At 40.8% G+C, this 576,716-nt stretch overlaps 1 pseudogene; it reads right to left on the minus strand.

Moving 5' to 3' along the window:
• Nucleotides 1-164,705: 164,705 nt before the first annotated feature.
• LOC126207812 (5S ribosomal RNA) lies at nt 164,706-164,823 on the minus strand (annotated as a pseudogene).
• Nucleotides 164,824-576,716: the final 411,893 nt, after the last annotated feature.

Consider the following 576,716-nt stretch of genomic DNA (forward strand, 5'->3'; position numbering starts at 1 on the left):
GGATATATGCAGTATTAGGGCATCAAGTGAATTGTACACCTGAATACTGTGAGCGGTACATTTTATCAGCTTGACGGGGAATTACGTCTTGCTACAAAAATAGTGACAATGTAATTGATGAGCAGCTCGCTTGACTAATTGTTGTACGTGCTGCTGATACAGATCGTAGAACAAAGATTAATAGTGCTTGGTAAGGACATTGTTGCCTTCAGTTTTGGCGCTTCAGGAGAAATAACACAGTCCAGACATAGATAAACGGGACACTGTACTGTCCATTGCACATAGGTTCTTCTTTAAAACAATACGAAACATTCGTTACTACATTAGGTCATATTATGTATCATTGAAATTTTTAAATAATTGTACACGGTGAGGATATCATTGGCTGTGAACAATGGTAAGGTACAATTGATGCAAAACAGAGTTACTGCTTGTAAAACAAAGTACAAAATCTATTTTATTCATATTAATTAATAGTTCCACGATAGACAGAGAAATGGCAGCCCTGTTTCTGATTTTAGATTCTCGCTAATGGTAACTTTGGCAGGATATAATCATGTAAACAATAGTAGCTGCCAAAAACAGAAGTGAGAGTAATAGTAATGCATGCGACGTCCATGCCAGGAAAATGCTGTTTGGGAACGATCTGTACGAATCTGAGGACGATGTGGATAAATACGACTCAGATAAGGATCCTGAATACGTTTCTGAACGCAAATGTGCTTCAAAAGTTTTTGCTAATCAGGTAAATGAGAATATTTATTTAAGCAAGTAAACAATGTTAAGTGGTGTCCCTTACCACTGTTTACAAGGTTTATCTCAGTGTGATGATAGCCATATTAAGGGCCATCCTTAACATTATTTATTTGATGTAGTAAGGCGCTTGCCAAAATTAATTTTATTTTGTGCTGAGTCCTAGAGTAATTATTGAGGTTTGTACTATTTATTGTTGCAAAAATTGCTAACGCAGATCTTAGCACCAGAAACTGAAACAATTTGGACTTTTTAAATTGGTACTTTCGTGAAGTTTCGCAGTAACGTTGCGTTAATTCCTCCAGCATGTAATCAGTGACAAGTCAATGCTAACCCATCTAAAGTGCACTCAGTGTGCAAGTAAACAATTTGAAGTACTTAATGACGAATTTTTAAGAATAAAATTGTGGGTAGAATCATCATTTTAAAATACATCGTCACTGTAAATTTGTTTGAAAACAATCGCCTTACTGACTAAAAAACTCGAGATACTTGAAGTATATTATTTATGAGATTTTGTTGAAACTTTACTGGTGCAATTCCTCGAAACAGCAAACTTGTCCTTACTATTGTCTTGATATTTTGATGTTTGTTTTGTTTCAGTTTCCTGTTACGGCTACGTTCGAATTCAAATGGCTCTGAGCACTATGGGACTTAACTTCTGAGGTCATCAGTCCCCTAGAACTTAGAACTACTTAAACCTAACTAACCTAAGGACATCACACACATCCATGCTCGAGGCAGGATTCGAACCTGCGACCGTAGCAGTCGCGCGGTTCCGGACTGCCCGCCTAGAACCGCTAGACCACCGCGGCCAGCTACGTTCGAATTAATGGCCATTGTAACTATCTTCGTTGATAGGCTGTATTGCTTACAAGGCACATAATATTAGGTTATTGCATTACGCAAGTTGCTCGCGCAAAGAAAAGCATTTCAATACTCGTATACTGTGTTATTCCAGTCACATTCGTTGGTAACGGTTTCGCCGGGTCCAACTTCAGTTTATTCGATGTGTTCTTTAGACAAGCATTTCAGGGTTCACTTCCTCTTAATGTCTGTCCTATAGTATGCGTCAGTTTTCTGTCTTAGTACGTTGTTCGACTTCTTCGTGCAACTAGGAATCAGATTCATGTTGCTGGTGTCAGCCATGCTTGCGGGAAGCAGCTTTGTTCCACAGAACAGCATACAAAATCGCTGCAGTTCTGCACCCGGTGGGATTCCGTGGTAACTATGACCATTACCGTAAGAGAATGTCATAAACAGAAATATCCTTCCAGAAACAGAACATCCGACAAAATATGCATGATTCAAAAATCTTTCTTTTTTCTGGAATTGACTTCTGACCTGACGCCTAGTTATCTATAACTGGAATTTATCATGACGATAAAAGTACCATTTGTGATTATGGGACTGAAACACTCGCGTATTTACATTACTCACTTCTAGCGAGAGAATGGGTGGGGGACTCTCACTGAGTGAGAGCTCGTATTATCTATCATTGCAATTTTTAAATAATTGTACACGGTGGAGACATCATCCGCCTACGTTACATTAGCGCGTTAGCACGTCTACGCTCCAAGTCTGCAATGATAGTCCCAGTCTCAGGATTCACATCTGATTGAACATGTTCAAGACAGCGTTGCCGCAGACCACCACTGACAGCCAGTAACCCTTGTCCAGCAATGGATAGCGTTACCGAAAGCCTGATTCACAGAACGGGGATGTATTCCACAACCTCTATTGGCGTACTACGGTCTGACAACCGGTGGCGATGTGCGTCCCACTGGCGGCGAGTGCCACTCTCATAGGGTATTCATTGTATTCGTATCGCGCTGTCGTTTCTGCTGTGCCTCTTTTGGAACGTAGAATACGTTATCGCCTTGCCTCGTATTGTTTCGCGGATGTTCAAGACTATTTAAATTTTGGACATTCGTGTACAGCGTGTTCGGTAAATTCCCGTGCCTCTAGGTCAAAAGCGGTAGACTGTATAGTATACTGGTGTATTTACATATAAAAGTTATGTATCCAGCGGATTTCAATGTGCACCATCATGCTTCTCCTTGTCCTTCTTGACACCTTGCGGTGCATCTTAAGAGTTATCCTTTGAACCGTAAAACTTTTGCGAACTTTTTCTTTAATCTTGTTTATTCCACACAATATGTTGTCTGGCATGGTAAGGTCAGGGCTTCGTGATGGCCATTCCAGTGGAGCTGGAAATGCTGCTGAACCACACATATGAACAGCAGAGCGCTTCAGCCTTGTTCTGTTGTTCACTTATGATCCATTATTTCCTTGTCTTCGAGCTCACGCATTAGCCACGCCTGCTAATTGTCTAAATAATAATTTCCAATTCTTCAAAGTGCCAGGGCTATCCTGAAAGTAACAGACGTTTTGGTCTGTCGTGCCGGTGAATAGAGCTACACCCGCCATCTTAGTGCCTCAACGTTGCTACACTCAGTACGCAACCACGGTAGTAGCGTGTGCTCGGTTGGTTGGTTGGTTGGTTGGTTGGTTTGGGGGAGGGGCCAAACAGCGAGGTTCAAAATGGTTCAAATGGCTCTGAGCACTATGGGACTTAACATCTGAGGTCATCAGTCCCCTAGAACTTAGAACTACTCAAACCTAACTAACCTGTGGACATCACACACATCCATGCCCGAGGCAGAATTCGAACCTGCGACCGTAGCGGTCGCGCGGTTCCAGACCGAAGCGCCTAGAACCGCTCGGGCACAACGGCCGGCAACAGCGAGTCATCGGTTCCATCGGATTAGAGAAGGATGTGGAAGGAAATCGGCCGTGCGCTTTCAAAGGAACCATCCCGGCATTTGTCCGAAGAGATTTATGGAAATGACGGAAAACCTAAATCAGGATGGCCGGACGCGGGTTTGAACCGTCGTCCTCCCGAATGCGAGTCCAGTGCGCTAACCACTGCTCCACCTCACTAGGTATGTGCGCTGTGTTTCTGCTACTTTGCTTTGTGTGACGTGTTAAAATATGCGCTGCAATAGAAAATCTTTTTACTTGAGCTGTGCGTTCAGTGATTAGATTTTTGTTGGCAAAAAAAATGCAAATTATTTGAAATTCATCGCGACCTTATGATGTGTAGGGGAAAACGAATAATGAATGAAAGCCGAGTGAGGCAACGGTGTACTGATTTTAAAAATGGCCGTACCAATGTTCACGATGAGGGCCTTGCCTTGTGACTGACGAACTGTTGATGAAAATCAACGACAAAATTCGTCAAAATCGTCGTTTCACTATTACGGAACTTTTGCAACATTTCCCCAAAATTTTACGTAGTTTGGTGCATGAAATTGTGGCGTAGAAGCTTGGTTACCACAAATTTCGTGCTAGGTGGGACCCCAAAATCCTAACGGAAGACTATTAAAAAAAACTGAAACTGGCTGCAGCACTGACCTTCCTCGAAGATTACGATAAAAAATGGTAACAAAGTTCTCGAACGTATTGTAACTGGGGACGAGACTTATGAAGCATGTCAGTTGCGAAACAAAAATTCAGTCGATGGTATGGAGACAGACTTTGCAAACACTATCAGCAATAAAGAGCATGGCTACCGTATTTTGGGACTCTAAGGAAGTGATTCTATAACAATATTTGTTTACGGTTGATTTGAATTATCTTATATATATATACATATATATATATATACACTCGAGGAAATGGAAAAAAAGAACACATTGACACCGGTGTGTCAGACCCACCATACTTGCTCCGGACACTGCGAGAGGGCTGTACAAGCAATGATCACACGCACGGCACAGCGGACACACCAGGAACCGCGGTGTTGGCCGTCGAATGGCGCTAGCTGCGCAGCATTTGTGCACCGCCGCCGTCAGTGTCAGCCAGTTTGCCGTGGCATACGGAGCTCCATCGCAATCTTTAACACTGGTAGCATGCCGCGACAGCGTGGACGTGGACCGTATGTGCAGTTGACGGACTTTGAGCGAGGGCGTATAGTGGGCATGCGGGAGGCCGGGTGGACGTACCGCCGAATTGCTCAACACGTGGGGCGTGAGGTCTCCACAGTACATCGATGTTGTCGCCAGTGGTCGGCGGAAGGTGCACGTGCCCGTCGACCTGGGACCGGACCGCAGCGACGCACGGATGCACGCCAAGACTGTAGGATCCTACGCAGTGCCGTAGGGGACCGCACCGCCACTTCCCAGCAAATTAGGGACACTGTTGCTCCTGGGGTATCGGCGAGGACCATTCGCAACCGTCTCCATGAAGCTGGGCTACGGTCCCGCACACCGTTAGGCCCTCTTCCGCTCACGCCCCAACATCGTGCAGCCCGCCTTCAGTGGTGTCGCGACAGGCGTGAATGGAGGGACGAATGGAGACGTGTCGTCTTCAGCGATGAGAGTCGCTTCTGCCTTGGTGCCAATGATGGTCGTATGCGTGTTTGGCGCCGTGCAGGTGAGCGCCACAATCAGGACTGCATACGACCGAGGCACACAGGGCCAACACCCGGCATCATGGTGTGGGGAGCGATCTCCTACACTGGCCGTACACCACTGGTGATCGTCGAGGGGACACTGAATAGTGCACGGTACATCCAAACCGTCATCGAACCCATCGTTCTACCATTCCTAGACCGGCAAGGGAACTTGCTGTTCCAACAGGACAATGCACGTCCGCATGTAACCCGTGCCACCCAACGTGCTCTAGAAGGTGTAAGTCAACTACCCTGGCCAGCAAGATCTCCGGATCTGTCCCCCATTGAGCATGTTTGGGACTGGATGAAGCGTCGTCTCACGCGGTCTGCACGTCCAGCACGAACGCTGGTCCAACTGAGGCGCCAGGTGGAAATGGCATGGCAAGCCGTTCCACAGCATCTCTACGATCGTCTCCATGGGAGAATAGCAGCCTGCATTGCTGCGAAAGGTGGATATACACTGTACTAGTGCCGACATTTTGCATGCTCTGTTGCCTGTGTCTATGTGCCTGTGGTTCTGTCAGTGTGATCATGTGATGTATCTGACCCCAGGAATGTGTCAATAAAGTTTCCCCTTCCTGGGACAATGAATTCACGGTGTTCTTATTTCAATTTCCAGGAGTATATAACGGTGTAGTAGTCAAAAAGAAATTCCATTGTCTACATTAACATTGTAGGTGGAGTAATATTAATTTGAATAACCAAATTAAGCAGTAACAAGAAAGTAGGCAAAAACTCATACTTCCGCTTTTCCAAATACTTCACTGTATCATTGCTTGTATTGGCTGGCGACAATTAGAATATGTTTTAAACCACTAAATGAACTTGGAACTGAGTTGCCCTAGCTTCAGTATAATATTATTCATACTGCATTTCTATTTAACCGCAGGGTAAAATCTTAGGATAAGAACTGAATAGTCTGATTCACTTATCCATTAGACACAAAACACGGTAAAATCCTGTAAAAGGGATAACTTTATTGATTAGCTTTTCCTAATAACAAGACTACTCTCCCACAGTGTACTTCACTTGGAAACTAAACTAAATTTTAGTAAGAGGGTTATACGTGGCTTTTCCCGTAACATGACTATTTGTTCTGTTGAGGTATAGCATACGTGACAACATAGAGACAGATTTTTCCTTTTTTTAGGTAAAAGCATAGTAAATTACAATAGTAGTAGTAGAGTTATAATTCTCGTTAATTTCCCTGAAAGTCACGCAATAGTTAACTCAGAGAGGTATTGTCTAACACTGACAAAGTTAAGGCGGGCGATACTAAACGAGTGTCGTGGAGAACTTATAGCAAGTTTTGTTTTTTGACAACAACGCACGTCCACACACTGCCAATCGTACCGAGAGCTCCTACGGGGTTTTGGATGGTAGATGTTTGATCGTCCACCATACAGCCGGGATTTGGAACCGAGCGACTGTCTCATCTTCCCAGCAGTGAAGATATGGATCGCTACACAATGCTTCGAAACTGACGCCGAACTGCATGCCGGTATAAATCAGTGGTTGCAATCACGTGCGGCAGATTTCTACAGAGACGGTGTTGAAAAATTGTGCCATGGTATGATAAGTGCCTCTGTTTGAATGGCGATTATGTAGTAAATAGCTTAAGAGTTAATATTTGAAACGTATTTAATAAAATTTTATTTTTCGTATTGTTGATTTTTTATTTCAGAACGTCTGTTACTCTCTGGATAACCCTCGTGATATGATCTAAACAGATATCGTGTCGGCCCATATCATGAGGTGGGGTCCTTTTCAGGTCTAGCGCAACATCAGCTCTAGCACATAATGAGGACTTTCCTTAGAAGAGGAAACAACATGCTTCCTGTGCAAACTGTGATATTCATCAGAAAATACGGCAAAGTACAACAGATTGCAACTCGTTGCTCCATGTCTTGTCAGCTAATTCATTCACAAACGCCAGCATAAGTCCTTTCATTTCCAAATCTTTTTTTACTTACTTTTACTCTTAAGGGCTTCTCCACCCTTCAGCAGTTGCCCTGTATTCCCATTCGTCAGTTTGCACTATCAATGAAGTCTTCCTCTTCGAGACCTCTCGTCCACATCAGTCCAATTACTCCCACTGTCCGTCCGCTTTCCATGATTGCTTTCGTCGTCGTCTTTGACCCATTCGCCGTATTTGGCCATTCCTTTAGAGAAGTCTACTCTCAATTCTTAGCACGACTGGTTGTTCCATATTCATTACCGTCCTAACTTCCAAATTTCTTCAGCCTCTCTGTTCTGGTTGCCTGGCTGCGCTCCTTACTCCATCCATCTCTACTGCCTGTGGCCGGCCGCGGTGGTCTAGCGGTTCTAGGCGCTCAGTCAGGAACCGCGCGACTGCTACGGTCGCAGGTTCGAATCCTGCCTCGGGCATGGATGTGTGTGATGTCCTTAGGTTAGTTAGGTTTAAGTAGTTCTAAGTTATAGAGGACTTATGACCTAAGATGTTGAGTCCCATAGTGCTCAGAGCCATCTGAACCATCTACTGCCTGTACTATACGTCTCTGTCGCTCCCCCTGCGTCCACCCTACTGCACCGTACGTTACGTTCTTTCCGCTACTGTGCGCAAAATTCTCTTTCTTTTTACATTTCCAGCTCCACAGAATTCCATGTCTCAATACCTCCTCTTGCCTGCTCGGTTCTGTGTTCCACATCTGCTTCACAGCTTCCTGAGGAATGGATTATCGATCCTACGTACTTACACTGCTGTACAACTTTAATAGTTACTTGCGGCAGTACTATATCCCTTCAGTCTAGTCCCGCTGCTACATGTTTCGTTTTGCTCATATTTATTCCAAGCCCGCATCGTTCAAATGATTTCATTATTTCTTTATCATAAGCTTGAGACCCTCTCTACTTTGAGCTATCAGTATTAGTCCTGTCAAGGAGTGTTCGAACAAAGGGTGTAAAGTACATGGGATATGCGAGAATTCTTGATTTCAGGACTTTGTTAGCAATAGTTTGGAGGAAATCGTAAAAAATGTCTCTGCCCCTGGTAGGTGAACTAAAGAAGAGAGGGTTGGGGGTGGAAACGTCCCAATTTTTGGTATTTCATCCATATCTCGGGAACGGTATATATATAATTTTATAGGAAATTTAATTAGCTTTCATTTCTATCTGGAACATTTTTAAGCGCTAAAGAAACTGGTACAGCCGTGCGTATTCAAATACAGAGATATGTAAACAGGCAGAATACGGCGCTGCGGTCGGCAACGCCTATATAAGACAACAAGTATCCAGCGCAGTTCGGTTACTGCTGCTGCAATAGCCCAGGTTATCAAGGTTTTTCTGAGTTTGAACGTGGTGTTATAATCGGCGCGTGAGCTATGGGACACAGCATCTCCGAGGTAGCATTGAAGTGCAGATTTTCCAGTACGACCATTTCACGACTGTACCATGAATATCAGGAATGCGGTAAAACATCTAATCTCCCACATCACTACAGTCAGAAAAGCATCCTGCAAGAACGGGACCAACGACGACTGAACAGCATCGTTCAACATGACAGAAGTGCTACTCTTCCGCAAATTGCTGCAGATTTCAGTGCTGGGCCATCAACAAGTCTCAGCGTCCGAACCATTCAACGAAACATCATCGATACGGGCTTTCAGAGCCGAAGGACCACTCGTGTTCCGTGATGATTGCACGACACAAAGCTTTAAGCCTCGGCTGGGCCCGCCAACAGCGACATTGGACTGTTGATGGAAACATGTTGTCTGGTCCGACGAGTCTAGTTTCAAACCGAGCGGATGAACGTGTACGGGGATGGAGACAACCTCATGAATTCATGGACCCTGCATATCAGCAGGGGACTGTTCAAGCTGGTGGAGGCACTGTAATGGTGTGGGAGGTGTGGAGTTGGAATGACATGGGACCCCTGATACCTGTTTATGTCAAAAATTTCCTTCTAGTGCCTCCAACGATCGTGTCTCAGAAAGTTATAGGGTGTTAAATTTCCTTCACTTTGATCTACACCTTTGCCACTTCATTTTCAACCATCAAAAGCAGTATAATTTCTGAGATGCACGCTCAGTTTCGATCTACTTCTAGAAATGAGAATTTTGAGAACCTATTGCGTTTTAGCTGCTATAGCTTGCTACCATGATGAATAAAAACATTTTAACAACGGAAAGATGGTTACTGCAATCCAAACGCAACACTTTTTTTATTATTATAACTTTTATTTTATTATTACAAATCATATAATAGTAATTAAAAATGGAAACAAGCGCATTCAGGGCAACATCTTGTTTCTTTTTTTAGGTTAAGTGGTCGAGGTTCATTCATTTTCGTTAGCAGTAGAGACGCCTTCAAGGTCGCCGGTACCTGATGTCATGAAAAGAGTTAACAACGGGGAGGCCCCTCGAGGAACACTTAAGGCCGGCCACCTGTATTCTTCCTAAGAACGTAGGTGGAGGGGGGAAGGCGGGTTCTAGCTCACCATCTTTCTTCAGTTCACTTTAAACGTTCGTCGAGCCTTGTAGAAACAGTTTTTGTGTCGTTATATATCGGATTCCCTGATTTCTTTTAATTTACGAGAACGAGGACAGCGTGCTGCGCACAGTGGCTACTCGGTGTTTTGTGTGTGATGAAATAAGCGGTGGACCAGGTGATGGCGTCTTGACAGTGACAGAAGAAAAGGAATATTATCATTCGTGAAAGCAAGCAGAGACTGGGGCAGTGGTAGTAGTAGATCGTCTTTAGAGGGTTTGGATACCCTTCTCATTCATACTGAATGTCGAAGAAATGACACCAGGCCATAGGCTATTGATGCTCTTTTAAAGAGACAGGCACCTTCAACGTCTTCTGAACCACATGAGCCTGCGACTTTGATGTCCAAACAATTTAAATTCGATTTCAAAACAAAATGTTTCTTTTGTGCCGACAATGTTGAGGGAGAGCAAAAGGAGCCCAAGGTGAGATGTAGTAGATATTTTCAGTTACTGACATCACAACGGGAGGTGACAAAACTGTCATATAAGTAACGAATATGGATACTGCTCGAGCCACACATGATCGATGGGGAGATAAAGTGATGAGCCGTCTTTTCTCCTTAAACGATTTAGTTGCGGTCGACCTGTACATCACGATGAATGTTGGTTGAACTTTGTAAGGCTATTATACAAGAAGCGCTCGACATCCAAGAATGAAAACTGTGGTTCTAATGCAGTGGAGCAAATCAGTGACTTGCTGGAGAAGTATCACTAATAAACTGTTGTAGAGGTATGAGCATCACATAATCATGACTGCAGGACCCAACAGACTCTAGGTACCAAAACTAATTTGTTTTAGAGACCCCAGGTACAAGCTGCTAACCAAAACTTGGTATGATAACAAGGAAAATAATGAGAAAGAGGAGAGACTCAGGATCGTCCGAAAAGCTGCTGAGATAATAAGGTGAGATACTCAGATTGAAATGTACGATTACAATACTTATCCGCCAAGAGAAATAACTTCTTGAACGATATAGATTCTCCCAATCCCTCCAAATCTTTCTTGAGAAGATTATATTGAAAAAAAAAACTGAGGGATCAAGTAAGAAGTGTGTTAGTATTGGGCATGTCAACACATTAGTTGTCAGGTCTCGTACCTTCTTGTCGGCAGTAATGGCACGTACCCCCCTCCTGCTCCATAGGAAATACGCCTCAAAGAACTTGATTTACCCTCAAGCAAATCTGATTTTCAAGTCCTCATACTGCGAAGCACAAAAATTGGAATTATCTGTGATTGCCCACGCTCAGATGACCCACAAGCTTGCTGCATTCAACGAACTTGCTTTTTATAACGTGGATTTCAATTTTTGCACCATAGACGGGCTTAATACGGTCCACACTACGGTTAGGATCAACTGTGTCACTCGATGTCGAAAGAGGTTCAGGAATACCAAGACTGAGCACTACGCCTACGTCTGCTGAAACTGGGAAACTCCGAATTTTTTCGCTAGAAACATACATCGCGATGAAAGGAGGTCCATAAAATGTGACTGTGGCACCTGTTGATATACCAGAAAAGCCACCACGCCCTGCACCACGTGATGTCCTGTGGTTTTTTTGCCAAAAAGCAAGGTACCGCAGTCCCAGAATGCAAGTGGTACATGCTTGATATAATAAGAGGAAATCCAGGTGAAAAGACTCGAGCGATTACTGTTCCTTTCATAAATGCCCCCCCCCCCTCACAATCAGAATATAACTTAGTTTATACAGCGCTGCACTATTCACATAAGTTGTGTGAAGAAATAGATCAAAAACGTGTATTCGTAACTTTTGATCGACGGTACCTCACGATGGGAGCTGGTTTGAAAGAAGTTTTATCCACCATATGTGCTCCATTATCAGTGAACAAAATGCTGAATGGGAACGTCTCTGCCAGACCAGTATGGGGACATCTTCTTGTTGAAAATACCTTGTCACTTAATAGACGAAGTCAACTCTCTGAGGACGAGCAGACATGCATCAGCACCCTCACGTCAGATTTCCTCTCTGAGCCTCCATCACTGAATTCTTTGCACCAAAACAAATTATTCGAATCAGTGGTTATCAAATTTGGAGAAGCGATGGATAGGATCATCAACGAAGATCCCACTGCAATGCTGTGGATCCAGTACTTCAAAACGATAGGTTTGATAAAGGAGGACATCCATGCGCAGAGATCTGGCGATTTCCTTGCTCGCCTGAACGGCTGTTAGCCGACTGATGCCCTATTTTCACGCTACTGGACACTTCCCATACGCCAAGATTGCAACTTACATGTACAGGATACAGAAAGCCTCTCTACTATACTGGCCCCAGAGAAGTACGAGAAGTTCGTGAACAAAGGCTACTTCACTATAAGAAGGAATAACCGGTTCTGGCCCGCATGTGGTCAGACATGACCATCCATACAATCTTGATGTGGTCATACTCAACTGAGGTAACATGACCTGTGATAGAGGTATGATAGATAGTGCTCTCAGTAAATGGGTAATTGCGATGACTGCAACCGAAGACATTTGCGCTTCACTCGAAGAATATTGTGGAGTTTTCTGCAGCACAAGGGTTTTGGAGAAGCTCGACAAAGTCAAGACGCAAGTGACATAGGCAAGCTTACACAATAGCTTGATAATCAGCCTCATTTTGTGAGAAACGAAAAAAATCATGTCAATGGCGAAAAGAGTCGTAGGAGATGATACAATTTTATGGAATGATGCAGTTATAATAGACAAACGAGCAACGGAAAAAAGGGAGAAACTGCCATTATAAAATATATCAAACTGTTACAGAAAGATCACACACTTCTCTTTCCTCACTGAATTCGACAGTCAAGGCTGACACAGAAAACGTTGTTCTGGATCCATTCTTGGTTTTGCAGCGAATCTCCATTACCGAGAAATCGGACGAAGATCTGAAGAGCCGGCCGTTGTGGCCGAGCGGTTCCAGGCACCCGTCTGGAACCGCGCTGCTGCTACCGTCGCAGGTTCGAATCCTGCCTCGGGCATGGATGTGTGTGATGTCCTTAGGTTAGTTAGGTTTAAGTAGTTCTAAGTCTAGGGGACTGATGACCTCAGATGTCAAGTCCCATAGTGCTTAGAGCCATTTGAAGATTTGAAGAGTTACATGCAATATGAACTCATTCCCTACCCCTGGAATTCTTCAGTAAAGCTGAGAAAGTGCAGAAAGTCAGCACTACGTACACTGTTTAGGTTAAGTGATGAGGACATTGATTTAACTACCTTTGAAATCGTTGTTTATGGGAGACTGCTGTCTATAAAATTGTTTGGCAAAAAGAGACAACTGTACCAACCATTTGTGATGGTTACGTTAGATTTCTGGAGATCAATTATAGTGGGAGAGGTTGTGCAATGGTTTTTGATGTATAGACTGACACTCAGAGAGCACAAAAGCAACTTAAAAGAGTCGACGATATGGACTCAGGAGGTTTATGGACCTCAGTGTCAGTTTGGAAAATGAAAGTAAAGTCAGATAAGAGGATTTCCTTTCCAGTTTTCACAATAAGAGTCAGCTAATAAACCTGCTGGTGATGCAGCTGCAGAATAATGCGATAAATTTGCTCCAAGCTTTAGGTCATGCAGACGTTGATATTATGAAGACAGTTATCAATCAATCGCAAAACTGCTCAGTCGCTGTTGTTATTGGAGAAGTCATCGCCTTCTCTGTTCTCTGGCTAGCCAAAACCACAAGTGATCGCGGCTTTCTGCTGGAAAAACTTGGAAGAGGAAAGGTAAAAACGAGTATATTTCTCACAACAGATACAGCAGCAGTTAAAAATGAACAACAATGCCCACGGGTTGCGGGTTTTGTCAAAGTGTTCCAGAAGTCAGAAATCATACAGTTGTAACTGGGTAACCTCTTTTGATGCTAGTCAATCGTCTGGATGAGCATTACTGCAAAGTGCATTTGATTCTAAAGCATTATGTCAGAGTGACAAACACTAAATAAACTACTTTTTCTCTCTTAACATGTGGGCAGGGTGGGTTCTTCCTTGGCTCAGGTATGAGGTAGAATGACACAGCATTTTTACATAAGACAACTTTTATTGAAAGATTTGTACAATGGTTTCCTTACTGGATTGCTCTGGCTGGGAGAGCGGCAGCTGTATCGTTTGTGAAGCCTTCTGCTGCCTGAGCAGCGGCGTCTGATTACGCTGGGCAGTGTGTATCTCGTGTCGCTGTTTCGCCCAGTTGACTGGAGACACGCATCATGAGGTGGCCCGTTTAATTATTGAGAATGGAGTCGTGAATCGGATGGTGATACCTTGGATGTGGCGTGCCAGTGTTTCTCTTCTCTATGCTGCCGCGTGTGTCAGTGCTGTGCGTTGGCCAGCGGAGTGGCGCGGTGGGGGAAGGCCAGTGTCCCAAACTCGAACAATGGACTCCAGCTTGCCAGTCTTCGGCTGTCAGATCTTCATCACCAGCTCACAGATGACTGCTGGTGTGAGGCCGTCTCCTTCCCATCCTCACGAGTCACCCGGGTACGTAAAAATCAGTCTTCAAATACCTTCTAACTTCTGTAAAAATCAAATACCTTCTAAATTTTGTCTTCTGGCGGCGAGGCTGCTGCTTGCTATTCCTTACAGCTTCAGACTTGGTGCTTCTGTGTACGATGTAGTCTCTTCCTGCATGACGATCTTCAGCACCGACTGAACTGTACTGGAACTGAACTTGAACCAAAACTGAACTGAAAACTACTGTCGGGCACACTGCGTCTCTCGTATTTATTCACTTCAGTTCACTGGAGGTGAACGACTTCACGGTCATTGCCTCTTCTGTCACGTTGAAAAGCTTCTCAAAGAATCTTCTTAACGTCAGTCATTGGCTCATGAAATGTAGGCGAGGGCCTTTGATCACATATGACAATTGAGAAACACATGAGCCGGTCGGGCGATGCCCTGACAGCTGAATCGACAGCTTCCGCTTATGTGGGGAGGGTGGTGGCTTCTTCTGAACGTGCTGACTAGCAAGCGCCGGCCGTTGCCACGGCTGCTCTGCCCGCCGTTTGCCAGTGTGTAACTCTTCTAAACTAAACTAAGTTTTCATTTATTTTCTAATTTCTACTTCACTTCACATTGATTTCACTAATTTATTTACCTATCTTCAGTACCACTGAACACAATATACAGCTGAGGTACTTGCCAGCGGTTCTTCTTCCCCTGACTTCATTGAAACAGCCGGGATCATTAGTACTCTCTCATGGTACGGGGCTCCAGCTACAATAAAATCGCTCTATGACTTCCGCTATAAATTATTTATCAAAACAGCTGGAAACAGGAAACCTGATCTCTCTACTCTTGCTCCAGGTGAAGGAGCTATTAAGCAGTGTGCATTCCGGATGTACCATCAAGTACACCTATGGTTAGGGGACAAATCTAATGGTAATGTTGAATTGAGGTTGGAAGAGGAAGAATGACAAACTAGTTCAGAAACTCTGAACCGGATGCTGTCCCTGACGAAATGGTTCAAATGGCTCTGAGCACTATGGGACTCAACATCTTAGGTCATAAGTCCCCTAGAACTTAGAACTACTTAAACCTAACTAACCTAAGGACATCACACACACCCATGCCCGAGACAGGATTCGAACCTGCGACCGTAGCAGTCCCGCGGTTCCGGACTGCAGCGCCAGAACCGCTAGACCACCGCGGCCGGCCCTGACGAAATCTTGAAGATGAGTTTTGCTGATACATGAAACGATGTGACAGTGACAGGTGTGGCTGTAGGAGAGCATACATATCTGAACTACTAAGGCAACTGTAGCAGTGAAGTTGCAATACTCATTCAGGAAGAAGGTGACGATGGTAACATGGATGCTCTACCAGTCTCGTTGGGCGACGTATCCACTGCTGACAAAGACGAATGAGCCTCGGCACTTCCACCACATAAAAAAAAAAGAAAAAGATACCCAAGATGTTGCCTTGGATGAAAATTTTTAACTATCAGTCAATGTTTGATTCGTAGTAATATAATAAAGCCTATAATTGTAAACAAGTGTTGTGTTGCTATAGCAATTATCTTATTTCCATTGTTAAAGTGTTGTTATTCATCATGATACCAACTTAAGCAGTTAAAAAGCAACAGGCTCCCGATATACTCATTTCTAGCGGAACATCGGAACTCAGTGTACATCTTACAAATTCTATAACTTCTGATTCGTTGAAGATAAAATGGCAAAAGCGTATATCAAATTGAAGGAAATTTAATGTTCTGCAAATTAATCTGTCACAATTTTCCTGAGAAATGATAGTGGAAGGTACTGGAAGCAAATGTTTGACAAAAATACTGAGGTAAAAATGTTATTTTCTAAAATCATCGATTTTCAATGACGTATATCAAAAAAATGTTGAATATTCAATATATATATATATATATATATATATATATATATATATATATATATATATATATATATGTGTGTGTGTGTGTGTGTGTGTGTGTGTGTGTGTGTGTGGACAAATTTATGGGAAATTTAATTAACTTTCATTTCTATTCAGAACATTTTTTTCTGTAGTGCACGTTTTCCGAGATACAGGGTGACAATTATTGAACTATATGAAACAAAATCGTCATAACTTCTGAACGGTTTACGTTACGACGTTCGAACTGCACATTTAGCTGAGGAGAATGATGTATGATTTGGTTTAGTGATGAAGCCCGCTCTCATTTGGATGGGTTCGTCAATAAACAAAATTGGCGCATTTGGGGGATTGAAAATCCGCACTTCGCGATCGAGAAGTCTCTTCACCCTCAATAGGTGACTGTGTGGTGTGCAGTGTTCAGTCACGAAACAACCTGTGCAATATTTCTTGATGGCACGGTGACTACTAAACGGTACGTGAAGGTTTTGGAAGATGATTTCATCCCAATTAGCCAAAGTGACTCTGATTTCATGCAAGACGGAGCTCGACCATATCGAAGCAGGAGTGTTTGATGTCCTGAAGGAACACTTTGGGGACGGCATTCTGGCTCTGAGGTATCCTGGTATGGGTCTCGATTAGTCGCCACATTCTCCAGAACTGAACACAAGCGACTCCTTTTTGTGGGGCTATATTAAAGACAAGGTGTAAATCAATAGCCCCAAAACCACTGCTGAGCTGGAAACACCCATTCAGGAGATCATCGACAGCACCGATGTTCCAACACTTCAGCGGGTCATGCAGAATTTCGCTGTTCGTCTGCTCCACATCATCGCAGGTATATCGAACATGTAGTGACGTTTACATGTTGAATAAAGTGTGTGCACGCCGTAGTTTGTAGCTAATATCCATTTTTTCCATGTAGTTCAATAACTGTCGTCCTGTATGTACGAAAATCCATAAAATGGAATCTTACCACCCACTTCCGCCCTTAGCTCACCTGCCAGTGGCGGCGAATTTTGGTATGCTTACCTCCAAATTATTCCTAACAAAGTCCTGAAGTCAAAAATTCTCGCATATTCCATGCACTCTACATTCTTCTTTCGAGCACCTACTGACTGGACTATACCTGATCATCGGCAAATAATAATGAGTAGATAGTACCATGACGGGAGGAAATTCCCATAGCAAAAACATCCCTGGGAGGTATGCCAGCGGGGTCGCACAAGCGACTGTATAATACAGTATATTGACTTACTGTTGCGAGCAAAGCAGTAAAGAGAAGACGGCGTTTGCTTTCCTATACCGACTACAGTAGACGCCCGCCTGGAGAAAATGACGAACGATAAACTTATATCTGCTTGCACAGAGGCGTTAAGTGGAAATGGAAATAGCTGTAACCAACACATTCGTGCACCTGAAACATGCAGCTCTTTCCAAGAAGGATGATGCAGAGTTTACGTCCCTGGCCTCGAATTCCGGAATAACGGAATCTGGATGCCCTTCCGGTCATCTTCATTCAGGTTTTCTGTGGTTTTATCAAAACCGAAGAGTTCACGGCTGAAAGCTTTCCCTTCTCCGACAACCTTTCCGTTCACTATGCTCCATCTTTCGCAGTGTTTTGTCACTTCTTGTTTCCTTTCTGTGCTATCTTGCAAACACAGTGAAGGAAAAAAATACAACACCAAAAAAATAAATAATTACTGCAGAGTAATGAAATTACTGGAATATGTTTTTCTAGGAAACATATCTTATTATTAGCGAAAAAAATGGTTCAAATGGCTCTGAGCACTATGGGACTCAACTTCTGAGGTCATAAGTCCCCCAGAACTTAGAACTACTTAAACCTAACCAACCTAGGGACATCACACACATCCATGGCCGAGGCAGGATTCGAACGTGCGCCTGTAGCGGTCTCGCGGTTCCAGACTGTAGCGCCTAGAACCGCACTCTTTTTTTTTTTCTCTCTCTCTTAAATCTCAATTTGTTCGCTTTTGTTCGTTGCATCTGCTCGGGGCGGACGTCGTAAGACATCCGTTTAAGTTCGTTGTTGATCGATTAACTCAGTTTTTTTATTACAGAGGGCAGCTAACCCTCTGGCCGAACACGCTCAGCTATCGTGCCGGCAACCACTCCGGCCGGCCATTATTAGCGTTGCAAGATCACATGTTAATGCAAGCGCGAGATAAGCCAGTGCAAATGTGGTGCGTTAATAAACGGAGTGACCGCCAGAATGTTGAATGCAAGCATGCAAACATGCATGCATTCTGTTGTATCGTTGCCGGATGGCAGTTTTTGGTATGGAGTTCTGCCTGTTGCACTTGGTCGCGCAATACAGGGACAGTCATCCTGTTTGTGGATGAACGCTGAAGTTGTCGTCCGATGATGTTCCATTTGTGCTTGTTCGATATCTGGTGTTGGAGAACACAAAGAGAGTATGTCGACACTCTTAGATCATGTTGGGTTACAACAGCGGTATGAGGGTGAGCGTTATGCTGTTGAAATACACCCCCTGGAATGCTCTTCATGAATGGCAGCACAATAGGCCGAACAACGAGACTGGTGTGCAAATTTGCAGTCAGGTTGTGCGGGATACCAACGAGAGTGCTCCCGCTGTCATAGGAAATCGCACCTCAGACATTGCAGTTCCAGGTAAAGGGCAAGTGCGTCTAGCATGCAGACAGGTTAGTGGCAGGCCCTCAACTGATCTCCTTCTAACCAACACACGGCCATCACTGGCGCCGAGGCAGCACCAGCTTTCATCGGAAAACACAACAGACCTCCACTCTGCTCTCGCTTGACACAACCGAAGTCGCGAATGGCGGTGGTTTGTGGTCATTGGAATGCACGCTGCTAGGCGTCTGGCTCGGAGCTGTCCTTGAAGTAACCGATTTGTAACAGTTCTTCGTATCATTGTGGTGCCAACTGCTGCTCAGATTGCTGCTGCAGGTGCACTACGATGCACCAGGACCATACGCCGAACACGATGGTCTTCCCTCTAGGTAGTGCCACGTGACCGTCCGGAGGTTGATCTTCTTGCGATCGTACTTTCTCGTGACCACTGCCACCAGCTGTCATGTACAGTGGCTACAGTTCCGCCAAGTCTTTATGCAGTACGACCTCGTTCAAACTCAGTGAGATGTTGATAATGTCCTCTTTGTCGTCTTAAAGATCTTCTTGACTATCGTCAGCTCACCATGTCCAGTCTCAAAGGTAACTAACGCCCACGACAGTTAGAGCGTACATTTATTGCATACCTGGTTTGCATCCTCATAGTGACGCTACTACAAGCAATCTGCGACTGGCGCGAAATCTGAGCAGACATCACCTTTCAGATGTAGAAACATGCCTATCAAACAACCCTTTCTTGGTGTTGTGATCTTTTTTTTTCGTCTGTCTTTGTCTGGGAAAAAATGAGTGTGTAACAATCAGATCTGAGGCCTCAGCGACATAAGGGGCCGCATGGGATGACAAGCTGAGAGGAGCACTAAAGGCGCCCAGGTGCGAAATTAGCGTGTCGAGTGTATCATAACTAGCAGCGAAACTGGCACAAGTGGATGTATTACGAGGGAGGCCAAAAGCCACGTTGCTTGTGTGGAAACTTTGTCTCAAACAGGCCCTTATAAAAACTTACTTCGTGGTACTGATTGCTGATAAGCGCATTATTTATCGATCACTGAATTAACCGTCTGGCAAGCGCATCAGTTTAAAAGTTAAGACATTTAAACATCTGCACGCATCGTTTGATTCTTCAGTAAGATGAATAAAGGTTTCTCAGTGGCTCTGTAACTCAGTTCTGTTTAAAGTACCTTCATATGGAGTTGTTTAGGAATACTAAACCAGGGACCAGAAACAACAGTATTTGTCTTGTACTTAACTAGCGATCCGCACCAGCTTCGCATGGCTAATCTAAGTACGTACAGCCAGGCGACTTGTCTGGCATAGCGGTAATAAACACGAAAGCTTTCTCACGAATCAGTCCATCTACTGACGAAAACCGTATCAGAATCCGTACAGTAGTTTCAGAGAACAGCCTTCACACATAGCCTTCACATCTGGCAGTACCTTGTCTCCTACTTCCCAAACTTCACATAAGTTTTCCTGTTAAATTGCAGGACTAGCACTCCTGGAAGCTCCTGAAAGAAATGACATGGTGGAGAAATGGCCTAGCCACAACTTGGGACATGTTTCCAGAACGAGATTTTCACTCTGCAGCGGAGTGGGTGCTGGATATGGAGCCGGATATGAGTCAGCGTGCACTCCACTGCAGAGTGAAAATCTCGTTACGCAAACATCCTCCACGCTGTGGCTAAGGCATTTCTCCACTATATTGTTTCTTCCAGGAGTACTACGCATGGAAGTTTCGCAGCAGAACTTCCGTCAAGTTTGGAAAGTAGGAGACGGGCACTGGCTGAAGCAAATCTGTGAGGACAGATCAAGAGTCGTTCTTGGGTGGTTCAGTTGGTATTTCTCCTTTGACAGCAAACTGGTGCAGAAGTTTACGTCCACGCCGCAGAGAATGCCTCGCGGTTGTTTACTTTCACAGCGGTTTTCGCCCATGTTACGATCAACGACAGAATAGCCAACTCCCACTGTCAAACCTTATTGAAGTTCACATTTTCAAACGAATGTGCGTGACCAAAAGCATGCGCTGTCGTGTAATTACTGTAACACGAAGCGAAGAACCCCCAGGAAGAGATGATCAGTATAAACCTATCCATCTTTAGCAGCGCGGTTTACATCAAACTGACAAACGATGGAACTTCTGACAAGATCTTAGCGTGAACGAAAGATAGCCTGAAATTCCCCCATTCAGATGGCCATATAAGCCCAGTAATTGTTGAACATGCTGTCTGCGACTATGTACAATCCACATCATCGAACTTCCGTTCTAAATGCCGGTAGAAGACGTGATCGGGGCACTGCGCCCTTATGGAACAGTACTGGGGCATGTAGCAGAGGAATTGACACACTTCACAACATACCCAATTTTGAACACAGTTTGGCAAACCCAAATTGAGCTAAGCAAATATGTCCTCTCCTACCTCTTCATCGGTGGTTGCCAGGCCATAGTCACATGTAATGTTTTTGTACTATCAACATTATATATTTCTTACATATTATATACACTCCTGGAAATTGAAATAAGAACACCGTGAATTCATTGTCCCAGGAAGGGGAAACTTTATTGACACATTCCTGGGGTCAGATATATCACATGATCACACTGACAGAACCACAGGCACATAGACACAGGCAACAGAGCATGCACAATGTCGGCACTAGTACAGTGTATATCCACCTTTCGCAGCAATGCAGGCTGCTATTCTCCCATGGAGACGATCGTAGAGATGCTGGATGTAGTCCTGTGGAACGGCTTGCCATGCCATTTCCACCTGGCGCCTCAGTTGGACCAGCGTTCGTGCTGGACGTGCAGACCGCGTGAGACGACGCTTCATCCAGTCCCAAACATGCTCAATGGGGGACAGATCCGGAGATCTTGCTGGCCAGGGTAGTTGACTTACACCTTCTAGAGCACGTTGGGTGGCACGGGATACATGCGGACGTGCATTGTCCTGTTGGAACAGCAACTTCCCTTGCCGGTCTAGGAATGGTAGAACGATGGGTTCGATGACTGTTTGGATGTACCGTGCACTATTCAGTGTCCCCTCGACGATCACCAGTGGTGTACGGCCAGTGTAGGAGGTCGCTCCCCACACCATGATGCCGGGTGTTGGCCCTGTGTGCCTCGGTCGTATGCAGTCCTGATTGTGGCGCTCACCTGCACGGCGCCAAACACGCATACGACCATCATTGGCACCAAGGCAGAAGCGACTCTCATCGCTGAAGACGACACGTCTCCATTCGTCCCTCCATTCACGCCTGTCGCGACACCACTGGAGGCGGGCTGCACGATGTTGGGGCGTGAGCGGAAGAGGGCCTAACGGTGTGCGGGACCGTAGCCCAGCTTCATGGAGACGGTTGCGAATGGTCCTCGCCGATACCCCAGGAGCAACAGTGTCCCTAATTTGCTGGGAAGTGGCGGTGCGGTCCCCTACGGCCCTGGGTAGGATCCTACGGTCTTGGCGTGCATCCGTGCGTCGCTGCGGTCCGGTCCCAGGTCGACGGGCACGTGCACCTTCCGCCGACCACTGGCGACAACATCGATGTACTGTGGAGACCTCACGCCCCACGTGTTGAGCAATTCGGCGGTACGTCCACCCGGCCTCCCGCATGCCCACTATACGCCCTCGCTCAAAGTCCGTCAACTGCACATACGGTTCACGTCCACGCTGTCGCGGCATGCTACCAGTGTTAGAGACTGCGATGGAGCTCCGTATGCCACGGCAAACTGGCTGACACTGACGGCGGCGGTGCACAAATGCTGCGCAGCTAGCGCCATTCGACGGCCAACACCGCGGTTCCTGGTGTGTCCGCTGTGCCGTGCGTGTGATCATTGCTTGTACAGCCCTCTCGCAGTGTCCGGAGCAAGTATGGTGGGTCTGACACACCGGTGTCAATGTGTTCTTTTTTCCATTTCCAGGAGTGTATATGGACAGCCACGATCTGTTTTGGTTGTGGTAAAGACGAACATGTGTGAAACGAATGTCTCCAATGAAGAATTGCACAGCTACCGACCGACTACGCTTCTCCCCTTCTGGCTATGACATCCCTTCCACAAACGTATGTGGTGGCACTAAGACGTGATGCCTCCAGACACTTGCACAGCAACTTCCACAAGATCTTCCACACCCTGCAGAGACCGGACAAGATGAAGTCGAACAGCTACAACAACGACGAGCCCCTCGTCCAGAGATTCTGGCGCCAGATGAAGATGTGGGCAGATGTGAAGGTGATATGGATCTAGACGCCTGGTTTTGCCTAGGGCTACCTTGATTCCTGAACATCGTGACTTCATCCCGTCGGCTTCCAGGATGAATCGGTCACACACTCATCAGATGATTGCAAGGAGGAGGTCTCATGCACGTACACTTTACTGATGGGCAGGTGCCAGACTCTCTTTTAGCAGACATCTCCAGTGAAGACATCGCTGATATGCTCGCTGAGGAGGCTCTCAGCCGATCGCCAGGACCAGACAGCGTGCCGTTAGCATTTTGTAGGACCTTCAAGGACTTAATGTTACCGTGATGGAGGGAAATATACCTGGAACTACTGTCCCCTGCAACGCCACCACCTCTGGAACTTTTGGAAGGTCTAATTATTCCGATACCTAAACCCTCTGCAGGCACGTGACCGGGAAGGTACCAGCCAATCACTTTACTCAACTCTGATTTTAAGACTTTTAACCGCTTCCTCGTGATGTGTCCCAGACAAATCCTCTTCCAAATCCTGTCACCTGAACAGAGGTCTTTGGGTGGAGATACTAGTATATTATTAACGTTGCGTGATTACAGAGACGTCATCGGCATTGCAACGGTCAATTGACTGCCGGGAGCCATGATTTCCGTCGACTTCAATCAGGTATTCGACCGTGTGAACCACGGCTTCCTCGTGAAGGTAATGGAATGGTTGTCTTTCCTACCTGCGTTTGTCCTCGTAATCATGCGCCTACTTCGTGACGCTCGTCAAAGGTGGTGGTCAATGGACATACGACGGCACCAATATCGATCGCATGGTCAGTCTGACAAGTTTTTCCCCTTTCGACAATCATGTATACCATTGCAATAGAACCACTTCTGTGCTGCCTGCAACGTCGTTTATCATGGATCACCCTGCGCGGACATGACATTCACTTGCTATGCCTATGCAGACGATTTCATCTCTATCGTACGTACCACCGAGGAGGTTCAAGAGGCCACATGGTGAATCGTGCAACACGAGAGAGGGGCAGGCTGCCTTATGAATGTCACCTAATCTTGCGGGATAACAACTTGAAGGAGACTCCTGTATGAAATGGAGACTATACATTGTCTAGGAATAGCTTTCACTCGAGACGTAATGTCGCGCCACAGTTTCCAGCGTCTTCTTCGGAATATCTGAACGGGCATTCGAAGTCAGTTATTGCAAGTAATGGACATGTTAAAAAAGGTGCAGTTTATTAACATTAATGTGGCATCTCACGTAACACATATCGCATAAATTTTACCAGCTCTACAATGATGGCACGTCGGATCCTAGCGGCTTCGGTTATTTTGTCAGTACTGGTCACATATTCAAGGTCAAGTATGACACCCTCACACTCTCTAAGCGAAAAGGGGGTGTCGCCATGCTCAATATCCATGGGCACGCTACAGCTCTATAAACCTCAACTGTATTACTGGACTTTCAGTCGACCATCTCGCACCTAATTCACGTCAACCGCCGATCGCGCTGGCCCACATTGCACCAGGGCTATAAAAATACCAAACTTTTTCTTCTGGATTACAGTTATGTCAATAAAGACTTGCCCTCCACTATGATTCCCACTACCCCACCGAGGTATTTATCACCTCTTAATACTGGCCTTTTAACTCCGGGTGCCGCCGGCACGGTGGCCGAGCAGTTCTAGGCGCTTCAGTCCGGAACCGCGCGACTGCTACGGTCGCAGGTTCGAATCCTGCCTCGGGCATGGATGTGTGAGATGTCGTTAGGTTAGTTACGTTTAAGTAGTTCTAAGTTCTAGGGGACTGATGACCTCAGATGTTAAGTCCCATAGTGCTCAGAGCTATTTGAATCATTTGAACTCCGGGTGCCAATGCGCATGATCGTCTCCAATATTCTCCCCTATCTGGACGAGACGTATTTTCCACCATCAAAGATTCATGTGGTCACTGGTTAAAGGGTATGGCCGTCCTTCATCTTTTCAGAAAAGTACAAAATAACATGGTCGATTTTTGGACGTTTTTGCTAACACGACACAACATAATGAGCTGACACGTCAAATGCCAGTCCACTTTTGCTAACTATTTAGGGAGCATCTTTCCAACCCGTCCCGTAGTTGGAACCTCCCTGGGGAGAGGATTTGACACGTGCAGCTCTGGTCTCATGATGATCACAGGCTCGTAGTTGCTTTCTGAAGGCATGTCCCCAATCGACTTCGTCAAACGTGCAACGACCTATTCGTTTTCGCACACCAGGAACACCCTTAAGTTTCTTTTGTTCCCTATTAAAGCAGTGTTCTACTATTCTTTTTACACTGTGCAACAACAAAATGCACGGAATTATTTCCTTAGTTACCAGTATCCTGCAAGTTATAGTTAATGCATAAAAGTAAGTTTTCGAGAACGTGTTGTTTCATGTAATCATGCAAAAACTACGATTACTATGTTCAGGTATAAAAATTGTTCTGTTATCAACATTCCTAACCGACATATTGAATTTTATTGAATAAAAAAAGTGGTTAAGGTGATCGCTCGCGTAAAGAGGGAAATCCCGGTTCGAGTCTTGATTGTTCAAAACATAAAACAAAAATAAAATAAAAAAGTTGGTAGATCACTTGTCCACAAAAGGCAAAGATCCCGAGTACGAGTCACGGTCCGCTACACAGTTTTAGTCTGCTAAGAGGTTTCATAACAGCACACACGCCGCTGCAGAGTAAAAATCTCGCTCTGGAAGTTTAGAAAAACTGAATGAATATAGTCTGGGAAATCTGCGTTACGTTTTAAGCAAAAGCTAGATCTACACATATCTCGGTTTTTATGACGTCATTTCTCCTGAATAGTGTGTCGTACAAAGATGCAATTTGCAGATCAATTCAGTGGTACAAGTGGACACTATCTGGAAAATGATCTGCGAATGGAGTTATTAGTAAAAAAGTAATAAATTGAAAAGTCTTTCTTGATGCTGAAGTTTTACTGCATGAACAGCAAAAATGTAGTAATCGACAAAGATTTTCCTGTTATAATTATTGTGTGGCAGGGGAGGGGGGGGGGGGAGGGGAGGGGAGGCGGGGTGTTGTCAGCAATAAAAAGTTTCGTAGTGATCTGAAATTCCGTTAAAAGCTTGTTGGAAGTCTATAATTGCTCTCTTTCTCAACTACTGGTTGAATAAAGCCTAAAACCTGGGTAATACGCGCATCGTGAGCTACGTTGCCTCTGACACATACACCAGGGCCGTCTAGAAATTCTGCACACGTCTAGAATTTCTGGTCACAGTGTGCCCACCTACCAGACGTGTAAACAGAGAGTGGAACCCTCACCGTTCGTTTAGTGTATGTTCTAAGTACAGATGCCACTGTCTGGGTTACACTGAATCAGGGCTCCTCTCGCTCTCTTTTCACAGTGTACAATGCAATAATGGGAAGATATGGTGTTATTCCGTCGTTCTTTCAACAAACGTGACGGTTCTAAAACAAAATATGAAAAAAAGATGCGTAAATTTGGCAGAATCGTTTCACATCCGCGTTAGGTACCTAAATACCTTTCGCGATGGGGGTATCTCAAAAATGTCTGTCAGTTATTAAAGGGTAATTTTTAAGCATGTAAATATACATTATTATTCAAATAACATTGTTCGCTTATGTAATATGCACCACAATGTGGCACAGTTAGTAAATATCAATTTTAAATTAGAAAAATAAATAAACCCTAAACATGTTTACCATTGGTGATGAGAATCCATAACATCAGGCACAAAAGCACGGTACATTGATAAACGCAAGCAGTTGCGATTTTCGTCTCTAACCCTCGATAGAAAGCTTGATAGTAGTGGAGCAGCCTATGTGTCACCCCACTTTCCATTGTTGCCAAATTTATTCATGATAACAGATCCAAGATGGCGGCGATAGATATAGCATGGCAACGTCACAATGATGTCATGGCGGGAAGTTCAAATTCCTGCAGGACAATGCAACACACCATGACTATCTCCACTAACCTAAGAAAATGACGGGAAAATATGTCACTTGGGCTACCTCCACTAACCTAAGTCATCTGACCGCCCCCTCTTCCTAGGAATTGGTGGCAAATGGACTGAGCCAGTGCTGGGCTGCTGGATAGGATGGACGTAAGTCTTTATTTTGCAGGCAGTATTTATTTAAACAATTACACGCACCAGCTGCATCCAGTGTCTTCGCCATGAGGTCTGGAGTCCAATTGACCTAGTATACAGTACTGCCAACAAAGGGCACTGTTGTGGATTCTGTGACATAATACAAGATGGCGATATGGGGAGGAAAAAAGTCGGGAAAAACACTCATCCTGTGCTGGGCTGGTGGATATGGACGTAAGTCTTTATTTTCAGTCTTTATTTAAACAATTTGAGGCAGTAGATCCATCCAGTGTGCCCACCATGAGGTCCAGAGTCCAACTGACCTAGTTCACAGTACTCCCACTAGAGGGCGCTTTCATCCCATGGTGGTCTGAGGGAAAAATGGTGGGAAGATGACTCAGATTATGCTGGGCTGCTGGAGAAAGGAAAGAATGTACTTAATTTATTTTGGAACAATTTATTTAGGGATGGATGTCACATAGTTTATTTATTATACCGATACAAAACACATGCTCTGACGTCCTTGGAATCACAATTCACAGCCTACAGACCTGCAAACTACTCGTAAATCACCGAAATAATGCACTACAACTCCTAAATTGTCAAAATAATGCATGTATAATGCTTTGCAAATATGCTCACCAATTGTAAACTGTCGAACCGATGCTTTGAACAGCCAACAGAACTGCAAACTACTCGTAAATCACCGAAAGAAAGCAATTCACTGATCTACAAGCACGCTCACTAATTATAAACTATCGAAATAATGCATACAGTTTATTTAGGGACGGATTTCACCTACTTTATTTATTACACTGATACAAAACACTCACCCTGGCGTGCTTGAGGTCGCAGTAAATAGTCTACAGACCTACAAACTGTTCGTAAAACACCAAAATAATGCAGTACACTGATGTACAGAGACCCAAACAACTCCTAAATTGTCAAAATAATGCATGTAAAACACTCTGCAGTTACACTTCGTAATCGTCAACTGTCGAAATCATCCATTGCACAGCCTACAGACCAGATCGCAAAATAATGCAACAGACACACAAACAACTCATAAATTGTCAAAAAATAATGAATGTGTAACGCTATTCAAACACGCTCACAACGCTTAAACACCCAAAAATAATGTAGTGCACAAACACTTAGTGCACATAAAAAACGCAACATATCAGTGAACTGTTTCAACCCGCGCATGCACTTTATTACTGACACAAATTTTTGAAATCTATCATTTTCGTAGACCAAACCAAGGTTAGAGAAATGTGCAGTGTTTTCAGACAATAGTTAGCTCTCCCAAAGAGCAAGCTTCCTTTTAAAAGCATTTACTTTTCCCAGTATGTCAGAAATTAAATTATTTTCATCTTACAAACTGACGTTCACGCTGTTCACTGTGAGGTGTAACGTCCACGGGAAATGCGAGGTCTGATATGCAGCAAGGGTCTTCTAATTTCGAATCACTCGTTCCCTTCTCATGTACGAAATGTACTACAGCCAAACATAAATAAAAAAATCTTTTCAGCTTTTTACATCGACTGAGCCAGCGATCTTCAGCGTAGTACGGTATGTCGCCGTCCTCCTCTCTAAATTCCTCGAAGAACTGCCGAAATTGGCGATCTGTAAGTTCAAAAATGGTTCAAACGGCTCTGAGCATTATGGGACTTAACATCTGAGGTCATCAGTCCGCTAGATAAATGGTTCAAATGGCTCTGAGCACTATGGGACTTAACTTCTGGGGTCATCAGTCCCCTAGACTTAGAACTACTTAAACCCAACTAACCTAAGGACACCACACAAATCCATTCCCGGGGCAAGATTCGAATCTGCGACCGTAGCAGCAGCGCGGTTCCGGACCGAAGCGCCTAGAACCGCTCGGCCACAGCGGCCGGCCGTAAGTCCATCTGTTTTCGAATAGTTTACAGTATGCACAACATTTTGCATGGCGTTCTCTAACCTTACTGATTTTGCGCAAAGCGCCTCTCGGTGCAGAATGCAGCGAATTCCATACAACGTCCCTTCTGGGCGTTCTAACTTTTTGTGCATCAGTGCTACGACTCCTCTCTGATGGCCTCGCATTTCCGGTGCTCCATCCGTGGTCACTGATGTTAACCGATTCCAATCCATACTGACACCATCAATCCTTTGCGTGACACCTTGAAAGAAAACTACTACACCTGTCGTAGTCCCTTTCAAACGTACTTAACCCAAAACGTCCTCTGTTACACGCAGAGCATTAGCGGCACCTCGTACGAACATCAGTAATTGAGCTGCTTCATCCAGCGCAACAGAAAAAGCAACAAAGTCCTTAGCCTTATTTATTAACTGCGTGTGCACATCGTCGGCAGTAACACTTATACGTCGTGTCGCTGTTTGTTTGGAAATGCCGGTTTCTTGAAACCAGCTAACTTTCGTGGGATACAGAAGTTCTGCAGCGTATATTACTCTTTTATAAATTTTCTTTCGGAAAACGGTTTTCCTGATCTTGCTATTCGTAACGCAATTTTGAAACTTTCTCGCAATGTACATGTAATGTGACTGTCATTCTCGAAAATGTACGTTGTACAGCAAAATAGACACGATTGTAACACAACAGACGAAGAGTTCAAGAAGTAGCAATTATTATGACACGTTAAAAACCGATTAATGTGCGTCATCCATTTTCTTAAGCGCATTTCATTTGAAATTTCTTCACTGTTCAGTACCCTATACTTGTATTTGTGAAATGAGCTGTAGTGTCTTTCAATAGTGAAATTGCATTGGCCGCCTATTATTCCGCGGCACAGCAAACCCTGCGAGTTTTCATCTACTGCTGCAAAGAAAAATTGCAGTTCCTAGTCATGTTTAAATGACTGAGAATAAAGATCTCCCGTTTTCTTGCTTTTTTGCAATAGTCACCATTTGTCAGTACGTCTCCCGTAAGGTCACAGTCGACAGAGGGAAGCAAGACTTGGTGTGCTTCGGTCGCCCTAGTGATGCTCAAACAAGGTAGCGGAACCGTCGGCGCTCAGTTGGTATACGTATCTAGTTACAGATGTCGCTGTTCCGCTTTGCCCACTGGCTGAGATGTGCGCACCTGTGCCTCACTTCCGCACTTCTGCACAGTGTGCAGCATTTGGCCAGCTGTGATATACACAGTTTCTGTTATTAATACTTATTGTGTTGAATGCAAGATTATATGTCTTAATGGCCAGATTACAAAAGCATTGTAAATTTTTAAATTCGGTAGCTACTTTTATGGAATACTGAAAATCGAACTTTTGTGGCCCATGGAAGTCATTAGATAGGCAACCTGCAACAGGAATCGTCAACCATGAACCTTAAACCGAGTAAGCTGCTTAATAATATACACCGATCAGCCAGAGCGTTATGACCACCGACCCACTATCGATAAAATCGCGTAGAGGCGAACCAGCGTCACATGACGAGGAGTAACTGCTAGTCCGACACACGCACGGTGCATGCAGTATCAGTGAGCGTGCTGTCCGTGTGTAGAATGGGGAAGCCGCGCGATCTATCTGAATGTGACCGAGGGCAGATTGTGATGGCCCGGATGCTCGGCACGAACCTTTCGGAATTAGTACGACTTGTCAGGTGTTCGAGGAGTGCTGTGGCGAGTGCCTTCAACACGTAGTAAAACCACGGTGAACCCACGTTCAAACGTCGTGGAGTTGGGAGGGGGGAGGGCATCACTCAATACAGGTGTCAAATGTCGTAGCCTGGGCAGACTGGTGAAACAGGAAAGGCGGCAGACTAACATCAAACTTTAAAGCTGGGCAGAGTAAAGGCGTGTCTGAACACACAGTGCACCGTACACTCCTAACGGTGAGTCTCCGCAGCCGGCGACCATGCATGTGCCAAAGTTAACATCACGACATTGGCAACTGCGACTGAATTGGCACATGATTTTCGGCGCTGTACGTTGGTGCAGTGGCGGAGTGTTGCATGGTCTGATAAATGCCTGCACCTTCTTCATCTTGCCGATGTGAGGGCGTGAATCCGTCATCTTCCACTGGAACAGCTCCTTGACAGCTGTACTACAGGACGGAGACAAGCTGGCGGCGGCCCAATTACGCTCTGGGGAACATTCGCGTGGGCATATGTGGATCCCATGCAACTTGTGCAAGGCACCATGACGGCCAAGGAGTATCGTACACTGGTTGCAGACGCCATACACTCCTTCATCACGATCATGTTTTCCGACGGCAGTGGCATTTTTCAGCAAGACAATGCGCCATGTCACACGGCCAGCAGTGTGATGAAGTGGTTCGAGGAACACAATGGCGAGTTCCAGTTGATGTGCTGGCCCCCGAACTCGCTAAATCTGAAACCGATCGAACACATCTGGAACGTGACTGAACGTGGCATCAGAGCTCATCGCCCCCTCCCGGGAATTTACGGAAATTAGGTGACTTGTGTGTATAGATGTAGTGCCAACTCCCTCCAGCGACCTGCCAAGGCCTCATTGCTTTCAGCCACGACGCATCGTCTCTGTTATCCGTGCCAAAATTCCACATACCGGCTATTAGGGAGGTGGTCAGAGTAGGTATGTACAGCGGAAAATTGCTCCTATCGGAGCACAGAAATGGCGAATATGCTACAGTTTAAAAGACTCTGACTGAAAAGTTGGGTAGCAGCTACTTCATTCTAGCTTTCTCAGCACCTCTAAAATTATTCTCACATATTTTGGCACGCGAACATATTCGAGCTGTTTTTAACAGGTAACTCACTTCTCATTCCGATAACCTCCACTAATTGTAGCTCGCTCATACTCCTAATCCATCGCTGTAAGTCGCCCATACCCACCCACTCCCACTTGTCCATTCTCACTCATTCATTCAGCCCAACTCATCTCTTTGTGTCTCTCTACCTACCACTGTCTCCTGTATCACATCTCCTTCGTCCTGCCACACTACTTCGGCCTCCTCTCGCTGTCACTCTCTCCAAAAATGGCTCTGAGCACTATGGGACTTAACTTCTAAGGTCATCAGTCCCCTAGAACTTAGAACTAATTAAACCTAACTAACCTAAGGACATCACACACATCCATGCCCGAGGCAGGAGTCGAACCTGCGACCGTAGCGGTCGCGCGGTTCCAGACTGTAGCGCCTAGAACCGCTCGGCCACCGCATCACTCTCTTCCTCTTGTTCTTTCTTACTGCTACTGTCACGTTCATTCCTTCCCACTGATGCTGCCTCTTCTCACTATCAGTGTCTCTCTCTTCCTCGTTTCCATTGTCATAGTCTCGGTCACTCATTATCACTGACTCTCGCAGACTCACTCTTTCTCCTTCTCTTTATTCTTCTCTCAATGGCACTGCCTCTTTCTTGACTTTCCTACACTTTCTGTCACTGTCAACCATATTCCACTGCCACTGTGTCGCTCTCTTCGTCTCACGCTGCCATTGTCCCCTTCGCTCTTTCTATACCACAATCACTGTCTACTGTCTTCCAGTATTTATTACTTTTCCGTGTCTTTCCCACTTCCACTGTCTTCTTCTTTCTGAGCATAAAAAAGCGCGAATATGTTCGCATGCCAGGAAGGTAGAATGATGCAGCTGGTATCCCACTTTTCACAATCTTTTAAACAGAATCATATTCGCCTTTTTTGTGTGCCGATAGGAGTATTTTTCCGCTTGTTCCTTTCTTTTACTTGAAAGAGCATAGCATGTCAGTCACATCGAAAAAACTTCATCGGTCAGTAAAATTTTGATAGTTTACTTATGATAGTTTACTTATCATTCATCCCCATTTCGGTCGGGGGAAGGCAATGGCAAACCACCTCCGGTAGGACCTTGCCTAGTACGGCGGTGCGGGTCTCCCCCGCATCGTCCCCTACGCTCCTCGGAGTATGGGACCTCATCATCATCATCACTTATGTGAAATTGAAACAACGCGAAACTAATTTTACGCACACAATAATATTACACGTGTTTCAGTACTACAGCTTGGGGTTCCCAGAACCAAAAATGTTCAAATGTGTGTGAAATTTCATGGGTCTTAACTGCTAAGGTCATCAGTCCGTAAGCTTACATACTGCTCAACCTAAATTATCCGAAGGACAAACACACACACTAATGCCCGAGGGAGGACTCGAACCTCCAAAACCCTTTAACGATAACGGAGAGACTTTACCACATATTTTTCGGTGCTATGTCACTTCATAAACTACTTTTTCGCCCCACATAGAATATTAGTGGGTACTTTACGCGTACAAGTACAGTAACTTTCCACATCTGGATCTCGGAAGTGGATAAAGACATTCAGAAAAGATCGGGATCTAAGGAACATATCGTGAGAATGACACCCATGTACTGTGCGTATCCTCTTTGAATCCGCGGCTCGGTTTTGGTACGAAAAAAATAGTAAAAATAACGTTTTTTGTGGGATTCTCGAAGGAACCGCCCAACAGCTAACAATTTTGAACCTTTGTATCTCGGAAGGGGGTGAAGATATCAAGAAAATTTTCAAGCTGGTTAGAGGTCTGTATCTTAGGAAGATTTAGTAAAAATTTCAGCTGTATACAGTGCATAGCCGCATTGGAATCCACGGCTCGATTTTAGTAGGAAAAATTGTAAAAAAACACTTTTAGGGTTTTCTAAGGAACTGCCCATGTACTAGTGATGCCTCCACAAGCCCGATGAGGCCCACCGTAGACCACATCAAATGCAGAAAGAATAAACTGATTTTCCCCATTTGCCTAAGCAGGAGGAAGTGCACAATACTCATACTTAGACGCTGTACTGTGGGATAATGACACTAAGATGATCGTTCTGTTGGGTTTACAAATGGCTCCTTGCCCAAGGGCTATCCAAAGTATTTGACCCCAAATTCCTATTACAAATAGTACCCGAGGTATGAGCCCTGGAACAATCCCGTTTCTTGTGCAGCGTTTTAGAACGTACTTGTTAGCGTATGCTGTCGCATCTGTACCGATAGATAATAGGCATTTATTTATTTATTTTTATTTATTCAAAATGGCTCTGAGCACTATGGGACTCAACTGCTGAGGTCATTAGTCCCCTAGAACTTAGAACTAGTTAAACCTAACTAACCTAAGGACATCACAAACATCCATGCCCGAGGCAGGATTCGAACCCGCGACCGTAGCGGTCTTGCGGTTCCAGACTGCAGCGCCTTTAACCGCACGGCCACTTCGGCCGGCACCTATAATTTAAACACAGAATGTAGTCATTCTTACAAAAATTATTTCTATTTACAACATTTTTTTTCTATACATCAGCCACTAAAGATATGCAGATATTAGAATGATAAATTACTTACTAGTTCCAATATTGTGTTAGCACAGAATGAATTATGCCACCATACTAATCTCTGAGCATATATCCAGTGGTTTGAAACGTCAAAAAATAGTAAAATAAACTTTAATTTGTTCCGGCGCAGAACTTGTTAGCAGGTAATTCTAAATTCGTGTTTTTGCGGGTGCGTTTGCTGAATGAACTGCCGTGATGACTTTCTGTGGTGCTAGTGATTAGAAGTTTTTAAATAACTAATGCGGTAAGAATAACCAAGCCCAATTCACTTTGTAGAAATGAAATTGGATGTGGGACATTGAAGCTTGTTGCGTTGGCACTTCAACGACAGAACACATCACCACATAACGTAGGTAGTTGGTTACGTGTATGAAAAATGCTGTTTACAGCTGCGTATAGTAAATACCGTCTTTTCAGCTGACAGCGTGAGAAAAAGATAAGTATTTGTTTCTGTAACATGCAACGGTATGCTTATGGAATCAGGTTCCTTGAAATCAGTATCTCACTCCACTGAAATGATATTATGGCATTGATGGTCGGAGTCCCCACCTGTGGAAGTTCAGTCACATTGGTGCAAGTTTTCTTCAGGTGACGCCACATTGGCCGACTTGTACGTCGCTGAAATGATGATGAGGGTAACACAATACCCAGTCCCCGAGCGGGGAATCGAACAGCGGCCCACTGCATGGCAGTCAGATGCGCTGATCATTCAGCTAACGGGGCGGACACCACTCCCAAATGTTGTCAAGATTGCCAAGGTGTTTGTAATTGGCAGTGAGAAGCAATCTGTGATGCGTGTGCACTTTTTTTTCATTAAAATTACTTGTCCCAACCATAGAATAAATAAGCGTAACAACAGCCGTATCAGTACTAAGAATATAGCCGTAGAAGCAAGTGAATACTGTATCTGACTTTGTTGCAGAGCACAACGTAAATACGGCCATTACACAAGCAGTAAACTAAATTGTAGCACACACGATGTTCGCTTTAGGCACAACTATAGTTTTCGGGGCGACTATGCCACAGACGATAGATGACGCCCCACGGCGCCGGCCGGTGAGGCCGTGCGGTTCTAGGCGCTTCAGTCTGGAATGGCGCGACCGCTACGGTCGCAGGTTCGAATCCTGCTTCGGGCATGGATGTGTGTGATGTCCACAGTTGTTAAGTACCATAGTGCTCAGAGCCATTTGAACCATTTTTGAACGCCCCACGGCCTAGTGTCTATTGAGTCTTTCATAAACTGTTATTGCAGTCGGCTATAATGAATGCTCACAATAACTTTATTCCAACAAAAAAAAAACACATTTCGATGGAAGGCGGACAACTAGTCGCCAATAAATACGTCTATTGAACGCGTTTTCCGTTACTATTTCGCGTAAATAATCAAATATCGTGTCTCCAAATTCAAGACGTGCTTTTTCCCGAAATTTCGTGCCCAGAATAGGGGATCGTCTAACATTCACGGCATATACAGGGTGTTACAAAAAGGTACGGCCAAACGTTCAGGAAACATTCCTCACACGCAAAGAAAGAAAATATGTTATGTGGACATGTGTCCGGAAACGCTTACTTTCCATGTTAGAGCTCATTTTATTACTTCTCTTCAGATCACATTAATCATGGAATGGAAACATATAGCAACAGAACGTACCAGCGTGACTTCAAATACTTTGTTACAGGAAATGTTCAAAATGTCCTCCGTTAGCGAGGATACATGCATTCACCCTCCGTCGCATGGAATCCCTGATGCGCTGAGCGTAGGTGGAAGAACATGGGGCCCAATCAAGACATCACCAACAATGCCTGCCGAAACGTTCACAGAAAATCTGTGCTGATGACGTGATTGCACAATTGCGTACGGATTCTCGACAGCCCACACATGTTGATTGTGAATATGCACAATTTGATCACGTTGGAATGAAGCCTCATCCGCACTGAAATGAGGATTGACACATTGTTGGATGAACCATTCGCAGAAGTGTACCCGTGGAGGCCAATCAGCTGCTGATAGTGCCTGCACACGCTGTACACGGTACGGAAACAACTGGTTCTCCCGTAGCACTCTCCATACAGTGACGTGGTCAACGTTACATTGTACAGCAGCAACTTCTCTGACGCTGACATTAGGGTTATCGTCAATTGCACGAAGAATTGCCTCGTCGATTGCAGGTGTCCTCGTCGTTCTAGGTCTTCCCCAGTCGCGAGTCATAGGTTGGAATGTTCCGTGCTCCCTAACGCGCCGATCAATTGCTTCGAACGTCTTCCTGTCGGGACACCTTCGTTCTGGAAATCTGTCTCGATACAAACATACCGCGCCACGGCTATTGCCCCGTGCTAATCCATACATGAAATGGGCATCTGCCAACTCCGCATATGCAAACATTTCACTGACTGCAATGAGTCGCATGTCAACACAAGCACCGAAGTCAACATTACCTTCCTTCAATTGGGCCAACTGGCGGTGAATCGAGGAAGTACAGTACATACTAACGAAACTAAAATGAGCTCTAACATGGAAATTAGGCGTTTCCGGACACATGTCCACATAACATCTTTTCTTTATTTGTGTGTGAGGAATGTTTCCTGAAAGTTTGGCCGTACCCTTTTGTAACACCCTGTAATACGTAGTTCTTCTTTACCAAATAGAAGACTGATGACCACAGCAGTTAAGTCCCATAGTACTCAGAGCCATTTGAACCAAATAGAACCTCGAGCTTCCATTAAGCTGTAAATCTACTCCATTGAACATACACATGCGCCTTGAACATTGTTTTACTGTAGCAGTAAGTATTTATTGCGAAATTTTTTTTTATCAGCTGTTGTTGGATTTTGGAGATCCCACCTCTAAGCTGCATAGTAAGGTGCGTAATGGCTCGTGGTCTGGAACAATGGTTCATCATGTTGCAGTTGTTAACGTGATGCAAATTTCGAAATCATGGTTGTTCGGCATGCAGAAGCAACAAACAGTAGTGCCGCTTGAAGAAGTGTGTCACAGAATCCAACGTTCAAAGGTGGCGAAATGACAAATGGAGTCTGAAAAATGCAACGTCGACTAGGAAAGCGGCCCACAGTGGACGTTCCGTTTTCCACGATGTCATACGAAGTAAGGCTCGTAATCTGGGACAGACACACTGTGTCCAGATTAAAGCCAGCTCTAGCTGGTATACAACGATGATGCGACGCAATGGTCTTGTGCTGTGACATCTAACATCCCTTGATTAGCATCTTCCAGCATCGCACGTGAAAAAGTTGGTGGAGTATCACAGACACGCTACACGCTATAAAACTGAGAAAGGAACTTGCTTATTGCGTACCTCTTAGGGAAAATTGGAAACGTGGAGGAAACTCCAGTTTACTTCAACTGCCGTCCAGTACAACAGTTCAAGAGAAAGGCGCCAAAAGTGTACTGTTCCTCACTGCGAGAAAGGAGAAATCGTGAATCACTGTGATGTTGTGCGTGGTTCCGATGGAACAAAGGTGCGACTATACGTCATCCTCAGTAACAAAATTATGCCCAAGGAAAAACTGCCACCTGGTGTCATATTTCCCTGCAACGGAAAACGATGGATGACCAGGGGATTGGTTCTCGATTTTCCCCTTACAGTCTGGAGCATGAGGCCAAGTGTTCATCTAGAGGATTGTGAGATGTTGATCCCTGATGCAGTCAAGGGGTATCTGACACAATTAGTGAAGGCAGAAAGCCTGAAATCAAACTCAGATCTTGTCTTCGATCCAGGAAACATGACTACGCAACTACAAGTGTTAGATGCGGTGGTGAATAATCCATCTGAAGACCATCTGAAGCAGCTGCACGGCAATTGGTTACTTCAAGGTGGTCAAGCCCTGACCCCTACCTGCAAGTTCATGATGTCTTCAGTATCTCTAACTACCGAATTAACCCAGGGTGTTTGGACGCACATATCCAGAGTATCAATTGTGAACCGCTTTAAGAAGTGATGTGTAACAAATCATTAGGTGGGTGTGAAGACGATCTACTATGGGAAGAAATCCAAAGTGACCATGACAGTAGCATTGGCACTGTAGATTCTGTGAACCATGTCAATGGCGAGTACTAAGTGTCACCTGTATCTGATTAAGGGAGAGTTTTACATGATTTTATTTTCTGTGTACAGGTACTCTTGTTGTCTCCTTCAATTGCATATAATAAGGTAATCATCTGAAAGTTTTCCAAATAAACTAAGTATGTGTAGGCTACACATGTTTTTCTGTAATCCTTCGTTGAACAGTGGGGGATCTTCTTCCATATGGAGTTGTCTTTGATTCGGAGATATACAGTACTTTGAACACAGAGCTTAAAAAGATGATTCACGTTCATGAGTTCGGTTAAAAATCTCGCCCTCCCTCCAAGCTCAAGTTTTCCTCGGTTCCCCTAAATAGCTGAAACCAGATCACGAGAAGGTTTATTTGAAACTGATACTTCCGAAACAAAGGAAAAATTCGGAGTAGGTATTAAAATCCATGGAGAAGAGATAAAAACTTTCAGGTTCGTCGATGACATTGTAATTCTATCAGAGGCAGCTTGGAAGAGCAGTTGAACGGAATGGACAGTGTCTTGAAAGGAGGATATAAAATGAACGTCAACAAAAGCAAAACGAGGATAATGGAATGTAGTCGATTTAAGTCGGGTGATGCTGAGGGAATTAGATTAGGAAATGAGATACTTAAAGTAGTAAAGGAGTTTTGCTATTTGGGGAGCAAAATAACTGATGATGGTCGAAGAAGAGAGGATATAAAATGTAGACTGGCAATGGCAAGGAAAGCGTTTCTGAAGAGGAGAAATTTGTTAACATCGAGTATAGATTTAAGTATCAGGAAGTCGTTTCTGAAGGTATTTGTATGGAGTGTAGCCATGTATGGAAGTGAAACATGGACGATAAATAGTTTAGACAACAAGAGAATAGAAGCTTTCGAAATGTGGTGCAACAGAAAAATGCTGAAGATTAGATGGGTAGATCACATAACTAATAAGGAAGTATTTAATAGAATTGGGGAGAAGAGGAGTTTGTGGAACAACTTGACAAGAAGAAGAGACCGGGTGGTAGGACATGTCCTGAGGCATCAAGGGATCACAAATTTAGCATTGTAGGGCAGCGTGGAGGGTAAAAATCGTAGAGGGAGACCAAGAGATGAATACACCTAGCAGATCCAGGAGGATGTAGGTTGCAGTAAGTACTGGGAGATGAAGAAGCTTCCACAGGATAGAGTAGCATGGAGCGCTGCATCAAACCAGTCTCAGGACTGTAGACCACAACACCAACAACTTCCGATTGCTTTCCCCATCCTTGTCCTCTTCGAGTTTTAGCTTCGTCTATTGTGACCTCGTCATCAATAAGACGCCACACATTTTCCTCACTTTCTGCTCCCTTCCTCAGCATACCTACATGTTTCTTTAATTAATCGCCCATGTACTAAGACAATTCTCTCGCGATTTTTAAATTAATAGGCCATGAATTAAGACAAGACTGCCGAGATTTACAACCGCAGTGCGCCGTATTAAGTTCAACTTCAACCGGTGCAGCCGCACCAACGTGTTCTCGGAAGTCGCGGCATCAAGTTTCGCCTCTCCTCGGTGTGGGTTTAATAAGCGTCTTTACAATGTAATTCTCCTGCACACACAGAATATAATTAATAGAAATAGTAGATTCTAAATTAATGATCAGCGTACCCTCTAAATACTAAATATTGCATAACTAATGAACTTTTTGTCAAGGACCATGACGATATTTTGCGTCGGTCACATTTATATTGCACGTGACTTGCAATAGGCCTAATTATGCTAATTATAATTAAACAAGAAAATATTTCTGTCATAGGGCGTTTGGTTCCAAAAGTTCTATGTGTTTACGTTATCGAAAGGCATTTAAATGACATATTCTACAAAATTGCAACAGTCCTTATCATTTTTTGAAATGAGAGATTGTTTTTTCCTTGTTTGCGCATAATATCAGATTTGTGTGTTACGCCCTCTTATGTAGATCTGACAAAGAATTACGGGATAAAAATGCATTGAATAAGGGAATTTTTGTTCTTTCGTTGCAGTCACTTGAAAAAGGCGTCACTCTAAATTTTGCTTCATTTTCCGTCGAGAGAAGCGCAAACAGAAGCAACACCAGCACAAAAATTTCCATATTGAATGTATTTTTACTCTGAAATTTCCTGTTGGATATACAGAAGAGTTATATCACTGAACTATAATAATATAGATCCATTACTCTGCGCAAAGAATATCGTCTTCCCTTGTCAAAATGTACTAGGACCCCCTTGTGATTTTTTGAATATGTCACACGCGCTATTTTCAATAGTGTAAGAAAATATGTCATTTGAAACAGAATAACCATTGTCTAAGCCATTTTGTTGTCACGTATCTGTAGCATTCATCAGATTTCTAAAAAACACTGATTAGCTGGGAGCAGGATTAGCGCATACGACTGTCCTTGATATTCTGAAGGCACGGCCGCATTAATATGATTTGAGAGTGCGGCTGAAAAATTAAAAAACACTTCATCAAATTTTTAACACAATCTCTCTTGTTTTAATGCTTGCAACATAGCTCCTCCGTTCTCATCCGCCGTGGTGTATGGACGTATCTTGTTCTACACTCCTGGAAATTGAAATAAGAACACCGTGAATTCATTGTCCCAGGAAGGGGAAACTTTATTGACACATTCCTGGGGTCAGATACATCACATGATCACACTGACAGAACCACAGGCACATAGACACAGGCAACAGAGCATGCACAATGTCGGCACTAGTACAGTGTATATCCACCTTTCGCAGCAATGCAGGCTGCTATTCTCCCATGGAGACGATCGTAGAGATGCTGGATGTAGTCCTGTGGAACGGCTTGCCATGCCATTTCCACCTGGCGCCTCAGTTGGACCAGCGTTCGTGCTGGACGTGCAGACCGCGTGAGACGACGCTTCATCCAGTCCCAAACATGCTCAATGGGGGACAGATCCGGAGATCTTGTTGGCCAGGGTAGTTGACTTACACCTTCTAGAGCACGTTGGGTGGCACGGGATACATGCGGACGTGCATTGTCCTGTTGGAACAGCAAGTTCCCTTGCCGGTCTAGGAATGGTAGAACGATGGGTTCGATGACGGTTTGGATGTACCGTGCACTATTCAGTGTCCCCTCGACGATCACCAGTGGTGTACGGCCAGTGTACGAGATCGCTCCCCACACCATGATGCCGGGTGTTGGCCCTGTGTGCCTCGGTCGTATGCAGTCCTGATTGTGGCGCTCACCTGCACGGCGCCAAACACGCATACGACCATCATTGGCACCAAGGCAGAAGCGACTCTCATCGCTGAAGACGATACGTCTCCATTCGTCCCTCCATTCACGCCTGTCGCGACACCACTGGAGGCGGGCTGTACGATGTTGGGGCGTGAGCGGAAGACGGCCTAACGGTGTGCGGGACCATAGCCCAGCTTCATGGAGACGGTTGCGAATGGTCCTCGCCGATACCCCAGGAGCAACAGTGTCCCTAATTTGCTGGGAAGTGGCGGTGCGGTCCCCTACGGCACTGCGTAGGATCCTACGGTCTTGGCGTGCATCCGTGCGTCGCTGCGGTCCGGTCCCAGGTCGACGGGCACGTGCACCTTCCGCCGACCACTGGCGACAACATCGATGTACTGTGGAGACCTCACGCCCCACGTGTTGAGCAATTCGGCGGTACGTCCACCCGGCCTCCCGCATGCCCACTATACGCCCTCGCTCAAAGTCCGTCAACTGCACATACGGTTCACGTCCACGCTGTCGCGGCATGCTACCAGTGTTAAAGACTGCGATGGAGCTCCGTATGCCACGGCAAACTGGCTGACACTGACGGCGGCGGTGCACAAATGCTGCGCAGCTAGCGCCATTCGACGGCCAACACCGCGGTTCCTGGTGTGTCCGCTGTGCCGTGCGTGTGATCATTGCTTGTACAGCCCTCTCGCAGTGTCCGGAGCAAGTATGGTGGGTCTGACACACCGGTGTCAATGTGTTCTTTTTTCCATTTCCAGGAGTGTATATGTGCCTAAAACAAAGTGGATAGCTCGTGGAAGAAAAGTATTTTATTTCTACGAGTTTCAAGTAAACCTTTTCCTCTCTAAGTGCATCAGTACCCAATAAGCCAGTCTTCGGATGCACGAAATAATCTTCAAGAAGACGACCGCCGCACTTTCATGGGCACTGGTCGTACTACGAGAGAAAAGAGGAATTTTCATTAATAGGAAAAAAACTTTGAAGTTAATCCTTGTTACTTCATGTTTTAGAAGATTGAAAGCTGTAGCTATCGTCAGGTCCTGCATGGTGCTTGTGTAAAGGAGAAAAAGCTTTTGACAGGCGTTGTTGATTGTTATGTCATCATACCTCTCTCTCTGTTGCCAAATTAATTGTATTTTTATATAATATATTTGAAGAACTTGTCGCACATATCACAGACGCTGTTGCCCACATTAAAGCTCGCCAGGATGGTTTCCGACGTGCAACACAATACACCTTCCAATGCGATGACAATTGCATTTAGATGGATGAGGGTCTTTCTGAACACCTCATTTAGGTTCAAATGGCTCTGAGCACTATGGGACTCAACTGCTGAGGTCATTAGTCCCCTAGAACCTAGAACTAGTTAAACCTAACTAACCTAAGGACATCACAAACATCCATGCCCGAGGCAGGATTCGAACCTGCGACCGTAGTGGTCTTGCGGTTCCAGACTGCAGCGCCTTTAACCGCACGGCCACTTCGGCCGGCCCCCTCATTTAGGATGGATCAGTCATCTGTCCCACCATTATCCTGTCCACCACAGCACCTACACAGCATTTCAGTAAGTTATATTCACACTAGTCGTTGTATTCATTTACGGATGTGTGCAGTCTTCAACTTGCTGCAGTCCCATAGTAACACTTACTTAAGATTTTTTTAGTTTATTTTCACATGTAGATTCAGCTAAAAAATTACGTGACATATTGCCTGAATCAGCCTATATCAGTACATAACTTTGGAACAATATTCAACCATTTAATAAAATAAATTGGTAACAATATTCAAGCATGTTTTCGGAATAAATAACTCAGTATGAGCGTTTTAAAGAAACAGTCATAGAATTTTGAAGTTTATAAAATCTTATTACCCTTAAGGTCAGTAATGTTTGGCACCAGTGCGTTGTAGCACTTCCCCTTGAGTAGTACAGCTCGGCACGTCCTTGACATTGACGAAATGAGCTGGGAGATCTCACCTTAAGGAATGTTCTGCCACTGATGTCTAAGCCGAATGTACAGATGATCCAGAGAGTGCTCGAAAACTGTTCTTTGCAGGTTATCCCAAAGGTGCTCCACAAGGTTTAGGTCATAAGACTGAGCAAGACTCTGTAGCACTTCAGTATTGTGTCTTTCGAATGATTCAGTCATCGCTCTGGCAACATGTGGTCTGTCATTATCATGCATATAGAGGAATTGAGGCTTATGGTCCTCAACCATCGGAAGACCAAAGGTTGCAAAACGTTTTCGAACATAAAGATTTGCGCGCTGTGTTCCTCTTAAACAAAAACGAGGTCAATTTTTCTATTGTCCGTTATTCTTCCGCAGACCATGACAGAAGCCCCTCGAAACCTGTGTATTCCCTGTACGTGACTAAGCCTTTCTGTGTCACTTTGTCGACCACTCTTCTTGAATCCGGGTGAAAACTGAAGTTCGATTCGTCTATAAACAGTATTTGTCCCCATTGATCCACTGTCCAATTTATCTGTTGTTGGCACCACAAAACATAATGCCCACAATTTCCGTAACGAAAACTTGGAAACCTTACAGGTCAATGGGCAAGAAGACCTATTGCATGCATCTATTTCTGGTAGATTGGATACAAACGCTTACGATATTTAAATTTTGTAAGGTACTTCTTCACATTCTGGTAGCTGAAGTTCTTTCTCTAAGAGCTCTAACGTACAGAAATCTGTCTTCTGCTGTGGTAATCCTTGGTTTACCTTGATACCCTTCTTCTGGAGAGCCAAATTCTTTCTAATGACTAGACACCCTTGAAATTACATCTCTTCCCGTATTTACAGCCCTTGGAGTATCACCTTGTGCTCCACCATTTTCAATTTTGTAGTCGCCTTACACGTTTCTAAACAGTTCAGGTTATGGCGTTCTCGCATCATTAAATCTATTCTTAACTGGTTATTGCGATCTTACGTAGTTATTAGCTACATATATCAAATGATAAGAACACATACTTAATTCTTTGTTATGTAACAATGCAAATGGTTCAAATGGCTCTGAGCACTATGGGACTTAACATCTATGGTCATCAGTCCCCTAGAACTTAGAACTACTTAAACCTAACTAACCTAAGGACAGCACACAACACCCAGCCATCACGAGGCATGTAACAATGCAAAATAGCAGCATTGGTTACTACGGTAAACTGGCAGACTGACATATGACTTCGTACTTTGATATTCACTTCCATTCCGTTTCGTGACGCGGTCAATATATTTAATATTTCCATTTATAATTGTTAATTAAAATTTACTGGTTCGTGTAAAAGAAAACTCTCGTATATTTGCCATGTGTCAATTATTCCTGCAAAAAAAGGTCTCAGAGGAAGAGCAATGACAGCACTCACTGCTGGGTGTTCTCCACAAGGTATGTACTTCCCTTTCGTATTCTAACATTTGAATGATCGCTTGGGCTGCCTTTCCTTTCCTTTAGTCGCCGTATGGCCATACCGAGTCGCCTTCATTTATGTTAATTGCCGTATTGTTACTTTAGCGCAGTATGTCATTAGCGAGAGACTGGCAAGTCTTGTGGCATGAAATGCGTAACGCAACAGCGCCATTGTAATGCCAGAGAGATACTGACGAGTCAGAAGTATTAAAAAATTTTAAATCTGCATCATTTCTTTCAACGGTACATAGCGAAAGCACAGCCATTGTCTTTCTCAAAAGCATCATTTATGAAAAAGGGTTCCTCAGTAGTATCCTGGATGAGGCGATTTCGATGTTAGCACTGAGCGTTCTCAAATATATCACGTCATCCAGTAAATTCACTATTCCTTAATTTGTAATATGTGAGTTGATATATTGCCTTGTATGGTGTCTTAAATGATGAGATTCCTCTGGAGAAAAGTAGAAAATTTGTTGCACATAGAAAGCAGTCACCCACAGCATATATCACACGAATGCTATCAGTGGGCCAATCTGAGTATTTGAAGACGATACGACCACATATACACTGACGAAAAAAACTGCAGCACCAAGAAGTAACTGATGTAGAGTAATGCAATTTCAGGAATTCATTTGTCTAGGTAATACATATAAATGATTGTTGTTGTTGTGGTCTTCAGTCCTGAGACTGGTTTGATGCAGCTCTCCATGCTACTCTGTCCTGTGCAAGCTTCTTCATCTCCCAGTACCTACTGCAACCTACATCCTTCTGAATCTGCTTAGTGTATTCATCTCTTGGTCTCCCTCTACGATTTTTACCCTCCACGCTGCCCTCCAATGCTAAATTTGTGATCCCTTGATGCCTCAAAACATGTCCTACCAACCGATCCCATCTTCTAGTCAAGTTGTGCCACAAACTTCTCTTCTCCCCAATCCTATTCAATACCTCCTTATTACGTGATCTACCCACCTTATCTTCAGCATTCTTCTGTAGCACCACATTTCGAAAGCTTCTATTCTCTTCTTGTCCATACTAGTTATCGTCCATGTTTCACTTCCATGCATGGCTACACTCCATACAAATACTTTCAGAAACGACTTCCTGACACTTAAATCTATACTAGATGTTAACAAATTTCTCTTCTTCAGAAACGATTTCCTTGCCATTGCCAATCTACATTTGATATCCTCTCTACTTCGACCATCATCAGTTATTTTACTCCATAAATAGCAAAACTCCTTTACTACTTTAAGTGTCTCATTTCCTAATCTAATTCCCTCAGCATCACCCGATTTAATTTGACTACATTCCATTATCCTCGTTTTGCTTTTGTTGATGTTTATCTTGTATCCTCCTTTCAAGACACTGTCCATTCCGTTCAACAGCTCTTCCAAGTCCTTTGCTGTCTCTGACAGAATTACAATGTCATCGGCGAACCTCAAAGTTTTTACTTCTTCTCCATGAATTTTAATACCTACTCCGAATTTTTCTTTTGTTTCCTTTACTGCTTGCTCAATATACAGATTGAATAACATCGGGGAGAGGCTACAACCCTGTCTCACTCCCTTCCCAACCACTGCTTCCCTTTCATGTCTCTCGACTCATAACTGCCATCTGGTTTCTGTACAAATTGTAAATGGCCTTTCACTCCCTGTATTTTACCCCTGCCACCTTTAGAATGTGAAAGAGAGTATTCCAGTCAACATTGTCAAAAGCTTTCTCTAAGTGTACAAATGATAGAAACGTAGGTTTGCCTTTTCTTAATCTTTCTTCTAAGATAAGTCGTAAGGTTAGTATTGCCTCACGTGTTCCAACATTTCTACGGAATCCAAACTGATCTTCCCCGAGGTCCGCTTCTATAAATGATTAACATTTCAAAATCACAAGTTAATGACCGCGAGATAAGCCAGTGTAAATGCGAAATGCTGGTGCATTACTACCGGGCGTAACCGCTATAATGTTGCACGCCAAGCATGCAAACCTGCATGCATTGCGTTGCACTGGTGCCGGATGTCAGTCTGTGAGATGGAATTCCATGCCCGTTGCACTCGGTCGCTCATACAGTGGCGGCTAATGCTGTTTGAGGATGGCGCTGGAGTTGTGGTCCGATGAAGTCCCATATGTGTTCGAACGGAGACAGACCTGGTGACCGAGCAGATCAAGGAAACATGGCGACAATCTGTAGATTGTGCTGGGTTGCAACAGCGGAATGTGGGCGAGCGTTATCCTGTTACAAAACACCTCGGGAATGTTGTTCATAAATGGCAGTACAACAGGTCGAATTACCAGACTGACGTACAAATTTGCAGTGAGGGTGCGTGTGATAGCCACGAGAGTGCGCCTACTGTCATACTCTATCGCAACGCAGACCAGGCGTACGTACAGTTGGTCCAGCACGCAGACAGGTTGGTGGCAGGCCCTCAACTGGTCTCTTTCTAACCAACACACGGCCATCACTGTCACCGAGGTAGAACCAGCTTTCATCAGAAAACACAACAGACCTGGTAAGCACTTCTAGTCCAGAATCTAGCATGTGTGGTTGGTACTTGAGACCTGTCCCGAGACTGAAATCACCTGCGAGTAGTTTATACTGGGGAGTTCTTACTGTACCGACAGTGTGATTTCAAACGTCTCGGACTTCTCACTTGCGAAAGGCACACTTATTCATTTACAGTTTACCAGTCTTGACGTTTAGTATCCTTGTGCACTCTGTCGCATAAGTGAACCATATTGGTCCTTGGTATGACCAGCAAATGGGTGTGTCACACACTGAAATCTACAATGATTTAAGGGTTCTGGTAGCGAGTAAATTGCGATCGCTCTGCATGATCACTAGACAGTGAGATTTTTGCATTTCTTTCTTTCGTGCCCACGATCGATTCACACGTGCCACCTCCGCGTCTCACCTCCGTCACACACATCTCGCCAAATGCAATTTACATCGCCGCACGAAGCAAAAAGGGTAACATACTACTGCTCCGGCATTGTCAGGGCGTATAGATCTCAATTACCACTTGCTCTCAGCTGCACCTATGTAGAGAAACGTCAGTAGATTTGATCAATCAAAGTCTGCTCAGCGTCAGATCAATTCAGGTTGCGTTATCCACATTTTTAGGGCCAGAGTTAAACCGTCTTTGCCAACCTAGGATCTTTGTCCAGTGTAGTCTTAAGCCAACTCGTCAGTTGTTTACGGTATTCGATCAATAACTTGTTTAGCATAATTTATGTCTGTCTTTTTAGAGAAAAGTAAATGTTATTTGGACACTAAAATTATGCTAACACAATCAATCATTTAAATAGTCCCCACTATGGTTACCTTCCAACGTCGATGGCCCATGGAACAAATACCATTCCCATGGCAGAAGGGATCCTTCACTACAGGGTGAAACTTAAGGAGGAAACTTATCACACTTAAAGGATCATGTTCATTTTTACTCATTTCCAGAAACGCATATTTTCGATTGTAAATGGCAGTACTGATATTTTCTCTTTTATACTGCTGTTTTCCCTCCTGTGGAGAGGGAGAAATATACTTTAGCTACAGGCTGATATATATGTTAGGAGCAAACCGAGGCGGTATTTGTGTAGTCAAACCTACGCAAGTACAGACAGCATGATGAGAACCCTATGGCTTTGAAACCAAGTTCGAATCTCGGTCGGGCACACAGTTTTAATCTGCCAGGAAGTTTCAATCTTTGGATCCTTACAGGCGAAGTGGTTGATTCTATGGCAAAACCATGTGACTAAATAGCCGCTTTAGAAACGATTCAGTATCGACTTTCGTCAGGTGTCATTGGCGACATTCTACTTGGGGTAGTAATTCTTCTAGAATCCTGTACCTGTAATTCCTATTCAACACACAGTTTTGTGCTTGAGGCAGCGTTATTGGTAGTTCGAAACGCTGTATGACTGACAAGCAATGATGGGCTAGCCAGCTCGAGACCCCCAGGAGATATTCAGACACTGGAAAAATGTGCTCATACTTTCTATATTAGTTTTAGCGAAGAGTCTGCTAGGTAATTCGTGATACTACGTGTGAATATTTACTATGTATTGAATGGCGGCCACGTCAGGCCCGTGTTGTAGAGCTTACAAAGCCGATACAGCAATGGCTTTCGGTGTAATGTTGTGTAATAAGTATTCTTTTGTAAATTCATTGTCCATTTATCAACATGAATTGTAGTAAGATTTTTCTTTTCTTTCCTTTGTAGGAAAAAGGAGTATCTTCCGAAGTTTGTTCTCGTAGGTTTTATGTTCTCTACATAAAAAAAGCCTTTCGGATGATATTTATAGTGGGTATGGCCACCGGGATCGATCTCCAGATGTCATTGCCAGAGGCCAGTGAACTCATTCCAAAGAATACTAGCGGGAAATAAACTTTTTAGTGAAAATACGTGGATGAAAGTTGATTTTAATTCTCAAGGCGTCATTCATGTAACTAACAGCTACCAGGATCACGGTTTGGTACCATTATGGTATGAAATCTTCGCAGAAGTATTTCTACTAAGTTGTAACACTAAAGACTGAATTTATTTCCGTTCTCTCACAAGTACGGTAAAGAGATGTTGCAACGTTTTATGGCGGATTTAGCAAGCACGCGTTCGACTGCTTATTCATTCCTGGGCTGTTCGATAGGATTCTCGTCGGATCACGCGGACAGGTGTATTATAGCGCTGAAGTGGCTGTATAATTCCAACGGCCGCAGTGTTGGTGGCGTACTGTTGTTTCAAAGTTTACTTTGCATTTGACCAAAACTAGTGATGTGCGTCAAACCAATAAACGTTTCTCAGTGATCTTGCGAAACCCAGCGTCTTCTGTTGGTCCACTAGACACAGAAGGAAGCAGGTACCTGCGACCATAGTCAGGCCGCTGTGCCTCTTGACTTCCGGAAGGTGTTCGATATACTTCCACGTATCAGTCCATGTTTGTGGTTGGATTGAGGTGGTCCTAGAAAACAGAACACAGCATGTCTCTCTTAACAGAGATAAATATTCAGACGAGAAAGTAACTTCAGGCATATGCAAGGGAAGTTACAGCACCATTACAGTTCACAACATATCCAGCTGATCTAGCGGGCAACGTCGCAAGCTCCAAGAGCCTGTTTGCAGATGATGCTACTGTACAGAAGCAGCGAAATGCGGGAAGACTCCCAGATGATCGGCGCTTGGTGCAGGTATTGGTTACTGAGCCAAAATATAAACAAATGTAAACTATTGCAGATAAACAGATGGATAGACCCTTTGTTCTATGATTACGCTATTTCCGAACAGTCACTGGAAGTAATCACATCTGATAAATATCTGGGAGTATGCATACGGAACGGTTTGAAGTTTGACGACCTCATAAAACTAATTGAATCGATAAGTTGGAAAATGGGGTCATATCCACTTTTTTCAAATTACGTTTACCGTAGATAATTGATCTTTTGCTTGCTTAAATTTAATGTTTTCTTAATAATTGGGTTTAGCTCTGTAATGTAGTAATGTAAAGTGTTGTATTGCACTTATAGTAAATGCGCATCTTTGACTTCTTTCGACTTCCCAGACACCACACGCTGTGGGGTCCACTGAATACGACTACTGTAATGCAGTATAACGTGTAGATGTATACGTGTTGTACAATTATTAGGTTGGTGCATAAATTCGTAGCGTTTTTGTGTTACATGTTGGTATTCTGGTTGCTATGGATTTATTTATCGAGTGTCATTTTATATTTGCCGTTCACTGTTGCTATTTGAGTTTACATATTGTCATTTTGTCATTTGGAGATGGAGCTGTGGACTCTATAAAACGGAGTGCCAAGTGAAGAAATCAAAAAATGGTTCAAATGGCTCGGAGCACTATGGGACTTAACAGCTATGGTCATCAGTCCCCTAGAACTTAGAACTACTTAAACCTAACTAACCTAAGGACATCACACAACACCCAGCCATCACGAGGCAGAGAAAATACCTGACCTCGCCGCGAATCGAACCCGGGAACCCGGGCGTGGAAAGCGAGAACGCTACCGCACGACCACGAGATGCGGGCGTGAAAAAAATCGAAACATTTCCGACATAATGTTCTTTTTGAGTTCAATAGAGGGGTGACAGCAGCGGAGGCCGCCAGAAACATTTGAGCAATGTATGGGGATAATGCCACTGGACACAGCACTGCAAGAAAATCTTTTTCTCGTTTTAAGGAGGATTATCTTGACATTAGCGACTCTTCACGATCGGAAGGACCTCTACTGTTTGATGAACATCGTTTGAACTCATTAATACACAATGAACCACGTGATTGTACACAAGAGCTGACAAATGAGTCGAACTGTGATCATGCCACCATCGTGCGACATTTTCATGCACTCAAAAATCGAGTGTGTGGGTACCGCACGCTCTAAGCCAAAATCACAGAAATCGGTGAATGACCATATGAGCAACTCTGCTTGCTGGTCATTAATTGGCTCGTGAACAACATTGACCATTCCTATGCTGTATTGTTATTAGTGATGAGAAATCGTGTCTTTGTGCTAACATGAGGAAAAGAAAGAAATTATTGAGCCCCAAGACAACAGGAACTATCTATACAAAGACCAGCATGCATCCACAAAAGATAATGTTATGCTTGTGGTAGAACAGGGACAATGTTGTGTACAACGAATTGCTTCCTCGAGGTGTAACCATCATTGCTGACATTTATTGTCAACAGCTGAGACGTCTTGCAGACGCAGTCCAAGAACTACGAACAAGACGACTGTGTGAAGTGGTGCTACTTCACGATAGCGTCCGCCCGCAGTCGCTAGACAGACAAATAACACTGCATTGGAGTTGAGTTGGAAAGTCATTTCGCATCCATCGTATTCACCGGATCTTGTTCCCTCAGATTTTCATCTTTTCCGCTCTCTATCTAACAGCTTTGTAGTAACTACCTTTCTGGATAAAAGTGCGCTCCGAACATGGTTCGACGAGTTTTTCGTCTCAAAACCAGATAATTTCCAAGAATGATTGCCTATCGAAGTGGCGGGGTCCAAACGATACATATCGAGCGTGCTATCGTAAATCGATCATGCGACACTAGTGGTGGGCGTTATGAGGAACTTTACGGTGGTCGCTGCAGCAACAACAAAAGAAGAGCGTTACAAAAATACTTTTAATTGCAAAGGAGACGACTTACATTACTCGTCGTCGGTGTTGTCATGTTAAAGTCCATACGGTGGTCTGGATGGATAATTTGGAAGAGTCGAACCATGTATTCTTCCTGATACTCGTTCGTTTTCCGTACTGTCCACAATGAAATTGTAAACGGTATTTCAGCATCGAAACTGTTCTTACGGATTTTTGCACACTTCGCACCGCCACAGTCTACACAGTCCCTTCTTTCCTCGTCCAGTAGTACTCCATATTTGCGGCAAAAAGTCGAACAATTTTCTATGCTGGATAAACTTGGAATTAAATTTTTACGTGAGAGAATCCGCCGAAGAAACATCAAGAACACCAGACATCCCACTCACTAACCACATAAATCGTCTGGGATTCCCTAGGAATTCATAAATAATTCGCGGAGGTATGTAATTTAGAGTAACTAAGGGAACGACGGGAAACAGATAAAAATGAGGATCACAAATAACTGATCACAACGCCCGCCACCAGTGTCGCATGATCGATTTACAATAGCACGTTCGATATGTATCGTTTGGACTCCGCCACTTGGATAGGCAATCATTCTTGGAAATTACCCAAAACCACGTGATTTCTACAATCGTGGAATCGAAAAGCTACCCCAGAGTTAGCAGACTGTTGTAATAAGTGAAGGAGAATGTATTTTTGATGATCAAAGTCTGTGTTACGTGTTTCTGTTGTGTTTATTAAACGTGTGAAAGACCGCCCCTCCTTCCCCCTCCCGTGTAGTGATACATTTCGGGTGTCAGAGTGAACGTCGCGGGCGAGCGTCAAGTCCTACGAGACTGACTGCGAGCTGCCGGCACGTGATGGTCTGCGGCGGCGGCGACGTCAACGGCCGGCGCTGACCCGCGCCGGCTGCTCCGCCCCCCGTCACACCCGTCACACTCTGCCTCAGCGTCGACGGTTCGGCCGCTGATTTACAGCTCACGGCAAGGCGGAGGCGCGACGCGTCGAGAATTACGATCGCCTTTCATTGTGTCCGCGCCTCCGCTCATACGGCCTCATCTCGCCACGAGTTCACTCACCCGAAATGGCGGCAGTTGACTCTAGGTCCACAACACGGCAAATCTCACACGCTGATCCCGCGACGAAGAAATTGTTCAAAAATGGTTCAAATGGCTCTCAGCACCATGGGACTTAACTGCTGAGGTCATCAGTCCCCTAGAACTTAGAACTACTTAAACCTAACTAACCTAAGGACATCACACACGCGACCGTTACGGTCGCAGGTTCGAATCCTGCCTCGGGCGTGGATGTGTGTGATGTCCTTAGGTTAGTTAGGTTTAAGTAGTTCTAAGTTCTAGGGGTCTGATGACCTTAGAAGTTAAGTCCCATAGTGCTCAGAGCCATTTGAACCATTTGACATGACACACATCCATGCCCGAGGCAGGATTCGAACCTGCGGCCGTAGCGGTCGCGCGATTCCAGACTGTAGCGCCAAGAACCGCTCGGCCACTCCGGCCGGCGAAGAAATTGTTCAAAAATCGTCTTTCATCCTACTGGTTCGATAGCACCCTCTACCTCTTTCCGTCCTCTGCTGTTACGTTTATCTATAAAGCTCCATTCCAATAACAAATACGACAATATGATACAACTACGAAGTCTTTCGCGAGATACTTGTTGAATTAAAAGTTCTAGGTGCTCTTAACTCATTAATTCGCCATAAAGACCCGAGGTTTCTACAATATCCATCGATGTCTTCACCGGGAAAGCAAATAACTGTCGTTGATGTAGCGGAATCACACGGATGTAAACTATGTTGCAGAACAGCATACAGTCACGACGCTCGCTGGCCGTTGTGACCGAGTGGTTCTAGGCGCTTCAGTCTGGAACCGCGCTGCTGCTACAGTCGCAGGTTAGAATCCTGCCTCGGGCATGGCTGTGTGTGATGTCCTTAGGTTAGTTAGGTTTAAGTAGTTCTGAGTCCAGGGGACTGATGACTACTAGGGAAATCACACTGAATAGGAGGGTGTCGAGGTCCATATACATGACACTGATTAGACCTCTAATGACGTACGCAGCTCCCGTCTGGGGATACGCAGCTCCTACACGACTGCGCCGCCTGCAGATCATACAGAACAAGGTGCTACGAATCATTAGCTACACACGAACCGTGGATCTTCACCATGACTACCGCCTTGATACCCTCAAGGAGGTATTCAAAAAACACGCCACACGACTGTACAGGGGCTCGAGACACTCGAACAATCCTTTCATCCTCACTCTGGGAAACTACGATCACAACCACAGGTGGAAGCACAAGCGGCCAAAGACACTGCTAGCTAGGGTATAGCCATCTATGGTAAACTAACATACGCAAACAAGCGACAAACGTCGGCAAGCCCCTTCATATGAGCAACACTGACTGGTAACTACCAGCTGCTATTAGAGTCGACCAACAGGCCACAGCAGGGACACCGACGAGCTCGCCCACAGACGCGCAAACAATCAGCCAACATTCCCTCACACTGTGCTTCCGGTATATGACCTATCGGACACAAGATCGATAACAAACCTAACTGTTGAAGGTTGCTGACGCTAAACGAGGACTCTGCACAAGCACCCAGCGCCAGCCGCCGAGCAGCACAACCGCACAACGTCAAGGTATCGACATGCATGATACCCACTACTAACAAAGGCTGTCCTTGCGCGACCCATCGCAGGCAGCAAGACAACCGCTACTGCTCTTACCGCCTGACCTAACAATCGCAGAGGTTTTTTTCCCTTGGCTCTTGCCTTGGCACTTTTTTTCCTCTGCCCTTCAAACCGCTACCCTTCGTTCGATTTCGACCCAATCTATCTCCAAATGAGCGCGTATAAACGGTTAACCCTAACCAGACGTAAACTTGTGGAAAACACCATCATATGTGTTGCCACCATAAGTAAATTTAAAATTAACAGTATGCCACATAGTCAACTTGGCCATACACATCGACTTAACAGGTGCACGAACAAGTGGCACCAAATGTAGTGTCTTGCGACGAATACATCTTGCACGATTTCTCTTAATCATTTTGCGAAGAAAACGACGCTTCAGGCGTTTCATCTTGAGATTCCTCCGAAAGGTCAACAACCTCAGTCTCAGGTTCCCACGACGGCGTAGGCGGCGGTTCCACCTTAATCGGAGAGTGGACCTTGCAATGAGAAATGTGACAATCAGCTCATACTATATGTACTCGAGGCTGCCGGGCAACACGGGCCCTAGTTCTACTAGGCCCGTGTTGCAGAATAATTGGCTTCCGGTCGCGGCAGTTGGGACTGATACGGCGCGCTGGCGCTCTGCGACCGGAAGTTGTGGTTGCGATAAGCGCTACTGGGGTCCAGCTGCACCGCAGCACGGAGCGTTATTCGCTCTGCGAACGTCGAGGAGTGCGGACGCATAGCTGGGCGTTGGCCTGCTACGTTCACTTGTGTTAACGTGCCACAGCAATGCCTCTGCGACGTGGTTACCGTCGTCGCCGGCGGCGCAGTGTAACTGTGTATCGCAGTTTGAAGGCGATTGATATTGACTTGGCTAGGCAGTTTAATAAACAGCAATTGATTGGAGGTCCAAATGTTTTTCGTGGACTCCATCTGAACTTTACCTGTGATGTACAAGCAGTGTTTGGAGGTAGTACCTGGCTGACACTTGCTGTTGTATGGGGCAATCAAACAGATTATGGTGGCCTTGAAGCATTTCCAGATGCTAACATTTTGGCTTGGAAGTCATGGAGTATTGCTGAGACTACAGGACTGTTGGCTAAACAGCCTAATGGTACTCTTGTTCCAAGCATGCCATTTGTTTTGACTATGAGAAGGAAGAAGTTAAATGCTGATGAGTACCTCTTTTTATGGGCGAAAGTCGGCAATGGCAATTGTAAAATAAAGATCAACGGTGATTGTATGATTTATTATTTATTATATTTTCTGACTCAATGTATATATATATACATATATACCGCTTGAGTTCGTATACAGGGTGTTACAAAAAGGTACGGCCAAACTTTCAGGAAACATTCTTCACATACAAAGAAAGAAAATATGTTATGTGGACATGTGTCCGGAAACGCTTACTTTCCATGTTAGAGCTCATTTTATTACTTCTCTTCAAATCACATTAATCATGGAATGGAAAAACACAGCAACAGAACGTACCAGCGTGACTTCAAACACTTTGTTATAGGAAATGTCCAAAATGTCCTCCGTTAGCGAGGATACATGCATCCACCCTCCGTCGCATGGAATCCCTGATGCGCTGATGCAGCCCTGGAGAATGGCGTATTGTATCACAGCCGTCCACAATACGAGCACGAAGAGTCTCTACATTTGGTACAGGGGGTTGCGAAGACAAGAGCTTTCAAATTCCCCCATAAATGAAAGTCAAGAGGGTTGAGGTCAGGAGAGCGTGGAGGCCATGGAATTGGCCCGCCTCTACCAATCCATCGGTCACCGAATCTGTTGTTGAGAACCGTACGAACACTTCGACTGAAATGTGCAGGAGCTCCATCGTGCATAAACCACATGTTGTGTCGTACTTGTAAAGGCACATGTTCTAGCACCACAGGTAGAGTATCCCGTATGAAATCATGATAACGTGCTCCATTGAGCGTAGGTGGAAGAACATGGGGCCCAATCAAGACATCACCAACAATGCCTGCCCAAACGTTCACAGAAAATCTGTGTTGATGACGTGATTGCACAATTGCGTGCGGATTCTCGTCAGCCCACATATGTTGATTGTGAAAATTTACAATTTGATCACGTTGGAATGAAGCCTCATCCGTAAAGAGAACATTTGCACTGAAATGAGGATTGACACATTGTTGGATGAACCATTCGCAGAAGTGTACCCGTAGAGGCCAGTCAACTGCTGATAGTGCCTGCACACGATGTACATGGTACGGAAACAACTGGTTCTCCCGTAGCACTCTCCATACAGTGACGTGGTCAACGTTACTTTGTACAGCAGCAACTTCTCTGACGATGACGTTAGGGTTATCGTTAACTGCACGAAGAATTGCCTCGTCGATTGCAGGTGTCCTCGTCGTTCTAGGTCTTCCCCAGTAGCGAGTCATAGGCTGGAATGTTCCGTACTCCCTAAGACGCCGATCAATTGCTTCGAACGTCTTCCTGTCGGGACACCTGCGTTCTGGAAATCTGTCTCGATACAAACGTACCGCGCCACGGCTGTTGCCCCGTGCTAATCCATACATGAAATGGGCATCTGCCAACTCCGCATTAGTAAACATTGCACTGACTGCAAAACCACGTTCGTGATGAACACTAACCTGGTGATGCTACGTACTGATGTGCTTGATGCTAGTACTGTAGAGCAATGAATCGCACGTCAACACAAGCACCGAAGTCAGCATTACTTTCCTTCAATTGGGCCAACTGGCAGTGAATCGAGGAAGTACAGTACATACTGACGAAACTAAAATGAGCTCTAACATGGAAACTAAGCGTTCCCGGACACATGTCCACATAACATCTTTTCTTTATTTGTGTGTGAGGAATGTTTCCTGAAAGTTTGGCCGAACCTTTTTGTAGCAACCTGTATAAAAACACGCATGTATCCGAAGGTAACATTGAGTCAGAATTTCAGAACGTTATATGGTGAAGAACTTCCGGAAATTTACGAACATATACATTTGTATAAATGAAAATATCAATGTTCGAAATCTTAAATTTCCGCAAAAGCTCATCGCCGATTGCTTTGAAATTTTGTCGCAATGTTGCATTCCAATACGCGCGTGTTTTTATACACCTATTTTCCTATGTATATAATACCTAAATAAATATGTAATATATAAAGGGGAAAGGTTATTACCAAAAATCTCGATTTACTTTAAATTTCTTCACAACACTCTAAAGAACATTAGGGAGAACAGAAGCTATTATTTTAATACATATAATGCATAAATATATACACACACAATATACAATAGCGAAACACAGGGAACTTTAATTTATGGCTTATCGGCTTACGATAGAGTACTACTATTACTACTAGTAGTACTACAGCATCTGAATATGGAAAAACAATAAACGAAACTCAAGGTCAGAGAGAGGGAGCAAGAAGAGGTGGACAGAGGACATAGACAGTGGAAAGGAGGAGATGAACAGACAGAGTGGTCAGGAGAAGATGGAGAGAGAGGGGAAGAAGAAGGACGTAGAAAGGAGGAGGAGGTGATGAATGGAGGGGGGAGAGTGTGTACAGGAAGAGGAGGAGGTGGAGAAAGAGGTGAAGATTGACAGAGGAAAGGGGGAGGAGGTAATGGACAGAGAGAGGGCAAGAGAGAGGGGCAGGAGGAGATGGAGAGAGATCGGAGAGAAGAAAATGGACTGAAGGAGGGGAGAGGACGTGATGGACAGAGAGAGAGGGAACGAGGAGGAGATGGATAAAGAGAGGGGGAAGAGGAGACGGACAAAGACAGGGGAGAGAAGGAGATTAGGATATATATCCAATTCCCGTACATATTAAAATCGTGTACAGTCTCTTTCTTCCATTTAACTAGACTCAGCCACAACAACGCGTGGTCGGGCACAGCTAGTGAAATAACACTTTTTGAGTATGTGGACAACTGCAGCTAACTCCGCTGAAAGCTAGAAAATATAATCACTTATTTCACGCATGAGATGCATATATTCCTGTTGTCCTTATTGCGGTAGACACTTTCCCTGCGCGTAACAGTTTTGTCTGCAATCAAATGATGTGCACATTTTTACACTTCACTCGACTTTCTAATACACGAGTATTTTCATAAAAGCAAAAGCGAATGTATGGAAGATTCTTGCACTCTGTGACTCAAATGTAGCTACAACAGGTTCCTGTGTTAAAAATATCGTTTGGGTTGTTGTTCTAACAGCCGTGTACCGCAAGTCTCTGGAGGAACGGAAGGTTCCAAATGATTGGAAAAGAGCACAGGTAGTCCCAGTCTTCAAGAAGGGTCGTCCAGCAGATGCGCAAAACTATATACCTATATCTCTGACGTCGATCTGTTGTAGAATTTTAGAACATGTTTTTGCTCGCGTATCATGTCGTTTTTGGAAACCCAGAATCTACTCTGTAGGAATCAACATGGATTCCGGAAACAGCGATCGTGTGAGACCCAACTCACTTTATTTGTTCATGAGACCCAGAAAATATTAGATACAGGCTCCCAGGTAGATGCTATTTTCCTTGACTTCCGGAAGGCGTTCGATACAGTTCCGCACTGTCGCCTGATAAACAAAGTAAGAGCCTACGGAATATCAGACCAGCTGTGTGGCTGGATTGAAGAGTTTTTAGCAAACAGAACACAGCATGTTGTTATCAATGGAGAGACGTCTACAGACGTTAAAGTAACCTCTGGCGTGCCACAGGGGAGTGTTATGGGACCATTGCTTTTCACATTATATATAAATGACCTAGTAGGTAGTGTCGGAAGTTCCATGCGGCTTTTCGCGGATGATGCTGTAGTATACAGAGAAGTTGCAGCATTAGAAAATTGTTGCGAAATGCAGGAAGATCTGCAGCGGATAGGCACTTGGTGCAGGGAGTGGCAACTGACCCTTAACATAGAAAAAAAGTAATGTATTGCGAATACATAGAAAGAAGGATCCTTTATTGTATGATTATATGATAGCGGAACAAACACTGGTAGCAGTTACTTCTGTAAAATATCTGGGAGTATGTGTGCGGAACGATTTGAAGTGGAATGATCATATAAAATTAATTGTTGGTAAGGCGGGTACCAGGTTCAGTTTCATTGGGAGAGTCCTTAGAAAATGTAGTCCATCAACAAAGGAGGTGGCTTACAAAACACTCGTTCGACCTATACTTGAGTATTGCTCATCAGTGTGGGATCCGTACGAGATCGGGTTGACGGAGGAGATAGAGAAGATCCAAAGAAGAGCGGCGCGTTTCGTCACAGGGTTATTTGGTAACCGTGATAGCGTTACGGAGATCTTTAGCAAACTCAAGTGGCAGACTCTGCAAGAGAGGCGCTCTGCGTCGCGGTGTAGTTTGCTCGCCAAGTTTCGAGAGGGTGCGTTTCTGGATGAGGTATCGAATATATTGCTTCCCCCTACTTATACCTCCCGAGGAGATCACGAATGTAAAATTAGAGAGATTCGAGCGCGCACGGAGGCTTACAGACAGTCGTTCTTCCCGCGAACCATACGCGACTGGATCGGAAAAGGGAGGTAATGACAGTGGCACGTAAAGTGCCCTCCGCCACACACCGTTGAGTGGCTTGCGGAGTATAAATGTAGATGTAGATGTAGATTCTCAGTGATTATAGCATTCAAATATTTACGGTCAATATTATCACAAAATATCGGTTCTTTTTGTGTAATTAAAACTTAAAAGTCACTAAATAATAAGAACTGGTTATGTGATCGAAAACGCTGTTACTGGGTGAAGCACTCATGACTTCACAGACTAGGAGTAAGACGAAGCTACACATGTGTTATAGGAGTGATAGCCGAAGTTACGACGTTCTTAAGTACTTCTTTTGAAACCAGTTTGGCTATTTAGTGGTGGAACACACGTTTACATCTTTTAAGTAACAATATAAAGAAATTTTGTGAACGTTGATAGTGGAAACCTTGCGAAAGTTCATGCGTTTACGCTTCACCCATGTCAAGTGGCGATGTGTGTAGACGGACATTCTTTTCCCTGTTCCCTTCAGCATCATTAAACCCGCTCAAAACTATGGAATCGTAGAGCTTTTGCACATGTGTCCGTATGTTACATCTAGATTGTTGACTATCAATCGTGGACTACGATCCAAAGCACAGTAAAATTAATCTTGGCAAATATTAGTGCTGATGTCCTCACAAAAACCCTGAGGAGATATTGCTCTTAGTATGTGTCTTGGGGCGCAATGGATAACGTATCCGACTGCGGATGAAGAAAACACGCGTTCGAGTTCTGAAAGAGATATACACTTTTTAGAAGTTTTACGCGAAATACAAAAATAGCGTTAGCAAGTATTTATTGCAGTTATTGTTTCGATGCTACTATATATAGCTTCACATTAATCTTTGTCAGATAAATGGACAGCTGAGGATAAATGCATTCGCTTTGCTTACAAACTATTCAATTTTTTGGAAAGCGTTGCTTGTAGAAAGCATTGCTTGTGATGATGATACCACCTTAGGCCCACAGTACAACGATGTGTAAGACGACTAGGTTACTTTGGGGAGACATAGAAAGCGTATACAACACGCAGGTAACTCAAACGTAAGGGCTGTGATGCTTGTGAGTGCAAACTAGCGTCAGTGTCTGAAGCAGACTAACTTCTTCTTTATGGAAGGTGATGAAACTTCAAAAGTTAAAGTAATAAGGATCTTAGCTTACTAGTACGAAGGTAAAAATAAACATTATTTCTAATAAAGTAAAAAGTGTGTGGCCACTTTAACTACAATATATCATTTTGTACGTGAGGTTTATGAACATCGACTGGAAAAGTAAGCGCATGTAAACGGCAAGGAAAACAAAATAATACTCTTGTTTCCGATAGGTGTGGTGAAGTTTTGTAATTGTGTTTTGGTTTTCATATGACAGGACTGTCGAGTCGTTTTATAAATAAGTTAAACTGCTTTTTCGGGTGGATCCATATGAGCGACCTGCGGATATCATCCTATAAAATTGGACTGTGTACTGCTCTCCCAACTGAGCTACGAGGAAGTGGGTAAACGATAGTTTTAACGAAGAGTTTAATTTCACTGAATGACGCAATCCTTCCCTTCAACAATGAGAAAGCGTATCTCAGAGGTAAAGTAATGTTAACTTCAGACTGCAAGACATTTTTAATTAAGTATGGGAACTTGTGCATCGACGTGTAGCGCTTTGTAGGTACAGTGCTGCCACATTTAACGCATCTCCTCATTCTTTGGAACATTCAAAAACTATTTTTCAGGGGATTTTATAGCTATATTTATGCATTGTGGTCCTACACATTATTTGTAACCCATTTTCTGAAACGTAAATTCCAGAACAAGACATCACTGTGAATGAGCTTTACGACAGTAAGAGCAGCGAGCTATCCGGTGGCGTCACACGCATATCATGAATCGAAAGGAACGTTTTAGCGGTCTTTCAAATTATTTGAATTCCATTTCTGTTTTCATAAAACAATACTGAAATTTGAGTGAAAAAAGACATGTTATGAGCATAAAATGGCATAATTTTCCATTTAAGACGATTTCCGGAAAACAATCAAATAGCTTATTGTGGAATTCATTACTTCTGTTTTATTGCTTTTGACATTTTATCACGTTTGTGTGGTTTTCAATTCTGTTAAAATTTTCGTGGCTTTTGTGGTACGTTAAATAATGTAAGTATTGCTTTCCATACACGTTTCCAACGTTACACATTCACTGATTTGACTGGATATGTAGTGAAAAATACTTCGCGTTGTTGAGTAAATATACGACGTCTTTCTTCAGTAAATCTACAAGAGAATCTTGAATAAACTGTCCGCTAATCTACTGTTTCATACCTCACACCCGCTGCTTAGGAAACTAAACAGAGAAAAAAGAGGTATAATTTTTTAGTTATTAAGGGTTTTTGTAAAGTGTTACGTGGCAATATAATGACTTTTCCCTTTTTTTCTGGCAGTGTATGTATGTTATCTACGTGCACCATAACGTGATGTTGTTTTGAGAGAGGCGCTTTTATTCCTTCCTTTAATGAATCTCATCATTCCTTGGGTCTAGTGTGAGAACTGTGTACATATGTTTCATAGACAAGTATGATGGATCTGCCCTTTCGACAGTAATCTGTTCAAAATGTTTAGACCCTAACTTTCTATATCTAAACGTTCAGCTAGCTCCTTTCTGTTAACTGGTGACTTCTCCACCTGGTAAACGTTATACAACATGAATTATACGGACATTTTCAAAAATGAAAACTGATGTACTTATAGCATAACTTGTGCAGTGAGGATTGTTATGTTGAGATGCCTCGTTTGAACAACAGATTTTCTCCGAGCAATGGAACTAATGACGTTAATGTTGGGTGTTGTTTAAGTTTCATATGGAAATTATGTATCAGTCTCCTGACAAGCTCTTTATCAAAGTTATGTAAATGTAAACCCTTCTCTCTCCTGCGCTACTGTTTCCACCACCTTCTTATTCTCTCTGCTGCACCACTGTCATCTTCTGGAATTCGCTTTTTAATGGTTATTTTTACTCCCCCAACATAAACTTCATGGCATTGCAAAACACCTCCTATGCCTGTCTCTGAAGCACATTTCCTGTACCTGCGGTGCATGAGGACTGCAGTGGTATGCTGTCTGTTAAAGAGATAACGAACAGAATAGTCGAAGTATGCTGGTCAGCAGGCGGCAGACAGTTGACATCTGACGTGACGAAGCGCAAAACTCAGCAGGTGACGCGCTACAGAGGCGGCCACCCTTTCTAACTAAATAAATGAACTCGCCCAGAGGTTAAGAGGAGAATGCATTTCTGCACCGTGGCTACACTGTTTTGTGCGACATTTACCTACTGTCCAGCACAGGATAACGCTCGCAAATGAAGTAGCTGTCAAGAACGTCTCGAATGTGAAGAGATCACCAAAGCATTAATATCCGAGCAGCTCGATTGCGTTTAATAGTGCCTGTTTTGCTTCGTAGTGTTCTTTTCCATCTAATTACTGTATGAAATGTCATTGATAAGTGTACTGACTCTGTGTTGCGTATCATAAGGTATATACTGAAATTGCGAATCACAATTTCTAAGCGAAAAATGTCAATTTATTCACAAAAGATGATGGTGTAAGAGTTAGCGTTCTTAATATTGTAGAATGTCCCATCAGTCGCAGCAGCTAGTCTTTGTTTCACTAACTCTGAACATTCAATGTCTCATCAGGACAGATGTAATAAACATTTCTTGCTTGATATTTGCTAATTAATTCACTGTTATAAAACTTATTTTACACTGTACCCGAATGATAAGTCACATGAAAGACAATTAACAGAGGTTTCATATTACACTCACAACATAGATAACTACAAATTTCTGCTTGTTTCTCAGTTATCGACTTTTCATTTCGCTCGCAGGTGGGCTTGCATTGCTGTGATACCAGTTTTAAGCCTCATGTTATCCATACCGATGCTTGTGAATTCAGGATGTGAGAATATATTATCGGATGTATTGGCTATCTCCTTTTCAAGGCTCCGGCAAGCATCATATTCGACCTGCAAAAGAAAGGTAGGAGGTTTTCTGTAGAAATCGTTAACATACATATTTAATTAAAAGTGAAATACCTCGGTGAAAATGAACAAATACGTAGGTATATAAAAATATTGTAACACTATACTGATTCCGAAAGAAACATAAATGTCTTAGGCGACTGATCATGAAAGGGACAGACGATTAAAGTTTCTGATGAACTCAGCTACCAGACATTATTGCCGAAAACTGAGTATTTTGTGTCGACACCCACAACTACAATAACACAATGTGTAAGTCATCACATCTGGTCAAAGACCTGTACTAGGTGATTCTGAGCTATCAATGTTCTTTTAATTCCGCAATGTCTGTAGCTCACTGGTATGAGAAACATTCAGGTAAATTGGTAATCAGTATTAGCTGTCACATATCCATTTTACAAACGAGGTCACATAAAAGATTATATCTACTATAAATGAAAAGGTCTTTTATACTGTATGAACAATGTGATGTTGCATTGTCTTGTTGGAATATAGCCACAGGATAGTGCTAAAAAAAGATTATAAATTAACAACCTTCAAGATTCCAAATATAGAAACTCACAATGAAAAAAAAAAGTGGAAACTGGGACTGCTGCTGATATTCAAGACATACTGCTGTTGTGTTCTTCAGTTTGAAGACTGGTCTGATGCAGCCTCTCACGCTGATCTATCCTGGCCAGCCTCTCTGCCTCTGCATACTTACTGCAACCTACATCCATTTGGACCTCCGCACTGTAGTCAAGCTTTTGTCTCCTTCTACTATTTTTACCGCCTATACTTTCTTCCATTACAAAACTGACGGCTCCTTTATGGCTCAGCATGTGTCCTATCAACATATAATCGTCTTCTCTATTAATCACGTTTTCGCATAAATTTCTTTTGCAGTCCAATTCTTCTGTAGTGCTACAGGCAAGGCATACTATAAGATACAAATCTACATAGCAGTCACCTAGTGCTCACGTGGTAGGTAAGCAAGTATTGTCTAAAACCTTGGCCTGTTAATAAATCGCTGTTAACGTTTTGGTTACAAAAGCGAAGAGTTGTTCCATAACATCGCAGTTCTTATAGGAGACAACTGTATCAGTTACATGTTGGGATGCGTTGTTGGGCAGAATTAGATGTTTACTGGCGTACAGCGAAGTTAAGGATTTTCTTGAATTGTTAGAAAACTTATTGCTATTCGTTTATCCACTTAAACTGCATGCCTGTCTGTCTTAGTGGTTCTGCTGTAGATGAGGCTCTGCGCAAAATTTTCTGATAATAGTTTACTTTCCCAAGGAATGACTGAAGTTCTTTCAAGCTCGTAGGTGTCAATCCAGCCCATGCACTTGTGATTTGAATCTTCATTCGCCAGTGTAGAATTGGCTAGTTCGGTACCAATAGGCAACATCACATAACATATATGGACAAAGCACAAGACGCAAACGTTACACTTTGAGCAAAACTAGTCGTGCGTGAATAATCAAGTATATTCTGCATCTGCATCTACACTCTGCAAGCTTTGTGAAGTGCATGACAGGTGGTACATCCTATGGTACCAGTTATTAGTAGTAGTAGCTTTATTCATCCGTAGATCTCTTTTTACAAGGTTATAGGACATGTCAAAGTATTTACAGATTTAGATCAACTTAAAATAAGCTAATTCGTATACACATATATTTGCAGACTTCTAGTGAGAGACTATCTTTAGATTTACTCCTGGTATACAACCCTTTTTTTTACAAATAACTTATTAAATAATGTAATGCCACATTGTTCACTCACATCTCACTATCAGTCACTGCACACGCTATACACACAGTGTTTCATAACACTTCACTCACTACACACACACACACACACACACACACACACACACACACACACACACACTGTACTGCAACTTTCCATTTGCTATCCTGAAAAACTTTGTCAGCATCCCTCCATAATGAGTGAGATGTTGAACTCAGAAAGAGGAAAAGGTGTTAGTATTGTGCTATGTGTATCTTGGGGGTAAGTATTTCTAGAAAGGAAAAAACCAGGAAAAAAACATAAAGTGAGGGTGTTAGTGGAATGTTGAATATTTTATAATAATAATAATTATTATTATTATTTATTTGTATAACATTTTTTTATCAAGCTCCTACTATATTTTAGCTAAGTAATCCTTCAATGTATAAAATGTATTGCATAACAGGTACATTTTAGCTGCCTTATTAAATAACTGTATTTTTGCAATTTCTTTAATCTCTTTTGGTAATTTATTGTGCAGTTTTATTCCTTGGTAGAAAATGTTGTTTTGAGTTTCATGTTTATTTTTTCTTGGTAAATGTGAGTTGAGTCTATCTCTTGTTGCATGGTCATGGACAGAGCTGTTTGTGCAATAATTACCAATGTTATTTTTGATGTGTACAGCTGACTGGTAAATGTATTCACATGGAGCAGTTAAAATCCCCAGTGTTTTGAACAGATCTTTACAATGAGCTTGACTAGTATTTTTGGTTATTATTCTTATGGCTCTTTTCTGGAGTTTGAAAATTGTGTTCATATTTTGTGCATCTGTTTCCCAAAAAAGAATGCCATAGCTAAGAATTGAGTGTACATATGAATAATATGTAACTAAAAGACACCGTGTGTTACACACTGATGATAGGATTCTAAGGGCATAACGTGCTGATGACATTCTGTTTGCAGGTACCTCTGTGTGTTCACACCACTTCAACTGAGAATCAACATTCATTCCTAGAAATATTGCATTTGTTACACAGTCTATAGGGGTGCCATCTACATTTAATGTAACATTGTCATTTTTCATCTCCGAACTGAAATTCATGGCATTAGTTTTCTTTATGTTCAATGTCACTTTATTGCTTATTGACCAATCATAAACTTCCTTGAGAGTTTCATTTGCTTTCTTGGCAAGGAGTTCTCTTGCTTCCTCAGTGACTATAATATTGCTATCATCAGCGAAGAAAATTTTTACACCATGAGTAACACTAGTGGGAAAGTTATTGATGTATATCAGGAACAGTATTGGTCCTAATATGCTATCTTGCGGAACCCCTATAGTAATGTATTTTGGTTCTGATAAGTGTTTTACTAAATGTTTAGATCTATTTGAAGTATGTGTTATCTCTACTCTTTGTAACCTATCTGTTAGGTATGATCTAAAACAGTCATTAGCTACCCCTCTTATTCTTAATGTTTCTAATTAATTTAATAGAATCTTGTGGTCGACTGTATCAAACGCCTTAAAAAGATCCAAAAATATGCCTGTGACACACTCATCTTAATTAAGAGCATCAAGTACAACTTTTGTGAATTCTATTATGGCTGACTCCGTATTTTTGCCACTTCGGAAACCAAACTGTGATTCGCTTAAAAGATTGTATTTATTCTCCTCATGATGATGCCTCTCTTGAACTTCCCACTGACAACGATCACAGGTCGACTGAAGTCGAAGACACCCAATATAACCCCAACTCCCACAAATAAACAGCCACCATCAGCCTCAAAAGCAAGTCAAAGTGTTGTTGGAGTACATGTCCATCCCTTTGGACTTCTCTTCATCAGTCAAGCATCCTGTACTGCCATAGCATACAGCTCATTCGCTGAGAGTCAAAACTTTTGCATGGAACAATGATGCAGAAATCGACCCTGACCCCAGGTATGTGGTGATGCACCAGTGACCTTAACCTAACCATACCTATGCTCCAACTTTGGGGACTTGAGTGGATGGTATATGACCGCCTTGGTTGCCCTTGATTACCTACAATGTAATACCAAACATCCCTTTATTTTACCTCCAATCATACAGGATTTCAACGATCAATAGCAACCACAACAGCTCGCCCTGAAGTTATCTCTGTTATTAGACGTAATTTGGACATCTGATGTTGACATGGCACTCCTATAGGAAGCACGATAGGCTACTCTACCACATTTTTCCGGGTTACACCTTAAATCTGTGCCAGTGAGCCCCTTGGCAGGCTTGCTGCTACATGTGTTCGTGAAGGAACCTCTGCTATGGTTTTCACCATTCTCCCAATGGCATGAGGCGTGGCTTTCATCACTATGGACATGCAAATCATTAACATCTACACTCCATATGGCTACACCCACCGACAGAAGAAAGCGACTTTCTACTCAAACATATTGCCCCATTGTTATTAGGGCCTTAGAATAGTTGTATGTTTGGAGGCGGGTTCAGCTATGTCTTGCAACTTGCTATTGCAAGGCACAACTGAGGTAGCCTCCTCAGGTGCCTCACTTTAATACCTATCAAGATCTCTGCATGATCATCTGCGACTTCCAACTCAGCGGCAAATGGGAAGAGATGTTTGGCAATGCCCACAGCCGTACATATCAAATAATCCATTCATAAAGTCAACTTGATAGGATTTACATCTTACGTCTCCCAGGAGCTAGCGTCTGACGTCAACGACGCTGATTTGTGACCTGTAACTTTCTCTGAGCATAGTGTAACATTTGGATGATTCTCCTCATATTGCAATGAGTCTGGTTTAGTCGTAGGCCATGGAAAATGAACATCACCCATCTCCAGGAGATAGAATGTCAACAGCACATAACAGAGGCTTGGATGACTTGTGAACGATGACTCTCCACCTACAGAACGACTTTAGATTGGTGGTTACGGTTTACTCTTACACCAACCTCTGAGACATAGACCCCTAAGGACCCGATCAGTCCATCGCAGCAAATTTAGGTGCGCCTTGTAATGTTGGCCTGACATGGTCTACAGGACTCACTGGACTATGAGATATCTACTACGCATCATATCGAAACCGACGATCGACGACAGTTCATAACCAAACTCATCATGCCACAGGCACATACTCTCACACAACAATCTGAAATACTCACCACTTTCACCAGTCACTACCAGAACTTCTATGGCGTTGGGATTGCGAAATAGCAGCAGCTTGTCAAGCCCTGTCTTACATTACCTGCACCAACCTTGATGGAGAGGATACCCAATTAATGGAACGGATCACCAGGAACAATGTGGAGGCCGACATCAACAATGGTGTCATTAACAAATTCCCTGGTACAGATGAGTTGCCTACAGAGTTGTAACATGCCTTCCAGACATTAATGGCCCCGAGATAGACCAACAGGTTTCAAGAACTTTTCACTGTGGGCCCTATCGCCCCTCCGGCCTTTGTCATGGACATCATCGTCCCTACACATAAGCCACACTGTGGTGTAGAGATCACCAGTCATCATCTGCTAACCCTCCTTAATGTGGAATACAAAATATCTGACCACATTTTGGCAGTGCGACTTCATCCCATTACTCCCAACATCCTTTCGCCAGAACAGACGACCCCAGATGGTCAGGTGACTATGCAGTCTGCAGTAGGAAGATGTCAGGATGTGACAGAATTGGCCACAATGCACCGGCTCCAGACAGCTATGGTTGACTTCGACTGCTCATGCAATGAAGTATGTCACGATTTCTTATTCTCTATGATGGCTTGGATGAGCTTCCCACCTCCCTTCCTCAACGTCATAGACGGCAATATGATGGCGCTAGCTCCCACATACAAATCAATAGTCTCTTAATGAATCCAGTTCCGATACAGCACTCTATCTGAAAAGTCTCCGCTGTTGACCCTGCCATTTGTCTTCGCACAAGAAGCCCTGACTAGGAACCTGAAATATACACTCTCATGAGAGTCACACAAGAACAACACACTTTCCAATGTCAAGCGTAAATCAACGATCTCGCTCAGGAGCGGAATCGCGACAGACCTTGAAGCATCTACTCCGCTGTCCCAACCCTCTTCAGTGGGTTGTCTACCTCAGTCGCCATGTTGCTTCGAAACTGGCGCTTGTTACACATGTTCTGCCCTTACCACACATGACTGGACATCGTCTGCAAGCGGTCTTCAGCTACTTTCTGATATTGGGACTATCTTTAACGTGCAGTATGAAATTCTTGCCCTTCCCCCACTTGTGGGAGGCCCTGGTCTCTGTGCACATGCAAATGATGTAGAAACAATGCACTGGACTGGGGGTATCCATCATATGCAGTTTGATGGATATCCTCATGCTGGCGTCCATCCTTTCACCGGTGCTAGTTGGTCACATTCATACCTTCTTGTTACATACTGCAGTTTTTATTGTGGCTTACAGTTATGTGCATCCAATGTTACCAACCACGCATCCTCCTGTGACTGAAGACATCTACCTCACCTTGCTACATCGAGTGCATGTAACATCGCCAGACAGAAGAACTCTATGATATACTACTCAAATGTGAATCACATAACATCGCCAAACAGAAGAACCCTACGATCCATTGGTCAAATTTGTGGCGCCATATCCAGCAGGTTTACCCACACCCACATTTGAGCAACATCATGCTTGGTTACCAATGGTAAAGTGGCGACAAAACAGAAGCTGCAGCAGGATTAACTGACACCCAGTTGTGTGCCACCACCTCACATACTCATCAGCCCTTGATGTCTGGGAACTCAGCGACAAGATGTTCGTCAGCTTTCTCTGCATTCCTTAGACCATGGTTGAACCAAAGGCATACATCTTTCCTGAGAGCATACACTTCCTGGCTGCAACGCCATACTCTATATGAAAGGCTGGGCGCTCAACTATCTCTATGGTGACAGTGACAAATGAGGCTTCGGCTTTTCGTGTAGGTTACAGAATGCCCACATCGCTTGGAGTGATGACCTACTTACCGGGCCCTGTTCGCCAACTACCTGCATGCAATATTCATGGCTTCTCCGCCCAGTTGGGGCATAATGGGCTTTATTCTCACTCCCATCCTATGATTTACCTCTCCCACTCTTCTTGCTGCATGTACATATCCCGTCCCCGCCTTCTGAGGACGTCACAAAAGCGAATGCATCTTACCCACTGAACAAGGCAGACCACATAAGGTAGGACCATGACACTTTACCTCTCCCCCTCCCACTTCAACCTAATCGGGATGAAATAAAAGGAAGCCTCCCCCACCCTATCTTAACTACCACTAGCACTCTCCTCCCATTCATATGACTGTGGAGAGATCCAGGGGAACCAGGTCCAGGCCTCAATTACGACCTCTGCCTTGGGCTCCACTGATGGACATCTCCCTCTCCTTCCCTTATTATGTACATTACACATTACACTGTAAATACGTTTCTCTGTTGTTGCTCATTGGTTTTTCCTAATAAAGTTACTAAAAAAAAAGAGAGGGCGGTAACACACACTTCTGCTGTGGGGGGGGGGGGGGGTAAGTCAGTTCGAAATCTGTTGGTGGATGAAATTATCACTGCCAGTATTCGGCCAGCAAAGGGAGGAGAGATGGTGGCGTAACGTTCCTGATCTCCAGTCTTTGCGCCAATGTTCTGAGTTAAATTCCAGACCTCACCGCGGTGACTCATGAAGTGAGGGCATGTGACACAATTGATGATGATCCGTCCGTGGGATGAGGACGTTCAGCTCTTCAGCCCCCTTGGTGTTATTCATGAGAAGTAGGGGGTGTGCCAGCACTGTGTTGCACCCTCTCCCTTCCTCTCATCCATAACTACATAAACACAACACAGCACTGTACAAACACTCACCACAGTCATCCACACGACATAGATACGCAAAGACACTTCATACCAGGTCGGTGGAAGGCCACGGCAAACCACCTCCACTAGGACACTGCCTAAAACGACACAGGAGCCTTGCATCTGCTCCATTACGCTTATTCCCTGGGAGTGGAATTATTTATTATTATTATATTTATTATATACTTTAGATCGCTGCCTTATACTGACTCTCACCCCCTACCAAGTGTAAAATCAGGGAATAAAAGTTCTGGCAACATATTGGATAGGCGGGAAGTAACTAGATATTAAAACTGACGTGTATCTTTTATCTCTGCGGAGTTATTTGTTTGAAATTAATATAGTATGTACATTGTATGGGAATATGAATGCATACTTGAAGGATATGATGGTGAAACGATACTTGACTTTCTGACTGTCACTGCTGCCCTGCAACCCTGATATTAATATTAGGCTGTATCCCACAACAAGATTTTATTACTATTGTAAATAATCTGGAACAATGAAAATGGCAGTCACTTCTGTCCTTTAGCTGTTTGTTTTATTTCATAGTCGGGGACTGATGACCTCAGATGTTAAGTCCCATAGTGCTCAGAGCCATTTGAACCATTTTTTTATTTCATATTCCACAGGAAAGTACCCTGGTTGCGCTATCTCCAATGTCTGTGCCATCAATGGGACCTTAACCGCTAAGATTCCCTTTCTTCTTACCATCACTGTGGCACATACTCACACTGTTTTAGTCCACATCATCAACGACAGTTCTGGGATAAACCGTTATATTTAATTACCGAGTAACACTGTTGTCACTTTGCATCCCATTAATCTGTGCTCACCAAGCGAGCAGAACATAGTGAGGAGTGCTGGCGCGGTACCTGAACTTCCCGCTTCTGCCGTCAAATGTTCGACATGTTGTTAAGGTGAAGGGACGGTACATACGTTTCCGGGCCAACGCATTTCTTAACACTTTCATTATGATTTACTTTTATATTAGAACACGTTATCAAAGCATATATGTTTTGCTTCAGTTTCCAGTACGTCCAGGCTCTACGTACTATCTATACTATCTACTGCGATACCCTTCTCCGATCTGTATCAACTACAGTATGCGTCAACAGCGCTGAAAAATGAAAAACACCAAACGCTTGCCCACACCTTTTAATATGCCGTTGTTTGATGCAGCTGTCCACCATAGTCTATCCTGTGTATCTCTCCTTCAGCTCTTCACAGCTAGTGCTACTTACGTCTACCTGAACCTGTTTACCAAAGTCAAGCTTTCTTCTCCCTTTATGGGTTTTCAGCGCTTCCCATATGACTCCTTGATGTGTTCTTTTAATCAAGTTGCGCCAGGAATTAATTTTCTCCCTATTTCTATTCAGTACCTCTTCAGTAGTTGGTCAATCTAAACATCAAATTTTCAGGTATTTTTTTTAAGCAACATACACTCCTGGAAATTGAAATAAGAACACCGTGAATTCATTGTCCCAGGAAGGGGAAACTTTGACACATTCCTGGGGTCAGATACATCACATGATCACATTGACAGAACCACAGGCACATAGACACAGGCAACAGAGCATGCACAATGTCGGCACTAGTACAGTGTATATCCACCTTTCGCAGCAATGCAGGCTGCTATTCTCCCATGGAGACGATCGTAGAGATGCTGGATGTAGTCCTGTGGAACGGCTTGCCATGCCATTTCCACCTGGCGCCTCAGTTGGACCAGCGTTCGTGCTGGACGTGCAGACCGCGTGAGACGACGCTTCATCCAGTCCCAAACATGCTCAATGGGGGACAGATCCGGAGATCTTGCTGGCCAGGGTAGTTGACTTACACCTTCTAGAGCACGTTGGGTGGCACGGGATACATGCGGACGTGCATTGTCCTGTTGGAACAGCAAGTTCCCTTGCCGGTCTAGGAATGGTAGAACGATGGGTTCGATGACGGTTTGGATGTACCGTGCACTATTCAGTGTCCCCTCGACGATCACCAGTGGTGTACGGCCAGTGTAGGAGATCGCTCCCCACACCATGATGCCGGGTGTTGGCCCTGTGTGCCTCGGTCGTATGCAGTCCTGATTGTGGCGCTCACCTGCACGGCGCCAAACACGCATACGACCATCACTGGCACCAAGGCAGAAGCGACTCTCATCGCTGAAGACGACACGTCTCCATTCGTCCCTCCATTCACGCCTGTCGCGACACCACTGGAGGCGGGCTGTACGATGTTGGGGCGTGAGCGGAAGACAGCCTAACGGTGTGCGGGACCGTAGACCAGCTTCATGGAGACGGTAGCGAATGGTCCTCGCCGATACCCCAGGAGCAACAGTCTCCCTAATTTGCTGGGAAGTGGCGGTGCGGTCCCCTACGGCACTGCGTAGGATCCTACGGTCTTGGCGTGCATCCGTGCGTCGCTGCGGTCCGGTCCCAGGTCGACGGGCACGTGCACCTTCCGCCGACCACTGGCGACAACATCGATGTACTGTGGAGACCTCACGCCCCACGTGTTGAGCAATTCGGCGGTATGTCCACCCGGCCTCCCGCATGCCCACTATACGCCCTCGCTCAAAGTCCGTCAACTGCACATACGGTTCACGTCCACGCTGTCGCGGCATGCTACCAGTGTTAAAGACTGCGATGGAGCTCCGTATGCCACGGCAAACTGGCTGACACTGACGGCGGCGGTGCACAAATGCTGCGCAGCTAGCGCTATTCGACGGCCAACACCGCGGTTCCTGGTGTGTCCGCTGTGCCGTGCGTGTGATCATTGCTTGTACAGCCCTCTCGCAGTGTCCGGAGCAAGTATGGTGGGTCTGACACACCGGTGTCAATGTGTTCTTTTTTCCATTTCCAGGAGTGTATTTCAGAAGCTCCTGTTCTCTGAACTGTTTATCGACCACGTTTTGCTTGTGTACAAAGATACAATCCAACGAAATACCTCCCGGAGAGATCTCTAACACTGAAAAATATATTCTATGCTAATAAATTCCATTCTTACAGAAAAGCTTCCTTTCAAATGCCAGTCTGCAAAGTTTTTATTTTCTCTCTCCGTACCTTACTTCCCGTTCTAAATTTCTCCTTAGTTTCCTTTACTACTTGGTCTATATACGTATTTAACAAAAACAGAGATAGACCTCAACCCTGTCTCATTTCCTTCTCAACTACAGATTCCCTTTCACGTCTTTCGACTCATAACTGTATCCTTGTTTCTCCACTAATTTTATATAACCATTCGCTGTTTCCACTTTTTTTCTTGCTACCATCAGAATTTCAGAGGCTGTGTTTCAGTCATCATTGTATCGTTTTCAAAAGCTTTCTCCACAGCTGGCAGAGCTACATACGTAGGTTTGCCAACCAATAAACGTAAAATCAACCATCAAACAAAGACCCTTAGGTACTTCAGCATAATATGCTCTTCAGCACACGCTCAATGTAGCGTGTTGGTTTAGGTTATGAGGAAATAGTTAGTAGTCAGGTTTTCATCTAATTATCTGACAGTTTCTTTCCAGTCAGGTCTAAAAGCACCCTGAGAGCTTGTTGTATACCTGCGAACATTACAGCTTTAAAACCGATAATATAATTTTGTTTTTCTGTACTGTCCCTTCTCCGTAACAAAGTCGCTAACGCACGTTGAAGCGGTGGCACTTGACCTAGAGGTAGTCTTTTCGAACGTTTGTTGTGGTAGAGCCTCTGGCCTACGGGGGAAGAAGGGCTGGTGGTGTCAAATTCCATCAACAGACTGTGTGCAGACGTCCTTGGTTGAATTCCAAACTTTCTCTCACTGTCTCATGGAGTGAGAGATCATGATTCAATGCTGATGGCGTCCCGTTTATCGTATGAGGAGATTAAAATCGTCATTCCCTTTTGTATTAATCAAGAGGCAGCGGCAGGTGTCTTCCTCTCCCCTGCATTCATTCCCATAAGCCTTCAAAACAATACATGCATAGCGTTAAACTGCGTAAGCTATCGTCACAACTGAAGGTACGAGTACGATGGGCGGGTTGGCAGCACCATCATGCTTACTCCCTACAAAGAGGCACGGCTAACAGTGACAGCTACAATCCAGTGTCTGCGTACCACTTCCCCCATAACACAACAACTTGACGGGCACTATCATTTGGCACTACTCTGTGGTCACTCTGGCAAAATTAATTCACAGCGTAATGTAAATAAAACCACGTTTCGTGCAAATAAACCGCTGGCCGCTTTCATTCTTGTGCTTCATTTTTATGTACAAAAATTTAATGTAGTACCGGTGATCCCGGTGGAGGTTCGAGTCCTCCCTCAGACATGGGTGTGTGTGTTTGTCCTTAGGACAATTTAGGTTAAGTAGTGTGTAAGCTTAGGGACTGATGGCCTTAGCAGTTAAGTCCCACAAGATTTCACACACATTTGAACATCTGTAGTACCGGTATGCTTTACTGAACTACATCGCATTGAGTGAAACTCTGTCGTCTCATTTATTCTGACAGCAAATTCAACAGGCAGAATAATTGTTCTCAACGTGTCCCTGCTAGACTTGAAGTCCAGTTGCGTCCTGTAAAAGCTATGCTTTTTTCGCAAAGTTACCAATAGCATATTTATTACATGCGCTTTGCTTCCACATAATTGAACTACACTCCTTTTAGCGTCGTTATCTCCTGCCGTAATCTGCTCTCAAAATGTTGCTCGTGCTGTCCGTCACTGCCTCCTTCATCTCTGTCATTCCTCTGTCTTTCTCATCGGCGACAAATTTAATTGCGTTAACAAAACCTTCGTGGCTGCCCATGAAGGCATTTCCCGTAATACCTTTCCTTGGTTACACTGTAAGACGACAACGTACAATACTTTGAATTGGAACATAGCTGAACCTAGTCATGGTTGAGGGTTTAGGGACTAAACCGTGACGTCATCAGTTGGTTGGAGACAGCCAACTATAATACAGTATCTGCTGTACCTAAGCTTAACATCTTCAGTGTCAGCAACCAACATCACATCAATGTTTTGAAGATGCCTGAAACCCAGGGGGAATTTTTCCAGAAGACATACGATAACGCACCGACCATCCACCAGGAGGCAACCCAAGCACCGCTAAAGGCCGCAGGCTACACGGACCTATTCTCTTCTGCAAGACTCGTGATTTGTGATCAACAGTAGGCCTAGCTGTATCCTAGCGCTAAGTAATATGTAGGACAGAGCTCAGGCCAGACCAGACTAGTTGGCTCCGAGTGAGTTTATTCAGTGGATTCCATCAATCAGGATTCTCACTCAAGAGCTGCCTCTACGACTTCGGACCCTGGGAGCTGAAAGCTGTGGAGTTACTTTCGATGGCCTCTTCGCCAAGGACGACGTGGACTCTGCCATCGTGGCAGACTTGTGTACTTGTAAATTTATTCCTGTTTTAAGTTTCAAATGGGTACATGCCAGACTTAGACAACTTTGATTCCTACCGGACTCTGACTTTTATGAAGTGTCTGTTTAAGTAACTTAGACTCAGTAACAATCTAACCAGTCTTCAATCGCCAGAAGTATTACCGTTCTACTTCAAGAAGCGACTTATTTCTTGTTTTGTTTCCACCTGAGAGTAGATATGCTATTAATATTTGATAAATAGAATTGTTCAACCATTGCTACCCGAATATTTTTTGTGCCGCCGTCAGCAGACATATCAATATCCACTAGGACCTGCCCAGGACAGCAATACCACTTTCACATAAAGTTCCCAAAGATCAAGTGATTTTGTTTGGGACTAAATACGGCTTTTCTATAGAGCGAAAAGCACGGACACAGAAAATAGGACTCACATTGTACATGTTGGTCAGCTGTTCCACGTCCGACAGTAACCTGTCTGCCAACTCTCTTCTCTGGGCGGAATAAGGGCTCTCTGTTGGCGCAGCAGTCCTCAGTAACTCCGCTTCGTCGATCACACCCTGGATTCGGTTCATAAGGTCTTCCGCTACCTGTTAAGATATACAGCATCAGTTCTGTTTATGACAATATGTTCAGTTATATCTTAAATATAACACTGTTTACCTTAACTTTTGCTTGTAACCTTTCTGTTTGGAGTTTAAAGTCTTCTCTAGCTGCAGCAGCCTGCGCCTTCATATGTTTGCTCCTGTCGTGCACAGCACGTGATTTTAGAAGTGTCATCATGTCGGCCATTCTGAAAGTATGAAGATCACAATTTTCAATGAATACACTACTGGTGGGTGCAGCAACAAAGGAACGTTTCAAAACAGTTGTCTACTCAGCGATGAAATAGAACAAAATGTAAAGTATGAAGCAAAACAAAAAACAACAAATCCATATTCTAGTTCACGCTGGTTGATGGCCTACTTAAAGAGGAGAGGTTTCCGAGATAAGGATGTACTGGAGAGAGCACTTATTCTAGGATGGGGCAGAGCGTGGTTGATCGGTGGTTAAGTGACGTAACCGGTTCAAATCTCCACCTGACCATCCTGATTTAAGTTTTCTCTGGTTTTCCTAAGTCAACACACAGGATTGTCATTATCTCCTCTGTTTTTGTTCTATTAAGCTAATACTGCATCAGTTGACCTCGACATCGACAAAATGTCAAATTCTCATCTTAAATACTTTACTGTCGAAATTTCAGCACACACAATCCGTGCTCTTTTACAATAGAGAAGCTGATAGGGCAACACGTAACATTTTCTAGTGCGCCCTATAATTATTCGGAGTCCTGCTACTCTTCTGGTGGACAGATAAAATTTTTGTCATTTTTATAATCACCGTTCAAACTTTTCAACCCAAGCGACCTGTCACAAATTATTAGCAGCAGTTAATGCAAAGCCAGCTAGAAGTTCCGAGTAGAGTGTATCAGGAATTCCACTGAGTCCTCTTTATTTGTCGACGTCGAAGCGTTACCGCTGCTTTCTCAACACCCTAGCGCCCATGTCTTAGACTGACGTAAAACAGTAGTTGAATGGAGCGAATTACCTTCTAGATTCCCTTGCATAGAAAAATTTGGAAAGCAGAGTTCGTCATTTCAATTCTCATTTTGTTGTTGCCAGTTTCAGTTCAAGTCTCTTTACCAAGCTTCTGGAGATCAATTTCTGTGCCGCTAACTGCCTTAACATGTAAGCGTCATTTGTTAGAATTCTATGACATATTCCTTTTTTTCACAGGCATTTGAACTACATCTAAATGTACTGCGCTTTCCTTTTCACATATTTTATAGCAAACACTCCGTTTTTAGAGGTATTTTCAAATCATTTGGAACCCTAAATCTTCTGAAAAATAAACTCTACTGAGTTTGATAAGCCACTCGCCTCAACAATGTTGACAAATCGATAATGTATTCGTCCCTAGAACTAAATAATCCATAATTATCAGAATATACACTCCAAAACAAAAAACGTTGCACCACGGAGGAATTATCCAAGTGGAACGGAAATCGATAGATGTGATGTCCGTGCACACACAAACAAATGATTACAATTTCAGAAGAAAATTATGATTTGTCCTAGATAAAGAGTTTCACAAATTAGGCAAGTCAATAACGCGTTGGTCCACCTCAGGCCCTTATGCAGGCAGTTACTCGGCTTGGCGTTGATTGATAGTTGTTGGATCTCCTACTGAAGGATACCATGTACCTCAGGCTCTTATGCAAGCATTTACTCAGCTTGACATTGACTGATAAATGTTGGATCTCCTTCAGAAGGATACCATGCAAATTCTGTGCAATTGGAATATTAGATCTTCAAAATCCCAAGCCGGTTGGGGAGAGCGCAATTGGAGAGAGCTCCGGCGACTTTGCTGGCCAAGTTATGGTTTAGCAAGCACGAAAACAAGCAACAGAAACTCTCGCCACATGCAGGCCGGCATTAACCTGCTGAAACGTTATCCCAGGATAGCTTGCCATGATGGACAACAAAATGAGGCATAGAGTATTATCGACGCACTGCTGTGCTGTAAGGGTACCGTGGGCGACAAGCAAAGGAGTCCTGCTATGAATAGAAATGGTTCCTCAGACCTTCACTCCTTGTTGTGCCGCTGTATCGTTGGCGGTAGCTAAGGGCGACTATCGAGGGCGTTTCCGGACACCTCTTCGGCCTGGAATCTCATTGAATGGAGTAGAATTATCTTCAGTGATGTGTCCCGCTTAGAACTGTGCCCCGATGACCAGCAAATACCTGTCTGGAGATACACCGGACAGTGGTGGGATACCAAACAGACTGTCGCCTGCTAAATTGCCCGACTACCTGAACTGATGGTCTGTTTTACCATTTCATAGCAGGACACCTTTGGTTGTCATCCGCGGCACCTTCACGGCACAGCGGTAAGTCAACGATGACCACGCTCTTTCTGTTGCCCTTCGCCAGCCGGTGTAGCCGAGCGGTTCTAGGCGCTTCAGTCTACAAACCGCGCGACCGCTACGGTCGCAGGTTCGAATCCTGCCTCGGGCATGGATGTGTGTAATGTCCTTAGGTCAGTTAGGTTTAAGTAGTTCTAAGTTCTAGGGGGCTGATGACCTCAGATGTTAAGTCCCATAGTGCTCAGAGCCATGTTTTTTTTATTTTTTTTTTTGTTGTTGCCCTTCCAGGAAAGCCGTCCAGAGCTTACATTTCAACAAGATAATGCCCGCCTGCACATATTGGGAGTTTCTATTGCTTGTCTTCGCGCTTGCCAACCCTACTTCGGTCAGCAAGGTCACTGAGAAAGTTTGGAGCATTATGGATGGGGCCTTCCAATTAGACAGAATTTGGCACGATAGGCTTCAGGAGGACATCCAACAACTGTATCAATCAATGCCAAGCCAAACAACTGCTTGCATAAGGGCCAAGGATCGACCAACGCTGATTTACTCGATTTGTGAAGCTCAATTTTTGCACTTACATCTTAGTCGTCGGTACAACCGCAAAACGTTTACTGAAACCAGTATCAGTGTAAATATCCTAACAAAGATTTAGTCTGTCTTTGCCAGAGGAGCCAAATTATTCACATCATAGGTGAACGCAGTTCGACGATGAGTTCCAAACTTTGATAATAGACTTAGTGAAAAGAAAAACTACTTTCACAAAACAAAAATTTATTTGTCAGCATATATCTGCATTGAGATAAATGCATTTAGTCAGCAGAGATTCCAAATATTTTTGTACCAATTTGTTCCACTTCATAACGTCTCTAACCGTTAATCTGCGTCTCGTTTTTATTCCTGTGGCTTCTTGCTGATGGAATGCCTAACTTGTGAGCTTCCATAATAAAATGATGTTAGAAGTCATCTAGTTACCTCCAGTCACCTGTTTTGTCAGAAAACACATTCCTCATCGACACTGCCAAGAATCCGCACAACTACTTCTTTCTCACTAGCAACCACACATAGCGGAGTATGTCCTTTTCGTCTGTTGCAAAACAATATCTCGAAATGTCTTTCGTCATGCTGACAGTGATGTCAGACCCATCTGCGAAAACTCAAAGGCGTGAAGCATGTACAGAAACCTCTCCCAATCGAAACCTCTTGTCACTTACGAAATGAGTGGATGAACATCGTCATAGAGGATAAGCTATCCAGTCGCACTCTTTTTCTGACTCAACAGCGAAGTCTCAGAACAAGGAAAACTCTGGAAAATTTATACTCACGAATGTACTTTTGAAGTCTACTTACACTTTTTTAAACTGAAACTGTGATTTTGTTGTATTTAATGATAGGTTTAACAGAGTTCGCTAGTCTGTAGAGAAAATATATCTATAATTTTCTCTGCTGTACTGTAGTTCAAACATTATCAGCTACTTTAAGGAAATAGGTCTAAAGCCCGCCAAGTTTCACTAGGTTACAAAAACATTATTTAATCATTCACGCGTAAAAGTCTTTAGAACTTACCACGAGGGAGAACAGAGAGGAATGTGAAAACCGCTCAGGGTAGATATCATTGGAGAGATGCAGCTATAATCTACGTATCTTGTGGACTAACGTATTGATTAATCATAGCCTACATATCAACGGCACTATCCACATTTTATTTATATATAAGAAGTTACGAACTATCATATAATAAAATTGGCGAAAAGGGCAGCGATTTGGAAAACGTTGGTGCTTTTTTCCCCTATTCGATAGCTGTTCATTTATTACTACATAAACTCAGTGTTTGATTATGTGCGTATTTGAATATTATTGTTGAGGGTTAATAAGCTCCCCGGACAAAAGTAAAAGAGCTCATTGGTTGCATTGCAGCGATGTTGGTGGTGTAGAACACGCTGACACGGTGAGGGGTGGGGGCGGCAGGGGGGGGGGGGGGACAAAATCCCCTGGGACCAGGCCTCATTGGGGCTCAAGTCTCTCAAGGGTTTGGATCCCCCAGGGTGCTCAGATGGCAAATTTCAGACTGCTATCATAAAATAAATTTTGTATCATATAATAAATAACATAACATTACCCTAGCACCAGCAAAGGCAGTTCAGATCTTGCTTTCCATTTTTATGATTCTTACAAGTCAATTACGCACAATTCTATTTCGTGTTTAATCTTGAGTGCACAACTATTTCTTGGGCATCATGTGCTAAAACCATCTTGTGATGTTGTTGGAAAACCTACCAAAACATTTTCTTCTGTGGAGTTCTCTTGAACAATTCTCTATATGGGTTTATCATCGCCTTATGCGGTGTGCATGCATCTGAGAGTTCTCGCGAAGCAGATACTTTTTTTTTTTGGAGCGATTCAACTTCTTTACAGCCTGTTCAGTTACAATCCACAACGGTAGGAAATTCTAAAACAGTTTGTTAGACGTTCTTTATATTCCATGTCTGATATCCTCTGGAAGGGTGAGGTTGACGCTGTAAGACCAATTGCAGATTATTTGGATAAGGTTATCATTGCTCTTTTTTTTTCATTTTGTTCGCTATTGTTCGTTGCGTTTGGTCTGGGCGGACGTCACAAGACATCCGTTCAAGTTGTTCGTTGATCCTTTACTCAGTTTTGTCTTGAAACTTCCAGTAAGTTAGGTCTGCCAGCTGAAATACATCTACATCTACGTGATTACTCTGCTATTCACAATAAAGTGCCTGACAGAGGGTTCAATGAACCACCTTCATGCTGTCTCTCTACTGTTCCACTCTCGAACGGTACGCAGGAAAAACGAGCTCTTAAATTTTTCCTTGCGAGCCCTGATTTCTCTTATTTTATCGTGATGATCATTTCTCCCTCTGTAGGTGGGTGCCAACAGAATGTTTTCGCAATCGGAGGAGAAAACTGGTGATTGAAATTTCATGAGAAGATCCCATCTTAACGAAAAACGCCTTTGTTTTAAAGATTGCCACTCCAATTCACTTATCATGTCTGTGACACTATCTCCCCTATTTCGCGATAATACAAAACGAGCTGCCCTTCTTTGTACTTTTTCGATGTCATCCGTCAGTCCCACCTGATGCGGATCCCACACCACACAGAAATACTCCAGAATAGGGCGGACAAGCGTAGTGTAAGCAGTGTCTTCGGTAGGCTTGTTGCACCTTCTAAGTGTTCTGCCAATGAATCGCAGTCTTTGGTTTGCTCTACTCACAATATTATCTATGTGATCGTTCCAGTTTAGGTTATTTGTAATTGTAATCCCTAAGTATTTAGTTGAATTTACGGCCCTCAGATTTGTGTGACTTATCGCGTAATCGAAATTTAGTTGATTTCTTTTAGTACTCATATGAATAACTTCACACTTTTCTTTATTCAGGGTCAATCGCCACTTTTCGCACCATACAGATATCTTATCTAAATCATTTTGCAAGTCGTTTTGATCATCTGATGACTTTACAAGACCGGTAAATGACAGGATCATCTGCAAAAAATCTAAGACGGCTACTCATATTGTCTCCTATGTCGTTAATATAGATCAGGAACAACAGAGGGCCTATAACACTTCCTTGGGGAACGCCGGATATTACTTCTGTTTTACTCGATGACTTACCGTCTATTACTACGAACTGTGACCTTTCTGACAGGAAATGCAGCTTTCTTTGGAGTATGGAAGATCTTTCAAGTGTTTGATCATGTCATCAACTGCGCTGAAGTTGTTGCTACTAGTTGACAACAGAATCAAATCACTATACTCTCTTGAAAGAACTGTGACAGAAGCCCGGACAACAGGGACTGACGTACTAGAACAAGCGCTGATACTGTGAAATGGTGCATCGATAATGGCTAGGAACTAGCCGAAATCTAGATTTGCCGAATAAAACCTGGAAGAAAAGGGTACTGATTGTTGTGCTGTATCATTTGAAATTACTAGAAGTTCGAAATACTACCAATGATTTTGAGGTAAGACACCTTGAGAGTTTATTAAATAACTTAAAATATCTTCGCGAAAATTGAGACACCATTCCCCATGAAAGCTAAGATGTAGTCAGTGCAATTAATACTGATCCTAAATTTTCAGAGATGCGGATTAGGAAGAGGAAATCATTTCGAGATGAAACCACATATGAAGTGATACGTGTGAATTCAGAAGATTTATTCAAGATAAATAATTATACTCGTATGTAATAACTGACAATCTAGGGTATAACTTGAAAACCTGATGTGAAACAGTGAAGATTACAGATGAAACATTTGGGTTCTTATGGAAGTACAAAAAGATGACTTGACTGGGTCGTTGAGGCATAATGACGTCATGACAGATTTAGAAGAAGAAATTAAATATTTTAATACTATTGATACTTCCAAATATGTACCCATTGCTTTGAAACGATTAGATTTCTTGAATAACAGTCACGAGCTGAAATTTGAAGCCCATTTCCTAACTTATGTGTAGATATGCGCAATTTTCACTCTTCCACGACTGTTACTGAATCAAAAAGTTCATACAGCACTCTGGCTCGTGTTAAAAAATATGTCAGATCAACTGTGTATCAACACTGTCTCACAGATTTCGGGACCTTGGTACGAAACGCTAACAAAGCGCCATTTACGGTGTTTAGGCAAGTACTTTATAGTATGCTTCCCTTTGAACAACTCGTTGTGGTTACATGCGACTGCGCTGAGTTTGTTTACTGAAATATGTGGGCATGCCAGGGAACGAACGGGGACAGAACACTCCCTATCGCAGCGTTATTGGCACTAGACACTTCGTCAATGTACAAAAACTTTTGTTTCAAAATGACGTTAAAGTAAATTAAACCAATGTAAAAAATAAAATTAAATGGAGCGTACATACATTTTACAATCATTCGTTATTAGTGGCAGCTGGGGTCAAACATATAAGATCATCAGTCATACCAATTTTCTCTCTTGCCATGCAAGTCTGATGCAGTTATCAATCAGTTCGCTAGCTGTGGCGGTCTTGGGTTCCTGATAACTGTCTTCAGCACTACTTTTCAAACCAATACTATTATCGTTTTTTTTCAGTCACATCCTTCGTGAAAGCGTCATGGCGCTGGTATTCTTTATCGATATACTTCTATTTAACTTTCGCACACTCATTCATGATCCGTCTGAATAATGCGTTCTTTCGAAGCGCCAGTGTGGAACTGGAGCACTTCATCGCAAAGTGACAGAGAAATCAGAGCACGATCTTAGCAATGGCACGTCACGCAAGCTTGCTATAAACTGTTTTCTTCCTACGACATTATTGTAATCAAACATAATGAAAACTGCAAGTACATTTAAATGTTATTTAAATTTATAGCTACAACAATCTGTTGTAATTCTGAGTGAAAATGCGCAAGGAAATCAGAAATGTGAACGCAAAAAATGTGCTCGGAGAAAGTTACGTAATGGAGGCAGGAAATTTAACTTACTGTGCCAGTTGTGTAATAGGAAGCCTGTCTTTCAACACTTTCGTAGAAAAACAATGTTATGAATTTTAATAACCGAAACTTTGCAAAAAAAATTTCATAGACGATATTCTGTAATTTATAATAACAAACTAACTTAAGTAGTTCAGTTTCCATGATAAGAATAACAGCTGAAACAAACGCATCAAAAATCTGAGTTATGAGAAATGGCTTTTGTACAGAAAATGAAGCATTTACAAACGTCATACTATTAGTAAATAATGTTTCTGTTCAATTGCTAGCTCATTATTCTGATTAGCCCCATTTAACACCAAGCCCAAGTTTTTTCTGGCCTTCTCGTTTCCTGTTCCTCTGCCCTGTTATTAGTAAACTACTTAATATCCTACTACTGATAATGATTGTAATTTCACTACATTGAGAGCTGCAAGTACTCGGCGCCGACTCAAGAACATCTTTCTATAAGAGCAACTTCATTTGGCGCCTCTCTTATCCCCCCCCCCTCCCCCTTTTTCCCTTGTACACTTCCAATAGCGCCAGTATTCGCTACTAATTATGATATGCATTGGATATAAATCCTATAGTCTGGCGTCCCTCTGAGTCTGACGTCCCAGACGGCCGGTACAACTTGTAAGGCTTGTACAGAGATCCTCCAGTTGCCGCGCCTGTGCCCCCCCCCCCCCCCCCCGCCCCCAACAGACTGGGCCCCCGAAGTGGCGGCTTGCGTTGCTTGGCCCTTAAACCGCCCCTGCTAGAACTTGTTACCATATCACACATTAGTAGAGGGCAGCTACTTTGATTTACATGAAGTGGGGCATTATATTGAAACTGCGTAAATGCGAAACGATAGCTGCTTACTGCTACAACTCGAAACAGAAATTCTTGCAAAACAGAACTAATCGCTCCGACTAAATAAAATCTTTTACAAAAGAAAACGCTAATGAAACAAAGTGTGCCTAATCGTTAGTTAAAAACTTATCACATGAGCTTTTAAATTGATTACTATTCGTTACTGTTTGCTTGAGCAAGCTGTGAACTGCCACTGCTTTTACCATACGATGCCAAAGAAGCTACTTTGTTTTGTAAATATCGATTCTTTCCTTGCAGCAGTTTTATTTTAATCCTTAATTTTTCTTTTCTGGGGCCATGAGCCGATAAATCAACTTCACTTCCAACAGAAACAGGTCTTATTGAACACTCCGCTGGAGTTGCAATGTTTGTGTCTGCTGGAATTTTCATTCTTGTTTTCAACCTGAAAGTTTCGCACAGGTATCACTTTAAATGAAGCCAGTGGGTAATTTAGTCAAACGGGAATTAGACCCAGACCTATAAGGTCACTCCAGCGTGTCAAGTAATGTTTCAAGTATCTTTTAATCAATGACGAGCGATAAGTGTCGTAAAGAAACTTTTATCAAACTTATTCCTAAATATGAGATGTGTTCAGCTTATGCTTAATGTAACCGTTCGTTTGAATGTCTTCTCCATCACTTTTTTCAAGCAATATGTACTACAATAATTCGCGATCACTGGTTTGAGAAATGTGCGTTTACTTCCACAAACTGTTCACGACTGACAACAGGATCACGCCTATCCGTCCATCCCGATTTTCTCCAACTTAATGTTATACGCACGGCTTGGGCGGAAGTGAATGTGAGAGAATGGGGAGCTCCAGATGGCCTAGCATTTAGACAAAATAGCATTTTTGGCGAGAGTCGGGCGACGCCTAAGACATTTATGTCAGCGTAGTTTCTAAGGAGCGATTAGCGCAGCGGAAAGAGTGCGAAACGTTGAGACGCTATGCGAAAATTAGGTTATCTTCTTTATTTTCAATTTTTACGTTATTTATATCGAAAACAAACCGAACTAATGCTCAATATATTGTATTTACAAATTTTCATAAAAGGCACAAAATTAACAGCGAATGAAAAATATAGCAATGTCACCATACTTCATGAAAATCTTGGAAATTTATAACAACCTTAACAAAAAAAATAAACAAAGAAGTAAAAAATAAAAATAAATAGAAACTGACTGATGAGTTATATACCTACGCATAGGAGAACAAATTTCTTCTCTTAACTGACTCGTGGGGAGGACAAACAAATCCACAGTTATATGGCGAGATTTGTCAAGATGAAGAAGGTGAAGAAGGCTTGCCACCTTGCAGTGCTGAAATGATTCCCTCAAATGCACTACGCTAGTGCAAACCTGGTACATTATTTGATTAGAAACCTTCAAAACAACTCATATCTTATCGAGAAAAAAATCGAAATCCCATCCCGAGAAGACTGCATCACATTCTATTGTGCAGCACCGGCTATCTTCCCCAATGTTTGGCGGCATACGTTACGTGCGGTTTGCTGTCAAACTATGCGATGAGAGAGAACCGTTTATGAATGCAAGCCAAGTCTGTTTTTCTATAGAAACTGTAAAACAATCACGTAATTGTAAGAATGTGACGTTTATAACGTGTGCATCAAGCCGAGAAAATGGCTACTTTCCCTGTTTTCACGATAAATATCACCCCAGAGGGCGTAAATCATCAACTGCAATATAATGAAAGTATCTAATTTACATACCATGTTCTCGTGTACAACTTACAGTCACTTCCTGTAAAAATTTTCAGATCCTAAATTTTGCTTTGCCTTTCCTTTTTATGCCTTGCATGAAAGTATTAAATTAATACAATATATTAAACATTATTTCTCTTTATTTTGCAGTGTAAGTAACGTAAATTTGAAAATGTAAAACTTTGTATTTAGTTTCCACAGACAGACTCGAACCCGCAACCCTCGTCTTCTCGTTCTGCAATCTTTCCGCTGTGCTACCCACTTATAACTTATCATTTTTGATGAGGCTCGTGTGACGCTTGACCCATTTATGGAAGCCTGTTTTCTTTTAAACGCTTGGCCACGTGGATCTCTCACTTCTGTCACTTTCATTTCTGACCAAGATCTGCATGTACCATACATTTGGACGAAATCGGTAATGACGATTAGGCGCGATCCCCTAATAAGCTGCGGGCTACTTGTGCGTAGCGTGCTCAAATAAAATACTTTAAGTTCTATATTCTCTATAATGTACTGAGATGCAGCTTTCCTTCCAACTTTAAAAACAATTAGGCTACGATATGTTACCTACATTTAATACTCAGAAACGCATCACCTACATTAAAGCCGGCCGGAGTGGCCATGCGGTTCTAGGAGCTACAGTCTGGAGCCGAGCGACCGCTACGGTCGCAGGTTCGAATCCTGCCTCGGGCATGGATGTGTGTGATGTTTTTAGGTTATTTAGGTTTAATTAGTTCTAAGCTCTAGGCGACTGATGACCTCAGAAGTTAAATCTCATAGTGCTCAGAGCCATTTGAACCTAAAATAAACTAAAGTTAAAGTAGCCAGCGATCACATTTTTCACTACAAACCCTTCAAATTTTATGTTACACAGAGAACTTGGAAGTTAAGTAACTATGACACATATCGAAAAAAATAACCATTTCTTCACCAAGGTGTGATATGAAACTACACTGAAGCGCCAAATAAACTAGTCTAGTCAAGCGAAATCATATACAGAGACATGTAAACGGGCAAAATACGACACTGCGGTCTGCATCCCTATGTAAGACAAGTGTCTGGCACCGATGTTAGATCGGTTACTGCTGCTAAAATGGCAGGTTATCAAGATTTAAGTGAGTTTGAATGTGGTTTTCGGCGCGCGAGTGATGGGACACAGCATCTTTGACATAGCAATGAAGTGGGGATTTTCCCGTATGATCATTTCACGAGTTTAACGTGAATATCAGAAATCCGGTAAAACACCAAATCTCCGATATTGCTACGGCCCGAAAAAGATCCTGTAAGAACGGGACCAACGACGACTGACGATAATCGTTCAATGTGATGGAAGTGCAACCCTTTCGCAAATTGCTCCAGATCTCAATACTGGGCCATCAACAAGTGTCAGCATGCACACCATTCAACGAAAGATCATCGATATGGGCTTTCGGCGCCGCGAAGGCCCACTTGTGTACCCTTGATGACTGCACGATCCAAAGCTATACGCCTCGTCTGGCCTCGTCAACACCGACATTGGACTGTTGATGACTGGAAACAAGTTGCCTGGTCGGACGAGTCTCGTTTAAAATTGTATCGAGCGGATGGACGTGTATGGGTATGCAGACAAACCCATGAATCCATGGACTCTGCATGTCAAGCTGGTGGAGGCTCTGTAACAGTATGGGGTGTGTGCGGTTGGAGTGATATGAGACCCCTGATACGTCCAGATACAACTCTGACAGGTGACACGTACGTAAGCATCCTGTTTGATCACCTGCAGCCATTCATGTCCGTTGTGCATTCTGACGGACTGGACAATTCCAGCAGGACAATGCAACGCCCCACACATCCAGAATTGCTGCAGAGTGGCTCCAAGAACACTCTTCTGAGTTTAAACACTTCCGCTGGCCACTAAACTCCCCAGACATAAAGATTATTGAGCATATCTGAGATGCCTTGCAATGTGCTGTTCAGAAGAGATCTCCATCCCCTCCTGCTCTTACTGATGTATGGTCAGCCCAGCAGGATCCATGGTGCCAGTTCGCTCCAGCACAATTTCCGACATTAGCCGACCCCATGCCACGTCGTGTTGCAACACTTCTGCGTGTTCGCGGGGGCCCTGCACGATATTAGGCAGGTGGGCCATTTTCTTTGCCTCTTCAGAGTATAAGACACGACAGAAATAAACCTTATATGACAATTATTTTCCTCATAATCGAATGAAACATTTTATACACAGTAGTGAAGAAGGCGTTCAAATGCGAAACAAGTCGTTTTTAATTTATTAAAGAAAAAGGACTTCTACCTAACTCCATTAGTTGATGTAGCTTTGTTTCATTTACATACATTATTTTTTACAGTTTAATGGGCTTTAAGTGTTCACAAGAAAAAAATCGGAAAACTCATTTTTCCCAAGTACTGCTATCAACCGCTTCATGGGAATCGCTAGTTCCTTTCCTGTGTGGTCTTTTCTCTTACTACTGCTCATTATATATTTCTAACTTTTATAGTACATCTAACCACTATTTACTTGCAGGTAAGCCCAGCAGCTAAAATGCATAATTAATAAAAGAAACAAAACGTTTCTGTTCGACTATGGCTTCAAAAACAGCCGTTTACTCAGTTTCAATCTGGCAGACTTCTTGCATGCGCACTAAATTTTTGGGCATGCATATCAGCTAAGTTTTCATTCTGTGTACTCTATATTCTGTGGCCATACCGCCGTTGCCATCACCAGCAAGAACTCAGTATAATTTGTTCCAGAACATCGTAGAACCTCACTATAAATAATTGTAGACCATAAAATCAACAACTACGAGATAAATTTAGATAGTCCTATAGGTCCTAACGACACACAATATACACCACTTTTATTACTGTATTTACGCCCAGAGAAGTCACAGCAGCTTCTGGGCATATCATCAGACACAGACGCTACAGTCTGCACTTCCATTATTGGCCCACTTACCACGCTAATAATGAGACAGCTATTGTTTATCGCCAAGACGTCGCTTCCAGTGTTGCGCACGCGCAAAGGGCACCTTCCTCTTACCACCACCCTCTCCCTGTGACAGTGTACTTGTGGTAGATCTCCACTGTGGATAATAACTTGGCCGACATGGTTAGGAGATGACAACACTTCATTGTGTGAAAGAAACACACAACACATCTACTCAGTATAAAGCTCTGAACTGAACTGTCTATAGCTCTCACTCCCACAGATATGACACTCCGGGTCTGCCACTCTTTGGCAGCACTGTCATCCCCATCTAGTCCAATCCCCCATCTCCCCTCCCCCCAATGGCAAGAAACACTAAAGGAACAAGTAGTTGAACCACATTGGCTCTGGTGTGATGTGAGCAAAGGTTCAGATGACAAGATTGTTGTGGCTGGCTGCTGCACAGGACACAGCTGGGCTGTTTCTCGGTGTCAGTGTTGTGGTGGAGATGGCACATTCTTGATACGGAGCCAGGTGTGCCACTGACTGTAGTAGGCAGCCAAACAGCAACTGAAATGGAGCATGTGGAGTCAATGGGAGTGGTGTTGATGTTGCTGCAGCTGAAGGGAGTGGAGTTAGTAGTGGTGTCACATAGGGTGACAGCTAGCCAGAGTGGTCTGAGTCTGCACAGTGATGGCAAGGATGCTATTTGAGGACAAGAGCAATGATACAGCTATGCAATCAACGTGAAGAGCTAGCTGATAGGTGTGAATGAATAGGTGAATGGATGGAGTGGTGGACATGCCCGAAGGTCACTCTGTGCATCGATAAGGTGGTCACCATCCATAATTTTAACACTGAGTTCCTCAAGCTGAAAGTTGTGAATCTCAATAGTGATGACTGCTGGTGTGTGATTTGGGCTCAGATTGTGTCACTATGATGTTGGTCATCATTGCTGAACAGGAGTGAGTCTGCATTCTCTTTGTCTGTATGGGGGGAATCCCCGAGTATCCATGGTGGCTTATGTCTGTGGAGGCATTTCACCATTGAGGATGACATATAAGGCTGCAATATGACCCAAAATGGAAACTGTAATGACGGACGAATGGTGTCATCACAAAGCACCACATGTTCATACTCTGACAGCACTTTGTGAACAAATGTTTGTGGTGTAGTGTGTGCCAACGGAGGTGGAATATGTGAATTGTGTATGTGTCGTTCCATTTGCTGCACTAGAGCCGGTATCCAATTGGAATAGCTGTAGTTTCTAATAGAATGATGTCTCCATATAGTTACTTCCGCCAAAGAGGCCTGTAGGTCTTCCTTAACAGCTGTGCATGTGCTGAGCAAGTCACAGGGTGGTGCCTTCGTCCAGCTGTGTCCCACATAAGTGTGATCTCAAGTGTTCAATGCCGGCATCCACCATTCTGTTACTTCGTGAGCTGTGAGCTGTCATCCCATTCTGTTTCCTGTGACAAAGTGACTGAGGGTGTCAAAGAGGGATGACTCAAATTAGTGTCTTTGATGGGTGGTGGTTGACTCAAGGCAGCTTAATCAGGCTGCCCACACATCAATAAAAGTCGAGCTGTAGATTCTGAACTCATACATTTGATTGGTTCTACCTCAACCCAGCGAGAGACACGAATGATGACTCACAATACAGATTCAAATCTTTCCAATTGGGAAGGGGGCGGACTAGATCCCAATGTACGTGTCAGAATCGCAAATGTGCTGTCTTGGGTGACTGAGGGCTGGTCGTCTGTGATGTCCAACCTTGCTATGGTGGCATGACAGGCAGTTCTGCACCCAGGTGCAAAAGCCCCACTTGATATTAAGCACACATATCGTCTGGTCCTCAACCATACTGTCAATCATACACCTAGGCAGGCCAGGCTATGAACTTGTACAAACAGTGCATGGCACACATATGCTAGGATGAGGAGTCTCACTCTATTTTTTCAGGTGTCACACAGTAAGCGGACGTCGGTGGCTGGAAGAGTACACTACTTGATGTGCAAGTTTGATGTTGCTGATTAACTCTGCAATTAATAAATCGAGTGGTTGGTCATGATCGAATGTGGTATAGTCCGTATGGTACGAGATGGTGTTAATGTGAGAGATAGTCTGCAAAAATATTATCAGCAGCTCACAAATACTGAATATTGGTTCTTTATTGAGAGATTAATTCCAGGTGACAGAAGCATCTGGGGCTGACGTCTTCGGGTGGGTTGCGTATATCAACTGCCTGTAATTTATGGTCTGTGCATTACACGACCTGAGTAGTATAGGGGGCAGCATGGCACAAAACCCCTAACATTTTGGCCAAAAGATGGCGGCTCCCCAAACCCTTAACATTTTGCCCAAAATATGGCGGTCCCTTAAACCGGTAACTTTTTTGCAAAAAAAATGGTGGCTCCCTTGACAGTAACTTTTTTGCAAAATATTGGCGACTTTTTCCGCACCCGCTTTTGAGCGGCGACTTTTCAGAGGCCGTAATTTTTGCGTGAACGTTTTAGCCAAAAGATGGTGGCCCCTAAACCCTAAAGTTTTTGCAAAATGTTGGCCGACTTTTGGCAGCCGCGTTTTTGCGGGCACTTTTTTGTGGGCACTTTTTTGTGAGCACTTTTTTGTGAGCACTTTTTGTCAGCCGCTTTTTAGCGGACACTTTTTGGCAGCTACTTTTTTCAGAACGCAATTCAGCGATTTCCAATCGGTCCTGACCAGCCGCCGGTCAGCAGCAACTGGCGAGCGAGCTGTAATATGCGACGACTTTTTGATAGCCAGGTGTAGGTCAGCACAACTGGCAAGTTGTCTTACATGAAAATGGTTTGCCTAATTGAAAATAATTGATGTATGCGTATAAGTAATCAAATGGCTACGAAAGGAAATGGCTTGAATAATTATACAATGCAAGAACTGAAAAATGAAGCGAAAAAAATGGGCTTGAAAGGTTATTCAAAGCTGAAAAAACAGCAGCTTATTGACCTTATTAATAATGCTCAAGTGAATGAAAAACAAAAACAAGAAGAAGAAGTACCTATTCAGCCACTGACTGAACAACAACAACAACTTATTCAGATGATTAGTCAAATGTGTAATTTTTTAAAATTTGAACAGTTATATACACTGTATTCAACAAATGAAACATACGCTGCAATAACTGCTGATTATATCAGAAAAGAAAATCCCTTTAAACATGCCAAATGGAGAACCATATCAGGATGGCAAAAACTATCTGAAGATTTCGTGAGAGACATTCAAGACAAATTAGATTGGATAGAAATATCATATAATCAAAAAATGTATAAATATTTCATGAGAGAATTTCAAGACAAATGAAACTGGAGTGCAATGCAAATAATCAAACGCTGCCTGAAGATTTCATGGAAGAATTCCAAGACAGATGAGACTGGGTTCCAATACCATGTAATAAAACGCTGTCTGTAGATTTCATTAGAGAACTCAAAGATAGTTTAGACTGGTATGCAATAGCATGGTTGCAGGAACTGTCTGAAGATTTCATTAGGGAGTTTCAAGACCAATTATACTGGAATGAAATATCATCATATCAAAAACTGTCTGAAGATTTCATGAGAGAATCCCTAGACAGATTAAACTGGGTTTTTATGTCATTGCATCAAAAAATGTCTGAAGGTTTGATGAAAGAATTCAAGATAAATTACTATAGAATGGAATATCGCTGTGTCAAAAACTGTCTGAAGATTTAATAATGGAATTTCAGCATAAAGTAAACTGGAAAATAATTTTAAAATTTCAACATCTACCTGAATCGTTCAAAGAAAGGATATTATGCCCATATGAAATACTGACCGAACAACCTGAAAATGACTGTTCTATGTGCTTAACAAAAGGAAATCTCAATTTGCGCTGACAAAATGTAAACAAATGTAAAGAATGCGTTGACCGGTGGTTAGCAATGCAAAATAATTGTCCAATGTGTAGAACAGTTACAAGAGAAATATTGAGATCCATTAAAAAAATATGCTTAAAAATTCTCAGTAATTATCCCGTGCTTAAGATCATTAAGTCAAATTCCTCTTACCATACACAATTATGTACGCCAAAGTGCCATCAAGAATAGGCGTATTAAAAGTCGCTGACAGTTTCATGACTGCTTTTCGAGCGGTGACAACATTCTTTCGCCTTGGATGTGAATTAATGAAAGCGTATGCACTAATTTTAGCGCCATTACTTGATACAGATATTCTCTTGAAATCTGTGAACGCACTGTATGCCCGCAGGATTACTGTTCCACAATCCTTCGGGAAACATCTCGTTTCGGCCGTTCTTAAGATAAATATTTTACAGCTTAACATGATCATACAACGACGAGTCTGCATCTTGGTTTCCTGTCCTGTTGGCCTGAAATACCACAAACACAAAACACGGCATGTCAAACTCCATAGAATTATAGTAATTTGTTATATACAGTTCAAAATTTCTTTTGCCACTGATTCCCGCTGTTTCCTACGTTTGAAGGTCAAAAAATTAAATAGGTGTCTTAGGCTGCTTAAGCATGTTTTCTCTCAACTCCATTTCATAGTTTAGTTCGTACTTTACAATAGGCACTCGAATTTCCATATTCGTAGTTGTCACTTTACCGTGGTATGGTCCAGAATCCGGAATGTCGGTGCCATCATCCTTTTTTGAAAACCATCTATACATCGCGTCGCCGGCATGTGGACTTCCTACAAACGTTATCGTTAAATCTCCTTCCCACATGATTTCTCTATAATCTTTAAAAAACCACCTCACATCTTTAGGGGGTATATCACCTTGTTTTCTTTTCTTTGCAACCTCCCATTGTTAATGAAATTTCCCTCGAATATTGTGTCATCGTCCAGAGAAGACGTTAGGTCATACAAAACTGTTGAAGAAACGCCAGGATGTTCTAACCTGTAGATAATGTGCCATCTTTTCTTGACAATTACTACACTTCATAGTTGACTTGGAAAACTGTCAACTAGTTTCACATTTGGTTCACCTTCATAGGCTGTGTAATCTGATCCATCTTCATGTGTAGCATTAAATGTCATGTACAAGTACACATTATTCTCAAACCAGCCATAGCGAACTTTGACGTCTATTTCTAAATCTTTGTTTGACAAGTTCTAATTATTTTTAGTCTTCTCTTTTACTGGAAAAGACTGCCACTGGTAACTTTCTATTTTATTCATCTTTATTACAGAGGAAAAATTCTTATTGCACCATTTCTGGAAGCACTGTTACATTGGCACTACCGAAATCTATCACAGAATCTTTTTCATCCGTTATAGTGACCTGCAGATTTTGAACTGTATCGTGAACTGGGGAAAATAGCGAATAGCTTGGTTCGTATATGATCGGACTGCCAAACTGAAAATGATCGCTAGTTCCTACAACTTTGGTTTAAATGAAGCTATAATGTTCGTCTCCCTATGAAAATGGTCAGAGTCCTATACAAACATGCGGTCTGCTACATTAAAATGGACTTTGATATTATCGAAAGGAATGATTTTTGGTAGCTGTGCTGAAACAGCGTTTACTGCGGACTCCACAATTTAATTCACCGTAAAACCCAGCAACGGCCCAATATTGTGTTCTCTATCAAAATACAACTTATGGCGTGTGCTCTGAATTCAGAATCGCTTTCCGTGCCATTGCCAATCTACATTTTATATCCTCTCTACTTCGACCACCATCAATTATTTTGCTCCCAAAATAGCAAAACTCCTTTACTACTTTAAGTGTCTCATTTCCTAATCTAATTCCCTCAGCATCACCCGATTTAATTCGACTACATTCCATTTTCGTCGTTTTGTTTTTGTTGATATTCATCTTATACCCTCCTTTCAAGACACTGTCCATTCCGTTCAACTGCTCTTCCAAGTCCTTTGCTGTCTCTGACAGAATTACAATCTCATCAGCGAACCTCAAAATTTTTATTTCTTCTCCATGGATTTTAATACCTACTCCGAATTTTTCTTTTGTTTCTATTACTGATTGCTCAATATACAGATCGAACAACAGTGGGGAGAGGCTACAACCCTGTCTCACTCCCTTCCCAACCACTGATTCCCTTTCGTGCCCCTTGACTCTTATAACTGCCATTGGTTTCTGTACAAATTGTAAATAGCCTTTCGTTCCCTGTATTTTACCCCTGCCAGATTCAGAATTTGGAAGAGAGTATTCCAGTCAACGTTGTTTCTCAAATGCTATAAACGTAGGTTTGCCTTTTCTTAATCTAGCTTCTAAGATAAGTCGTATGGTCAGTATTGCCTCACGTTATCCAATATTTCTACGGAATCCAAACTGATCTTCCTCGAGGTCGGCTTCTACCAGTTTCTCCATTCGTCTGTAAAGAATTCGCGTTAGTATTTTGAACCCGTGACTTATTACACTGATAGTTCGATAATTTTCACATCTGTCAACATCTGCTTTCTTTGGGATTGGAATAATTAAATTTTTCTTGAAGTCTGAGGGTATTTCGCCTGTCTCATACATTTTTCTCGCCAGATGGTAGAGTTTTGTCAGGACTGGCTCTCCCAAGGCCGTCAGTAGTTCTAATGGCATGTTGTCTATTCCCGGGGCCTTGTTTCGACAGTGCTCTGTCAAACTATTCATCTTCGTCTACATCCTCTTCCATTTCCATAATATTGCCCTGAAGTACATTGCCGGGATATCCCTTCAAATCGTGGGGGCGTAGAACCACTGGCTCTACCTCCCAACAGTATCGCTGCCCTAAGTGTATCTTTGCCAGATCAGTTCTTTGTAGTTCGCTATCTATACTAAATGCAAAAATAATGTATTTGTAGCAAGTGACGGGAGTGCGAGTGATTATTTATCATCGTAATTACCGCGCCTGCCCTCCACCACCTACTGTGGTGACCCCGTTATTTTCTTTTCAACTGCATAGCGAAATACCGAGCTATACTCGCCCTGGAACTCTGCTGATACTGTGGGATACGAACTTCACGACGAGAAGAATACGTCCTATGATGGTGCTTGATTGCCTGTCATCACTACAGACGATTTATTTGTGCATCTGTTTGGTGTTCTCGCCGATTCCCAGACGATATAACCAGTGAAAGTGTGGCTCTCGAATGGGCGACAATGTTCCCATTGTTTTAACAACCGCCGAACCAAGGCATTGTTACCTCTCGCCAAACGGACGAACACACTAAATCGCAAATCAAGTAGGGGAGACCGGGGACAAAAGTAACAGGGCATGAAAGTAACATCCCTCCCCTACCTTCTCATGTAGCTCCATAAATCACGTGATTCAAACAATGTATTCCTTTCATATTTTCCAACTGCCTACCAATATTTGGCCAGTATTGGAGAGTCTCTGTTGAGTGTAGCGCAGTAAAACGTTTTCTCAGTGTCTCCTATAAGTTTTATAAATCTTCTTAGTTTTGTGATAACGGTGGCATTATGCTGTAAACGTAAGTCTACTGTAATAATTTAACCATGTGAAACTTTCAGTTTTATGCCACCATTATCAACTTTTTCATTACTTGTATAGATTGTGTCTAAAATATCAATTAAACAGAAAAGTGTGGTCGGGACAAAAGTAACATTACTGCTGGGGACGAAAGTAACTGTTTCTTTCGTCCCCAGTACTGAGAAAGTATTATTAGCTGCAGGTCCCCTGTTTCTTCTTTTTTTTTTTTTTTTCGTTAGCGAACAGTAAATTAGGTATGATACTGGTAGGAGTAGCAGTGTCTTGCTGAACAAACTCGTTATTACTGAACAGACTCGTTATTTACATAGTTATTTCGTTACAGGGAATTATGCGACGAACACAGGTTAGGACGACTACAAGAGGACTAACTCCTACTACTGTATATCAAACTGCGGCAGATGATGTTGCAAATTATAAGTATTAGAGCAGCAGAAAAGAAACACAATATTTGCCATGTGGCATTGCATCAGTATATTAAAAAGAAAGAGAAACGTATGGGTGATAGCAGCACACCAATGCCTCGTGTTGGATATAGAAATGTAAAACGAGTGTTCTCTGATGAACAAGAAAAAGTTGTAACTGAATGTGATTAAAGCGCCGGAGATATTTTACGGACTTTGCCTTAAGGATATCCGTAAATTAGTATATCAATTCCATCAACTCTGGTGGACAATCAAACTGCTGGTCCAGACTGGTTTTCAGCATTCATGAAGAAGAATCTCCAGTTGTCTATTTGGTCGCCCAACAACCCCCAAGTCTTGCTCGAGCAACGAGCTTTAATCCAAAAAATGTGAGTGCCTTTTTCAACAATCTGGCTAGCGTTATGGAGAGATATAAGTTAGAGCCCATGGGCATCTGGAATATGGACGAGACAGGTGTCATGGGGAATAAAGCAGGTAGGAGCTATGACGTCAGCTGAAAGAGGCACTCTTATCACTGTTGCTGTTGCCATCAACGCTCAGGGAAGCAGTACACCACCTCTCTTTGTATTCCCTCGCTTGAGGTATCATGACCATTTTATTCGAGACGGTCCTATTGGTTGCATTGGAGCAGGAAATGCGAGTGGCTGGATGCAAGAGGAATAATTTTTGTTATTCTTGCACCATTTCGTAAAATTTGCTAAAACAACTCTTGAGCATAGATATTTAATGCTTCTCGACAATCACGAATCTCATATATCCGTCACAAGTCTGAATTTTTGCATAAGCAAGGGGATTGTTATGCAGTCATTCCCACCGCACTGTACACACAGAATGCAGTCTCTAGATGGTTCAGTTTACGGTCCATTTAAAGAGATGGTGAATGCTTTTCCTGACAATGGATCAAAAATCATCCGGGAAAGACCATGTCAATTTATGAAATCCCTTCAATTGTAAGGGAAGCACTTCCACTTGCTGTAACTCCCAAAAATATTACAGCAGGGTTTCACTGCACAGGCATAGTACCATTTAATAGGAATGCGTTCAGTGAAATCGATTTTGCAACATCTTCTGTCACTGATCGCCCAGCACAAGCTTCCAATTATGGAAAGCAAACTATGTCCTTAGCAGAATTATTAGCGATTTCTAGTGACCCATCTGAAGCTGGGAGGACATCTAATCCTGATTCTGTAGCAATATGCGAGAAAACACTTTCAAATGTCACAGCCTGTGATGCAGGACCTAGTGGTTTACAATCATCTCTTCAGTTCGCGCAGCCTTTTCACCCGAAGGTGTTCCTCCATGACCAAAAGCAGGTCCAAGGCAAGAAACAAGAAAAACGTGAAAGTCTGCGATTTTGACCGACGGTCCAGAGAAACTAGCTTTAAAAGAAGAGCTAAAGGTCCGTCCCCAAGCGAAAAAAGCGGTAAAAAGCTAAATTTAAAACGCAGCCGGTCAAGACTGCGAGAGTAGAAAAAACCTGAAGAATCATCATCGGAAGACAATGATAACTACGGCCTTGTATGTGTCGAGCCTTTCCGTCACAGTCGTCCCAAAGAGACGTGGATTCAGTGTTGGGAATGTAAGGGTTGGTCTCATGTTGCTTGTACCAAATGGGGGGGGGGGGGGATATTTACGTGTGCCACAATTGTGAATATGAATGTGACTAAGATATGCATTACTTTTCTCTTTTATTGACTCACTGAACATTTTCCATAAAGCCTGAATTCGTTCAATGCTATTAATTGCTATTTCAATTAATATAAGAATTGTAAACGAATGAGAATTGAAGTTTAATTAATGTTCTGTACTGTTAATGTACTTTAAGTTACTGTATGAGTCCTTAAGGTAATAAAATGTGGCTTACCTTATTATGTTACTTTCACAACCTACCTGTGTTACTATCGTCCCTGTTAATGGGGACAAAAGTAACAGGTACACTGATACATTAAAATTAGTTTTACAAGTACCAAATATATGTAATTTTATGGAAACTAAATCCATTTGTGTTAGGAATGCTTCAAAGAACACACATTAGTTCCCTTTGTTTCAAAAGTTTATAGGGAGGTAATAAAAAAATGCAATATGCAAAATGTTACGTCCTTGGTCTCCCCTACGGTGTTACGAGTGAAGATGGTGAGACGAAGCCTGCCACTCCCGCAAATATCGGTACATCAACAGTGACCATGCACGGTAAACAATGACTGCCTGCCGCCGCCTCCACCTCTTACCTAACCAGTCCTACTAATAGGCCAATCAGTGACAGTGTTATTGAACTACACCACACTCATTTTCATTCTAATGACTCAGCGCATATCAACATTGCGTATGCATCGTACCAAGTTATGGACACCCTCCAGAGTACTGCAATTGTTCACAAACAATCGCACCATATAAGACAGCCTCCCACTGCAGAGAACCGATATTTGCGGCTTATTGTGGGCAAATCCGTCCTACAAGTGACATTCCTGTGGCAGACCATGTTTTTCCACGGCCTACGCCTGAGCTTTACATTCCATGCGATACCATACATCACCCGGGTGAAGTCACAGTAGTTAGTGCCGCACTTGACCCATGTCACATCATCATGATGACGTCACACTGACAACAGCCACGCCATGCTCCGGGCCACAACTGACACGTGACGCCACTCAACAAGCAGGCACCGTTCCTAACTGCTACTGCACAGGGTTTTCATAATCTGCGACCACAGCATATTAATACGGCGAACCTGACTGCGACTACGAGATGTGCACCGTGGGAACACAAGCCGCCATGTCGGGTGACCTACACCAATGCACCATCTGCCACGATTGCCACCAACGAGGACATGTCCACCACACCATATTACTTGGTTCCCTAAGACGCTATCCTCTGTGATGCTGACGCATAAGCCATGACACCCACGCCATGTCCCATGACAACCAGTCACGACACCTGCATTACCGACAGCCCCGCCACACTATGGCGCCAACTGCTGCCTCTACCAGCGCCACCAGACAGTGTTCATGAACCTGCATCGTGTGCTTCACACAGTTACATCAGCCTCATGCAGGTCCTGGCCCTTCACCACCAGGCAGGTTACTGCCGGCCACACATCTAATTACAATTGCCACTGCTACAAGTTGATTCTCCGCAAGCATGTTTCACACTCTGCAAGTTCATGATGCAGTTGGCTGGGATCACAGACGACCATGGCAAGTTTTCGGCATTTTTGAACCACCTCCACACCAACACCAATCTTATCAGCGACCTTCTATTGCTCACACCAACCACTGACAGATACGAAACAGCGAAGATGCTCCTACTACGGCGCCTGTCACGTTCACGTGAAACAACAACTCCACCTATCCATTGCTGATACGTCACTGGGCCATGATATCCTCTCAGAGCTCTAGCGGAGCTTACGGCGTACAGACAGCCATGCTAATGCACAAGTGCAAACCACTGGAAATCTGGTTACGGCTTGCCAACTGGATGCTTGCCCTGACGCAACATCATGCCTTGCCATCACATCAGCGAACCCAGGCTAGCCTGCACCCCAGCCTCACTGTAGCCAATTGACATTCATCAAGCTGCTCTGACCTCAGCCGAGCCCTTCCACGCCATGCCAACAGCAGCCTTGCAAGACTCTGCTGTGACGAGGCACCAATAATCAGATACCATGACGCACCCAGGCACCACATTTGTTGCGGAACGTAAACAACCACTCAGTGCATTTGCACCCGGCCATCGACCCCACACCTAACTGTCACAGCAACTCACCTGGCCAGGACACTGCTGCTACTTGGCCGCACCGCCCCAGCTTGTTCCACGCTCGCTTCGGTGCCGACGTGTGCTGTTGTTGTCCATTCTGCAGCTACCCAAACTAGTACAGTGGTGTCACACAGGTACATCAGGTCACTCCCCTGCTTCAAGCCTCCTCGCTACAAAACATGACAAATAGTTATCATATCCCACATCCACATTCTAATGGCTCATGGCTCTTCATCTATGACTAGCATCTTAGAGCATACTTCCTAGTCGAAATGGGCGCCGATGTTAGCACACTGCCATCTAAGCTGACACCTGGAAAACATACAGCATCCACTATAAAACTATGAGCAGCAAACGATTCAGTGATTCCCATGATAGGCACAGCCTCTATCACAGTTCAGTTGGACAACCACACCCCTCGCCCATGGACGTTTCTCGTGGCCAACACTGTAGAGTCAGTGTTGAGCACAGATTTTTTGAGGCATTATAACTTTCTTCTTCACCTGGGTAGGGCCTTCCTACTACATCGTGGCGGCTGCACACCGATCAGTGGAGTAAACAGTGACCACCTACTGGAAGACGAGACTCCACCGCCTCCTGCTCCTACCTCTGAAACAGTACTGGACGTCACGCTAAAGTGCCAGGCATTGTTCGAGGAGCTTAAAACTGTTACTACTGTGTACAATGACCTCTGCTGGACCAATTCCAGCTCACGAGCAGCTAACGAACACCTCTGCAACCACTGCTCCGAGCTCATGGCACAACTGCACATCAAACAGCAACAGCTGCCATCACACCAGCAACAACGAGAGCCACTCACCCGAGACGCCACCAGGGCTTCAGAACAACAGGTCAATCCAGTGCCTCTTATGTCTAGTGACAACGCTCCTGCGAGTAGGCTGTGCGAAAGCAGTGATACTGCTCTCACGAGTGGGTCGAGTGTAAACAATGATGTTGCCTCTGCGAGTAGATTGTATGCATCATGTGCTACTCCACATCAGTCCCATAAAAAGGTTAACATCATACGTGATGGTACTGGCTGAAATGGCTCTGAGCACTATGGGACTTAACATCTAAGGTCATCAGTCCCCTAGAACTTAGAACTACTTAAACCTAACTAACCTAAGGACATCACACAACACCCAGTCATCACGAGGCAGAGAAAATCCCTGACCCCGCCGGGAATTGAACCCGGGGACCCGGGCGTGGGAAGCGAGAATGCTACCGCACGACCACGAGCTCCAGACGTGTGATGGTACTGTACACAGGATTAATACTACCCTTGGTCCGGTCCGACACCAGCCCTACCACCTCACCCCTCACAAATTAAACGTGGCCAAGGCCCTGTTACACAAGTGCACCATCAGACACTGTGGGGGCCTCACCAACGACTGTGAGAATGAAGATAGATGTGGTGCATGTGTGGGTACCACAGACATTTGAACATGCGCACCATCATTGATTGTTACACTATGCCCAATATCTAGGACCTCTCCCAGGAACAGCCTGGTGCAACCATCTTTAGGGTGATCGACTGCAAAAGAGCTTATTCATAGATCCCAATGGCCATGGAGGACATCCCAAAGACGGCAATAACTACACCGTTTGGCTGATTTGAATTCCTCTTCTTGCCATTTTGACTAAAGAATCAGGCCCAATCTTGGCAATCGTTCATTGATGGCTTGTTTTTTACCATGCCCTTTTGCTATTTTACTTGGATGATGTTAATATCTTCTCACAAACAGCTCAAGATCATGAGAAACACCTTCAAGTGGTAATCAACAATCTTGCAGAGCATGGAGTTGTGGTCAACAAGGACCAATACCAACTCTTCGACACTTCAAGCATCCACCCCACCCCGGAAAAGATAGACCAAATCCGTAACCTACCACCCCTGATGTACTATCAAGAATTGCGCCGTTTTTTAGAGGTAATAAATTTTTACCGACACCAGATCCCTCATGGCGCAGAAACACTTCTACTGCTCACAGACTCACCCCATGGCAAGAACACGTTGGGCAAACTTAAGCACACTTGGACTCCTCATATGCAAACAACTTTCAAGAACATCAGAACCGAGCTCACTCATACCACCACCCTGGCACTCCCATCGCTGGATGCCCATATGGTTATAATGGCCAAAGCCAGTGATCGGTCAATTGGGGTGGCACCACAATGGGAAGTTCCCACTGCAACCCAACCCTACAGTTTTTCTCGCTGACTACCAGACTATCAGAAAATGTGGTCAGCCTTCACCATGAGCTTTTGGCGATATACTTCCGCGATGATATTGAGGGCCAGCCACGTACTATCTACACGGACCATCGTCCTCTGGCTGACACTATTAAAAACCGACCATCCATTACCCATTACCTCCCCTCGACGATTTCACAATATACTGTGGATGTCTGCTAGGTACAGGAAGCCGAAAACACAATGGCTGACTACCTCTCACGACTCACTGCCACATCAGTACACCTTGACTTCAAGCAACTAGTGGAGGCACAAGCAACTGACACCAACCTCCAGCTCACACTGTGTATCATTGCAGGCACAACGAAACTAGTGTGGTGTGATGTGTCCCACAATAGGCAATGGACAGTTGTCCCACAGAACTTCAGGAAGACAGTTTTTGACCTCCTCCACAACTTGTCTCATCTGGAGTACACCCAACCCTGAAACTCATAACGGAATGCTTTGTTTGGACTAACATTAAATGGGACTGTGCTATATGGACCAGAGCCTGCATCTAATGCCAACAGGCCAAAACAACACATCACGCCCAACCACCCTTTGGGAAATTCACCATCCCGAAGGGCCATTTCTAACATGTCCTCATGGACTTGGTGGGGCTACTCCCAGATTCAAACAGACGCAAGTACATCTTGTCAGTCAGCTCTGACTGATATCTCGGTCAACACTGTGTTGCGTGCTCCAGCTGCCTAGAGCCCTGACAACTGACCAGGGCCAGCAGTTCGAGTTGGTCCTGTTCTCTGATCTCTGCCGCCTCCGTAGGTGCCACCAGTTCCACATGACGGCCTACCACCTTCAGTCCAATGGCTTGTGGAATGGTGGCATCACACCCTCAAGACAGCACTCGTATGCCACAACCAGGGGTAGACGTAGGTCCACCCCTGAGTGCTGCTGGGCGTACAAGCTGCCTATAAAGAAGATCTGGATGCCTCACTGGCAGAGGTGATCTATGGGGAACCAGTCACCCTCCCAGCAGAGTTTGTTTCACAAACCACTGACCATATGGACGTCAACCTGCTGAACCTAGTAAAAGATGTTAGGGGCCACATCCGCCACATCTGCATCCTACCACCATCCCGCCACACCAAACCCACTATCTTTGTGCACAAGGACCTCCAACTGTGTACACGTGTCATGCTCGGGACTGATGCTGTCAAACCCACTCTCCATACTGCATACAGTGGCCTGTACAAATTGTTGAAACGAGGGCCAAACAGTTTTGATACCGTGCAAGCTGGAAAAACGAGAACAGTGTCACTGAACCGCCTAAAACTGGCATGGACTTCAGCGGACACACCCGGTGTTTACCCTCCACTGGGCCCAGCTCCAGGCCCCTCAACCCAATTTACAGTCACCCTAGACCTGCAAGACTACCTCCCAGAAGACATTTCTGTAACACTGCAGGACTCACTACTCGTGTGTAGGGCCAAATTCGACAATAGACAGTCAGGCTACACTACAGTCTCGAGGTAATTATAGCACTCCACACCCCTTCCACCTACAATTGACACAGCAAGTCTGAAATACAGTCTTTCTTTGGACGGCTACCTGCTCATGTCAGCACCAGAGCATTTCATAACAATGACTGACACCCCAGACATGACTGACACCCCGGACACCGCTGTCGGTGGACCGACAGCCTCACCAGATGACACATCACCAGCCAACACCTCAACAGTCACCACCACTATGAAATCAGCATCACTGCTGACATCACAGGCCCACCACCCTTTACAGCTGGCCAGAAACATGGCAGACTATGGTATGTCGGCCCTCACCACCTCACCATTGCCAGCAGAACAACGCACCATGATGTACATGAGTCACAGTGCTCTGCCCTTGCTGGGGGAGGGGAGGGCTCTATGGGGTGTAGAACCACTGGCTCTACCTCCCAATAATATCGCTGCCCTACCCCACCAAGAACAACTGTATCTTTGCCAGATCAGTTCTCTGTAGTATGCGCACTATGCTAAACACATTGTGTATAAGCTGCAAAAATAAAAGTATTCATAATAAGTGACAGGAGTGTGAGTGGTTATTTATCGTCATAATTACCTGTCCTGCCCTCCACCACCTACAAATTTTATCTCCTTCATGCATGTTATGAATGATTTCTGCTGTGTACTCAGGCCCACTTAGCTCCCATTCTTCCTTCACCTTCTGTTTCAGATCTTCAGTTGAGTTGATTGTAGTTTTCTGAACCTTCTACCAAGCTCACCACTTAAGCTCCTTTTCTGTTATACTTGTTCCATAGATTATCAATGCAACACTGCGTAATGATGTGGAACGTGTCAGTTTAGCCTAAGTTTCCATTACACACACACACACACACACACACACACACACACACACACACACACACACACACACACACACATCACACATTACTACTTCATATCTAAAAAATCATCTATTGAGTAGAAAGAGCTGTCACTGAGAAATTCCTTTAATTTGTTTTTAAATGTTCATTGGCTGCCTGTGAGACTGTTCATAGTGTTTGGCAAATGACCAAAGATTTTTGTGGCGGCATAATTCATACCTTTCTGTGCCAAAGTCAGATTTCACCCACAACAGTGAAGATTATCCTTTCTTCTAGTGTTGTAGTGAAGCACTTTGCTATTATTTTCGAACTGAGATGGGTTATTAATAACAAATTTCATAAGTGAAAATATGTATTGTGAAGATACTGTGCATATCAGGAGTTCCTTAAATAAATGTCTGTAAGGTATTCTTGGGTGGGCAATGAATACTTTTTCTCTTAATAATGAATTACCCCAAAATATGAAGCCATATGAGAGCAGCGAATGAAAATAGGTATAGTAGATGAGATTACTGATATGTTTATCACCAAAATTTGCAATAATACTGATAGCATAAGTAGCAGACATTAATTGTTTCAGCAGATAATCAATGTGTTTCTTCCACTTCAATTTCCCATCAATGCACACACCCAGAAATTTTGAATATTCTGTCTTAACAACAGACCCTTATTCAAAGTCTATATTTATCAATGGTGTTACACCATTTACTGTACAGAATTCTATACACCATTTTTCCTCCAAATTTAGTGAGATTCCATTTGCAGAGAACCACTTAATAATTTTCTGAAAGACATTATTTACAGTTAGAGGACTCTGCTAATTTTTGCAGACTATCTGTAATGTTAATTTCAACCTTGTGCATTCTTCCAGTTAAATATTAATTAAACCATGTTTTTACTGCCCCACTCATACCACAACACTTAAGGTTACCTAGAATAATTTCTTGATTCATAAGTCAAAAGCCTTTGAGAGATCGCAAAATACCCCAATGGGTTATGTTCGACTATTCAGAACATATAATATTTGATCAGTGAATGCATATCCAGCATTTTCTGTTAAAAGACTTTCTGAAAACCAATTTGACATTTTGTTAGTACTTCATTTTTATAAATAATTGAAACTACTCTTGAATACTTTTTTTTTTTTTTTTTTAAGAATTTCGGATGAAGCTGCCAGAAGTGAGAATCGGCATCAGTTGTTAGCATCAGACTTATCTAATTTTCATGCAGTGATTTAACAATAGAATATTTTGTCCATCTGCAAAAATGCCCTGTTTCAGTGAGCTACTACATATGTGGTTGATAATACTACTTATGTGCTGGGAACAAGCTTTTAGTACTCTGTTGGGTATGCCATCAATTCCATGTGAACTTTTACTTTCAAGTGAATTTATTATTTTCCTAATTTCTGTAGGAGAGGTGGACTGAATGTCAATTTTATCAAATTGCATAGGTATACAGCCTCGAATTTTCTATTGAGCAGCTGGATCCTATTTTCTCTACCACACTTAAAAATGATTTTTAAATATTTTCTACTTCAGACTTTTTGTTAACCAACCTTTCATTGAGTTTGATAGAAATACAGTCTTCCGGTGCTCTCAGTTGCCGTTTCCCTTTTAACAATATGCCAAATTGTTTTAATTTTATTAGCAGAAGAGTTAATCTCAGAGATAATGCACGTACTTCTGGAAATTTTAATAACTTTTCTTGATGCAGTGCTGTAATTTTTACAATGTTTGACTGTTTTTGGGTTACTACTCCTTCTATAAGATACATTTTCCTTTTCTGTTTACAAGCTATTTTTATCCCTTTAGTAAGCCATGACATTTTAGATGGCTTCTTGCAATCATGTTTCACTGTTTTCTACGGGAAACTGTTTTCAGATATACTCACAAAGGTATCATGAAATAAGTTAAATTTTAAATTAGCATCAGGTTCCCTGTACATCTCTTTCCAGTCTTAACTGTTGCAAGTTTTCCCTAAATTGAAACACACTTTTTTGGAAGACTGTATTGTATTACTATATGGAGCTATGTCATATACTGTGACTAGCAGTGTACACAATCGGACAGACTGTTTAAGGCCTGAAGACTGAAATGGTGTTGGATAACTGTGGGACAGTTGTAAAGAAGCCATTCTTTTACAATGTATGAACTGTGCTTCAGTCCATTATCTGAGAAAAATTTGAATTGGGATTTAATATCCAAATTTTCCACATGCCTGTGAAAATTATACTTCAGGATGTTAGACTAATACCCCTTGCCTTATGTGTTGACAATAAAAGTGATTTCTCCAACAGCAGATGAATAAATACAGTCCCATTTGAAGACATGTCCTATGACACATCTAACCAGTAGATTGCAAATTTTTAGCCTGTAGTTCATGATGATGATGTCATGTGACGAGGGCCTCCCGTCAGGTAGGCCTCTCGCCTGGTGCAAGTCTTTTGATTTGACGCCACTTCCACGACTTGCGCGTCGATGTGGGTGAAATGATGATGATTAGGACAACACAACACCCAATCCCTGGGCGGATACAATCTCCGACCCAGCCGGGAATCGAACCTGGGCCCTTAGGATTGACAGTCTGTCACACTGACCACTTAATTTTTTTTTTTTTTTAATCGTTGTGTTTGGTCGTTGCGGACGTCACATGATATCCGTTCAAGTTCGTTTGTTGATCTTTCCACTCAGTTTTTTTTATTACAGAGGCCAAGCGGCTCTCTGACCGAACACGCTGAGCTACCGTGCCCCGGCTACCACTCAGCTACCGGGGGCACACAGCCTGTAGTTCGTAATTCGGCTTTCACCATATCATAGTTCAGTGGTATCTTTAAGAAAGTCAAATTTGCTCTTACTCCAGCACTCCTATCCATTTTTAACACTGTCCCTTGTGATATATGGAACAATTTGAATCAAGAAATATTTGTTCAACCTGGGCTTTTTCTGTGCCACTAAACTGTTATACCCTTTCTTCTCTGACAGTCCTTCTAATGGTCTATTCACTTACTTGCTTGACATTTCATTGTAGTAGCTGTATTGCTATTTTATTTATGCTTATTTGGGCATTATGGATAATCTTGCTAATCTGGAGAACATGCTGACCGCAGCAGCAGTCGAACACTCTCAAGGTTAAATCAGAACACCACAGGCAACATTTCATCTTGGAAGAGAATGTCTGAAATACTTCTCTGATAGGACAAGTGCCTTAAGGGGAAAAATAACCAAAAACTTTTAAAAAATTCTTTTTGCTCTATATAAAAAAGCATTTCATACAGATGACAAAAATGTATAGTTTGTGGGGATTTTTATTTTCTGTATTTTCATAAATTTAGCTTGAAAGTGATGTTGCACAAATGCCATTTGAAATGCATCAATATATGTGGTGCATTCAATTCTTCCTCACTTTTTTCAGCCATTAGTTACAGACTGTAAGTACCTAAGTAAAAATGTTTTTAAAAGGCTGTAGTAATCAGCGACCAAGTACCTTAGGATACATTTGTTATTGTCTTGCGTTCTTCCTTCCAGAATCAAAATATGGACCTTGCCGTTGGTGGGGAGGCTTCGTGCCTCAGTGATACAGATGGCCGTTCCGTACGTGCAACCACAATGGAGGGGTATCTGTTGAGAGGCCAGACAAACGTGTGGTTCCTGAAGATAGGCAGCAGCCTTTTCAGTAGTTGCAGGGGCAACAGTCTGGATGATTGACTGATCTGGCCTTGTAACACTAACTAAAATGGCCTTACTGTGCTCGTACTGCGAATGACTGAAAGCAAGGGGAAACTACAGCTGTAATTTTTCCTGAGGGCATGCAGCTTTACTGTATGGTTAAATGATGATGGCATCCTCTTGGGTAAAATATTCCAGAGGTAAAATAGTCTCCCATTCGGATCTCTGGGTGGGGACTACTCAAGAGGACGTCGTTATCAGGAGAAAGAAAACTGGCATTCTATGGATTGGAGGATCGAATGTTAGATCCCTCAATTGTGCAGGTAGATTAGAAAATTTAAAAAGGGAAATGGATGGATTAAAGTTAGATATAGCGGGAATTAGTAAAGTTCAGTGGCAGGAGGAACAAGACTTTTGGTCAGGTGAGTACAGGGTTATGAATACAAAATCAAATAGGGGTAATGCAGGAGTAGGTTTAATAATGAATAGGAAAATAGGAGTGTGAGTAAGCTACTACAAACAGCATAGTGAATGCATTATTATCGCCAAGATAGACACGAAGCTCATGCGTACTACAGTAGTACAAGTTTATATGCCAACTAGCTCTGCATATGATGAAGAAATTGATGAAATGTATGATGAGATAAAAGAAATTATTCGTGTAGTGAAGGGAGATGAAAATTTAATAGTCATGAGTGACTGGAATTCGAGAGTAGGAAAAGGGAGAGAAGGAAACATAGTAGATGAATATGGATTGAGGCTAAGAAATGAAAGAGGAAGCTGTCTGGTAGAATTTTGCACAGAGCATAACTTAATCATAGTTAACACCTGGTTCAAGAATCACAAAAGAAGGTTGTATACATGGAAGAATCCTGGAGATACTAGAAGGTATCAGATAGATTATATAATGGTAAGACAGAGATTTAGGAACCAGGTTTTAAATTATAAGACATTTCCAGGGGCAGATGTGGATTCTGACCTGGCCTTATAACAACATACAGGTGGGCCACCGGTGCTGCAAATCCTACGACAAGTGCCATTAAAATGTAAATGTCGTGTGACTAGAGCCTCCCAAGGGGTAGGCCATTCGCCGGGCGCAAGTCTTTCAACTTGACGCCACTTCGGCAACTTGCATGTCAATGGTGATGAAATGATGATGATTTGGACAACACAACACCCAGTCCCTGAGCAGAGAAAATATCCGACCCAACTGGTAATTGAACCCAGACCCTTAGGATTGACATTCTGTTGTGTGGACCACTCAGCTACTGTGGGCAGACGGTACCATTACTGGTGGCCGATACTTGCGAAGGGGGCTTAGCAAGAGGGGTCAAGAAGGGATCCGCAGGCAATGTCAGTTCACTGACCTTGATGAACCAGGATGGCGTAGGCGGGGCGTCAGCTGTAGTTGACAATGGAAGGTGTGGTGCAGGAGCTGCGTGGTGCCAAGAATAAGGAGGGGAGCATGCAGGTGCGTCTTGGAGATTCATCCATGGCGATGTGGAAACGACAGCAGGGGGTGAAATGCTTGACACAGGAGCAGGTTGGCGAGAAGACATAGTAGGGGCATGTGTTGGGTCACTTCATTGCAGTTCCGCAGATAGGCGACATTTTGTACACTGTGCATTTGACAACTCAGCGGAGGTAGAGGCAATGCTGGTGATAAGGCGGCGTTCTGGATGCGGAGTGTGTTGACTTGTTAGTGCACGTCCGACAGGTCAGAGAGCCATGCAATAATGCGCTCAAGCAGGGAGGCACATGTGGAAACTGTGGTGTCACCGCCGGACACCACACTTGCTAGGTGGTAGCCTTTAAATCGGCCGCGGTCTGTTAGTATACGTCGGACCCGCGTGTTGCCACTATCAGTGATTGCAGACCGAGCGCCGCCACATGGCAGGTCTAGAGAGACTTCCTAGCACTCGCCCCATTTGTTCAACCGACTTTGCTAGCGATGGTTCACTGACAAAATACACTCTCATTTGCCGAGACGATAGTTAGCATAGCCTTCAGCTACGTCATTTGCTACAACCTAGCAAGGCGCCATTACCACTTACTATTGATACTGAATCATGTACCGTCAAGAGCGACGTTCACCATTAATGGATTAAAGTTAAGTATTCCACCAGCTACATCCGTTTTTTCTAAATTCTAATTTCTTTGTCCTGTTCCAGACCTCACACCAGCCTGCGTGAGCTAAAACGCGTGCCTTTCGGCTTCTTCTAGTAACACGGTGTTGGCTCTCCTGCCAACCACAACAGAAACCATAGCCAAAGAGGTGGAAACTGAAGTCGTGCTGAACTCATGTGAGCAAGGAACAGTAGAGCCAGATGTGTGGCAGAGCGCAGCGGCCTGCAGGTCTGGTGAAAGTTCGTAGTGGTGTAGAAAATCCAACCCAATCCCAGGTTCATCCACATCGGTAACGTAGAAGGTCCAAGGGTAGGTGTGAACCAGTGATAGGTGAAGTGACATCTTGTTAGAGCTATGGACTGCAATAGGAGAATGATTGGCAGAAATCAAGATGAGGGTAGAAGATGACAGTGTGTCGGCAGTGTGCTTGGCTGGTATTACGATAATGTCACTGCCAGTGTCAACGAGAAAGCAGTTGCCCGTTGACATGTCCGTAGCATAGAGGTGTCGTGTCACTGAAGCGAATGGTACAGCATTGGACGATAGGGGCCATGAAGGAATGTTGTGGGACGTGGCACCTAAACATGCCCAACGGTCTCAGTTGTGGAACGCACAAGGTGCGCGGCAGTTGCGGGAGGCATCCCCGTAAGTAGTGTGGAACCAGTACAGTGGGTAGGCCAGTTGGCGAGGCGGTGTGGTGGAGGAGGCGGCTGCAGGCGACTGTGTCGGAGTAGGTAGCCGATCGGGATGCTGCTCAGGTGGAGTCCGCAGCCATCAGTAGCCCGCTGGCAGTACCTCCTGTAGGCCACTAGGTGGCAGCTCCTGTCTGGCACTGAGGCACCAGGCAAGTGCCATAGCCTCTACTGGCTGGGCATGAAACCGGACGTGCAGGCGTGCCAACTGAGGTTGATGCAGATGTTGTTCATCACAGGCGGTGTCGGTGACAAATGATAGTGTAAGCCTGATCTGCCATGTGTAAATGAACCTCTAGTGGGTCAGCAACATTAGATAGATGAAGTTTCAGATCCGAAGGCAATTTGAGCATCGATAATGTTCAAAGAGCGGTGTCAGGTAATACTTGATTGTCGATTAAAGCACGTAGGTGCTGCCAAAGTTGCGAAGGGGTGTGGTCGACAAGATGCTCCTCCTGAATAATTTGATGGAAAGCCTCTTCCAGAGAGTGGGAAAGGTGATTAATAAGCAGTGATTTGGCAGAAAAATATTTCTGTGACATGGGTGGTGAGAGGAGCAAGTTGCTGATGAGGTCTGTAAGTGGGTGGAGGTGGCGCTTCAGAAATGTCGTGGATGTCCAGGAGGTGGTCCACTATAGCGAACCAAGTTTTTGGATTGTCTTTTTGCAAAGTAGGTAGCTTAGGGAACCTGCTGGGTAACACTTGTTGAGGCAACACCAGCAGAGATTGGCACGGGAAGAGCCGGACACCTGCGATGACAGAAGAGTAGTCATGAACGGTGCATCGTCTGAGGTCAGAACGGCCGCCACCATTACAAAAGCAGGCAGAAGGCAGTCGTAGTGCAACCATGGTGTGATGGTTTGGGAAACCAGAGTGATCAAGGCAATCAGCGTCATCAAAACGGTGTGCGGGGGGGTTGGAGGGTGCTGCAACACTGTGGAGGAGCCACGGGGCAGCAGACCCAGTAACCAGTAACCAGTGCAGGTGGAATGACCAGTGCTGTAATGAAAGAGGGTGGAAGGTGGTTGCGGTGCAACCACGGTATGACAGTCACATAAACCAGCGGAGTTGTGGTGACTGGCGTCACCTAAATAGCATGCAGGGGAGGGGGGGAGGGAGTGTGTGCTGCAACACTATGTAAATTAGAATGTGTTAACCCGTGCATAGAAATGTTCAATTCATAGTTCTGGATCTGTCCCACAGGTAAGCATTGTACATGTTGTTGTGCTTCCACCTTTGGCATTGGCCATGTTGTGCCAGTTAAGGTTAGGTGGCCACCGGGATGGCCGGGCAGAAATTATTATTCACTCTTAACCAAATTTGAAGTACACTTGTCCATAGTTAATAGGGCCCAGTACACTTGCACCATAAGACACTGGTAGATCAATTGTGGTGGAAGCAATGTGTGTTGGCACAGGAAGTTGGTAACTTACGAAAACAAGCACAAAATAACCCGCGATGAGACGACAATGGTGTTGGGGTCACCACTGTGGTTATAATGTATGGTTGGTCAGTAATAACAGAGACTAAGTATCGGATATGCATTTATTAATCACTACAACAAAACAAACATAGCAGAAGGACAAGTAATGCTCTGAGAAGAAGCTAGAACAGAAGCAGTCAAAAGAAATAGAGTCAAAGAGAGAGTGGTCTGCACCAGGGACGCCACAAGTCATATATTGATACAGTTTCAAAGTGGTGTGAAGACTGTTGACTTTATTTCAGTTTCAGGAACAAATCAGTGAAATCAAACAATGGAAAATACAGGATGCTATAACAATATATGCTGTCTACTGCAAAATATCTCCTCTATGTGGTGAGTAGCAAGTACTGTACTGTTAAGTAAATACTTTGAGAAACATTTTCTTCTGTGCCACTTTAAGTTCAGGATTTGAAAGGACAGAAACTACACTGCAGTTTTTGGGAAATTTTTTATCAAGTGATAACAACCTTTAGAAGTAAAAATATGACACTGCTTGTGACCAAGATAGACACGAGGACCATGCCTACCACAGTAGTACAAGTTTATATGCCAACTAGCCCCATAGATGACGAAGAGATTGATGAAATGTATGATGATATAAAAGAAATTATTCAGGTAGTGAAGAGAGATGAAAATTTAATAGTCATGGGTGACTAGAATTTGATAGCAGGGAAAGGATAGTAGGTGACTATGGAATGGGGATAAGGAATGAAAGAGGAAGCCGCCAGGTAGAACTTTGCACAGAGCATAACTTAATCATAGCTAATCATAACTTTGTTCAAGAATCATGAAAGAAGGTTGTATACATGGAAGTAGCCTTGAGATACTGGAAGGTTTCAGATAGATTATATAATGGTAAGAAGAATGGGTAGCTTTGAGAGATGAAATAGTGAAGCCAGCAGAGGATCAAGTAGGTAAAAAGACAAGGGATACTAGAAATCCTTGGGTAACAGAAGAAATATTGAATTTAATTGATGAAAGGAGAAAATATATAAATGCAGTATATGAAGCAGGCAAAAAGGAACACAAATGTCTCAGAAATGATATCATCAGGAAGTGCAAAATGGCTAAGCAGGGATGGCTAGAGGACAAATGTAAGGATGTAGAAGCATATCTCACTAGGGGTCAGATTGATACTACCTACAGGAAAATTAAGAGGCCTTTGGAGAAAAGAGAAGCACTTGAATGAATATCAAGAGTTCAGATGGAAACCCAGTTCTAAGCAAGGAAGGGAAAGCAGAAAGGTGGAAGGAGTATATAGAGAGTATATAAAAGGGCAATGTACTTGAGGACAATATTATGGAAATGGCAGAGGATATAGATGAAGATGAAATGGGAGATATGATACCGCGTGAAGAGTTTGACAGAGCACTGAAAGACCTAAGTCGAAACAAGGCCCCGGGAGTAGACAACATACCATTAGAACTACTGACAGCCTTAGGAGAGCCAGTCCTGACAAAACTCTACCATCTGGTGAGCAAGCTGTATCAGACAGGTGAAATACCCTCAGACTTCAAGAAGAATATAATAATTCCAATCCCAAAGAAAGTAGGTGTTGACAGATGTGAAAATTACCGAACTATCAGTTAAATAATTTACAGCTGCAAAATACTAACACGAATTATATACTGACAAATTGAAAAAATGGTAGAAGCCGACCTTGGGGAAGATCAGTTTGGATTCCGTAGAAATGTTGGAACACGTGAGGCCATACTGACCCTACGACTTATCTCAGAAGAAAGATTAAGGGAAGGCAAACCTACATTTCCAGCATTTGTAGATATAGAGAAAGCTTTTGACAATGTTGACTGGAATACTCTCTTTCAAATTCTAAAGGTGGCAGGGGTAAAATATAGGAAGCGAAAGGCTATTTACAATTTGTACAGAAACAAGATGGCTGCTATAAGAGTTGAGGGGCATGAAAGGGAAGCAGTGGTTGGGAAGGGGGTGAGACAGGGTTGTAGCCTCTCACCGATGTTATTCAATCTGTATATTGAGCAAGCAGTAAAGGAAACAAAAGAAAATTTGGAGTAGGAATTAAAATCTATAGAGAAGGAATAAAAACTTTGAGGTTCGCCAATGACATTATAATTCAGTCAGAGACAGCAAAGGACCTGGAAGAGCAGCTGAACGGAATGGACAGTGTCTTCAAAGGAGGATATAAGATGAAAATCAACAAAAGCAAAATGAAGATAATGGAATGTAGTCAAATCGGATAATGCTGAGGGAATTAGATTAGGAAATGAGACACTTAAAGTAGTAAATGAGTTTTGCTATTTGGGGGGCAAAATAACTAATGATGGTTGAATTAGAGAGATTATAATATGTAGACTGGTAATGGCAAGGAAAGTGCTTCTGAAGAAGAGAAATTTGCTAACATCGAGTATAAATTTAAGTGTCAGGAAGTTGTTTCTGAAAGTATTTGTATGGAGTGTAGCCATGTATGGAAGTGAAACATGGACAATAAATAGTTTGGACAAGAAGAGAATAGAAGCTTTTGAAATGTGGTGCTACAGAAGAATGTTGAAGATTAGATGGGTAGATCACATAACTAATGTGGAGGTACTGAACAGAATTGGGGAGGTGAGAACTTTGTGCCACTACCTGACTAGAAGAAGCAATTGGTTCGTAGGACATGTTCTGAGGCATCAAGGGATCACAAATTTAGTATTGGAAGGCAGTGTGGAGGGTAAAAATCATAGAGGAAGACTAATAGATGAATACACTAAGCATATTCAGAAGGATGTAGGTTGCAGTAGGTACTGGGAAATGAAGAAGCTTGCACAGGATAGAGTAGCACAGAGAGCTGCTCTCAAACCAGTCTCTGGACTGAAGACCACAGCAACAACAACACAAGTACAGTATTTGGATGCCTTCTCTTTGACATCCTAACAGCAAAGCTAGAATTCTAGGGTCTCTATAAGCAAGTCTTAACAGTAATTGCTTCCTGTTTTAGTTACACATGCTGTCCATCTCACTAAAAAGTAAATGCTCTCCCTTAGCAGAAACTGATAGCAAAATTCCTAAGGACAATCTCCATATACTCTTCTTCTGATTACTTCTATCAATCAGCAAATTCATTATGTTGATCACACTGTAACATGATACACAACACAACTCTGTTTATCTGAAATCAAAAATTTTTAGCTCTGAATAATACTGCAAACAAATAATTTGAATCTGCACTTCACTGGTTCTCACCACATATACTTCTCTAAAATTGAGAGAGATATCAGCAGATTCTTTTAGGAATGCCCTGAGGTACACAGTATTAGTCTGTCAAACTATTTGAAACACATATTGACTCCACGTAACAGACGAACATGTCAGCCATGATTGCAAAACAATTACATGATTCTCCTGTTCTATTCGGAAACTTAGATTAACTGGGAGTGATCACCTCAGACTATCGTGATTTGGACACTTTCAGCCACACATTTCATTTCACTTTTTCATCTGGCGATAGAATCCTTATATTACGAACATTTTAAAAATATAAACAGCAAGTTTATACATATTCAGTAAGGCTGGTCCAAAAGAGCTATGTTACCCTCTCTCTAACACACTTAGGTTACTTAGTTTGTGCATTTATATATCTTTCTCAAAAATAGTAACATGGAGTTTGTTGTCAAGGGAGAAATTAGTAACTACAGTAGTAGCGTGGAGGAAGACTATGGAATTTCAAAACTCATAAATGTGGGAACTCACACACTGTAGATTCTCTTGATATCCCCATAATTGCCATACTCTACTTTATTCATGTCACTAAAAAACCCAAATTGGTACTCCAAAACAATGAAGTTGCATGTGATGTCTACAGACTGAAGCTACCTGACTTTCCTCACTTCTTGTACCTCTTCATTGATTTTGAAGTATGGTCTATAAATCGAGTTCTAGCATTATTGCTGCATATTGTGGTTTGCAGTTATGATAAGTCTTCTAGTATAATTACTATATAAGATTAAACCCCCCCTGAACCATGGACCTTGCCGTTGGTGGGGAGGCTTGCGTGCCTCAGCAATACAGATAGCCGTACCTTAGGTGCAACCACAACGGAGGGGTATCTGTTGAGAGGCCAGACAAATGTGTGGTTCCTGAAGAGGGGCAGCAGCCTTTTCAGTAGTTGCAAGGGCAACAGTCTGGATGACTGACTGATCTGGCCTTGTAACACTAACCAAAACGGCCTTGCTGTGCTGGTACTGAGAACGGCTAAAAGCAAGGGGAAACTACGCCCGTAATTTTTCCCGAGGGCATGCAGTTTTACTGTATGGTTAAATTATAATGGTGTCCTCTTGGGTAAAATATTCTGGAACTAAAATAGTCCCCCATTCGGATCTCCGGGTGGGAACTACTCAAGAGGACGTCGTTATCAGGAGAAAGAAAACTGGCGTTCTACGGATCGGAGTGTGGAATGTCAGATCCCTTAATCAGGCAGGTAGGTTAGAAAATTTTAAAAAGGAAATGGATAGGTTAAAGTTAGATATTGTGGGAATTAGTGAAGTTCGGTGGCAGGAAGAACAAGACTTTTGGTCAGGCAAATACAGGGCTATAAATACAAAATCAAATAGGGGTAATGCAGGAGTAGGTTTAATAATGAATAGGAAAATAGGAATGCGGGTAAGCTACTATAAACAGCATAGTGAACGCATTATTGTGGCCAAGATAGACACAAAGACCACGCCTACTACAGTAGTACAAGTTTATATGCCAACTAGCTCTGCAGATGATGAAGAAATTGATGAAATGTATGACGAGATAAAAGAAATTATTCAGGTAGTGAAGGGAGACGAAAATTTAATAGTCATGGGTGACTGGAATTCGTCAGTAGGAAAAGGGAGAGAAGGAAACATAGTAGGTGAATATGGATGGGGGGGAAGAAATGAAAGAGGAAGCCGCCTGGTAGAATTTTGCACAGAGCATAACTTAATCATAGCTAACACTTGGTTCAAGAATCATAAAAGAAGGTTGTATACATGGAAAAAGCCTGGAGATACTGACAGGTTTCAGATAGATTATGTAATGGTAAGACAGAGATTTAGGAACCAGGTTTTAAATTGTAAGACATTTCCAGGGGCAGATGTGGACTCTGACCACAATCTATCGGTTATGAACTGTAGATTAAAACTGAAGAAACTGCAAAAAGGTTGGAATTTAAGGAGATGGGACCTGGAAAAACTGACTAAACCAGAAGTTGTACAGAGTTTCAGGGAGAGCATAAGGGAACAATTGACAAGAATGGGGGAAAGAAATGCAGTAGAAGAAGAATGGGTAGCTCTGAGGGATGCAGTAGTAAAGGCAGCAGAGGATCAAGTAGGTAAAAAGACGAGGGCTAGTACAAATCCTTGGGTAACAGAAGAAATATTGGATTTAATTGATGAAAGGAGAAAATATAAAAAAGTAAATGAAGCAAGCAAAAAGGAATACAAACGTCTCAAAAATGAGATCATCAGGAAGTGCAAAATGGCTAAGCAGGGATGGCTAGAGGGCAAATATAAGGATGTAGAGGCTTATCTCACTTGGGGTAAGATAGATACTGCCTACAGGAAAATTAAAGAGACCTTTGGAGAAATGAGAACCACTTGTATGAATATCAAGAGCTCAGATGGAAACCCAGTTCTAAGCAAAGAAGGGAAAGCATAAAGGTGGAAGGAGTATATAGAGGGTATATACAAGGGTGATGTACTTGAGGACAATATTATGGAAATGGCAGAGGACATAGATGAAGATGAAATGGGAGATATGATACTGCGTGAAGAGTTTGACAGAGCACTGAAAGACCTAAGTCGAAACAAGGCCCCAGGAGTAGACAACATACCATTAGAACTGCTGACAGGAGAGCCAGTCCTGACAAAACTCTACCATCTGGTGAGCAAGCTGTATGAGACAGGCGAAATACCCTCAGACTTCAAGAAGAATATAATAATTCCAATACCAAAGAAAGCAAGTGTTGACAGATGTGAAAATTGCCGAACTATCAGTTTAATACGTCACATCTGCAAAATACTAATGGAAATTCTTTACAGACGAATGGAAAAACTGGTAGAAGTGGACCTCGGGGAAGATCAGTTTGGATTCCGTAGAAATGTTGGAACACGTGAGGCCATACTGACCCTACGACTTGTCTTAGAAGCTACATTAAGGAAAGGCAAACCTATGTTTCTAGCATTTGTAGATCTAGAGAAAGCTTTTGACAATGTTGACTGGAATACTCTCTTTCAAATTCTAAAGGTGGCAGAGGTAAAATATACGGAGCGAAAGGCTATTTACAATTTGTACAGAAGCAAGATGGCTGCTATAAGAGTTGACGGGGATGAAAGAGAAGCAGTTGATTTGATTTGATTTGATTTATTTCGTGTTCCATAGGTCCAACTGTGTTGGATACACAAGGATGTGGAACGAGTCAGTTTTTTACAAATACAATCTGATAATCTAATAGCATATACAGAAATTTGAGTACATAATTATATAAAAATTTATACAGTAAATTCTTTGGGCAGCAATACAGAAAAAGAAAATACATATTTTCTTAGAATCATTAAAACACTACAGAACACAGATACGGAGAACACACAGTTACAGAGCTCAGGTTAAATAAAATTCATAGTGGCATTATGTCAACTTGTATTATATAATATTAAAATATTACAATTTATTTAGTTAAAAATTCATCTAGACTGTAAAAAGCTTTTTCTAGCAAAAATATTTTTAGTGCTTTCTTAAACTCACTCTTGTTATGAATCTCTGTCTTTATTTTGGGAGGAAGAGCATTGAAGAGTTTTGCTCCAGTGTAGTGGACACCCTTTTGTGCCAAGCTCAAATTTCTGAGTTCACTGTGTATGTCATTCTTCCTCCGTGTATTATGCTCGTGATAATTACTGTTTGGTTGAAATATCTCTATATTTTTACAAACAAAACACATGAGAGAAAAAATATATTGGCATGTAGTTGTGTATATTTTAAGATTACGAAAACTATTTCTACAAGAGTCTCTTGGGCGCAATCCACATATAATTCTTAAAGCTCGCTTCTGTGCAATGAACACTTTCCTTGCTAATGGCTGGTTGCCCCAAAAAATAATTCCGTACTCAATGAGACAATGAAAATAGCCATAATATGCCACTTTTGCAGTGTTAGGTTCAACACATGTAGTGACAACCCGTAAAGCATAGGTAGCAGAGCTAAGCCTCTTACAGAGGTCAATAATATGTGAAGACCAGTTCATTTTCTTGTCAATGTGCACTCCAAGAAATTTTGTTGTTTCCATTCTAACTATTGGTTGATTACCACATGTCACACTTATCTCTCTCTCTTTTTCTGTTTTTGTACAGAATTGAATAAAGCTGGTCTTACTGGAATTTAATGAGAGACCATTCACCTTGAACCAATTAACTATATCTGAGAGTATGTGATTAATGAGTTCCTCAAGATTGTTGTCTGTTCTACTGCTCATAAAAATTGTGGTATCATCAGCAAATAATGTAAATTTACACGGCAGGCTTGTACATGATGGTAGATCATTTATAAAAATCAGGAATAATAGTGGCCCAAGAATTGAGCCCTGGGGCACTCCACATGTAATGGAACTCCATTCAGAATCTGAGGAAGTGTCACATACTCCACCCAAGCTATTCAACACAACTTTTTGTTTCCTGTCTTGGAGGTACGATTGTAGCCAATTGCCTGCAACACCACTTATTCCTACTAATTTTGCTTTTTGCAAGAGAATCTGGTGATCAACACAGTCAAACGCTTTGGATAAATCACAGAAGACACCAAGTGCTAGCATTTTTTCATTAAGAGTTTCTAGGACTTCATTTGCAAGTGCGTAGACTGCATCTTCTGTTGAACGGCCCTTTTGAAAGCCAAACTGGCTCTTACTGAGAACTTCGTTCTTCATGAGATGAACAGTAATTCTTACATGTATTAGCTTTTCTAGAATTTTGGAGAAAGCTGTCAGCAAAGAGATAGGTCGATAGTTAGTTAGTTCAGCTTTATCACCCTTTTTGTACAGGGGCTTCACAATGGCATACTTAAGTCTAATGGGAACAACACCTTTCTGAAGGGAAGCATTGAAAATATGACAGAGAATGTCCCTTATCCACACACAAGAATATTTCAATAAATTACTAGATATATTATCAACCCCTGCAGAATTCGTACTTTTTAGAGACATGATGATTTTTTGAATTTCTTCTACAGTAACAGGATTAAGGTGCATTTCTGAAATTTTGTTTGAATATACGGCTTGACAAAGAGTTACAGCTTCGTCAACATCGGGCTTGCAACCAATCTGTTGAGTTACTGATAGGAAGTGTTTATTAAAAATCTCAGCCACCGTTTTGGGGTTATCTACTAGGATACCTTCATATCTGATATTATTTATATCTTCTTTACTTGTTGTATCTCTTCCTGTCTCTTTTTTTACAATGTTCCAAATTGCTTTTATTTTATTATTAGAATTATCTATTTTCTTCTCATAATAAAGGGCTTTTGATTTCTGTATTAGTTTCTTCAAAATTTTACAGTATATTCTATAGTGTTCCCATTTTTCTACATCTTTACAGAATCTTATTGCAGCATAAGTTTCCCTTTTGGTTTTACATGACTGTTTTATACCTTTTGTAATCCAAGGCTTGCTTACAGAATTGGAGGCCCTGTTTCTGACCCATTTCTTGGGAAATATTTCTTCAAAAAGAGCACAGAATTCATTTATAAAACAGTTAAATTTAGTATCAACATCATCATGGCTATATACTAAAGACCAATCCATTTGCTGCAACCTGTGGTTGAAAGTTTCTTTCGCCTCTTCATTAATTACTCTTATGAATTTCCATCGAGGAAATTCTTTTTTGAACAGATTAACGTCATAAATAGTGAGAATTTGTCCATCATGATCTGAAAGCCCACTTATAACCTGCCTGACAATATAATTCTGATGTCTATTTACATCTAAAAAAATGTTGTCTATCATAGTTTGGCACTCGGATGTAATTCTTGTTGGGAAGTTTATTACTGATGTCAGATTGTGTAAGGTCATCACAATCTCAAAGTCTATTTTATTCTTATTTTCTGTCAAAAAGTTTATATTGAAATCACCTAATACTTGGGAAGGGAGTGAGACAAGGTTGTAGCCTCTCCCCGATGTTATTCAATTTGTATATTGAGCAAGCAGTGAAGGAAACAAAAGAAAAATTCAGAGTAGGTATTAAAATCCATGGAGAAGAAATAAAAACTTTGAGGTTTGCCGATGACATTGTAATTCTGTCAGAGACAGCAAAGGACCTGGAAGAGCAGTTGAACGGAATGGACAGTTTCTTGAAAGGAGGATATAGGATGAACATCAACAAAAGCAAAACAAGGATAATGGAATGTAGTCGAATTAAGTCTGGTGATGCTGAGGGAATTAGATTAGGGAATGAGACACTTAAAAGTCGTAAAGGAGTTTTGCTACTTGGGGAGCAAAATAACTGATGATTGTCGAAGTAGAGAGGATAGAAAATGTAGACTGGCAATGGCAAGGAAAGCATTTCTGAAGAAGAGAAATTTGTTAACATCGAGTATAGATTTAAGTGTCAGGAAGTCGTTTCTGAAAGTTTTTGTATGGAGTGTAGCCATGCACGGAAGTGAAACATGGACAGTAAATAGTTTGGACAAGAAGAGAATAGAAGCTTTCAAAATGTGGTGCTACAGGATAATGCTGAAGATTAGATGGGTAGATCACATAAATAATGAGGAGGTATTGAATTGAATTGGGGAGAAGAGGAGTTTGTGGCACAAGTTGACTAGAAGAAGGGATCAGTTGGTAGGACATGTTCTGAGGCATCAAGGGATCACCAATTTAGTATTGGAGAGCAGCGTGGAGGGTAAAAATCATAGAGGGAGACCAAGAGATGAATACACTAAGCAGATTCAGAAGGATGTAGGTTGCAGTAGGTACTGGGAGATGAAGAAGCTTGCACAGGATAGAGTAGCATGGAGAGCTCCATCAAACCAGTCTCAGGACTGAAGACAACAACAACACATAAGATTAAAGTTTCAAGATTAACTGAGGTTTCCCAATACTTGTATTGTCTAAGGATACTGACAATCACCATACATCCAGAAGTGGCAAGCATTATTCCTCATGTAAGTTGTGACAGATACTGATACCTATACCTTCATGTCCATTACTGATAATTCTCTGGCAGTTAACACACTTCTCTATTTCAACCATAAAATTTTGAATCAAATATTTGATTAAAAGTAATGACTAATAGTATTGTTTTTCACTACTTCATCAGTTACACTCAAACCCAGTTTCCAATATTTCTTCCCTGTCATTAGTTTTACTGATTACTACCAACAATAAGGCTTATCACTTTCCTGTCCATTAGTTGTAAGTTCTCAAGAATCGCAGAATCTGGGTTAGAGTGCCAGACCGGCACAAATTTTGAACTTTCGCTGTTGCATTGCAGCAATTCTCTCTACAGCTGGAAGCAATTGCTTTCTTTCTATCTATTTTCATTCCATTTCTTTCCATACATTTCACCCCAGTTGTTCATGTATACATCCCAGCTGCTTCATCATGAGTGGTGTCTGTTCTCTGACACGTGTCTGGGAGAACAGATACCACTTATATCTATAACATGCCTTGCTAGTCCCATCTGGAGAGGAGCTACTCTAGCAGACAGATAAGTAGTTATGTTTCTTTGAGATAGACAAGTGCTTATCGATGAACACATGAAGACATTATATGAGTAATCTACAGAATTACAGGCCCATATCGTTAATGTCGATATGCAGCAGGATTTTTGAACATATAGTGTGTTCAAACATTATGAATTACCTCGAAGAAAATGGTCAATTGACACACAGACAACATGGGTTTGGAAAACATCATTCCTGTGAAACAAAACTAGCTCTTTATTCACATGAAGTGTTGAGTGCTATTGACAAGGGATTTCAGATCGATTCTGTATTTTTGGATTTCCGGAGGGCTTTTGACACTGTACCACACAAGTGGCTCGTAGTGAAATTGCGTGCTTATGGAACATTGTCTTAGTTATGTGACTGGATTAGTGATTTCCTGTCAGAGAGATCACAGTTCATAGAAACTGACAGAAAGTCACTGAGTAAAACAGAAGTGATTTCTGGCATTCCCCAAGGTAGTGTTATAGGTCCTTTGCTGTTCCTTGTCTATATAAACAATTTGGGAGACAATCTGAGCAGCCGTCATCAGTTGTTTGCAGATGATGCTGTCATTTATCAACTAATAAAGTCATCAGAAGATCAAAACAAACTGCAAAACAATTTAGAAAAGATATTTGAATGGTGCGAAAAGTGGCAGTTGACCCTAAATAATGAAAAGTGTGAGGTCATTCACATGGGTGCTAAAAGGAACCTGTTAAACTTTTGTTAAACGATAAATTAGTCTAACCTAAAAGCCATAAATTCAACTAAATACCTAGGTATTACAATTACGAACAACTTAAATTGGACGGAACACATAGAAAATGTTGTGAAGGAGGTTAACCAAAGACTGTGTTTCATTGGCAGGACACTTAGAAAATAAAACAGACCTCCCAAGGAGACTGCCTACACTACACTTGTCCGTCCTCTTTTAGAATACTGCTGCACGACGTGGGATCCTTACCAGATAGGACTGATGGAGTACATCGAAAAAGTCCAAAGAAAGGCAGCATGTTTTGTATTATCGCAAAATATGGGAGAGAGTATCACAGAAATGGTACAGGATTTGGGCTGGACATCATTAAATGAAAGGCATTTTTCATTGCGATGGAGTCTTCTCACGAAATTCCAATCACCAACTTTCTCCCCCGAATGTGAAAATATTTTGTTGACACCAACCTACATAAGGAGGAATGATCACCATGATAAAATAAGGGAAATCAGATCTCGTACAGAAAGATACAGGTGCTCGTTCTTTCTGTGCGATATATGAGATTGGAATAATAGAGAATTGTGAAGGTGGTTCTATGTACCCTCTGCCAGGCATTTACATGTGATTTGCAGAGTATCCCTGTAGATGTAGATGTAGACTTTGAATTTTGTAAACTTAATACTATTAATGAAACATTCATATAAAAGATTTTTCATATTTCATTCTTTACTCTGGGAAGGGAAGCCTACAGAAGGTTGTTTGAGGTGTGACCCAATACATAGCCCAGTTAATTTTAGTCAATATCATTTGATATCACTGGGGCCAGAGGGAGTTCCAATTTGGAATGTTTAGAACGGGAGTTCCAGTTCCAGAATTTGGTTTACAACAAGGGAAATTTTCCCAAAATCCTTGGTCCAAACTGGAGGTGGTGCTTTTTTAGGGTTTATTTCCTAGGCAATTTATTCCAGGTGAAAATATGAATGCCTAGTGCCTGTTTGAGTACTTAACTATGTGTGCGAGCTATTGCATTAATTTTTTATTTATTTATTTATTTATTTATTTACCGGTTTTAACCGTATGAATGTTGTCAACACATAAATGTAACTATACAGACACATAAATGCATCATTGTACTGAAGTAGAGTCAAATGAATACATACATACATTACTTATTTTGCTATGTTATGTGTATGTACTGAATAATTCATTACTTTTTGAATGTGTTGCAAATTCCTCTTAATAATTACAGTTAATCAATAAGTGCAGTTAATCTAGGGCATAATTTTGGCATAATTTATATATCACTTCATCTAACCTTTGACAGTATAAAAAGACTTTTGCAAAAAATTTTTGGCCTATGGTACACTCCTGGAAATTGAAATAAGAACACCGTGAATTCATTGTCCCAGGAAGGGGAAACTTTATTGACACATTCCTGGGGTCAGATACATCACAAGATCACACTGACAGAACCACAGGCACATAGACACAGGCAACTGAGCATGCACAATGTCGGCACTAGTACAGTGTATATCCACCTTTCGCAGCAATGCAGGCTGCTATTCTCCCATGGAGACGATCGTAGAGATGCTGGATGTAGTCCTGTGGAACGGCTTGCCATGCCATTTCCACCTGGCGCCTCAGTTGGACCAGCGTTCGTGCTGGACGTGCAGACCGCGTGAGACGACGCTTCATCCAGTCCCAAACATGCTCAATGGGGGACAGATCCGGAGATCTTGCTGGCCAGGGTAGTTGACTTACACCTTCTAGAGCACGTTGGGTGGCACGGGATACATGCGGACGTGCATTGTCCTGTTGGAACAGCAAGTTCCCTTGCCGGTCTAGGAATGGTAGAACGATGGGTTCGATGACGGTTTGGATGTACCGTGCACTATTCAGTGTCCCCTCGACGATCACCAGTGGTGTACGGCCAGTGTAGGAGATCGCTCCCCACACCATGATGCCGGGTGTTGGCCCTGTGTGCCTCGGTCGTATGCAGTCCTGATTGTGGCGCTCACCTGCACGGCGCCAAAGACGCATACGACCATAATTGGCACCAAGGCAGAAGCGACTCTCATCACTGAAGACGACACGTCTCCATTCGTCCCTCCATTCACGCCTGTCGCGACACCACTGGAGGCGGGCTGCATGATGTTGGGGCGTGAGCGGAAGACGGCCTAACGGTGTGCGGGACCGTAGCCCAGCTTCATGGAGACGGTTGCGAATGGTCCTCGCCGATACCCCAGGAGCAACAGTGTCCCTAATTTGCTGGGAAGTGGCGGTGCGGTCCCCTACGGCACTGCGTAGGATCCTACGGTCTTGGCGTGCATCCGTGCGTCGCTGCGGTCCGGTCCCAGGTCGACGGGCACGTGCACCTTCCGCCGACCACTGGCAACAACATCGATGTACTGTGGAGACCTCACGCCCCACGTGTTGAGCAATTCGGCGGTACGTCCACCCGGCCTCCCGCATGCCCACTATACGCCCTCGCTCAAAGTCCGTCAACTGCACATACGGTTCACGTCCACGCTGTCGCGGCATGCTACCAGTGTTAAAGACTGCGATGGAGCTCCGTATGCCACGGCAAACTGGCTGACACTGACGGCGGCGGTGCACAAATGCTGCGCAGCTAGCGCCATTCGACGGCCAACACCGCGATTCCTGGTGTGTCCGCTGTGCCATGCGTGTGATCATTGCTTGTACAGCCCTCTCGCAGTGTCCGGAGCAAGTATGGTGGGTCTGACACACCGGTGTCAATGTGTTCTTTTTTCCATTTCCAGGAGTGTATTTCTGAAGGGATGTGTTTCTCTTTTGTTGTTGTATCACTTATGGAATTAGGTTGTATTATTCTATTTTGCTACATAGCTCATAGTGTAGGGTAATTTGTGACAGTAGATGAAAAGCTGCAAGCTTTCTGAGGTCACTGTTCTTTTGTTCAGTACATCCCGAACAAACCAGAGAAGTACAGGAGAAAGATTTTGGTTTTAGCAGATGCTAAAATATTCTTCACCAGTAACATTGAAGTATATTGTGTAAAACAACCTAAAGGACCATACAGTGTTTCTAATTGTCCCTGTGGTATTCTAAGGAAGGCTAGTTACTCAGGAAGAAATGTTACAATGAATAATTGGTTCACTAGCTATTCATCAGCTAAATACCTTTCGAAAAAGTGAGTAACATGCATCAGCATATTGAGAAAAAACAAATGCAAGATTTCACAAGAATTTTTACCTGGGGAATTAGGGCTATCCACTCCCCTTTATTTGGATTTCAGAATGATATGACGCTAGTTTTATATGTGCCAAAACAAAACAAGGTAATTATATTACTTTCAACTACGCATGATTTTGGAAACACTGATGAAGTTACAGGTAAATCAGAGGCAGTTTTGGATTACAATAAAATAAAGGGAGGAGTTGACACAGTCGATCAACTGGGAGGTGCGTATTCTGTTGCACAGGTGACAAAAAGATGGCCATTGCTTGTATCCCATGCTCTAATGGATATAGCAGGAATCAATGCTCAAATAATTTTTCATGCAAATGAGGCAAATCCAAAATAGAAGAGGAGAATTTTTTTGAAAGATTTAGCACTGTCTCTTATGAAGCCTCAACTAGTGGAAAGAGCTAATATTCCTTCATTTCCTGCAGATATTGTAACTTTCCTCGTGAAATACAAAGATCAACATGTTGAAAGAGCCAAAGGGCCTATCACCAAGAACAGAGGTTGAGGTGTGACCTCTTTATCAAAACTAAAATTCATTTTACACCCTACAAAAAACAGATGGACCATCAAGTATAGCATGAGCATCTGGTTTAACAGGTATTTTATTCTTCTTATTGCCAGATGTAGTAATCAGCTCAATATTGGCTATAAAATTATTCACCATATGTCTCTTCTTTTAATAATATTTCTGTTATTCCATACTGCTCCTGCTGAACCCTACCTTTCCTCAGCACATACCTAAAACCTCGTTCCTGGTCACCATGACCAACTATATCCTCACACACAATTGTTTCAACTTTGAAGTCATCACTGACAAACAAATCTGTGGAACAGCAATGGGCAACCCCATGCCACCATCCTATGACAACCTGTTCATGGGCCATCAAGAAGAATCCTTCCTAACCACCCAGAAACCCAAACCCATCAGTTGGTTCAGAGTCAGTGATGATGCCTTCTAGACCTCCAGAATCTCAACATTTCTCCCCAGTTCTCTTCACCTGGTCCTCCTCGGCCCAACAACACACCTTCCTTGACGTTGACCACCACTTTAAAGGTGGCTACATCAATACCTCTGTCCAATCGAATCTACCAACCACCAACAATACTTCCACTTTGACAACTGCCACCCATTCCATACCTAGAGGTCCCTTCCATACAGCCTAGTCACCAGTGCCCATCACATCTGAAGTGATGAGCACTCCCTCTACAAATACACCATGGGTCTCTGTAAGGCCTTCACAGACCAAAATTAATCTCTCAGTCTTGTACAGATACAGATTTTCAGTACATAGTGTCTCCAGACATCTACAACCACCCACATTCCCACCATCTGACCACAAAGGAGCACTCACCTTGTCACTCAGTACCACTCATGAGTGGAGCAACTGAATAAAATTCTCCTGCAGGCTACTGACTACCTCTCATCAAGCCCTGAAATGAGGAACATTATCCTTTTCATGCTTCCCACAATGGTATTTTACCACCAAATGAATCTATGCAAAATGCTTGTCCATCCCTACTCTGACCCTATTCCCAGCCCCTTGCCTAATGGCTTATATCACTGCAATAGACTTAGATGCAATACCTGTCCCATCCTCCCACAACTACCTACTCCAGTCCACTCATAGGCAGCATGTGCTCCATCAGAGGCAGTGCTACATGTGACAGCAGTCAAGTGGTCTAAAAACTAAACTGCAAACCAGTGCTGCTTTCTATATGGGAAAGATAAACAATAAGCTGTCTGAAACTTTCTGGCAGATTAAAACTGTGTGCCCGACTGAGACTCGAACTCGGGACCTTTGCCTTTCGCGGGCAAGTGCTCTACCATCTGAGCTACCGAAGCACGACTCACGACCGGTCCTCACAGCTTCACTTCTGCCAGTACCTCGTCTCCTACCTTCCAAGACGAGGTACTGGCAGAAGTGAAGTTGTGAGGACCGGTCGTGAGTCGTGCTTCGGTAGCTCAGATGGTAGAGCACTTGCCCGCGAAAGGCAAAGGTCCCGAGTCCGAGTCTCGGTCGGGCACACAGTTTTAATCTGCCAGAAAGTTTCATATCAGCGCACACTCCGCTGCAGAGTGAAAATCTCATTCTGAATAAGCTGTCTGTCCATATTAATGGACACTGACAAACTGTGACCAAAAGACAGCTGGACCATGTAGCTTTGAACATGCTGCCCTACAGAATTCACTTCAGTGACTGCTTCACAGCCTGTACCATCTGGATCCATCCTATAAACTCCAGCTTTTCTGAAATGCACAGGTGAGAACAATTCCTGCAATATACCCTACATTCTTGTACTCTGCTGGCGTTGACCTTTGCTAGGCCCTGACCTTCACCCACCTACAACACTTCCCTGCTCCCACTCCAACACTACACAGCCTTCTATCTTGCCTCCTCTTTACCCCCACCACCAACAGGTTGTTTCTCTCACCATGTGCAGTAGCTCACAGTCCAGATTCAGTGGACAGAGACAGTGGTCATATGTGTGAGTGAGTTGCACTTCTGTGAATGTGTGTGTGTGTGTGTGTGTGTGTGTGTGTGTGTGTGTGTGTGTGTGTGTGTGCCGTTTTGGCCAAGAACTCAAATGCATAGCTGTCTTTTTGTTGGGATTTTGTTGGTGTCTTCCTCAAACAATATAAATGTAGCTTATCAGCTTAAATACTTCAGTTGCTGAAAATTACTTAGGAGAAAATGAAAATTATGTACACCAGATTCAATAGCTTTATTTACCTACAAAATAAAAATTATTTGTGAAGGTCAGTGCTCATTTGATTTGCAAGAACAGCTCATTTGACCTATAGAGCTTCCTGAAGAGGGGCAGCAGCCTTTTCAGTAGTTGCAGGGGCAACAGTCTGGATGATTGACTGATCTGGCCTTGTAACATTAACCAAAACGGCCTTGCTGTGCTGGTACTGCGAACGGCTGAAAGCAAGGGGAAACTACAGCCGTAATTTTTCCCGAGGACATGCAGCTTTACTGTATGATTAAATGATGATGGCGTCCTCTTGGGTAAAATATTCCGGAGGTAAAATAGTCCCCCATTCGGATCTCCGGGCGGGGACTACTCAAGAGGACGTCGTTATCAGGAGAAAGAAAACTGGCATTCTACGGATCGGAGCGTGGAATGTCAGATCCCTTAATCGGGCAGGTAGGTTAGAAAATTTAAAAAGGGAAATGGATAGGTTAAAGTTAGATATAGTGGGAATTAGTGAAGTTCAGTGGCAGGAGGAACAAGACTTTTGGTCAGGTGATTACAGGGTTATAAATACAAAATCAAATAGGGGTAATGCAGGAGTAGGTTTAATAATGAATAACAAAATAGGAGTGCGGGTTAGCTACTACAAACAGCATAGTGAACGTATTATTGTGGCCAAGATAGACACAAAGCCCATGCCTACTACAGTAGTACAAGTTTATATGCCAACTAGCTCTGCAGATGATGAAGAAATTGATGAAATGTATGACGAGATAAAAGAAATTATTCAGGTAGTGAAGGGAGACGAAAATTTAATAGTCATGGGTGACTGGAATTCGTCAGTAGGAAAAGGGAGAGAAGGAAACATAGTAGGTGAATATGGATTGGGGGGAAGAAATGAAAGAGGAAGCCACCTTATAGAATTTTGCACAGAGCATAACTTAATCATAGCTAACACTTGGTTCAAGAATCATAAAAGAAGGTTGTATACCTGGAAGAATCCTGGAGATACTAATAGGTATCAGATAGATTATATAATGGTAAGACAGAGATTTAGGAACCAGGTTCTAAATTGTAAGACATTTCCAGGGGCAGATGTGGATTCTGACCACAATCTATTGGTTATGAACTGCAGATTGAAACTGAAGAAACTGCAAAAAGGTGGGAATTTAAGGAGATGGGACCTGGATAAACTGAAAGAACCAGAGGTTGTAGAGAGTTTCAGGGAGAGCATAAGGGAACAATTGACAGGAATGGGGGAAAGAAATACAGTAGAAGAAGAATGGGTAGTTCTGAGGGATGAAGTAGTGAAGGCAGCAGAGGATCAAGTAGGTAAAAAGACGAGAGCTAATAGAAATCCTTGGGTAACAGAAGAAATATTGAATTTAATTGATGAAAGGAGAAAATATAAAAATGCAGTAAATGAAGCAGGCAAAAGGGAATACAAACGTCTCAAAAATGAGATCGACAGAAAGTGCAAAATGGCTAAGCAGGGATGGCTAGAGGACAAATGTAAGGATGTAGAGGCTTGTCTCACTAGGGGTAAGATAGATACTGCCTACAGGAAAATTAAAGAGATCTTTGGAGAGAAGAGAACCACTTGTATGAATATCAAGAGCTCAGATGGCAACCCAGTTCTAAGCAAAGAATGGAAGGCAGAAAGGTGGAAGGAGTATATAGAGGGTTTATACAAGGGCGATGTACTAGAAGACAATATTATGGAAATGGAAGAGGATGTAGATGAAGATGAAATGGGAGATAAGATACTGCGTGAAGAGTTTGACAGAGCACTGAAAGACCTGAGTCGAAACAAGGCCCCGGGAGTAGACAACATTCCATTAGAACTACTGATGGCCTTGGGAGAGCCAGTCATGACAAAACTCTACCATCTGGTGAGCAAGATGTATGAGACAGGCGAAATACCCACAGACTTCAAGAAGAATATAATAATTCCAATACCAAAGAAAGCAGGTGTTGACAGATGTGAAAATTACCGAACTATCAGTTTAATAAGTCACAGCTGCAAAATACTAACGCGAACTCTTTACAGACAAATGGAAAAACTGGTAGAAGCGGACCTCGGGGAAGATCAGTTTGGATTCCGTAGAAATGTTGGAACACGTGAGGCAATACTAACCTTACGACTTATCTTAGAAGAAAGATTAAGAAAAGGCAAACCTACGTTTCTAGCATTTGTAGACTTAGAGAAAGCTTTTGACAACGTTAACTGGAATACTCTCTTTCAAATTCTGAAGGTGGCAGGGGTAAAATACAGGGAGCAAAAGGCTATTTACAATTTGTACAGAAACCAGATGGCAGTTATAAGAGTCGAGGGGCATGAAAGGGAAGCAGTGGTTGGGAAAGGAGTGAGACAGGGTTGTAGCCTCTCCCCGATGTTATTCAATCTGTATATTGAGCAAGCAGTAAAGGAAACAAAAGAAAAATTCGGAGTAGGTATTAAAATTCATGGAGAAGATGTAAAAACTTTGAGGTTCGCTGATGACATTGTAACTCTGTCAGAGACAGCAAAGGACTTGGAAGAGCAGTTGAATGGAATGGACAGTGTCTTGAAAGGAGGATATAAGATGAACATCAACAAAAGCAAAACGAGGATAATGGAATGTAGTCAAATTAAATCGGGTGATGCTGAGGGGATTAGATTAGGAAATGAGACACTTAAAGTAGTAAAGGAGTTTTGCTATTTAGGGAGTAAAATAACTGATGATGGTCGAAGTAGAGAGGATATAAAATGTAGACTGGCAATGGCAAAGAAATCGTTTCTGAAGAAGAGAAATTTGTTAACATCAAGCATAGATTTAAGTGTCAGGAAGTCGTTTCTGAAAGTATTTGTATGGAGTGTAGCCATGTATGGAAGTGAAACATGGACGATAACCAGTTTGGACAAGAAGAGAATAGAAGCTTTCGAAATGTGGTGCTACAGAAGAATGCTGAAGATAAGGTGGGTAGATCACGTAACTAATGAGGAGGTATTGAATAGGATTGGGGAGAAGAGAAGTTTGTGGCACAACTTGACTAGAAGAAGGGATCGGTTGGTAGGACATGTTTTGAGGCATCAAGGGATCACAAATTTAGCATTGGAGGGCAGCGTGGAGGGTAAAAATCATAGAGGGAGACCAAGAGATCAATACACTAAGCAGATTCAGAAGGATGTAGGTTGCAGTAGGTACTGGGAGATGAAGAAGCTTGCACAGGATAGAGTAGCATGGAGAGCTGCATCAAACCAGTCTCAGGACTGAAGACCACAACAACAACAACAGAGCTTTTTAAAGGAGATTATTTGATAGGTGAAAATGTTTACTAGCACAGAATTAGTTTAGTTCATAACTACTAAATAACTGCAAGAAATCATAACTGATTACGTACAATTACTACTTTTCAGGAGACTGAAGTAAAACCTAGAATGACAAAAACATACTAATGTGTCTATAAATTGAACCAGACATTTCTCTTCCTGGCATTCATGTATGTGATTCATTTAATGCAATGTGACATATTTAAATCACTAAAAGATACTGAATGCTGACCTCTCTCTCACCACTGGATTGTACACTTGTTCAAGGAGCTGTAAATTTTTTTTATTATGGCCCTTACAGGCTTCTTTCCAAGCTGTTTCAAACACAGAATCTTCTGAGTCAGTGGTATTAGATAACAGTGCAAATTCTATTTTTTTTATACTGTCAGTGAAACGTGATTCTTCTTCTTTCACCTGAAAAAAAGCAATGCAAAATATTTAAAATTAACTAAGGAAGTGGACAGCATTGGGCATTTTATTACAGCCGTTCAGAGCTAAAAGACAGTAACAAACTTTGCTCCTAAATTAACATGAGACCATATAATTCTAGAAATACTGGCTAGTTCTTTCCATTGATTGTTCTAAAGAAGAATGTAATGCTAGCTAAGTATAAAACCCATTCACAGCATCTCTGAAATATATTTCTCTTATTCATTATTGATATTGTTGAATGCTGTCATAGGTGAAGTGGAAGGTGTTTCTAAATGAGATTCGATTAGATTAGGTACCGTTTCCATTCCATAGACCCAAAAATGAGATTAATACATAGACTGACATATGAGATGGGTGTGGAAAATGTCAGAAAGTATAACATAAAAAATGAAACATTTGAATATAATACTTACTACCACAATCATGTGTCAGGAGACTGTAAAAATAGATGAACATATTACAGTAAACTGAAACTGCTAATATTTACAGAATTAATACACTTTCAGAATGAAACACTGTTATGAATTTTTTAACAAATTCATCCTACACAAGGTAGCTAACCTTGACTGTTGTGACCAAGTACTATCAAAGTTGAAATCCAACAGACATTTTTACTTTAGCTTGTCTAACAGACCCCGTTAAAATACTCATCTATAGAGCAGAAGGAGTTACCTATCATAAAGGTTTGCAAACTCTGCTTAAACTGTGTTTAATCTGAAACCAACTTTTTAATGATTGCTGGAAATTTATTGAAAATGTGTGTTCCTTAATATTGGACATTTCTCTGGATCAAGGTAATTGATTTTAGGTCTTTATTTAGATTGTTCCTGGTTTGATATTATGTATTGAGCTATTGGTTGGAAACAGATATATATTACTTGCAACAAATTTCATTAAGGAATAAATATACTGAGAAGCAGTAGTTACAATACAAAGTTTCTTGAACAGGGCTCTACATGATGTCCCTGAATCTACACCAGAAATGATTCTTATTACATGCTTTTGCACACTAAAAACTTTTGCTCAGTTTGATTAATTACGCCAGAACATGATCCCATATGACATAATAGAAATGAAAGTAAGCAAAGTATGCAAGGTTTTTTATATTTATAACATCATTCTCACTGCAAATACAGACTTGTTTAAGTGCTTCAGCAATTCTGTTGTATGCCCTTCCCTACTGAATTTATCAGAAAGCTGTAATCCCAGATATTTAATGCTGTCAACCTCTTTGATCTGTATGTCTTCATACGTTATACACATGCTGAAAGGAAATCTCTTACAGGTTCTGAACTGCGTATAGTTGGTCTTTTCAAAGTTTAAAGACAGTGAATTAGCTTTAAACCATTTATTAACATTAGTGAAAATTTGATTTGCAGCTACTTCTAAATCTATCTTGACCTGCCACTTACTACAATGTTTGTACCATCTGCAAACAAAACAAGTAACAGACAAGAGTCATTAATTTACACAAGAAAAAGCAATGGACCCAAGATGGAACCTTAAGAAACAACATATATAATTAATTCCATATAAGATAAAAAATGGTTCAAATGGCTCTGAGCACTATGGGACTCAACTGCTGTGTTCATCAGTCCCCTAGAACTTAGAACTACTTAAACCTAACTAACCTAAGGACATCACATACACCCATGCCCGAGGCAGGATTCGAACCTGCGACCGTAGCAACAACGTGGCTCCGGACTGGAGCGCCTAGAACTGCACGGCCACCGCGGTCGGCTCATAAGATAAAGATTGACTGTTTCCTCCACTGGTATTTCACAGTGACGCCCTTTGTTTCCTGTTAGATAAGACTCAAACCATTTTGCAGCATTGCTGGTGACACCATAATATTATAATTCAGTTGAGAGAATGCTGTGATTCACACAGTCAGAGGCTTCTGACAGGGCACAGAAAATGCCAGTAGCCTCTAATTTATTATCTATTGAGTTAAGTACACAGTAAGTGTAAATAGCTTTCTCTATATCAGAACCCTTAAAGAAATCCAAGCAGTGACTTGGACAATATATTATTTGCAGTCAGATGCTTAAGGAGGTGCTTGAACACAACATTTTCAAATACACTCCTGGAAATGGAAAAAAGAACACATTGACACCGGTGTGTCAGACCCACCATACTTGCTCCGGACACTGCGAGAGGGCTGTACAAGCAATGATCACACGCACGGCACAGCGGACACACCAGGAACTGCGGTGTTGGCCATCGAATGGCGCTAGCTGCGCAGCATTTGTGCACCGCCGCTGTCAGTGTCAGCCAGTTTGCCGTGGCATACGGAGCTCCATCGCAGTCTTTAACACTGGTAGTATGCCGCGACAGCGTGGACGTGAACCGTATGTGCAGTTGACTAACTTTGAGCGAGGGCGTATAGTGGGCATGCGGGAGGCCGGGTGGACGTACCGCCGAATTGCTCAACACGTGGGGCGTGAGGTCTCCACAGTACATCGATGTTGTCGCCAGTGGTCGGCGGAAGGTGCACGTGCCCGTCGACCTGGGACCGGACCGCAGCGATGCACGGATGCACGCCAAGACCGTAGGATCCTACGCAGTTCCGTAGGGGACCGCACCGCCACTTCCCAGCAAATTAGGGACACTGTTGCTCCTGGGGTATCGGCGAGGACCATTCGCAACCGTCTCCATGAAGCTGGGCTACGGTCCCGCACACCGTTAGGCCGTCTTCCGCTCACGCCCCAACATCGTGCAGCCCGCCTCCAGTGGTGTCGCGACAGGCGTGAATGGAGGGACGAATGGAGACGTGTCGTCTTCAGCGATGAGAGTCGCTTCTGGCTTGGTGCTAATGATGGTCGTATGCGTGTTTGGCGCCGTGCAGGTGAGCGCCACAATCAGGACTGCATACGACCGAGGCACACAGGGCCAACACCCGGCATCATGGTGTGGGGAGCGATCTCCTACACTGGCCGTACACCACTGGTGATCATCGAGGGGACACTGAATAGTGCACGGTACATCCAAACCATCATTGAACCCATCGTTCTACCATTCCTAGACCGGCAAGGGAACTTGCTGTTCCAACAGGACAATGCACGTCCGCATGTATCCTGTGCCACCCAACGTGCTCTACGATCTCTACGATCGTCTCCATGGGAGAATAGCAGCCTGCATTGCTGCGAAAGGTGGATATACACTGTACTAGTGCCGACATTGTGCATGCTCAGTTGCCTGTGTCTATGTGCCTGTGGTTCTGTCAGTGTGATCATGTGATGTATCTGACCCCAGGAATGTGTCAATAAAGTTTCCCCTTCCTGGGACAATGAATTCACGGTGTTCTTATTTCAATTTCCAGGAGTGTATTCTTTAAAAATCCAGCAAAAGTTAAATTGGTTGATAGTTTGATGGTATCTCTTTATCCCCCTTCTTGTAAAGAGGTTTAACTTCAGCATATTTTAGCCAGACTGGAAATGTTCAGCAGATAAGAGACTGATTACAAAAATAACTTTAGACAACTCAAGTCACATGAGCACTCTTTGCTAACATCAGAGCTGCTCCTAGATAGTAGGTAAGGTCCCTTTTTGTCTCACATGAGATCTTTATTCCTTGTGTAACCCATGTGTTATATTTTGACTTCTGCTTGATTTATCTTTAGGGGAAAACCATTTTCAATAGTAGAGGTAATTTTATTAATAAATGCTTTGTATTTTCCATTTCAGTCAGAAGCATTGTAAACATTATCCAGTCATGTCCTTGAGCTATCTCCTAAAATTCTTCATTTTTTGACTGATTTATTACCCTCCTGTTCTCAGATTTAATAGATTTTTTATCCTGACAAGTTTCAACATTTAACAGAAAATGCTACATGTCATCCTCAGATAGCCCATTTACTATTGGTTTTGTGACATGACTTTTTTCCTAGAATTGTCTACAAAGATACTAGTTGCAAAGTTTCTTTGTTTTTTTTACTGTGAGATGGGACAACAGAGCTCCCAGATTTTTTATGAAGACGTTAAAGTTTCCTGAAGGTGCTCCATATATACTCACTATTATAAAGGACTTATTATGAAATGCTACCTCCATTGCACAACCTTCTAAGTGCTGCTCTGAAAAAAATTTATTTATTTTATTCTCGAGTTAGAAACATACAAATTTACAGTAGCCCTACACATCAATAAACATGTACATATACATATATATATATATATATATATATATATATATATATATATATATATATATATATATATATATATATATATATATTGTATTTATATTACATGTGCCCAGTACTTTGCAGCGTCCAAGGCACTTGGAGTGGCTTGCAGGAGATCAATCTTCGTGCAGGATGAAGGGCACAAAAGACGCTGGAGCATGTGTCTTGTGATTTGCTCTTGTCCATAATCACAGGACATATCTTCTGTTATGAAGCTCCATCTCTTCAGTTTGCCTTTGGATCATCCAACTCCTGATCATAATCTGTTTAAAGATTTCCACACCAGCCAGATCTTGTTGTGCCCAGGTGGTAGTTCTTCAGCTTCTGACTTCTACAGGTGAGGTGTCGACTTCTTCCATAACTCCAGCCTTGCCTTCTCTGGGAAATGGTGAGCTTTTCGGATGTTCTCAGGAAGCTCTTTCGCAATCTCAGCCATTGCTGTGGTGGATTATGTCCGTGCAGCGGATGGGCACTGTCCTGTTCCACTTTCAGTCTCTCCTTGTTGGCAGCCACTGTTTTGCATACCCATGATTAATATCAGTATTCTTGAAACCAAAACAGTTTCTGATAAATGTGGCAACTCCTCCTTTCTCCACATACTCTCTACAAAAGTAAGGAGCTAACTTGAATTCTGTAACATTCAACATATCTATACCAATGGTCACATGATGTTCAGAGAAGCACATTACATCAACTGATTTTCTCAACTCTAATTCTTCAACACAAATAAGCAACTCATTAAGTTTACCCCTTAGTCCTCAGAAATTCTGGTACAATAAGGCTAACAGATTTTGTGCACTGGCTGAGTTACAACTGGATGAACCAAACGTTTCTGTCGTCAATTACTGAATATCCCTAATTTCTATCAGAGCCTATCTGCATGAGCTGTGTACATTAAAATTTGCTTTCTGGCTGCCTGTTTCATCAATCTGAATGCCATTTTCAGCCAGTCTCTGAATATCTTTTGTTTCTGCCCTCCCTGCTCTAAAAAAACTGCTATTCTGTCACTTGTAACCACTGAAACATCAATCAGTTGCAGTTTAGTCTCTTTAAATGTTTATTTTACCATAAACCAGCTCTCAAGGCTAGCAGTAATAATTCTAAAATGGTGGCATTCACAGGACGTATGATAATGATTAATATGCCACTTTTAGCAAAAGTTGTAATGCTGATAAAAATAAATACCTTTTAATGGGCTCTACAATTAAAATGAGTTTGAAGACTTTTAAATCAACCTTTATTTTATTCATGTGCTTTAGATGTGGACTGAATGAGGGATGAGCCAAATTTTGTGATCACCTAAAATAATTTCTGTCAAGTGCAGTGGTGAATTTAAGTATGGACAATACACTAGTATGACTCACATTCCAGTATAAAGAGTTGTTGCAAGAAATCATGCAGATCCCTTCAAGTAAAAAGATAGACTTCACTATTGTTACTTGCTTAGAAAGCTATCTGATTTTATTGTCTTGGTTTAGATTATTCAGACTTATCAGAGACTCTCAAACATAGGCACGCAGAGGTAAAAGAATTAACCCATCGATGCAAGCACTGTCAGAGCCATCTGTTCATATTAGATACTTACTTTAAGCTTTTTCATGTTCATTAATAGAAGTGGTTGCATGCATTGGAGGAAGCTTGCCCCACATCACATAATCTGTCATGTGTTGAGTAGCATTTTAGAAGGAACAGGTCCTAAATTTATGCTTTTTTCTTTGAATAAAACAACTTTGTGTCTGTAGATAGCAACCTTTCTTTACAGTGAAGAGTAACTGGTCATACCTATAAATGATCAGAACTACAATTCCAACTGTTCTCAAACAAACCCTACAAACTCCTACTGTATGAATTATTGCTTAAATGCTAAGATTATTTATGGCTGGACACAAAACACTAATGGCTCAGGTCTCCTGACTGTACAGATACAGAATTAGTGAGTTCAATAAGACTTAGCTTACTACAAAGAACTGGAATGTGATTGTATGTGGAGATATCAAAATAGATTTCACCTCAAATAGTTATAATCATAGGCACCTGGAATTAATAATGTACAGTTTCAGTTTGACCCCCACAAAAACTGTCCCAATATGAATCAAAGAAAATAGTACAACAGCAATTGATAATTTATGTATAAAGCTATCTGTCTTTAATTAATTACATGTAATCCCCATAAGAAATACTTTACTTGGCAATTATGGCAATGATGGCAGCAATAAAATGTCCTCAGTAATCAGGGCTAACTAAGAAACTGAAATGAAAATTTCACAGAATTGGAAATGCTGCCAAGCACACGAAGTAGACGATAAGTTTAATTCTTTCTCAAAAATATTTTTATGATATTATGAATCCAGTTTTGCTCTTCATTGGATCAGTGGCATTTACAGTAGTAGCCAAGTGGTAGTTCACATCTGCAATCAAATCATCTCATGCCTGAAAAAATAATGTCACTAGACAGAATAAAAACCTACACACCAAGCAGAGGCAGGAGAACACATAAATAAAAAAAGGTTCTACTTTTGCAAGCTTTTGGAACCAGTGACTCCCTCTTCTGGCAGAAGGGTTGAAGGGGAAGGAAACTGGAGACCTTTAGGAAAAGGGGTAGCGTTTGGAAAAGTCACCCAGAAACCTGGATCAGGGGATACTTACCAGATGGGATAAGAAGGAAAGACTGATTGTTTGGAACTGCACTGGATGAGATTTGAAAATGTGAGAGCTTAAAGGTGGAATACAGTGTAATATGCAAGACAGAGATTACTCCTAAAACATAATGCATGAGTTAATAAGAGTGAAAAGCTAAGTGCATTGTGTGTAACAGAGGTGGGAGGGGGTTAGTGAAAAAAAGACAGGTCAAAAAATGAAAGATGTAGAAAAAAAAACAGAGTGAAGAGAGGAGTATTTACTGTGAAGAAATGCTGAGACGGAAGAAATTAATGTAAATTAAGGCCAGGTGAGTGATGAGAACCAAGGACATGTTGTAGCACTAGTTCCCGCCTGCAGAGTTCAGAGACTCTGCTGCCTGGGTGAAGAATCTAGATGGCGCATGTGGTGCAACGGGAACCACGCTCTTGACATCATGCTGTAGAGCACGCACTGCAACAGGATATTGTGTGTTACTTGTATGTGCCTATGTCCATTCATCATATCTGAAAACTTAGGGCATGGCTGTTTAACAACATAACATGGAGTCAACACATAGATAAACTAATCATGAAGTTCAGTCCAGCATCTTTCCTCCTGTTACAAGCAGCTCTCACTGCATTGGCTTATTTAGCAATTTTTCCTTGTTGTCTAATGAAATATTCTTCTTGGGCATGCATCTAAAATAAATGAAGTGTTATTCAGCAGAAGTTAAATTTAGCAAGACTTAAGAAAATTGGTATTTGGTTTCTCGGTCAGAAATAAAGAAATGTGTGTAAACAGGTAGGCATAACTGCACATCTTGCAGAACATTTTCAAGCATCCTTAAATTCTTACAATCAGTTACCAATACATTCATTCCTTAATTTTTTACAACAATAAAAGTCAGATGTAGCTGATCTGTTATCTGCAAAAAGACAAAAATAAATTGTGTAGTTTCTGCAATTTTGTGTAAATTATGTAATGGAGTTACATACTACATTGAAAAGTTATTCAAGAAGCTCCTGTCCAACATAAAGCAAGAAATTAGAAATCAGAAGCACTTCAGAATAAAATTAAAAACATACATTATTAGCCACTAAATCCACAAATTATTCAATTCTATAAAAGAAAGATTGAAAAGAAAGTTAGCTCCATTTCATCCTTAGTCTTTAAGTTAAATGTGTTTCATGTAACTAATTAATATGTAAAACTCACAGGAAATAAAGCTCATTAAATGACTTAAATTTATGTTAATCTTAAAATATGAACAGGTATCTGTTCATCAATTTGACTGTGGTACTAACAATATTATATAGTCTACACTGTCATTCATTGTTTACTTACCAGTTGATGATAAATCTCAGGAAATCTGTGGAATGTGTGATGATGTTATATATAAAGGAAGTCAAATGACAAACAAAATTTTTAAAAATTACCTTTCTTTCTTAAGAATATGAGTAAATCTATGATGAAAACTAAAAGTGCTGAAAATTAAACTTTGTAATTTGCCATATTGAATATGTTGTGTGGTATGAAAAGAGCGGTGAAGACAAATGTACTTTCTGAAAGTACTTCCAGAGAGAGATAGAGCCAAACAGTGATCTGTATACAATACATATGTAGTCAATAATTTCTAAATGATGATTCTCAGATATTTTTGTAGTAAAAGCTTAGTGGATAAAAGTGACATAGTTAGGAAAAACTTTAATGTTCCATAAATTTATGAATACCATGATAACATGTCTACCCTCCAAGGTGTAAAAGTAAAATCTGGAAAAGGAAGAAATCAAAAAGGAATTAAAATTGTAAACTAGGGCCTATATTGAGCTAAAATGAGAAATCTGTAGTGGGAAAACATTTTTATAAGGTGTAGGCCTAAAGTAATGGAATTCCAATAAAATACAAACAACTAGTCATGTGAAAATCTACAGTTACAAAAGGCTATGCCCTGACTGACTGACAGATTGACTCATCATTGCCCAGCACAAACTGCTAACGGTTGTTGTTGTTGTGGTCTTCAGTCCTGAGACTGGTTTGATGCAGCTCTCCATGCTACTCTATCCTGTGCAAGCTTCTTCATCTCCCAGTACCTGCTGCAACCTACATCCTTCTGAATCTGCTTAGTGTATGCATCTCTTGGTCTCCCCCTATGATTTTTACCCCCCACGCTGCCCTCCAATACTAAATTGGGGATCCCTTGATGCCTCAGAACATGTCCTACCAACCGGTCCCTTCTTCTGGTCAAGTTGTGCTAACGGTAAAAACTTGAAATTTTAAGAAGGTGTGGATATCATACCGTAAGTATAATTTATGAAGGGATTTTTCAAAATTCCAACCCTAAGGGGATGAAGAGTTTTTTTGTAAAATGTCACTATTAATGCAATATTTAGCGAGACTTAAGAAAACTGATATTTGGTTTCTCGGTCAGAAACAAAGAAATGTGTGTTTCAGGATTTTTGGAAACATAACTGTATGGGGGTGAAATAGTGGGTGAAAGCTTTTCTTTGGAAATATATGATTATTAGAGAACTGGTGAAGTATTTTTAAAGCTACATCTATGGCTGTTGGTATTTGACTTCTCAGTCACCCCTTAGGGGTGAAATACACTCCTGGAAATGGAAAAAAGAACACATTGACACCGGTGTGTCAGACCCACCATACTTGCTCCGGACACTGCGAGAGGGCTGTACAAGCAATGATCACACGCACGGCACAGCGGACACACCAGGAACCGTGGTGTTGGCCGTCGAATGGCGCTAGCTGCGCAGCATTTGTGCACCGCCGCCATCAGTGTCAGCCAGTTTGCCGTGGCATACGGAGCTCCATCGCAGTCTTTAACACTGGTAGCATGCCGCGACAGTGTGGACGTGAACCGTATGTGCAGTTGACGGACTTTGAGCGAGGGCATATAGTGGGCATGCGGGAGGCCGGGTGGACGTACCGCCGAATTGCTCAACACGTGGGGCGTGAGGTCTCCACAGTACATCGATGTTGTCGCCAGTGGTCGGCGGAAGGTGCACGTGCCCGTCGACCTGGGACCGGACCGCAGCGACGCACGGATGCACGCCAAGACCGTAGGATCCTACGCAGTGCCGTAGGGGACCGCACCGCCACTTCCCAGCAAATTAGGGACACTGTTGCTCCTGGGGTATCGGCGAGGACCATTCGCAACCGTCTCCATGAAGCTGGGCTATGGTCCCGCACACCGTTAGGCCGTCTTCCGCTCACGCCCCAACATCGTGCAGCCCGCCTCCAGTGGTGTCGCGACAGGCGTGAATGGAGGGACGAATGGAGACGTGTCGTCTTCAGTGATGAGAGTCGCTTCTGCCTTGGTACCAATGATGGTCGTATGCGTGTTTGGCGCTGTGCAGGTGAGCGCCACAATCAGGACTGCATACGACCGAGGCACACAGGGCCAACACCCGGCATCATGGTGTGGGGAGCGATCTCCTACACTGATCGTCGAGGGGACACTGAATAGTGCACGGTACATCCAAACCGTCATCGAACCCATCGTTCTACCATTCCTAGACTGGCAAGGGAACTTGCTGTTCCAACAGGACAATGCATGTCCGCATGTATCCTGTGCCACCCAACGTGCTCTAGAAGGTGTAAGTCAACTACCCTGGCCAGCAAGATCTCCGGATCTGTCCCCCATTGAGCATGTTTGGGACTGGATGAAGCGTCGTCTCAAGCGGTCTGCACGTCCAGCACGAACGCTGGTCCAACTGAGGTGCCAGGTGGAAATGGCATGGCAAGCCGTTCCACAGGACTACATCCAGCATCTCTACGATCGTCTCCATGGGAGAATAGCAGCCTACATTGCTGCGAAAGGTGGATATACACTGTACTAGTGCCGACATTGTGCATGCTCTGTTGCCTGTGTCTATGTGCCTGTGGTTCTGTCAGTGTGATCATGTGATGTATCTGACCCCAGGAATGTGTCAATAAAGTTTCCCCTTCCTGGGACAATGAATTCACGGTGTTCTTATTTCAATTTCCAGGAGTGTAGTTTATGAGATTTTTTACGAATATATTTTATTATGAAAGTATATTTAAAGCTAAATCTATGAAAATTTAAATTTGGCTTCTCACTTAGAAATAGAAAAAAATGCACTGTTTTCGAGAATGTAACCCCAAGGGGGTGAAAAGTGAGGTGAAAGTTTTTATGGAAATATTTTATTGTGCAAGCATTTTTGAAGCTATATCTATGAAAATTTGTATTTGGCTTCTCTGTTTGGAGATTCACTATTTTAGGAGATTCAGCCCGTAAGGAGGTGATATAGGGGTGAAATGTATTATGAAAATATTTCATTTCAAAATCATTTTAAATGTAAATCTTTGAAAACTGGTGTTTGGCTTCTCACTTAGATATGAAAAAAAATGTGTGTTTCACTGTTTTTGGAAATTCAACATCTACAGGAGTGAAACAGAAACAAAAATGTTTCTTTGACTCATCACTGCCCAGACCAAACTACAAAGGATGGAAACTTGAAGTTTGGAGAGGTTGTTCGATCTCATAATGTACGCATCATGTAGAAAGGGATTGTCCAAAATTCCACTCCCAAGGGGGTGAAATAGGAGACGACAGGCTTTTTGAAAGTATATCGCTATTAAGGGAATTTTGAAGGTAGAACTAAGAAAACTGGTATCTGGTTTCTCAGTCAGGAAACAAAAGATACATTTTCAGCATTTTTGGAAATTCAACCACTTAGAGGGGAAATTATGGGTGAAAGTCTCTTTGAAAATAAATAATTAGTAAAGAGCTACTAAAGGATTTTTAATGCTGCATCTATGACAATTGGTATTTCACTTCTCAGTTATAAATTTAAAAAAATTGTGTTTCATTGTTTCTGGAAGTTCGTTACCTAAGGGAAGGCAATAGGGGATGAAAATTTTTAAGAAAATAGTTTGTTACATTACCAAAATTTTGAAGCTAAATTTATGAAAATAGGTATTTCACTTCTCATTTACAGATCAAGAAATATTTAAAGACAACCTTGTAGATGGGGCAACCACAGCTATGAGTAGTCATCTTGGCTTTATGGCATTAAAAGCCACATCTTCAGGTGAACATCTGTACAACAAGAAATTCAGAAGGAATAGCAACCATGAGACATACACTGGTATGGTAAATTATTTTAAGTTTTTAAAAATAAATGTAAAAATATTTAAAAAATTTATATGAGAACATCAAAATGTAAGTACTCAAATGAGTAGAAAATTAGAGAAAAAACTTCAGAATCTTTTTAACCAACATTCGTTGTCCATCAAAACAAAACATTGCTAAAAGATGGTATGTCATAGAATAAAAACAGCCAGATTCCAATAAAGTGTAGGGGTTCTAAACAAATTGTACCATAATTCTCTATTGGTAAGGAGATAATAAATGAAAACTATTAAGACCCAATTTTGGGCCAGAATGAAAAACCAAGAAATGGTTGCCACTCAATTGAAGGATGCTCTAACTAGACAAAATCATCAACTAATTAGCTATTGGTGGAAATGCAAAACCTGAAAAGGGCACTTACTGCTTATCTGATTTATATAAACTATATACAGGAGACACGGCCATGTGTTCTGTCATAGCGATGCAAGAAAGTAAACAGCTTGCCTGTGGATGGCTCGTGCATTTGCTGATGAGCGGACTGGACCGAACGATTGGTGGTCTTTTGGCGATTACATGAATGGTGAACAAGAACAAGGAATATTGGGATAAAAAGTACAAAAACATTTTTGAAAAATGATCTGTTGAATATTAGTATGATGGTGCCAGCTGACATTTTTGGTTAATATTGCCTGTAAGTTATGCTGAAACTATAGGGTGAAAGAGGAAAACATCATGTGCATAAATATATTAGGGCAAAAGCATATGTGCCAGCAGAACCACTGAATAAACCTTAAAACTTTAAAAAAAAAACTTTATGTACATTCAAATTCTAAAAATTATTCTTTTGTAAAAATGCTTTAAAAAAATTCTTCACTTTGGCAGTTAAAAGAATCCACGACTGCAGTGTATTTTGATACTTATTAACAGTAGATAAAATTTAAGACAATTTACAAAGACACACTAATAAAATGGACGCATATGAGGTAGGGAGGAGAGGTGATGAAAATGGAAATGCTGTAGAGGAACAAAGGAAACTGGGTGAAGAAAGTACAAAGTATTATGTCAGCTAAGGAAGGCCATCAAAATTTGCCAAAATGCTATGGTATCTCAACTCTGTTTGTCCGTTCATGGTTTGGTGTGGAAAACAACAAATGAATCTTATAATTTCTATCTCCTCCAGGATGCTTAAATTTTGGCCCTTGTATTCTCAATGTAGAATTCTTAAGTTACTAGTGAGGTTGGTGACGGAATGTCTCTGCTCATGTAGGTGGGTCTCAAGACAGATTTTGAGCTATAAACCCTAAGGTGTCCTTTAAACCTGGTGCTAAAGCTTCTGCCTGTTTGACTGATATACCACATGTGGCTATAATTACTAGTGATACAATATACCTCAGTTAGATTATATTTGGAATATTTCTGGGAACAAAGAAAGCCAGTTCAATACTTTTAGACAACAACTGTCTGCCGATTATTTCAGAAATAATGCCGAAATAACGAATTTTATGACACGTGATTCAAGTGCCTTCTGACCATCAGCATTAACAAGGGTGCTGTATGTTGCATTAGTTGTCTTTCTGAGGATTCCCTGATTAATACCACTGACAAACTCACTTTCATGTAATTTTTACAGACTATGTAGCATCTGATCTGAAAGTCTCTATCAAAGGCTTCCTTTGACAACAGGATGCTATGGAGTCTTATAGAAATGTCCTGAAGGCTGACATTTTGTACTTGATAGAGTGGTTGGAGGAGCTATGAATCACTATATCAGTAGTAGTAGCTTTTCTATAAATATCTAATATGTCTGTAGTACCACATTAGGTAATCTTAAGGACCAGATATGATAACATCTCCATCTCATTGTACTGAGCAGTAAATCAAATGCTCTCCTTTAAGCCATTTAACTCATCCACAAACTGACAACATTCCTCAAGGGTCCCGTTGGAAAGAAGGAGAATGTCATCTACACATCTATACCAAGCTATGATCTAGCTAGCATATATTGGAAACTGAATCATAGCATCTGCCTCAAAAGCTGTCATGAATATATTGGCAAGACAATATGACAAGGGGGACTTCATTGCAAGACCTCGTTTTTGTAAAAAGACACCATCCCCAAATATGAAGTAACTGAACCTTAGAACCAATTCCAAAAAGTTGAGTACATCATTGATTGCATTGCTGGGTCATCTGCTGTGCGCTCTTAAATACTGAGCCACAATACCCTACACATGAGGGTGCTGGCATACTGGTATAAATGTTTTTGTCATCCAGGGAGACCAGGTGAGTAAGGTAAGATTTTCAATTAATTGTCCCGTATTGTGGGAGGTACTTGGTTGAGGTACTTTGCAATCAACTTCTCAGTATTGTAACCAATTTCACTACATGCATTAACAGTCAGATGAGTTGGCAAGTCATCTTTATGTAGCTTAATCCAAGCTCAGAGTCTTGGTGCTATTTGGTTCATAGGAACATTATTATTCTTTTTGAATGCATGTGCAAAGGTAGTGGTTGTATTAAGTGTCTTTTTTAAACTAGCTAAATATCTATTCATAGGATCTACATTAGACTTGAGAATTATATTTTCTACAATGAAGGATTGCAATTTAATCATATACTGATTTTCACTGAAGATAACAGCTGTTTTTCCCTTGTCTGACTCGACAATTATCACTTTATGTTCACTGAGTTTTTTGTTAATATTGTCCAAAACAGCCTTGTCACTGTAAAGTCATTCCTTGAGCAAACCAGACCCACTGTAGTCTGTATGGCTTCCGTCGATTAGCTTTTCGACACTAATAGCTACTTCATTGCGTTGAGCCATGGTTAGGTTGGCACCATCTAGCTCAGAGATGTTATTGCAGATCAACAGACAAATCTGTTGTTGATTGGTCATATGATTGATGTTGTATGATAATCCTTTCTCTAAAATGATGTTTATATGTAATAAAAAATGTTACCAGAAAGGTTGTGAACATTAGGATGAAAGTAAAACCCACATTCAGGGCCATCCTGATGAACAATATGGTGGCCCTCATCATGTAACTTATTTAGTTTATCTTGATATGTAGCACTAATATGATCTCTAAACTGTTCCATTGCAATGTGTTCACGAGCCCAGTCATATTACTGCCAGCTTACTAACTTGTAAAATGATAATGGGGCTAAATACATTCCCTTATTTACCTCATCCTTTTTTGCATACAAACTGCGTATTTCACATCTGATATAATATGTTGTAACTTCGAAAACATATTGTTCAGGCATAAACATTATTTGTCAGAATAAGTGTTTTAAATAATTTGGGATGCAACCCTCTTAAGACATGTATTATTGAACTGAACATCTGCTTTAACTTTAACTAAGGTTTTACTGTTATTTAAAAATCTAAGAAGCCCCTTTTTGCCTCATTTAGCATGTTTCTGCAGACAGTCTTGTAGATGGGGCAATCACAGCTATGAGCAGTCATCTTGGCTATTAGTAAGTGCTTCACTTGTATTTAGTCCTTTATTATTTGATCATTACTGGTTCCATGGCACTAAAGGCCACATCTTCATGTGAACATCTGTATAACAATAAATCCAGAAAGAATAACAACCCTGAAACATACACTGGTATGATAGTTATTTTTAGATTTTAAAGAAAACTTTGAAAAGATTTACAACTTTACATGAGAATATGGAAATGTAAGTACTCACATGACTAAAACATTACAGTGGGAAAGCTAAGACACTTTTCACCCAACATCCATTATTGGTCAAAACAAAACACCACTAAAAGATGGTTTATCATAGACTCAAAACCACCAGATTCCAATATAGTATTTGGTCCTAACATATCACACCATAGTGAACTGTTGGTAAGGAGAAAATAAATGAAAACTATTAAGATTTAATTTTGGGCCAGTAAAAACAACTAAGAAGTGCCCAGAATGAGATTTTCACTCTGCAGAGGAATGTGCGCTGATATGAAACTTCCTGGCAGATTAAAACTATGTGCCGGACTGAGACTCAAACTCAGGACCTTTACCTTTCGCGGGCAAGTGCTCTACCAACTGAGCTACCCAAGCACGATTCATGCCCCGTACTCACAGCTTTACTTCTGCCGGTACCTCATCTCCTACCTTCCAAAAGCTGTGAGTATGGGGCGTGAGTCGTGCTTGGGTAGCTCAGTTGGTAGAGCACTTGCCCGTGAAAGGCAAAGGTCCCGAGTTCGAGTCTCAGTCTGGCACACAGTTTTAATCTGCCAGGAAGTTTCATATCAGCACACATTCCACTGCAGAGTGAAAATCTCATTCTGGAAATATCCCCCAGGTTGTGGCTAAGCCATGTCTCTGCAATATCCTTTCTTTCAGGGTTGCTAGTTCTGCAAGGTTCACAGGAGACCTTCTGTAAAGTTTGGAAGGTAGTAGACGAGGTACTGGCAGAAGTAAAGCTGTGAGTACCGGGCGTGAGTCATGCTTCGGTAGCTCAGTTGGTAGAGCACTTGCCCGCGAAAGGCAAAGGTCCCGAGTTTGAGTCTTGGTCCGGCACACAGTTTAATCTGCCAGGAAGTTTCAAACCAAGAAGTGGTGGCCACAAAATGGAGAGGGATGCTCTACCTAGAAAAAACTGTATCTATTGGTGGAAATGCAGAACCTGAAAAGTACACTCACCACTTCTCTGATCTAAATGGAACTGTATACAGGGGACACAGCCTCATACTATGTCATACTGACAGCAAGAAAACAAACAGCTTGCCTGTGGATGGCTCACAGGTGTGTTGACGATGCGCGGGCTCTACCAAATGATTGGTAATCTTATGGGGAGTACATGAAAGGTGAATGAGAACAAGTAATAATGGGATAAAAAATACAAAAACTTGTCTGACAAACAATCTGTAAAACATCAATATGATAGTAACAGCTGACAGGAGACAACATTTTTAGTGTTTTCTTTTTTTTTAATTTAAAATCTTAAAATAATTTACAATAACAGTAAATGTCTCAAGGTTATTATTTATTCTGCACATATTGTTATACAGATGTTCACCTGAAGATGTGCCTTGTAGTGCCACGAAACCAGTAATGATCAAAAAATAAAGGATTAAATACAATTACGTGTTTATTAATACCCAAGATGACTACTCACAGCTGTGGTTGCCCCATCTACAAGGTTGTCTGCAGAAGCATGCTATGCAAGGTAAAAAAGGCCTCTCTTTAGATTTTTAAATAACAGTAAAGCCTTAGTTAAAGTTAAAGCACACGTCCAGTTCGAAAAGATTTGTCTCAAGGGTGGTTGCATCACAAATTTTATGAAACACTTGTACCAACAAATAATGGCTATGCCTGAACATGATGTTTGCTAAGTTATGACATATCTTATCAGATGTGAAATACGATATTTGTATGCAAAAAAGGATCAGGTAAGTAAGGGAATGTATTTAGCCCAGTTACCATTTTCCAAGTCAGTAAGCTGACAGCAATATGGTTTCGTCAGCACTTTGAGGATGCAGTGGAAAAGTTTAGGGACCATATGAGTGCTACACATCAATATAAACTAAGAAAGTTACATAATGAGGGCCACCATATTGTTCATCAGGATGACACTGAAGATGGTTTTGACTTTTTTCTTGGGTGTGCAACCTTTCTGATATTACTTTTAATGAGATAGAAACATCATTTCTAGAGAAAGGATTCTCATACAACATCAGTCATGTGACCAATCAACAACAGATTAGTTTGTTGATCTCCCATATCATCTCTGAGCTAGATAGTGCCAACTTAACCATGGCTCAACACGATGAAGTAGCTATTAATGTGAAAAAGCTAATTGAGGGAGGCCATACAATGGGTCTGGTTTGCTCAAGGAACGACTTAACAGTGACAAGGCTGCTTTGGACAATTTTAACAAAAAAATCAATGAACATAAAGTGCTAATTGTCGAGTCAAACAAAGGAAAAACAACTGTTATCTTAAGTGACAATCAATATGTGAATAAAGTGCAGTCCTTCTTTGTAGAAAAAGGAATTCTTAAGTTTAATGTACAACCTATGAATAGATATTTGGCTAGTTTAAAAACATGCTTAATACAACCACTACTTTTCCACATGTGTTCAAAAAGAAAAATAATGCTCCTATGAGTCCAGTAGCACCAAGACTCTGAGCTAGGATTAAGCTACATAAAGACAACTTCCCAGCTCATCTGATTGTTAACGCATGTAGTGGAGTTGGTTAAAATACTGAGAAGTTGATTGCAAAGTACCACAAGCAGGTACCTCCTGCAATATGGGACAATTAATTGAAAATTTACTAGGTTAACCATCCCCACAGGAACTCATCTGGTCTCCCTGGATGTAAAGAACATGCATACTAATATTCTAGTAGATCAGGTGCAGGGTATTGTGGCTCAGAATTTAAGAGTACACAGCGAATGACCTAGCAATGAAATCAATGTCATACTCAAGTTATTAGAATTGATTCCAAGATTCAATTACTTTAGATTTGGGGATGATATCTTTTTACAAAAGAAAGGTCTTCAATGGGGCACCCTTCTCATACTGTCTTGCCAATATATTCATGACAGCTTTTGTTTTGGATGCTATAACTCAGTTCGCAATATTTGCTAGAAAGATCATAGCTTGCATGGGTATGAAGATGACATTCTGTTTCTTTTCAATGGGGCACATGAGAAATGGTGTCAGTTTATGGATGAGTTAAATGGGTTATACTAGAGCATTTGATTTACTGCTCAGCACTATGTTAGCATATCTGGACCTTAAGAATATTTACTGAAAGGTGACTACCACTGATATAATAATTCATAGCTCCTCCAACCATCCCATCACATACAAAATGTTGACTTTCAGGTCATTTTTCTATATAGACTCCATAGTGTCCTACTGTCAAAGGAAGCCTTTGATAGAGAGTTTTACATGAAACACCACACAGATTACAAAAATGGTTATGACTGAGTTTGACAGTGGTATTAATCTTGGCATCATGAGAAGGATAAGAAAAACCAACACAACAGATAGCACTCTTATCAGTGCCGAAAGTCAGAAGGCCACTGGAATCATGTGTCACAAAATTCCATATTTTGGCATTATTTCTGAAATAATTGGGAGGTAGCTGAGGTGTAAAAAAATTGAATCGGCTTTCTTCATTCCCAGAAATGTTGGTATGGAGTATAGGCACAAAGAACATGCCATTTGTTCCAAATATAATGTAACCGAAGTGTATTGTATCATTTGCAATGATTGCTGCATGTGGTATGGTATATCAGTCAAACAGGCAGAAGCTTTAGCACCATGTTTAAAGAACATCTTAGGGTTTCTAGCTCAAAATCCTTCTTGACTACCCACCTTCCTGAGCAGAGGCATTCCATCACCAATCTCACTAGTAACTTAAGAATTCTGCATTGAGAAAACAAGGACTACACTTTAAGCATCCTGGAGGAGATAGAAATTATGAGATTCATTAGTCATTTTCCACAGCAAACCATTAACGGACTAACAGTTGAGATACCATAGCATTTTGGCAAATTTTGATGGCCTAACTTAGTTGACATTATACTCTGTACTTTCTTCACTCAGTCCACTTTATTCCCCTAGAGCATTTCCATTTTCTTCACTTCACCTCTCCAACTCCTACGCATCCATTGAATTATTTTAGCTTCTCCACTTCTTCCTTTCCAGTATGTCTTTAAAGTTTTTGTACATTTACTTAAATTTTATCTACTGTTATTAAGTACCAAAATTTGCTATGGTCTTCAATTCTTTTAACTGCCAAAGTGAAGAATTTTTTAAAGCATTTTTACAAAAGAATAATTTTTAGAATTTGAATGTACATAAAGTTTTTTTCAAGTTTTAAGGTTTATTCAGTAGTTCTGCTGGCACATATGTTTTGTTGCCCTAATATATTTATGCACATGATGTTTTCCTCTTTCACCCTCTAGTTTCAGCATAACTTACAGGCAATATTAACCAAAAATGTCAGCTGGCACTATCATACTAATATTCAACAGTTCGTTTTTCAAAAATGTTTTTGTACTTTTTATTCCAATATTCCTTGTTCTCATTCACCATTCTTGTAATCGCCAAAAGACCACCAATCGTTCGGTCCAGTCCATGCATCATCAGTGAATGCACGAGCCATCCACAGGCAAGCCATTTACCTTCTTGCATCACTATGACAGAATACATGGCCTTGTCTCCTGTATGTAGTTTGTATAGATCAGATAAACAGTAAGTGCCCTTTTCAGGTTCTGCATTTCCACCAATAGCTAATTAGTTGATGATTTTGTCTAGTTAGAGCATCCTTCAATTGAGTGGCAACCACCTCTTGGTTTTTCATTCTGGCCCAAAATTGGGTCTTAATAGTTTTCATTTATTATCTCCTTACCAATAGATCACTATGGTACAACGTGTTTAGAAGCTATACACTTTATTGGAATCTGGCTGTTTTTATTCTATGACATACCGTCTTTTAGCAGTGTTTTGTTTTGATGGACAATGAATGTTGGGTAAAAATATTCTGAAGTATTTCACTCTAATGTTTTAGTCATGTGAGTACTAACATTTTGACATTCTCATGTAAAAGTGTTTAATATATTTAAATTTCTTTTTGAAAACATGTGATGATTTACCATACCAGTGTATGGGATCACGTTGACTCTTGAAGAGGCTTTAATAATTAGGGTTTTGTAAATTAGCGAATGCACTATGAGGACCGCAAATAGTTTGCTGCCTACACTAGAAGCAAACAGGTTGTTACTCCTTCTGAATTTCGTGTTATACAGATGTTCACCTGAAGATGTGGCTTTTAGTGCCATGAAATCAATGATCCAATAATAAAGGACTAAATACAGCTGAAGTGGTTATTAATATCCAAGAAACAAATATTTCTTAGGGGATGAAAGTTGCTTTGGAAATATCTATACAAGAATGCAAAAGGCATGACTTAAGAAAACTTTGGACTCCAGCTACCAGAACTGTTTTGCTCAGAAGTACACTCAGGAAAGACCATGCTTGTATGGCTTTAATTTGTATGAAAAGCTAAGAAGGTGTTGCAATTTCAGGAAAAAAATTATTTATGAAGTCCATATAGTTTATGCAAGTCAAGCAGTGGGTGCTAAGCTAGTGTTTCTGAATAACAAATAACAATAATTAATTTAGTTATTCATTCATTCTTTGCCAAGGTACTCAAGTTGACAATTTATAGGTGAGAGTTCTGGGTGAATCACACAGCTATGGAGGCTGACCAAAGCAGACAAAAAATCCGTGTTCAGAATGCATCTGTATTCTGGACCATTTTACATTATGTCAAGGCTTCATTATAAAGGATATAAAAGAAATTGATAATAAAAAAAATCAAGATCACATTTGACAAGTACATAAAATGTCTTTATATATCTAGTATATAATTTCCATTAATATCTGACAAACAAAATGTAAAAGTTTTTAATCCTCACTTATATGCACATAGATTTCTCTGCAAGAAGTATTTTTAAATTATGTCTTAACATTTGAATTAATTTTATTCCCTAACTGAGCTGGGCATCTTATTATAAGAACTTTTGTTTCCTTAACTTGTAGTAATCATTATGAGTTTAAGGTTTCATTGTCTTGCTAATAATTTTCCTTTCTGTTGATGCGTGATTAGATATGTCTTTGTTGCGAAAGTGAATGTCATTTGATTTTACTTCCAAAATATTCTGATATATGTACAGTGAGTGAACATACTCATCTCCAGAACTGTGTGGGTGATATGTTTACTGTACATATCACTTCCTTTTCCAGAACTGCAAATTTTCATTTTAAGTAGGCAGCGTGTGCATTCCTCCAGATGTGAATTTAGTAAGATACATATTGAAACACAAGTTCATTGTGTACTTGCCATTTTGTGGATAAGGAAGATCTGATTATATTAGATTAGATTCAGTTTTCATTCCATAGACCTAAAAATGAGATGATTCTTGTGGGTGTGTAATATGTCGGGAATAACATAAAAAACAAAGAACATATAAATATAATACTAACTTCCCTGTTCATTTTTCAGGAGAGTGTCAAGAGATGTGGATACATTACAATAAGCTGCAACTGTTAATATTTACAGAACTAATTTACTGATAGAATGAAACATAGTTAGGTACTTTTAATAAATTTATCATACACAAAAGACCTAATCTTGCTGTTGTGACCAAATGCTGTCAAAACCGAAATCTAGTGAACATTTTTACCTAAGACAAACTAACAGTCCCTGTTGAGACATTCATCTATAGAGTAGAAGAAGTTGCCTACCAAAAAGTCTTTCAAACTCTGTTTAAACAGTGCTTCATCTGAAACAATGTTTTTAATGGTTGCTGGCAATTTATTGAAAATGTGTGTTCCTGAATACTTTACCCTTTCCTGGACCATGATAAGTGATTTTAGGTCTTTATGTAGATTATTCTTATTGCTAGTAGTCATACTATGTATTGAGCTATTGGTTGGAAACAGAGACAAATTATTTGCAACAAATTTCACTAAGGAATAAATATACTGAGAAACGGTGGTTAGAATATGCAGTACCTTGAACAAGTTTCTGGATGATGATCTTGAATTTACACAACAATGGAGTGTTATTACATGCTTTCACACTCTAAAAATTTTTGCTTAGTTTGACAGGTTACCCCAAAATATGATCCCATACCACATTGTGGCGTCTTCCGTCATCGTCCAGCACCATGACATGTTCGGATGTTTGAAAGTACAGTGCTGCAAAACTTTCCCGCTGGACGTCAGAGACACTATACACAAGCAACATTTGTTCTATGTTTTATTCTTTGATTGTTGATTTCTGTTCTATCTTCTACTTGTTGGCTAAAGTGTGAATCCAAGTGTGTTAGATATGGAAAAATTTACCGTACTGAACTTTTCTCACGCCTTCGCACAAGTTACCAGTTGCAGTGCATTATTGTCTGTTCCAACCACAGTGTTTTGTTAATAAATTATTCCATCAAGCTGAGACAAGCCTACTTCTCTTATTCAGCCTACAAGCACAGGCAGATGTTAAACCGTCAATCATGGTAATTCAAACAGATACCGACAAGGTGGTGACCCCAACGTGATATCCTGAGTGCACACTGAATTTACGAGAAGTCCTTGCAAGAAATTAAGATGGCGAATCCCCCAGAGCCAACAAATACTTATGTGGCACATCTAGCAGTGCGGCTACCACCCTTCTGGCAGCACAATCCATCCCTGTGGTTTGTGCAAGTCGAAGCAAATTTTTCCTATGTGGGTATCATGCTCGACGCCATGAAATTCACACTGGTGGTCAGCCAACTAGATCACCAGTACACTGCTGAGGTTCAAGACATCATAATTAGTCCACCAGGAATGAACAGCTACGACCGATTGAAAGCAGAACTAATTTGGCGCGTATCCGCTTAGCAAGAAGAATTAATCTGGCAGGTGCTTACCCAAGAGGACATCGGCGATAAGAAAATTTCACAGTACCTCCGTCATCTGTGGAGTAAAGTAGATGCAAGTACAGTCCCGGACAGCTTGCTGCACACGATCTGGAGTGGCCATTACCACCACTAGTGAAGGCAATCGTGGTGTCACAGACTGACGCGTCTTTAGATTCAGTGGCCGAATTAGCCGATAAGATCCAAGAGGCAATGACGCCATCAATAGTTAGCTCCGCCATCGCGGTGTGCACCTGCACGGCGACAGCTGTCTCATGCGTGGATAATGATGTTCTCGCCAACAAAGTGGACTTATTATCATGGAAAATCAGTGAGCTGTTACACTGCCGCGACACGGACAACAGGAACCAACATCAATTCCATAGTCGCTCACGCAGCCGATCATCGACAGCTTCGACTACGACAGGGACAGAACAAACAGTCTGTTGGTACCATCGCAAGTTTGGTGAGCAAGCACGTAAGTGTACGATGCCCTGTGCCTACCCAAATGGCAGCAGCGATCGGAAGTGAGCGCCTCATCCGGTTGCTGTCCGACATCCCGGCGCCTATTTGTAAGTGACCGACGTTCCACCCGGAAGTACTTAGTAGACACTGGTTCCAATTTGTAAATCTTTCCTCGAACCATGCTATGTCAGAAGTGACCATCTACGCCCAGATGCCTCACAGCTGCTAATAACTCTCGGATTACGATGTATGGCACGATGCACTTGGAACTCGGTCGCAGGTTGTGGTGCGCTTTCGTGTGGGACTTTGCCGTTGCGGACGTCGCCGAACCAATCATCGGAGCCGACGTCCTCCTTCCTCGCCCAATACAACCTGCTGCCTGACATAAGGAACGCTCACCTGGTTGACAACACCACCAGCCTAACAACTTCCAGATTCCATAGAGATGCCTTTGTCCACACTGCCAACGTAATTCAGGTAGTGGATGGCGAGTACATGGAGCTGCTGCGAGGATTTCCAGCCCTGATACGACCACCTGGAGCACCTAAGCAGGTAAGACATGATACCGTCCATTATATTGAGACTACTGACGGACCCCCTACCTCTTGGAGGCCGCGACTTTTAGCCCCAGATCGTCTCAAAATAGCAAAGGCAGAATTTGACTGTATGCTGCGTGAAGGTGTAATCTGGCCTTCCAACAGCCCTTGGTCCTCACCATTACATCTAGTGCCAAAGAAGGAGGGTGCGGGGAGGCCGTGCAGCAATTATAGAGCCCTGAGCGCCCGGACAATACCCGATCATTATCCCATACCCTTGTTGCGTGATTACAATTACGCATTGAGTGGTTCAGTAGTGTTCACTATGTTAGACTGTGCAAAGGCCGACACACAGATACCTGTAGCCGAACGTGACATTCCAAAGACAGCCATCATCACTCCTTTTGGTTTATTTGAGAGCATGTTCAAGACTTTTGGACTGAGGAATGTCGCACAGACATGGCAGCACTTCATAGATTCTGTGCTACAGGGTTTACCTTTTGCATTTGCATACCTGGACGACATTTTGGTTTTTTCGTCATCACCTGGGGAACATCACCAGCATCTAACCGAAGTATTCAAGCGATTGGAACACTACAGAATTGTGCTCAATACCTCAAAATGTGTCTTTGGTCAACATGAAGTAGACTTTCTTGGACATAGAATTTCCGCGGCAGGATCGCTACCACTACCAGAGAAGGTGGAAGCCATTTCGTGCATTCTGAGGCCCGCTACAGCCAAGGACACTCTGCCGAACCCTATGGGTGACCAGCTGAAATTTCTCTGCCAACTGCGACAACATGTGGCTCGCCTCCGTCCGCAGCAACCTCACCAACACGGGACTCCTGCCACGTTTGTCCATCATGAATTATCCTCCTGCACACACGTCATGTTACGAATGGAAGGTATTAAAACTTTGCCATCTTGATCAATGGAAACCGACTACAGTCTCCACTGACCACATGAAACCGGCGTATGTCTTTCCAAAAGCAACGATGCCTGACCTACCATGACTTCCACCTCACTCAGCAGTCACTCTGTCAACATCATCGCCGACACAGACGCAGCCGGGGGCCGCAGTTCACCCACCACCACGCACCTCAAGATACGGACGACATGTCAATTTTCCAGCACGCTATTTGGAATGATGCTCCGCTTCCACCATGGAGCCTGCTATGGCGTCTTCTGTTATCGTACAGCACCGTGAGATGCTCGGGTGTTTGAAAGTACAGTGCTGCGAAACTTTCCCACTGGACACCAGAGACGCTATACACAAGCAACATTTGTTCTATGTTTTATTCTTTGATTGTTGATTTCTGTTCCATGTTCTACTCTTTGGCGAAAGCGTGAATCCAAGTGTGTTAGATACGGAATAATTTACCGTACTGAACCTTTCTCACGCCTTCACACGAGTTATCGATTGCAGTGCATTATTGTCTGTTCCGACCGCATGGTTTTGTTAATAAATTATTCCATCAAGCTGAAACAAGCCTACTTCTCCTATTCAGCCTACAAGCACACACAGATGTTAAACTGTCAGTCGTGGTAATTCAAACAGGTACCGACACACATAATAGAATGGAAGTAAGCAAAGTATGCAAGGTTTTTTATATTTATAACTCCTACATCTGACATCATTTGCATTTCATATACAGACTTTTTTAGGTGCTTCAGCAATTCTGTTGTATGCCCTTCCCTACGGAATATATCACAAAGGTGTAATACCAGAAATTTTATGCTGCCTACCTCTTCTATCTGCATATCTTTATGTGTTATACACATGATGGGAGAAAATCTCTTATAGGTTCTGAACTGCCTATAGTGTGTCTTTTCCAAGTTTAATGACAATGAATTAGCTTTAAACCGTTTATTAATGTCAGTGAAAATTTGATTAGCAGCCATTTCTAAACCTCTATTTGACTTGACTTGCCATTTATTTCAATATTTCTGTCATCTGTAAATGAAACAAACTTAGCATCTGTCAGTGTAACTGATGAGAGATCATTGATATACACAAGAAAAAGCAATGGACCAAAGGTGGGACCTTGACAAGCATCACATGTAATCAGATGAAGACTGATTGCTTACTCCAGAGGTATTTCTCAACAACACCCTTTGTTTCTTGTCAGTTATGTAAGATTGGAACCAGTTTACAGCACTGCCAGTGACACCATAATATTCTGATTTACTTAAGAGAAAGCTGTGATTCACTCAGTGAAAGGCTTTTGACAATACAAAAAAATGCCAGTAGCCTCTAATGTATGAGACAGCACATCTACGTTCTCTGTTAATGTCAAATGTTTATCTACAACTATTCCTAAAAATTTTGTGCTACTTACTTCTTGAATTGACTCTGTTTTTCACATTATACATTTCAACGTGGTCTGAAACACTATGAGTGGTACTCATTAAGTTTTTAACTATCACCTCAAAAACTTTTCATAATTACTTTTTGTTTGTTTGCAGGTCTTATCTTAAAATCCTCACACCAACGTGCCATAACGCTCTACTAGGGGAACCCAAAGAAAGGAGGCTGACTCTTTGATAAAGTGGAGCATCATATGGTAATTCTTTTCTGCATTTGAAAAGGAACTATGCTGCAGCAAGCAATCTGTGCTGGTTTGGCAGAAGTGTATGGCAAAAATGCATTATCTTAGGACAGAGTAGCTTGTTGGTTCAGATGCTTCAGTGTTGTCAAACCAATCTTAATGACAAGAAGGATTGGTTTGTGAAACTACAGTTGAGTGGTGCTGACATATGATACTTCTAAGGAGCATACAACTGAAGTTGTCAAATGAGGTTTTTTTGCTCCATGACAACACCCCAGCTCATGTAGCAGAAAACACAGCCACATATGCAGCTTTTGCATTGATCATATTTTTCCCACTAGTATGCCTAATGTAGTGCATTGTTTCCTACTCATCATGCACAAGTTTATTAGAGCATAGCATTTTCTTCAAATCCCATACCATACTGATACAGCATCTCTGTTTGCTTGCGATTGAAGACCACTTGGAAAGAAAGGCTTAACTCCATTTATACAGTTTTCAGGAGAGCAAATTTTAAAGTTTAAAACGTTAGTTTCATTGGTTATTAAAATATCTTTTGTAATTTATGCAGTACATTCAACGACCTTTTCTTTAGGGTTCCTTAAAATATTATTAAAAATTGGACTCTGTAAGTCTTTTTATCAAAACGTCTATTTTTTTTTAATTTTTTGTATAATGCACTAATTAGACTATATAAGTCAGAATGTAATGTGATATTAGGATGATGTTTCACTATAAAACTTCCCTGTAACTTCTTGACAAAAATCTATTCATTGAGTCTAGTCGTTATTGTACAGGATGTTCATGACTAATCATGTTTTAGGTACAATACTGTTTATCAATATTCTGTTTTTATTTTCATTGAACATACGTAAATAATTATGATTAATAAGCCCATGTGTCAACTTTTGTATCTTTAAATCACCTGGCATAATGCTACCAACAATTATTCAATAAATAGTTGCAACACATACGTTAAAAATGTAGTTAATAGGAAGTAATTTCAATTATCTGCATAAATCACAGTTTTTATAACCCGCAGTCTTCATTTCCCACTTTTTACTTATTAGAAAAAAATAACACAAAATGTGTTTGTAAATTCAGTGCTCGAAAGGAATATTTGTATAGTGCTCTTGGGCCCCTGTGTCACAGTAAACCTTCAGTTCTTGCAGATCATGATACTTTTCCTTGGTGAAAGGTAGCAGTCCTGAAACATTGGACATGCGACCTCTTATTAGTATGGTATATCAATAGGTTTGTTATAATAAAGCAGGACCTGCTATTTCATACAATGATATGATCTTACAGACTTTACAGCACACCATCTTCAGGCCACAAGTGGTTCATCAGGACCATCTGACCACCATGTCATCCTCAGCTGAGGATGCGGATAGAAGGGACGTGTGGTCAGCACACCGTACTCCTGGTCGTTATGATGTTTTTCTTTGACCAGAGCAACTACTATCTGGTTGAGTAGCTCCTCAGTTTGCATCACGAGGCTGAGTGCACCCTGAAAAATGGCAACAGCACACGGCAGCCCGGATGGTCACCCATCCAAGTGCCGACCACACCCGACAGTGCTTAACTTCAGTGATCTGACGGGAATCAGTGTATCCACTGCGGCAAGGCCATTGCCATACTGATGTGATCTAATTTTGTTTAATTACTAGGACTAAAGTCTTTACCAGCCTGCCTTTGTAACAGGATGAAGGGAACAAAACTCTTCTTCTGCATGTTCTGATTCCTCTTCCATTCGTCCAGCAGGAGCAGTAACAACTGATGTGATCCAAGATCCATTGTAAGTGTCACAACATATGATAAGCCTTGGATGGTGACATTCTATCTTCATCTCCTTACTAATTCACGATGGGAATGGACAGTTTGGTCAGTATCTTGGTTGCAAGATACCTTACTTTGAACATCTGCTCTTTCCTTTCCATCTGTTGCAAGTGTGAGTTGTGTCTCTAGAACTTTGAAAGTTACAACAAACTTATCACAAGTACTGCCTACATCACTTCGAGAGAAAGAGAAAGAGATATTAAATTTTGTATTAAATATGTGATATTTATGTGATATGGAGTGATATGAAGGCCTTTTGACAAAGAGACAATTCTATCACAGTATTGTCTCTCGCTATTCTGACCTTATAATGAAATGTATAATCATGCAAAGTAGCTACTGTCTCATCTCTGTGAGGCCTTCGGCATTGTATATTGTCAACAGAAACCAGTGCTGTCAGGTGACAACTTTGCTCATTCCAGCCCTTCAGCAAATTGAAATTAGATATTAATGTGGACTTCTCTGCATCTGTTAGAAAATCAGTACACTTCTTCTTGCAGTTACAATGCTCTCCTATTTCATCTGACATTGTTCTTAGCATTTTAGATACTTCAGATTGTCTACCATAGCTCTTTCTTTTTCTAGACTTACCATTGAAGTTTGACTCTGGATAGTCCATCAGCAGTTGAAACATTGATATCAGTAGGATTTTACATGAAATTTAATTCTATCTGCCACAGCACAACATGCTGAAGTGATTGTGAAGGCTGCTCTGTGTTAGCGCAAATCACGGCACGAAATTCAGTTCCACCACACCACAAAGCAAAGAAGCTAATACCAAATCTGCTCAGTGATAGCTTCTAGAATAGATAATAAAGATCAACAGTGACATTACATTTAACAGTGTCAACAATGAGACTTCCATAAAAGGAGACAAAAAAATCAATACTGCTCAGAAATCTGGACCTGCTGGACTTCACTCTTTCTTTCCATGTATTGGATGGGCTTGACCCGTTTTCTCTGTGTGCACCATATTAAAATCTGGCTATAACTCTGTGACTATACCCATCACATTCATTTAAGTTCACCCAACTGAAAGTACATCTGATGAACTTCATAATGATACCACTAACTCATTTTCATGAGATTTGGACTTAAGCTGTTCTTTCTGTATAGTTTTCTATTTTTCATGGAGCCACACACCTTAAACAGGTCCAATAAAGTTTCCATAACTTTTCTGTTACCTGTCAAGGGAACACAAAAACATATTAACCTAAACCTGTTTATGGCATTATCACTGAATTCAGTTCTGTGAAACCAAATTATGGTGAGAGCAGTATTTTAAATTTTATTATAAAACTTGCACTTCCATTCTTTGTTATAATCTCACAGATCTTTGCAAAAGTGTAAATCAGCAATATTGGCCTGTAGTTTCCTAACTATCCTCTGTTAGCCTATTTAAATACTGGTCTTTAGATTCTTTGCTTTTAGTGAATCTAGAGAAACATCTTCCTCTATTTTAGCAGTCAACACCTGTGTTAAAGGTTTTTGTTGATATTCCCTGTATTTCTTTGTGAATTATAACATAACAACATATAAGAAAGGTGAATATTTGACTTTTAGTTGCTTTACTATGTTTGAAACTTCTATTTCAGTTGCTATGATGAATCATATTATACCATTTACCTGTGGAATTTGGGTATTGTGATCACTTTATATGCTTAATTTTTTCATCTCAGTTTATCTGCTACAGTCACAAAATAAATGTTGAAGCTATTTCATATTTCTTGAGGATCTGCATCACTTTCAACATTTCTCAGTGTACTGATGTCTTCTGTCTTTTTTGATACTTTCCTTCTCTTTTCACTTTTGAAGGACCATATATCTTTTGAATAGTTCTGTGAGTTATATGTTTTGTTTTTATTACAAATCTGTAGTGTTCTTTCCTTTTTATTTTCTACTGAGTATTTAATGCCTAAGTCTTTGTCACTTTTTGTATTCACAACAAATGGGTCCCTCTCATCCTGAGGCTTGAGTGACCTATCCTCCATTTTTAACCTTCCTCGATCTACCTCCACTGCTTCTCAAAGAAGGAACTATTAACTCTAAAAGCTGGTATAGTGTATATCCTTTTTTATATGTGTCTGTTGGTAGTAATGACTTTTCTCCTAAAAAGGTAATCCTGGACAGCAATTCTGTATCATAATTTTATTGTTTCCCTACCTATCATGTAGTAATAGATCCAGGGTGTCTCAAAATAAAATTTATATTTGAAGTGTCAAAATAAAATAGAGGTTGAAGTATATCAACTAAAATCTTTATTTATTATTGAAAAATACAGTTAGGAATTTACTTATCAAAAATAATGTCATTTAAATTAATCCATCATACCTACTGTGATGAAGCAAGCTGGGATATTTTTACTTCCCCTCTTGTTTTGCCATCTGCCTCCTTAAAATTCATTTTTTCATATTTGAATTAATCACCATTAACATATGCGAGTATAATTTGCATTTTCATAAAAGAGAAGGTTGGCCCTCAGTTTTAAAGTATATAATATCAGATCTAATTTTGTGCTTAGTTTTAGGTATGGAATTGATCTAATTTATTTCGACTACTCCCAGTTAGTATCTTTCATTATAGGGTGAAATCAGTAATTGTTTCATAACTTAAATTCTATTGAAACTTCCTGGCAGATTAAAACTGTGTGCCCGACTGAGACTCGAACTCAGGACCTTTGCCTTTCGCGGGCAAGTGCTCTACCAACTGAGCTACCGAAGCATGACTCACGCCCGGTACTCACAGCTTTACTTCTGCCAGTACCTCGTCTCCTACCTTCCAAACTTTACAGAAGCTCTCCTGCGAAACTTGCTAAGCCATGTCTCCGCTATATCCTTTCTTTCAGGAGTGCTAGTTCTGCAAGTTTCGCAGGAGAGCTTCTGTAAAGTTTGGAAGGTAGGAGATGAGGTACTGGCAGAAGTAAAGCTGTGAGTACCGGGCGTGAGTCGTGCTTCGGTAGCTCAGTTGGTAGAGCACTTGCCCGCGAAAGGCAAAGGTCCCGAGTTCGAGTCTCGGTCGGGCACACAGTTTTAATCTGCCAGGAAGTTTCATATCAGCGCACACTCTGCTGCAGAGTGAAAATCTCATTCTTAAATTCTATTGTTGACTTATAAACAAATAAAAATTCTGTATTAATTATAAACATTTGGAGGAACAACTAATAGTATTCTTTAAGTATTTATTTGGCTCTATTCGAAAACACGTTAGCAAAGCCAGCCCTTAATTAATTCCAAAGTATTTTCCAGTTTCATCAAAAGTATTGCTTGCATAACTATATACATTAATTTCATCATTGAAAGAACTAATTCGGCTTAACTCTCGTAGCAGAAAAAACTGTTAAAAAGACAGAATTTTTCAATGTATTCAGTTAATTTTATAAGTTAAGTTTTAATTGTAATTTCTGTAAATTTAACTTCAAACAATGTGTAGTTTCAGTAAATAATTGTTACACCAATAGGGCACGTGTTAAAGCAATGACAGTGCCTGTTCCATACATACCTGATTATTCCGAAAGAACTGTGAATTATTTGTTTATGAATTACTGCTTGTAGATGTTTAACAGTAAACTATTGTAGGAGTATGTGGATGTTCACCTGCAACTTATTAATTAGTCTTATGGAAAGTTAAAACAATAGCGCACTGGCCATATAACTGTGTAATACTGGGGGGCTGTGAACAGTGACAGCAAAAGACTGTGAAATGCAAATGTGCACCTGTCAGCTACATCATTTAGACAGTAGACACCTCCTAGTTTTTCAGCCAGTACGTTGACCCTGAGGACAATCAGCAAAGAGATAAAGCAGGGAACATCAGCACATCACATTACTCATTTAAGTGATGAACAAAATCTTGCATGCCATCTCAGCATGTAGACGCTGGGATGGCTGCCACTTTGCTACAGATATTTTCATCAGTTGCTCCAGAGAAGTTGGATTATTGACATATACTTTAGATTTGACATACCATATTTTACAGACCATAAGATACTATGGAACATGAGAAACACCTTAAGTATTTAACAAATTTTAAAAAAAAATAACATTTTTATCACTTTTATTATTAGATTGCAAAGCCAGACTACAAAAAGAATCTTCATTTATAAAACCAAACTGACCTTTAAAATCATGTTAAATTTCTTCTTCTTCTTTCTCTTTGCTGTCATCATTGTTCTCTTCACATATGAGACAGTCTTCACTGTCATCAAGAGTGTTACTTATTCTACACTTCTTGAAAGCTCTAACGATAATGTATTCTTCCACTCTAGACCATGACTGTTTTATCCACTGATAAAACTTTGTTTGACTGTAGGCCATTTTAATGTGCCCTTTCAACATGTATTCATCTTGGGTTTCATCCATCAACCATTAGTTCCATTCCTCTCGCATATACAGTTTAAATGGTTTATTTATCAAGACATCAAGAGGTTGTAATTTTGAAGTAAACCCTCCAGGAATAATAGTGAGCTGTGTATTTCCCTGTCTCAATTTCTCTTTCACAGAATTTTTCAAATCACTACTAAACTGATGTAACACAAGAATAGAACTCTTCTTCAATAAAGCACCTTTCCTTCTCTCCCACACTCTGTTAATCCTACATTCCATACCAGCCTTGTCTATCCAATCCTTGTCACGTATGTGAACAAGAACGCTGGTGGTGTTTCAGGAAGTTTTGGCATTGTTTTGCACTTGAAAATGATCATTGGATTAAGTTTTTAGTACCGTCAGCACAGCATGAAAGGACAACAATGTAATGTATTTTTTCATTTTTTCATGTCCACTTCTTTTTATAGTTACAGTTTTAGCACCTTTCATGACAACAGTTTGGTTACTTGGCACATCACGTGTCAGAGAACTTTTGTCCATATTGGCTACGTGGCTTGGTTCTACACTGGTTTTCTTTTGATGTTGAATAATAAAGTGACACAGAGGTAATATTTTCTCTTCATACTATTGTGGCATTTTCTGAGATATTTTGGTTTTGGTTCACATGCTAAGTCCATGATGCTTCATTAACCTGTAGCAGCAACTAACTACACACTTTAAGTCTGTCAAGTTACACTGTGGTGCTATCTTCTTGAGCATGCATTTGAATCATTTTTGTATTAATATCAGTGCCATTTTATGGTGTCCCTGAATTCATTTCAATATGTCGTCTTCTAGTTTTGGCCATTTTTCATTCAGTCCTCTATTTGCACATTTAGTCTTCCTCATTTTTTTCAGTTCTTCTTTACTATCCTTCCAATCATGAATAGCTTTTTCTGTTGTTGGAGGGCCAGAATCCAGCTCAGCTACTCTGTTTCCATGTTCTTCTTCATATGCTATTACTTTCAATTTATAGCCCACATATTACAAATACCTTTTATTTTTTTTCCATTATGAAACTAGCTGCTAACTAAAATATTGTACTGTTACCAATAACAGAAATCACTTTCAGACCTAGTTCACTGGCAACATAGACTGCGATGATGCATCATAGGCTACACATTGTTCTGGGTTTGTGATGGTGGGGCAAGAGGGAGACAGTGTTAGCGAGCTTGTGAATCCCCGCAACTCATGTTTGTCACATCGATGCAATGCTAGCAGTTGAATCCAATGTTGCCGGATAGAGGTAGGTTTCCTGTGGCATCAAATATATGACCATTTTTTAGAGTGGCTGGAATTTTAAATCAAACACTGGACATTTTTATATTAATTTGAAGTATAAGACATGCATGAATTTTGGAGGCAGTTTCTTAAAGAAAAAATTGTGTCTTATAGTCTGTAAAATATGGGAAAAATCCATGATGTTCAAATCTGGACTGTCTGAGGGCCAATTTATGTCATCCTTCCCGGAGATCAATTTGCTAGGGAACTCGCAGTAATAGATGCACTGGACATGTGTGCTGTGGCTCTGTCTTGCTGAAACCTTATTCTTTGGTTATAATAAGGAAATTTTCACAATTCAGGAACCAAAAGTCAATTAACATCAGCACGTAACATTCTGACTTCACTGTAACTGCACGACTGCTCTTGTCCTCAAAAAAGTACAGACCAACTATTCCTTGATCCAACATCCATACACTAACTTTCTCATGCTTCAGTGTAGGATTCATCATACTCCAATATCAGCAATTTGGCTTATTGACATGACTGTTCATGTTAAAATGAGTCTGAACAGAAAAAAAGATGTTGTTAAATGAAGGGGACTGTCACATCATTATCGGTAACGAATTGCAGCCTATGTCAAGCATTCTGAGGCTTTAACGCTTGCACCAATTGGAGTTTGTTGAAGTTCAGTTTAAAGTCTGTTTGCAGAAATTGGTGCAGTGATGATCCACAATTTAAAGAACTTACATGCTTACAAAAAAAGAAACTTGGTTGAATTTTACATAGAGCATAATTTAATCGTTGTTAACATTTGGTTTAAGAATCATGAAATTAGGCTGTACATAACATGAAATAAGACACAGGAAGACATCAAATTGATTTTATAATGGTAAAACAAAGATTTAGGGACCAAATTTTAAATTGTAAGACTTTCCAGGGATAGGTGTGGACTCTGACCACAATTTATTAGTTATGAATTGTACATTAGAACTGAAGAAATTACAAAAAGGTGGGAAATGAAGGAGATGCGACCTGCATAAGTTGAAATAACCAGAGGTGGTTGTGAGTTTCAGAGGAAGCATTAGGGAATGATTGATAAGAACAAGGGAAAGGACTGTATTAGATGAAGAACAGGTAGCTTTGAGAGATGAAACAGTGAAGTACATAAAAAGATGAGAGTTAATAGAAATCTTTGGCTATCACAAGAGATTGAGTTTAACTGATGAAAGGAGAATATATAAGAACATAGTAATTGAAGCAGGCAAAAAGAAATGCAGACATCTCAAAAATGTGATCAACAGGAAGTGTAAAATGGCTAATGCATGGATGGCTAGAGGACATATGAGGGGGGACCCAAAAGTAACCGGAATCGTAATGCTGCACATCGTGTACTTGTAGTAGCAGGTTGCGCTGCCAGAGGGTTGTAGAAGGAGCTCTGCTGAGTCATTCTGCCACACGGCATCACCCAACAGTGAGAAGTGTGGTTTCTTTGGCAGTTCTTTGAGTGTGCATACAGAGCAGACGTGACACGAGGAAATGGCTAGTTCTTACGAACAACATACAGCAGTGAAGTTTTGTTACTTGCTCGGCAAGAACGCAGCAGAAACTGTTGCGATGATTCAGACAGCCTACAAAGACCATGCTCTTAGTAAAATTCAAGTGTACAAATGGTTTTCTAGGTTTAAAAATGAAGAAATGGTGGTTGAAGATCAGCCCCATTCCGGTCGACCTTCAGCTGCTCGAAGCGAAGACAACATCGACAAAATCCGTGATCTCATCAGTGAAGATTCACGCAGGACAATTGACCAACTCGAGAACTTGTCCGGGTTGTCCTGGAGCTCAATTCAGCACATCTTGACCATTGATTTGGGGATGCGAAGAGTAGCAGCAAAATTTGTGCTGAAGCTTCTTACCGGAGATCAAAGGGATCGTCCTCTACAAGAATGTCTTGAAATGAAGGATGCGTTCAAAGATGATCCACATTTTTTCAACAAAACCATTACAGGTGATGAGTCATGGTGCTATGGGTACGATCCAGAAAGTAAACAGCAGTCATCACAATGGAAGTCACCCGGCTCACCTAGATCAAAAAAAGCTCGACACGTGAAATCGAATGTGAAGACAATGTTGATCTGTTTTTTTGACATCAAAGGGATCCTACACTCTGAATTTGTCCCTGAAAACTAGACAGTAAACCAACAATTCTATTTGGAGGTTATGAAATGGCTTTGCAGAAGTTTGTCACAAAAACGTCCGGCTTTGTGGGATTCTGGCGTGTGATTCCTGCATCACGACAACGCTCCCACGCACACGGCTCTCAGCATTTGCCAGTTTTTGGCCTCAATGAAAATGACTACCTTGACCCAAGTGCCGTATTCACTGGATTTAGCACCCTCAGACTTCTTCCTATTCCCGAGGATGAAAAGAGACTTGAGAGGGAAGCGTTTTGCGGATGTGGAAGACGTAAAACACAATGTCATGAAAGTGCTAGCAGGTATCAAAGAGGACGAACTTAAAAGGTGCTTCGAACATTGGAATGAACGTTTGGAGAAGTGTATTAATTCTAATGGAGAGTACTTCAAAGGAGATTAAGGTTGTATTTGAAAACAATAAAGTATATGCTTTCTAGAAAGAAATTCTGGTTTTTTTTTGGGTCCCCCCTTGTATGTAAGGATGTAGAAGCATATATCACTAGGACAAGATGGATACTGCTTACAGGAAAATTAAAGAATATCAAAGCTCAGGTGGAAAACCAATCCTAAGCAAAGAAAGGAAAGCGGAAAAGTGGAAGGAGTATATAGAGGGTCTATACAAGAGTGATGTACTTGAGGGAAATATTAAGTTAATGGAAGAGGATGTAGATGAAGATGAAATGCAAGATATGATAATGCATGATGAATTTGACAGAGCACTGAAAGACCTAAGCTGAAACAAGACTCCAGGACTAGAGAATATTCCATTAGAACTACTAAAAGCCTTGAGAGAGCCAGCCACGACAATACTCTTCCATCTGGTGACCAAGATGGATGAGACAGATGAAATACCTTCAGACTTCAATAAGAATATAATTGTTCCAATCCCAAAGAAAGCAGGTGTTGACAGGTGTGAAAATTAACAAACTATCATTTTTAATAAGTCATGGTTGCAAAATACTAACACGAACACCTTATGAACGTATGGAAAACTAGTAGAAGCCAACCTAGGGGAAGATCAGTATGGCTTCCATAGAAATGTTGGAAGACGTGAGGCAATACTGACTCTACGACTTACCTTACAAGATAGGTTGAGGAAAGGCAAATCTATGTTTCTAGCATTTGTGGACTTGGGGAAATCTTTTGACAATGTTCACTGGAATACTCTCTTTCAAATTGTGAAGGCAGCAGGTGTAAAATACAGGGAGCAAAAGGCTATTTACAATTTGTACAGAAACCAGATGGCATTTATAAGAGTCAAGGGGCATGAAAGGGAAGCAGTGGTTGAGAAGGGAGTGAAAGAGGGTTGTAGCCTATCCTTGAAATTATTCAGTCTGTATACTGAGCAAGCAGTAAACGAAACAAAAGAAAATTTTTGAGCAGAAATTAAAATCCATGAAGAAGAAATAAAAAATTGAGGTTTGCCAACAACATTGTAATTCTGTCAGAGACGGCAAAGGACTTGGAAGAGCAGTTGATGGGAATGGACAGTGTCTTGAAAGGAGGATACAAAACGAACATCAACAAAAGCAAACCAAGGATAATGGAATGTAGTCAAACTATGTCAGGTGATGCTGAGGAAATTAGGTTAGGAAATGAGACATTTAAAGTAATAAATGAGTTTTGCTATTTGGGGAGCAAAATTACTGATGATGGTCAAAGTAGAGAGGATGTAGACTGGCTATGGTGAGGAAATGATTTCTGAAGAAGAGAAATTTCTTAACATCAAATATACATTTAAGTGCTATGAAATCTTTTCTGAAAGTATTTATATGGAGACTAGGCATGTGTGGAAGTGAAACATAGATAATAGACAGTGTAGACAAGAAGAGAACAGAAACTTATGAAATGTGGTGCTACAGAAGAATGCTGCAGATTAGGTGGGTAGAGCACATAACTAATGAGGTACTGAACAGAACTGGTGAGAAGAAGAATTTGTGAGACAATTTGACACGAAGGGATTGGTTGGTAGGAGACATTCTGAGGTATCAAGGGATCACCAATTTAGTATTGGAGGGAAGCGTGGAGGGTGAAAATTGTAGAGGGAGACCAAGCAATAAATACACTTAGCTGATTCTGAAGGATTTAGGTTGCAGTAGTTATTCGGAGATGAGGAGGCTTGCAGAGGATAGAATAACAAGGAGACTGCATCAAACGAGTCTATGGATTGAAGACCACAACAACAACATTGAAACTTTTTGGGTTCAAAATGGTTCAAATGGCTCTAAGCACTATGGGACTTAACATTTGAGGTCATCAGTCCCCTAGACTTAGAACTAATTAAACCTCACTAACCTGAGGACATCACACACATCCATGCCTGAGGCAGGATTCGAACCTGCGACCATTGGAGCAGCACGGTTCTGGACTGAAGCACCTAGAACCGCTCAACCACAGCGGCTGGCTTTTGGACTAACATGGTATTTTTCCTTCTATACTGCAGGGGCAAAGAATGTAAAATTTTGTAACTACAAGAGTGACCTTTCTCTGGGCTCACACTGCAGTCTTGTGCAATGTTGTACTGATATCACATGGCAAACCCAGTATTGACATGCCTCCACAAAGCTTTGTCTTGGGCATTTTATTTGTTGTCCTTCCTGGTGCTCACATTTGAATGGCCAGCAGTTTTTTGTGTTTATGTAAAGTTCCAGTATCACAGTGAGTTACCTGAAGATAGAATGAACACATTCTGAAACTAGTGAAACTAGTAATTATAATTCAGCCATGGGAGAGGTGGTGTTCTAATGATATTTTTCAGATGAAATATTGTGGAGTTATATGAAGTATCACACACTAAAATATACTTACTCTCATTAACTTTTTCACTAATGCTTCTTTGGTTTTGTTCAAAACCTCAAACGACTGTAATTTGTTATTTGCTCTTGCATGTCTTCGCCTGATTTCATCTGCTTTTTCCTTGTTATAATCATTGAGTTCATCTTTCCCACTTAATGTATTGTTAATATTTGTTATCATTGCTGTATAAAACTCTGATATATCCAGTTGTGTATTTGTTGTCGCCATGTCCTGAAAAGTAAAAACATATAAGAAAACAAATTTACTTTTTACAGAAATAAGAAGTGATTAAACAGTAATAAATGCTTAAAATAAATTGTGATGTATGGGGTACTTTATTGTGACTATAATAATGAATCTAGATTGAATATCCATTCTGCAACAATGAGCATGATAATTTGAAACTTCCTGGCAGAATAAAACAGTGTGCCAGACTGGGATCCAAACATGCATAGTTTAACAAGCAATACAAATCATAAAAACTCAAAGTACAGAGAGTAAGTGTTGCAGTGGCAACTTTGTGCCAGTGAGCACTGTGTGGTGACGTATGGTTTAGAATAATGCATACACAAAAGGGTTGCAAGACTAGCCAACCATGTGTTGGAAAACGTGCACTGCACAGTGGTACAAGCCAAAGCAGGTGGGGTGGTGCAACCACAACAGGACAAAACCCATGTTGTGACTTATGTGAACTGGAGATCACTGTGCCACAAATGCACCTCAAAACCACATAAATCAATGTGAACTTTTAGAAGGATTTATCTGGAGTCCATCTGCACCAACATGACACCACATCCATGCTAGATGACAAGACAACTGGGCACCACCAGCTGCAGCCAAGTGTTTGAGACAGGTTTGGGCAAGCCACCACCAGCACTGAGTCTCTTTGTGGGACTTGGTGCACAGCGCCATTGACCTGACACCCGTGAGTGCAGTTGCTAGACTCAGAGGGCAGCGTGTCATGTCATGTCTGGGGACTACTATCAGACTGCTTGCCATTGCTCAGCCAGATATTAGCGATGCTGGACTCCGAACCAGCCACGTGGGAGCTGACAATGACCAAGGGCACCCCAATGGGGCATGCCTGCCTCACATAGCTAAATATGTGATGTGTATTTAAAGTTGAATAAAACATTTTTCTTGATCAGCAATGCATCAGGGGGCCTCTTAGCCCAGCAGTCCACCACTCACCCAAATGAGTGCTGACTGGACTCTTCAGAGTGATATCAGGAGAGCTGATGCCATCGACAATGGAGTGTGAGCTATGCCCCACAGCATGATGTCTGAACTACAGTCTGTGATATTTTCATTGTGGGGAGAGCGAAACTATTGAAGGCTGAGTAGCTAGAGTTCACGAGTTGTACATAGTTTTATTTACTCTGGTATTCTGCCCTTTGTGCCAAATCTCTGGCAGATGTTTGTTTGAATTGTCATCATTTTGGAGTCTAGCTGGCCCATGATTAGATGTAAGGAATGATTGTGGTAATATGTGAAGGAGTGTTCTGTCCTTGTTATTGTTGAGTCAATATTGCCAAATTCATAGACATAAGCATGAGTGATCAAGTGGCAAAATCACAGAGAAAACCTGTCACTGGTGAAGAAGCCATGCAGTCATTAATTAATCAGATGGTGCAGTTAAGGGCAGAGAATATCTTTGTCACGAACATGATACCAGGAAAGGTTGAGGAGTTGGTGCTGTAGAAATCACAGACTCTAAGGGTAGATCCAGCTGTTGTGAATGTTGTCACTCCTTTTCCTGGTAGGCTATCTGAGGATGTGTTAGCATTTATAGAATATCTCTTGTCATTGGTTGAAATAAATTGTTGGCTGGACAAGCAGCTTTTGCAAATAGCAAGACTGCATCTGACAGGGGAAGTGAAGTCAATTTTACAATGTACATAAGCATTGGACAAGGCAGAAACTTTTGAACCACTGAACAAGGACCGTTGCAGAGATGTACAAAGGAGAATAATATATGGTTTTCCCAGGAACAATATGAGACTGGAATAGAAGGGAGAACCGATAGAGGTACTCAAGGTGCCCTCCACCACACACCGTCAGGTGGCTTGCGGAGTATGGATGTAGATGTAGATGAAGAATTGAGTATAATTCGTGACACACCTACTGAAACCATGGAGGATTTTGCAGACAGGACTAGGATACTTAACATGCATATGTATGAGTTCACACAGAGTGATGAGGCAAGCAAGGTGTTGTCATAGGAAGCCAAATAACACATTCAATGCTCCCCTGAGAGGCTGAACACCAGAAATGTATAGGAGGTTGAGCGCTAATGTTCCAGGGGATCTCCATGTGGCAGTTAGGTTAGCAATGGAATTCAAAGAGATTGGAGATGTGTTTGCAGTAAATATAAGATGTTTTAATTGTGGCCATATGGGGCATATGCAGAGGCAGTGCTGCCAGCCATGGAATAATAGGGATCGTATGAACTATCACAGGTTTTGTGGGAATAACAGTAGGGGTGGTATGGATCAGCAGCAGTATTATAGTACCAACAGTAGGACCTATCAAATTCAAAAGGGAACCCCAGACCCACTGAGAGGCATTCCCTGTAAATGTCAATGCAATGGTCATGAATGCAGAGGTAGAATGAGCCATAGTGGGGGTAATAGGTGGCAATAAGTATAAGTTTTGTTGAACGTAGGAGCACATGTGTTGGTGGCCTCAAGAGATTTGGTGGGTAAGAGGCAATGGAACCCCACATATCATATTTTTTTTTTTTTTTTTTTTTTTGGGGGGGGGGGGGGGGGTAATGCTATATGGTCACTGGTTTCAGTAACAGTGAAAATTCAATTTGAGGCAAACAAGTTTAAGCAGTGTGTGGAAGTGGTGTCTCATGTAGGTGAGTGCTACAGTGTTATTCTAAGGTTAGATTTTCTACATCAACATTAGGCCATAATTCACCTTCTATAACAGGTGGTGGAACTTAGTAAGAGGATATCCCAGCTAAGGGAAGCTGTTGTCAATGTTGATCTGTTGTGAGGAGCATCTATTGTACAAGACAATCCAGTTAAATCATGAAGAATGATATTAAGGCTTAATTCACAAGATAGTGTGTCAAGTGGTGCAGGGAAGCTGCTGTGGATGAATGTTGAACCTGATTTACTGTTTGATATACTGTGTATGTTGGAACTGCTGGTGGCTAGTGAGATAGCAGCATGCTTTTTAGTAAGTTGAAGTATTGTACACATACAGGAAAGGGACAGAAGCAAGGTAACACTAATTATTTTGTGTAATTTTGGCAATGAGGAGGTTAACTGTTGAGAGGATTGTTAGTGGCAATGACCGAATTCTGGAAGAGAAAGACCACAGCATGGAAGGTGTAGGCTATGAAAGAGCATCGGATGCCACTAAGACTGCACTGCATGAGAAGGTGAAACATCTAAGGGGACAGAAAGGGCAGAGATGAAACAACTGTTGCTAGAATTTCACGACTTGTTCTTTCTGTGAGAACTACTGTCTGCAACACCTCTGACACAATACAGGATTCAGATGGGGAATGGAGTGCTGGTATACTGGAGGCCACACAGAGTACCATGGTCTCTGCAGCAGCTGCTTTTGAAGGAGTTTATGAATCAAAAGTTTGCCAATGGCATAATAAAGGAGTGTAATTGCACGTAGGGGGCAGGAATAGTGACTGTACTGAAGAAGTTATAATGTCGAATATATAAGTTATAATGTGTATATCAACGGAATACTACAGCACCACTCATTAGAATACAACCTGATACCAAACTTCTCACAACTCTGTATATTTTATATACACATACTGCCACAAACTATATGGCAGAATGCAATGTTAATGGCACCTGTAAGGTTTTGAGTAGATAATCAAGAAGAAGTTCAAATGCAATTTCTTGAAACAAATTGTAAAAAAACACAGAATATTTTTGTATTTTAACAAAACATGTGTATTTAAAAAAAAACCAATTTAAAGATCATACCAATCAATATAGATGGAACTTAAGGAAATGATACCCACAAAATCAGAACTGCAATTAACAAGAAAATTCTTTTGTGTTATTGGATCCTACATAAAATACTATTTTTGTACAGAAAAATCATGAAATCCAAAATATACATTATTATGTGTTCATTTGCTAACTTATTCCATGTGAAATCACAGTAATAGAAACTAATGTAATTGACCTTTTAATTACAAGCTTTTGAAATGTATTGTAAATAGATACCATATTTTTTTTATTTTGTAAAATACTGTTAACTTCATTAAAAAAAACCACTGAAAGAGGATATCAAGCAGTACATAGGAAATTCATGAAAATGTTGTCCACAAAAACCAATTTGTAATTAAGAAAAAAAAAAATCATAAAATATATATATATATATATTATAAGCCATGGCTTGTGTCTGTGTATGTGCGGATGGATATGTGTGTGCGTGCGAGTGTATACCTGTCCTTTTTTCCCCCTAAGGTAAGTCTTTCCGCTCCAGGGATTGGAATGACTCCTTACCCTCTCCCTTAAAACCCACATCCTTTCGTCTTTCCCTCTCCTTCCCTCTTTCCTGATGAGGCAACAGTTTGTTGCGAAAGCTTGAATTTCGTGTGTACGTTTGTGTTTGTTTTATATATATATATATATATATATATAGAGAGAGAGAGAGAGAGAGAGAGAGAGAGAGAGAGAGAGAGAGAGAGAATATATCTAAAAAGAAAGATGATGAGACTTACCAAACAAAAGCGCTGGCAGGTCGATAGACACACAAAAAAACACAAACACACACACAAAATTCTAGCTTTCGCAACCAACGGTTGCTTCGTCAGGAAAGAGGGAAGGAGAGGGAAAGATGAAAGGATGTGGGTTTTCATCTTTCCCTCTCCTTCCCTCTTTCCTGACAAAGCAACCGTTGGTTGCGAAAGCTAGAATTTTGTGTGTGTGTTTGTGTTTTTTTGTGTGTCTATCGACCTGCCAGCGCTTTTGTTTGGTAAGTCTCATCATCTTTCTTTTTAGATATATTTTTTCCACGTGGAATGTTTCCCTCTGTTATATATATATATATATATATATATATATATATATATATATATATATATATATATATATATATATATATATAGAGAGAGAGAGAGAGAGAGAGAGAGAGAGGGAAACATTCCACGTGGGAAAAATATATCTAAAAACAAAGACGATGTGACTTACCAAACGATAGTGCTGGCAGGTCGATAGACACACAAACAAACACAAACATACACACCAAATTCAAGCTTTCGCAACAAACTGTTGCCTCAGCAGCAAAGAGGGAAGGAGAGGGAAAGACGAAAGGATGTGGGTTTTAAGGGAGAGGGTAAGGAGTTATTACAATCCTGGGAGCAGAGTGTGTGTGTGTTGGGGTTTATGGGCGCTCAACATCGAGGTCATCAGCGCCCTGACACACATGAAAAGGAACGAATGTGGAGAGACCCAATAAAACTGAAAAAACACACTCAAAGAGAGCAGAAAAAGAGGGAAAATACTACATAAGAATGTAAAACCTAAGGAAAGGGAAAACATAGCAACAAGAATGACACAGGAAATTGTCATTGGCTGGCCACTTACGTAAAATATGGGCGAGCTTGTCACACAGTGAGCAAATTAAAATCCTCTCCCTAAAATCTTTGTAAAAACATTTGACATGGCACAGAACTTTAAAACTTTAACCACATTCGTCCGAGTGTTGCCTAAAAGAGTTGGCAGGTCCGCTGGCAAGTCAGCCGTGGCCCGCTGGTCAGAAAATAAAACGCAATCCAGTAAAACGTGGCGCACAGTGACCTGGACGCCGCAAGCACCACACAATGGAGGGTCTTCTCGCCGGAGCAGGGAGCCATGCGTCATAGGGCTGTGGCCTATCCGAAGCCGAGTGAGTAGAACCTCGTCCCGTCGATGGGGCTGAAAGGAAGTACACCACACACGCGTTGTGGGCTTGACTAGACGGAGCTTATTGTCAGTCACTTCCAGCCACTCATCCTCCCACCGACACATGACTCGGGAGCTCAACAGAGAGGTGAGTGCGTGCAAGGGGAGAGCACACTGAGATACGTGTGGATCAAGACACGCCTCCTTGGCTGCGAGATCTGCCCTTTCATTCCCAGCAATGCCGACATGCCCCGGAACCCAGCAGAAAGCTACAACCTTCCCCAGTCGCTGTAGTCGGAGGAGGGCATCCTGGATGGTCTGGACTACTTTATCTGCCGGATACAAATGGTGCAATGATTGAAGGGCACTGAGTGAATCGGAACAGACAAGAAATTTAGGAGAGGAAGAACGTCTCATCTGCTCCAGCGCTCGCAAGATCGCAGACAATTCTGCATCAAAGACAGTAAAAGTCTGAGGCAGTCGGACCTTGAGGACACGATCCAGAAAAACAACTGAGCAACCAACGGAATCCCCTTGTTTCGACCCATCCGTAAAAACAGCTACATAGTCGTGGTGCTCAGATAAAATAGCAGAAAATGCTGCATTAAAAACGGTGGCGGGAGTGCAATCTCTCTTGTACTGCAATAAATCAAAAATCACACGTGGCCTCTTCAGTAACCAGGGTGGCAGGCGGTTAAAACCCAGGATTTGGGGTTGTACAGACTCCACACCGATGGACTCAAGCACACGTTGCACTCGGATCCCAAACGGCAACGTAGCCCGGGGACGGCGGGAAAAAAGGCGGTCCAGAGGTGGATGGGCAACAAGACGGTGAGAAGGCGAGCTGGGAGCTGCAAGAAACTTACAAGCTTGGCGCACCAGCAGGAGTTGCCGCCGGATGGTAAGTGGCGGTTCACCAGCCTCAGCACAGAGGCTGGGTACGGGACTGGTCCGATAAGCACCCGTGGCCAGTCGAATCCCAGCATGGTGAACAGCGTCAAGGATCCGCAAATAAGACGGCCTGGCTGACCCATATACTGTGCACCCATAGTCCAGCCGTGAGCGCACAAAAACCCGATAAAACTGAAGGAGACGCGCCCTGTCCGCTCCCCAAGACCTGTGGCTGAGGCACTTGAGGATGTTCAGTGCCTTCAGCGTTCTGGCTTTCAAGTCACGTAGGTGTGGCAACCATGACAACGTGGAGTCAAAAATTAGGCCCAGAAACTGCACTGTGTCTCCAAAATGTAGGACAGTATCCCCCATATGCAAGGCAGGCAACGTAAAAAGACGACGAGAACGATTAAAATGAACACAAACACACTTATCGGCAGAAAACCTAAAACCCGTCTTTGCAGCCCACTCCTCTAACCGCCGCACTGTTAGTTGCAATTGACGGCTCGTGGATGCAACACTAGAGGAGGAACAGAAAACAGCAAAGTCGTCCACAAACAAGGAGCACTGTACTGGACTCCTCACTGTAGACGTTATACTGTTGATTACTAGGGCAAAGAGAGTAACGCTTAAAACACTGCCCTGGGGGACACCGTTCTCTTGCTCAAAGCGATCAGAAAGTGTGTTACCAACGCGGGTCCAAAAAAACCGCTGAGACAGGAAAGACCGAATGAAAATGGGGAGGCGGCCACGAAAGCCCCATTGATGCAGTTGTGCAAGAATACAGTGTCTCCAAGTAGTATCATAGGCCTTACTGATATCAAAGAAGATACCGATACAGTGATGCCGACGGAGGAAAGCCTGCTGAATAGCCGCCTCGAGGAGGGTCAGGTTGTCGACTGTGGACCGAAATTTGCGGAATCCACACTGAAAGGGGCTAAGGAGCTGCCTGGTCTCTAGCAGCCAGACCAGACGACGGTTAACCATCCGTTCCAGGGTCTTTCCGACACAGCTTGTCAAGGCGATACTACGATAACTACTGGGACATGTGCGCTCCTTTCCTGGTTTGAGGAGAGGGATGAGGATTGCCTCCCTCCACGAGGTGGGGAGCACTCCTGTCTGCCATATGAGATTAAAACAGTCGAGGAGGATTTCCTTTGACGCCGCCGGCAGATGGCGAAGCATGGAGTACCGGATGCGGTCGTAACCTGGTGCAGTGTCAGAAGTCGCAGTAAGTGCCGATTCAAGTTCCCACATGGAGAAAAGGGAGTTGTAGGCCTCAGAACTGTTCGACCGAAAGTCCAACTTCGCTCGTTCGACAGTCGCACGGTAGCGACGAAATGCTGGATCCTGGGTTGCAGTGGCAGTACTTTGTGCAAAATGCTCTGCCAGCGTCTGAGCAATGGCTCTGGGTGTTGTTGGGAGGCATCCCTGGTTCAGGACTGCAGCTATTGGTAGACGGCTGCGTTTACCGGAAATCCTCCGGATGGCTTCCCATACTTTTGTGGAACAAGTGGAACGGTTGATGGAGTCCAGGAACTCCTGCCATGACCTTTTCTTGCTCTCTTTAATGATACGGCATGCCCTGGCTCTCGCAATGCGAAAGGCGGTAAGATTGACTGCTGTTGGGCGGCATTTAAATCGGCGAAGAGCTGCACGCCTGTCCCGGATGGCTGAACGGCACTCATCCGTCCACCAAGGCACAATGCGCCGCTTAGGAGGGCCAGAAGACTGTGGTATGGACAGGTCAGCAGCATGATGGATCACAAGTGTGATGTGATCCACCCATTCCTGTACGCTGTTGTGGCGTTGAAAGACAGCCAATCGAGTGAACAGAGGCCAGTTAGCCCTGCCAATCATCCACGATGGCGGCCTCTGCTCCAGCAATACACCATCCAGGAGATGAAGGCGGATGGGGAAGTGATCGCTGGAATGAAGGTCGTCAATGACCTCCCAGTGAACAGAGTCGGTGAGGGAGGGAGAGCAGAAAGATAGGTCAATGGCTGAGGAGGACCCAGTAGCGGCAGAGAAATGAGTTGGAGTACCTGTGTTGAGGATGCACAACACTTGAGATGTTAGGAGGCTCTCCAAAATTCGACCTCGAGTGCAAAGAGAAGTGGAGCCCCACAGCACATGATGGGCATTGAAGTCTCCCAGGAGGAGAAAGGGGCGGGGGAGTTGGTCGATAAGATCGGTGAGAGCGGCTAAGGTCATTGCATCCAGAGGGGGTAAATAAAGGGAGCAAACAGTAAGCCTTCGACGGGAATGAATTTCAACTGCAACTGCTTGCAGGTCAGTTTCCAGGGGGAGAGCAGAGGAGTGATGGTCATTATTGACAAACACGGCGACTCCGCCTTTGGCTCTGTCTCCAGTCAGGTCATCTTTGCGATACAACGTATAGCCCCTGAGTACAGGAGCATCAGACGGTTTTAGATGTGTTTCCTGTAAACACAAGCACAGGGGGCGTTGCCGTGCTAGGAGGTGCAGTTCCTCCACATGTGCCCGGAATCCATTCATGTTCCACTGTATAATGGGAGCCATCGATCAGGGTGGGAGGACCTTCAGTCTCACTTTCTGTCTGGGAGGAGAGCCCACAACAGGTGGAGGCTCAGTTTTGGGGCGAGATGATTGCCCCAGTCTGACATCAACCTCCATCGCCTCTGAAGAGGAGTCGAGAGAGACGTCAGAAAGAATGACATCAACATCAGCAGACTGTAGAACTTCAGTCTCCTTTAGCGGTCGAGTCTTCACCTTCGGTTTGGGCTTCGATTTTCTGGCCTGAGGTGGCAGTGGAGCCAAAACCTCAGAAGCAGTAGGGGGTGTAGCAGTGCTGGGCATTGCACAAGACTGGACTTGCGAAGGGGCAGGAAGTTCCATGACGTCAGCTACCACGGCCTGGTCAGAAGGCCGGGGAGGAGCAGCAGGCTTCACAGGAACAGCAGCAGCACACGTACATTGACAAACGCAGGTGCTAGTGCTGACAGTAGCAACCTCCGTTTGTGTAGCGGCATCAGTTTTCAAGACTGGCTGTTTCAGAACGGAAGAAAAGGAAGCAGCGAACGTGGGCGGCTGCAGGGACTTGTAAATTTTCTTTGCCTCACCGTACGGGATGCGTTTGGTGGTTTTAAGTTCCTGGATCTTCCGTTCTTCAAGGAATACTCTACATTCCCTACTCCACACAGGGTGATCCCCAGAGCAGTTGACACACTTGGGACGAGAGGAGCAACCAACTCCCTCATGGGCGGCTTTACCACAGTTCCCGCAAGTGGCTTCCCCTTTACAGACGAGAGTAGTGTGTCCAAAGCGTTGGCATTTAAAACACCGCATGGGGTTGGGGTAATAAGGCCGTACACTGAGACGTAGGAAACCTGCCTTCACATGCTCGGGCAATTTGGTGCTGTTAAACGTAAGGATGAACGAGTCAGATTGCAGGAGAGCACCATCCACCCGTTTCATAACGTGTTGCACGTCGACAATTCCTTCCCGGGACCATTCAGCCTTCAGTTCGTCTAGGGGAATATCAACGAGATCTCGGCAAGTCACAACACCCTTGCTGTAGTTCAAGGTGTTGTGAAATTCAGTCTCAATCGCAAACTCCCCAAGAAATTGCGCCTTCTGAAGATTCTGGACTTGCTGGAAGCTAGATGTTTCAACCAACAAGGTGCCATTTCGCAAGCGCTTTACAGATTTTAATGTACCAGCGATACCTTCTAAGCCTTTCTGGATGTAAAATGGCGAAACTTTGTCGAAACTCCCATCTTTTCTTTTAATTATAAGAAACACATTCTGCGAAGCAGCATGCATTCTGTTACTACTACGTGAATCAGGAGGACTGGCTACACGAGCCCTCTTGTGAGATTGGGTGTTAGAACCTACCAGCGGCCCACCCTTTCCGCTGGGAGGAGAAGAAGAAAACTTCGAGGGTTCCATCTCGGTCCCACGAGCAGCTAGGGAACTAGGAGTCCACCTAGACAGAGCCCCGCGTGCCTAGGTAAGCCTTATACAACTGAGGTGCGGCAGGCTCCCCAGAGGTTGCCCGCTAACGACTGTTCCACCTCAACAGCCATGCATCTCATCGGCGCGCAGCACACCTTGAGATTGAGGGGTTTTTTAGAGAGGTGTATTCCGTCCTCGCGATCCGGGCGGTCAAGCCAAGATCCCCATTCCCTGAGACACACAACGTTCCACCGCCGCGCCACACGGTGGTCGCTGAAGTATGCTCAGAGCTTACGGTGACGGGGGACCGGCGGCGCTTACCAGTCCCCAGCTCAGGAACCCCGGGGTCGCCAAGCCCGTACCCAGCAAATGAATGCTGAGCCCCTGGGGGGTCCTGGGAGCGGAAAGACTTACCTTAGAGGGAAAAAAGGACAGGTATACACTCGCACACACACACATATCCATCCGCACATACACAGACACAAGCAGACATTTGTAAAGGCAAAGAGTTTGGGCAGAGATGTCAGTCGAGGTGGAAGTACAGAGGCAAAGATGTTGTTGAAATACAGGTGAGGTATGAGCGGCGGCAACTTGAAATTAGCGGAAGTTGAGGCCTGGCGGATAACAAGAGGAGAGGATATACTGAAGGGCAAGTTCCCATCTGTGGAGTTCTGACAGGTTGGTGTTAGTGGGAAGTATCCAGATAACCCGGACGGTGTAACACTGTGCCAAGATGTGCTGGCCGTGCACCAAGGCATGTTTAGCCACAGGGTGATCCTCATTACCAACAAACACTGTCTGCCTGTGTCCATTCATGCGAATGGACAGTTTGTTCCTGGTCATTCCCTCATAGAAAGCTTCACAGTGTAGGCAGGTCAGTTGGTAAATCACGTGGGCGCTTTCACACGTGGCTCTGCCTTTGATTGTGTACACCTTCCGGGTTACAGGACTCGAGTAGGTGGTGGTGGGAGGGTGCATGGGACAGATTTTACACCAGGGGTGGTTGCAAGGGTAGGAGCCAGAGGGTAGGGAAGGTGGTTTGGAGATTTCATAGGGATGAACTAAGAGGTTACGAAGGTTAGGTGGACGGCGGAAAGACACTCTTGGTGAAGTGGGGAGGATTTCACGAAGGATGGATCTCATTTCAGGGCAGGATTTGAGGAAGTCGTATCCCTGCTGGAGAGACACATTCAGAGTCTGATCCAGTCCCGGGAAGTATCCTGTCACAAGTGGGGCACTTTTGTGGTTCTTCTGTGGGAGGATCTGGATTTGAGGGGATGAGGAAGTGGCTCTGGTTATTTGCTTCTGTACCAGGTCAGGAGGGTAGTTGCGGGATGCGAAAGCTGTTTTCACATTGTTGGTGTAATGGTTCAGGGATTCCAGACTGGAGCAGACTCGTTTGCCACGAAGACCTAGGCTGTAGGGAAGGGACCGTTTGATGTGGAATGGGTGGCAGCTGTCATAATGGAGGTACTGTTGCTTGTTGGTGGGTTTGATGTGGACGGACGTGGGAAGCTGGTCATTGGTCAGATGGCGGTCAACGTCAAGGAAAGTGGCATGGGATTTGGAATAGGACCAGGTGAATCTGATGGAACTAAAGGAGTTGAGGTTGGAGAGGAAATTCTAGAGTTCTTCTTCACTGTGAGTCCAGATCATGAAGATGTCATCAGTAAATCTGTACCAAACTTTGGGTTTGCAGGCCTGGGTAACCAAGAAGGCTTCCTCTAAGCGACCCATGAATAGGTTGGCGTACGAGGGGCCATCCTGGTACCCATGGCTGTTCCCTTTAATTGTTGGTATTTCTGGCCTTCAAAAGTGAAGAAGTTGTGGGTCAAGATGAAGGTAATGAGGAAAGGGGTTTTAGGCAGGGTGGCAGGTGATCGGCATGAAAGGAAGTGCTCCATCGCAGTGAGGCCCTGGACGTGCGGAATATTTGTGTATAAGGAAGTGGCATCAATGGTTACAAGGATGGTTTCCAGGCATAACAGATTGGGTAAGGATTCCAGGCATTCAAGAAAGTGGTTGGTGTCTTTGATGGAGGATTGGAGACTGCATGTAATGGGTTTAAGGTGGTGATCTACGTAGGCAGAGATACGTTCTGTGGGGGCTTGGTAACCAGCTACAATGGGGTGGCCAGGATGATTGGGTTTGTGAATTTTAGGAAGAAGGTAGAAGGTAGGGGTGCGGGGTGTCGATGGGGTCAGGAGGTTGATGGAGTCTGGTGAAAGGTTTTGTAGGGGGTCTAAGGTTCTGAGGATTCCTTGAAGCTCCGCCTGGACATCAGGAATGGGATTACCTCGGCAAACTTTGTATGTGGTGTTGTCTGAAAGCTGACGCAGTCCCTCAGCCACATACTCCCGTCGATCAAGTATCACGGTCGTGGAACCCTTGTCCGCGAGAAGAATGACGACGTTTCGGTCAGCTGTCAGATCATGGATAGCTTGGGCTTCAGCAGTGGTGATGTTGGGAGTAGGATTAAGGTTTTTTAAGAAGGATTGAGATGCAAGGGTAGATGTCAGAAATTCCTGGAAGGTTTGGAGAGGGTGATTTTGAGGAAGAGGAGGTGGGTACCGCTGTGACAGAGAACAGAACTGTTCCAGGCAGGGTTCAATTTGGATAGTGTCTTGGGGAGTTAGATCTTTAGGAGTAGGATTAGAATCATTTTTCTTCGTGGCAAAGTGATATTTCCAGCAGAGACTACGGGTGTAGGACAGTAAATCTGTGACGAGGGCTGTTTGGTTGAATCTGGGAGTGGGGCTGAAGGTGAGGCCTTTGGATAGGACAGAGGTTTCGGATTGGGAGAGAGGTTTGGAAGAAAGGTTAACTACTGAATTAGGGTGTTGTGGTTCCAGATTGTGTTGATCGGAATTTTGAGGTTTTGGAGGGAGTGGAGATGGAAGTGGGAGATTGAGTAGATGGGAGAGACTGGGTTTGTGTGCAATGAGAGGAGGTTGAGGTTTGCTGGAAAGGTTGTGAAGGGTGAGTGAGTTGCCTTTCCGGAGGTGGGAAACCAGGAGATTGAATAGTTTTTTGAGGTGGAGGGTGGCATGCTGTTCTAATTTGCGGTTGGCCTGTAGGAGGATGCTCTGAACAGCAGGTGTAGATGTGGGAGAAGAAAGATTGAGGACTTTTATTAAGGATAGGAGTTGACAGGTGTGTTCGTTGGCTGAGTTGATGCGTAGGTGAAGGATTAAGTGGGTGAGGGCAATGGATTGTTCAGTTTGGAACTGGTATAGGGACTGATGGAAAGAAGGGTTGCAGCCAGGGATGGGAACTTTAAGTGTGAGGCCTTGGGGGGTAAAGCCAAATGTCAGACAAGCCTGAGAAAATAAAATATGGGAGTGTAATCTGGCTAGGGCGAAGGCATGTTTGCGGAGGGAATGTAAATAAAACTTAATGGGGTCATTGTGGGGGTGTTGTGAGGGTGACATGGTATTAGAAGGTGGAAAGTGTAACATGAGGCTGAAATGAAAATAAAAATATATGGGGAGAGATAAAGGTGAACTAGAAAGCAACTGGAGATCTGGTGTGAAAAAAGGCGAAAAAGTGTTAGTTAAATATGGGCTATGTTGTCCTGTGGTGAACTTGCGTTGGTAGACAATGTGCATAAAGGTTAGGTGGTTGTGTTGCCGCCAAAACACGTTAAAGGGTGGAGAAATTCGGGAAAATTTCAAAAAAACTACGTGTAAATGTATTCAAAGGAGTCGTGTTGTGGTGGCAGATAATGAAAAAGGGGCTAACAATTGTCTGACTAAGAAATAATGACGTTAAAACCTGTGGGAAGCGGCTAAAAATGATCAGTGATGTGTGAAAAACGGAAATAGAAATAAAGCGAAAGTTATTAGAACTATCCGAAATGGTCTCCCACATCCACTCCGGCTGTTCAGAGCATCCTCCTACAGGCCAACCGCAAATTAGTACAGCATGCCATCCTCCACCTCAAAAAACTATCCAATCTCCTGGTTTCCCACCTCCAGAAAGGCAACTCACTCACCCTTCACAACCTTTCCAGCAAACCTCAACCTCCTCTCATTGCACACAAAATGGCTCTGAGCACTATGGAACTTAACATCTGTGGTCATCAGTCCCCTAGAACTTAGAACTACTTAAACCTAACTAACCTAAGGACATCACACACATCCATGCTCGAGGCGGGATTCGAACCTTCGACCGTAGCAGTCGCACGGTTCCAGACTGAGTGCCTAGAACCGCAAGACCACCGCAGCCGGCTCATTGCACACAAATCCAGTCTCTCCCAACTACTCAATCTCCCACTTCCAGCTCCACTCCCTCCAAAACCTCAAAATTCCAATCAACACAATCTGGAACCACAACACCCTAATTCGGTAGTTAACCTTTCCTCCAAACCTCTCTCCCAATCCGAAACCTCTGTCCGATCCAAAGGCCTCACCTTCAGCCCCACTCCCAGATTCAACCAAACAGCCCTCGTCAAAGATTTACTGTCCTACACTCGTACTCTCTGCTGGAAATATCACTTTGCCACGAAGAAAAATGATCCTAATCCTACTCCTAATGATCCAACTCCCCAAGACACTATGCGAATTGAACCCTACCTGGAACAGTTCCGTCCTCTGTCACAGCGGGACGCACCTCCTCTTCCTCAAAATCACCCTCTCCAAACCTCCCAGGAATTTCTGACTTCCACCCTTGCCTCTCAATCCTTCTTAAAAAACCTTAATCCTACTCCCAACATCACCACCGCTGAAGCCCAAGCTATCTGTGATCTGAAGGTTGACCGATCCATCGTCATTCTTACAGCAGACAAGGGTTCCACGACCGTGCTAATTGATCGTCAAAAGTATGTGGCTGCGGGACTGTGTCAGCTTTCAGACAACACCACATACAAAGTTTCCCAAGGGATTCCCATTCCTGATGTCCAGGTGGACCTTCAAGGAATCCTCAGAACCTTAGGCCCCCTACAAAACCTTTCACCTGACTCCATCAACCTCCTGACCCCACCGACACCCCGCACCCCTACCTTCTACCTTCTTCCTAAAATTCACAAACCCAATCATCACAGCCGCCCCATTGTAGCTGGTTACCAAGCCCCCACAGAACGTATCTCTGCCTACGTACATCAACACCTTCAACCCATTACATGCAGTCTCCCATCCTTCATCAAAGACACCAACCACTTTCTCGAACGCCTGGAATCCTTACCCAATCTGTTACCCTGGGAAACCATCCTTGTAACCATTGATGCCACTTCCTTATACACAAATATTCCGCACACCCAGGGCCTTGCAGCGATGGAGCACTTCCTTCCACGCCAATCACATGCCACCCTACCTAAAACTTCTTTCATCATTACCTTCATCTTGACCCACAACTTCTTCACTTTTGAAGGCCATACATACCAACAATTAAAGGGAACAGCCTTGGGTACTAGGATGGCCCCCTCATACGCCAACCTATTCATGGGTCGCTTAGAGGAAGCCTTCTTGGTTACCCAGGCCTACAAACCCAAAGTTTGGTACAGATTTATTGATGACATCTTCATGATCTGGACTCACAGTGAAGAAGAACTCTAGAATTTCCTCTCCAACCTCAACTACTTTGGTTCCATCAGATTCACCTGGTCCTATTCCAAATCCCATGCCACTTTCCTTGACGTTGACCTCCATCTGTCCAATGACCAGCTTCACATGTCCGTCCACATCAAACCCACCAACAAGCAACAGTACCTCCATTATGACAGCTGCCACCCATTCCACATCAAACGGTCCCTTCCCTACAGCCTAGGTCTTCTTGGCAAACGAGTCCGGAATCCCTGAACCATTACACCAACAACGTGAAAACAGCTTTCGCATCCCGCAACTACCCTCCTGACCTGGTACAGAAGCAAATAACCAGAGCCACTTCCTCATCCCCTCAAATCCAGATCCTCCCACAGAAGAACCACAAAAGTGCCCCACTTGTGACAGGATACTTCCCGGGACTGGATCAGACTCTGAATGTGTCTCTCCAGCAGGGATACGACTTCCTCAAATCCTGCCCTGAAATGAGATCCATCCTTCATGAAATCCTCCCCACTCCACCAAGAGTGTCTTTCCGCTGTCCACCTAACCTTCGTAACCTCTTAGTTCATCCCTATGAAATCCCCAAACCACCTTCCCTACCCTCTGGCTCCTACCCTTGCAACCACCCCCTGTGTAAAACCTGTCCCATGCTCCCTCCCACCACCACCTACTCGAGTCCTGTAACCCGTAAGGTGTACACAATCAAAGGCAGAACCATGTGTGAAAGCACCCACGTGATTTACCAACTGACCTGCCTACACTGTGAAGCTTTCTATGTGGGAATGACCAGGAACAAACTGTCCATTCGAATGAATGGACACAGGCAGACAGTGTATGTTGGTAATGAGGATCACCCTGTGGCTAAACATGCCTTGGTGCACGGCCAGCACATCATGGCACAGTGTTACACCATCCGGGTTATCTGGATACTTCCCACTAACACCAACCTGTCAGAACTCCGCAGATGGGAACTTGCCCTTCAGTATATCCTCTCCTCTCGTTTTCCGCCAGGCCTCAACTTCCGCTAATTTCAAGTTGCCGCCGCTCATACCTCACCTGTATTTCAACAACATCTTTGCCTCTGTACTTCCGCCTCGACTGACATCTCTGCCCAAACTCTTTGCCTTTACAAATGTCTGCTTGTGCCCGTGTATGTGCGGATGAATATGTGTGTGTGTGCGAGAGTATACCTGTCCTTATTTCCCCCTAAGGTAAGTCTTTCTGCTCCCGGCATTGGAATAACTCCTTACCCTCTCCCTTAAAACCCACATCCTTTCGTCTTTCCCTCTCCTTCCCTCTTTCCTGATGAAGCAACCGTTGGTTGCGAAAGCTAGAATTTCGTGCGTATGTTTCTGTTTGTTTGTGTGTCTATCGACCTGCCAGCACTTTCATTCAGTAAGTCACATCATCTTTGTTTTTTACACACAGACACACACACACACACACACACACACACACACACACACATATATATATATATATATATATGTGTGTGTGTGTACATTTGTAGATTTTAAGAAAGCCTATGACTCAATTGACCGGCAATCTTTGTTTAACATTTTAGAGGAACTTGGACTTGACTCCAAAACACTAAGGCTTATCAAAGAATCACTGACAGACACTGTATCTAAAGTTAAATTCAGGGGAGAAATCTCTGAACCTTTTCTCATAAAAACTGGAGTACGTCAAGGTGACGGGCTATCTCCACTTTTGTTTAATATAGTCCTGGATAAAGTCATTAAGGAATGGGAAAAAGAATTAAAAAATCAATCCTACTGGAAACCAATCCATCTTGGTAGAACCAAAGACAACGTGGAGATATCTTGTTTAGCATTCGCGGACGACTTGGCCATACTTGCAGATGATGAAGAAATCGCCACCAAACAAATAGAGATCCTTAAGGAATGCGCGGATAAAGTAGGTTTACAAATTTCGTTTCAAAAGACAGAATTTTTCTGTACGAAATTCCATATACACAGTTTGAACACAAAATATGGAAAAATAAATAGAGTAAAACATTTTAAATACCTTGGTGAAATTTTGGAGCCAACCGGAGGAGAGAAAGTTGCACAGAAGATCAGACAACAGAAAATGAAGAGAGCATATGGTATGACACATGAAATATACAATAAAAAATGCATCTCCTCGAACACAAAAATCAGACACTACTGCGCAGTAATTAAGCCAGCAGCACTATATGCTAGTGAAACGCTCACACTCCACACAAAATGTGATTTAGAAAAAATAATAAAAGAAGAACGAAAAATTATGAGAAAGATTTTAGGTCCAAAATTAACAGAAGAAGGATACCGGATACAATCAAGAAGAACCACAGAAACTATATCAAACCTGGCAGCAGACATAAGAAGGCGAAGATTAAAATTTTATGGACATGTCACTAGACTTCCCCCCACACGACTCACCAACAGAATTCTCACTTACATAGAAAAAGTCAAATCAACAACACCATGGATTAGCCAAGTAAAATTAGATTTAAAAAAAGCAAATATTGAACTTAAAGATGTCAAAGATAGAAAAACTTTTAGAAATAAGGTGGAAAAGTGGAATGTATTGTCAGAGAAGGAAGCACTAAAGAGACCAGGAACAAAATGGACAGAAGAAAGAAAAAGAAAACATGGAGAACGAATGAAAGAAGTATGGAAGAAACGACGTCAGAAAGCTTTGCGTGATCCTTCTGGGTCCATTCGCGATAAGTAAGTAAGAATATATATATATATATATACCAAACGAAAGCGCTGGCACGTCGATAGACACACAAACAAACACAAACATACACACAAAATTCAAGCTTTCGCAACAAACTGTTGCCTCATCAGGAAAGAGGGAAGGAGAGGGAAAGACGAAAGGATGTGGGTTTTAAGGGAGAGGGTAAGGAGTCATTCCAATCCCGGGAGTGGAAAGACTTACCTTAGGGGGAAAAAGGGACAGGTATACACTCGCACACACACACATATCCATCCACACATTACAGACACAAGCCTTGGCTTGTGTCTGTAATGTGTGGATGGATATGTGTGTGTGTGCGAGTGTATACCTGTCCTTTTTTCCCCCTAAGGTAAGTCTTTCCGCTCCCGGGATTGGAATGACTCCTTACCCTCTCCCTTAAAACCCACATCCTTTCGTCTTTCCCTCTCCTTCCCTCTTTCCTGATGAGGCAACAGTTTGTTGCGAAAGCTTGAATTTTGTGTGTATGTTTGTGTTTGTTTGTGTGTCTATCGACGTGCCAGCGCTTTCGTTTGGTAAGTCACATCATCTTTGTTTTTAGATATATTTTTCCCACGTGGAATGTTTTCCTCTATTAATTTATATATATATATATATATATATATATATATATATATATATATATATATATATATATATTACTACAAAATGACAAATACTTGTTTGAAAGATTGTCACTTGTCATATTTAAAGTATAAACATTGATTCTTGCTTAGCAGACAGTACATAAAATGTGATGGAGTAAAGCTGGGATTCTTTTACATTTGTGAGTATCTGAGTTTTCAGATGACTGTTTCAGGTATTACTAACCAGGCTAATTTTAAGGAATAAGTTCGATTTGGGTGGTGAAAATAAGTAAGTAAAGGCAAACAAGAAATATCAAATGGCCTGAATTCTGTACAGCCTGGCGTGAAATCCAGAAGAATAACTTTGTGAACTGGAAACTGTGGATGCAGCACTTTTTTTTTTCACCAAAGTTTGTGACTGTAGTAAGCTGTTTAGTAGGAACTGTGCATTTGAAGTTTAGCTATCAGTGTGTAATACCAATCTAATCAGCATGAACACACAGGAATCAACCTGTCAGCACAGAATCGTTCAGGTTTTGATCAAAATTTCAGGGGGTGTCATCAAACAAGAATGTTGTTACTAGTACTCCATTGGTAGAGCGAAGTGAGACTATTTTCATACAGTTTAAGAAAATGTTTGCTGAAATGAGAAATCACCTTAGCACCAATATCAAACTGTCATAGTCTCAGCTAGGACAGCAGTTAGTACAGCAAATGAAAAACAAATTAAACTCCACAAAACAAGAGCTAGAGCAGCAGATAATGTTACATATTAAAGGTCAATTAAAAGATACCAAAAGTCAACTCATAAATGAAAGATGTAACCAAATTGACGAAAAAATTACACAGTTTATTCCTGAGTTATGAACACAGATAAAAAACAGTTGCACATAGGTTAATGATACGAGGGAATATGTACTGCCAGCTATTGGTGAATCTGGCCAGAGATAGCTCAGTGTTTGTGTGGAAGTAGTAGAAAGTAAAACTGAAAACATAGAATAAAATTTGTCACAAGAAATTAGAAAGGAAATTTGGAGAATCTGGATAGGTTTGTAAAACAAGTAAACTCAAATTTTAAAGTAGAGACTGTTCTGATTAGGTTCTTTTTTTTTAGAAGGAAAAGTAGATTCCTACAAAATTAACACTGATAAGCAAATTATGGCTAGCAGTAACAAAGTTAATGATAGAAAAAATATGTAGCTGCAACTCTGACACTAGCAAAAATAATGTATCAGATTTAAATATAAAATTTGCAAAATTATAATAAATTGTAACACAGGAAAGTTCTGCCAGCAGGCATGGCAGCGTGATCAAAAGTTTTCCAGGAGACAGGAAATTGCATTTAACAGACCTTCTACACCACTGTCTTGACAATTTCTCATTTAAAATGACCTATGTATTTAAAACAAAATGTGTGAAAAAATTCTTAGCTGGGGTAGTTGCTTTTGTGAGCCAATCAGAACACTGGTCCAGGTATGTCATATTATGATTCTGAGAATAGCTTTTTGAATAAATTTGGGTCATACTCAGAACAGGCTAGCATTAAGAGTTAATTCCTGAATGGACCAATTTACATGGGAGTATGAAAATTTTCTGTGAAAAACAGTCAGGGAAAGTAATTTAGACAAACCTTTTGACGAATTAACACAAACAGACACATTATAAATTAGGTTTCCTAAGAGAGGTTAGTGGGGACTGGTTTATAGATGTGATGGTCCCATGGATCAATTCTCAAAATATATTGATTAGTTAGACAGAGTGTCTAAAAGAAATGAGAGGCAAAGCTTCAATCAACTTTTGAGTGCCCATCACATGGGGAGTGAAATCAAAGCTCTGGCTGTTGAAATCATGGGTACAGAGAAAATGGAAATTATAACAATGAATACCATGGAGGAGGAAATAGAAGAAATTTCAATTGGAATGTTAGGAACAAGAATGAGAATAGGGAATTTGAAAGTATGGGTAAGCCATGGGAGAAAGATAATAGGCAACAGGACAGTCAAAGGTCAAGGAATGAAGGAAACAGGCCTTTAAACTGAATGACATCCCACTGGGAGCTTTTCAGTTTGGGGCAAGAAATTGGAACTAAAACCAGGCTAGTTGCAATGGATTGAGACACAGTGGGAGGAAAAGTTTAGGGTTATTTAACCAGAGAAATTGGAAAAGGACAAATATTCAGAATAATTAGAGTGCACATCAGATAAACAGAATTAACTTTGACAACAAATTATGGGAGCTCCTAATAAGGGTGTTTCAAGCAAAAGAAAAAAATAGGATTCAAGTGTATGTTGAAGTACAATTAAGTTAAGAAACTGTTACAAATTTCTATAATCAGTGTGAAGACATGGGTGGTAAGGGAAAGATTATTTAGGACGGGAACTTTGATTAATTTGGATTAGGTGGATTACTCAGTAATGAAGAGAGTGATCTAGAAAACTATACTGATGGCACTGATGCTATTGCCAGCAGAGCTGATCATCAGGCAGATCAGGACAAAGAACTGCCAATATTGAACAATATTTTCAAAAAGAAAGTTGCTACCCACCATATAGTGGAGATCCTGACTTGCAGATAGGTACAACAAAAAGACTGTCACAGATCAGCTTTCGGCCAGCAAGGCCTTCGTCAAAAATAGATCTCACAGACACACATACACACACACACACACACACACACACACACACACACACACACGACTGCAGTCTCAGGCAACTGAAACCGCACTGCAAGCAGCAACACCAGTGCATGATGGAAGTGTTGAATGGTTGGAGGGTAAGGAAGAGGTTGGGGCTGAGAAGGGGAGGGATAGAAGGGTTGGGGTGGGGGACAGTGAAGTGCTGCTGTGTAGCATGCAAGGATGAGGTGGATATAGGGTAGAGAGACTGTGTGCAGTCAGGAGACTAAACAAAGGGTAGGCGAGAGGTTGCGGGGGGAGAGGTGGGGGGAGAATAGCGGAAAAGGAGAGTAGTAGAAAGACCGGGGGAGATGGTGGAATGAGAGCTGTGTAGTGCTGAAATGGAAACAGGGGAGAGGCTTGATGGGTGAGGACAATGACTAACAAAGGTTAAGGCAAGGAGGGTTATGAGAACGTAGGATATATTGCAGAGAAAGTTCCCACCTGCACAATTCAGAAAAGCTGGTGTTGGTAGGAAGGATCCATATGGCACAGGCTGTGAAGCAGTCACTGAAATGAAGGATGTCATGTTGGGCAACATGCTCAGCAATGTGGTGGTCCACTTGTTTTTTGGCCACAGTTTGTCAGTGGCCATTTATGTAGACAGACAGCTTGTTGGATGTCATGGCCACATGGAATGCAGCACAGTGGTTTTAGCTTAGCTTGTAGATCACACGACTGGTTTCACAGGTAGCTGTGCCTTTGATGGGATAGGTGATGTTTGTGACCAGACTGGAGGAGGTAGTGGTGGGAGGATATATGGGGCAGGTCTTACATCTACATCTATTACAGGGATACAAGCCATGAGGAAAGTGGTTGGGAGCAAGTGTTGTATAGTGATGAAAGAGTATGTAGGTTCGGTGAACAGTGGAATACCATTGTGGGAGGGGTGGGAAGAATAGTGGGCAGGACATTTCTCATTTAAAGACATGACAAGAGGTAGTCGAAACCCTGGCAGAGAATATAATTCAGTTGCTCCAGTCGTGGATGGTACTGAGTTACAAGGGGAATGCCCCTCTATGGCTTTGTACAAGGTTGGGAGGATAATTATGGTCTATGAAGGGTTCAGTGAGACCTTCAGTATATTTCGAGAGGGCTGCTTGTCATTGCAGATGTATAACCACAGGTGGCTAGGCTTTACAGAAGGGACTTCTCAGTGTGGAACAGGTGGCAGCGGTGAAAGTGGAAGTATTGCTGGTGGTTAGTAGGTCTGATGTAGCCATCTTTGAGGCGGAGGTCCACATCTAGGGAGGTAACTTGTTGGGTTGAGTAGGACCAGGTGAAGCAAATAGGAAGAAGCTGTTGAGGTGCTGGATGAATGTGGATAGGGTGTCCTCATCCTCCATCCAGATCACAAAATGTCATCAGTGAATGTGAACAGGTGAGAGGTTTAGGATTGTGGTGTTTAGGAAGGATTCCTCTAGATGGCCTATGAAGAGGTTGGCATAGGATGGTGCCATGTGGGTGCCTGTAGCTGTATCCCAGATTTGTTTGTGGATAATGCCTTCAAAGGAGAAGTAATTGAGGGTGAGTATATAGTTAGTCATGTCTACTAGGAAGGAGTTTGTTGGTTTGGAATATGTCAGGCATTTGGAAAGGTAGTGTTCAATAGCAGTAAGGCCATGGGCATTAGGGATGTTAGTGTAAAGGGAGGTGGCATCAATAGTGACAAACACAGCACTGTATGGTAAAAGGGCAGGGACATTGGGGAGTTGGTGAAGGAAATGGTTGGTACCTTTTATATAGAAGAGTGGGTTCTGGGTAATAGGTTGAAGGTGTTGGTCTATGAGAGCAGAGATTCTTTCAGTGTGGGCACTGTAACCATACACAATGGGGCATCCTGGGCGGTTGGATTTGTGGACTTTAGGAAATATGTAGGAGGTAGGTGTGCAGGGAGTGGTAGGGGTGAGCAAAGAGATGGACTCTGAGGAGAGGTTCTAGGAGGGGCCTAAAGGATTGACTGGAGATCTTGCTGGATTTCTGGAATGGGCTATTGTGGCTAAATTTGTAGGTGGGTGAATCTGACAGCTGGCAGAGACCGTCTGCCAGGTAATCCTTGTGGTTAAAAGCAACATTGGTGGAGCCTTTGTCCACAAGTAGGATTATAAGGTCAGGATCAGCTCTTAGATGGTGGACTGCTGATGTAAGGTTAGTTTGCATGTTGAGGGATTTCGGGAATGATGGTGAGGGAGGGTTCAAAGTCAAGAAATTCTGCAAAGTTGCAGGGGGTGTTTTCGGGGCAGTAAGGGTTGATCAAGATTGGATGGAGGAGTGAACTGAGTCAGGTAGGGTTCAACATTGGTCTTTGGTTGAGTCTGATTGGTAGGGTTGGTGGCAAAAAGTGTTTCCACTGTAGAGACTGGGAGAAGGAGAGAAGGTATTTAACACATCCTGCATGATTAAATTTGGGAGTGGGGTAAAAGGTAAGGCCTTTGGAAAGGACTGTTATTTCTGTGGGGCTAAGGCTTCTGGAGGAAAGGTTCATGACTGTGTTTTGTGTCTGTTTAGGTTATGGATTCTGTGTGGTGAGGGGAGGGAGTTTTGGAGAGGGGAAGGGGGGGGGGGGTAAACGTAATAGGTCTGCGAGACGGGGTTTGTCAGCTATGAGGCTATGTGGGGGAGGTTTGGAGGTTGTTGTAGAGATGGTGGACAGTGGTACTCCAAGGCAGGAGTAGGACATGAGCAGGGTGGAGAGTTTTTTCAGGTGGCAGTGTGCATGTTCTTCTTGTTCCTGGAGAACAAGAATTTCAGTGAATGTTTAGGGTTCCAAGAATTTGGGATTGCATAGCAGGAGAATTTTGCAGATGGAGAGAAGGTACTGTGAGGAGGTTTTGCCGTGGTTGGTATGGTTTTTCAGGACTATGTTGGTGAGAGCTAAGGATTGGCAGAATCTGAACAGATGAAGGTTATTGTGGAAGAAAGTGTGGCAGCCGGAGATGGGTAATCTGATGGTAAGAGTATTTGGAGAGATTCCATGAGCCAAGCAACTACACAGGAACAGTATGTATGTCTGGGTTCAGCCTAGGGACAAGGAAACCTTTCTGTATTGATGCAGATGGAAGAAGCAAGAATCCATGGTAGCGGAAAAAATTCGAAAAATTAAGTAAATAATTTAGAATTATGTCTGAAAGCATCGCAAAAATACACCCAAATACAAGGAAAAAATAACAATAACGATGAAACGGATGCAAAAGGGGGAAACCAAATGAAATATGAAGAAGTGATGATAGTGAAATTCGAAAACACGCTAAAGTTGGAGTGAAGTCACAATGAGATCAAAGAAAAGATATATATTAAAAAAAAGGTGCTGTGACTTACCAAACGAGAAAGTGCTAGTAGATAGACACAATAAAAAACACACAAACACACACACAAATTTCAAGCTTTCGCAATCCACAGTTGCTTCATCAGGAAAGAGAGAAGGAGAGAGAAAGACAAAAGGATGTGGGTTTTAAGGGAGAGGGTAAGGAGTCATTCCAATCCCGGGAGCAGAAGACTTACCTTAGGGGGAAAAAGGGACAGGTATACACACACACACACACACACACAGATATATATATATATATATATATATATATATATATATATATATATATATATATATATATATATATATATATATATATACACACACAAGCAGACATATGTAAAGGCAAAGAATTTGGGCAGAGATGTCAGTCGAGGCAGAAGTACAGAGGCAAAGATTTTGTTGAGTGACAAGTGATGTACGAGGGGTGGCAACTTGAAATTAGCGGAGGTTGAGGCCTGGTGGGTAATGGGAAGAGAGGATATATTGAAGGGCAAGTTCCCATCTTCGGAGTTCTGATAGGTTGGTGTCAGTGGGAAGTATCCAGATAACCTGGATGGTGCAACACTGTGCCAAGATGTGCTGGCCATGCACCAAGTCATGTTTAGCCACAGGGTGATCCTCATTACCAACAAACACTGCCTGCCTGTGTCCGTTCATGCGAATGGACAGTTTGTTGCTGGTCATTCCCACATAGAAGGCTTCACAGTGTAGGCAGGTCAGTTGGTAAATCACGCAGCTGCTTTCACACGTGGCTCTGCCTTTGATCGTGTACACCTTCCGGGTTACAGGACTGGAGTAGGTTGTGGTGGGAGGGGGCAAGGGACAGGTTTTACACCGGGGCGGTTACAAGGGTAGGAGCCAGAGGGTAGGGAAGGTGGTTTGGGGATTTCATAGGGATGAACCAAGAGGTTATGAAGGTTAGGTGGATGGTGGAAAGACACTCTTGGTGGAGTGGGGAGGATTTCATGAAGGATGGATCATTTCAGGGCAGCATTTGAGGAAGTCATATCCCTGCTGGAGAGCCACATTCAGAGTCTGATCCAGTCTCGGAAAGTATCCTGTCAGAAGTGGGGCACTTTTGGGATTCTTCTGTGGGAGGTTCTGGGTTTGAGGGGATGAGGAAGTGTCTCTGGTTATTTGTTACTGTACCAGGCCGGGAGGGTAGTTGTGGGATGCGAAAGCTGTTTTCGGGTTGTTGGTGTAATAGTTCAAGGATTCGGGACTGGAGCAGATTCGTTTGCCATGAAGACCTAGGCTGTAGGGAAGGGACCGTTTGATATGGAATGGGTGGCAGCTGTCATAATTTAGGTACTGTTGCTTGTTGGTGGGTTTGATGTGGACGGATGTGTGAAGCTGGCCATTGGACAGATGGAGGTCAACGTCGAGGAAAGTGGCATGGGATTTGGAGTAAGACCAGGTGAATCTGATGGAACCAAAGCAGTTGTGTTTGCATGAGTGTTTGTGTGTGTGTGTGTGTGTGTGTGTGTGTGTGTGTGTGTGTGTGTGTGTGTGTGTCTGTTGTCTATTTTTGATGAAGGCCTTGCTGGCTGGAATCTTATTTGTGACAGTCTTTTTGTTTTGCCTGTCTGTGACATAGCATCTCCACTATATGCCGAGTTGTAACTTTCCTTTTCATAATGTCGTTACATTCCATACTGGATTTTCCATTGTTCAGTATTAAGCAATGGTGATCGTAATGTTGTAAGGGTTAATAACAGTTTAGGTAATGATGATTGTAGGAGTTGTAGGGGTTCACGCTGCTACTGAATGTTGCAAAACGTCCCATTTCCTTTCTCCTGAACCCCTGAAAGATGGTCATGTAGAAACCTTAATTTGTGGTAGCAGTGCTACTGAAAAGGTTGCATAGTATGAGCACATTTTTTATTTATGCACACTGCACAGATACAAACACAAATTTAAGCACAGTACAGACAGAAGCCATGGTGGATGGCAAGTGTTTTACTGATGGTGAAGGAGCCATTTACACTTTGACACTGTAACTTGAGGGAGCCAACGATGCCAAAAAAGATGTGCTCAGGCTGACAATGACTGTTCTTGTTGAATAGAGAAGATTGTACGGAATTAATTAATTACTTACCAACTTTTTGACCTTGGGATACTAACAATCTGACTGTTGATGAGTTTGGTTACTAAGAGCTTCAATGTGAATGTTTAATTAATATGTTGTAAATGTAATGGGCTCTGTTAGCTAAATAAGGACTTTGGAAAGAAGTGGTTATGTGATTTTGTACCTGGTGGGTAGCAAACATACTCTTCCATTATCACAGTCCTTTCCTGCAGACAGTGAAGAAGTCCAATACAGCTATGAGTGGCACTGCATAGCGGGACCACAGCTTCAAGGAGCAACACAAGTGCAGAAAGAGAAGATTTAAAGGTTAAGGTAATTATGAACATAAGACTGACAGATCAAATTCACAGAACTGGTACCTATGTTAAGTACTGTCTAGCTGCAAATACCCGAAGTAACATTACATGTGGCAGCAATGGAATGGAAAAATAAGATTGTGCTGATATAAAGAAGAATTTCATTACAAAATTGTCAGAAAATACAACATTGCTAAGGACAATAACAGTAAACAGGGATTAAGCCAAGAAATATACCTGAAACGTGTTATCACAATAAGTGGAGAGGATATTATGTAGTGATGAGAACCAAATAAATAGGTAAGAAATAAACAGTGGTAAAAAAATGTTGAATTTCAATTTTAATAATGGTTATCATGTGTGAGTACTATCACAGGATGTAATACGAGATGTATTAAGCCATCTACACAGAAGTGTCTGTGAATTGTTTCAACATCTATGACTCTGACTGCTGTTCCTAATGGGAATGCTCCTCTATTTCATATTTCAGCAGTAGGGCAGTTAACTGTGGCAACAGCAATGCCACACACACACACGAAAGCATCAAGGTGTCAGCTTCATGCTACAGCAAAATGTACATCACACTACATGTGCTGTAATTTGTTATTACTAATTTCAACACAGTACTACATACTGGTTTCAAGGAGATAAAACATATATTCATAATAATTAGTGTTATTGAGACCATTATCTCCAGACTTTAGTATATGCCTATCACTAGGATAATGGATACAAAAATGTTAAGTGGAACTTTAGATGAGCTGCAAACCAGATACAAAATTTTATTGTAAAAAATGACATTATTATAAATAATCAGTTTGGATTCCAACCAGGAAAAAAAACACACTGGATGCAATAAATAACTTTATTGAAAAGATGTGCAAAGCACTGGACCAGTGGAATAAAGCTCCTGGTATTTTCTGTGAACTTACTAAAGCCTTTGACTCTGTAAACCATGCCTTGCTTATCTACACATTAGATAAAAATGGGATTAAGGGCAATACTCTCAAATGGCTTACATTGTACCTGCAGAACTGAAAACAAAGGGTAACTATCACTTCAAATGTGGTGAATTATTTTTCAAAGTGGAGTACTGTATCACAAGGTGTGCCTCAAGGCTCCATTTTGGGGCCAATCTTGTTCCCATTCTATGTAAATGACTTATACACAAATATCAATTCCCCATCAATGCTATTTACAGATGATACTTCTGTTTTAATTGAAGGTGGTGATGCAGAAAAAATTCCAAGCTTCATTGTGAGCACACTGGATACCCTAGAAAACTGGTCCCAGTTAAATGGGTTGAAACTGAACATTGCAAAAACCCATTTGGTACATTTCCAAACCAAACACTCAAAATGCGCAGAGCTTAAAATACAGTGCAATAATCAACTTATGGAAGAAGTTGACGCTGTCAAATGCCTAGGACTAAATGTGGACAAGAACTTGAACTAATCAACTTATGGAAGAAGTTGGCACTGACAAATTCCTAGGACTACATGTGGACAAGAACTTTAACTGGAACACACATATTGGCTCCTTATCAAATAAACTAAGCAGTTTTGCATTTCCACTGCAGATACTTGTAAATTCTACCAACATGAGTACACGAAAGATAGTATACCATAGTTGTTTTGAATCATTCATTAATTATGGTATAATTTTCTGGGGAAGTTCAAGTACAGTATCCCGTACACTGAAACTTCAGAAATAAATTATCAGATATATGTATATTGCACAGAAAACAGAATCTTGTCACCCATTACTTCGACAAGTGCAAATCCTAACTGTACCCTCCATGTACATTTATGAAAGCATTTATGAAAGTATTATCTTCCTACACAGCAGGCAAAAATTATTTGAGGAAAATCACTTCAACCATACATACAACACAAGAAATAAAGATAACTTTATGCTTCCCATACACAAATTGAAATTATATGAATGAGCTCCACAGTATATGGAGATGACAATATATAACAAATTAATGGTCAAAAATATATTTAATGTTAAGCCAGAAATCCTAAAATTAAGGCTGCATCAGATTCCGGGGGAGAAATTCTACTATCTGATAGAAGAATTCTTAGAGGATGACACGATAATTTGAGCTAGGGTAATTTAGTGTTAGATTTTTAGATACTATGTTTATTATTGATATTATAAATATCTCTGCCTTTTGTGTATATAAAACAAAATTGTATTATTACTATGATGCTATATGTAAACACAGGTTTCTATGTTTACAGTAAATTTTAACAAACTTTTGACGTGTCTCCTGTACTTGAATCAAATGATTTTGTTTATGTATGTTTTGAGACTAATAAACCACAATTCAATTTTTAAAAAATTCAAGTAGCTTGATAAATTATATGAACTGTCTCAGATTATAACAATAAAGGCAAATGACATGACAGTAGGTCGAAGCAGATAAGGTGAAACAGCTGGATAGGCTAGAAGGCATGTCTAACGGTATATCAATGCTTAAAACTGCAATAGGTAGCATTTCTCTAATTGAGAGAATCTTAGCAAATATACGTATGGAGTTGAAAACAGAAATGAAAATACAGTGTGATCTGGTTAGGTAGGAAGTAGAGGAAAATTCTAATAATATCAGTGATAAGATCAAACCATTAGACGATGCTAGTTTGATGCACTTAAAAACTGTACCAGCCCAAATCACAGATACAAAAGGTAGGGTCAAGTATTGGAATTAAATAGAAAGCTTACTGTAAGAGCTGCTGATTGAAATACCTTAACTAGTTTGGAGAAGTGTATACAGGCATTAATAAAACAGAATGTACAAGAAAAAGGAAACACTACTAGCAATAATTGTAATTCTATGGATGATACTGTTGATCAACAGAATGAATTTCCAAAATTGTGGCAAGAGTTAAATAACGCTAAATGGAAACTTAAGAATAAAACATCTGCAGTGAGCACTGGGTTATCTACAGAGGTATTAGAGTAATTACAATTAAGAAATGAATTAAATTGAAAAAAATTCCCTGAATTTAAACCTAAAGGTGATTTACGTCTGTCATATTTCTTAAGAGTATTTTCCAATTCCACATTCCATAAATGGGATGGCTCTAAAAATAGATTTTGCACTGGGAAATTTAGTAGCACTGCAGAATCGGAGACAGCCCATTCTGAGCAATTTAAATTGTGGGAGGACTTCCAGGAAGAATTAAGAGAAAACACTGATCAGTGAGTACACAAAAGAAATTAACTTGAGAACTGACACAAAATACTATAACAGATCATGTGTTGCATATAAGAAATATACTGCATATTGATGATGAAAAACATTTCGTACAGATTCTTGTGAGGCGACTACCTTACTGTGTATGAAAGGAGATATTGTAAAGTGGAAGGTCTAATGTGGATAACTTATTAATGTTCATTAAAGGGTTAGATACATTAAGCACAGGAAGAAGAGATTATGATCAGGAAAAAAAACTGGAGAGCTGGAGTTAAATATCTAGAGAATAAAGAGAGCGACTGCTATACATCGAAATATTAAAGGCAAAATGAAAGTAATTTTTGTTATGTAGACAGGAGTCCCAATCAAAGGCAAAATAAACACTAGGGGAAGTAATAATTCATAGCTATTTGTACTGATGAATTCAAACAGCAATGACAGTGGAGAAACAAACAATCTATCTTACTCTAAACATAATACCAAATACTTATCCTACAGTAGTGACAGAAAACACCCCACATCCTGGAACATGGACCAAAATCCAGAATATAAGAGACCAATAACAGGCTCATATACTAAACTATTAATAACTTTTACTCAACCAATACCTGCAATGGAATGGCTATTATAAGAGGATAAAATAAAGGAGGCCCAACAAGTGAAATCATTAATAAGAAGAAAAGTGTAGGGAAAGAGTGTAAACATATACATAGACTCTCAAAGCGAAATTTCATTAGTATCACAGGAATACCTCAAAACAATTAGAAACATAAATGCATGTATTATTCTACCAGTGACAGGAGTGTCCATTAAAGAAATCACTGGCAGTAAAGGAAAACAAATGCGTAAGGGACACAATTACATATAGAAATAAATTATTTTAAATTTATGCAAACTTTGTTAGGGGTACCTAATGTTACCTTACAAATATTATTAAGTATTGATTGATTAGTAAGGCATTAAGTAAAAGTGGACTTTAACAATAGATTATTATACTGTAATCATGATTCTCAGAATTAGGTTGCAGCATCCAAGCAAATCTCATAGGAGATAGCACTGTCTTATTATTAAAAACTATGCAATTAGTTGCCATGGCTCTAATAAGGCTGATAGCTCATGAATCCATCTGTTAATGAAGGAGCAACAAAATGATTTATACAATATTTTATTTAAGTATAGTATTGTGTTTTCTGATAAGCCAGGAGTGATAGGAGACTACATTTGTAGGTTTAAAATAAAAGATCATGAATCACTCTTTTGTAAACCATACCCAGTTGCACCAAGTTTACGACAGCTGTGAATGAAGAATTAAATAAAATAGCTAGAAAATAACCTGACAGAAAGGAATTTAAGCATATACAATAACCATTTACTAGTTGTCAAGACACCCACATGAGGTGTGTGCTTAGTTTTAGATACTCGCACAAACATACAAAAATGCAAATGGACAGACCCATATATATCAATGATTTGTTAGTAATGTGTGAGCAAAGAATGTGCTTCAGTTCAGTGGATCTGATGACCGGGTGTTGGCAGGTAAAATTGCATAATGACTCAAGATAATATACTACTTTACTCTTCAATGGCAGATCTTATCAGTTTACAGTATTACTTTTCAGTTTAAACATATTGCTCTTGGTGTTCACATGAGCACTAGATGATGCTCTGGATAAGGAATTATTAGAGAGATTAATTGCGTATGTAGATGATATCTTACTAGTGATGTAGATGATATATTACTAGTACCCAAGACTTGGGAGAAGTATATTATTAACTAAAACGTAACATAAATTTTATGAAAAAGACATTACAATCAAATCACATTTTGGAAGGGAAGAACTAAAATTTCTAGGACACCTTATACAAACGAGAAGAATCAGACTTGATCCAGAAACAATAATAACTTCAAAGATCATCCAAAACTGAAAAATGTCAAACTTTTTTTATCTTTTCTGGGTTTAACTGGATTCTAACATCGCTACATAAATGACCAACCAATGAATTATCCAAGGTAATTACCACTGTTGAGACAAAGGGCAAATTTGTTATGAGATGAAGAGGTGTCAGAAGCATTTAATAGTATTAAAGAAGTGTTAGTCAATGGACTTACCTTAAAACATCCAGTAATGAATGAAGCTTTTAAGTTAGCAGCCATGTTTCTGAGTTGTTATCACTTGTGTACTAATTCAAGGAGAGTGGAATCCCACATTAGGAGATCATAGGACAGTAGCTTTACTGGGAGTCCCACCAAAAATGAGATTAACAATGTAACAAGTGAGAAGGAATGGTTGGCAATTGTATGGAGCATACAAAAGTTTCAAATGCTCATTTAGCGATCTAACATCATAAGACACATGGACAACCATGATTTAGGCTTTCTTATTTGACACAGACTATTACATATAGTTTAATGCAGTGGGTATTTTTCCGAAGATAATATCAAATACAAATAAATTATATAAAAAGTTCAGAGAATACAGTGCGAGATGCATTGTCATGATTCTCATTATGTATAAATGACATTAGATGTGCTGCCAGACCAGAAATAATTTTTCAATTAACTGTCTGAATATAAGCTACACTAACGGTGAAGTGCAGGGACTAGCACTGAAAATAAAACAAGATGTAAAAACTGATGAATATTTTGCTAACAAGGGAGAAAAATGACAAAGCTAGCTAAGTGGACAATAGGTAAGGATGCACTGTTTTGGAAGTTGTGAGCTGATGAAACAGTGGAGGCAATGCAGTCCACCAACGGTGGAGAGTGACCTCATATTGTTTATACATAAAGGCTTTGGGCACTTTGGGAAGCATAAGGGTATCAAACATTCAAGTAGAAAGAGAAGAAAAATACTAATAACATGTGGGATATGCTACAAAGTCAAAGAAAATAATGTTAATGTCTCATACATCATGTATCCTACAATTCCAAAAACACTACACGATCAAATAATTGCAGATTTTTTGGTTGGTTATCAAAAGGGATTTCAGAAATAACATACTTTTTGTCTTGGTGGAATGTTCATCCAAATATGTAAAGTTATATCCTATAAAGCAGGCTATGAGAGGCACTATAAAAAATTCCTTAAGCAAATATTTTGTGGATGTATGAAAACCATGAAGAATGTTTATGGATAGTGGGTCACAGTTTTCTAGTAACAACTGCATAGAATTCTTAGCATGGGAAAGAGATAGACATGTTTGTATATCAATAATGATTCACTCAGTGTTGGATAAGGTATTATTATTATTATTATTATTATTATTATTATTATTATTCCTGAGTTCCAAGTAATCTCAAATGAGCTATCACATATGTCTGCAGGGCTATCACCTGTAATGAATTGTCTATTGTGTTTTATTCATCTCATGATGTACATTTGCAATCCATTTGGTTTCCATACACGGGACATGTCAAAAATTTATAAAACAGTTACAATGATTTTTACATTAGTAAGTAATAGCACTATAATACATAATAACACTATAAGGATATTTCTTGTAATGTGTAACACGTTGCATCCAGCTCAAATTTCCAGTTTGTCCTGTGTGAAATCATTCACTGAGTAATAACACTTCAGTATCAGTACCTCATATAGCTTTCTTTTAAGTGAACCTAAATTCATCTACATCAACTTGTTCCCTTTTAATTTATTACAAATTTTCATTCCCATGTATTGAGGTATTGGGCATACAGTCTGAGGTGGTGGGTGGGGAGCATAAAATTTTCTTTGTTTCTAGTATCATGTGAATGGACAAAATGGTTTACCTCAAATAATTCATGTCTGGTGTGCAAAAATATAATAATCTCATATAAGTGTAAGGATGGCAGAGTTGATATTTTAAGTTTTCTAAATAACGGTCGACATGGTTCTTTGTGATTTGCAGTGCACATATTCTGACTGATTTTTTTTATTTTTTATTTTTAGTATCCACACTATGATTGTCGAGTTACCCCAAAAAACAATATCATACCTAATAATGGATTTGAAGTAGCTTGTATATGCCACTTTTCATGTGTCCATGTCAGTTGCAGTTGGTAATATTTGCACTGCAAGTGCAAAACTGTTCAGTTTGTTTGCCAGGTATTCAATGTGTGCCTGCCAGCTCAAATTTTTAACTACATTTAAACCTAAGAATTTGACTGAGTCAATTTCTTCTATATCTTGTTGTCTTGTACAATCTTAATCTGCTCACATTTTGACTGGTTTTGAACTGCAGCACATGAGTCTTAGATATGTTTAGATTCAACCCATTTAGCTGAAACCAAGTTTCTAAGGTACTGATCACAGATTTGGGAATTTTTTCCAAATACTCATCTACAGCTAACACAGAAGCATCATCTGCAAACAGAACTCATCAGGAGCTCATATTTAATGGTAAGTCATTAACATAGAAGAGAAATAGGACTGGCCCTAGTATGGAGCCTTGTGGACACCCTGAATTTTTTTTTTTTTTCTGTCAGAAAAATAATATGTGCCATTTGAAGAAATGCTAACTCTTTGCTTTCTGTTGGATAAGTGGGATTTAAGCCATTGTAGGACACTGCCGCTAATGCCATACTTTTCAAGATTGTAAACAAGCCATGCATGGTATACAAAATCAAACGCCTTTGTGGGGTCACAGAAAATTCCTGCCACCTTATTTCTCTTGTCTAATGATGTAGTTATTTTCTCAATGAAACTCAGTACTGCATCTATGGTGATTTTCCCCTGCTGAAAACAAAACTGATTGTTTAGAACAACAGAGTATTTTACAATGAAGTTTTGGATTTGTGCAACAGCACATTTTTCAAATATTTTAGGTAGGACTGGGAGAATCAAAATAGGACGATAATTTCCCATGATCTCTCTTGATCCCCTTCTTGAAGAGTGGTTTGACTCCAGCATATTTCCGTACCTCTGGGAAACAGCCCTCTTCAAAACATTGATTTATTATTTGAGCTAGTGGGTTTGCAATTCTATAACTTTCATGGGTATTCCATCCAAACCTGCAGATTTTTTGTTTCCTAATGTTAGAATAGCATTTTATACATCCTCCACAGAAACTTTTAAGAATTTTGTAAAGTTTTTAGAGTTTTCGACTAGACCAAAGGGGTTTAGTTTGTTGTGATAATCTGTTACATCTGCACCAGACTTAGTTACATTTGTAAAGAATTCATTATAGTACTCTGGTATTTGAGTTGGATTTACAATATATTTCCTTCAATGTTTGAAATTTCTTGGTTACAAGCTTTAACACCTAACTCAGATTTAATGACTGACCACACAGCCTTTGTCTTATTTTTATGATTTAAAATTATCGTGTTATTTGCCAGTTGTTTTGTTGCCCTGACAACTCTTTTAAATATGGTGTTATGAAATGAATTTCTTTATTATATTTTAGTTCATTGTGCAGTTGCCTTTTCCTTACACTGGAAATTTTTATGCCCTGAGTAATCCACTTTACTTTATTTGGTATTTTATTGTTGCGGAGTCTACGTGGAAATGTTTCATTAAAGACACCAAGAAAACTATTTAGGAATTTCTCAAAGTTTTTGTCACTACAGTGGCAATGATCAAAAGTCCATGTTTTCTCATTTAGCTTCTCATCAAATGTCAGCCAATTTTCTTTGCTTAAGTTCCTGCTCATGTGGGTTCTGACACGTGAAATGTTCCTGTCTGTCTGTGGCAGCTCAATGAACAATGCACAATGATATGAAATATTTAGATCTAGACAAAATTTATACACATCTTCATATACATAATTAGTTAGAACATTGTTAATACATGTTGCTGAATGCCCATTGTCTCTGGTAGATTAAAAAAAAATTCAACTTGAAACCATGTTTCTTTACTAAGTCAGTGAATCTTGAAGTGTGGCTATTATCACATGTGATATCAATATTAAAATCAGCAGCTATTACAATTTTTTCTTTTTTCTCTACAAAGGTCTTCTAGCATAATTTGAAGCTTAGATAAGTATAGTTCTGTTGTTGATATCCCTGGAATTCTGTATACTGAGATTATTAAAACATTTGCTAGCGAGTCAACTATTTCTACACAACAGTTCTCAAACACACATTCTTCATTTAAATAATTAAAACAGTTTCTGGTCTCATAATTTATATCATTATGTAGAAGGATAGGCCTACATGAGCTTCCACTTGACTTGTTTCTTCTACAAAAGATACTTGCTACTCTGAAGATCCCTATTTTGTTTAGAATTTTAATTGCGTCCTCAGTAAACCAATGGTCATTCAAACAAACAACTCTAATACTTGCGCCTTCTGACAGAATGATTTCCAATTCATCTATTTTAGAGCTTTTATTGAGTGAAGCATCAGTGTTTAAACCATTTATATTCCAGTGGGTAACATACCTACTTTGACTATTAGTTATGGGCTTCAGCACATTTCTTGCCAGACAATAGTTTGGCTTAGTCTTTCTTAATGCTACACAAGTTTTTCAGCCCCACCACTACTTTCAGTTTATCTTATTTTTTATGACCTGGTAAGCATCTATGAACATCTTACTGAATATTTTTGAGCCCAATCTATTCAGATGTAGACCATCAGATGTATTAACAGAAACGTCCAAAATATATGAAAACACCACGCCACCAATCGCACTAAAAGCACCAGTGCCTAATGAAAGTGTACTACTGGAAGAAAAAGAAACAGCTGCATCAAAAAATTCCCTTCCAATTAATGAAGAAGCAGATCGCAAAACTTCACCTACAAAATCACAAAAAACTAGCGGTGAATTATTACACAGTCAAAATTTGCATACCGCTATTCAAACAACAGGTCAACAAGGAAAGTCTACGAGATCACAACATACTCTCACTGCATCATATTCATCATAGGAGAGTCAAGTTTCTTCTGGGAGTACAGCTTCAAGCAGCAAGATCTCCACATCTCTGAGAAGATCGTCAAGAAAAACAAAAAAAGTGTCAGCTAATAACGAAGATTTTTTATGGTCAAGTCACATCTTTCGCAAGAGGACACAGCAGACATAAATCTTCCTCACATAGAACAACGTGACAACCTTAACATATACTGTCACAATGTACAAGGATTGAGAAATAAAGTAAGTGAACTTGAAATTCTTACAAGTGATACTAATGTTTTGTCAGACATGCACTTACTGTGAATTAGTGAACACTGGCTAAAAGAGTCAGAATTACCTTTTCAGTATATTCAAAACTTCAGATTAGTCCACCACTATTCTAGGAAAAATTACAAAGGTGGTGGAACTTGTATATACATAAGAAATAGCATTAGCTGTGAACCTTTCCATCCCTGTGAAGTGTATTCCTTAGACAAAGATATTGAAATAGCTGGCGTAGTACTTGCCGACCTAAATATGTACATAATGTGTGTATATAGATCACCTAGTGGTAACTTTTCAGTCTTCCTCAGAAACTTTGCACTATTGCTAGAAAAAGCTTGTCACAACAACTCAAAAAACATAATAATATGTGGTGATCTCAACATTGATTTCCTTGAAGAATCTGCTTGAAAGTCCCAATTAGTAAATTTAATGATGTCATTCAACTTAAATATGAAAGTTATATGTCCTACGAGATTAAACAGCCGTCTTGATCAGGTTGCTTCTAACACTGATTGCACTGTAAAAATTATAGATGTTGGTTTTTCAGACCACAGTGCACTAACAATATATTTTAATCTACCACTCAATGTACTCCCAACAGGAGAAACAGTTATCAAATTTAGAAGTTATAGTGATAGCAACATAAACAACTTCATACTTAGCTTAGAGAAAGAAGACTGGCAAAGTGTATATACTTCCTCAACAGCAAATGAGAAATATGACAATTTTCTGCAGATATTTGAATATTACTTTAATTGCCATTTCCCAGAGAAAACAAAGACTATCACTAACAAAAAACAAAATGATTGGGTCACAAAAGGTATTAAAAGTTCATCAGAAAAGTTGAGGCTGCTGCACAGACTTAGCAAACTGGACAGTGGGAATCCAAAGAGTTCAAGGTATACTATAAAAATTACAAAACCACATACAGGAGAGTTATCAAATGTGCTCAAAAAGCTCATAATGATAAAACAATTAGGTGCTCTTCCAACAAATGTAAGACCATCTGGGGTATAGTAAATGAACAGACTGGTAGAAAGTTAAGGATAGAGGATAAAATCACACTAAATATAGAAGGACAAATGACTGAAAATGCACATAAAATTGCCAATAAATTCAACAGCTATTTTTCAGAAATTCCCACAAATCTCCTAACCAACTCTTCAAATACTGTTCACTCTCCTCCCACAAATCTCCTGACTAACTCTCCAAACCTTGCACACTCTTGTCTCAAAAATAATACTCCTCTGAACTCCTTTTGCCTATCTCCTACAACACCGTATGAAATTGAAGATATTATTTTAAAAAGAGTCAAAAAGATTTATTCTGCAGGGCATGATCTGATACCCTGCTTCTTACTTCATAAGTGTTCAAATTACATCAGTGGACCCCTGTCAAATATCATAAATACCTCATTTCTAGAGAGAACATTTCAAAACCAGATAAAACTTGCTAAAATTATACCTCTCTACAAGAAGGGAGAGAAAACGGACATGTCAAACTATAGGCCAATTGCTATACTATCTGCCTTCTCAAAAATATTTGAATACTGTATGTTAACTAGATTAGAAATATGTTTAAATTCTAACAATATAATCACATCTTCCCAATATGGATTTCGGAAAAATAGGTCCACCACACATGCTCTGTATGCATTTCTAGAAAAGTGCTCAAGTTTTGTTGACCATAAACAACCTGCTGTTGGTATATTTCTTGATCAGTCCAAGGCCTTTGACATGGTCGACCACAAGTTGCTGGTTATGAAACTCCATAAGTATGGGATTAGAGGTGTAGCCCACCATTGGTTCCATAGCTACCTTAATCAAAGAAAGCAATATGTATAAATGAGAAAATCAGAGACATTCACGCACTGCAGGTCAGATATACCACATACAACAAATGGTGTCCCTCAGAGATCTGTCCTTGGCCCTGTTCTTTTCATATTGTTCATAAATGATCTCCAGAACACATACAAAATGCCAGCTCCTTTCTGTATGCAGATAACACAAATATCCTGATAACCAATAGAGGTGACACATTGCAAGATGCAGTTAATGAAACTACTTGTCATTTACAATCATGGTTTGAAGCAAATAGACTACTCATAAATACTCAAAAAACTGTAAGCATGAACTTCCATACTAGACAAAATCTAACCCCCTGCAATGCAGTTATAGTTATTGGCAAAGATGACATTACGAACAGGCAGGACACCAAATTACTTGGACTTACCAACAGTAACACACTAAATTGGAAACCACATATTGAGGCATTGTCACAAAAGCTTAGTAAAACCTGCTGTCTATTACGATCATTAAAAGACACAGCCAGTGTAGATATCTTGAAGCTGGTGTACCATGCCCTGTTTGAGTCTGTCTTGAGCTATGGCCTAATCTTCTGGGGAAAGAGCTCTGATTCTCTCACAATTTTCAAGTTACAAAAACAAGTAGTAAGAATAATGAAATGTAAAAAAAGAACTGAACACTGTAAACCACTATTTCAACAGCTAAAATCCTGCCACTGCCATGCCTCTATATATTGGAACTAGCTTGTTTTACAGTACAGCACTTGGACGCCCTCGACAGAAATGCAGACCGCCACACACATGACACCAGAAACAAAACACAGTTACAAATTATAGCCCACAACACAAAATTATATGCGAATGGGGTTAAATGTATGGGCATTAAAATATACAACCACATCCCAACAGACATAATAACAAAAAAAAAACCAAAAATAATGAGAATTAAATTAAAGGAATTGCTACTAAATCACTGTTTCTATTCCGTACATGAATTTCTTGAAACAAAATTTCAATTACTTGCAATAAGCTGTTTATTCAGTTGTAGATGTTTCTACTTAGTAAGATAATTTAATTATTGTATCTTATCTATATTCTGTCTGTATCTCATATATGTATTCTGTTATGTGAACTATGTACCACAATATTTTAATTACTTGTCATAAGCTGTACATTCACTTATACATATTTCTACTTAGTAAGATAATTTAATTATTGTTTGTTACTCATATTCTGTCTGTATCTCTTATATGTATTCTGCTACGTGCACCACTGTCATCTCTCATCACACACCACCTTTTTTATATTTTGTCTATATATCCTATATGTATTCTGCTATGTGAGTTATGTGCCACTACTGTCATCTCTCATCATATACCATCTTAACATAATTTTTCAAATTGCCTTGTCCTATATCATGATGTGCTTTACTGTACAAATTGTATGATCTACAGGACCAATAATAAATCAAATCAATCAAATCAAATCTTCGGCAAGACACTTCACACTCAGAAATTTGTTGGGATCTATGAAAATGACTCCTAGTTTATTTCATTAGTCTTTAATATTGCCGTTTATTCTCTGCACACAGCTTTCACTCAACGATCTCCAGTACACAGTGCCACTTATTACTATTCTGGAATTTGGGTAGAGTCTTCTGGCTGTTCGAATGAGGTTCCTTGTGTGGTTTAAAATTTCTTACTCACTGTTGTTTCGAAGCGAATTTGCTCCCACAACGACAAAAACACCTTTTGGGTTTCTGCTGTGCTTATCTGCTGCATTTTCTCTTGAGTTTAAGACGTTGTTTAGGTGTGTATGCAATTGATGTGCTTTGATTCCCAGTTGAACGTCAATTTCGGAGTTTGGAAAGACTATGTTTTTCAACAATGAGTCACCTATAATAAAGAATTCACTTTCTGTCTTATTATAATGCTTCTTTCTGTCTTTTTTTTTACGTTACGCTGGTCCCCTTATATTTGTTTGGTTCTTCTGTATCTTCAGTTTATTTTTCTTTCATAATGGTGGCTGAATTTTTTTCATTGTTTGTCACTTGTATCACTATTTGCTACAGTAGGTTCATTTAATACTAGGGTTTTTTCAAATACACAACACTTTTCACATTTTAGTGCAATATATTCCTGCTTTAGCAATGTCAGTTCTGCTTTCAGAGCATCAATGTCACTTTGAAGAAGATGAATAATTTGGTCCTTAGAACTTAGTGCAGATGTTAATCGTGCATTTTCGTCACTTGTACAGTGAAGGCATGTCCACTGAATATTGTCATTTATAAATTTCGGACACGTTTGCGCACTTCTCGTGTAACCAAAAGTTGGACTTAATGCACCGAATTCCTTTGACTACACATTTTTTACACTTTCTGCATGAAGAACCATTTAAATTCAACTGATTTAGGAGCATCCTATCACCACACAATCCTACCAGCGCCATCATTTCCTTGCACATGAATAGGAATGTAAATGGTGAGCTGTTATTAAAACTACTTAAATGGCCTACTTTAAGAAAGATGGACTCATAAGATATCAGTTGATAATCTATATGGACAGACATAATTAGAAGCAATGAAATACAGTGAGGAAGCTCAAACGCCCTCATTCCAAATAAATGATTCAGTTCTCATCAAAGAATTCCATCAGAGCTCCAACTTAAAGAAGCAAATGAGCAGTGGCGGCTATTGTGTAAGAGCACAAGAGCACATGGGCACCCTAACTTTTGCACCTTCTGGATTTATTTGAAGTTTTCCTCTGAATGCCGTTAAACTTATGAGATGAGGTAATCCCAAATATAAGGCGCTGAATCTATCACATTACCATATACTACATTGCTACTTCTCTGGACTCTGAAACCTGACATCAGGGTCACAAACACACCTTCAGTTGTGCATGTTTTAAGTAGCTTTTACACATGTGCAACTGACATGACAAAATTGCCTTATGGGCCAAATACAAACGGATTTGATTAACAAAGTCCATGGTTCATGGAATGCACAGCTAGATCTTTCCACTCAACTACAAGTTTGCGTCAGTTCCACCAGGTGGCAGCACACTGCAGCAGACTTTTATCCTAGTTCACTTGGCGTAAATCCCGCCTGATGGTAGCACACTCCTCAGATAGATATGCCAATTCACTCACAATATAGAAAAATTAGATCAGAAATCAGTATATGTTTTATTATACTGGTAGGAAAACCAGTTTTGTGGGTTTCTGAATAAGATAAAATACATTAAGTTTTGGATTTTATTATACAGTAATCCATTTAAGGTACTGAGAATCATAAAGCACATCAATATCAATTGCGTTACTGTAGCATTTATTATGCTTCTGGATCGACACCCCTCCTACTTTCCACAAATCCCTTCAAATCCTGGAACACCATGTGCTCCTCCTCGCCTATAGCATCCGCCTCCCCTACCCCACACAAATTTTCTACAACTTAATTCCGTTCCCACACCTCGTCCTTTTCCTCGAACGGATATGGATCCTTTACACCTCCCGCAAACTTAATCCCCATCACCTGCTTGTCACTCTCATCCTTTCCCACCCCTGTCCACTCCCAATAGCACCTACCCTAGTATAGTCTGTATATTCGTTTAAGGCATTTAATTCAATTTCAGTGATTGTATGACAGTCTGATCTGATGGTAGAATAGGAGGGTGGGGGTTCTGTATCTGTGACAAATGAGAAGCTGCCCAAACTTGCTAGGTCATAGCAAACAGTGAGCATCTCAAAAAACTTAACCATTCTTGGCTGGAATAGGTTTGGCATGCTGATGAGTGCAGGTAGTCCGCTATAACTGTGACTCTTTTCATGCTTCAGCTGCTGTTAGGATGTTGTGTGTCATGAGTAAAGTGGATATTGGCTTAATTGCTTAGATTGTGAATGTTGCACAAATATTTACATAAAAATGTGCAGGTTGTGTGGTGCACTAATAAGGTAGATGGCTGTTGAGATCAAACAAAACTTAGTGTGCAGCTTTTGAAGAACCACCCACATCCCATTTCTATTACTTTTGTCCACATAAGGCAGGACTCCCTCTTGACTGACTTTCAGTTCCCCAGATAATCATGATATGAAAATAGATATTAATTATCCCAAGGAAATATCTTCTAGTGGTTAGGTGGGTCACTGATTCAAACTATCATCCAATCCCAAACAGTCTAGTTCACCAGGACAATCACTTTCTGGTGCTAAAAGTATCAATTTAAATAGGGTGCACATGTATCAAAGTGTTCTAATTCTAATTAAAAGAGGAGATGGTGTGTAAGAGAAGATGCCAGCTCTCTGTACGGAAAAAAAACTACAGAATTTGGTACTAAAAGCCTAAAATCAATGCAACAAATAAGAATGAAGCATCATTTATTGAGGTGTCAACAAATAAATGAGCTGAAAAGATTCTTGAAGGGTGGCTCCATGTCAAGTGGTCTGGGAAACACCAATTGATTATTTCAGATCTTGTTCAGTTTTGGTGTGTATGTTCATTAAATAGTCACAGGAATTTAAAAAGTTTTAGCTCCCAAACTGTGGAGGTTTTTAGGTGAAAGTTGATCAAATGTCAGGGTGACATTTTGAAGATTTTGGCCATATTGAAAGTGTTGTTATTCAGTGGATAGCTGTGCTTAAGTTTCAAAACTTGGCAATATAGTTGAAACATTTGCATTGTGTGATTCTGTAAGTTTTATGTCTTTTAGCTCACTATTTCTGCTCTAAGAAGTATTCAAAACTGCCAATAAATTTTATCATGACAACGTGTCTCCCAAATTGAAGTAGTTTTATCTTTTTACTTTTATGAGGTTAATGTCATTGGTTTAAAATCTTCTACTTTTTTGTCATTATTACTTGATGTCTTGTTTATAAACCCTGTTAAGTCCCATTAATTTTCAGTTTACAGTTTTTAGATAGAGAGTAATGACTTTATCCAAAAACAAATTTGTTGCCAAAGTGAGTGATATTTGGACCCCAGTATCTCAAAACAGTCACCTAATCTGCACTCATGTTAACTGCATATCGAAAGAGTATCTGTTCCTCTAAAAAATATTAAATTTCAAAGAACGCCTTTTTTCTTAAAGGTCTACAGTCATCCAGTAAAATTTCTCATGCAGATGAGTATAGGTTCATGCCAGAGAAATATAGACATAAGGATGAAAAATAATTTTTTACCAACCTTAGTCCTCCCTCACATCATATTGACATTGAAGTTCCACAATTTTTTGAATTTACTATCAATTTCTCCCATAAATGAGAATTTTTTAAAATACAGCCTAGTGAACAGGAACTATAAAATTCACCAAAGAATCATTAATATGCCTGTATGTTGGTAGACACATTCTCTGACCTCCTTTGTTTTTGTGGAGAAGGTGCTGCAATAATAATTAACTACAAGCTGTAGTAACACTATGTGAAGCATTAATTGTCTCTCAGATACATAATTAGAATTATTTTTGGTTATTCTGTTTTGCAGTGTTTAATGTACCACATGAAAATAAAAACTGAATATTTATGAAAAACTGGGATTATTCTGAAAGTTTCTTCCTTTTTAGGGCTGCAGTATACATGAAAAAAATAACTTTAAAAATTTAACCAAACTTTGTTTCTGTATATAACATGATACTGTTGTTCTGAATACCTCATGTATTCAGTAAGCAAAGAAAACCTCCCAGATTGTTTTTTCAGTAAACTGGATGCTTCAAGTTGTGTAGGCCTTATATTTCTGTGAAAGACTGCTCAATGTAGGACATTTTGTTCTCAGCAAAATGGTTTCTGAATCACTGTGGCCAGACGTCGAGTGATGAATGTACAATTTACAATTTGTCTTCATCATAATGCTGTATGGCTAACAAAATTTGAATTTCTGAAAATTTCATGTTGTAATCAAGAGGGAGAGAGAGAGAGAGAGGGAGAGAGAGAGGGGGGGAGGGGGGGAGAGGAGAGAGAGAGAGAGAGAGAGAGAGAAAGAGAGAGAGAGAGAGAGAGAGAGGAGAGAGAGGGAGAGAGGGAGGTGGGAGAGGTAGGAAAGGAGAGAGAGAAAGAAGCAGAAAAGGAAGAAGAGTGTGTGTGTGTGTGTGTGTGTGTGTGTGTGTGTGTGTGTGTTTTTGGTGCTTACGAGAACTCAATGACAAGGTTATCAGCGCCCTTACACATCTTAAAAGAAATGTATGTGGATAGAAAAGCAGAAATGGCAACATATGCACTAAGACAACAAATAAGTAATAAAATGTGCTATGCAGGAGATTAAAACACTATTAAAACGACAGATCAGCTAAAAGGAAAGCACATGGAATTTTACCCACTGACCATTTAAAAAAACATGGCTGAGCCAGTCACACTGTAGACACATTCATACCATTCCCCTTAAATCTTGAGAAAAATACTGAACAATTCACAAAACTTTTAAACTTGAATCTCATTCGTCTGAACATTACTTAAAATAGACAGCAGATATGTTGGCAAATTCACCGTGTCCCCACTGGTCAGAAAATAAAACACAGTCTAGTAAAACGCAGTGCACAGTGATCTACATTCCACAAGCATGACACACTGGGGAGTCCTCTCACCAGAGTAAGAAGCCATGTGCCATGCCTACGCAAAGACGAGTAAGAAGGACCTTGTCCTGTCCAAATGGCTGGAAGGAGGTGCGCCACGGCTCAGTTGTGCGCTTCACTACACGAAGTTTATTGTTGGTCACTTCCAGCGCATCTTGCCTTCAACTTTGTACCTCAACAGCGAGGTGATAGAATGCAGGGTGAAAGCACACTGAAGTAACTGAGAATCATGACACACCTCCTTTGCTGCTAGACCTTCCCTTTCATTTCCATCAATACCCATGTGCCCTGGTACCCAGCAGAATGACACCTACTTCCTCAGTGATTGTAGCTGGAGGAGAGCCTCATGGGCATACTGGACTACTTTACCTGCAGAGTACAAACGTTTCAGAGAGTGAAGGGTACTCAGAAAATCAGAACAGACAAGAAATATAGCACTGGAAGAACATCTCATTGGCGCCAGTGCCCACAGGGTAATATATAATTCTGAGTCGAAGACTAAATTCTTGAGGCAGTAGGACCTTACGGGCATGATCCAGAAAAATGACAGATCAACCAACCGAGCCCCCTGCTTAGCCCCTTCCATAAAGATAGCTACATAGTTGTTGTGCTCATTTTTTTTTATGAGCACCATCCTATAAGCACCTGTGGTCAACTGAATCCCCTCTTGGTGGACACCGTCTGTGATCTTTTTTTTTTTTTTTTAAAAAAAAAAAAAGCTTCAGCATCCACAAATTGTGCTCCTACAGTTCAGCTATGAATACACAACAGGCCAATAAAACTGGAGCAGATGCGCCCATGTCCTCTCTGCTCCCAAAGACCTCTGGCTAAGCCACTTGATGATGTACAGTGCCTCGTGGGTTTTGGTTTTCAGGTCTCTTAGAGGTGGCAACCATGACAATTTGGACAAAAATGAGGCCCAGAAACCTCACTGAGCCTCTAAAATGTAGGATGCTGTCCCTCATATGCAAGTCAGATAAATTAAAAATATGATGTAAATGATTAAAATGAACACACACAAACTTATCTGGAGAAAATTGAAACCCTGTCTTTGCAGCCCACTCCTCTAGCCTCTGCAATGTAAGTTGCAACTGATGGCTCACTGTTGCAACATTGTAGGAAGAATAGAAAACAGCAAAATCAACCACAAATACTGACACTGTACAGGACTCCATACTGCAGACGTAATACTGTTTATGACTATGGCAAAGAGGATAACACTTAAAACACAGCCCTGACCATTCTGCTGCTCAAAATGATCTGACAGTGAGTCATGCACTTAGATCCTACAGAACCCTGAGACAGAAAAGACCACATGAAGAGGGGGAAGTGGCCAAAAAAAAGCTCCAATGATGCAGCTGTGTAAGAATAAGTGTCCCCAAGTAACATTATATGCCTTACTGATATCGAAGAATATGGTCATACAGTGATGTTTAAGTAGGAAAGCCTGCTAACTACTCACCTCTAGCATGGTCAGGTGGTTGACAGTGGACTGAAGTCTCCGGAAGTCACACTGGGAGTGACTAAGGAGTTGCCTGGTATCTAATAACCAGACCATACGATGGTTAACCATTTGCTCCATGGTCTTTCCTATACAGCTCGTTAAGATGATATTCCTGTAACTGCTGGGAGATGTGGGGTCTCTTCCTGGTTTGAGGAGAGGGATGAAAATTGCCTCCCTCCATGAGTTGGGAAAGTTGCCTGTCTGCCATATAACATGGAAGCATTCAAGGAGGATTTCCTTTGATGTCACTGGCATATGTCGAAGCATGCAGTACTAGATTTGGTTGTGACCAATTTCAGTGTCACAAGCCTTGGACAGTGCTGGTTCCAGCTCTCCTTGGAGGAAGGGGTGTTGTAGCACTCAGAACTGCTTGAACTTAAGTCCAACTTGCCCCTCTCTATAGTCACATGGTAGTGATGAAGTGCTGGGTTCTGGCTTGCACTGACAGTAATTTTTGCAAAATGCACTGCCAGCATCTGAGCGATATCTCCAAGTCTTGTTTGCAGACACCCCTGTTTCAGTACTGCTGTTATTGTTGGATGACTATGTTTACCTGAAATCATGTGGATGACTTCCCATATTTTTGTAGAAAAAGTGGAATGACTTATAGAGTCCAGAAATGACTGCCACAACTTTTTCTTGCTCTCTTTAATGACACATTGAACCTTGGCTCTCACAACTTGAAAGGCTATGAGGAGATCTGCTGTTGGGTGGCATCTAAATTGTTGAAGAGCTGTACACCTGTCCCAGATTTCTGAACGGCACTCGTCTGTCCACCAAGCTACAGGTTGCCTCCTAAGATGACCTGAGGTATTTGAAATGAATAAGTTACAAGCATGGATAAGTCAGCAGCATGTGTTGTGGTCCATCCATTGGCAGATGTTGTCGAGATGTTCCAACCGAGCCAGCTAACCGAACAGTGTGCAGTTACTCCTCCTGACCATCAATTTTGTCATGAGGCCCTCCAAAACTTAACCCGAAGGCAAGTGGAAGTTGAGTCACACAAGACGTGGTGAGCATTGCAGTATCCCAAGAGAGGAAATGAGTGGGAGAGTTGATCTGTAAGATATGTGAGACCCTCAGAGTCTACTGCATCAGACGAAGGTAAATACAGTGAGAAAACTGTGATCCTCTAACTCATGTGAATTTCAACTGCAATTGCTTACAGGTCAGTAGCCAGGGAAAGAGCAGAGGAGTAGTATGCATTATTTACAAACAGAACAACACCCTAACTGGCCTTTTCTCCAGACAGGTTATCCTTGTGATAGACTGTATAGTCCCATAATACAGGGAAGAAGACACTTTAAAATGCATTTTCTGCATACAGATGCACCCTGGACCTTCCTGTGCTAAGAATGTCAGTTCCCCCACGTGTCCTGAACCCATTAACATTCCACTGAAGATGGCAGACATTTATCACGAGGGTTCTGCTTTCACTCTGCCTTGCTGCGTAGGAGGGCAGCCAATCATATGAAGATGCTTAGCTTTGGGGCAAGATGACTGCCCCAGTCCGACATCAAGTTCGATTAGCTTTGATGAAGCACTAAGAGATACATTAAAGAGGATGAGTTCGACATTGTTGGACAGCTTACGAGGTGCATTCAAGTTCTAAGGCCTCCGATTTTTTTTCTAATTAACTACTCACCCGGAATCGATGAAACTGGCGTTACTTCTCGACGTAATCACCCTGCAGACGTACACATTTTTCACAACGCTGACGCCATGATTCCATGGCAGCGGCGAAGGCTTCTTTAGGAGTCTGTTTTGACCACTGGAAAATCGCTGAGGCAATAGCAGCACATCTGGTGAATGTGCGGCCACGGAGAGTGTCTTTCATTGTTGGAAAAAGCCAAAAGTCACTAGGAGCCTGGTCAGGTGAGTAGGGAGCATGAGGAATCACTTCAAAGTTGTTATGACGAAGAAACTGTTGCATAACGTTAGCTCGATGTGCGGGTGTGTTTCTTGGTCAAACAGCACACGCACAGCCCTTCCCGGACGTTTTTGTTGCAGTGCAGGAAGGAATTTGTTCTTCAAAACATTTTCATAGGATGCACCTATTACCGTAGTGCCCTTTGGAACGCAATGGGTAAGGATTACGCCCTCGCTGTCCCAGAACATGGACACCATCATTTTTTCAGCACTGGCAGTTACCCGAAATATTTTTGGTGGCGGTGAATCTGTGTGCTTCCATTGAGCTGACTGGCGCTTTGTTTCTGGATTGAAAAATGGCATCCACGTCTCATCCATTGTCACAACCGACGAAAAAAAAGTCCCATCCATGCTGTCGTTGCGCGTCAACATTGCTTGACAACATGCCACACGGGCAGTCATGACGTCATCCGTCAGCATTCGTGGCACCCACCTGGATGACACTTTTCGCATTTTCAGGTCGTCATGCAGGATTGTGTGCACAGAACCCACAGAAATGCCAACTCTGGAGGCGATCTGTTCAACAGTCATTCGGTGATCCCCCAAAACAATTCTCTCCACTTCCTCGATCATGTCGTCAGACCGGCTTGTGTGAGCCTGAGGTTGTTTCGGTTTGTTGTCACACGATGTTCTGCCTTCATTAAACTGTTGCACCCACGAACGCACTTTCGACACATCCATAACTACATCACCACATGTCTCCTTCAACTGTCGATGAATTTCAATTGGTTTCACACCACGCAAATTCAGAAAACGAATGATTGCACACAGTTCAAGTAAGGAAAACGTCGCCATTTTAAGTATTTAAAACAGTTCTCATTCTCGCCGCTGGCGTTAAAATTCCATCTGCCGTACGGTGCTGCCATCTCTGGGATGTATTGACAATGAATGCGGCCTCATTTTAAAACAATGCGCATGTTTCTATCTCTTTCCAGTCCGGAGAAAAAAAAAAATCGGAGGCCTTACAACTAGAATGCACCTCGTACTTCCTGGCTCTGCCAGTGGTTGACACTTTGTCTTGGATTTTTTGTCCTGAGTGGGCTTTGGGGCCACAACTGTGGCTGTGGTAGTAGCAGCACTGGATGGTGGACCAGGGTGGACCCCCAGAGAGGTAGGGAGCTCCGCAACAGCGGCAGTCACAACCTTGTCTGAAGTCTCAGGTGGAGGTAAGGGCTTTGAAATAACTGCGGCAGAACGAGTGCACTGGCAGATGCAGGTGCTAGTGCTAACATTGGCAACCTCCATTGTGTAGCAGCATCAGTTTTAGGGATTGGTTGTTTAAGAATAGACGCAAAGGAGATAGCAAATGTTGGAGGCTGCATGGCCTTATAGATCTTACTGGCCTCTCCATACAAGATACATTTAACTGTTTCTCTTTACTGTATCTTCCTTTCTTCAAGAAAGACACTGCATTCCCTCTTCCAGGCAGGGTGATCCCCAGAGCAGTTGACACACAGCACATGAGATGAACATGCAACTCTTTTGTAGGTTGCCTACCCTCATTTGCCACAAGTGGCTTCTCCCTCACACCCAAGAGTAGTTTGCCAAAAGTGTTGGAATTTTAAACAGTGCATTGAGCTGTGGACATAAGGCCACATGCTGAGATGAAGGAAACCCACCTTAAGGGGTGCTCAGGAAGATTCATGCTACTGAATGTCAGGATAAAGGAGTCGGATTTGATGACATCTCCATCCACTCTCTACATGATGTTTTGCAAACTTCTGGAGCCCACTCCCGTTGCCCACCTTGAGAATGTCAACTAGACCCCTGCAAGCCACAATATCTCCGCTATAATGTGCTGAACAGTTCAGTGTTTATCGCATACTTCCCAAGGCATTTAGCTTTTTGGGGTTAGTATCTTACTGGGAATTTCAAGTTACAACTGGCAGTGTCCTAGTGCACAAATGTTCTACTGATTTTAAGGAGCCAGAGATTCCCTCTAAACCCTTTTGTATATAGAAGGACAAAACCTTTTCAAAACTACCCTCCTTCCATTTCACTACCAAAAACACATTCTGAGGACCAGTATGAATTTGGTTACGAGAGATTGTGCTTTTGGAATGAGCTCCTGAGTCAGGAGGATTCCTACACAAGCCCTCCTGTTAAATTGTGTGTTAGTACCTACCAGTGGCCCACCCTTTCCACTGGAAGGAGGAAAGAAATATTTCAAAATATCTATTTTGGTCCCAAAAGCAGCTAGCGAAATAAGGGTCCACTTAGGCAGCCCCATGTACCTGAGTAAGCCTTATAAGACTGAGGTGCAGCAGGTTCCCCAGAGATTCCAGCTAATATCTGTTCCACCTTAACAGCTATGCATCTCATCAACATGCAGCACATCTTGAGATTGAGGTTTTTTTTTTTTTATTATAGAGGTTTATTCCATCCTCAAGACTGGATGGTCAAGCCAAGATGCCCATTCCCTGTGACACACAACATTCCACTGTCACACAGCACAGTGCTCGCCAAAGCATGTCCAGAGCTTACAGTGACAGAGGCCTGGCAGCACTTACCAGTTCCCAGCTCAGGAATCCTGGGGATCTTCAAGCTCTTGCCCAGCAAATGAATGCTGAGCCCCTGAGGGCAGAAGAAGAAGAAGAAGAAGAAGAAGAGGATGATGATGATGATGATGATGATGATGATGAAGTTACATTTAAAATGTAACATGGAGCTCTGTGGCAATGTGACTACTGTTACATCTGATGAAGATGTGCAGATAGAAGCATGTGATAAGCATAAGAGCAGTTTCAGTTCTCTTAGGACTTTCATTCTTTAAATAAAGAGGATCAGTAAAGATGACTTAAAGGGCTAAGACACAATGCAAATTAACTAGCCAAGGGGAATATCACTTAGTAGGTTGCAACATGCTGAGCTGCAGCAGCCATCACATTCAGATTAAAAAGGAGGGCATGAATTGTTCTGACTGTAGTAAGGTGTGAGACTTGAAGAAAAGGGGCACTTCTGCTCACCTGGTAAAATTCAGATTTTCACACTGACACTAGAGTTTTTCATTAAGAAGATTTTATTAGAATTTACTGCCTCAAAAAACCTGGTTAAAGCTGAAAAATGAAAAACCACCAGGGCAAAGTTCTTAATAATTGAATATAGGCTGAAGTTTCGGAATTTTTGAGAGTAATGAGTTTAGTCAGCTCTGCATTTATGTGAAGAATTGTGTAGTGTCAGAATTGATGCAATAAAAGTTTGGAAATGAAAACAACTGTTTTTCAGCAATTTCAAAGCAATGTGGTCAGGAAACTGACTTTTCTAAATTCTACGAACTCAGGTCAGAATGATGAGTCACTGTCGGTTCCTCAAGTTGTATGCTCGCTCTCCCTCCCACCCCCACCCCCCTTTATCTCCCTCCCACTCTCTCTCTCTCTCTCTCTCTCTCTCTCTCTCTCTCTCTCTCTCTCTCTCTCTCTCTCTCTGTGTGTGTGTGTGTGTGTGTGTGTGTGTGTGTGTGTGTGTGTGTGTGTGTTAAGGACACTGATCCTGAAGAAACTGAGAAGGGTACACAATCTATCTAAACAGATAGTGCATCACTTGAGACAAAGTGAGTGCTCGCAGAAGATTTTGTCACAGAAATGGCATCTAAACTTTCTCACCTCAAAATTCACAACTTTATTTCAAAAACATCAAACTCAGGATCTCAAAACTGTGAAGCAAAAGTTTCAGTCTGATGAAGAAATTGAAATGCTTGATTTTGTAGAGATTTAATCCTTTGTGGTCCAATATGCATAACAGCCACAATTCTCCAGTAATGTTCTTATTTGGTAAAACAGGATAATTGTTTCTCTCAGTGTAAGGATTTTTATTGCTAATTTTAATCTCCTGCTCCTTCTTCTCCTCATACAAAAATTCTGCAATTTTTTAAATATGAGGGGGGACCCAAAAATGACCAGAATCGAACTGTTGTCCACACACGCTTTATAGTTATGCATTGTGCCAATAGGTGTGTGTTAGTTTGGTGTCTCCCAGATCACTGGGTAAGCTGGTGTCAGTCAGAGTTAAGTGGTCTGTTTGTAGTGCTCTGTTGTTTGCGTTCCTGTTTCAATCATTTGGTGATTAATGGCATGACAGACAAGAAGGAGCACAGAGTCTGTGTGAAATTTTGTTTTTTGTTAGGAATAACTGCATCTGAGACTTTTGATGCTTCGACAAATTTATAATGATGAAGCTTTCAGGAAATCACAGGTCTGCGGGTGATTTTCTTATTTCAAACCTGGCAACATGTCAACAAAAGATGTGTCACTTCCCATTCACCCTTTGACAGGAAGAAATGAAGAAAACATTGCCATTATCAAGCCTGCAATTGATACAGGTCATCAAAAGACCACTGAACAAATTTTGTGTAATTAGTGAAGATCATCAAAAGATCATTGAACATATTTCTGATAAAATGAAAGTATCATGGAGCATGATCCAGCAAATTTGAACGGAAGATTTGCACATGTGACAGGGGTCTGCAAAACTTGTTTCTTGCTTGCTCACAGATGACCAAAGAGAAAACCATGTGAATGTTTATCTTGAGTTGAAGAGTGAAGTGCAGAATGATCGAAATTTTCTTAAAGTAATTGCTACTGGAGATGTTAGTTGGTGCTACAAGTAAAAATCCACAGTCAAATCAAGTGTAGAGCCAATGGAAATCTCAGACATCACCATGACCCAAGAAAAGCACATCAAGTGGGACCCAATATGAAAACAATTTGATTTTGTTTTTTATGTCAGTGGCATTGTCCACAAGGAGTTAGTCTGTTCTTCCAGGACAAACAGTGACCAACATTTTTATCTCGGTGTGTTACAAAGATTATGGGCAAGTCTGTGATTAAAATGGCCAGAATCATGGAGAAATGAAAACTGGTTGCTCCACCATGACAGTGCTCCAGCCCCCACAGTTCTGATGATCTGACAGTTCATGGCAAAAACCAGCATAATGCCTCTGATGATCTGCCAGTTCATGGCAAAAAACTACATGGTGCCTATGCCTCATTCACCCTACTGAACCGATCTGCCTCTGTCTGATATCCTTTTTGTTTCCACGGATGAAGCCAACTTTGAAAGAAAGCTATTCAGTGATGTGGATGACAACAGAGAAAACACACTAATGGCTCTGGACAGTATCCTGACTTTAGGGTTCCAGTACTATTTGCAGTAGTGGCAAGAGCATTGGGACAAGTGCATCAGTCCACATGGAGAACACTTCGAAGTGGATGAAAGTACTGTGAGTGTAGAGTTTGATAAAAATACAAAATAACAAAAATTCTGTTGTGAAACTTCCTGGCAGATTAAAACTGTGTGTTGGACCGAGACTCGAACTTGGCCTTTTGTGGGCAAGTGCTCTGCTAACTGGGCTACTCAAGCATAACTCATGACCCATTCTCACAGTTTTAATTCCTTCAGTATCTGGTCTCCTACCTTCCAAACTTCACAGAAGCTCCCTTGCGAACCTTGCAGACTTAGCACTCCTGGAAGAAAGGATATTGCAGACACACCCTGAGGGATGTTCCCAGAATGAAATTTTCACACTGCGGTGGAATGTGCGCTGATCTAAAACTTCCGGGCAGATTAAAACTGTGTGCCAGACCAAGACTCGAACTCGGGACCTTTGCCATATCAGTGCACACTTCGCTGTAGAGTGAAAATTTCATTCTGGAAAAATTCTGTTATTTTTTAGTAGTCTCTCGTATACTATAAGATCACATGGTCAAACGATGGAAATAAATATGTAGAACCACACCACTACTTGAGTTCAACTAATTATGCTTTCTCACAAAACTAAGTATTCTCCTAATTTTAGCATTTAAGGTGATTCCATGTCAAGTCTAGTTTTAGAGATGGTCCCTGCTTGACCATATCAAATTTTGTTCAGATTTTATGTGTAGCTTCTTAAATGACCAGAGGAAGATTTGAAAGTTTCTAAGTCCTAATTTTTTTTACTTTTTTGTAGGAGCATCTTAAGTGAAGGGTACACAGATGTCACGGTAGCTTTTTAAAAATTATAGATACGTTCAAAGTGCTGTAATTAAATGGTGATACATTTGCAAAACTTATCATGGTAGTTGAACAGTTTGCGTTATCCACATTCTTTAAGTTTAACATCATTTGGCTCCGATAGGTTTGCTCCAACTGCCACTTGAATTCATCAATAAATTTTGCCACAGCAAAATTTCCCTCAAGTTATAGGAGTACAGATATCAATCCTGTACCTGACGGATCGAATCTACCCTTTCACTTCTTTGTTACAGTGCAATAACACATTTTTAATAGTCCACTTTTCCTATTCTATTTGGTTTCTGTTTTAGGAGCACGTTCGTTCATTTTAAGTGCATATTAATTTATTTTTGGTGCATGTTTTCCCTGTTTCAGTGTATACATCGGGTATTTCTGTGCATATTCTAATGCATAAGCGCTTAAATTTAACACAGCAAAGCCAACTGGCGATCTAGACGGGGGCAGCAGCACCATCTGTTTACATTAGAAAAAAAGGGTGAACGGAATTATGGGAAATCTACATTATCCAACTTTCATACAACTCGAGATTAACACACTACACTCCATATAAAAATAACTGAATGCGTTTTTACCAACAAGTACTAAAGTGCGCGTCATTTATGTTGGCGGCCAAGTTTAGGTTCGTTCTGCGCATCTGACGTCAAAAAATACAGTCAGCCAATGAACAGAGAACAACGTTGCCAGATCTCGACTGCAGAGCAGAGCACGGACGAGTGTCTTCAGTTTTAGAAACGTTCAGTCATAAATAAAGTAATAGAACAAAAGCAATGTCTTGATAGCAGACTTTGTTTTTTGAAAGTTCGGAAAAACCATTCTTTATACCAATTGCTTCATTTTCTATTGATTAATTAAACCAAACAAGCAATAAGACTCTTAATTCAGGCGATAGCAAGGAAAGGTGTTTGTATCAATTTCACGGACCGCTTTTTCGCAATAAAGAACAGCGGTAATTGTTTATTTCCTATTGTACTTCGACGAAGTGCGAGTAATTCATAGGCATACCAACAGTGTTTGTCAGAATTTTGCGTGAGCTGTTACAATCGTTATGGAGAGACATTGCACTACGAGCTGCGCTAGCGTAACGGTTAAGGCGTTGCGTTAGTGAGCGACAGGTAAAGAATTCAACCCTTGTGCGATGCAAAATATTTTCTTTATTTAAAAACAATATCGAAGAGTCTTACTTCACGAATTTTATTCGTTTGAATGCAATTTTTTGAAATTTCTAGTGCTTTGTCTGTTCATTAACCCTTTCGCTGCTGCAGTCACGTGCTCCCCGCATTCCGCGCTGTGCGCGATTTTGTCATCACTGCACTGCTCGCCTGTGCAGGCACATGGTGTTCCCACTGCTTTGACACATTTATCATTCGATTTCACAAAAACTATTTGGCCAAAAATTAGATTTTTACACATCTTCTTGACTGATACCTTCCCCCCATAAATGACTTAATTTTGTTTCGATGTTCAACCCAGTTATTGTGCAGCATTAAATGTAGTAAACCATTGCACGAAATTTTGAAGAGTTTGCAGAGGTAAAAGTCCATAGCGTATACTTTCCGTATGGTCGATTTTAGTTGCCACAATGTTGAGAATAAAATGTGGACAAGGTACCTAAATTTCATATAAAATTTACTGTATAAAAATATCTCATTTAATTTAAGTACCACATAGGTGTCGTATGTAATATTGAGAAATATTCCGTCTTTCGCGACTGTAATAAAAGTTTTATTTACACCGGGCGCGTTTGGCTTTATTTTAAAGCACTTCAATCAGTCAATGGAAGTGGGGGGCAGGTATCAGTCAAGAAGATGTGTAAAAATCTAATTTTTGGGCCAAATAGTTTTTGTGGAATCGAATGATAAGTGTGTCAAAGCAGTCGGAAACACCATGTGTCAGCACAGGCGAGCAGTGCAGTGACAAAATCGCGCACAGCGCGGAATGCGGGGAGCACGTCTCTGTAGCAGCGAAAGGGTTAACACGGCCGTGGTGGCTTTACTTCATAAACTGCGCGCTCCCCCCTAAACGTAAGCTTGCGAACTATACTATACTATGGCGCTGCTTCTCTTGGCGCGTGCGTCGTGTGCAACTGGCAACGCAGCAATCTCCCGCGTCTGGGCGGTCATGCGCGAGCCGCCAAGATAAAAGAATTCAACTATAGCTTACCCGTGACTTTGCATGGGCTTATTACGTGTACCCATGACTTTTCATGAGCTTATAGCGCGAAGTCGCAGGTAAGCTACTTAATAAACTGCTGGCATGTGTGTACACAGATTCAAAGAATCCTCAGTCTGTGAATATTATGGAAACTGTTTGAGCTGCAAACACACACACACACACACACACACACATTTATAACAATCATATATAATCATGAGAATCATACAAAGTGTAAACAAAATTACATTCCAGAAAAAGAGCTGAGGCACCAAACTCAGACTTTGCTGGGGCTCTAAAATTTCTTAAACTGGCCCTTGAGCTACAACAATGAAAGTTATCAAACATATTTTAGTTTCTCTCATGGTAGAAAACCGTGACAGACATTTTACTAGTTGTGACTCTCCTTTTACACATGGAACAATATTTTTTAGACTTTGATTATTGTTCAATATACGAAAAATCTCGTTCAAAATAGAGGAAAGCAGTTCAGTTGAGATTGCTGGGTATTGCTTCTAGCTGGATATTGCTTCTACACATACCAGATCACCACATTAATATATTTGGTTGTATCGTTACTGTACTATAAAATTGATTACCAACTCGAAATCTTGGTTGTGCAAAAGACAAATTTTGTGAGAATAGACAGTAGAAAATTGTGTTAGTTTAACGGTTACAACTCTGCATAAAGAAGGCTTACCTACTAGTAGGAAAATTAAAACTACTGACAGGTACTACCTCTTTTCAGTGAGTACAAATCAGTCACAAATTACTTTGTTACTCACCCCTTCCTTTGGCAATGGAAACATGATGTCCAGTCCTTCCAACTGTTTCTCTTTCTCTGCCGGAGCGTCCCCGCCGCGTTTCGCTTTCTCAGCAGCGTCATCCTGGTTTCAGATATCGTATATTTAACTGGTAAATAGCTTCCTTTAGCTGATTGTATTTGATTTGCAAGAAAAACCATAAAATGCCTAAATTAGGATTGCACAGCAACAGGCAAGCTACAAAGGGTTCAGAAATACTTACTGATTTTATTGTCCCAGGCGTCACAGATTTCCGTTGTCCATCCTTTTGGGGCGCATCCTATGTGACAATTAACATAAAAGCAGAATGAGAATTTCACAAAGATATTATGCAAGGTTTGTTCACAAAGCAATGGGAATTTCGTAATTTTGTGTATTGTATCAGCTTGATGTTGTCATTGTTGTGTTGGTAAGCAAGGCTGAAAACTATGGTATTTGTGAAGTGTTAACCATACTGAATATTATTTTATTTGTTTATTGTGTATTTAGTCTGACTAGGTTAAGGCTTTAATGTCCTCTTTTATATCGGACCAGGAACAACACATACCAAAATTTACAAAACATTCTCACTTTCCGCAGCTGAGAAATTGTTTTGAAGACAGTTATACTCACCAACGCAAACAATAAAAATTAATAATAACAGTTACTGGAATTAACAGCAACAACATTTATAATGAAGAGCGTTAAGTAGTAAAGGAGTTTTGCTATTTGGGGAGCAAAATAACTGATGATGATGGTCAAAGTAGAGGGGATATAAAATGCAGACTGGCAATGGCAAGGAAAGCGTTTCTGAAGAAGAAAAATTTGTTGACATCGAGTATAGATTTAAATGTCAGGAAGCAGTTTCTGAAAGTATTTGTATGGAGTGTAGCCGTGTATGGAAGTGAAACGTTGACGATAAATAGTTTAGACAAGAAGAGAATAGAAGCTTTCGAAATGTGGTGCTACAGAAGAATGCTGAAGATTAGTTGGGTAGATCACATAACTAATGAGGAGGTATTGAATAGAATTGGGGAGAAGAGGAGCTTGTGGCACAACTTGACTAGAAGAAGGGATCGGTTTGATAGGACATGTTCTGAGACATCGAGGGATCACCAATTTAGTATTGGAGGGCAGCGCGGAGGGTAAAAATCGTAGAGGGAGACCAAGAGATGAAAACACTAAGCAGATTCAGCAGGATGTAGGTTGCAGTAGGTACTGGGAGATGAAGAAGCTTGCACAGGATAGAGTAGCATGGAGAGCTGCATGAAACCAGTCTCTGGACTCAAGACCACAACAACAACGTGTAATAATTGAGAAGATTATAGAATAAAAAAATTGTATGATAGTCTCTACGCTTATCGGCACTTAGCGTCTCCAGACACGTTTTAGTTGGTCGTCGGGGCTCAATTCCAAATGGTACTTGTCAATGTTAAAAGAAAAATGAAATGTATTGTAATATTTGTGTAACGTGAGTTTTTCATATGTTTGTCATAGGGGTACAATTTGAATTTTTGGTCAGTCGAATAGAGGGTGCTCGTCTTTGTCACAAAACTGATCCTTTGTGTGTGTGTGTGTGTGTGTGTGTGTGTGTGTGTAACGGTTATCTGTGAGGAACCACGTTTTTGTAAATCTTATGCATTTCGTAGTCTGTTTTCAATAAATAATTTTAACAGGTTATGGACCCAGGCCGCGTGTGAACAGCCGCAAAGTAGTTGTTTCCGCTCGTGACTAAAATAGCGTGCATTGGCCCCTTGTTTGTGTGTTCAACGAAAATGGCAGCCGGTATTGGTGATTACAAAATGCAAGTGGAAAAACTCGAAGCACCTGAAGACTGGGCGAAGTGGAAGTGGCACATGTCGATGCTGTTGCGAGCATATGCTCTTGAAGACGTGGTAAACGGTAAGTGTCCTGAATTGCCGCACGATGGGACCGCGGAGAAAAAGGCGGTACATCAACAGTGGTTTATAGACAATGCGAAAGCAGCAAGTTTACTACCAAGTGCGTTAGGAGCTCTTGTTAACATGCACCCTTGTAAGTGAAATTTGGGGTAAGTTACATGCACGATTCGGCCGAAGCAGTACACAACGTCTGATCATGTTGATAGAAGCATTTTTTCGTTTTCGAAGTGACGCCAAAAAGAACATTATCCCACACGACGCGAAACTGCAGTTGCTTTTCTTGGATTTGAATGACGAATTGCAGAAGCACAATGAAAATGTTTTGTATGAAATAATTTTAAATGGCCGAACTCTCTCCACACTAGGCAAACAATATGACAATTTCAAGGACCTGTGGGACATGATTCCATCTGAAAATCAAAGTGTGAACCTCTTTATTGAAAAACTGTGCACCATTGAATTGCGTGATCAAAGTATGGTTGAAACAACTGCGTTTGTTAGACGAAGTTGCCCAAAAAAGAAAATTCAGCGAAACAAAAGTGACGACAACGGTAGTAAAAAATCGAGAAATAATATTGAACTAAACGAAGATTTCCTTGACACAAATGTGGGCAGGTAGGCCAACAGAAAAGACAGATAACATTTACATCAATCATTCTGAAAAGGACATGGAAAAGAATGTTGCATTTTTATCACATGTTTTTAGTGCTTCAGTCGAAAACTGTGTTGGAGTCGACAGTTGGTAAGTCCGTCGCAGTTTATTACTGCATGGATTACGTGCGCGTGGTCCACTTCCACGGCAATGGTGTATGGTGTAACGTTTATGCAACAAATTTGCAGCAGCAGCGGCTAACTGTGACAGTGGTGCACAAATCACATCGCTGCAAATAAACAATACTTCGTATCATATACGAGATTCGCCATCCCTGAAGAAAGAGATGTGAGCATGTTGGCTCGTCGACAGGGAACTGTGAAAATTCAGATGCAGTTGAATAATGCCAGAAAAATCGGTGAGCTGAAAGATGAACTTTATCTTCCTAAAGCGAGTGCTCACTTTTTCTCTGTCAAAGCAACTGCACTAAGAGGTTTTTGTACTAGACTTAATGACAAAAGTATCGAAATTGAAGACAAAATGACTGGCCAAACAATGATGATTGGTCAGGTCACCAATGGTCTCTAAGTTCTTGAAATATGTGACGTTAAACCAGTACAGCCAGCTCAAGTGTATTTGGTGATATCGTCAGACATGCTGCAAGTTTACCATGACATCAACGCAAACAACACATGAAATGCATCTTGAAGCAGATGAACATCAACGTGGATGGGTGCAAAGAAGAATTATGTGAAGGACGTGCACTCGGAAAACGCCATTCAGGAACAGAATGAATCGACCAAATGTTAAAGGTGAACAAATCCATGCTGACGTAAATGGACCTATGTCTACAGAGTCTCTCGGAAAAGCTCGCTATTACTTAAGATTCAAAGATGATTTTAGCAAGTTCCGTAAAATTTTCTTTCTTAAGCAGGAATGTGAATTCAGCACAGTTCTGGAACAGTTCTTGAATGAAGCTAATACAAATGGCCATGTTGTCAAACAGTTCAGGTGCGATGGAGGAAGAGAATTTGATAGCAAGAAAGTCTCACAATTGCTGGCAAGTAGAAGCATAGAGCATTGCATCACTCCACCTTAAACACCGCAGCAAAATGGTGTTGCAGAAAGAGAAAACCGCACTATTGTGGAGTGTACACGTTCTATGATGATCCCCAGTAAATTGCCAAAGGAACTGTGGGCAGAAGCAAGCAACTCTGTTGCATATCTTTTAAATCACACTGGTAAGTTCTCTACTGAAAACAAACCTCCATATGAACTGTGGCATGGACGACCAGTACGCAGCCTGGATCATCTGAGAATCTGGAACAGAATGTTATGTACATGTGAATAAGAATTTTCGTTCAAAATTTGATGACAAGGTTGTGCTTAGACATCTGGTGAGGTACATAAATGACAAAGATGGCTTTAGGGTCTGGATTCCATCTCAAAGAAAAGTTGTACTAAGTCATGATGTAAAATTCAAGCCCGAAGTTGTATGTAATCTGCGCACCAGTGCTGCTGAAGTTGAAGTGGCTGGTAAAGACCCTGTTCAACAGAGTCAGCCTAATCAGACTTCTGATAAGAAAAAGGAATCAGAAGCTGTCAGCCATGACGAGAGAACAGAAAGAGTAAGTGAAGTGGAAGAAGACTTGGAGACAACGTTAAGTTCCAGAGGAAGTAATAAGGAGGAAGAAGATTTGGATTTGGTATCAAGTTCTGGAGGAAGCAAAGTTTTGAGTGAGAAATGGAGAAGCAAGCGTGAGAGGAAGAAACCACAATGGATGACCAGTGGAGATTAAGTGTGCATGGCTGAAAGACCTATCATCAGGGACAAGGATCCAAGTTTGTATGCAGAAGTTTTCAGTCAAGCAATAAAAATAAGTGGCTGGAGGCTATTCACGAAGAATTAAAGTCTCTGAAAGAGAGTAATACTTGGACATTAGTTGTGCGTCCAAGTGATGTACAGATTTTGCAAAATCGATGTGTCTTACGAAATAAAACTGCAGAAAATGGGAAAGTTCGTTTCAAGGGTCGACTTGTGGCCAAAGGACATGTACCAAGACAAGGAATTGACTATGAAGAAACGTTCAGCCCTGTCATTTGTTATGATAAAATTCAAATGGTTCAAATGGCTCTGAGCACTATGGGACTTAACATCTGAGGTCATCAGTCCCCTAGAACTTAGAACTACTTAAACCTAACTAACCTAAGGACATCACACACATCCATGCCCGAGGCAGGATTCGAACCTGCGACCATAACAGCAGCGCGGTTCCAGACTGAAGCGCCTTGAACCGCTCTGCCACCACGACCGGCTATGACACAATTCGAACTCTGTTGCCAGTGGCTGCTGCAGAGATATTGAAGTTCAACCAGTTTGATGTCAAAACAGCTTTTCTGAAAGATGTACTCGAAGAAGATGTATGCAAGGAACAACCTGAAGATTCTGAAGATGGTACTGAGCGTGTTTGTTTGCCGAAGAAAAGTCTGTATGGTCTCAAACAGGCACCACATTGTTGGAGCAAATGTTTCCTAGACTTCATGATGAAGGTTGTATTTAAAAACAGTGATGCTGATCCATGTCTCTTCTTCCATAAGAGCAACAAGAGTTGCCTATATGTTGCAATCTGTGTTGATGATGGTTTAGTTGTAGGCAGAAACAGATCAGATATTGAAGAGTTAATGTAGATGTTGAAGCTGGAGTTTCACACAGCTAGAGAGGCTCTAAACAACTTTTTGGGAATGAAGATACTGCAAAATGAAGACGGGTCAATAGCAGTGAACCAAACAGACTACACAAAGAAAATTCTGAAAAGATGTGGAATGGCTGAGTCTAATGGAATTTCTACTCCAATTAGATGTGAAGAAAATAATGTCAAAGGGAAGATCACAGCCACAGTACCATACCGAGAGGCAGCTGGTTGTCTGATGTATTTGACTACAGTCTCACGTCTGGATATTGCTTTTGCAGTGAACAAAACAGCTAGAGCAATGGAAGATCCTACAGTTCAAGACTGAAATCAAGTAAAACGAATTTTTAGATACTTGAAGAATACAGCGAACTACGTAATTAAGTACAACAACAAAGAGAGGTTGAAGGTATACAGTAATGCTGATTATGCTGGTGACAAGGACATGAGACGTTCAACAATAGCTGTCATCACAACTATCAGTCATGAGGCTGTACCATGGACCAGTCAATTACAAAAGACAGTGGCAACACCTACTATAGAAGCAGAAATGATATCAGCCAGTGAAGGAACAAAGAAACTAATCTGGTTTAAAAGGTTGTTGTATGAATTGACTGGAACTTCCAAACAAGTGAAATGTTGTACACTGTATGTTGACAATGCAAGTACAGTAAAACTGTCCAAAAATCCAACATATCATCGAAAATCAAAGCACATAGAAGTCAAACACTTCTACATCAGGGAAAGATTCTTGTACGGGGACCTTGAATTAGAACACATTGACGGAACCAACTAGTTACCTGATCTACAAACCAGGCCACTGAAAGGGTTCGACTCGAGATGCTACGTGAAAGAACTGGAGTGCAGAAGATTAAATCCATGTAAAATTCAGCACTCACCTTCTTTGGAGGAAGCGTCAATATTAAAAGAAAAATGAAATGTATTGTGTTGTTGTTGTTGTGGTCTTCAGTCCTGAGAATGGTTTGATGCAGCTCCCCATGCTACTCTATCCTGTGCAAGCTTCTTCATCTCCCAGTACCTACTGCAACCTACATCCTGCTGAATCTGCTTAGTGTATTCATCTCTTGGTCTCCCTCTACGATTTTTACCCTCCACGCTGCCCTCCCTTGATGCCTCAAAACATGTCCTACCAACCGATCCCTTCTTCTAGTCAAGTTGTGCCACAAACTTCTCTTCTCCCCAATCCTATTCAATACCTCCTCATTAGTTACGTGATCTACCCACCTTATCTTCAGCATTCTTCTGTAGCACCACATTTCAAAAGCTTCTATTCTCTTCTTGTCCAAACTGGTTATCGTCCATGTTTCACTTCCATACATGGCTACACTCCATACAAATACTTTCAGAAACGACTTCCTGACACTTAAATCTATACTCGATGTTAACAAATTTCTCTTCTTCAGAAACGATTTCCTTGCCATTGCCAGTCTACATTTTATATCCTCTCTACTTCGACCATCATCAGTTATTTTGCTCCCTAAATAGCAAAACTCCTTTACTACTTCAAGTGTCTCATTTCCTAATCTAATCCCCTCAGCATCACCCGATTTAATTTGACTAAATTCCATTATCCTCGTTTTGCTTTTGTTGATGTTCATCTTATATCCTCCTTTCAAGACACTGTCCATTCCGTTCAACTGCTCTTCCAAGTCCTTTGCTGTCTCTGACAGAATTACAATGTCATCGGCGAACCTCAAAGTTTTTACTTCTTCTCCATGAATTTTAATACCTACTCCGAATTTTTCTTTTGTTTCCTTTACTGCTTGCTCAATATACAGATTGAATAACATCGGGGAGAGGCTACAACCCTGTCTCACTCCTTTCCCAACCACTGCTTCCCTTTCATGCCCATGGCCTCTTATAACTGCCATCTGCTTTCTGTACAAATTGTAAATAGCCTTTCGCTCCCTGTATTTTACCCCTGCCACCTTCAGAATTTGAAAGAGAGTATTCCAGTTAGCAGTGTCAAAAGCTTTCTCTAAGTCTACAAATGCTAGAAACGTAGGTTTGCCTTTTCTTAATCTTTCTTCTAAGATAAGTCGTAAGGTTAGTATTGCCTCACGTGTTCCAACATTTCTACGGAATCCAAACTGATCTTCCCCGAGGTCAGCTTCTACCAGTTTTTCCATTCGTCTGTAAAGAATTCACGTTAGTATTTTCCAGCTGTGACTTATTAAACTGATAGTTCGGTAATTTTCACATCTGTCAACACCTGATTTCTTTGGGATTGGAATTATTATATTCTTCTTGAAGTCTGTGGGTATTTCGCCTGTCTCATACATCTTGCTCACCAGATGGTAGAGTTTTGTCATGACTGGCTCTCCCAAGGCCATCAGTAGTTCTAATGGAATGTTGTCTACTCCCGGGGCCTTGTTTCGACTCAGGTCTTTCAGTGCTCTGTCAAACTCTTCACGCAGTATCTTATCTCCCATTTCATCTTCATCTACATCCTCTTCCATTTCCATAATATTGTCCTCAAGTACATCGCCCTTGTATAAACCCTCTCCTTCCACCTTTCTGCCTTCCCTTCTTTGCTTAGAACTGGGTTGCCATCTGAGCTCTTGATATTCATACAAGTGGTTCTCTTCTCTCTAAAGGTCTCTTTAATTTTCCTGTAGGCAGTATCTATCTTACCCCTAGTGAGACAAGCCTCTACATCCTTACATTTGTCCTCTAGCCATCCCTGCTTAGCCATTTTGCACTTCCTGTCGATCTCATTTTTGAGACGTTTGTATTCCTTTTTGCCTGCTTCATTTACTGCATTTTTATATTTTCTCCTTTCATCAATTAAATTCAATATTTCTTCTGTTACCCAGGGATTTCTATTAGCCCTCGTCTTTTTACCTACTTGATCCTCTGCTGCCTTCACTATTTCATCCCTCAGAGCTACCCATTCTTATTCTACTGTATTTCTTTCCCCCATTCCTGTCAATTGTTCCCTTATGCTCTCCCTGAAACTCTCTACAACCTCTGGTTCTTTCAGTTTATCCAGGTCCCATCTCCTTAAATTCCCACCTTTTTGCAGTTTCTTCAGTTTCAATCTGCAGTTCATAACCAATAGATTGTGGTCAGAATCCACGTCTGCCCCTGGAAATGTCTTACAATTTAAAACCTGGTTCCTAAATCTCTGTCTTACCATTATATAATCTATCTGATACCTTTTAGTATCTCCAGGATTCTTCCAGGTATACAACCTTCTTTTATGATTCTTGAACCAAGTGTTAGCTATGATTAAGTTATGCTCTGTGCAAAATTCTACAAGGCGGCTTCCTCTTTCATTTCTTCCCCCCAATCCATATTCACCTACTATGTTTCCTTCTCTCCCTTTTCCTGCTGACGAATTCCAGTCACCCATGACTATTAAATTTTCGTCTCCCTTCACTACCTGAATAATTTCTTTTATCTCATCATACATTTCATCAATTTCTTCATCATCTGCAGAGCTAGTTGGCATATAAACTTGTACTACTATGGTAGGCATGGGCTTTGTATTGTAATACCTGTGTAATGCGAGTTTTTCATATCTTTCTCATATGTGTACAATTGAACCTTTGGACAGCAGAACAGAGGGTTCTCGTCTTTGTCACATAACTGAACCTTTGTGTGTGTGTGTGTGTAAACCGGTTATTTGTAACTACGTTTTTGTAACTCTTATGCGCTTCGTAGGCTGTTTTCAATAAATAATCTTAACGGAACTCACTGAGATTTCATGTTGAAGATGTGTCTGGAGACACCCCACATGGCGAGTGGGTTACCAATCTGATTGTCGCCCGACATACGACCCAACAACCAGGAGAGCTGGTCTGGGATGCCATTTCTTTTCAAATCAAAATGATCGCCAACAGAACACTCAGGCGTGGTGCAGCAGTGACACAGACACGAGCTCGCTTTAGGGAGTCCACTCAGAAATAGTTTTCCACTGATTAAGGTAAATTCTGGGAAGATTCCTTTGAAACAGACATACCGATTTTCTTCCCCAACCTAGTCCAATCCGCGCTTGTACTTTGTCTCCAATGACCCCATCGTGGAACTGATATAAACCCTAGCTTTCCTTCTATCAATAGAACTCTGTGTTTAAGTCCGTAACAGGAAACTATCAGTATAATCAGTCAGTTCAGTAGAAACCTACCTGCGATAACTGTCTGTCATTCTAAGTTGTATACACTCAGAAGACATTTGATATATGGTTCCTGAGAGCATGTGGATGCGTAACGGATGAATAATCTTGATATATCTTCACGTGCACTTCATCTAGCAGAAGAAAAACACGTTGGCACAGTAAAGGACGCAAATGAATATACTGGAGAAACTGAAGTATTTATTCAACAAAGCAGTGTCCCACAATCCATTCTGAATGAAGAACGTAAGATGGTGAACAGAGCGAAAGTACGTTACTGAAAAAACAGTAAGAGTGTTCCGGCTTACAAAAAAGGAAGTGATGTGCAAACAGTCAACATTTTAAACAGCTAACATAGTAAGTTGCTTCGTAAGCTACTAAAGAACTTCCAAAAACTATGTCTTATTGCTGCAACCAAACTATTCTTTGGCTACCCTCTTCATTTCTCGATAATTTTAACATTTTATTAGCTGTAATAGAATTACTGTTTTCTGCCCTGACATCCCATCCCATAAAGTCGTATAGCCATAATGACTAAGTCCGACGGCACTTCAAACGGGGCTTTGAAGACTCATACAGAGCGTAATCCTAGTCCCGCGTGGTCAACGATAACCGCCCCGATGCAGAGTGAAAAATTCAATCTGGGAGTTATGATACAGCTTCACTAAATTAAGGGTTCGCTTGATAGGACATATCCTGATACATCAAGGAGTAGTCAGTCTGGCAACTGACGAGAAGGGTTGGTGGTAAATCTGTAGAGGGAGATCAATGTTTGAAAGGAGTGGATGTAGGTTGCAGAAGCAATGCACAGACGAGGCTTACATAGGTTAGACTAGGATGGAGAGCTGCGTCACACCAGTCTTCCGACTGAAGGCAACAATTACAACAACTTGAAGAAATTTGAGACTTGTTATCGTTTTGAATACAATGAAGAGGTTGTGATAGCCATTGATGTGTATTTGTAGACTTTCCAGATTAGCTATTTAGAGGTGATTCCAGACACTGCGAAAACGTTGCATAAAATCCATTTGTTCAAAACGGGAAAAAATACATCACCTTTTCTCCGTATACCTTCCATTTCTTCAGCAGTAAAAAAATGTTACATTTGTTATTTCGGCGGTGAATACATTCATATGTCAACAATGAGGATCTTTACATAGCAGAACTAACAACGATTTCAGGAAGAAATTGTACACTGAATATCGATCATACTTACTGTCAGGCGGAGCGCTTTGTCCACTCCCTCTGCTGTTTGTGGCTGGAAGTCTTTGCCATGAGTCCCCGACATCTAAAAAGTGCATAAAAGTAGTGCTGCAATACTTCGAAACTCATGGTTTTCAGATTTACTTTGCACAAGCTGCATTGTGTCATAGTGCTCACCTGGGCATCTTTGGCTCCAGTCACGTAGTCAGTGAAGATCTTGGTGTCGTCTGGGCTGTCACCGCCACCTCCTTCCTGCTCCATAGCAAAAATAGTACTCGGAGGTCGCGGGCGGGGTTTCGAATACAAAGTTTGCGGCCTCTCAAAGTGTCGCTCGAAACCATAGCATGGGCCGGTCGGAGCGTCTCCACCTACCCAAAGCGGCTCTTTGTCAGCAAGGGATATCCCAATGTAGGTGTAAGCACCGTGATCCTTCCCCAGTGACTTTGTGGCAACGTACGTTCGTCCGTCTTTCGATGTGTACGTAGTGGTGAGATCCTCAGTTTTATCAATTTTCTTGAACTCAGGGGGAACCTAAAACAATGACAGAAAATGTCCAATCACTATCCGTCCTTGATTTACTGATGCAATCGTAGGTTTATAATGAGTGCTAGCAGGATTTCTGGAAAAAAATTCTGTGTTATGGTGTTATATCACTAGTAAAATAAACTAAAATTTTTATGTGACAGACGAAGTAAGAAGGTGAAATGTGACACAAAAAGAGACGTCATATTATTACTCTACGTTTTATTTGGCAGACATATGCGTCAGCATATGAATGACTTTCTTAAGTTTCAGCTAATATTCTGTGATGTGTTAAATGTAGCCATTGAAACTGTGGCTCTGGTTAAGTCGATCACAAGAAACGTCAAGCTGCAAGTAAACAGAATTACGCTAGTTCGTTTCCACTGCGTAGCATCAGAACTGAGACTCAAAAGAAACTATCGGAACACTACATCTACATCTACATTTATACTCCGCAAGACACCCAACGGTGTGTGGCGGAGGCACTTTACGTGCCACTGTCATTACCTCCCTTTCCTGTTCCAGTCGCGTATGGTTCGCGGGAAGAACAACTGCCGGAAAGCCTCCGTGCGCGCTCGAATCTCTCTAATTTTACATTCATGATCTCCTCGGGAGGTATAAGTAGGGGGAAGCAATATATTCGATACCTCATCCAGAAATACACCCTCTCGAAACCTGGACAGCAAGCTACACCGCGATGCAGAGCGCCTCTCTTGCAGAGTCTGCCACTTGAGTTTGCTAAACATCTATCACGCTTTCCAAATAACCCTGTGACGAAACGCGCCGCTCTTCTTTGGATCTTCTCTATCTCCTCCGTCAACCCGATCTCGTACGGATCCCACACTGATGAGCAATATTCAAGTATAGGTCGAACGAGTGTTTTGTAAGCCACCTCCTTTGTTGATGGACTACATTTTCTAAGGACTCTCCCAATGAAACTCAACCTGGTACCCGCCTTACCAACAATTAATTTCATATGATCATTCCACTTCAAATCGTTCCACACCCATACTCCCAGATATTTTACAGAAGTAACTGCTACCAGTGTTTGTTCCGCTATCATATAATCGTACAATAAAGGATCCTTCTTTCTATGTATTCGCAATACATTACATTTGTCTATGTTAAGGGTCAGTTGCCACTCCCTGCACCAAGTGCCTATCCGCTGCAGATCTTCCTGCATTTCGCTGCAATTTTCTAATGCTGCAACTTCTCTGTATACTACAACATCATCCGCGAAAAGCCGCATGGGACTTACGACACTACCTAGTGAGTCATTTATATATATTGTGAAAAGCAATGGTCCCATAACACTCTCCTGTGGCACGCCAGAGGTTACTTTAACGTCTGTAGACGTCTCTCCATTGAGAACAACATGCTGTATTCTGTTTGCTAAAAACTCTTCAATCCAGCCACATAGCTGGTCTGATATTCCTTAGGCTCTTACTTTGTTTATCAGGCGACAGTGTGGAACTGTACCGAACGCCTTCCGGAAGTCAAGGAAAATGGCATCTACCTGGGAGCCTGTATCTAATATTTTCTGGGTCTCATGAACAAATAAAGCGAGTTGGGTCTCACATGATCGCTGTTTGCGGAATCCATGTTGATTCCTACAGAGTAGATTCTGGGTTTCCAGAAACGACATGATACGGGAGCGAAAAACAGGTTCTAAAATTCTACAACAGATCGACGTCAGAGATATAGGTCTATAGTTTTGCGCATCTGCTCGACGACCCTTCTTGAAGACTGGGACTACTTGTGCTCATTGCCAATCATTTGGAACCTTCCGTTCCTGTAGAGACTTGCGGGCTACACGGCTGTTAGAAGGGGGGCAAGTTCTTTCACAGGAAAGAGAAATTCCTTCATAGGCTATACCAGAGACCTTGAGATCTCAAACATCGTCTGATGCAGGACACATCTGTAGCTTAAGGCAGGAAGAATATTGCATACGATTAAATATTAAAATGGAAAAATTACGAAAGTGATGCAGGATATTATATTCGCACACAATACACTGCACAACACAATTAAAGAATCACTTTTTCAAAACCCCGTAACTGTCTCCAGCTGTGATGCGTAACTATGAAATTTGGCTCAAAGTTGCCTACAACATTATTCTGTAATGGTGCAAAAGCGTCATGCCCTGCGACGTCGGCCACGGGCTCGGCGACGTTTCAGACATCAATGTGTCGACACATGCGAAAAAAATGCCACCGTTCAGAAGTTCATGTTCGTTGTGAGGTGCGTTAATGATCTCATATTGGCGCTAAATTTCACCACACTTCTGCCCAACGCCGTCGTGGACGTGTCTCACGATAGGAAGGTTGTCATACGACCTTTTACCCATATTTCATCTTTCTTTTGACACCTCTGCTATGGAGGTCATAAGCGCAACACAAAGGAGTTTTCTGATGGGGTGCCGACTGAAACATTTCAGACACACTGCCGCTAGGAGTCGACACAAGAAGGTCTGAGGAAGTGGCGTAAAGGGCGTCAAGGAAACCACAACTTTTTTCTCGGGGCATTGGTTACCACACCTTTAGCGGTCGACAACGACAATTCGCAGTGCGATGAGCAACAGGACGAATTTCTTGGCAACATATGACACTGCTGACAACCCTCGGACGCTTCAGTCCAACTCTAAGGACATAGCGGGCCTGCAAACACATTGAACGTGATCTGACCCCTTTGGAGGACGACCGCAATTTTTGCTCTGATACAAAGGATGGAGCTACTAGGGGCTGTTGAAACTCACTAGACGAAATTTGAGTGTGATCCGAGGTAGTAAAGGGTGTTTATGCTTTTTCAGTCTTCCTGTTTTGCGCCTTCCTGTGGCGTGATCATGGGGGCGTTGCAACACTTGACACGTGCGTGAACAAAACGCCAAAGGGTCCCTCTTATACCACTCAATTCGGCAAGACCCTCGGTGACACTCACGCATCTTTGTTGACCACATTAAAAATGTACCTGTCAGAGACTGTGACACACATGCAATTGAGTGTTTGCCTCATTGCTGCTCTAGCGCCTGAGAACAGGTAATCCCTTCGACACGCCTTCGGGTGCATTGCCTGCCGTCAGGTTCTACAGCAGCAGCAGAGCATCACTCAGCCACAGCAGGTCGCTGAAAAGCATAACATCTTTTGTTGCAAGGGAAGAGGTGGTTTCGATCCAAAATGCGCCTTCCCCTACGCCTACATGTTAAAGATCGCTGGTGTGGAAATGGCCAAACCCCCAAGCCTATGCACGGTCTCCACTCATCTGTATTTTTCATTTCCACTGTCTCCTCTATCTTCTTCTCCCAGTGTCTCTATCTCCATTCATCTCTCTTTCTCTTTTACTGCCACTGTCTCTCACCTACTATAAATGTCTCTTCTGTCTTTGGCTCCCACTCTATTATCTTCTCCATCTCTCTTTCTCTTTCACTGCCACTTTTTCTCTCCCACCATCATTGTCTCCTCTCTCTCTCTCTCTCTCTCTCTCTCTCTCTCTCTCTCTCTCTCTCTCTCTCTCTCTCCCTCTGGCACTCTCTCCTCCTTCTTCCACCTTCACTGTCTCTCTGCTCCTCTCTTTCAGTAAAAAAAAACACGAAAATGTTCGGATGTCGAAATTTTTGGTGAGGAAGTTGGAATTAAGGTCGACGTAGCTATTTCCTCAATTTTCTGAAAGAGCTTTTTTTTAAAAAGAGAAACATATTCGATATTGCCAGAATGATAGTTTCACTCTGCAGCAGAGTATGTGCTGATATGAAACTTCCTGACAGATTAAAACTGTGTGCCAGACCGAGACACGGACTCGGGACCTTTGCTTTTCGCGGGCAAGTGCTCTACCAACTGAGTTAGCCGAGCATGTATTGTACTGACAGTACGGTCGTTGTCAACTGCATGAGGAATTGGCGCCTCCTGTAACGGTTATCTCGTCCTTCTACGCCTCCCCCGCTGCGAGTATCAGGCTTAAATGCTCCATGTTCCCTAAGACGACGATCAGTGGTTTCAATCGTTTTCCTGTAGGGTTACCTTCGTCCTGGAAATCTGGACCGGTAGAAACGTTGAGTGGGAACGCCACAGCCGTCAGTTAATTCATACATCTGCCATCTCTGCATTTTTGTACACTGCCATTGCACGAGCGAAATCCGTGATTACCCATATGTGGTAATCAGTGTGCTTGCAACAGCGTACTGAGCGCTGGAACAAGTGGTCTTATCTGTAAACAGGCAATGGCGTACGTTGAATAGTAACAAGGACGTGTAAGACAAAACACAACGTAACCGTACGTCACCAAGAGTGCACGTTCCCCATGATTCTAACGTTCTATTCTTGTGTGTTTCCAATGATTGATGAGTTGGAGAAAATGAGTTATAACATGGAATCAAAGCGTTTCCACACCCATGTTCACATAACACAATTTCTTCATCTACATGTGAGGAACGCGTCATTTTTGTGTACATTTTTGTTACACCCTTTACAGCAGTGCATAATTGCGGAAGTGTTGCCGGTGTAGTATTTCGTGCAAGAACTGACCTCTCGGTTACGCCCCATAAATGTTCGAAGGGATTCATGTCGGGCAATTTGGGTGGCCAAACATTACGTTCGAATAATTCAAGTCGTTCTTCAGATCAATCGCGAACAGTTGTGGCCCACTGACATGGCCCACTGTCATCCATAGAAATTCCATCGTTGTTTGGCTACATGAAGTTCATGAATGGCAGCAGATGGTCTCCAAATAGTGGAACATCCACGGAGCCCACTCCATGTACACAGCCCACAGCATTATGGAGCCACTACCAGCTTGCACAGTGCCTTGTTGACACCTTGACTCCATGGCTTCGTGGGGTCTGCGTCACACTCGAACCCGACCATCAGCTCGTACCAACTGAAATCTGGACTCATGGTCACGAGTCTAGGAGAGGCGCTGCAGGTAATGTTATGCTGTTAGGAAATGTACTCACGTAGATCATCAGCTGCCATAGCCCATTAACGTAAAATTTCGCCACACTGTCCTGTTCTTGAGGGTACACATCACTTGTTCTTGTTGTTGTGCTCTTCAGTCCTGAGACTGGTTTGATGCAGCTCTCCATGCTACTCTATCCTGTGCAAGCTTCTTCATCTCCCAGTGCCTACCGCAATCTACATCCTTCTGAATCTGCTTAGTGTTTTCATCTCTTGGTTTCCTTCTACGATTTTTACACTCCACGCTGCCCTCCAATACTAAATTGCTGATCCCTTGATGACTCAGAACATGTCCTACCAACCGATCCCTTCTTCTAGTCAAGTTGTGCCACAAACTCCTCGTCTCCCCAATTCTATTCAATACCTCCTCATTAGTTATGTGATCTACCCATCTAATCTTCAGCATTCTAACAAATTTCTCTTCTTCAGAAACGCTTTCCTTGCCATTGCCAGTCTACATTTTATATCCTCTCTACTTCGACCATTATCAGTTACTTTGCTCCCCAAATAGCAAAACTCCTTTACTACTTTAAGTGTCTCATTTCCTAATCTAATTCCCTCTGCATCACCCGACTTAATTCGACTACATTCCATTATCATCGTTTTGCTTTTGTTGATGTTCATCTTATATCCTCCTTTCAAGACACTGTCCATTCCGTTCAACTGCTCTTCCAGGTCCTTTGCTGTCTCTGACAGAATTACAATGTCATCGGCGAACCTCAAAGTTTTTATTTCTTCTCCATGGATTTTAATACCTACTCCGGACTTTTCTTTTATTTTCTTCACTGCTTGCTCAATATACAGACTGCATAACATCGGGGATAGGCTACAACCCTGTATCACTCCCTTCCCAACCACTGCTTCCCTTTCAGGCCCCACGACTCTTATAACTGCCATCTGCTTTCTGTCAAATTGTAAATAGCCTTTCGCTCCCTGTATTTTACCCCTGCCACCTTCAGTATTTGAAAGAGAGTATTCCAGTCAACATTGTCAAAAGCTTTCTCTAAGTCTGCAAATGCTAGAAACGTAGGTTTGCGTTACCTTAATCTTTCTTCAAAGATAAGTCGTAGGGTCAGTATTGCCTCACTTGTTCCAATGTTTCTACGGAATCCAAACTGATCTTCCCCGAGGTAGGCTTCTACCAGTTTTTCTATTCGTCTGTAAGGAATTCGCGTTAGTATTTTGCAGCTGTGACTTATTAAACTGATAGTTCGGTAATTTTCACATCTGTCAACACCTGTTTTCTTTGGGATTGGAATTATCATATTCTTCTTGAAGTCTGAGGGTATTTCACCTGTCTCATACATCTTGCTCACCAGATGGTAGAGTTTTGTCATGACTGGCTCTCCCAAGGCCATCAGTAGTTCTAATGGAATGTTGTCTACTCCCGGGGCCTTGTTTCGACTCAGGTCTTTCAGTGCTCTGTCAAACTCTTCACGCAGTATCTTATCTCCCATTTCATCTTCATCTACATCCTCTTCCATTTCCATAATATTGTCCTCAAGTACATCGCCTTGTATAAACCCTCTCCTTCCACCTTTCTGCCTTCCCTTCTTTGCTTAGAACTGGGTTGCCATCTGAGCTCTTGATATTCATACAAGTGGTTCTCTTCTCTCTAAAGGTCTCTTTAATTTTCCTGTAGGCAGTATCTATCTTACCCCTAGTGAGACAAGCCTCTACATCCTTACATTTGTCCTCTAGCCATCCCTGCTTAGCCATTTTGCACTTCCTGTCGATCTCATTTTTGAGACGTTTGTATTCCTTTTTGCCTGCTTCATTTACTGCATTTTTATATTTTCTCCTTTCATCAATTAAATTCAATATTTCTTCTGTTACCCAGGGATTTCTATTAGCCCTCGTCTTTTTACCTACTTGATCCTCTGCTGCCTTCACTATTTCATCCCTCAGAGCTACCCATTCTTATTCTACTGTATTTCTTTCCCCCATTCCTGTCAATTGTTCCCTTATGCTCTCCCTGAAACTCTCTACAACCTCTGGTTCTTTCAGTTTATCCAGCTGGTGGAGTTTTGTCGGGACTGGCTCTCCCAACGCTGTCAGTAATTTTAGTGGAATGTTGTCTACTCCCGGTGCCTTGTTTCGACTCAGGTCTTATAATGCTCTGACAAACTCTTCACGCAGTATCATATGCCCCATTTCATCTTCATCTACATCCTCTTCCATTTCCATAATATTGTCCTCAAGTACATCGCTCTTGTATAGGCCCTCTATATGGTTCTTCCACCTTTCTGCTATTCCTTCTTTGCTCAGAACTGGGTTTCCATCTGAGCTCTTGATATTCATACAAGTGTTTCTCTTTCCTCCAAAGGTCTCTTTAATTTTCCTGTATGCAGTATCTATCTTACCCCTAGCAAGATAAGCCTCTACATCCTTACATTTGTCCTCTAGCCATCCCTGCTTAGCCATTTTGCACTTCCTGTCGATCTTATTTTTGAGACGTTTGTATTCCTTTTTGCCTGCTTCATTTACCGCATTTTTCATCCCTTATACACAAGGAAAGGTGCTGAATTAATCTGTCAACCCGTCTTGATCCGTTTAAATCTCAAATAAATTTAATTAAGAGATTGATTATTATTTCTCCTCTAAAATATAAATGCCGGGGAATTGTGCAGTTCAACTGAGAAAATTCTGACCTACAGTTTTACAATGAGATTTATTGACTCAAAGGCAAACGCGAACATGAAGTTCAAATACAAAGAGTATGAGAATCATGATCGCTGTGAGTTATTGACAGGTTTTCGAACAAAAATAGAGGTACTGTCAAAATCTAACAAGGGACGTATATGAGCAAATTGCTGTGAGGCACTTATATGTGACTGGGGCCGCACTGAGTTGCATATCAATTGTAATCGCAGCTAACGTGTCAATGACTGAATACTTTGCCACTCTGTTGCTAATCAAACGAAAGTGTTGCTAAGTGCATTCACTGTGAAGACAAGACTACTGTGTGCAGGTAACGAGTCGATGATTGAGCAGACTGAAGGAAGGTAAATCTTGGTTTATAGCATTTGTACATTTAGAGAAAGCTTTTGACAATCTTGGCTAGAATACATTCTTTGAAGCTCTGGAGGTATCAGGGATAAACACAGCGACACAAGATTATCTGCAGCCCTGTAGAGGCACTAGACTGCAGTTGTAAGACTTCAAGGAATTTAAAGGGAAGCTGTAGTTGAGAATGTAGAAGTAGAGAGGATATAAACTGCAGACCGGCAATAGCAAGAGAAGAGTTTCTGAAAAAAAAAGAAACACAGCTAACACCGAAAGTGGGGAAATATTCCATGAAGATATTTGTGTGGGGTGTAGCCTTGTTTGTAAGTGAAAAGTGGACGATAAACAGTTATGTCAAAACGACAAGAGATGCTTTCGAAACGTGGTGCTAAAGAAGACTGCTGATTTCAAAATATGTAGATTGTATAACTAATGAAGAGGTACTGAATCAAACAGAGGACAAAAAGGAAACTATGGCACAACTTGTCTAAAGGAAGGTATTGGTTGACAGGACATCTTCCGAAGCATTAAGGAATCGTCAGTTTGGTAATGGAGGGAAAATTATAGAGGGAGACCAATGCTTAACAACGGTAAGCAGATTCGAATGGATTTAGGATGCACTAGTTATGTAGGGATGAAGGGGCTTACACTGGATAGGCTAGTGTGAAGCGCTGTGTCAACACGGTCTTCAAGCGGAAGACCGCAACAAACATATAGTGAGACGAATTGTATTTCGTATTCACGCAACCCAGCAGCAACTAGCAACTCCTTTGATTAGCTAGGTCAATTGTGTATTTATTTCCAGAATATTTGTTTAATATAGCCTCTAGTACATATCACTTGTGAAGTGTTTGTGAATAAATCTTTGTTACTCTGTGCAAACTGCCTCATATTTGAAAAACAATTACACCTTGAATGCAGTTTTCTTATGACGACTGTCAGCAAATGATGAGGTTGAATTACTGTCTTGACCACTCAGCACTTTGTGGTATTTTCTGTAAGACATGTATTCCTTCATGAACCAATAACCATTGACCTTTTTTCCATTTGAGGCTTTTCCACTGACTTCAAATGACCATTCTCAAGCCTATTAAAGGCTGCACTGACATCGAATGAAACTATTTTTAATTACTGTCTGTGTCGGGGAAGTAGGCTAATCAAAAAATAAATACGACTTTTTGGCAACCAAATGCTGGCGTATTCTGTTCGTGTGTGTTTTCCATGATTAATGGGTTGGAGCAAGACTTGTAACATGGAAACAAAGCCTTTCCAGATCCATGTTCATGTAGCATAATTTCTTCGTATACGTGCGAGGAATGTGTCTGCAATTTGCGCCGTACATTTTTGTTATACCCTCTAGAGGCAGCATGGCACAGTATTTCTGCAGGGGACTTCCAACGACTTTTTAAAGTCCATGCCCTGTCGAGCTAGCTGCTGCATTACACTAGGCAAAAGAAGATATCCCATGGCTTTTGTCACCTCAGTGTAAACGCAGATGCTAGACAAGCCTGCAGATCGTGCTGTTGTATTTGACCACCAATGGCACCTGCGCAATGTCCTCAATACGTTGTACGTGTCAGTCGAGGTTAGAACAGTGTTCTGTGTTTGGTTTCAGTGTATTATGTCGGAGCTAAATGAATTCGAACGTAGTCTATTGGTGCCTGTACGGTGGACACTCCCGTAAACCGTTTGGTGTATTAACAGGTACTGCATCGAAGATTTATACTACATACAGGGAAAAGGGAAAAACATCATCCGCTACGTCACAACGCGGGCGAATGTGTGTACCGAATGATCGTGACAAACGGACATTGAAGAAGATTGTGACAGCTGCAAAAGTCTTTGCACACCTGAATGACGGAATCGCGAACCTTGTCAGCACAAAAAACAACAGGAGGAGAGCTCCATAAGCAGGAGGAGATCTCCGTAAGCAGGGCATTGCATGGCAAGCTCGATTTACAAAACCACTCTTAATAATGCAAATGCCCGTAACAGGAAAACATGATGCCAAAGCAATATAAGAAAGTCATTTGATCAGCTTAGTACTGTTGCACGGTTTCCAAGAGTGAAATACGGCGAGGGTTTGATGATTTCGGAAACAATATCGTGGTATTCCACGGGCCACAAGATTACTCTGGTCGCATTATTCCAAAGGATTATGTGATAAATTTAGCTGATCATGTCCATCACACAGTTCCCTGTTTTTTCCCCAATGGTGATACTGTGTTCCAAGACAACAGGGTCCCTGTTTACACTGCTCGCATAGTCCAGGACTGGTTTTGAGAACATGAGGATGAGTCGTCGCATCTTCTCTGGCCACCACAATCACTAGATCTCAGCATTATTGAGCCCTTGTGGTCTACTTCGGAGAGAAGGGCACATGATCACTGTCCACCTCTATCATCGTTTCTGAAGATGCCACTATTTTGCAGGAAGGATGGTATAAGTTTTCTTCGAAAACCATATAGGACCCGCATTTAACCATTCTGAGACGACTAGAAACTTACGAAAGCCCACTGTTTTCCTACACTATATTGGGCATGGTTATGTGTTGCGTCTTTGGTGTTGCCATCTTTTTGTCCACTCCCTGTAACTGTCTCGCCTGGTGATGCCAATTGAAGAGCTCCTCGACCGAATAGTAGTGGCTCTGGTCAAAGAAAACCACCATAACGACCGGGAGAGCGGTGTGCTGACCACACACCCCTCCTATCCGCATTCTCATCTGAGGACGACACGGCGGTCGGATGGTCCCAGTGGCCACATGTGGTCTGATGACAGAGTCTCCGTACTTACAGCCCGTCTTCAGCTGTAGCAACCAGCACTGTTTACAACCTAAATGATGCATCTGTAGCTGAGTGGCCAACGCTTCTGACTGCCATACAGAGGATCAGGTTCAGTCTCCAGTACTGCCAGGGACATTCCTTGGTGAGAGGATTGGTATGTGGTAAACTCAGCCTTATGAGGTCAATTGAGGAGTTGATTTAATGAGAAGTTGCGGCTCCACAGTATGGGCAGCTAACAATGGATGGAAGAGCTGGGAGCTAATGTCCTGCCCCTCTTTAACCATCCAGATGACGCTGTAGAACAGAGAATAACACAGCAGTCGTTCAGCATCGTGTGTTCCTCTGGGCCTGAATGTTGATGATGATGATGTTTGGTTTGTGGGGCGCTCAACTGCAGAGCCCATACAAATTCCCAAACTTTGCTCAGCCTAATCTTGCCACTTTCATAAATGATGATGAAATGATGAGGACAACACAAACACCCAGTCGTCTCGATGCAGGTGAAAATCCCTGACCCCGCCGGGAATCGAACCCGGGACCCCGTGCTCGGGAAGGGAGAACGCGACCGCGAGACCACGAGCTGCGGATCGCCTGAATGTGGAGTTAACTCCATAACTATCCGAGAGAGCATCTTATTGCGTGGTACAACAGAGTTCCTCCGACTGCCTTGGCCATTATACTAAAGATGAATGGTGATTGAAACAAGTCGTAAGGAGAGAAGCGTACCTCTATGCGTGGCTGCGGCGGGCCAAAGACATCCGAGGGTGCGGGTAGGTTGCCCTCTGGCGGTCTCTTGAGGAAAGGACCACTGAGTTCACCGTCGCCCATGGCCAGCGCCAGCTGCGACAGGTACACGTTGCGGTCGCGTTTGTCCGCCTTCGTCTGCTGCAAGGCTGTCAGCTTGTACAGCCACTCCTGCGTGACACAAATGCACACTTTATTTACATCTAATCTCCTGAGGTAATTTCGTCAACTAACTGTATCACACGTTGCAAGGCCGTTCCAGTACAGTGGCGTAAGGTCGTTGCACTGAAAGGAGATAAGGTTGAAAAAATAAGGTTTTATAGCCAAAAGAGTGAGGAAAGAGTGAGGAATAATATAGTGTATTGGAATCCTGAATATAACCAACCGCTTTCAGAAAAAGTGTGTTGCATTACTTATTGAACGCCCCACGTACATTTACATCATACGTCGCAAGCCATCTAACAGCATTGGACGGCGGGTGCTTTTGGTGCCACTAACCGATCTCCCCTACGCGGTTCCACTCGCGAATGGCGCGTGGGAACAATGATTATCGGTAAGCGCTGTATTCGCTCTAATTTTTAAAATTTTCTCGTGGTATTCATTACACGAGATGTATGTGGGAGGAAGTAATATGTTCTTCGACTCTTCTCGGAAAGTGCTCTCCCTTAATTTCAACAGTAGACTTCTTTGTGATGCACAACGCTTCTCTTGTAACGTCTGCCATTGGAGTGTGTTGAGCATCTCTGTAACGCTCTCGCGCCGACTAAACAACCCCTGACGAAACGCGCTTCTCTTCGCTGGTTCTTCTCTATATTTTGTATCAGTCCTACCTGGTAAGGATCCAACATTCATGAACAATACTCATACTGATGAACAACACTCAAGAATCGGTCGAACAAGCGCCTTATAAGCCCCTTCCTTCGTGGATGAGTTACATTTCCTTAAGATACTTCCCGTGAATCTCAATCTGGCATCTACTTTTCCTGTTCTTTATATTACTTTATATTATGTGGTCATTCCACTTCTGGATAGTTACTTTCAGAAGTTTTACGATAGATAATCTTTTCCAGCAGTTTGCCATCAATAGCATAATTATACAATACTGGATTTCTATTCCTATGTATGCGCGATATGTTACATTTATTCACATTCAGGGTCAACTGCCAGAGCCTGCAATCCTGTACAGGTGATTCTGCAAATATGTACTGTCGTCTGGCATTGCTACATTTTAAAGACAACTGCATCATCTGCGAATAGTTTTAAAGAGCTTCTGACGATTTCTGGTACACTCACGCTCATAAATTAAGGATAATGCGGATACATGGTGAAACAACGCTCTGGTGGGCAATTTGCGGGTTTAAATCACCTCAAGCTATGACCATGCGGTGCATTTGACCTGCGGTCGTCGCACGGTGGCGCTGGCAGCAGTCCACATATGCAAAGGTGTGTTGGTGCATGTCAGAGTACGGTGCACCGAGTAAGTGTGCAGACGTTTTCAGACGTGCTAATCGTGACTGTGTGTTGAAAATGGCTCAAAGAACAAATATTGATAACGTTATGAGGAGTAGAATACTAGGGCGAGTGGAGGCTGGTCAAACACGGCAGGTCTTAGCACGGGCCCTCTGTGTGCCACGAAGTGTGCTCTCAAGATTATTGCAACGATTCCGGCAGACAGGAAACGTGCTCAGGCGCTACAGTACGGGACGTCCACAGTGTACAATACCACAAGAAGACCGATATCTCACCATCAGTACCCACAGATGGCCACGGTGTACTGCAGGTAGCCCTGCTCGGGACCTTACCGCAGCCAATGGAACAGTTGTCTGCAGACACACAGTCTAGAGACGATTGGAAAGACATGGTTTATTCGCCCGGAGACCTGCAAGGTGCATTCCATTGATCCCTGGTCACAGGAGAGCCCGTAAAGCCTGATGTCAAGAACACAGTACATGGTCATTGGAACAGTGGTCCCAGGTTATGTTCACGGACGAGTCCAGGTAGAGTCTGAACAGTGATTCTCGCCTGCTTTTCGTCTGGCGTGAACCAGCAACCAGATGTCAACCCCTTAATGTCCTTGAAAGAGACCTGTATGAAGGTCGTGGTTTGATGGTGTGGGGTGGCATTATGATTGGTACACGTACACCCCTACATGTCTTTGACAGAGGAACTGTAACAGGTCAGGTGTATCGGGACATCTTTTTGCACCAGTATGTCCGCCTTTTCAGGGGTGCAGTGGGTCCCATCTTCCTCCTGATTGATGATAACGCACGGCCCCACCGAGCTGCCATCGTGGAGGAGTACCTTGAAGCAGAAGATATCAGACGAATGGAGTGGCCTGCCTGTTTTCCAGACGTAAACCCCATCGAGCACGTCTGGGGTGCTCTCGGTCGACGTATCGCTGCACGTCTTCAAACCCCTAGTACACTTCAGGAGCTCCGACAGGCACTGGTGCAAGAATGGGAGGCTATACCCTAGCAGCTGCTCGACCACATAATCCAGCATATGCCAACCCGTTGTGCGGCCTGTGTAGGCGTGCATGATCATATCCCATACTGATGTCGGGGTACATGCGCAGGAAACAGTGGCGTTTAGTAGCACATTTGTTTCGGGACGGTCTTCTCAACTTATTACCAATACCGTGGACTTGCAGATCTGTGTCGTGTGTTTTCCCTATGTGCCTTGATATTAGCGCCAGTTTTATGTAGTTTCACGTTGTGTGGCACCACATTCTGCAATTATCCTTTTTTATGAGCATGAGTGTAGATCACTTACATTCGTTGTGAAAAGTAAACGTTGTAAGCAGTAACGGTCCTGTCATACTTCCGGATATTACCTTCACATCTATCGATTTTGTTCCGTTAAAAGCGACGTGTTGAGATCTTTGTGCAAGGAAATCTTGAATCCAGTCGCAAATCTGGCCCAATCGTCGATAAGCTCTTATTTTTTTCATTAACCGGCGGTGCGGAGCTGTGTCAAATGCCTTCTTGAAGTCAAAGAACAACGTACCAACTTGAGCGTCGTCGTCTACACCGCCATAGCATTCATGGAGGAACAGAGAAAGCTGAGTTTCGCAAGATCTCTATTTGCGAAATCCATGTTGATTTTTATTAAAAGAAATTTCATTGGCCACAAACGGCATAATGTTTGAGCAGAAAACATGTTTCACAATTTTACAACTGATCGATGTCAACGATATAGGACTATAATTATGTGCACCTGTTCTATGGTCATTCGTGAAAATGTAATTGGTATCCTCTTTTTACACTCGCTGGGTACCTTTCGGTGTTCCAGCGATCTACCATAAACTGCTGTTAGAAGCAGAGCTAGTTCTTTGCATAATATTTGTAGGATCTTATAGGTGTTCCATCCGATCTTGATGCCTTTCCACTACTAAGCGATTGTTGTTGCTTTCCTATTCCGCGATCGGTTAACTCAATATCAACCATTTCGACATTCGTACAATGATCGAAAGGAGGGTCCGCCTTACGATTTTCCGCGGTGAAACACTTTCGGATGACCGAACTCAGTATCTCAGCCTTCTATCTGTTGACTTTTATTTCGGTGCCATAATGGTCAGTGAGTGAATGAATAGATAAGTACGAATCGATTATTGATTTTACATAGGGCCAAAACTTCTTATGGTTTTTACTCAGTTCGGTTGACAAAATTTTACTTTCAGAGTCACTGAACGCTTCTCTCATTCATTTCCTTATGCTCAGTTTCGCTTCTTTCATCTTTTGTTTGTCAGCCAGGTTTTGACTTCTTCTGAATCTGTGGTGAAGCTCTCTTTGTTTATGTAGCAGTTTCTAATACTACTATTCAACTACGGTGGGTCTTTCCCATTCAACACCTTGCCTGGAACGTTCTTATCTAAGGAATACTAGTTTTGATTTTTTTTTCCTTTTGTGCTCCACATCCACGTCCTCGTTGCTGAATATTTGATAACGACTACTCAGATACTCTGCAAGTTATATCCTTTCACTCTTGCTAAAGTCCGCCCCCGGTAACTGAGTGGTCAGCACGACAGAATGTCAATCCTAAGGACCCGGGTTCGATTCCCGGCTGAGTTGGAGATTTTCTCCACTCAGGGACTGGGTGTTGTGTTGTCCTAATCATCATTTCATCCCCATCGACGCGCAAGTCGCCGAAGTGGCGTCAAATCGAAAGACTTGCACCCGGCGAACGGTCTACCCGACGGGAGGCATTTACTTTTGCTAAGCAGAAATATCTTCCTACCTTTCTTAATAGTCCTTGTAACACCCATAGTCATAGTTGCTACCACAACATCATGTTCACTGATACATTCCTCTGTGTCTGTTTGTTACTAGGAGGTCTAATATGTTACATACACGGGTTGGTTCTCTATGAGCTCGAAATAATTTTCGGATAAGTCATTCAGAATAATATCACACGAATTCCTGTCTCTGGTACCAGTTTTGATAGCATGACTTTCCCAATTTATACCTCGCAAGTTGAAGGCAGCCGCTACTACAACGGCATGATCGGGAAAATTACTAATGATATTCTGCAAGTTCTATCTGAAGCGTTCTACCACTTCAGTTTCTGGCCCCGGCCGTCTATAAATGCGTCATACTACTATTTTTGACCGACATTTGACGCCTAACTTCAACCAGATTAAATTCACATTCGGAATCCGTGGTAACCTCGTCAAATATTATCGAGTTCTTTATTGCAATAAATACGCATCCATCATCGCTGACTAATCTGCCCTTACAATAAATATTCCTATCGTAACTTAGGGTTTCGCTACTACTCTCTTCTGGTTTCAATCAACTTCCGTTCCTAATATTATCTGGTCATTATAACCTTCAATAAGAGATACTAATTTTGGGACCTTTCCCCAGATGCTCCTACAGTTTACTAATGTCATATTAACCTTTTCAATATCCGATATGTGAAGACGAGCATTCTCCGAAAACATTGTGGTTGCTGGAACTTTGATTTTGGCAAACACCCATGTGAACGCCACATGTACTCCTCTACCGTAGTTGCCGCTTTGGAGGTTCAGAAATTCGCATCCGATGCCGTCGCAGAACTGTCTGAGCCTCTGCTCCAGAGAACCGCTATCGATCCTGAGTGTGATGCTACAAATGATAGGCTTAACCTGCACCCTGGGCGCAGGGAGCGACTGCAAAGGCATTTCCCATTTACAGCCGCTTCCATCAGCCAGCGCGCTGAGTGTCAACTTTGTTTGCACGTTTAACCCTAAAACGCCTAGGGGGGGGGGGGGGGGTTCGTTGAACCCACAAATTTTTAACGTCCCCTGCTTTTTCCCAAGTTTGAGTTATTGTTTGTTGGTTATTTTATGAAAAGTTAGTGTCAGTATATTTTATAGAAAATTCCTGCATTGAAAGAAAAAAGAAATAAACTTATTATGGGTCCAACAACCCCCGCCCCCCTAAGGCTTCCATGCTATAGAAAATTTCCCTTAGTAGAATTTCGTATTTTTCGTTTCTACAACAACGCAATTTAGTTTCTTGTTGGTTGATATTCTTGATATTCACAACAATGGGTATACTTTCAGAGGAAGTGATTGTTGATGTCAGTCAGCTGTTATTTATCTTGTAAACTTGCAGTGAGCTAGTGCAGTTCCCTACTGTTCACACCCAGACTTAGAAATGACTAAAGGAATACGTGACTCGTCTTTCGAAAGAGTTCTGAATGAAATTTTAGATGAAGATTCTGACTCGGGGAGTAAAAGTGAATATGAGGATGGTGTTATGGAGTATGATTCAGATCGGGAAAGTGATGTGGATGTTAGAGAAGATGAAGACAGCGCAGCTTCAGGAAGTGACCATCAGGATGTTATTGTGGCCAAGTCTGCAAGAAGGTACGTAACCACACAGCCTAGAATTCCTCGGAGGTCTGTTGCTAATATAGTAAGAGAGCAGGCAGGAGTAACTCCAGCTGGTGTTTGCCATTCACCTGGAGAAGCCTTGAAGTTACTTCTTACGCCTGACATCATGGATGTTGTAGTAAATTATTCAAATGAAGAGGCAGTTAGGCGAAATGTTACTTTGACTAATGAGAAATAATTGTAAGCCTTTATAGGAATCCTGATACTTACGGGGGCAAATAAGGACAGTTCTGTCAGTGTACACGATCTTTGGTCAGGCCTAATGGGTCGGCCAGTTTACAAGGGTATTATGGCAAGAGAACGTTTCAAGGAACTTATTGCAATCATAAGGTTTGATGACAAAAGTACCCGCCATCTAAGAAGGGAAGCAGACGAGTTCACAGCAATTCGTGATGTTTTCAACAAAGTGAATGATAGGTTTCCACTACTGTATAAACCAGGGGTCCACCTCACCATTGATGAGATGCTCAGCTTGTTTAGAGGGCGCTACCCCTTCAAAGTATTTATGAAGGATAAACCGGACAAGTATGGCATCCTTATACGCATGACGTCCGATGCAGTTGACAGATACGTCTTGAATATGGAACCCTATGTAGGTACTTGATACCACTGATCAAATGGCGAGTATGTACACCTGCAAGAGGGGAACAAACAAATGGCCTCTATCTGTATTTTACTCTCTCATCGACATTTGTGCTATCAATGCAACCACCATATTCATCCAGCAACATCCAAGATGGAATGAAAAGAAACACAACAAACAGAAACTTTATCTTCTGCAAGCTGGGATGGAACTAGTAAAATTGCAGGTAGAAGAAAGAAGTGTCAATGCAAGAGGGTTATCTAACCAAATTGTTCAATCAATGGAGACTATTCTACAAAAGAAAATCAAAGAAATGACAACAGAAGCACGTCAGTCTCCTGCAGGGAAAGGTCAGTACCATATTTGTGTAAGAGAAGCTAAAACAAAGAAGCAGAAGTACAACAATCTAAGTAAACCAAAACAGTATTGTGGACAGTGTCATAAACATGTGTGTAACACACATTCAGTAAAAACTGTGAAGTGTGTCTCTTGCCTTGAAGTTAAGGACTCAGAGTAGTCTATTGTATATGAACACATCTGCATTTTGTATTGTAATATGTCAATTTTTATACACTCAATCCAATATTTATATCAGTTAACAACATTTATAAACCGATGGCTTAGTTAAAATACATAAACCATTTTGAAAATTGTAATTTTTCGTCAGTAAGCTTATTTAATACCTGTGGGCTCGCCGAACCCCCTCCCCTTAGGCATCCAAGTTAGAAAAAAAAGGATTGGGCGTCCTGGGGTTAATACGGGATATAAATTTTATGTCTGTCGTCTTCTCCCGCCTTCGCGTAGTTGAAGTGAGGTAAAGGTTGCCAATGTAACGTACGTCGATTTCCTCGTTTTCGTTAGCAGAAATATCCTATTCTTCAGCTGACCTATAAAGGTCAACTAAAGTATGGGATACAAATACTAAGTATGCAGATCTTCCCGCCTTCGGTACTAATACTATCTACTTAAGAACAGACTATTAGTGGTAGCGGAGGCGAAAGAAACAACACCTGTAAAATTTGTATTCCGTACTACAATTTACCTGTATAGTTCAACTGAGCAATAGGATACTAATGCTAACGAAAACGAAGTAATCGACGAACGTTTAATTTGTATCCCGTACTGCAGTTGACCTATACAGCTCGACTGAAGTTCGAGATACAACGCATATATGTGTCAAGTGAGATATTCTATGCTACCGCTACTTCTATTCCTTTTTTTATTAATTTTTTTACAGAAGTACTAGGACTCAAAACAAGAGATACCCTTAACATTATGGTCGAAATATTACTGGCCGTGATATATGTCTACTATGTGTTTTCTCTCCTGCATTCTTTTGTTTATGAACACCTCTCTCAGCTGTTAAATCTGTGTAACAAATAATCTCTGGCAAATTGTGACGACATTGGTCAAAGCCGACGGGTTGTTTCTCAATCATCAGTCGTCCCCTACATTCTATACAAATATACGTATGTCGTAGAGCCACGGCTAATTTCCAAGAATGTTTGCGTATCGAAGCCGCAGACTGCAAACGACATACGAGTATATAGAACGTGCGACTCTAAATCGATCACGCGACTGTGGTGCCGGGGTTGTGATAAATTATTTGTGAGATGCTAGGAAAACTCAAACGGTAGTGAGTGGGATGTCTGGTATTGTACACGTTTCTTCGGCCTATTGCCTCACGTGGAAGATTCTAATTCCATGCTTATGCAATGTAGAAAATTGTTTGAATTTTTGTCGGAAATGCGACACTCGACCCATGTTTTTGCGTGACACTGGCAGAGGCTGCCCAGGTTACGGCAAAAAGGGAATGGTTCCTGCAGCGTACACATCAAATGGACTTTCTTATGATGACAACGCCGATGACCAGTGAAGTAAGTCGTTTCCTTTCTAATTACAACTATTTAAGTAACGCTCTTTTATCGTTGCTATAGTGACCACTATAAACATGCTCATAATGCCAGCCACCACAGTCGCGTGATCGATTTAGAATCGCACGTTCTGTATCTACCATTTGGAGCTCGCGGCTTCGACAGGCAAACATTCTTGAAAATTACCGAACCACGATTCACCTTAAACATTTTCGAACTGTCGTGCACAATTCAACAGGTCCCTTAAACATGGCAAGCTACAAACAAAACGGCGCTGTTGTTTTTCTCTGTACCATAGGTCGTTGCTACGAATTACAGGGCTTTTTACAAACAACTGGCCTTTGGAAACAGGACGCAACTTATAAAACACACAAGAAATATGTAGCAAAGCAAACTGAAGTAAGCAGGTATCCAGTTCTCAAATCATCCACATTGTAAAAATGACTGCTTCCTTATTTTATTATTATTTTTTAGATCAGCATCTTTAGATGCGCCAGGTGAATTGCTGTTAAGTCGCCTTCAAATAATAATATAAAATTCAGGAAGACACAAAAGTCACACTTGTTAAACCTCTTAATTTTCTACTATTGCATAATGTTTACGTGTCATACCTGGCCCAGCTCCTTGTCCTTCTCATTCTGAAGATTCTTCCAGTTTCGTTCAGAGACCGAAAGGTAAAACATAAAATCCTCGTCCAGCCTGTCTTCTGGATCCATGAAGCCTGTCTTTTGACGTCGAGTAAAACGCGCCTTGTTTCTACAGGTCTCGAGACAGCGTTAAACTTTTGCTGTTTTGTCACTCGATTCTCTTCCAAAATTAACATAGTCGAAGGTCACTCCTAATAATTTTGTCTTTAATATTGAACATTTTTATCCTGAAACACTCATACAATAATTACATGTGTAGATACACAAACGTTTAAAAATACAAAGATATTTACATTTTTGACATGGGAAGAGTGAGGTCAGAGATACTACTAGTTAACCCAATTCCAATTATGTACACTAACATAGATGACATGAAACGTGTGCCAGAACATAAAATTAATCAACTTGAAGTTTACTAGGGTGTAATGAATATTTATTCGCGCCATTGGAGTTGCATTGTCCACTTGAAATTGTTTCATATTCAAATCTCTTACATTTGCGGCAGTATATTCTTAAGTGTAATCAAGAATTTCACTTTTCGTTAAATACAGTTTATTTGTTCGACGCGACGTAAACAATTACTTACAAGTCATACATCTTTGATTAGTAACTGATAAACTCATAGAGTGTGGTTTCTTTGAAGTTATTAAATGGAGGAAAACTTTATATTGGATAATGGATAAACTTCTCTCAGTGTATTTCGGTATTTTCTGTCGGAGGCAGAGCACTTCCTTGTGCGCAACGCGACAATCGAAGAGTGTAAATATCGACTATGCGTAATCTATTTCTTTTGAGTTTGAGTTTCTAGGAAAATTAGCACATAGTGTTAATAGGAGAACTATAAATGAGACTGCGTGGAAGCTCATAGCACATATAGATATAAAGATATCGGAACCTAGACATATCGTTATGTAAGGAAAACGCCGCCCTCTGCCCCCGACATATCGATAAAAAATCGATATATCGAGGGAAGAAATATTGTCGTACCTGCTTATAAAAATATCGGCAGCAGTCTGTATACATACTGCCGGTTTTAGAGCTGTATATATAAGTATTGTTTATTATTAGATATTATGTACGTAAACGCGCTAGCAGCTGCCTATCACTCTTAAGAGCAAGAACTGAAAGGAAGACAGACAATGCACGGTCACGATTGGCGATAACCACTTTGCTAACAATGTCAACTGGCACAATAAAAGGTGCCCGACGGGTCCGTCGTTTGGTTTCGTCGCATAACGGATTTATCCGGAACACTTAATGTCGACTTCCCAGTTTCTTCGTCTGTCAGCGCCAGTGAACTAGCAGTTGTAGTATCAAAATTGTGTTCTGAAGCTAAACGATACTATTTCTGTTGGTAGCCCCGAGCGCCGATAACGTCGGCGTTACCCCTCACACATCTCCATCCACCGCAAAGACAAGTCTTGTCATTTAGACTTGTGTTCATCGTTTTAAGCAACTGTTCTTAAAGAATGTCGATGTAAAGAAACAGTACACTAGTTGCGTTTTCTTCACATCGGAAATCTTGTTATTCCATTCACACCGCCACCCCCAGTGCAATCGAACTTCTTCTTTTGTGCCACATATACTTTCTTCACACAGTCAAAAGAGAAAAATTGGACGTGTTTAAAGTTCAAAAAGTAGTAAGGCTCCTTCACACAATAAAAGTAAAATTAGGTTCTACTACAACTTAAAAAAAATAAAAATAAAATAAAATAAAAAAACTTCTGATATTTACCAAAAATGGTGAAAAAAGTATAAAATCAAATATCGGCTCTCCATAATGCCCTTTTTATATCCATATATCGGCGGGAAAGGAGTCGGAGGTTTATATCAATATTTTTTTGAAAAATACCAAAATAATTACACTACTGCCCATTAAAATTGCTACACCAAGAAGAAACGCATATGATAAACGGGTATTCATTGGACAAATATATTATACTAGAACTGACATTTGATTACATTTTCACGCAATTTGGGTGCATAGATCCTGAGAAATCAGTACCCAGAACAACCCCCTCTGGCCTAGCAACGGCCTTGATACGTCTGGGCATTGAGTCAAACAGAGCGTGGATGGCGCGTACAGGTACAGCTGCCCATGCAGCTTCAACACGATACCACAGTTCATCAAGAGAAGTGACTAGCGTATTGTGACGAGCCAGTTGCTCGGCCATCATTGACCAGATGTTCTCAGTTTGTGAGAGATTTGGAGAATGTGCTAGCCAGGGCAGCAGTTGAACATTTTCTGTATCCAGAAAGGCCCGTACAGGACCTGCAACATGCGGTCGTGCATTATAGTGCTGAAATGTAGGGTTTCGTAGGGATCGAGGGATCGAATGAAGGGTAGAGCCAAGGGTCGTAACACATCTGAAATGTAACATCCACTGTTCAAAGTGCCGTCAATGCGAACAAGAGGTGACCGAGACGTGTAACCAATGACACCCCATACCATCACGCGGGGTGATACGCCACTATGGCGATGACGAATACGCGCTTCCAATGTGCGTTCGCCGCGATGTCGCCAAACACGGATGAGACCATCATGATGCTGTATACATAACCTGGATTCATCCGAAAAAATGACGTTTTGCCATACGTGTACCCAAGTTCGTCGTTGAGTACACCATCGCAGGCGCTCCTGTCTGTGATGCAGCGTCAAGGGTAACCGCAGCCATGGTCTCCAAGCTGATAGCCCATGCTGCTGCAAACGTCGTCGACCTGTTCGTGCAGATGGTTGTTGTCTTGCAAACGTACCCATCTGTTGACTCAGGGATCGAGACGTGGCTGCACGATCCGTTACAGCCATGCGGATAAGATGCGTGTCATCTCGACTGCTAGTGATAAGAGGCCGTTGGGATCCAGCACGGCGTTCCGTATTACCCTCCTGAACCCACCGATTGCATATTGTGCTAACAGTCATTGGATCTCGACCAACGCGAGCAGCGATGTTGCGATAGACTACAATCCGACCTTTATCAAAGTCGGAAACGTGACGGTTTGCATTTCTCCTCCTTAGACGAGACATCACAACAACGTTTCACCAGGCAACGCCGGTCAATTGCTGTTTGTGTATGAGAAATCGGTTGGAAACTTTCCTTGTGTCAGCACGTTGTAGGTGTCGCCACCGGCGCCAACCTTGTGTGAATGCTCTGAAAAGCTAATCATTTGCATATCACATCATCTTCTTGCTGTCGGTTAAATTTCGCGTCTGTAGCACGTCATCTTCGTGGTGTAGCAATTTTAATGGCCAGTGGTGTATATTTATCAACAGCCTAGGCTCAGAGTCAACATGGACATAGACTTATATGAACCACCTGACATCGGTCAGTTGGTAGGGGATGCTGTATGTGCTTTTATCCACTACTAGACCAAGCATCAGTTCGCAAAATGACAGTTACATATCATCAAGATTCCACGCATACGGTGGCATCTGTGGGCAACACCATTACAAAACAATGGCAACGAGCATCGTTCACGTCAATAGCTAATGTCTCAACAACAGTCAAGAAACCGTGGCAAGAATCCCCTGCAATATACCAAGATTTTCATACCATTTAATCTCTTCACTTACAGACTTTAAGTAGCAAGTCAGCATCTCAGCGAACTGTTTTTGACGTCGTTGAAGTTAGCTCTCACCTTCCCACTTCGAGATAAGTGTCCCAAATGAGAACTTGAGTAGGGGGGACAAATATTCAGAGACAGACCAACGACCTTACTGTGTGTGTGTTTGTAGGAAGCTGAAATCCCAACATTGGTAAATTTCATCCTATTGCCTTTGGTAAGCTGCTATAGTGTTAAAGTGTTCTTGTCATGGTAGACGTCATTCTATCGCCCTCAGCAAGCTGCTATACTGTGGAAGTGTTGCTAAGAAGAAGGATATAACCGATGTACCGGTATGTCATGCAGGAAGCAATATAATTGAGGTGGACATGTCGTTTGGGGTCTACTGCATGTACACTCCTGGAAATGGAAAAAAGAACACATTGACACCGGTGTGTCAGACCCACCATACTTGCTCCGGACACTGCGAGAGGGCTGTACAAGCAATGATCATACGCACGGCACAGCGGACACACCAGGAACCGCGGTGTTGGCCGTCGAATGGCGCTAGCTGCGCAGCATTTGTGCACCGCCGCCGTCAGTGTCAGCCAGTTTGCCGTGGCATACGGAGCTCCATCACAGTCTTTAACACTGGTAGCATGCCGCGACAGCGTGGACGTGAACCGTATGTGCAGTTGACGGACTTTGAGCGAGGGCGTATAGTGGGCATGCGGGAGGCCGGGTGGACGTACCGCCGAATTGCTCAACACGTGGGGCGTGAGGTCTCCACAGTACATCGATGTTGTCGCCAGTGGTCGGCGGAAGGTGCACGTGCCCGTCGACCTGGGACCGGACCGCAGCGACGCACGGATGCACGCCAAGACCGTAGGAATCTACGCAGTGCCGTAGGGGACCGCACCGCCACTTCCCAGCAAATTAGGGACACTGTTGCTCCTGGGGTATCGGCGAGGACCATTCACAACCGTCTCCATGAAGCTGGGCTACGGTCCCGCACACCGTTAGGCCGTCTTCCGCTCACGCCCCAACATCGTGCAGCCCGCCTCCAGTGGTGTCGCGACAGGCGTGAATGGAGGGACGAATGGAGACGTGTCGTCTTCAGCGATGAGAGTCGCTTCTGCCTTGGTGCCAATGATGGTCGTATGCGTGTTTGGCGCCGTGCAGGTGAGCGCCACAATCAGGACTGCATACGACTGAGGCACACAGGGCCAACACCCGGCATCAAGGTGTGGGGAGCGATCTCCTACACTGGCCGTACACCACTGGTGATCGTCGAGGGGACACTGAATAGTGCACGGTAGATCCAAACCGTCATCGAACCAATCGTTCTACCATTCCTAGACCGGCAAGGTAACTTGCTGTTCCAACAGGACAATGCACGTCCGCATGTATCCCGTGCCACCCAACGTGCTCTAGAAGGTGTAAGTCAACTACCCTGGCCAGCAAGATCTCCGGATCTGTCCCCCATTGAGCATGTTTGGGACTGGATGAAGCGTCGTCTCACGTGGTCTGCACGTCCAGCACGAACGCTGGTCCAACTGAGGCGCCAGGTGGAAATGGCATGGCAAGCCGTTCCACAGGACTACATCCAGCATCTCTACGATCGTCTCCATTGGAGAATAGCAGCCTGCATTGTTGCGAAAGGTGGATATACACTGTACTAGTGCCGACATTGTGCATGCTCTGTTGCCTGTGTCTATGTGCCTGTGGTTCTGTCAGTGTGATCATGTGATGTATCTGACCCCAGGAATGTGTCAATAAAGTTTCCCCTTCCTGGGACAATGAATTCACGGTGTTCTTATTTCAATTTCCAGGAGTGTAGTTTAGTGGCTCTACAATGTTTCCCAGAAAATCACGTTGAGACTTACATTCCCTGTTTGAAGACTACAAAGCAAGTCCTTGCTTTGTAGTCATGAAACAGATGATGTAAGTCTCTATTTCTTCATCTGTTATTGAAATGTTAACTTTCTTAATGACTCTTGAGTCATTAACAGATGAAAAAATTGGGCAGGAAAGTACCTGTGAAAAAGAAATCTTAAATGTTACACAGTATACTAATAACTTTAACATTACGGGGTCCAGAACAGTTTTCAGACGGCCAGTTTACGCTCTAACCTTTAAATCTTAGAGACTTCCAGAATATGTATATGAAGTCCGATGCTGAGTGGAGCGATACCTTCTCCCTAAGTGTCACATCTTTAATTGTTTACAATTCAGTCATTGTTGTTGTTGTTGTGGTCTTCAGTCCTGAGACTGGTTTGATGCAGCTCTCCATGCTACTCTATCCTGTGCAAGCTGCTTCATCTCCCAGTACCTACTGCAACCTACATCCTTCTGAATCTGCTTCGTGTATTGATCTCTTGGTCTCCCTCTACGATTTTTACCCTCCACGCTGCCCTCCAATGCTAAATTTGTGATCCCTTGATGCCTCAAAACATGTCCTACCAACCGATCCCTTCTTCTAGTCAAGTTGTGCCACAAACTTCTCTTCTCCCCAATCCTATTCAATACCTCCTCATTAGTTACGTGATCTACCCACCTTATCTTCAGCATTCTTCTGTAGCACCACATTTCGAAAGCTTCTATTCTCTTCTTGTCCAAACTAGTTATCGTCCATGTCTCACTTCCATACATGGCTACACTCCATACAAATACTTTCAGAAACGACTTCCTGACACCTAAATCTATACTCGATGTTAACAAATTTCTCTTCTTGAGAAACGCTTTCCTTGCCATTGCCAGTCTACATTTTATATCCTCTCTACTTCGACCATCATCGGTTATTTTACTCCCTAAATAGCAAAACTCCTTTACTACTTTAAGTGTCTCATTTCCTAATCTAATTCCCTCAGCATCACCCGACTTAATTTGACTACATTCCATTATCCTCGTTTTGCGTTTGTTGATGTTCATCTTATATCCTCCTTTCAAGACACTGTCCATTCCGTTCAACTGCTCTTCCAAGTCCTTTGCGGTCTCTGACAGAATTACAATGTCATCGGCGAACCTCAAAGTTTTTACTTCTTCTCCATGAATTTTAATACCTACTCCGAATTTTTCTTTTGTTTCCTTTACTGCTTGCTCAATATACAGATTGAATAACATCGGGGAGAGGCTACAACCCTGTCTCACTCCTTTCCCAACCACTGCTTCCCTTTCATGCCCCTCGACTCTTATAACTGCCATCTGGTTTCTGTACAAATTGTAAATAGCCTTTCGCTCCCTGTATTTTACCCCTGCCACCTTCAGAATTTGAAGTTCACAATGTTATGTTAAGCCAAAATAGTCTGCGATCTGGCCAATACTTACCCAGTCGGTGCACACCACACAGTGAACCACGTTGCCTCTTCTATCAAGGAAAGCACTCGTCAATGGATAGGAAATTTCCCGAACATAAACGTCTCGCTGGACTCAGGCGAAAGCTTGTTTACCAGGGTCTTGAGCACAAGTCGCCTTTTGCATCAGACCATTCCTACGCTCGTATGGTGTCGGTGTTGTCACCAGCCAGAGGAACCGCACTGCAGAATTCTCCTTCACGACGAACGCCTCTTGTTGGTACCAATCAAAGAGAGGATCAAAAGAGCCCCGCTACTGATAAACGCTAAACAATTAGTGTGCCACGGCAAAAATGTACTACAAACGATACACACGACAATTTAATTTTCCTAACCTACAGCAATACCTGTATAGCTGCCAAAGCACAAGTCAGCTGTTTTGTTCCAGCAATCACAACTCCGCGTCCTCTATTTATGGCCAAGCTTCCAACTTGCCTAGTACTACAACAGGCAATCTACAATCATCGACGAGAATATCATGTCCGCAAGCCACAACTAGTATGTAAGAAGGAACTGACATCTCATGTAACAACAATTCATCAAATCCAACCCTGATTTTGGCTTGGTAAGAGGCGTGTGTTGATTATAGGATTCATACCGCAAACATTTTTAGAGCATGTGTTGCCACTGAGTGATATTATTAGGCTGGATTATATGCATCATAAAAACCTTAAAATGTACATGCAAATATGCATGAAAAATGCTTAAAATGCCTGAAAAGTGTCGAAATATGCAAGACCAAATAATTAAAAAGCGTAGTAGTTACTGCGTGTATTATATCTCAAACTCGAACCTGTGCATGTCAGTTACTAGGAAGAGTGCCTGCCAGCGAAAACTCGGTACGTTTAGAACGCTGATATGATTTTCTGAATATTTCTGGTAGAAGTTAGGAAGGGAGTGTTTCTGGGATTATTTTCAAAAAATTTGCAAAATGAGGACGCATACCGTGTTTCAAGAATTGTTCCTTCTTTGCTATTCTCGTCGGTAAAAAGCGGATGCGATTTGGGTGAGTAGCAGCAAAACAATCGATATGTTCGGGACCAACTTCGAGATATATCGCATGCAGAGGGGCATGCTGAAAAACTGCGTAATATTTCATATAAAAATAACATACAATCATGAATGTTTTTGAACAGTATTAGGTTTTAATTAATTCTATTGGTCCAAAGGATCATTTACAATTTATTTTACTTTTTTCTACTATTGTAAACATAAATGACCAAGACTGTTCGAAACGTTCGGTAGTAAGATTGTATCTTCGATCACACAGAACTCTTTTATAAGCAGAAAAGGACCGTTCTGCATCAAATGAGGTAACGGGGCAGTATTGGAATTTTCGTGCTATTGTTTCTGGTAAAAGTTCACCTGTCCTTTTAATTAAACTATCAATTTGACGCAACTGTTCAAAGCCTTGATTATTGTTTCAAATGTTTTCAGACATTTCTTTAAGTTTTCTTGGGAACACCTCCGGCAATGAGGAGTTCACTAGAATAATTTCATTCATTAACTGAATAGATTCATTCAACGCCAAACCTTGAGTTTCAAGTTTTTTAATACTTGCAGGTAAATGGGAAAAATGAGTGCTATTCACAGAAATATCTTTTTTAAAACTGGAATCGTTAAAAGATTCCTTGCATTGCCAAACCGTCAAACTCTCTGCACTGTCGATTTCGTTTACTACCCCTCCAATGGCCTCGAAATCTTCATTGTAAAACAACACAGCTTCGACCTAGTACCCCAATGAATTACCACTGGTTCGAGAGGTAAAGGCACATTTGGTAGTTTTTCGTTGTAGGTCTTGATGCGATCAGGAGCCTTTAGAAACACTTTCTTTGAGGATGAAATCAGTTTATTTACATTCACAAACGTCGAACGTACTTTTTCAGCAAGGCGATGTACTCCATGAGCAAAGCGAGTCACATGAATAAAATTGGGATAAAAAAACTAGGAGGGCTTTCCCTGCTTTGATCATATAGGGAGAAGCAGCATCTGAAATAAACACAAACACCCTTACGTCTGCAGAAGATTCTGGAAATACTTTTCTAATACCTTCATTCACAAATCTGCCGATCGTAGAATGATGTACTTTTTCAAGTTCATTGCAAGCCGCTAAATAAGAAGTAGGCTCCTCTTTTAAAGCACCAACAATTAAATTTGCAATGTAAAGTCCACAAGTGTCTGTAATTACGTCAGCTGAAAGCCAGATGATGCTGTCCTTGAGTTCATTGCATATTTCTTTCACAACATTTATGTAAATTGTCGGCATGTAATTTTTACGCAATGTTCATTCACCTGGTATATTTTGATATAAGCAATATTTGCGAAGGGAGTCTTGTAAATTTGTGAAGAGGAATATTGCTTGTGATGAGTGCTTCACATAGTACATGTTAAACCGACTTTTTTGGTTACCTTTGGCTACATCACTTCTACTGCTACTTGCTGTTGTCAAAAGTTGTTGTGGTGGTCCTTTCTTCTGTATTCTTGCGATATGAAGACTTGTCTTGACATACTGTTCCATTTCAAACTTTTTTGCACTTAACGTTTTTCTCGTAAACGAAACATGGTTGGGTTAAAAAACAAAATTGTGTTTTGCTAAAGGCGGACCCTATCCAAAACATATGTATTGTTAAAGCAAACACGGGAAAAAAGAGCTTCAACCCCAAGATGATTACTACAATACAATTTTTGAAACGTTATTATTCCGAGAATGTTGTCGGCTTCTACTTAACCCTACCATATTTTCCCAATGAAAACACCGGTACCCCTGAAAAGCTGTGATAAACGAATCAGCAGTTTCTTAAATACTGTAACGTGTGGGCCTCAGTATGCAAAACCCGTCTCTACTTAAATTTCTTGTAGAAATTACAGGGAAGTATCAAGCCAACTGCCGGCTGCGGTGGTCTAGCGGTTCTAGGCACTCAGTCCGGAACCGCGCGACTGCTACGGTCGCAGGTTCGAATCCTGCCTCGGGCATGGATGTGTGTGATGTCCTTAGGTTAGTTAGGTTTAAGTAGTTCTAAGTTCTAGGGGACTGATGACCACAGATGTTAAGTTCCATAGTGCTCAGAGCCATCAAGCCAACTCTCCATTATTGTAATTAATGTGAAAACTCTGTGGTCTTCAATATCTGAGCTCTGATTTAATGACACCCATTTAACAAAACATGTTATTGCTAGGAATGTTTTACATTTTGAAACCCACGTTTATATGAAAAGAACATAAGCAGAATATCTAATAATATGTGAAATACAATTCACAGCAGTTTACAAATTTTATTTATTTATTTATTTAGTTACTTTTTTTTGGCGAAAAAAGAAGAAACCAACTTTCGTTTGTCTCATTTATTGTGCTGCAGCCTGCACGATATCGAAGTTCCCACTCGGTGCAATTATATAATATGTGGCATTGCAAATTTTATATTTAATTCCTTACCTTCGCTTTTTTCCTTCGACGAAAGGTTATTTTTATTTTATGTTGGAACAAAAGGTGCATTTCCTTGTAGACATAAGAGCAGTGTCACGCAAATGACAACACGCAACATCAACTGTCAACAAGACTACTTAAACTATTGTCTTCTCTGCCCGCAGAAACCTCAAAAATGTTATAATAGTGAGTGGGACAAGAGTCGATCCACCACACCTTATTGTAAAAAATTGCAAAAATTATTTGCTTTTTATATTAGAAAGACAGTGTCAAGAATATTCAGAACATATTTGCGTCCCAGCTAAAATTCCAGCGACGCGGGAAACAGAAGCCAAAAAAGGGATTGTTCCGTTTTCTTTACGAGACGAATTCCAGCCGACATGTGTGCTTCCGCTGTTCACTGAGAACACAGAAACAGGCGACAATGAAATTCAATTATTCTGCATTGTCGTTCTTTCATAGCACAGTTAGTCGAGTAATCGGAGTTGGCAGTTCATCGCTCCGTGTTTAAAGGAAAAAACTTCGTGCTCGTGTGCGCTGTAGTACGATTGGAACTCGATACAGTCTTTCTTTCTTTTCGTTTACAGTTTTTCTTTTATTTTGAGCGTTGGTTGACAATTTTGTAAGTGCCTTAACATGAATAACAGTGAAAAAAGTAAACGTGCAAAATTAAGTGGTGCGGCATTTTGGAAATTATCGAAGGAAAGGCGAGAACGAGAAACCAATGTTCTAAAAACGTTTGGCAGAGTAGATAAATTTTTCACAAAGAATGTTGCTGATTCGACTTAGAGTTCAAGTAGTACGGATGATATTTCTGGTACCGCAGCTGTTGCAGAAGAAGTAAATACAGACGAAACAAGTTAAAAATGAAGAAAAGCAAATTGTCTGTGATTTCGAGTTTCACGAATAACTTAGTGTCGAGTTAGGCATTAAAAAAATAAAAAAAGAATAACCTCGTTAGTGATGATCCTGCAGTATGGTGTGTCAATGAATCACCAATCAACATTCTCTTACAACGTGGCATTAAACAAAATTGTAACGGTGATTTTTCTAATTCACGAAGATCAATAAGCGATAAAACCAGATATTTGAACAAAAATGTGTTTTACGTAAACTTTTAAACCGTGAATCAACTTTGCGTGATTTCCTGGTATACTCCTGTAGCACCGGTGCTGTTTTTTGTGCACCATGTAAATTGTTCGGAGGTAAGGCCGCGATGGCTAGTAATGGTATTGCAGATTGGAAAAATATTTCTAATATTTTATCTCATCATGAGAATTCACTTGAACACAAAAATTCTTAGTTATAGCTCTTAACAAGAAAAAAGTCGCTTGGAACAATAGGTAGCCATTTCGAGTCATATGTTGAGACAGAAAAAAATTACTGGCGCAGTGTGTTGAAAAGAGTGTTTGCAGTAGTGATTAAGTTAACAAGTCATTGACTTCCCCTACGTGGGCACGTTGAAAGATTCCATTCATTACATTATGGTCAAGTTATGTCTCTTGAACTTAGAGCCGAGTTTGGTTCTTTTCTCGCAGAGCACATGAAACGATACGGAAATCCAGGGCAGGGACATGCAACTCATCTTTCTTCAACAATCTGTGATGAAACAATAGAGCTTCTTTCTGAACGAATGAGCCGGCCGCGGTGGTCTCGCGGTTCTAGGCGCACAGTCCGGAACCGTGCGACTGCTACGGTCGCAGGTTCGAATCCTGCCTCGGGTATGGATGTTTGTGATGTCCTTAGGTTAGTTAGGTTTAAGTAGTTCTAAGTTCTAGGGGACTAATGACCACAGCAGTTGAGTCCCATAGTGCTCAGAGCCATTTGAACCATTTTTTTGAACGAATGAAAAGAATTTCATAAGTGAAATAAGAGGCCAAATATTTCTCTATAATAGTAGATTCTACTGCGGACATTTCACATATTGATTAATTATCTTTCATATTAAGATCTGTGAACGAGAATGGCGAACCTGTTGAACATTTCCTCCTGTTTTATCAAACCCGGGACACAAGTCCGAAAACTTAGCTGAGGCCGTGCTAAAATTCCTGTCTACAAATTCCATTAATACTACTGACTGTAGAGGCCAGTCATATGAAAACGCATGTACTATGTCAGAAACCTACATTAAAGAACGACATCCGAAAGCGCATTATGTGCCTTGTGCAGCACGTTCTTTGAAATTAGTCGGCATTAGTGCTGCAAGCTGTTGTCGGGAAGCGTGTTCATTTTTCAATGTAGTGCAAAACATTTATGATTTTTTCTCTGGTTCCACACAGTGCTGGGATAAACTTCTTTCTTTCATGAAACTAGGAAGCAAAACGGTAAAACGTTTATCAAAAACACTTTGGTCAGCAAGAGAGGAAGCGTGTGTAAGTCTGTATGAACCTGGGAGGGCTTTATCAACGCCCTCACACATATTGCCGATGATGGTTTGAAAAACAACTTGTGTGAAATGAGGCTTCAGCTTTATTGAATCAACTCAGCAGACTAGAAACAGTATTCATGATGACAGTTTGGAAGGACATACTCCAGAGATTTAATAGTGTAAATCTGAAATTGCAAAGCGTAAATATTGATACTAAAATAGTGCATGAATTTGTTGTTGTTGTTGTGGTCTTCAGTCCTGAGACTGGTTTGATGCATCTCTCCATGCTACTCTATCCTGTGCAAGCTTCTTCATCTCCCAGTACCTACTGCAACCTACATCCTTCTGAATCTGCTTAGTGTATTGATCTCTTGGTCTCCCTCTACGATTTTTACCCTCCACGCTGCCCTCCAATGCTAAATTTGTGATCCCTTGATGCCTCAATACATGTCCTACCAACCGATCCCTTCTTCTAGTCAAGTTGTGCCACAAACTTCTCTTCTCCCCAATCCTATTCAATACCTCCTCATTAGTTACGTGATCTACCCACCTTATCTTCAGCATTCTTCTGTAGCACCACATTTCGAAAGCTTCTATTCTCTTCTTGTCCACACTAGTTATCGTCCATGTTTCACTTCCATACATGGCTACACTCCATACAAATACTTTCAGAAACGACTTCCTGACACTTAAATCTATACTCGATGTTAACAAATTTCCCTTCTTCAGAAACGATTTCCTTGCCATTGCCAGTCTACATTTTATATCCTCTCTACTTCGACCATCATCAGTTATTTTACTCCCTAAATAGCAAAACTCCTTTACTACTTTAAGTGTCTCATTTCCTAATCTAATCCCCTCAGCATCACCCGATTTAATTCGACTACATTGAGGTTCGCCGATGACATTGTAATTCTGTCAGAGACAGCAAAAGACTTGCAAGAGCAGTTAAACGGAATGGACAGTGTCTTGAATCTTTTGTTGGATCTATTGCATCTATTGATGGCATGTTCGACTATTATGAAAATAAATCCATGGAGATTTTTTGACTGAGATAGACTATGAATGCACCCATAAAAGATCACGAAAACGCTAACTTCATGATGACGAAGAAGTGGACCCATATGGATACTAAAATAGTGCATGAATTATAGGAATCTCTTGTTGGATCTATTGCATCTATTGATGGCATGTTCGACTATTATGAAAATAAATCCATGGAGATTTTTTGACTGATATAGACTATGAATGCACCCATAAAAGATTACGAAAACGCAAACTTCATGATGACGAAGAAGTGGACCCTGTAGAAGTTTTTCTGACTGGAAGGGAAAAATTTAGTTTCGAAACATTTCTCCCAGTACTCGACAACTTGTACTCTGAATTAGTGAGGAGGAAGGAAAGCTATAGAACACTGTTGGACTCCTTCACAGTGATCAGTAACCTTAGGAACAATTTACTTGACGATATTGCTGAACGAGCAGCAAACCTGCAAGTCATATGACACAGATTTAGAGCCTTCCTTCCCTAGCAAATATGTACATTTCGCGGAACTTTTGAAATCTTCTGAGATTAGTGATATACTAGTCGAAATGAGTAAATTTTTACGAAAAGAGAGGTTACAGTCCGTGTTTCCGAATGTTGGCATTGCTCTTGGAACATTTCTATGTATAGCACTTACATATTGTTCAGCAGAACACTCGTTTTCGGCTCTTAAAAGACTGAAATCGTACCTATGTTGTACGTTGTCTGAGGAGAGACTGAACTCCTTGTCCATTCTTCACATCAAAGCCGACCTACTAACTGATAATGGTCCGAACTACAAAGATTTGATCAACGAGTTTTCTGCCGTCAAAGCCAGACGCAAACTTTGCTGACTGGTGAATTTGTTAATTTATTCGTATTAGTTTTAAAAATTTAATATTATAGTGTGATTTTTATTATAACTTAGAGCACATACATTGGATTTACAAACTACGTATTACCTGTTTATTTTACAATTGCCGATGACGGAACGCGGAACTACTCGTAAACCTCGTTTACGTGCAGACCTGACCGAAGGCGCCCGACAATACTAAACAATACCCGAATGACCCAGGCCGCTCGGCGCTGTACTATCAAGTCATACTGATACTGTAGTACATTACAACTGAGGCATATTCTTGGCGTCTGCTGAAATGTTTAGTTATCGCGGAAATAATATGTTATCGGAGAGTACGCTCAGATGAAAAAGTGTTAATAAATAACATAGTTCAGTTTTGTCGATAGATACGTAAAAGCTTTGCTAATACCGTAAGAAAGAGTTATGGTGAGAGTAGTAGCTGCATCACAAAACTGCTCAGCCCTTACATGGATTAAAGGTACTGTGTACACTTATTATGCAGCATCTAGCTACATAGAACCTAATGCTTTACAAATTAACTATTAGATTATAAAACAAATTTTATTTTTCCAGACTAGTCTGTAAAATTATGTGATAGCAAATCCACTTCTGTGTTCGTTCGTCTGTATTCAGTTATTAGTTCGTGCACCGAAATCTCTATTTTATTATCATTTTTTACGCTTTCCTTTAGATTTACGTAATCATACCGAATGTGTCTGTTTATCTGCTGCACATTCAAGTTGTTAGATCGTAAAACGACTGGTTAATTTTAATTTTGAAAGCATCCCTGTAAAAGTAGGCATTAATTTCTTATGTATGACACGTTCGCTTCAATTTTTAGATCGCAACACTACTTTTTTATTTATATTTTCAACGGTTTCGTGTAAAAGAACATATTAAAAGTAAATGCATAACAAAAATCCGTTGTCAGCCACACGCTCTGCAGAATTTTGGGGCCATAAAAGAAAAGTTATTTTCCTTGTGTTCGTTTCTCTTGTTTTTCGACAGAAGAATTTGTTAACACAATGCAGTTTTAAGTTTGTTTTATCCCATGCCGTACACCAAGTACTGTTCAGGAACCATATTACATGTTGATTGAGTGCGACTAGACCGCTGACGCGTCCTTCAGAACAACGAATAGCAGAGTACGAAAACAGATCACAGCACCCCCACCCAAAACGGCAATTGTGAAGTGATCGGGTAATAATTACCATTCAAAACGTGTTGTTTTCTGGGGCGAGAGGGCGCATATAATATGGTGTTCCTAGGGGCGCAAAATTTTTAAATCCGCCTCTGTGTACAGGTAAACTGAAACAATGGGCGCGAGGCTAAAAGCTTGCGTAGTTGCCGACGAATACGGTATGACAGCTGAGGGGATTAACCGGGGGGGCGAGGGCGCAGGAGCATTGAGTCTTGTCTGCATGTTGCTGTTCCTCTTCTGTAATGATTTCGCTACACAGCGGCCTCTCGGTTAGCGACTGCACGCAGTTCTAGCTCGCTGTCAATCTGTGAGACATCAAAACTAGATCGAGCTAGAGACAGCCCGTCTAAATTTTTAAAATATTGTAAACGAGAGCGAAAATATGCATCGTCACTAGTTTTCAGTTAAAATATGCAATAACCGGTCAAAAGGAGCTAAATATTCAAAAGCATATGAAACATGCAAATGCATATAATCCGCTCGCTACTAGATCAGGCACTGTCAGTGCAGCCTCAGTATGCCAGGCTTGAAAATGAACCTGTAAGTTTCGAAACTAATCGTCTAATAAATACTGCAACTGTTGCCAGAACAATTAATAAACTCTTTAAGAAACTATTTTTCTGTAGAATGTAAAGTGATAAGTTAGTGTTCTGTGACAGTAACAAATACACATGACATATGTGTGGGCGTGGATTGTTTCAAAGTTAAGTTTTCATCTTGTTCAAATTATAATAAAGTGATCTAATATGGGGTGTATGCGTATTATCAACTCTGCCACCTCCATTAAGTTACTCTAAGAACCTACCACAATGCCGACGAGTGTTTCTTCCGTTCGGCCCAACACTGGGAGCAGCCGTAGGCTGTCTGTGATGACCAGCCTACCCAACTGTCTGCTAACCGTAAGATACAAACATTAACAAATTCATACCAAACGCGTTCAGACAAATTCATTGTTGAAACTATGGCGTCTACATAGGGTCTGCATCAGGCCCATTGATATTTTGCTGCCCATGTGACACAATAAAGTGTAACTTACTTCCCATCTGTAAACTTAGAATTGGACATAGCGCATACCATGGCCTAATGAGAGTTTAGATTATGAACAAATCAATGAGGATTTGCAGAAAATAAATGCGTGGTATAGTGACTGGCAGTTATGTTGGCAGTTATGTCTCAATATTAGTAAGTGTAATCTACTGCGTATAACAAGGCGAAAATCCCCATTAATGTACGAGTAAGAAATAAATGCGCAGTCTTTGGAAGCGGTAACACCCGTCAAGTATCAAGTATTCGAAATGATTTCAAATGGAATAATCAGATTACACAAATAATGGGCAAGGCGAACTCTAGATTGCGGTTTATTGTAGAATCCTGAAGCGATGCAGTCCTTCAACAAAGGAAATAGCTTACAATACGTTAGTTCCTCCGGTGTTAGAGTACTGTTCGTCTGTATGGGACCCTTACCAGTTGGGTTTGATTCAAGAGATTGAGAGGGTCCAAAGAAGAGCGACAAGATTCGTGACTGGTACACTTAGCCATCGCGAGACCGTTACAAATGTCATAGAAAGTTTGAAGTGGGACATACTTGCAGATAGACGACGCGCTAAACGGAAGGGGCTGCTCAGTAAATTCCAAAATCCGATCTTCGCAGAGGATGTGGGGGCCTATTTTATTACCACCAACTTTCAAATCGTGCAATGATCACCATTCAAAGGTAAGGGAAATTAGAGCTCATATTGAGGCGTTCAGACAGTCGTTTTTCCGTCGTGTGATCCACGAGTGGAACAGATGGGGGGAAATATGACTTTGGCGCGAACTGAGCCCTCCGCCACACACCGCTTGGTGGCTAGCGGAGTATGTATGTAGATGTAGTAGTAAGACAATTTTTTACACATGTGAGGCAGCGTCTATAAATGGAGACAGGTGTCAGTTTGGTCACTACACTATCGAGAACTGACAAATGAGGGGATATTTCCTATGAACAGTATTAGGCGGCATGCGACGAACTGTTGGCTACTGGTACTCTATTCAGGTGGGTGAAATGAAACCATTATACAAGATGATTCAACTGCCGTTACAGATGTCGTTTTATGCAACCAGCAATGCTATATCTGGTCTCCAAAAACCACTCGCGAGATTTTCGTATTCGCTCGCTCGCTAAGCGGGAATCATATACAAAAAATGAAAAGGACCTTATTGTAGGAAATTTAATGTAGTTAATTTTTGTACTGGGATACGTTTTCGCTGGAGGCCAGTAATCTTCAAACGCACTCCCACACTCAGCCTCCACCGATCTATATTTCTAGTATGTTGTTCATGGCACTCTCTCCAGCGCTGTACAAAAATTTGCGACTGCCCTGCTTATTTCCCGCATTTGACTTATTTGGTCTTACGCCACCAGCTTATTCGAACACTTACAAATAGTAAACTGGACGGCCGGCCGAAGTGGCCGTGCGGTTAAAGGCGCTGCAGTCTGGAACCGCAAGACCGCTACGGTCGCAGGTTCGAATCCTGCCTCGGGCATGGATGTTTGTGATGTCCTTAGGTTAGTTAGGTTTAACTAGTTCTAAGTTCTAGGGGACTAATGACCTCAGCAGTTGAGTCCCATAGTGCTCAGAGCCATTTGAACCAGCCAGTAAACTGGACGTTTGTGTAAATTTTACCCTAACAATTTAGTGAATTTTAACAGCATAAAAGAAACAATTGCATCGATGTATTCGTCAGGCTTTCTGATACGAAACTACGGTATTTTAAGGGTTAAGTTTGGATCGGATTGCAAACGTAATTCTTTGCAATTTTAGCGTAACGTTTAAAAAAAGTGGTTTTCCATTCATTACCCTCAAGGGGACGCTTAAATTAATAATGTTAAAGAAATAGACGACTATACTGGTGAAGTAATAGCCCAATCAACAGAGACCAAGGAAAATCAAATATCGGGAATAATTTGTGTAGGAGGAAATTTTTGTGTGGTAGTAAGAAGGAGCGCTATGAAGAACATAAAAGAAATCGTAATCGGTGAGGTATGAGTGTGGGGGCGGAAGTAGGTTTGAAATTAACTTTTTTACGTTTTTCTTGAATAACTCGAAAAGCGTGGTCTCCAACGAAAATGTATCCCAGTGCAAAATATAAATACTTTAAATTTACCCTATACATTTTTTTTTTTTTTGTAGGCCTGCTGATTAGCGCGTAGCGAGCGAGAGAATATGAAATTCTCGCACGTGGTTTTTGAAGGCCAGATAGAACATTGTGGGCTGCATGAGACAACATGGGTAGCGGCAGCTCAGTCACCCTGTATACAGCATGAGTTGCTGGTAACCCTTGAAGCGCTGCTGGAAAGTATAAACATTTGGTAGATGTGTTAGTAATGATCGGTGCCAGAATCTAGTGAAGGTTCTGGACATGTGGTTCCTGGCTTGACTTCCCTGACGTTGGTCTGCTGTTGTGGCGGTCTGTAGAGCGGAGGCAATGTACTGAATGGCTAGATGGTGGTTTCCAATGGAAGCTTACTTGAAAATCTTTGGAATAGAGTGAGTCTCATGAAGATCATTTCAATCCACCCTCGTCCTTCACATACTGTAGGAGAAATCCACTCTGTCTCTAGTGAGCCTTAACTGTGTCCCACTTTTTCATACAGACAAAATAGAGTGTCATAAGCGAAGCTCGTGTGGCAAGCTAAATATGCCCAACAGATGACTAATAGGATCTGATGTACGTACTTTCACGGACTGACTTTTGATTCGTCATAATTGTCATTGACACTTGTTCATAGTAATTATATACGTTGTGTTTACTGAATGGTACAACTAGCGGAGTAGTAACACGTTCTTACTAACAGTGATATGATTTTAGAGCCATTTTTATTATTCTGGTGAAATTCATGGAATGGTTGTAAAATTTTGTGACTTTATTATGTCTCCTATGAAATTTTTGGTCTCTATGTGGTGAGGATGGAGTTCATTTTTCATTAATTTGAGATGTATTGAATTAGTTTCTCCCTATCTTTGTTTACCGTTTTGCTTTAATTTATATGTGTGAACTGTTATACTGTTGCGCACAGAAAACCTATGGTGAAGTTCCATGAATTCATTGAAAGACTTTTATATGTTACTCAATGATCAATATATTTATTAATCCCTTCCCTTAAAGAATGGTAGCTGACAACGTTTCCTGACAGTTTTGTGATGTTTAATTTTGCACACATTATCTGTTTTATACAGCAAAGTAAAAGACATAAACTGTATTTTCTGATTATCACAACCATTTAGGTACTGATGAAAAATGTAAGCTGGTTTTCTCTTTATTATACACGGTGGTCCATTGATCGTGACCTGGCCAAATATCTCACTAAATAAGCGTCAAACGAAAAAACTACAAAGAACGACACTTGTCGCTATGGTTGGCCCGCTAGATGGCGCTGCCATAGATCAAACGGATATCAACTGCGTTTTTTTAAATAGGAACCCCCATTTTTATTATATATTCTTGTAGTACGTAAAGAAATGCGAATGTTTTAGTTGGACCACTTTCTTCACTTTGTGATAGATGGCGCTTTAATAGTCACAACCATATGGCTCACAATTTTAGACGAACAGTTGGTAACAGGCAGGATTTTTAAATTAAAATACAGAACGTAGGTACGTTTGAACATTTTACTTCGGTTGTTCCAATGTGATGCTGTTACAGCGTGATTACCTGTAAATACCACATTAATGCAATAAATGCTCGAAATGATGTCCGTCAACCTCAATGCATTTGCCAGTACGTGTAACGACATTCCTCTCAACAGCGAGTAGTTCGCCTTCCGCAATGTTAGCACATGCATTGACAAAGTGCTGACACATGTTGTCAGGCGTTGTCGTGGATCACGATAGCAAATATCCTTCAACTTTCCCCACAGAAAGAAATCCGGGGGCGTCAGATCCGGTGAACGTGCGGGCCAATCCACCTGTCATGAAATATGCTATTCAATACCGCTTCAACCGCACGCGAGCCATGTGCCGGACATCCATCACGTTGGAAGTACATCGCCATTCCGTCATGCAGTGAAACATCTTGTAAGATTACCATCGATAAAATGGGGGCCAACTATCCTTCCTCCCATAATGCCGCACCATACATTAACCCGCCAAGGTCACTGATGTTCCACTTGCCGCAGCCAGTAGTGCATGTTATGCCGATTTACGTTACCGATGTTGGTGAATGACGCTTCGTCGCTAAATAGAACGCGCGTAAAAAATCTGTCATCGTCCCGTAATTTCTCTTGTGCTCAATGGCAGAACTGTACACGACGATCAAAGTAGTCGCCAAGCAATTCCTGGTGCATAGAACCCTATGGTACGGGTGCAATCGATGTTGATGTAGCATTTTCAACACCGACGTTTTTGAGATTCCCGATTCTCACGCAATTTGTCTGCTACTGACGTGCGGATTAGCCGCGACAGCGGCTAAAACACCTTCTTGGGCATCATCACTTGTTTCAGGTCGTGGTTGATGTTTCACATGTGGCTGAACACTTCCTGTTTCCTTAAATAACGTAACTATCCGGCGAACGGTCCAGACACTTGGATGATGTCGTCCAGGATACCGAGCAGCATACATAGCACACTCCCGTTGGGCATTTTGATCATAACAGCCATACATCAACACGATATCGACCTTTTCCGCAATTGGTAAACGGTCCATTTTAACACGGGTAATGTATCTCGAAGCAAATACCATCCGCACTGGAGGAATGTTACGTGATACCACGTACATACACGTTTGTGACTATTACAGCGCCATCTATCACAAAGTGAAAAAAGTGGTCCAACTAAAACATTCATATTTCTTTACGTACTAGACGAATATGTAATAAAAAATGGGGGTTCCTATTTTAAAAAAAAATCGCAGTTGATATCCTTTTGACCTATGGCAGCGACATCTAGCCGGCCAACCATAAAGCACCATCTGGTTTCCCCCTTCAAGCTAGACGAGTTTCGTTCTTTGTAGCTTTTTCGTTTGATGCTTATTTCGTGAGATATTTGGCCCAGTCACTCTCAATGGACCACCCTGCATAATTTACCCTGAAAAAAAGTTTCCAAACTTTTTACATCAACATTTGGAATGAGTGGTTGTGATGGCTTTAGGACTGAATGAACATTGTGGTAACAAGAACGAAAATTTTGCCTTTGTAAAGAACACTTTACCTTATCATCAAACCCAGCCTTATTTATCGAAATTAGGAGATCCGAATAATAAAAATTTTCTTGGTGCAGTCACACTATGACGAATGAGTGCAACTACATTTGTGAATTTTTTCCGCAGATGTAGGTGTGGTGACAAGTGTCAGTCCTTTGCTGGACTGACACATCTGTGTGTCATTCATGACTGATTTAAACTCAAAACTATCTGAATTACATTGATGTCAGTTGATTTAATATTTAGACTTGTAAGACAAGTAAATTCAGTGATTGCCGGTATTAAGGCACTACTTTTATACTATTTTTTTCTCTTTACTAGTGGCTGTTTTGTATGTGATATTTTATATAGTTTAGCTTGATACACGAGCCAGGATCGGGAGAGAGACCCAGGGCAGTTTCTTGATGTCCAGTTGCCGCCTCCGCCCCCCTCCGTCCCTACGCCGGGAGTTTCAACTTGGCTTTCGGAGGAGAAAGACGGTGGGATGGGGCGAAGCGTCCTCTAGAGGCAGGTAGACACTGCAACCCAAGCTTTGTTTGCGCCAGGGATCTGGGAGCCTCATTTCGGAAGTTTTTTGCTTAATGCTCCCCGTGCAATATGGTTTCCAGGTGTACATCCATAGAAGTTGTATGACGTAGTGTGATGAACATCTGTGCTCATGCAGAATCTTAGTTTTTACAAGCAGTGCCATACATTTCGAAGAAACTCTCTTTGTACCAACAGGTCGCCTTCTGAGAACGTGGAGAAGGGGAAGTAGGACGCCAGTCTCTGACGTATGTGGACGTGGAGGCGAACGGTGTACATGGGAATCAAATGATTGGTTAATGTTGTAAAACGTTTGCTAGAAAGGGAGATTGTTCTCTTGTCAGTAAAAAAAAAATTATTAGTCAGCGTTTTGCAGAGGCATTTTCATTGGTACATGGAAGCTGCGTGACCAAGTAGAGAGAAGAACGAAATCTGTGCTGGCAGAGCAAACACTTTCGCTGGAGACACAGCACCATGCACTTCATCTGGGCACACACAAGAATGGCGATTACCTGCAGATATAGAAAAGAGCTGCTGTAACAATCGGCAGCTAAAGTGTAGCAGTCTGCAGCAGATCATGGACTCACAACATTCCACTACTGAGTTTAAAACATGGTGAAAAATTGCAGCTTGGGCAAAGAGGGTATGACATATACCGAGCATTTGAAGGCAAGTTGTTTGGGTCGATTTTTTCTGTGAATCTTATGCTCATTCACTGAAAAAACTTATAGCTATGCAAAAAGAACGTAAAGCCGTGGAATAGATGCTCCAGCATGAATAGCCATGACATGGCTGGTAACACTGTAAAGCTATACAATGAATGTCTCAATTTTTAATACTGTTATGGTTCTGACTCTACTTTGTCTAACATCTCTTTCCTTTAGGTGGCAGATCGTCTGACTACTTTAGCTCTAAGTGCATTCAGTGGCAGCAGTCTGGCTTAATGATAGAAAGTAGTATTTATTTTAAGAAGTAGCCATTGAACCATTTGTTTGCACTGAGACAGAGTAAAAATAGAAGTGGAGAATATTGTACACATATGTTAAACCATGGAACCCACAATACAGTGGACCAGATTTGCCTAAGGGCAGAGGCGTGTTGTGCCTTGCTTCGGCCTTGTGGAACACGCAACTCCCGTGTCTATTGAGCAGAATAACGTCCTACAGAGTGTGTCACAAGTCAGCTCGACAACTAAGTAGTAATACATACCCAATGTACAAGAAGACGTATTCAGTATGCTGACATTTCAGAAGACACTGTCCAGCGCTTCTTAACGTCGGATTTGTGACACACTACAGTGCCGACAGGGCTTTTAGAGGAGCTGACAAGACAGGAAAACCAAAGCAAATCATGTCATCATTTACCAACGATTACACCCAACAGGAACAGGGCAACTAGGCTACTTCCAATATTTTGTATTTTTTTTAAATTTCCTGACACCGCTATCTTACAGTTTTAAATTAGCCTTCGCTGCCATCTTCCATTTTTTAAGTTTCCTACCACATCCATGCTGCAGTTTTTAAATTTCTTACCAGCACCATCTTACATTTTTTTTTTAATTTCCCACCAGTACCATCTTGAATTTTTCGACGACAGTAGCATCGACTAGCAACGCATGTATGAACTATGTACGAAAGCCACCATTAATGTAGGGGAGACCGGGGCAAGTTGGCTATGTTAACGATTAAACTTTTTTAATAAATTCATTTTTTTGAAGAAAATATTTTTTCATTGCAAATATTATTAGACTGGACTTTATTGCAATGTTCGTAATTACATATCATTTTATTGTAATGTTACCCGAATTTTTTTGTTAATTTTAGAAAGTAATGCAAAACTGTCATCTTGCCCCAGTACTTTGACCACGGGGCAAGATGACACTTAATAAAACTGCAATACATTTTTATTGTTATAAATATTAATACATTGTTGTACATGCATTGACAAAAGTCACATACAAATTTCCCTCCTTCACAGTTTGAGCAGTCTTCGTGCCACCATCTTAAGCACTTACAGCACTGTATCCAGTCGTCTGATGGAGGGTCTTTATATATCTCATCACATCCAGGACACTAAACTAAACTTTCTTGGGAAGCATTGGTTGATTTGATCGAAACTCTGGGTTTTTCCTTTACATCAGAAGAGGAAAACGCTAGTTTCTTAGTAAAACTTCTACTTCTTGCATCCCGAGCCTGTCGTCTTTGTTACTTTAGAAGTTCCTGTTCCATCTTCTTTGCTTCTTTCTGCTCTAAACGGTCTTTCATAGGCGTGCTTGTTAATACATTTGCACGTTGTTTGTGAGTTCTACGTTTCCTCATGTTTGTTTTTTCTTTTGGCACTGGTTTTAAGTCAAAAATACTCAGGCATAAGTTTGGTTTATCTGGGTGGGCACTACTTGAAGGTCCTGCTTCTCCATTCAGCTTTTTTGAGGACTGGACATTAGGTTCTTCACTCTGAACTGCAGGATTTTCGCGTTCAGTAGGACTGTCTGAAGCAAGAGCATGGTCTGTGACGTCTGCTGCAGCAAAATCGTCCTCATCAAACGCAAAAGGATCATAAGGCTTGATTCCACATTTTATGAATCCCTTAACGGCATTCCCAACGGTGGCTGCTTTGAAATAGGCAGTGCTCAGTAGCCCACCAGCATTTTTGTCAGTAATCGCCTGCCCTGGATGAGTGACCATAAAGTTATCACAAGCTTCGCTATAATAGCTCTTTAATGGTCCAAAACATGAAACGTCCAGTGGTTGCAGGCAATGGGTAGTGTGAGGTGGAAATCCAACCATAATTACATGATGTTCCTTCAAAATTTGATAGCCTCCAGGGTTATGTGAGATTTATGGTTGTCAGCCCCTGTCACCTGTCACTGGTTATTCAGCAGTCGACTTAACATGAGAATTAAAATGCTTCAAAAACATCACAAATGTATCTCCATTGCTCCATCCATTGTCACTACATGTCCAATTGTTCTTGGTGGTCCTCTTTCCAAAAGCTCAGGTCGCATCCGTTTTCTTGCAAAAATCAAAAACGGTGGCAAGTAATATCCAGTAGCACTAATGCTGTAAATTATGGTAACATTTCTTCCTCTCTCTGCTGACACAATTTTGGAAACTCTTTTTGTTCCTGTGGTTGAAACGACGTTTGGTAACTTATTAGGCACAGTGGAGAGTCCAGATTCATCTGCATTGTAAATGGCAGAAGCAGTAATTTTATATTTCTCTCGCACTTCTTTCAATATTGAGAAGAACTTATCAACAGTTGGCTTGTTAAAACCCATTCCTCTAGCAATCGATGTTGCCACTGGTTTCCGTACACTGAGTTTAAATTTTTTCGTGAAATTTGATAACCAGGCATCACCTGCCATCCTGGTAACAGGGCTGAATGGATGGGATATCCCACACTGCTCTGTGTAATCAAATACAAGCCTTCTAAATTTCTGCTTCGTTATTACAGAACACATTTTATCCATTGTTGTCACATAGTCCTTTAGATCTTTTAGTTGCACTTCATTAAAAAGTTCTCGAAATCTTCCACCATGAATAGTTCGTTCCTATGAAAATTAAAAATAAATAAGCAACCTGACCTCAGGTCCTACATAGTCTCTAAATATTATGTTAGGTTGTGGTAGGCCTATTTATTATAGGGTGTAGGCCCTAAATAGGCTAAATATCACACTCGCAGACATGCCCACGCGCAGACATACAGATGCACACACGCACGCGCGTGCGCACACACACATGCATACAAAGTTATAAGAATATCTTTGCGTATGAAACAAACATTCAATTCTTACGTCATCTGTTTTCTTCAAATGACGACGTAGTGCTGCTTCAGGGATATTGTAAACGTTTGCTGCACCCAAGCAGGTCTTTCTTCCTTCTTTGACATCTCTTATGGCAGCAGCCATAGCATTTTGGTTCCGCTAGCCTCTGGAGGACCTTTTCTATAAGTTCTCACCATGTCTGGACCATAATGTGTCATAAATTAGTAAAGTAGCCCACTTTCGGCATGTTAAGAGATACATTGTGAGTTATGAAAGTCAAGACTGTTACAGAAAACACAAAAAAGGCAGTAAAAAACTGAAACAGGCACAGCAAAAATCGTCAACTTGCCCAAGCCAACTTGCCCGAACGACAATGTTACAAACTTTCCATTATTGAGGTAGTTTAAAGAAGAATGAGGTATAAATACACAGTCTCTATGAGAAGCACATTGTTTAAGTTACTCGTGTATGGCAAAGTATAAAACATAGTCTCACATGGTATCTTACCTGTTACTCTGCGAAGTTTTAATTCAGAGATGTAGAAAACTGCAGCACGTCACGGAAAATTCTCGATCGGAGTATAGCAAGGAACGATATGGCATGAGCGGCGTCAGTGCACTATATTTTACTTCCTAGTCGTGTGGAGCGCTAGTAGTATGGCTCAAATGGCTCTGAGCACTATGGGACTCAACATCTTAGGTCATAAGTCCCCTGCTAGTAGTATGCATACGGTGCTATTACCTAGATATGGGAATTTAAACTAAATCATGTTTCATCTTGGCCCGCTCGTCAAATTGCCCCGGTCTTCCTACATCACCTTTCACCAAAATGGTGTCAGTTCTGACTTAATTAAATACCTTCGCGGCATATTAAGAATCTTTGCTATGGCTCGAAGTTCACTGTCTGAAGATACTAGTGAATTAAGAAATATTTCTTAATTCACTATAGAACACAAGCATTTACTTCTCGTTAATTTAAATCAAGAGAACAATTGCTATTACAGTTTATTACTGATGACGAATGATGAACACTATCAATGGAAAGACACTAAAAGAAATAAACAGAAGAGAAAAAACGGTCTTCCAATTATCTTGGTAAACTAAACAAACTTTCAGAACGAAATTTCTATTATGTCTGAAATTAAAAATTTGTGTTCCCTACGTATATTATCAGTTTTTACTTATGATAGTGAGATAGCGAAATTTAACACAACAGCAAGTCAAATAAATGGCGATCAGCGACCAAAGGAAAGACGCATGCTGGTAAAGACGAGAGAAATGCAAAATTGTAGAACATGGTACATAGAGTTGAAGACTTAGACATGACTGTAGTGAAAACGAAACTGGTGTGAAAGGTATTTGCAGCCAGATGGATGGATGACAGACGGTGTAAGGTTTCCAACCCTTATTATATATCCTCACGTCACAAAAATTTATAATAATTCAAATGGTCACAATGAATAGGGTACTGAAATGAAACATTGCTCTTTTCAGACTTAGTTTATTACAAATCCAACACGTGAATTCACAGAATTAGCATACACATCAAATTACAAAAGAACAAACACTAAACAAAATACATGGTGACGGAACATGTTGATGCCTGGCAAAGTTATTAAAGGGGAATGGGGTCAAACTAAAAAGATGCCTCCTTCGGGATAACAGTAACAATGCTTTCTGACAATATGTAAATGGGCAAATTCGTTCATCCCTGGGAACTAGTTCACTGGTGATCGCTCTTTTTTGGGAACCGTTCATTTTTACTCGTTCACCGTTCATTTGTGCTTGGTATATGGTTCTTATGAAAACTTGAATATTAGTAGCATAGGTGACTGAAGATGGAAGGCGCCAAGAGGGGCTACTTGCCTCCGCCCCCCCCCCCCCCCCTTAGTACATAGTTTTTATTTTCGTGATTCTGCAAAATCTCTCGTTTAGCCAACTGTAGCGTTGTGTGGCTGATCGCAGTGAATAATATAAAGTGGCGCACGAAAAACAGGCCCCGAATACAGACTGCTAAATTACGCATGATTTGTTGACCGCTACGAGCAGAATAGATACACAGTGAAGAAATAACAAAAAGCTAATGTAAACAATAACTTTTACACAATAAATGACGATTGGTGGGCAACGATGAGCAGTCTAGTACTAGAGGCCGATTTTTCGTACGCCACCCTGTACCACTGAAATAATACATATTGTAGGAGTCATCATATTCTCTTTACAAAATATGACACCAGACGCTCGATTATGGAACAATCATCATCATAATCTTGGACAGTTTCCAGCCACTGGCTGGGTCTGTCGGGAACACAAGCCTCTCCATCGTGTTCTGTCTTTCCACCATTCCCCCTCTTCCACCTTCGTCCAGTTCTCTCCTCTTCTCGTCACACATTCCTTCACTCCCTTCACCCATCTATCTCTTGGTCTTCCTCTGGGCCTCTTCCCCTCCAGTTGCAGATCAAACATCCTCTTTGGAATTCTTCCCTCATCCATTCTCTTCATGTGTCCATACCACTGCAGTCTTGATTTTTCTATCCTGTCCTGTACTGGTTCCTCCTTTAGTCTTTCCCTCACATACACATTTCGCAATCTGTCTCGTCTTGTTACACTCAGCCTGCTCCTCTGGAACTTCATTTCACTAGCCTGTATTCTACTTTTGTCGCTTTTGTGCATTACCCATGTCTCACTTCCGTATGCCAATATGGGGACAAAGTAGGTTCGGTATATAATTCCCTTGGATTTCTGTGGCACCTCCTTGCTCCAAATAAGCCCCCTAATGCATTTGTAGAACTGCCCTGCTTTTCTGCACCTTTCATTTATTTCCATTGCGTTTCCCCCCTTACTTTCAATCATGCTTCCCAGGTACTTGAAGGTCTCTACCACCTGTAGTTTTTCCCCTCCACAAGTTATATCCACATTTGGCCTATTCTTCTTCCTTGTTGTGACAATTATTTCACTTTTCTTTGCAGAGAAATGCATTCCATATTGTGCTGCCGTAGCCTCCCATGCATCTAACTGCTCTTGCACCTCCTCCTCGCAATTTCCCCATAACATCAGGTCATCGGCAAAAAGCACTGCTTTCATTTTATGATCTCCAATTGCATCTGATACTTGCTGTAGGATTTCATCCATAACAATAATAAACAATAAAGGCGAAAGTGCACTTCCCTGTTGCAGCCCATTTTCCAGCTTGAACCATGCAGTACGTTCCCTTCCCACTTTCACACAACTCTCACTTCCCTCATACATTTTTCTGACTTTTCGTGTTATCTCTTCATCTATCCCTTTTGCGTTCAGCACATCCCAGAGCTTTTCCCTACAGATACTGTCATACGCCTTCTCAATATCTAAAAAGGCCATGATTAAGTCCTTCCCGTACTCATAGTGCCTTTCCTGCAGTTGCCTTACCGCAAATATGAGGTCCGTTGTTGATCTTCCCGGTCTGAAACCGTACTGCTCCTCTTGCAGTCTACTTTCAATACTGCTTCTTATTCTCTTCTCCAGGATCTTTTCATAGATTTTTCCACAGTGGCATAGCAGGGTGATTCCTCTGTAGTTCTCACATCTCCTTTTATCCCCTTTCTTGAAGATCGGGACTATAATTCCTTTCTTCCAATCCTCAGGAATTCTGTTCTCCTTCCACACCACCCTGAGCACTCTGTATAGCCACTGGGTTCCTACTTCTCCTGCTGCTCGTATCATATCCACTGTTACTTCGTCCCAACCTGGTGCCTTGCCCCCTTTCATCCTCTTTATGGCTTCTTCCACTTCATTCCAAGTTAGATCATCAATTTCCCCACTATTATAATCGTCTGCTGCCTTAGGCTCTCCATCGCTGTTAGTTACCCGCTTGGCGGCATTCAACAGATCTCCAAAGTACTCCTTCCAAATCTTTTTGAGCTCATGCATTTCCTCCACAACTCTTCCATTATTATCCATGATCCTCAGGCACTCGCTTCTGTCGTTCCCCTTATTTCTTACCATGGTGTAAAGTACTTTTCTGTTCCCTTCACTGTCCTCTTCTAACATTCTTGTCCATTTTTCCATCCACTTCTTCTTCTCCGCCCTTACTATGGTCTGTGCCGCTTTCTTGCTTTCCTTATATTTTACCCTAGCTTCCTCTGTTCGGGTCTGGAACCATTCTCTGAAGGCTTTGTTCTTTCGAAGTACTGCCTCTTTACATATGTTGTTCCACCATGGGGTTTCCTTACTTCTCCTCTTTGTGCTAGTTCTTCCGCACACAGTCTCAGCTGCCTCAACCAGAGCCCTCTTAAAATCTCCCCATTCTTCTTCCACTGTTCTCTGATCTTCCTTTGGCAGCTTCTTCCTGATCAGTGTCTGGTACTGGGTCCTCCGTTCATCCTCTTTCAGCATCCATGTCTTCAACCTTTTCTCCTGTATATCTGTTGCCCTCCTATCTTTTTTCTCTCTCAGGGTGGCTACCAACAGCCGATGGTCACTGTCTAAGGCCTCAGATGGAATGACCTTAACATCTGTGAGGCTGCTCATCATCTGCCTATCCACAATTATGGAACAATGATAAAGGTTATTTGAAATACATGGCTTCATTCGGTTGTAAGTCGGTCTGCCTTCCATAACAGTAAACATAGCCTTTTCCCTTTGGAACGAGACCGACCGACGTACCGTTGCGGGAACAAGACCTACCGTTTACCGTTCCCGGCAACTATAAGTAGGAAACCGCGACCGAAGTGAACTATGAAAGACTGTTCCTTAGAATTCGTTCCTCCCTCGTTCCGTTCGTCTTGGTGAGTTGTTCCTTTGGACCCATTAGTTCGCGAGCGACCCATCTCTAGTACTGACCAAGATTGCAAACCAATAGCTGAAAGTCAATTTGACAAAGGTTATTTGAAATACAGGGCTGCAGGTCAAATGGACTTGTTATAGTGAAGACGTAAGTCCTTAGACAAAGACTGCTAACAGACCAAGGCTGCCAATATGCTCACCACTGAATTGCCCAATGGGTGATATGCTGACTTGGTGTAGGATCGCAACTGCAAAGGCCACGGCTGGCGTTCCCTAGCACCGAGATATGCAGAGAATCACGGCTGGCGCCCCGTAAAAACCAAGACTGTCTTCTGTGGCGACTCTTAACCAATTTACCAAGCATATAGCACACCTCAGCCGAACTGCCTTGACCGTCATCTGTGGTGGACATCCGCCAAATGCCTCGAAAATCTTTCCGCTCTTCCCTCCTCGACACCAAATCCAAGTGGAGTCATCCAAAAATTGTCCCTTCCAATGGCCAAGCTGCTCGTGAAAACTGTCCTAATGGCATACTTAAAACACTGCACGAGAACTTCATCCCAGACACGGCATAGTGTTACTCTTCCCATGAGAAAGCTTACCCCCAAAATCTGTGCTCCACCCAGCTAAACTTGGTGCCAGAGAAAAGTGCGTGCATTCCACGACAGCAGCAAACAATGGTCTCCTCCCCAGAGCAATCACGAAGCCCAGTGCCCATCTGTCAGTCACACACCCGAGGTAGACAATACGCCTATGGAATGCAGGTCGTTGGTCTCACGAGCAAAAGCGGTCACGCTTTTTTAGAAGCCTAGATGTTTTCCTGGAAGAACCTACAGCTGTTTCTTTGACTTGTGTCGCCCTGGCGGCGAACTCCCTGCCGTCCCCACCGATGCAGAAAAAATCTGGTGCACCTACTATTATTGCTAGCGGCCAAGGAACTCTGTCGTTCCCTATCATACCTACAATTACTCATCCTGAAGGCTCGCTACGTATCTGAGGAAATGGTTACAATGTCTCTGCAGGGATTACATAATTAACAAGAGGTGAAAGATGGCATGGCCAAAGGGTCGTCACCTTTCAGTGGCCAAAGGAAATTTTACCTCCCAGAGAGGTAACTATTCCCTGGTGTAGAGCCACTGTATTAGACAATAAAAATCTATCGATCCTCGTGCAATGGAGAGACAGCCAGTAACTTGATCTGTCGACCATTTTCACGATATTTACCAGACTGATACAGAACATGTCTCTTTACAAACAATGTACTGTACTTACGGTTTGTTTGTATGTATGTCGGCATGCTGACCATATAGTGATTACTAAGTAGCACAGTAGCTTAAATTTAATAAAAGTGAACATGCTGGTCGTTTTCACTTCTGTTGGTACAAGTTAAATACAAATTTAACAAGAAAGTGAACATGTCTGTATACTATACTATACTTAACACCATTATCTGATTACATTTTCGTCTGTGGTACAGAAGGAGTTCTTCAGAAGAATGTACTTAAGTGTTTAGATTCAAAAGTTTCCTTACTACCTGCAATAAATTTCATGTTTTTGAGGAAATGATCAAAAATTTTTTGAGTATATTGAACTACTTTCTGAGCCACTGACATCAGTAGTAATGAGTAGCGAAGGTTCTTTTTTTTGCCTTCTAGTATCGTATCTGTAGACATTACTATTCTTCTCTATATGCAATGGACTACTTAGGACTAATTTCATCGTCATATATATGTATATTGTTAATGTGCAGTATAATACCTAACTCCTTGAAGAGAAACCTAAAATATGACAATAGGAGAACATTCGCTTCGTGGTTTTTGTACAATCAATATTTCTTCAGTAACGAGTCACCCCATTAAATTATACTGTAAAATTCGAAAGTATGCAAAATACAGGGTGATTCAAAAAGAATACCACAACTTTAAAAATGTGTATTTAATGAAAGAAACATAATATAACCTTCTGTTATACATCATTACAAAGAGTATTTAAAAAGGTTTTTTTTCACTCAAAAACAAGTTCAGAGATGTTCAATATGGCCCCCTCCAGACACTCGAGCAATATCAACCCGATACTCCAACTCGTTCCACACTCTCTGTAGCATATCAGGCGTAACAGTTTGGATAGCTGCTGTTATTTCTCGTTTCAAATCATCAATGGTGGCTGGGAGAGGTGGCCGAAACACCATATCTTTAACATACCCCCATAAGAAAAAATCGCAGGGGATAAGATCAGGGCTTCTTGGAGGCCAGTGATGAAGTGCTCTGTCACGGGCTGCCTGGCGGCCGATCCATCGCCTCGGGTAGTTGACGTTCAGGTAGTTACGGACAGATAAGTGCCAATGTGGTGGCGCTCCATCCTGCTGAAATATGAATTGTTGTGCTTCTTGTTCGAGCTGAGGGAACAGCCAATTCTCTAACATCTCCAGATACTGTAGTCCAGTTACAGTAGCACCTTCGAAGAAAAAGGGAACAAAAACTTTATTGGCTGAAATGGGACAGAAAACGTTCACCTTAGGCGAGTCACGTTCATACTGAGTTGTTTCCCGCGGATTCTCAGTGCCCCATATACAGACATTGTGACGGTTGACTTTCCTGTTAGTGTGGAAAGTTACTTCATCACTAAACACAATCTTTGAAATGAAAGATTCATCTGTTTCCATTTGAGCAAGGATAAAATCACAGAAATCGATTCTTTTAATCTTATCAGCTGCAGACAGTGCTTGAACCAATTTCAGACGATAAGGTTTCATAACTAACCTTTTTCGTAGGACTCTCCATACAGTTGATTGTGGAATTTGCAGCTCTCTGCTAGCTCTGCGAGTCGATTTTCCTGAGCTGCGAACAAATGCTTGCTGGATGCGTGCTACATTTTCATCACTCGTTCTCGGCCGTCCAGAACTTTTCCCTTTGCACAAACACCCATTCTCTGTAAACTGTTTATACCAACGTTTAATACACCACCTATCAGGAGGTTTAACACCATACTTCGTTCGAAATGCACGCTGAACAACTGTCGTCGATTCACTTCTGCCGTACTCAATAACACAAAAAGCTTTCTGTTGAGCGGTCGCCATCCAAGCATCAACTGACGCTGACGCCTAGTCAACAGCGCCTCAAGCGAACAAATGTACAACTAAATGAAACTTTATAGCTCCCTTAATTCGCTGACAGATAGTGCTTAGCTCTGCCTTTTGTCGTTGCAGAGTTTTAAATTCCTAAAGTTGTGGTATTCTCTTTGAATCACCCTGTATAACAAGACGCTGACTTTCTTGGTTTCCTTAATGAGCAGAATTACGAACAGAGAGAAAAGTAGTTGAACTGAGATGTCTCAGAAGTTCCGTTCTTTCAGTTCGTTTATTCTTAGCATCTACAACGAAAAATTATACTGTATTAGCTTTCTTTTGCTCATCTACAGTCCACCCAGTTTTTTAGCTGAGTGGTCAGCGCGGCGGAATGCCCTGACAAGGGGCCCGCGTTCGCTTCCCGGCCGGGGCAGGAGATTTTTCTCCGCTTACGGAGTGGGTGTTGTGTTGTCCTCATCATCATTTCATCCCCATCTCCGACACGCAAGTCGCCCAATGTGACGTCGAATGCAATAAGTACTTGCCCTCGGCGGCCGAACTTCCCCGAATGGCGTACTCCCGGCCTACAATGCCGTTGATACTGTCATACTTGTACATAAATAAAGGAACGACTTTTCTTTCGAAACTAAGAGATAGTCCGTTTTTTAGAGACTTAGTTCATAGCGATATACGGAAAGTGTAATGCGATTATCTATATCTATGACGTTATCTTCATGATATGTTACTACACATTCGACAAGAGTACTCTTAACATAGTTTTTTTATTATTCAGGAGAGTAGGCGAGACACTGTGTGGCCATACTACCAAAGCTCATACTGCGTCATTGGCTCAGGTATTGGTATTAGGAGCACTTCATAAGGTACCTGCCTTGGCTCTATGAAACAGCCTACTCACTATAGTATAGTAAAGTTTGTAGAACAATCTGAAACAAATATCAGTATTCATACGAAAACAAATATGAGACTGGCATATTGATACATACTGTGATCACTCTACCACACGTCAAATACTAAACTGAACGAACGGTACCGTTAATTTTTCTTACATTGTATTTCACACCTCTCACTTTGACAGATCTTGAAACTGTATTTTACATTAGAAATCCAAGTTTGGTGTACAAAATTTACGTATGTCTGCGTGTTGTTTCAGATCCATAGTATGAGGTGCAGTCTGAGTTGGCTTCCTCCTCTGACCACTACCAAAATATTTCAGAATTTTACCTGAATGAATTTCGTAAGTGTTCCAGATTTGTGTTGGGAGCGGCTCAACAAAGGGTATGGACCGATGTAATTTAAGGAAACGTAATTGCGTATCGAGATTTGATAACTGTCCTATGCTGTATGCTTCTCTGAATGACTGAATGCACAGATCGTACAATAAGTAAAAATGAACATTGCAAATTAGTAATGAAATCACGCCAACGGCGGATCGGTGACACGTTGAAATGTTGCATCTTCCCTGCGAGAAACGCTGAAAGAAAGAACTTACAATGCAATAAATACTGAGATAAACAGAGATCTTGTGAAGTAACAGTGAAATAACACATTAGTAACTTATAAGTTTGTATATTAGGAATCATTTAAAACTGAAGCCCATGATTCTTGCATTATGATAGCTGCAGTAAGAACGAGAAAAGCGAACAGCCAGACTTCTCCTAGCTGCTCTACAAAAAATTTGAAGGCTGTGCCTTCTTTTATTACACAGATAAAGCAAAAACGAACATCACTCTTTGGTCACAAATCTTTATACGAAATTTTACATAAAAAAATTATTTATTAGAAAGAGGTTCTACAGTGTCCCTGAATGACTACGATACAGTTTGTTGCTACATTGGGAATCGTCATTCAGTCTTATTACATCGGGAAAGAAAAGTTAATACGCATGCATTTCTTTTACTTATTCGATAACAACAGTCCCAATTAGTGCACTATTTGTGCACAGTGAAGTTCTTGGCACAAACTTGCCCGTTTCCTCGTATCAACAGGGTATATGAGCAACATAATGTCCTGAGGGTGAGTGTTGATTCCAGGCACTTGTCTATTTGCGTACGCGACGCAGTGCAGGCTGCGAGTTCATCAGAGGAATTACATCAGATGCAGATTGTGACGTCTCTCGCGGGTTGTGGAGTCAGATGCGGGTTGCCTAACTTCACCCAGGCAGCGTCAGGCTGGCTGGTTTGGCGTCTGCAGTTAACACACACAGTGTTGTCTTGTTGGTTCTTACCCCAGTGTCCACTTGCATACGTGCAGCAGTGCCGAGGTCCCGTGATTCATGAAACATTTTGCTTTTGAAAGCATGGACTACTATGGTACATAAAGAGTTTAAATACACAATAAGTACATATACAATACATAAAAAATTTGAATACGTTAGTTTTACAGCCAACAAGGACTCAGAAAATATCGTTCCTGTGAAACTCGCCTAGCTCCATATGCTCGTGAAGTAATGAGCGCTATCGACAGGGGATACTAAATTGATCCCACATTTTTGGACATTTCCAGAAGCCGTTTGACACCGTTCCTGACAAACGACTTCTAATCCCATTGTGTGCCTACGGAGTATCGTCTCCGTTGTGCGACTGGATTCTTGATTTCCTGTCTGAAATGTCACAGTTCGTAGTAACTGATGGAAAGTCATCGAGTAAAACAGAAGTAATATCTCGAGTTCCCCAAGTAAGTGTTGTAGGCCCTCTGCTGTTCCTGATCTACTCAAACGATTCAGCAGACAATCTGGCCAGCCCTCTTGACTGTTTGCAGATGATGCTGTCACTTATTGTCTTATAAAGTAATCAGATGGTCAAAACGAATTGCAAAACGATTTAGACAAGATGTCTGTAGGGTATGAAAAGTGGCAGTCGACTCAAAATAATGAAAAGTGTGAAGTCATCCACATGAGTACTAAAATGAATCCGTTACACTTTGGTTACAGTATAAGACAGAAAAATATAAAGGCTGTAAATTCAGCTACGGTAAGTACTTAGGGATTACAATTACGAATAAATTAAATTGGAACGATCACATAGATAACGTTGTAGATAAAGCAAGTCAAAGACTGCGATGGTAGAACACTGCAACTGGTCTACTAAAGAGGCTGCTTACACTACGCTTGTCTGGTCTTTTCCGCAGTTTCGCTGTGAGGTGTGCGATCCGCACCAGGCAGATTTAACGGAGGACAGCGAAGAAGTTCAGAGAAGGGCAGCTCGTTTCGTATCATCGCGAAAGAAAAGAGAGAGAGCAGTGAGGGGGGGGGGGCGGAGACGGATATGATACGCGAGTTGGCCTGGTAGTCAGTAAAGAAGAAATGTGAGATTCTTTGAGGAAGGATCTTCTCATGAAACTTCAATCACCATCTTTGTCCTCAGAGTACGAACGTATTTTGCGGCGCCCATCTATATAGGAAGAAATGGTCATCATAATAAAATAAGACAGATCAGAGCTAGCACGGAAAGGTTTAAGTATTCGTTTTCCCCCACGCAGTTCGAGAGTGGAATGGTAGAGAAACTGCTTGAAGGTGGTTCGATGAATCCTCCGCCAGTCACTCAACAGCGAATTGCAAAGTAATCATGTAGATATAGATACACTCCTGGAAATGGAAAAAAGAACACATTGACACCGGTGTGTCAGACCCACCATACTTGCTCCGGACACTGCGAGAGGGCTGTACAAGCAATGATCACACGCACGGCACAGCGGACACACCAGGAACCGCGGTGTTGGCCGTCGAATGGCGCTAGCTGCGCAGCATTTGTGCACCGCCGCCGTCAGTGTCAGCCAGTTTGCCGTGGCATACGGAGCTCCATCGCAGTCTTTAACACTGGTAGCATGCCGCGACAGCGTGGACGTGAACCGTATGTGCAGTTGACGGACTTTGAGCGAGGGCGTATAGTGGGCATGCGGGAGGCCGGGTGGACGTACCGCCGAATTGCTCAACACGTGGGGCGTGAGGTATCCACAGTACATCATTGTTGTCGCCAGTGGTCGGCGGAAGGTGCACGTGCCCGTCGACCTGGGACCGGACCGCAGCGACACACGGATGCACGCCAAGACCGTAGGATCCTACGCAGTGCCGTAGGGGACCGCACCGCCACTTCCCAGCAAATTAGGGACACTGTTACTCCTGGGGTATCGGCGAGGACCATTCGCAACCGTCTCCATGAAGCTGGGCTACGGTCCCGCACACCGTTAGGCCGTCTTCCGCTCACGCCCCAACATCGTGCAGCCCGCCTCCAGTGGTGTCGCGACAGGCGTGAATGGAGGGACGAATGGAGACGTGTCGTCTTCAGCGATGAGAGTCGCTTCTGCCTTGGTGCCAATGATGGTCGTATGCGTGTTTGGCACCGTGCAGGTGAGCGCCACAATCAGGACTGCATACGACCGAGGCACACAGGGCCAACACCCGGCATCATGGTGTGGGGAGCGATCTCCTACACTGGCCGTACACCACTGGTGATCGTCGAGGGGACACTGAATAGTGCACGGTACATCCAAACCGTCATCAAACCCATCGTTCTACCATTCCTAGACCGGCAAGGTAACTTGCTGTTCCAACAGGACAATGCACGTCCGCATGTATCCCGTGCCACCCAACGTGCTCTAGAAGGTGTAAGTCAACTACCCTGGCCAGCAAGATCTCCGGATCTGTCCCCCATTGAGCATGTTTGGGACTGGATGAAGCGTCGTCTCACGCGGTCTGCACGTCCAGCACGAACGCTGGTCCAACTGAGGCGCCAGGTGGAAATGGCATGGCAAGCCGTTCCACAGGACTACATCCAGCATCTCTACGATCGTCTCCATGGGAGAATAGCAGCCTGCATTGCTGCGAAATGTGGATATACACTGTACTAGTGCCGACATTGTGCATGCTCTGTTGCCTGTGTCTATGTGCCTGTGGTTCTGTCAGTGTGATCATGTGATGTATCTGACCCCAGGAATGTGTCAATAAAGTTTCCCCTTCCTGGGACAATGAATTCACGGTGTTCTTATTTCAATTTCCAGGAGTGTATAACAACATAAGGTCAACGCACAATTCTCAGTTTTTTCATCAGATTTTTGTCAGCTGGAAGGACTTGGACATTGTTCTTTGCATAAGGTTAATGTCAATTCAGACAAATCTGGAAGTTCGTTCTTTGTTAGGTTAATATGTTACTCATCTACAAAAGTCAAAAGTTGTTCAGTTCACACGAGTATTAACGTCTTCTAACTTTGATTACTTGTACGCGTATTAGCGCTAACATTTAAATGTCATGTTGCTTAGCCATACTTTGTATAAGTGCACTAGTGATGTTTACTTTTCTGAATAGGCTAGTACACTGCCGGTATGCACATGCTTGTGCTCGTGTTGTGTTTTGGTAGAGCACTTGACACAGTGCTGTATATCTGCATAAATGTTTTCATTACTGTCTGAACGTCATTCTCTGGCATTTCGCTCGGTCTTATCACTGTACGATCGTCTTTTACACTCTTCACAGAATAAATGTAATAGTATTAAAAGGTGTCAGAATAGTAAGTATTCAGCAACGTATAATTCTGAGGTGCACCCTTTGCACACAGAGAAAACAATCTTAGACCTACACAGGCGAAAATATTTGGCATTATAATGAAATATTAGAAAAACCATAGATAAAGTGAGTTGATACTGATGAACGTCACACTGATGCATGTGTACGTATGCAGACAGATAAATACAGCTTCAGCTGGTCTAGATCTTGTGTCACTGACACATACTTATGTTGCAAATTTAATTATCATTCCATAACAAATTCAGGATATGGGGTATTTCATGTATTTTAGTTCATGCGGCGATCAATACGACGAATATTCTCGTTAAGTGGTACTTGCCATTCATAGTGCTTACTTACCTGTTTTGTGTACGTTGAAACTTCTTCTAAATTTTGTGTCAGTACAAACCTCGAATATTACGTATTCGTTATAGGATTTGTGAACAAAAACTAGCCTGGATGTGGAATGCTGTAACGGCTTCACGTGAGCCGCTGCATGGCTTGACACAACACTTCTATACTCAAAACTCACCTCAGTGCCCTTCCGACATTCGGGGAGGATCAGTACAGTATTTATTATTCGGAATTATATTTTGTATAGGTAATTACTTTAATATTATCACTCTTAGTATTATCTGCAAGTGTGAATGCGGGTAGTCTGCTGATGTATGTGTGGGTTCTGTGAATGTGTAGAGAGGCAGTTTAGCCAACCTTTGTATTAAGTAGAGTGCGACAGCACTGGGCCAGAGAGACGTAAGTTCCCCAAAATTTAGCAGGTCCCGTTAGGTTTGCAAATAGCCACTGTGCGAACTCCAGATCCTTCCGGTCACCGTGTGTGGACCCCTGAAGAGGAGAGACGATTAGGCATTCCCTGCTTACACTCTAATAAGTACGGACGCTCTCTACAAAGACTTTCTCTCTGTGCGAAAATTCGAAGTCTTCCGCAATTCGGTGGGCGGGATACAGTTGTTAATGAATATTTTCATGTTTTCTACTAAATAAATGTTGTTGTTATTTAAAATTCTTAACTTGTTTTCCCACAGCAACACCTTATTTCCCTTCTCATTTCAGTTAAGTCATTCAAAATTTAATCTATTTTTCAGTAATGTGCTCAGTGCGATTAATTATGTTTATATGACCCACACATAGGTGTATTTTCATTTCTGATTAATACTCTGTAAGGTGGTATTACAGCTCAATTAAATAATTTACTCTCCTTTCAGCTTAAAGCGAACCATTAAGCAGAAATTTTGTGTACTGATGTTCGCTCATGCAAATGTTCGTAGGGGTCTTTCACAAAAGTCACAGGTGCCATTTTCAAATTGAGGATGCCTGCCAAGGCTCTGCAGAAAGCAAGTATCATGCAGTGCGTGTGATGACATGATTATGGTCCTTCATAAAGTAGCGCCGACTTGCTGTTTTTTCGTATGAGCTGTGAAAATTTGCGTTGAGTTGTGAGTAATACATAACTTTCTGTTTCATAATTTTGGGTGTTTCTGAGACTCTTGTCGAACTGCGGTTTTCTAAGCTGTGCCTTACGTGTGAATGCAGTTAACACGGCTCTTACCTTTTCTTCGTAGGATTCTGCTTGTCTTGAGAATTTCGGAAGAGGGTCTCCCCACTCGTTGCTTTATTTTACACGTCTAGTTCCGTCGGGCCAAATTGACGAGCAAATGTTCATGGCCATGGAACGTGTCAGTACATGAAATTACAACAGAAAAGTAATAACAGATAAAATAAAATTTTTATGAATCCTAGAAAGACAAACTATAAGTTTATATAAATGCAGTCTTCAATATAACATAGGAATTAGCTTACAGTTCAAGGATCTCCTCTACAGAATAGGAGTGAAACATGAGGAAACTCTTCAGTTTAGATTTGAAAGCGCACAGATTACTGCTAAGGTTTTTGAATTCTTGTGGTAGCTTATTGAAAATGGTTGCAGGCGAATACTCCTCGCCCTTCTGCGCAAGAGTCAAGCAGGTGCGATCCAAATGAAGATCGGATTTCTGCCCATAAATGCGTTTAAAATTAGTTGCGACTTTTGACGTTTGGCTCACCAGAAGGGACATGGCGCCGTTTCCCAGGTAACACCAATGGTGAGCCGGCTTTCCCTACCACGACGCCAGCACTTCCGTTGGAAAAGCATCCCTGTTGCCATTCCGTGGATACACAGTACCACGTGATGTGCATTAGATGCACCACGTTCATTAGCTCTCGTTGTAAAGTGGAATTTTCTGGCGTTGAATTGTTCTGCAGTAGTCAGGTATTGTGAACAAGTGTTTAAAATAGTCTGAGAAAGCTATCGGAGCGGCTGGTTTACGCGGTTTGCTAATCACGCCGTGAAGCAAGCCTGAGAGGTTCCGCGTTCAGCGACTACACTACCCACCACTCATTCCGTGCTGAACTGTCAGAAGTCGCGACTAATTTTAAATCCACTATAAAACAGGAGTTAACAAGAGGTTCACGAACTTACACCACTTATTGCTCGGACCGCCCATTTCTGAACCAAAAGTACCCTTTGAGAATGGGAAGAGTCACCCCAAAATGCAATACCATATGTTATAAGCGAATGAAAATATGCAAAGTAGACTACTTCTCATGTCGAACTATCACTTACTTCGGATACTGTTCCAACAGCAAAAATGGCAGCATGAAGTCTTTAGAACTGTTCCGTCTCACTAATCATATACCCACTCTGTGTAATTGCTCTCTCTGTGTGTAAAGTTCGCAGAATTATAAACAGGAAGATGGTCCACTACCTGTTCAAACAATTCAAGATACTGTACCCAACGCGTGTGCTGTATATATATATATATATATATATATATATATATATATATATATATATATATATATATATATATATATATATATATATATCGCAGAACATCCGTTCCCAAGAATTTTCTTGTGTGTTAAAGCGTGATATTAAAATGTTTTGTACATCATTTTCTTGCAAATATTGTCTCAGTTTACACCAGTGAAATAAGATGCATTGTCTGCTGGCAGTGACTTGGATTTTCCTACTGTGGGGTTGTAATCATTTGGAACTGTTTTGTTAATTACTACTACAGTCGCAGTGTACTTAGCAGCACATAGTTTTGCAAACTTGGAGAAAATGTCGTGTAATGAAATAACGTATTTGTTACCTCCATGAGCAGCCAGGTATGAACCAAGAGTATCAGAACCTACGATATCTTGTGGATTATTGGATGAAATAGTGTGCAGTTCAGTCTTTCTAGTTTTGTTGACGGATTTTTGCTTTCTGATAAATGACACAAGTGCTTAGTAATCGATGTACTTTTCTTCGGATATTGGGAAAGTACGTAAATCGGTTAAGTTTCTTTACACAGTTTGTGGTAACGTAATGTCCCCAGGCATGATGTGTATACCAAATAAGTTTATCTACATTTTCAGACGGAATGCGTACGTACCAAGTGATAATTTTGGGAAGTACATCATTATGTAAGGTGTAATATTGTTCGAAGCTTCTTGCATTACTCTGTTTCAGCTGTGTTCTCACTTTGTACAAACGTAGACCTACTTCTTGTAAGTCTGTCATGGCTTTGCACATGTCGATACAGTACTCTCTGTAGTGTTTATCTTTCACGTGCAAATGCTGTAGTCGGTTACTTGTTCTAGTATTTCTGAATTTTCGGTTAGACATTATGGCAATCTAGATAATGATTCAGATAGAACGTTTTGTTTTCCTGTTATGTGAATTTCAACTGAATACTCTAGGAAACACAATGCCCAACACGCTAGGCAAGAAACTCAATGCTTGGTCATCAGTATATATCTTTGTGTTTGTACTACAGATATAGGAACTGAACTTTTTGATTGCCCCCCACGATTGCTAGTTTTTCTACACTGAAGCGCCAAAGAAACTGTTATAGGCACGCGTATTCAAATGCAGAGATATGTAAAAAAGGCAGAATACATCGCTGCTGTCGGCAGCATCTATACAAGACAGCAAGCGTATGGCGCAGTTGTTAGATCGACTACTGCTGCTAAAATTGTAGGTTATCAAGATTTAAGTGAGTTTGAACGTGGTGTTATAGTCGGCGCTCGACCTATGGGACACAGGATCTACGAGATAGCAATGAAGTGGGGAATTTCCTGTACGACCATTTCATGAGTGTACCGTGAATATCAGGAGTCCGGTAAAACATCAAATCTCCGACGTCACTGCGGCCGGAAAAAGATTCTGCAAGAACGGGACCAACGACGACTGAAGAGAATCGTTCAGCTTGATAGAAGTGCAACTCTTCCGAAGATTGCTGCAGATTTCAGTGCTGGGCCATCAAAAAGTGTCAGTGTGAGAACCATTCAACGAAACATCATCGATGTGGGCTTTCGGAGCCGAAGGCCCTCTCGTATACCCCTGATGTCTGCACGACAAAAAGATTTACTTCTCGCCTTGGCCCGACAATACCAGCATTGGACTGTTGACGACTGGAAACATGCTGCCTGGTTGCACGAGTCTCGTTTCAAATTGGATCAAGCGGATGGACGTTACGGGTAATAAGACATCCTCATGAAACCATGGACGCTGCATGTCAACAAGGGACTGTTCAAGCTGGTGGAGGCTCTGTAATGGTGTGGGGCGTTGGTATTTGGAGGGAGTGATATGGGACCCCTGATACGATTCTGACACGTGACACGTACGTAAGCATCCTGTGTGATCACCTCCATCCTTTAATGTCCATTGCACATTCCGACGGACTTGTGCAATTCCAGCAGGACAATGCTACACCCCACACGTCCAAAATTGCTACACTGTGGATCCAGGAACACTCTTTTGAGTTTAAACACTTCCGTTGGCAACCAAACTCCCCAGACAAGAACATTATTGAGCATATCTGGGATGCCTTGCAACCTGCTGTTGAGAACTCTCGTACTCTAATGGATTTATGGTGTCGTTTCCCTCCAGCATTTCTTCAGACACTAGTCGAGTCCATGTCACGTCGTGTTGCGGCACTTCTGTGTGCTCGAGGGGCTCTACCCGATATTAGGCAGGTGTACCAGTTTCTTTGGCTCTTCAGTGTAATTCTGTCGCTAAATAATGCTCGCATTCAGTGAGTGTTCTACTTGCAAAGCTAATTACATTTATTTCATACCTATCCTGTCCTTGAACAACCTGAAACAGACACGAGCCCAAACCAGTGTGTGCAGCATGTGTAGCGACACAAAAGTCTTTGCTCACAAGAAGAAGACGTACAATATCTGAATTAACAAACGTTTCTTTGATTGCATTAAAATCATTGGTGCACTCCTGTGTCCAATGCCATAAATCATTCTTCTTAAGTAATCTTAGTAATGCTGTATTATTTAATAATTGATGTGGAACGAAACGTCGAAAGAAAGAGCAGAGTCTAACGAATGCTTCTAACTGTTCCTTGGTGTTTGGATGTGAGAAATTCTTGGTTACCCTAATTTGATCAGTATCTGGTCGTATTCCATGTGAGGATATTATATGGCCTAAAATGTAATCTAGCAAACCTAGATTTTTGTAAATTTGCTGTTAGTCCTGCTTGTGAAAATTTTTCTAATGTTCTTTCTAGAATGTTTAAATGTTATTCCCAAGTATTTGTAGGTATGAGAATGTCGTCAACATACAGTATTATAATTTTCAGCAGTTCTGGACGTAGTACTGTGTCTAAAGCAGTGGTAAACACTACAGAATTAACGCTACGTCCGAAAGGTAGGACGCAAAACTGAGAACCCCTACCATCAAAATTTAAGGCCGTATACATTCTAGTTTCTGGGGTTACTTTTACCTGCGAAGACGAACTTTTTAAATCAATACGTGTAACATATTTGACACCATGGAATTCTTGTAACTATTTACAAGCGTCTCAGCTCTTGTGCGCACATGTACAATCTATTTATGGCTCGTGCATCTCACATGAGACAAATACCTCCATTAGGCTTGGTTACTGCTAACAATGGACTGCAGTAAGGTGATGTAGACGGTTCAACTATCTTCTGTTCTAGCATTTGTTTGGTATCAACTCTCACTGCTACTCGCTTTGACCAGAGGATCATATATGTGTCGTGGCAAAATACATAATGGTGGTGAACGTCCACATTGTTAATATAGGTTTTAATAATACCTGATTTTCCTGTTGTTGCTGTTGTGGTCTTCACTCCAAAGACTGGTTTAATTCAGCCCTCCATACTACTCTATCCTGGGCAAGTCTCTTCGTCTCTGAATAACTACTGCAACCTACATCGTTCTGAATCTGCTTACTATATTCATCTCTTGGTCTCCCTCTACAATTTTTTTGACCCCACACTTCCCTCCTGTACAAATTGGTGATCTTTTGATTTCTCGGAATAAGTTCTATCAATCGATCACTTCTTTTAGTCAAATTGTGCCACAAATTTCTTGTCTTCCCAATTCTGCTCAGTAAATCCTTATTAGTTACGTGATCTACCCATCTAATCTTCGGCATTCTTCTGTAGAATCTCTTCTTGTCTTAATTTTTGTCGTCCATGTTAACAAATTTCTCTTTGTCATTGCCAATCTACATTTTGTATCCTCTCTCCTTTGGCAATCATCAGTTATTTTTCTGCCAAAGTAACAAAACTAGTCTACTACCCACCTCATCTTCATCTAATTCCCTCTGCATCATTTGATTCAATTCGACTACATTCAGTTATCCTTGTCTTGCTTTTGTTGATGTCGATGTTATATCGTCCTTTCATGACGCAGTCCATTCCGTTCAACTGCTCTTCCAAGTCTTTTGTTGTCTCTGACAGTATTAGAATATCATCGCCAAACCTCAAGGTTTTTATTTCTTCTCCTTGAACTTTCATTCCTATTACAAGTTTTTCTTTGCTTTCCTTTGCTACACACTCAAAGTACAGATGGAATAACGTTGGGGATAAGCTACAGCCTTGTTTCACTCCCTTCTCCACCACTGCTGCCCTTTCATGTACCTCGATTCCTGTAACTGCCGTCTGGTTTCTGCACAAGTTGTAAATAGCCTTTCGCTCACTGTATTTTACCCCTTCTACCTTCAGAATTTCAGAGGGTATTCCAGTCAACATTGTCAAAAGCTTTCTGTAAGTCTACAAATGCTATGAACGTGGGTTTTTCCTTTCCGTAGCATATCTTCTAAGAAAATCTGCAGGGGCAGTATTTCCTCATGTGTTCCTACATTCCTCCAGTATCCAAACTGACGTTTCCCGAGGTCGGCTTGTGCCAGTTTTTTCATTCTTCTGTAAAGAATTCGTGTTAGAATTTTTCAACCGTGGCATATAAAACTGATAGTTCGTTGATTTTTACACCAATCAGTAACTGCTTTCTATGGAACAGGAATTATTGCCTCCTTGAAGCCGGAGTATGTTTCGCCTGTCTCACACATCTTGCGCACCATTTGGGATGGTTTTGTCATGGCTGGCTATCCTGAAGCTATCAGTAGCTTTAACGGAATATTTTCTACTCCGGGGGCCTTTTTTCGACTTAGGTCTTTCACTGCTCTGTCACATTCTTCTCACATAATCATATCTCCCACCTCATCTTCATCTGTGTCCTGTTATATTTCTATAATACTGCCTTCAAGTTCATCTCCCTCGTACAGACACTCTACATACTCCTTCCACCTTTCGGCTTTCCTTTCTTTGCTTAGTACTGGTTTTCTTTCTGATCTCTTGATATGAATACAGCTGTTTCTCTTTTCTCCAAACGTCTCTTTAATTTTCCTGTGCGCAGTATGTTTTTCCTCTAATGAAATATGCTTCTAAATTCGTATATTTGTCCTCAAGTTATTCCTGCTTAGCCATATTGCAATTCCTACCAGTTTCATTTTTTAGAGGTTTGTACTCGCTTTCGCCTGCTTCATTTACTGCATTTTTATATTTTCTCCTCTCATAAATTAAACTGAATTTCTCTTGTGTTGGCCAAGGATTTCTACTAGGCCTCGTCTTTGTACCTATTTGATCCTCTACTGCCTTTACGTTTTCATCCCACAAAGCTATCCATTCTTCTTCTACTGTATTCCTTTCCCCTGTTCTTGTGAATCGTTCCCTGATGCTCCCTCTGAAAATCACAACAGCCTCTGGTTCTTTCAACATTTGAAGGTCCCGTCTCCATTTCCCATCTTTTTGTAATTTCTTCAGTTTTAATCTACAATTCATAACAAAAAGACTGTGGTCAGAGTCCACATCTACCCCTTGGAAAGTCTTACAATTTGAAACCTGGTTCCTAAATCTCTGTCTTACCATTATGAAATCAATATGTCCCCAGGTCTCTTTCGTGTAATGTACAGCCTAATTTCATGATTCTTAAACCAAGTGTTAACGATGATAAAATGATGCTGTATGGAAAATTGTACCAAGCGGCTTCCTCTTTCATTTCTTTCTCTCAGTCCATATTTACCAACTACTTTTCCCTCTCTTCCTTTACCTACTATCGAATTCCAGTCCCCCATCACAATTAAATTTTCGTGTCGTGTAAGTATCTGAATAATTTCTTTTATCTAATCATACATTTCTTTAATCTCTACATTGTATGTGGAGGTAGTTCGCACATTAACTTGTGTTACAGTGATTGGTGTGGGCTTCATGACTCTCTTGGCTACGATAATGCGTTCACTACGCTGTTCATGGTAGCTAGCTTACGTGCAGTCCTGTTCTCTTATTTATAATTAAAGCCACTCCTTTTTAACTCCTATGCGACATTGTAATCGCCTGGCTCCTCGTAAACTTCACTGATTCCCACCTATATCTAACTTCAGCCTCTCCATTTCCTTTTTTACATTTTCTAACCTACCTATCCAGTTAAGGGATCTGACATCCAACTGTCCGATCCGTAGAATACCAGTTTTGTTTCTCCTGATGACAACATGTCCCTGAGTAGTCCACGCCTGCGAGTCCAAATTGGGAACTACTTTACCTCCAGAGTATTGTACCCAAGAGAACACCACCATCATTTAAAAATATGGTAGAGCTGCATACCCTCGGGAAAAATCACAGTTGTAGTTTCCCGCTGCTTTCAGCCATTTGCAGTACCAGCACAGCCAGGCTGTTTTGGTTGGAGTTACAAGGTCAGAGCAGTCAGTCATCCAAACCGCTGCCCTTGCAACTACTGAAAAGGTTGTTGCCTCTTTTCAGGAACTACACATTTGTCTGGTCTCTCAACAGATACTCTCTCATTGTGGTTGCACCTACGGTACACATATCTGCATCGCCAAGGCACGCAAGCACCCCACAGGTGGCCACGTCCATGATTCATGGGGACAGGGGTAAACTGTGTAATAATAAATCGTATATGCTACCTTCTTGTTCCTTTGTAGTTGCTGTAGATTCGATCACTTTATCGCCTGAGTTCCTTTACGTCTGATATTTCATACTTTGTTACAGGGTGGCTAACGTTATGACCGTCATCAGTGCCTAAGAATTGTGTACAACAACTCCGCCAGTACTTGCCATGATTTAACATTTTATGTCCAGAATTACTACAACCTTTTCGGCAAGAGACGTTTTCCTAAGGACAATCCAATTATTGCGTCTTTCTGTCTCAGGAATCCTATGCCTATGAGGCAGTCGGTAACTAAATGATCAATTACTAGGAACAGGCATTCCATCTCTACATTACACAGCGTAATTGTCACAAAAACAATTATTTCTTTCTTTAGTTGTAGCCGCATGGCCCGTTAGTTTCCGTATGACAGCAAGAACATCTAGCAACAACACTCTTCAAGATTTGTAGAGTAACATCGGATTAAATCAAATACCTTGTTCCACAGTTAATATTCGCACCAGCTGAAGGCAACCATGGTAGATGATATTGTTAAATAGAGTAGAAAAAAAGGAGGAGATACTCTGCGCCCAAGTCTGTGTATAGAGGGTGCATGAGCAGTGACAATGAGAGCAAGGGCGAGTTGTCAGGAACTCAGCGCCACTCACTTGTCGCACAAGGATATAGACATTCTGTGACACTCCGAGCTGGCAATGTCATCGACGACTTGGAGTAAGACGGCCACCGACAATGATAACGCAGACCCGAAACAAATTAATCACTTTTTGATGTAGCAAGATGGAACTTTGACGTAGGGGCTACAGGTCACACGTATAATACTGTGATGAAGATTTAGATTATATCGAGTTGTAATGAAGGGCATCTGTCGTTGAGAGAGAGGAAGAATTTAAAATATAGAAAAATGAAACTGAAGAGGCAGAAGTTTATTTCGAAGCTCGAAATTAGTCAGGTGGTCTGTCTACTATGTCCCACCACCTTGTACGAACTTTCTCTTCTGGGCTTTGGTCCTTTGCAAGGTGATGCTGAAATATGAGATCACGACGACGACTAAAAATGCCAACTCCACTGACGACAGATCTTCTGCTGGCTGAAGATTATGACAGATCATAGTTTTGAATCAAAAGACCTGTCTGATATTCGTTGTTCTAACTGTTTTAAGGGATTACATTATAGAAGACACTTTAATAGCGAACAGATTATTTCTTTCTAAGGACTCCGTAGTCACATGAAATAGTTTTAGAGAATTATGAAAAACAACAGATAGCAATGTGTTTTAGATACATCCTCAGCACCATTCTGTACTGTCTGGAAAAAATTCTGTATGACTGCTGGGAAGTTCTCCTCCTGTGGTACAAAATAACATACTAATACTGGAAAGCATTGTAGGAGCCTATCAACAGCTGGTTAAATGCTCAGCCGTATTGTAGGGGCATGTCTGGCAATTGTCATGTATTCAGTATCACAAAATTAAAAAAACTTCTTCTGACTCTCTACACTTTTTGAATGGAAGTAGCAACAGTTATAAATTTTAGTAACAAAACCTTCTAAATCAAAAAACTGAAATCTGTCAGTTGCAAACTTAGATGCATTGTGAATTTTATCAGCAGAGCAACTTGCCGAGATTTAAAAAATATTTTCGTTTCCTAACAGAGTAAATACGGAATTTTAATTCTCAAAGTTGACATGCGCAGTATGAGCAGAGCACGAAGAAATGGAGGCATAGTTAATCTGCCATAAATTTGATCAAAAATAACATTTGCAGACTCATGATTGTCATTATGTCAAACAGCACATGTGCTACTCCTTTATTAAATTTGAAATAACTAATGATAACTGGAAACATTTTGGTGGGCCCACAATTAGAGGCATCACTTGCTACTGAGTAAACCATATTTGCCGGCCGGGGTGGCCGAGCGGTTCTAGGCGCTTCAGTCTCGAACCGCGTGACCGCTACGGTCGCAGGTTCGAATCCTGCCTCGGGCATGGATGTGTGTGATGTCCTTAGGTTAGTTAGGTTTAAGTAGTTCTAAGTTCTAGGGGACTGATGACCATAGATGTTAAGTCACATAGTGCTCAGAGCCATTTGCCAAACCATATTTGTCAAGAATGTCTTTAATATGTTGAGTCACTGAGAAACCTGCAGGCACATTGGTAACTGCTGATGTTGCTTTTGTTCTTGCCAAAGAAATATTCCTAGTGCTTTCTGAATCTGGAAATATCATAGTCCTCAATTTTGTGACACAACCATAATAACGGTAAGGCACACTGTGCAGAACATTGTGATACACTTTGGTCAATTCAGAAGCGATAACTTTATCCTGATGCATACTATTTTCAGAATTTGACCCAAAAAATGAAGTTACGATCTTGTTCTTGACTGAGAGGCTCACATTCTTTTTGTCTTCTTGCCCATTCGCATGTTTCGTTATGTCATTAAAGCCTCCACGATTAACACTAAATGTCTTTTTACACGTTGCACGTTGTACATATGGCTTTGAACTGGAAACCTCCGCGATTAACACTAAATGTCTTTTTACACGTTGTACATATAGCTTTGAACTGGTTACTTGCACGTGATGCCAAGAATGGTGCATTCATTTCCCACTTGTAATTGCGTACACATAAACGATTTTTGGGTCTGGAGATAATTGCCAATTTCGTTCTCTTCTTTTTTCCACGATCTTCTTGTGAATCATATTTTCACGTACCACCACAGACTAGAACGGATTAAATTAACATCTGTAACGTAGCCTACAAATACAACAGCTGAACCAGCAATCGGAAAGCTGAGATGACGAACATAAGACGATCGATTATCTGAAATCTGAATACACGGGCGAAAAAAAATGAAAAAAGTCTAAAACACATTTGCGAGACAAACCTGGTCCCGCTCGGGACAATTTAAGTTGTATCAAAATACGGGACTGTCCCGTGAAATTCGGGACGTGTGGTCACCCTATTGTAGTTTGTCACCTTCAGGGTGCATATTGGTTTCACTCTCAACGGCGTTAATATCTTCCATCTTAAAGTTCACTTTTATCTCGTTACTTTCTGCGTCGAAGATCGGATACTGAAGTTCGTTTCTGCCTTTTTTTGGTTTTTGCTAATTTTAATCATTGAATGACAAAGAAACGTTTTTACAACAAATGAAATTAACTGACAATGAAAAATATTAACACTACTGCTGAATGACCACAATATTTCGATAATGGGATACACCATTACCGAGAGATGCAACACTATCGTCCATCTTGTACCCGCTAAACTGCGTCTTGTTAACTTTATCGCTGTTAATCGTATTGTATCGTATGCTACTATATAACCAGCTAAATTAGAAAAGTAATGTGTTGCAGATATGTTTATTTAATAAAGCATAAGGTCGCAGCCTAGCACTACCGACTTCTAGTAGCAAAGCGCAACATTGAATTTTCTCTTACCTTAATTCCTTTCATTTTGATTCCGAATTGTTATTGGTTTCTTTCTATATTTCCATGTTTATTCTATTTCTTTCAGTTTAAATCCCTATTTAGTTCATGTGTAATTGCAATAATACTCCGAGCGATAGCTCGGCCATGAAAAAGGAGAGACAATTAGTACAATGAAAACAATTACAATCGTATACAGTAGGCGTTATTTAATAATTCTTTGGGCGGGGTCGTCAGTGTAAGTTGGTTTCCATGTCCGCCAATTACTAAAATATTTCAAAATTTTACCAAAATGAAGTTTGTAAGTTTTCCAAATAAGTGTTGGAAGCGGCGAAATAGAGAGGATGTGGACAGATGGAATTTTAGGAAACGTAAACTGCATGTCGCGATTTGATAACCACTCTTCCTGTATGACTGATTTGGAAAAAAACAAGAAAAAGAAAACGCGAACTTGTTCTCTGAATAACTGCAGGCTCGGGTCGTACAGTAAGTAGAAATGAGCATTACAAATGAGTAATGAAATCATGCCAATGCCGGACGGTGCCATATTGAAGTGTTGCGTCTTCCCTGCTAGAAATGCTGAAAAACTGAACTCGTCATACAGTAGATATTGAGATAAACGTGTGATCTGGTGAATTAATAATGATCAACACATTAATAACTCAAAATAAGTTTTTGTATTATGAATCTTTTTACAACTACAATCCACGGTGCCTACATTATGATAGCTGGAGGATCAAAGACAAAAGCGAACAGCCAGCTTTTTCCTAGCTGATCTCTAAAAAATTTGAAGGCTGCGCCTTCTTTTATTACACAGATAGCAAAAATATGAACATCGACTCCTTGGTCACAAAAGTTTACACGAAATTTTACACAAAATATACTCTTTTTTGGAAAGGGGTATTACGACATTCAAATGAAAACCGGACACTCGCTACGGGAGGACCATAGAACGGTTATATTCAAAAGTAATCACATCTGTCAACACATTTATCCCACGGGGGAACGCGACGATCAATTTCTGTTTCATCAAACGCTCTCGGCCGCTGACGGGTCCACAGCCGCATCTACTCTTGCACTTCCTCGCCCGACTGAAACCGATGTCCACACATGTCTTCCTTCAGGTCGCCGAAGATACGAAAATTATCCAGTGATAGATCTAGGCTCTACGGAGGACGTTGCAATGTTTCCCAACCAAATCGTCTTCGTCCGATTGGCAGTGTGGCGGCGGCCGTTATCGTGCACAGGATGCTCCCTCTGCTGGTAGAAATCCTCGATCGTGGGGCCACAATAAATGCTCAGCACTGTGAGGACACTTCAAAGAATCTGTGACGCGCCGTAAAGTCAATATATGCTGTCGCATGGAATCATTCTTAGCACGGTCCGCCTGCTTAGCTGGGTGGTAACGTGCTTGCCTCCCATGCAAGCGTGCCCGGTTTCGATTCCCGGCCGGGTTGGAGATTTTCTCCGCTCGTGGACTGGGTGTGGTGTTGTCCTCATCATTATTTCATCCTCATCACCGGCGCGCAAGTCGCCTCATGTGGCGTCGAATGAAATAAGACTTGCACTTGGCTCCAAACTTCCCCGAATGGGGCCTCCCGGCCAACGATGCCATACAGTCATTTCCATTTCCATTTCTTAACACGGTAACAACATAACAACCCTTCATTACCCCCTCCCCCCCCCCTCGCCATCCGCCCATTGCCAATCGGACGAAGGAAACGCTTTAGCGATTTGTTTGGGAAACACTGCAACAGCATCTGTACAGCCCAGATTTTTCACTGGGTGATTTTCACATCCTTGACGACCTAAAGAAATACTTGTGGGTATCGCTTTCAGTCCGACAAGAAAGTGCATAAGTGGGTACAGTTGTTGATCCGTCAGAGGCCTACCGCATTTTACGAAACAGGAATTGATCGTCCCATCTCCTAGTGAGATAGATATGGCAATGTGCAAGGTGATTACTTTTGAATGCAATCATTCCATGGCCTTGTTGTGGCCAGTGTTCGGTTTTCGTTTGACTGCCCCTTATGTTATTACATACGGACCACATATCATAGAGAATTCTGTCTGCCACTTTGTTTCTAATTATCTAAAAGTCACCAACAGTCTTTCCTTCTTCAGTTTTTTCTGTTGAGACCGCAAGTGTAATGTTTAACTGTAAGTACGGTTTTAAAATATAAGTGGGGGATTTGATAGGACGATTCTGTCTTTTTTTTTTTTTTTGCGAGGAGTACGTGGCGGCAGTGGCCTGTGGCGAGAATAATTCACGTTTCCAGTTAACGGCAGGAGCCGTCCGAATGGCAAGACCGGTTGGCGTATAGGAATGTAGCTGACTTAACTGTGTCGCCCTCTAGACGGCTGCATAGTGAACCTATACTCGCTACGTGTTGGACAGTCTTCGCGATGGCGTTTGTTCCCCCTGTAAATTTGAGAAGATTCAATATGGACGTGTGTTCGCACTGCACCATTATTCGCTCTCATGTAAATTGTCTGGTTGACTGCTTCTGCACATTTCCCGCCTGTATTTGGTTGACAGAACATCGATTGTGTCGAATGCATCTAGCAGGTGAAAGACAGGTGAAAAACACGTTTGCTGGTTCTCTAAACAAGAAAAGCATCTTAGTTGACCTTCTAAATTATGGGGATGATTTGGAATGTGTTATATCACCGACATCGGTATTCGCGAGTGGAAATATCAGTATATTCTATTGTTTTTTCGAGTTTTCACGTAAAGATCTTCGCAGACGCGATAAGTTCCTATTTATTCAGTGGTTTTACAGCACGGTGCATCTCGCAAATGTTTCGGGTTTCCAGAGAAATAGTTTCCAGTCTATATCTTTGGAATTATACTGTGCAAGCGATCAGTAGCATACAGCTATGTGCTTGATATCGGTGAGTGCCGCGTAAATGGTATGACATTCTGTGCTCATGTAATCCCAGAGTCTGGAGATGGGTGTAGAAAGCAAGCAAGCAAGTTGGGACCAGAAACAGTGACACGTTTGTGCCGCGGGGAACTGACCCAGCCTTTCTACAACAGTTCGGAGAGTCACCACGGTCCTGGTGACGCGCTGGCCCAGTGTGTGTGCGGGGGCAGATGACTTGTGAGCGTAGGCTGCAGTGGATGACCTACCGAACTTACGGGAAATATCTAGTGCTGCAACCATATATGATCCATTTGCTTATCCTATCTGTCTTCGCGGTATATGTACGAGGGTCTGGTGGTCACTAGCTAAATGCAGGGCGCAGAAGTGATGAATTTGTATGGCGCAGGATATGAATTGCGTGCTTACCACATCGATATGGTATTGCATGCTTACCCCATAGATATGGTATATGCTGATATATAGCTGGGTTGGAGATTGGTTTCATGCTGAAATATTTAAGCTTCCATTGTGAGTGGCAGAGAAGTGTAAATAATGAAGTGTTTTCCCATATTTCTTGAGCTGTAGGCCACTTTTACAAGGTTTAACTGTCAGTGCAATATGGCGATCTGTACAAAATAGTTTTTCTGCTGAAAGTCTCGTCTGTTGAAAAAAAAATGCTCCATTCATTCACAATATATTATTTGTGCTGGGACATAGGAGCCTATACGGCTGATTCGAACAAGATTGGGGGCAAAGTATCTACAGAAAGTTCTGAGAGGAACGTGAAATCTTCTTCTTTGTTCAAGTGTTCAAAGACAATTTGAAGCAGACCATCCATCTCTGGTGGGACGCTGTCCCTCATCCACCATTGTGGGATTAGGCCATCTTCAGACCAACAGCTGTAGGACAACGAAAATTCCACCCATTTTTCTCTTCTGCAGGACAGTGCTTCAAATTCTGCTTGCGTAATTGTTCTGATTTTCCCGTCTGCGCTTAGACAGAGCTCTATTTCCAAACAAGAAGAATGGTTTTATTATTAAGGATGTTTTTGCAAATGTGCACATACATGATGAAGGCTTTTAGCATAGAGAACATTTACAATTTCTGAGACATATGTTGAAAGCAGGTCATCAGGATTTCCAGGAAGGGTAGCATGGGATCCCTTCTTGAGCACCATCAGGAAGAATGAATTTGGTATTATTCTGGACTATTTTCGAAAACAGGTCGTGTTAGGGCAAGAATTACCATGCATACAAGATCAGACATCACGAAACCTTCTGTAACAACAAAAGTAATCGTTAATTATTTCAGTGACACTTTACGTTTTCCGAGAGCGAGACTTGGCTGTTATTTACATAGACATGAGGCATCAGTATAACTCTGGCAACCATTTAGCTGCGCCTGCGAGAGTGAGACGCTATTCAAACATCTCGTTTGGTGCTGCACCCACAGCTATGAAAGCCATGGCAGCCACGATGGCTAGGTAAACAGGTGCATAGCCAGATGCGTCTAGCATGTGGGACGGGCTTTTCCATTAGCACCGCTAGGAAGAATGTATCTGGTCATCATTCCACCTTGGAACTCTTTAGGGAACAGTTCGTGGATAGATTGTGGTCGAATTTCTTAATGATTGTCCGAAAGCATTTTTATATGCAATGAGTGTTTGTGCACTGCATTATTTCGGCTCTTTGAGTGTTGTGAGCGTGTCTGCAGAGCTTTATATATGCATTATTTTGTCTGTTTTACGCGTAGTCAATTTGTCTGTTGCACTATTTTGTGAACATGTCTTTATTCTCTGCAATGCATTATTTTGACAGTTTACAATTGCTGAGCGTGTTTGCAGAGCGTTACACGTGCATTCTTTTGTCAATTTACGAGTTGTCTTCGTGTCTGTACATCAGTGTACTGCACTATTTCAATGATTTTCGAGTATTTTGCAGGTCTGTAGGCTGTGAAATGCATTATTTTGATTTAGCCTCGTCCAGAGGCTAAGTCCCGTTCAAGATCACCCGCCTAGCGTGCAACCAAGAGCGGCACGGCCACCAAAACAAAAAGTGAATTGATTTTTCTAATAAAAAAAGGAAGGAAGATAAGGAAAAGAGATAAGGAAATGACAGAACACACTTTATTGTCTATAATAAATCATACAATCACCGTTGATTTTTATTTTACAATTGCCATTGCCGACTTTCGCCCATAAAAAGAGATACTCATCAGCATTTAACTTCTTCTTCCTTCTCGTAGTCAAAACAAATGGCATGCTTGGAACAAGAGTAACATAAGGCTGTTTAGCCAACAGTCCTGTAGTCTCAGCAATACTCCATGTCTTCCAAGCCAAAATGTTAGCATCTGGAAATGCTTCAATGCCACCATGATCTGCCTGATTGCCCCACACCACAGCAAGTGTCAACCAGGTACTACCTCCAAACACTGCTTGTACATCACAGGTAAAGTTCAGATGAAGTCCACGAAAAACATTTGGACCTCCAATCACTACCTTAAGTACGTGTTAGATATGTGTTACGCGTCGAGCAGCGCATGACCTTGATTGGGACTTTGAATTTTTCGCTGCCTCTGCTACAGCGTCCTATATATCTACTTTTCTTCCCTAATGACATCATCCTCCTTGGAGCAATGCCTCTGCGACGTGGTTACCGTCGTCGCTAGCGGCGCAGTGTACCAGTGTGTCGCAGTTTGAAGGCGATTGATATTGACTTGGCTGGGCAGTTTAATAAACAGCAATTGATTGGAGGTCCAAATGTTTTTCGTGGACTCCATCTGAAATTTACCTGTGATGTACAAGCAGTGTTTGGAGGTAGTACCTGGTTGACACTTGCTGTGGTGTGGGGCAATCAGGCAGATTATGGTGGCCTAGAAGCATTTCCAGATGCTAACATTTTGGCTTGGAAGACATGGAGTATTGCTGAGACTACAGGACTGTTGGCTAAACAGCCTTATGGTACTCTTGTTCCAAGCATGCCATTGGTTTTGACTACGAGAAGGAAGAAGAAGTTAAATGCTGATGAGTATCTCTTTTTATGGGCGAAAGTCGGCAATGGCAATTGTAAAATAAAGATCAACGGTGATTGTATGATTTATTATAGACAATAAAGTGTGTTCTGTCCTTTCCTTATCTCTTTTCCTTATCTTCCTCCCTTATCTTCCTACACCGGTTATTAACGTGCCAGCATTTAACATTTGCAAAATGCAGTATGTTCAAAACGTGGTTGCTATGAGACTAACAGAATTGGCAGGCGGACTTTGATGAGAGCGGCGATTTAATTTTTACCGGATGTGGTCAGCTGCTATCAACATGGTGGAAGATGCGGGAAAGACGAGTGGGAGCATGACCTGGTAGCAGTGTGGATTTGGTGTGCGAGTCGTGTCTGGCGGCAGCCAGAGCTGCATGTCCTACATTGGCGGTGCAGCAGAAGCTACTCTGAAGCCAAATATAGTCATTCAGCACTCAGAAGGAAGCGCCCCCTTTTCGTCTCCATGATCAGTGTGCCCCTCCAAGGTGATCTCTTTGCGTTCTCCAAAGCTATGTCACCGGGCGTGGCCACACGGTCCATTCGATATCCTATTTTCCTCTTTCGCCCAATCAAACTAACGTTTACCACCTTGGATAAACATTTTGTACTGCCCACAATTCCCAAGGCCAGACGACAACACGCACATTTTATTGTGGGTGGAATTTCTTCACTGGACAAACTCCATGTCACCAATGTTCTGTAAAATTTCGGGAGAACTGTTGAATGTTTGTAACTTGTTGGTACGATATTTCGGCGCCGAGCCTTCTGGCTATGTTCAAGTGGATACTGACAAGCAATACAGTAAGCTCACACATTTAAGATACTGCTGGCACATGGGCGTGGTGTTCCCAGTTGGCATTGTGGGAGCGTTGCTTGAGCGCATGCGCGACTGCTGTAAATCTGTGCGCTGCTCTGGGCACCCTCCGTGGTGAAAGCTCGCTACTTCGATTTCAGAACGATTGTCTTCGCTCGGTAAGATCGCAGGACGATGCCGATTACGCAGAACGCGAAATTTTTCTATAATCGAGTCCTATGCAGAATTTAACTTCAAATCGCCGTTCTGTTCATAAGGGATTCACTGATTCACAGGTGACTGAGTTCCAAAAGTTCCACGTATAGACCACAATTTTTGTTTCACTGTATTTCATCGAATGACCAGTGGAAATGCACTGAGGTGACAAGTCGTGGGATACCGATTTGCACATATACAGATGACGGTAGTCTCGCGTACAGAAGGTATAAAAGGGCAGTGCATTGTCGGAGCTGTCATTTGTACTCAAGTGATTTATGTGAAAAGGTTTCCGACGTGATTTGTACTCAATCAACAGACATTGAAGGCGGAATGCTAGTTTGAGCTAACCGCATGGGACATTCCATTTCTGAACTCGTTAGGGATTCATTATTCCGCGATCCACAGTGTCAAGAGTGAGCCGAGAATGCCACATTTCAGGCATTTCCACTGACCACGGACAATGCAATGGCAGTCTTCACACAACGACCCAGGACAGCTGCGTTTGTGAAGAGCTTTCAGGGCTAACAGGCAACCAACACAGCGTGAAATAACGGCAGAAATCAATGTGGAAGGTACGACGAACGTATCCGTTAGGACTGTGCGGTGAAATTTTTACGTTAATGGGCTACAGCATCAGACGACCGACACGAGTGTTTGTTTAGAGCACGACATCGCCTGCATCGCCTCTCCTGGGTTTGAGACCATATCGGTTGCCCCCTTGACTAGAAAACCGCGGCCTGCTCAGATAAGTCCCAATTTCAGTTGTTAAGAGCTGATGGTACGGCTCGAATGTGGCAAAGCCATGGACCCAAGCTGTCAACAAGCCACCGTGCAAACTGGTAGTGGCTCAATTATGGTGTGGGCAGCGTTTGCATGGAATGGACTAGGTCCTCTCGATGTTCAGCTACTTGGAGACCGTTCATGGATGTCATGTTCCGAAACAATGATGAAATTTTTATGAATGACAATGCGCCATGTCAGCGGCCCAAATTTGTTCGCGATTGGTTTGAAAAACATTCTTAACAATTCGAACGAATGGTTTGCCCATCCAGATCGCCCGATATGACGCACATCGAATATTTATATGACGATAGATAGATCAGGTAATGCACAAAATCCAGCACCGCAACACTCTCGCAATTATAGACGGCTATAGAGGTAGCATGCCTGAGTATTGCTGCAGAGCACTTGCGACGACTTGTTGAGTCAAAGCCACGTCGACTTTCTGCACTACGCCGTCAAGGAGGAAGTCCGACACGATATTAGGAGGTATCCACGACTTTTGTCATATCAGTGTACAGTTTTCACCCAAAACCAGACTTATCTGCTTGGAGAAGGCGAGTACGCGGCCGTCGTTCTGTAATACGATCGTGCAAATTGCGCATCATTTGCTCTACATAAGATTTCCCGCTCACGGAATCCTGTAAACGCCTGCTTCACAGAACTCTAAGTCGTCGTTAACAGATCCCACAAGTGCTGATATTTTGTAAGGAGGTCAAATGATGACTTTAAATTTGTCTTCTTAATACACTGCCAATTTTAGTTGAAACATTTCCAATACATGGTGGGCAAGCAGTCGTTTTGACGGCCACGTCCTCCTCCGTGTTCTGTCATTTGTGCGCATCAAGTGCTCTGTGTATTTGTTGAGACGAATATCTGTTTTTCATTAACACAGTTTCCAGGTGATCCGGTTCCGTTTGGAGGCTATCGGCATCTGAGATGTTATAAGCTCGGTGGGTCAAGGTCCTTAGAACGCACATCTTTTGTGCGCGATGGCAGCAACTACTAGATAGTTTCTTAACGTAAACGGTAAGTGACCATTTTTCTCCATCTCCATCGCAAGTTAATTCTTTCGTACATGGAGTTTAGATGTTGAAGGAACTGTCGGAGACTGTGCAAACCATGAGACCAAACTACAAAAGTATCATCACTGTATCGCCAAAATACTATTGGTTTTAAAATAGCTAAAAAGAGTGCTCGCACCTCAATTTCTTCCATAAATAGATAGGCCAACAGGAGAGACAAAGGGATTTCCATGGCGACAACTTAAATACGGGAACTTAATGCATTGCTCGTCAATTCTCACCAAAAGATGGCCAGAAGACTGCGCCGAAAAATGGTACCAGCAACTTACAGACATCCGGCAGTTCTACCGAAATTTTATAAAGCAATCTGTTCCCCAGGAATGTTTTACATTTCACTCCATGTCACCAGTTAAAAAATAGATAACCTGCATCCTCTTCATTTGCACATACTCCTCCACCTCCTCCTGTGCTAACATTTTCTTTTCACTTCATTGTGATCTTTCCCGTATTTCTCTCAGTATGAGAGCACACACAGACGCTAAACGGCATTTGTAGCAAGCGCATCTTCCCTTCGCAAACTCGATATTGTCCATTTCACATGGGCATCTTACCTCCTGTGCAGGCTTCCAGTAATCCCCTTTGCCCCTTATTCTGATAAATACTTTACAAGCTGTTTGAATCTGCTGCTCTTCCACCCTTCACAACACCACAGAGAATCATTCTGGCGAATGATAACGGCTGTTGGATGCTTCAGGCGACATCCCTCCTCTGTTAGCACATGCCTCCGAGTCCCACAGGGGCGGCCAGGGTCCTGGGGTAGGGGCGCGAGCTGCCAGGTTCTTATCCGCAGGTCCATTGTGACGTCTAATGCCGAATACATTACAGTACTCGTGACAGAGGCAAATTCCGCAAACGTCTATCCTAGTTTTACGTGTTTGGTAACGAACTAAAAAGTCACTCTAATTATTCCTGTATTAAGGCAAGATATGTAGTAAAAAGAAAGGCTTAACCTTCATCTTATTCCTTAGCACTGCCATCGTCTCCCCTAGTAGAAATAATTCTACAATGTACTAGATACAAAAGAATTAAAAACATTAGCTGTCAGTGCTCACTGATTCATATCAATGGGGCAAGCTGAAAATTTGTGCTGGACTGGGATTCAATGCCGGCTCTCCTCACTACGACATCCGGACACAGTGACCATCCCAACCGCACGGACTCTCCTAGTGCGCCTCCCGTCAGACATAAATTATCAACTTATACCACGTACACTACTAATGTAGTGCCCTGCTCAACAGCCTCATTACTCACGGGATCTCGCCGATTCCTGTAAGAGTTTGGGATTGGTGTGCATCTGCACGGAAGGAATCATTGACCGTCATTGCACTGATTATATAGAAAGTGTGATTAAAATGTAAGGCGTGTTTTTGTTTTTTTAAAAGAATCTTTATTTATTCATCAACATCAACTTTGTCTCCTTCAAAGTAAATCTCTCAGATATTTAACACTTGCGCCAGTGCTTTTTCCTATCTTGGAAGCGCTTCTGGAACTTACTTTTCGTTCTAGTCCGGCGAATACGGTGTCAGAGACAAGATAACGATTTTGTTTTTCGCCAATAAATGAGCGTTGAGGGGTGAGCTGGAGCATTATGCGATGGAATTTCTACGATTGGTTTTGCCACAATTCTGGTTGTTTTATTCCGACTGCTTCACGGGAACGGCGTGTAAGTTCCAGATAGTATTCCTTATTAACTGTACGACCATAAGGCAGCAAATCATGATGCACTATACCATTGTAACCGAAGAGAACAGTGAGAAGAACCTTCACATGTGATCGAACTTGTAGAATTGTTTTCGGTCTTGGCTCTTCAGGCAGTTTCTATTGGGACTATCGGGCCTTGGTTTCGACGTCATACCCGTATACCCATGTTTCGTCACCTGTTACAATCTTATTTAGAAGCTCTGAGTCGTTGTCAACTTCATTCAACAACTCCTGAGCGATGTCTATGCAACGTCGTTTTCGACCGAAATTCAACGGTTTTGGAACAAACTTTTCTGCTGCACGTTTCGTGCCCAAAACGTCCGAAAAAATTACTTGGCACGAACCAAAGGATATGTCGACATTATCTGATGGTGACTGCACTCGTAAACTCTTATCTTATTCATAGTACAATCGCCAAAAACCACAGTCAACGCTTTCCTATGCGGTGCTGCACTTTATTCCGTTTTTCAAGCAAAATTTAATGCAGATTCTTTGATCCATCTGTTTCGAAAACAAAAGTTCGGCGAGCATTCGAAAACACGTAGAACCTGTTCGACCGTCAGCGGTAAAGTAAATATTCAAACAGCTGAAAATGCTAACATACGCCAGGAACACGTATAACATCAAGATAAAAAGAATTAAAATCGGGTGTATAAAGCGCGTGAAATTAAAAAAAATTGGTTTCTTTTTGATTACACCTCGTGTGTGGCGTCTGTTCTTTCGGACACCACGGACACCACATGTATCTACGCCATACACTGTAGAGACATTTTACTACAATCGGCTTAATCTGCTGCAATCACAATGCTGCACATGTATCTATTAGATGAATAGGTAGCATCTTAGTCATGAACTTGGTACGCCAAAGTAAGTATGTGGAACCATGTCATCTAGTTGTAGGTGACGAAGGGTAAGTGGGTAGAATTTACACCGTGGACACAACACTTTATGCGGCCCCGCAGTTAGTTAATTTTGGTGGCCAGGCCTGCCCTTTGAAGGCTTGAACGTACACTGCCATTTATTTGCAAACAGTCTTCTGCAGAACAGCGAGATGCATTATCTTCCCTAATGACATCATCCTCCTTGGAGAAGAGAATTATTATGTGTAGCACCCACACCAACAGTGCCTTCTATATAAATTTATGCGCATAGCGAGAAGACACCATCATTTTAAAACCCATTTCACACTGCTTTCTTCGTTGTGTAAGCTAAACACCACGTGTGCAGGAAGCCCAGAAACCGCTCTCTTGTAATAATGTAAAACACACAGAGTTAAAAGAAATTGCTCACTAAACAGTATGCAGAACATGCAGCTGTGCCCTTACCGCAGAAGTAGTGTCATATGCCAAAGGTTTATACCCTATTCTTTCTCTGTATTGGTCGCATATGTCCATCTGAATGACTGGACAGATATCATACAACAGTATGGATGTCAGTTTAACAGAACACATTTGATCTACTCTAGTGGCAGTAACCTTCTTATAGAGCTCACTACAGCTTCCTGTAAAACATTTTATAGCCATTGCACCTAGAGAAATTGCTGAAAAAAACTACAGAGCAGCCGACAGTGTCCCTTACAGTCATCACTGTAAATAATATTGGGGAACTGTGTTCATCTAAGCACACATATAAGGCTAGTATATAAATAAAATCCAGAATGTAAACTTTCTTTTGTTTAATCAAGCACTCTAGCAGAGAACAGGACTCAGGTAGTGAGAAGTGCAGGAGCAATAAAGAGAAGTTCAGGAGCAATAAAAAAGGGAGGACAACGAGGCACTATACGTGCATGTGGGAAACTGGAGTTGGAAAATGATAATCACAATGAAGAACGGGCACGGAATAATTTCGTCGCTACCGGTTCTGACGGCATGGAAGGAGAGGGGCAAAATTTGTATTGGGGATTACATTGTGAATCGGCACTGCACCGTAGAGGTGGTTTAGTCTGACACCTAAAGCCTTTGGACACACATACATATACGATGGTCACTCCAAAAGAAATGCACACCAATTTTTTTTATATCCATCTTTTATTCTACATGTCTGAAAGTTTTACAGTGTGTAGATACATCCTTTATGAACAATATTTTCATTTCTCCACCTAATTTCCATCCCTCTCAACTGCCTTTCGCCATCTTGGAACCTGCTCCTGTATACCCGCATGGTAAAATACTGGACAAACCTGTTGGAGCCACTGTTTGGCAGCGTGCACAAGGGAGTCATCATCTTTAAACCTTGTTCCACGAAGAGAGTCTTTCAGTTCCCAAAGAGATGATAGTCTCATGGAACAAGATCAGGACTGTAAGGCGGGTGTTTCAGTGTTGTCCATCCAAGTTTTGTGATCGCTTCAAAGTTTCTTGACTGACATGGGCCGTGCATTGTCGTGCAACAGCAAAACATCCTGCTTTTGCCGATGTGGTCGAACACGACTCAGTCGAGCTTGAAGTTTCTTCAGTGTCGTCACGTATGCATCAGAATTTATGGTGGTTCCATTTGGCATGATTTCCACAAGCAAGAGTCCTTCGGAATCGAGAAACACCGTAGCCATAACTTTTCCAGCAGAAGGTGTGGGTGAATTATTTTTTTCTTTGGTGAATTTGCATGATGCCACTCTGTTGATTGCCTCTTCGTCTCTGGTGAAAAATGATGGAGCCATGTTTCATCACCTGTCACAATTCTTCCAAGAAATTCATCTCCACCATTCTCATACTGTTCCAAAAGTTCGCTGCATACCGTTTTTCTTGTTTCTTTGTTAGCCACTGTCAACATCCTGGGAATCCACCTGGCACAAACCTTTTTTAACGCCAACACTTTCAGTATTCTGCAAACACTTCCTTCCCCTATCCCAACGTAGCGTGACAATTCGTTCACTGTGATGCGCCTGTCAGCAGTCACCAGTTCGTTAACACTCTGCACATTGTCTGGAGTGTGTGCAGTACGAGGCCTGCCGCTGCGAGGACAATCCTCAATATTGCCGTGCCCGCTTTCATCACCCTAACCTGCTTGCCCATCGACTAACTGTACTGCGATCGACAGCAGCATCTCCATACACCTTTTTCAACCTCTTGTGGATGTTTCCCACTGTCTCGTTTGCACAGGACAGGAATTCTATGACAGCACGTTGCTTCCGACGAACGTCAAGTGTAGCAACCATCTTGGAGACATGCGGTGACGGCGCCACTCACGGGGACAGGTTGAACTAAGTTTGAAAACAAGCGGGAAGGATGTATCTACACACTTGAAAACTTTCACACATGCAGAATGAAAACTGTATTTTTACAAAAATAGTGTGCATTTCGCTATTTTGTCGAAAGACGACATGTTGAGAAACGTGGCTGTTGTACTTAAGGTTTATAATTTGTATAAAAAACAGCTACCAGCCACATGCATACATGTGGCTGGTAGCTGTTTTTTATATAAATTATAAACCTTAAGTACAACAGCCACGTTTCTCAACATGTCGTCTTTCGACAAAATAGCGTTAAGCTTACCTAGCCAGGTAATGAGAATGTTACATATACATGTGGCTGGTAGCTGTTTTTTATATAAATTATAAACCTTAAGTGTGCATTTCTTTTGGAGTGACCCTCGTATGTCACAGAGATGAGTAGATTTATTACATTCTGCACAACTACGGGGTGAGTGAGAAAAATAATGACACTGACAACACTGTTGTGTTGTTCTACTTGTGTAGACTGGCGTGTTCATTCCATCCAGATGCTCAACCCGAATTTCGTCTCTGTACAGCCATCACGTGGTTATTCAGCGTGCCATCAGTGAAAATGGAACAGCGGTATCTAGGGCGACGTTATGCCATCAAGTTTTGTGTTAAACTTAGGGACTATCCGAGTGTGACCTCTGAAAAGTTGAAACAGGTAACAGGAAACATTCCTTGTCAAGAGCACAAGTTTTTCGCTGACACAAGCCATTTTTGGAAGTCCGAGGACACGTTGAAGATGAACCTCTCTCAGGAAGACCTTCAACTTCAAAACATGACGAAAACGTCGAACGTGTGAATGCTCTTGTGAGATCAGACAGACGTTTAACAATAAGGATGATGGGTGACCTATTCAACTTAAATATTTTCACGGTACATCAAATTTTGACTGAAGATGTGGTGCCAAAATGGTGCCGAAAAAATTCACACCTGAGCAGAAGGACAATCGAAGAAATGGGTGCGTTGATCTTCTTGAGAGGATTGCCGACGACCACGAGTGGTTCAGTCGTGTGTTCACAGGTGATGAATCCTCGATTTTTGAGTACGATTCTGAGAAAAAGCGGCAAAACGAGGAGTGGCACACTGAGACATGTCCTCCCCTGGAAAAATGTTGAATGAGCAAATAAAAGGTCAATACAAAGCTGATTTGCTTTTTTGACTGTAGGGGTATCGTGCATAATGAATTTGTTCCTCTGAGACAAACTGTCAGCCGCGCGGGATTAGCCGAGCGGTCTATGTCGCTGCAGTCATGGACTGTGAGGCTGCTCCCGGCGGAGGTTCGAGTACTCCCTCGGCCATGGGTGTGTGTGTTTGTCCTTAGGATAACTTAGGTTGAAGGCGCTTCAGTCTGGAACCGCGCGACCGCTACGGTCGCAGGTTCGAATCCTGCCTCGGGTATGGATGTGTGTGACGTCCTTAGGTTAGTTAGGTTTAAGTAATTCTAAGCCTAGGGGACTGATGACCTCAGACGTTAAGTCCCATAGTGCTCAGAGCCATTTGAGCCATTTGGACACACACACAAACTGTGAACCAACTGTTTTACAAAGTTTTCCTTGAAAGGCTCAGGAAAAGGAAGAATCGAATGAGACCGGGCATTGCAGACAAGAGGATGTTGCATCATGACAACGCCCCATGTCACACGGCCGCTTCCATCACGGAATTCTTCACCTCAATAGGCATTCTTGTTGTTCCGTAGCTCCCCTGTACACCCGAACTGAATCCTTGTGACTTTTTTCTTTTCCCGAATTTGAAAAATTTGTTAAAAATACGTCATTTCGGGAATCTGAAAAACATTTAAATGAATGAGGTCGACATGTTACAGGCCCTACCAGTTGAAGCCATTGAGCGCTGCAGCCAAGACGGAACAACGACTTCGCCGGTGTATAGCTGCCGGAAGGAACTACTTTGAAGGAAACAATATTGTTATTTGAAAAAATAAAAGATTTGGTACATAACACTCAGTCCCATTAATCTTCTCACACACACCACATGTATCGCATAACGTACGTTATCTGAATGTACTACAATGAGATGTTGTCCTCTTGAAAGAGGCGCTCTTATTCTTTTCCTGAGTCAATCTGCCCATTCGTTGGGTCTAATGTGAGAATTATGAATATACAGGGTGTTACAAAAAGGTACGGCCAAACGTTTAGGAAACATTCCTCACACACAAATAAAGAAAAGATGTTATGTGGTCATGTGTCCGGAAACGCTTAATTTCCATGTTAGAGCTCATTTTAGTTTCATTCCAAAGTGATCAAATTGTAAATTTTCACAAACATGTGTGGGCTGACGAGAATCCGCACGCAATTGTGCAATCACGCCATCAACACAGATTTTCTGCGAACGTTTCGGCAGGCATTGTTGGTGATGTCTTGATTGGGCCCCATGTTCTTCCACCTACGCTCAATGGAGCACGTAATCAAGATTTCATACGGGATACTCTACCTGTGCTGCTAGAACATGTGCCTTTACAAGTACGACACAACATGTGGTTCATTCACGATGGAGCTCCTGCACATTTCAGTCGAAGTGTTCGTACGCTTCTCAACAACAGATTCGGTGACCGATGGATTGGTAGAGGCGGACCAATTCCATGGCCTCCACGCTCTCCTGACCTCAACCCTCTTGACTTTCATTTATGGGGGCATTTGAAAGCTCTTGTCTACGCAACCCCGGTACCAAATGTAGAGACTACGTGCTCGTATTGTGGACGGCTGTGATAAAATACGCCATTCTCCAGGGCTGCATCAGCGCATCAGGGATTCCATGCGACGGAGGGTGGATGCATGTATCCTCGCTAACGGAGGACATTTTGAACATTTCCTGTAACAAAGAGTTTGAAGTCACGCTGGTACGTTCTGTTGCTGTGTGTTTCCATTCCATGATTAATGTGATTTGAAGAGAGGTAATAAAGTGAGCTGTAACATGGATAGTAAGCGTTTCCGGACACATGTCCACATAACATATTGTCTTTATGTGTGAGGAATGTTTCCTGAAAGTTTGGCCGTACCTTTTTGTAACACCCTGTATATGTTTCATCAACATATGTGATTGTTCTTCCATGAAGGTGTAAAAAATAAAAACTGATGTACCTGTAACCTACCTTGTACAGTAAGGATTTTTATCGTGAAATGTCTCCTTTATATGACATATTTTCTCAGAGTAATGGAACCAGTATCATTAATACTGGGCATTGTTTGTGTGTCACATGGAAGTTATGTATCAGCCTTCTGACAATTTGCTCACCAATATTAAATAAATGTAACATTTTCTTCTCCTTCTACTGGTTCTTTCCTGGGGCGAGGCCTTCTTGGGAAGTATCTGCAGCTACAATTTCCCCCTCCTTTTCTTCTATTTATTGTGCTGCTGTCACCCTCACCAATACAGTTTTTTATGGCATTTTTACTCCTGTATCTGCCTCCTCAGACATAAACTTTATGACACTGCAATATGTTCCTATATCTACGCCGCCTGAGGACTTCAGTGCCAGAGTTTTAAACAGATAACAAAGAGAACTGTCGAAGTATGCGGGTCAGCAGACGACACGCAACTGTGGCCACCACTCCTTCAAACCAAAGAAATGAAATCACCCAGAGGTCAAGATGATAGTGCGTTTCTGCACTGGAGCCAGTTTATTTGGGGGAGCCCTACCTAGCATCCATCATAGGATAAGGATTGAAAATGCAGTATCTACCAAGAATGTCTTTTGAGTGTCACACAGTTCACAAAAGCATTAGTATCAAAGGAGTTCGGTTCGAGGTCTTCAGCATTTAATAGTATATATTTCGATTAATAATGTTCTTTTCCATCTAGATGCTGTATGAAATGTCACTGATAAATATATCGGCTCTGCATAACGCATCATGAGGTGTATCTGAAATTTTATATCAGGATTCTAAGCGAAAAATGTCAATTTAAGCACAAAATATTACGATTACTGCAAGAGTTAACGTTAATAATATTGCAGAGAACCCTAGAAGTCAATAGTCAGTCTTTGTTTCACTAACTTTGAACATTTAATGCCTCATAAGGGCAGACACAATAAACATTTGCTACTTGATATTTGCTAGTAAATTCACTGCTATCAAACTTGTTTTACACTGCACTGGGAAGATATACCTCACGAAAGACAATCAACAACAGCTTCATGTTACCCTCACAACAGTGGATGACTACTAATTTTTTCTTGTTTCTCACTCATCAATTTTTCATTTGTGTCTCAAATGGGCTTGCTTTTCTGCGATATCATGTTTAAGCCTGTCATTATCTTCAATAAGATGCAAGAGCTCCGGATTTGAGAATACGTTAACGGATGTATTGGCTATCTCGTGCTCAAGACTTCGGCAAGCATCATCTTCGACCTGCAAGATCAAGATAGGAGGATCTATACAGAAACCATCAATATGTATATTTTATTAAAATGCACTTTTCGTAGAAAATGAATAAATAAATATGTAGACAAAATTTGGTAACACTGTAAGCAACATAAATGTATTTTCTCCTGCATACGACTGATCATGAAAAGGATGGACGGTTAATGTCTCAGATGAACTCACCTACCCAACATTAGCGCAAAAAATTTTTAAAAAAATTATATATACAGGGTGAAGCGAAATTTGCGCACTCGGGCTTCGCAGCGCGACTCCTCACATGCCGGCGATGAATAAGCTCTCTCACAAAATTTCGTCCGTCGAGTATATCCGGCAGAAAAAGGATGTTAAAGAATGGCAATCTGGCAACACTGTAACACACGTATGGTAACTACCTTTGTCAGCAGATCTTAGTAGTGCTTTACAGTTGGTGCAATGGATAGAGTTTAGGGTCAGCATAGAATGTTAAAGAATGGCAATCTGCCAACACTGTAACACACGTATGGCAACTACCTCTGTCAGCAGATCTTAGTCGTGCTTTACAGTTGGTGCAATGGATAGAGTTTAGGGTCAGCATGCAAAGGTCGATGGTTCGATCCTGCGTTGACGCATATGTTCTTTATTTGGTGAATGTAGTCCAGGTGGTACGGTATCTGGCATCTTAATCGTCAACAGTGATTGCAGTAGATCCTCTAGAAAACATTTTCACTTACATAATACAATCGTAGAAATGGAAGATTGGTTACCTTTGAAAGAAGCCTTTTCCACATCGTGGTCATGAATTTATTTGCACCACTTCATGTGCTAGATTTGTAGCCTGATTTCTTTGTACCCTCCGCCAATGGTCCCATAGATTAGTACCAACTATTAATCTTACCTCGTTCAGATCCATTACATTTCGTTAGGGCCTTACATTATCAGTAGGACTAGCAAAGTGCTTTGCGAATAATGTCCGAACTAGCTTACTATTTGTATTTGTTATCACCATGCTCCCACTAATTATGCCTTTCAACATTGAATCTTGTAATCGCATGCTGTTTAGTACGCATCTCAATGCATTATTATTATTATCATTATTCTATCGATGGAATTGTGGAAACATCACGTCTATTTACCATTAGGGAAACAATGTAACTCGAAACCGAACATTTCACAATTAGCAGTGTAGGGATGAATCATGCAGAATAATATCTGTCAGAGGGGTAATGAACGTTAGGTGGAACAGCGCGCAGGACTCTCACGGTGTGTTTATACTGTATGCGCTGTCCACCAGAAAGGGACTAGTTGTGAGCGGAGTAACGCGCCTCTGGCATCGCCCGCCGCAGAATTTGAATCCGTGCCAGACGTCATGGACGTAGAAGACCCCTAGAGGTGTCTCCACCATCGAGCCGTAAGCTGTGGCGGCGCGCGCCTCTTGGCCCGCTTTTAGTGTGAGGACGCCACAGTGGAACACGTGGTTCCAGCGGCCAATAGCGGCGCCCCCGGTAGCGTACTTAAGCGCCTGCCTCTCGCTCAACCAGCCCCCCCAAATTCTATAAGTCCCTCCAGATCCTTGAGCGTCATGCACTCCGCCTCGCCTTCCGTATACGCCTCCCGTCCCCCACGCGGATCCTCTATGATCTCATTCCTTTCCCCCATCTGCTCCTATTCCTCGAACATATCCGCATCCTCTACACCTCCCGCCGTCTTGAACCCCCTCACCCCCTGGTTTCTCCTCTCCTCTCCCATCCCCGCCCCCTGCCACGTCTTCACCGTTGTGTCCCCCCTACCCTCCATCTCTACACCCTACATCTCCTTTCCCAAGGTGGCTTCCATCAACTCCCCCTCCCGGATGATGCCCTCTCTCCCTCCATTTATCCCTCCTATCAACTCTGATCCTCACTCCCCCTCCTTTCCTCTGTCCTTTCCCTGGGCTCCCTCTTCCTCCCTTCCGTCCTGATTTCTCCCCACTAAACCTCTCCCTACCTCCCTTCTCCCCCCCCCCCGAGTCCATTTGTATTCCCCTCCTCTGCCTACCCCACTCCCTGTCGCGTCTGCCCAGGGCCCCCCACCCCTCGTATGGGTCCTCATCCTCCATCAGCTCCTTTCCCGGCTCCCCCCTTTTTTATTTTCCCATCATCTGTCCAGTTTCCCCCCACCTGCTCTCGGCTGTGGTATGTCACATTTGCCAACTTTTTAGTGCAGTGTTCCAGTGACTGTTCAGTGTTGTTCGTCTTTCTCGTATTGCGAACAGAAACCATGCTGTTGCTGGGTGTGAATTTTATGTCTTTTGCGAACAGAAACCAGACTGTCGCCGTGTTTTTTTTTAAATTGTCTGTCTATTGTTTTACCTGTCTGCTTTGTATGTATTTTCTTAGCGTCATCATCCCTCTGTCCTTTGTTTTAAGTTCCACGATTTCTTTTCGCCATGTTACTCTTTAAGTCTCCGATTTTATCGCCTGTTTTTATTATTTATTCTCTTCATCTTTCTAACAAAGTTTGTAGGCTGAAGAGCGGCATACTAAACTGCTGCCAGCCCGCCACCTTCGGGGGGAATTGAAATTCAATAAAGGAAAAAAAAAAAAGCTCAACCAGCCAGTCATGTCTGTTGACACATAGCCTCGTGTTAGACCGCTTACTTACTTGTTCTGTGTACGAGTGGACGTGTTTGTTAGGTTTCCTCGTGACTTCGTTGTTCGATCTTGTTGTTCGTTCTGTCCTTCGTTGGTCGTGTCTGTCCTCTCCCGTTGTTTTGTTCGCAGGCCTCTCCGCGGGTCCCGCCGCGCTTTCTGTCTTTTCAACCCCGCGACCGTCCCGGTCGCAGTTACAACAGCGCCCATAACAGACTCCAATGTACATGCGTACATGTATCGAATTTTCTCATTGTAAACCTCTAAACCAGTGTGGCAGACGTATGGCATACACAAACGAGTAATATGTGAATATGCTTCTGGTCCTTGGTGCATCTGATAACTGGGCCGGTGTTGCCACTCGTGAATATGCTGCTAGATATCCTCGTCAACCCCACCCAGATAAAAAATGTGTTTCATCATTTGGAGCTGCACCTTCGGGAGTCAGGTTCTCTCCTTCCACCATCGCGTGACAGAGGTCATCCACGGACTCACCGTACTCCAGCTACTGAGGAAGCTATTCTTGAAATCATACACCAAGAACCTCAGCAAAGTACACGTAGCGTAGCTAGGTAGCTGCGTGTCTCGCAACGCACAGTTGTTAATGTGCTGCGTGAGCATGGGCTACTCCCCTATCATTATGCTTTCATGCAACACCTGCATCCTGCCGATCGCCATCAGCGAATACAATTCTGTGAATGGATCCAACGACAACAGGAAGCCAACGACGACTTCTTCAACACAGTAATATGGTTGGATGAAGCAGCATTCACTCGTGAGGGTGTCTTCAATATGCACAATGCTCACCGTTGGTGTGAGGTTAACGTACATGTCACCAGCGACCGTGGATATCAAGTTCACTTTGATATTACCGTCTGGGCCAGAATATTGGGCAACAGATGTTTGAGGCCCTACATGTTGTCTGACCGGTTGACTACACGAAGGTATCATGCGTTCCTCTCAAACTATCTGCCTGGTGCGCTGGAAGATATTCCACTACATGTTCGGCGGAGGATATGGTTCCAGCATGATGGTACACCTCCACACTCTGGAATTAATGTCGGACAGTATTTGGACAGAACATTTCCAGGGAAATGCCTCAGACGTGGAGGTCCAGTTGTATGGCCAGCACGTTCACCTGAACTAAATCCCCTGGATTTCTTGCTATGGGGACACCTAAAGGAACACGTGTACTCTACTCCGCCGACGAATGTGGAAAAATTGGTAGTGCGTATTCATGCTGCTCTTGTTACTGTGGATGCAACTTTGCTGTGAAGGGACCATAGCTGTATGATCCGGCGGGTTGCGTGATGTTTGGACGTGCAGAGAGGTCGCTTTGAGCATCTATTGATCTGAGGCCAATGCATTCTGTTGTGAAGGTCATGAGGTCATTAATATGAAAATTATTATTGTCACTGGTTGCTAATGTGCGACATCTGAGCGCACATATTACACGCAGTATAAATGACGCGTAGATGTTGTCTTATTGTACTGTGCTATCGTCTTTAGCATCTCGAAACTGATATTGTTTTTGTAGTTATTCTGTACCATGACAGGTCATTTGTTTCAACTGCCTGTTTCTCATTTGTCTAACCACATATTTGTTACGTTCAGCTTTACAAAATGTTGTAAAATTACTATACATGTGACCTAAGAAACGATGTATATTACAGTATGAAATGTCAGAATGAAATTAGCAAATAAGAAAAAATGCACCCTAACGCACGATCGAACGCTCGAGCTCCTGCATGCTAAGCCAAAACTCTCTCTATTGCATCACCTGTACAGCATGCTTAAGATGTGTTGACAGAGGAAGTTACGATACATGTGGTTACAGTTTTGCCAGATTGCCACTCTTTAACGTCTTTTTTCTCTCGGACGTACTCGCCGGATGAAATTTAGTGAGACGGTTTTTTTATCGCTGGCATGTGAGGAGTCGCGCTGCGATTTTGTATCGGTACCCAGAGCTACAACAAGCAACTTATGTCATCATATTGCATGACAGACTTGTGCGATGTGTTTCTAAGCTATCAATGTTCTTTTATTCCCACAAATTCAGCAGCTCACTGGTATGAACTGATATATGACCAAATATTTAGGTGAATTGATAACCAGCATTAGCTCTCACGTTTTCGTTTGCAAAGTAAGTCAAGGAAAAGATTATATCTACTGTAAATGAAGAGGGCTTAAATATTGGAAAAACATTGTTATGTTGTATTATACTGTTGAAGGATATGCAAGGGATTGTAATAGAGAAGACTATGAATTAGAAAACTTCAAGAGTCAAAGTATAGAAACTCGTACTGGAAAGAAATTTGTGGAAACTGGGACTTCCGATGACATTCGAAGCATACAGTTTTTATTGCGGTCTTCAGTCCGAAAACTCGTTTCTTCAGCTTTCCATGCTAATCTATCCTGTGCAGTCCTCTTAATCCCTGCAAACCCACAGTAACTTACGTCTATTGGAACCTGGTTACTGCAGTTGTGTCTTCCTCTCCTTCTATAATGTTTACCAACTAAACTTCCTTCTATTACCAAATTGGCGTTTCCTTGATGCCTCAGAATGTGTCCTATCAACTGATCCATTCTTTTAGTCAAGTTTGCCCGCATCTCGTGGTCGTGCGGTAGCGTTCTCGCTTCCCACGCCCGGGTTCCCGGGTTCGATTCCCGGCGGGGTCAGGGATTTTCTCTGCCTCGTGATGGCTGGGTGTTGTGTGCTGTCCTTAGGTTAGTTAGGTTTAAGTCGTTCTAAGTTCTAGGGGACTGATGACCACAGATGTTGAGTCCCATAGTGCTCAGAGCCATTTTTTTTAGTCAAGTTGTGATAAAAATTTCTATTCTTCCCAATTCTTTTCAGTGCCTCTTCATTAGTTAGTCTACCTACACATTTAATTTTCAGCATTTTTCTGTCGCACCACATTTCAAAAGGTCCTATTTTCTTCTTCTCTGAATTGTTTATCGTCAACGCTTCGCTCCTGTACAAGGGTACTTTCCAAACGAATACCTCCAGAAAAGACGTTGTAACAGTGAAATGTACTATATTCGATCTTAACGATTTTCAGTTATTCAGGAAGGATTTCTTATTATTGTCTGTCGGTAAAGTTTTTATTTCTGCTCCATGAACTTTAATTCCCATTCAAAATTTTTCCTCTGTTTCCTTTACTTCTTTCTCAGTATACGCATTTAACAAAAACGGAGGTAAGTTCGCTTTCATTCCCTTCTTAACTATTGATTCCCTTTCATGTCCTTCTAAACGTAAAAAAAAAACTGCAAAACGAAGACTCTTAAGTACTCCAAGATAAAAATGACGGAAAAAATATGGAAAAGCCAAAAAACACAACACATTACCATGGCAAATTCTGTGCAGGAAAACATTTGGCATTCAAAACAGCTTCTACTTGTCTCAGAATGGATCAACAGAAGTCGTGTATGATTACCAAGGGAGTTTTATACCATTCTGTCTACAAAATAATGGGAGGTTGTGATAAGGATGATGTAGATGGAAAACGATCACGCATTCTGTAACTCCAATGTAGATAATAACAGCTCAATATTATTGAGATCTGTGGTGACCGTGGTGGGCTGGGGAGATGCGACAATTCATTGTCATGCTCACAGAACCAGTCATAGACGATGCGAGCTGTATGAACAGCGGCCCTGTCATCTGAAATACAGCATCACATTGCGCAATAGACATTCCACTCTGGGATGGATTTGCCAAGCCAAAATGGTCACGTAATCCTTCACAGTAATGCGATAAGGCCCATGGAATCCAAGGAACTGGCTGCCCAAATCATCACTGAACCCCCGCCATATTTCACTCTTTGTATGAAAACTCGGCCAGAAGTTGGAAAAAGTCTGTAAGAAGGCTCACCCGACATCCTGAGGTGCCGACTATTCTAGCACATACAGCCTCGTTCATGAATAACAGACAATGTGGCTCGTTACCTTCATCAGGAGCTACCTAAAACTGATCATTAAGTCGCTAGTAGCTATAAATGTCGAGAATTGCGTGCAGGTTAAACATTAAAATATTATTCCTACTGAACCTCTCTGAGTGGTGTTACGTTTTATCTGACTTGTTGTATTGGCCTCAGGTAATGCGGAGATGATTCTCCTCATGCCGCTGCAGAGAAAATTATTCTCGCAACAACACTGCGTTTGGCGATGCGGAGGTGAATTTACCTCTGGCTACTGAGGAGAAAATTATTCTGCAACAGGTCTGTGGTGTGGTTAGTGACCCAATTCCAAGATGAGCCGAATGCGGATCTGAGCCGACTTTTCGTAGAGGGCACGTGCACTCAACCGGATTCTGTCCCGCAAAAGCGGAATTCCAGTGTTTGCGTGCAGCAAAGGAGTTGAATACAGCCTTGAGAGGTGCAGAGAGAGTTTGAGAGCTTTGTTCTGAACCCTCTGCAGAGCGCCGATATATGAGGCAGCGGCCTTCCCCCGCACCACGGCGGTGCACTCCAAAACTGGACAGACCAGAGTTAGATACAGCGTAACGCCGTGGTGCGGCGCAACGACTACTGTGGATTAAGTAGCGGATACTGGGCGCGGAGGTGGCCCACTGCTCTGCTTCTGACGTCACGAATATGTGCGGCCTTTGGTCGAGGATCACGCCGAGGTACTTCATGGTCTCTGTCAATGGGATGTGACCTCTCATGATGTTTACAGGTGGCAGATCTGGTGGCAGTGCGGGTGAAGACTACTCAAATGGTTCAAATGGCTCTGAGCACTATGGGACTCAACTGCTGTGGTCATAAGTCCCCTAGAACTTAGAACTACTTAAACCTAACTAACCTAAGGACAGCACACAACACCCAGCCATCACGAGGCAGAGAAAATCCCTGACCCCGCCGGGAATCGAACCCGGGAACCCGGGCGTGGGAAGCGAGAACGCTACCGCACGACCACGAGATGCGGGCGGTGAAGACTACTGTCTATCTCTTAGCAGCATTGAATTTAAGTTACCACATCGTTGTCCATGCTTCCATTCCATTGCACCCAAGTTGTAGGCGTCGTCTCATGTTTCGACATTCATGCTGTGGGTTAAACAGCACTGTATCATTGGCGTAAAGAGTCAGTTCTACGCACACCACTTTGGTGCATTACCACTGTACAGGAAGTACAGCAAGGGGGCGTGCACCGATCCCTGCGCACCCCTGCACATGTCAGCTGATGACCTGTCGTCTGCTCTCACATGGGAGGTCCTCCCTGCAAGGTAGCTCCAAAAAGGACTATGTATGATATCGGTAGTCCGTGCACAAAGAGTTTGTACACAATATCATCATTTCGGATGGAGTCAAAGGTCCTAGAGACGTCGAGGAATACTGCTCCTAAATACTACCTTGTTCCCAGCTCTCTCACAGCCAGTTCAACTAGTGTCAGCGGTTGGTGAGAGATGGAGTAGCCGCTACAGAACACAAACTGTTCGTCTAGTATGACACTCGCTTGCATGACGTGTAGCATCAGCCTCCTGGCGTGCAGCCTCTTAAAAACTTTCGAGAGGGTTGGGAGTTGGCTGATGGGCTGGTAGCTGCTGCCTGGCGTGAGTCCTTATCGGTTTTCTCATATGGTTGACATGGCATTTTGTGTCTTCCGTTCACGGAACAGCTGGTTCTTCTCAGCAATTGCCATCAGAATGTGGGATGTCAGTTGGTCTGAGAAGCTCTGCGGGCGTTGTGGTTGTCTTGGAATGGCTGTGTGTGCTGCTTTAAGTACTCTGCGGTTGAAGAAGGCCAGTGCTACGTCGCTCCGCACTTCCTTGGGGCCAGGTATGTCGTACAGTAGGTCTATCACCTCCGTCCAGTAGCACTCGTTGTCTACGCTTCAGTTTCTTGGATGACTGGCTGGTAGCATGGCACCGACCACTTTCATTTCGAAGATCACAGGGACATGATCGTACAACAGGACGTTTCTTGTCGTGTTGGTTGTGAATTGGCTGATACCCTTCAGGTGGGCGACGTCGAGCACATTATGCAGGTTTCTGTTGTCGGGGAAGATGGTGGGGTGCAGCGCTGGACAATCGGCACCCACTGGTGTAGGAAAGGAGAGAATACCATCTGTGTTCTTTGCGTTGAAATCGTTTGCAATAAAAACTCGCTCTCCCCACCCCATAGGCAGCAGGGCGTCGGAGTCCACTTCCTGGAGCAGTCTCTTTGGCTGCTGACAGACTGCGACAAAAACAGGCATTCCAACAGCGCTGCTGACAGCCACCCCTGTGGCTTCCAAATTGTCAAGCGCTGGCCGTATTACATGGCGGTGTCACAGCGACATTTTCACATAGATGGCCATGCCACCTCTCGCCATCAGCCTGTTGAGGCGGTAGCACATTGAATGGAACAGGTCCATTATCTGTACCTATGGTCTTCCCTTTGGGTCTGCTCTCATTAGAAGCGCCCCATGACGTTCCATCTTCGCTCCGGGTCGCCTGGTGCTCTGTCTGGGGATCTTTCCCCATGTCTACACTCTCAGTTCTTCTTTCTGTGGAGTTCTGCTGCTGTCCCACTTGCGATTTTAGTAATTACAGTTTAGAATCTCCAGCTCTCCTGAGTTGGTAACCAGTGTCAGAATACATGAGGTTTTCCATCACCATTTGGGTCATTCCATGTAAACGAGGAACCATTATTAAAAAATTAATTATTCTGTGTGAGTATTTTCCCCTATTACATATGTAGGTTGGGCATTGCATTTTGTTGGCAAGATTGATTTTTCCCTCCAAAACCTATCGTTGACTTGCGGGAGCCATTGTTTTGAAGACAATGTTGTTGAGTTTGCTCATGCAGAAGACTTGATCAATTTCAAGGTAAGAAAAAATCGTGAAATTTAAAATAATTCTTTATGGTTTACATATCATTTTAAAGTGCATAACTTCTTCTTTTTGGTATATTTTTAGAAAAACATTTATATAAACTAACCCAAAATGGGTAACATGAGTTACCAAATTCCAATTTTTTTTTTAATTTTCACAAAATACATTAAAGTATAGAAACTTATATGCCATGCTGCCCTTCACATAAGTGTACCTGATAATTTGGTATCTCAAAAAAATTTCCTTCTGGAAGCCTTCTCCTGGTATAGGATATTTAATTCACGTAACGTGAGTTACCTTTATTTATGTAACGTGAGTTACCATAATTTTTGTAGAATTAGTTATAATTGTAAGCAGTCAGATTGGTTCTGAATTACATACAACACAACTAACAATATATTTCAACATATTTAATGTTTATTTATCTCCATATTCCACATAAAATCCCATAGGGAATAGCTATTTCTACTTTAAAACAATTTGCAGTATTTGCAGAATGCCTTTAAGTACAGCTGAAAAGATGAGAAGAAGGCAGAAATTGAAAGATGAAGGCAGATATGAAGAGTATAAAATCAAACACAAGGAAACCATGAAAAAATTCAGGAAAAAGAAGCAGGAACAGAAAAATGTTTGAGTAAAAGAGAACAAGAAAGGATTGCTGCAGACAGGAAACGGAATGTTAGGGAAAGAGTTGCCAAGTACAGGAAGCGGCTAAAGAAAGCATCTTCAGCTACACCAAGTAGTTCTGCCTCTCCACCATATAAAAATAGGTCTTCATTGGGAAAAGCCATATCAAAAGTGAAATGTGTACTTCCTGCATCACCCAGAAAACAAAAATGTGTTATTAGAAGGCTGTATCGTACATTTGTTGAACCTTTAGAAGTAGAAAGAATCTATAAACAAAAAGAAGTGATGAAATAATAAATGCAGTGAGCAAATTCTATGAAAGGGATGACATTAACAGACAGGCCTCTGGATGCAAAGACGTTGTGACTGTAAAAGATGAGAAAGGTAAGAGTAAGTTGCAATTACGACACTTGATGTTTTCATTGAAAGAAGCCCATACAATGTTTTGTGAAGAAAATGATTGGTAAAAGTAAATTCGCAGAATTAAGACACAAATATGTCATGCTTGCCAATAAACTTCCACACAACGTGTGTCTCTGCAGATATCACGAACATTTCATCTGTGCTACTAACTCTCTTCATAGCATAATACCTCAAATACCTAAGTACACCAGTAACTGGCCAGAATTTTTTCTATGTGTAGAGCCTACAGCCGATTGTTGGTTGGGAAAGTGCATGAAATGTAAAGATTTATTGGCAGTTAAAAACGGTGCGAAATGCTATGAGTGGCAGGAGAGTGAGGGCAGAATTTTGAAAGTAGAAGAAGAAGGTACATTACAGAATCTTATTGATCATATTCTTACCATGGGACCTAAATTTTTAGAGCACTGCTACTTTAAGAGAGAACAACAAAAGAACTATCTGAGTGATAAGGAATCACTGCCTTCTGCGATGCTAACTGCCATGATGCAAATCGATTTTTCTGAAAATTTTACATTTGTAATTCAAGACGAAATTCAGAGTGCACATTGGCAGCAGAATCAAATTAGTATTTTTACTACTATGGTTTGGCATTCAGGTACTTCTCATCCCTACGTGTTGGTATATGATAGTCTGGACCACACAAAAAACACTGTCATTCCCTATGTTGATAGACTTCTTGAAGAACTACCAAAAAATATTAGAGAAGTTACAATCTGGTCAGATGGTCCTGCTTCCCAGTTTAAAAACAGATATATTGCAGAAGCTATAAAAGTTCTTAGTAAGAGTCATGCCAAAAGAATTACATGGAAGTACATTGCAACTTCTCATGGGAAGGGGCCAGTGGATGGAATTGGTGGGGCTGTCAAACGCCAAGCCTGATCTCTGTGAAAAGCAGGAAACGTGTTGTAAACAGTGCAACAGGTTTTGTAAAAGCATTGTTGAATTCTTCTTCTAATGTGACAGCAGTTCTTATTGGTGAAGAAGACTTTAGCCAAAGAAGCAAAGAACTACGTCTCTCGGCCTTAATCAAGAACTGCAAGCCATTCTTGAACATTTCTAAAATTTATCACTTGGAACTCTATAATAATGAAGTTGTAGGAGACACCACTTCATCAGCTGTAGAGGAAAACACTAACAGAACAGAAAAATCACTAGACATACAAGTAGATGACTGGGTGGTGGCAAAATATGACAATTCATGTTTTGTGGTAAAATATGACAATTCATATTTTCCAGGTAATGTTACTAAAATTGAAAATGGTGAGTTTAAGGTTGATGTTATGATGAAAGATGGAGTTTTGGAAGTGGCCTGAAAGTAAAGACGAGATATACTACACTAAAGAAAAGCTTGTCAGAAAAGTGAACCGTCCAAGTGCTGTAAATTCCCGTGGCTATTTCAAGTCTGACTGTGATATGTGACAATGTAACGCGAGTTACCTGTTCACAATGTTTTAATATTTATTTTATTGGAAATTAAATGTTTGGGACTTGGTTCAAATACCTATAAGATCTTCTGGTATTGTGTGTAAGACTTGCAAGAAATGTTCACCTAAAACAGAACCAGACTTTTGTATTTATTTTATCGTATGCAAAAGCCATTTCTTGGAAGTGTAACGTGAGTTACTAAGAATAATTGTAAGATTTGGTTTCATAAATATAGTAACGTAACTATTATTGTAATATAGGTTTATAGAGCATTCTGTATAAAGTATGTTTTGAGGTATAAAAAATATTTAATAGAAACATTTCCTTCTGTTAATTGTCCAAAACTTATAATATAAACATCACTTTGTAACGTGAGTTACCATGGAATGACCCATTTGAATCAATAAACTATCTTAAAAAACTATTCCCATATCTGAGAATCGGTGTCAGAAAACTCATTTCATCAAAGTTCGTGGGATGACTGAGTTCCAAACAGTGCTCTATAATGGCTAATTTGGTTGCCTGTATTGTCTGGATGTTCCTCTGATGTTCTTTTCTTCTGATCTTCACTGTCCTAGTTGTCTGGCTAGTGTATTACATGCCTTATGCACAAACTAAATTACAAATTCCTAGTTTTCAAAGTCCAAGCTCATCTTTTGCATTTGCCAATAGTCCTCTTGTTTCGGAAGGTAGGCAGAACACACACTTGATATTATGCTTCCTGAAAACCATGCTGATTTTGGCAGAAATAGATCCTGCATATTGCAGGTATGGCACAGTCTTTGCTTCCTTTTGCTATTCTAGATTATCTTCCAGAATGAGTGGTTCAAGGAGCTTTGAGTCCGTTTCGCTGTGTATCCATTTCTTCAGAGCACTGATTGTACATGCTCTATTTCGGTTGCCAAAATATCCGGTTCTGACAAGGTGTGCGGCCTATGGACCAATGCCTTCAGAACTCCATTCTTCTGCACTGGGTACTGATACTTGCTGGCTACCAGGTAGAAATCGCTGTGTGTAGGTTTGTGATGCACACTATGGCCAAAGTGGACCACTGACAAATGTAAATAACAACCTGGGGCTACGAAAGGTAGAAGATTATAATATATCTTGCCAGTGTGGCTTGTCATACATTGTCCAGGCAACCAGAAACAGTGGACATAAGATGCAAATAACATTAGAGGCACACTCTGTTAAGACAGGCTGCTAAATGAGCCATTGTCGGGCGCTGTCTGGAACTCAATAATTCTGTGAACCATGATGAAACGAGAGTTCTGGCACAGACCACCAGATACTGGGACACAATTATAAGAGAATCTATAGAGATAAAGGTGACAGAAGATCTCTTGAATCGTGGCAGTGGGTGCTAGCTCAGCAGAGCCTGGATTTCTGCAGAAGAGTTGCTGAAAACGCAATACGGACATCGTCAGAACTCCCCTAAAAGAAGAACTGCGAGTTTGGACATGGAGACGAAACTCAGAGCATCAGGTGCACCAGACCTAAGATGGAATGTCGCAAGACGCTTCCAGCGGCAGCAGAATTCAGAGGGAACACATAGAACTGCACCAGACCGTAAATGGAACGGCAGCGCGCAGACAGGGGCATCAGAACAAAAATGGTACGCCAGCGCTTGGGGTGATGTAGTGGACTAAAGATGGAACGCTTAAGGACGCTTCTAGCGGTAGCACACTGTAGATGGAACGCTTAGAACCGACCATGGAGGAGAATGCCTTGGTACCGGACCCATTCCAGTCAATGTGTGGCTTCAGGCAGCATCTGCTGAAGATAAAAAGCCAGTGCACGAACTACAGAGATATCCATCAGAATACCCAGCACCTCAAGACGTCAAGAGACCGCTAAGAAAGCGTGAATAGTTACATTAAGAGATTCTGTTGGGAGGAGATGAATACTGAAATATCAAGAAACTGGACAAGCTTCTTCAGAAGAAAGGAAGGGTACTAAGTTCTCATATTTTTCTATCGAGCTGGAGTCATGGTACTACCACATCAATTCCAGAGTGGTGAACACGAGAAAATGTCGGGTGATCAAGGCGCTTGTGAGAGAGGATTCGAGATATATGCCACAGGCTGTATATATGCCACACCTGTACGTGGCAGCCTCCTTAGCAGAAGGAGAATTGGACTGTGTAGACAGCGCCTCTTGGTCTCTAGCAGAGTGTGCTGGGAAGAATGCCTCAGTATGTCATTCTGCAAAGTTTGCCTGCATGAGTAAGGAAGCACAAGAGAAGGAGGACACTCCCACTGTAGTTAACCTAAGTGGCAAGCAGCTGGATAACACCACTTTCAAGGAGTGCTTCCCATCGGCTCCTAGAATTGCGTCCATTTCTGGAGCAAGTAGCCAACACATTTCTGCTAAATATAGCAGATGAATTTCGCTGGGAGATCAAGACAAAGTCTCGAAAATCTAGCATCTCAAGTGATGAGAGACTTGCAGTCAAAAATCTCCAGAAAGGCAGCAGCATTGTGAAGTAGCCAGCAGACAAAGAGAACTCCACAACCGTTTTACAGCAGGCTGATTAAGATGAGAACGTGCATGAACTTCAGGACAACCCTGGGTACAGACTTTTGTAGTGTGGCCCTGTGGACAAAATGGACAAGAAGACCAGGACCCTCTTGAAGGAAGTGGGTATGCCTGATAAGGTGGTCAGATGACTATGATCAAGAGAATCAGTTTCACCTATACTATATGGGCTGCCAAAGGTACACAGAGGGGGAATGCCACTGCAAACCGTTGCCAACCGCATTGGTGCATCAACGTATTCAACAGTCAAGTACTTGAAGAAACTGCTGTGTCCATATGTGGGGAAGTGTATTCACCACATTACCATCTTGGAGGACTTCTTGCAATGTCTCAAGTAACTACATATCACAGTATCTGGTATAATGATCAGTCTTTATGTGGTAATGCTGTTCTTCAAGGTGTCACTGGAAGACCCACTGGAACTGACTGCAGAGAAATTTGACAATGCTCTGTTGGATCTCTTCAGATATATACCGATCTTAACATATTTTATGCGTGGAGGCCAATATTGCGAGTAGATGGAAGGTGTAGCCATGGGAAGCCCTCTGTCTCCAGTGGTTGTCAAATTGTTCATAAATGGATTTGAGAAGGAAGAATTAGAGATGGCTAGATACAAACCCATTTGATTCTTCAGGTATGCAGGAGATACCTTTATGGTGTAGCCTCATGGAAGGGAGAGGGTCAATGAGCTTATGGATCATCTTAACTCACACCACTCAAAGTTCATCACGGAACTGGAGAAGGATGACCAGCTGCCGTTTCTGGATGTACTTCCCGAAAGGAGTTCGGATGAGTCTTTGGCCACAGTGTGTATTACAAACCCACAGACAGATTTGTACCTCAAAGCCAGCATCTGACTATATCCAGTGTGGAAGAATGCTGTTCTGAAGTGCTTGGTCCACAAGGCACACAACTTGTCAGACTTAGTTGGTTTGACAACCGAAACAGAGCATCTGCTATCAGTGCTATGCAAAAACTGATATACAGCCAAACGGATTCCAAAGGTCCTTAAACCACCCATTCTGCTATGATTTAGAAGAATAGGAAAATGAAGCAAAGACTGTGTCATAACTTCTGTATACAGGATCTATTTCTGTCAAAATCAGCAGGATCCTCAGGAAGGATAATATCAGTTGTGTGGTCTGTTCACCTTCCAAAACAAAAGGACTATTGGGAAATATAAAGATGAGGTGGTACTATGAAAACCATGAATTTATAATATACACTACTGGCCATTAAAATTGTTACACCACGAAGATGACGTGCTACAGAAGCGAAATTTAACAGGAAATTTAACAGGAAGGAGATGCTGTGATATGCAAATGATTAGCTTTTCAGAGCATTCACACAAGGTTGGCGCCGGTGGCGACACCTACAACGTGCTGACATGTGGAAAGTTTCCAACCTATTTCACATAGACAAACAGCAGTTGACCGGCGTTGCCTGGTGAAACGTTGTTGTGATGCCTCATGTAAGCAGGAGAAATGCGTACCATCACGTTTCCAACTTTGATCAAGGTCGGATTGTATCCTATCGCGATTGCGGTTTATCGTATCGCGACACTGCTGCTCGCGTTGGTCGAGATCCAATGACTGTTAGCAGAATATGGAATCGGTGAGTTCAGGAGGGTAATACGGAACGCCGTGCTGCATCCCAACGGCCTCGTATCACTAGCAGTCGAGATGACAGGCATCTTATCCGCATGGCTGTAACGGATCGTGCAGCCACGTCTCCATCACTGAGTCAACACATGGGGACGTTTGCAAGACAACAACCATCTGCACGAAACGTTCGATGACGTTTGCGGCAGCATGGACTAGCAGCTCGGAGACCATGTCTGCGGTTACCCTAGACGCTGCATCACAGACAGGAGCGCCTGCGATGGTGTACTCAACGACGAACCTGGGTGCACGAATGGCAAAACGTCATTTTTTCGGATGAATCCAGATTCTGTTTACAGCATCATGATGGTCGCATCCGTGTTTGGCGACATCGCGGTGAACGCATATTGGAAGCATGTATTCGTCATCGCCATACTGGCATATCACCCAGCGTGATGGTATGGGGTGCCATTGGTTACACGTCTCGGTCACCTCTTGCTCGCACTGGCGGTACTTCGAACAGTGGACATTACATTTCAGATGTGTTACGACCCGTGGCTCTACCCTTTATTCGATCCCTGCGAAACCCTACATTTCAGCAGGATAATGCAGGACTGCATGTTGCAGGTCCTGTACGGGCCTTTCTGCATACAGAAAATGTTCGACTGCTGCCCTGGCCAGCACATTCTCCAGATCTCTCACCAATTGAAACGTTTTGTCAATGGTGGCCCAGCAACTGGCTCGTCACAATACTCCAGTCACTACTCTTGATGAACTGTGCTATCGTGTTGAAGCTGCATGGGCAGCTGTACCTACACACGTCATCCAAGCTCTATTTGACTCAATGCCCAGGTGTAAAAAAATGGTTCAAATGGCTCTGAGCACTATGGGACTAAACATCTGTGGTCATCAGTCCCCTAGAACTTAGAACTACTTAAACATAACTAACCTAAGGACATCACACACATCCATGCCCGAGGCAGGATTCGAACCTGCGACCGTAGCAGTCGCGCGGTTCCGGACTGAGCGCCTAGAACCGCTAGACCACCGTGGCCGGCGCCCAGGTGTATCAAGGCCGTTATTACGGCCAGAGGTGGTTGTTCTGAGTACTGATTTCTCAGGATCTATGCACCCAAACTGCGGTAAAATGTAATCACATGTCGGTTCTAGTTTAATACACTCCTGGAAATGGAAAAAAGAACACATTGACACCGGTGTGTCAGACCCACCATACTTGCTCCGGACACTGCGAGAGGGCTGTACAAGCAATGATCACACGCACGGCACAGCGGACACACCAGGACCCGCGGTGTTGGCCGTCGAATGGCGCTAGCTGCGCAGCATTTGTGCACCGCCGCCGTCAGTGTCAGCCAGTTTGCCGTGGCATACGGAGCTCCATCGCAGTCTTTAACACTGGTAGCATGCCGCGACAGCGTGGACGTGAACCGTATGTGCAGTTGACGGACTTTGAGCGAGGGCGTATAGTGGGCATGCGGGAGGCCGGGTGGACGTACCGCCGAATTGCTCAACACGTGGGGCGTGAGGTATCCACAGTACATCATTGTTGTCGCCAGTGGTCGGCGGAAGGTGCACGTGCCCGTCGACCTGGGACCGGACCGCAGCGACACACGGATGCACGCCAAGACCGTAGGATCCTACGCAGTGCCGTAGGGGACCGCACCGCCACTTCCCAGCAAATTAGGGACACTGTTACTCCTGGGGTATCGGCGAGGACCATTCGCAACCGTCTCCATGAAGCTGGGCTACGGTCCCGCACACCGTTAGGCCGTCTTCCGCTCACGCCCCAACATCGTGCAGCCCGCCTCCAGTGGTGTCGCGACAGGCGTGAATGGAGGGACGAATGGAGACGTGTCGTCTTCAGCGATGAGAGTCGCTTCTGCCTTGGTGCCAATGATGGTCGTATGCGTGTTTGGCGCCGTGCAGGTGAGCGCCACAATCAGGACTGCATACGACCGAGGCACACAGGGCCAACACCCGGCATCATGGTGTGGGGAGCGATCTCCTACACTGGCCGTACACCACTGGTGATCGTCGAGGGGACACTGAATAGTGCACGGTACATCCAAACCGTCATCGAACCCATCGTTCTACCATTCCTAGACCGGCAAGGGAACTTGCTGTTCCAACAGGACAATGTACGTCCTCATGTATCCCGTGCCACCCAACGTGCTCTAGAAGGTGTAAGTCAACTACCCTGGCCAGCAAGATCTCCGGATCTGTCCCCCATTGAGCATGTTTGGGACTGGATGAAGCGTCGTCTCACGCGGTCTGCGCGTCCAGCACGAACGCTGGTCCAACTGAGGCGCCAGGTGGAAATGGCATGGCAAGCCGTTCCACAGGACTACATCCAGCATCTCTACGATCGTCTCCATGGGAGAATAGCAGCCTGCATTGCTGCGAAAGGTGGATATACACTGTACTAGTGCCGACATTGTGCATGCTCTGTTGCCTGTGTCTATGTGCCTGTGGTTCTGTCAGTGTGATCATGTGATGTATCTGACCCCAGGAATGTGTCAATAAAGTTTCCCCTTCCTGGGACAATGAATTCACGGTGTTCTTATTTCAATTTCCAGGAGTGTATATTTGTCCAATGAATACCCGTTTATCATCTGCATTTCTTCTTGGTGTAGCAGTTTTAATGGCCAGTAGTGTACCTTGTGAATGTAGCATGTTGTACATTGGCCAAACAACGACAGTGGACATCAGAGGCAAAGAACAGCAGAGCCGCACCGAAGTAATAGAGGCAACTAAATCAACCATTGCTGAGCCCTGTCTGGAACTCAACCATTCCACGAACTTCGATGAAACAAGTTTTCTGGCACCGATCCTCAGATCCTGGGACAGTGTTATAAGAGAGTCTATAGATACAAAAGGTGATCGAAAATTTTTAAGAATCTTGACACTGGATACAAACTCAATAGAGCCTCATATCCTGCATTGGAGTTACTGAAAACGCAGTGGGGGCGACAGCAGAACTCCACAGAAAGAAGAACTGAGAGTGTGAACACGGGAACGATCCCCAGATAGAGCACCAGACGCCTCAGAGTGATGATGGGACGTCGCAGGGTACTTCTATCCAGAGCGGACTGCAGAAGGAACACCTAGAACTGCACCAGACCGAAAACGAAACGACGCCAGCGTGTGGACAGTAGCACCAAAGACGGTTCGCGAGCGCTCGGCCTGGCGCATTAAACCACATAGGAAAAGCATAAGGATGCTTCTAACAGAAGCACGCTGCAGATGGAACACCTGCAACTTAACGTGGAGGGGGAAAGCCATAGATATAACTAGTGGCCCTGTTCCACTCGATTAAATATTTTGCAACATTGTCGTGTTGATGTTTTAATGGCGAGAATCAAAACTGTCGTGTTGGCACTCTGCGCACCCCCGTGGATAAGAGCAGATGGAGTGTAAAGAGGAGGACATTTTAGACGATGAACTGTCGCTTGGGACTTCGCCTACTGAATCTGCTGAACCACAGAATGGCTGTAAGATCAAAGAGTGAGTACCTGATGATAGACGAAAATCAGAAGAAGATCTAGGAGGCTCTGCTAAGGATGGCATGTCCGACAAGCACAACGCCTCCCACCAACCACAGCCGACAAGTGATCCCTGGATCACAACCCACAACGCCAGCCACCTCCCTATCTCTATCCTACCAGGATGAATACTAGATGGAGCTCCTTGATGCACTTGACGGTACAGCAACTGGTGATATCGGCATGAAGTGTCTAGTAACGACACCCTGCTGAGGGTGCTATTCCTTGCACCAGACAACTTGAGGCAGAAGAAAACTACAGCCTCAACCTATGTACTCCTGAGGAGTTTACCTTACTGTGCAACGAAGAAATGGTCCGCAAAGGATTACTATGAGCCAAGTCGGAGATATGGCATTTCAGTTGCACAATATAGTGAGTAAGAAGAAGCCACCACTATTCGTCCTTGGTGTGGACACAGTGGAGAACCAACGACGGAGGAAATGCGGCAAAACAACTAGCAGCTAGGAAGATGACTGGCGCACTAATGTCAACGCCACCCTAGACATGGTCGAGTCTCGGTATATGACATTGCTCAACGCCGAGATGGAGGCCGCCTGCAGCCTGAAGAATTAAATCAAGATTTACAGCCAGTAATACATCAGCCTTTATTGGTGAAGCACGGGAAAACTACCAAGTATCATATTCAGCCTTTTCTAGCCTGCCGGTGTGGTCGAGCGCTTCTAGGCGCTTCAGTCTGGAACCGCGAGACCACTACGGTGGCAGGTTCGAATCCTGCCTCGGGCATGGATGTGTGTGATGTCCTTAGGTTAGTTAGGTTTCAGAACTTCTAAGTTCTAGGGGACTGATGACCTCAGATGTTAAGTCCCATAATGCTCAGAGCCATTTGAACCTCTTCTGTTTGTTTTCATAGTTTAATTTTTTAGATAGTTCAAAATGGTTCAAATGGCTCTGAGCACTGTGGGATGTAACATCTTAGGTCATCAGTCCCCTATAACTTAGAACTACTTAAACCTAACTAACCTAAGGACGTCACACACATCCATGCCCGAGGCAGGATTCGAACCTGCGACCGTAGCAGTCCCGCGGTTCCGGACTGCAGCGCCTAGAACCGCACGGCTTTTTAGATAGAAGCAGTAGGACTGATAGGGTGTGTGCATGCTTGTGCAGACACGGGAAGAGCTGGCTACAGTTTCAGAACAACTGAAGACGCTAATGGCTGTGGACAATAGTCTGTAGGTCGCTGCCTCAGGGCGTGGCGGCAGCCGAGAAATTTGCACGTCGCTTGTTTCGCTCATGGGCTTCGCTGTTGGGGCACCTTCGAGCGTACCCAATGTGAGGGATCCACTCTCACTGCGGGGTGGGTTATTTCACGGTCGTGTTTTTCGAGGTGGAAAGTCCATGTGGGGGCTGACCATATGGCCCCACCGATTTATTCGGTGGGTGGACAGATGGCCACTCCTACAGCACTATCCGAGAAGGCACGGGGGGAAGAGGTGGGCTACTAGTTATAAGGAGCTCCAACTTTAGGAGCATTATGGAGCCCCTTTATAGGGAAATAGCATCCAGGGTCAGAACGAATTCCAGTGGGCATACAGTATGTCTTCCGCCAGGCCTCATCTGAGATGTGGGGATGAGGCACTGCCACCACCTATCGAGGGTGCTAATTTCTGCAAGGTGTTGCTCATGCCGGCATCAGTGATGACTGTCGCTTGGCTTCTGAGGCCATACTCATCTCCTCCAGGTAGCAGGCAGAAGTGGCGAAGACTGGTGCCCTTGTTCGCTGGTGTAAGCAGAGCTCACAATTTGCAGCATCATACCCATGTCGAGTGTAGAGGTCTCAACCAGAGGCTCCATCGATTCTGTAGCAGTCATGGCTGCAGCTTTCTGGACCTGCGTTTTGGGGACTCGCCTTGTAGGTCATGGGTGCACTACACAAAGGAAGCCACTAGTAGGGTAGCAGAATGCTTGTGGGTGCACACAGCGGCTTTTTAGTCTTGGTGGTAATTTGAGATCCTCTGATGAACGCTTGTCAGTCGATACAAAGCAGACACACTTCGATAGTCAAAATTTAACAGAAGTGTTAAACAGCCCAACTATTCATAACACAGTATCTGAACTTACTGCCCTCCACTGAAGTTGTCGCACTTAAATTATTCTCGAAACTGTGAGCTGGCTGAAGCCGGAAGTAGAAAAGATGGCTCTGAGCACTATGCAACTTAACTTCTGAGGTCCTCAGTCGCCTTGAACTTAGAACTAATTAAACCTAACTAACCTAAGGACATCACACACATCCATGCCCGAAGCAGGATTCGAACCTGCGACCGTAGCGGTCGCTCGGTTCCCGACTGTAGCGCCTAGAACCGCACGGCCACTCCGGCCGGCCCGGAAGTAGAAAACTCCAAGATATTTAACCAGGCATAGAACATATATCTAAAAGACAGATTAGACGGCATAGGATCGGCAGTGTTCACTGCTGTGGAGAAAGATATTGTCTCTATCGAGGTCGAAATTGAGTTTGACCGTGAAGATATCTGGACACAAGTAGCAGGCCTAGGGAAACTCAAGTTAATTATTGGATATTTTTACCATCTGATGCCGCCGTAGCAGTTGTAGAATCGTTCACGGGAAGTCTACGCTCAGCAGAGGTGAAATATCCAGACGGTGCAATACTAGTTGGACGTAATTTTTAATCTACCCAGTGTAGAATGGGATGAATATGGGTTCATTGTAGGTGGTACAGACAAACAATTTTGTGAAGTACTTGTGAACATGTTTTCCGAAAACTACCTTGGGCAACTGGCTGGACAACCGACACGCAAAAGAAATATTTTAGCGGAAATGGGCCTTACGTAATCAACAGTGTCAGTATACCTAGAGACAGGGATTAGTGACTGTGATGTGTTCATAGCGACGATGGATACTGTAGTTAATAAATCCGTCAAGAAGGCTAGGAGAGAATTTATGCTAGAAAAAACAGATAATTAGTTGTTAGCATCTCGCTTAGATAATGACTGGACATAATTTAGCTCCAATATGGCGAACGTAGAGGAACTGCGGGCAAAGTCTAAATTGACTAAATCGTTCTCTGGAAACTGTGCCAAGTAAGTGGATAAGGGGTGCAGAAGACCCTCACTGGTTTAATAACCAGATTCGTAAACTGCTGAGTCAACAGAGATTGTTGCACTCTCACTTCAAAAAAAGTAAGCACAAAATCGACAGACAAAAGTTAGTAGAGATACGTGCGTCCGTAACAAGATCAATGAGCGAAGAGTATATTTTATCACACCCTAGTGAAAGATCCTGCCGAGTAGCCGAGAAAATTCTGATCGTACATAAAATCACTAAGCTGGTCAGAGTCCTCTACCCAGTCTGGGGTGACCACAGAAGACAACAAATGGATAGCTGAAGTTTTAAATTTCACGTTAAAGAATCTAATTATGCAGGAGGACCGTACAAACATACCGTCGTTAGATTGTGGGTGACATAGAAATAAGGATCCGTAGCGTAAAGAAGCAACTGATAGAGTTGAAAACAAAAAAGTCGCCAGATCCAAATGGAATCCCAGTTCGATTCCGTAGAGAGTATTCTGCAGCATCGCCGCCTTGCTTAGCTTGCATTTATCACGATTCTCTCGCCCGGTGCAAAGTCCGAGGCAAATGGAAAAGAGCGCAGTGTCTCTTGTACATAAGAAAGGTAAAAGAACTGATCCTCATAATTAAGAAACAGTATCTGTAAAACATTGGTTTGCTACAGGGTTGCTGAACATATTCTGAGTTAGAATACAATAAGTTTTCTTGAGACGGAAAAGCTTCTGTGAACAAATCATCACGGATTTAGAAAGGATAACTCTCGCGAAACTCGGCTCGCCCTTGTCTCACATGCTATTCTACAAACTATGGATGGAGGACAACAGGCAGAGTCCATATTCCTAAAATTCCGGAAAGCATTTGACCCGGTGCCCCACTGCAGACTGTTGACGAAAGTCCGACAGAAGACTTAGGTTCGCAGACATGTGAGTGGACCGAAAACTTGCAGTCGAAGCCAGTATGTCATCCTCGACGGAGAGTTTTCATCAGAGACAAGGATTTCGCCAGGAATGCCCCAGAGAAGTGTGATAGGATCGCTCTTAACCTATATACAAATTATCTGGCCAACAGGATGAGCAGCAATCTACGTCTTCACTTAAGGAACATATAACAATTTTATTGCTGTGTTTACTGCATGTGTATCTCTTACAGTCCTTACTTCAACGACAACACAAATGACATCTACTTCCTCCATCAGCTTCCTTTGCAGCGAACTGCTGTTTGATATTTCGTCCGAGAATACCTCCCATGGCTGAAACCACACACTCCTGGAGACCTCTAATACTCGTAGCCCTTTCTTCAGTGTATGGTTCCGTAAACTGTAGACCCAATCTTGAAGAAAAAACAGTTGCTTATTAGTTTTTGTCTTATTTCAATCTGGGAAGTTGAGCAGAAACAATGTATAACTATTTAACGCTGCTATGTCCACAATAATATAGAAAATACATAGCGCCCACCTTCTTGCAACCTTCTTAGCTGAAATTTCCTCACCATTTGATCGATTGTATCAACGCCACCTATTGTCTCACTATAATTAAATTTATCTTTTCTACTAGTGTCAGTAGGTGAACCAACTGCAGCGTCATAATGTTGAGTCGACAGCAACAGAAGGTTTTCTTGGGTTTTTTGACGGTGGATATACGAAACCATTGTGACTGGGACATTTCCAGTACTAGAATCACTGAAAGCAATTTTAATGGAGTCTAATTCTCCTCTTGAGGTACCTTTCAGTTCTTGAAGTATATGCATCCTTTTAGATTGTAATGCTCCCACGAGAGTTGTCTTGTGATTCCTCCATAAATTCACCCAAATCATCTGAAGTATAATATGTCTGTGGTGACATTGTGCCTTGAACTATGTACAGGATGAATCAGGCATTTCACTACAGCTGCACATGAATTTGATTATCGTGGACTATCATTTCTCGTCCCTTCATATGGCTCCAGGCTGAGAACATATCTGGTTAAAGTCTGTGTTCTTATCAGTATACCATACTTTCCAAGTTTTTCCTTCATGAAGACATCAAAGGGACATCTGCTAAGGAACGGCGACACATTTTATCAATAACAGTGTGAATCCCAGCAAAATATTATCTTGGCAGTAATTCATAAAGTTTATCGAATACTTCTCGTATTGCAGCGAATTTGACATGTTCCCTGCGCCCATTTCGCGTGCCTCTGCCATAAAATCTAACTATTTTAGTAAGCTGACAAAATAAACATTCCTGAAGTGTTGGACCATAAATTGGGAACAGGTGACTTAATATCGCCCTCCTTCCCCGTAATAATGAGTAACCCTATATACGCCATGAATTCAAGTCTATCTGTTTTGGGTGAATCCTGTCTCAGTGCTTCTTCATTGGTATGCTTTATTATGAGGTTAACAGTTTCTGGAGAAAAAATATTTTTAAATGATTCTCTTATTGTTCCTACTTTACCTTCATTTCTTATGTCTTCTCGCTCTTTCACTATGCTTTCTGCTACTCACCTTGTGATATGAGCAGGTCTGAAAGTAAAAACTTTCCCAGTGGTTGTAAAATGCTTGTCACTGACCTCACCAGCTGTGTCATCATCCGCTGCAGATGCCCAGAGTCCGTCTACAGAGTCTGTTTGCACATTATCACTGTTGACATCCTCGAGCACAGCACATTCCTCTTCAGTTTCACTCACCACTTCATCACAATCACCAAATTTAGTTTCAGAATCTGAGATTCTTCTAAAATGTCTAATACTTCTCTCTTGGTAAGAGAGCGATGACAAATTCTCAATCACAGTTATCTCTAACACTGACAAAACGTCACTAAATAAGAAGGAACAAGAAACAATCCGGAACGAAAGAGAAATGAATCATTGTTACTACTCACACAGAGAAATTCAATGCCCAGGGGGCCTACACTGCCGAAATGTTGTAATTTGTGGAATTAGATATTCGTTGTCAAGTGACACCTACTACTAAGGAGATAGAATTTATGACGATCGCCATTAGACTTAAATTGACGAATTAACTTTAGCTGAAAAAATTATGTATTTATGAAATCTGACAGAGGAAATATTAATAAAAAATATTTTATCAGAATTTTAAAATATGAGATACCAATCTAAATTACCACATTTACGAAAGGTGGGCACAAAGTACTTCCCCCCCCCTTTATATTTTCTTTAAAAAAGCTGCATATGCTCTTTCGGATCATAAAGATCGAGTGTGTTATTTAAAGGGCATGATAATTATAAATTGCATAAATTGTTAAAAATTATTATAAATTTAAGTGTGAGTTTATTTGTTACAATATAAACAAATTTTACAGTATTACATGCCAACATCTCTGGTCCATGAGCTGGTGCGCAATTGAGTTTTACTTAGCCTATAACCTGTCAATCAAGGGAAAAATTAGGATAGGTTTTTACTCAGAGCTCCACAATTTAGGCAGTGATACCTAACGCAAGCTTTACAGCCATGTTTGTCACGATTTGAACAATTCATTAGCGTCTTGTTGTCACAACATTACTGGGAGAATTTGCATCTGGCACGTTTGCAGTTTTGGTTGGCACCACTGGAGCATGGTGTTGATCGACTTCCTGTTCGTATTCTTTTAACAATGGCCGCTGACTGTTCATTTCGTGGCAGCAGTTCATCGAGAAATATTCTCCTTTCGTGAAGAATATTTTTTTCCACTCCTGAATTTATTTCTCTCCACAGCACAAAAGTATTATAGGCAGCAGTATCAATAATATTGTAGAAGGTAATCATTGGCCAGCGGTTGGTTTTCCTCTTGCATGTGTAGTTGCCTGTAGACGGATCCACTGTGTCAACTGCTTCCTTACTTGTATTGTAGTCCAATATCATATTTGGTTTTTTGCTTATTTCCTCACTGTTGTGCATTGTCCTCAGTGGAACAACCTGTTTGTTCTTCCTTGGAACATAAGATACGACTGTGGTATCCTTAGTAAAAAAGAACTTTGAACACCTTCTTTGCTTGAGATACTATTAGGAGATTCAGTCTCATTTTTTCTCACCATTGCCTAGCATTTTAAAATGTCTTTTGAGAAGTCCTTGGCCTAATTCATATGATGTGAAGAAATTGTCACATGTCACATTTTGTCCTTTTAGCTCATGTGTCAGATCCATGACACCCTCATACCTTGGTTTTTCTCAGGTGCTTGTCCAGGTATTTTTTCTGTATAGATTTGTGTCTTCAAAACATAAGCAGTAGCACTATCACACAATGCCCATATTGTTACCCCTCATTTTGAGAGTTTGTTCGGTATGTGTTGTCGTAATGGACAACCTCCTCAGAAAGCCACCAGTTGTTCATTCATGGTTACATTTGCGTCAGGATTATATAGCTCTGGAAGTATTTTCACCCATTTATCTCATGGAACTCTTATCGGTGCCACTTTGTCATTGAAACGTATCTAACGTGAGATGTAACAGAACCGTTTCAGCGACATTACGGAAGGAAAGATGGCTCAACCTGTTTACGGACCCCACTGACCCTTTGTTGATTCACCACATGATTTATACACACCACCCAGTAATAAAAGGCCAATATAGCCTTCAAGCACCAAATGATTTCCCAAATATCCCCATGGTCTCTTCGACCCTCAATATTAGTCATTTTCACCACAATACTCTGAATATTGTCATTCATCGTAACTTGGTGATTTTTTATCACTTACTTTGGCGATAGCGTATCTTGTGGGCACAGGAGTCAGTTCTATAATGTTTAAACTAGATGGTCTTTCAGGTTGCGGAAAAGGTTCTAAGCTCCACTTGATTTTTTGTCTTTACACTGAATCAGTTTGAACAGCTTGCTCATTGTCATTTGAGGTATTAATATCTGAAATGACTTCTGAATTAGATGAAGGATGAATGTTGCCGTCCCTGGTGTGATTATCTTTTTCGGTAATTATCTCCTCGCTGTCAGATGCATTTACTAATGCTTCCAATTACTCATCGGAAAGAACTCGTTTTGTCATGATAGCAACACAGAAATTACTGTTACAGATAGATGAACGAAACAGTTGATAAAATGCAACTGTTGGCGACAATATGCTGTAATAATTTGAACGAAATCAGCGACTTGCATTATTGTGTAATCTTCTCCCATTTCAACAATAAGAAATCAGATATTTAATTTGTCATAAAAAACAGTTATGCGTATAGCTCAGGCAAATAGAAGTAAAACTTATCAATGTTATTTGTACATTCTGTGAATTTTTAAGCCCCTCAGTACGACCCGAAGACCACAGGTGTAACATACACTACGTAATCATAAGTATCCGGACACCCCCAAAAACATACGTTTTTCATATTAGGTGCATTGTGCTACCACCTACTGCTCGTTCTTCCATATCAGCGACCTGAGTAGACATTAGACATGGTGAGAGAGCAGAAAGGGGTGCTCCGCGAAACTCACGGCCTTCGAACGTGGTCAGGTGATTGGGTGTCACTTGTGTCATCCGTCTGCAAGCGAGATTTCTACACTCCTAAACATCTTTAGGTCCACTGATTGTGATAGTGAAGTGGAAACGTGAAGGGGCACGTACAGCACAAAAGTGTACAGGCCCACCTCGTCTGTTGACTGACAGAAACCGCCGACAGTTGAAGAGGGTCGTAATGTGTAATAGGCAGACATCTATCCAGGCCATCACACAGGAATTACAAACTGTATCAGGATATACTGCAGGTACCGCGACAGCTAGGAGGGAGGAGAGAGAACCTGGATTTCATGGCCGAGCGGCTGCTCATAAGCCACATATCAGGCCGGTAAATGCCAAACGATATCTCGCTTGGTGTAAGGAGGGTAAACATTGGACGATTGATCAGTGGAAAAACGTTACATGGAGCGATAAATCACGGTACACAATGCGGCGTTCCGATGGCTGGGTGTGGGTATGGCGAATGCCCGGTGAACGTCGTCTGTCAACGTGCGTAGCGCCAACAGTAAAATTCGGTGGCGGTGGTGTTATGGTGTGGTGTTTTTCATGGAGGGGGCTTGCGCCCCTTTTGTTCAGCGTGCCGCTATTACAGCACAGGCCTACATTGATGTTTTAAGCACATTCGTGCTTCCCACTGTTGAAGAGCAATTCGGGGATGGCGATTGCATCTTTAAACACGATCGAGCACCTGTTCGTAACGCAAGGCCTGTGGCGGACTGGTTACACGACAATAACAACCCTGCAATGGGCTAGCCTGCACAGAGTCCTGAACTGAGAACACCTTTGGGATGTTTTGGAAAGCCGACTTCGTGCCAGACCTCACCGACCGACATCGATACCTCTCCTCAGTCTAGCACTCCGTGAAGAATGGGCTGCCATTCCCCAAGAAACCTTCCAACACATGATTGTACGTATGCCTGCGAGAGTGGAAGCTGTCGTGGAGGCTAAGGGCAAGACAACATCATACTGAATTCCAACATAGCCGATGGAGGGCATCACGAACTTTTGAGTCATTTTCAGCTAGGTGTCCGGATACTTTTGATCACGTAGGGTATTAAGCTCTAGTAATGGAGAGAAAAGTTTTTTTTTTAAATTTGAGCTTTAAGATATTTAGAATGCTAAGAAAAACAAAGTCATCATCAAGTTTGGAGCAATGCCATTTAAATATTAAAAAGTTGTGTCAGAACACGTTAGTCTTATTGACCTGGAGATAACAGCAGAGTTAATCTGCGCAAGTTCTCGCCACAGCCGAAGGCACAATATATCATCCGACAAAGCGAAGTGAAGACCTGGCCCAGTTGGTAGCACCGTCGTGTTTACTCCCGAGAAACAGGCAGTGGTAGGCAGTAACAGCTACAGTCCAGTATTCTTGTAAATGGAGCGCCACACCTACCCGTCTAAATGCCAGTACCCCCCCTAACACAACAATTACAATTTCACAGGCTCTGTTGTTTGGGATTACTACTCTTTATACACTTCGGTTACATTTATTCTCAGTGTAATGTAAATAAAACCACGCTTCGTCTAAATAAACGACTGGACTCTTTCATTCTTATGCATATCTAATTTCTTGTTTGATTCAGGTCAGACTACCAGGGCGATATCGTACTCTCAGTAAGGCATATGGCCTCTTCCGACATTAATAAACATTTTGCATCTGTTATTCATTCCGGCTACCAAACTGTTGAGGAGTCCTTGGAGATTCTGTTCCTTTCCTCCCCCAAGGCGAGTTTCAGTTCTTGCACGATTCGGGGAGGGGGTGTTCGTTCACAAGCAAGTGTGTGAAGAGCATCCCAAGCATGCTCTGTAGGGTTTAGGTCTAGGAAGTACGCTAGCCAGTCCATATCTTTACTTCCAGTGTCTCTGACATCTCAGCGGTCCTGTGTAGGCGGACGCTGTCACCCACAACAGAAATTCTGGAGCTACCGCACCCCTAAACAGACGGACATAATGCGGAATAGTCTCTTTCTAACACCGCTGTGCCATAACGGTACTTCGCACAAAGATATATGCACCGATATGAGGCCACTGTGCAAAATGCCTGGCCACATAACGTGTAGGCCATATCGATGATGTTAATGAATATTCTGTAGTGTGTAACGTGTTTTCCTCTCTTTCCACACAAACAGGCGGTCACAATCACTTGCCACATTAAAGCGGGATTCGTCAGACAACGTGACTGGATAACTGTTGCTGACACCCAACCAACATGCTTCCCACACCAACGAACTCCTTTTCGACGATGGCGTGGTTGAAGTGACAATCGTTTAACAGGCTTTCGAGCAAACAAACCTGTCGTGAAATGCTTCAGACAGAGATGCGTGTACCGATAGTGGTTGCAAGGTTTGCAGCGATGTGCATGGGAGGAGACGATTGTTCCTTTTCGCTACTAGGGCTACTTATCGATCCTGTTGCGGTGTGTGATGTGTCCACTTCCACCGGCATGCTTTTGCATAGCATTTCCACCTTCAGCGACCTTTTTTAATGGCGAGAAAACACTTTTGTACACACCCATTACTGAGACTACAGTAGTGACACTCTGACCCTCTCCGACCCGTCCAACTGCTAGTCCACGATGGTAGGCACTCAAATGATGTCTTACAGACACGTTGCCATACCACAGGGAATGTTGCAGTAATCGGTTTCACATAAGCCTCGTCTAACACCGTACTGTACGAATCATGGAATGCATACGGAGTGTTCGTGCTCTGGTTTCGCTGCAGTTACTTTGTCCCGTCCTCTATATTTCCCTCTACTGTCACTGGTCGGGTGTCTATAACAATTAACAGTTGCTCCGTAGCAATTAGAGGTTATCCCTTAGTAAGTGTCAGTTGTTCCTTAGCAATTATCAAGCAGTGTAATGCCTGTATGCTTTTACTGAAACCATATCGCCTCGTTTGTTCTGGTACCAAATTCCATAGACAGAATAATTTTTCAGCGTTTACTTGCTAGCCCTGAAGTCCAGTTGAGTTCGTCAAAAGCTGTGAGGTTTTCGTAAAGTTGATATTTCTTTGCCCATTTATTGTGTGCGCTTTGCTTCCATCTACTGGAGGCATACTCTACTCATCGTCGTTACCTCCCGCCGTTACTTACCTTACCGCTTGTGCGCTTCGTCACTGTGTCAGCACTGTCATTGCTTTCTCTGTCTCGTCGGGGCAATAAATTTAAATTACGTCAACAAAGCCGTCGCCGCTGCCCTTCTGCAATCTCTTTCTATGCATGCACTGTGAGATAATAGTGTACCCTATTACGAACCGGAACATGGCTGTACTGATCAGGAGATCGAGGTGGTTCTCACTGCAGCCAGGTCTGCAGTTCGGTTTGTCCAGTAATATGTAGGTTGGAAAAGGGTTGGTTCATTTAGTTGGCTGGTTTGAGGTTAAGGGACTAAAGAGTGAGGTCATAAATCAGTTGGAGACTGGCAGATATAAACAATATCCAATAGGATCCTGCCCAGGATAGCCATCCCGATTTCACATATTGTCTCGAAAGAACAAGCGACCACATGTGAGACTGAATTTGGCTTTCCTACAGAGCTGCGAAAAGCAAGGGGACACAAATCAGGACTTACATGGTACATATCAATCAGCTGTTCGACTTCTGCAAATAACTTCTCTGCCAACTCTCTTCTCTCCTCGAAATAATTATTATCTCGTGGCGCAGCAGTCTTTAGTGCTTCAGCCTGGTCCATCACGAAGTGCGTTTTTTCCAAAAGGTCTTCCGCACCCTGTTAAGACGTACAGGATCAGTTCTTTTTATGACTCTATGTTTAGTTACTCCATAAATATAACACTCTTTACCTGTGATTTTGTTTCTATAGCTTCTTTCTGGCGTTTAAAGTCTTCTCTTACTGCTGCAGCCTCCTCCTTCATATGTTCGCCCCTGTCTTCCACAGCACGCAATTTTAGAGCGGTCATCATATCCGCCATTCTGAAAATATGAAGTTCACAATTTTCGATACACTTTTCACGTTTACTGGGTACAAAATATGACATACAAAGGAACGTTTTGCATATATTATCTTATTATACAGTAGACAAAATGTAAAGTAAGAGACAAAACAAGAACGAGTAAACTCATATTGTAACTCATGCCACATGGTAAGTATGTTAAAAAGAAGAGGTTTCGGAGATGGGGGTATGCTGGAAAGAGAACTTTAAAGTGATTTAGCAGGAGAAAATCTCCATCTGGTCATCCTGATTTAAGATTTCTCTAGTTTCCCTACGTCAGCACATACGAATGCCAGTACAGTTCCTTAAATATACCACGGGTGTTTCATTCCTTCATTTTTGTCGCATTAAGCTAGTGCTCCGTCTCAAATGTGTCCGACAATGACCCGATGTCCAGTTCTACGTTTTAAGACTTTCCTGTCAAAAGTCCATGATGCACAATCAATGCTCTTTTGCCATAGAGAAGATAGTTTTATTGCTGATGGGTCAATACACAGCTACTGCTACTGCATCCTATAATACACTCCTGGAAATGGAAAAAAGAACACATTGACACCGGTGTGTCAGACCCACCATACTTGCTCCGGACACTGCGAGAGGGCTGTACAAGCAATGATCACACGCACGGCACAGCGGACACACCAGGAACCGCGGTGTTGGCCGTCGAATGGCGCTAGCTGCGCAGCATTTGTGCACCGCCGCCGTCAGTGTCAGCCAGTTTGCCGTGGCTTACGGAGCTCCATCGCAGTCTTTAACACTGGTAGCATGCCGCGACAGCGTGGACGTGAACCGTATGTGCAGTTGACGGACTTCGAGCGAGGGCGTATAGTGGGCATGCGGGAGGCCGGGTGGACGTACCGCCGAATTGCTCAACACGTGGGGCGTGAGGTCTCCACAGTACATCGATGTTGTCGCCAGTGGTCGGCGGAAGGTGCACGTGCCCGTCGACCTGTGACCGGACCGCAGCGACGCACGGATGCACGCCAAGACCGTAGGATCCTACGCAGTGCCGTAGGGGACCGCACTGCCACTTCCCAGCAAATTAGGGACACTGTTGCTCCTGGGGTATCGGCGAGGACCATTCGCAACCGTCTCCATGAAGCTGGGCTACGGTCCCGCACACCGTTAGGCCGTCTTCCGCTCACGCCCCAACATCGTGCAGCCCGCCTCCAGTGGTGTCGCGACAGGCGTGAATGGAGGGACGAATGGAGACGTGTCGTCTTCAGCGATGAGAGTCGCTTCTGCCTTGGTGCCAATGATGGTCGTATGCGTGTTTGGCGCCGTGCAGGTGAGCGCCACAATCAGGACTGCATACGACCGAGGCACACAGGGCCAACACCCGGCATCATGGTGTGAGGAGCGATCTCCTACACTGTACACTGGCCGTACACCACTGGTGATCGTCGAGGGGACACTGAATAGTGCACGGTACATCCAAACCGTCATCGAACCCATCGTTCTACCATTCCTAGACCGGCAAGGGAACTTGCTGTTCCAACAGGACAATGCACGTCCGCATGTATCCCGTGCCACCCAACGTGCTCTAGAAGGTGTAAGTCAACTACCCTGGCCAGCAAGATCTCCGGATCTGTCCCCCATTGAGCATGTTTGGGACTGGATGAAGCGTCGTCTCATGCGGTCTGCACGTCCAGCACGAACGCTGGTCCAACTGAGGCGCCAGGTGGAAATGGCATGGCAAGCCGTTCCACAGGACTACATCCAGCATCTCTACGATCGTCTCCATGGGAGAATAGCAGCCTGCATTGCTGCGAAAGGTGGATATACACTGTACTAGTGCCGACATTGTGCATGCTCTGTTGCCTGTGTCTATGTGCCTGTGGTTCTGTCAGTGTGATCATGTGATGTATCTGACCCCAGGAATGTGTCAATAAAGTTTCCCCTTCCTGGGACAATGAATTCACGGTGTTCTTATTTCAATTTCCAGGAGTGTAATTATTCAGACTCCTGATACTCTTCTCGTAGAAAGGTATTACTTGTGTCATTTACCTATTTGCTGTTCAAACTTTTCAGGCCAAGTGACGTGTGACAAACTGTTAATAGTAGTTAATGCTAAACCAGCCACCAAATTTTGAATAGAATGTTTCAAGACTTCTGCTTATTCCTCTTTTTATGTTGACATGTAGCCATTCTCGCCGCTTTCTCAACATCACTAGGACCCCTTTCTTGCAAATGCGTGTTATAGCAACTGAATAGAAGAAGCAGTATTTGGAAATTAGAATTTATCATTCCATTTTTCATTTTCTTGTTATCCGTTTCAGTTCATTTATCTTCGACAAGCTTCTGAAGATTGATTTCTGCGCCCCTTACAGTCAAGAGCGCACATATGATGGTTTGTAGGAGAGGGAGTGGCGGCGGTTCCAGAGCTTGGGGTACGGAGTATTTTTAATATTTTGAAAGACGAATGGCGACTTGTAAGGAGCCCTAAAATGGCGCCAGATGGATTTTACAGTCATCTAGGGAGCCTCTTTATTAGCCCTAAATCTATATCTTTACCTGTATGAAAATAAATATCTGTCTGTCTTTTGGGAACGTATGATCTCAAACAGTACCGCAATGGTCCAATTTACACGCAGTAGCTATACAACTTTACCCAGCAACGGTCCACTGGTTTCCCGTTAGAACCGACTGCGAGAAAGACATCACTGCAATTCTCGACATCATCACTTCTTTCATATGACGCGATTTCTGTAAGCTCTCCCATATTAGTAGTCCTGTGTAACAGTTCTTTCAACAAAAGTGAGTAGCCTGTGAAATAACTTTCAAACATATGCAAAATAATTAAGGCGCCGAACTGAGCTGAAACTTTGTATAGTTGTCGCTTTCTCCGTGAAAATAATCGTACCCCCTAAACGCCAGTCAGTAGATCTATCAGCCAGGCACGAAAAATGAAGTGTTTACAAGCACTCATTCTTTCATTTATTTTCTACATGTATAACTGTTCGCTTTCTTTATGTGTATCCATTTCCAGTGAACTACAAAACAATTAAGAGGTGTTGCAACACATGCTGGGCATTAGCTAGTATATTATAAAAATGGATATATGTGAGTACGTGTTTTCCACATCTTTTCCTAAACTGCTGGATCGATTTCACCAAATTTGGTGCACATACTACTTATTTTCTGGGTAGAGGTACTGTGGGGGTAACACCTAGCACACAAAGGAGTGGGACTGATGGTAAAAAGGATTGTTAATGCTTGACTTCTCGGCTGCCCTGCAGTACCTGCTTGTTGCGAAGGTATTATAGGAATGTATTCCATGCAGTGTACCTGTGGATGGGTACAGCAGAGCAAAGAGATGGTGGAGGGGGAGATGGATAATGAGAGGGAGGAGGAGGAGGTGGATAGTGAGAGGGGGGAGGAGCATATGGATAGAGAGGTTGGTGATGAGGTGGTGATCAGAGAGAAGGGGAGGATAAGAGGGACAGAGAGAGGGAGAAGTGGATGGATAGAGAAAAAGGGGAAGAGGGGAAAGTTTAGCAGGCAGATGGAAGATGGAGAGGGGATGTGGGCAGATGAGAAAGGAATTTGCTGTGGTTTTAAGATACCCCAATTTCCACTGGGGATGGGAATGAGAAGCACATATCATGTAAAAATATTCGAAAATTACGTTTTGGTGTTTCTTTCCTGTATTTGTTTGACTTGGTGCTCTTTAAAATTATCTGTTATTTGTGTTGCTCACAGTGCCAACCAGGTCGCGAGAATGAGCCAATACTTCTGTCAGTGTGATTAGAGATCAAAGACCACGCCACATGGCTGATGCCACACATAGATTTAACGTACTCTCTGGGGTCATATTGTTAAAAGAGTAGAGATTCACAGATATATAACTGTGAACTATGTGTGACATATGCATATGTGGATCTCTTCAGTTTGATAAACTGTTTGCCTCAATATTATTAATAGTTCGTTCATGTATTTCTTCTCAGAACTAAATAATCCCTAATTATCAGAGAATATGTAACATTATAGTTTTTATGCTTGTTTCAGTTGTCTTTTGCACTTATGCGATTTGTGTTGGTACCGTCACATAATTTTTACTAAAATCATAATCAGTGTAAACATCCTAAGAAAGATTCAATCTGTTCCTTGCCAATGGAGCTAATATATTCGCAACTCAGTTCTATGACAGATTCCTTTTATTTGGTAAAAGATATAGTACAAAAAACTATTTTCGCAAAATAAAAATTTTTCTCCACATATATCTCTACTGAACTAAACTCATTTGGTCTAGAGATATTCCAAATATTTATTCCAAATGGTTCTGTTTCGCAACATCTCTGACCGTGAATGTGTGATTCTTTTTTACTCCTGTGACATTTTGCTGATAGGAACGCCTACCGATAAAAAATAATGCTATCAGAACTCACTCAGTTATCTGTAGTGAATCGTTTTGTCGGAAAACACCTCTCTCATTGCGAATGCAAGTGCTGATAATTTTCTGATCAACAGGCCGCACATCTGCTTCTCCTGACTAACGAGCACCCACAGTTGAGCATGTCCTTTTCGTCCGTTGCAGAATATTTCTTGGAATGTCTTTTGGCATGCTAACGAAGATGTCAAAATTCATCCGCTAGAGAACAAAGCCGTGAAGCAGACAAAGAAATCTGCCCCAACAAAAACCTCTTGCCAGTCAAGAAATGTGTGGGTGAACGTTGTTACAGAGGATAAGCTCGCACTCGCACTCATGTCCCTAATAAACAGCGAAGTTACAGAATAAGTAGAGGACTAGAAAATTTATACTCAAGAATATACTTTTAAAGTCCATTTACTATTTTTAAAAACTGAAACTGTGTGTCTGTTGCCGTATTTAGTGATAAGTTTAGCAGTGATCGCCAATCTGCATAAAAAACACATCCAAAATTTTCTCCGCCGTACTGTAGTTCAAAAATTAGGTCTACCAGCTACTTTAAGGAAATAGGTCTAAAAACCACTAAGTTTCACTAGGTTACAAAAAGTTGTGAGGCATGGAAAAGACCAATTGTGGTTCGAAAGAGATGACAGAAAACCGCTACGAAAGCAAAAAGAACTTCACTACAAATTTAAACATAGCCAAGGCCTCAGAGATAAACAAAAATTAAACGAAGCCGAAAGTGCGTGAAGCAGTCAGTTAATTCGAAAGTAAAATTCTGTCTATCGACTTCACAGAAAATTCTAAGAAGTTTTTAATCTGATGGTAAAACAGTAAAAGGGTTCAAACCATCTGTCCAGACACTCTGTGACCATAACAACATTGTCTTGGAGGACGACACAGAAAGGTCAAAACACTAAACAGCTTTTTCCAAAGGTTTCGTGGAGGGAGATTGCACCGTAGTGCTTCTTTTAAATCATCACACCAACTACAAAATGACAATTATTGAAATAAGTGACCATGGGACAATAAAAAAAAAAAAATCCAACTGAAATCGCTCAACAGAAGGGGATCCACTGGACCTGACGGGATACCAATACGATTCTGCGTACCGCGAAAGAACTTGCCCCTCTTCCCGCAGCAGTGTATTGTACATCTTTGTAGGAGCGAAGCGTTTTTGATGATTGGAGGAAAGCGCAGTTCATTTCCGCTTTCAAGAAGGCCTATCTCTGACATCAGTCATTTGTAGAATTTTGGAACATGTTTTATGTTTACATGTTATGATATTTCTGGAGGCCGAAAATCTCCTCTATAGAAGCCAACATGTGTTTTCTAAAACAACTATCGCGTGAAACCCAGCTCATCCTATTTGTCCACGAGTCCCAGAAAGCAACAGATCCAGGCATCCTTGTACATCCTTGTAGATGTTGTGTTACTTGACCTACAGTAGGCATTTGATGCAGTTCTGCACCACCGCCTAATCAACAAAATACGAGCAAATGGAATATCGGAGCAACTGTTTGATTGGGTCGAAAACTTTCTGACAAACGGAACATGCTTGTTATTCTGAATGGCAAAAAAGTCTTCAGGCGTACAGGTAACGTCGGGTGTGCCCCAGGGGTGTGTTACAGGACCATTACTTTTCACAAAAGACAGGGTGATTCTTCTTAACGTTTAAAAACAACCGGAACGACGTACACGCCGCTACGACAAATGATTTAAGATACTTGTGGCCGCAATTGTCGGGATATACCCCAAAAGTGGATGACAAATGTTGAACTAACGACGCCACCAGATGACGTACCCACGTGCAGTGGTTGAGCTTACACTCGCCCGCAGGGGACAGTCTATAAATCACTAAACAACGTTGCATATTTCGAACGGCTTTCGTAAATGTAATACGTTGTAAGCATAGAAGTTACAAAATTGCTGTTCTCGCTGTAACCAAACAAAAGCTGTTCATATTTTGTATTTCTTTCCTTTTGTCCCTTCTTTTTTTCATTTACATACATTATTTAGTAATGAAAACATAGGTCATTTGTTGGCAACGACGAAATTGGGAAGCTTACACCCATTCACTTGTGACGCAATGTGGTAGTACAGTACGTTGCGATAAACCAGCAGAGACGGCGAGACTGGTAAATAAAATACCTCATTGTAAACTCATAAAAATCTAACGCAATGAAAAACATACTCCCTGGCAGACGCAAGTCTCGAACCCGGAGCCCCACGTGCTAAAGTCGCCCAAGTAGGCCCGGAGCCTGCCCACATGCATACTTGACTTTCATTGGAATATTAGGTGCTAAAGACCGCTGGGCTCATCCACTGCACTTGCGGTGACGCAGTGGTGGATACAGAAAAACCTCAAGGAGGTTCTCTCATGTCAGTCGTAACACGGTCCAATGTTGGAATAAAAACAGTTCTTCTCAAATATGTCATAGCATCATCATTACGACTGCAGTTTTCCCGGTGTCTTTGTCTGCCTGTGAGAAAAAAAAAAAAAAAATGGTTCAAATGGCTCTGAGCACTATGGGACTTAACATCTTAGGTCATCAGTCCCCTAGAACTTAGAACTAGTTAAACCTAACTAACCTAAGGACATCACACACATCCATGCCCGAGGCAGGATTCGAACCTGCGACCGTAGTAGTAGCGCGGTTCAGGACTGCGCGCCTAGAACCGCGAGACCACAGCGGCCGGCGCCTGTGAGACGTAGAACACACAGCTCCACGTTCAACTCTTCTATAACTGCTTTCGCCTCTTCAACAATAAGAGCAAAGGAGCTATCAGTATTAGCTCTCATGCCGTCGTCCATCTAGAGCAGGGGTCTCCAAACTACGGCCCGTGGGCCGAAACCGGCTCGCGAGGGCCCGCCAAATATTTGAGGTGGTACCTATACTGCCAACAATTGAGTTTCGAGGCCTATCGCGACCAATACACCGCAACATTGGCTCTGCTACTCGTTACAAGACTACATAACTAAACTTATTGTTGCACCGCTTGAAATAACAATACGTTGACATACTCTACCTCTGTTACGTCTTGCAGTAATAGTGTTGCTAACAATGATTTTGAGATTTCGTTAACTTTGCAGGACGCTTTCGTGAAGAATGTGAAGTGACATACTTTTTTGTCGGTGAAATTCGCCAGAATAAAATACGCCAGAATTTCGGTCAGGTACGTCCACCAATCAAAATTATGTAATTAAATAAAAATCGTAGTTCGTTTCAGTGCTAGCTGTTCCCACAACCTTAGATTTTTGCGATTTCATCTTTCCTTTAGCCTTACATTACGGTGATCATGGAGTGCTAGGGTGCTTTAATCCCACTAGGTTAGGGTGACCAAACGTCCTGGAAAACCGGGATTGTCCCGGTTTTCATCCCTGTGTTCCGGTGTCCCGGAAATTTGTTTCGGGACGCTCAAAAGTTCCGGAATTCAGTTTTTAAATACATTTCGTGAAACTTTCTCAAATTTTTGGGATTTCGCTATATTAAAGGAAATACAACACAAGAAATTAATATATTTTAGCTTATTTGTCTAAAACCTCCATTGTCCCATACTAGTAATCACAGTATCAGTATTGATACACCCAGGCAATAATTTACTTTGAGCGGTACTTTGGCCAACAAGCAGTAAGTTGTATTATTGCAACAGAGCTATGAAACCGTCCGATTGTCGCGCCACTTATTCACACACTCATTGTCAGAACAGTGTAGTAGTTGATGTTTTGTCAGACAAACTGCAATAGTTTTTTCTCATATTAGTGGTATTATTGCTGCAGTACTGTGAAACGCAATGCCGAAACGTGCCTGCAAGTTCAGTGACTGTTATTCCAAGGAATGGAATTTCATTAAGAAAGGTCGTTTTGATTACGAAGCAGAGTGTTCCGTATGTAACTGTTTTATTAGTATAAGTCATGGTGGACGCTCCGACATAGTTGATCACATCAGGTCAAAGAAACACATTAACAGATACAGTGCACCGAGCTGCAGTACAACTCTACAACATTATTTTGTGAAACATCAGTCAAGTGAAGAGACGAAAGTTCGAGCAGCCGACCTTACATTAGCCTACCACACGGTAAGACATCACCAAACTTATAGATCTAGTGATTGTACTAATAAGCTTAACAGTATTATGTTTGATGATTCTTCCATTGCAAAAAAGTTTAGTTCAGCAAGAACTAAAGTGTCAGCCTTAGTGAAAGAAGTTATTGCTCCCCAGAGTGTAAAGGAGAGACTTGAATACATCAAAAAGTCTTCTTTCTACGGGATATCCACTGATGCCAGCAATCATAAGGCCACTAACATATTTCCGTTTGTTGTTCAGTTTTTTGATATTAATCAGGGAGTTCAGACCGAACTTTTGAAGGTGAGTTCCCTACCTAAATGAAACATCTGACGAAATTTCAAGATTTTGTATGAATATTATCGAAATGTTTGATCTTGAAAAAATAAATGTGTGGCATTTTGTGGAGACAACACCAACACAAACTTTGGTGGTTTAAAAAGACAAGGCAAATGCAACGTATTTACCAAATTAAAGGCAAAATTGCACAAAAACATTGAAGGCATAGGGTGCCCTGCTCATGTTTTACACAATAGCGTGCAGATATCTGCTGACAGTTTAAGCTGTGATGTTGAAACTATCGTCATGAAGGTATACTCACACTTTTACATATATACTGTTAGAACAGAGAGGCTTCAGGAGTTCTGTGATTATGTGGGAACTGAATATATGAATGTAATGGGTCACACGAAAACTCACTGTTTATCACTATTTCCAGCAGTTGAAAGAGTAATCCGCCTGTTTGAACCGTTAAAAGATTTTTTCCTAAATGAAGAGAAAGCCCCCAAAATATTGGTTCAGTTTTTCAGTAACCCTTTAAGTGAAGCCTACTTATGGTTCATTCACAGCCAGCTTAGCACTTTGCAGCATGGGATAAGTGAAATTGAGGGAAGCACGAAAAGTGTAATAGAGGTTTGAAAAATACTCTGGAAACTGTTACAACAGTTCATTTCTTTTAATGTTAAATCTGCCCTTAAACGAGCAGAAGTATCAGAAGCAGCGGAAAGGAGTTTTAGAGAAGAAGTTAACAAGTTTTATGACACTTGTGTAGAATATATCAGCAAGTGGAGCGCCTCGTATTTACCCTCATCGCCGGTGTTTGATTGGATATTACTGAAGAGAGTGCCAAAATGGGAAAGTGTTGAAGAGACAGTTTCTTATTTGAAGAGTAAAGAGATTGCAATCGATGATTCCATTCTCTTTGATCAGTTCGGCAGACTGACAAATTTTGTTGAAGAAAGTCTTCACTAGTGGAATGATGAAAAAAAAAAAAACACCATTGGAATGTCATGAGAAGTGGGTGAAATTTTTTAAAAGCTGTGACTGTCTTCAGCATTACTCTGAGTTGGTAATAATTGCAAGGTATTTATTTGCAATCCCAGCCCATAATGTCAATGTGGAAAGAATATTTTCGTTCATGAATATTCAGTGGACTGATGAAAGAAACAGAATGGAGGTGGACTCTCTTGAAGCAATCCTTCAGATCATGTACAACTACAAAATGGATTGTGCCGAGTTTTATCACTGTGTCTCAAAGAACAAAGACATGATCAAGAAGGCTGGAGGCAGTGAAAAATACCCTTTTCACCAAGGACAGCCAATTCCATCTACAAGTGCTCAGTAATATTAAAGCTCATATTAATATTAATTGATTAAAAGTTGAATGGCTGTAAAATTTTGTAAAATCGTAATACATTTCTTTATTACTGTATACGTTTATTAAATGTCATTAATTATACAGATAATCTAGATTATCTCAAACTTTTGTATCCTCTTATCAGTTATAATATTCGGGTTAACAAAATGTATGAACAAAACATTAATATTTAAAATTAAGAAACCTGGGTACATGTGGAATGAGGTGTCCATTGGCACGCGGGTGAATGTGACCCGGTTTTCACCGAAAATAATTTGGTCACCCTACACTAGGTAGATCTTGGCCCTTATGACTTCGTGGAGGAGTCAATATGGCCCAGGGACTAAAAAGTTTGGAGACCCCTGATCTAGAGCGTCGAATCTGAATCACAGTTCATCAAGAGAAGTGATTGGCGTATTGTGACGAGCCAGTTGCTCGCCCACCATTGACCAGACGTTTTCAATTGGTGAGAGATCTGGCGAGTGTGCTGGCCAGGACAGCAGTCGAACATTTTCTGTATCCAGAAAGGCACGTACAGGACCTGCAACATGCGGTCGTGCATTATCCTGCTGAAATGTAGGGCTTCGCAGGGATCGAATGAAAGGTAAGGCCACAGGTCGTAACACATCTGAAATGTAACGTCCACTGTTCAAAGTGCTGTCAATGCGAACAAGAGGTGACCGAGACGTGTAACCAATGGCACCCCATACCATCACGCTTCCAATGTGCGTTCACCACGATGTCGCCAAACACGGATGCGACCATCATGATGCTGTAAACAGAACGTGGATTCATCCGAAAAAATTACGTTTTGCCTTTCGTGCGCCCAGGTTCGTCGTTGAGTACACCAGCTCAGGCGCTCCTGTCTGTGATGCAGCGTCAAGGGTAACCGCAGACATGGTCTCCGAGCTGATAGTCCATGCTGCTGCAAACGTCGTCGAACTGTTCGTGCAGATGGTTGTTGTCTTGCAAACGTCCCCATCTACTGACTCAGGGATGGAGACGTGGCTGCACGATCCGTTACAGCCATGCGGATAAGATGCCTGTCATCTCGACTGCTAGTGATAAGAGGCCGTTGGGATCCAGCACGGAGTTCCGTATTGCCCTACTGAACCCACCGATTCCATATTCTCCTAACAGTCATTGGATCTCGACCAACGCGAGCAGCAATGTCGCGATACGATAAACTGCAATCGCGATAGGCTACAATCCGACCTTTATCAAAGTCGGAAACATGATGGTATGCATTTCTTCTCCTCACACGAGGCATCACAACGACGTTTCACCAGGCAACGCCAGTCAACTGCTGTTTGTGCATGAGAAATCGATTTGCCGGCCGGTGTGGTCGTGCGGTTCTAGGCGCTTCAGTCTGGAACCGCGTGACCGCTATGGTCGCAGGTTCGAATCCTGCATCGGGCATGGATGTGTGTGATGTCCTTAGGTTAGTTAGGTTTAATTAGTTCTAAGTTCTAGGCGACTGATGACCTCAGAAGTTGAGTCGCATAGTGCTCCGAACTATTTGAACCATTTGAGAAATCGATTGGAAACTTTCCTCATGTCGCTACGTTGTAGGTGTCGCCATTGGCGCCAACCTTGTGTGAATGCTCTGAAAAGCTAATCATTTGCATATCACAGCATCTTCTTCCTGTCGGTTAAATTTCACGTCTGTAGCACGTCATCTTCGTGGTGTAGCAATTTTTTATGGCCAGTAGTCTATGTGCCAGACAGAAACGTATAAAATACGATGATGCGGACGCGCGTGCTACGTAGGAAAGTACAAATACTTGATAACTCGATTCAGTTAGGTCGACTGACGAAAGAAACGAACGAATAGCGTGCGGACTGACTGGTGGGGGCGGCGCGGGTGGCAGTGCCCTCGCGCCCACCATATGTATCCGCACTGCGGTGACGTATGTCATCCGGTAATGTTTATTGTTCAACATTTATCATCCACTTTTGGGGTATTTCCCGACATTTGCGACCCCATATGTCTTGTACTGAACTACTTGTCTCAGCGTCATATACGTCGTTTCAGAGGCTTTTAAACGTTAATAAGAATCACCCTCTATATAAATGATCAAGCAGACAATGTCGAAAATTCCTTGAGGCTTTTCGCGAATGATGCTGTTGTATAGCGAGAAGTCGCGACGGCCTGCCGAGTACAGGGAGTGGAAATTGACGCTCAGCATAAATAAGGGTAACGTATTACGAGTACAAAGACAAAAAGACCCTTTATTGTATGATTGCACAATTGCAGAATAATCTCCAGAGGCTTTCATAAAATATCTAGGAGTGTGTGTATGGAATGATTTTAAATGGAACGACCACTTAAAATGGATCGCGAATAAGGCAGATGCCAGACAGGTTCATTGGAAGAATCCTTAGGAAACGTAGTTCATAGACAAAAGAAGTGGCTTACAAAACACTCCTTCGATACTTCAGTATTGCTCATCAGTGTAAGATCCGTACCAGACAGGGCTAAAAGAGAATAGTGAGGTGATCCAAAGAAAGCAGTGTTTCGTTACAGGTGCATTTAGTAAGCACGAAAGCGTCTCAGAGATGAAATGAAGTGATCGTATGGCATTTATTGGCCGGGATATCCCCTTCGGGGCTTGACGCGATATCGGCGACTTGGGTGTCGCTGATGATGAATGACACACAACACCCAGTCCCCTGCCGGGAATCGAGCCCGGGCCCCCTTGCGTGGTAGGCTGCTACGGAGGCGGACGTCACAGTGATGATCAACCAACGGGACACTGCAAGAGAGACATTTTACGTCACAGCGTGGTTTATTGTTAAAATTCCTAGAGAGTACGTTCCTAGAACAGTCAGCACAAACAAAAAATCTGATATCACCCAATCTAGAGCTATACGGACAGACAATTGCCAAAACAGCCTGTACCAAATTTCTTGGACTTCATCTACAAGACAACTTGAAATGGAAAGCACATATTAAGCAAATGAACAAAAAATTAAGTACTTCTTGTTTTGTGCCGCATACATTAAAAAATTGTACCAGCTACAACATCCTTCAGTGTGTATATTATGCAGTTGTACATTCTCACCTCCGGTATGGGATTATGTTCTGGGGAAATTCTGGAGATGCCATCAAAACATTCAAAAAAAAAAAAAAAATTATAAGAATAATGGAAGGGGTAGATAATCGCAAATCATGTAGACCATTGTTTCAAAAACGGATGATCCTGCCACTTCCTTGCATACATATACTTGAAAATATAATGTATTTAAAGCAAAACTTACATACAAAAAGACCACTCATCACTCAGAATCACACAATACACAGCTATGATACGAGTAAAAAATTGGATGTACATGTTCAAAGCGCCAACACAAAGTTATTTCAAAACAGCCTTATCCATCCTAGTATCAAACTATACAATGCCTTACCAGATACCATTAAACACATACAAAACATTGGTCACTTCAAATCCAAACTGAAGTCGTACTTGGTTGATCACTGCTTTTACACAGTAAATGAATACCTACAAAACTAAATTTTTGTGTTTACCCAATGTAGTCTCATTCAGAAGATCATTTGTATTTTATCTCTCTGTATATAGCGTAACAACAATTATTTAAGTATTCATCATTAATTGATATATTAATGTGTGTTAATGTACAGAGGTATATTATATGTAAAACTGTTAATATTAAAAAAAATCGAAATATCTCTTGCACATTGTGCAGCTGTAGTTGAAATGGATCAATAAATAAATCATCATATTACTTGCTCTCTCGTGTATCTCGTGGAAACTATCACGAAGATAAAGTTAAAGAGATTCGAGCTCACTCGGAGGTTTACCGTCCATAGTCCTGCCCGCGAACTATTCGCGACTGGAACAGGAAAAAGGGGCCTCTACTATCTGAAAAATGTGTCGCGAATACAATTAGTAGAAAATAAGTAATAAATTATAACCTCATGCCTTACACGGTACTTTTAGTGCATGAACAGCGGAAAAGTAGTACCGGTAAGCGATAAACATTTTTCCTTTCATCATTTGTACTGGATGTCAGCAAGAAAAAATTTCGTGAAGGTTTGAAATTAATTGTGAAGTTTGCTGCAAGTCGCCAAGTGCTCTCATTCACAAATATTGGATGGGCAGAGTCTGAGAATTCTCGCGTCACGACCTACGATTCTGTTTCACCCCTACCCCCACCGCTTTGTTACACCAACAGTAATTGTCGCTTGACAGTAAGGTAAATATGTGTCTGGTTTGGTTGAAATTGATCCAGCGGTTTATGAGAGATGTGGAAAACGCGCGCGCGCGCACACACACACACACACACACACACATACACACAAAAGATTAAGAACTGTCATTTTGTAAAATTGGCAGATAGAGCGGCGATTTGGAAAACTCTGCTTTTTTTTCAATTTTGCTATCTGGCCACTGATAATTTATCACTGCTTCATATTTAATGTTCGAGTATGTGAATATTACTGTTGAAGGATAATAAGCTCATTGCACAAAACTTTACAAAATCCCTGGAAAGAGCAAACTGGTCACTTTGCACCGATTTTGATGGTATAGAATAGGAAGCAGGCAGTCATATTAGCCTCCACTGTGAAGCACATTACAGCATAAGATAGGTCAATGACAGAATGGGAAAAAGGACCTACTGTTTTTGGAAAAAATGACATTCCATTTAAGGAGATCAATGATCACTGTATTATGAACTTTTGTTTATTTTTGACTCTATTAGTTTATGGTAATGAGTGTATAATAAAAAGTGCCTGTGTCAGAAATAAGTAGAAGTTCATAAGGACTTTGTGTTTTGGACTTGCCCATTAGTAAACCATGAATAAAAAATGAAGCTGCCTGATTTGTTCGTGTATCAGTCTGAACTGTCCGATATGTCTACAGAAATTGGTACCACTCGCACCTATGTAACAGCTTAACAACAGAAACTGGTAAAAAATTCTAACAGACTAGAACCATGCATGTCTGTCATGCTCTTGTTGATGACAACTGATTCTAAATATGACAAGAACTGCTGCCACTGAATGCAGGTGCATCTTAACTTATTTCTGAGGGAACAATGTGAGAGGAACAGCAAGTAATGGACATTTGAAGCAGGATATCTCTGATAAAGCTATTCCTCATAGCTGTATTTTTAGCAGAATGTCTTCAGAGGGCCAAGAAACATGTAAACTGGTTAGTAGCTGGCTGGAGACATGTAGTGTGGTCTGACGAGTCACAGTTTTACCTATTTTCAATTAATGAAAGGCTGCAGGTACACTTACCACACAATAAAACATTTAACCCATTGCGTATGGAGGGTGTAGTTCAGGTCATAGTTGGTTCTCTGACATTTTGAGGGAGTTTTTAGTACCATGACTTGGGCTCACTCATTCAGGTTACCATGAACAGGAACAGGGATGTTTGCTTAAACATTCTCAGTGACCAAGTGCTGCCCTTTCCTCTACATCTTTGTGATGGGTGTGCTGTAAAAACTCTCATCTTCTAAGATGACAGCAGCCAAATTCACAGGGCTGCACACACTTGTTCCTGCTTGCATGTAGGCATCCTATCTCAGCTTGATGGCTCACTGAATCATGTGATCTTAATCCTACAGAAAATGTATGTGCTACATGGAAAATTGAGTGAAACATAGCAATTATTATTTCCATAACTTAGTTAATCTATTGGCAAGCTGACCACATTAAATTATTTTGATCTGATGGGCTTTGAAGGATATATGACAACTTTAGGTGAGTGTAAGGGAAATGTAATAGTGCCAATTAAGTTTATGTTATACAGTATCTCAGAGGAAACTAATGGTAACTCAAAACATGTGCTGATAACATGTGGCAATGTGGTTTGTTGGAATGGAATACCATTCAAGTGGTAATGGCAGTGCCTAATTCATTCACTTTAAATCATGTGGGGCTCTGAGCCCTCAAAATGGCAAAAGGGAATTATTACTATTTAACACAAGCCTGTGGAAGTGGTAAGTGTATAAAACTATCACCTGGAAGTAGTGAAAAATGTCTAACTTATGACCTCATTGACTTATGGGGATTTGAAGACTGTAGAGCTCCATTCACTTAGGTAGCGCAGAGGCTATCTCTCGTATCCATTTCCATTTCAATTACAAAATTTTACTGCTGGTATCACTAAGGAGGTCACTGTCAGCAACAGCATTTCTCCACCAAGTAAGTCACAGTCATTGCCATGCATGAAACGGGATTTATTAGACTCACCATCAAGAGAGTCGCTGATTGTCAATGTTACCTCCAGTTTTTCTAGTAAGAAAGGGAACACATGCAGACTAACAGCATCTCTGGACTTCAACCACAGCATTTATATTGCTCTCACTCTTGTACTAGTCTATACCAGAACACAAAGTAAGATGTTAATATTAAAACATTAATTAAACAGGAAGAAAGTGGTAGAAGGGGTTAAAAGAATATAGCGATGGACATGGCTGGCTGACTACAAGAGTAAAAAAGGATGAGCCAGCCACTCCGCAATGCACTAAAATCTCCAGCCAAAACCATAGGCCAAAGTCCAAACACATCACAAAACTTTAAAACTTGAGTCACACTCATCTCATCATCACCTAAATTAGAGGGCAGATCCCAATCGACATTTGCTTCTGCCCTTGTGTCATGGTACACAATGCACTCAGTTAAAATATGTTGTACAGAGATTTGCGCACCACAAGCATCACAAAATGAGGGATCCTCTTGCCATAGTGACAAGCTACGTGCATGAGGGCAACACCCAATTTGAAGACATGTGAGGGTCACTTCGTCCTACCTGAGTAACCGGCAGGAGGAACACCACGACCAGATAGTTGACTTCACCAACCACAGCTTATAGTCCATTACCACTAGACATACCTCAGCCCACCACTGCATGAAATTCCTACGTAGTGCAGGGGAATAGGACACAATGCCACATACTGTCCTCTGCAGGCCTCCTCGGCAGCTTGATCGGCCTGTTGATTTCCCAATCTCCATATGCCTTGGCACCCAGCGGAATGACACCTGCTTTCCCTGCCATTGGAGCAAGTAGAGCTGATCAAATAGCAGCTGGCCCAACTTCTCAGCTGGGTACAGGTTCTGTAATGATTGTAAGGCACCAAGGGAGTTGGAGCAGATGAGAAACCATTTGAACTGAATACATCACATCTGCTCCACTGCCTTCAGGATCATGTGGAGCTCCACTGAGAAAATGATATACTCATGATAAAGGTGAATTCTGGTGACATGCTCAGGGAAGACTACAGAGCAGTCAAGGGAATTCACTTGTTTGAAGCCATCAGTGTGCACTGCTGTGAAACCGTGATGTATATCTAAAATGTTAAAACACAGAGATTGAAATGTAATATCTGGTGTAATATCTTTCTTAAAATTGGTCAAGTGTAAAATAAGTCTGGGTCTCTGGAGGAGGAAATCTGCTCCAACCTCAGTGTAAGACATTAAGAGTGGCCATACCCATCTCTAAAAGGCAATCCTGTGCACGAATACCATAGGACCTCATCACTGATTGTGTTATAAAAAAGCCTTTTTCATTGGAGTCTGAGCAAGGCTATGGTATGCAAATGTGTATGGTGTGGATAGAGCTGTATGTGCCTGGTGCACAGTAAGTAGCCATCATCTGATGTGAAGTGGTGGTTCACCAGCCTCTGCACAGAGGCTTGGCATGGGGCTCGTTCTGAATGCCCCAGTGGCCAACCAAAACCTTTCATGGTGCACCATGTTCAACATATTTAGAGGGTCTCACAGACTCATACATCATGCACCCATAACCTGTATTGTGGTGAGAGAAAGGATTGAAAAAAAAGGAAAACATCAATGAACACCATGAAAGCCCCATTCATAAAGCTGCTCGATGATAAGATACCTCCGAGTAGTATTGCATGCCTTCACAGTGTCAAAAAATATACCTAGAAAGTGATGCTGGTGCAGGGAAGCATGTTGTATAGTCGCTTCCAGGAGGTCAGGTTATCAAAGTGGAGCTATACCTGCTGAACCCACACTCAAAGTGACTAATGTGTTGGTTGGATTCTAAGATTCAGACAAGGCAGTGATTGACCATCTGCTCCAAGGTCTTTCTCATGCAGCTAATGAGGGCAGCATTACAATAACTATTCAGGCATGTATGGTGTTTTCCTGGTTTTAAGAGAGGAATTACAACTGCCTCACACCATGTGTCAGGAAAGTGACCTGACGCCCAAATGGCATTAAAAAGTGCAAGGAGTATATCTTTATTTCACCTTGTGAGGTACCACAGCATACTGTAATGGATTCTGTCATGCCCAGGGGATGTATCATAAGCTGCAGTCAATGCAGAGTCCAGCTACTACATGGAAAATGGGCAGTTGTAATCTTCATTAGTGGTGGACCGGAAGTCCAAACTGGTCCTCTCAGCAACTGCTCTGTGCAACTGGAAACCTGGATCCTGACCGACAGTTTCAGTAACTGTGGAAAAATAGGCTGCCATAGTTTGAGCAATGTTTCGTGGACTGGTTTGGAGAGTGCTGTTCCTCATTACGGCAGCCATAGGGCACCTCCATTCTCTCCCAGAAATTCTCCTGATCGGCTCCCACACAACTCTTTGTGGAACAATTAATAAATAGCGTTCACGAACTGTTGCCATGACCTCTTCTTGCTCTCTCAAATAATCAGACAACATGTTGCCCTTGCCACCCAAAAGGCTGCAAGATTCTCTGCAATTGACCAGCACTTGAACCTTCACAGAGCTGCATGCCTAGTCCTGACTCCAGAGCAACATTCATCACTCCACCAAGGGACAGGCTGCCTCTTCATTTGTCCTGTGGACTGTGGAATTGGTGCTCCAGCAGTGTGGTGGATCATTTTGGTGATATGATCCACCCATATCTCAACATTGACACAATGTTCAAACTGGGCTAGCTGACTATATCTAGTACCTTCCGCTGCGGAAGTCGAACACGTGCCAGAACAAATGGACGTGGTTAGCCCATAGAGGGCTCCGCCTCTGTGGCGGCTATTCTGCACAGTGATGGCGCCACCACTACGCCACGTACAGACAGCGGCCAATAGCCACTCCCTCCGGTTTCGTATATAGGGACCCACTCTGCCCTAGTCCAGTCAGTCTGGATTTTGTTTCTGTCTCGGCGGTACTGCATTCTGGTCGTTGCTCGCTGTTGACATTTGCCTGGCTCTGGTTTCGAGTGGATTTACTGTTGGTGTTTGGTGTTGTGGTTTCCACAAGCCTCTGTTGTTTATCTCTTCCTTGTTGTGTCGGTTGTGGTCGGTTGTTGTCCGTTGTCGTTGGTCTGTCGTCCGACTCGTCCTTGTTCCTTGTGTTTACCCGGTGGTGTGTGCTACACCGCCGGCGGCTTCCCCGGCTGGCGGCTCCGATCCACAGCCCAAGGCGTTCCCACAGTTGGTTTTGGTTACTACACTATAAGTGTCCAGTCTGCTCTATTGGGCACCCATCACAGCGGTTTCTTTTCGGGAGAAGGTGAATCCAGATTGAAAAGTAATCAAATCCCTACAAGTCATCAACCAATTCACATTGAGCAGTGTGAGCAAGGGCTGGAGAACAAAGTGAGAGATTAATGGCAGAGAATGACTCAGCTGCAGTGCAGAAGTACGTACTTTGTCCTTAATTTAGCAAATATGTGTGTGATGACATGAGAAGCCTCTCCATTGCTCTAACCTTGAGTAGGTAGTTGCAGAGTCCCAAAGCACACTGTGTGCATTAAAATCACCACAGAGGATAAAGGAATGAGGGAGCTGTGTAAGAAGGTCATTCAGAGCCTTTTCATTGAGTGCATCATGTGGGGCAGGTAAAGGGAAACATATTGTCAATGGATGATGGACGAACACTGATGTTGCAGCTGCTTGTAAACTCATTGTAAGGGAGAGAAGATAAGGAGTGGTAGTTGGTACCAACGCAAACACCTACATCTCCTCTGGCTGCCTCTGCACTCAGGTCATCCTTTTGTGGACTACTAAGTCTCCTGAATACGCAGACCATTGGTTTACCCTGAAATAGCACATGAAGTTTCTCCATGTGCATCCCGGACCCCTGCAAGTTCCACTGTAGTATGGGAGCCATGTATCACGGGGGTAGCACTTTCATCCTGTCTTTCAGCTGGGGTGGGAAGACTGCAGTGTGTAGATGTTCAGTCGTGGGACGATTACCTCATACTCCATCTGCTCTGTGGAAGAGGTAAACAAAGCATCAGACACAATCATGTTGAGATGATCTGATGGTTCACTATGTGATTTTACCTGTTGTTACTGCTTTACATTAGCTTTTATCTGTTTTGAGGGCTTTACTGGAGATGGAGTAGGAGTTGTAATGGCTGTGCTGGGCTTCTGTACAGCCTCAGCCATTGGAGCTGTCTGGGGCTCTCCTATGTTGGCAACAGTACCGTTTCCTGCTGTTCTAGGGGAGGGTACAGGCTCCGACACATGTGTTGCCTTGCAAGTGCACTGACATCTGTAGGTGTTAGTGCTGATACTCGCAACCTCTGTTTGTGCTGAGGCAGCTTTTGGAGTAGGCTTCTGAAGGACTGATGCAAAAGATGTAGCAAATGTGGATGCTGCATGGACTTATATATCTTTTTGGCCTCACCGTAGGGGCTATGATTTGGTTTTTCATTTCCTGTACTTTATGTTCCTCTAGAAAGATTATGCAGTCCCTGCTCCAAACAAGGTGGCTTCCAAAGCAGTTTATACATTTGACAGGAGATGAATAACCAACTCCTTCATGAGTGGCCTTACCACAGTTAGCCACAAATCACTTTTCCCTTACACCCTAGGGTTGTGTGCCCAAAACACAGGCATTTGAAACACTGCTATTTAAAACAGTGCATTGGGTTTGGGACATATAGCTGCACAATTAGACAAAGAAAGCGTGCCTTGACATCCTTTGGGAGGTTGCTGGTGTAGAAGGTAAGAATGAAGGAGTTGGATTTCACCAAGTCTCCATCTGCCCATTCCATAACCTGCTGAACATCAGCAATTCTCTCCTGAACCCACCCACTCTTCAGTTCTTCTATAGGGGTATCAACTAGGTCCCTACATGCTGCAACACCATTGCTGAAGTTCGAAACACTGTGGAGCTTGGTGTCGATTGCATATTCCCCCAGGCACTTAATTCTCTGTAGGATAACAGCTTGTTGGGAACTGGATGTTTCAACCAACAACATTCCATTTTGCAACCGACTGACTGATTTTAGAGTCCCAGTAGTTCCTTCTAAGCCATTCCAGATGTAGAAAGGTGAGACTTTCTTGAAACCTCCTTCTTTCCTTTTTATTACTAAAATCCATTCTGATGACCAGCTGTGTTCTGATCCTCTTTACTGATTTGTTTGTATTTACTCCTGTGTCTGGAGGGCTAGCTATCTGAGCCCTTTTATTGGGTTGGCTGTTGGTGGCTACCAGTGGTCCACCCATCCCAGTGGAAGGTGTAAAATTAAAAGCTGAAGACCCATTTTGTTCCCATGAGCAGCTAAGAAACTAAAATTCTGCCTAGACAGAGACCCACTTGCCTGGGTAAGCCTTACACAATCAAGGTGTGGCTGGATCCCCAGAGGTTGCCAGCTAGTGACTATTCCACCTCAACAGCCAAGCATCTCCTTGATGCATAGCACATCTTAAGATTGAGGGCTTTTTTAATAGAGATTTTTAGCATCCTCATGAACTGGGCAGCCAAGCCAAGATCCCCACTTTCTGTGACATGCAATGTTCCACCACGGAGCTGCACGGTGGTTGCTGAAGCGTGCCCAGAGCTCACGGCGACAGAGAACTGGCAGGGCTTACGAGTCCCTAGCTCAGGAATCATGGGATCACCAAATCCAGACTCAGCAAATGAATGCTGTAAACCACTGAGGGGAGTGTTTTAATGTCTTCACAATATACTGTATACATAAACATATGGGTGAAGAAGGAAATGGCCACTGCTAGTCCCCCTCCTAAGGGGGAATTGAAATAATGGTAAAGAGAAAAGCTTGAAAGCAGGTTGTTTATCAGCCCTTTCATTTCTTCACAGAACAATTTTACCTTTTTTATGATCCACAATATTTATTTTGTTATAATCTGTGAGAACCCACTATAAACAATTTCAATATGTTGATACAAACGCCTTCAACACCTCCTGTCCCAGTCACTGTGTCAGTATTAAGTCTCTGCTGATTTGGTTTGCCCTTGTCCAGTAGCAATTGTTGATGAGTTGCAAGGCATGTGGCTTCCTTGTTTTAAGAGATTTACCCACTGCAACTGCTAGTCTGGTTCTGGTTCTGAGTTGTAGAATTACATTTCGAGGCTAAGCTATGTTGATGACAGATTTGCATTTTTCTGGTGGAGATCCATGCTGTTGAGCAGAAATTACCTTGAACAAAGAATCTGATAAAGATGAATCAAATTTATATCAGGTGATTAAGCTATGTTTGCATATGAGATTAACTTGCCAATATTTACTGGTACTATTCTACTAAGGATTTGATCACATGTTTCCACACAGTACAATTGAAGCAGGTAGATTGCTAATCTGTAATTGCTCAGATGCAGGTTTTGGCATCGCATATTACTTTATTCACTTCCTGCTATTATAAATTCAAGGACATTGCATCTACTGAATGTAAAGATTAAGTTTCTCAAAGATATGTAATTATGTATTTAATGAAAGATGTTACATCTGCTTGTGAACCTAATACTTGGAATTGTAGGTTTAAATATCATTAGAGGGTTGTAAAGTTTACATTTGTATGCATTGACAATATACTGTTGGTTAAAACCAATTCTCACAATTTCCTTTTACTGAGGATATCATCATTCTTTGTATACAATCCATTTCAAATCCATTTGAAAATGTCACATTGGTCTTGCTTTGTCTCACACAAACTACCTACTCAAGTCGGATCACTCTGATGATGAAATCCATGACTACTGAGCTATAGTTGAGCTGTAATGGTAATAAATAGGAAGTCTATGTATGGTACATCATGCACTGTGGACTGCCTCCTGGTGGTACCGCTCAGTACTTAGCATTTTTGTTGTGCTCTAGGTCTAGTTATTAGTTATTTCATAGTAGTCAGCATGGCATTAAATAATGAAACAACATTATGTGTCATGTATCTGTCTTATTCATGTCACACAAATTCTAAGTTGTATGTGCATAATGGCACACATCTGGCATGTTATTGTAATGCCTTGACTGTCTTGTTGTATGCTTTCATTTAATTTTGCTTATTAGATATGTTAATTATTGTATTTTGGCTTTGAACTATATCCATTCATATGAGCAGAATTTTATGGGATTTATTACCTTACATCCAGTTGTATGTTGTTCTTATGACAGAGTGATTTAAATCATTGTATGGTGTAACTGCCGCAGCCTGCTTTTATGGGTACCGATATACAGGGTGAGTCACCTAACATTACCACTGGATATATTTCGTAAACCACATCAAATACTGACGAATAGATTCCACAGACCGAACGTGAGGAGAGGGGCTAGTGTAATTGGTTAATACAAACCATAAAAAAATGCACGGAAGTATGTTTTTTAACACAAACATACATTTTTTTAAATGGAACCCCATTAGTTTTGTTAGCACATATGAACATATAAACAAATACGTAATCAGTGCCATTTGTTGCATTGTAAAATATTAATTACATCCGGAGATATTGTAACCTACAGTTGACGCTTGAAACCTCCGACGTTCAGTTGCGTGTTGTAACAAACCTACGTTTTTTTTTTAATGGAACCACGTTAGTTTTGTTAGCACATCTGAACATATAAACAAATACGTAATCAGTGCCGTTTGTTGCATTGTAAAATGTTAATTACATCCGGAGATATTGTAACCTAAAGTTGACACTTGAAACCTCCGACGTTCAGTTGCAGGCCACGGCCGGCGAGCAGCATCTGCAGGGACATGTTTATGATGACGAGCATGTTTATGAGTGATGCTGTAGTGCACTGTTGTGGTTTCGTCTAGCTGTCGCAGTGTCCACATGTAGCGCTTGCTGCTATTGTTATTCTGTATTCGTCTCCGCACGCAGACCAACTGTAGTACACCGTGTTACCAGACGTCTGTGATAGTGTAGTGTTGTAGGAACTGTGACCATGGTGTATTCAAACTCTGAAAAGCTTACTTCCATGCATTTTGTATGGTTTGTATTAAACAATTACACTAGCCCCTCTCCCCACATTCGGTCTGTAGAATCGGTTCGTCAGTATTTGATGTGGTTTACGAAATATATCCAGCGGTAACGTTAGGTGACTCACCCTGTATAAGTTTGTTATAGAGCTTTTGTGAATGCCATACTGAGTTTTTATACTGACTTAAACATTTACCATTAATATATTTTGTTTTATAGATCTGAAGACGGCAATTTATTTTGCTGAATCTAGTAACTCATCAATGTGTTAACTTAGTGATCTTCACAAATAAAGTTTTCATAATAAGACTACAGTACAAATTTACAGATCAACTCCTGTACTGGCTGATCATGTCAGATAACCACATCATGATATTTAGCCATTTTACTTCATGATTGCGTTGATTCTTGGGAAAGATGATGTTGTTGCTGATGCTCTTTTGAGATCTGTTCTAATACATCAATAAAAATTATCAGTCTTTGAAGATATATGTAACTGGATAGATAAAAAATATCTACTCACCAAGCAGTGACAGGAGAACACACATACAAAGGCATTGAAATATGCAAGCTTTTGGTGCCAGTGGCTCCTTTCTAGATTAGATTAGATTAGATTAATACTTGTTCCATATATCATGAATACGACACTTTGTAATGATGTGGAACGTGTCGGTTAATAAAAAATGTCTGTACAAGATATTACATTACAGAAAATATTGCATGACACAAATGTTTAAGGGTTTTTTTTTTTTTTTTTTTTTTTTTTTGCACCCCTTAATTTATATCTAAAAATTCAGCCAATGAGTAGAAGGAGTTGTCATCAAGAAATTCTTTTAACTTATTTTTAAATATTAGTTGGCTATCTGTCAGGCTTTTGATGCTGTTTGGTAGGTGGCCAAAGACTTTTGTGGCAGCATAATTTACCCCTTTCTGTGCCAAAGTCAGATTTAACCCTGCATAGTGAAGATCATCCTTTCTCCTGGTGTTATTGCTATGCACACTGCTATTACTTTTGAACTGGGCTGGATTATTAACAACAAATTTCATAAGTGAATATATATACTGTAAGGTTACTGTGAGGATCCCTAGATCCTTAAATAAATGTCTGCAGGATGACCGTGGGTGGGCTCCAGCAATTATTCTGATTACACGTTTTTGAGCAATGAATACTTTTCTACTCAACGATGAATTACCCCAGAATATGATGCCATACAAAAGCAGTGAATGAAAGTAGGCATAGTAAGCTAATTTACTGAGATCCTTATCACCAAAATTTGCAATAACCCTAATAGCATATGTAGCTGAACTCAGATGTTTCAGCAGACCATCAATGTGTTGCTTCCAGTTGAACCTCTCACAATGTACACACCTAAAAATTTTGAAAATTCTACCTTAGCTACAGACTTCTGTTCAAAGTCTATATTTATTATTGGAGTTGTGCCATTTACTGTACGGAACTGTATATACTGTGTTTTATCAAAATTTAAAGAGAGTCCGTTTTCTGAGAACCACTGAATAATTTTTTGAAAAACATCAATTACAATTACATCACTTAGTTCTTGGTTTTTGGATGTTATTACTATACTTGTATCATCAGCAAAAAGAACTAACTTTGCATCTTCATCAATGTGGAATGGTCAGTCATTAATGTATATCAAGAACAGTAAAGGACCTAAGACCGAACCCTGTGGGACCTTGTATTTGATAGCCCCCCCAGTTTGAGGAATCAGCTGTTGTTTTGACATTACATGAACCACTTATTTCAACTTTCTGCATTCTTCCAGTTAAGTATGAATTAAACCATTTGTGCACTGCCCCCCTCAAACCATAATGATTTAGCTTATCTAAAAGAATTCCATGATTTACACAATCAAAGGCCTTTGAGAGATCACAAAAAATACCAATGGGTGATGTCCGGTTATTCAGAGCATTTAATATTTGATCAGTGAAAGCGTATATAGCATTTTCTGTTGAAAAGCCTTTCTGAAAACCAAACTGACATTTTGTTAGTACTTTATTTTTACAAATATGGCAGGCTACTCTTGAATACATTACTTTCTCAAAAATTTTTTATAGAGCTGTCAGAAGAGAGATTTGGCGGTAGTTGTTCACATCCGACATATCCCCCTTTTTATGCAATGGTTTTACAATGGCATATTTCAGTCTATCGAGGAAAACACCCTGCTCCAAAGAGCTATTACATACGTGGCTGAGAATCCTACTTATCTGTGGGGAACAAGCTTTAAGTACCTTGCTGGAAATGCCATCAATTTCGTAAGAGCTTTTACTTTTCAGTGAGTTTATTATTTTACTGATTTCAGAGGGAGAGGTTGGTGGAATTACAGTTGTTTCAAACTGCACAGGTATGGCCTCTTCTATTAGTAGCCTTGCCTCTTCTAGTGAAGATCTAGATCCTATTTTCTCCACAACATTTAAAAAATGATCATTGAAAATATTCTCAATTTCTGATTGTTTGTTAGTACACTTGTCACTCAGTCTTATGGCACTAAAGTCTTCCTGTGCTCTTGGTTGCCCTGTTTCCCTTTCAATAATATTCCAAATTGCTTTAATTTCATTATCAAAGTTACTGATCTCAGACATGATACACATGCTTCTGGACTTTTTAATAACTTTTCTTAGTACCGCACAATAGTTTTTATAATATTGAACAATTTTGGGGTCAGTACTCCCTCTTGCTGTTAGATGCAGTTCTCTTTTACAGTTGCAAGATATTCTTATTCCTTTAGTTAGCCACGGTTTTTTATATGTTTTCTTGGAATTATGTTTAACTATTTTCTTGGGAAAACAATTTTCAAATACCCTTAAAAATATATCATGAAATAAGTTATATTTCAAGATTGCATCAGGTTCCTTATACATTTCATCCCAGTCTAGTTGCTGTAGGCTTTCCCTAAAGTTTGCAATATTTATATTGTTAATTGAACGCACTGCTTTGAAAGTCTGATTTGATATACTGCATGGAGCTATGTCATGTACTGTAACTAGCTGTGCACCATGATCTGAAAGACCATTCTCTACAGGATAAGCATTTATGTCCTTAAACTTATCTTGGTCTACAAAAAAGTTATCTATTAATGTACTGCTGTTCTTTGTTATCCGAGTAGGAAAATCAATGACGGAGCTCAAATTGAAAGAACTGAGTAATACTACAAAGTCATTCTTCCTATTACACTCTTTCAGGGAGTCAACATTGAAATCCCCACAAATGATAATTTGCTTCCCCCTGTCTGACAGATAGCACAACAAAGCATCCAAGTTTTCTAGAAATAGCTGGAAGTTTCCTGAGGGGGACCTATACACTGTTACAATTATGAAAGTGCCATCATTTAGTTTAAGTTCTGTGGCTCATGCTTCCATATGTTGCTCTACACAAAATTTTTTAGTTTCTAAATTTTTTACACTGTGGAAGCTTTTGACATATATGGCTACTCCTCCTCTCATCATATTATCTCTACTTACATGTGCGGCTAATTTGTACCCATTGATGCTAACCTTTTGCATATCAGTGACAATGTGATGCTCAGACAAGCATAGTACATCTATTACATTCTCAGTTTCTATATCTTCTAAACAAAGCAGAAGCTCATCAATTTTATTCTTCAATCCCCCAATATTTTGATGAAATATACTAACATTATTTTTCACTTTACTTTTGTGAGTATCTTGAACTTTTTTAACATCTTTAGTACTTGCCTGGCCGAGTTTCCCACTGGATACTGATCTTACACTAAAAAAGAGATTCCACCATGAGATGTAGTTCCTCCCCCCTTTAAGTTTCCTGCTATCAGCCCAGCCAGTTTATCCTTCCCTTTCTTGTTGAGGTGTAGGCCATGTCTAGTATAGTCCCACCTACAGAGTGAATCAACAGGAACCACACCAATGTGTGACCCCGCACCAGATCCAAGCAGCCGTTCCAACTCCAAATTAACTCTCTTGACAGAAGAGCTCAAATGAGGTCGGTCATGGCGCTCCAGAACCGACACAAACCCAACACTGGTATGACTCGATGTTGACGCAATCTTTGGCAGATCACACTCTATGCTGTATCCCGTATCTCTGTCAATACTGTTGCCCAGCCCACCCACAATAACCACGGAATCTTCCTTAGTAAAGCCTCAACGTAGTGAACCTAAATCCTCTGTAACCTGCCTCAGTCCAGCACTAGGTTTGAAAAAACTTGTGACCTGGTATTCTGACCCTAATTCATCCTGCAGAAGTTGGCCCACACTCCTAGCATGCGAACTACCTAGCAATAAGACTTTCTTTCTCTTTGCAGACTTCCCTACATTCTTATTCAATTTGCTGCTGAAAGCTTGTTGAGCCCTGTCTACATCTACATCTGTGAGAGCCTCATCAGTTTCTGACTGAGGCAACAGGTCAAACCTATTTTGTACATTAATAACAAAGCTGTCAGAAGAATTTCTTGGCCTGTTCCTTATGCTTGTTGCCACTTCCCACCCCTGTTTATCCTTCTCCCCCCTTAACCTGCCCAGTTCTCGCCTAGCCTCATCTAACTCACCCTGAAGGGCAGCAATTTTCCCCTCCTGTTCCTCTGGCGGAAGGGTTGAAGGAAAGAAGAGGGGTGAAGGAAAAGGACTGGTGAGGTGTAGTACATAGAGAGGGTTCCAAAAAGTTGCCCTTTACTCTGTATCAGGGAAAACTTAACATATGGGATATGAGTTGTTCCTTCTCATCCTGTCTGGTAAGTCTCCCCTGATCTGCGGCTCTGGTTGACTTTTCTTAGCTCTTCCAATGCTCTAGACTTCACCAGTCGTTTTCTTTACTTTTCGTTTACTTTACACGTTTAGTTATATAAGACCAAATTGAGCAAATCACCAAGCTCATGGAACATGTCAGTATGTGTAATTACAACATAAAAGTAATAAAAGATAAAATAAAATGTTTATGAACCCAAAAAAAAGAGTGCCATAAGTTTAAGTAAACAAAATCAAAAATATAAATAGGAATCAGCTCGATTTTCCAAGGAACGCTTCTGTAGAACAGAACATGAGGAAACTCTTCAGTTTTGGTTTGAAATTACATGGATCACCGCTATGGTGTTTGAATTCTTGTGCCAGCTTACTGAAAATGGATGCAACGCTATACCACACAACTTTTGTGTTCTGGGCCAAAAATATCCTTTGATAATGGGAAGAGTTACCCCAAAATGTAAAACCATGTTACATAAGTGAATGAAAATAAGCAAAGTAGACTAATCTTCATGTCAAATGATCACTTACTTGAGATACCGTTGGAATAGTAGAAATGACAGCATTAAATCTTTGAACAAGATCCTGAAAATGGGCTTTCCATGAAAATTTACTATCTACCTGGAACCGAAATATTTTAGAATTACCTGTAATAGTAGAGGGCATATTGTTTATATAAATAAAGAACATGAGTGTCCATGGGGCACTCACATCACAGCCATTCTCAACACTGTGAATAATAACCTTTTACAGTCTGTTGTTAAATTAAGAGGTGAACCAATTGTGCGCTACTCCCCGTATTCCATAATGGTCCAACTCCTGGAGCAATATTTTTTGATCAATACAATCAAATGCCTTAGTTAAATAAAAAAATATGCCTAGTGTTCAAAACGTTTTGTTTAATCCATACAGTACATCACAGGGAAAGGAGAATATAGCATTTTTAGTTGTTAAACCACTACTAAAACTGAACTATAAATTCGATAGCAAATTATATGATATAAAATTATGAAGGAAAAATTAAAATATGGCTAAATACAGACCTAACTTGGGCAACCCTGTATTTTAATATTCTGCTAGGTTTTACATCATACACTCCTGGAAATTGAAATAAGAACACCGTGAATTCATTGTCCCAGGAAGGGGAAACTTTATTGACACATTCCTGGGGTCAGATACATCACATGATCACACTGACAGAACCACAGGCACATAGACACAGGCAACAGAGCATGCACAATGTCGGCACTAGTACAGTGTATATCCACCTTTCGTAGCAATGCAGGCTGCTATTCTCCCATGGAGACGATCGTAGAGATGCTGGATGTAGTCCTGTGGAACGGCTTGCCATGCCATTTCCACCTGGCGCCTCAGTTGGACCAGCGTTCGTGCTGGACATGCAGACTGCGTGAGACGATGCTTCATCCAGTCCCAAACATGCTCAATGCGGGACAGATCCGGAGATCTTGCTGGCCAGGGTAGTTGACTTACACCTTCTAGAGCACGTTGGGTGGCACAGGATACATGCGCACATGCATTGTCCTGTTGGAACAGCAAGTTCCCTTGCCGGTCTAGGAATGGTAGAACGATGGGTTCGATGACGGTTTGGATGTACCGTGCACTATTCAGTGTCCCCTCGACGATCACCAGTGGTGTACGGCCAGTGTAGGAGATCGCTCCCCACACCATGATGCCGGGTGTTGGCCCTGTGTGCCTCGGTCGTATGCAGTCCTGATTGTGGCGCTCACCTGCACGGCGCCAAACACGCATATGACCATCATTGGCACCAAGGCAGAAGCGACTCTCATCGCTGAAGACGACACGTCTCCATTCGTCCCTCCATTCACGCCTGTCGCGACACCACTGGAGGCGGGCTGCACGATGTTGGGGCGTGAGCGGAAGACGGCCTAACGGTGTGCGGGACCGTAGCCCAGCTTCATGGAGACGGTTGCGAATGGTCCTCGCCAATACCCCAGGAGCAACAGTGTCCCTAATTTGCTGGGAAGTGGCGGTGCGGTCCCCTACGGCACTGCGTAGGATCCTACGGTCTTGGCGTGCATCCGTGCATCGCTGAGGTCCGGTCCCAGGTCGACGGGCACGTGCACCTTCCGCCGACCACTGGCGACAACATCGATGTACTGTGGAGACCTCACGCCCCACGTGTTGAGCAATTCGGCGGTACGTCCACCCGGCCTCCCGCATGCCCACTATACGCCCTCGCTCAAAGTCCGTCAACTGCACATACGGTTCACGTCCACGCTGTCGCGGCATGCTACCCGTGTTAAAGACTGCGATGGAGCTCCGTATGCCACGGCAAACTGGCTGACACTGATGGCGGCGGTGCACAAATGCTGCGCAGCTAGCGCCATTCGACGGCCAACACCGCGGTTCCTGGTGTGTCCACTGTGCCGTGCGTGTGATCATTGCTTGTACAGCCCTCTCGCAGTGTCCGGAGCAAGTATGGTGGGTCTGACACACCGGTGTCAGTGTGTTCTTTTTTCCATTTCCAGGAGTGTATCTGCGAGAGTCCTTAGTCTTCAGTGAATTAATTATTGACTCAATCTCCCCCTTGTCAGTATCATAGAGGAGTATTTCAGACATCGATCTTGCAAAGGCATTTTCTAATCGAGTTATGTGATTCCCTGCAGAAACTGAGTTTTTATTTAATTTGCCAGCAATGCTCAGAAAATTATTGTTCAATATTGTACATATATCTGACTTATAAGTAACAGAAATATTTTTTCTACAAACTGACTTTACATTGTTGACCTTGTGCTGCTGACCAGACACTTCCTTCATATGGTCTCAATTTTATCCTGTGAATTAGCTGTTCTATTTGGTTCAAAATGGTTCAAAATGGCTCTGAGCACTATGGGACTCAACTGCTGTGGTCATTAGTCCCCTAGAACTTAGAACTACTTAAACCTAACTAACCTAAGGACATCACACACATCCATGCCCGAGGCAGGATTCGAAACTGCGACCGCAGCAGTCGCACGGTTCCGGACTGCACGCCTAGAACCGCGAGACCACCGCGGCCGGCTGTTCTATTTGCATACCACATACTCTTTGCCTTCCTAATAACATTTTTTAAACACCTTACATTACTGTTTGTAATGGGCTACTGTAACTTGATTGTTCCTACTTATAACATTTTGATATAATTCCCACTTTCTTCAGCATCCCCATCCCACTAGTCAGTCACCCAGGCTGTCTTTTACTGCTGGTACCCTATTTAGAAAGTTCTCATGGAAAGCAACTCTCAAAGAGCATGGGAAATATGTTAAGAAAATTATTATACTTGTCAGCACTATAAATATCCTGCCACTCTTGTTCCTTAATGAGGTTAAAAAAACTCTCTATTGCCATTGGATTAGCTTTCCTACACAATTTGTAATTATATGTAACATTTGTTTGAATACAATAGCATTTTAGTGTTAAAATTTGTACACCATGGTCTGAAAGGCCATTCAACCTCTTACTAACAGAAAGCCCATGTAGTAATGAAGAATGAATTAAAATATTGTCTACAGCTGTGCTACTGTTCTCTTGCACCCTGGTTGGAAAAGACACAGTCTGCATCAGATCGTATGAGTTTAGGAGCTCTATCAACATTCTTCTCCTTGCACAATCACATACAAAATTAATACTGAAGTCACCACATATAACTATTAGTTGTTACTTACTATAAAGTGAACCAAGAAGCCTCTCTAGCTTGAGCAGAGATGCTCTGAAGTCAGAGTTAGGGGGCCTATAAACAACAACAGTTAGAAGTTTAGTTTCAATAAATTCAACTGTCCCTCCACAACATTCAAATACCTGTTCAGTGCAGTGCCACAATACTTCTACAGATTCAAATGGGAAACTGTCTTTTACATACATGGCCATTCCCCCACTCCACAAAGAATTCCTTGAAAAACAGCCAGCTAATCTGTATACTGGTAACGGAAGCCTCTGAATTGTCAAATTATTTAAGTGGTGCTCCAAGATACCATTAACACCAGAGTCAACGTATATAAGCAGTTCACTAACTTTATCTCCAATACCGCTTATATTTTGATGAAATATGCTAGTTCCTTCTCTGATTGGATACCTGACCTCCTTCGAACGCGATTCCTTTGTCAGAGGGACTTTCTTTAAGCAAGGATACCTACCAGCTGACTTTATTCTAAAAAAGATGGAACTCTAACACTAATTACTACAGGGACTTTTTCATGAGTGATCCCACCACCACACTGTTACCAGCCAGGAGAAGGAGCTACTGCCTCCAAAAGCTTGCAGATTTCAATATCTTTATATGTATGTTCTCCTGCCACTGTTTAGTGAGTAGATCTTTTTTATCTGTCCAATTACATTGTAAGTTCAAAGTTCTGTATTTACAGAACATAGCCTTTGATCATTTTGTTGTGGGTGCAGTTGAGAATATTGCTAATGAACAAGATAAAGACCCATCATGGAAGGAGGTTAAGGAGAACTGGAGAGATGGCAGTGGTGTTGAAGTTAGACTGTTTTATTTGGTGAAAAATGATGTTTTGTTATAGAAAATAAATGGAGATAATTTGCAGGGGGCCATCTGAATTTTGATGAATTAGTCGAAAATTTAATTTAGGATACACATTTGCATTATGCTCACTTTGGTGCAAAGAAATGGTTTCACAGAATTCATGGAACGTGTTACTTTTATGAATATGGAGTAATCCATTCACAAGATTTTGGCTTCATGCAACGTGAAACCACTAACAGTGTCACTTCATGCACCTTTATTTCCAATTATTCAGTCAAAATTGAGAGAACTTCATGTAGTTGATCTGTTTGCTTCTATTCCAAGAACTATTCAGGGTTATTCCTATATTTTTATTGCTGTTGAGTTGACATCCAAGTCTGATTAATGCACATCATTAAGGAAAGCTACAAGTTGTTCTGTTACATTAGCCTTTCTGCATCATTTTCTATGTAAGGTTGGTCATGTCAACAAAAGTAATATCAGACAATTGTCCACAATTCAGCTGGGTAATTTGGAAGCATGCTTCATCATACCATCTAGCAGCTATCCCTCTGAGTGTGTCATAGAGGAGTTTGGCAAACTATGTAGGCTGTATTGCCAGCATTGTTACAGATCTTTGGATTCAAATCTACATTTGTTTGAGGGAGTTCTGGATGAGTTGCTAAATGATAAGTCATATTTGGCACCTATCTTAAAGGTGTATAATCTCATTTCGTCAGATAGTAGAACTAAAATAAATAAGTTGTTATGGAAAGGAGATGTCAGATACGTAAAATATTGGCCAAACAGATCTATCAAACATCGCCAACAGCCAGAAACAGCAAACAAAAAAACACAATGTGCTTTTTCTAGCGGACAGCCATGGAAGAAAGCCAGCAAATATTCTACAGGATGTGAATACGGATCTTCGTGCAACTGGCATCGTAAAACCTGGTGCGAGGACAGAAAATATTGTTGAAGGCATCTCAGAACACAAGAATACAACAAGTACAGTGACTTGGTTGTTTGTGTGACTGGTGCAAATGATGTAGCACATAATGAAGCCAAAAAGTGTATAACAGGTTTGAAAATTTTTTAGATGTAAGTAAGGTGGAAAACACTATTATTCTGACGATACCTCATAGACATGACTTGATCTATAATTCATGTGTTAACAAAGAGATTCGTAAAACAAATATTAAAATCAAACAACTATGTTCCATTTATGCTAAATGTAATGTAGTGGATATTAGCAGACTTGAAAGAAATTTGCACACTGAACATGGCGAGCATCTAAATTACCATGGGAAAACATTTTTGTGTCAGGAGATAAACAAAGTTGTAAATGAAATACGAGCACACAGCAGCCTTGTCTTAAAAGACAGTCCCACAGAGCATGACTGTACACCTCATTTTTTAGAGAAAACGACATTACAGATGAAGGAAAGTTAGAAACCTCATTAAGTGGAAACTGCAGCAGTCTAATTCATTCAGATAATTGTGAAACCCTAGATCATGTAGCGAAAATAAATGAATACAGAAGGTTCTGTGAAAGTAGAATACCATTATGTAGCAGTGACAGTTTCCTCCTCCTTCATATAAATGTATAATCTCTTAGGTGTAAAATCAATGAATTACAATACTGGCTCGATAAAATCAACTGCAGTGTTCTATTGATCAATGAACACTGGATGAAAGACACTGAAATAGACTTGTGTGTTCCTCCTGGATATTCGTTAGTTACAAGCTACTGCAGAAAAAGTATTATACATGGTGGGGTCTCAATATATGTCAAAAGTGACCTTTAATTGCATTACTCAGTTATAGACCTTAGTAGAATATGCCTTGAAGCTACAATAGAAGTAGCCGGTGTGGTAATGCACGAACAGAAAGCTGTAGTTGTCTCAATCTATCGAATCCCAGGCTCTGATGAGATAGTATTTATAGAAAAAATTAATACTTTAATATTGTTGTTGTCAAAATATAAACAGCATAGAATTGTAATTGTAGGTGATATTAACGTAGATATAAGGGCAAAGAGAAAAAAATGTAATTCATATGATTAACACTCTGAAGTCATGAAACTATTACTGTTTCAATGAAAAACCCACTAGACTGAACGCATGCCTTGATAACATAATTAGCAATGTACAAAGAGACTCCATACAATTTGATGTAATAGAATTAGGAATATCAGATCATGCAGGGCTATGGCTTCAAATAGAGAAGTTAGCCTTCAGTTCTACAGAGAGAGAAGTGACATATAGAATTCTAGGTGAATCCAATGTAAACAAAATTATAAACCAGTTAAAAGAAATGGATTGGACTCATGTAATGGATAACAAGAAAACGATTAATGTTTTTCCATTTTACTGACAGAGATCAAGCATATAGTAGAAATGACATGCGCCTTGGTTACCAAAAGGTACCAGAATAATATTACTCATAAGCAACAAAATACTAACAAGTGGTACACCCCACAACTTAACAAACTCAGAATACTACTGATGATTATGAAAGACAAATCTCATAACAGTGATAGGGACAAGGAAAATTACACTAAAATGAGAAACCTTTACAGATTAGAAATAAAAAATGCTAAGTGCTGTGCAAATGATGAATATATTTTAAATTCTAAAAATAAATGTAAAGCTGCCTGGACTGTCATTAAAAGGGAAATAAATAATACCTATAAAGAAAGGAGTATCCCTATTGACTGCAATATTCTCAATGAATATTTTGTAAACGGTGTCACCACCCCACCCATCAATTCTGCCTCTGGTGCAGAAGCATTGCTCACTTGTGCAAAACAGACAAGAAGTGAGAAGTTCACTTGGACCCGAATCACATTAAATGATATTCATAAGTCAATAAACAAATTAAGTAATTCCAAAACAGAAGATTATTATGGACTCAGTAATCTCATCATTAAATGTATAGCAAAAGAAATTGAAATGCCACTTCTCTCACTATCAAACAGAGTACTTGATGAAGGAATATTCCCCAACTGTCTTAAGCTCACAGTTACATTGCCTGTGTATAAAAAAGGTGAAAGAAACCTCCCAAATAACTACAGACCCATTTCAATAGTACCAATCATATCCAAGTTAGTAGAAAATTGTGTGCATAAGCAGATATACAGGTATTTTGAAACCAACAAAATTTTAAATGAACAACAGTTTGGCTTCAGGTCACACCTATCAACTGTAAAAGCAGTAGAAGCTTTGGTAAGCAATGTTTATGAACAGTATGAAAAAAGGGTAGCAATGTCTGGAACACTTATTGACCTACGCAAAGCTTTTGACTCGGTGTCACATGACATAGTCATCAAAAAGTTGAAATACTATGGCATTGAAGATGACACACTCCAACTATTCAGATCTTATCTAAGCAATAGGTTACAACTTGTATATGCAAATAAGCAGAGGTCAGAAATACTCCCTATAGAAAGAGGAATACCCCAAGGCTCTGTTCTTGGACCTTTTCTTTTCATTGTCTATGTTAATGACTTCTCGAATTACATACCGTGTAAGAACATACTATATGCTGATGATATGACATTAATAAGTACAGGAGAGAACTTACAGAGTGTACTGGTCAAAAATAGAGAAATGATGCAAATGGCTAATTACTGGTGTCAGGCTAACCAGCTGTGCATAAATCAAACAAAAACAGAAGAAATAATATTTAATGTCAAAGTAACTAAAAATGAAAACAAAACAGTGAAATTACTTGGGCTAATCATAGACCAAAAGCTCTCATGGGAAGGACACACCAATTATCTATGTAGTAAACTAGCACAAATACTTTTCTTATTGTATAAATTAAGAAACAGTGTGAGCAAGCAATTGCTACTCCACTCATACTATGCTTTTTTTTTTCATTCCCAACTGCAATATGGAATATTGCTTTGGGGTAACTCCCCAGGGGCTGAATGTATTTTCAGATGGCAGAAGAAAGCAATCAGGTGCATGGAGGGGTTAGCACCCAGAGAGTCCTGCAGAAATTATTTTAAATCTCTTGGCGTAATGACAGTGCCAAGCATGTACATATATAACTGTCTAATATATGCCAGAGAAAATCTGAAAAAATTGAACATGAGATGTGATGCGCCTGTACACAGTACAAGAAACAGTCACCTGCTGGACTTGCCTTCCACAAGACTTGCTGTAGCCCATAATAACTATAAGTATTTAAGCATAAAATTTTTCAATAAGTTGCCATGCTCAGCTCGTACAGTACAACTAAATAAATATAAGAATACATTACAAACCTGGCTAAAAAAACAACAAATTCTATGCAACTGAAGAATTTTTAGCAACTAATCATCAAAATATGTTTTACCTAAGTTATGAAGAAAATGTTTTGATATTATATAAGCTAGTTATTTACTGTGATTCTTTTCTTATGTGTGTATTTAATTACTGTATAAAACATTGTTTTACATAATGCTGAAGAAAAGGTCTTTAGTTCCTTTCATCCCCTTTCTGTAACTATTTGAATATCATACTGAAACTAAAACCCTCTGTAAACTTTGACGAAGCCAATTGTATGAAAAATACTGAAAGGCTAATAAAAATATTCTATTCTATTCTATCTAGAGTAATGAAAAAATGGTATGTTGCACTGGAAGTTGTCATAGTGCCCGTAAGGTGACATACTAGTATTAAGAATGAAAGTTTGAGGTATCAGTATCATTAAGAATAATTTTGGTATTAATGTAAGAGATAGGAATATTAGTGTGCAGTCCTAAAGCATCAACTGCACACCAACCAATACAGCATCACGTAATGGCATCAGAAGGAGCTGACCCATGCACCAATGCATAGTATGGGCAGTGCAGCACCTACAGGAAGACAGAGTTCAGTGCTCCCTGTGAATACTGATTTAAACAACTGCCCATCACTGGTTGCACCATTTTGGTTGCAGTCTTTGAGAGCATCAGTATGGAGTATTAGGAAGACAATACCTAGCCTGCGTTCTTGAGTGGTAACAGTGAATGATACTTGTATGTAAGAGGCACAGGAGGCACTGGAGCAACCTTATAAAGAGAAATTATTTTATTTTATTATTATAAATGAAGTGTCCATCTAATTAGAAATGTTTTGTAATGTTGATTTTGGATTACTTCTATCGGCCATCCCAACATCGCTTTTTTCTTGTTTGTGTCAGTGCTGACTTCCACAGGAGCTGACACAACATCCCATGCCATGGATTAAAGAATCAATGCTGCCTTTGCTCTTTGCTGGAATAATTGTTTACATAACTTTATTGCATCATTCCTCTCATTAAAATGGCCTCTAGCCCACCTCCTACACCACTGGTGCATACACCTCTAGATGCTGCTGGCTTTGATCTAATGCAGTTTATTCACTTTCAGAACCACCAAACTACTCAGTTGATGATGACAGTCCAGCAGCTTATTAATGCACAAGCAGCCGCTGCATCAGCTCTGCTGCAACAGCTAGCACATCCAAGGCACTACCTCCATGAATTCCACTGTTCCGAGCTTTCAATGCAAAGAGTACTATGCTCAGTTTGATGCTCATTGTGGTACACATCAAGAGCAAAGTACTAAGAAACTTTCTTATTTTTTGTCAATGGATGCCACAGGAGTTTACTGCCTCACTCAGAAGTTACTCCCAAGTAGTATGCCAGAGCTGCTAGTTTTTGAAGATTTAGTTTCAGTATTATAGGAACCAGGTAGAGGTTGCTGCAGAGCTCCTTACAAGTTCTTGTGATTGAGGAAAAATTAGAACAGAAATACCATCAGTGGGTCATTGAACATCAGGATTTGAAATGACAGTGTCATTTTCAATGTAGCTGTGGATAGTACTATAGTGACACAATGATTCAAAATGCCATTACATATAATGTGCTAGACCAGGGTTTATACATGGACAAGGAAAAAAAATTCCCGGATTTCCCAGTTAAAAATACACTTTCTCCCAGGTGAAAATACACTTTTTATGTGTTAAGTGACAGTATACTCTTATTTGGCACTGTAAAACTCATCAATCCTTTGATTGTTTGTGGTTTTATATACCAGAGTAGAATTTCCCGGCACTTTAGAAAACAAAACTCAGGGAGGAAAAACACGTTTTGAAAGACCTTTGAAATGCAGCAACATGTACGCTGCATATTTCCGTATTATGAAGGTATAAATTCGAATTCCACCAAACATTGCATGTCACTTTCTGAAGCATTGAAATCGAGATTGTGATGTGCTTTTGTAAGCCAGTCATAGCTCCTGTTACGTGATCTCTCCAGCTGATGACAGCGTAGGACACGTGATATAGTCAGCAAACTGCAAGATCACTCTTAAGTAGCGCGAACACACAAATAAGAGAAGTTAGTGGTTTAAATTAGTGTACATAGCAATCACATATAATATTGGTCTTGAAGATTAATAAGCTGGAAGAGAAGCTAAGCTTCCACATATAATGTTGATCTTTTTTGTGCCTGTCATATGTTAAAATACATCACACAAATGCCAGTAAAATTTTTAATTACGACGTTAATGTCTGTTCTTCTTGGCTCGATGTTCTAAATGGTCGTCCTCAAAGAGTTGATTTTTAAATGAGAGTCAAACACTTTGTGATTTAAGAAATTCATCATACATTCTTGCTTGGATGTGTGACTGCTGTGTACGGACACAGGAGGAGCTGGCCACTGTTTGCGAACAGCTGAACGTGTTGATGGCCGCGGTCAGCCGTCTTCAGGCTGCTGCCTCGGAGTGTAGCGGCAGTGGGGAGTCTGGTGCATCACATGGTACACCCCAGGTGTTACACGCTTCACCCACTGTCCCTGCTGTCGAGACATCTTCGCGGGTACCGGGCGCGGTTGGGCCACCCACTCCCCAAGGGGAGTGGCGGGTTCAGCGGCGTTCTCGGCTCACGAGGCGGAGGGTCAATGTGGAGGCTGGCCGTGTGGCATCGCCCGCTCTGCCTGTGAGTGGACATGTGGCCGCTCCTTCAGCAAAGTCCGAGCAGGCACACGGGGGGAGGGGTTTATTAGTTATTGGGAGCTCCAACGTTAGGCGGGTGATGGAGCCCCTTAGGGAAATAGCGGAAAGGTCGGGGTTCAAATGGTTCAAATGGCTCTGAGCACTATGGGACTTAACAGCTGCGGTCATCAGTCCCCTAGAACATAGAACTACTTAAACCTAACTAACCTAAGGACATCACACACATCCATGCCCGAGGCAGGATTCGAACCTGCAACCGTAGCAGTCGCGCGGTTCCGAAGTGAGCGCCTAGAACCGCGAGACCACTGCGGCCGGCTAAAGGTCGGGGAAGAAGGCCAGTGTTCACTCTGTCTGCTTGCCAGGGGGTCTCATCCGAGATGTGGAGGAGGCCCTGCTGGCAGCGATAGAGAGCACTGGGTGCACCTGACTGCAAATTGTTGCTCGTGTCGGCACCAATGAGTCCTGCCGTCTGGGTTCAGAGGTCATCCTCAGTTCGTACAGGCAGTTGGCGGAATTGGTGAAGGTGGAAAGCCTCGCTCTTGGGGTTGAATCAGAGCTAACTATTTGCAGTATCATTCCCAGAACAGATCGCAGTCCTCTGGTTTGGAGCCGAGTGGAAGGCTTAAACCAGAGGCTCAGACGAATCTGCGGAGATCTGGGGTGCAAATTTCTCGACCTCCGCTATCGGGTGGAGAAATGTAGGGTCCCCCTGAATAGGTCAGGTGTGCACTACACACCGGAAGCGGCTACGAGGATAGCGGAGTACGTGTGGAGTGCACATGGGGGTTTTTTAGGTTAGAGAATTTCCTTCCTAGGCCCGACAAGATGCCTCCTGAGATGCAGCAAGATAGGAGTAGGCAAAATACAACAGGGAATAACAATATTAATGTGCTAATAGTAAACTGCAGGAGCGTCTATAGAAAGGTCCCAGAACTGCTCTCATTAATAAACGGTCACAACGCCCATGTAGTACTAGGGACAGAAAGTTGGCTGAAACCAGATGTAAACAGTAATGAAATCCTAAACTTAGATTGGAATGTATACCGCAGAGACTGGCTGGACAGTGAAGGGGGAGGCGTATTTATAGTGATAAGAAGTGCAATAGTATCGAAGGAAATTGACGAAGATCTGAAATGTGAAATAATTTGGGTGAAGGTCACGGTTAAAGCAGGCTCAGACATGGTAATTGGATGTCTCTATAGGCCCCCTGGCTCAGCAGCTGTTGTGGCTGAGCACCTGAAGGATAATTTGTATAATATTTTGAGTAGATATCCCCACCATGTTATAGTTCTGGGTGGAGATTTTAATTTGCTGGATATAGACTGGGAGACTCAAACATTCATAATGGGTGGCAGCGACAAAGAATCCAGTGAAATTTTTTGAAGTGCTTTATCTGAAAACTACCTTGAGCAGTTAAACAGAGAACCGACTCATGGCGATAACATATTAGACCATCTGGTGACAAACAGACCCAAACTATTTGGAACAGTTAATGCAGAACAGGGAATCAGCGATCATAAAGCAGTTACTGCATCGATGATTTCAGCCATAAATAGAAATATTAAAAAAGGTAGGAAGATTTTTCTGTTTAACAAAAGTGACAAAAAGTAGATTACAGAGTACCTGACGGCTCAACACAATAGTTTTGTCTCAAATACAGATTGTGTTGAGGATCAGTGGACAAAGTGCAAAAAACCTTCGTACAATATGTGTTAGATGAGTATGTGCCAAGCAAGATCGTAAGAGATGGAAAAGAGCCACCGTGGTACAACAACCGAGTTAGGAAACTGCTGTGGAAGCAAAGGGAACTTAACAGCAAACATAAACATAGCCAAAGCCATGCAGACAAACAAAAATTACTCGAAGCAAAATGTAGTGTGAGGAGGGCTATGCAAGAGGCGTTCAATGAATTCGAAAGTAAAGTTCTATGTGCTGACTTGGCAAAAAATCCTAAGAAATTTTGGTCTTATGTCAAAGCGGTAGGTGGATCAAAACAAAATGTCCAGACACTCTGTGACCAAAATGGTACTGAAACAGAGGATGACAGACTAAAGGCCGAAATACTAAATGTCTTTTTCCAAAGCTGTTTCACAGAGGAAGACTGCACTGTAGTTCATTCTCTAGATTGTTGCACAGATGACAAAATGGTAGATATCGAAATAGACGACAGAGGGATAGAGAAACAATTAAAATCGCTCAAAAGAGGAAAGGCCGCCGGACCTGATGGGATACCAGTTTGATTTTACACAGAGTATGCGAAGGAACTTGCCCCCCTTCTTGCAGCGGTGTACCATAGGTCTCTAGAAGAGCATAGCATTCCAAAGGATTGGAAAAGGGCACAGGTCATCCCCGTTTTCAAGAAGGGATGTCGAACAGATGTGCAGAACTATAGACCTATATCTCTTAGTCGATCAGTTGTAGAATTTTGGAACATGTATTATGTTCGAGTATAATGACTTTTCTGGAGACTAGAAATCTACTATGTAGGAATCAGCATGTGTTTCGAAAAAGACGGTCGTGTGAAACCCAGCTCGCGCTATTTGTCCACGAGACTCAGAGAGCCATAGACACGGGTTCACAGGTAGATGCCGTGTTTCTTGACTTCCGCAAGGCATTCGATACAGTTCCCCACAGTCGTTTATTGAAAAAAATAAGAGCAGATGGACTATCAGACCAATTGTGTGATTGGATTGAAGAGTTCCTAGATAACAAAATGCAGCATGTCATTCTCAATGGAGATAAGTCTTCCGAAGTAAGAGTGATTTCAGGTGTGCCGCAGGGGAGTGCTATTCACAATATACATAAATGACCTTGTGGATGACATCAGAAGTTCACTGAGGCTTTTTGCAGATGATGCTGTGGTGTATCAAGAGGTTGTAACAATGGAAAATTGTACTGAAATGCAGGGGGATCTGCAGCGAATTGACGCATGGTGCAGGGAATGGCAATTGAATCTCAATGTAGACAAGTGTAATGTGCTGTGAATACATAGAAAGATAGTTCCCTTATCATTTATGTACAAAATAGCAGGTCAGCAACTGGAATCAGTTAATTCCATAAATTATCTGGGAGTATGCATTAGGAGTGATTTAAAATGGAAAGATCATATAAAATTGATCATTGGTAAAGCAGATGCCAGACTGAGATTCATTGGAAGAATCCTAAGGAAATGCAATCCAAAAACAAAGGAAGTAGGTTACAGTACGCTTGAATACTGCTCAACAGTGTGGGATCCGTACCAGATAGGGTTGATAAAAGAGATAGAGAAGATCCAATGGAGAGCAGCACGCTTTGTTACAGGATCATTTAGTAATTGTGAAAGCATTACGGAGATGATAGATAAACTCCAGTGGAAGAGTCTGCGGGAGAGACGCTCAGTAGCTTCGTACGGGCTTTTGTTAAAGTTTCGAGAACATACCTTCACCGAGGAGTCAAGCAGTATATTGTTCCCTCCTACGTATATCTCGTGAAGAGACCATGAGGATAAAATCAGAGAGATTAGAGCCCACAAAGAAGCATACCGACAATCCTTCTTTCCACGAGCTATACGAGACTGGAATAGAGGGGAGAACCGATAGAGGTACTCAAAGTACCCTCCGCCACACACTGTTAGGTGGCTTGCGGAGTATGGATGTAGATGTAGATGTAGATCTGACATAAAAGGAAGTCTGCTTGGAATGAAATGCTTTTCAAACCACCATTTGCAATATTTTCCTGCGACCTGTTAGAAATAGGTTCATTTCAGCAGTTGCAAGAGAGCGCCAGATAACAAATGTCACTGCGCTTGCGCAGCTACGATGATGCAGGAAGCCCATATGTTCTTATGTGTAAAACATAAAAAGATTTTAAATTATGTCATAAAATAAACAAGACATCAGCGGATACTTCAAGAGTGTCACAATTTCGTGAACCATACTAAAACGTATTATTCGGCTTAAAATGCACATTCATATGTTAATTTTCTTGGAGTACCAGTACTCTATTATCTAATGTTTGTTTCTTTATTATGGCATAATGCCATACGTGCACTTGAAATGCAGCGAACAGTTGAAACTAGCCAATAGTGTGAAATTACAAATTTCGTTTCAAATAAATTGACTGCCTCAACAAAAAAGATTAATAAAAGCCAAATCTCTTTAGCAAACTGGCAAAAATAACTTCATTGTTCTGTAAGGTGATTAATGTTTGATTGTCAGAAAGGTGGAAATAAAACCTAAAACTAATAACATATTTTAGCCTTCCGTAATTATGCGTATGTATTTTAATTCATTTGATAGCTCCAGGCCACAAAAATACATTTTGTTATCATTTAACGTGAGAGTAATAAACGAATAGGAAACAACAAAATCACTGAACATAAACACAGGTCACGTGGAGACGACCAACCTCCACACCACAACTCAGACTGCTCTGTGCATCGGTCACAGATTTACTAATTTCCGGACCGGGGCAATATTAAGTGGTGGCGCCCACACAACTCAACTGCGCAAAAGCCCTCCCACAACTGCTCAAATGAATCTAATTTGAACTGTTGTCACGCCACACTCATCGGAGGCAATTTGTTGTTACAATACATTGCATAGTTTCCTACAGCCTTTGACACACTTTGCTGTTTGCAGACACTTGAATGAGCACTGTTTTGTTGTTGTACATGGCGCATTTCGTTTGCAACTCAAGTTTTCTTTTCTTTTTTTTTTTTTCTCTCGTTCATATTTTATTGCTGCAGTATTATTCTGCAGTAGCGGGATACAGGAATATCCTTTGTTAGAGTATTGGTTCTTACCAGTCAAAATCACAAAAATTTAACTGAAAACTAAAACAATGAAAAATTCCCGGAATTCTAAACAATTCCTGGGTTTTTCCCGGTTTTCTCCCGGATGAAAAAATTCCCTGGTTTTTCCCGGATCCCCCGGTTGTCCCGGGTCGTATACACCCTGTAGACTGTGGGATTTGTTAACAAATTCTTCAACATTCTGATCCTACTTTGAAATAAATGTTACAGATTATTGAACATCAGGAAAACTTTGAGACAGCTCCCATCTGCAGTGTAATACAAAGTGACAAACAGGTATGGTTTTTGTGGACAACTGCTATATGTGAACAGGACATTGCACCACAATCAGAATAAACAAGTATCAATGTGTGTGTCTGCTGTGAAATCATGTCCCCCACTGTTTTCCTATGCATAAAATACTAAATTGCTCTTCATGGAATGTGACTTGCTTTGCTTGTGGGGCACCAGGTCATGTACAGTTTGCCTGCTTGCAACAGAAAAAGAACTCTATCCATGTTTGCTCACATAAGTGCAGAGCATCTTTTCACTCAGTGAATGTAGTTTTTTTCTAAATTGGTAACTGATACTAGGAATAACCAATTTCAGAATGTCCCACTCAGTTACTGCAGAATGACAATCAAACAAACTATTTGTTAACTTATTCATTGGTGAATGCTATGTGCGCCTTCAGTTAGACACCGGTGCTTCCGTTACCTCGCGTAATCATTCCACTTATGAACGGGTGGGATCACCATGGTTAACAAACTCTTGTACACAACTAACTGTATATAGTGGTCAGGACATTCCAGTGCTTGGTACATGTAGTTTGCCTACCACATTCCAGTCTCACATCAGAACAGTGACATTTAAAATTCTGCGATCACAAGACTGTGAAAAAAATTTTGGGGTAGACTCATTTGATTTGTTTTGTCTTAAAATCTGGACAATGTACTTTCTGTTTCTGCTTTCGACCCAAAAGACAGCATTACCCAATTGCTTGTGAGTTTCCTGATTTATTTTCTGAAAGACTTGGCAGAGCAAATAATTTTGTGGTGCACATCACAATGATGGACAATGCTCAACCTACGTTTTTTGGGCATGCCCTGTCCTTCATGCTCTTACAGGCAAACAATCAAGTGAACTTAAAGAATGGCAAGACAATTGCTCCTATACAGGCTACTTAAGGGGCTTCTCCATTAGTAATCTTATCAAAACCTTTTGGAAGACTTTGTTTTTGTATTGACTTTAAGTTCACTGTGATCCGCAAACAATAATTGATACTTATCCATTGCTTTGCTCTGAGGAATTAATGGATTGGCTGAGCGCAGGCTGCTATTTTTCAGAAACTGAGTTACACAATGTGTGTTTGCAATTTACACTCAATGAGGAATCTCAGAAAGTGTCTGTGGTCAATACCCATTTAGGGCTGTTCAAATTTTTGCACTTACCCTTTGGCAGCACTTCCGCACCTGCCATATTCCAGTGCTACTTAGAACAGCTTACTGCGAAAGTTCCATTCTCTTTAAATTAATTGGATGATATTGTGTGTCAGGACATGCACCGGAGGAACATGTCAGTAACCTTTGTATCTTTTCTAAGTACTTTCATCTGCAGGTTTGAAGTGTCACCTGAGAAAATGTACCTTTTTCAGTCTGAAATTCAATACTTAGGCCATGTTGTTAATAGCCAAGATGTTCACCCCCTTCAATTGCATTTGTTGCTCCCTGGGACCTCCCTACCCAGCAGAACATGATGGAATTGCAGCCAGTTTTCATGAAGTTGACATAGTATATCCAGTTTATACCCAACAAAGCCCAGATCACAGCTCTGTTGCATTGTTTCTACCAGAAGAATGTGCCTTTAGTGAGAGTGTCAGGAAATATTTCAGGAACTTAAAAATGCCTTGTTGAGTGAAAGATGCCTTGTTCATGTCACAGGATAGGTCAACTGCTTTTGCTTCGAAGTTACTGACCAAGTCACAATGTAAATATTCCTAAATTAAGAAAAAAGTGCTTGCTATTATCTATGGCATGATAAAGTTTCACCATTATCTGTTTGGTAGGAAATTTTAGCTAGTGACAGATCATAAGCCACTTGAATCTTTGTTTCATCCATCAAAGCCTGTTCCACCATGCACAGCCCAGAATCTGCTACACTGGGATTTATTGCTGTCACAGTATCGGTACAAGATGTTGTACTGGCACATGTCAAAGCACGCAAATGCTGATGTCCTTTCTTGCCTTCCTGTCAGTCCTGATTCTGAATTTTATGCTACTGCCACATCTTGTCTGATTGATGCATGGGACACTGAACTTTTACAGACATTTCCACTGAACTATAGGAAGACTGCACAGGCTGCAGAAGCAGACCCTGACCTGAACAATTTATTGCACTATGTCCGTATTGATTGGCCTCATTCAGTGAAAACTATTCAGATTTTTTTTTTGTGCTCTAATATTTTGCTTGTCAGCATTGCCTCTCCAACCAGTTTGTGGTGTGATTTGATTGCAAACTGACGCTGGACAAGCATGTATGGTTATTCCTAAAATGTTGCAAAAAGATGTGTTACAACTGCTCCACCAAGGACATTGGGGAATCAGCAGTCTACTTGTTTGACATGTAGTGATTCGAGAATCTCTGTGTAAATTCTAGAACCACTGAGCCTTCTACCATCTTGAACACAAGATATTCTAGATATGAGTGTGGGATAGTAAAATTCTACCTACCGTGCATCACATGTTTGTGTGTACAGGTTTAAAATCAGTCCCGAGAAGAAAGTAGATGTGGTGGTCGAACCTCACAGACAAGTACCTGTTGGGCAATCCATAGATGTGTTAGTGAGTGGGTATGGAAGAACCATGGAATCGATATGCAGCTTTTGTTTATTGTGTCATTGAATATTGTTATGTGAAACAAGAACAGTTGAAAAAGTACTCTTGTAGTGTCTTGACTCAGTCTTGGTGGAGGCAAGACATATTTTCCAACTCATTTTAAGAAAGTCATGGAAGTCAAACCAACTTTCTTTTAACTGTAACTCATTTTGTTTCTAATGTTCAATGGTACGAGATACTTACAGAAAGTTACATATGCAAGTTGAAAGTGTGAATTATATAGTGTATGAAAGACAAATACATCATTAACTGATGAAAAGGAAAGTTTGTATGTCTACTTTTACACTTTAGGATATCACAAAATGTTACAACATCATGACCCGTGTGAAACAAATGAGAAAACAGGAATTTTAAGTCAAAAATGAGGAAAGAAGCTGTTGTGTGTTGCCATAGCAACCAAACATTATAAGACAAGGAAATTACTCCGATACATTGGAATATGTTTAAGTATCCAATGGAGCAAAATTTGAAGTGGAAGACTATGGAGAAATGAAAAACTTAGAACAATAAAAATAGTAAAGAAGACTTTGATGTATTTGTCTAAGAAGAAGTGAGCATAGAACACTTCAACCAAGAAGATCCAGTGCAGGGAGTATACAGTCCTCACACACATTGCGGGAATGTAGATGCGGAAACCAACCTACATCTGACGACACCGGCACCAGCTGCTGTTCACCAGTGCTGACCTGCCCCCACATCTGCTCACCTATGCTACTAGAATTCTACACTGTGTGAGCATGAAACAAAACTTCATTACTTTAGTATGAAGTGGTACAAGGTACTGTCGAGTGAACTTTTATTGTATCATTATCATATTTAAAGTTAGTTTTAAATGCTTACTAGGGCTAAAGCATATCAAAGTATGGATAATATACAACAAGTTGGGGACACTCAAGAACCGGCTATGGCCATGAAAGTTAGCAAAGAAGTGCCTGACTGGGCTAAGATGGTAAAATTAATCAAAGCTCAGTGTGCGACTCTAAGTCAATTAAATACCCAGCGTGAAGCTTTAAATACTCAAAGTGCAACTCTAAGTGAAGAACTAGGTTCGGTAAATTCTCATTTAAATGCTCAGAGAACTCTAAATATTCAAATGACAAATTTAGGATTGTTAAGTGCCAAGGTCGACTCTCAAAGCGAAGAATTTAGTAATCTTCACAAAGGCATGGGCACTTTAAAGACTGAGTTTAATGCTATAACTACTACAGTAGAGAATTTAAAAGTAGGTCTAATAAATGAGTTGACAACTCTTTGACTACTCATATAAATCATATGTTTACTGACTTTCATTCAAAAAAATTAAATGTGTATGAATTCCTAAGGGACCAAACTGCCGAGGTCATTGGTCCCTAGAATTACACACTGCTTAAAGTAACTTAAGCTAACTTATGCTAAGAACAGCACACACATCCATGCCCGAGGGAGGACTCGAACCTCCGGCGGGAGTGGCCACTCAGTCCGTGACATGGTGGCACCTCAAACCACCTGGCCATTCTGCTCGGCTACTGACCTTAGCCAGAAACAGAATGTTACCTTTCAGGATTTATCAGATAGGTTGGAACTTAACATTGAGAAGAACTGTAATAATGTAGAATCCGAACATATTGAAAAGTTAGGCTCTTTTGAAAATGTGTACAATTACATGTAAGACATGGGTTGTATACTTTGCGAGAGAGAGTAAATAAGCAGTGTGTGGTTTGAGGTTTTTGGGCACTAAACAGCATGGTCATCAGCACCAAAACGCATAGAAACAGGAACACATGCAGTGAAGGGACAAAGACGGACAGCAAACAAGGAGAACGGCTAAAAGACACAGACCTGACGCAGTTCCAAATCCTCACATACAGAGGCAAAACCAGAGGAGAAGAAACACACTAAAAAGGGAAAGGAAACACAAGGAAAAGAGAACATAAATCGAAGTGAAACAAGTAGGTAATCGTGACTGGTGGACCTCTTACCTGAAACCTGGGTGAGCCAGTCACCCAGCAGCACATTAAAATCCTCTCCCTAAAATCCGAGACAACAAATTGGACAGGACACAAAACTGTAAGACCTTAACCACAGTCGTTGCATCGCCTTGCAAAATAGAGGGCAAATCCGGTGGCAAGGAAACCACCATCCTCTGGTCAGAGAATAAAAAACAGTCAAGTAAAATGTGGCGGACAGTAATCTGGACGCCACAAGCACTGCAGATTGGGGGGTCCTGCCGCCGGAGTAAAAAACCATGCGTTAAGGGACCGTGCCCGATGCGGAGGCGAGTGAGGAGAACCTCATCCCGCCTGCAAGACTTTCAAGAGAAATCTAAAGAAAATTACTGGTCTGCCAGTGCACAAGAAAAGTTAATATCAGATCCATGGGACCCAGGCATTGTCATCTATCCCTCAGGGATGTTAACATTCTGAGTTAATGGGCAGAGTAACGACCATCGGATCCCGAGTTGTTTTCAGTGTTTCTTCCAAAATAGTTTTCCTGCACCAACTTCCTTTAAAAACTAAAACTAACCAATAATCTTATTGCTTTAAAAAAAGAAAAAAATACTGAATATTCCCATAAAATAGAGACCAACTTAAGAGAACCACAGAAAAACAGTGATTTCTAGATGAAATACACTGAATAAGGTAGTGTATTTGTGGAAAATGTAATATGTGTGTCTAATTGAACAATTGTTACACCAAAGTGTATAGCTTTTCTATTTTGTGCAGAGTATTTTACACCTTTTATGACATGTGATGTAGATGGGAGGGTTTGTATAAATTTTGAAAGGGGTGGGTATTGTAGCTAAAAACTCGATTTACAAGAACAGATAAATCATGACTAACACAAAACACACATCACAATTTTCAAATAACCCTAACAAACAAGTGTGCCTGATTCTTCATCATCTGCCATTTCCATAGGGTTGCTAGGATTTCCATCGGATACCTTGAGGGTGAAGGTGGGACAAGTCCATTCTGTAGGAGATGATTTAACACCAAACTTCCTCCAGTGTCTCACTCAAGTACCTGAGAGGTAGGGATCCTGGGGAAGGGGAGTGGGAAGGGTCTCCTGTCTTTGGGGATATCTTCTTTCTCTTCTTCAGTCATAGCAACCACATATATTTTTCCGTTCTTACTTCTAATCTTGAGGACCTGCCTATCTTTTACCTCTTTCCATATTCATAAACTTTAGAAGTCCTTCCTGATTTCCATGGTTACTAATAACCTACATCTTATCTTTAGATATGAAGGCTGAAGAATCAGACTACACAAACACACATCCACATATACACAAATATACACTTCTACGCAAACATAAAATTATATAAGACAAAGCCTGTCACAATGTGAGAACTGCCAGGTGTTGTAGGGGAAAAGGTGTGTACATAGGGAATTATGCGCACATATATGGGGAGTTATTAGGGTTCTACATCAAATATACATAAGGGGAGGTGCCCATACATAATGAACAACTGTAAAATAGTAATGAGTAATGGATAAATAAGAAAAATACATGAGCAATGTCAGTGCAATTAAAATTCTGATGAAGTGAAGCATAGTGGGATGTAAGTAGTATATATACACATAATATCTATTGACAGTATAGAAGTTGATAACTAGAGGAGGATTCTAGGGAGTGAATGATATATTAAAGAATGAATGCAAAGTTTAAAATAGATTTATAGCTTTACCAGAAGATACTTAATTATGCTATACACAGAAATATATATTAGGATAATGAACCATGAGGCCTACTCAGAAAGGATAAGGGGGACGTACCCAGCATTCACTAAGTATAAAGAACAGACATACCTACATGGAGATATGACAATCTGTGGCATAAAAAATATAGATGTTTTGTAAAGGGCACACCTACCAGTATGGAAGGAGGAAGTGCTCTCATAAGGTCAACCCACAAGCAAGGAATAGGTGCTAATCCTAGGGGAAGGGGATAATATCGTGACAAAAGTCACAAATTTTAGAGGAATTATTCTGGAAAGTGTAAATTCTGTGAATGAGTAGCATTATTATGTTTCATGGAAGAAAATGAGTGTCAAAAGAACACTTTCATTTTACCCCGAGTTCCTCAAGCAACATCTAATAAAAATTGTATATACTAGGAAAAATGTAGTACAAAAAGATAGGAATAGAAAATAGATTACTCATGTATCATAATCACCTGAAGTTTTCGATTGAAAAAGGAAATAAAGAAAAGAAAAAGAATCCTCACAATTCCTAAATATTAATAAAGCTAACTAAACCTATGAGTCAATGCTCATGTCTTAATAACAAAGTAAAATAAGAAAAGAATAGGGAAACAATAAGCGAAAGATTGTTCCAGAGAGGACAGAGAATTGTTATGGAAAGGAGAGACACGTATATAAACATATGTCAAAAATGTATACTGTTAAGATATGAAATGTTATAATGAGTGATATTACTGGCACAATGATTATGTATAAAATATCTTGTGTTTGATTTGAGGGGGGGGGGGGGGGCGAGGAGTGGGGAGGGGAGGGGGGGGGGAATATGCAGTGATTCAAGAATTTCTTTGTAAATTCTAGAACCACTCAGCCTTCTACCATCTCGAACACACGATTTTCTAGATACGAGTGTGGGATGGTGAAATCCTACCTACTGTGCGTCACATGTTTGTGTGTGCAGGTTTAAAATAAATTGCGGGAAGAAAGTAGTTGCGATGATCGAACGGCTCTGACAAGTACCTGTTGAGTAATCCATAGATGTGTTAGTGAGTGTGTAGAGTGTGTATGGAAGAACCATTGAATCTATATGCATCTTTGTGTTTATTGTGTCATTGACTATTGTTATGTGAACCAAGAACAGTTAAAAAAGTACACTTGTAGTTTCTTGACTCAGTCTTGGTGGAGGCGAGACGTGTTTTCCAGTTCATTTTAAGAAAGTCTTGGAAGTCAAAACCACTTTCTTTTAACTGTAACTCATTTTGTTTCTAATGTTCAACGGCACAAGGTGCTTACAGAAAGTTACATACGTATGTTGAAAGTGTGAATTATATAGTGCATGAAAGTCAAATACATCATTAATTGATGAAAAAGAAAGTTTGTATGTCTACTCATTTTATAAGTAGAAAGAGGCTTAATATTTCCTGTGCCTAGCGCTATTTGATGGAGAAGTAGGCAAGAGATTTTTCAGCAGCTGACTATCCCGTAAAGAAGAGAGGCTGAAAAATTCCAAGTATATCATCTCGTAAAGAAGTGGAATTTAGTTAGGGGAAATAAATCAGTGTAACCCACACCCACACTCACACTTTTAAGTCATCAGAATGTTAGAACTGAACTATCCACATATGAACAACAACCTACCATCGCCGGCTTTACTGTTGCCTGTACCTCATCTCCTACCTTCTAAACTTATATCCTTTCTTTCAGAAGTGCTAGTCTAGCAAGATATGCAAGAGAGCTTCTGCAAGGTTTGGAAGGTAGGAGACAAGGTACTGGCAGAAGGAAGCCTGTGAAGACAGGTTGTGCATCATGCTTGGATTGCTCAGTTAATGGAGCACTTGTCCATGAGAGACAAAATGCCCAGGTCCAAGCCCCAGTCTTGTACACCATTTTAATCTACCCTGAAGTTTCAATTAAATACTTTTTTTTCCAAAAGTAGACTTCTCATTGGTCTGTCTGGTACCCCATTTGCCCATTTCTTGCTCTTTTTTTGGGTTTGGAAATTTTAACAAAAATCCATTATGTAATCTGTAATGACACTACGATTTTAAGGGAAAATTTGCAAGAAGGTGCAGTGGAATACTGTGGTAGCCCTGGCAGCTGCTAAGTCTGAGGAGTCAACATTTCAACTAAGCACCAGTGATGATGAATTATTGCAAGGTGGGCCAGGCCCAATTGGTGAAACCTGCCAGTAAAGAATTAATGAATGGTTCTTGCAGTGCAGGCAAGGGGGGATTATTCACAGTCCAACAGTTCCATCAGAATCCAGTTGATAGACCAAGCAAAGCCACCAGCAATAGTCAATAGTTCGTGTATCCATTATGATACTTGCTTCCTGTAAGTACTCTCTGGACTTAAGTGTCACAGTGCAGTGGGCCTTTCTGGCTCACTCCAGTAGCAGCTGGACTCCTACCCTGGATGCACTGGGTTGCAGCCCATGCACAGTAGCTAGCTTTAGACATTGTTGTGGTATACCTCCTTGCCACATGCATTGGCCATCTGGATGCGGTCATTCATCATAGAGTTGCCTATCTCAGCAAAATCCCTGTTCACCTTCATACACCACTGATGCCAGTGTTTGTGACACACACAACAGGGTCGTATGCCAGGCACTGAATACAAGTATCAATAAAGCAGGATGCACTACTTGTAGCCAGCTGAACAGTTTGCTAGCTCCCATTTGGCCAACCACCAGCTCTCTTACTATGGAGAGTGTGGTCATCTCCCCACATTGACATGGTACAAATATATGAGTGGAAAATAAAGTATTGATTATGACACCAGCTGCTTTTCTGGGCCTTCACCAGCCTGCCACACGACCTCAACCCTCAATGGCCTGATATTCTGACAAAATAGCCACCCCTCTACTCCTGGGGTCAGCTGTAAGTCAAAAGTGGTGGCATTGACTCCAGTGAGCAGCAGATGGTGTGTCGTCCACACAATATAACACCTGTAACCATGGCCTGCAGTGTCAACATAGTGGAGTGAGTGAGAGAACTGTTGGTCATGTTAGGTGGGTGTGACAGATATGGGATCTGTGAACACAGCTGCCGACTCCATGGGGCCTGAGAGGGCCCAAGCCCCCTCAAAAATTCGTGTGTGTGTGTGTGTGGGGGGGGGGGGGGGGGACCCCCATAAATTTAAGAAACTTACTAGTTATATTATGATTTGTAAATTCACAAAATTATTTTGGAATTTTTTATTTTCATTGTTTGATGATAGTTACTTTTTAAAATACATTCAGTAATGAGTTAAAACAAATCATTATTATGGTAGTAGGCAGGTTAACTGAAAACAATTGGTGTGAATCATGACAGTGTTACGGTGCTGTGGACACACTTAGAATTTGTCCCGGTAACCGAACCTTCACGTAAAGTCTGGCGCTGGCGGGCCAGCTGCAGCTGCAGTGACATCAAAAGGCCTGGAACAGAAGCACCTGGAACCCTCCACCTTGCATCACCTTGATGCTTCAAGACATTTCGATGCTGCGGCTATATAAAGCCCACCCTGCTGTCACAGTCATTCAGTGAGGATAGCTTCGTTCCGTGCATGTTGCAGACATGTTTAGTGCTCCGACTTTAGTGTCTAGTGGACTATATTTTATTTGTTTACTTTAATCTCTTAGTGTACTGTGAATTAAGTTTGCAGTGGATAAATTTGTTACCAAAAAGGCGTGCTTCGAAGTTGATGATTCTGCAAGTCAACCTCCAACAATTATTGTGTCATCAATTGCTTTTATGTCTTCAGGCGGGAACTGTTCACAGCCGAAACATAGACAATCCGGTAAGATAAGATCATTTCAGAAGTCTTGGTTGATCAAACATACATGGCTAGAATATGAAGCATCTACCAAAAAGTCTTTTGAAAGACTTGCAAAGAGGCAGATGCTAAAAATCTATTACAATTTTATTCAAAAAAGGAGATGCATTTACTTCCGCAGGGTGTTATAACTGGAAAAAGGCTTTGGGAAAATTCCATCTTCATGAAAATATGTTAATGCATAAAGAGGAACCAAAATGTGGCCTCCCAATTGAATGAACAGTTAGATAGTGATATGAAGAAAGGCCGTTTAGCTCTTGAGACAATTTTTATTACCGTGCAATTTTCTGCTGACAAGGACTAGTAATTAGAGGGCACGAAGATGTAAACTCAAATGTTTTTCGATTGTTGGAACTCTGAAAGAATGACATACCCAAGTTTAAGGATTGGTTAGGGGGGTTGGGGTATAACTGGATGTCCCACAATATTTAAAACGAGATCATTGATCTACTAGGAAAGTCTCTGTTGAGAAAGGTATTGGCTTCAATCAAGAAGACTGAACATTTTTCTATTATGGCTGACAAAACAAAGTGATTCTTCCATTCACAAACAAGTGTCATTTTGTATTCGTAATGTCAATGATTCCTTAATCACCAATGAGACTTTATTGGGTTATTCGAGATCTCCAACACTGAATCACAAACTCTGGTTAGTATATCAAAAGGTGTTTTTGCTCATCATGATTTGTCAATAGATAACTTAAGAGGACAGTGCTATGATGGTGCCTCAAATATGAGAGGTAAGTTCAAACGACTAAAAAAAAGTTAGTTTTGGATGTATAACCAAAAGCACATTATGTGCACTGCACTGCTCACAGTTTAGACTTGGCAGTTGTAGACAGTCTCTGCCATCTTACGTTATATTATGACTTTAGCCAAGGACTTAATAAACACCATAAGGGAACCCAGCAGAAGGATGGGACTTTTCAGAAGCATAAGCTGTAAGAGCACTAATGACCAAGCTGGTCTACGACCCCTTTGCCCGACTCGATGGACTATCTTGAGAATATTGACAAACTTTGAAGAATTCTAGAGTTTTTTGAAACATTTTCTGCAGAGGACAAAACAGAGGCAGGTTACAAATGTACAGGCTACCTTGAGTCAATTTTACGATTCAAGACTTATTTATTTTTATGTCTTTATTGCCGTGCATTGAACACAGTAGAGATGTCATTGAAAAAATTCAATGCCTTCATCTAAGTGTTGCAGATCTGGAAAAAATATATGAAGGCTTGATTTGTATATTGAATGGAAGGCGTGATAGTTCCGAACACTTTCAGGTATTGTGTTTAAAGGAAAAACCTTCACAAGTTGATGATCTTTTGCTTTCTTGGAATTGAAGTATACCAAAGAAATATGGAAACAATGAAGCCAGCTCACCACACTTTTTCAAAACCCCAAAGGAATACTAAAAAGCTATTTACATTGAAGTTTGTGAAACGGTGCAATCTTGCATTACTGAGTGGTTTGCTTCCGCTGGACTCACACAGGTCACTGCAGTTGAACAAGAGTGCTTGCTTTTAGTAAACAGAGGTGAAACAAATTTGGAAAAATCAACTGAGTTTTTCAAAAATGACCTAGACATTGAGAGACTGCACTTACACTTGAATATGTTAGCCGATATTGCTAATAAAAGACAACTAGTCTTAAAAAACATGCTTGATGTAAGAAAGTACATTACACAAGACCATGCAATTGGAGAAATATTATCTGAAGAAGTGAAGTGCATTAAGCTTCTCCAAGTAGTTCCAATCACGAAACCAACAGCAGAATGGTCATTTAGTGCCCTTAGACGTCTGAAGTCATATCTCCGATCAACAATGGGGCAGAAGCGATTGAAAAATTTGGCTGTTCTTCATGCCCACTGAGATGTTTTGGATGAATTGGATATCTGACCAGTCATCAATGACTCCATATTCAGTAATACAGTCAGACGGTCAACATTTGCACCTTTCAATAGACACTCTAGCCCTAATAATGGTATTTAGAGCAATATTAAAAATCTTTGTAAAATAGAGAATTAAATACATACATAATCTTAAATTTTCAGTTTCAAAATACTATTTCTAATTTAGTACTGTATTACTATATTACTGTAGTAGTTATTTTCAAATACTTAAATATTTTTAGGGTGTAAGACCCAATTAAAACCTGCTATTTACATCCTTTTTACTGAAGGTATTAGGCATACTGCATTAACTTTATTAACTTTATTAAAGCATTAACACTGAGATACAGTTTTTATTAAATGAACCCTGAGCCTTATTCATAGTAATTAGCTATTTCACTTATTAATCAAATTACTATTACTGTCCAACAGCAATATTTTATGTTTTATTCTTTTAATGACAGTTTAGGATTTATTTAAATATAATCAAAGTCTTCTCAGATCTTTATATTCACTGCTTTGTAATAGTCTATAAGCATGATTATTACTGTAAATTAAATTAGCTTTTTATGAAAATAACATGCATGTTTATGTTTTGTTTCTTTTTTCAAAGCCAAAAAATGTGTCAGGCTTGTCGAGTTTCCTGGAGTTCGAGTTATTGAGAGTCCAGTTTTTTTGGTTCTAATGTTGATCATATGAGTCTAAAATGCTTTAAAGAACTTTAAAACTCGCTATTTTTCACCTAAAATTTAGAAAATTTCCTGGGGCAAGACCCCCAGTATGCCCCCCACCACCTACCCCAATATCGTTTATAAGTCGGCGCCCCTGTCTGTGAATGTGCATCACTTTAACTTAAGGGTTAATTTACTTAGAACAGAGGAATTGGCTAATCTGATTTTTGTGTTAACTGCAAGGAGCAGTACTTGGAGCCTGTTAGATGCTCATTGTGTAATCTGTTTGAGCATTCTGCACCATATGCTGCGTCAGTATCTGTAGTTTTGGTAATGTTGCAAAGCAGTGTAGGAAATCTAATGGTTAATGATAATGTGTAAAATGTGATTTATTGTCCTTTTTTTCAGTTTATGAATTGTGATGCATTTATATTATGTACTTTGTGTGTGAATGAGGGGTAAAGGTGTTGCAATGGTAGAGTCAGAGACATGGGCTTTTAGGAGCCAGAGGACAGAGGCAGTAGGCAGTGCATTTGTTGTGGCAAGTCGTGTGAGGATGTGGTGGTGTTTGTGGAGGACATGATGATGTTGACAGGTATTAATGGTTAGTCCAATAGTCAGCTGCTGCAGATGGCAGAATTACATATAGCAGTAGAGGCAAAAACATTTTTGGCATGTACAGGGCCATTTTGGAATAGAGAAACATTTAAGAAGTTTGAGGAGGATCTTCTGCTGGGGTGCAAAATATAGTACAGAGCAGGGGTCTTTTGGGAGTGACTGAATGCTGTTATAGGGTATTCTGCAGAGGTGTAAGAAGTAGATCACAGCAAGTTTCTTCCAGGAGTGACTGAATGCTATTGTGAGGAGATATGGGGAAGTCATAGCAAATTTTTCAGACAGAATGAGGGAAGTGAATGTCCATACATATGAGCTGGAACAAAATAATGAAAATAATAAAGTTTTGCTGCAGGAAGCAGAGCAAAGAGTGGCCAACACTTTCCTGAGAGGCTTACCAATGGATATATCAAGAAAACTGAACAGGTGCACCGAAGGGTCTGTATTCTGCTTTTAGGTTGGCACAGAATATGAATAGATTAAAATGTCAACAGGTGTGCATGATAGGTATCATGTACTCTCTGCAAATGTGAAGTATTCAAATGTGAATGTACAGGGCATGTCTGGAGGCAGTGCCACAGACATGGTTGGCATATCGGCAATGGAGTTATGGTAATGGTAATAGAGAAGAACTGGAAAGAGAACCCAGAGTCTGCCAAAAGGCATTCCTGTTAACAATAAAGGTAATGTGTGTGCATGTGGAGGTGGAATATGTAGTAGCAGGTGTTATAAGGGGTCAGTCACCCGAAGAATGCCAATGGGTTGGAGGTAATGCAATCCACCATGCTAAAGGCTGTATGGGATAGGGGATAATGATGTAAGGCCACTGGGGCCAATGGAGTTAGATTTTACGGTAGAGGCAGTCTAATTTATGTGGGAGTAGTGCCTCATGTCAATGAGAGTTTAAACATCACCCTGATGTTGGACTCAGTCTGAAGACATTCCAGTTAAGAGAACCAATTGCTAGTGTATATCTGCATCTCTCACATAGTGCAGTCCAATTAAATATTGTACAAATGCACTAAAGATTGATTTGCATCATTGTGCGCCAGCTGACACCAAAAGGTGGCTTTGGGTGAATGTAGGAGCAGACTTATCCATTGATATGTTGTGTGTAAAAGAGCTGCTATAAGAGAGCAATGTGTTGGATTCAGTGAGTTGTTTGGCAAAAAAGAGTATTGTATGTGCAGAGGATAAAGCTGGCAGGAATTTGAAGTGTCTAAAGGGAGTAGATGGATTGCGAATGGTGGAGTTGTTGGAATTTGAAGATTATTTTTCCTTGGGTGCCATTGCCAGTGGTGACCATTAAATAGCACTTAATTCTGACAGGAAATGAAGGACCAGTGGACTGCAAATCTTTTAGATTATATGGGTAGATATTTGTAACCAATTCCAGAGGATATTATTAACCAGCTGTTGGCTGATGTTGTGACAAAGCAAGCTGGGATATTTTTACTTCCCCTATTGTTTTGCCATCTGCCTCCTTAAAATTCATTTTTTCATTTTTCAATTAATTACCATTAGCATACGTGAGTTTAATTTGGATTTTCATGAAAGAGAAAGGTTGGCACTCAGTTTTAAAGAATACACCACCAGATCTAATTTTGTGCTTAGTTTTATGTATGTAATTGATTTTCTAATGTATTTTGACTATTCGTAGTTAATACTTTCATTATAGGGTGAAATCAGTGACTACAAATCCAGCCCTTAATTAATTCCAAAGTAATTAACAGTTTTGTGAACAGTATTGTTTGCACAATGATATTGCTTAATTTCATCATTTTAACAAATTATTTGGCCTAAACCTTGTAGTTGAAGAAACTGTTAAGAGGAAATTTTTTTTCGATGTATTCAGTTAATTTAATGTGTTATGTTTTAATTGTAATTTCTGTAAATTTAACTTCAAACAATGTGTAGTTTCAGTGCCTATTATTGTGAGAATATACAGGGTGAGTCACCTAACATTACCGCTGGATATATTTCGTAAACCACATCAAATACTGCCGAGTCGATTCCACAGACCGAAGGTGAGGTGAGGGGCTAGTGTAATTGGTTAATGCAGACCATAAAAAAATGCACAGAAGTATGTTTTTTAACACAAACCTACATTTTTTAAAATGAAACCCCATTAATTTTGTTAGCACATCTGAACATATAAACAAATACGTAATCAGTGCCGTTTGTTGCATTGTAAAATGTTAATTACATCCGGAGATATTGTAACCTAAAGTTGACGCTTGAGTACCAATCCTCCACTGTTCAATCGTGTGTATCAGAGAGCACTGAATTACGTAGGGATCCAAAGGGAACGGTGATGGGCCTTAGGTACAGAAGAGACTGGAACAGCACATTATGTCCACATGCTAACACGTTTTTATTGGTTTTATTCACTGACGCACATGTACATTACCATGAGGGGTGAGGTACACGTGCACACGTGGTTTCCGTTTTCAATTACAGAGTGGAATAGAGTGTGTCCTGACATGTCAGGCCAATAGTTGTTCAATGTGGTGGCCATCATTTGCTGCACACAATTGCAATCTCTGCTGTAATGAATGTCGTACACGCCGCAGGACAACTGGTGTAATGTCGCTGCAGGCTGCCACAATACGTTGTTTCATATCCTCTGGGGTTGTAGGCACATCACGGTACACATTCTCCTTTAACATACCCCACAGAAAGAAGTCCAGAGGTGTAAGATCAGGAGAACGGGCTGGCCAATTTATGCGTCCTCCACCTCCTATGAAATGCCCGTCGAACATCCTGTCAAGGGTCAGCCTAGTGTTAATTGCGGAATGTGCAGGTGCACCATCATGCTGATAGCATATACGTCGACGCGTTTCCAGTGGGACATTTTCGAGCAACGTTGGCAGATCATTCTGTAGAAACGTGATGTATGTTGCAGCTGTTTGCGCCCATGCAATGAAGTGAGGAGCAATGAGGTGGTCGCCAATGACTCTGCACCATACATTTACAGTCCACGGTCGCTGTCGCTCTACCTGTCTGAGCCAGCGAGGATTGTCCACAGACCAGTAATGCATGTTCCATAGATTCACTGCCCCGTGGTTTGTGAAACCTGCTTCATCGGTAAACAGGTAGAACTGCAACGCATTCTCTGTTAATGCCAATTGACAGAATTGCACTCGATGATTAAAGTCATCACCATGTAATTGCTGATGTAGTGACACATGAAGCGGGTGAAAGCGGTGACGATGCAGTACGCACATGACACTACTTTGACTCAGTCCACCGGCTCTCGCAATGTCCTGTGTACTCATGTGTGGGTTCATGGCAACAGCAGCTAACACACCAACTGCACCCGCTTCTCCTGTGACGGGCCTGTTACAGACCCGTTTGCGTGCTACAACCATACCTGTTGCATACAGTTGGCGGTAGATGTTTTGCAATGTGCGGCACGTTGGATGCTCTCTGTCCGGGTACCGTTCTGCATACACCCTGCAGGCTTCAGCTGCATTTCGTGGACACTCGCCATAGATGAGTATCATCTCCGCCTTTTCAGAGTTCGAATACACCATGGTCACAGCTCCTACAACACTACACTATCACAGACGTCTGGTAACAAGGTGTACTACAGTTGGTCTGCGTGCGGAGACGAATGCAGAATAACAATAGCAGCAAGCGCTACATGCGGACACTGCAACAGCTAGACGAAACCACAACAGTGCACTACAGCCAAACTCGTAAACACGGTCGTCATCGTAAACATGTCCCTGCAGATGCTGCTCGCCGACCGTGGCCCGTGTTTGTTACAACACACAACTGAACGTCGGAGGTTTCAAGCGTCAACTTTAGGTTACAATATCTCCGGATGGAGTAACATTTTACAATGCAACAAATGGCACTGATTACGTATTTGTTTATATGTTCATATGTGCTAACAAAACTAACGTGGTTCCATTTAAAAAAACGTAGGTTTGTGTTAAAAAACATACTTCCGTACATTTTTGTATGGTTTGTATTAAACAATTACACTAGCCCCTCTCCTCACGTTCGGTCTGTGGAATCGGTTCGTCAGTATTTGATGTGGTTTACAAAATATATCCAGCGGTAACGTTAGGTGACTCACCCTGTATAAGGGACTAATTTTTGGTCCCAAGACAGTCAGTACACAGCTGAGTTTTAGACAAGGAACCTGTGTTGGTTAGAATGACAATAATGCATCAACTTAACAGTGAAATAAGTGTTACATAATTACACTGTGTGTTGAAACAGTGACAGTGTCTGCTCCATACATACCTTTCTATTCTTCAAGAACTGTGAACTTTGTGGTTAGATTTTTACTGCTTGTAGATGTTCAACACAGAACTATTGTAGCAGTATGTGGATGTTCACCTGCAAACTATTAATAAGGCTCATGGAAAGTTTAAACAATAGTGCACTGGCCATATATAAAATGTGTATATGAGAGGTTGTGAAAAGTGAAATTAAACTGCGTTGAAACACAACTATGCCTCTGTTAGGCAGAGTATTGAGTGGTTTGAAGCTTTGCCAGTGTCTAGTCTACCTGGATGATATAACTGGGTTCTTAAATGGCTTGGAGGAACAAAGGAAATGCTTGAGAGAAGTATTCAGCAGGTTGTGAGCTGCATGTCTGATGTTAAGTAAAGGTGGAGAGAGAATAGGCCTGAAGCTTGTGCAGGCAGTATAAAATTTCCCAGTTCTGAAGTCAAGTAAAGAACTCCAGTTATTCTTGGGACTCTCAAACTGTTATAAGAGATTCATTATCTGCTTCACAACAGTTCATGTTGACACATCTGGGCTCATAAGCCCTCATATCTGAGCTGTGGTAGCTGTATGATGTGCCACTGCTGACCTTACAATACAATGATATTGCCTAGCATCTGTGCTGCATGGACCTCATGAAGCTTGCTTAAGGATGTGAGAATGTTCACTGATACCAGCATTGCTGCACAACTGATACAGAACATCCAGCTCTCTGAAAGGACCATCTCACCACTTGGAAGGAAAAAATTTGACCCCTTTCAAACCCAGTCAGTTGGCTGTGAGAAGCACCGGTGTGTCTCTGTGACATGGTTGCCTGCTTGCTTCACACGTTTGCAGCACACTGAGCTTTCCAGCCATGAACATTCCTTATTACAGAGTAGAGACAGATGGCACTCTGGTGGCTATGTCACAGTGCTATCTGTTTGCAGATGACATTGAAACCATTATTAGTATGTCTCCTACCCCCAGGTGGCTTATTCCATCATTGGATCAAAACTGATGTCATCTTTCCAGGTGTAACTATTCCCCCCCCCCCCCCCCCACCCCACCCCCCAGCAGTGTATAATAGAAACTTGTGTTGTACATAAGATATATTCTTGTAGACCTGAGCAGCTGTGTCTTTTCCTTGGAGAGAGTTAATACAGCACAACTAATATTTTAATGGTAAATCTATGATAAGTTGCAGTGAACATTGCAGTAGCTACTGGTAGCTGGTTAGCATTGGATGTTGTTATTTTGGCCAAAGCAACAGGAAGTTAAATTATAGCAAGATGGGCCAGGCCCTCTTGCTGAAATTTGCTAGTGCAGATGTGACGAAGCAAGCTGGGATATTTTTACTTCCCCTTTTGTTTTGCCATCTGCCTCCTTAAAATTCATTTTTTCGTTTTTGAATTAATTACCATTAATGTACGTGAGTAAAATCTGCAATTTCATAAAAGAGAAAGGTAGGTCCTCAGTTTTAAGGAATATAACACCAGATTTGATTTTGTGCTTAGTTTTAGGTATGTAATTGATTTTCTAATTTATTTTGACTATTCCGAGTTAGTATCCTTTGTTATAGAATGAAGTTAGTAATTGTTTCATAACTTAAATTCTATTGTTGATGCATAAACAAATATAAAATCTAAACTAATTATAAACATTTGGAAGATGAAATACTAGTATTCTAAAAGTATCTATTTGACTATATTCAAAAACATGTTAGCAATGCCAGCCCTTAATTAATTCCACAGTAATTAACAGTTTTGTCAAAAGTATTGTTTGCATAACTATGTATGATTTAAACAAATGATTTGGCCAAACTCTTGCAGTAGAAGAAACTGTTAAAAAGACGCAATTTTTTGATGTATTCAGTTAATTGAATGAAGTAAGTTTTAATTGTAATTTTGATAAACTTAACTTTGAACAATATGTAGTTTCAGTACCTATTATTGTGATGACATATAAGAGCCCACATTTTGATCACGAGACAGTCAGTCCATGGCCGAGTTTCAGACAAGTAACTTGTGTTGGTTAAAACGACAACAATACATCAACTTAACAGTGAAATAAGTGTTACACCAATAGGCCATGCGTTAAAGCAATGAGAGTGTCTGTTCAATTTATTTGATGACTGTGAACTGTGTGGTTAGGCTTTTACTGCTCGTAGATGTTCAACAGTAAACTATTGTAGCAGTTTGGGGATTTTTGCCTGTAAACTATTAATGAGGCTTATGGAAATTTTAAACAATAGTGTACTTACCATATATTAAATGTGTATATGGGGGGTTGTGAAAAGTGAAAGTAAACTGCTGTGAAACACAACTATGCCTTTGTCGGCTACATCATTTACAGTAGACAGTAGTTGCACTTCCACACCTTAATTTCTCATCCAGTACATTGACACTGAGGACAATCAACGAAGAAGTAAAGCAGGTGAACTGCAACATGTGGTGCCCCAACATAAGGACTATTGTATGTGGGCACAATAAACTAGAACTCACTAAATTTGACAGTGAAGTGTAAACTTGATTGGTTTACAGTACAGTTTCAAATGAAAGAGAAGATAAAGCCAATCAGTGCTGGGGTTTCATAATGAAGAAGGTGCAGCAGGCAATCAGCGAACCAGTTCTGTGGAATCTGCCATTGAGTACAGGAGCAACAAATCAGCAAGCAGGTGGACACAGCTGACTGAAGATAAACAAGACGCCTTACCAAGAGAATTACAACTTGCCACAGCCATGCAGATCCAGATGACAACTGCAAGAACCATGGCAGAGCAGCAGCAGATGAGTGATTAAAAACAAGGTAATTCATTGCAGAAGCTGTTTTGTATTAAGTGATACATAATGAGTGGCCTTAACGAACAAGACAATGTGACTGAGGACAAAGCTGTAGAGATTAAGTTGTTAAATGAACAGAAGGATGTAAGTGAGACTGGTTCTGTAGACAATAGAGATTACAAATCAGACATGAATGTAACTTTAAGAGATGGGGATGAAAGTCCTATTGTAGATGAAATGATAAAAGCGCCATCTACATAGTGCAGTGATGTGAGCAAAATGGATGAAAACAGTACCGAAGTAGGTGAGATCGTTAAGGTTAAGGAGGAGGAACCTAGTAGCGAAAGTCAGCAAGATCAAAATTTTATGGCAGATGGAAATATGGAAGCGATGTTAAGGCCAATTATGAGTAATATGAGTACGAAAGAAGACATTAGTAGGATGGAAAATAACATCAGTAGAATGAAAGAAGAAATTAGTAGTATGGAAGAAGACATTGGTAGTGTGAAAAAAGATACTAGCAGGGTGGAAAACAAAACTAATAGCATTATAACTGACATGGTTAGGTTAAAGGAAGAACTGAAGAAAGAAATTAAAAAGGAGATTAATATAGTCAGCTCTAATCTTTCAGAATTAAATAAGAAGGTTGAGGTGGAAACTAAATATTGCAATGAAAAGATAAAGACAGTGGTACATAACACTAATAAGAAATTAACATTGATGAGCAGTAAATGTGTAGAACAGAGAAAGAAGCTTTGTGATGACTATAGTAGGAGGGTGAAGGCTTCTGAAAAACAGTGTAATGATGAAGTCAGAGGTGCCAGGAAACTTTGTGCTGAAAATAGGGTTAAACTTCAGAACCAAATTGATCAGATTAAAAATGATGTAGAAACAGACATAGAAACCAAGTGTGCAGTAGTGGCAGAGGAAAAACTGGTTAAAGTAAATAAAATGTAGATTCAAAATTGGCTGGAATGTAGAAAAAGATGGATGAGGTACAAAATCTAAATCATGGAGTATGTAGTGTCTCAAACAGTCCTTCATTTGTTAGCTGTAAGAAATTTAATAATTTTGAACCATATGGGGAAGTGAATCAACTGGATTTCATAACAGAATTTAATGATTTGCCTGAAACATGGAATGACAAAGAGAAAATGTCATTTGTGAGAGGCTTTTTGAAAGGAGATGCTTCTGGATGGGCAGCTCAGGTAGCTGATAGTTGTACTTTGTGGCCAAACTTTGGGAAAGCTTTTTTTAGATGAATATTGGTCCAAAGATAAGCAGCAGACAATTCTGAATGAATTTTTGGGAGGAGAGAGATTTGACTCTAGGAAGAGTACTGTAAAAGTTTTCTGTCTGCTTTGGGTAAACAAACTGAAATATTTGGACAAAGAGCTAGATAGCGAATCAATAATTATGGGTTTGGAAAGTAAATTGCCTTAGAAAGTTAGAGAAGTGCTTGTACCTGCCACTAGGGGTAATATTAGTGATTTACTGAATAATGTCGATAACTTTTGGGAGTGTGAAGCCAACAGTAGAAGATCATAGGAGGAATTTTGATGACAATATTCAATCAGGGAGAGAATTTCAGTTAAATAGGATGGACAGGACTAAATACAATAGAAATTCAAGGAATGGTTGGGTGGAGGATAGCCAGAATGGGCATGGGAAATGGTAGGCGAAATTAGATAAAAGAAATGGAAGGGGTGATTTTAATTCTGGATCAGACCTTTTAAACTAGATAATGCTACAGTTTTGGCTCACACTATAGCAGGTAATGATGAAGAGCCTATTATATATAAATGTGCTGTAGTCACAGGTGAGGGCAATGTAAATGGTAGTAGTAAGACGAGTGTAATTTTTAATTCTAGTGGGATGTAGACTGGCAATGGCAAGGAAAGCGTTTCTGAAGAAGAGAAATTTGTTAACATCGAGTATAGATTTAAGTGTCAGGAAGTCATTTCTGAAAGTATTTGTATGGAGTGTAGCCATGTATGGAAGTGAAACATGGACAGTAAATAGTTTGGACAAGAAGAGAATAGAAGCTTTCAAAATGTGGTGCTACAGAAGAATGCTGAAGATTAGATGGGTAGATCACATAACTAATGAGGAGGTACTGAATAGGATTTAGGAGAAGAGGAGTTTGTGGCACAACTTGACCACAAGAAGGGATCGGTTGGTAGGACATGTTCTGAGGCATCAAGGGATCACCAATTTAGTATTGGAGGGCAGCGTGGAGGGTAAAAATCGTAGGGGGAGACCAAGAAATGAATACACTAAGAAGATTCAGACGGCTGTAGGTTGTAGTAGGTACTGGGAGATGAAGAAGCTTGCACAGGATAGAGTAGCATGGAGAGCTGCATCAAACCAGTCTCAGGACTGAAGACCACAACAACAACAACAGTGAGATGTTGAATGATGGTGTGGGTAGCAATGTTTATACTGTACAAAAAGAGAGGAGGAACTTACTATAACATGCATTGAACCAGAAGTAAGACCTTTGAGTAAGTAGGGTGTTCAAAAATCTGTGTTGGATTCATTATGTGGCGATAATGCTTACCCCAGTTGTCTGTCTCATTTTTCATGTTTCCTGAGGCAGTCAAACTCTTCTCCTATCCTATCTGTAGTTTATAAGTGAATCACAATCATTCTGTCTTTGACTGTCATGTGATTTGGTTCAGTAGGATTATTAGAACAGAAATATTAAAAAAAAGGTTTCTCCAGTATTATTTACATGTATTATGTTATGTTAGTGATAAGTAAGGGAGTAGGAGGCTGGAAGAAAGTGAATTGGTACCATGATTAAAGAATTTATGTCAAACAAAGAGCTGTGGTAAACTGAAAATTGAAGGTGTCAGCATATGTGGAGGATAATTAACATATGAAGTAATCAACTCATTGCTGCAGCAGCAGAGACAATGTGCAGTATAAACCATCTTGAATACTAGATCTTAATATTAATTATGGTATAACAGAAATGTTTGTTTTTGGTGAAATCAGTATATGTGAGATAACTATCTACCTGTAGAAGTGTGCCATGGTACAGCCTTTTCTAACATTAAAGAATTACAACTTTAAACAGATGCCTGGAGTAATGTATGTGGAAAGAATAAGCTAGGTTTGTATGTATATTGCCCTTCAGGCCAGAATATCAATCAATTTGATGGAATACAGTAAAATAATAGTTTTTCTGAGTGATAATGTTGTCTGGTCAGTAAGGAGAGTTATGTTTGCCTTAGCATAAGGATCCATTACTGTGGAGTGTTTTTCAGTAGAATCAGTTTTGCAGTGAATAAGCAGAGGAGGTGTTTACTTATTAGACAATGAAATAATAAAACAATGGATAATGTTAGGGTCTTAATGGTTAGGGAGCCTGTCTCTGCAGTAGTGATTTTTTTGAGAATGCACTCCACTAGCTAACAATGTAAAAAAGGTAAGTAAAATAATAGAGCTGATAGACAAGTTTGAGGAATGAAAAAGGTAAATGCATAAAAACAAATCTGGTGTAGCTGTACTGATGATCTAAATTTTGAACTAGGCAACATTGGGTACTGTGTATATTGTGCAATTCATGACAGTGCAGCTGGGAATGAGAGCTTAACAGAAAGAGCAATATTTTAGTGGGGGTACAAGTTATATAATACTGCATCATTGGATCTATAGGGTATCTGAAAACTTCTTTTTGTGCTATGGGGAATTGTGAGCTTAAAGTGGTAATACTGGAATGAAAAACAATAAGTTTTCTGATTAACTGATAACTGTGGTGTGAGAGTGATGTGAATATTTGGACAGGTCAACCATCTGGTAACATTTTGTGAGGATTTAATTTTCTGGTTGAATGAGAGTAGTGATCAGAGTTGTGTAGAGAAGTGTGACTACGATTTGGTACAACTTCCATCTCCTTAATTTTGATTTGAATAGTAATTAAGTAATGTAATGGTGCTGTATTCCATTTTCATAACATAATGATTAGTAAATTTAGGCTACGGCACATCTTGAGTTTTTGATGTTTTGCAAATGGGAAAGAAACCCAAGATTTTAAAGGTTAACCATTTTCAGACTTTTGTAGTATAATGTGTACTTGATTTTAAAATTTTTCTAGTCGCCACCTTTTGTACTATAGTCAGTTTTAGTGTTAGTTATTGTAACGTTATGAGAACTATGTAATGTATTTATTTATGATGTAATGACTATCATTTGCCATTAGTCTTAAACATTTTTTTTAGACTTAAGTTAGAAGAAAAAGTGTAACAAAGTAGGATATTTTGCCTGATTTTTTTCATGTACTGTGGCAGAGGAGAACCACCTCCAAGGGAACTGATAGCATTGCATTTCCATGTGAACTGCCTCTTGGACATGTTGAAGGCATGGTCACCTTGGTGAGAAAATGTGTTGAAGATCATTAAAAGTCTGAAAGTGCTTGTGAAAAATACTAAACATTGAGCAACTGAAATTTTCTGTATATTGCAACCCATGAGGGTTTATTATTTGAAGCAAGACAGGACTTGTATCATACGATCTGTAACTTTAAATGTAATCTTTTCTTACCCAAAAAGTGCATCACTTATGATGAAGAGGCATAAATTTTGTTAAAAGTATAACTTGTAGATATTTTGTGATATTGTAAAACAAAACACTGTACCTCTTGAATTTGTGTTTAATTTCATGAATTTCTAATAGAATTGATTATGTAGAGTAGCATATCACTTGTTAGCAGAATATTTTTACATGAATTCATCTATGTCATTACTGCACTATTATTTATGCAATAATCTAGGTCATTACTGTACTACTATCTGTGTTGTTATCTGAATTTTTGTCTGTAATTATTTGACATATGGATGTCCTTTTTCAAGAATCTGCTTATATATGTTAAATTGGTGGCCTCATGATCAGCTACATGTGGCTGTTACTGTAATAACCTGACACGTTCTACATCCTAGTGATACATTCATGTCAAGGATCCATGGAACTCGAAAATAAATAAATAAAATAAAAATAAAATGTATGTAATTATTTTGTATGAGGATTTTCGTATGGCCAGTTCACATAAGTATAAAACTGGAAAAAAACATATGTACCACAGTTTTGATAAGATCTCTTATGTAATATTTTTGTGAGTATATTTTAAACCCAATTTTTTGGGTCACTTGTGGTCATTGAATTGCCCAATTAGCTATTTGCAATATCTACCTGGTCAATCCAATGATGGGGATGATGTGATGAAGCAAGCTGGGATATTTTTACTTCCCCTCTTGTTTTTCAATTTGCCTCCCTGAAATTCATTTTTCCATTACGAATTAATTACCATTAATGTATGTGATTATAACTTGCAATTTCATAAAAAAGAAAGGTTGGCCCTTAGTTTTAAAGGATATAACATTAGGTCTGATTTTGTGCTTAGTTTTAGGTATGTAAATGATTTTCTAATTTATTTTGGCTATTCCTAGTTAGTATCCTTTGCTACAGAGTGAAATCAGCAATTGTTTCATAACTCAAATTCTATTGTTGACATATAAATAAATATAAATTCAGTACTAATTATAAACATTTTGAAGACATGTTAGCAAAGCCAGCCCTTAATTAATTCCAAAGTAATTAACAGTTAGAAAGATGCAATTTTTTGCTGTATTCAGTTAATTTAATGAAGTAAGTTTTAATTGTAATTTTTATGAATTTAACTTTGAACAATGTGTAGTTTCAGTACCTGTTATTATGATGATATATAAGGGCCCAAATTTTGATCACAAGACAGTCAGTCCATGGCCGAGTTTCAGATGAGGAACGTGTGTTGGTTAAAACAACAAAAGTGCATCAACTTAACAGTGAAATAAGTGTTGCACCAATAGGCCATATGTTAAATCAATGACAGTGTCTGTTCAATTTATTTGAAAGACTGTGAACCATGTGGTTAGGCTTTTACTGCTTGTAGATGTTCAACAGTAAACTATTGTAGCAGTTTGTGGATGTTTGCCTGTAAACTATGAAGAGGCTTATGGAAAGTTTAAATAATAGAGCACTTGCCATATATTAAATGTGTATATGGGGGGTTGTGAAATGTGAAAGTAAACTGCTGTGAAACACAACTATGTCTTTGTCGGCTACATCATTTACAGTAGACAGTAGTTGCACTTACACGCCTTAATTTCTCATCCAGTACATTGACACGGAGGACAGTCAACAAAGGAATAAAGCAGGTGAATTGCCACACAGTGGTAACACAAGGTTCTTCGAGTGCAGACAAGGAAATTATGCCACCAGTGGGTTTTTATGGTGTTGCTGAGTGCATGACTAGAAGTGGTGACTTAGCATAACAGCTTGTCTAAATGGCTGTCAACTATGTATCAATATCATTCACAGCCCAGCAGTTCTGTCAACACACAGAATCTATGCAAGGCAAGGACACAGCATGGAGCTACCAGCTGCAGTCATAAGATCGAGTATCTCTCATGGCAGCTGATTCCTGTACTAATCCCTTGCTTGAGACTTAGCGGTGCAGCATGGCAGGCCTTCCTGTCTCACTTCAGCAGCAGCCGGACACTGCCCATGAGGGCCACAGGTCACGGCCTGTGCAAGGCAGCCACCTTCCATCAATGCAGGGAGTGCACCTCCTTGCTGCACACATTAGCTGCCTGGATGTGGTCTTTCATTACAAAGTTAGTTTCATCTGCAAGATTCCTGTTCACCTTTATGTGCCACTGACACCCATGTTTGTGGCACATGCAACGAGGTCACAAGCCAGACACCAAACACAGGCACTAGCACAGCAGGGTGCACATCTTGCAGCCAGCTGGCCAGTTGCTAGCTGCCATTTGGCTAACCACCAATCCTGTTCACCTGGAGTAAAGGGTGTGCTTGCCTTCCGGCATCAACACAGTGCTGTTGTATGAGTGTGTGAGTGGGAAATATGACTGATTCATCTTGTACATCAAGTGAATTTTGTGGATCTTCCTCTGAGCATGGAGAGAGCAATATGTTAATGTTCATATTATTTTAATTTCAGAATTTTTTTTGTGATAATGATATTTTCTGTCATGGTTTGTGTAAGCTGCTTGTTTCAGCAAGTGAAGGCATGTACAAAATGGACAAGATTTTGGTTTAGATCATGGTCAGCAAAGGAATCAGCACAGCTGATATGGGCCCAGTAGTGTTGAATTTTGTGGAGAAGCTGTAGGTAGTATGAAGTGTGTGAAGTTCATGAGCAGTAATTGCTATGTTCAGTTGAAGAAGTAGTTTGTGAGACTAACATGAAACATCTGGCTGATGAACTTAATTATATTATGTCTTGTTATATTATAATGTGAATAAAAGAGTACTTGTACAAACTAGAAGTTCACTTTCTGAACCACCTTTTCATTTTGTTCTATCTCACTGAAATTATGATTTCTCTTTCCTAATAATATGTTAATTGTGTGTTTTAGGTGTTTTTGTAAATCTGACTTCTAATTTTCAAACCTTGTTTGTTCAGATGACTCATACTAATGTGTTTCTGTTTTAGGTTTATGAACTATGAGACTGATGATGGTATTTAAATTGAAAGATATCGTATGAAAGTTGTGCCTATTGTATATATTTTCTGTAGTGATGGAAGTGAAAGGAGATTAGAGGAAGGAGAGAGAAGGTCTTTGGGAACGAGAATAGCTCATTGTGGGTACACTGACCAAAACTATACAGGGTGAGTCACCTAACGTTACCGCTGGATATATTTTGTAAACCACATCAAATACTGACGAACCGATTCCACAGACTGAATGTGAGGAGAGGGGCTAGTGTAATTGTTTAATACAATCCATACAAAAATGCACGGAAGTATGTGTTTTAACACAAACCTACGTTTTTTTAAATGGAACCATGTTAGTTTTGTTAGCACATCTGAACATATAAACAAATACGTAATCAGTGCCGTTTGTTGCATTGTAAAATGTTAATTACATCCGGAGATATTGTAACCTAAAGTTGACGCTTGAAACATTGTCCTCACTTCATTGCAGGGGCCCAAACAGCAGCAACATACATCACGTTTCTACAGAATGATCTGCCAACATTACTCGAAAATGTCCCACTGGAAACGTGTCGACGTATGTGGTATCAGCATGATGGTGCACCTGCACATTTCGCAATTAACACTAGGCTGACCCTTGACAGGATGTTCGACAGGCGTTTCATAGGACGTGGAGGATGCATAAATTGGCCAGCCCGTTCTCCTGATCTTACACCTCTGGACTTCTTTCTTTGGGGTACGTTAAAGGAGAATGTGTACCGTGATGTGCCTACAACCCCAGAGGATATGAAACAATGTATTGTGGCAGCCTGCGGCGACATTACACCAGATGTACTGCAGCGTGTACGACATTCATTACACCAGAGATTGCAATTGTGTGCAGCAAATGATGGCCACCACATTGAACATCAATTAGCCTGACATGTCGGGACACACTCTATTCCACTCCGTAATTGAAAACGGAAACCACGTGTGTACGTGTACCTCACCCCTCATGGTAATGTACATGTGCGTCAGTGAAAAAGACCAATAAAAAGGTGTTAGCATGTGGACGTAATGTGCTGTTCCAGTTCTCTTCTGTAATTAAGGACCATCACCGTTCCCTTTGGATCCCTACGTAATTCGGTGCTCTCCGATACACACAATCGAACAGCGGAGGAGTGGTACTCAAGCGTCAACTTTAGGTTACAATATCTCTGGATGTAATTAACATTTTACAATGCAACAAATGGCACTGATTACGTATTTATTTATATGTTCAGATGTGCTAACAAAACTAACGGGGTTCCATTTAAAAAAACGTAGGTTTGTGTTAAAGAATATACTTCTGTGCATTTTTTTATGGTTTGTAGTAACCAATTACACTAGCCCCTCTCCTCACGTTCGGTCTGTGGAATTGATTTGTAAGTATTTGATGTGGTTTATGAAATATATCCAGCGGTAATGTTAGGTGACTCACCCTGTATACCTCAACTAAACCAGATAGAGTGGCCTAACAGCAACAACAATCAAATATCTGCAGAGATAACAGGAATCCTCTGATACGTGTCCTGAGGTAGAAATATATGAATGAGGGACATCTTCCTGAGGTTCAAAAAGAATGTGTGCCACACTCAGGAGTGTGACATGAAACCAGGCACAAAAAACATCAGTGTTGCCTGGATGTTACTTATGCCTAGCTATTCACAAGTGATAGTGGTTGGATGTCCATATGGTTTCCTCATCATGAACATGAAGAAAGATGCTCAATAGTTTCCCATATTTTCTTCAATATACGTAATGACAGAAGCTAATTTGGTACATAAAAGTAATCAGCACCTCCATAACTGAAAATAATGTCTGTGGCAGTGCCTGTGAACGGACTTTGCCCTTCCCCTTCTGGCGTATTGATACGAGGGTGGTTTGAAAAGTTATCAGAATCACCACGAGAGGTCAGTGTTAGCACAATGAGTTGTTCACGTGATATTTATTGGACTGTTGCCTGTAAATATGTGTGAAATCAGTGCTCTAGGAAGCAAGCTGTGGCAGTGACATGGCTCTGCTGTTGTTTCCATGTAGTGATCTGCAAAGATGGAAAAAATTGAGATTCAAGCAGCAATTATACACGTCATAAAGAAAGGTATGAAAGCAAAGGACATTTGTGTTGATTACCAGAGTACACTGGGGGACTCTGCTTGTTCATATTCAACCATTGCCAAGTGGACAAATGAATTTAAATTTGGTCAGGAGAGTTTAGATGAAGATCGGTGCAGTGGTCAGCCAAGACGTGTCACCACTCCATAAATCATTGTAAAAGTGCACAAAATGGTCATGGATGATTGCTGATTGAAAATGCATGAAATTGGTCATGCTCGCCAGATGTCATCTGGAAGGGTATATCTTATTTTAAATGATGAATTAGAAATGAAAAAATTACCTGCAAGGTGGGTGCTGCAACTCTTGACATGCACCCACACACATGTGCCATCGCCATGGCAAAATTACACAAACTTAGGTATGCATTGTTGCCACACCTACCTTATTCACCTGATATGGCTCCATCAGACTTCTCTCTCTTCCCAAAACTGAATTTTTTTTTTTTTTTTTGATAGATGAAGATTCACTTCAAATGAAGAATTGATAGCCAGAGTTGAAAACTATTTTGCAGGACTAGAGGAAACTCATTTTTGAGATGGGATTAAGGCACTGGAACATCATTGGACCAAGTGCATTAATCTACAAGGAGACTACATTGAAAACCAAAAAAAGTTTCAGTGATGTAATTACTTTTTTTCTATTCCATCCGAGAACTTTTCAAACATTTCAAACATGTCTGAAAGACTTTTGGCAACACCAGCCATGACCTTCTTCTTGTGTGCGGATGCACACATATTCCCGGGACTCTTATGGGTCTTAGTAAGAATGTCTTCCATGAGTAATGAGTGTGTTGGGGTGGAACACTACGAATGTAGTGTGTGGACATACAAGGTGAGAATGTGGGTCTCGCGGGAGGTGTGCATGAGATAGTACCTGCAGTCACGCTATCCTCTGTGACCTTGGTGGCTCAGATGGATAGAGCATCTGCCATGTAAGCAGGAGATCCCGGGTTCGAGTCCCAGTTGGGGCACACATTTTCACCTGTCCCTGTTTATACACTCCTGGAAATGGAAAAAAGAACACATTGACACCGGTGTGTCAGACCCACCATACTTGCTCCAGACACTGCGAGAGGGCTGTACAAGCAATGATCACACGCACGGCACAGCGGACACACCAGGAACCGCGGTGTTGGCCGTCGAATGGCGCTAGCTGCGCAGCATTTGTGCACCGCCGCCGTCAGTGTCAGCCAGTTTGCCGTGGCATACGGAGCTCCATCGCAGTCTTTAACACTGATAGCATGCCGCGACAGCGTGGACGTGAACCGTATGTGCAGTTGACGGACTTTGAGCGAGGGCGTATAGTGGGCATGCGGGAGGCCGGGTGGACGTACCGCCGAATTGCTCAACACGTGGGGCGTGAGGTCTCCACAGTACATTGATGTTGTCGCCAGTGGTCGGCGGAAGGTGCACGTGCCCGTCGACCTGGGACCGGACCGCAGCGACGCACGGATGCACGCCAAGACCGTAGGATCCTACGCAGTGCCGTAGGGGACCGCACCGCCACTTCCCAGCAAATTAGGGACACTGTTGCTCCTGGGGTATCGGCGAGGACCATTCGCAACCGTCTCCATGAAGCTGGGCTACGGTCCCGCACACCGTTAGGCCGTCTTCCGCTCACGCCCCAACATCGTGCAGCCCGCCTCCAGTGGTGTCGCGACAGGCGTGAATGGAGGGACGAATGGAGATGTGTCGTCTTCAGCGATGAGAGTCGCTTCTGCCTTGGTGCCAATGATGGTCGTATGCGTGTTTGGCGCCGTGCAGGTGAGCGCCACAATCAGGACTGCATATGACTGAGGCACACAGGGCCAACACCCGGCATCATGGTGTGGGGAGCGATCTCCTACACTGGCCGTACACCACTGGTAATCGTCGAGGGGACACTGAATAGTGCACGGTACATCCAAACCGTCATCGAACCCATCGTTCTACCATTCCTAGACCGGCAAGGGAACTTGCTGTTCCAACAGGACAATGCACGTCCGCATGTATCCCGTGCCACCCAACGTGCTCTAGAAGGTGTAAGTCAACTACCCTGCCCAGCAAGATCTCCGGATCTGTCCCCCATTGAGCATGTTTGGGACTGGATGAAGCGTCGTCTCACGCGGTCTGCACGTCCAGCACGAAGGCTGGTCCAACTGAGGCGCCAGGTGTAAATGGCACGGCAAGCCGTTCCACAGGACTACATCCAGCATCTCTACGATCGTCTCCATGGGAGAATAGCAGCCTGCATTGCTGCGAAAGGTGGATATACACTGTACTAGTGCCGACATTGTGCATGCTCTGTTGCCTGTGTCTATGTGCCTGTGGTTCTGTCAGTGTGATCATGTGATGTATCTGACCCCAGGAATGTGTCAATAAAGTTTCCCCTTCCTGGGACAATGAATTCACGGTGTTCTTATTTCAATTTCCAGGAGTGTATATACACAAAATTCGAGCTTTCGCAACCAACGGTTGCTTCATCAGGAAAGAGGGAAGGAGAGGGAAAGACGAAAGGATGTGGGTTTTAAGGGAGAGGGTAAGGAGTTATTCCAATCCCGGAAGCGGAAAGACTTACCTTAGGGGGAAAAAAGGACAGGCACACACCCGCACACACACACACACACATCCATCCACACATACACACACAAGCAGACATTTGTAAAGGCCTTTACAAACGTCTGCCCGCGTGCACATATGTGGATAGACACGTGTGTGTGTGCGCGAGTGCACCGCCCCCCCCCCCCACCCAAGGCCATTCCCCCCGCACCTGGGACTGGAATGACTCCCCACCCTCTCCCCCAAAACCCACATCGCCTACCCCCCCCCCCCCCCCCCCGACGAAGCAACCATCGGGGCTGCGAAAGCTTGAACACCGTGTGTATGCTTGTGCCTGTTTATGTGTCCATCGACCTGCCAGCGGTAGAGGGAAACATTCCACGTGGGAAAAATATATCTAAAAACAAAGATGATGTGACTTACCAAACGAAAGCACTGGCAGGTCGACAGACACACAAACAAACAAAAAACATACATACAAAATTCCAGCCTTCGCCACCGACGGCTGCCCCGCCAGAAAAGAGGTAAGGAGAGGGAAAGACGAAAGGATGCGGGTCCCATGGGAGAGGGCATGGAGCCACCCCAATCCCGGCAGCGGAAAGACCCACCCTAGGGGGAAAAAAGAACGGGTATACACTCGCACACACACACATATCCATCCACACATAAACAGACACAAGCAGATATATTCAAAGACAAAGAGTTTGGGCAGAGATGTCAGTCGAGGCGGAAGTGCAGAGGTAAAGATGTTGAATGACAGGTTAGGTATGAATGGCGGCAACTTGAAATTAGCGGAGATTGAGGCCTGGTGGGTAACGGGAAGAGAGGATATATTGAAGAGCAAGTTCCCATCTCCGGAGTTCGGATAGGTTGGTGTTAGTGGGAAGTATCCAGATAACCCGGACGGTGTAACACTGTGCCAAGATGTGCTGGCCGTGCACCAAGGCATGTTTAGCCACAGAGTGATCCTCATTACCAACAAACACTGTCTGCCTGTGTGCACACACGCACATAATGGAGGTACTGTTGCTTGTTGGTGGGTTTGATGTGGACGGACGTGTGAAGCTGGCCATTGGACAGATGGAGGTCAACGTCAAGGAAGGTGGCGTGGGATTTGGAGTAGGACCAGCTGAATCTGATGGAACCAAAGGAGTTGAGGTTGGAGAGGAAATTCTGGAGTTCTTCTTCACTGTGAGTCCAGCTCATGAAGATGTCATCAATAAATCTGTACCAAACTTTGTGTTGGCAGGCCTGGGTAACCAAGAAAGCTTCCTCTAAGTGACCCATGAATAGGTTGGCATAAGAAGGAAATGGCAGCAAGAGAGGGGAAGAAAACCAATGTGCACTCCGTGTGCATACCGGGGGGAGTCATTCCAGATGTGGAAAGGGTCCTTCCGGATGCCATGAAGGGTACAGGGTGCACCCATCTGCAGGTGGTCGCTCATGTCGGCACCAATGATGTGTGTCGCTATGGATCGGAGGAAATCCTCTCTGGCTTCCGGCGGCTATCTGATTTGGTGAAGACTGCCAGTCTCGCTAGCGGGATGAAAGCAGAGCTCATCATCTGCAGCATCGTCGACAGGACTGACTGCGGACCTTTGGTACAGAGCCGAGTGGAGGATCTGAATCAGAGGCTGAGACGGTTCTGCGACCATGTGGGCTGCAGATTCCTCGACTTGCGCCATAGGGTGGTGGGGTTTCGGGTTCTGCTGGATAGGTCAGGAGTCCACTACACGCAACAAGCGGCTACACGGGTAGCAGGGGTTGTGTGGCGTGGGCTGGGCGGTTTTTTAGGTTAGATGGCCTTGGGCAAGTACAGAAAGGGCAACAGCCTCAACGGGTGCAGGGCAAAGTCAGGGCAGGGGACCAAGCAGCAATCGGTATTGTAATTGTCAACTGTCGAAGCTGCGTTGGTAAAGTACCGGAACTTCAAGCGCTGATAGAAAGCACCGAAGCTGAAATCGTTATAGGTACAGAAAGCTGGCTTAAGCCAGAGATAAATTCTGCCGAAATTTTTACAAAGGTACAGACGGTGTTTAGGAAGGATAGACTGCATGCAACCGGTGGTGGAGTGTTCGTCGCTGTTAGTAGTAGTTTATCCTGTAGTGAAGTAGAAGTGGATAGTTCCTGTGAATTATTATGGGTGGAGGTTACACTCAACAACCGAGCTAGGTTAATAGTTGGCTCCTTTTACCGACCTCCCGACTCAGCAGCGTTAGTGGCAGAACAACTGAGAGAAAATTTGGAATACATTTCACATAAATTTCCTCAGCATGTTATAGTCTTAGGTGGAGATTTCAATTTACCAGATATAGACTGGGACACTCAGATGTTTGGGACGGGTGGTAGGGACAGAGCATCGAGTGACATTATACTGAGTGCACTATCCAAAAATTACCTCGAGCAATTAAACAGAGAACCGACTCGTGGAGATTACATCTTGGACCTACTGATAACAAACAGACCCGAACTTTTTGACTCTGTAAGTGCAGAACAGGGAATCAGTGATCATAAGGCCGTTGCAGCATCCCTGAATATGGAAGTTAATAGGAATATAAAAAAAGGGAGGAAGGTTTATCTGTTTAGCAAGAGTAATAGAAGGCAGAATTCAGGCTACCTAACAGATCAAAACGAAAATTTCTGTTCCGACACTGACAATGTTGAGTGTTTATGGAAAAAGTTCAAGGCAATCGTAAAATGCGCTTTAGACAGGTACGTGCTGAGTAAAACTGTGAGGGACGGGAAAAACCCACCGTAGTACAACAACGAAGTTAGGAAACTACTGCGAAAGCAAAGAGAGCTTCACTCCAAGTTTAAACGCAGCCAAAACCTCTCAGACAAACAGAAGCTAAGCGATGTCAAAGTTAGCGTAAGGAGGGCTATGCGAGAAGCGTTCAGTGAATTCGAAAGTAAAATTCTATGTACCGACTTGACAGAAAATCCTAGGAAGTTCTGGTCTTACATTAAATCAGTAAGTGGCTCGAAACAGCATATCCAGACACTCCGGGATGATGATGGCATTGAAACAGAGGATGACACGCGTAAAGCTGAAATACTAAACACCTTTTTCCAAAGCTGTTTCACAGAGGAAGACCGCACTGCAGTTCCTTCTCTAAATCCTCGCACAAACGAAAAAATGGCTGACATCGAAATAAGTGTCCAAGGAATAGAAAAGCAACTGGAATCACTCAACAGAGGAAAGTCCACTGGACCTGACGGGATACCAATTCGATTCTACACAGAGTACGTGAAAGAACTTGCCCCCCTTCTAACAGCCATGTACCGCAAGTCTCTAGAGGAACGGAGGGTTCCAAATGATTGGAAAAGAGCACAGGTAGTCCCAGTCTTCAAGAAGGGTCGTCGAGCAGATGCGCAAAACTATAGACCTATATCTCTGACGTCGATCTGTTGTAGAATTTTAGAACATGTTTTTTGCTCGAGTATCATGTCGTTTTTGGAAACCCAGAATCTACTATGTAGGAATCAACATGGATTCCGGAAACAGCGATCGTGTGAGACCCAACTCACGTTATTTGTTCATGAGACCCAGAAAATATTAGATACAGGCTCCCAGGTAGATGCTATTTTTCTTGACTTCCGGAAGGCATTCGATACAGTTCCGCACTGTCGCCTGATAAACAAAGTAAGAGCCTACGGAATATCAGACCAGCTGTGTGGCTGGATTGAAGAGTTTTTAGCAAACAGAACACAGCATGTTGTTATCAATGGAGAGACGTCTACAGACGTTAAAGTAACCTCTGGCATGCCACAGGGGAGTGTTATGGGACCATTGCTTTTCACAATATATATAAATGACCTAGTAGATAGTGTCGGAAGTTCCATGCAGCTTTTCGCGGATGATGCTGTAGTATACAGAGAAGTTGCAGCATTAGAAAATTGTAGCGAAATGCAGGAAGATCTGCAGTGGATAGGCACTTGGTGCAGGCAGTGGCAACTGTTCCTTAACATAGACAAATGTAATGTATTGCGAATACATAGAAAGAAGGATCCTTTATTGTATGATTATATGATAGCGAAACAAACACTGGTAGCAGTTACTTCTGTAAAATATCTGGGAGTATGCGTGCGGAACGATTTGAAGTGGAATGATCATATAAAATTAATTGTTGGTAAGGCGGGTACCAGGTTGAGATTCATTGGGAGAGTGCTTAGAAAATGTAGCCCATCAACAAAGGAGGTGGCTTACAAAACACTCGTTCGACCTATACTTGAGTATTGCTCATCAGTGTGGGATCCGTACCAGATCGGGTTGACGGAGGAGATAGAGAAGATCCAAAGAAGAGCGGCGCATTTCATCACAGGGTTATTTGGTAACCGTGATAGCGTTACGGAGATGTTTAATAAACTCAAGTGGCAGACTTTGCAAGAGAGGCGCTCTGCATCGCGGTGTAGCTCGCTCGCCAGGTTTCGAGGGGGTGCGTTTCTGGATGAGGTATCGAATATATTGCTTCCCCCTACTTATACCTCCCGAGGAGATCACGAATGTAAAATTAGGGAGATTAGAGCGCGCACGGAGGCTTTCAGACAGTCGTTCTTCCCGCGAACCATACGCGACTGGAACAGGAAAGGGAGGTAATAACAGTGGCACGTAAAGTGCCCTCCGCCACACACCGTTGGGTGGCTTGCGGAGTATAAATGTAGATGTAGATGTAGAAGAGGGGGCCATCCTGGTACCCATGGCTGTTCCCTTTAATTGTTGGTATGTCTGGCCTTCAAAAGTGAAGAAGTTGTGGGTCAGGATGAAGCTGGCTAAGGTAATGAGGAAAGAGGTTTTAGGTAGGGTGGCAGGTGATCGGCTTGAAAGGAAGTGCTCCATCGCAACAAGGCCCTGGACGTGCAGAATATTTGTGTATATGGAAGTGGCATCAGTGGTTACAAGGATGGTTTCCGGGGGTAACAGATTGGGTAAGGATTCCAGGCGTTCGAGAAAGTGGTTGGTGTCTTTGATGAAAGATGAGAGACTGCATGTAATGGGTTGAAGGTGTTGATCTACGTAGGCAGAGATACGTTCTGTGGGGGCTTGGTAACCAGCTACAATGGGGCGGCCAGGATGATTGGGTTTGTGAATTTTAGGAAGAAGGTAGAAGGTAGGGGTGCGGGGTGTCAGTGGGGTCAGGAGGTTGATGGAGTCAGGTGAAAGGTTTTGCAGGGGGCCTAAGGTTCTGAGGATTCCTTGAAGCTCCGCCTGGACATCGGGAATGGGATTACCTTGGCAAACTTTGTATGTGGTGTTGTCTGAAAGCTGACACAGTCCCTCAGCCACATACTCCCGACGATCAAGTACCACGGTCGTGGAACCCTTGTCCGCTGGAAGAATGACGATGGATCGGTCAGCCTTCAGATCACGGATAGCCTAGGCTTCAGCAGTGGTGATGTTGGAAGTAGGATTAAGGTTTTTTAAGAAGGATTGAGAGGCAAGGCTGGAGGTGAGATATTCCTGGAAGGTTTGGAGAGGGTGATTTTGAGGAAGAGGAGGTGGGTCCCGCTGTGACGGAGGACGGAACTGTTCCAGGCAGGGTTCAATTTGGATAGTGTCTTGGGGAGTTGGATCATTAGGAGTAGGATTAGGATCATTTTTCTTCATGGCAAAGTGATATTTCCAGCAGAGAGTACCAGTGTAGGACAGTAAATCTTTGACGAGGGCTGTTTGGTTGAATCTGGGAGTGGGGCTGAAGGTGAGGCCTTTGGATAGGACAGAGGTTTCGGATTGGGAGAGAGGATTGGAGGAAAGGTTAACTACTGAATTAGGGTGTTGTGGTTCCAGATTGTGTTGATTGGAATTTTGAGGTTTTGGAGGGAGTGGAGCTGGAAGTGGCAGATTGAGTAGATGGGAGAGACTGGGTTTGTGTGCAATGAGAGAAGGTTGAGGTTTGCTGGAAAGGTTGTGAAGGGTGAGTGTGTTGCCTTTCTGGAGGTGGGAAACCAGGAGATTGGATAGTTTTTTGAGGTGGTGGGTGGCATGCTGTTCTAATTTGCAGTTGGCCTGTAGGAGGATGCTCTGAACAGCCAGTGTGGATGGGGGAGTTAAGGATAGGAGTTGACGGGTGTGTTCATTGGCTGAGTTGATGTGTAGGTGAAGGATTAGGTGGGTGAGGGCAATGGATTGTTCAGTTTGGAACTGGTATAGGGACTGATGGAAAGAAGGGTTGTAGCCAGAGATGGGAACTTTAAGTGTGAGGCCTTTGGGGGTAATGCCAAATGTCAGACAAGCCTGAGAAAATAGAATATGGGAGTGTAATCTGGCTATGGCGAAGGTATGTTACCTTAGCCAGCTTCATCCTGACCCACAACTTCTTCACTTTTGAAGGCCAGACATACCAACAATTAAAGGGAACAGCCATGGGTACCAGGATGGCCCCCTCGTACGCCAACCTATTCAAAGACCTTTGAATATGTCTGCTTGTATCTGTATATGTGTGGATGGATATGTGTGTGTGTGCAAGTGTATACCCGTACTTTTTTCCCCCTAAGGTAAGTCTTTCCACTCCCGGGATTGGAATGTCTCCTTACCCTCTCCCTTAAAACCCACATCCTTTCGTCTTTCCCTCTCCTTCCCTCTTTCCTGACGAAGCAACCGTTGGTTGCAAAAGCTAGAAATTTGTGTGTATATTTGTGTTTGTGTATGTGTCTATCGACCTGCCAGCGGTTTCGTTTGGTAAGTCACGTCATCTTTGTTTTTTTATATATATATACCACAGTCATGGAACCCTTGTCCGCCGGAAGAATGACGATGGATCGGTCAGCCTTCAGATCACGGATAGCCTGGGCTTCAGCAGTGGTGATGTTGGAAGTAGGATTAAGGTTTTTTAAGAAGGATTGAGAGGCAAGGCTGGAGGTGAGAAATTCCTGGAAGGTTTGGAGAGGGTGATTTTGAGGAAGAAACATTCCACATGGGAAAAATATATTAAAAACAAAGATTCCATGACTTACCAAACGGGAAAGAGCTGGTAGATAGGCACAATAAAAAAACACACAAACACACATACAAAATTTGAAGCTTTCGCAACCCTTGGTTGCTTCGTGAGGAAAGAGGGAAGGAGAGGGAAAGATCAAAGGATGTGGGTTTTAAGGGAGAGGTAAGGAGTCATTCCAATCCCGGGAGCGGAAAGTCTTACCTTAGGGGGAAAGAAGGAAAGTTATACACTCGCACACACACACACACATATCCATCCGCATATATAGAGGCACAGGCAGGCATATGTAAATGCATTTATGTGTTTGTGTGTTTTTTATTGTCTCCTATCAACATACCAACGCTTTCGTTTGGTAAGTTACAGCATCTTCGTTTTTAGATATATTTTTCCCACGTGAAATGTTTACCTATACTACAGCATCAGCTTTACAGCAATTCTAAGAATGTTCTTCAATGAAAAGCCAAGGGCTGATAAGGGTTTGCAGGTAGGTCATCTCAGGAATGTATGTCACAAAGTAAAAGGTCTAGAAAGGTGACTAAATTGTGAAACTGACAGATGTGATATTCCTGGGGTAATTTTAAGTGTATTTTGTTAGAACAGGCTAATGGGAAATGGGATGATGGTTTCATTGCAGTCTTAACAGACTGAAATCCACTAAGATAATAATTCAAACTGCATGTGAGATTTTTTGAGCAAGACACTGTATCAAGTGTGGGCTTAAACTTATAATTGACTATCAGGTTCATCCCCTGATGTAACAAGAAAACTTAGAGGAAATCTCAGCTGTTCCCCAGTTATATTGTCATCATTGGAGAAGATTTTCATTAACCGAATTTTAACTGGCATAATTATAGCTTTTTTAAATGATAGATGTGACAAGACATATTACAAAACAATACTAAATGCCTTCTGTGAAAACTACTTATAACAGGTGGTTATGAAGCCTATTTATGATAGAACTGTATTAGATATAATGGCAATAAATAGATATGACAACTCTGAGGAAGTCCACATTGGAATGGATATTAATGAACAACAGGCAGTTGTAACAGCAATTATTATTGATATATGAAGGAAAACTAAACAAAGTAGAAGGATTTACATGTACCTTAAATTAGGTAAAAGAGTGATAGAGTCATATCTAAAGGAAACGTGAGGCATTTTGCATGAGCATCTAAAAAAAGTATGATTCATGCTCAGAAGAATAAGCTGATCAAGCACAATATAAATATATATCTAATAGAATACTTTATAGCTGGAGGAACCATTACCATCTGATGATATATGGTCTCTGCAAATAAACTTCTAAAGAAACAGTGACTATTACTCAATAGGTGTAAAACAAAGCATATGACTATGTAGATAGTGTTACTTGGGTTTGATAATGGAAGGGAGAATCTGGTAACTGAAGTGCAGAATGCCTACTCAACATTTATTAACTGAGTATTTCAAAATTTTGAGAGTCAAAATTGCATAACTTCATGCTACAAAAGTACACCAATGATGACTGCATAAGTTAATTTGGGACTTTACATTAAATACAATGGTAGCTGCCTTCTCTCCTTGGACATGAAAGCTATTCTGCAGCTTGTAGATAGCCAAATACATATGATCCTTGCTGCACAGCCAATAGTATATTATAAACAGTGGAGTCTCTGCTCATCTGAAAAATAGGTTGCATTAGACTTTGACCAAGATTTAAGATTCAAATCTCACTCCCTTCAATGCTCTTAGGTAATTAATATACACCGGCCGGAGTGACCGTGCGGTTCTGGGCGCTACAGTCTGGAACCGAGCGACCGCTACGGTCACAGGTTCGAATCCTGCCTCGGGCATGGATGTGTGTGATGTCCTTAGGTTAGTTAGGTTTAATTAGTTCTAAGTTCTAGGCGACTGATGACCTTAGAAGTTAAGTCACATAGTGCTCAGAGCCATTTGAACCATTTTTTGAATTAATATACACAATGTTCTAATAAGTAAGTTCCAGCGTAGAAGTAAAACTTAAACAGCCATGGCAGTAAAGAAGCTGCAAATACTGCTTATAAGAGGTCTATTAACACTTTACACTTATATCCATAATCCTAAATCTTAAGTAAATTTGACACAGATGCCTCTAGTGCTGACTCTTGCCCAGTATACAACAATTTGCAAATGGGCAATATACCATTTACACATGACACCAATAGTGACAAGTTCTGTCATAAACTGATGCCACTGCATGACTAGCTATGCTCATAATCCCTGTAACCCATTTGGTGTGGTACCACCTTCAAGAATTGATCTATGCCCCTTGTCCAACAACACCGTAAGTCCAAAAGCAAATCCGAGGCCAATCTGACAATTCATTGTTCAAGATATGAGAAGAGATGACATGCCAGAAAAATTGTCTACAGCTAAGAAGTCAAATGTAGAAAACTGGCAGAACATATCACTAGCATACCATACACAGTTCAGTGGGGTGCAGCTGTTCACTACTTAACCCCTTCTGGAAATCGTACTGCACTCAAACAGATGCACCTAGGTTTCCAACGAGAAGCTTGGTTTTGTGCACCTGCAGTGCAGGATGCTAGTTTGAATTTCAGGATGTAAGAAAACAGTGTGTTACAGGTACATTCACAAACAGCAACACAACTACGCCACCTCTCTTCACAAGCAGTATAATAGCACTCAGTGCTAAAACTCACTAGCTGCCTCTCACTGTCAGTGTGTTGGTCTGCCAGACTACACCTCAACTTGCACGCTCACACCAGACAGCTCTCTTTGGCCATTCATGCCTTCCTCATCAGGGGCAGCCATTTCCCAGATCCAAAGATCAAAAGCAGCTTGTGATAGTGAACATATCACAAAGTAGAAAAACAAACGTAGGCTGAATGATATACTGCAGTATATGTACACTCGCACACACACACACACACACACACACACACACACACACACACACACATATCCATCCGCAGTATATGTGCAGATGGATATATGTGTGTGTGTGTGTGCGAGTGTATACCTGTCCCTTTTTCCCCCTAAGGTAAGTCTTTTCGCTCCTGGGATTGGAATGACTCCTTACCCTCTCCCTTAAAACCCACATCCTCTCGTCTTTCCCTCTCCTTCCCTCTTTCCTGATGAAGCAAGCATGGGTTGCGAAAGCTTGAATTTTGTGTTTGTGTTTGTGTTTGTTAGTGTCCCTATCAACATACCAACGCTTTCGTTTGGTAAGTTACATCATCTTTGTTTTTAGATATATTTTTCCCACATGGAATGTTTCCCTCTATTAAATTTACAGTAATTTATTATTTCATATCATTTGATCACTGTTTTCACTGTTTATGGCTTATTTTATTTAACAGTTGTTTCCTTATTAACTGTATACACTCCCTTGTTAATTCTTATTCTGTACAAATGCTGAATCCTTTCTCCTTTAATATGATCAATGGCAAATAATAATTCTTTATCCATATTACATATTGATCGATCCAGACAGTTACATATCAGATTTGACATCCCCAGCCTATGGTTACTATCCAGCAATACAACCTTCTTGGTCTACTTATCACTATCATTTCTAGTCTTATGTCTTACACCATTAGACTGCTTCTGAAGTTAATGGAATGGATGCGTCCTTTTGTCCTCAATCTCTAAACCTCTGAAGCTATTGAATATGTCTGTAGACTGAACCATCAGACTTTCACCAACTCCTGTACCTCTTCACTGATTTGGAAGAATTGCCTATAGACCTGTTTTATGATTTAGCTCTAACATTATTACTGTATCTCCAGCTTGCAGTTGTGATGAATCTTCTAGTGCCACTTCCATATGAGATTAAAGCTTCAAGATTAGCAGTGGAATTTCCAGTACTGATATTGCATGTGGATAATAACAATCATCATACCTGTACAAGTGCAAACATTACTTCTCATGAAAGGTGTAAGTCATTCTTAATGAATATGATGCTGAAATCCCTCACACTGATTTACATTCATTATGATTCTGCGTCAGCTCACTTGAGCATTTGAACAGTAAAATTTTGCATCAGTTAAAAGCAATACCTAAGAGATTTGTTAATCTGACTTTTTGTGGAACATTCATAGAATAGATTTTTAGTATTCTATTGTTCACTCTGATGGTAGGCCAACAGAAGACTTTTATAGATGTAATCCAATACAGAGCCCAGTTCTTTTCAACCAGCACCATTTGAACTAACTGTGGGCAGTTTCCAATATTTGAGAGGAAAGTTTCTGTTACATAATTTACTTTATCAAGTTGTAATTTTATTCCACCTGCTCACAAGTGTATTTCTTCAGCTTTGTCCCTTAGTACACATAGTGAGTCATCACTCATTAGAATGTTACTGCCATTAGCAAGCAGTAATGTTTCCCCTTTTTTAGACTCGGGAGAAATTGATTGATATACATCAAACATATTACTCAGCCCAGAAAAATTCCTTGAAGAACCCCAATACTAATTCAATTCAGTTCAATCTGTTTATTCATTCACTAACAATATACATTGTATGGATGTAGTCAATTACAATATAATTTCTTATATTTAATTTGTTACAAAAACTCAGATAATAAATATAAATATTTCTTATCAGTGTATTTAATTACTATTACTTTTACATATTCAGATATTCTTCAATGTTATAAAAACTATGTGTTAGTAAAAAGTGTTTAAGATGTACCTTGAATTTATGAAATTCTTTAATTTTCTTTATTGTAGAAGGCAATGCACTAAAAAGTATTTTGGTCTGGTAGTTTACACTTTTTTGGTAGAGCACTCCTTTGTGAGTGCCTCTGTGAAAACCATCTCTGTTCCTTGTTTCGTGGTTATGAACCTGATTATTTAATGATGAAAATTCCTGGTGAGTTTTCAGAAAGCAGACATATTCATCACTGTATAAGCTAGGAAGTGTCATTATTTTAAATTCTTTAAATATTGCCCTGCATAGCACTCTACAGGGAACCCCTTTCATTATTCTAATGGCCCTTTTTTGAAGTTTGAAATCTTGTTTTGCCATACCTGTATTTCCCCTGAAGATCACAACATACCTAAACAAACTGTTCGTACAAGCACAATAGGCACACAGCAATGATTCAGTGTTGCAACATTCCCAAGCATTCTTTGCACATAGCAGCATTTACTTAGATTTTTACTCAAAACTTCCAGATGCTTTTCCCATCTCAAGTGCTCATCCACCCATATAACTAGGAATTTTGTGTATTGAGCTTGTGCAATAATGTAGTTTCCTAACTCAGCTTTTACTCTTCTTCTACCTTTACTTTCAGTATAACTGAAATTAATCAATACTGTTTTATCCTTATTATGATCGAAGCATTATTGCTAACCATTTTTCTGTCTCATTTATTTTCCTAGAGACACTCTGCTGTAGATTACCCTTGGCGTATCCTTTCATGCCATCAGCAAACATCACCATTTCTGCAGCTGTCAGATGGTTTGGCAAATCGTTTTTATACACACCAAGAACAACAGAAGGCCTAACACAGAAGTCTGGGGCACTCCATAGCTAGTTTTTTGGAAATCTGAAAGGTAATCTTCACCTTCATCACATATTTTTACTTTCTGTTGTCTATCAGAGAGATAAGACATGAACCATTTAAAGGCAAGTCCCTGGCCCCATAAAATTCTAGTTTCATAAGCAATAAGTCATGGCTGATTAGATCAAACGCTTTAAATAAATCTAAGAATATCCCATGGCTTAATTCGTTCTTGTCCAAGGAATTTAGGACCATTTTCATTAATTGGAAGACTGCCATTTCTGTGGATCTGTTCATTCTAAACCTATTTTGAGCATTAGGCAGTATGTTATTTTTATTCAGGAAGTCAGCTAGTCTTGCATACATTACTCCAATACTCTTTCAATTACTTTAGAGAAACCTGACAATAATTGCACTGACCTATAATTGTTTATGTCAGCTGTACTATCCTTCTTGTGAAGTGGCTTTATTATGAAGTGTTTCGGTTTTGATGGGAACACCCCTGTCCTGAAATCTATATTGGTAGAAGTATGTTTGATTACCTTGCCTGGAATTCTGTCAATACCATAAGACATTTATTTTTTAGTCTATTAATAGCATTTCTAACTTCACATTCTGTTTCTGGGTACAGAAACATTGTATTTTCACAAGTTGGTACTTTTATGTTTTTGTTTGAATTGCACAGACTTTTAATTAGGTTTGGTGCTATGTTCACATAGTGTTCCTGAATATATTGACTATCTGCTGAGCATCTTCTATCACTTTACCCTCACTTTTAATTTTGAAATTATGGGTCTTGGTTTTAGATTTTCCTATGCTGTTGTTTATAATCTTCCAAATCAATTTTGATTTATTGCTTCCCTTGTTAATGTGTGAATCATTGCTAAGCCTTTTTGCTGCCTGTAAAATTTTCCTGTAGACACTTCTATATTTCCTATAGTATGGATTTATTGTTGTATTTACTTTAGCATGTTTGCTTAGGTTTCTAAGGGTGATTGCCGGTTTTTTAATCCCTTGTGTTACCCATGTGTTTGTCCTCTCACTGACTTTAATTCTTTTTAACAGGAATGCTACATCATAGCAATATTTATAATCAGTGAGAAAACTGTCATACTTCTTGTCTACATCATCAGTTTGTTCTATGCCCCACTGCACCCTTTTTAGCATACTATTAAATACCCTTATGTTGTTTGCATTAATAAGTCTTCTTTGTATAAATTTTTCAGGACCATGCATTTCTTATTGTTCTCATTCCTTATCATCATTTTTAAAGCCATATGGTCAGAAAAGTCTGTATCTGTTACTTTAATATTGTACTCACAGCTTTGTTTATTGTTAAATCTGATGAAGTGTTGTTTCAGACCCATCCCCATACATGGTAATTTCATGCACAGTAGGTTGCATGTTGTTTGTGTTAAACAGATTCAATAATTGCACCTTGTTCTTATTACTTTTGTTAAAATTAATGTTAAAGTCACCAAGGACTATTGTGCATTTTGACCTGCCTCTAAATTCATTTAAAAGATCATCTGTATAATATAAGAAATGGGTAAAGTCAGCTGATGGAGACCTATAGATGCAAACAATGATAGTTTGACAGTCTGCAAGTTCACAAATACAACAGTCAAAATCTTTTTCTGCACACTTCACCTTTCTAAGTTTTACCTCTTTAGATTTAACATTACTTATAACATAGATGCATACACCTCCACATTTATAAGTTTCCCTGCAAAAGCTACTTATTAAGTCAAAGTCTGGTGCATTTGCTGCACAAATCTGAGTGTCCTGAAGCCAGTGCTCATTGATACACAACACAGAAATACACAACACAGAAACCTCCTTCTGGGTTAGAGAGGTATTTTGTGATATGACTAAGTTTTGTTGATAACCTCCTCAAACAGTTTAACTGTAGCTTATAAGCTTAAATATTTAAAGTACCAAAATGTACTTAGCGGAGAAAATGAAAATTATCTATACAAGTTTTGATAACTGTATTTGCAAAAGGGAATTAAAATTATTTATGAAACAGAATGCTCACGTGATTTGTAAGGGCAGTTTATTTGATCTGAAGAGCTTGTTCATGGAGATTATTTATCAGAAAATTTTTTACTGGCACAAAAGTGGAGATTAATTAAGTCCATAACCACTAAATAACTTAATTGTGATAAGTCACAATAATTCATCAGCTTTATTGCATACAGTTAGTAGTTTTGGGACCACTGAAGTGATCAACAACTAATTACTTAAATACACTTATCATTTCATAAATAAAATCTAAACCTTAATCTTTGATGAAAAAGATTGTTGCAACATATTTCTTAATTATAATACACATTATCTCCTATGAACAGGCACAATAATATTGCTAGATTTTCTTGCTGTTCAACTAATTGATGCTTTCATATGTCATATGACATTCATGAAAAGTGATTCATTTAATGTAATGTTATGAAGCTAAATTATGAAAATCACTTAATGCTGACCTTTCTCTCACTTTTGTGTTGTACACTTCCTCAAGGAGTTGTAAATTTTTATTGTCATGGTTCTTACAGGCTGCTTTCCATGCTTCAATCACAGTATCTTCTGTGTCAGATAACTGCACATATTCTAATTTGTGTATATCATCATGGACACGTGATTCTTCGTTTTTCACCTGAAAAAAAACAGTACAAGATAATTAAATTTGATTGATGATCTGGTCAACAATTGGCATTTCATTATAGCTTTTCGAAGAAGAACTGCTAAAATTAAAAAAACTTTGATTCTAAATTTACATGAAACCATAAGCTTCTGGTTATGTTGGGTGTTTGTTTTTGGTTATTATTATAAAATAATTAAATGCTAATTAACCCTTTCAAATATCCCAGAGCAATATTTTTCTTGTCCATTACTGATATGTTGCAGTAGTGACACCATTATAAAAAATTGAGGATAAACAAATGACCTCTGTTTATACACCACTGTCACTCCTTCCTGTGCTTTCAAAAACTGCTGAGAAAGTAGCTTACAATAGACTGTTGAGCCATCTTTCTGAGACTGTTCTTTTGACAATACCTGAATGTAGTTTCTGTAAAGGCTTCACTACTGAAAATGCGAAATATGATCTCACATGCTTAATTCACGTAGAATTGAACAGGAAAAGTTATCCTGTGACATTACCGACTTGATTGCCTAGACCATATGGAATATTAACGGCAACGGCCTTGCCGCACCTGATACACCGGTTCCCATGTAATCACCGAAGTTAAGCACTCTCGGGCATGGTCGGCACTGGGATGGGTGACCATCCAGGCCGCCGTGTGCTGTTGACATTTTTCGGGGTGCAATCAGCCTTGTGATGTCAATTGAGGAGCTACTCGACCTAATAGTAGCAGCTTCGGTCAAGAATACCATCATTATGACTGGGAGAGTGGAGTGCTGATCCCATGCCCCTCCTATCCGCGTCCTCCTCTGAGGATGACACGGTGGTCGGATGGTCCCGATGGGCCACTTGTGGCCTTTAGACAGAGTGGTTTTTATAGGGAATAGTAACATTATATCATATTAAATGACTTCCCCTTGCATAGATAGAGTCATAGCTCAAAAACAGGAAATGGAGAATCACATTAAAAATGCTGCAACAAGAATAAGGTTAAATTCAGAGAATGAAAAATTAAATATAGTGTGGCACAACGTTTGGTACTTGGCTCACACTAGTTCTTGGTTTACGTAAATGGTTCATGAGTGACACTGAAGAACTCTTCAAAAACTGTAATGATTCTATATTGATTAAAAGTCCAAACTCATCCATACTAGACCAACCAGGAGAATAATGAAACATGCTTGCAACTGTTTCACACTCAAGAGCTTAAACCTTAATACTCCAAAAACTTATCTTATGCAATTCCAAACAAATTAAGTTAATTCACAGTTACTATAAGTAGAAATCAATGGATGTACACTGGATGAGGCTTCATATGTGAAGTTTCTGGGTAGCCTGATGGATAACAACCTGAGTTGGCACCAGTATGTGGATAAACTGGCCAAACATCTCTGATATACTTTTACATCTATACTCTGAAAACCACTTTGAAGTATATGGCAGGGAGTACATTCCATTCTAACAGTTGTTAGGGCTTCTTCCTGTTTCATTCACATATGAAGCACAGGAAGAATGATTGCTTAGATCGCTCTAAGCACACTGTAATTAGTTGAATCTCTCTTATTGATCCTTATAGAAATGATGCACATTCAGTTATTACATGTTGATAAATTCATTGCTTAAAGTTGCTTATAGAAAAATTCTAAATGAGTTTTTATATGATAGTTTGCATCTGTCTTCAAGATCTGCCAATTTAGCTCTTTCACCATCTTTGCCACACTCTCCCATGGGTGGAACAAACATATGGCCATTCATGGTGCCCTTATTTGTATCCATTCAGTATCTCCTATCAGTCCTATCTGGTATGGGTCCGACAAACTTGAGTAATATTCAGAATGGGTCGCACAAGTATTCTGTCTATAGTCTCTCACAAAGACTGATTGCATTTTTCTAGTATTCTGCCACTGAATCGTAGTCTTCCACCTGCTTTAGCTGCAAGTGAGCCTATGTACTGTTATCGCAGGTACTTGTATGCGTTGACCAATTCCAGCTATGACTCATTGATATAATAATGAAAGGATACTATGTTATTTTGTTTTGTGAAGTGCTCAATTTTACATTTCTCAACATTTAAAGAAGTTGCCAACCTTTACATCATTTTGAAATCGTATCCAGATCTGACAGAGTATTTTGCAACTTATTGTATAGCGAGGTACTCTCTGGCTCACTCTGTTTACATTTGTAATGTCAAGTCTGCAGAGATCAGTACCCTATCCATGATGTCACAAGCCATGCTCCCTTGTCTATGATGTCACAATCTACATGGCTTTTTCAGTGATGTCATGTTGGTGGAAAATTTAAAAACGTGGAATGGTGATTATTTGAAATTTAATAATGCAAGATGGCATTGATGATTAATTTTTAAAAAATTATGATGGCAGTGGGGGAAAGCTGAACAGAAGCAAAATGGTAATGGTAAGGAATTAAAAGAAAAGAGAGATTAGCATTGACTGAAATTAAACAGCTAGTATTCAATTATTTATAAAAAAATATGGAAGCATACTCTCTCTCTCTCTCTCTCTCTCTCTCTCTGTGTGTGTGTGCATGTGTGTGTGTGCGTGTGTGTGTGTGTGTGTGTGTGTGTGTGTGTGTGTGTGTGTGTGTGTCTGTGTGTGTGTGTGTGTGTGTGTGTGACATTCCACCTCTGTAACCTCATATTTCATCTCTCTCTCCGTTCATGTCATATACTGTAGTGCCTCATCATTAAATTTGATGTCTGATGTGTGCTCATAACATCAAAAAATTACTTGCAAAACCTTCACACCTGCCTCATCATCATCATCATTATCATCATCATAAGTAAAGTGCATCTCTCTGATTTACCTGACACAAAAAACGTTTGTGTCAAATACTGTGCTTCCTCAGCAAATTTCCTCTCTCTCTTTCTTTGTCTCTCTCTCTCTCTCTGTGATCTTTATGTCAATAAGGCAACAACATTATGCAGTGTGGATATAAGTAAAAAAAAAAAAATATTATAATTTACTTTTTTGAGCTCTCATCTAATAAATTGTGGTTAACTTTGACATGCAGCGTATATTACTTTCATTTTATGCTGTCACACAGTGGAAAAAAGTGAATTTAATGCACATTCTAATTCATCTTCAACAGTTTTTTTAGAGTAATGTCTATTAAAAACAGTAATTGTTACAGTTTGAGTAATTTGGAATATGTCCACAAGCTAACTAATTTTGACAGCCTTACTAAAATCAAAATGATAATTAACTGCATTTTATGTACAAAATGTATAGGCCTAAAATACGAATAATATATCCTTTATGTAACAATCAGCTAGTTTATTATACTGAAAAAGAAACACTCCAAAAAAATAAATAGGCTTACATTAATATTCATCAAACTCTTCTACATCTACATCAATACTCTGCAAACCACCATGAGGTGTATAGCAGGGGGTACATCCCACTGTACCAGTTATAAGGGTTTCTTCTTGTTCCATTCACATATGGAGTGCACAAAAAATGATTGTTTGAATGCCTCTTTGCATGCAGTAATTATTTTAACCTTATCCTCATGGTCCCTATGTAAACAATATGTAGGGGTTGTAGTATATTCCTAGAGTAAATATTTAAAGCTGGTTGTTGAAACTTTGTTAACAGACTTCCTTGGGACAGTTCACTTCAAGAGTTTTCCAATTCAGTTCCTTCAGTATCTCTGTGACACTCTTCCCTGGATTAAACAAATCTGAGACAATTCGTGCTGCCCATCACTGTAATACATTCATTATCGCCTGTTAGTCCTATCTGGTGTGGGTCCTACACACTTGAGCAATATACTAGAACTGGTCACATGAGTGATTTGTAGCAATCTCCTCTGTAGACTGATTGCACTTCCTGAGTATTCTACCAATAAACTGAAGTCTACCACCTGCTTTACCCATGAATGAACCTATGTGCTCATTACAATAATGTATGCGAAGTTCTGGTTGAGAATAATGAATTATTTTGGAATACAGGAGATGAATCATTGAAAGGTGGAAGCGCTGCATTGACAGGTACACAAACAAAAGGTACAGAGCTTTGCTTTGCTAGCTTTCGGAATAAGATTCAAGCTGTAGGAGAAACATGCACACGAACACACACACAAACACACACATACATTCTCTCTCTCTCTCACTCACTCACTCACATTAACCAACCTGTCTCCCTACATTGTACTTGTTTCTCATAACTGTCAAAAATCTTGGACTATCAGATCATTTATGCCAAATCATAAAAGTAAAAGCTTCTGTAGAAAAACCAGTAAACCTCCACATGTTTAAAAGAGTCTACTCAGACGCAGCAATACAAAAATTTTGCTTACAATTAAGACATGAAAGATGGGAAGAAGTATATTCAGAAAATAATGTGAATCAGAAATTCTCCAAATTCATGTCGGAGTTTAAGATAATATTCGAAGAAGCCTTCCCCAAAGCACTAAGTTCTACTGGAACATCCACCAAAAATAAGTGGATTACCACAGGAATTAGAAAATCTGCCCAAACTTTTAAATACCTAAACTCTATAAAAAACAACAACAGTGATCCAGATTTTCTTCATTACTACAGAAACTACAAAAAAATCTATAGGAAGGTGCTCAATGTTGCAAAAAAAAAAGGCCAATGATAGACTAATAAATCTAGCTAAAAATAAAAGTAAAGCTACATGGACTATAGTGAAACAAGAGACAGGAACAGCAACACATAGGCAAATAAACACCCAAATCAGGAACAAAGAAAACCTAACAAGTACCCCAAAAGAACTAGCAAACTTTGTTAATTCTTACTTTAGTAGTATAGCTACAAAGTTACAGGAAAATTTTTCAAAATCTCATAATCCACGAACACGGGAATATACATCAAATTCAATGGTATTGCTACCCACTACTGAGGAAGAAGTATGTAATGTGGTAAGGAAATTAAAGAGCAAAAATTCAGCAGGTTTAGATGAAATTCCAATGTCTGTGCTGAAAAAATGCATAAATAGTATCAAAGCCCCCCTAACCAATATCATAAATGAATCTTTCAAAGCCGGTTGTTTCCCTGATTATCTGAAACATGCAAAAATTTTACCTTTAAACAAAAAAGATGATGTAGAAAACATTGAGAACTACAGGCCAATTGCCCTACTGTCATCATTTTCCAAAATAATAGAGTCCATAATGAAGAACAGACTTATGAGCTATCTAAACAAATACAACCTTCTTTCAAATGACCAATTTGGTTTCAGACCAGGCAGAGATACAGAAATGGCAAAAGCACATTTCACTAAAGTGGTTCTAGAAGCACTGGATGAAGGCAGCTATGTATCTGGCATATTCCTTGACCTGTCAAAGGCCTTTGATACAGTTGACCACCAGAATCTATTACTTAAGTTAGAAGCACTAGGAGTAAGAGGGGTAATCAACAAATGGTTCCATTCATACCTAAAAAATAGAGTACAGTGGGTAGAGATCTCGCATGTCTCCAGTAGATCAAAGTTCATAGAAAAACACCTGTCAGATCCACAACATATTAATATTGGGGTCCCTCAGGGAAGTGTGCTGGGTCCGGTGTTATTCTTGATTTATATAAATGACTTTCCACAATATATCCGACATGGAGAGAAGATATTGTTTGCCGATGACAGCAATATTATAATCACCAGTGAGACATCAGCACAAATGTTGGAAAATTGTAATGAATCACTGAAAGATGTCTACAAATGGTCTACAGAGTAAAGTGACCTTAAATATTAAGAAAACAAATAGCATACGCTTTAGAATAAACAGAAAAAACAGTCCCCTAAAGTTAAAGCTACATAACACCTCTGTAGACGAAGTGCCCACCACAAAATTCCTAGGGTTGCATATTGACAGCCAGCTTAGGTGGAGTGAACATGTCAAAAAACTCACAAAAAAGATATCTACAACGTGTTACGCACTTAGAGTTCTCTCCTCAGTATGCAGCGATGAATGTCTAAGAACTGTATATTTTAGCTATGTACATTCAGTCATAAGCTATGGGATAATTTTCTGGGGAAATAATGTACTCAACTTACAAACAGTTTTTAAAGTGCAGAAGAGAGCAGTGAGAATTATAACTAAAAGCAGTAAGTGGGCTCACTGCAGAGAATTATTCAAAATACTTGGTATTCTAACTGTTCCCTGTTTATTTATGTTCCACACTGTAGTATATATAAAGAAAAATATAGTGAATTATAGTACAAACAGCACTTTACACAGCTATAGCACAAGAACAAGCCACTGCCTTCATCTAGATAGGAGAAACAAGCATAAGACCCAAAAAAGTTTCTTGTATCAGGGTGTAAAATTGTATAACAAGCTGCCACAGGAAATCAAAGAAATTAACAGCATGTACTGTTTCAGAAAAACTCTTAAACTGTATTTTCAGGAACACTGTTTTTACACAGTAAGTGAATATCTAAATGTGTATAACAAGCTGCACAGGACATCAAAGAAATTAACAACATGTACTGTTACAGAATACCCTTAAACTATATTTTCAGGAACACTGTTTCTAAACAATAAGTGAATATTTAATTGTTTGAATGTAATTTAAGTGATAAATGTCATTGTATTCGTATACTCTGTAAATGCATATAAAAGTGTCAATGTATCTGCAAAAATCACTGTATCCAAACTGACAACATCCATACATTGCAAAATGTCTACGGATGGCTAATCAAAAAAATAAATAAATAAATAAATAGCTTGGGAAAGGAATTTCATTTCAAAAGCTAGCAAAGCAAAGCTCTTTACCTTTTGTTTGTGTACCTGTTGACGACTCAGCACTTTTGCCTTTCAGTGAGTTGTCTCCTTTATTAATATATAATTCCCTATGTGATCATCCCTTTTCATATCCTTACAAAGTGTTACACACAGGGATTTGTATGAGTTAGGTGATTCCAACACTGACTCATTGATATTATAGTCATAGGATACTACATTTTTTCATTTTATGAAGCACAAAACTTTTCATTTCTAAAAATTTAGAACAATTTGCCAATCTTTGCACAATGTTGAAATCTTATCAAGATCTGACTGAATATTTGTGCAGCTTCCAGCAGATATTACTTAATTATAGATAACTGTATAATCTGCAAAAAGCCTGATTTTAATATTAATATGGTCTGATAAGGCACCAATATGCAACATGAATAGCAAAGGTTCCAATACACTTCCCTCAGGAATACCTGAGGTTACTTCTACCACTGACGATGATTCTCCATTGAAGATAACATGTTGTGTCTTCCCTACCAAAAAGTCCCCATTCCAGTTACAAATTTCACTTGATACCCCATATGACTGTACTTTCAATAATAAATATTGGTGTGGTGCTGAGTCAAATGCTTTTTGCAAATCAAGAAATACAGCATCTGCCTGATTGCTTTGATCCAAAGCATTCTGTATGTCATTTGAGAAAGGTGTGAGTAGATAGATGTTTTCAAAATCCATGCTGGTTGGCATTGATGAAGTCATTCTGTTCAATATACCCCATTATGTTTGAGCTCAGAATATGTTCTAAGATTCTACAACAAATTGGTGTCAGTATTATTGGACATTAGTTTTGTGGATTGCTTCTACTACCCTTCTTGCAGACAGGTGTGATCTGTGCCTTTTTCTAAGAAGTAGGCACAGTTTTTGATTTGAGGGATCTATGACAGATTATAGTTAGAAGAGGAGCTAACTCAGGTGCAAATTCAGTGTAGAATGTGATAGTGATTCCATCAGGGCCAGGAGCTTTGTTCAGTTTTAATGATTTCAGTTGTTTCTCAATACCACTGACACTAATACTTCAAAAGCATTAAAGTGCTCACTATCTGTAAAGAACTCTTTCTTGAGTGACTGTATTATTCTCATATTCACTTCTGAAAAATTGCTCATCTCATAATCAAAACCAATGTCTTTGTATGCAAGAACTAAACATTCTACTGAGTTAAACACAGAGGAATAGTAGTCTTCTTTGAGAGAATGAACTTCAATAACATTCTGGTCTGAGCTGCGAAAGATGGTGGTTGTGTATGTGAGGTGTGCTTGCTCGTGTGAATGAGTGGTGTGTGTTTCTCTTTCTTCATCTGATGAAGGTTGTAGCTGAAAGCTTAGGTGTAAGAGTCTTTTAATTATGTCTGTCTGCAACTTAATGTGTCATCTTAATGATAAGTAGCAGTCTATTTTTGCCTACAGTGTTGATATTCCAATCTGGAGTTTACATTTTTTGAACTACGTTATCTCTCATATAAAACAGTTGACCTTAGACTAACAGAGAAAATGACCTCAGATCAAGCTGAACTCATAAATCTGTGTTGTACCAATGTAAATCTCAGTTTATATTGCCATGACATTGCATCAACTTTGCTTGGCGAAATTTTGTGGATCAAGTAAAGTTAAGCAACAACCATATGGTTCCTGACACATGGCATTATGAAACATTGCTTTTGTTATGTACAAATTTGAGTTGGAAAGAAGTACACAATAAAGAAGCTGTTATTAAAACAAAAAAATTAAATGAGTATGTTAACATGCCAATCCCACACTGCTGAAACTCAAAATATGTTATTTGATATGTAAGGCTAGGGTAAGAAATTATTGGCTATGTAAGTAATGAGTACAGATAGTAACTGATCTCATAATAATTTTTGGAGATAGCTCATAATTAATGTGATTAGTTTAATATGCTTCATAGACACTTAATGTCAGTGTGAGGAAGGGAAATCCAAAATATTTCAAGTGAACATTTAAATAATATGCAAGGAGTTTGACAACAGCTAATAATGATCTAATGCCTCTTTCAAGATGTTCTCTAGGTTCAAATAGCAGTAACTACACAATCTGCATTTAATTTTTAACTACAAAACAAGTACTTAGACTGTTATGCTAACTGCACACACACTGGTGAACAAAACTAATAGTATACATATGTACCATAAGTCAATTTGTGATTGTATGGTGGTGGCTCATTGGTTACCTGGCATGGGAGCTTGGCATGTTCAATCAAAGGAATAGCCACACTCTGTTATAAAAACTGAGTGAAGTTTCATTGACAGAATTTATGAGGTGTCATATGACATCTGCAGAGAACTGTTGATGGAACATGATGAACTCAAAGATAAACAGAGCAAAAAAAAGGTGGTTTCATCCTAGATTGCTATTCAGAAAATTTCAGGATGAATACCAAATCATTTTTGAAATTTTTTCCGCCTGACAATTTTATCACCTCTGTCAGTGTTTGATATTCTGCACAATGCTGAACTGTTTAAGATTGGGACTTAAAGTAAAACTAACTTGTGCAGCAGTTATTATAGTTGCAGCATTTCTCTGCACAATACAGAATAGCTGTCAGAACACCAGATCCAGATGTAATTAGTACAGAGGAGAATGTAGTTAACTTTTGTGATGTTGTAAATGTAGTGGATGATGATGTAGGGATGAATGGTTTTCCTGCTTTGAAAGACAATTTATATCTGTGAAAGGCAAAAATGAGTTATGTGAGTTATCCATAACAGATTAATTTTCAACATTAGATTCACAAAGTTACATAAAATTTCACTTTGCAACAACAGATCTGTTTGGGAACAATTATCAGAACTTCGTGAAACACAGAAGCTTGGCTGGTGGGTAAAGTATCTGGATGTACTTTGCAGATGTTTAAAGTTAGCTGAAAATAATTTAATGTTGATGCAGTAAATGATGTAGATACACTTTAAATATTTCACAGTGTTGAAAAAATAGCTGTTCAGAACTTTGTACAACATTACAGGAAAAAGTTATTGAACTGTGTGGATATAATTACACAAACTAGGTATGGCTGTTGGATCAGTTAAGAGTCTGCCTGGGAAATGTAATGGTAGAGTTTTGTTTGTGTTTGACATTAAGATGGAAAAGGTATCACAGGATGTGATAGTTGAAAGGCTTCAGAAAACACCAGGCAGTTTAACATGTGTATTCTAGGGAAAACAATAACATTGAACATAAACTTTTCTTACAGAGAATTCAGAACACTTTTACTGATATTTTAGTGAATGGACTTTTGAATTTACTGCGTTACATGAAGATAGACTTTATGCTACACAACTAATGCTTAATAATTATTTCATTTTATGAGAGTGTACTGAAAAGTAATGGCACCAAATTTTTTATTCTGCTCTCAATATCAGGTGAGCTACTACATGTCACACATACTACTCAGTCCAGATACCCTTAGGTCTTCTGAGGCCTGTTTAGGCTGGGAGTCTTTTATCAATCAATTATATCAACTTTCCTGCTTTGCTGACACAAGGAGCAACATTCTGCTGCTGGAAGACTCCAAATTTATTGCGTGACATAGTGGTGTGGAATGTAAATATGTTGGTGCGTGATGAACAGCATGCTTTAATCAAGGAAACTGAAAGCACAAATTTGAAGAGCTCATCCACACAATGGAGCACCCACTCCTTCAGCATGACAATGCATGACTACACACAAGCACTGTGACATCTACAACAAAGCAATGCCTTTCATTTACTGTCATCAATCATCCATACAGTCTCGACATGGCCTGATTTGATTTTCGTCTGTTTCCAAAATTTAAAGAACACCTTTGTGGACTTCACTTTGATAGTGATGAAGCAGTGCAAGCAGAGGTGATGATGTGGCTCCATCAACAAAATCAAACATTCTACAGTGATGGTATCAACAGATTGGTATCTTATTGGGAGAAATGTTTTTACCACTAGGATGACTATGTTGAGAAATAAACAGTTCGACATGAATCACAAAGAAATAGAATTTAATAAAGTTTATTTAATCTAAAACTCTGTAAGAGCTTCCATGTAAAATATTTGGAGGCATTACTTTTCAGAATGCTTTCATAAATATCATGGTTGATGCACCCACGTGCTAGACATGCGAGTCAACGAGCTTTGCACTCTCATTTAAATATATGGCTGAAAGAGTCAGCCTACAGGAATTGTGAAATGAACCCTTTCATTGAGGACCATGTGACACAAAGGGCGCAGATTCTTCATGAGATGGAGGAAATCCATAGACACCTATTGTCTATTGAGGCCTAAGTGCTGTAGTGTGCAAGTGAGACAGATGAGAACATATGTCATAGGGAAACCCAGTAGAAGCCATTTGTGGCTGAGGAGACATAGTAGTGTTAAATATGGTGGACCTAAGATAGGCTATAAACAGAAACATTTATGGAAACTATTTAATTCTATAGTATTACAAGGAATGAAGCCACAGTAATTTTAATCTACCATCCTTCATAAAATTTTATGGTGAACCCAATAAAACTTGAATACTGATCATATCTGTAACAGCTTAGGATTTACTGTTAAAGTGAAATTCAAAAGTTTTGTAACAAAGACCTGAATGCTAAAATCTGAATGCTTTAGTTGATCTTAACAATCAACATTTCATATAGAAGTGCATCATTAAAATGACAAATGTTGTAAATATCAACCCAGTTACTTCATTTGTTTAAAAGATATAGTAAATTTAAATTATCAGTATTTCCAGTTAAGCATCAGATCATCATTTCCTTCACACAAAAAAAACACAGAACGTGGCAGCATTACGCCTTATTGAATCATCAGGTAATAGAATATTTGTTGTAAAGTTTAGTGCATAATAGTTACTTTTGTTATTTATTTATTTATTTATTTATCAGAAAGCATGTTGGAGTATGGCTACTGGCCATGGCATTCAAAGTTAAGAAGGAAATTGTATCGGTTTTATGAAAAAGAATTTAACAATTGGTATTATTATTACTTTATTTAGAAGATGAAAGTGGTCAAGCTTTGGTTATTTATATATGTTAAAATGTAAAATATGTAGAATAAGCTGTAGCCAATCAGATGGATGGCTTCAGGAAAGGGAACTGTCCTAGTCAGTTGAGCGAGGATATTTGGTGCATGGGAAACATGGCTGGGGACGGGCAGGACAGTCCTGGTGCAGACGCGAAAGCGGACAGTTCGGATGGAGACTCCAAAGGGTACAGTTTGGATTGAGACACAAAAGCAGACAGTCAGTATTTAGGCAGCTAGGAAGTGAAACAACTTAGAAAATTTTGTGTTGTGTGGCAGGACTTAGTCTCTGAGCAGTGGGCAACCACGCACTTTGTGTGAACTCTAACTTTTCGCATAGATAACTTGCATTTTGCAATGAGATTGTGAATGATCAAACTGTGTTGAATGGATATGCTGTTGAGTGTAACAGTAACTCTAAATACAACCATTTTTGCTATTAGTTTGCTTTCTAAATACACATTACTCTAGCCAAATCGCAACTGTGTGGCCTACATAATTTATGAGTAATTAACTTAGTTCCTGATATTGTTATTACTGTTATTATATGTTATATTAACTTTGGATTTTGCAAACTTGTCATCAGCCAGACAATTTAATCAAAGCATCACAAGTGTATAATTTAGGGCATGTAATGCGACAAATGTGGTTCAACCCCTACACGAGTTTGAGGCACGACATTTCAGCTAAGAGGAACCACATGTGAACCCGAACATCTTTGGGATGTTAGCTCGCAATTGAGGGCTCAACCAGGATAGGAACTTGGAAAGTGTTAGTCGAGGGATAAGAATCTTGCAAAGTGTTGGAACAGAATTGGAATTTTGAAAGTGTTAGTAGTGGAATATGAACTCTGGGAAGTTTAGAATTGGATTTGAATTCTGCTAAGTGTTTCCAGAAGCGTTATCTGAACTTTGATAGCCAGGACCTTAAGAAAAAGTTAAATGTGAGCTCAGTTTAGGACTGAATATTAGGTTCCCTTAATAGTTGTGAAATTATAATTGTAATTGTGATAATTAATGACATTCTGTGACCTAGGTCCAAAGTTTGTGGTAGTTTAGGCAGTTTCTGTGGGGCCTCTGAGCTATGAATTTTGCAACAGTTGTGTGCACCTAGTTTTAGCAGTGGTTATTCATTCTGAAATGATCACCTCCTTAGAAAGACGAATGTTTTCAGTACTAGGTTACTGCATTTGAGGAATATTGTAGAACATAAACTACTAAGTACAGTACATGGGTACCAATTTCTGAGTGCAAGTTCAATTTTAGAATAAACTATACTACTGACAAAAGTCTACTTTCAAGACCCACTTTTCAGACAGTAGTGAAGGAGACGCAGCTACTGAAGACAAATTTCTAAAGATAACAGGTAGGCTACACTTTACAGTTTAATTTCTGGTCCCTCCATTTTTCTACAGTCTTATTGCTACTTTCTGTAGGTAGTAGCTCCATCCACGAAAATCCTCATGGGACAGCAGACATTCTCAGCTAGATCATAGTTCCAAAACATCAAGGTCCAAGTTTTTTGTATTTAACTACCACTTTCAGCACACAGTAGCAAACACTTAAAATGAAGACATGAACAGTATGCTAGCTAGCGATGAAATTTTTTGGAGAGACTAACTATATTATTGTAGCTCCTGGTCTTTTACCACATACATGCTGGACAGTCACAAAATGGCGGCTAGATTAATGTTAAGCAAGTGTCCTTCCAGAAAGATGTAAATTTTGCCATAAAAAAGAAATCATATGAAAATTTTAAGGACAAAATTACGAAACTGAATGAACACATAATGAGCGTACAGTTCATAATCAGTAGTTTGATAATGGGTATTTCGAAAATACTACTAGAAAACAGTGAACTGAACATGCTAAAACTTGTGCAAGATAGTCCATTCATTACAGAAAAGTGGTCAAATATAAAGTACAGTAACAGCAAGACCAAAGGGCAAAAATGGAAAACCTGTGAAAGTAATGCAAGCATTGTGTACAAAAACACATTTGAACTACCTTCAACCACTGATAGTGAAAATGCATCAAATAGTTCGCATAAACTATGGGAAAAGCAAAAAAGCATTGTGAATAAGGTAGGAGAGGAAAATTTATTGATGCAAACAAGCATGAATGAGGTCGATGAAAATGTGCCAACCAAAAATTGTGCTGAAGTGTTTAGTAAAACAATATAAAATGATTCCCACATTGTGAACTCCAATAACAGCGAACTATTTGTGCTTTCAGACAGCCATGGTGGTGGAGTTGCAAGTAAGCTAAAAGAACAACTAAAACATATTCGTGTGGTAGAATAATGAAACAGGGAGCCCCACCTGGTGAAATTAAAAAAATGATTGCATCCGCAGAGGTAAGAACTCTGCATGATAAAGACTTTGTTGTATTTCTGGGAGGCACAAATGACATCTACAAATATGAAACAGCGAGTGCTGCATGCAATCTTAAACAGTGTCTGGGAAACCTCACTCATAAAAATGTAGTAATGGTCAGTATTTAACTTCACTACAATCTTGTAAGATGGTCATGTGTTAATATGAAAATAAAAAGTTCCAACAATCAGTTTGCAAAAATTTGCAGATGTTTTAAAAACATGAAATGTGTTGATATAAGGAATACTGGTACTGGATTTGATTCCACACACAGCATGGACTTCACCTGAATAGGTTGGGGAAAGAATATCTGGCAAACCTGATAACCAAGGAGCTAAAAAACCACCAGAGTAAATTAAAAACCAAAATGATAATTGCATTGCCATCACTAGAATCCATAATGAAAGCACTTCAAAAAGAGGTAAAATTATTAGAACCATCATCAGCACCAGCAAAGCACAAAAAATGAAGTGTTAACCAAAAGAACAGTTGACAGCAATTTGAACAACAAGAGAACTATAGTTCCTCATCATCTAAATATTTTTTTAGAGAAAAACAAGAAGACTCCAACTTCACAAGAAAGCACAGCAGTAGTGGCAGAACCAACATCTGAAGTGTCAGAAACAGCATCACTGTTCACTGTCAACAACAACAACAACAACAACAACAACAATAGAAATGCCAGTATTAAGTACATTAGCCGCAGCACCAATAGCAGCAACAAGCAACTCACTACTGCCCAATGTAGAGGTATGACTCAAGAGGTGCAGGAAACCTGTCCTTCTCAAGGATTTTTGGTATCTCACCAGGACACGGGAACAAGTATGACAGCACCAAATGTAAATAAAACTGTAACCAGTTCTCATACTAATCACCTGCAGATTTTAAGCTTAAATTTTCCTTGCGTCAGAAATAAATCACTAGAACATGAGGTACCAATGAATGGTGCAAACACTGCCTGCATGTACATCAGGGAGCATCAGTCCAGAAGTTGTGAACTAAGTATACAGACATATTCATTAATCAATTAGAAGCACAGCTTAACATTACTTTTACTGAAAGAGCCACTATAGTTGTCTGTTGGGATTTCAACATAAATCTTATGAATTCCTAAATCTATTACCGGTATGTAATTTCAATCTGTTTCTGCACATACAAGAACCCACAAGAATAACATATAATACAAACAGTCTTATAGATAATATATTTTAAAATGTACAATCCACAGAAGTAGAAGTAACAAATACTGATTTGGGATTATCAGACCATAATGCTCTTGTCCTCAAAATTCCTTCAGTGCTACTGCAAGAAGAAAAGGTACTTCAGGTATATAAAAGAAAATTTTCCTCTGAAAACTGTGTATAATTTACAAATATTCTAACTAGTGGGAATTGAGCAGAAGTGTTGGCCCTAACAAATATGAATAATGCATATAACAATTTTCCTTCACTTTTCATGGGATATTTCAAATTGTGCTTTCCAAGAAGCTGTCAAGAATCACATAACATCACAAAACAAAGCCAAGTTCTTGGATCACAGCAAGCATCAAAACTTTTTGTGGAACTCTAAAGAGACTAAATTCAAAATTGAAGACATTTACAGATGCACAATTCACAGAATATGTTAAGAATTACAAGAGGGTATATCAAAAAGTTGCTGCCAAGGAAAATTTGTGAGTAATGACAACTTAGTAAGACAGCCTGGTAACAAATCAAAAGCCATATGGGATATTGTGAAGACTGAAACAGGAAAGAGATGTGAAGATCAGGATATCATTTTCAAAAATGCAGAAAAGTCAATATTAAAAAACAAGATTCGCCAAATTACATCAACAATTATTTCATAAATTCAACAACTTCATTAAGCTCAAAATTTATGAAATAGGAAAAACCAGAATTTTCAAAAGCTACTTGTAGCACGAGGATAGATCCAACAGATGAACATGAAGTGTTCAAAGTAATAAAAAGCTTGAAACTTAAAATGTCAGCAGGAGTAGCTGAGGTACCTGTTTATATCATAACAATGACAGCTGCACAAATTGCCAAACCTGTGGCTACACCGCCAACTTATCATTTAGTGAAGGAGTGTTTCCGGAAAGGGTGAAAATGTCAAAAGTCAAGCCATTATTCAAAAACAGCAACAAGCATAATGTAGAAAACTATCACCCAATATCCCTCCTTCTGGCATTTTCGAAAATAATAGAAAAATTAATGAAGCACAGAATCAACAAATATCTAAATGACCATAAGCTACTAAATAGAAATGAGCATGGCTTCCAGGCAGACAAAACTACAGAAACAGCAGTAATCTGCTACAGTGAACGAAATAGTCAAAAATCTAGGAAAAGACAAAGCGTAGTAGGAATAAATTTAGATCTCTCCAAAGCATTTGGCACTGTCGATCGTGGCAGTCTTAAGAAAGACTGGAAACACTGGATATTCATGGAACAGAGAAAAAATGTTTTAAATCATATCTACAATACAGAACACAGATTGTAGGACTGATGTCAGATTACTCCAACCACAAAATAAATTTAGTATCACATGCAAAAAAAGTGGAAATAGGAGTGCTGAAAGACAGTATTCTAGGTCCCTTACTGTTCCTAGTCTACATAAATGACATTCACACCTCAGATGGAGCAGCAAAAGCTATACTATTCACAAATGACACTATTTGATGATTGATCAAGTAATAAAGAATGTCCACACTTGGTTCAAAGCAAACTGGTTGACATGAAATGCAAATAAAACAAATTATAGCCAGTTTGGGAAAATATGTCAAAATGTAAATCTTGATCTGTTGTTGGGTGACAAGGCCATTGACACAGTGACATCAACAAAATTGCTGGGGATTTATGTAGATGAAAATCTTAATTTTAATGACCATGTAATGAAAGTTTTGCAGAAACTTAACTCAATCTGGTTTGCTCTTAGAATTATTGCAGATTTTTGTACTGCAGAGGGTGCCTGGATGGCATATTTTGGCTATTTTCAGTCTCTTGCAACATACAGAATAATATTTTGGGGTTCCACCACTTGCCGTCTAAACCAAATCTTTCTCTTGCAGAAGAGGGCTATGCGAATAATAACACACAGTCATCCACAGACACAATGCAAACCCTTATTCAACAAGCTTAAAAGTTCTAACATTACGTTCCTTTTATATATATATATATATATATATATATATATATATATATATATATATATATATATATATGTGTGTGTGTTTTATATGTTAGGGCTCACCCTGCAATTTTCAAACAAATGCATACTTGTGTAACCACAATATCAGAAACCGCCCAGCAGTCCATACTCAGTGAACAAAAAGAACACACACAAAGGCATGTGAGCTATATTGGTACAAAACTCTACAATTTACTGCCAGCCAACATCAGAAAGTTAGAAGATGAAAACAGATTTAAAGTGGAATTTAAATACTTTCTACTTGAAATACTTGTTAAATGTCTATTTAGGCTAACAAATAATTCAGATAATGCTCATATTAAGGCAAAACTGAAAACACTGTCTTTCATCCCCTAAAGTTTCTGAAAATTTTGTATATGTGATGGACAGCTATTGAGTCTAGTAAAATCTTTACTGAACTATTGTAGCAAGTGTAAGAGTTTCCTGTTAGAGAAGACAAAAGTAAGGCCTTAGGACAAACAGGCTAAGAAGTTACAATACTGTTAGTATACATGTACAAAAAGTTGTATTACTGTGTCTTGTACGACCAAGTATTATTCTTTGTACATTTTTTTGTAAAATTTTGTATGTATTATTCTTTGTACATTTTTTGTACAATTTTGTATGTATTATTCTTTATATGTATGTACATATTATTCTTTTGTATGTATTATTCTTTGTACTACTTAATAGAAGAGAACAGAAGCTTTCAAAATGTGGTGCTTCAGAAGAATGCTGAAGATTAGGTGGGTAGATCATATAACTAATGAGTAGGTAATGAATAGAATCGGAGAGAAGAGAAATTTGTGGCACCAGTTGACTAGAAGAAGGGATCAGTTGGTAGGGCATATTCTGAGGCATCAAGGCATCACCAATTTAGTATTGGAGGGCAGCGTGGAGGGTAAAAATTGTAGAGGGAGACCAAGAGATGAATAGACTAAGCAGATTCAGCAGGATGTAGGTTGCAGTAGGTACCGGGAGATGAAGAAGCTTGCACAGGATAGAGTAGCATGGAGAGCTGCATCAAACCAGTCTCAGGACTGAAGACCACAACAACAACAACTGCTTAATGTAAATTTTGTATGTTCCTTCTTCATAAATTGTTTCCCATAATTGTACATGTACTTTTGGACAACATTCATACAATATTTATCCTCTATGAATAAATAAATAAATAAATAAGTATATAAAAATGATGATTATCGAGGGCGCACTTTCATACAGATTAACGTCTGCTTGCTTGATGCAGACCCACACAAAGAAATTAACAAAGTATAGCAAGAGTTACTTAATAATGTTACAGTGATGATTGCTAAGTCTGGACTGAAGATTTTCAGTCAGGGTGGAGGACACAAATGCTGGCACGTGGATAAAATTACAAGGTGAATGTTCAGTAGTTTTGTTGATTGATTGGTTTAACTAAATGACAATTGGTTAGTTATGTGTTAAATTTCTAGATACTACTTGATAAATACACTGAATGGCTCTTTCAGGTAAAATTGTGATATTGAAAATTTTCGAAGTTTATGTAAGTTCTTAATTAGTGGCTGATAACCAAAGGTGCTACTGTTGTAAAAAATTAGAACAATGAAAGTATAATGTGAAACCTAGAAATTAAACAAGGATCAGAGCTCACATGATGAAACTACTTTTTGATGTGGCTGAAATTTTATTAAGAATATTATTTAAGTTAATTAGTTTTCTAAAACATTAAACTAGTCACTGGAAAGGCTGAAATGAGGTGTATCCAGCTAGCACTGTTGATTACTTTAAAGTTAGTGGTTCTCTCACACTAATTTTACCATTGTACACTATTGTAACAAATTACCAATTTCTCTTAAAAGCAAGGTTTCAATTGAAACCAAAAGCCCATTTCCGTCAGTGAGCGTATACTATGAGTAATAATTTCCTGTAAAATAACATATATGCTGTACTTTGTAAGCTTTGGATTTTACACAAACATCTTATCTTGAAGCCAATCACAAACCAAATACATAAAATTTTCATATAACATAATGTTCATATAACATACAGTAATAAATGCCTATAGAAAACTAAAGTTGATATTGGTCATCACTTTAAACTATAAAATCACAAATTTTACAATTTGATATACACACTATTAGAAACTTTTTAAAAATTGTTTTACAAATTCTGGAACAGATTAATTTCATATTATTAAATGTAGGTTTTAATTCCCTCAAAAACAAAATTTTTTTTCATTACTACACACACTGTCAAGCAAGGTGGTCTTTATTTGCTTTGCACCATTAAAACATCTATTCACTCTATTTTATTTTTATCATTCATGACCCTATTAGGCCTTGGGAAACGCAATTATGGTCCTGGTTTGAGGGCCAACCTCTGTTAGTCCTGGAGATTGACCCATCTCATTGACACTTTCTCAGCTGCCATGCTTTCAATGCCCTCCCTTATTAGTACATGCAAAACTCAGAAAAAAATATCTTTTATGTCCATAAAATAATAAATCTCCTACATCTCAGAAAAATTGAGATTTTATCTATCTTTCTACCAAACTTGCCATAGTTTACATATACATCAACAAGACTGTTGCATTCGAACCAAATAGAGCATAGCGAACCATAATCCTTTGTACATAATTAGAGTTCAGTATTTATCCATGTCTGTTGTCACATTAAATCCCTTGGAAAAAAAATGTTTTTGGAAGAAGTGAATTTGCAAAATTGAACGCCTGCAAAGCCAGAGTCCCTAGTCAGTGCTGCATCATCTAATAGACTTCACATATGTCATCACTACAAATCACTACATATATCTCATTAAACTTTGTTGCTGCATTACAACTCTTTACTACTTCATTACTTCATATCATCACATTATATACCCCCATACTCCATTTACTAAACATGAAAATCCATGCTTTGCATTTCTTGCAAAAGTGGTCATATAGAATGATAATTCACAGCCACAAACAACAGCATTATTTTTAACATAGCTTTACTTTCCCTCACAACACACAAAAAATCATTTTGTTTCAACATTACTTTACATAATACACCACATCACTCTTTAATTCAGCCTGAAGGGCTATAGCATAACAAACTTTGGTGTGACGTCATAAGCGCGTGACTGTGTGTGAATCGCTCTCTAAGTTTTCATATATTTTTAGGTTTCAGATATATATATTTTGATGGTTTTTGTGATAATATTTACTATATAAGTGACTTATTAGTGGTTTCTTCATTCACCTCTGCCTTTCTTGTGTTGTGACCTGATATTTGTGAGTGTTTCGTATCGAGCAACTTAACCTCTTACCTGTGTTTACATTCCGCGCTGACCAGTTGCAGCTGTAGCGGCGCATCGAAAGCTAAGTACTAATTAATTGTTTGTGTGTAGTGGTTTATTTAGGAACTTTAGTAGTCTTCAACTGGTGTTCTTGGTGTTTTCTGGTGAAATAATTCCAGAAGAAATTTTTGGAAACTGCTTTCAGTTTTGTTACTGTGTCATTAGACGTTTGATTTTCTTTCTGTGTTAGTCTTTTGTTGTATTCTCATTTGTTGTTGATTAATACTGTCAATAATAGTAGTTACTTCCCTTGTAGAGCAAGTTTGTGATTATTGTAGTCAGTTTTTTAACATCTTCTTATTGTAGTAGTGGAACTTAGATAAAGTAGTTTTCTTGTTTCAATAACTGTACAATTTAACCATGAGTGAGAAGTGTGGGCTTTGCCGTAGTTTCGTGAGTAGTGGATTGCAGTGTGAGACTTGTTTGAAGTATTTTCACTGGGAGGAATGCAGCGGGAAGCCAGTGGGCATTCTGGTGAGATCATCTTCTGTAACTGCAGGTTATGTAGCAAGAGTAAGTAGATAGAGGAGCAGGTGCGTAAGATCTGTGCCCTTCAGGTGCAGTTGAAAAACACACAGGAGGAGCTAGATAGGATGAGGAGGGAGAAGGGGGTTGGGGAATGGGAGCTGGCTGTTGGCAAGAGATCTGCTAGGAGAAGGAGATTTTCAGATAGTTTTACTATTGCAATAGATATGACCAACTGTAAGAGTCTAGTGGAGAGGAATCTGTAGTAGCTGTAGATGTAGGAAGTATGCAGCAGACCTCAGTAGTTACGGTGGCTAGGGCAGTTGCAGATTGTAAGAGAAAGAAGAAGATTCTGCTGTTAGGTAGTTCTCATGGTAGAGGTGTAGGCCAGCAGTTGCAGGAAGTGTTGGGGAGTGATTACCAGGTCACCAGCATTGTAAAGCCTAATGCAGGATTCGCTCAGGTGACTGTTAACATAGGGGGGGTATGTAGGGATTTTACTAAAGAGCATCAGGTAGTGATTGTGCATGGAGCTGGTAATAGTACTGACAGGGATGGGGAGTATGACATAGATGGTGACCTGGAAAAGATAGCCATTAAGACTGGCAACACGAATGTGCATTTTGTGGAACTGTTTCAGCATCACGATCGGCCTCATCTTAATACAGCCGTCAGGCGTAATAACATGAGACTTGGGGGTGCGCTGATGACAGAAGGCATGAGTCACATTTCAGTGGTGTCGGTGGAGTCTATCAGCAGGCAGGTTTCACTAGACATGGCCTGCACCTCAACGGGTATGGAAAGGGCAGCATTTTACTTATTAATGACTATTTTATGGGTCATGTTTGTAGAGTTTTAACTCTGTAACCTTGCACAGTCCAAATAACTTCTTGGATTTTGGGTAGATTAGCCTATAGGCATTAGGGTGTGGGTTTTCCTTGATTTCAAAGGGGCCTATATAGAGGTCAAAAAATTTCTTTATTTCTGAACTCATCAATTTAGATTTTTCCTGTGTTTTTACTAAAACCAGATCTCCTGTCCTGAACTGTACTCCTTATAGGTGACAGCATAGGTGGGGTTGGTAGGATCACTCATGGGAAAATTCCTGTACTAGTGGGTGTTAGAGCTGTACCTTTTTTAGATTGAAGTCAGCTGATAGGTATTCCTGCTTAAGGGAAGTCTCTCTAACAAAGAAACCACTTTCAACAAAGCTTAAGTATCTGATTAATGAGGGAATTAGTATAGTTCATCAAAATATACAAGGTATTAGAGATAAAGTTAGTGAACTGCTTATAGATGTTGACTCTGAAATTATTGGTATACATGAACACTTCTTAAATAAGGAGATAATTCAGAGGTTTCCTTTACCAGGATACAGGTTGGCGGGCAGCTTTTCTAGGAGCTCTTTGCGGTGTGGGGGAGTAGCCATGTATGGGAAAAACGGTATCCCATTGGAGTCAATTGATGTTTCAAAGTACTGCACTGAAAAGGTGTTTGAATGTTGTGCAGATGTGGTTAAATTTAGTGGAGCTAAACTTCTAACAGTTGTTATTTATAGATCCCCAGACTCCAATTTCACAACATTTTTGCTAAAGCTAGAGGAGGTTCTTGGTTCACTTTATAGGAAATACAAAAAGTTAGTTATATGTGGTGACTTCAATATTAATTGTATAAGTGATTGTGCAAGGACAAGGATGCTGGTAGACCTCCTTAATTCATATAATCTTATGCAAACCGTATTCTTTCCAACGAGAGTGCAAGAGAACAGTAGAACAACCATAGACAACATTTTTGTTCATTCCTCATTACTAGAAGGGCATTCTGTTAGCAAAAAGGTGAATGGCCTTTCAGATCATGATGCACAAATTTTAACACTAAAAGATTTTTGTGCTGCAACACATGTTAAATATAGTTATCAACTTTTTAGGAAAGCTGATCCAATTGCTGTAGAGACCTTTGTAAACCTTATCAAGGAACAAGAGTGGCAAGATGTTTATAGTGCTGATACAGTAGACAATAAATATAATGCTTTCCTCAAGACTTTTCTCGTGCTCTTTGATAGTTGCTTTCCATTAGAATGTTCAAAACGGGTTACTAGTACAAACAGGCAGCTTCAGTGGCTGACTAGAGGGATAAGAATATCCTGTAGAACAAAGTGGCAATTATATCAAAACATTAGAAATAGTCAAAATCTAAATGCAGGAGCCCATTACAAACAGTATTGTAAGGTGCTTAAAAAAGTTATTAGGAGGGCAAAAAGTATGTGGTATGCAGATAGAATAGCTAAGTCTCAGGATAAAATTAAAACCATATGGTCAGTCGTAAAGGAAGTGGCTGGTCTGCAGAGACAGGTCGAGGATATACAATCAGCCCATAGTGGGAATGTCTGTGTTACTGATAAGTCGCATATATGTACAGTATTTAATAATCACTTTCTGAATATAGCAGGTGAACTAAATAGAAACCTAGTCCCAACAGGGAATCATATAGCGCTCATAGAAAAAAGTGTTCCGAGACTGTTAACTGAAATGCTCCTCCATGATGCTGACAAGAGGGAGATTGAGTTAATAATTAAATCACTAAAGACCAAGAACTCTCATGGATATGACAGGGTATCTAGCAGAATACTGAAGTACTGTTCTATGTATGTTAGCCCAGTACTTAGCCATATCTGTAACTTTTCCTTTAGGTGTGGTCGGTTTCCTGACCGATTAAAGTACTCGGTAGTGAAACCACTTTATAAAAAGGGAGACAGGGATAATGTTGACAATTATAGACCTATTTCTATGCCATCGGTGTTTGCTAAAGTTATTGGAGGGTTGTATATACAAGGTTACTGGAGCATTTAAATTCACATAATTTGCTGTCAAATGTACAGTTTGGTTTTAGAAATGGTTTAACAACTGAAAATGCTATATTCTCTTTTCTCTGTGAGCTTTTGGATGGATTAAATAAAAGTTTTCAAATGCTGGGTGTTTTCTTTGATTTAACGAAGGCTTTTGACTGTGTTTACCACAAAATATTACTGAAGAAGTTGGACCATTATGGAGTAAGGGGAGTAGCTTACAATTGGTTCGCCTCTTACTTTAAGAACAGAAAGCAGAAGGTAATTCTCCGCAATATTGAGAGTGGTAGTGATGTTCAGTTCCAATGGGGCACTGTTAAGTGGAGCGGTCCCCAAGGGTCATTGATGGTGCCACTGCTGTTTCTTATTTATATAAATGATATGCCTTCTAATATTACAGGTGATTCAAAAATATTTCTGTTTGCTGATGACACCACCTTGGTAGTGAAGGATCCTGTGCGTAATATTGAAACAGTATCAAATAATGTAGTTCATGAAATAAGTTCCTGGCTTGTGGAAAATAATTTGATGCTAAATCACAGTAAGACTCAGTTTGTACAGCTTCTAACTCACAATTCAACAAGAACCGATATTTTGATCAGACGGAATGGGCATATTATAAGTGAGACGGAACAGTTCAAGTTCCTAGGCATTCGGTTAGATAGTAAGCTGTTGTGGAAAGCCCATGTTCAGGATCTTGTTCAGAAACTAAATGCTGCTTTATTTACCATTAGAAGAGTATGTGAAATAAGTGACAGTTCAACAGGAAAAGTAGTCTACTTCGCATATTTTCATATGCTTATGTCATATGGTATTATTTTGTGGGGTAATTCTTCTGATTCAAAAAGGGTATTTTTGGCTCAAAAACGGGCTGTTCGAGCTATGTGTGGTGTAAGTTCAAGAACCTCTTGTCGACCCCTATTCAATAATCTGGGAATTCTGACATTGCCCTCACAGTATATATTTTCTTTAATGTCGTTTGTTGTTAACAATATTAGCTTATTCCCAAGAGTTAGCACCTTTCACTCAGTTAATACTAGGCAGAAATCAAATCTGCATGTGGAATGCACTTCCTTGACTCTTGTACAGAAAGGAGTGCAGTATTCTGCTGCATCCATTTTCAATAAGCTACCACAAGAACTCAAAAATCTTAGCAGTAGCCCAAACTCTTTTAAGTCTAAACAGAAAAGTTTCCTCATGGCTCACTCCTTCTATTCTGTCAAGGAGCTCCTGGAAGAGCTGAAAAATTAAGCAAATTCCAGTGTTACATTGCTGATTTTCTTTATTTAGACTTACGAATTGTCGCCTGAATATGTTACTTATATTTCATTTTATCTGCTTCTACTATCGTGTTATAATTTCATGTATTGACTCATTCCATGACCATGGAGACTTCTCCTTAATTTGGTCCCACGGAACAATAAATAAATAAATAAAAAATAAAAAACTTTATTTTCAACAAACAGCACTCTTGCCTGTATTACTTAATTTTCCTTAATTTTCTTTATTTTGGCCTGAGGGGTAATATGTGGCACTCATAACTCTTATTTTCACATTAAACCAAACATTACCTTAGTATCATTGCTGCATATCTATTACAAATGGTACTGAACTGAACTTTTGACATGATTCCTTTATTGCCATGACACCAATTTCTATTATTTCCATTCTTACTTTCTTCCACATTATTTTATAACAAATGCCACACTGTTTTACACTTTATCTTTGACTCAAATTTGTACAAACCATTAATCTGAAAATTGATCTATTATTTGAGATAAAGTTTTATTGTTACTAATCCAAAAGTAAAGTAATAGGGTTCATCCTTTACAAAACATAACTGAAATATCACTGGTTCCTATCCTGTGGTATATATATGACACATATAAATTTACATATTGACAGACAGCAAAATTCAGTTAGTTAAACAGGATATTACATTAACAGAACTAAACATAGTATGAGTTGATAACAATTTCTCTTACAATCTATCGATAAGATAATTAAAGATGGGAGTGACCCATGAAAAGAAGAATGGAATCACCCAGCTGTGAAGACACAACTTGCCAAGTAGAGTGTTCACTAATGTTCATTGAGCCCCTTGCCTATTCATAGGTTCACAATTATTCTTACTCCCTGCTCTTCCATCTACTCTTACTGCATTAGGTGAAATCCTACTCTTATGATTCTAATAAACTGCAACTATACAAATCCAACCATCAGTTGTTTGAAGATTCCACATTTTATGAATAACACTTCACTGCATATTACATTTACATTGAAAATTGGCTTATGCACATTTACATTGAAAACCACATTCTGCATACTGTTCACTTTTTGCCAACTTTCAAAATTTCAGAAATGGCTACTATTGGTTATTTAACCACAGTTTGGTTTACCTTACTAACCTCCATCTTTCTGATATGCATATGTTTTTCACAACTTTGGTTATGTTACCATTAGCTACTTGCATTTTATTTTCCACGTTGTCAATTACACATCACTTGCTCTCCTAAGATTTACATTTTGTTACCATATCATTCACTTTTTCAACAACATCGTCAACTATCTGTGCAGCCCAGTCTCAACATTATCATGGCAATCAGTCTTTATGTTAACACTTTGGTGACAAGTGATGCAGCATCTATGTCACACGAATTTACTCTGAAAAGATGAGCGATGTAGGATTTATGTTGGCTATTTCTCAGTTTTGTAAACTATTTCACCATTTATTTCATGGCTGTCATCTGTGTAAAGGTACTCTATGATGTTTGTACTAACATGAAAAAAAGACAGTTGGCAGCACTGGCCACTCATATTTGCAGGCAAGAAAAATTACTTGGTTTGTGGCATGGTGATTCATCTTGTTGCCATGAGCAGTGCCTCACTAGGTCACATACAGAGTGTAGGGCCTCAATTTTTGTCTCTGTTGTTGCCTTCATGCTTTGTATGTGTCATCAAGATGATCTTATATGATGATGAGATGGAGGTTTTGTTGAACAACTGGGGATCAGAGCTTGATGAATAAATTTCTGGTTTTGAAAGTAGTGATGGTAAGCTATTTGCTTCATTGCACTTTTTCTGTAACTGAACGTGTTGTCAATTGTACACCAGAAGGCTAATTTTATGATTTATGTTATAGAAAGAGAAGAAATTTCTGATGATGAAGTGTCAGTGAGTCCTGAAGATGAAGCTGCTGATGTTGATGCTGTGTTAGATGACCTATGGATTGTCACCCATGGAGAATGAATTGAAGGGTAGCATGAATGACCACAGGTCTGTTTAATCCACAAGAGAATGTCACAGAGATACTAAAGATATACTCTTGAAGACAGACATAAAGTATTGCAAGAAAGTCTATTAACAAAGTTTCAAGAACCAACTTTAAATGATTACTCAAGGGTATACAACACATTATGTGTCACTTATATAGTGATTGTGAGGATAACATTAAACTAATTACTGCATACTCAGAGGCATTCTAACAATCACTCTTCCTTGAAGTACCAAGTTGTTGACTGACTGGAATGCAATACAGTTTTCCAGTGGTAGCCCTAAAAATGTTTAGTATACTGGACTGAGAACTACAGTCTCTGCTGCTAGGACTGTTCAAAATGACAACTGCACAGGACTTGAAAGAACACCCATTACATTCTATTGGAGACTTTTTCAATAGTGACCAAAGTGAATGGACAAAGTAATATTGTCTTAATATGTTATATCTGCCCTTATTGTGAATATTTTTTTGTATGTTGTATAAAATTGTAACCAAATCTTATATATGTAACCCTGACACAGTCTGTCCATACCTAGTAATAAAGTAACAATATGTGAATGGAACAGGAAGAAACCCTAATAACTGTTACAACCAGATATACCCTCTACCATGCACCTTACGGTGGTTTGCAGAGTATAGATATAGATGCAGAAATCAGTATGGCAGTAGATTTGTCTAATTAATTTATTTATTCTGGTCCTCAGCCATAGTACATCAGGAACAGCTTGCTGCTTGCTGGAGGTGCCCAGTTGCCTCTCATGCCAAAAAATAGATGTCCAGCATTCCTGACTGCACAAAGAGTGGAGCCATGAGTGGTGTTAATTGAATGCCACTGTCAGCAATGTCTCTGGCTACAACTTGATGACAGCAGAATTGTTGTGCAGTTGACAATTCTGTGAAGACACTTTTCACCTCCCTCCAGTGAATGGGTGGTTCTCTGCTCTTGTGGTGACTCTCTCGTGACTCAGGCCAGGTTGCCCTGTCCTGTGGTTGAACAGCACACCTGCTACTGAATGCAAGTATGTTTCTCTAGGTATCTCATGCTCATGGAGTAGGCTGTGACTCTGAGATGAGAATGTTTTTAGCACGTGAATGGCTGAGTACTTATATGCTCCAGACAATGTTTGTTTCGGGCTTAGTGTATGTACTCTAAACACTTCCATAGTGCAAGTGAGGAAAGGCTTCTGTCCTTCTGCTAGCATATTGCAGCATTGGCTATTACTATGCCATACCCATCTGGCTCTGTTTTGCAATTCCTGTCAGCCATGTTTTGCTTCGCTATGCATAAGATTCTGGCCTGCTTGAAGCTGGCTCCACTGTAACTCACTTCTGCTCTGGCATTCTTTTTAACTGAATATGGTCAATATGTTACATTGCCCTCCTTTTTATTGAGACACAGTCCCTCTGATCAACCAAACTAGATTATCCTTTACATGAGAGTTCCTGGTGACTGCCCTTTCTGGCCCTGTTTTGCCTCTTAAGAATTATTCTAACAACTGCTTTGCATAACCCTATCAATTAATATTACACGTTTCTACATGGCCCTTTGTCATGCTCCTTAACTCAAACACCATGGAACTTCATTCCATGTAGGCTTTCACGGCCAGCGTCTTCATCAGTAAACACTTCCGGGCTAAGTTGCCGTGGTCAATCTGTAGAACTTCTTCTCCCTGACGTTTCGTTCTCAACTACGGAGAACATCTTCCGAGGTGAGTCGATGACTGGCTGCTAGGAGCTGGGGCCGCCGCTTATATGGATATCGTAGGGGGCGCCACCGCACGTCACGTGGCGTCGATGTGCCGCTATCTCTGGCTATCGTCTGTTCTCTCGATTGCAGGCAATCGATTGTTACGTGATTGATGCAATGTACCTGAAAGTACTAGCCAAGTTTCAGCTAGAGACCATTTTTAGACCTACTAAGAAAATTAGTGAATGCCTAAGATCAACAAAAGATGCTCGTCACCCCCTAGCCACCCCAGGGGTATATAAAATTCCGTGTAGTTGTGGCAGGGTTTACATAGGAACTACAAAAAGAAGCATCAATAAACGGTTGACGGAGCACAAAAGAAACTGTCGCTTGGGACATATCAACAAATTGGCAGTAGCAGAACATGTTTTTAAGGATGGAGATCACGAATTAAAATTTGGTGAAACAAGCGTGCTAGCGAGGACATCGCACTATTATGCACGTATGTATAGAGAGGCAATTGAAATCCACAAACATCAATAAAATTTTAATCATAAAGAAGAAGGATTAAAATTGGATAAGATATGGCGGTCGACGTTGCATCAATCACATGACAATCGATTGCCTGCAATCGAGAGAACAGATGATAGCCAGAGATAGCTGCACATCATCGCCATGTGACGTGCAGTGGCGCCCCCTACGATATCCATATAAGTGGCGGCCCCAGCTCCTAGCAGCCAGTCGTCGACTCACCTCGGAAGATGTTCTCCATAGTTGAGAATGAAACGTCAGGGAGAAGAAGTTCTACAGATCGACCACGGCAACTTAGCCCGGAAGTGTTTACTGATGTTGACCATGGAACTTATTTCATTAGTAGGCTTCTTGCATGATAACTTCTAACACTCTGTTCCAAACTCACAAGCTAAAATGAATTAATTATCCTCAATACAACCCCTAGCATATTAATTTTTCTCCAATGTTTTTTTTGCTTTTGGTATCCAACCCACTGGAAATTAAGTGACAGCTGGGTCTGAACTCATCGTGTACTTCATATTCTGCATAGCCAAACAAGGATTATGTTCAGCAGTACAAGTGACTCTGTGGTGGTTGGTATGACAATAGTCAACATTGTCTCTTCCTGGTACTGATTTTCTCAGTATAAATTTATATGCTACAATAAGGTTTCCAGGGAGACTTGTCCCTCATTATGATCCAGAAGGGTGCTTATAGACTGCATTAATTCTAGCCCTCTATTTCATAGCTGCACTGGTACCACTACCTGCTGTCCCAACTTGGTTTCTTTGCACAGCAACTCATTCTGCATCCAAAACTGTGGCTGCTTAAAAACTGCATATGTTCATCCCCCGCTCTCTGTGCGGTTTGCCATTCATTGTGCTCATTACCCCAATATGTAATACTGCTACTTCTTTCCGGGTTAATGTGTGACTTTGAAATCAAATTCAGTTGGTCTAGCCCATCACATCAACCTGCTAGAAGAACCCTTTAACCTCAGCAACCATTTTAATGCTGCATGATCTCTTATTACTCTAATTTTTTACCATATAGACAACATTTCAAATACGTGATTCCATACATATTACCATCCTCTTCTCCATTGTGGAATAATTTCTTTCTGCAGAATTCAGTTGCCTTGTGTAAACTACCAGATATTCTACACCTTCTACCCCTTGTGACAATACGCAGCTGAGTGCATGGTTTGGTTCATGACATGATAACAGAAGTTCTCTTTTAAAATCTGGGAATACCAATATTGGACTTAATGTTAAAGCTTCTTTTAGCACCTCAAAAGGATGGGGGCACCATTTTCACCACACAAATTTAGTACCCTTTCTTGAAAGCTGTGTTAGTGGTCTAGCAACATCTGCAAATCCTTTTATGAACCATTGGTAAAAGAATGATTGTAACTCCATCACAGATTCTGGTACAGGAAGTTCACATACAGCTCTAATTAATCTTGGGTCTGTCTTAGCCTTATCTTCGTGTACAATATGACCTAGTTATGCTACCTCTTCCATCACAAAATTACATTTTTCTGTACTCATTGTTAACTTCACTGTTTTCAACCTTTGAAGTACTTTCCTTAATCACTGAATATGCTGTTGCATAACAGTCCCATAGATGATTGTGTCTCAGATATAAACTAAGCGTTGGTGTTGTTTGAAACCTCTGAGTACTCTATACAAAAATCTCTGAAACATTGCAGGTGTGTTTTTTAATACGAATGTCACTCTTCTGAATTGGTAGTGCACCCAAGGTGCTGAAAACACTGTTTTTTGTCATGTGGTGCAAAATCTGTCTTGTGACAATGACTCTTCAAATCTGTTGTTGAAAAATATTTGCATTGCCCTAAATGGTCGAAGGTTTCTGTGATGTTTGGCTAAGGTTAGGTGTCCATTATGGTTTTTACATTTAGATATCTGTGATCACAACAAAACCTGTATTTTAGTGCTCCATCTGTCACTTTTTTTTGGCATGGTGACTATTCCTGTCCCCCATGCACTATTACTTTCTTCAGTTATTCCATCTTTCAGCTGTTGGTGGATAAATTCCTTCAAAATTGGCTGCAAATACCTAGGTATTCTGTATGATTTTTGGTAGACAGGTGATTCATTTCCCATGGTATGTGGTGCTGTGTTATATGTATAACTATAGCATCCAATGATTGTCCATGGTTGACACCCCTTGTGTCTCATTCTTCTTCCTGCAGGATATCCATATTACCAATTGACAACCCCTTTGTTAATCCTATGTTCTCTGTGCTAAAATTATCTATAGAAACAGATACCTTCTTTTCATCCTTTATTTCTTGTACACATACATTACCTCCTTTAACTGACCAATCTGCCTGATCTAATACTTCATTCTCTTCTAACAGTTCCATCAAACACAGAATTCCTATGGGCAAGCTAGACCCAACACTGACCCAAAGTGATTTCCCAGGACCCTTAGGTACATAGTCATGTGAATAAAGTCTTAATGTGATTGTTTGCAGTTTAATCAGTTTGTCTTTTGTGAAAAACTCCTCTCGCAGCACTGATACACTGGCAGTGGCTTCACCTAACTAAAAAATTTTTCTGTCAAGTTCCACCATATGTTGCTGAAGGTTGATTATGACACAATACTGATATAAGAAATTTAATCCTAGAATCATATCATAGCACTCACTCATGTGTGGCACAGTCTCTACCCAGGCAAGAGTCTATGTCTGCAGATTGTAGTTGTGTGACATCTTTATCCCCCACTCCACACAGTCTGTACCATGGTTGGTCCCATTGCTTATATTTCACCAGATCACTTCTGGTGACTGACACATATGTCCAATAATATCCTGGAACCCTATTTTCCTACTATTCCTCTTATTGCATAATCCAATGGATCTGGGGTTCTTGTTGGTGTTTAACACCTTATTCTTTGCTGTACCTCTACTTCTAAAACTATTACTTCTTCTTACTTTATTCACATCCTGCCGAGGCTGTTGACACTGCCTCCTTACATGCCCCACTCATCCACAACTGAATCATTTTAGATTAGCTACAGACACTCTCCATTTACTCCACATTCCAGTTGACAAATAAATCTCCTCACACTCTATAGCTAACTGCACTTCTGTGCACAAATCCATTGGACCACCTGTCCATACATGTCTTGACATTTCTGCATGCAGACCTCTGATAAAAACATTCAGCTCAATCTGCCCAGCTTCGTGCAAAATAATTTCATTGACTGCAGTACCCTGTCCTGATTCATAGATACTTTCGTTAATTTTCCTTATCCTATACACAAATTGTTCCAGAGTGTCCATATTTTTCTTAGTTATTGCCTTTAGTTGATCCCTATAGTATCTGTCACTATTTCATTTCATATACCTCAGAATTAACCCTTCTTTAAATTCTTCAAATGTTGTGGCTCCTTTAAGAGCTTCTGTATACCCTACATAAGTTTCAGCTTCCCCTGTTAAGCCTCAATTTTGCAGCACTCATTAATTCCTTATCAGACCAACCTTCCATCTCAGTCAGATATCCAGTGTCTCCCACAAAGGCTTGCACATCCTTGATTGCCTTACCAGAAAAGGAGCAATTAAACTTGCAACTAACAGATCTACACCCTGTTGTGATGATCATGATTCTACCATTACACACAATTCTGCATTATCCAGTGATAATTGTGCTAGCATTTCTAACAATATGTGTACTGGTTCTGGCTCTGACACACCTTGCATTTCTGGTTCTGTCAAAGCTTTGTCCTTGACAATACTCACCTTGATAACTAACACTGGGGGAAAAACACATTAACATAATTATAATATCTAATAATGAGTCATCATAATTATAATATCTAATCATGAGTCATCTCAACTCCCAGCACTGTCTGGTGGCCCTCAATGTTAAACTTTGCACATCTAACAGGCACTAACCAATTGTGACTTCCATTATCTCTAAAACTAAACAAATCCTCTGGTTCTGTACTTGTAATAAAATCTGCTCTACAAAATGCATGATGATAAAACATTTTCTCCATGACCCAAGATACAATCAAAATTTTTGGACTCACTGTAGCATTGGCTGTGGGTTCAGATATTACTCTAAGAAAGTGGTACCAATGATTTGACACGAGTGTTAGATGATCCATGGATTGTCTCCCACGGAGAGGGAAATGAGATGTCATGATGATGGTAGATTTGTTTAATTAACTTCTTTATTCTGGCTCTTGGCTGCAGCACATCAGGAAGAGCTTGGTGGAGGCACCCAGTTGCTTCTCATATGAAATAAAAGACATCCGGCATTGCTGACAGCAGAAAGAGCAGGATCAAGGATGGCGCCACTCAAATGCCACTGTTAGTGATGTCCCTGGCTGTGACAGTGATGACAGTGCAGCAGTGCAGCTGACAATTCTGTGAAGACAGCCGTTACCTTCCTCCAGTGAGCAGGCAGCTCTCTGCTCCAATGGTAATTCTCTCATGACTCAGGGCAGGCTACCCTGTCCCATGGTCAGACACAAGACCCATTACTGCTTTCCACAATGTCACTCCAGGTGTCACAGGCTTGTAGAGTAGGCTATGATACTGAGACTAGAGTATTTTTGTACATGAGTAGCTGGTTATTTATATGCTCCAGACTATGTTCGTTTAGGGCTTAAGACATGTAGTGGCAAATGAGGAAAGACTTCAATTCTTCCACTAGCATACTGTAGCATTGGCTGTTGCTATACCTTTCCCAGATGGCTCTCCTTCACAACACCTGTTGGCTGTGTTTTCCTTTGCAACACATAACACTCTTGAATGCCTATTGCTGGCTCTGTTACAGCTCATTCCTTCTGCTCTCATATTCTTTTTGACTGAATACAGTCGATACACTACAGCTGTATCAGAGATACCTCTGTCCTAACCTATCATTCTGCCTCTTTCAACTGAGCAGTGGGCAGATAGTGACACTATCACTCCACAGCTTCCCATTTTTGAAGAACCCCATGGAATTCAAATTCAAATTGATCAGAAACCTTCTGTGTTTGATTGTTTTACCTATTTTCTTGATGAAGAACTGTTGAAGACCATAAAACAAGAGGTACACTAATATGTTAGAACAAATATTGACAAGCTAACAGCAACAGATAACCTGGAGCCACACTCAGTTTGGCATAAGTGGAGAACTGTGAAAATTAATGAACAAAATGTTTCTTCCTCATGGAGATATAACATTCCTGCTTCTTTGTCTAGTTTACTGAACACGCAAATCTTTCTGTTTGTTTTAATTGCCCTTTGTACTCTGGTAGCTATTGTTGCTACAACTGTTTCATGACCTGTTTGCCTTGCTCTCAGAAATTTCTCTCACTGTGTTGACCTGCAGACAAGATTGGTAGCATACTCAGCATATTTTCATCAATTTCTGACCCATGGCAACAGCTTCTGGGACATTGCAGATAAGGTGAAAAAAGTGTTTATTCTACAGAAGCCAGCAATAAATATCATGTGTAAAGCTGATAACTAACCACCTTACAGAAGCATTTTCAGGGAACTAGGAATTCTAACTATTACATGCCAATATGTATAAACACCAAAGGTATTTGTGGCTGATAAGAAGAGCAATGGCAGCTTGTAGCCTAAATTACTGGGGATGCTGCACAAGAAAGTTTACAGCTTTTGTTTTATAACTGCGTAAAACGAAATATTTATGAAAAGAATATTTATACAGAAACTTGATAAAATCCCAAAAGAACAAAGTCAAATATTTTTTATTTCCTTTAAACTGCATTGTTACAGCTCAAACTTCATCCTGAAAATAATTTGCGCTCCTTGATTTAATTTGTGCAAAAAGATCAATAATTTTCTCTTTGATCTCTGGATGATTTCTGAAGAAAATTTTCTCCATTGAAACACAGCAAGCACATGTAATCTTCCTGAATTCATTGTGCCTTTTAGAAAAGTTTCATTTTTTCCTGTTTGAAAGCAGTGCTCTGCTTATCATGTAGTTAAGAGAAGTATCAGGAGGATTTTTATCCACTTTGTATTTGAATAAGAATGTTGTTTGGATATTTTTTCAAGGTAAATTTCTGAGGCTCAGTTAATTTGCAATATTCATGAATAACGGATCAACAATATAATTTTACTTTAATTTCAAGCTTTTTTTCATGAATTATGTGATATGTGTTAGTAGTCAATACTATCCCCGGTGTATGATGTTCACTGTGAAAACCAGGAAAGCATTTCTTGTTGAGCAATTAAGCAGCTACACAGTATTTCATGGAAGAATATCCGTCAATTATACACTCCTGGAAATTGAAATAAGAACACCGTGAATTCATTGTCCCAGGAAGGGGAAACTTTATTGACACATTCCTGGGGTCAGATACATCACATGATCACACTGACAGAACCACAGGCACATAGACACAGGCAACAGAGCATGCACAATGTCGGCACTAGTACAGTGTATATCCACCTTTCGCAGCAATGCAGGCTGCTATTCTCCCATGGAGACGATCGTAGAGATGCTGGATGTAGTCCTGTGGAACGGCTTGCCATGCCATTTCCACCTGGCGCCTCAGTTGGACCAGCGTTCGTGCTGGACGTGCAGACCGCGTGAGACGACGCTTCATCCAGTCCCAAACATGCTCAATGGGGGACAGATCCGGAGATCTTGCTGGCCAGGGTAGTTGACTTACACCTTCTAGAGCACGTTGGGTGGCACGGGATACATGCGGACGTGCATTGTCCTGTTGGAACAGCAAGTTCCCTTGCCGGTCTAGGAATGGTAGAACGATGGGTTCGATGACGGTTTGGATGTACCGTGCACTATTCAGTGTCCCCTCGACGATCACCAGTGGTGTACGGCCAGTGTAGGAGATCGCTCCCCACACCATGATGCCGGGTGTTGGCCCTGTGTGCCTCGGTCGTATGCAGTCCTGATTGTGGCGCTCACCTGCACGGCGCCAAACACGCATACGACCATCATTGGCACCAAGGCAGAAGCGACTCTCATCGCTGAAGACGACACGTCTCCATTCGTCCCTCCATTCACGCCTGTCGCGACACCACTGGAGGCGGGCTGCACGATGTTGGGGCGTGAGCGGAAGACGGCCTAACGGTGTGCGGGACCGTAGCCCAGCTTCATGGAGACGGTTGCGAATGGTCCTCGCCGATACCCCAGGAGCAACAGTGTCCCTAATTTGCTGGGAAGTGGCGGTGCGGTCCCCTACGGCACTGCGTAGGATCCTACGGTCTTGGCGTGCATCCGTGCATCGCTGCGGTCCGGTCCCAGGTCGACGGGCACGTACACCTTCCGCCGACCACTGGCGACAACATCGATGTACTGTGGAGACCTCACGCCCCACGTGTTGAGCAATTCGGCGGTACGTCCACTCGGCCTCCCGCATGCCCACTATACGCCCTTGCTCAAAGTCCGTCAACTGCACATACGGTTCACGTCCACGCTGTCGCGGCATGCTACCAGTGTTAAAGACTGCGATGGAGCTCCGTATGCCACGGCAAACTGGCTGACACTGACGGCGGCGGTGCACAAATGCTGCGCAGCTAGCGCCATTCGACGGCCAACACCGCGGTTCCTGGTGTGTCCGCTGTGCCGTGCGTGTGATCATTGCTTGAACAGCCCTCTCGCAGTGTCCGGAGCAAGTATGGTGGGTCTGACACACCGGTGTCAATGTGTTCTTTTTTCCATTTCCAGGAGTGTATCTACACATATACAGTCACACATTTCCTTAGCTTCTAGCATGAGTGTCTTTGTACGAGTCTCACGGTATCTTGAGTTTCTTATTTCTAAAATAGCAATTTTTAACATTGTTACATATTTATTACACATAAATTTCTTGAGACTGCATTCAGTTCTAAATTATTTCAAAATGAGGCATAGTTCTATGTGAAAGCTCTAAACAAACCTTGAAACTGTCGCCATTTAGATATTTTAAAAATTCTCTTGCTTCTGTAGTGGTCTGAACTGCATTTCATGTTCAATAAATTTCAGTAAGGTGGTTTTTTAAATACATATTTTTGTGAACACTGTTTGTGGCCTGTATTTTGAAGTTGTATCTTGTAGAAGACGGATGTGACATAATAATGGCTGTATTCTTCTTGAGAGTGGATTCACACTGCACTGATCTTGAGAAGAATATTGGAATAGCCAGAATGTAAGGGACAAATACTCTTGAGTTTTATGTAATACTTTCTACATTCCCCATTATTAAATTAGGTGATGTGTATAACACTGAATGAAGTGATCAGCACTGTAAACTGCTTTTGTTTTTGCTTGAACTCTAGCTTCTCTTCCCTTTCATGACATTCGCACCATCAAATGTCTGAACTATTAGTTTTTGTCCATTTACTTGAAATATTATGTCCTATCACTTAAAATATCTTCTGATGTCCAATCTGCATTTTAAATTTTCTGGAATAAAAAGTTCCCAAAAACCAATGGAGTGTTTTCAAAACATCTGTTATGTCATCCACCATGAGAGCAACAAATGAAGGTTTTCTAATTTCTGTCCTTATCTCCTCTGTAGGAGGCAGCCAAGTTTCATATTATGAATGATCTATGAAACACCTTTGAAGACTTCACTGAGCTGTACATTATTATTCAAATCTGAACGTAATTTTGATATACAAATTACTAATCATCAAGGTGCACCTAGATTTACTGAATCATCTTTTGTCATGTCCAAATATGGGAGTTTCAAAGTTTACATGGAATAAAATGCAGTCTATTACTTTATAACAATGAAAACAATCAGGTTTTGACAATATAACATAACTGGATAGATAAAACATCGATTCACCAAGCAGTGGGAGAACAACCACATAAAAGGAGATTATAATTACACAAGTTTTCAGAGACAGTGGGTGCTTCTTCCAGCTGAAAAGTTGAAGGGAAAGGAAGAAGAGTGAATGAAAAGGACTGGAGAGAAAAAGGGGTAGATTTTGGAAAAGTCATCCTGATCAGCAGGTCAGGGGAGACTTACTGGATGGGATGAGAAGGAAAGACTTATTGTTAGTAAGCCTCTCTGGCAACTCTCACCTGATCTGCAGTTCTGTGTGACTTTTCCAAAATCTACCCCTTTTACTAGACCTCTCTAGTCCTTTTCCTTCATCCCTCTACTTTTGCCTTCAATCCTTCTGCTGGGAAAGGGAGCCACTGGCCCTGAAAGCTTGTATAATTATAATCTTTTTTATGTGCATCTTCTGCTGCTGCTTGGTGAGTAGATTCTTTTGCCTATTCAGTCCTTTACTTTGGATGTTTTCATGGTTCTTTTTAACCTTTATGTTATACTCATTGATTAAAAGTGTGTGCCTCACTAATTTTCTCCTTAATATCAACAGTTCATAAAAGTAACAATGAAACTTTTGAGTTTTTCTTTGCATTTTGTTTATGTTTCTGAAATCATCTTTTGTCCATGTCCCATCACCTCCAAGCAGTAAACATAGAAAGCACAACCACAAAGCCAACTTTTCTGTTTGAACCATTCAGTATTAAAGATATGCACATATTTCATATTGCTGATTATTTAAGTGTTTGGCCCTCTCATATGTGTATTCCTATTTTGGTTTTCTCTTCATACTTGGCAAAGAATACTCTTTTGTTTCTTAAGGAACTTGTTTTGGAATCATTTATTATCCAAGCTATTATTTACCCTGTAGTCCTCTGGCACATGTTTATTCCCTTCTTTTTTCAGTGCATCTAATCCCTCAACAAAAGTTAAATCATTAACCATCATCCAGCCTCTATGCCACACTTCCTTTTGTACATAATATGGTAACCTCCATACCAATATTTTGACTAAATGGGACTCCTGTATTGGCTTATCTAAATATCTGAATGAGTCAGGTACCAATCGATATACTTCTTAAAGCTTCCCCAAGAGTTATTATAGTATTTTGGGTCTAATAACTTTAGTGTCAATTTCTCTTGTGTTCTAGTAGACCAATATTTTCTCCTAAATTTTTCCTTAAACTCCTTCCAAGATGAAAAATACTCAGAATGGGCAGTACCTCATTCTACTGCATCTTCTTTCAAATAACTTATGGCAAATTCTGTATTTTTCCTATGCTCTCAGGTTTTTGGTGAAGATCTAGAAAATAGTGTCAAAACATAAGTGGGGTGAACTTCTCCATCAGGTCTGAATTTCAGAAATTGATATAATAAATTCATATTACTTCCCAATTGTATCTCCCCTAATGAACTACTTGATAACATGCTGTATTATTTATGTCTGCTTTTTCATGTTCTTCAGCAGCTCCCTTAGAAAGAGTGTTGGTATTAGGCAGTTCCACATTCTCTTGTATGGTATAATTTACAAATTTGTGTAATTGTTCCTCCAAATTAATCATTTCAGGTGTGTTAATGATTTCTCTAAATTCCTTGCATTGTTCTAAAGCAGTTATATGCTTCTTCACCTCTGAGATTTGTTCTTTAACCTGACTGAACTCTCTAATGGTAAAAAGACCTAGTGCGTTAATTTTACCATCTAATTCTTTGAATTGCTCTTTTACTTCCTTGTGAACTAAATCACATTGGTTATTGAACTCATCCTTCAACTCCTGATGCACCTGGGTCCAAGTACTTGCAATGTTAGTTAATTTAGCTTCTATTTCCTGTTTGATGTGTTCAATTATCTCTAGTTTTACTTCTTGTATAGTATTTTCTACCTTGACAGAGAATTCATTACTTTTAGACTCAAGTTTGCCAGATAGCTCCTTGATATTATAATCTACTTTGTCAGATAATTCCTTAATGTGGGAATCTGCTTTGTCAGATAGTTCATGTATGTGGACTCTCTCACGTTTCTTGGCATATAGCTTGAAGAAAATCTTAAGTGGGAGACTCACACAAATTATATCTCAAAAAAGCTATCAACTGTGTGTTACATTTTAAGGATACTCAAAAAATCAGTCACAAAATCTGTTCTCATACATGTATATTATGCTTACTTCCACTCTACATTACAGTATGGAATCATATTTTGGGGGAACTCAAATGGGGGTAGATATATTTTCAAAATGCAAAAATAGGCAATATGCATAATATGTAACCTAAGACATAACAAATCATGCAGACAACATTTCAAAACAAATGGCATTATGACACTGCCCTCTGCTTACATTTATAATATTGTCTCATTTGTCGAGTCATACCTGTTAAACAATGATTTCACATTAAAATTCAATGGAGATATTCATAACTATGCAACAAGGCAGCAATCTACCTACATATGATTCAGTCCAGAACTACCTGCTATCAAAAAAGTGTTTTAAATGTTGGGATACAAATGTATAGCAATTTACCAAATGAAATCAAAGCAACAAAGAACCCAAGAGCCTTCACACGTAAGTTAAAAACATATCTCTTGGACCAATGCTTTTATGCAGTTGATCATTTTTTTGAAAGGGGTTAAAATTGTAAACAATTTTATAATAAATGATCAATTAGGTCTGAAAATTATATACTGTGCATATCTATGAAATATACTGGATTATTATAAACTGTGTATGTCTATGAAATATGCTGCATTATTTTAATATTACATTTGTATTGGCTGTTTGTACTTTGCTATACAACATTTGTATTTACTGTTTTGTTAAAGATAGATAACTTCCTCATTACAAAATAATGTAAAATCAATTTATTAAAAATTGCTTGCAAATATGTTCCATTGACCTGTCCAGTATCAAATGTACAATCATACAATTCTATGATTTGTATTGACTGTTTTGTTTAAGATAGATAATTTCCTCACTACAAAATAATGTAAAAATCAATTTGTAAAAATTACTTGTAAATATGCTCTCATGACCTGTCCTATATCATATGTACAACTGTACAATACTATGATTGCCTGGATCAATAAAATACAATACAATACAATTAAATACAATAGATTAGTATTAGAATCTACATTGTCACATAATTCCTTAAAATTAGAATTCATTTCATCAGTGGCCATCTTCTACTAATGACTTCCATACAATGCAAATATTTTCTATTATGTATCCTCTGTTACTGCACAGTTTTCTTAAATGTGATAGCATTGAAACACTGTATCACTGCCTAGACAAAAATTAGTTTTAAAAGTGGATTTCTGAACAGCTCATTCTTTCTGATGAACTCCACTCTCTCATCACATAACCGATGCAACTGCATGTACGTGGAGATATACCATGATGATCTGCACCGACCAGTGCAGCCAGTGTCTTGAATACTGTGATAAGTATGCTGTACTGTGTTGTACAGCAGCACCCCTATAGCATTGTTCAGCTACTATTGCATCCCTGCCAATCTCAGGATTTGAAATCTTCTTCTCCAAACTTACCAAAAAATTCTTCTTCTTTGAACATGCCGAGAAATTACTCCATTCTTTTATTCATGTGCCAATGTTGTTTACTCGCACATAAATTTAATTGCAGTTGCTGTAATACTTGTACCACAATTGTATAAGCATGGTTTGTTTTCAGATTTCAATAATTTTTCCAGTATTTCCTTACACTTTCTTCTTAACAGATTGTTACTGAGTTTTACATCTGTTCACTTATATTTTATCCTTCTGTTTGATTGTTGTTGCTGTAATTTATCACTTGTTGAGTTTCAAGATTTTGCAGATTTGTAGGTCCTTATTTTCTCCAGTGCCCCATGTCCTGTCATAGTCACCAAATGTTTTTTTCTCATATTCCACACCTCCTGTTTAATGTCTGCACATATGCAAACAAACACCCATGCACATACACATTTTGTGACTTACTCTCTATATAATATTATTCTGTCATGATCATCTTTCCTTTTACTACAAAAGGAGTGTGAAATATCATTTGCCTAAATGGCATGTAACACTTCACTATGCTTGACTGATGTATGAGAATATCAAATGTTGAATGACCACTTTTCTCAACTGTAAACTTTCTCATGGGTAGACACCTATTCCAAACAGATATTTTTTTTCAACTGGGGGATGGCTACTGTCTTTAAGGATTATGTATTATACAAATATAAAGAAATAATTGAAGTAAAGAGACTAATTATATGAAAAATTGTAAGAGTAGGCTTCTGAAGCTGTTGTTACTGTCAGCAAAATTCTTATGGGCTGTTGACAGCATTGTCAATCTATAAAATTGTCCAGCGTTTCAGCCAATATTACATGTGGCCTTCCTAAGGGCCTTGTGCTGAGCTGATGTTTGAAATATTACAAGTAGTATCAAGTGGAAATGTGTGCTGCAATTCCACAGTGCCTGTATGTGAGCTGCCATTGAACGTGTGTGAATTAAGATGAATGCAACAATTCACAATCACAATACCAGAGTTACGAATAATTTCCTCTCTTGGGTTCAGAATGGAGTTTTATATTTTATGCGAAAGTCTATAACAGGTTGTCAATAAACAAAAGTCAAGAAACTTAAAATGCACAAATACTTAAAAACAAAGCAAAAACCTCATCAGCAACTCATTCTGAAATGTATCTCAATACTTGGACTCAACAACATAAATTCCACCTATTTCTAATACTGGTATGAGATAGGTTCTATTTTTGTCAGATCAGTTCTGATTTAACCCTTTTGTTTAAAATTAAAATTCTTAGATTATATTGGCAACTTAGTACATTTGTCACGCAAAGCATGCAAGTTCACTATGTCTGCTGACAATACCGATCTATAGGCCGATAACAACAAATTACTTTCAGAACTCCTAACCTGGTTCACAGTGAACTCATTCAGTGCAGCTCCAGCCACAAATTCCCACAGTAGATACCTATGTACAGGAGAGTCAGCAAACATAAAGTGCACACTGCATCAAATTCTTATGCCTCCATGTAGATAGCTGGGTTACCAGAGAATATCTCCTCCAGATCATAAAAAGGTTATCCTCAGCTACTTTTACATTATGACAATCTCATATGCTGGAAACATCAATGTGAGGAAGTCCATTTACTTTGGGTATTTCAACTTCCAGTAGAATTAGCCCATAAGGCACATACATTAAGACAGTGCTTCTTAAACGTGTTCTGCAGAACCCCACTTTCCACGAAGGTCATTTAAGCGTTTTACAAAACATATGTGCCTTTTTTATAACACTCAAGGAAGTAACTAAAAAAGAAATTAAATCAAAATGTCCATGATTTTAAAAAATTAGAATAACAACTGTCCCTCACCCCCACTTACTAACACCAACAGCAACTGTAACTGTATTTATCAGAACCAGAAAGCAGCCTCCAGTGAGTTTGGTTACTACTCAACAACAAAATAAATTTATGGAAGAGGATGGGGTTTGTAACAAAGCAGGTGCATTCTCCCCCCTGTTATGTTTCTCTTCCTCCCCCTTTTTTAAAAAATCTTTAATAGTGTTATTTTTATGACATGTGCACAATACCAAAAATCTAAAATATAAATCTGGGCTTATCCAACTTAACATTATTATGCATTATATTCATTTGGTTAATTAGAATCCATTGGTGTTATTAGTTTACCTAAAAGGTGTGCTACTTACAAATTACCAGTAATACAGAACTTCACTATTTTTCATATGTAAACATATACCTGATCACTGACTTTCTGATAAAGTAAATCAAAAGTATATATACATAAGTGAAGTAACTAGACTGTTAACAACAAATATGTTAGCAAATCTTGCACTCATTTAGCTTCAGAATATTAGCATTCATAGTTAAAACATTGTTACTGAAAGAAAATCCCATATTTTGGCAAACTAGCCAGAACAACTTAATAGAATTTATTGTTATATCTAGCAGTTCACATCCAGAAGAATCTCTTTCCACTGTTTAGTAAATCAGGAATGTAAGTTTTTAATTGTAACTTGTAAAACTCTAGCAACTCTAAGCTGCTTCAAGAATTTTTGGGCTTCACAATCACTTTTTGAAGCAAATAATTGTTATTTGAAATAACTGTCAATTTTATTGCAAATAATTCATTTATGGAATGGTTCATTAAAAGCATAATATGTTGTTTTTGTTGCTATCTTGGAAATAAGGAAAATTTCATCATCATCACATTTCTTATGACAGAAAGAAGGAGATGAAGAAGATGTCATTAAGTTTGTAAGGTCATTGAAATGCTTTGATTGTGTCTAATATACTGATAGAGGGTTTTTAATCTGATTATTTTTAGATACATCTCAATAGCAGAGTCTAACTTTCTTCCATTCAATGAAAGAAGTAATGCTGTTAACCTCCAAGTGCTTGTGTGCCTGTTTTAATGCACTGAAAGCGATTTCATTGCCACATGGTCCATCAGTTGTTTCATTCCAAATCATGCAGTAGCTGCTGATGGATTCTGCATCATTAACAGTTAAGTTAATTTCCAGAGCATATGCAATGAAAGTAAATGGGTGCTGGTGAGACATGGCATAAGAGAGCATTTTTGGAGATCCATAGAGACTGCCATCTTTGCGTGATTTGGTTGTTCCTCTTCCTTGTCAACTTTCTTTTCCTTATACCTACAGTATATGTCTTCCTCTTATTTCATTTTTGTATGCACTGCCTTCTTTCTTCTCTCAGAAGTACTATTCAGACATTTCTGAAGATTTTCAGTCATCACATGGGTCCTTACTTGAGAAATGGAAAGAGAAATTTAACTCTTTCCAGAATTAATTTTCAGCCTGCAGCAGTGTGTGCACTAATCTGAAACTTCAAGGGACATTAAATTTTGGAGCAGGACTGAAACAGGGGCCCAAGGTTTGATTCCCGGTATGTTGTACAGTTACTGAACGCTTTGCTGAAAGTGTTCCATAAGGCCATTTCTTTATTATGTTCTAAGAAGAAGTAATATTTTCCTTTACAGTCTGCTATATACACTCTATAAATAACTGGCATGATAAGATCAGAAACAAAGCACTTTATCTGCAACCTCCCTCTGGAATAGTGGTTTTCATTCAATCCAATTCAATTCAATTCAATTTATTAGCGTCCTTGTAGTACATCATGAAAATGACATAGGACTTGTCAATAAACATTACAATTTAAAATACATGTAACTGAAAATTTATAATTGAATTTACTTGTCACTTAGACATTAAAATTTTAATAAGAACATTAACATAAAAATGTACAAGTAGGATAACAACGTACAAAAAAAGCTAGTGATTCTCACATAAAAGATTATTTCCATTCTTACATTAACACTGTTTCACACTTTCATAGAAACAGCAAGTATTTAAATGTGAGCAACTACACATATTTATTATGTCAGGGAAATATTAACTGCGCTTTTATTGTCAACGATTCATAAACTCTTCAATACTGTAAAACTATTGCTCAATAACATGTTTTTTAATTCTCTTTTGAATATGTGCAGTTTTGGTATTATTTTTAGTTCTTTGGGGAGAGCACTGTAGAGGATTTTGGGTTGGTATAGTACACTTTTGTGATACATAGCTGTTTTATGAATTTCTCTGTGGAAATCATCCCTATTCCTTGCTTTGTAGTTGTGAAATTCTCTGTTTAATGTAGAAAATTCCTCGTGTTCTTTTAGGAAACATATGCTTTCATATATGTATAAGGATGGTAGTGTCATGATTTTTAATTCTTTGAAAGCATGTCTACAAGAGTCTCTATATCCTATACCTTTTATTATTCTGACTGCCTTCTTTTGTAATCTAAATGAATGTTTTGTTAGACTGTTGTTCCCCCAAAACTGAACACCATATCTGAATAAACTGTGCATGAATGAGAAATAAACACATAACACTGTTTTAATATTACATGAGCTTTTAAGCATTCTAAGTATATAACATGTTTGACTTAATTTTTTGTTCAGTGATATTATATGCTTTTCCCATCTTAAGTGTTCATCAAACCATACTCCCAAGAATTTAGTGTATGATGCTTGTTCAATCTTACACTTACCAAGTTCTACTGTAAGGTTAGTTTTTATTTTATTTGTAATACGTCTGAAGTTGATCCACATTGTTTTTTTGGCATTCACAATGAGTCTGTTTTCATTAAACCATCTGTATGCTTCATCTGTTGCTAATGAGACTTTTTCCTGTAAATCAGCTTAACTATTTGCTTTAACAAACAAACTTGTATCATCAGCAAACAGTACTGCCTCTGCTTCAGATAGTTGACTTGGTAGGTCATTGATAAATATTAAAAACAGTAATGGCCCTAATACAGATCCCTGGGGTACTGCGTACAAAACTCTCTCGAATCTTGATGAATATATCCTATCTGCATGGCTTATCTCCACCTTGTGATACCTGTCCGACAGATATGATTCAAACCATTTGTGGGCAACTCCACGTATCCCATAGGCATATAACCTCCTAAGCAGTAACTTATGGTCGATGACATCAGAGGCCTTTGATAAGTCTAAAAACAATCCACAATTTAATTCCTTTCTATTTATGGAATTTAGAACAAGTTGCAAAAAATTGAAGATAGCTGTTTCAGTTGATTTATTTTTACGGAAACCATTTTGCGCATTAACCAATATTCTATTCTTAATAAGAAATTTGTATAGTCTATGATACATTATCCTTTCTATTATTTTTGAGAAACCTGACAACATTGATAAAGGCCTAAAGTTACTAACATCATATTTATCACCGTTCTTGTGAAGTGGGAGTTTTGAAATATGAGAATCCCAGAGTTCTCTCTTGGATCACAATGTTCATTGTAGGGTATTTCCGATAAATTTGGCCAACAAATCAAATGCATGCTAACAAAGCCCAGTCCTGCATTTTATAGCTGCCAATAGTCTTTTCTCATTGGGACCATTATATATCAGCATCTAGTTTTGGGCATGTGTTTTACTCAGTTCAAATGCATTCAGAAGTATTCAGCCCTGCATCTGCATAATTTAGTCACTGTACTTTTTTGTTAGGTTCTTTATATGGTCCATGTCTGTTTTTAAGTATTTGTTGTATTAGGTTCACAATTACGTGCCATGATGGCAAGTTCCATGACTCATTAAAACTCTTGTCTTTCATTTTTGGCTATCTTTATGCTGTACTTCTTTCTTCTTGAGGACATGAGGGCCTATATTTTTACCACTGATTGATGGCTGATATTATAAGCCATGTTACCTCTTTTCTTAGCACCCTTCTCTTTTTTAACTAGATCAACTATGGACTCTTTCCTTACTGCAACTTACTTTATTTTTCTTATTAACTGTGGTGAGTAATTGTGGTTATACAGAACACTTTGGAGCCAAGAAAATTTCTGAAAACAGAATGCAATATTTTTTACCCACTAACCAAACAATGCGCTTGTAAATAATTTGCTTGCAATTAAGCTCTAAAGTGTGTATTATAACAATTATAACTTAAACATGCCTTCCACATGATTTGCATTTCTATCATCACTATCTGGATTACAGTTTGAACCTAGATCAAAATCTGTTGCAAATAATTCTTCCATTGCACCAACAAGATCTTGTTAATACAACATGATTGATATGACCTTTGATATATTACAGAGCTCTCTGACAGGTACGCCAATGTTTTCTTGTGCACCTTCTGAAGACTCTGCTGAAGAAGGTGAATGGTTTTCAGTAGATTCAGTGTTAACAAATGATAATAGATTGGAGAGAATTAGTAAATCACTCTAATATTACTACTCTGTAAGCAAAATCAATGTACCTTTCATGATATTCTGCTCATTATGTGACTAATTATTGATTAAAAATTTAGAGTTCATAACTTAAGTGCCAAACCTTTCTTTACAGGTATGCATCACATAGTAATTAATTTTAACAAATTGGAATAAACATTTAAGATGAAATAAAATATACTTATATGTTTTAGTGTTGTCCTCCAAAAGGATCTGCTGTGTCTTATCTACAGTTTCGCACCTTCAGTAATCTTATGTGTGAACCTGAATTCCTAAATATTGTAGACGACACCAGACTTGCAGTTAACATTTTATTACAATCACTTCTTTGCACAGAATATCCTGCTGTAGTACAGTTTACATCCTTGTCAGTAAGTCAGATGCTTGTATGATCAGAATATATTTGTTTTGTGCCTCAACAACGAAGTTTTAAATTTATCCAATGCATGATGAATAGCTAACGATTCTTCCCTGCAATTGTGTATGACTTTTTGTGTTTCTGTAGTGTCCTTCTTGCAAAACGTATTGACCTGTGTTTACATGGAAAGACCCAGAATGTGAATGAGTCCTTCAATAATGTTGTGTGGTGCCATGTGCTTAAAGATGTATTTGTTGGCCTCATGACTCTAAAGTTAGAAGTATCTGATGCTGTAAAAACTTTTAATGGTGGAAACTATGAAAGACTTAAGTTTCTGGAGAAGTTAGGGGCAAGATTTGGACAGAACACAGCTAAAGTACTGCAGGAACTGGATGAGCTTCATGCACATGAAGCAGAGTTAGCTGCTCAGCAAATGAGAAAAGAAGCAAGAAAGAAAAGGAGGAGGCAAGCACTGGGCTGTTGCGACACTGAAGAAGACACAGAATATGGGCCAGGGCAATTCTAGTACATAAAAGATGCAGAAATGTAAAGTCTGTATAAGAATTTGTAACAAAAAAGTTTTAAATTTCAATATCTGTGAACTACATTTTTTGCAATAAATGACCTGTTCTATAAAAAAGTACTGATGGTAGAGACACGAAATTTTCACAGCATGCTAAGTGTGCGATTCAACACATATGGAACTAGAATAATTGTTTTTATGTTCACTTATTTTCAAAATTCTGTCAAAAGGTAGAGTGTTTGGAAAAAAAAGCATGCCCCACAATAAAATTTTAGTAATAATTCTAGTTCAGTGTTCAGTGTATGTAGAAAGTTGCATTCAATAAATATGGAAAATTGTAAGTTGGTGTCTTAAAAAGTTTCCAGGATAATTGGTCACAAAATTTGATAATTTAACATTGGCGGCATAGGACATACAATGCACCCTTAATTTCTTAGAAACTTCCCCCAGTAAACTAATATATTCCTTCCAACTTCTCACAGTGACTGAAATGCCATCTACACAAATGGTTAATTTACCCTGAAGTTGTCTTCACAAGACCAAGTCCAACACACAAATAAATTTGGCTACAGAAACATTAAGACCAAAAAGGTATAACACAGAACTGACAGCATCTCACTGTAGCCTATCCATATTTACATGTACAAATATGCCCTTGATAGATGCACCTCCAGTGAATCTGGCTGAAAACTTCCCTTGGGGGCAGTATGCTACTAATTCAGAAATTTGCAGTTTGGACACTTCACTTGCACTTAGATGTTGACTGACGTATCGTATGTGGCCAGACAGAGTATTCTCTATTATGATTATAGTACAGTTAATGGGTAACCACATACTACATTCAGTTGATGTCTGGTAATATGATTGTTTAAGTGCAGTTACCTAACACTATCATAATTACACACAAAAGACCATGTGTGGCAAACATATAAAATTAAAATAGTCAATGCATAAAGTTCTTAAATCACTGCCTTGAAATTTAATAATCATATCAATACAAAAACAAAGTGCACAACAAGTAATTATTGGAAATGAGTCTGTTCATAGTCTGATTCTAGTGTCACAGTAGATGGTGATCACCACTGATGAAAATAATTACAGATTCACAGTCAATAATTAAATCCAGTCACTGAATCATGGAGTGCACTCCTGGACATGAATTGTCTGCAGTACATTTCCCCATAATCTACTACATAAGTTATGTATATACCTTTTTTGCCTACTACATCAAGATATTAACAGTTGGGTATATGTTTACATATGAACAATGATAACATTATATGAAATTACTGATATTTTGTAATTAACATAGTTTACTCCTCATAACCAAAGGAATGTAATAAATAATAAAATTAAGTTGCATAAGCCCTGACTCAATATCAGAGACTTTTAGGTATTGTGCATGTGCCATATAAATGACATTATTGAAGCTATCATGGAATTTGGAAAAAAAATGACAATAATAATTTTTGGAGCAAAGAAAACAACTACTGCTCAAAGTAATCTGCTTGCTTTGTCACAGATATTATAGACAGATATTATCAAACAGCTGATTATGTAATCCAATGTCTAGACAATAAACCACAAAAATTAAAAAAAAATTACACATACAGATTCAAAATTAATTTGGTTAGTGAATTTGGCCATAAAGCTACAATACAAATAAATACAAACTGGTCAAAATATTTTCAAATACAAAATCATTTACCATATAAGAAAAACATATTTCATTTAAATATGTTTGTCTCTGAAAATCAGAAATTACATAGCAAAAGAAAACAAATTAGAAAGACAACACACTTTTTGCTCTTCATTGCATGCAAATATAAAAAGAAGGAATTTCTCATCTTACAGTCACTTTGCTATTTGTTGGTCACAGATATACCCTTCACTGCTATGCTTAGCTTAAATTTGGATCCACCCTTTAATAGATCCAAATGGTTGTTCCACGTCCTCTTATTTTGCCAGTGTCTTTGGAGGCTGTCATTCTCTATTACTGTACATACAAGCAAAACAAAATATCCTACTTTAGTATGCTAATAATTATCACATCTAAATCTATAAGAAAATGTTTCATTATAAAGCCATAACCATTATACAGGGTGTCTCGCCTAAGAGTTGTCAGGAGCATTTTCTTTGGTGGTTCAGCAGATATTTTCAGTTTCATTTTTGGGAAATATGGCTGCATCCAGCCCAAATACTGCTCATCACATCTTTTATGTGATGCCCAGTGTCGATGGAAAGTGTCAGTTTGTTTCCCATTACAAAGACACTTTTTTAATCACAATTTTACATGCCCATTCAACAGAGTGGTCCCATATTACTTTAGTGTGATATTTGTTTTCTTCACATGTGCTACCAATGACAGTATATCACAAAGAATAACCAGTACTCCGGCAGTGACACCACTTCCCTGACCTGCAGTGACTGCTACTGCTACTGCTACTGCTAAGTGGCTGCTGGACTACTAGGTTAATCTTTGTGTTTAATGTTCCTATTAATACATGTTGATATCCACCTCGACAGCTGAGTGGTCAGCGTGGCAAAATGCTGTGAAAAAAGGCCCAGATTCGATTCCTGGCTGGGTCAGAGATTTTCTCTGCTCAGGAACTGGCTGTTGTGTTGTCTTCATCATCATATCATCCCCATCGCCATGCAAGTTGTCAAAGTGGCATCAACTCAAAAGATTTGCACCAAGTGACAGGTACCTGATAGGAGGTGCTAGCCACATGACATTTCATTTCATTTCAATACATATTGATAAAATGAATATCACACTATACTAATTAGGGAATTCTGAGTCCAATGGCCCATAAAATTGCTTTCTGTCAAAACTGAGTGTCATGTGAGAGACATAATGAACAGTATTTGTCTGGGCTGACCCCATTTACACATTTAAGAACGAAATTGCAAATATCTGTTAGAACATCAGAGAAAATGTAGCCAATGACATATGGGAGAGAACCCAGTACTTATAAATATTTTTCAAATAGTCACAATAATTTAATTAAAAAAGAAAAATGGAATCTGTTTCATGTCTCCTGCATTTTAACTCATATCACTATCTCATTTCATTCAACTGAAAAGCCAATTTTTCAGTCAAGTTTGTGAAGTTTTACTTAGTATTTCTCATAATTTCTACTTCATTAGTATAAAATCTGGCCAGCATGCTTCAATTACTGTTTAACAATATTATCAAAAGGATAGACTGCTACTCACACTATAAAGATGACACATTGACTAGTAAACAGGCACAACAAAAAGACTGTTACACACTGAGCTTCCTGCAAGTGCCATGTTGAGTGTAAGCATCAGTCTGAAGTGGTATGTGGAAGAAGGTGGAGGGATAGTAGGGTATGGGTGGGTGAGAGCAGTCAGCACTGCCAGATGGAGCATCCAGGAACTAGATTGCAGTGAGACAAGACTGCCTGGCATGAATGACATTGGGATGCTGTCGGTGAGGGATGGGGGATTGGGAATGGGAACGGAGAGAAACAGAGAGGGTAAAAGACTGGTGGCATTGGCAGAGAGTGGAACACAGTGAGAGTGGGAGTCATGAATTGGGAGTAGGTGATAGGACAGAGGGGGGAGAAACTGTTGGGTGGAGGGTGTGGAGGCAATAGGTTACCTTAGGTTGTGGCTGGGATGATTTCAGGAGTAGAGAATTAGTCGTAAGGATAACTCCCATCTATGCAGCTCAGAGAAGGTGATGGTAGAAGGAAGCAGTCAATGATATTGAGCATATTATGTTCAGCTGCATGTTGTACCACAGGGTGGTCCACTGTGCTCTTGCTTGGGCACTGGCTGTTCATCTGTTAGACTGCTGTTTGATAGTCATACCAATATAAAATGATATAAAATGCAATGCAATGATTGCAGTAGAGCTGGTATATAAACATGGCTGCTTTCACAGATGGCCCAGTCTCTGATGGGGTAGGATACACCTGTGTTGGGACTGGAATAGGATGTGCTGGGTGGGTGGATTGGGCAGGTCTTGCACCAGGCTCTTTCACAAGGGTTGAGAGTGGATGTGGCATAGGTATGGATTAGTGTGTTGTGGAGGTTGGGTAGGTGATGGAACAGCAGTTTAGGGGTAATGGGAAGGATCACGGGCAGGATGCCCTTCATTTCAGGGCATGATTGCAGTAGAGCTGGTATATAAACATGGCTGCTTTCACAGATGGCCCAGTCTCTGATGGGGTAGGATACACCTGTGTGGTCTTGCACCAGGCTGTGGACCAGGTGTTCCAGTCCAGGTTGGTATTTGGCAACAAAGGGGTTGCTTCTTTGTAGCTGGTTCTTCAGGTCTGGTGGGAGGATTAGGGGTGTGTGGGATATGGCATCCTACATCTGTTTGTGGATTAGGTTTAGGAGGTAATGTCTGCCTGTGAAGGCCTTTGTGAGATCTTCGGCTTATTGGGCAAAGGAATTCTTGTCACTGCAGATACACTGTCCCTCTGCGACTGGGCTGTATGAAAGGGATTTCTTGATGTGGGAGGGATGGCAGTTGTCAGAATTCAGTTAGTGTTGGTGGGTGGTAGAATTTAATATGGTCAGAGGTGTAGATGTAGCCATCAGAGAGAAAAGGTCAGTATCGAAGAAGGCGGCACACTGGGTTCTGGAGAACCAGATGTAGTGAATGGGAGACAAGTCATTGAGTCTGTGAAGGAATGAGGACAAGATATATTGTCTCTGAGAGCAGAGCATAAAGATATCATTAGTGAACCTGAACCAAACTAGAGTTTGAGGTTTTGGGAGGATAGAAAGGTTTCCTCTAGATCCCCCATGAACAGATTGACATAAGAGGGTGCTGTGCAGGTACCTATGGCTGTGCTGTGGATTTGTCATACAATTCTCCTACAAAGGCAAAGTAGTTGTGTGTTTGGATAAAATTATTAAGTTGTGTGAGGAATGATGTAGTGGTTTTTGATTATGGAGGATGTTAGGAAATGTAGTGTTGAGTAGTGGAAAGATCATGGGCATGAGGGATATTTGTGTGGGGAAGTGAGATTAATGGTGATGAATGGTGATCCAGGAGGTAAATGGGTGGGGATAATGGAGAGTCAGTGAAGGAAGTGGTTGGTGTCTTTGACATTTGAGGCTGGATTTTGGGCAATTGGTTGGAGCTGTTGGTCAACAAGGGCCAGGTATGTCCAGGATTGTTGAGGAGCATGTGGAAGGTGGGTGTGTAGTGTGTTGTAGGGGTGAAAAGGGATGGATTCAGGAGAGAGGCTCTGGGAAGAGGTTAATGCTTTCAGCAGAGATTGGAGGCTATGTTAGACTTCTCAAATGGGAGCACTCTGAGCGAGTCTGTGGGTGGAGGAGTCAGACAATTATCAAAGGCCTTCCAGATATCACTGTGATTGACAGATTTTTACACTGGTATGAATATCAAACAACTGTCTACCAGGATGAATGGCCACTGCCAAACTGAATCCCAGAGCAAACTGGATCACCCTGTGGAGCAATATGCAGTTGAATATAACTTGCTTGATTTGAATAGTTGCTTCTCAACCTGGGCTATCTGGATTTTTCCCTCCACCATCATCTTCCATGAACTGTACAAATTGGAGATATGTTTATGACACATTCTCAGCTCCCAAAATCATCCTAGCCTCAAACTGAGGTAACCTACTTCCCCCACACACTCCATACAACAAATTCTGCCCCTCTAAGTCACTTCCTCCCAATTCATGTTCCCCCACCCTCATTTTCTCCACTCTAAGTAAACACTACTGGTTACTTCCTCTCACTGCTACTGTCCTTTCCCAGTACTTGTTCCCTCCTCCCCTCCTCCAACACAGCCTCCTGATGCCATGCCAGGCAGCCTTGTCTGGCCATCATCTAGTCCCTGGATGCTCCATCAGCCAGTACTCAGTGCTGACTCTTCTCTTCCCCCCTCCCCCCTCCAATACTCTGCTATTCCATCCCCTTCCCCTCCTCCTTTCCCACCCCACTTCAGGTTGCCACTTCTGCTCGAAACAACAGCATTACCTTCTGGCCACAGTGGCCAGAGAGGGTTTAAAAATTTGCCCGTCTTCAGTTATTTAAGTGAAAACAGAGTGTACAGAGATAACTTCAATTTATGGGACCTACTGAACTAAAGGGAAATTGATAGGCCATCACAACCAATTTCTGTTATGGGGCAAAACCCTGATTACTTAAGGTAATGTAACCAGAAACTTAATGAGATTGACGCTAAGGCAAAAAGGATCAAAGAATGAACAGCATGGTGAGAACAGAATCTGAGACATCAAAGTGGGAGCGGTGAGTGCATCAGAAATTTAGAATGGCTGTCCCACTAGGGAAGGCACCAATTACCATGTGGTGTCTCTGTCAATGTAAGCAGACCCCCTACTTAATTAATTTATACTTGTCAAAAAAATTTTCATTCTCTCAGCTAGGTTAATGTTATGCAAATTCATAAATAGTACACATGGTTGCAGATCTATTCTTCGAACCAAAAATTCTGTCAGATGTAATGCAAACTAACTCATAAGCACTGTCATGTGCAATTTGGATAATTGTTAATGGGTCATGGTATACATGCAAAAATTTCTTAGTTTCATCTGTGACCATGATAGATTTTCCTTTTATTTTCAACTGGTCTAAATCTCCAGTCTTAAAACTATAAAGTCTTACATTTTGGTCATGCCTCTTCTTTCTTCCTAAGGGCTTCTTCTTCTTAGCTTCTTTGGCTAGTCTTTTCCACACTGTGCTAATTCACTTACTGTTGGACATTCAACCTCCTCTCTAATAATGATAGTGGGTCCTCCACAAATATAAGTTCACATTTTGCAAAGCCAGTGGATTCATTACATGATTGTTAAAAACATTTTCAAATGCTGTATCATGGTAGTCCATGCCAGATAATTCTTGCTACTATACATACTACGCAATCAGTTAATGTCCTTCATGACTCTTTGACTTATGTTATCCTACAGAAAATACTTAGAAATTTAGAAGTGGTTAATTTTGAGCATCCCCGCACATTGCATGAAACTTTCTGAAATAAAGTATGGCCCATTACCTGATAAAAGTGATTTTGGCACCCGGCCTTGCAAACTAATCAGTTTCTAATTTCTTGACTATAGTTTTGGTGTTAAATGGATACAATCTGACATGTTTGTAAATGTGTCTACAATTACTGAGTTTCACGCAGAAACACCAAAAAGGCTGCTGTACATATAAGATTTCTGTCAAAAGGCTTTCACCAAGTGGGCTAGTGAGTCATTAGCACACTGGACTTGCATTCAGGAATACAATGGTTCAAACCTGCATTCGGCCATCTTGCCTTAGGTTTTCTGTAATTCCCTAAATCACTTCAGACAAATGCTGGGATGGTTCCGTTGAAAGGTCACAGCCGATATCCTTCCCCACCATTCCCTAATCCAGGCTCGTGCTCTGTCTCTAATGACCTTGATGTTGACAGGATATTAAACACTAATCTTCTCCTCCCTCCTCCTCAAAAGGCCTTCTACTGAAGCAGAAAAAATGCACAAATTCATACAAGGACAAATCCCACACACATGACCACTGCCTCTGGCTGCTGTAGCAAGACTGAGTTGTCACTGCAGATGATGACAGCAGCATTATCGTGGTGGAGGTAAGGAGAAGGCATAGGGCAGGGAGGGTGGGAGGAATATCAGGGTGGGGTCTATTCATTATGGTCAATTGCAGGGATATGAGCCATCAGGCAGGGGATTGGGGTCAAGGGCAGAGCAAGGATGCACTAGGACATTGCATAGGTTTGGTGGTTGGTGGAATACTACTATGAGATGAATGCGAAGGATTATGGCTAGGATATTCCTCATTTCAAGACATAATTAGATGTATTTGAAACCCTGTCAGAGAATGTGATTCAGCTACTCGAATCATGGACAGTAATGAGTCATGAGAGGAGTGCTTTTTCAAGGCTGGACACTGAGTATTCCACTAACCCCCCTTGCTTTAACCTTCACTAGTCCCTGTCCTCCACTTACCTAAATCATACCCTACTGCCACTTCATCACAGCACAGCCCTCCATTCCACCAGCACACCCAGTAGTCCTCTCCCTCTTCAATACTTCTCTTCTTTCCTGCCCCCCCCCACCCTCCCCCCACCTCACACTCTCACACTAAACCTCCCAACAACAGTCCCCACCCACAACTCAGTCCAGCTGCAGCAGCCAGAGACAGTAGTCATATGTGCACACCTGTCTGTGACTTAATGTCTCCTCTGTATGGTGCATAGTAATCTGTCCTTTTCATAAATTGTTGTTGTTCCATGCTCGATTTTCCAAAGTTTGATTTTACCCAACAGCTTTTCTTCCTTCTCACAAATCAGAGCAGTTTTTATTTGTTATAATTCTAACACACTACTTTACTCAGTGTTCATCTGTTCCTTTCTCTTCTTTCCTATGTTTTATATTTCACCTTCAAAACCACACAGACTCTAAATCATGAGTCACTGTCTATCAATGATCTCATCAGTGCACAACACACAGCTATGTGACTGAGGGGATTGTTGGTGCAGCATCTCTTCTGTCTGATATATTAATCCTAGACCTTTGAACTGATCACACCTTGCCCTCACTCTCCCATATTTTCTAATGTTTCTTCCATACCTTCCTCTGCCACACAAATTTGTTGAACCTTGACCTTACCGCTCCTCCACTCTTTCATTATTCCAGTATGTACATAATAACCCCTTACCAGACCTGTTTATATATTTTGTTCCCCTCTCTTCAAACAAATCCACCCACTGATCTACATTCCGCTGTTGTCACCCTTTTATTTTTCTCTTTGATCTCATTGTCTTTTTGTGTAATTTTCTGTTCCTTTCCGTCCTCCACCATCAGCCCTACTCCCACAGGTTAACGTTTCTTCCCCATACTTCATCTGTTCTGGCTTTTTGTGAACATCTACCACAAAATATAAGTATTTTTATGAGTGTTTCCATCACTGTTTTAAATTTTTTTACTAATTTTTAAGCATTTTTATCATCTGCTATGGATATTTCCTCCTTCCATCTGAGCAAATAATGAAAACTTTCCCTATCTGTATTTAAAACTCAGTCCCACATACCATTCTTGCACACTGTTACCTAGTTCATGGAAGACCCTAAATGACCTGACCATCTGATTACTCATCTGCACCTGCAACCTTTCCTTCTACGATGACCTCTATCTGTCCTAATTCCATCATTCCCTAGCCCTCACCTACATAGATCTGCATAATCATATAAACTGGGCCCAAACCTTAAATTATTCTGCCCTGCAATCACAAATTTCTGCACCCCACCACTTTTATTGAAATTCTTTACCTTCTAGGAACTAGAACTGCATGTGCAATGCCACCTCAATAAACTCTCCAACCTCGTCACCTCCTACAGCTGCCTTGAGCTACCACTATCCACCACATCAACAAGAGAATGCAGGATGCACTTGTAGTGCATGGAGATTTACTACTTGTGCAATTCGGAAATGCTGGTAGTGGTAGGAAGGATCCAGATGGCACAACCTGTGAAGTAATCATTGAAATGAAGCACATTCTATTGGGCAGCATGTTCAGCAACTGGGTGGTCCAGCTGTCTCTTGGGAACAATCTGTCAGTCATTCATGTGGACAGACCATTTGTTAGTCATTTGCCCATGTAGAAAGCAACACAGTGGTTGTAGCTTAGTTTTTAGATCACAACACTTCTTTCACAGTTAGCCCTCCCTTTAATAGTATAGGAGATACCTCTGACTGGATTGGAATAGGTGATGGTGAGAGGATGTATGGGCAAGTCTTGCATCTTGGTCTATTGCAGGGATATGAACTATGAGGCAAGGGGTTAGGGGCACTGGTGGAGCAAGATAGTGGAGTAAGGATGGACAAGCATATTTAATAGGTTTAGTGGGTGATGGAATACCACTGTGAGAGGGTGGGAAGGATAGTATGTAGGAGATTGCTCATTCCTGGAATGACAACAGGTAGTCAAAATCCCATCAGAGAAAGTGATTTAGTTCTCCATTCCTGGATGATACCCAGTCGCAAGGGGAGTGCTCCTTGTGGGCAGATGGTGTGTATGTGGGAGGTGGTGCATGACTGGAGAGACAAGGTATTGGACACCTGTTTCTGTCCCAGCCTGCTATTCCACCATTCACCAAACCAATGCCATATATTTGCCCATCCTTACTCCACTCCTGCTCCCAACTCCTTACATCATGGTCCATATCTCTGAAATAGACATCCCATATTTTGTCCCAGCACCACCTACTCAAGTCTGGTCACAGTTAGCTCCTGTCCCATCAAAGGCAGGGCTAGCTATGAAAGTGGCCATATGACCTACATACTAAGCTGCAACATCTGTGCTGCTTTCTCCAAGGGCATGATGACTAACAAGCTGTATGGCTGCATGAATGACCACCAGCAAATTGTGGCTGATAGCTGTATCACCCAGCTACTGAACATACTTCCCAACACTATGTGCCTCACTTCCAATGATTGATTCACAGGTTGTGCCATCTGCACCCTTCCTGCCAATGACAGTTTTATGTACTGCACAGGTGGAAATTCTCCTTGCAATATATGCTAGGTTGCCATATCTCCCTGCCCTCAGCCCTCACTAGTTCCTGTCATCCACCTACATATTTCCTTCCCTGGCCCCACTCAGAGTCAACACAGCCTTCAATTCCACCAACGCAACCCCTAGTCCTTTTCCCCTTCAGTATTTCATTCCTTTTCTTACCATATCCAAAACCTGCATCCAGCAGCCCTATTCTTTCCCCACCACATTCCTGCACATATGCTCCCACAAGCTGCACTACATTTTCCCCCACCTCACAGTACTACTTGTCCCATTATTGTCCTATGCCTCCTTCTTACCTGTACTATCATATTGATGCTCCCATCATGCACAGTTACAACTCAATCCAGTTGCAGCAGCCAGAGACAATGGTCATGTGTGGGTGAATTGTGCTTGCATGAATGCGTGTGCATTTTCTAGTTCAGAAGAGGGCCTTTTGGCTGACAGATATAATGTATTGTAGACATTTCATTGTGTGCGTCTGTTGTTCAATGTCTCCTCTTTATGGTGAGCAGCAACCTATCCTTTTCATAATGCTGTTGATATTCTACTGTTAATTTTCCTTTGTTTGAGTGCATCAGACCCCTACATGGTACCCCAGTGGCCTTTCCTTCTCATTCCATGTCATAAGTCTCCCCTGCCCCATTGTTCTGGGTGACTTTTTTGAAACCTACCCCTTTTCCTAGACCTCTCCAGTCCTTTCCCTTTACCCTTCTTCCTTATCTCTTCAACACCTCTGCCTGAAACAGGAGCCACTGGCTCCAAAAGTTTGCCTAATTACAACTGTCTTTTGTGTGTGTATTCTTCCGCCATGTGGTGAGTAGATGTTTTGTTTCCTAGTAGTTAGAGAAGACTCAAACCATTTTGCAACATTACTGATGACACCATAATATTCTGATTTACTTAAGAGAATGATCTGATTCACACAGTCAAATGCTTTCAACAGGTCACAGATATTGCCAGTAGCCTCTAATTTATTATCTAATGAATTAAGTGCATTCTCACTGTAAGTGTAAATAGCTTTAACTATGCCAGAACCTTTGTTGTTGTGGTCTTCAGTCCAAAGACTGGTTTTATGCAGCTCTCCATGCTACTTTATCCTGTGCAAGCCTCTTCATCTCCGAGTAACTACTGCAAGGTACATATTGCTGAATATGCTTAGTGTATTCTTCTTTTGGTCTTTCTCTACAATTTTTACCCTCCGTGCTTCCATACAATATTAAATTGGTAATCCCTTGATGGCTCAGAATGTGTCCTACCAACTGATTCCTTCTTGTAGACAAGCTGTGCCACAAATTCCTCTCCCCAATTCTATTCACAACCCTTAAGGAACCCAAACAGTGACTTGGCCACTATATTAATTGCAGTCAGACACTCAAGGAGGCACTTGAACACACCATTTTCAAATACTTTTGAAAAAGCCAATAAAAGTGAAACTGATGGTATCTCTTCATTTGCCCTCTTGTAAAGACGTTCAACTTACCGTATTTTAGCCAGTCTGGAAATGTTCCGTTGACAAGAGATTGATTACATAAATAACTTAAGATAGACCTCATCTTGCATAAGCACTCTTTGATTATCTTCATTGATATGTCATCGTATCCACCAGGATATTTAGATTTCAAGGATTTTATGGTGGACACTAGTTCTTTGGGAGATGTGAGTGTCATTTCCATTTTACTCTCAGATACTCCACTGCACTGTTCATCATACCTGATAACCAAATGCTGTCAGTGACAGATGAAAAAGCACTTATTAAGAGGTTTGCAACACTACATGCACTTTTTACCAATCATTTATTTTTAGAGCTATCTGTTCCTCTTCCTTTTTGGCCCCACCTCTCTCTGTCTTCACTATATCTCATAGAGTTTTTATTGTGTTGCCTGATCTAGTTATCTTTTTCTAATAATAAAGCTGCTTTGATTTTTGGATTAGTTGCTTCTATATTTTGCAGTATCCATTGTAATGCATTACACTGCTAATATCAGAGCTGTTCCTAGGTAGTAGACAGAGTCTCCTTTTTGTTCCAGATGATATCTTTATTCCTTGTGTAATCCATGGTTTATACGAATATTTTGAAATACATTTACCCATCACATGATATTATCTAAACTATTCTCTTACATTATTAATACTACTTACACTGACATTCTCAGAAATTACAGTACAGTTATTTACAAATGCCTTTTTCCTGTGTCTTGCCCAAGTGCAAACCCCAGCTGGATCAGATTCTAGTTTAAATGATCAGATCCAGAATTACCATTATTTCCCACATTTCTACCTCTAAAATATCTTCTGTCACTTCCATTTCAATTTGGACCACTTTCTACCCAATTATTTGTGGCCAACATTTTTTTTTTTAATCTGCTCTTTTCATCCTTTTTATATGATAATCCTTTCTTGAATCGTCCCTATCTTCAAAATTCCCCCCCATTTTCTTCTTCTTTGGACCTGACTCTTTCTACTTTTCTTACATAGTTCAAAAATTTATTTATGTTACTTCTAGGACCAGTCAACAGCAACTCTTTAATTCTCTGCGGAAGTTTGTTCCCAATACCATGATTATTGACTCACTACACAGTTCTTTATCTGACTTTAGTTTTTTAATTCAAAACTAACAAAAAACTTTAATTGTATCTATCCTAGGATCATATCCATCATCACCCCAAAATTCATTTAAAGTTCTCTGCTGTTTGTCTGAAGACCAATATTCATTTAAAAACAATATCTTAAGCTCTTACCCTGAAATGCAAAATTCTGCAAGCCCACCTGCCCAATCATAAGAATCAGACTTCAAAAATCGTCTCACAAAACCAGTTTTCAATTTATTACTCCAACTTTCAGGCACATTATTAAATTCTCTAATAAAATCAGGAGTATGTACATCTCCATATCATTCAAAATTGTTAAATTTCATACAATTAAAAAAAGAAGCCCAACTACACACAGTACATACATACATACTTAACGCTTTGAATGTTGCTGACTTTCTTTTCAGTTTCAAGCAAAATTAGGACCAATCTAGATTTTTATGTGCTTTCTAGATCTCATTTTCAGTAATCATTATACATTTTTTTCTAGTTCTGTTTCTAATCTATCATCCAAACCTATTTTAATCTGATTAAAGTGACTTTTCTAGCTCATCACTGCTGTTTGAGCAAAAAATCTTTGCTATTCATAAATTAGTTTTACACAAATTTTCAGTAGAGTCCATTCTCTTCTCACATAATTTCTATACCCAATTTTTGCTGTCCATACAAGCGCTGCTAACATTACTCAGTTATGACTCTATATCTTGTACTCCTCTCTTATTTTCAAAACCAATTTTTACAGTTTCAATCTTACTATCCGTATTTGTAAGAAGATTATTTATCACTTTAATGTCTTTCCTAGTCTCTTTGATTTCAACTCTTAAACTACTAATTTCTTTTTAAAATTCTTTTTTAATGTTACCACTATTTGTATCTACTTTTAAATCTAAACTAATACTATGAGTTTTGGTACACATGTTACTCCCTCATTTCTTTCAAGAACTGAAGCAAAGCCTGATTATTATTCCTCATTCCATGTATTCCTTGCCTCACTTACTTTTCTGATTGATTCTCCAATGAAGACTGTTTGTTCCTTCAAGCCCACAACAGTTAAATGTGATTTGGTTGTCATGAAGTTTGTCATATAAAGTTAAGTCTAGTCCTAACATTAATCCACTATCATCTTCAGGTTGAGTTTTAATTAGTAATTTATGTTCATTTACCATGTGAAATTCCTCCATTCTGTCTGTAAGAACAGAATCTTTAGTCCTTGCTCATGGCGGTGGCACCACCATCTTAAATCTTACTGCCACATATTTTTTATGAATAATTACAATGTCAATTTACCTTGAATATTGCTCACTCACATTGCAGCTGCTATTCCATCATCTGCTTAACTTCTGCAGCTCAAAATTCCCATGTCAGCTCTGCTCACTGTATTGTTTACATCTGATCCACCTCATGCTGTTTGGCTACAGACAAAGATGGAGTCAACATCAATGATGCCAGGCAATACTGCAGTTGACACTGGTCAAACTTTTCTCTGTAATGGTATCCACTTGTGTCATTTGTATTTTCACTTATAAAATTTTCACAGTTCTCAGAATTTTTCTGTTCACTGTCTCATCTTCAGTATCACTGTCTACTTTAACCAATTGAATTACTAAATCTAATTAGCACTGTCCCTGTCCACTGTCTCTCACTTCTTATTTTCACAGTCACTTTCTATTATTTTGCTATTCATTCTTTAAATTTGAATTGTGCCTAAGTGGAACAGTCCTCACCCAAAAAGATGATCATCTGTAGCTTACCTGTACAAATGTGCCCTTGGTGTGAGCCTAGGAGAAAAGTTGATGTTGGTGATGATATGCTGTGAATAATATAGTCCACATTGGGAAGTTCCAGTTCAAATACTTTGTTTACATTTAGATGTTGAATGAACTACTGTTTATGGTCAGATTGAGTCTCATTGATTATGATTACAGTAAATGGAAACAGACAGCCACATACTACACTTGAAAGATGTCCAATAATATGACTGTGTTTTGCTGCAGTAGCCTCACATTTGTCATCAAGCACACAAGTCCACATATGGCAAAAATATATAATTTACACAATCACTGAATAGAGTTCTTAAATCACTGTCCTTAAAAATCTAACAGTCATATCAATATTAAAAGAATGTGCACAGGAAGTAACTATTGGAAGCAACACCGTTCACAGTCTGATTCTAATGTGACAGTAGATGATGATCTTTATCGACATTTTACTCTATTGATGAAAATAATTGAGATGAAATTAATTAAAATGTTACAGTCAAGTATTAATACCAGTCTGTGAACCATCGAGTAAGCTCCTGGATACAAAATTTAGATAAAATACAATACATTTTCTGGCTTGTAATCTGTTTGAATTGTCTGCATTGTATTCACATTTATTGGCAGACCCAGGTATTGCTCCTTTCAGACTCACCAGAGACAGACTTAAAATGGCTTTCCAGCATGCTTCTTCTATAATTTTACAATAATTAGAACTGGAATTTCCTATTAATGGTATTAGTGAAAGGACATCTCACAATGGAGATAACCTGTTGAGGTGCAGACAGGCACAACAAAAAGACTGAATTTCAGCCGAAGTCATCTTCAGCAAAGAAAACACACACACACACACACACACACACACACACACACACACACACACACACACACACACACGCGCGCGCGCGCGCGCGCAAACACACACAAGTAAGCACACTTCATGTCCACATGACTGCTACCACTGGGAGCTTTTGTCCGAGTGAATAAGTAACATTCTATCCTTTTCTGAATATTGTTGATATTTTGACCTGGGGTTTCCACTGGTTGAAATTATTTATTGTTGTTTGCTAGATTTTCACAAATTATAATTAAAGAGTTACATTCCTGAGTAACTGAATAGTAGTGGATGTTAACTTCAACAAGGACTTTGAGACACATTAATAATTTCTCTTCAATTACACTGGATAGCTTGCCTAAATAAGGGATCCCATTTCAAACACAGTTTTGAGTAAAACAGAGGGAAACATTCCACGTGGGAAAAATATATCTAAAAACAAAGATGATGTGACTTACCAAACGAAAGTGCTGGCATGTCGATAGACACACAAACAAACACAAACATACACACAAAATTCAAGCTTCGCAACCAACGGTTGCTTTGTCAGGAAAGAGGGAAGGAGAGGGAAAGACGAAAGGATGTGGGTTTTAAGGGAGAGGGTAAGGAGTCATTTCAATCCCGGGAGCGGAAAGACTTACCTTAGGGGGAAAAAAGGACAGGTATACACTCGCACACACACACACACACATATCCATCCGCACATACACAGACACAAGCAGACATTTGTAAAGGCAAAGAGTTTGGGCAGAGATGTCAGTCGAGGCGGAAGTACAGAGGCAAATATGTTGTTGAGTGACAGGTGAGGTATGAGCGGCGGCAACTTGAAATTAGGGGAGGTTGAGGCCTGGTGGGTAAGTCACATCATCTTTGTTTTTAGATATACTGTTTTGAGTAAGGATGTTAATTACTGCAGAATTAAATGAGTGCTCATTTTACTAACATATTTTCATTGTAGTTTGTTTGAATACATTATTTATTTTCATTGCTTTTTCATTTACTTCATCAAATTGTTTGTAATCAGGTACATGTTTACATATGAACCATGCCAATGACATCTGAAATTGCTGGTATTTTGCTATTAACACCGTTTTTGGCAAACTAGCTAGTTCATTAACTCCTCATAACCAAATGAATGCAATAATTAACAGAATTAAGCCCTATGCTAGCTCATTAACTCCTCATAACCAAAGGAATGTAATAATTAATAAAATTAATCTCTGAGTCAATACTTTTATTGTATTATATACACCAGCTATTGTGCACATGCCATATAAGTGACAGTACTGAAGATATCATGAAATTCGAAAAAATAATAATAATGATAATTTTTGGGAGGCAGAAAAACATCACAGCTGGATGTATCCCACCTATTTTGTTACATCTTCCTATATAAAAATGCAGTGTACCTTTTTAATACTGTTCAAGTGGGATTTGATGGAAGCTGAAAGTGAGATACAACTAGTCATGAACCCTTGGATATAACAGCCAATGTTTAATTGTAGTCAATGTCACTCAGTAACTACCCAAAAATTCATTTTTTGTCACACACACACACACACACACACACACACACACACACACACACACACACACACACACAGAGCGAGAGAGAGAGAGAGAGAGAGAGAGAGAGAGAGAGAGAGAGAGAGCATGACAAATTTTACAGTGCATCACACACGCCCACCAAAGCACACAAATTACAAAGCACAGTTTTAATTGCTTGAGAATAACATAACATTGTGCAGTTTGTATCAGAATATAAGTCATTTTGGGTTCTGTAAGAAATATAAGTGGCAATTTTAGGTGCACCTCCATGACCTCCATTTCTGAGAATGGTTCTCCACAAGGTTTTATGAAGAATGGTTCTTGTGGTTCCCATTTTAACTTATATTCATAGTTATTTACTTTTGCAGGTGTCTCATCAGAAATGTCATAGTAGTCCTGTAGTAGCTCCCTTCATTGTGTCTTTTGCTCAAGACAATTTTTCTGCTTCCTCTGATTCAGCTGGAACTAAGTTATCATACTGTTCATCCATAGATATCGCCCATTATAATCATCATCATCAAAGTACTCCCTCTCATCAGAAAAAGTTAGTGTAGCCCCAGAATTTGGTTTGGTGTTACTATGAATCTGAATAATCAGTCTTGCTTCTGAAGTGATTTTGCTTTTTGGATCAGTAAACACTAATGTTTTATTGAAAAAGTCACATTCTACCTATCCCCTCATAGTCCAGTCCATCCCAAAATGACATTTTCACTCAAAACTGAAATTACAAGGCAACCTTGTGCAAACTTTATATCTCCAACAGTAAAGGATTAGAGAACCTATTTGTTCACAATATTACTATACCTGACATTTGCTCCCTTTACTTTTACCACTACAACAAGCATTTAAAGGAAATCAGAACTGTATCTGATTTCATCTATTAATTTCTTAGAAATCGCACAGATTGGACTACCAGTATCAAGTGAACAATTTCCTTCACAATTTTAAGTGTTTACAGAATTAAGTGGACTGCCACAGAAATCATATTATTAGCTCTCAACTTCCTCATACATGTTAACTACAATTTTTGCAAAGCTTATTTCTTTTACTTCACCCTTCTCTACTAATTTTTCTCTTTCAGTTTGCAAATTTTTTTAGAGCGATACCAGATCTCCCTTCATTTATGCAATTCTCATTGGTACACTGATCAACTTCCACAGATTTTGCCTCATTATCTGACTTGCAGTTGAACTTCTCTCAACAATCAGGATGAATCTTCTCACAAATCTCTTTCATTTTGATTTTAAATCCATTGTTCTCATTACTGTACTTGTAATTATCCCACATCATACTCAAAATTTCAGCCAAATTAATATTTTTACTTCTGTTCTCCTTTTAGTCAATGCTTTACTAAACTTTACTGATGAAATCTGACTCTCAAGATTTACACCATCTGTGTCTTCACTCACACACCTTGTCTCATCATCAATACCTAATTTTGCAAATTCTCCATTCACTTCAACATAAATCATGCCATCACTTTCCTCACCGTAATATTATCCTCACTACCATATTCATCATTGCTTACATTAAAGTCAACATGTACAACATCATCACCCTTTAATGTCAACACTTCTTCCTCCCTCTTGCATGGTCATCAGCCCTGCCATTAATTAGATTATAGTCAGCAGCACTTCTCTCTTCAGTATTCTCCCTACTACTCCATTAATCTACAATGCCCAGTTTCTACACCTATATCTACATGGGTACTCTGCAAATAACATTTAAGTGCCTGGCAGAGGGTTCATTGAACAACATTCACAATTCTCTATTATTCCAAACCACATTCACTATTCTCTATTATTCCAGTCTCATTTACCCTCCTGTATGAGCTCTGATTTCCCTAATTTTATCATGGTGATCGTTTCTTCCTATGTAAGTCAGTGTCAACAAAATATTTTCGCATTTGGAGGAGAAAGTTGGTGACTGGAATTTCAGGGGAAGATTCCGCTGCAATGACAAATGCCTTTGTTTTAATAGTGTCCACCCCAAATCCTGTATCATTTCAGTGACACTCTCTCCCCTATTTTGCTATAATAAAAGATGTGCTCCCCTTCTTTGAACTTTCTCAATGTACTCTGTCAATCCTAACTGGTATGGATCCCACACCAAACAGCACTGTTCTAGAAGAGGATGGACATGGGCTGTGTAGGCAGTCTCCTTAGTAGATCTGTTACATTTTCTAAGTGTCCAGCCAATAAAATGCAGGCACTGGTTAGCCTACCCCATGACATTTTCTATGTATTCCCACCAATTTAAGTTGTTCGTAATTGTAATTCCGAGGTATTTAGTTGAATTTACGGCCTTTAGATTTGACTGATTTATCATGTCACCAAAGTTTAATGGAACAATACTAGAAAAGGAAAGTTGCTACTCACCATATAGCGGAGATGCGGAGTTGGGATAGGCACAATAAAAAGATTCACACTGTTAAAGCTTTCAGCCATTAAGGCCTATGTCAGCAGTACACACACATGCACACATGCACACACACACTCACCATAAACGCAACTTGCACACACATCTGCAGTCTCAGAGAGCTGAGACCACACTGCAAACAGCAGCACCAGTGCATGATTGGAGTGGTGACTGGTTGGGGGAAAGGAGCAGGCTGGGGCGGGGAGGGGGAGGGATAGAATGGTGCGAGTGGCGGACAGTCAAGTGTTGCAGTTTAGATGGAAGGCAGGAGAGAAGGTGCGGAGGGGGGATGGGGGGAGTAGCGGAAAGGAGAGAAATAAAAGAAATCACAAGACTGGGTGTTACGGTGAAATGACGGCTGTGTAGTGCTGGAATGGGAACACGGAGAGGGCTGGATCAACCATGCTTAGTCAGTCAATACCACAGTTCAATCATGTCCACATTGTTATTTTTTGCCAGGAATGGCTCTCAGCAAGGGAAGTGTCTAGGCATGTTGGAGTGAACCAAAGGGATGTTGTTTGGACATGGAGGAGATACAGAGAGACACGAACTGTTGATGACTTCCCTCGCTCATTCCACCCATGGGCTACTACTGCTGTGGATAACCACTACCTACGGATTATGGCTTGGAGGAACCCTGACAGCAACACCACAATTTAGAATAATGCTTTTCGTGCAGCCACAGGATGTCGTGTTATGACTGACACTGTGTGCAACAATCTGTATGATGCCCAACTTAACTCCTGACATTCATGGTGAAGTCCATCTTTGCAACCATGACACCGTGTAGCACAGTACAGATGGGCCCAACAACATGCCAAATGGACCGCTCAGGATTGGCATCATGTTCTCTTCACTGATGAGTGTCACAGATGCTTCAACCACACAATTGTCAGAGACTCATTTGGAAGCAACCTTGTCAGGCTGAACGCCTTAGACGTACTGTCCAGCAAGTGCAGCAAGGTGGAGGTTTTGGGGTGGCATTATGTGGGGCCAATATACGCCACTGGTGATTGTGGAAGGCACCGTAATGGCTGTATGATATGTGAATGGCATCCTCCGACCGATAGTGCAACCATATCGGCAGCATATTGGCGAGGTATTCATCTTCATGGATGACAATTTGTGCCCCCATCATGCACATCTTGTGAATGACTTCCTTCAGGATAATGACATCGCTCGACTAGAGTGACCATCATGTTCTGCAGCCATGAACCCTATTGAATGTGCCTGGGATAGATTGAAAAGGACTGTTTATGGATGACATGACCACTCTGAGGGATAAGAAAACTCAAATTCATACAAATTTAATCTCATCACAACTCCATCACATGTGATAATCCACTTGTTATGTGACTAACAATCGATCCATAATTTAAAGTTCATAACTCAAGTGAAAAACCTTTTTTACAGGTATTATCACATAGTAATTAATTTTAATAGAGTGGAATACACATTTAGATTGAAATCCAAAATATTCATCTCATTTTTAGTGCTGTCCTGCACAAAGATCTGTGGTGTCTTGTCTGCAGTTCTTTTTCCAGAATAATCTTTCTTGTGAAACTGAATTTCTAAATAATTCAGCAACATTTGACTTGCAGTTACCTTTGTCTGACATTTACTGCCACAATTTCTTTGCACCAAGTAAAGTATAGATTCACAGAACTTTGAAAACACATAATAAAAATAGGAGTTCTAAAGATGTGGACCCTAAATTAATTTTGATGTACGTATAACAATCATGACTGTCTCTGGAGCAGTGCCTTTTGTTCATATCAAAAATTGGAAAAGTTAACATGTATCATTGAACACATGGAACAAGTTAATTAATAATTTCCAATACCCATGGTGCCCAGTGGTTTTCATGGCTGTTGCGGCAAAATAGTTTCACTACACATATGGCTTAGAAATTTTGAGGAGATCATTATGTGCAATTTATGTCTCCTACTAGTTCCTACAGTGCATTTTTAATACTTGGTCAATGCTACAAACATAATCAAAGTTACGGTACCTTTATATAGATTTTCTCTTTTCCCATCGTTTACATTATTTTCTGTTGGTGCCCTTATTGGCTCTATTCTCTCAGTGAATTGTTTTGCTCCGCTGTAATTTTTTGTGGATAACATTCCTCACATTTTCCACTTTTGAGCCACTGCCACAAGCTTCAACATTAATTTATGTGGACGCTACATTGTGTTCCCACTCATGTGCAACTGACATTTCATTTCATTTATTTATTGGTGGACAAGTCAAAATTGCAAAAGGAGCAGAAAAAAAAACACACACACACACACACACACATACACACACACACACACACACACACACACACACACACACACACACACACACACAGAGAGAGAGAGAGAGAGAGAGAGAGAGAGAGAGAGCATGACAAATTTTACAGTGCATCACACACACCCACCAAAGCACACAAATTACAAAGCACAGTTTTAATTGCTTGAGAATAACATAACATTGTGCAGTTTGTATCAGAATATAAGTCATTTTTGGTTCTGTAGGAAATATAAGTGGCAATTTTAGGTGCACCTTCAAAATGTTTCCATGCTGTTTTGTCACCTGACAGTGCTCTGAAATGATATAAATCACCAAAAAACAGACTTTCAGTTTGTTTTGCTTCTTAAGGGCAAGTTATGGAATGCACAAAACAATATGAAAGAAACATTCAGTCTCACTTAGCATGATTACTTTGTGCTAATTTCACAAGAATCTCATTGATGAGTTTTTCTACACTCTTACTTTTGTTTGTCAGAACATGAAAAAACTGTGTGACTTCTCAACTGCATCTATTTGTGGTTTGTGAATTCATATGCCTTTTTTGCAGAGTAGTGAAAATTTCTGAAATTGGTGAATGGATGGCTAATGAATGTGCCATGACATTTGCAATGCATTACACATGGCCATAAAAGCACACTAATTACAAAGCACATTTTTAACTGCTTTAGAATAAACCAGTGATGGAAATAATGACAATTAGTCCAATTGAAATTAAAGCCCTGGATAAAGAAAGTACCGCCAATGCAGCAGCAGCTATCATTTTGGACTTGAGCAGCTTTATGGATAAAATGGTCAAATTCTTACTTATGGGGAAGTGAACAAGACTATATGTGCAGTGATAACCTAGTGTGCAAAGCATACAATGAACTACAGTTTTTAATTGCTTCCTGATATTTCCTAGACATATTTCCTTTTTCACATAGAAGGGGTAAAACGGCCTTGCAGTTACTTCTGTGATAAATAATAAATACAGACACTGCTCTCCATCATCAGAAATCTCATCTCTGTCTTTGTGTTCTATAGTTTTGACTTGGGCTGATATGACCCCAGTTGTTTTTGTGCCCTAAAGCAAAACAAAACCAAACCAAGAAATCTCATCTACATTGCTGTGACTAGTTTTGTACTCTCAGGCATGACTGCATCACTGTTGCTTTCTGACTCATCACAATTATGCCTTTGTTGTAGGTAGTCAGTGAGAAATCCAGAATTTTCTGTGTGATAATTGCAATGGCAAGAGGGATTAAAGCACTGTGACTCAGCAATAACCTGCAAAATTGTCTTAAACGTGAAGGTGTCTGCAACTAGCTCGTTTCAATCATCATGCTGAAATTTTTTTGAAGACATTTTGTGACAGTCTGCACAATAAAACACTATGGAAACTTTTTCTTCCAGAAGATACCTCTGACTGCTAGTTTCTGTTGCTTTTGTTGTCAGAATTACCCCTGTGTCCCAGGTATTTTTTTCTCAGTTTTCAAATTTTCAGACAGCATAATATGACTTGTGAGAAACTGTACAGCAGCATCATGTTTGTCTTGAGCAACTTTACACATTGCAGTATTTGTATTCCTTGAGGACATTAATCTAAACCAGCAGAAAATTATGTCTATCAGATATGCAACTGACTCAGTGGAACTTTAAAGTATCTTTTGTTCTGCTGCACATATTGTCACTGAAACACTATGATTTAAAAATACAAAAGTAGGGCCATCCTTCTTTTTATCACAATACTCTGATCTCATGAAATTATACGAGGGTTGTCCGTAAAACAAGGTTCCCATGGTGCAACAGTCCTGAAAAGCGCTGTTACAGTGGATCCCATGATTCTGTAGTGTACCTTGGTTCCCCCACACCAAGTCTCCTCCCTAGTGAGCTGCCTGCATGGAGCTCAGTCTTGGCTTGGCAGCCGTATGTGATGGATCTCCCCCTCACTTCGCCCGCCAGGTATGAGCTGCACTCGGTGATCCGTTTTCTGTCCAGCAGAAATCCATTCCCAACTATGTGAAATCTATGGAGACAAGTGTATGAGTGCATAACACATGCGCAAATGGTGCAGAGCGTTCAAGAATGAGCATACTGATGTCTATGATGAGAAGCATCCTGGATGGCCATCTGTTTCTGATGAAACAATTGCAAAAGTGGAGGCAGATCGAAGAATGACAGTTCATGAGCTCTCTGAAATGATCCCTGATGTCACCAAAACCTCTATTGACAAGATTTTGATGGAGCATATAGGGTATACTAAGGTTTGCGCAAGGTGGGTGCCAAGAATGTTGACCGAAGACCACAAATGTCAACACGTTGAAGCGGCCCAAAAATTTCCTCAAGATCACAGACCTCATGGCAAGGAATACCTTGACTCCATCGTCACTGGAGATGAGACTTGGGTGCACTACCGCACACTTGAAACCAAAGAACAGTCCAAACAATGGAAGCACAAGTACTAAAATCTCAAATATTCTGGCTATCAATATCAAAACAGTCCCATACTCAGGAAATGAGCACAGGAGTAGGGGAGCAGATGCAGGAGTCCAGCATCCCTTTTTCAGGTAACATCTTAGTGGACATGGTTTGCCTTTGCCTTTTTACAGCCTGTTATGAAGTGTCAATTGTGCATGTGTATCATTTGGATGACTGTGATGTTGTGGATAAAAGGAATGGAGGGGCTGTAATCACATGCCGACACATAGCCTACTCCTCTCCAACAGTACTAAGGGAACTGCCAATCTGATGCATGGACCACCATCAACAGTGTCACATGCAATCACTTTAGGGGACACTGCTGAGAGGTTTGGGTGTAAATCCAGTTCATTGAGAAAGGACGTGGGTGGCCAGAAAACTTTATGAGATCACCTTTCTTTCCCTTGCTGGCTAAATATTGACAGTGGAATTTTTCCACCACCAGGATTCTACCTAGCTTACCTCCAAGTTGAGCACTACCACACTTGCAAGCACCATTGACATTGTCTGTGAAGGCAAGTCATTCTGGCTAATGAAAGGTAAATTTAATTTTGCATTTTTGCCATATAGATACCGTATAGTATTTAATATCTCAAGGATATGTCAATCTTGGTCCGCCTTCATAACCAAATGGTCAGAGCATTCACACTCGGGCAGACAACTTCTGTTAAATTCTTGGTACTGCCAGCGGTTTTTCCATGGTGGGAGGACAGGAACAAGGTGTACATAGCCTCGGGATGGCAACTGAGGAGCTAATTGTATGAGAAGTGCCAGCTCTGAGGTCCGAAAAGTCTACAATGGCTGTGTGACAGGTGTGTTGACACTGCAACTCAAAGACATAGTGGATGGTCGACGTGTGGTCCTCTGGAGTTTAGCTTTAGGCAACATTTTTCAGTAATCAAAATATCCACGGGTGTGCTGCCGGTCTATAGTGTCGAACGGGCACAATATTTCAGCGATCATACATGTCGCCATCATCAGGCAGCACATCATAGACCGGCAGCACAGCCGTGGTTATTTTGATTATCAAATACGCCGGGAGAAACTCAAGAATAACGTTTTTCAGATTTTACTTCATTTTCTACATATTCATGTTGAACCCTCATTTTTTGACACAATAATTCATTTTTAATGTTGCTAAGAATGAACAGTGCACATACTTCTAGGAAAAATGAAAAATTAACAATGTTGTTCAAGAATCTATGTCTACATGTTCAAAATAAATTGGGGGTTCTTCTGCTTACCTCATTTACTGTTATTTACGTGTATGGATTATGTGTATTGAAAGGAAAATATTCATATAATACTGTCAGTGGAATATTGATGTTCATATACTGACTTTTTATATTTGTTTTTGAGACGAGAAGCTGTCAAAGTACACATGCCATTTGTTTCAGCAGTTGTTGAAAAAGATGTTCTGTAAACAGGCATGTGTTGCCAACAACAGTCTTCTCCTGATTTTCATGATCCTCTGCATGCTGACTGTCATATACTGCAATAGTTCTGAGATGGTTACAAAACAATTTTCATACACCTTAGAAGAATGGAATTTCTTAAAGAAAAATGCAGGGATTTTATATTAATTAACCTTTTTGTAATCTCAGTTCCCATCTCCTATAGGGTTTTTCATTGTTTTAGTTCATCTTATAACTTAGGTTTAGATATGTTTTTTAATATTTTTACATCATATTGTCAATATCTTCAGGTCATTTTAGTGATAACTATCCTGGTATTTTAGGTCAAAAAAATCAGTGACCTATGGTTACAGGAACATTTTCATGTTCTTAAACTAAATGAATTCTTACTATGGGCTGCTGCCTCCACTGCCCCCCCCCCCTCTCCCCCCACCACCACCCCTCAACCCTTAGAATTACAGGAGCCTCTGATCAGTACTGTCTTTTGTTTCATTTACAGTCATCAGTTGATTACAAAAATTCATTCTGAAACTGTTGCATCATTTTCTCTATTGTGAAATGTAGGTTTCTTATGTGAAAATGATTTTTTTACAGGTTGTTTGACAATATAAAGATCTTGCTAATTACAGTGTGCATTTTGTTGCTAACATTTACACAGCTTACTGTTCTAGAGTATAATGCAATTACACTGTTTTTAAGAGAACAATATGAAATCAACGATAGATGACAATATATGCATTTTTTACAGCACATTACTGAGTTTTAGATTTACTAACAATTTTATAATTCACAATATAGTTAGGAGTCAGAAATCATCTAACCTGTGCTCCGGTAATATGCATACTGTCATACTACATAAGTCATCAATGACTGTCATTGTGTATGTATATATTTGAACTTGGTTCATTCTATTACTTCATCCATTTATTTTCTGTACATTTGTACCTTGATCATACTGGCTATTGCATGTCAAATATTGCCCATGAGTATCAAGGTATTTCTAAGATTTTAAAATGGAAACATAAATAACAAACAAGCAGTATGAATAACATGACATACCTTCATTCTGTTCTGCCTGTTGTAAATCTGTAAAAGTAACTTCATTCTCATCTGGTCATCCCTCCAATGTTTTGGAAGCTCATTGTTAGCTCTGCACTTCTTAATGTGTAACTGCTTATAAACAATGTCTGGTGCAACGAACTGTTAATGTGCATTTTTAGATGACTCCTATGTTGAACACATGTAGGAGGTTCAGAGATTACTGTTGTTCTGTGTTTCAAAATACAAGAGTAGGAGTAACCCATATGTCCTGTGGAAGAAGGTAAATGTACGGTATCCACCTGCATAAAAGTGGTGTCCCCATTCCACCCTATTACTTCTAAATGAGAAATGAACATGCATCCTTATCATAATCAGAACTGCAGTCCTTTTTCCACAAAGATCTTGGAATTACAGATATTGGCTTAAGTTGAAACTGCACAAATGCACTTATTCCCATTTATCTCTCAGGTATTGGTGTAAACCATCTGAAAACTGTTCCTGTCAGAGCACAAAAACAAGAATATGCTCCCCTATAAAAGACTCTGATGGAAAAGTGGGGAATGAGCTGCCTCAATCCTCATTATGCCTTCCTCACCAAAACTTTTGGCATGGGAACATATTCACACTTTTTAACATAGAATGTTCTAAATACTTTTACCCAGTCTCTCTTTGTAATGAAGTCCTTGTACTCAAAATCTCCCTCTCACTGCCTCTGTTTATATATGTCTATCTCCCACTGTCTTGCCACTTTCACTGTCTCTCTGTCCCACTGTCACTGTATTTGTCCCAGCCTTTCTCTCTCCCATTACCTGTTTCTTTCTTACAATCTGCTGTCTTTCTCTTCAGTCACCATTATCTCTTCTCCACATATGTCCTTTGGAATGATTAGCTCAGGGTTTTGAACCCTAGACCTGGAAACTTTAATACGTGGGTATAAGGGATGGGGGAAAGTTGATAAATTCTCTTGTCTTAAGGTTAGCCAATCTGAGGGGGAGGAGTCTGCTCTCATTCCTCTTTTCCATTTCCACTGCTATCTCTCTCTTTTGGTCCCAATGTTGCTATCTCTATCCATCTCTCTATCTTTTACTGCCACTTCTCTCACTGGCCATCACTACCTCCTCTGTCATTGGTTCCCACTGCAAATGCCTTCATCCATCTCTTTTTCTCTTTCACTGTCACTTTCTCTCTCCCAACATCACTGTCCTCTCTCTCTTTCCCTCGTACTGGCACTGTTTCTTCTGTCTGACTGTTACTGCATCTCCGCTATTCTCTCTCAGCACAAGAATCATCTGTATGTTTGCACACCAAAATTTTTGATGAGTAACATGGAATGAGGAGTGAGGTAGCTGGTTCTCCACTTTCCTGTCAGAGTCTTTTAAAGATGACCATATGCATCTTTTATGTGGGTTAACAAGAGCATTTTTCAGAGGGCTCCCTTCTTTACCCTCATACAGCAGTGTTTGCTGCTTACATAAAATAAGTGCTATAGATCAGTAAAGTTCTGAAAGTTCATTTATTTACTTTGACACATTTAAATACTTTGTCATGTATAAACAACTAATATGAATGCCTATTATAAAGTTAAAACAAAATCATCTCCCATCTAATGCAAGTTCACTTTACACTACTTTACATAAAAAGCCACAACATATTTAGCTACATCTACAGTATACCAAAAACTGTGGTGTTTGATTTGTGAGTACAAAGAATTTTGTATGACAAAATAATTTTTGTAAGGTGATTACACCACCAGGTGTCATCATCAAATAATTTCCAGGTCAAGACAGCCTTTATAGACATGAAGTACCCTTTATACAGAGACAGAGCTTATGAAGTTTTATTGGTGAAAAAATGGCAACTAAGAACACATTTTGGAGGTCTCAGAGCCCTTGCAACGACCCAAGAACCCTTGCCATATGTTCACTATATGAGTTAAAACTACATTTATTCCTCAGACAGGATATTATGCACATATTTTATGTGTGTGACTACAGTAACTTTGAACATCTGGGTGTCAGTAACAGGTAATGATATCATAAAAGGTTTCAAGGTTCACTAAAAACATTGTCTGAAGAACATATTTGACAAAAAACATTGTTTAAAGAACATATTCGAGAATTTTCCATGAACAGAAATTGCAGAAGTGGCCCTCCCAACAACTGGTGCTTTTGGCACTCAAAATCATGGTTCTTTGAGTGTGTCTTGATAATGAATAAAGCTTTTTGAAAAAGGATAAATGGCATTTCTAGATAAATGTCTAAAAAACATACAGTTAAAATGTGATCCAGGTTCTAGTGCTAGTCATTTAGATAATTGGGGCTCACAATGCAAAAAAGTCTGAAAAATCAGTATTTGTAGTCTTCTGCATAAGCACAGCAACTTTCAACCTCTGGATCTTGATAATTGATAATAAATTTAAAAAAAATGTTTTGAAGTTCCCTGAGAATATTGCCTTAAGAACACATGTAAAAATTTTGCTGATTTGCCATACATAAAAGTTACAGAAATTGTCACACAATTGGTAATCTTAATGCCCAAAAATCATGGTTTTTGGGATTTCTCAAAAAACATCTATGAAAAAATGGTGTTTTTATAATAATAACAATAATAATAATAATAATTTACTGTCATTCAATCATTAGAGCACTAGACAACATCACGCATATTATACAATACAACTGATAATTTAAAAGAAACAACACAATTGTTATAAGTGTTACAATATTACATTACAGTTGGAATATTCATTTATGTCATTGAATGGGTGGGTAACTAGCCAGTCAAACAGTATTTGTTTGAATGCTTGTATGGGTAATTCTTGTACAGATTGTGGAATCTTATTAAATAATTTGTGGCCCATCAGTTCTTAACTGTTCAGTGATTTTGACAGTCTGTGTTAGGGGTTATAAATGCATCTGTTCCTCTTGTACTGTAGCAATGTACATTTTCTCTCTTTTGGTTCTGGTTACTTCTTTTTTTGGATATATTAAAACATAGTATATGTCTAAGTTTATTGCAGTTCATGGTCCTTTGTTAATAAAACAATGGTTTACAATGTGACTTATAAGACAAACCAGTAACTATGGTAATAGTTTTTTCGGCAGTGTTAAGCTGTTATGCACACAACTAGAGCTCCCCCATAAAATAATATGTTAGTATCTTTGGAAGAAAGAAAAATAGTACGTTCTAACATACTTTTGGGTACACAATCCATAAGTTGCCTTAACAGATAAATTACTCTTGACAGCTTACCACTAATATATTGTACATGTTGAACTCAAGATAATTTATCATCTAAATATACCCCAAAACTTAACAAAACTAGGATCAACTGTATTTTATTTGTATGTCATTTGTATTTCAGAATAAAAACCATGTGCTGTGTATTGTTGTCATTCAATAAGAAGCCATTTGCTTCTTAACCAGTTGGAAGCTTGGTCCGTTGTTATTGCAACATAACTTTTAAGACTGCCACCATAGATGACACCTAATGCAAAAGAATAAACTGATTTTTTCAGTTTGCCTGGGCTGGAGAAAGTGTGTTAAATTTTGACCCTGCACTGTAGCATAGCTACAGTATGCCTGTTATTCCAATAGGTATACAGATGATGCTAGGGCAGAGGCTATCCAAAACACATGACATCCTATCTCTGTGGTCAACAGAACCTGAGACAGAACTCCTTGAGAAATCTGATTTTTATCATCCCTAGTAATGGGCAAATTTAAGAGTTGTATCATAGTTTGAAATCTATGTAAGTGCCCTAAAACTGGCTGGGGAAGCCAGTTCGAAGCTCATAGGAAGTCAATGGTATACCACCTCCAATAAAGCCATGCTTAGTAAAGCATTGTTTTGTTGAAACTAACCTTTGGGTTGAAGGCATATTTACTTTACTTAGATGTGAAACAAACAGAATTTTAATCATTAGCTATATTAAAATGGAAGTCGTGAAGACTTCACTAGTTGCAACCTATAAAAGAAGATTTTTTCAGTTTTCTTTCTTGTTTTCTTTCTTTCTTTCTTTCTTTTTTTGGTATGGTAGTTGCACATGAATTTCTGGTGATATAGCATAGTGTTTATTTTGTTCTGTAATGTAATGAGTATCTGTTTGTTGAAAATAATAATATACAACTGATATTATTTCCCTTTTTGGACATTAGTAATTAGGTTTTCTTGTTTACTGAATATGTAAAATATTTTTGATTTTTTATCATTTATTGCATTAATTTAGATTGGAATGACTTTGTAAAGCTAAATGTATACTGAGATATTGTACAGACAGAGCGAGAGGGATCAGAATATCAATTGTGAGGGTCAAACAGTGTGAGTAGAGCATGTGTTGCAATCATGTCTGTAACAAGAAGATGTAAGGAGTGTCATGAAACAATCAGTGTGAACAAAAGTGATTAATGATGAGATGCATTTCTGCTCCTTCCTCTAATGGAATGCAAAACCATTTAAAGTGGACAGAGAAGTTGAACCGCATAGAACTGCTACCAAATGAGTTGTATCATGTAACTATGACAATATAGCTATGGACAGATGACATTTTAGTTACAGTGTTCTGGAAAGAACTGTGTTTGCTGTGACTGTGCTGCGTGAATTTGAAATACTTTATATAATTTCAATGCAAATTTGCATTGTTGCTGACTACCCTGTGCATGAACTGTTAATTGTGTCACAGACCTATAGAAACTGTTGATTATGAATGTGTATGTTATCACCAACAGGGGTGAGATTGCAGTCGCATTATTCACATGTTAAATGAACAGACTATAATTTCAAGAACAAAATAACTTTAAAACCGTTTATTGAACTGTGGTGCATGAGATACATAATAAATCACTTGTGCAAAGCTGAATGTTGGCAAGAACTGTAACAATGTCCCTATCCTGTGGTCCATAATATGCCACTGATGAAATCATCACCAAGTGGAAAGTAGAATTCTACATGAGATGTTTCATCTGCAAGCATATACACATGATAGAGCTAATTTCAGTATGCTGTCATTTCACCTCACAGCCTGCATCATAATAGATAAGGATAGCTGCTTTGGCTCTCGTCAAAGACTAAAACAACTATTAAAACTGAAAATTTTCTATTTGGAGCTTGTTCAAAGCAACTAATCTTTAATTTGCTTCTTCTTTAAAATAAATATCACATTAGTGAAATTTTGTTACTAATGTAGACATTGTTGACCTCCATTAGTGTAGTTGTTTCCAAACCTATACCTATTTCTTTCATCCATAATTTCAGCATGGCTGCCACTGCCTGCTATTTTATGTATCTTTTCGTCAGTGTGAAACATGTGTGCACTGGAATTTCTATGAGTGAATTTAATGTGCCATTATTTTGGCACTGTATTTGTTTAAACTGTAGTGTCCACCATTAAGCTGAATGCAACAGCCAATGACAGCAGAGCTGCTTAACCTGATTGGTGCAATATACATAAATGCAAGTAAAGATAATAACAAGTGTCAGACAGAGCACTGTGTGTTCACTTAGAACTAAATGTCCTATTGCCACATTATAATAACCACACATGCTTGCAGTTGTACCATACTTAACAGTGTATGTAGATATAAATGTTAGGCAAAATGGTCAAACTTTATTTAGTTGAAATCAGAGAGTGTTTTTTTTTTTCACACCAAATCAGATTTGCAATGAGCAGGATTGACTCAGTGTTTTATGGTGGATTGGTGAAAAATATGACTTGACTCCTAACTGACCTAAATAACACAGGAGGTTAGATCTTAATTTTGTTAGCTGTGTGTAGCTCGATCACTACATATGTTGGCTGTGTAGTGACAGGACAGTATCATATTGATGCTGTCTTTTAGAATCTGTTAATCTGAGGATTGATGTTCTGAAAATTTGGCAGTGGGTGAAATTTATTTTTGTTTGTGTTTGCCTTATAATAAATACAATGGGGTAGTCAAAGAGCATTTACAAGTAGCTAGTTTCAAGGTGTGGGTAGGTAAGCAAGGGAAAAGCAAAAAAGCAGCATTTGTTATGGAAAAGGTGGATAAAGGATCTCACATTAAAATGGAACCAAGTGTCGAAAGACAAGTAGATGAGAAGGAAGGAGCAGAAAATATGCTAGCATTTCTGTTACCGAAAATGGAAGGAATGGATGGAGAGACAGAAGCTGGTAACAAAGAAATGAGTAAAAAGATAGAAGCTGTTGGTAACAAGGTTGAAGCCATTAGTAAATCTTAAAAGGAAATGGGGGATGAGCTCAAAAATCTAGATATAGAATTTGTTGAATGATTTTAAAAAAGAAATTGAGGGGAATTTCTGAGGTCAAGTTGGACATGGAAAAAGCAGTTTCTGTATGTTACACATCAGCTGTACCTGAAAATCTTCTATCCTCTCATGTATATAGTCTTCCCCCTAAGACCAACTTGAACTTCCCTATCACTCTCTGCTTGATTGCACTGCACTCACTGGATGACTGCTTAATCACCTCAGCCATAACTAACAACCAGTGAAGACAATGCTATGCTGCATACATCGACACATTCACTGCAAGAACTATTAATCTCATTGTTCCTTTGTGACTAAACATTCACATGTGGTCAGCACCTATTCAACCTCGTGTTTGCGTTTAGTTGGCTTGCAAACTAAATCATAGTCTTCAGTCCACAACTGTGACTACATGGTTTTCTAAATATTAAACACTGTCATCATTGTCACAGTGGATGGTTTAACTGTACAAGGAACTTCCTTAAATAAAAGTAACTAAATGTTCCTGATCTATAAACAAGAAAAAATAAAAGTTAGGTTAAAGACAGGTGCAGTATGTAAAATAATGTTCACTAGCTACAATTTTTAAAGTTCGGCATTCACAGTTTAATTAGCTGTGTCACAAAACTAAAATACAAACTGGTGATTAACCTCATCACTGTTGGCAAAATAATTTTAACCCTTAATGCAAAACACAGGTTTCTCAGACCCATCGTTCATTTTAAACATCGAATACAATATCACTGCAAAAAATTATGGTCCCTCCTTTCCAATATCTCCATTTTAATTCTTACTACATGTGAAGCAACATTCAACAATTAGCTTGACTTTGTCAGTCTAGCAATAAAATAAGTCATTTAGAGAAGTGAGTGCAAAATTAAGTGCCTATCTGACTGCATGTTTAACAACAGGTGTAATAATTAGGTAAGTCCAACAGACCGGATGTTTCTAATTACTACGTATTTTGCTTCCAATTGATTTTATGGATTTTCTTATTTTACATCATTTTATTATATGTGTGAATTTTTGTTATTTTTAATTATAGTGTGGAGTGACTTTCTAAGAGGGATAAGATGTCTGCAGTTGATTCAAATTTTGAAGCTTAGGTGCAAGAGCAATTTGTGATACAGTTGAAGCTGAAAGTAGCAATGATGATGACATTTTGATGATTCTGTTGCTGATTCTGTTTCTGTGGTAGCAGATGGTCGTCATGAAATGGAGAGTTATATTAGTGAAGAAAATTCTTTGCTTGAAGAAAAACCTGTTGTGACCTCTACACCAGATAATTACTTCCAGCAAACACAGTATTTTTATGGAAATGATTATTTCAACTGGGAATGCTCAGAGCCTGTTAGAGCAAGAAAAACACCTAACACAATGTCCTGAAAGAAGGTATGCCTGGATTAAAAGCAAAAATCGAATGTTGGCACAAGTGCCTACTAAATTTCAAATGTGGTAGAATTTATTTGGTGACAACATGTTAGAGGTATACCAACTGGCAGAATGGAAAAGAGAAAGACATGTTTGAGGGATCCTGCATCAAAGAAAAGAAAAATGGTGTATAAGTGTAACAAACATGGTCAGTCAGTTTGCCTGGAATGTAGTAGGAAGATATGTGTTGACCATGCAAAAGCTCTGTAAATTGATATTTTGAGTTCATTTCATTACTACCTTCATTTACATTTTCTGCAACCTTTTGTTTATACTCACAAAAATTTTGACTGTTGTAACAATATTAACAGTCATTTCAAGACTCGTACTAAATGACTAAATATTTGCACAATGTTTCATGTTCATTTTTGATAAATGTAATCAACAAAGTCTTTGTAAGCACTTAATAGTACTGCATACACTTAAAATGTAAAATAGTTGAATATTCACATAACTGATGTCACCTAGTGTGGAAAAATGTGATAAAGAACATTGAGGTCTATGAGAGCATGTTTTTTTTTTTTTCATACACATTTTAGAGATGTTTCGGGTTAAGTGTTAAATAGTTTTAGCTCCAATGTAGTAGCTTGAAAACTCATTTTATAGTTAAAATAACCAATAACATTGCTTGTCTTTAAAGTTCAAATAGTTTTGTGTTCATATCAGCTCTACATGCGAAAAGTGGAAGCCCAATAGACACTTGATGAAGTGATTCTAAGTGTCAACGAGTGTTAAATTGTGGTCTTCATTAAGTGGACTGAGTTACAGTTTGACTTGGTATGAGATCACTCTAACAAAGTCCAAAGCTGCTTAACACATGAACTCACAAGTTGCATCGCATCTCATACAAAACAGTTCCAAAAGTTGACCACTGAAATATTGCAACAAATATTTGAAAATATCATAACCACTATCTTGATAAACTTTTATGTTCTTAAATGAGTGCAGCCTAGATCTTTCTGGTTCAAAAACATCAGAGCATTTGCAAAAGAGGAGAGATGGCTGCCACCTTTTGTAAGTTCAGTCCCACTACCCTTAAAAACCCCCAGAATCTACATCACTTCATGGGTCTGAGAAAGCACCAGTCTTATTAACATCTTTTTACACAGAAATCCAATCTTGAAATAAGGTGCATTATTAGAAGAGCACTAAAAACCTGATTGAATTGGCATATTACATGTAATAATGTATTAAGTAGTTTGCCCACAAATCTAAGTTGAACAAATATGTTATTTGATTGGGGTGATGAATTTTCAGTCTTTGCTCAGTGTGTCTTGAATATTTAGCATATTACAGGTATGGAATGTCTGTCTAATAAGACATAGCCTATTCTACTGACTGCAGAAATCTGCATTCATGTTTCATTTAAACTGCAGGTGAAACTATGCAAAATATTTATTGATTAATTAAATTTGCCAACTAAACATACAAAAGTTATAATCTACATGTTGTAAATAATAGTAAATAAAGTGTGTGTATATTTTTGCTAACATATACTATAATGCTGATTGTGTATCTGTTTTGGTACATTAATTAAGTGTCTGCTTAATTTACCCCTTACTGGTTAATTACATATGCAATCAAACATTTAAACAGCTCAGCCAATGCATCTCAATGAGTGCTTTAGTATAATGGGTCAATATCTTTTGAGGATATATAATTAAAATTGTTGGTAAATACTGAGAATTTGCTACAGAAATGTTCTCCGCTCTGTAACTAAACACACATATCATTTATAAAATCTATTTATATACTGACCAAAACATTTCTTTCATCTATTTAAGATGGTGCATCATACTTCACTTCAATTAAAATGGTGTGCACTACACATGTGTAAACATACACAAAGCTTTACAATTCATTGTTAGTGTTGCTCGGCCAGATACGGCATAGATTTTAGCCTTTTTATATTATCCGCCCTTTGTCCTTTATACAGCAGCACAAACTCCTGGCAGTCTGGAGCTAAGATTTTGTAGTGTTTTTGTAGATATTGCAGTCAAACAGATCTGTAAATTATTTGTTATATCTTCAATGTTAGATGACCTTAGTGTCGTGACCTCCCTAATAGTTCAAAGGGATTTAAATCAGGTGACTGAGATGAGCAAATCATATTCTTCAGTTGCCCACATTTCTCTTTTCTATTGACATAGTTTCTGTGAAATTTAAAAGCATGGTAGGGATCACCATCTTTCTGTAGAACAAACCCAGCACCAATATGTCTCTTGTCGGATGGAACTGCATTGTTGATTAGTATCCTGCATACACTTCAATCTTTAATGTTCCTTTAATTCTCACTACAGTGGCAACTTTATCACCCCTGAAACATCCCCTTGCCATGACTGAACTACCACCATGCTACACTATTGGCATCACACACTGACTCTTCATATATTCTGCGCGAAGTTTGTGAACAAACATTCGATAATGGCTTCCAAATGGTTCTAACTTAGATTACTCTATGATTGCTACATGCTCCAGTTTTTACATTGCTGTGCCAGTTGCAATATTTTCATCTTATTTTGTTTGCATGGTAAAGCTTTTTGGCCACTGTGTACCTCTGTTCTGTAGAGACAGAGATTGAAGCTTATCATATCCTATTCACTTCCTTGTGAAGTTCAGGTGCAGCATGAGTACTCTGACATTTGTTATGTACACATATGAACTGATCTCCCCTGTATGATGTTACTTGGAGTCTTATAGCATTGGCATTCTCATTGGCATATGTTTTCTTGAACCAAGGCAATCTATACACCAATGTAGATTGAGTGACACCAACTTTTATTACAGTTGTCCTACTAGAATATTACCGATCTACTACTTCCATTCCATAAAGAGGTAACATGATATGAACATGCTCAGGTATACAAGCACACTGATAGGTTCACACAATGTACTGTAAACTAATGACCAAAGTGATTGCTACACAGACAGCTGAAGAAAAGAAACCTATTCGAATGGAATCATCTTAGGTAAAGGAATGTTAGTGTTGTTGTGGATACTCATCAACATTCCTCTGTGTGAATAACCAGTCAAACAGAGAACAGTGGTGCTTAGTCTTTAAATGTTTACAGTTGTTTTATTATCAGAATGGGTTTGTGATAGAATATTGAAAACAAAATCCCTATTTTAATCATAAACCCATCGTTGCGATAGGTGATTAATAACTTTTGAGGCATAGTGTACCTTATGTCACAATGAGAAGTTCTTTCTTTTTAGATTTACTATGGCAGTTTTATAGTGTAACAAGCTGCATTCTAAAAACTGCGGGAAAAAATGTGTATCCAAACTTTTGAAAAATGTTCTAATATCTTTGCATTAATTGCTGGGAGGCCAAAATTACCATTTATGGATACCATTGCCACAGTCTGATTACTTTCATTAACAGCAAATTCCCAAATTATACACCTTCAGAGATGCAACTAATTGTGTGATGTTAAAAGATAGCAGGCTACAATCAAATAATGAAAAATAGAAATATTTGTAACTAGCACTTTATTTAGTTGCATATCACAAAGTGTGATTGATTTATCTGGTTTGGTTCTGAGTCTGCTTTATGGTGTTGCTATTTTACGACTTTACTAAGATACTGAATACTTGCTTCTTATACAGAACACAAAGAATTACTTCTGTGACTTACTCTTCTACAGCAACAATTATTAATTACAGTTGAATGTGAAACAAAAGGCAATAAGTTAACAAAAATAAAAAAAAAACTATTCTAGGTCATGAGATAATTAGAAGCTACACAAGTAATTCATTGTGTATGCAGTTTATATAATAAATACAGGCCAGCTTCCATAAAAGTAACACAAGAGTGGAAATATTAATAGATGGTGGTGGATCCTACCAGAATAGTTAGTCAGCTTGTTTGGCTGCATAAGCTCACCAGCCCACAGGCACCAGAGTGAAGCTTCACTCTAGCAATCTCACATGCAGGTATAGTCAACTTGCATCACAGTAAGAGCAGCCCACTTCATTATCCAGCAGAATCCATGTGTACAGTGGCACTGATTAGGGAAGTATCAGTTAGATGAGAACATGACTAACCCACGGAGAATAAGAGTGAAGTTATGGCTGCCCTGTATGAAATCAACTACCTTGAAGAACGTAAATGTAATGGCACCTATCAATAGTTCCATGTCTTCTGTCAATACACCCAGTGGGGTTAAAGTTACCCACCCCCTTTGAATGTTGAATGATAAGGGATGAAACTGGCCAGGCCAATGAAGGAGAGACCTGCAGCATAACAGCAGGTGTTTAAAAGAGGTCCCTATGGTTATTTTTTGGATGAAAGTCTGGTCTTCAGGGCAATGATGTTGAAACTACTCATCTTAAGTTTTTATGCAGATCTTTTCCTAGTATTGATGCTATGTATTGAGATATGGTTGGAGACAGAGACCTATTATTTGTAGCAAATTTCATTAAGGAATAAGGATACTGAGAAGCAATGGTTAGAATACCCAAATATAAGTATTATGAACAATCTGTTACCTATCTTTTCCAATGCCTAACCTTGCTCTGCTAACAGGTTATGGACCCAGAACGGTAAATCTGTGCACTAAACTAAGTTTGTTGTGTGGGTAGAAAGATAAATAACTGAAGAAGTGTGTTAGGTTATGTGCCCACATTGTGTGTGATACTAGTTTTGATTTGTATTTTGTCAACTCCATCAGCATCTGAACTCTTGTTTTTCAGAAGAAATCAGTCACGTATTCTAGTGCTTTGAATCTGGGTGTCTGAAAATGGCTTCAAATGTAAGTTTGACAAAAACGACTACTCCAGTGGTAGACAAACTGACAAACTAGGCTGATTACAACACATGGAAGTTTGGAATGAAACTCATTCTAATGCGCAAGAAATTATGGGATTATACCATAGGTGCAAGTACTGCTACAAATGCAGAGAAGGATATAGATGAGTGGACACTTATTCTTTTGTATGTGGATAAATCTATGTATGCACATGTGGAAAACACAACATAAGCAAAGGAAGCTTGGGATAATTTGGAAAACTTGCTTGCTGGTAAGAATAAAACTAGATGGATGAATCTCTGGGATGTTCTGCTGGATACTATATTATCCAAATGCAAAGGAAATATTCAAAATTATGTTACATTTTGGATGTAGCCAACAAACTGCAGAGCATGGGCAAACCAGTTGATGACAGGCCAATTGCACTGACTATGCTTAGAGGTTTACCAATAGTTTGTTTATGGGTATAGAGTCCAATACAATGGACAAAAATTTCGCATCAGAAAATATCAAAGCAAAGTTGCTGAATGGTAGTGTGAAAGAATACCTCAAGTTGGACATAGATGACAGTGATAGTGCCTTATTTACAAAGAATTATAAGAAATCACAACAGGGTTTCTCAAAAGACAAACAAGAAAAGAAGAAAGTGAAATGTTTCAGTTACTAGAAGTATGATCAATTCAAGTCCAAATGTCCTCAGGAGCAAGAATCATCAAAGGAACAATCAAAGGGAACAGAAAAATCATTGTTTTGTACACTTGGTATGTCAGATTTCAACCATAATGAGTGGATCATTGATTCCAGAGCATCGTCACACATGACAAGAAGAAAGGAATGGCTTAAAGATTTTGAAACAAAATAGCAAACAAAAAATTGTGAGGTGTGTTGATAATGTTGAATTAGTTAGCGAAGGCAAAGGTGATGTAATTGTCAATTCACCAGACATATCCTCAATAAAGGATGTTATTCTTGTCCCTACTTAGCGACTAATTTGTTGTAAGTTTCTGCTTTAGTCAAGAAAGGCATAAATGTTGTTTTTGACAAAGATAGATGTAAGATGCTCAAAAGTGGTGAGATACTTTGTTCTGGATCAGAGTCAAATGACATTTATAAACTAAAAAATGTTGAACCTGTGTTGTCTGATGAGCATGCTGTTGCTATTAACAATCTTAGTAATCTGGAAGACTAAAGGCACCGTAGATTTGGTTGTATTAGTGTTGACACTGGACTTAAGCTATGTTTACAGAGTGGTGGTATAAAGTAGGAGTTTTGGGACTCTGAAACTCTTGATAAGTGCAAATCTTGTGTGTTACGTAAGATGTTGAAATTCCCATTTCCTAAGACTGGAGGGCAACATGCATCTGAGTTTCTTGGCCTTGAGCATGTGGATTTATGTGACCCCATGGAGCAAATGCCACATGGTATGGCTAAGTACATGTATGTACTAGTGGGTGATTATTCCAGGACATTCTGTTAGCTTCTCAAGAGTGAAGCTCAAAGATTTGAATTTTTCTGTGAGCTTAAAACTTGGTTAGAAAATAGAATTGGTGCAAAGAGAAAATAATTTTCCATGACAACCAGAGTTCTATTGGACTGTCACAATATCTTGTGTTGGACTCTAGATTAAAAACATGTTAGTGCTAAAGGACACTTTATTAGACAATGTTTTAAAAGAAATGAGATTGTTGTTAAGTATTTGCAGTCAGAGTAAATGCCTGCTGATGTATTAACTAAACCACTTGCCAAAGAGCAACACATGTATCTTGTTCATAAATTGAAATTGTCTCCATATTAAGTGGTAGTGTTATGTTGGTGATCTGACTCCTTGATTCTTTTGTTTGTATACATTGAGTATGATGAGTAAACTATCTTTGCTTTTGATGTTCACTCTCTTAAGTGTGCTACATGTAATGTGTTGTTATTAGAATATAAGTATTATGAACAATCTGTTACTTATCTTTTTCAATGCCTAAATTTGCTCTGCTAACAGTTAGGCACTTCAGTAATTCTGTGATATGCCTTTCTCAACTGAATTTATTATCTAGTTGTAATCCCATGCACTTTCTACATAATTTGTAGCCACTGTGCTCTGCAGATATCATGGCCAAAAAGGAATGTACCTTCAAATGGTGATTGTCTGTGTATTGTGAAGTGGAGACATGGAAGTACGTCCTCATATAAAAACGTCTGATGCAAAAACAAATCTGCCAATCATAGTGTTTGAGGTGAGAAATAAATGTGGAAAAAAGCCACATCATTTGGAAATACATGCAGTGTTTATCATTTGCACTGTTCCTAGAAATTGATTTACACAAATTCTATCTGACTTTAGACTCAGAGGGTTTGATAACCAATGCAGGTTGGCGCCATCATGAGCTGTAGTAGCTTACCACATGGAATATATTGTAAGTACAGGTGTCAGCTTTATCTGAAATGTATTATATGAGTGTGTGGCATCTGTACTTTCAGACATGTCTGAAAGGACAGACACCACACGGAATAAGCAGGTGGGGTACATATTACAGAAACTGTAGGTGGAGACGAGGAGAAAGGAAAGGAAGGGGAAGAGACTATTGGTGTCAGTTGCATCATGACATGATGCAGAATCAATGGCAATTGGTGAAAATGTGCACCAGATCAGGATTTGATCTCGGAATCACCTGCTTACTAAGCAGTTGTGTTAACCACTGCGCCACTGTTGGTAAGATGTTGCTAACAGTTATCCTGGTGGTAGCAAATTGCTCCATATTTAAGAACAAGTACGTTTTGTGTGGTGAAAACATGATGAAAGGAGTCCTGTATGCTCAACATTTCACAAATGGTGCCACTCTGACTGTTTCACATGAGTAAATGAAGAAGAAACATGTGTATGTGGATTAAAATGTAACAGTAACAAATCAGCAGTAAAAATGTACAATGACAGTGTGGAACTCTCTGAGTCAGAGTCACTCCTCAGCGAAATAAGGGATGCAAAAAATTATGTCGAGATGCTCGAAGACGCGTTAATGTACCTTTCTCAGCTTTCTGTGGAATCAACAAGTGATAAACAGTCACAGCTCACCAAGTGTTAAAGCACTTACCATCCTAGGTCCACACTAACAAACCATTATGTAGCACTAAATAATGGATGCAAAATATCAATACCAAGGTTGCACACTTCAGATGTTACTAAAAATGGAATCACAGCAGTGGAGGTAAATAACAAATATAAGAAATCTCTTACATATAAAAAGGCCACTAAACCTGAAATTATTCCACCTACAGTAAGCCAGAGAAATGCAATAAAAGAAGGAGAATAACAGTGATATATCTGTATATTACAACAGTCATGGGAGAGGAATCACCAAAGTTTTACGATATGAACATTGTGTTAACACCACCAGTTTTGTCAAGCCAAGTGCATCTATATGTGAAATCATGAAGAACTGATGCAGTACCAGTAATGAACAATGCTCAGTATTAATTGCAAACTCAAATGATAAGTATAAAACTGAACAAGCCCTGAAGTCGTTAACAAAAACACTGATGTTACTAGAGAAACAAACAGCAATAACAAACAGCAATTTTTTGGAGAATACCACACAGATTTGACCTCCCAAGTTTCTCATGTGTAAACAAAGAGATTGAAATAGCCAACAGGCAGTATTATAAAATCTGCCAAGCCTTCCAGAATACATTCTTTCTTGACACTGGGAATATGGACTGAGAATTCTATACCAGACCTGGTTTGCACCTTAATGGGAAGGGAAAAAGTTTCCTTTGTAAAAAAGTTATAGAAGTCTTGAGGAATGTCCATGGAACATCTAGCTCAGTTGCCATTCCTTTACCCCATTTAATCCAAATAATTTCACAAAGTGCATATCATACTCATACAAAGTGCAGTGAAGTGTCCCAAACCATAGGGACAACAGCAGTATCAATAGTGCCATGTGCACCAGAACCAGCTGATAAAATATCCCCACCAACATAAGGAGAGGAAATAGTTGCAAGTTAAATGTGTAGTGAAACAGACAAGTGAAAAATGGTGCCTCCATCTCACCTGAAACATTTTTTTAACATCTCGCACGAGGAGGAGGAAACCACCACATTAAGTAGAAACAAATGTTTAACTGCACATATACATACTAGTATAAATAAAAAAAAACAGAAAAGAGTCAGTGTAGAAATATTACAAAGAATGCTAACTTTAACACTTTAAACAGAAATCTCAGCACTTTCTTAATCCACTTGAACATAAATAGATTAGATACAATCAATCACAATGGTAGAGTGAATAAAACTGATGAAGTGCAGATTTTACTCTCAGAATGCAAACGTATGAAAATTATTTATTTAAATGAACATTGGCTTACAAAAGATTGTGTCACAATTTTAAACAAGCTAAACAATTTCAGGGTAGCCTCAAGTTTCTGTAGAACAAGTAGTACCCATGGAGGCTCGTGCATACTTGTAAATAAATATTTAGAATACAAAGTGAAAGATCATTTCTGTTTTCTGAACGAAGAAGGTGTATTTAAAAGCTGCTCAGTTGAATTACTAAAACAAAATATTGTCATTATAACAATATAAGAATTCCAGGTGGAGCAGTAACAAAATTATTTTTACCAAAGTTAATGAGTCTTTTACAGAAAGTCAGGAATGACAAAAAGAAAAGTGTTTTAATAGCCGCTGATTTCAATATAAATTTATCACTCAGTACAGTTTATGGACCTAATACAAAAATTTGAGATGAAGGCAAACTTCACAGAATTCACAAGAAAAAATGAAATACAGAAACATTTATCATTACTCTTGTTGTTGTGGTCTTCAGTCCAGAGACTGGTTTGATGCAGTTCTCCATGCCACTCTATCCTGTGCAAGCTTCTTCATCTCACAGTACCTACTGCAACCTACACCCATCTGAATCTGTTTAGTGTATTCATCTCTTGGTCTCCCTCTACGATTTTTACCCTTCACGCTGCCCTCCAATACTAAATTGGTTATTTCTTGATGCCTCAGAATATGTCCTACCAACTGATCCCTTCTTCTAGTCAAATTGTGCCACAAATTTCTCTTCTTCTCAATTCTGTTCAATACCTCCTCATTAGTTATGTGATCTACCCATCTACTCTTCAGCATTCTTCTGTAGCACCACATTTCGAAAGCTTCTATTCTCTTCTTGTCTAAACTATTTATCGTGCATGTTTCACTTCCATACATGGCTACACTCTGTACAAATATTTTAAGAAACGACTTACTGACTCTTAAATCTATACTCGATGTTAACAAATTTCTCTTCTTCAGAAACACTTTCCGTGCCATTGCCAGTCTACATTTTATATCCTCTCTACTTCGACCATCGCGAGTTATTTTGTTCCTCAAATAGCAAAATTCATTTACTACTTTAAGTGTCTCATTTCCTAATCTAATTCCCACTGCATCACCCAATTTAATTCGACTACATTCCATTATCCTCGTTTTGCTTTTATTGATGTCCAGCTTATATCCTCCTTTCAAGACACTGTCCATTCCGTTCAGCTGCTCTTCCAGATCCTTTGCTGTCTCTGACAGAATTACAATGTCATCGGCGAACCTCAAAGTTTTTATTTCTTCTCCCTGGATTTTAATTCCTATTCCAAATTTTCTTTTGTTTCCTTTACTGCTTGCTCAATATACAGATTGAATAACATTGGGTATACGCTGCAATAGGCTACAACCCTGTCGCACTCCCTTCCTGACCACTGCTTCCCTTTCGTGCCCCTCAACTCTTATAACTACCATCTGGTTTCTGTACAAAATTGTAAATAGCCTTTTGCTCCCTGTATTTTACCCCTGCCACCTTCAGAATATGAAAGAGAGAATTCCAATCAACGTTGTCAAAAGCTTTCTCTACAAATGCTAGAAACATAGGCTTGCCTTTCCTTAATCTATTCTCTAAGATAAATCATAGGGCCAGTATTGCTTCACATGTTCCAACATTTCTACAGAACCCAAACTGATCTTCCCCATGTTGGCTTCTACCAGATTTTCCATTCGTCTGTAAAGAATTCGTGTTATAAGTCAGATGATGCAAGGAAGTTATTTGTAGATTTAGGACTTTCAGATCATCTTGCTTTGTTTATTGAAATGAGTAATACAAATAAACAAAGCACTAGAAAACCTTACAGCAAAAGACATTTTACTGTTGAAAACTTAAAATTATCTGCTCTAAATTAGAAGAGGCGGAGTGGTAAGTCCAAGACTAGATTCCAATCTCTGTACATTTCAACATGTTTTTTGAAATTGTTTTACATATATTTAATGAAATATTTCCACTTAGAGTGTGCCAGACAAAAGTGTTTAATAAGTTATATTGGATCACTGCTGGAATAAAAACATCCAGCGAAAAAGAAGACAACTGCACAAGCAACTGAAATACAACAAAGACCTTGTTTTCAGTAACTGTGTTAAACAGTATAAAAGCATATTTAAAGGGTAGTGAAAGTCGCAAAACAAATGGTCAATAATAAATACACCTCAGCCCAGGGAAAGAAATCAAAGGCAGTATGGGCCATCATAAAATCAAAACTGCGGATTAGAACTGACAGCAAAGATATTTCCAAAATTAAGGTGGGGAGTCATTCAACACTTTTTTGCAAATGTATCTAAATCAGATGTAAATGTACATGCTTATGCAGAAAAAGTACAACTAAGACACAAGGCAGAAAATTACTTTAACAAATTTGAGAAAATTTCAGTTAAAGATGTAGAGAAAACTATATTACAGCTAAAAAACAAAAACTCTGCTGGATCAGATGGCATACCTACCAAAGTAGTTAAAGCAGCTGACAGAATAATAGCTCACTCTCTTTGCTCAACAATTAATAAATCACTCTAAGACTGCTGCTTTCCAGATGTCCTAAAGTAAGCGGAGATAAAAGCTTTGTTTAAAAAAGGCTCAAGATGAGATATGGGGAACTACAGCTCATTTCTATTCTCCCGACTTTTTAAAAAATATTTGAAAAGGTGTGGCAACACAACTTAAAAAATTATAGAGAAATAAAATATAATTTAAGATAATCAATATCGTTTTCAAAAAGGCAAGAGCACTATAGAGGCCATTAATGAGTTTGTGGAAAAAATTAGTTCCAACTTAAACAAGACGAGAAAAGTTGCAGGATTGTTCTTTGACCTCACAAAAGCATTTGATTGTGTAAACCATCACTTGCTCCTGTATAAAATGAAAAGATACGGAATTGGGGGTTTCGCCTTAGATTCACTTAGGTCACACCTCATGAACAGAAAACAAGGGTTGAACATAAATTCACATTCAGTTTTATTCGCTGAGATATTTCTGCCCTTCTTGAGAGCAATGACCCCGAACAAATTCCTTCAACTGTCACAAAACTAAAAGACAGTTTGGGAATCTGGTTCCAACTAAATGGGCTAAAACTGAATATTGGGAAAACACATTTGCTGCAGTTTAAAACTAAAATCTATAAGGTAAAAGAATTCCACATTATTCATAGAAACCAAGAACTGAAAGAAGCAGACTGTGTTAAATTTTTAGGCATTCATTTAGACCAGAGTCTATCCTGGTCTTCACACATGAAGTATTTAGCAAGAAAATTAAACAGCCCGAGATTTGCAATGAAGATTCTGTTATATTCAGTGAGCATGGAAAAAAAAAAAAAAAAAAAAAAAAAAAAAAAAAAAAAAAAAAAATAGTTTACCACAGCTACTTTGAATCGATTATAAGGCAGGGCATTATTTATTGAGGAGGCACAAGTAAAATTACTAGGATCTTAAAATTACAAAACCCAATTGATAGAAGTATGTCTAATTCAAAACCAAAAGTATCCTGTCACCAACCGTTAAGAAATTAAAAAATATTATGTGCTCCGTACTTGTACATTTATGAACTGATTATTTTTGTATACAGTAACCCCAAGTTATTCATAGGCAATAACTTTAAACTTCAATAGTGTACTAGGAACAATGAGAATTTCTTGCTTCCCACTCATACATTAATGCTGTTTGCACAAACCCCAGAGTACATGGGCATGACATTTTCAACATTTTAAAAAAGAAACAAATCCTCAACATAGAGATGGGACAACTAAAGCAAAAACTATGACATGTTAGTACAGAAATGTTGTTTTTCCGTATAAGAATTTCTTAATGACAATATGGCACTCTGAACAAGAAAGCAAGTGACTGAAATGTTTTGTTAATTAAGCTTAGAAGTTTTATGTCTAATAAATGACTGTAGTAATTATTCTCTCATTTTACAATAATACTGTTATTAGGCTACACACAGTCTCTGTAAATTATAAATTAATAATTATTGTTTTTGTAATACACATAAATTATAATTGCAGTATTGGCGAGTCCCCTTAACTCTATATGTTATGGAACAATAAAAATTCTGTATCTGATTCACCCAGATACAGTGTTTATTGCAAGTGCATGGACTATCTCAGCACACCTTTTGGCCAACCCAAATTCCCACCTATCCTTGTCCACAGCCTCCATGCTCACTACTTTGAGATTCCCACTGAAGGGCAGGCATAATCATGCACCCGCATTGAAAATGGTGGATTCATTGTCCATCAGGATGAATCAGTTATATTAATGTGTGGTGTCTGTTCTTTTGGACGTGTCATTATTTATCATCCTTCCTGATGTTGGAATTTTAATAGTCACTAGTGTATATGCTGAGCGTGTTCTGTGTTTGGGTAAAGGTGTAATATCAAAGTAAGTTACCTGAAAGTAGAGTGAACACATTTTTAAACCAGTTACATTTGCAATGATAATTCAATCATGGAGGAGGTTATTTTCTGATATTTTTCAAATACTGTTGAGGAATATGAACTATCACATGCCAAAATATACTTACTCTGCTTAACTTGTTTATTAATGCTTCTTTCATCCTGTTTAAAGCCTCAAATTCATCTATTTGGTTGTTATCTCTTTCACATAGTTGCATGATTTCATCTGCCTTTTCCTTGTTATACTCATTAAGCTCATCTAGCCCAATCAATGAGTTGTCAATATTAGTTATCATTCTGTCATAAAATTCTGATAGTCGTGGCTCTGTTGTTGATTCATGCTGAAAAGCAGAAACATTTAACAGAAAGTTTTTTAAAAACATAAGAAATGATTAAAAGTAAGAAATGGTTAAAAGGTTTCATGATGTATGGGACATTTAAATGTGACTGTAATAATTTAGTACAACAAGCAATACATATCACAAAAAAAAGTTAAAGTGTGATGTGTAAGACAGAGAATAACAACGCTGAAGTTCCAGAAACCGAAACTGATGAAACTCAAGCTACAGAATTCTTAGACAATCAGATGCAAGTAAGCTAAGATGGAATACATGAACATGCCAATCAATGAAGCAACTTCAGTACTGTCACCATGCAGTACTGCACTACTGGACATTCAAAAACATTGTTGTACTTTCAAGACTGTGCAGTTGTAAGTGTATGCAAACTGTGACAAAGCAAGCTGGGATCTCTTTACCTCTTCTCTTATTTTGCCACGTGCCTCATTAAATTCATTTTATTTTCATTTTGCTTACTAACCATTAACATACATGAGTATAGTCTGCATTTCCATAAAAGAGAAAGGTTGGATCTCAGTTTTAAAGAATATAGCACCAGGTCTAATTTTGTGCTTAGTTTTGTGTATGTAATTAATTTCCTAATTTATTTTGACCATTCCTAGTTAATACCTTTGTCACAGGGTGACATCAGTAATTATTTCATGACTTAAATACTATTGTTTATTTATAAACAAATATAAATTCCATACTAATTATAAACATTCGCAAGAAGAACTACTAGGATTCTTAAAGTATTTAATTGGCTCTATTTAAAAACATATTATCAAAGCTAGCCCTTGTTTAATTCCAAAATAATTACCAGATTTGTCAAAAGTATTGTTTGTATAACTATATCTCTCAATTTCATTATTTAAAAAATTAATTCAGCCTAACCTTTGTGGCAGAAGAAACTCTTAAAAAGAAGGAAATTTTCAATGTATTCAGTTAATTGAATGAGTTATGTTTTAATTGTAATTTCTTTAACTTAAACACTGAACAATGTATAGTTCCAGTGCCTGTTATGGTGAGGATATATAAAGGCCTGATTTTTGGTCCTGAGGCAGTCAGTCCATGGTCGATTTTCAAAGGGAAGTTATGAACAGTTTTAAGTACTATCAATGCATCAACTTAACAGTGGAATTAGTGTAACACCAATAGCCTGTGGCTTAAAACAATGATGGTGTCTGTTCAATTTATTTGAGAAATAGTGTCACATGTACCTTATTATTCTGCAAGAACTGTGAGCTGTATGGTTAGGTATTTACAGCTCATAGATGTTCAACAGCAAACTATTGTTGCAGTACACTGATGTTTGCCTGTAATCTGTTAATGAGGCGTAACATTTATCAATAGTGAACTGGCCATATAACTGTGTAATATTGGGGGACTGGTAACAGTGAAAGTAAAGAACTGTGAAACACAACTGTGCAACTGTCATCTACATCATTTACAATAGTCAATGTTGAACTTCTGCCCCCCCCCCCCCCCCCCCCATTTTTCAGCCAGTATGACATATGACAATGCAGTACATCGGTACTGAGGACTATCAATGAAGAAACAAAGCAGATGAATGTCACAAAATGAAATGCAGATGATATGCAAACACATCATAAAGAATTAGTGAAATATCAATTACATTTAAACACATTCATTACCGTAACTTTGTTTACTTGTTGCTTAAGGTAACCAGAAAAATATGTGATTGAAAATAAAGGAATGAAGAAAAACATTAACTATTACAATCATAATTATTTTCGGAGAAAACACAGTTCTCTCTATAAATATAACTGTCATATCACACCTCCTTTCCTTTTTAAATGCAGTACATGCTTACAGTTATAAGTTTTGGCCATACATTAGCCACCTTCAGATTCAATGTAAATAGATGATATTCTGTGATTGTGTGTACAAAGAAAGAAAGATAAAATTTGCCCATATGAAATCTAGAGACTGTTGATTTACATGCATAGTTAAAAATGCCTACAGTATTCCCTGCTGACATGCTTATGCATTAAAAGTGCACTTCTGGCTACACTGTACTGCAACTTTACCAAAACATATGCGTAATCTCTTAGATTTTCTTGGTGTAATTGATTAATGGAGTGCTTTCAATTCTTCACCTGAGTTGTTGGTTACATTTTCAGATTTTCATGGCATGACAGATCAATGGTGTGCTTTCTGTTGTTCAGAAGAGTAGTTATTTTCCATGTTCTGCACAAATATTTTGATGACCAACCCAGTCTTGGTAGGTTGCTGGGGGGAGTTGGCACAACATCTGCACACACAGGTCACCTGATTCCCGTAAATTTTTTTTTTTTTTTGGTGGGGGGGGGCATGAGTTCTGACATCACGTTCAATCACATCCCAACATCCCACAGGTTTTAGATCCCGTCTAGATCTGGCGAGTTTTGGGGCCAGCACATTAATTGAAGCTAGCCACTGTGATCGTCGAACCACTCCATCACACTCCTGTCCATATGACATGGTGCATTATCTTGCTGACAAATGCCACTACCATCGGGAAACATAATCATCATGAAAAAGTGTACATGGTTTGCAACCAGTGTACAACACTCCTTGGCCATCACAGTGCCTTGTATGAGCTCCCTAGATCTATGGAGGTTCATCTGGGTGTTCCCTAGATCACAGTGGAACTGCTGCCAGCTTGTCTCCGTCCTGCAGTACAGATGCCAAGGAGCTTTTGCCCCTGGAAGATGATAGATTTGTGCGCTCTCATCAGCATGATGAAGAAGTTGTCAGGATGCATCAGGCCATACAATGCTCTGCCACTGCACCAACGTCCAGTGCCAGTGGTCATGTGCCTATTTCCGTCATAGTTACAGATGTCATAGTGTTAATATTGGCACATGCATGGGTCTTTGGCTGCGGAGGTCTGTAACTGCAAGTGGCCAGTGAACTGCATGTTCAACCACATTTGTACTGTGCCCAGTAATAAAGTCTGATGTTAGGTGCACCACAGCTTACCATCTGATATGTTTTAGCAATCTGTCCAGCCTATGACATCCAACATCTGTAGTGAGGGGTGGCCGCACAACCCTACAACATCTGGATGTGGTTTCACCTTCATTTTGCTACATGTTGAAGACACTCACTACAGCACTACTCAAAAACCTGAAAAACCATGTAGTTTTCCAAATAGTGTTGCTGAGCCTCTGGGCTATCACAATCTGCCCTCTGTCAGACTCAGATTGCCTTTCCATGCTACACATGGACAGCACACTCACTGATACTGCATGCACCATGTGTGTCTCTGAATAGTTTTACTCCTCATTAGGTGATGATACTATCACTTGGATGGGTTTTTATCAATAGTAGGTTAGTCATCAAAATGTTCTGGATGATCAGTGTATGCTATCATCACACCCTATACTCAGCACTCAGTGCGCTCTACACTTCCAGGGGGAGGGGGGGGGGGGGGAATGTAGGCAGCTATATAGGGACTCTGCCCCATTGCAACACTAACCCATCTGGAGTGAAGACATAGTGTAGCAGCACTGCTGAGTGTTTCGTCTGGTCTCTGACCATGATGTGTGTAGACGCATGTATTGAGTTTAGAACAAATTGCATGTATTACAGGTTATATGTTTGTCTTTACCTCAGTACTGATACTCAGTGTCCATGAGATTATGATACACCAAGTAACTGATTAATCCATTCCATTTTATGGAGGTCTATTATAAGAAGGTGAGAAGTACAGCAGTGGTACTATGGGTTATTCATAAGACCCCATGCAGCTTCAAATGCTGAGTTACTACAGAGAACCTTATATACCTCTATCGTTCAAGACCATCAAACAATGAAAGAGTGCAAGAAGAGATTGTGGTGTATTTCTGAAATAAAAAAAAAAGAACAGTTCAGATTTATTTACTGTTGCCACATTCTTAAGGGCCATTTCACTTAGGATATATGGAAATAATACTAGCATATCTCTTTTTTTTATAAGTGTTTTGTGTTCTTGTTTTACAACATGTTTTTTATTCTTGAGTATCTCTTCAGTATGTATCTATGTTGCATAAATTATATTTAATCTAATCCATATTTAATCTGTATCAAACTGCATTTTGGGGGCTGGAGATGACCCCAACTCTTGAAAAGATGTAATTTCAGTATCCCTATAAAACCAAGGAAAGATGATAAATGCCCAAGAGGCAGCTGCACTAGTATTTCCTATGACAGCAGTTCTCACACGTGTTTCTTTCAATACTTTAAAATCTGAAGACACTATCTGGAGGCATTATAGCCTCATACAGCTCCATTAACAGGGCTCCTAAGAACAGCTACCTATCTGTGTACAGTCCTTCCTGTCATGTTGCTCTTGCCAACATCAAGTCAAGGAAATTCTGTCAGGTAAGTCTGAACAGAATTATCTTCTTCAGGGAAGTTTCTTCATCATTGTCACATTTGCCACTAAATTAATAGGATTATGTTCATAATAAGGAGACCAGCAAAATGCTCTTTATACTGTACAAGGCTGTGAGCTACATCTGTTGCATTTTCCATACCATGCATGCCTGCCATTGTTACTCATCAATTGCAACTCATCATCCAGATGTTAATGCAGTTGATGATAGAAACAGAATTATAATTCGCTACTGCAATGTTTGTTTGAATTTATTTCCACAGTTCCAAGTGTATTTAGCATTTACCTGCATTATACTGGGTTGATGTATAAGTTTGTAGGGTTTTTCATAAGTTTAATAAACACAACAGCTGCACATAACAGAGGCTATAGTTATCAATAACACTTTGTCCTTTGCTATTTACAACAGTTTGCCATGACTGTAAATATCACGTGAACTTCAAGTAAAGAACATGTCAAGTCATGTTCAGAGTGCATTTGCATCCAGAAACAAAGTTCCTTAAAGGTTGTTTGATAGAGAGCACTAAAAGTAAAAATCTGAGGGCTCAAGGTCAAGTGAATAAGGTACTGTGTAATGACTTTCCAACCCAGCTCCTGTACAGCATTTTTTGTCAGTCTATCAAAATGCGAGTGGGTCTTATCGTAGAGTAGCATCACTTCATGCAGTCTTTCTGCTATTTGTTCTTGTAATGGATCTGCAGGATGTCTCAATTGTTGACAACAAATGTCAGCATTGATGGTTACATCTTGAGAAAGCTTTTTGTAGCACAACAGACTGTCACTTTTCTATCAGATACACAACATCATCTTTTGTGGACACACACAGGCCTTTGTATCAGCAATTGCTGCTTTGTATGGGCTCTACTATTCCTCTTTTCCTTACGTTAGTATAAGGACACCGTTTTTCATCACCAGTAATGATACAGGATAGGAATGGTTGGTGTTATTCATGAGCCAATTGATGACAAGCAAGCAGAGATGCACATACAATCATGCACTGATTGTTGTGATTTTGGCTTAGACCATGGAGTACCCACACAACCAATTTTTGAACCTTCCCATTGCATGCAAATGTCACTTGATGGTGGAATGATCACAGTTCATCACATTTGCCAGTTCTGGAGTACAGTAATGTGGGTCACTGTGAATTAATTCATGTAAATGATCTTCGCCTAACCCTGAAGACCTTTCTGAATTTGGGGAGTTACTAATGTCAAAACGGTCCACCTTAAAACAACAAAACCATTTTCTTGCCATGCTCAGATGTTTCTGGCTGTTTCCACTGCCAACATCCCTCTACTGAACTCAAATAGGTGAATAAGTGAGAAATGTTCAAATTTCTCCACTTGTCATGCCATTTTCTAGCATCCACAGCTCTGGTCACGGTATGCAAATGACAAAATTATACCATGCAAACTCAAATAGCAACAGTGAACCACAAACAGAATATTACAATTCATAAATAAACCCACAGAAACCGGAATACCAACATGGAAAATAAAAACACTAAGAACTTAGTGCACCAACCTAATAAATGAAGGCCACTGTTTTGAATATGAATGATTCGGTGACTTTTTCATGCCTTTTTTCTAAATAATAACTCGTCTTGGTTGCCACATCTGATGGCTCTGTAGGGGAGGCCCTTAAAACACTGAATATTTGTAATTCACTTAGATAGTGACTGTGGGATGTAGACTGGGTAGACCTCGAATTTTACATAGCCTTTGGATGATGCTCACTTGATTGCAAATGCTAGATGTATGAATTAGCAAACCCTACAAATCAAAAAATCATCAATACTGTCCACTTTCAGTGATCTAGATGACTATGGGTGCCTACAGGATGAACTCCACAGGCAGTTTGTGAACTGAAGCTACTGAGACAACCATCTACTCCAGTTCCTCATGATGTGTATGACATACAGTTTTTTTTATTGATTCCTCAGTGGCAGATATTACATCTGGTTGCTCACTCCAATACGCAGAAGGCCTTTATATATTATGCAGCTGCTGCAAAGCCAGTCCGTATGTGTGCAAAGCAAGACTTTATGTTACCAGTATTTGATATGGACTAGATTCTGGACCTTGCATAGATATTGCAGTCTTGCCTGAAACAGTTAAGAGTAATGTGATAAAAATGATTTTAAGTGCACATTACACGTGCTATACAACCAAAAATATTTTTAGAAAATTGTCTCTTTTATAATTAAAAGCTTGCTAAATGTTAACTATGTTCTCTGTACTTATGTTTGATTGCTTTCTTAAAGAAATTTAGCTCCTATCTGGTAATAACCATTAGCTATTTGAAATTGGTGTGTTTATAAAACTGTATTTCTTACTTGCTTCTTGGATTCCAATAGCTTGCAGTGACTCAGAACTGGCCTGTGTAGGGGGGAGGGTGGGATGAGCACTGGTCATACAGTGTCATCCCTTAACATTATGTAATGTTACATGTCCAAATCCTTAAGGACAAAGATGCAGGCAAATGAGTGCATGTGAGGTAGGAGAGTGAGTAATAGAAGTATAAAATTCAGGCTTTGTTCAAAACCTATGGCATGTTGTGGACAGACACAGAGCAAAACCCGAGGATTTGATGACGTCTGCTGGAAAACTGTGAGTAAAAGACAATGCTCATGCCATGTGTTGCATTTGAATTGAGATCGAGTACTTGCAATTTGAATTTTTGATAACAATGCACTACTGCTCGTGAAATATGGGAGACACTGAGCATGGTTTATGAACAAACACTCGAAGTGAACAAACTGTCATTCGTGAAAAACTTCCATGAGTACTAAGTGAATATGAGTGATCCGGTGTCATGGCATACTGGAAAAATCTTGAACTCTGGTGGGGCTTAACTCAAGGACTTGGGTGAAACCATTTCAAACGTAGCGATCATGGCCAAGATCTTTGGAAGTTTCAAGCACTAGTCACAGCCTTAGACAGTGTGCTTGCAGATCAGCAAACGATTCTGAAATTCCTAGAATGGTCCATTGCCGAAGAAGGAATTTATCTTAAGGCTAGAAGAATGACCATATGGGCGCGAGGAAGAAGAATCCGAGTCAGGCGAATTCAAGAGGAAAATTTACTTGATGGGTCTGTGGGAAGGAAGATCATCTGTCAAAAAATTGCAACTATAAGAAGAAGAAAAACAGCGAGCAAGTTAAAGGTACTATAAATAATGTAAATGCCTTTGTTGTTACCAATGGAGGCCCCCACGAAAGAGGTCTACATGATAAAGTGGTTTGTGAGAGTATGTCAATATAAGCGATGTCTGGATTACCAACAACAGGGCATTGCAGTACTTCACTTTTCGGCGGGAGTGGTCCCATGAAATTGACGATTGTCAAAACATCGAAATTTCACTTGGAGATAACGCTAAATGCGAAGTAAAAGGAATCGGATCAATTAAAATAAAATACAGAAATTCGTAAACATGCATTGGGAAGACAGACGAACTGATTTGGAAATTTATGGTAAGTTCCTAAGGGACCAAACTGCTGAGGTCACCGGTCCCTAAGATTACACATTACTTAATCTGACTTAAACTAACTTGCGCTAAGGACAACACACACATCCATGCCCGAGGGAGGGCTCAAACCTCCGACAAGGGAGCTTCGTGAACCGTGGCGAGGCGCCCGAGACCGCACGACTGCCCCGCACAGTAGGGGAAGGTGGGGGAATTACACGCATGTGGGTAATTCCACGCAGGCTGATTTACGCAGTTTGAATGGCTCAAGCTGTTTCCAGTTGGTGCTTGCCGGCAGGAGTAAAAACTACTACGCAGCTTACGCCAACCATTTTCCAGTGGCATTGTTGGATCAGTGAAGTATTGTTAATTTTCGGCGTGTCTCATGTAATTTTGGTCAGCTGTATTTTGCAAGGTAACTGCTACTTTAAGTTGCTTTAATGTAATTCTTGCGTATCAACTACTAACCCTAGATGATACCTTTAATTTAATTGTAGATTTGTCCCGCTATTTGAATTAGGTGCCGAGTTATGCTCAGATTAGTCATCGAACTTACGGTGGGGTAATGCCACGCTGCTGTTGAAGTGCGTGGTATTCCCCCTTGCAGGTTATATTTTCAATTCCAACGAGGTTTCTTTTTTTTTTTTTTTTAATTTCGGATGGGTAGATATAATAAAAGAAAAACCCAGAAAGCAAAATGCACGCAAGAAGACGAAACAAGCCAAGGGAAAGCCTAAGTGAAAGTCAGTGATCCATACAGCAACTCCATAGAAGAATAAACTGCTAACGGAGTTATCAATAAAGAAACAAAAAGAAGCCATGAAAAAGAAAGCTGAGGGAAACAAGAGAACAAATATTAAGGATAAAGCAGATAAGTGCAGAAATCTGCACTTAAAAAAGTCTTGAAGAAGAAACAGTCATTATATAAGAAGAAAAACCACCAAGAAAGTGAAAGTAGCAGCGTGGATGACCTAAATCTGGACTTGCAGAACATTTGTGATGACGATGAATTGGATGATACTGATCCATTGGCGATTTCAGAAGATGTCTGTTTAGGTTTGTGGAGAGTTTGGGAAAGATGGAAAACTATGGTACCGATGTATTTCTTGTGGCAGATGGAGTCTTGAAGGATGAAGTGGCTGGAACACTCCAAAAGGTTACAAGTGCAATCTTTGTTGTATGAGAAAATGAACTCTTTTCACACCAATAAAAATGTAAAACACGAAAATTATAAGAGATGTTTGTAGAATTACATTGTTTCGTTCTTAAATATGCTGTTTACTATTTGTACTAATAAGCAAATAAAAACATTTTTATGGTTTGTTTGTTTTACGTGTTATTACGCAGTACTTTGCGTGTCATTACCCTCAGGGGTGGGGAACACCACACATTTGCACTTTTTTTTATTTTAATGTTCAGAATTAAGATACTGTTTATAACTATTTACAGACGATTGGAATATGTGGAGAAATGTACTTATTTTCGTAGGTTTTAATGACGTAACAAATGGTTCACATCAATTTTTCCTTAGGTGCGTGTATTTCCTCCACTCTCCCCAGCGAACTAATGATATGCTGTACGTCCATGAACAAGGACGAATTTGTTTTCTGTTGGTGCTTATACGACGAAAGGTTTTGGAGTGAGCTTTAGGCCTATACATAGGCCTAAGTCTGTACACATTTCTCTCAATAGTTGTGTCATTGTTCAACGAATAAAACAAGAAAATCAGATTTACAGAATGGTGTCAGTCTCAAAACCCAATGTAACATGAATTTGACGGGCATGAATCTCAAAATCCGGCACTAAAGACGGGGTCATAGGAAAGTCAAATGCGAATTTGGTCAAAATAGGTCTTTTCAAGGGAATAAGTATGTCTGATGTGGCGGCATTCTGTCGTGAAACGTGTCAATATGGAAAGCGCACCGTTAGTCTTTTAACAAGAAAATCGAAACAAGAAATTCGGAATCAGCGATTTCATACACAGCGATGCATGCACACCAACACAGGTCGAATTACTCGGTGGGGCAATGTATTTTGTAACGTTCATGGGCGACGCATCTGGTTTTCGTCATGTCTATCTTTTCAAAAATAAGTCTGACGTTTTTAATCGTTTCAGGGAAGTCAAGAAGTCTGTGTAGAACAGGCTGTGTAAAACTATGAAGTCCCTGAGGATCGACGGATGGAATATTTGAATAACAGTATGAAAAGCTATCTCATCACATGTGGAAAAGCACCCGAGACAACGGCACTGTATACAATACTCCTCAACGGAATGGAATTTCGCAACGAGAATTTCAATGAGGGAATCCTGAGCATCCATAAATCTGGTTCGAAGCACGATTGTGTCGATTTACGTAATTTTTTCTCTTTTCAGACTTGAATATCGAAGACTCTGAAGGCGAAAATGGAGAACATGATGTCGAGCTGCCAGCTGAAGATGAGAGGAAAGAATGAATAGAGAGGGATCGAGGTAATGAAAAACAACTCGAAGATCAACAGCAGTGTTACAGATTACGTGACAGGAGCCACATTGGACCCTCGACCAAATATGATGCCAACTACACAGATTGTATGAACCAAACACTTACAGAGAGGCAATCTTGTGTCCAGATGACGAAAAATGGAAACTTAGGAACTCGAAGTGAAGCATGTGAATGAAACTTGAGTCATCGTACCAAACGAGATACAATGAACAATAGATTCAAACTGGGTTTTCAGAGTCAAGCATCAAAAACTGAAAATGGTCCCCAATATAAACCCTGACTTGTCGATCGAGGATTTACTCAACGTCCTGGACTGGATTACAATGAAACTTTCTCGCCAGTAATGAGACACGACTCCTAACGCACTTCGCTCGCGATTTCGACCGAAGAAGATTTTGAAATGTTGCAGTATGATGTTAAAACGGCCTTTTTATATGGAAAACTGTACGAGTAAATTTATATGTCTGTGTAAGAATGTGTAATGCTGGATGATGTATGATTTAAAGCAGGCCTGACGTTGTTGGAACCAAACATATTGTAGATTCTTGAAGGAGCATGATTTCAAACAGAGCGACGCAGATAGGTGTATTTTCACTAGGAAAGTTGGGAATGGTCTGTATTTCTTAGCTCTGTATGTAGACGCTGCGCTGTTGATTGAAAAAAGCAAATAATCATTCAAAGCCGTTGTAGACGAAATGGCAGAAGCGTTTGTAATAACAGTTTCAGAAGGGAGACTCTTTGAGGAAAGGAAATTGAGGAAACAGAGGAGAAAAATCTTGGCTTGTGCATCGAGCAGCATATGCAACGGAAATCTTGAAACGTTTTAACACTTAAAATTCCAATCCCATATCTGTCCTGACGGATCCAAATGTGAAGTTATACCCAGCGGATGAAAATGCGTCAGTTACCGGTACAGCGAAATTTCCATTCAGGGAAACAGTTGGTTCAGTTTCATGTTACTGAGGTCCCCATTGTCTATAGTTTCATTAGAAGTCAAGTACAGAGAATCAAATTTCACCCTAGATTGTTTACACACAACTGCAGAAGAAGTCGGTAAGTTGGTGTTAAGAGAAAGAGGTCAAGAGTTATTGTATCTTCATTGTTAACGAACATGACCACACCAGTTTTAATCCTTTCCTCACTTCTGCCATCATTTCTGCAATGGCTGTAATCCTTAGCACTGATGGCACTGATGTTTTCAAAATGAGTTTCCTGGTGACCTGAACACATTTTTCTTGGCTCTGTGAAAGTTTCAATTTGTCCACGTATCTAAAATCCATTCAGATTCCACTGGAGTATGAAAACTGTTTTACTGGTGAGTTGTTTCCTTTCTTTCCTGTTTTCTTTCTTACATGAATAGATGTCTACAATGTTTAGTGTGGATTAAAGTTTGCTCTGCTAAATTTCAGATTATACGTTTTCAAAAGGAGATTCTCCACCAGGAAAGACTAGTCTTGTGTGGTCTCATCCTTTGTGCAGATTTTGTGGGTTCTCTCCCTCCCCTTCTCCTCACTCTATATGCTTCTCTCTCTGGGTTGGAGACATTGCTGGTGTAACTTTGTGTTCATAAACTGTAGCAGATCATTTTCCTCTGGAAACAATTCCTTTTGGCACTTTCCGCTTTCTGATTGCCATGATAGGTGAGGATTGATTCTATTTAAAGTTTAAAAATACAATATACTGCCTTGAACTGCTGGTAAAATACTTTATTTATACAACCCATTTCAGTTGTACGACCATCATCAAGTTCATAAATGTATTCATGTTGAACAAAATATTCAATGATTAACCCCATGTGATAAAATCATGAATAGTACACTATAATCACATTGTAATATAAATTATCTCACCAACCTGTAAAGACTGTGTCAGGGAGTGTACACATCCATGTACAACTGTACTGTGCTGGTTCACAGCATTAACACCAATTACAGTTTCAACATTGGTGTGCAGTTTTTAATAGATTGCATGGATATCACACTACACAAAACATTATGTAACAGTGATCACTAGGACCAAGCAGGTGCAAGGTTAAGTACATAGATATTACATAAAACATACGATAATTAATGTGGAAAGTTATAGATATGCAACATACTCAGTTAGACAATTACAGTGAAAAACATGTGTGGTCTGAACAAGTGCAGTAAAAAAAAAAAACAAAAAAAAAAAAACAAAAAAACAACAACATAAAAACACAGTTAGCAAGAAACCTAAGCCTAAACATTTATGTATCCAGATCGCAGAGCAAGCGACTGCTGCCACAAATGTGGAGTACAGGTCCATGATGCCACCTGGGAATGATCTGCCAGGCTACACATTTACTATGTGTTCCATGGTCGGATTCCATGCTCCACAACTGCATTCTGCTAAGCTTTCCATGCCCCATTTAAACAACAAGTCTTGAGATCTATCAATGCCTACCCTAAACTGGTTCAGGCAGCTCCATATTTGACGGGGTAAATCTTTTACCAGAATTCTCTCTGCTGCTTGTGAGATAATGTTCAAGTTCCCAATTTCTTTATTGTTGGCAACATTCTCAGTAAATTTGCCAAGATCGTAGTAGTTCCACCAAATTCACATCTCATCAGGCAGGGCAACAAGACCTAAGATGATTTTTGGGAGGAGGTATAAAGTTTTCTGGATGGGGTGATAATCTGCCTGGCTGGTTTTTTTTTTTTAATAACTCCATTTCAGTGGTGGTTACGGTATGAAGTTGAGAAGGTGCGATATTGTCTAGCATTGGAAGCCACGGTATGGGAGTAGATTTCAATGTGCCTGTTACAATCCGCATTGCTTCTTTTAGCTGGACATCAACTTTGGTGGTATGGTGGCTTGTGTACCACACTGAAGCACAGTATTCTGAGGCAGAGTAGTTTAAGGTGAACACAGTGCTTCTCTATGTGTTCACATTTGCTCCCTGGGAGGTTCCAGGTAGTTTTCTGAGAATGTTGTTCCAAGATTTTATTTTCTGGGTAAATTTTGTCAGACGTTGCTTATACATCAATGATCTATCCAGAGTGACTCCTAGGTATGTGGGGCAAGTGTTGTGCTAAACTGTTTTTCCTCCAAAGTAAACAGAAAGCTTTTTGTGAGCAAATTTGTTGCTAAGATGCAAACCACTCACTTCTCATTTTTGAGGATTAGGATCAAGGCACCATTTCATGTAGTATTTCTGCATTATTTCTAGGTCTTCTGTTAGTTGGTCACTTCCTTGCCAGTGCCATATCATCAACATAGACAAATTTAGTTGATGCTGTATGTGGTACATCATTCATATATATGTATTAAAAAGGAGCAGTGCCAGGACTGACACCTGGGGTAGGCCATTTTTGAGAGTATGGGTACAACTGGATCTTTCATTAATATGTACAGAAATTCTTGTATTACTAAGCATATTCTAGAATAATCTGGTGATCTTTTTACATGGAATTGCTTGTTGTAGTTTGTATATCATCTACTTTTTCGAAACCATTTCCTATGCCAAAGATAAAACTACAAATGAGGATGTTCCTTTAAGTCATTTTTGAAAACCAGCTTCTATGTATGAGGTTAGTGCCAGAACTTGATCAGCACATCGCCGTACACTTCTAAAGCTGGCTTGTTCTCAATGACTAATTTATTGATGGTGGGAGAAATTCTGTTATACAATAATCTCTTTAGGAGTTTACATTACATGTTTAGCAATGTGATGGACTGATAGCTTGGTGGACTATCTGCTGGCTTTCCTGGTTTGAGAAGAGCAAGAATTTTGGATTTACTAAAATCATTAGGTATGTCATAGGTATTGAGGATATCACTGTACAAATTCAGCAGCCACAGTTTGGTTGTCCCACCTCGGTTTTTCAAGAACTCATGGAAAAACACAACCTTGGCTAGATGTCCTTCTGAGTATCATTTGTTTCAGAGCTGAATTTAGATCTACCATTGAGAATGCCTGTTACTGTTGCACATCATGTGGAAGTGAATGAGCTGTGAGAGTCACTGCCTTTTTTATTTCCCTTGTGAACATCTTGTCTAAAGATGAAAATTTTGAAATTTCCGCTAGGTGACCAGATTAGAGTTCGATAAAAGTGTATTATTCATGATTTTATCACCTAATGATAACTGTTTTACGTTTAGCCTAATGTGGTGCTGTGTATACTTTTATGAACCCGATGATGGTGAGATGACTGAAACTGGCTGTGTAAAAAAAGTATTTTACCAGCAGCTCAAGATGGTAATGTGACATTTTTGAAATGTGTAAGAGCTGCGGGGCACCACCACCTTTCTTGGTTGAGCAATAAAATCTTGTGTTTTAATCAGGGTTGTGATGCAATAATTATTGGACTATTAGGTAAAATATCCAGAGGTATAAGTGAAATACTACCTGTTTTTTATAGATACCACCATATTCAGGTTAACATTTGGCAGTTGTAAATACTGCTGTTTTAAAATTGAGTGATATGTTCTCAAGTGATTTCAAGTAAAGATAATATTTTATTTGATGCAAGCCATATGTTGGGCTATTGTGGAGTGGGAATGCGCTAAGTGCACTTGAAAGATGTTTTGGTTCACTATGAAATTTGATTTGGATGACTAGCAGCTGTCTTCTGATGGCCAACTATTTTAGTTCTTTCACTTTCTGTAGGTACTTACCATGCACTTGCTAGGTGTACAACATGCTCATCTGGAGTGACAGTTAGCAGTTGTGATAAAATTGTAAGTGTACATGTCTTCTGTAATGGATTTGTAGCCCATTACTTATCAAGCCAAAATTGTGTAGAAGTTGTATCAACTAAATTTTTGAAGGAAGCTTTGATCAATTAACTGACACATAAGTTTAGACAACATTGTCTGTGGAGTGCATCAATCTGGTTCTCCACTTAGGATAAAATAAACAGTCAAGATCGCTATAACATTTATTCATTTGAATCGTTTTGGCTTACGTTAAAGCCATCCTCAAATTTTTTTAGGTCCCTATGGCTGGTGCTAGCAGCTCGTTGGTTTTTCATATGATAACCTGATCATGGCATCATGTGAAAACTGAGGAACTGCTAGCAAAAGCTACAGGGGGCCGAAAAATTTGAGGATGGCTTTAACATAAGCCAAAACTGGTCAAATAAACAAATGTTATTGCAATCTTGACAGTTGATTTTAACCTAAATTAATTGACTGTCTGAGAGTATATTACCTCTGTAGTCCCACGTTTCATTTAGTCATCACTGGATTACATGACTCATCCAAGCTGTTGAGCTCATCTAAGTTCTTGTTAATCTGCATTTCTTGTCTAATTAATTGTTTTTGTTATTAATTGAATATTGAATTGCTAATATGGGCATACAAGGCCAGTTCGATTTAATTTACTAAATTACGCATTTTATAGTTTTCTGAGATATTAGATCAGATGTTTGTGGCTATGTGATTTGGTTATTCCAATTTTTGTTTTAGTTGCCCTATTTATGCCTTAATTAATTTATTTGGAAATCAGATAACTTTGCAGAGCTGCCTCGAGTGGCTGTTTTCCTTTGTCTTATAGTGCTTGGCGTGAATAAAGGATTAATTTTAAATTTTCCTTGATTGGGTTTCATTGCTACTTTCATTTTTAAATGAACTTCTAAAAGCACTTTATTAATCGTAATTTAATGAATGCTCTTTAATGGTTGTTGTGACTAGCTTGTGTATTTGTTGCATTTAGTAATTCATTGATCATCTTTTAGTGGTGTTGTAAAAAAGTACTGTGAATAAAGTTTGAGAAAGTTTCTCTTCACAGCTAGGGGTCCAGTCCTCCGTCTCAGCAGGTGATGGTGCTGGCACCAAAGTGGAGCAGGGTTTCACGGGTTAAAGTCTTAACTGCCTTTTTTCGCATGCATGATGATGATGATTATGTGGTGTTTGGAGTCCATGACAGCAACGCCTTTATCACCTAAGATGTGTGCACGCATGCATGCACACACACAAACACACACACAGACACACACACACACACACACACACACACACACACACACACACACACAGAAACAGTAAATGTCATGTTGTCAGATGTAACAAAGAGTGTAAAGGGCCAAAGCAATGGAAAGAATGAAAATAACATAGCAGAGGTCTGCAGCTGGCTGTTCACTGGAATAAAAGGGATGAGCCAGCCACTCTGCAACAGAATAAAATCTCCAGAGTCCAGACATTTCACAAAAGATTAAAAGTTTGACCATGTTTGTCTTGTCTCATCATCAGTTAAAACAGAAGGCAGATCCCCACCTAAATTTCTTTGTGCCCATATATCACAAAATAAAATATAATTACTTAAAATGTGGGGTACAGTGATTTGCACACCACTGGCATCACAGACAGGGGGGAAAGAGGTTGGTTGGGGAGGGGGGGGGGCAGCTCTCGCCATGTATTGGATGGCAGTGCCCAGTTTGGAGGTAGGTCAGAGTCACTTCATCCTGCTGAAGTGACTCGCATGAGGAACACCATGGCTAGATAGTTCGCTTCACCAAATGTATTTATTGCTTGTCACTGCCAGCCACTCCTCCTCCTGCCATTCCATGGATGTGTGGCTCACCAACAAGGTGGCAGCATGCAGGGATATGGTACACTGTCTAACATTATGTTCCCTGCAGGCCTCCTTGGTGGTTCTGTCACCCAGTTCATTTCGCCAGATCATCATGTGCCCTGATACCTAGCAGAATGACACCTTCCCCTACTGCCGTAGGGTATACAGTTGCTCATCTATGAAACAGACCATTTTCTCTGCTGGATATATGTGCTTTAATGATTGTAGGCACTAAGGGCACTGGAGCAGTTGAGAAACTCTTTGCTCTGAAGTCGCACCATCTACTCTAGTGCCTTCAGGATTGCACTGAGCTCTGCAGAAAATATGGTACAGTGTTAGGGAAGGAGAATCCTGATGACATGATCAAGGAGGACAACAGAACACATTGGGGGCCCGTCAGTGTACACAACTTTAAAGTTTGACCCCTATCTAAAATATCGAGAAACAGATACTGAAACTAAATTCTGGAGTTAAATCTGTGTTAAAATTCATCAAGTCAAAAACAATTCTGTGGAGACCTGCTCCAAACTTGATGTAAAACCTTAAAACCATAGAAAGGCAATTCTGGAATCCTTGCCACATGTTCGAAAGCTCTCCAGAGCACATGGACCTAGACAACAGCTACTAGGTGGCGCTCGTAATATTTGTGAATGCTGCTGTTGTTGCCTTAGAGTTAGGCTCGATCCACGCCCCATGCACCAACGCGCCAGCCTATTGGCGCCCGTGACCACGTTAGAAAGCTTGCAGTAAAGGGCCTGGAGCTCAGTTATGCTCCGACTGAGCTCTTGTTTACTCATTGTATGCAGAGTTGTTTGGTTCTGATCATGTAACGTCTAAGCTCCTGATTTGGTTTCCACACTGGGCTCGTTAAACTGTCATGTTGTCTTGTTGTTCATCCATCACCATTATTGTCTTTCACAGTTTTTGGCAACTCACCTCTGACATCCATGGCTGGTTGGCCGGTGTCTCCTGTCTGTGCCACAATTCCAGTTACTATAATTGACGACGTGGTATGGATGTGAAATTCGTGCAACTGATGGAACAGCTACAGCAGTTGCAGCAGCAAACCAACTTGCTATGTCAGAAAATTCAACTTGTGTGAGAACGTTTGCAGTTGCAGAGTTCATAACCCATTCAGGCTGTGGTCGCT

Source organism: Schistocerca nitens, chromosome 1, assembly GCF_023898315.1.
Source record: "Schistocerca nitens isolate TAMUIC-IGC-003100 chromosome 1, iqSchNite1.1, whole genome shotgun sequence".
NCBI lineage: Eukaryota > Metazoa > Arthropoda > Insecta > Orthoptera > Acrididae > Schistocerca > Schistocerca nitens.